The sequence below is a fragment of the Vulpes vulpes genome, chromosome 13, assembly GCF_048418805.1.
Source record: "Vulpes vulpes isolate BD-2025 chromosome 13, VulVul3, whole genome shotgun sequence".
NCBI classification, from domain to species: Eukaryota; Metazoa; Chordata; class Mammalia; order Carnivora; family Canidae; genus Vulpes; species Vulpes vulpes.
Window position 1 is genome coordinate 56,972,692 of NC_132792.1, and position 532,356 is coordinate 57,505,047.

At 37.7% G+C, this 532,356-nt stretch overlaps 3 protein-coding genes, 1 non-coding gene and 1 pseudogene across 49 annotated transcripts; all 5 read left to right on the top strand.

Annotated features, from left to right (window-relative positions):
- The first annotated feature begins 3,287 nt into the window (after positions 1-3,287).
- Positions 3,288-29,523, top strand: ELOC (elongin C). Of its 3 annotated transcripts, XM_026012680.2 has the most exons (5): positions 3,348-3,475; positions 3,895-4,005; positions 14,573-14,626; positions 18,995-19,138; positions 24,957-29,523. In XM_026012680.2, the coding sequence occupies exons 3-5, from the start codon at positions 14,623-14,625 to the stop codon at positions 25,145-25,147; spliced, it is 339 nt and encodes a 112-aa protein (XP_025868465.1). In that variant the 5' UTR covers positions 3,348-3,475; positions 3,895-4,005; positions 14,573-14,622; the 3' UTR covers positions 25,148-29,523. The 3 variants fall into 3 exon arrangements, with proteins under 3 accessions (XP_025868457.1, XP_025868465.1, XP_072590564.1); XM_026012672.2 differs by lacking the exon at positions 3,895-4,005 and having other exon boundaries at positions 3,288-3,475; XM_072734463.1 differs by lacking the exons at positions 3,348-3,475; positions 3,895-4,005 and adding an exon at positions 4,233-4,338.
- On the top strand, positions 24,715-24,817 carry LOC112932655 (U6 spliceosomal RNA). The gene has a single exon (XR_003237522.1). It is a non-coding gene; the product is annotated as a U6 spliceosomal RNA (small nuclear RNA).
- Positions 29,524-34,216: 4,693 nt separating the features above from the next.
- LOC112932495 (MAP kinase-interacting serine/threonine-protein kinase 1 pseudogene) lies at positions 34,217-59,531 on the top strand (annotated as a pseudogene).
- Positions 59,532-71,875: 12,344 nt separating this feature from the next.
- On the top strand, positions 71,876-148,888 carry UBE2W (ubiquitin conjugating enzyme E2 W). Its single transcript, XM_026012658.2, has 6 exons — positions 71,876-71,996; positions 114,066-114,157; positions 120,835-120,937; positions 130,877-131,032; positions 134,618-134,693; positions 143,504-148,888. The coding sequence occupies exons 1-6, from the start codon at positions 71,895-71,897 to the stop codon at positions 143,515-143,517; spliced, it is 543 nt and encodes a 180-aa protein (XP_025868443.1). The 5' UTR covers positions 71,876-71,894; the 3' UTR covers positions 143,518-148,888.
- Positions 148,889-187,527: 38,639 nt separating this feature from the next.
- On the top strand, positions 187,528-483,488 carry STAU2 (staufen double-stranded RNA binding protein 2). Of its 44 annotated transcripts, none has more exons than XM_072734466.1 (17): positions 188,312-188,407; positions 195,857-195,922; positions 198,614-198,670; positions 220,158-220,286; positions 225,227-225,357; positions 239,939-240,098; positions 249,681-249,816; positions 300,906-301,065; positions 302,502-302,609; positions 305,075-305,287; positions 313,846-313,983; positions 323,219-323,350; positions 336,933-336,993; positions 367,666-367,973; positions 387,549-387,662; positions 481,124-481,212; positions 482,344-483,488. In XM_072734466.1, exons 4-17 carry the CDS (start codon positions 220,247-220,249, stop codon positions 482,435-482,437), a joined length of 1,884 nt encoding a protein of 627 aa, XP_072590567.1. In that variant the 5' UTR covers positions 188,312-188,407; positions 195,857-195,922; positions 198,614-198,670; positions 220,158-220,246; the 3' UTR covers positions 482,438-483,488. The 44 variants fall into 44 exon arrangements, with proteins under 44 accessions (XP_072590598.1, XP_072590584.1, XP_072590574.1 ...); XM_072734467.1 differs by lacking the exon at positions 220,158-220,286 and adding an exon at positions 211,063-211,240 and having other exon boundaries at positions 188,323-188,407; XM_072734465.1 differs by lacking the exon at positions 220,158-220,286 and adding an exon at positions 211,063-211,240 and having other exon boundaries at positions 188,336-188,407; positions 225,212-225,357.
- The last annotated feature ends 48,868 nt before the right edge of the window (positions 483,489-532,356 follow it).

A 532,356-nucleotide genomic window follows, 5' to 3' on the forward strand; every position in this document is an offset into this window, starting at 1 on the left:
TCTCTCCCTCTCTCTCTGTGTCTCTCATGAATAAATAAAACCAAAAAAAAAAAAATTATACTGCTTCTTTATGAGTGACTTCATTTTCTTAAAGTTGTCTTCCACTTACATTTTTTTTTTTAGATTTATTTATTTATTTATGATAGAGACAGAGAGAGAGGCAGGGACACAGAGGAGGGAGAAGCAGGCTCCATGCCGGGAGCCCGATGCGGAACTAGATCCTGGCACTCCAGGATCGCGCCCTGGGCCAAAGGCAGGCGCTAAACCGCTGAGCCACCCAGGGATCCCCTTCCACTTACATTTAAAAAACTCTTCTGTTTAGTGTAATTGATACCACAAACATCAATTATCCATTTAATTGGTATGTTTAAAATTTTTTGTTAGTACAGTGTTTTCATACTGTTACAAAGATAAATTAAGACATTTTTAAATGTTTTGGTTTATTTGAGCAAAAATCTATTCAAATTGGGCTGCGCCAAACTGAAAGTGGTTAAGAGTCCTCCACTGAGAGTAGCTAATAGACATTTGTTGAAAATAAACTACTTGAATGGGTTTTTGGGATGACACTAAGACTTTTAAAAAAATAATACCCCATTCACATCACCTAAAAATTTCCCTTCAAAGATGAAGGTTGATGGGAAATTACAAACCGGTTATCACTTACAGAATGTGTGACTGCCATTACTGTATATCCTGTTTGTTTTTTAGCTATCTTTCCTCCCCATCCACCAGCTCTCTTTCTTTCGTTAAGGTGAGTTTAAGGGCAGAATGGCATGATGAAAAAAGAAAAGAAAAATTTTGGTAAAGCTAGTATATCGATAAGAACCCTAAATATTTTTTTATATATTACTAGCTTAAAGCATGTATTAGGAGAATTTTTCCCAAGAAGAATTTGTCAACAGATTATCAAAATCTTTTAAAATGTTCATATTCTGAAGAAATAATCAGAAACATGGTCAAAGAGTATTGCAGAGATACTAAAGACAGTATTACTTTAAATGATTTAAAAATGGAAATGAAGTAGGGGCACCTGGATGCTCAGTCTAAGTATCCAATTCTTGATTTCTGCTCAGGTCATGATCTCAGAGTGTTGAGAGCAAGCCCCACGTGCAGCTTTGCATGCTGGGTGTGGAGCCTGCTTAAGAGTCTTTTTCACTCTCTTCCCATCCCCCTGCCCTCTATCTCGCTTTTAAAAAATTAAAAATTCAAACCAGGTGTATGTCTAACATTAGAGAAATACTTAAGTGAATCATGATCTATTTATACAATGTAATTCTATACAGACATTAGAAATGATGCCTATTGAGATTTTGGTTACAGAGACGTTAAATTGGAAAGTTAACCAGAACCATATACACACAGTCTGATCATGTAAAAGTGCGTGGAAAAAACAAACATCTGCAATCTATTTTTTATAATGAGCATATATTATATTGACTACATAAATACAAATTTAAAATACAGTAAAATTCTGTACAAAAGAAACTAATAGGGGATCCCTGGGTGGCTCAGCGGTTTAGCGCCTGCCTTCGGCCCAGGGCGTGATCCTGGAGACCTGGGATGGAGTCCCACGTCCGGCTCCCTGCATGGAGCCTGCTTCTCCCTCTGCCTGTGTCTCTGCCTCTGTGTGTGTGTGTGTGTGTGTGTGTGTGTGTGTGTCTCATGAATAAAAAAATAAAATCTTAAAAAGAAGAAGAAGAAGAAGAAGAAGAAGAAGAAGAAGAAGAAGAAGAAGAAGAAGAAGAAGAAGAAGAAGAAGAAAAGAAAGAAACCAGTAGTCCTAGACTAGATTTTAGCCCCAAGTTTGGCATTAGCCAGCGTCGGTATCCTCACCTGGGAAATGTCATTCTCTGGGCAACTAATATAGTGATCCTTTCGAGAGTGATAATGCAATGAGGAAAAGAGGAAGAGAGAAGGGAAGAAAACACTTCTTAAGTAAAGGAGGAAAAGGATGATTGAAAATGAGCCCACAGGGACGCCTGAGTGGCTCAGCGGTTGAGCGGCTGCCTTCGGTTCAGGTCGTGATCCGGGCATTCCGGGATCTAGTCCCACAGGAGGCTCTCCGCAGGTAGCCTGCTTCTCCCTGTGCCTACGTCTTGGCCTCTGTATCTCTCGTGAATAAATAAAAAGCTTCTTAAAAGAAAGAAAAAGAATATGGGCCCCCAGCCTCCTCTCCTCACCGCATTGTCTCTCCTCCCTACCAAACTCTATTCTGAGCCACCGTTAAAACCAAAAACTTAAAAAAATATTTTTTTTTCTTGTAAGAGCTTTGAAAAGTTAACTCAGAACAATCCGTTATAAAGCAATGATTTATCTTCCAGATCAACAAAACATGTCTTTCAAGCAAAAGTCATAAATTAGGTCAACCAATTTTGCTTCGTCTTTACTTCCCTATGTGGGCATTGTTAACACAGCAGCGCCTCGTTGAGCAACATGCCATGGAGAGTGTCTTGGCCCTACGTTGCCTTCTTGCCCCGGTCTCCTGAACAGAGTGCAAACTTTATTTAGCTGTTTCAGCTTTTCTGGAAGGGTGCCTGAATCAAACCACAGCAAAGCAAGTAAAAAGGGTGGACCGATCGACAGAGCGAGAGAGGAAGGGTGCTGGGGCAGAGAGGGCGCGGAGGGTCAAAGACGGCCTCAGAATTCAGTTATCCGCGGCGAACTCCTGGGATTTTCACCGAGCGATCTCAGAATTAAGCAGAGCTGAGCAACTCCCGGCAGGGAGGGGTTTGTAGGGACGGAGAAAGGCTCCCAACCCTGGGGGGTGGAGGCGTGGTTATGATCGGTGTCGAGAAGAGAGGAAACGAGGCCAGCCGATTGTGCTAGCAGTCAAGATGCTCTTGCCCCTTTCCACCAAAAGACAGTTATTTAAAGAGCACGATCTTGTTAGCATCGAAACCGCACTCCCCCTGTTCAATCTTTTCTCTGCAGATAATCCCCGACCCCGGACAACCTCTAAAATCACCAAAGAGCGGAACATTCAGCGTGAGAAACTACAAGTCCCAGGGTGTAGTGCGGCAGTGGAGCCTGTAGCCTCCAGAGAAACTACGAATCCCAGGATGCAGTGCTGCCTTGGAACCCCACCCCCCCTTCCCCCAGCTGCTTTTGGGAATGACGTCCCTGAAGAAATCGGATCAGGATCGGCGCTGCATGCTGGGAGTCAGAAGACCCAGAATCGGATTGGTGGGGATTTGCAAAGGGCCGCGGTCCCGCGAGGTTGGCCAGCGGCACTGCGGGAGGAGGGACGGGGGGCGGGGCGCTGCGCACTTCCTGTTGGCGGAAGTAGTAGGTACTCAGCAGGTACTAATCTCCCGCGCGGCGCAGAGCGCGTCGGTGACCCGGCGGAAGTGATTCCTCTAAGTGCCCCGGAACCCAGGGCGCAGGCAGCTGGGGGTGGGGGGGCGGCCCTGGAGTAGGGGCTGTGGCGGTACGCGGGGAGCCGGCGCGGTGGCTGCGGTGGCTGCAGGGCCGACGAGTGAGTGTCGGGCTGGGGTGGGAACGGAGCTCCGGATCCGCGTGGAGGCCACGGCAGGCTCGCGCTGGGCGCGCTCGCGATCCTACTTCCCACCCCTTCCCATTTGGGCGGGGAAGGAACGGAAGCTCTTAACCTCCCCGGGCCTCTTCGGCTCCTGGTTTGGGGGAGGGGAGAGGAGGGCGGCGGGACCTTTCCAGGCGGCGCTCGGTGGGCTCCAAGGAGGGTGGAAGGAGGGGCGGCGGCCCGCGGGCCTGGGCCTTCCCGGGGCTGAGGCGGGGAGGGCGGAGTCCGGAGCACGGCAGCCCGGTCGCTTTTCCTTTTTGCTTTCCCCGTGTGCTCTCAGATAACGTCCTTTTCTTGGAGTCGGTCCCCCGGTCACAGGAGTGGCTCTCACAGCCCCAGCCCTCATCTTTTTCCAGCTGCAGGACCCCGAGAAGTTTACCTTCTGGGGGGAACTTGTCGGACCATCTCTGCCGACTTGATAGTTTGGGATTCCCGTCGTGCGTCTGCCTTCCAGTTCTGGCTGAAAGGTATCTAGTCCAGCGATGGTGGGGTTTCCCTCGAACTGAAAACTCTTCGGTGACATAGTCGTAAAGTTCACGTCGGTGGTGCGAGCGTTTTTACTTTGCGTCACCTTCGGTGTGGAGAACAACCGAAATCCTTTAGTTCGAGCTTTAAAATCCTTTTTTTTTTTTTTTTTTCAAATCGCCAGATTTGCTTTTTTGATCCCCAAATAGTCGTTTCCTTTTCTGTTTAGTAGACTAAGATGATAAATCTGTGCTCTCGCTTACATTATATTTGTAATCCATGATGTTGAAACATCACAGTTCACACGTGGATTCATTCATTCTGGAAATACAATGGTAAGGAAGCAACTGCGGTCTCTGCCATCGGGGATATTTATTTATTGCCCGTGGTGATTCGGGGTGCCTTTTCAGTTTTTAAAATGACTTATTACATTTTTTCCTTAACTGAATTTAACTAGTAACTACCGTTTATATATATGTTTATTTCAGCTCACAGATTCCAGTTTCATTACTTTTATGGTAATTCAGTGAAGTAATTAGGCGATAGTAGTCAGAAGTTATAGTCAGCTCTAAGTATCAAGTTCTAAAGTAATGTTTGAGTGTATCTTACACAGCGCTTCTTTGGTGAGTTTTTTTAAATACAGATTTTTCATTGCTATAAAATAATCTGGAAACTTTGCATTTACACTGATATATGTACATGCATTTTAGCTAACTTGTGTTTACTGTTGCGTTATTAAATAAGATCCAAAAAAGCCCATCAAGTGATGCCTGAACTTTCAAGCCTTGGTAATTAAGAAAACAATGATACCATTCACTAAGAAATATTTATTGAACATCTGTGTGCTAGGTACTATACTAGGCTTACCCTAATGGAGCTTGGGGAAAGAGAGGAAACACAATAAGTATAAGGTATAAGCAGATATAGTTTCAAGTGGTGATAAATGAAGAAATTGTATCAAGATTAGAGTTAGATTAAATTAGGTGACTAGGATAAGGGTGTCTAATTGTGATAGGGTGGTGAGCAAGGAGTTGATGTTTCTCGCACGGAGACCTAAATGATAAGGAAGATCTAAAGGAAGAGCTTTTAAGATAGCAGTAACTACAAATATAAAGACCTTAAGAGAAGAATGGACTTGAACTATTACAATACTAAGAAGGCCAGCATACAGTATAGCTGGGGCATAGTGAAGGAAGAATGATGGGAAATAAAATCAGTAGTTAGCAAAGACTAAATAAGATACAACATTATAGTTCTTTTTCTCGTTTGTAATGAGAGTCCATTAGAGGATTTTGTGCAGGAGAATGACGTGTAATTTCTACTTTTGATGGCTAGTTGCTATGTGGCAAACAGACCAGTTGGAGGAAAGCAAGGAAACTAGCTCCTCAGGAGGTTTATAGTAGTCCAATTGAGAAATAGTAGCTTTAACTAGAGATGTAGGGTGGAAGTTTGTGAGGAATGGTCTGATTTGAAATATAATTTGAAGATGGAGCCAGGTAGGTCTTGCCTTCACCCCTAAGACAGAAAAAAAATTTGAGGAATCAACTGCTTTGCCCAAGCATCTGGTGAACAGTGGTACCATTTACTGAAATAAGGAAGACAGGAGCCTACGCTGGTTTCTGAGGAATAAGGAGTTTTGCATAGGAAATCAGGAGTTTGATAATTATTATGCAGCTCAGAATGTGTGCAAGTAGGCAAGTTGAATATTCATAACTATTGCTTAGGGGCAAAGTCAGGCTAGGAGGATTATCTGGGGGTCATATTTTATAGATAATATGTAAACCTGTGGACTGACGGACATCCAGTAGAGAGTGTTAATGGAGAAGAGGGCAGAAGACTGGGAGCGTTGTGGTCAAAAGATGAGCAAACCGTGATGAAAGCAGAAAAGCCAGGAGGGTGTGGCATCTACAATACTAAGGGAGGAACCTTTTGGGAAGGAGGGAGTAGTCAACTGTAAAATCCTGCTAAGAGTTAGATAAGGCTTAAAAATTCTCCATGTAAACAAAGTAATTGAAATATGATGAGCCCTTTGAATGGACTACCAGGCCAGAAGTCTGATCAGAATGGGTTAAGAAGTGAATAGTAGTAATGATGTTATAGCATTTTGATGTGATAATGGAAATGAAAGCAGGACTGAGTCCTTGGAGAGGTGTGCTTAAGTGGAAAGATTGGCCTTGGATAGGAAGGTTGATTTTTATTCAATTTTTGAAACAGGAGGGTAGACAGATTATATGATATATAGAGGCAAGTAGGATGAAGATAGAAAGACAAGGCAATTGAAGTGATATCTTTCTGTTTTCCTGATAAAGTAAGTAAAGTCTGGGCAAGGAGAAGGTGTTGGAGGTTTAGGAGAAGCTAGGATTTTTTTTCAGAGTAGAAAATGCTGGGTGCCTATTTAAAGTGTATGGTCACAAATTTAAAAGTTGAGATCAAAGTGGTTGTGTCTTTTCTCCAGCCATATACATCTCTTTGGTTGAGGCGTTAGCTAAGCAGAGAATTAGGTTTACCCAGGATTGGGATGGGTGGGTAGATCAATTAGAGGAGAGGGCAGGGAATTCGGGACTGTGAGATGTATATGGTGCTAATCCTGATGAACTCTTAACAGTGGGATGAAGCAAGGTTGGAACTTGTTTTATATTTGTTCTTTTAAAATATATTTTTAAGATTATATTTATTTATTTAACAGAAGAGAGGGAGACGTGGAGCTTGATCCCAGGACCCTGGGATCACGACCTGAGCTGAAAGCAGGCGCTTAACCGACTAAGCCACCTAGGCACCCCCTATATTTGTTTTTTATTTTAGCCCATCATTCTAAGGATTTTTAAAAATTATTTTATAATATGTTTAATCTATAATTAGATACTATATAGTGGAAGTATTTGTTCAGACTTTTTTAAACCAAAACAAAGGAGTTTGGGGATCATTGTCTAAGAAGGAGGTTAGGTGGTTTACAGGGGTGAGGCCTACATACTCCATGGAAACACATAGCACTCTGGAGCCCTTAAGTTCTGTGCTGTATGAGAGCAACAACTCTTTAATAAAGACGGGAAAGTGGGAATTACAGGCATTTGTAGAGGGAGGAAGAATTTCAGATGGGTACAATCATGAAATGGTGCTGGAAGGAACTTTTAGACACAATTTAGTTCATTGTGTTTAACAGAGAAAGAAACAGGACTCTTATCACTTTAACCTATCAGCGTCTCAAGATAGAAATTTGGATAGTAGAAATTCAGATGTGGACTTTGCAGTGACACTGTTGCTTTGTGTATATGCCTTCCCCACCCCTCTCCTGATCTGGCTCATGCTGTTTATTTTCCCTCTTCCAGTTCTGCTTGGTAAAAACACCTCCACTGAGACCCAGATCAAAAGCTAGTTTCCTCTTGTGACTATTCACTGAACAGATTGATAGTTCCAGATTTACTTCTTTAGGACTCCCAAAGTCCTGCTCCCCTCTATTAGCATCTGCAAACCTAGAGAATTTGGATTTATTATCAACATAAGTATCTTTTGAAAGGTTAATGAGACAGAAAACCATTTTCGATTGATGATATTTCTACAATGAAAGATATCAAAATTTAAGAAATATCATCAATAAATTAAAATAAGTCAAAAAATCTTACTTTAACCTAATTTTTTGATTGAGTTGTAATTAACATTTGGGAAATGCTCAGCGTGCCATTTAATTTTCTAGAAAGTTGCCTCATGCTTCTTCCTAATCATTCCTCCAGAAGCAGCCACTAATCTATCACTCTGAGTTCATTTTGCCTGTACAAATGGATTAATGCAGTATGTACTTTTTTGTTGTTTCTCCTTTCAGTATGTTTTTGGTATTCACCTATGTCCTGTGTATCAGTAGATCATTCCTTTTTGTTGTGAGTAGTATTCCTCTGTACAAATGTATTATAGCTTCTGTATCATCAGGATAGTCTCTCATTTATTTTGAATAAAGCTTCTGTGAACATTTCTGTAAAGATTTTTTGTGAGCAAATTATTTCTTGGATAAATACTTAGGAATCCAGTGTAAGAATTTAGGAAAGTCTTGTTTATCATTTTGCCACTTGTAAATTGGTATGAAACAGCTATAATTTACGAAACATAAGTAGCCAAGAACCATTATTCACAGTGATCTGGAGATCACTTAACATCACTGTAATGATTGTTGTGGTCTGCACAACCCTGTGTAATATTTCTGATTGGTCATTTGAGCCCAATCTAAAACAGAGCTCTTAAATATCAGAGAAATCTCTTCTCATCCAGATTCCTAAAGCCCCACAATTCACGATAGGCAGAACATAGAACTGGGGATCCCTGGGTGGCTCAGCAGTTTAGCGCCTGCCTTTGGCCCAGGGCGTGATCCTGGACTCCCCAGTATCGAGTCCCACATCAGGCTTTCTGCATGGAGCTTGCTTCTCCCTCTGCTTGTATCTCTCTCTCTCTCTCTCTCTCTCTCTCACTCACTCACTCAAATAAATAAATAAATAAATAAACAAATAAATAAATAAATAAAATCTTTAAAAAAAAAACAACCTAGAACTGGCTTTTATGAGGGCTTGTTTTGTTTTATTTTACTAAAATAAAAACTTGATCATTTAGTACAGTTAGGCCATGATTAATTGTTAATCATGAGAAATAAATTGGAAATTGAGGTCAATGCTTTTACTTTATTTTTTCTTTTTTATTTTATTCATTTATTCATGAGAGACACAGACAAGGGTGGGAGCAGAGACGCAGGCAGAGAGAAGCAGGCTCCATCTCGGGTCTCCAGGTTCACTCCCTGGGCCAAAGGCAGGCCCTAAACCACTGAGCCACCCAGGGATCCCAATTTTTTTACTTTAAATGACCTAATAGACTCCTTCAGTAAAAGCAAAGAACTGTCCTCTTTGACCTACTGGAGACTGCCACTGAGAACAGAACTTGTTCTTAGAGTCAGGGATGTTTGAGAACGAGTTTTAACCCTAGGAGATTTGAGGACATTATCAAACCAAGTTTCAGATTGCATTAGTTCTAAGAAACATAAAATTCCAGAAGTCATGTATAGGAATAATATGCTTCATACACTTGCATTTATAATTAGCAGTACCATACCATAAAGTCCGTGCAAAACTGTGAGACTGATGTTTTAATTATCATAATTTCATAAAATGTGGTTATGTCGTTGAAGTCTTTAAAGTAATTGTTTTGGGGCACCTGGGCAGTTCAGTCAGTTGAGCATCTGCCTTCGGCTCAGATCAAGCCCCATGTCACACTCCCTGCTCAGCGGGGAGTCTGCTTCTCCCTCTCCCTCTGTGTGTTCTCTCTTTCTCTCAAATGAATCTTTAAAAATAAATAAATAAAAATTGTTTTAAGAATTAGAATTCATATTGACTGAATGTTATTGTGAAAGATGGAATTCCATCTCCTTCTTTAGTTACTCCCTCCCTTCAGTATAGCCCAGAGTATTTCCATAAACTTAAATAGAAGTTTCCTAGAAGGAACAGTTTTCACTGTGGTTGTCTAAAAGTTCTAAGTTTATTCAATGCCAACATCCTGGAAGAACATGAAAATTATCAATCCTGGTCAAAAACCTATCGTATCATTAAATAACTATTCTGTTAGAAAGCTCAGAATAGGAACACCTAGGTCGCTCAGTGGTTGGGTGCCTGCCTTCGGCCCAGGGCGTTGATCCTGGAGTCCCGGGATCGGAGTCCCACAGTGGGCTCTCTGCATGGAGCCTGCTTATCTCTCTACCTGTGTATCTGCCTCTCTCTGTGTCTCTCATGAATAAATAAATTAAAAATCTTAAAAAAAAAGCTCAGAATGCTACTATCGGTGTTTGTGGCAGATACATTATTGTATGAAGCTTCACATCGTTAACATTACCATATAATTACCCTTGTGTTGAATCCCTGGGTCACAAAGAAATAGAACCTGCTTGCTTTGTGGAAACTTACAGCTAGTAAGCAAGACAAAATATATCTAAAAGGACACACTTAAAAGCATTTGCATCTAATAGTGAAGAAAACTATAAATTTCACAGTGAAGGAGAAATGGAGGAGGGTTACCATTTGCTAAAAGTAATAAGACTGCCTACACAAGAATTAAATATAGGAACATTGTTATAAGTTAAATAGGCCAGAATGAGAATTTTAGCTTGTCTTGAAAGACATGAATCCAGTGACACTGTAAGCACATTCTGAGCAGAATGTTTTGATGTGTTATTTTACAAATTGGAATAACCTAATTTCTATCACCTTGTATTTGTTTTCCAAATTAATCCTATTTTTACATAATATTTTTAATCATCAAGCTGACCATTGTTCCCTTATGAGCTGCTTGATTCCACACTCTTGTTTCGTTTCTCTTCTCTTCTCTTTTTTCTCTTTTCTTAAGATTTTATTTATTTGAGAGAGAATGAGCAGGGGGAAAGGAGCAGAGGGAGAAGCAGGCTCCCAGCTGAGGAGGGAGCCTGGTACAGCTTGATCCCAGGACCATAGGATCATGACCTAGCATCATGACCTGAGCTGAAGGCAGACATTTAACTCATTGAGGTGCTCCAGTTTCTTTGTTTCTTTTTTTTTTTTTTTAAGATTTTATTTATTATTTATTTAGAGAGAGTACACAAGTACAAGTAGGGGAAGGGAGGGAGAGAATCCCAAGCAGACTCTGAACCAAGCACAGAGCCCTACACAGGATTCTACCCTGAGATATGCCTAACCCACTGAGCCACCCACCCAGGTGCCCCTCTTTTTTTTTTAAATTTATTTACATAAGTAATCTCTACACCCAATGTGGGGCTCAAACTCACAACCCAGAGATCAAGAGTTCACATGCTTTTCCAACTGAGCCAGCCAGGAGCCTCTTTTTAAAAATCAAAAAGCTTCTTTTTAAAAATCAAAGTTAGGGGTACCTGTCTGGCTCAGTCAGTTAAGCATCTGTCTTTGGCCTAACTGATGAGCCCCCCAGGGGTCCCTAAATCATAGCTTTCTTTAAGAAAACCATAATTTTCTAGTTATTTACACTTTTGTGGGGGGGGGTGAGATTTTTTTTTTTTTTAAGATTTTATTTATTCATGAGAGACACAGAGAGAGGTAGAGACACAGGCAGAGGGAGAAGCAGGCTCCATGAAGAAAGCCTGGGTGGGACCCCAGGATCAGGCCTTGAGCCAAAGGCAGCCACTCAACCGCTGAGCCACCCAGGAGTACCTATTTACACTTTTGAACATGTATTTTTGTGCATTTCATTTATTCTGCAGAAAACATGATTAAGAGGCAAAAAACCACTTATTTTACATAAATGGCACCAGGGACACCTTTTTCATTCGTACTATTAGAATCAATATCCTATTTGCCTTTGCACACAAGACTAGTATTTCTTTAAAGTAGATATCAAGAATTGCTCATCTTCTGATGATTCTGCTGCTGCTTTCCAAAAACTGTTGTGCTATTTACTTAGTTTTCCCATTTCCTCCAGCACTTGATTCTTAGCACATTCATTTTAATGTTTTAACTTGCATGTTCTATGATTACTGTTGGGATCAAGCATTCTTATACAGGTCTATGAGATTATTTGCATTTTTTTCTTCTGTTTTTTCCAGAGCTTGGTAGATGTTTTATATTTGGTTCTTTAATCTGTAGCATATTTTTGTGAGTGATGTCAGACATCTAACCTTCCTACCTTTTTGAAGTAAATAGCCAATGTAAGAAGACAGAAAATACAGAGAATAGATTTGCAGCTGTTGCTATCATCTACTTAATAATCCAAGCAAATCAATTGAAAAACTATTAGTACTGATAAGAGAAATCTGCAAAGATAATGGGATACCAAATCAACTTTTAATAGATTTAAAAGCTTTTCTTTAAAACACCAGCAATAATCTTACAGAAAGTATAATAGGAAAACAAGATGGCATTCATAATAAAAACTATAAAGTACCTAAAATTCGACCTAACAGGAAATGTGCAGTGGTAAAATGGGACTTGCCTGACCGTTTAGCAAAACCTGTTTATCACACTTTATGATGAAAATAATGGATATATTGGTCAGGTATAAACAGATTAGCGAAAAAAAAAGATTAGTGAGACAATATAGTCTAGACATCCGTATAATATAATAAATGATAATGGTAACATTTCAAATCCAAAGGATGGGCTGTTCAAAGATCTTTTCAGTGTTCAGTCATACTAGATTCGGTACTGATTTCAGTGTAGGTACTAGGCTCACCTCGAATTTCTATTGGTTACTAAAAATTTTTTTAAACTACAAAAGTAATATTTATATATATATATAACACTGTAAAAGCACAACGACATCCGAGAACTTTTTGTTCATGCTGCTGTATCTTTTGCCTAGAACTATTTTCAACCTACTTCTCTACCACTGCATTTACCTACCTAATTCATATTTCCAGAACTCAGCTCAGTTATGGAGTAGGTATTCAAGTGTTTACACTGAGATTTTTCTAACTCCAAACTTAGACTTATGTAAGTAATTTGTGGGTTACATCCAAATTTAATCATATTTCAAATATTTTTAACTTCTACATAAGAATTAGGATTTACTTTTAACTGTTAATGTTAATTTACTGTTCTCTTATTAATGATGGGGAGTCCCTTCCCCCACTCACCCACCTTCAACATTGTTGTATAAATGGTGAGATTGATTTGCTATATTAAGTCTATAGAGAAGCTGTTGCTACCCAAAGGGCTTCTAAGATGTGACTTTGCATGGTTGCTTAGCTACTGCTAGTTAAATAAACATTCTAGATGTTTTGCTCTGGAGATTTTCCAGATAGAAAGTTGGCACTCAAATTTCTTCCAGCTTTTCTAGCATTTTTTTCCTTTTTTGTTTTTTCAGAATGATTACAAAGCAGTATGAATAGAATAAAATAAAAATGACCAATGAATTTTGGTCTAGTATCATTAAGTGACACAGTACTGTTTTAAAATTTTAGATAAGTATCTAAGGATTTATATCAGCAGCTCTTACCAGTAGTAAAAAGGAAGTTTTAATGGGAGCCAAAATTGTTTACCATGGCAGTATAGAATAATGGTAAGGTGCATGGGCTCTAAAGCAAACCTACCTAACTTTAAATCCTCATGCTACCAGTTATGTTAGAGAAGCTTTAAGCAAGTAGTAGCTTCTTAGTGTTTCTTCATCTCTGACATGCAAATAATTATTCCCCTGTGAAAGTGTTGTTTTAAAATAATGTATGTAGTCATATAGTGCAATATCTACCACTTATTAGCCCGTCAAATTGTTGGTAATGATGTGACATTGCCCTTGTTGTCCTTAGCTCATATTAGATATGGTACTTTAAATATTTCCCTCCATGCTTAGTATTCTAGACTAATTGATTTGATTCCTACTACCATTCTGTCATTACCTGGAACAAATCAATTCAACCCCTCTACATCGGTCAAACTACCATTTCTTAAGATGAGGGATTATGTGGGTTATCTCCAAGTTCCTTTCCTGTTCTAAAATGTTATGGTTCATTTTTTGGCCCTTCCCTTAAGGCTAGAATAAAACACTGGTCAGGAATTTCTAAGAGGATAGGATATTTTCCTGTTAATAACATAAAAATATTGGTATAAATAGAATCCTCCTTGAAGAAATCATATGAAATTAAAATTACTCGAAACATAAGCCCTTTTTCTTTAGCATTCATCTCATTTTGTAAAATTTAAATTTCTTGAGGCACTTGGGTGCCTCAGTTGGTTAAGTGTCTGCCTTTGGCTCAGGTCATGATCCCAGGGTTCTGGGATCGAGCCCCACATTGGGCTCCCTGCTGTGCTGTCCCTCTGTCTCAAATAAATAAATAAAATATTTTTTTTAATTTAAGATTTCTCAAAATATTAAAGATTTTTCTACCACTTCACTGTTAAATTTTGCAGCAAGGATAAGCACAGTAAGATGCACTATAAATGTCACACTTATATAAGTTGAGGGCAAGCCCTTTTCATTTTTATGAAAGCTACTTCATGTCCTTGGATTTATCATGTCATTCATTCAGCAAATAAGTGCTGTAGTGTCCACTAGTATCTAGTAGATACAAGTATACAAAGAAATGATTAAGACCAGCAATCTCTGGGCAGCCCCAGTGGCTCAGCGGTTTAGCGCCGCCTTCAGCCCAGGGTATGATCCTGGAGACCCGGGATTGAGTCCACGTCGGGGTCCCGGCATGGAGCCTGCTTGTCCCTCTGCCTGTGTCTCTGCCTCTCTCTCTCTCTCTCTCTCTCTCTCTCTGTCTCTCATGAATAAATAAATAAACTTAAAAAAAAAAAAAGACCAGCAATCTCCTTCAAGTTCAATTCAACTCCTAAGGAACAACATCTGTATTTTTAAGCTCTTGTCAAAATAGTTATGTTAAAGGGGGGGATAAAACCAAATCTGTATTTAGACTACTATTCTGAAGGTGATCATCTTTTCTCAGATGTTCAGAAACTTGATCCTGTTCCATATTATGATGGCTGGGAAACTTTTGCATAGCAGAGAGAGAGTCCTTAACTTGTAATACCAAACACATTAAATAGTAATGGGTGAAAACATTATTCCAGCATTAATCTTAAAATAGCATTGTTATATTTTCAGGAAACTACTAAGGTTCCTGTCGAAGTAAAGTAGAATTTCGTAAGAACATAATGGGTAAGTTGTATAAAAGTAATTTTATATTTCAACTAGGAGAAGCTGGTTTTTTTTCTCTAGGATAGGCTTTTCCCATTGGTGAATTCAAGTAAAAAAATGATCAGAGAAGACTAAAATTAGTTGTTTAAATATACAGCATCTGTTTACTGTAGGCATATCTCAGAGATACTGTGGGTTTGGTTCCAGGCCACAGCAATAAAGCAGATCAAATGAATTTTTTGGTTTTCTCATGTTTATAAAAGTTCTATTTACATTGTACTGTAATCTATTAAGTATATGATAGCATTATGTCCATGTATATAATACCTTAATTTAAAAATACCTTATTGCTAAAAAATGCTAATCATCATCTGAGCTTTTGGTGAGTCATCATTGTAACAAAAACAATAATAATAAAAAAGTTTGAAATATTGTGAGAATTACCAAAATGTGACACAGACACAAAGACAGCAAATGCTGTTGGAAGATGGCACCAACTTGCTCGATGCAGGGTTACCACATTCCTTCAATTTGTCAAAACTGCAAAGCACAGTAAAACAAGGTATGCCTGGACATATTTTTGAAAGGCAGATAGGTAATGTTTCTGTGCCAAGTATAATTTGTGAGTGCTAGTAAATAATAACACCTCAAGAAATTAGAAACTTTCCCAACCAACATATAAAATGCTTTAACTTGCAAAAAAATTTTTGTAGATTTAATTGATAATTGTTTTTCTTTTCTAAGAAATTGGTAAAACCTGCTAAATATTTGTATGCTTGAATAGTCTATAATTTAGAAGTTACTTTAATCTTTATGAGTCCAGCAGCTTTTATTATGAAAAATTGCAAGAGTGATAGACTACATAGCCTTCAGTGATTGTTAATATTTTGCCACATTTGCTTTCCCTTTGTGTATGTTGTTTCTACCAATATACACATACACACATTTTCTACCATTTATTTACTTGTATGGTATCACTTCATACCTAAATACAAGAATAGGCATCTCCTATTTCAGTCCATATTCAGAATTTCCCAGTCATTTCAATAGTGTTCTTTACAGCAGGTATATTATAGACATACCTTATTTTAGTGTGCTTCACTTTATTGCACTTCACAGATACTGCATTTTTTTTTAACAAATTGAAGGCTTGTGGCCACCCTGCATGGAACAAGCCTATTGGTGCCATTTTTCTAATAGCAGTTCCTTATTTCACGTCTCTGTCACATTTTGGTAATTCTCACAGTATTTCACTTTTTCATTATTATTATTATATTTGTTATGGTGATCAGTTATCTTTGATGTTACTATTGTAATTGATTTAAGATGCCGTGAACCATGCCCACATAAGATAGGGAACTTAATATATGTTGTGTGTGTTCTGACTCCCACACCGACCAGCTCTTCCCTCATCTCTCTCTCTCTCTCCTCAGACTTCCCTATTCCCTAAGACACAAAAATTGAAGTTAGGCCAATTAATAACCCTACAGTGATCTCTAAATATTCAAGTGAAAGGAAGCATTACACATCTCTGACTTTCAAGAAATGGTTAAGCTTAGTGAGGAAAGCATGTCAAAAGCTGAGACAAGCTGAAGGCTATGCCTCTTGTGCCAAACAGCCAAGTTATGAATGCAAAAGAAAAGTTTTTGAAGGAAATTAAAAGTGCTACTCCAGTGAACACACAAAAAATAAAAAAGCAAAACAGTCTTATTGATAGAGAAAGTCTGAGTGGTCTGGATAGAAGATCAAACCAGCCATAACATTCTCTTAAAACAAAGCCTAATCCAGAACAAGGTCCTGACTGTCTTCAATTCTGTGAAGGCTAAGAGAGGTGAGGGAGCTATAAAAGAAAAGTGTGAAGCTAGCAGAAGCTGACTCATGAGGTTCAAGGAAAGAAGCTGTCTCTGTAACATAAAACTGTGAGGTGAAGCAGCAAGTTATCCAGATCCAGCTAAAGTAATTAGTGAGGGTGGCTACACTTTACAACAGATCTCCAATGGAGATGGAACACCTTGTATTGGAAAAAGATGCCATTTAGGACTTTAATAGCTAGAGAGGAAAAATCAATGCCTGGCTTCAAATCTTCAAAGGACAGGCTGACTCTCCTGTCAGGGGTAATGCAGCTAGTGATTTTCAGTCACAGCCAGTGCTCAGTGACCATTCCAAATATCTTTGAGCTCTTCAGAATTATGCTAAATCTACTCTGTGTGTGCTCTGTAAATGGAACAACAAAGCCTGGATGACAACACGTCTGTTTCCAGCATGGTTTGCTGAGTATTTTAAGCCTACTCTTGTTACTTAAATACGTTTCATAAGGTATAGCTGCCACAGAGAGTGATTCTTCTGATGCATCTGGGCAAAATAAACTGAAAACCTGGGAAAGATTCACCATTCTGGAATACATGTGATTAATGGGAAGACATCAAAACATTAACATTAACAGGAATGTGGAAGAAATTGATTGCAACTCTTGGATGACTCTCAGGGATTCAAGACTTCCTTGAAGGAAGTCACTGCAGATGTGGTAGAAACAGCAAAAACTAGAAGTGGAGCCTGAAGGTGTGACTGAATTGCTACAATTTCATGATAAAACTTGAACAGATGAGGGGAGCTGTATCTTATGGGTGAGCAAAGAAAGTGGTTTCTTGAGGTGGAATCTACTCCTAGTGAAGATGCTGTGATGATCATTGAAATGACAACAATGGAATTAGAATATTACATAAACTTAATTGATAAAGCAGTGGAAGGGTTTGAGAGGATTGACTCCGATTTTGAAAAAAATTCTGCTGTGGGTCAGATGCTGTCAAACAGCATCACATGCTACAGAGAAATCATTCCTGAAAGAAAGAGTTAATTGATGCAGCATACTTCACTACTGTCTTACTTTATGAAATTGCCACAGCCGCCCCAACCTGTAGCAGTCACAGCCCTCAGTCAATGACTATCAAATCAACATCAAAGAAAGAACTACTACCTGGCGAAGATTACTATTCACAGGAAACTGACAGTGGTTAGCATTTTTTAACAATGAAGTTAAAGTATGTACATTTTTCTTTTAGACAGTGCCATAGCACACTTAATAGACTACAGTATGCTGTAAACATAACTTTTATATTCACCAGGAAACCAGAAACTTGACTCACTTTCCCATTATTTGCTTTAATGTGGTGGTCTGCAACTGAACCTACAGTATCTTTGAGGTATTCCCATGTTTTATCTACAGGATTCAATCAAGAATCACTGCGTTAATTTGTCTCTTTAGTCTCCTTTAAATAGTTGCCTACTTTGGGGGCATTAAGAGTGAAGTCTTTCATGACAATTTAAAATTTAGATTTATGTTTACTCCTGATTATATTTAGATTAGACATTTTGGGCAGCTGTAGTACATAAATGATTTTTATATTAATCTTAATTTGAGAGATTTTTTTTTTTAATTTGAGAGATTTTTAAATTAACTATTAACAAATGAATAAATAAATGGATATTTGTAGCTTGAATACTTCAGCTTTATCCTCTGTACTTTTTCTAGGGCTTCCTAAGTTTATAATAAGCCTTAAAATGCTTTCTTTCAGATACTGAATTTTAATAGAAATAGAAATTAAAATTTCTATTAAAATTCAGTATCACATTGTGAAAGTTACTGATGTTAGAAAGCTCTTAAAGGGATATAAAAAATATATATACTCCCAGAAAAGTTCTATTGAGCTAGCTACTGTGGCTGAAGCCAGCAAGGTGGCAATGAGGGTAGCTGGCAGTACAGTAACATCTACATACTCTTATCTCCTCACTTCTATTTTGAATTTCAAAGACTGGTATTTGTCTATATTCATTACTTCAGTCATGTGCTAATTTAAACTCAGCAATAACAGTTTTTGATCATTATTTTCATGGATTAAGAGTAAGATGCTGAGTAAAAAAGGAAGCCCTAACTTTCAGAATTAGGAGTTTATGAGAGAAGTTGAACTCCTATGACATATAAAGATTCTTCTCATAAATACACAAAGCATCTTATTTTAGAAATGAGTATTTCAGGTGATTTGGTTTTACTATTGTTTTGTTTTGATCTTTCAAATTTGAATGTGCTGCTGTTTTCACAAAAAAATACTTAATACTGCCTTAAATAGTTAATACTTCCTTAAAAAAATACTGATAAATTTTCATCTATAGTAACATCTTTGAATGTAGTTTATTCTGACATTGGAAGATGTTTAGAGAATAATTAAGAGTTAAAAAACCTTAAAAAAATTTAAAATAAATTAAAAAAACCTTAAAATCTTGGTATGTGATCATCCAGAAATGTTTCTAAGTTCCTCAAATATTAACCTTAGTAAACCTGTTTGCTTTTAATTTTGTGATTCAAAAATCATTTTACTACTTACTTTACTTTAGATGGAGAAGAGAAAACCTATGGTGGCTGTGAAGGCCCTGATGCCATGTATGTCAAATTGATATCTTCGGATGGTCATGAGTTTATTGTAAAAAGAGAACATGCACTAACATCCGGAACAATAAAAGCCATGTTGAGTGGCCCAGGTAGGTACATTTCTTTATTTTCAGTTAATAAATCTTCACTTTTAATGTTTTTAACCTGGGATCCCTGGGTGGCTCAGGTTGTGATCCTGAAGTCACAGGATCGAGTCCCACATCACACTCTCTGCATGGAGCCTGCTTCTCCCTCTGCCTCTCTCTCTCTCTCTCTGTGTATGTCTCTCATGAATACATAAAATCTTTTATTAAAAAAAAAAATAATAAATATATAAATAAATAAATTCTGGATACTAGCCCTCTTATCAGATATATCATTTGCATTTTTTTTTTTTTTTAAGATTTTATTTATGTATTCATGAGAGGCAGAGAGAAGCAGGCTCCATGTAGGAAGCCTGGTGCAGGACTCAGTCCTGGGACCCCAGGATCACAACCTGAGCCAAAGGCAGATGCTCAACTACTGAGCCACCCAGGCCTCCCTGCAAATACTTTCTTAAACAGTTCTATGATTTTAGCTTTTACTTTAGGTCTTTGATTTTTAAGTTAATTTTTTGTATGTGGTGTGAGGTAATGATTCAACTTCATTCTTATGTAGGCATCTCAATACCATTTGTTAAAAAGACTATTCTTTCCCCCATTTAATGATCTTGGCACCCTTGTTTAAAGTAACTTGACCATAGCTGTATGGGTTTATTTATGAGCTTTCAACTCTCTTCTAAGAATTGATTTACTCTTTTTTTTTTTCTAAGTAATATCTACTTCCAATGTGGGGCTTGAACTCAGAACCCTGACATCAAGAGTTGCAGGCTCAAAATTTAAAAAAAAAAAAAAAAGGGGATCCCTGGGTGGCGCAGCGGTTTGGCGCCTGCCTTTGGCCCAGGGCGCGATCCTGGAGACCCGGGATCGAATCCCACGTCGGGCTCCCGGTGCATGGAGCCTGCTTCTTCCTCCGCCTGTGTCTCTGCCTCTCTCTCTCTCTCTGTGACTATCATAAATAAATAAAAATTTAAAAAAAAAAAAAAAAAAGAGTTGCAGGCTCTACTCACTGAGCCAGCCTAGTACCCCATTCCACTGATATATTTTTATGCTAATACCACAGTATTTTGATTACTATAGCTTTGTAGTAAGCTGTGAAATGGGGAAGTGTGAGGCCTCTAACTTTGTTTTACTTTTTCAAGATAGTTTTGGCGATTTGAGATTCCTTGTTTGTTTTGGCTTTTTTAAGTTTTGGTTTAAATTCCAGTTAGTTGGGCAGCCCCGGTGGCTCGGTGGTTTAGCGCTGCCTGCAGCCCAGGGTGTGATCCTGGAGACCCGGGATCGAGCCCCACATCAGGCTCCCTGCATGGAGCCTGCTTCTCCCTCTGCCTGTGTGTCTGCTTTTCTCTCTCCTCTTTGTGTATTCTCATGAATAAATAAATAAAATCTTTAAATTCCAGTTAGTTAATATACAGTGTAATAGTAATTTCAGGTATACAATATAGTGATTCAACACTTCCCTACAACACCCAGTACTCATCACAAGTTCATTCCTTAATCCTCATCATCTATTTAACCCATCCCTCCCACCTCCCTCCTAGTAACCATCAGCTTGTTCTCTGTAGTGAAGAGTTTGTTTCTTGCTTTGCCTCTCCACTTTTTTCCCCCTTTTGCTTGTTTTGTTTCTTAAATTCCACGAGTGAAATGGTATGGTATTTGTCTCTCTGACTTATTTTGCTTAGCATAGTACTCTAGCTATATCCATCCACATCATTGCAAATGGTAAGACTTCAGTCTTTTTTATGGCTGAGTAATAGTCTAGTGTGTGTGTGTATACCTATACATACCACATCTTCTTTATCCATTCATCAGTTGATGGACACTTGGGCCGTTTCCATAATTTGGCTATGGTAGATGATGCTGCTATATAACATTATCTGGGTGTGTATCCCATTGAATTAGTATTTTTGTATTCTTTGGGTAAAAAACAGTAGTGCAATTGCTGGATCATAGTCGTTCTGTTTTTTATTTTTATTTATTTATTTATTTATTTATTAGTTTTTTTGTTTTTGTTTTTGTTTTTTTTTTAGTTTGTTTTATAAATTTTTGAGGAACCTCCATACTGTTTAGAATGGCTGCACCAGTTTGCATTCCCACCAACAGTGTAAGAGGGTTCTCCTTTCTTCACATCCTCACCAGCACCTGTTTCTTGTGTTGTTGAGTAGCCATGTAGCCATTCTGGATAGGTGTGAGGTGATAGTTTATTGTAGTTTTGATTTGTATTTGCCTGATGATGAGTGATGTTGAGCATCTTTTCATGTGTCTATTGGCCATCTGTATGTCTTCTTTGGGAAAATGTCTATTCATGTCTTCTGCCCGTTTTTAATTAGATTATTCATTTGGGGGGGTGTTGAATTTTATAAGTTCTTTATATATTTTGGATACTCACCCTTTATCAAGTATGTCATTCACAAATGTCCTATTCCAGGACATACAGGTGGCCTTATAGTTTTGTTGATTGTTTCTATTTGAGGTCACTTGTAATACTTTTCCTATATTTTTTACTATGGAAAATTTAAAACACACAGAAATAGAGAAGAGAGTACAATACACTTCCATGTACCCACCAACCAACTTCAGTTTTATCAGTGTTTTCCCAGTCTTCTTTTAAGAGTATTTCAAGCAAATAAATCCCTGCTAGTATCATTTTATTTGCAAAATCTACAATAGCTCCTCTGTATTCTTTTTTTTTTTTCAGACCATGAATTTTATGAAGAAACAGGTTATTTGTAAAATGTCCACATCTGGATTAGACTTAATGTTTCATCTTGTAAGCTTATAATTAGAACTCTAGAGACTTGATTAGAATACAATTCATTTTTCTAGGCAAGAATACTTTATGAGTGGTACTACTGTGTCTCTATTGTCTCAATCTTTTAGCAATGTCAAGATTGATTAGGGGGTTCCAGTGTTAGCAAGCTGATTCATCTATGAACAACAATTCTGCAGTCAGATTTTTTTTATAATGCCTTTAGCATTCATTATGATATTACTGAGATTTACTTCATTTGGAATTACAAAACAGTGATTTTCTAATTCTTTTTTTTTTAATTTTTTATTTATTTATGATAGTCACACAGAGAGAGAGAGAGAGAGGCAGAGACACAGGCAGAGAGAGAAGCAGGCTCCATGCACCGGGAGCCCAACGTGGGACTCGATCCCGGGTCTCCAGGATCGAGTCCTGGGCCAAAGGCAGGCGCCAAACCGCTGCGCCACCCAGGGATCCCTGATTTTCTAATTCTTATAATTTCTTCTGCATTTATTAGTTAGAATTCTCCTATAATGGGACGCCTGGGTGGCTAAGTGGTTGAGCGTCTGCCTTCGGCTCAGGGCGTGATCCCGGAGTTCCAGGATCTAGTCCTGCTTCGGGCTCCCCGCAGGGGGCCTGCTTCTCCCTCTGCCTGTGTCTCTGCCTCTCTCTCTCTTTCTCTCTCTCTCTGTGTCTCTCAGAAATAAATAAAATCTTTAAAAAAAAAAGAATAAATAAAATCTTAAAAATTTTCCAAGTACATAAATTAGAAAAAAAAAACTTTTTGGTTATCCTGAAATATACTCTGTATAGCAAAAACTAGATAAATGCTTGACATTTTTTCCTTTTACATATAATTTTTCAGAATAATGAAATGATTTCTCAGATCTTCCAGTAGTGAAGAGTGTTTTGTTTTTTGGGGTGTGTGTGTGTGTATCATTTTTAACTTGTGACTTTATATTATTTGATGTTTTTTAATCTAGTGCAGTCCTTCTCAATGATGCTAAAATTGACCCATTTGCTCCATTTTTTATGCCAGAAGGAGCCATATCAGGTTGACTCCTCTGTCCTTTTGACGTGGCTCTGGTAGTCTTAGTTATACTGCTTTCTATAATAACGAGATTTCTCAAGTTCATTTGGTACATTATTCTCCATTTCTGAAAATATTTTTCCAAAGAGCTGTTTCCTTGTAGTGGAAAATGGTACGTAGGAACCCTAGTCCGGTTGCTAGCCTTACTCATTGCTCATGGGGTGAAGTACTTTTGGGTTTTTCTACTGGATAGAGCTAGGATGTACTTTAGAAAACCAAAGTCAAAAAAAAGAAGAAAGAAAGAAAACCAAAGTCATGAATGTCAAGAAATTGAATTAAAAATAAAATTAGAATATGCTTGTTTTTGTGAACCTGATCTCCTTTATCTGCAGCCCAGAACTAATGTTTGCATAAAAAGGAATGAAGTACTAATACATGTAACCTTCAAAATACGATGCTAAATGAAAGGAGCCAAACACCAAAAGGTTGCATGTTGTATGATTCTATTTGTATAAAATATCCAGAATAAATAAATCCATAGAGACAGAAAAGATTGGTGTTTGCAAGAGGCTGGGAGGTGGGAAAAGGGGAGTAACTGCTTAAAGGGTATGGGGTCTTATTTATGCCTTATTTTGGTGAGAATGTTTTGGAACTAGGTAGCAGTGGTGGTTGCACAACATCGTGAATGTACACTGAATTGTGTACTCTAAAATGGTTAATTTTATGTTACATGAATTTCACCTAAAAAAAAAACACCCTAATGTTTATCTAATATTAAAAGCTTACTAAATGTCTGTTGCTAATAGTTCATGCATATATTCAAGAGAGAGTTTTAGTCATTGACAAACCAAAATTTACTTCACTGCTATGAATTCTTCATTCAGTCCTGTTCTCCTTTCTTCCAAGCCCATCCCCAACTAATAGACATTAGAAAACTGTTTAAAAACTATATTTATCTACCTTTTATATTCAGTACACAGTGCTAGTACTAGACTGCTAAGAAGCTATTTTATCCCTGTACTAAATGCTGAAATCTCTCTGTAGCTAAAGAAACTTTGAGAGATAAAGTTTATAAAGTGTTACTAAAACAAAGGGAAGTAGCTTAAGGAGCCCTTATTACCTTATTAATATTATCATAATTTTTAAAACTAAAAGAGAAATGGGTCTGCTTTCTTGAGAAAATTATTTTAAAAAGCATTATATTTATTTTTTATTTTTACGTAGCAGCTCAGTATAGCCCAGGGCTCCTAATGATCCATGAATACTTGATTCCTTAAACTCAATCTTCTAAAAGATTTGTCTTTTTTTTGTATCCTGTTCACCCTTACTTAATTGTGCCACCATGATTCTTAGGAAAAGCTAAAGTGTCCAAAGTCCTAGAAGAAAATTAGAATTTTAAAATTCAATTTTGAATGATCTCAAATGGTATCTTAATAAAGATTTTTTTATATTTATACTCGGAGTTAGGTATTTCATTTGATGGTAGTTGGGTTAATTCTTTTAACATTGTATTGTTTTGCTAGGGCTGCTGTAACAAAGTACTTTAGACTGAGTGATTTAAACAATAGAAAACTTATTTTCTCATAATTCTGAAGGGTAGGAATTCGAAATCAAGGTATTGGTAGGGATTCTTCTGAAGCCTCTCTCCTTGCCTTGTAGCTGGGTGTCTCCTCTCTGTTCTTCACATTGTTTTTCGTCTGTGTGGCTGTGACCTAAACTGTTCTTATAAGGATACCAGTCATATTAGATTGGAGATCACTCTGATAACCCTGTTTTGCCTTAATTACTTCTCCAGAGACCCCATCCATGGATCATTAACAGCACCTATACTACAACTGGAATTTTACAGAGAAGATTAACATGGCCCCTATGCAAGGATGATATGCAAATTTGTGAAGCAGTCCATGTTTTTAAAATGCTTCCTGAACAGAAAAAAAAGAGGGGGGAAAAGACCCTATTTCCAAATAGTCACTTTTGAAAGTACCGAGACTTAGGACTTCACAACATGAATTCATTCAGCCTGTAACAAACATACTTCTTTTCTTTTACAGGTCAGTTTGCTGAGAACGAAACTAATGAAGTCAATTTTAGAGAGATCCCTTCACATGTGCTATCAAAAGTATGCATGTATTTTACCTACAAGGTTCGCTACACTAACAGCTCCACAGAGATTCCTGAATTCCCAATTGCACCTGAAATTGCACTGGAACTGCTGATGGCTGCGAACTTCCTAGATTGTTAAATAAAATAAATTATAATAAACTGTTAACTTTTTTCAGTATTTAATACCTGTAGTTCAGTTAGTAATTTTTTCATATATAGCATGTTGCCTGTGTGCAGTTGAACTTTAAAGTTCATTGCAAAGCAGATTATCTTCTGTTTTTTTGCATAGCAATCAGAGTTGAAATTTGTTTGCTACATCAACAAATTAAGGACATTTTCACAAATTGAGAAATAAACAAATATGCCAATTCGTAGGTGGTTTTGCCTTATCCTTTGGATGTGATTTTTTTAGATTAGTGGTGATACAGTAAATACTGAAATTTAAGCAGAAATGAACATATTCTACAGGTAAATAATGGGGCTACATATTTTTGTGGTTTTAGTTTTTTTTAAAACCTATTCTGATCTAATAGCCGTTAGCATTACTAGAGTTATGCAAATAATTGCATTATAAACATGTTTATAACTTAGCCAAAACATTGATTTTTATAACTGTCAAAGACATAAGAGTTGAAATTTCTTATGTGTTTTTTGATAAACTGCAGTATTGTTTAAATGTATCTTGTCTTTTTGTTTATTGCTACAATTTAAGAACTTTATTTAAAAGCAATTTTGGAAGATTACTAGGCACAGCTTTTGGAGCAATCACTTTTTGAACTGTGGCCACACAGTCAACAAGTAAGCTACATGACTGATTTCATGTACATTGTGCATTTTGGCCAATCCAAAGTACTGTATTTCATTGACTATAAAGCTTTCTTTGCAATATTCACCCTTCTTACATAGTCCTTTGTTGTGACTGCACTTCTGATTATTTAAATATGTTCTGAAAGACTCATTATGGACTTTATTCAGCTCTTAAAAGCTAGACTTTTCTGAACTATTCCAGTCTTCCTCCAACCAACTGAAATGTTATAAAAAATTTAAAATGTGGAGAGATGCAGTGCAAATCTTATAATGCACTTTGATAGTATATGAATTATCTTCTGTTAATTAAAATATGTCCCAATAAGTATGATACCCATAATCTGTGGGTCTTCTACTGAAATCAGATTTATAAAGAGGTCATTCAGCTTTTATACTAAACAGACAAAACTTTGAAAAACTGACAGAGCACCCCTGCTTAGGCATGGGAAAAGAAGCACTGGAGTAAGGTTTATTATTATCTCTCTCTTAGTAGTAAAACAAAGCTGTCATTATAGGAGATATATATTTAAGCCTTCAGCTTAGTTCTTTAAGACTAGTTTTAATATGGACCAGTTTTTCTGGAACCTGTAAAAAACATAAACCAAGATCTATAAAAGTAATTTTTCCTCATAGAAGACCTAACATACTTTCAGCTTACCGAAAGCAATTAAATATGTTAATTGCATTTATTTTAGTAACTTCTCAAGACATACTGGTACATATTTTAGTATAGAAGATTATCAAGTACAAGAATTATATTCTGCTACTTGCTGACAAATAATGTCAAAAACCTAAATGATGATCATAAAGGTCAAAGTGACAACTAGAATAAATAAAGTTCAACTTTGACCAATTTTAGTAGGTTACTTTATGCTAGATCTAGAAGTAACCTTAAGTTTAAAATATTGAAATAGAACTGAAAGATTAGGAAAAACTGTATATCTTGCGGCAAATGATACTTGCATGTTAATAAAGGCTCTTGACTGAAAGGTTTGATGAACACTTGGTGTTTGATCTTTTTAACTTTAATTTTTCTCTTTCTCCTGAGAATTCATGAAACTACTTACTTCAGGACATTTTGCTATATGACTGAATAGCAGGAATGTTTATTTGGTTAAATCAAAGAGATAATTTTATATAGCACTGAAAATAGCTTTCTGACACTTGGTAATTAGTTTACTTTTCAAATTATGGGCAAATCTGCCCAACCTTTCTTTTTCTGCACACAAACTATTACCACAAAATCCTGTTTTATTTAGTTAATATTTCTGTACTAAGATTATTTAATGCTTTTTAGATTGCTTATTCTTCATGCAATTATTGACAAATGACATCTCCTTACTTTTGAAGTCTTGTTGGTACTAAGAAAAACAGTTTACCATAAGCAGTAAATTAAGTTCATGTTAAAAGAAATATATTTAGAGACATCTTGCTGTGCATGGAATGGTCATCTTAGTGTGAGCCATATTGCTAATTTTATCAATTCTTTCAAAATAGTGCAAATACTCTGAGAAATAATATAAAACTGCTGTTAAAGGTTGAACAGTATTTAATCCTAGTAATTCCTATCTATATAATTTTTTATAAAGAAATTTTATTCAATTTAACAAAGCTTGATGTATCCAGACTTAGCAGTGCTAAGTAGAGCTTTTGATTGGTTACCTCTAAGTTTGATAAAACACTTATCAATCTGGAAATCAGTAAATGCCATTGATTTTTATATGTACAAACATACATATGTGTATATATATGTAAATCTCTTCTAATTCTAGGCCAGTCATATTTATGTCAAGATTATACATTTCTATTAGGTTAAACTCTAAAATATTGTACCCAATAATTTCTTTTGTGACTTGATCCCAGACCCTGGGATCATGCCCTGAGCCAAAGGCAGATGCTCAACCACTGAGTCACCCAGGTGTTCCCCCCCAATGACTTCTTTAAGCAAATATTTATTAACCTATCATTATTTTTGGTATGTTAGAGCACAAAACTGGGCGTTAAAGTCTGAAATCTTTTGTTAACTAGTCATGTGATCTTGAATAAGTTACTGGGCCTTAATTTCGTATTTAAAAAATTAGGAGATTGCACATTAATAGGGTAATAATGTTTACCACATTAATTTTTTTAATGAACAAACAAGATTGTGTTTGTGGATATTGCTTAAATCCAAAATTGCAAACATAGATGATAAGATTAGAAGGATTATAAAAGAAAAATGGCTTTCTTGCTGCATCGCTTAGATAATACTCTAAATTTCCAGTTTGCTGCTTTTGATTAAGCATTAAATACCACATATCAGTACTAAATATATTAATGGTTAGTTTAGAATAATTTAGAATCCTTGTTTTCTATTGCCTGCTATATAAAGAAAATCCAATTTTAGTTTTGATTATCCATAATTACTAATATAAAGGGAATATTGGCTATTTTCATACCAGTATCATATAATGCAAGACCAACCCAAAATTCATTTTTCATTCATACCCTAAGGTAGTAACTTAAACTGAAACAGATACATATGTAATTTACTTACTTCATGTATTTCTAACTGAAAACAAGCCTTTTTTTTTCAGTGCCCTGTTGGAATATTGTTTCCTTCCTCTACACTCCCTTAGTTGGTCCCTCCATTCCCCCAAGTCTTTTAAAACATTGGGAAATTTTAAAAGTTGCTTTGAGATAAAACTTGTCTTACTCATCAAATTGTTGTGGAAGTTTTGTGTTAGTACTCTCATATAGGACCCAAGATTATCAGAATTAGATCTTTTTTCTCTCTGTATTACTAGATGCTTAGTCATTTTTAATATAAAAATTTTTGTAATATTTACCTAGATAAAAGTTTATATGTTTAGACCTTTATCTGTGATAAGATCCATTGCTTCATTATTAGAGAAGCATGTACATAATGATAGCTTAGAATAAGAAAAATTCAAATTTCATGACTTTATATTCAACCAAAATTGTCTAAAACCTTTTAATCAGCCTTTTATATCCTGTACTTGTAAGGCTTGTGATTAATTCTGTCTGTGCATATCAACTGATGGTATATGCACTGTTAGGGGTTTTTGTTTTTGTTTTTGGTAATACATCACTAGGATTTTAGCTATAAAGCATGTTAAGTTTTGATGCAAAATTATCAAATATATTTTACTTTTGAGTCAGTGTAGTGTCATTTCTGTGAATCTAAAGTATAATTTTGAATCAGAAAGTACATTTTCTTCAGACTAATAAAGACAATTTGTCTTTCTGTAATTTTATTCAGCCACTTTTGGAAACGCACGTTTCTTTAGTTTCTTACTGCCATTGTTTAGATCAAACAGTATTTGCCGTTTGCTGTTTGGTTTTTACTTTGATGAAGATCCAAGATAAAATTTATAGTCCAAAAAGTCACAAGCTAATTTATGGTAAGATACTAGATTCAGATTGTAGTTCAAATTAGAACAAACATAGTGCTTAGATTCTAGAGATGACCTATGAATGCTACATACAGTAAAGGAAGTCATGTTAGAGTATTGAAGTAAACAATATACAGAATATTGAAATGGTGGAATTAAGATAGGTAATGCATGAAGTGTGCCTACGAAATAGTAAGTGCTTAAGAAATACCTAACATTTCTATCCAAATGAACATTATCCTTCACTTAGGGCTGTTGTTGCTCAAAATGTTTCTGGACTTTAGAGCTTATAATAAATGTTCTTTTAAATAGCCTCATTAGTGGGAGATGCTTTTCTTTATGTGCTGTGTAACAGTCCAATGTTTTTTATCTAGACCTATTGAATAGAGCTAAGTGGCCAGGCTGGTAGAGGAAGAAGGTATATAACTAGAAGCATTAGAGTAGCTTTCTCACGTAGCCAGTAATCTGGTTCAGGTAGCATGGCATTGAGGTCACAAAGCTAAATATAAGAACATAGCAGCATCAAAGTTATAATTCAAATGGGTTTTATGAAATTGCTGTTTAACAATGCAACACATCTCTGTTACTTTGCTTAAAATAGACCGTGTTTAAGCATTTTGTTTCCAGCATTTTGGTTTTGTTTTCAACATCACATTGAAAGATGACTTTCTTGTTCTGGGCAAGAATAGGCTTTATCTGATAAGGTACCACCATCTTTAAACACTAAAGGTACTCTGATGAAAACCTTTTCCTAAAGAATTGAGTCCAGGAAGTTACACTGAGTAATGAAATGGCTATACTGAAGTTATAATAGGTCAGAAGCTTGTGACACTAATGAAACTACAGTTTACATGATTTATTTATTTATTTATTTATTTATTTTTATTTTTGATAGCCATACAGAGAGAGAGAGGCAGAGACACAGGCAGAGGGAGAAGCAGGCTCCATGCTCTGGGAGCCTGACATGGGATTCGATCCCGGGTCTCCAGGATTGCGCCCTGGGCCAAAGGCAGGCGCCAAACGGCTGCGCCACCCAGGGATCCCTACATGATTTATTTTTTAATGCAACTATTACCATTCTTTTCCTAGTAGCAATTTTTGCCTTATGTGCATCTTCTAAAAACTAGGTAAGACAGCAAGAATGAAGGGGGAAGAACTATTTTTTTTTTTTTTTTTAGGTAGGATTACCTGTTACCTTTCTTAGTGCCCAGCACAGCACATTCAAAAAATGTTGAGTTGGGGATCCCTGGGTGGCTCAGAGGTTTAGCGCATGCCTTTGGCACAGGGCGTGATCCTGGAGACCTGGGATCGAGTCCCATGTCGGGCTCCCTGCATGGAGCCTGCTTCTCCCTCTGCCTGTGTCTCTGCCTCTCTGTGTCTCACAGAATAAATAATAGAATAAATAAATAAAATCTTTCAAAAAATATTTTTTAAAAAAGTTGAGGCAAGTGCACTGGTGTGTAAAGGTAATGTCTTAGTCATATTCCACTGCAACCTTAAATTTTGTTTTAACTACCAATATATAAATGTTGAAATAAAAGATTAGTCTGAGCCTAACTGGAGATATCTGCACATCATTGGTCTACCTCTTGCAGGGAAGAGGTAGGTTCAAGATCATTGTTAATGAGCTTTTTTTTTTTTTTTTAAGATTTTATTTATTTATTAGAAAGTGAGAAAGCAACAGAGGGAGAGGGAGAAGCACATCTGCACATCATTGGTCTACCTCTTGCAGGGAAGAGCTAGGTTCAAGATCATTGTTAATGAGCTTTTTTTTTTTTTTTTAAGATTTTATTTATTTATTAGAAAGTGAGAAAGCAACAGAGGGAGAGGGAGAAGCAGGCTCCCCACTGAGCAGGAACCCTGATGTCGGGGGTCGATCCCAGGACCCTGGGATCATGACCTGAGCTTGAAGGCAGATGCTTAACCAGCTGAGCCACCTGGGCACCCCCAATGATCCATGATGTTCTCCCATGAAAAATAATAGTCTATGAATAAACACTTTTCCAAAGAAGATACACAAATGACAAGTCATATAAACCTGCTCAAGTCATCATGGAAATACTAAACCACAGTAAGATACTTGCTTCACAACCACTGTGATAGGTATAATACTTTTTAAAGGAACAATAATAAATGTTGGCCTAGATGTATAAAAATTGAAAGATAAATTCCAGGTATGAGTGTAAAATGGAACTGCTGCTATAGAAAACATTTTGGCTGGGATGCCTGGGTGGCTCAGTGGTTGAGTGTCTGCCTTCAGCTCAGGGTGTGATCCTGGAGTCCCACATTGGCTCCCTGCAGGGAGCCTGCTTCTCCCTCTTCCTATATCTCTGCCTTCTCTCTGTGTGTCTCATGAATAAATAAAATCTTTTTTAAAAAAGAAAAAACAGTTTGGGACTTAAAAAATTAAACGGAGAGGTTCCAGTTCAAGGTGGCAAAGTAGAAGACTCTGAACTCCCCTCCTCCATAAACATACCAAATTACATGTATTAACAGAACAATTGTTCCTGAGGAAGAACTGAGGACTGACTGAACAGCTACTGAACAACAAAGAACATCAAGAGAAATGGAAACATGTCAGAGTTCAAAAGAATAACTAGCATAGTCAGCTAGCCAGCAGAAGTCACTAAGCACACATAATCTGCATAAGGGAACACCATACACAAGATCACTACTTCGACTTTAGATGTAGCCATTTCATCTAAGTCATAGAAACAAAGTCAAGCAAAACGGGGCGCTAGAACTATGTTCCAAAAGAAAGAACAAGAAACTAAGAAAAATAACTAAGTGAAACACAAGCAAATGCCAATAAGGAATTTAAAGTAATGATCACAAAGATACTGAGTTGGAGAAAAGAATTGAAGACCTCAGTGAGACGTTCAATAAAGAGATAAAAAATATTAAAAAGAATCAATCATAGTTGAAGAATACAATAACTAGTTGAAGTAAAAAACACTAGAGGGAATCAACACTAGATTAAAGGATCCAGAAGAATATACCAGGATCTAAAAGGATAATAGAAGACAAACTAAACAGCAAAAAGAAAAAATGAGAATAGATTAAGAGATCTCTTGGACAGCATCCAGTGAACAAACATTTGCATTATAGAGGTCCCAGAAGACGAAAGAGGTTTAGAAAATTTTGAAAAAATAACTGAAAATTTCCCTAACCTAGGATAGGAAATAGACATCTAAGTCCAAGAAGCACAGAAAGTTCCAAACAAGATAAACCTAAAGAGGTCCACACCATGGCACATAATTAAAATGTCAATGGTTAAAGAAAGATTGAGAATCTAAAAGCAGAAAGAAATAAAAGGAATCTTAAAAGCAAGAAAGATGGGACACCTGGGTGGCTCAGAGGTTGAGTGGCTGCCTTGGCTCAGGGCGTAATCCCAGTCTGGAGATTGAGTCCCACATCGGGCTCCCGCAGGGAGCCTGCTCCTCCCTCTGCCTATGTCTCTACCTCTTTCTGTGTCTCTCATGAATAAAAAAATAAATAAAATCTTTTTTTAAAAAAAGGCAGAAGCTCAAACAACTCAGCCACTCAGGCACGCCATATTTTAATCTTTAATATTTTTCTTATGTCTAATTATGGCCACTTCTTTTCCACTTAAAGAAGTCCCTTTAACATTTCTTGTAAGGTGGGACATCTGGGTGGATCAGTGGTTGAGCGCCTCCCTTTGGCCCAGGGTGTGATCCTGAGGTCCCGGGATCGAGTTCCGCATCGGGCTTCCTGCGTGGAGCCTGCTTCTCCCTCTGCCTGTGTCTCTGCCTCTCTCTGTGTGTCTCTCATGAATAAATAAATAAAATCTTAAAAAAAAAAAAAAGCAAGCAAGAAAAAAGTTACCTACAAGGGAAAATTTACAAGATTACCAGCTGATTTTTCAGCAGAAACTGAAGCCTTAAGGGAGTGGCATGATATATTCAAAGTGCTTCAAGGAAAAAAACAATAACCAAGAATACTCAATAAGGCTGTCATTCAGATTTGAAGGAGAGATAAAGTTTCCCAGAAAAATGAAAGATAAAGGAATTTATCACCATTAAACTAACCTTACAAGAAATGTTTTTTTTTAAAGATTTTATTCATTTATTCATGAGAGACACAGAGAGAGGCAGATACAAAAGGAAATATTCATAAACATAAAGAGAGAAATTGATGCTAGTACAAAAATAGTAGGGGAGTTTACTACTCCACTAACATCAATGGATGGATAGATCATCCAGACAGAAAAATAAAAAAGGAAACAACATCTTTAAATCACACATTAGATCAGATGTACATAATAGATATATAGAGAACATTAGATCCAAAAACAACAGAATACACATTCTTTTCAAGTGCACATGGAACATTCCTCAGAATAGATCACATATTAGGCCATAAAACAAGATTAAATAAATTTAAGAAGATTGAATCATACCAGGCTTCCTTTCCAACCACAGCAGCATGAAACTAGAAATAATTCACAAGAAAAACATTGGGAAAAAAACATGTGGAGACTAAAAATCATACTATACTAAACAATCAATAATGGGTCAATGAGGCAATCAAAGAAGTACAAAAATACATGGACACAAATGACAATAAAAACAAAATGGAAAAAAAAAAAAAAACAAAAAAAAACAAAGACAAAATGGTCCGGGCGGCCCATTCAGCAGTTCAGCACCGCCTTCAGCCCAGGGCCTGATCCTGGAGACCCGGGATCGAGTCCCATATCTGGCTCCCTGCATGGAGCCTGCTTCTCCCTCTGCCTGTGTCTCTGCCTCTCTCTCTGTCTCTCATGAATAAATAAATAAAATCTTTTTTTAAATGGTCCAAAATCTCTGGGATACAGTGAAAGCAGTTCTAAGAAGGAAGCTACAACATAGATCTGCCTCAAGAAACAAGAAACCTAGCTGGCTCTGTCGGTGGAGCATGCAACTATTGACCTCAGGGTTGTGGGTGCGTGGGACCAGATCGGCCGCTGAGATTTTCATGCCAGATGAAGCAAAAGCCAGTGGGGAAGTGAAGAATGCCTGCCACCTCCAGAGACTATTGAAAGACTTCCTGTTGCTGGAAGACGGCAGCCCTCTGGCAGGAGCATTATTTCATTATTTCATTTCAGTTTACAGAGGATTTAGTTCTCAGAAGCTGGACAAGAGATGGGCAGCAGTGAACCCCTTCCCATTGCAGAGGGTGACAAGAAGAAAAAGCAGTGAAAGGCCCGGGGCCACTGTCTCCTTACCAGGGAAGTTTGAAGACACACACAAGCTGACCTCTGAACTGCTTGGAGAGGGAGCCTATGCCAACGTTCAAGGGGCCGTGAGCCTGCAGAACGGCAGAGGATGCTGTCAAAATCATCGAAAACCAAGCAGGGCAGTCGCAGTAGGGTATTTCGAGAAGTGGAGACGCTCTATCAGTGTCAGAGAAACAAGAACATTTTGGAGCTGATTGAGTTCTCTGAAGATGACACAAGGTTTTACTTGGTCTTTGAGAAATTGCAAGGAGGCTCCATCCTGGCCCACCTCCAGAAGCAGAAACGCTTCAACGAGCCAGAAGCCAGCCGAGTGGTGCGCGATGTGGCCGCTGCCCTTGACTTCCTGCACACCAGAGGCATCGCTCACCGCGATCTGAAGCCAGAAAATACATTGTGTGAGTCTCCAGTGAAAATCTGTGACTTTGACTTGGGCAGTGGGGTGAAACCCCCACTGTACCCCCATAACCACACCGGAGCTGACCACTCCATGTGGCTCTGCAGAGGACATGGCCCCGGAGGTGGTGGAGGTCTTCAGGGATGAGGCCCCTTTTTACGACAAGCGCTGTGACCTGTGGAGCCTGGGTGTGGTCCTCGACATCATGCCCACCGGCTCCCCCGCCCCCCTTTGTAGGTCACTGTGGGACCGACTGTGGCTGGGACCAGGGAGGAGCCTGCAGGATGTGCCAGAAGGAGCTATTTGAGAGCATCCAGGAAGGCAAGCATGAGTTTCCTGACAAGGACTGGGCGAAGCCAAAGACCTCATCTCCAAGCTCCTGGCTCGAGATGCCAAGCAGAGACTGGGTGCTGCCCAAGTCCTGCAGCATCCGTGGGTGCAGGGCCAAGCTCCAGAAAGAGGACTGCCCCCGCCACAAGTCCTCCAGAGAAATAGCAGCACGACGCACTGACACTCTTCGCAGCTGAGGCCCTGGCGCTTAACCGCCAGCTTTCTCAGCGTGAGCAAGACGAGCTGGCACAGTCATCCGAGTCCCTGGTCGAGGGTCTCTGCTCTGGGAGGCTTTCCCCTCCCTGCAAGTCACGCCTGGCCCGCCCAGGCCGCAGCGACCACCCGGAACCGGGCCCAACTCCCGCCGCACTCCGACCCACTCCGGCCAGCTTCGGGACCTCGGCCTGCCTAGGCCCCGCCAAAGGCCGCAGGGCAAGCAGAAGCAGCTGCTCCGGGCCCCATCCCGGACAAGGCCCTGAGGTTCCCACCCAACCCCCCATTTCCCCAGAGCCATCCAGGAGAAAACTCTATCCAAACAGGTTGTCTTTGGGGATCCCTGGGTGGCTCAGCGGTTTAGCGCCCAACTTTGGCCCAAGGTGTGATCCTGGAGTCCCATGTCTGGCTCCCTGTGTGGAGCCTGCTTCTCCCACTGCCTCTCTCTCTCTCTCTCTCTCTCTCTGTCTTTCATAAGAAATAAATACAATTTTTGAAAAGAAAACGAAAGCAATCATTTGCCACTTTGCATAATCACCTGCGGCAGGGACACCTCTGCTGCTGGGCTCCTGCCCACCTGAGGGCTGGGTGTGGGTTTCCAGGTGTGCAGCCCAGTATTGGGTAAAGAGAATACTTAAAATTAATATCTATTTATGAGAGACACAGAGAGAGAGGCAGAGACACAGGCAGAGGGAGAAGCAGGCTCCATGCAGGGAACCCGACTTGGGACTCCATTCTGGGTCTCCAGGATCACGCCCTGGGCTGAAGGCGGCGCCAAACCGCTGAGCCACCGGGGCTGCCCTCAAAATTAATATCTTTAGAAGGAAAGAAGAAAAAGAAAGAAAGAAAAAGAAGAAAAAGAAAGAAAAAGAAGAAGAAAGAAGAAAAAAGAAGAAAAGAAGAAAAAGAAAAAAATTCAATCTAATCTTGTGCCTAAAGGAACCAGAAAAAGAATAAAAACTCAAGGTAAGTAGAAGAAAGGAAATAACAAAATTCAGAACATAAATAACATAGAAACTAAAAAACAATAGAAAAATAAAGATAAAATAGAAAAAGATAAACAAAATTGACTAGGCCTTAGCCAGACACATCAAGAAAAAAGGGAAAGGATTTAAGTATATAAAATCAGAAATGAGAGTGAAGTAACAACTAACACCACAAAAATATAAAGGATTGTAAGAGAATACTATGAAAAATTTGAAGAAATGGATAAATTCCCCAAGAAAAAAATATACAAGAAAAAAATATATATATACAAGAAAAAAAAGAAATGGATAAACTCCTAGAAACATACAATCTTCCAAAACTGAACAAGGAAGAAACAGAAAAACTTTACAACAAATACAAGTAATGAAATTGAATTGGTAATCAAAGAACTTTGGTTTTTGGTTTTGGTTCAAAAGGGATGCCTGTGTGGCTCAGTGGTTGAGCGTCAGCCTTTGTGTCAGAGCATGATCCCGTGGTCCCAGAATTAAGTCGCGCGTGGGGCTCCCCATGGGGAGGCTGCTTCTCCCTCTGCCTATGTCTCTGCCTCTCTCTGTGTGTGTCTTGAATGGAATGAATGGATAAATGAATGAATGAATGAATGAATGAATAAATAAATAAATAAATAAATAAATAAATAAATAAATAAAATCTTTTTAAAAAAAGAAGTCCAGGATCACACAGTTTCACAAATGAATTCTACCAGACATTTAAAGAAGAGTTAATACCTATTCTCCTCAAACTATTCCAAAACAGAAGAGGAAAGACAGCTTCCAAATACATTCTATGAGACATGATAACAAAACTAGACAAAGACACACAAAAAAGAAAACTATAGGCCAATATGTTTGATGAACATACATGCAAAATTCCTCAACAAAATATCAGCAAACTACATGTAATAATACATTAAAAGGATCACTCATCATGATCAGTGGGACTTATTCCTGGGATGCAAAGATGGTTACAAATCAATCAATGTCATATACCGCATCAACAAAATGAGGGATAAAAATTTTATGATCATCTCAATAAATGCAAAAAAAACCCCATTTAATAAGATTCAACATCCATTCATGATAAAAACTCAACAAAATGAAGTTAGAAGGAACATACCTCAACATAATAAAGGCCACATATGAAAACCCCACAGTGAACATTATACTCAATGGGGAAAAGTTGAGAGCTTTCCCTTTAAGATCATGAAAAATAAAGGATGTCTATTTTCACCACTTTTATTCAACATAGTATTAGAAGTCCTAGTCATAGTAATCAGACAGAAAAAGAAGTAAGAGACATCCATAATGGTAAAGAAGAGGTTAAACTGTCACTGTTTGCAGATATGATACTAACCATAGAAAATCCTAAAGAGTCTACCAAAAAAAGAAAAACAGTAGAAGTTATAAACATTCAATAAAGTGGCAGGATACAAAACTAATACCCAGAAATTGGTAGTGTTTCATATGCTAACAATGCGTTTGCAGAAAGAGAAATTTAAAAAACAATACAATTTACATAGTGCACAAAAAATAAATAAAATACTTAAGAATAAACATAACCAAAGAGATGAAAGACTTGTACTCTGAAAACTATAAAACACTAATGAAAGAAACTGATGATGACACAAAAAATTGGAAATATATTCCAGGTTCATGGATTAGAAGAATAAATACTGTCAAAGTGTCCATGTTACCCTCCTAATGCAATCTACAGATTCAGTGCAATCCCTATCAAGATACCAACAGCATTTTCCACAAAACTAGAACAAACAATACTAAAATGTGTACTGAACCACAGAAATCCCCAAATAGCCAAAGCAATTCTGAGAAAAAAGAACAAAGCTGGAGGTATCACAATTCCAGATTTTAGGATATACTTTAAAGCTGCAGTAGTCAAAACAATTTGGTATTGGCACAAAAATAGACACATAGATCAATAGAACAGAATAGAAGCCCCAGAAATAAACCTATATTTATATGGTCAATCTGTGACAAAGGAGGCAAGAATAGACCATAAGGAAGAGATAATCTTTTCAATAAACCGTGCTGGAAAAACTAGACAGCTACATGTAAAAGAATAAAAATGGACTACTTTCTAACATCATACACAAAAATAAGCTCAAAATGGTTTAAAGATCTAAATGTGAGGGACGCCTGGGTGATTCAATGGTTGGGCGCCTGCCTTCCACTCAGGTCGTCATCCCGGGATTCGGAATCGAATCCCACACTGGGCTCCCTGCATGGAACCTGCTTCTCCCTCTGCCTCTGTCTCTGCCTCTGTCTCTCAGTCTGTGTCTCTCATGAATAAATAAATAAATCTTTTTTAAAAATCTAAACGTGAGACCTCAAAACATAAAAATCCTAGAAGAGAACACAGGCAATAATTTCTCTGACATCACCCATAGCAACATTTTTCTAGATATGTCTCATAAGGCAAGGGAAAGGAAAGAAAAATAAACAATTGGGACAATATCAAAATACAAATCTGGTGAACAGCAAAGGAAATCAACAAAACTAAAAGCCAATGTACAGAATGGGAGAAGATATTTGCAAATGACATTTCTGATAAGGGATTAATATCCAAAATATATATAATTTTGGGGATGCCTGGGTGGTTGTCAGTTAAGCGTACAATTCTTGATTATAACTTAGGTCATGGTCTCAGGGTCATGGGGTCAAGCCCTGCATTGGGCTCTGTGCTCAGCATGGAATGTGCTGTCCCTCTCCCTCTGCGCCTCCCCCTGCTCACTCTCTGTTTCTCTCATAAATAGATAAATAAAGTTTTTATTTATTTATTTTTTTAATTTATGATAGTCACACAGAGAGAGAGAGAGAACCGCGGCGCCACCCAGGGATCCCCAATTGTATAAATTCTTAAAAAAAAAAATTTATTTATTTATCTATCTATTTATTTATCTATTTATTTATCTATCTAGGGATCCCGCAGTTTGGCGCCTGCCTTTGGCCCAGGGCACGATCCTGGAGACCCGGGATCGAATCCCACGTCGGGCTCCCGGTGCATGGAGCCTGCTTCTCCCTCTGCCTGTGTCTCTGCCTCTCTCTCTCTCTCTCTCTCTGTGTGACTATCATAAATTTAAAAAAAAAAATTTAAAATTTATACAATTATAAACAGGCCAAACAACAACAAAACAAGCAAACAATCCAACTAAAAACTAATCAGGGGACCCAAATAGACATTGTTCCAAAGAAGACATACAGATGGCCAACAGACACATGAAAAGATGCTCAACACCACTAATCATCAGGGAAATGCAAATAAAAACCACAATAAGATATCACTTCACACCTGTTGTAATAACTAAAATCAAGAAGACAAGAAACAAGTGTTGGCGAGGATATGGAGAAAAAAGAAACCCCGTGCATTGTTGGTGGGAATATAAATTGGTACGGCCACTGTGGGAAACAGTATGGAGTTTCCTCAAAAAATTAAAAACAGAAATACCAGGGGCACCTCCTTGGCACACTAGGTTGGGTGACTGACTCTTGGTTTTGGCTCAATTTGCAATCTCAGGGTTGTCAGATGGAGCCTCACATCAGTCTCTGTACTTAGTGTGGAGTCTGCTTGGGATTTTCTATTCCTCTACCTCTGCCCTTTCGCCTCCAAAATAAATAAGTAAATCTCTAAAAAATAAAATAAAATAGAAAGACCACATGATCCAATAATTCCACTATTGGTTATTTACCCAGGGAAAACAAAAACACTAACTCAAAAAGATATAGGTACCCCTACGTTTATTGCAGCATTATTTACAATAACCAAGACATGAAAGCAATCTAAGTGTCCATCAATAGACAGATAAGGAAAATGTAGTACACACACACACACACACTCTCTCTCACTCACAATGGAGTATTACTCAGTACTTAAAAAAAGATTGAGATTGTGTCATTTGAAACAATATAGATGGACCTAAAGGGTATTATGCTAAGGGAAATAAGAAAGAGAAACACCATATGACTCCAGTCATAAATGAAATCTTAAAAAAAAAAGGAATGAACAAACAAATAAGAACTGTAAATACAGAGATCTGATGGTTGCCAGAGGGGAGGCAGGTGGGAGGTTGGGCAAAATGAGTAAAGAGCAGAAGGAGATACAGGCCTCTACTTATGGAATGAATAAGTTATAGGAATAAAAAATACAGCCTAAGGAATATAGTCAATGATATTGTAATAGTGATATAATGGGACAGATTGTAGCTATACTTGTGGTGAACACAGCATAATGTATAAACTTGTCAAGTCACTAAGTTGTAGACCTGAATCTAATGTGACATTTTGTGTCAACTATACTTAAATTTTAAAAATGTTAAAAAAATGTTAATGACTCCGTATTTACACTCCTGGATATATACTCAAAAATTCCTAATGAAATTTTAAACATCAAAATAACTAGCTGGGGATCCCTGAGTGGCTCAGCGGTTTTAGTGCCTGCTTTTGGCCCAGGGCATGATCCTGGAGTCCCGGGATCAAGTCCCACATCGGGCTCCCTGCATGGAGCCTGCTTCTCCCTCTGCCTGTGTCTCTGCCTCTCTTGCTCTCTATCTGTGTCTCTCATGAATAAATAAAATCTTTTAAAAAATAAAAATAAAAAATAACTAGCTGAAGGAGAAAAAAAAGTAATGATTACAAGATATTCTTTAAAGAAAGAGTAAAAATTTTTGAGGTGCATCTATCCATCTTATGCAAATTCATAGCCTTTATTGGATATGAAAGAATGAGAAAACAAATTAAAACATTTGAAAAAAATACCAAGGAAAGTAGGATAAAAGAATTAACAAAACTAGAAACAGTTAGAAAATAGGAATTAGTAGATTTTAAGGACATTTATAAATATGAGATGATTCAGAATAGACAAATTTATGGGACATATCAAGAGAAAAGTGGGAGAGCAAAAATGCACAGATAAAATGAAAAAACAATGCCCAACATTTGTTTTGAGAAAGGTTGTACACAAAAATGGAGAAAAGTTTCAAAATTATATTAGAATATTATATACATGATTCTAATAAATTTTTGAATTGTGATTGACTTAGTAGGAAAATGTAAATTATGAAAATTAAACCAAGGTGAAACCTAAATAGACCAATGAACCATGGAACAAAATGTAGTTGTCAAGGTATTTCTCCCAAAGAGTCATAAGACTAGGTTCTTTTTATAGTTAAGTGTTTTCATTTTTTAATATTCAAGAAACATGAATCCCTTAGAAAATTATTCTAGCATATATAAAAAGATGGCAAATTTCCAAGTCACTCTTACAAAACTAGTATTATCTTGAAATCAAACTCTGACAACACCTCCTCCTCAAAAAAAAAAAAAAAAAAAAAAAGAAAGAAAGAAAGAAAAGAAAGTGATCCACAAAGGCTCCTTCCACAGGCATCTAGAGGCAATAATTCTAAATTAAATACCAGCAAATCAAATCCAGACTATAGTCAAAAAATACCATAAATGAGGTTTAGTCTAAGAAAGCAAAGGTGGTTGAAGGCAAGAAAATGTATTGGTATAAATTTACCAAAGGAAAAAAGGTAGGATCATTTCAATAGATATTTAAAAATCATTTGGTAAAAAATCGTTTCCACTCCTGATTTTAAACTAAGACACTAGGAACAGAATATTTCATACATTATTTTAAAACAATACCAACCCGGGATCCCTGGGTGGCGCAGCAGTTCGGCGCCTGCCTTTGGCCCAGGGCGCGATCCTGGAGACCCGGGATCGAATCCCACATCGGGCTCCCGGTGCATGGAGCCTGCTTCTCCCTCTGCCTGTGTCTCTGCCTCTCTCTCTCTCTGTGACTATCATAAATAAATAATAATAAAAAAAAAATAAAAATAAAAATAAAATGTTTAAAAAAAAAATACCAACCCAATAGTTACTACACTTAACACAAAATATTCATCAGAGGCATTTGGTTTAAAAATGAAGAGAAAATAACAAGTGCTAGTGAAGATTTGGAGAAAAAGGAAATCTTGTGCATTGTTGGTAGGAATGTAAATTGGTGTGGCCACTATGGAAAACAGTATGGAGTTTCCTCACCAAATTAAAAATAAAACTACCCTATGATCCAGCAACCACACTTCTGGGTAATTACTTGAAGAAAACAAAAGAACTAATGTAAAAAGATATATGCCATTCCTCACCTTGCCCATGTTCATTGCAGCATTATTTACAACAGCTAAGATATGGAAACTAAGTATTTATCAGTGAATGAAAGAATGTCATATATATGTAATATATGCACACAGAGAAAGTGGCATACTATTCAGCCATACAAAAGAATGAAATCTTGCCATTTGCAACAACACAATGGACCTTGAAAACATCATGCCAAGTGTAATAAGTCAGATGAAGATGAGTACCATATAATCTGACTTATATGTGGAACCTAAAAACCAAAACAACACAAATTAAGCTCATAGATACAGAGAACAAGTGGATTGGTGATTGCCAAAGGTGGGGGTGGCATGGGTGTGTGTGTGTGTGAAATGGGTAAAAGGGATCAAAAGGTGAAATTTCCAGATTAAATAAGTCATGGAGATGTAATGTACAGCATGGTGACTATAGTTAATAAAACTGTGTTGCATATTTTAAAGTTGCTGAAAGTTGATTTTAAAAGCTATCATCATAAGAAAGGCACTTTTTTTTTTCTATCTAGGTATGGTGACAGATGTTAACTAGACTTATTGTGGTGATCATTTTGCAATATATACAAATATCAAGTCATGTTGTATACCTGAAACTACTATAGTGCTTTATGTCAATTACATCTCTAAAAGAAAAATGAGAACCAACATAATACTAACAATATACTAGTATTTCTTGGAAATTTCTTGGTAACTTTTTAATTTAATTCAATTTGCCAACATATAGTACAACACCCAGTACTCATCCCAGTACTTTTTTTAAATTAGGTATAAATATTGGGAAAAATATATCTTTTTGCAGGCAATATGATGTTTAACAGAGAAATCTTCAAAATGTCAACTGAAAAATTATGAAATTTAGAAGAAAGAAATTGAAACTGCAGGGGACATTTTTGTGGGATATCCTGTTTGTTTATTTTTGTTTTAGCTGTATATCATAGAAGTTCCCATCCTGGATTTTGAAAAAACTCATTATCTAAATACAAATGAAGGTGGGGCCCCAACATCCTACTACAGAGCCAAAAAGAGACTTCTTTCCTGCTTCCTGACTACCCATGCACTGGGACATGACCAAGGAACCTTCCACATCCTTCCAATAATTGCCTTTTGTTTCTACCCAAGCTTCAGTTGAAAACTAGGAGTCTTACAGAAATTGATGTTACAGGTAGGTTAAGGGTAACAAACTCTCAGGAAAATAGGGGAATCTGATATATATTTTTTCTTATTACCTTGGCCAGGTAGGGCCAAAAGTAGTGGCAATTCCATAGTATTCATGAGTGGTAATCTGAAAGTCAATAGCTCAGGAGGGTTAAATAGCCACTCAAGTTATTTCTTGCCCATTGAGGACAGAGCTTTGGATGCTTGCAAAGCACCTATCAAAGAACAAGATGAAAGATATGAAGAATTAATAGTGTGAAAATATAGTCTGAGAAATAGAATGATCACTCTTAATAGTAATAAGTAGCTTGAGAAAAAGAGGACAGCCTTGGACGCCTGGGTGGCTCAGCGGTTGAGCATCTGCCTTTGGCTCAGGGCCTGCTCCTACATCGGGCTCCCTGCATGGAGCCTGCTTCTCCCTCTGCCTGTGTCTCTGCCTCTCTCTCTCTCTCTCTGTCTCTCATGAATAAATAAATAAAATCTTAAAAAAATAAAAAGAGGACAAACTCAAATCTGTTTCATTTCAGGGCACAGTTAGAATTCTAGAATTCTAGTATTCTGTTTTCCAGCCACAGGCCTTTTGATCATTGTAAACAACAAATTGGAAGATTGAGTCAATAAATCACTGAATTAAAATGTCAGTTGAGGAGCACCTGGGTGGCTCAGTTGGTTAAGACTCCAACTCTCAGTCAGTTAAGACTGCATGCAACTCTTGATTTTGGCTTAGGTGATGATTTCAGGGTGGTGAGATCAAGTCCCTAAGTCCTCCCACCTCTCTCCCTCTGCCCTCCACCCTCTCCTTCCACTCACGTGCTCTCTCCCTCTAAAAAAACTAAAAAATTAATTAATTAATTAAGAATAAAATATTATTTCAGTTGGCCACTGGTGGTTACATGTCTACTATGTAAAATTTAAGATATTAAGAAAAGAGTAGGAACCCAAAACATTAAACAGAGGTCATTTTTAATCTCTCATAACCTTTCTTGATAGCTAAATCTGCCACCATGTTCTCAAAGTAAAGAAGCAGGAACTCTTTTATAACTAAGAAATATACTCTGGGGGAGAGCTAATTCTTGCCTCATGCATCATTGTTTCAACTTAGGAATATAAATTGATCCCTGGAGATTCCCTAGATCCAGCATCAATGTTAATGAAAGATTACTGCAACTCCATGGAGACAAGATCACCAGGAGCTCAGATCCTCCAAGAATAAAAGTTTAGGTCACCCCACTGAGTAAAGAATTCTAGCCAGGAGGTTTACTGACTAGAGGCAAAGGAAACACAGTGGAAGAGAAAAATCATAAAAACCTGTTTTAGCCTTACAACCAGTTGTAAAAATGACAATTACAACCTCTATCTACATATTCTTTCCTGCTATGTCCTGTGTATATCTACATGTGTTAAGTACAATCCCTTTTTTCCACCACCTCCTTTTCTGCCCACTATTTCATTTAGCTCTTGTGGAGGTTTAACTTTATAGTTAGTCCTTAAGAGGATCACAAGAGAACTGGAGTAGAAACAGGTATCACTTAGAGACCTCAGATTTGTTTTTAAATTCAATAATTGAGAAGACATTGAGTTGCACCTCTCCAGGGAAAGGGTAGTGCATTTTTTTTTCAGTTTTATTGAGCTATAATTGACATACAGAACTATGTAAGTTCATTTATCCATTCTATTGTTGATGGACATTTGGGTTCCAGTTTTGAGCTCTTACAAATAATGCTGCTATGAACATTTCTTCTGCATGGCTTTTGGTGCTCATATATATGCATTTTATGTAAATATAAATATCCAGAAGTAAAATTGTAAGTGCACAGGAAATGCATATGTTTGACTTTATAAATTCTGATTCTAGTTCAATTTACTTACCAAGTATGGTGTAAACCTGGACTTCCTGCTTGACTGGGGCCCAAACACCATGCCTAAATATTGCCAAATGTTCTTAATGAGACTAAAATGTTTCCATAGAAACTCAAACTACCAAGTAGGATCTGTTTCAAACACTTCTTGAAATGCACCTCCTTTGCTGGCTACACTTGTTGGCTACACTTGTGAATTTTTGCCTAGAGATCCCAACCACGGTGTCCACTCTCTCAAGCAAACTCCATGAGGGACGCCTGAGTGGCTCAGTGGTTAAGCGTCTGCCTTTGGCCCAGGGCGTGATCCTGGAGACCCAGGATCTAGTTCCACATCGGGCTCCCTGCATGGAGCCTGCTTCTCCCTCTGCCTGTGTCTCTGCCTCTCTCTGTCTCATGAATAAATAAATAAAATCTAAAATAATAATAATAATAATAATAAAGCAAGCTCCACGGGTATTGATGCCAGTCTCAGGTCATGTGTCCTCCTGGAAGTTGTGTCAACTAATCACTACTAGGAGAGCCAGCCCCAGAGCCACGCCTTTCCTACAGCCCCTGCCCCACATTTCCTCTTTCTCTTCCACCAGGAATCTCAAAGTGGTTATACCAATTTACGCTTTCCTCAGCAGTGTATGAAAGTTTTAGCTACTCCACACCCTTACCAACCAACACTTAGTAATGACATTTCATTTTAGCCATTCTAGAGGAAGTGGTATTGTGGTATTGTACTTATTTAGATATTTAGTTAAATATTCTCTTTTGTGAAGTGCCTCTCTTGCACAGTTTCTTTTGAGTTGCCTGTCTCTTATTTACCTATGAGGCTTCTTTATATATTGTAGATATGCATCTTGCTATATGTATTGCTAAATGTATTGAAAATATCTTCAGGGACACCTGACCAGCTCAGTTGGTATGAACATGCTACTTTTGATTTCAGGGTCGTGACTTCAATCCCCATGTGGGACATGGAGCCTACTTTAAAAAGTAAAATAAAATAAAATAAAATCTAAAAAAAAGGTGGAAAAGAAAATATCTTTTATCAGTCTGTGGTTTGCCTATCACTATCTTAATGTTGGGTTCCTATGAACAAAAGTTCTTAATTTTTGATATAATCGAAATTATTTTTTCCTTATGGTTAGTGTTATGGTTATGGTTAGTACTGTGTTAAGAAATTTTTGCTTACTCCAAGGCCCTGAAGCTATTCTCTTCTTTTCTCTTTCACATTTAGAATTATAGTCCATCTAGAATTGATATTTATGGTATTAGGCAGAGGTCAAGATTTCTTTTTTTTCCACATTAATGTCTAATTGATCCAGTGTCATTGACTGAAAAGGCGATTCCTTCCCCTGCTGCACTGCACAGTTGCCTTTGTTGTAAATCAAGCTATAGTGTATTTGTGGGTCTGTTTCTGGACTCTTTCTTCTATTATTATGGACTAATGAAAAAAAGAAGCCACTTTCTGTCATTTCTGGATGATTCTGAAAAATATTGTGATATTACTCCACATACATATGAAGTAAATAGTTTTTAAGGCCAACAACATTCTGAATCCAACCTATATTTTTAACATTGCATCCCACCAGCAGCTGGCCCAAGAATCCTTAGCTCTCTAGCTGAGTCATGGTGAGTCCTTGTCCAATTCTGGTTAAATAATGTATTTTAGAAACTTCATCTCCATTATTGCCTGGTGAATAGAATGAATTTTGCTGCTCTCAGATTAATAGCTAGTGAATCTGGAATATATTTATGGAATTACAGCTTGTCTCTTAATCTCTGACTCCATGCTTTATTGGTCTAACTTTACATCTGTCACAAGGTCCTGATTCTAATTCAATTCCTTTACCAAGTATGGTGTAAACCTGGACTTCCTGCTTGACTGGGGCCCAAAGACCATGCCTAAATATTGCCAAATGTTCTTAATGAGACTAAAATGTTTCCATGGAAACTCAAACCACCAAGTAGGATCTGTTTCAAACACTTCTTGATGGGATGCCTGGGTGGCTCAGCGGTTGAGCATCTGCCTTTGGCTTGGGGTATGATCCTGGGTCCAGGGATTGAGTCCCACATTGAGCTCCCTGCAGGGAGCCTGCTTCTCCCTCTATCTGGGTCTCTGCCTCTCTCTCTCTCTGTCTCTCATGAATAAATAAATAAAACCTTAAAAAAAAAAAAACACTTCTTGAAACTGTAATGCATCTCCATTGCTGGCTAGAGATCCCAGCCACAGTGTCCACTGTGTAAAGCAAGCTCCGTGGGTACTGATCTCAGTCCTGGGTTCATGTGTCCATCTGTTGTGTCAACAGATCACTACTAGGAGAGCTAGCCCCAGAGCCAGGCCTTACTTATAGCCCCTGCCCCTTATTTTCCTCTTTCTTTCCCACCTGCAGTCCACTACTCACATTCTGTCCTGCTTCATAATCAAAATGGTATGTGTTACAACATCTAACCTATATCCCTACCCTCCTTCACCAACAGCTGTGCCATCCTAATCATCACTTACAAACATTCCAACTCTGGACTTCATGAAAAAGATTCTTATTCTTATATACCCCTGTGTTTATTGCAGTATTATTTACAACAGCCAAGATATGGAAGAAACTCAGGTGTCCATTAATAGAGGAATAAAGAAAATTATACATATATATATATAATGCAATACATATATATATAATGCATATATATATATATAATGCAATATTACTCATCCAAAAAAATGAAATCTTGCATTTGCCACGACATGGATGCATCTAGAGGGCACAATGCTAAATAAAATAAGTCAGTCAGAGAAAGACAAATACCATATGATTTCACTCATTTGTGGAATTTAAGAAACCAAACAAACAAGAAAAAGAGACAAACAAAAAGACCAGACTCTTAATTATCTCTATATATGGTGACTGACAGGGTGGGGATGGAGGATGGGTGAAATAGGTGAAGGAAATTAAGAGTACACTCATGATGAGCACTGAGTAATGTGTAGAATGTTGAATCACTATATTGTACACCTGAAACTAATATAACCCTGTATATGAATTATTTGGAATTAGAAAAATAAATTAATTTTTTAAAAAGTGCTTCTGCTTTCCCTTCTTTTCCCACAGCTCTACCATTCCTTTAAGACCTATTTCAAATCATCCCCTTCCCAATCTCTGTTCTCTCATTTGCTTTTATTTATATGTCTACTTCAGCACATACCACAACTAGCCTTAGATCATAGTAATTATACATGTCTATATAATTCTATAATTACATCTGTCTGTTTCCCTTACAGATTATGGAACACTGAGCAATATTTTTAATCCCCATAAATCTCGTATTGGGCCTTGTGCATAGCAGAGTTGTAAATATTTGCTGAGTTTAAGTTGAACCCTGGAATCTGGAGATACCTGTGTGGTGTAGAGGAAAAGATAGGGTTGACTCGATCATTTTCTTTATTTTTAAAGATCTTACTTATTTATTCATGAGAAACACACAGAGCGAGAGAGAGGCAGAGACCAGGCAGAGGGAGAAGCAGGCTCCCTGCAGGGAGCCCGATGTGGGACTCGATCCCAGAACCTCAGGATCATGACCTGAGCCAAAGGCAGACGCTCAATAGCAACAGTAAATGCTATTTCATATAATTTAGCATCTACCTGACAGGAAATTTGAAGAGACTATAAGTAAATTGTTTCCACCGGGATATAATTGGATAGGCAAATAGTTTCTGACGGATGAAACATCTTCCATACTGCTGTGGAAACTTGATATTCTACTAGAAACAAGATGGGGGAGCGCTTCATAGCATTTACATTATGATGCATATTCACATTGCCAGGACTCAATTCTATCTAGGCTGGCTGTACTGCCCATGTAGAGGATTCTTGCTCTTTGGCTCTTCATATGGCTTCCTCTTTTTCGGGCCTCATGTCTCAACTTGATTATCAATCACAGTTGCCTCCTCTGGCCACCCTGTCTCAAAGAGGTACCACTCTATGGCTAACTATTATTATTACTTTTAATACCTGTCTCTTTGTTTCCTTCCTAGCAATTGGTAATGTGTAATTATTTACGGATTTGTTTAATCAGGTTTTCTCCCTCTCTACCCTATAAGTACCACAAAGGAAAGGACCATCTAGATTTATCCATCGTTAACATTGGCCACATAAGCTTTATCTCTTCATATATATGTAAGAAGTTGGTTTTAAGAAATTGGCTCATGCAATATGGGGGCAAGTCTGAAATCCATAGGGCAGATTGGCAGGCTAGACACTCAAGCAGAAATTCATGCTGCAGCCTTGAGGCAAGATTTCTTCTTCAGGGAAGCCTTAGTTTTTGCTCTCAAAAGTTTTTGATTAGATGAGTCCTGCCCAGATTATCAAGGGTAATATCTTCAACATAAAGTCAACTGGATTGTAGATGTTCACCACATCTACAAAACACCGTTACAGCAACACTTAGAGCTGGATTAAATAACTGGGTACTACAGGATGAGATGATACATGAAATTAGATATGAAAATCATCTATACATTTCCCTATATAGCTATAGCTCTTTCACTATGTAGAATACATACACATACATGTGTGTATGAAATCTGTAATTTTGACTGACCATTTGAAAGTTGCAGAAATCCTGACACTTTCACCCATAAATACTATAACACGCTTGCCCTAAAGACTAGGATATTCTCCTATATAATCACAATACAGTGAGTACCGAAAAATAACTTTGATATAGTAACATTAAAATTTCCCTGATTGCCCTGTTTTTAAATCTAGCATTTACTGAAGGTTACTTATTGTCCTTAATTGTTTTGTCTTTTTACTCTTATTATTTAAGTAATTTTAAGTAAACTCTACATTTAATGCAAACCTCAAACTCACGACCCTAAGATCAAGAGTCACATGCTCTACTAACTGAGCCAGCCAGGCACCCTATCTTTTTGGTCTTCTTTAATTCTAGCACAATCCTCTTCTTTTTTTTCCTTTTTTCATGATGACATTTTTTTTAAGCTGACATTTTTTTAAGAGCCCCAGCCAATTGTGTTACAGAATGCCTCACAGTCTGGATTTGACTGACTATTCCTTCATGATTAGATTCAGGCTAAAACTTTAGTCAAAGAATACTAAATGGGTAATGCTGTATACTACCATTAAATCCCAATAGGAGGCCTTTAATATCAATTTGTCTCTTCACTCATGATACTAAGTTCAATTCACGTAGTATCAGTATCTCTGATTAACAAAGAATATACTTTACCCGTTGAAATTTATAAGTACTCTGGAGGTTGGTAGTTTGTGATTATCCTGTTCCTCAACATTTTATCTAATGGTATTAGTGTCTTAATACCAAAGGAAGACCTTTGCCTTAATCAGTTATTACATGGGCAGTTACGAAATGGTGATTTTCTAACTCTGTCTTTACTTCCTCATTTATTAGCTGGCATTCTTTTGTAAGAGGTTTACTGATACTCTTTTCTTTTGGAGTATTGCTATAATTCGTGAATTTTTTTTTCTAAATCAGTATTTTATAATTCATTACCATAACTATTCTTTTTAATAACCAAAATATCCGATATAACCAGTGGGAATTCTTTCAAGATGGGTACTGAATCCTTTTCACATGTCCTCATCATTCTATGAACACTTTCTGGCACAATGATATAGTTTTGGGCTAGCCTTGAGCTTTCCCTGCCCCAACCTGGAATCAGCCATTTGCTAATAAGTCTTTCCTTTAGTGAGGAATAGTTACTGGATTATCATTAATTCTATGACCTTTCATTGGGTAGAGCTAGAAAATGTCTGCATGTTTGTGTGTGCTTGTCTCCCCCCCCCCTTTTTTATACACAAAAGATAGAGTGCTGCTTCTTTCCTGCCTTGCTTTTTTTTCATTTAATCATTTCATATACATTCACAGAGCTGTTTCTCATTCTTTTTATAGTTGCACAGTATTCTATTTTGTAACTGAACCATAGTTCATGAACTGGTGGTCTACTATCAATAGACTCTTACATTGTTCCAATAATTTTGTAGTACAAATAATGCCACTTAAAATAACCTTGTAGAAATTTTGTATTGTATTTGCGGAGGGGTAAATCTTCAGTGTAAATTCTCTGAAGCAGAAATGCTGGGACAAAGGTAGATGCATGTTGACTTTTGTTAGACATTGCCAAATTTTTCTCCAGAGAGGTAGTACCATTTTGCATTCCCAACAATGATATATAAACGTGCGTGTTTTCTCACAGGTTTACACCATTTTAATTTCTACCAATCTGAGAGCTGAGAAATGGTCTCAGGGCAGTTTTGTGTTTCCGTTCTTATGGGTAAAGGTGAAAACTTTCTCAAGCTTTTAAGATCCTTTTTTTTTTTTCTGAAAGCTATCTGTTCCTGTTTTTTGACCATTTGCCAGTCAGGAGTTTGGTCTTTTTTTCCCTTTTATTTTTTAAGAGTTATTTAGATAGTAGGGAGATTATCCCTTCATCTGGGATACATGTATTGCCATATTTTCTCCCTATATGGTTTCATTTTTTTACATTTAGATCTTTGATTCATTTGGAAATTATTATGATATATATTGTGAGGCATAGAGCCAATGTTATGTTTTTTCAAATGGCTATCTAGTTATCTCAGTACCGTTTATTAAAATGCCTATCATGGGCAGCCTGGGTGGCTCAGTGGTTTAGTGCCGCCTTTGGCCCAGGACCTGATCCTGGAGACCCGGGATCAAGTCCCACATCAGGCTCCCTGCATGGAGCCTGCTTATCCCTCTGCTTCTCTCTCTCTCTCTGTCTCTCGTGAATAAATAAATAATCTTTTTAAAAATGCCTATCACTTTTCTGGTGGATTGAGATGCCAAATTTTCCACATATTAAATTTCCATACATACTTTGTGCTCTTTCTGGGTTTTCTATTCTGTTATACCAGTTTATCTATTCATATACCAGTACCATGGACTTTTAACTTAAGAGGGTTTATAGTGTAGGGTAAGGCTAATCCAGCATTATTATCTTCTCTTTGTGTAGCTATTCCTGAGTGTCTATTTTCTCATGTATGCACGTTAGGATCAACTTACCTAGTTCCAGGGGATACGATTGTTATTTTTATTCAAATCATATTAAATTTATATATTAACTTGAGTAAAACTGGTATTTTAAAAAATTAATACATTTTCTTTTTTAGAGAAGTTTTGAGTTCACAGCAAAACTGAGTGGAAATTACAGAGTTCCTAAACACCCCTGTCCTCACACATGTACACCTTTCCCACTGGTGACATCTGCACCATAACGGTACATTTATTACAATCAATGAACTTATATTGACACAGAAGTATCACACAAAGTCAATAATTTATATTAGGTTTCCTTCTTGGTGTTAGATATCCTTTGGATGTTAGACAAATGTATAAGGATATGTATTCCCCATTGTAGTATCATACACAATAGTTTCATTACCCTAGCACAAGCTTCTGTGCTCTATGCATTCATCCTTCCCTCCTCTTAACTCTTGGCAACCACTGATCTTATAACTGTATCTATAGTATTACCTTTTCCAGAATGTCATGTGGTTGGAACCATACAATATCTAGCCTTTTCAGATTGGCTTCTTCCACTTAGTAATATGTGCTTGTTTCCTCTAGGTTTTTTTTTTTTTCTCTAGGTTTTTTCATGACTTCACAGATCATTTCCCTTTAGAGCTGAATAATATCTCAGTGTCTGGATGTACCACAGCTTATCCATACATCCACTGTTTTAATTTGTAGTTCTCTAATGACATGTGATATTGAACATCTTTTCATACACTTACTTGCCATCTGTATATCTTCTTTGATTAGATCAGGTCTTCTGCCATTTTTTTTTAATCCAAGTTGTTTTTTCTTATTGTTGAATTCTTTGTATACTTGGGATAAGTGTTTATCAGATGTGTCTTTTGCAAAAATTTGCTCCCAGCTTGTGGTTTGTCTTACCATTCTCCTGAAAATTATCTTTTGCAGACAGGAACTTTAAATTTTAAGGAAGTCCAACTTATCAGTTATTTATATCATAGATCATGACTTTGGTCTTATCTCTAAAATGTCATTGCATAGCCAATGGTACCTGGATTTTTCTAAGTTATCTTCTAAAAGCTTTATAGCTTTGTGTTTTGCATTTAGGTTTATGATCCATTTTTAGTTAATTTTTTTAAAGAATGTAAGGTATGTGTCTAGATTCTTTATTCTTTTTTTTTAAAGGATTTTATTTACTTATGTGGCACACACACACACACAAACACACACACACACAGAGCACAAGTAGGCAGAGAGGCAGGGAGAGGGAGAAAAAGCAGATTCCCTGCTGAGCAGGAAGCCTCAGTGTAGGGCTTGATCCCAGGATCCTGAGATCATGACCTGAGCCGAAGACAGATGCCTAATCAACTGAGCTACCCAAGCACCGTAGATTCTTTTTTCTATATGGATGCCTATCTCCAGGACCATTTGATAAATACAGTATTCCACTGTATTGCCTTTCTCCTTTGTCAAAGATTTGTTGACTATATTTATGTGGGTCTATTTCTGGGCTCTTTATCCTGTTCCATTTATCTATTATTTTGCTGATACTATGTTGCTTTGATTACTGTAGTTTTATAGTAAGTCTTAAAGTTGAGTAGTATCAGTTCTCTGATTTTGTTCTCATTTAATAGTGAGATGGCTATTCTGAATATTTTGCCTCTCCATTTAGACTTTAGAATTAGCCTGGGATTCTGATTGATATTGTACTGAATCTATAAGTCAAATTGAGAAGAACTGACATCTTGACAATATTGAGTTTTCCTATCCATGAACATGAACTATCCACTTATTATTTATTTGACATCTTTCATCTGTGTTGTAGTTTCCTTCACATAGGTCTTATATTTCATTAGATTTATACCTAATTATTTCCTTGGGGGGTGCTAATATAAATCATAATGTTTTTAATTTCAAATTCCACTTGTTCTTTGCTAGTATACAGGCAATTGATTTTTGCATATTAACTTCATATCATACAACCTTGCTATAATCACTTATTAGTTCCAGGAGTTTTAACAATTATTTTGGATTTTCTGTATAGATGATCATTTCATCTGTGACCAAAGACAGTCTTGCTTCTTCCTTCCCAAACTATATACTTTTTATCTTATATATTAGTAGGACTTCCTATATGAGGTTAAAAAGCAATAATGAGGGATCCCTGGGTGGCGCAGCGGTTTAGCGCCTGCCTTTGGCCCAGGGCGCGATCCTGGAGACCCCGGATCGAATCCCACATCAGGCTCCCGGTGCATGGAGCCTGCTTCTCCCTCTGCCTGTGTCTCTGCCCCCCTCTCTCTCTCTCTCTGTGACTATCATAAATAAATAAAAATTAAAAAAAAAAAAAAGCAATGATGAGAGAGACATCCTTGCCTGGTTCCTAATCTTAGTAGGAAAGATTCTTATTTCTCACCATTAAGTATATTATTAGCTATGGGTTTTTAATGGGTAATTTTTATCAAGTTGAGGAAGTTCTCCTCTATTCCTAGTTTACTGTGAGTTTTTATAATGAATGGGTGCTGGGTTTTGTCAAATGTTTTTTCAGTATTTATTGATATGATCCTATGATTTTTCTTTTTTAGTCTTTTGATATGATGGATTACATTAATTGATTTTGAATGTTAACAGTCTTGCATACCTGGGAAAATTTCTATTTAATCAAGGTGTATAACTTTTTGTACTTAATTAAATATGCTAATATATTTTTGAGGATTTTGCATCTACATTCATGAGAGATACTGGTTTTCTTTTCTTATAACGTCTTTGGTTTTGATATTAGGGTAATGTTGGTCTTTTAGAATGAGTTAGGAAGTATTCCCTCTGCTTCTGTCTTCTAGAAAAGATTATAGAGTTTGTATAATATCTTCCTTAAAGTGCTCACTTCAATAGCACATATAATTTCTTTCTTAAATAGTATAATTCACCAGTGAATCTTATCTGGGCCTGGTGCTTTCTGTTCTGCAAGGTTTTAAGTTATTGATTCAATTTTTAAAATAAATATAGGACTATTTAGATGTCTGCTACTTCTTGTGTGTGTTTTGGCATATTGTGCCTTTCAAAAAATTGGTCCCTTTCATCTTGGTTACCAAATTTGGAGCCACAGAGTTGTTCATAATAATATTCTTTTATTTTCATTTTAATATACATGGGATTTGTAGTGATGTAGTTTCCAAAGGTGGAGGATATTATTGATTTTAGATCTTTCTTCTTTTCTAATGTATGTATTTGATGCTATAAATTTCTCTAAGTACTGTTTCACTGGATCCCATAAATTTTGGTAAGCTGTATTTTCACTTAGTTCAAAGTATTTTAAAAACTTATCTTGCATTTTCTTCTTTAACCCATGCATTATTCAGAACTGTGTTGATTAATCTTCAAGTATTTTGAGACTTTCCAGCTATCTTTCTGTTGTTTATAGTTTAATTCCATTGCAGTCTAAAATTAGACGCTGCTTGACTATTATTCTTCTAAATTTGTTAAGGTGTGTTTTAAGGTCAAGAATGTGATCTCTCAGGATGCCTGGGTGGCTCAGCAGTTGAGCATCTGCCTTTGGCTTAGGGCATGATCTTGGGGTACTGGGATCGAGTCCTGCATCAGGTTCCCTACCAGGAGCCTGCTTCTCCCTCTGCCTATGTCTCTGCCTTTCTCTGTGTGTCACTCATGAATAAATAAATAAAATCTTAAAAAAAAAAAAAAGAATATGTTCTCTCTGGTGAATGTTCCATGTGATTTTGAGAAGAATGTATATTTAGCTATTGTTGGATGAGGTAGTCTATAGATATTAATTATATCCAGTTGACTGATAGTTCTGTTGAATTCAACTACATCCTTACTGATTTTCTACCTGCTGGATTTGTCCATTTCTGAGAGAGGGGTGTTGAAGTTTCAGATAGTGGATTCACCTATTTCTCTTTGAAGTTCTATCAGTTTTTGCCTCACATATTTTGACACTGTTTTATTTTTATTTATTTATTTATTTATTTTTGACACTGTTTTAAAGAGCATACACAGGGGTGCTTGGGTGGCTCAGTGGTTGAGCATCTGCTTTTGGCTCAGGTTGTGATCCCGGGGTCCTAGGATTGAGTCCTGCTTTGGGCTCCTTACAGGGGGCCTGTTTCTCACTCTGCCTATGTCTCTGCCTCTCTCTGTGTCTCTCATTAATAAAAAAAAAAAAAATCTTAAAAAATTAAATTAAAAAATAAAGAGCATACACATTAAGGATTTTAAGTTCTCCTAAAGTATGATCCTTTTATCAAAATATAATGCCCTTCTTTGTCTCTGATAAATTTCCTTGCTCTGAAGTCTGCTGTTTGAAATTAAACAGCCACTTCAGCTTTCTTTTGATTAGTGTTAACATGCGCTATCTTTCTCCATTCTTTTCCCTTTAGTCTACTTGTGTCTTTATATTTAAAGTATGTTTCTTGTATATAACATATAACTGTATCCTGTTTTTTGATCCACCTTGATATCTTTTAATTAGTGTATTTTGACCATTGATGTTTAAAGCAATTGTCAGTAAGAGTTGGATTGATGTCCACCATATTGTTACTGTTTTCTACTTGTTGATATTCTTTGTTTCTATTTTTGTCTCACTGTTTTCTGCCTTTTATGTATATTTTTTATTTGCTGCTTTAAAAAAAAATTTAAAGATTTTATTTGTTTGTTTGTTTGTTTATGTATTTATTTGAGAGAGAGAGAATGCACAAGCAGGCAGAGGAAGAGGAAGAAGCAGGCCCCGCTCCAAGCAGAGAGCCTGACATGGGGCTAGACCCCAGGATTCTGGGGTCACGACCTGAGCCGAAGGCAGATGCTCAACTGATTGAACCACTCAGGCACCCCTACTGTGTTTTTTTTTTAAAGATTTTATTTACTCATTTGAGAGAGAGAGAGCATGAACAGGGGGTTGGGGGAAGAGGGAGAAGCAGACTCCCCACTGAGCAAGGAGCCTGACATGGGGTTCAATCTCAGAACCTGGAGATCATGACCTGAGCTTAAGACAGAGGCTTAACCATCAGAGCCAGCCAGATGCCCCCTTTTGTAGTTTTATTATTATTTTTTAAAGATTGTATTTATTCATGAGAGACACAGAGAGAGAGGCAGAGGCATAGGCAGAGGGAGAAGCAGGGTCTCCGCAGAGAGCCTGATGCAGGATTTGATCTCAGTACCCCGGGATCACGACCTGAGCCAAAGGCAGACACTTAACCACTGAGCCACTCATGCATCCCCCTTCTGTGGTTTTAATTGAGCATTTTATAGTATTCTATTTTCCTTCCTTCCTTAGTAGTGTGTGTGTGTGTGTGTGTGTGTATGTATAGTTTTTTCATGATTACCCTAGTTTGCACATTTACAACTAATCCAAATCCACTTTCAAATAATACTATATTGATTCATGAATAGTACAAGTAATTTATAATAACAAAATAATCCTAACTCATCCCTTGTATTATTGCTGTCATTCATTTCCCTTATACATAAGTATTTATAAATATATATGCACATACATAATTGAACATATTGTTGCCATTATTATTTTGGTTTTTAAAAAATATTTTATTTATTTATTCATGAGAGACACAGAAAGAGAGAGGCAGAGACACAGGCAGAGGGAGAAGCAGGCTCCACGCAGGAAGCCCGACGCGGGACTCGATTCCGGGACCCCAGGATCACGCCCTGGACCAAAGGCAGGCCCTAAACAGCTGAGCCACTCAGGGATCCCTGCCATTATTATTTTGAACAAACTGTTATCTTTTAGATCAATTAAGAAAAACAAAAGGAAAGTATTTTACTTTCATTTATTCCTTGGATGCTCTTCTTTATGTAGATACAAGTTTCTGATCTATTATCATTTTCCTTCTCTCTAAAGAACTTCTTTTAACATTTCTTGCCAGGCAGGTCTACTGGTAGCACTTCACTTTTTGTTTGATTTTTGCTTGAGAAAGTCTTTATTTCTCGCTCCCTTTTGAAAGATAACTCCACAATGCACAGAATTGTAGTTTGGTGGTTTTTTCCTCTGAACACTTTAAATATTTCACCCTATTCTCTTTTGCTTGCAAGGTTTCTGAGAAGTTGCATACAATGCTTTTCTTTGTTCCTTTATAGACTGTTCCCCCCCTGTGACTTCTTTTCAGATTTTTTTCTTTATCTTTGATTTTCTGCAGTTTGAATACCATATGCCTAGCTTAAATTCTTGTTTTGTTTTTGGCATTTACCAAGCTTGATAACTCTGAGTTTCCTCAATCTGTGGTTTGGTGTCTGACCTTAATTTGGAGAAATTCTTAGTCATTATTGCTTCAATATTGTTTCTGTTCCTTCCTTTCTTTTCTTCTGGTATTTCTGTTACTCATACTTAATTTCTTTCTTTCTTTCTTTCTTTCTTTCTTTCTTTCTTTCTTTCTTTCTTTCTTTCAGATTTTATTTATTTATTCATGATAGACACACACAGAGAAAGAGAGAGTGAGAGAGAGAGCCAGAGACACAGGCAGAGGGAGAAGCAGGCTCCACGCAAGGAGCCCGATGCGGCACTTGATCCCGGGACTCCAGGATTAGACCCTGGGCCGAAGGCAGGCACCAAACCGTGGAGCCACCCAGGGATCCCCTCTTTCTTTCTTTCTTTCTTTCTTTCTTTCTTTCTTTCTTTCTTCTTTCTTTCTTTCTTCTTGTCTTCTGGTTTGCCTATTACTCATACATTATTATCTTTGTAGTTGTCCCACAGTTCTTGGATACTCTGTTCAGGGTTTTGTTTTGTTTTGTTTGTTTTTTTAGTCTTTTTTCTTCTTTTCTTCTCAGTTTTGTTTTTTTTGGTTTGTTTGTTTGTTTTTTGAGGGATAAATGAAGTGTATTTTATTTTGTACCTATTAACCCTCTTTCCTCTCCCCCCCTTTCACAGACATTTGCTAAATCATATTACAAAAAGAAAAAACAAATTGGTGCCATAACTGGTGAGTACAAAAGCCATCCAAATGACAATCATTGAAATTCAAGGAAGTAAGAACACTCTAGTAATAAGAGTAAGCGATTCACCTTTCTGACTTAACGGAATGGCTTCTCTCAAAGAAAACAGTATTTGGGTTCTTAAGTATTTTGAAAAATAATGTAGTTTTATCACCTTGACACACTCAACAATATTTGGATTAGAAATGAAAAGTTGGTATACGGAGTAAATCCTTCAGCAGCGATTTTTTTTTTAGCAGCGATTTTTAATTTATCTCCTTAACAAGTTTTCTTATCAACGTACCCTTATTACCACCGACCCCATTATCAGATGGTACTTTCTCCATCAGAATACTTCAAGTTATGTACTGTAGAACTGACATTTTCTACATAGTTAAAATATGCATAATCTGAATACATCAGTATTTTTATTTTTTCATTTATAGATGCAAAACACAAATGCTGAGTTGGCATACATTCACATATTCACATATAACTTTTTCTCTCATGTTTACAACTTAACAGGTTGCTGAATCCAAAGTAACTAGTATAATCACAACGTGGAGCATACTATATTAGTATTTCAATGGTTTAATCCAACCCATTTCTTCTTTTATACTCCAAAACATCTTCGTTATGTTTTTTGATTAGGTGGATCCACAGGGCGACGGCGGTGCCCAAGGTCAGCCCGACCTTCGGCCAGTCGGGGCGGTCCCGCGGCGGCTCCCGAACGTAGAACTTGCACCGCGCGAGGGGCGCTCGGGAGCCGGGCCGGAGCCGGGAGCCGGGAGGCCGGGCCGGGGCCGGGAGCCGGGAGGCCGGGCGGCACAGCACGGGCGGCGCCACCTTGCCGGGCGAGGCTCCGCCCTTCTTCTCAGTTTTGGAAGTAAGTTTCTTTGTCATATCCTCAAGCTCAGAGGTTCTTTACTCAGCCATGCTCAGTCTACTCATGAGCTCATCAAAGGCATTTTTCATTTTTTACAGTGGTTCTTGATCATTAGCATTTCTTTTTAATTCTTTCTTAAAATTTTCATCTCTCTGCTTAAATAACCCATCTGTTCTTGCATGTAGTATACTTTTTTTCATTAAAGTTCTTAGCATTTAATCGTAGTCTTAAAAAATTCCTGTTCTGATAATCCCAACATTCCTGCCATATCTAATTCTGGTTTTTAAACTTACTCATTCTCTTTAAATCATTGCCTTCTTAGCATAGGAATATGTTCACAAACCAAAAAACTCTGAGTGTTTTGGGGGGATTTTATAGAGATATCATCATGCAGGCATGTTCAATTACTCACTGAATATCTAGTGCTTCTTACCTCTTTGGGAGTTTGGGAAATTGAACTGAAAACTTCAGGTTCTAATCAAGGCATGGTCTTTTTAGCAATCAGCTCCCATCCTGAAGATACCAAGAGGCCTGCCAAGAGTTAACATATGACGCTCCTCTCATTGAGAAAATTCCAAGGGATTTAGGACCTCTGTGTCAAGAACCAGGGACAAAACCTAAATGTATATTCCTTATTATACCACATATCTTTTAATACTTTTTGTTCCATTTGTTGCTTTTCTTCAGAAGCCATCAACTATGCCTATATGTTTATGAATTTAATAATATTTTTATGTCTTCCATATCTATCATTTCTTCTCTACTCTTTAAAAAAACTAAAAAACAAAAACCAAATATCCCATCTGTGTTTTTCTATTGTCTCAAAATGTCTTTTTATACTTTGTTTGAATCAGATTCTATACAAGGCTAACATATTACATTTGTTTAATAACTTCTTATCTTTTATTTTGTGAGTTTTCCTCCACCTCGCTTTTTGCCATTTATTGAAGAAATAGCATCGTTTGTCCTGTAGAACTTCTTATAATCTGACGTTAGCTCTTTGCAGCCTTGTGATGCAATTTAATAAGTTCCTCTATTTTGCACCTCTCTCATCCTTATTTCTTATAAACTGATCATAAGATCTAGAGTCTTGATAAGGTTTTTATTTTATTTTATTTTTTTTGGTAAGACCACTTCACATTACTTCCTATTGTATTGCCTTCAAGAAGCATATAATATCCAGTTGTCCCATTATTACTTATGTTAAAATTGATCAATTGGTTCAGGTATATCAGCATGATCCTTCTATAACAAAGCTCCCCTTCAACTTTTTGTTCAAACTGATTGCTTTAGCACCCATTGATGATTGATGGCAGGCTCCATTACTTCACCAGGGCTAGCACAATTGTTATTCTTTTATTCTTTCATAGTTTCCATATATAACAGCTAAAATTCTTCTCTGAAGAATTTCCTTCTATCAATCACTTGGTTATCTTGAAATACAGTTTATATAGGCAAGACAAAAAAATGTTACTCTTTCCCCTTTTTCCCCAATGAATTGGTGACCTAGCTAACTCCAAAGGTGACCAATGAGGTTTTCTCTTTAGTATTGTTATGAATTTATGATGTTATATGATTATGTGTATGTATGTGTATCTATACATATACACACATATACATATATATTTCCAAGTATCAATTATGTACTTCAGTTTATTACAGTCCTTGTTTTGGTGCTCAAATCATCTTATCTTTGGTCAGAAAATCCCCTTTAAAGTTGGCTTCCCTAATAATTTTAAATTCTTTGTTCTTTTTTTACTTCATTTGATAAAGCCAATTAGGCAAATGGTGCCAGGAACAGAATAAAGTTTAATATTTGCCTAGTGATTCTCTAAATTTTCCCATAAGTAATTCTACAGATGCCCTTGAATCCCCAGGAATCTGAAGAATATTCTGTTTTATTATTTAAAACAAATTTTTAAAAAAGATTTTATTTATTTATTCATGAGACACACATGCACACACAGAGGTAGAGACATAGGCAGAGAGAGAGAAGCAGGTTCCATGCAGGGAGCCCAGTGTGGGACTCAATCCCCAGTCTCCAGGATCATGCCCTGGGCTGGAGGCAGACACCCAACCGCTGAGCCAGCCAAGCATCCCAAATATTCTGTTTTAAATAATTTATCCAGAAGTAAAATTCATGCTCCAGGAGGATGTACCATGTTTATCCTATGATTTCATATACCCTATGTCATATCCTAAGATTATTTTTCTCTAAGTCCTTTGATCTTATGATTTAAGAAGCTATTAGGAGCCTTCCTCAGCATCAAACCAAAGAGTTTTAACCAACATAACCCTCCCTCTCTATATAGCTGACATTGTCTTTTCTTTTCTTTCTTTCCTTTTTTTTTTTTTTTTTTAAGAGGGAGAGTGTAAGTGGGGAGGGGCAGAGGGAGAAGGAGAGGGAATCTTAAACAGGCTCCACTCTCCTCTTCCTAGCCTCTTTTCTTTCCTAAACTCTTTCTCAGAGTGATCTTTTTATTTTTATGGTTTCAAATATGATCATTTTACTGAATGAGCTAGACTCCATGTGGTGCTGTTTCTCACTGTGTTTCCAAACCTGCCCCATGGGTTTTCTTTGTCCTGGATGAAATCTCAGGGAGGAGCCAAAACTTCTCTAGCCCTTCTGTCACAAGTACAATCTTGTATCAGTCATTAAAATTTTCAGGTCATCTAATGTTATATCAAAATCCAAAACTCCACTTAAATGAAAGCATTTCCCTACCCTCTTCCCAGTTTAAGTTTGTGATGTAAGATTATCTGCTGAATATATTCTCTTTAAGTGTAGTAGTGAACTCTGTCCTTTTTCTCTCTCTGGCATTTCTTATGTCATCTCCTCTCATTATAGTATGAGAAGTTTCTTCTTATAGGAGATAACACATGTGATTTGAGTGGGGCTGACACCACTGGCACCCATGAGACAAGAGTCAGCCCAGGCTTAACCAAAGAGTACCTCACCTCTCTCATCACTGATTGGTTGAGAGACAAAGCTGATTAGAGCTAAGCCAATTAGAGCCATTCCCAGATATTTGCTGCTAAAACTATCCACTAGGGATACTTAGCTGATAGGATGGATATAAGTCTGGAAACTTGTGGCCAATTTGCTCATCATAAAGACTGAGAGAAAAAGAGCCCTCTGTATCAGTTGAGCCTCTGTGAATTCATTTGAGACAGATTTTACAACTTTCACTTGAAAAAGGCATGACAGATGTCCTATAGGAAATTTATAATCCTGGAACATGTCCAAAATGAATTATTTTTTCTTCCCCTTCTAGTTTCATTCCTTCTAATCTACCAACTCTTAAATTTTCAAGTAAACACACACACACACACACACACACACACACAAAATCTGGCACTCAACTCTTTCCTTGTCTCCTGCATACAACAAATCTTGGTCCGATCTGTTCCTCTTCTGAAATATCTCTAGAGTCCTTCCTTTTCTTTCTGATAATGCCCTACTATAAGCCCTCATCTCCACTTGTCAGACCCTTACAATAGTCTCTTTTTCTGATTTTTCTTTTGTGATCCTACCTGATTAAATCTATTCAGTCAAGCAGACACACCAAAACACAAATCTGGCCTTACCCCTTCCCATCTGAAAATACCTCAAATTTGGCAAATGGATTTTTTTAAGATTTTATTTATTCACGAGACACACACACACACACACACACACACACACACACAGAGAGAGAGAGAGAGAGAGAGAGAGAGAGGCAGAGACAGAAGCAGGCTCCGTGCAGGGAGCCTGACGTGGGACTCGATACCGGGTCTCCAGAATCAGGCCCTGGGCTGAAGGTGGCGCTAAACCTCTGAGACCCCTGGGCTGCCTGGCAAATGGATTCTAAGATAAAGTCCAACCTCCTCATCAACCAACAAAGCTTTTCATGACCAAGTCTTGACGGCCTCTGGTCTCCCACCTCCTTCCATCAATTTCTATTGGGCAATATCAAACTGTCATCCCCTGTTGACTCCAATTACATAGTTCCTACTCCCTCTGCCTGGAATGCCTTTCTTCTACCCCTTTCACCTCTGCTAGGGCCTTAGTTCTTCTTTTTTCTTTTTTTTTAAATTTTATTTATTCATGACAGAGAGAGAGACAGAGAGACAGAGACAGAGACAGAGACAGAGACAGAGACAGAGACAGAGGGAGAAGCAGGCTCCATGCAGGGAGCCCAATGTGAGACTCGATCCCAGGTCTCCAGGATCACACCCTGGGCTGAAGGCCGCGCTAAACCGCTGAGCCACCCGGGCTGTCCCTAGGGGCTTAGTTCTTCCAGAAAGTTGTCTTTAGCTCCCAGGTGAAGCCAAGTTCCCCTCAACCTAGAATCCTGTAATAGCCAGTAAGTTGCTTTTCCCCTATTCTATCAAAATCCTTTCTTTCATCTGTTTTCCTGATTATAAGCAATGTGAGTATGGGAACTGTGTCTTACTCATCTTTTTATCCCCAGTGCCTGGCATGCAATATATGCTTTTTGACAAAATTGTGTTTTTTTTTTTTTATGAATTTGTCAAACTGTCTGAAAATTCACCATAGATATATTCAGGGGCATCAGATATTCTTGGTAAAAGATAAAATCCACCTTGCCTATTAAGTTTCACAGATTAAAACAAATCAATTTGATTAGAGTTACTTTTATTTTAAAACTCCATTGATATGAGTCATTAAGAGAATAGATTTGGAAGCACAATACTGTATTCTAGTTAAAGAATTCAATCTGTAGAGTCAGACAGTTGGAGTTCCCAAGGTAGAATTCTGATTTTGCTATGGCTATGGATAAGCTGTGTGACTTTGGCAATTTACCTAGTCTCTCCAAGCCTGTTTCACCTGTAGAATGAGAATTGTTTTATGTACTTCATATTCTGAAAGATTAAATAATAAAGAAATACAAGTACCTCTCACACTGCCTATATGGCGCATATAAATGTTCAATCTCAAGTAGCTGGTATCATTATTGTTATTAATAAATGCAAGTCTGGGGGATCCCTGGGTGGCGCAGAGGTTTGGCGCCTGCCTTTGGCCCAGGGCACGATCCTGGAGACCCGGGATCGAATCCCACGTCGGGCTCCCGGTGCATGGAGCCTGCTTTTCCCTCTGCCTGTGTCTCTGCCTCTCTCTCTCTCTCTCTCTCTGTGTGACTATAATAAATAAATAAAAATTAAAAAAAAATAAATGCAAGTCTGGAACGGTGCCACATATGGGGAAGGATACTGGATGGGGCAGGGAAAGGCAACATTCCAAGAGTGAAACTTTGTCTATGGTAAGCTCAGCTCAAAGCAGAGTCTGGTTCATAGATCAGGCTGTTCTACATTCATAAGAAATTGGAGGATCTTGTCATAGGTATTTCTCAGTCACTGCCACACACACACACACCCCCCACTTCTTTTCGCTAGGCAGTATGTCATCTGCTTACTGGAGACAGAACTTAGAGAAATTCAAAAGAAAAACTAGCTATTGCCTGTCACCTGTATAGTCCTGTGCAGTTCACGAAGCTCCTTCACAACCATGATTCACCTAGGCTCCACCACAAACCATGTGTTGGAATTTTTGTCTCCATTTTATAGATAATGAAACCAAGATTCAGAGAAGTTTAAATGACCAACTTCAGGTCATGAAAATAAGAAGTAGCTGAGTTAGGATTCAAATAGAGGCCTTTTGATTCTAAGTTTAGTGCCTTTTCTAACACATGGTAAGTAGATATCAGGCCAAAGGGGGCAGAAAAATGGGATGGGGAAGAAAGGCAGAAAGTAAGATCATAGGATGAGAAAGAACTACCTGGCAAGGACAAAATCAGAATCAGTAGGGCTGCCATCCCTCCTAAATAGTGGAGGAAGGATAAATATGTGTTGGAGCAATGACAGTCTTATGAGCAGGTGAAAAGAGGGTAATATGAATTATGGTGACACAATTATGGAATTTTTTGACAAGGAAAATAACTTATTTGGAAAGCTTTGAAGAAATCACTGACTCTCCATTTTACAGATGAAAAAGTCCAGACAGGTTGATTACCTGACCAGCCCTCAGTCACATACCATTAGTGGGAGATCCAGTCCAAAGACTAGCCATGACTTACTAGTATGGGTGTGTTAAAATCTTGAAATGCCTCTCTCTTTTTAAAAATAGCTTTATGGTGGTGGTAGGGGAAGGCGCCTGGCTGGCTCAGTACCGTAGAACATTGATTCTTGATCGTGGGGTCATGAATTTGAGCTTCATGTGGGAAGTAGAGATTACTTAAAAAAATATGGTATAATTCATATACCATAAACTTCACCCATAATAATTGCTCAGTAATTTTGAGTAAATTTATACCATTGGGTAACCGCCACCACAATCCGGTTTTAGAACATCTCTATTCTAAAAACACTGAAATACTTCAATAGTGGTTAGTAAATAACCACTTTCCTCAACCCTCCAAAAAAATCACCCTTCAATTCTCAGAATCACTTCAGACCTCCCTATGATCTAATTACAGATATCTGGTCCACTGGGCAAGAAACAATCCACACCCTTGCCCCAGCATTGAACAGTTTCTTCCTGGTTGGTATCTTTGTTACATCTGTGTCACACCTCTTGTTAAATAAACTCCTCTGGTTCCTAATCCAAGCTTTTCACATAACCCTGCTTTTCTGAAAGATGGGAAAATAAACAAGCGAACAAAAGAAAACAAGAGCTATGAAATTATGTCTATATAAAAGACAGGTTTTGAAGAAAGAAAGAAATTGAGCTGGTATCTACAGTGATGGTTACCTCTTCAATAAAGGTGTTCTTATCTTAAGGTTTATACACCTCTGCTGATGGATGAATTTTTGAGGGTCAGTTAACTCCTTGAAATACAAATTTGCACAGGCATGCACATTTTTCTGTGGAGCGGGTCCATGGACAAATAGAAAAAGAAAAGGAGGGATCCCTGGGTGGCGCAGCGGTTTGGCGCCTGCCTTTGGCCCAGGGTGCGATCCTGGAGATCCGGGATCGAATCCCACGTCAGGCTCCCGGTGCATGGAGCCTGCTTCTCCCTCTGCCTGTGTCTCTGCCTCTCTCTCTCTCTCTATGTCTATCATAAATAAATAAATAAATCTTTAAAAAAAAAAAAAAAAAAGAAAAAAGGATAACTTGCTAAGAACATGTTTGGTAAGAGGTTTAGGGGAGAAGCAAACAAGGAACGTGCCCAGAATACAGACAAGGAAAAGAGTTTTAGCTAGAGAGATAATGAAAGGGAAGAAAGTGAAGACAAAGTTCTCTTGGTTCACGATTTTATTTGCAAACCAAGTATGTATGTGAATCAATTATTTTTGACATGTAGAGTAAGTCACACATATAAAGCATTTGCTATTTTGCTAATTTTCTTTGTCCTTTATTAGGAGATTCGGGGATCCCTGGGTGGCACAGCGGTTTAGCGCCTGCCTTTGGTCCAGGGCGCGATCCTGGAGACCCGGGATCGAGTCCCATATCGGGCTCCCTGTGCACGGAGCCTGCTTCTCCCTCTGCCTAAGTCTCTGCCTCTCTCTCTCTCTCTCTGTGTGTGACTATAATAAATAAATAAAAATTTTAAAAAACACTATTAGGAGATTCACATGAAATGACTAGTTTGGGTCATGCTTTTCTTTCTTCTTTTTTTTTTTTAAGATTTATTTATTTATTTATTTATTTATTTATTTATTTATTTATTCATGATAGACATAGAGAGAGAGAGACAGAGACAGAGACACAGGCAGAGGGAGAAGCAGTCTCCATGCTTTTCTTAAAGTACCCCTCGAAATTGTGAATTTGGAGTTTTGCTACTTCATTAAATCCCATCTATAACTCATCTGGATTACATTAGCATTTTAAAATTGTTAACTAAGGCTCCCCAGTATGTCTACATAAAGTACAATGAAGTCAAGTTCATTCCTAGTATATCTATAAACGTGATTTTTAAATTCAAAATAGGACATCATTCCCATTGCATTTTATCTTAGACTTTTAAAATGGTATTTGGGACATATCACTTAAATTTTTAATGATCTCTACTAGGCACACCACAGAATTTGAAATCTGGAAGAAAACTTGAAGATTATGCAGTCTGACTTGCTCATTTTATTGGTAAAGAAATAAGCCCAGCTAGATTGAGAGCCCTGACCAAGCTTGCTAACGACAGAGCTAGGACAAGACTAGAAGGATTGGATTCTTAGCTTGGAGCCTTTTCCAACATTCAATTAACAAGCTAATGGTTACTGAACTACCTACATTTCTCTGATGAGATCAGCTAGTAGGTAACTATGGACAAACCATCTGGAGAGACACAGACTCTAAGGCTCCTCAACCCTGTCTCTTCACACTGTACAAAGTAGATTCTCATAGGACTGCTCCTAACTCTCCAGAGTGAGTCATCAGAATTCAAACATTCATAAATCACATTATATTATTGATATTGCAGCATTTGCCCAGTGATCACTTTGTGAGTTCTTCCAAGTTACTAGACTCTGGTTTCCCATATTTCCTCCCCTTTTCTGCCAGAAAGTCCAGCTACTATTAGTCCTCTGTGTCACAGGCTTTGCCTTTGCCTTGATGAGCAAGACATCAGGCACATATGTAGCTTGTGTATGCCCTCTTTCTTTGGTCCTACAGGGAGGTTGGAGGTGGGGGTAGTTTGTGAGACTAGGAAGCATCACCTTCTTGAACATGATGGTCATTCATAATTGAAGTGGAAATCAAAAAATTGATGATCAATTTCTAACAAAAATAATAATTATCCCCTAATATCATCTAATATGCATTTTATGTTTATATTTCTCCAGTTATCTCAAAAATATCTTCTTTACAGTTGGTTGAATCAGGATCCAAACAAGGTTAACAGGACTGCATTGGCTTAATATGTCTCTTAAGTATCTTTTATTGCAAATGATACTATTAAAAAAGATTCTTCAAAGGTATGGGGAATTTTAATTTTATTATTGTTCAACTATTTTCCAAAGTGGAAATTGTCCGATTTTGCTCCTGCAGAGTTTATGAGAGCTCCACCCACTTTTGGTATTTTCAGACATTTTGCCTTTTGTCTGATAGTAAGCCCCACATTGTAAAGAAATATGTGAGCTTCCTCTTCACTGTATAATCAAATGTTTTAGACAGAAAAATTTTATGTTCTCTGGAGATGATATATGTTCCACCCCATCAGAAAGTCATTGTTTTAGCTCCTGAGTACATCAGGATTTTTTTTATTATATGTTAATAAAAAAATGAAGAAGATAGTAAGCATATCCTACTTAATATTTCCCAGGAAAGATATGACTGGTACTGACTCTTCCCTCCTCTGAAGGTCCTTTTTAACACACATAAAACCCAAGGGACCGGAAGTTGACTTTACTGTGAAGAGTGTTAAGAATTCTTTAACTCCCTTTTCTTGTTAGCAGGTCATGGCAGGCTGTTGGTTGATGATGATGATGTCATAATGCTTCGTTTGTAGGGTCATCTGATGTCACTTATACCTTAAGAAGAATCAGCTTTTAAATAGAATGAACTTTAGATGGTAAAACCTGATCTTCTGGAGCAATTTTCTGCATTATAGGAATTAAAAATCTCTGGAAGAAAATATACATGGAATAGCTTTTTTCTTTCGTTGGGATCTATGGGTGAAGTGTTGACAACACAATTGAGTTGACACCAGATATGCTTCTGGATGATTCCTGGTTGCTAAAAGTCTCCAAACATTCCTCAAGGGCACCGTCACTTTGCACAACAAAGAGAATACCAGCTCATTTCTGGCAATAGGGTGGAATTCTAAGAGAAAAAGCAAACCAATATAACTTCTAGTGATGAGGAATAGTTGGTTTAATATTATACTGTAGAATAACGGGTGTATTTTAAATCTCTATTTCCTTTCTGAACACATTTTACATTAGGGAATTTCCCAGAGAACATAATGATCTATCTTTAGAGTGGGAAGGATGATATCCTACATTGGGCTTATATTTAAATCTTACAGAAATTTCTAAAAAACAGCTCCAAGTTAATAAAACAACTGATTTCAAACTTTCGTTCTGGTACAGCAAAAAAGCCCTCTACTAGATGTATCAGCCATCTAAATCTTTAAAAGATGGAACACGAGATGCAAGCCTCTGGCTTCCATTTTATTCTTTTTTTTTTTTTTAAGATTTATATTTATTTATTTATTTATTTATTTATTTATTTATTTATTTATTTATTTATGATAGACACACACACAGAGAGAGAGAGAGAGAGGCAGAGACATAGGCAGAGGAAGTAGCAGGCTCCACGCAGGAAGCCCCACGCGGGACTCCATCCCGGGTCTCCAGGATCGCGCCTTGGGCCAAAGGCAGGAGCCAAACCGCTGAGCCACCCAGGGATCCCCTTACATTTTACTCTTAAGCAATGACAACTTAAGTTGTCGAATAGCTTTTTTTTTTTTTTTTTAAGATTTTACTTATTTACTCATGAGACACACAAAGAGAGAGAGAGAGAGAGAGAGAGAGAGAGAGGCAGAGACAGGCAGAGGGAGAAGCAGGCTCCATGCACCGGGAGCCCGATGTGGGACTCGATCCCAGGACTCCAGGATCACGCCCTGGGCCAAAGGCAGGTGCCAAACCGCTGAGCCACCCGGGCGTCCCTGGCATAGCTTTTTAAAAGGTGGCTTCTGATAAATGTTGGCAGAGCTGGTGCATTCCAGAATAAATTCTGGATGCTCAGCTCTCCCTACTCAAATACATCCCTAGGTCAAATGACCAGAGAAATGCCCACCACGAAACAGGCTGAAGCCAAGTCCAGATGTGACAAAAGGTGTCAAGTGTATACTACAAAGTGCACAGATCCATCAAAACAAAACAAAACAAAACAATCACGTCTAGGGTCAAATCCCTACACAGATGCGAATGCCGTAACAACCGTAACCATTACGGATACCCGTGAAGTTTAAAACCGAGGGGCTGGTGTAAAGGGGGAAACAACAGCACACGAACCAAAGAAAAACTTTAAAAATGTCTCTTCCCTTTCGGGCAAGTTTCAGCTCTACAAATCCACCCTGGCCCTTAGAATGCCAACGTACTGTTTTGCTCTCCGTCCTCATCCCATTGTACAACGACATGCGTTTTTCTCCCCCGACATTGGGAACACGAGAAGCCTTCCAGACCGTAAAGAGTAAAAGGCAGCCCCGCGGGCAGGGGAACCGCGCCCCAAGGTGTGAATATGGGCCTGGCGCGGTGCAGAAGACGTCCAAGAGGAATAAAGCATCTTCCAACCACACCACCAGCGGTTGGAAAAACAAAGCAAAAAGAAAAACCAACGGGGCTGGGCATCATCAAGATGTTAGGGTAAACACAGAAAAAAAGAAAAAAAAAAACGACGGCCGTCGCCAGGTGAGGCCCGGCGCGGCGGCGAGGCAGCGCGGCCGCCGGAGAGCGGGCTGCGCCCGAGGGTACCAACAGCGCCATTGACCGCGCGCCCGCCGCCCCTCCCCCCGCCGGGGCGCCAGCCAATCCCCTCCCGCCGTCGCCTTCCCACCGGAGGCCCCGCCCCCGGCGCCCAGGATGCTGGGCCCCCGCGGCGTGACGCGAGCACGGCGGCTCCGCCCCCTGCGTCTCTGGCCTCGCCGGCCTTGGGGGGATGGTTCCATCATGGCGTCAATGCAGGTGAGAGGAGTTTGCAGCATCTGGGCGGGCGAGGGAGCCGCCGAGAGGACGCAAGCGTTTTGTCGGGGGCGGCGTCTGGGACTCTGGGGCACCCGGGCGGGTTCGGGAGCGGCCCTGGTGGCCAGTCCTTTCCCGGCCTCAGGACGTTGGGGAGGGGTGCGAGGCGGCGAGAAGAAGGGCGGGGGAGGGGGGGTCCTCGGGCGGTCGAAGCGGACACCAGCCGGCCGGGAAGTTGGGGGATAAAGAAGGCTGAGAGGAGGAAGGGGTGAAGTTTGGCGTTGGCGTGGCGGCAGTGGTCTCGGGTCGCCTCTCGCTCACACTGACGCTGGCCTGCCCGCCCGCCCCGGGGATGCCTTCCCCGCGGTCCCCGGCCGGGCGGAAACAGCTGCTCTGGCCGTCGTCGCTGGGGCAAGGGCGGCGCGGAGAGGGGCCGGGGGCCGGGGGCCGGGGGCCGGGGGCGGGGGGGAGCTGAAAAGGCGTTCCGGGGACGGCGGCCAGCTGCAGAAGCGCCTCGCGGCCTCGGCTCAGGCCTCCCACGCCCAGCTGCTCCGACCGCTCGGCCCTCCTCTCTGACTCTCACTCCTTTGCCCCGTGGGTACCTTCCTCTGTTAGCCTTCGCACCCTCTGCGAACCTTAGTGCGGCAGCTCACTCGCTCTCCAGAGGCTGCCCTTGGCCCTTCAACATCATTTGTCTCCTAAGAGGCGGTCTCCCCGAGATCTGAGTCACTAGCCCCCTTATACCTCCGGGATGGCTCGCCCTCAGAATTTTTTTTTTTCTTTCCCTGCGGTGCCCCACCCTTGTGGTCGCGGTAAAGCTCCAGCCCTTTGCCCTTCTTCCCTAGATCTTTAGTGGAATCTTAGTTTGGTAGGAGGCATTTATTAACCTGTGTCATAGCTGCCTGACTTAGCAGTTCATGGGTTTCTGGCTTTCCAACTTAATATGCTCCTTTTTTTCCAGATCCAAGGAGTTTTGTTTTTTGTTTTTTTTTGTGGGTTTTTTGTTTTGTTTTGTTTTTTCTTTTTTCCCCCCAGGCAAAGATGGCAACCACAACTGCAGTTTTGTAAAGATTGACTCTGCATTATCTATAGCCGGCATTTAATTTTACAAATGAAGACTAGCTCTGATGAGAACACATAGGGAGAGAAGATAGAACAGTTGTTTGGAGTGGCAGCTGAGTGCTTTTTAGAGTTTTAACATCTTAAAGAGACCCACGTTTTTCTTAGGATTCAGTGCTTATGTTTCTAGAAGAATAAGCAAATCTTCCAATCTTCCCCACCCTCTGTTTTTGGTTTGTTTTTCATTTCTAGGCGAGAACACTTCTTCTCTTTTCTGCATCTTCCTCTTTTGCTTACATACTTGCTTCACATTTACTTTTGTGCTTTTGTGTTATCCCCTTTCAACCAGTTTTCCATGCGATATTCTATTTACCGTTGCTGCTGCTTCTGGGCTTTCCCGAAGAATAGAAAAATGTCTAACTTTCCTACTTGAAGGGATGTCACAAAACGGTGCAGGGAAAAAACAAGAACAATTTGAGGAAACATTATACTTTACACTGGTCTCCCCAGAGACGTTAGAGAGGTTTCGTCATTTGAGGCCAAAAAAGGAACTGTGGAACACTAGTTGAACAGTAGATGGGCTATATGACTAATTTAAGATAGTTTGTATTAAGATTAAAATAATTTGTTTCAAGACTAAAAATTACGGTTAAACCCACAACACCTGTGATTATATTTAACAAGACAATTATAGGGATAACTAATTAGCTGGTTAGATGTAAACTTTGAGGGTCTGAAAGAACAAATTTCCGGGTTTAAGAGAAAATGAATACAGAATTAGGTCAGTGCAGAACTTAATGTTGATAATCTTGAATTTTACATGGTGACTTGAGCAATAGAAAAAAAAAATATTTGCCACTGCAATGAGTGGAATTTTCTGTGTTTTAGGTATTTTCCCATTGCTTGTTTGTATTTTCGAAATATCTGATACAGATATTTCAGATACAGGTTTTCTGACAGTACCTTGAAAAATAATTTTAATATAGATAAATCAAGCTTTTCGAAATTCAGTACTGGTTTCTGTGTGGCTATTCCGTCTTTGGTGAATAAAATTTTTCCTGACCATCTTTATAGCAAAATGTTGTGTTAAAGATTTTATTTTTTTAAAGTAATCTCTGCATCCAGCCTGGGGCTCAAACTCACAACCCCAAGATCAAGACTCTGCTCTACCAACTAAGCCAGCTAGATGCCCCTTAATAGCAAAATTTAACTCTTTTCAAAACAACTGAATTTGTTTATTTACTCAATTATTTTTTAAGGGCCCTACTGTGTCTGGTACTAATCAGAGTGCTAGAGTAGACAAGGATTTCTGCTCTGGATACAATAGTCTAGTTGGGGGAGACAGATAACCAAATACTTAAGTTAATTGCATATTATATTAGAAGGTGATAATGCTATGAAGGGAAAGCATGGAAGGAGGTTAGGAAATGGATGTTTTGGGGATTTCAGTCAGAGTGCTTAGGAAAAAGTATACATATGCTGCTCTAACCATGTCCTTACCTAAAAAGTTTTCAGATTTATCTTACGCCAGGTGGTCAGGATGTTATCGTGGCTGAGGAGATTACTGAAGCTGTAAGAACTATTTTAAAGACATACAAATTATAGAAATGTAACATAAGATTTGATTACTTGATAAAAACGAAATTAGTCTTGAGAATCAGTAACAAGTAAGGATAGACCTTGGTTTTTTCCTTGGAGAGGATTTTGCAGTTGAGGTTTTAACTCCTTTAACGCACTCTGTCAGTGTCTCCCAACCTTTCCTCAGATGGCGGCACGTAGAAAATAATTTTTGAATCGCACACTATGGTGGACGCACTAAACTGTTGGAGATGAGTACAGTTATTTTGGCACATCTGTAATACTGGGAATGCTCTGCTCAATAATATTGTTAAAGTCGTTCTTCATACAGTTCATGGTTGTGATTTTCAAACTTATTGGAGCCTTAGAGATATTCTTTCTTGGGAACGAAGTCACAAATTACTGAGATTATGGTTAGATGGTGTTTTAAGAAAGTATTCTTAGAGAATAGTGGGCTACTGGCAATACTTAAAATTGGCAGGAGTTAGAGTAAAGAAACATCTACATTTAATTGTGATAGTTCTAGAAATGTTAAATTACTTTTGTGGATTTTCTGCACTGTTTTCCTCTTAATGGGGTCTTACACTATTAACTGTTGATTTGCCTAGATTGAAGGAGAATGATTTAGTAACAGATGGATTATGAATATGTGCTTATTTTCAGATGACTTTGAAGTGTTATTTTGTATTATTCACAACTCTGCACTGCTCTTTATTCAAGTGTCTGGCTGTAGTGATTGAGAGAGGTAGAATCTTACTGACATTTTTAGTAGTCACATTGCCTTGACAGGCTCCATATGACTATTTGTTGATGATGTGAAGGATTACAGCATAATCAAAAGCTAGAAAAATGACTTATCTTGGATCCTGAGGCTGAGTACTGGGAACTTGGGGAGTATAGAAGCCTAGAATTATAGTAGTATCGGAGAAGGTTGAGTGGATACTCTGGCTAGGAACAGGGCTGTAAGGGATCTTGACTTGGGACAAGTCAAGGAAAGGGGGAACAGTATAGAATAGAATTGAAGATATTTTGTGTCAATGATAAACATATGTGGAGGACAGGCAAATAAAGGATAAAGCTAAGGTAATCTTAACTTTCAAAGTAGTCCTTGCGATACTTTTAACTGTTAATCAATTACTGCTTAATGAGATGGCTTCTGCTTTTATCCTAAGTGTTTGTTTGGGTGTTTCATTTAACTTTTCATGTCTCTTCCACTCCCCTGGGCCATAGATCTCAGGAGAATAGGAAAATACCTTTTCGTTGTCTCTTAAATGTGCACTTAGTGACTATGGTAAATGCTAATCACTTGACACTTCTTATTAGCAAGTTATGCATTAGTTTAATTCCATTTTAGAGAAATCTTTTAAGCACTTTCATAACAGGTTGAGTAGAAAGGAACAATTTAAAGTTCATATTTATTTATATATATATATATGTGTGTGTGTATATATATATATATATATATATATATATATATATATTCCCCTAAGAGTTGACTTATTTTCTTGATTTATGTGTTTGCCATAATACTAGTTTTCAAAGTATTTTTTCCTGTTCTTCCTCTCTGGATTCTTATTCCAACCTTGTAAAATGGGAAGTCAGATAATCCTACTGCATTTTAATAGAGACAGAGTAACTTTTGGTAAGTAATCACTTATTTGGAAAGCAACTTACCCAAAATTACATAGCACTGAGTGCTGAAGCTGTGATTAAAAACCAAGCTCTGAAATCTGTTGATGCTATGAGGTTGTATGTAATTAACATGTTAACAAGTTTGACATTCTAGAGAAATCATTGGGATAATTACTTTTTAGTCAAGAAGTAAATGTTTACTAGAATGTTTTATAGCTTCTATAGCTGAGAGAAAAAATATAATATGGTTATGCATGCATTTAAAAAAGGCTCTTTATGCATGTACTTGTGCACTGAGTAAAATTATGGCAAATCCTTACTGTTCAAAGATATTCTTTATTTTTAAGGAAGTTTTAAGAGTAGAGGTGACCTGGCATCTTTTTGAAAATATAGTTCTGCATAGTGTTTATCTGAATTGAACATTTGTTACATGTTATTTCTTTATGTCACTGCTGTCTGCATTTTATCTACAATAATACTTGTTCCTGTTTATCAGGTGTTTTTAGTAATCCTTCATTTGGTAGCCTTTATTCGTGAATTTAGGTTTTAGATCACCAGTAAATGGTACACGCCTTTGAGTTATTTTATTCTGAGAAAAACTAATCATTCAGTAGGTCTTATTAAAATTCATTAGAGAAAAAAAACACAAAATCTGGAATCAGAAGACCTGGACTTAGGTTCTCTTTCTGTACTTAACATCTATGTTGCCTAAAAATCAATGTGTCAAGTTGGTGGTTAAGACAAAAGGAAATTAGTAGATAAACATATATGAAACTGTTTTTTGACTTTCCTTCCCAAACCTGTTTTTTTCTGTAGTCCCCATATTGGTAGTTAGGAACTTTATTCATCCGTTCCTTTAACCAAAAACCTTGGTTTCATACCATCCCATAGTGAAAATATTAGCAAATTCTGTCGAGCTCACCTTTCAAAATATATCCAGAATCCAACTGTTTGTCCTCTCCTCTGAATTACTGCTGTAAATCATTGTCATCCCTCATCTGGATTATAGCAACCCTGCTTCTGCCCTTGTTCCCTCATTGTCTTCTTAGTCCATTATTTAGATTCTTTCGAAACAAAAGTCAAATGTCACTTCACTTGCATCCCTGCTGTGGCTTCCCTGTTTTACTCAGAATATACAGTTGACTCTTCAATAATGCAGGGGTTAGTGGTGCTGACCCCTGCACAGTTCAAAATCCATGCATAGGGATCCCTGGGTGGCGCAGCGGTTTAGCACCTGCCTTTGGCCCAGGGCGCGATCCTGGAGACCTGGGATCGAATCCCACGTCGGGCTCGCGGTGCATGGAGCCTGCTTCTCCCTCTGCCTATGTCTCTGCCTCTCTCTCTCACTGTGTGCCTATCATAAATAAATAAAAAATTAAAAAACAAGCAAACAAAAAAAACCAAAATCCATGCATAGGGATGCCTGAGTGGCTCAGAGGTTGAGTGTCTGCCTTTCGCTCAGGGCGTGATCCTGGGATCCAGGATCGAATCCCACATTGGGCTCCCTACATGGAGCCTGCTTCTCCTTCTGCCTATGTCTCTTCCTCTCTCTCTGTCTCTTGTGAATAAATAAATAAAATCTTAAAAAAAAATTCTAAAAAAAAAAAATCCATGCATAGCTTATGACTCCTCAAAAACTTAGCCACTAATAGCCTACTGTTATTTGGAAGCCTTGCTGATAACATAGTCAATTAACAAATATTTTGAAAATTATATGCAGTATATACTGTATTATAAAATAAGCTAAAGAAAAAATTTTTTATAAGATTTTATTTCTTTAATTCTGAGAGACACAGAGAGAAGGTAGAGACATAGGCAGAGGGAGAAGCAGGCTCCTCTCAGGGAGCCCGATGTGGGACTCGATCCTAGAACCCCAGGATCACGCCCTGAGCCAAAGGCAGTTGCTCAACCACTGAGCCACCCAGGCGTCCCTAAGCTAGAGAAAATTAAAATCATAAGGCAGATCAAATGTATTTACAATACTGTAACTGTGTTTATTTAAAAAAAAAAAAAAGCTTCTTATGTAAAAGGACCTGTGCCTTTCAAACCCATGTTTAATGCTCATCTGTAATCCAGGGTTCCTTTTAAGGCATAGAAAGCCATACTTAGTACATTATCTATCTTATTGTCTCTTTCTCCCCACCACCTGTTCACTCATCTATACACTCCTTGCTATTTCTACCTCCGTGCCTTAGCCCATATTTCCTCTAGTTGGAGTCTTCATCTATCTGGATGGCTCACTTCCTTTATTCTCTCAGATCTTTGTTCAAGTGTAGTTAATTAGAGAAGCCTTCCTTGACCACCAAATATAGTTTTATTTTTTTTTTAATTTTTTTTTAAATTTATTTATGATAGTCACACACACACACACACACAGAGAGAGAGAGAGAGAGAGAGAGAGGCAGAGGGAGAAGCAGGCTCCATGCACCAGGAGCCCGACGTGGGATTCGATCCCGGGTCTCCAGGATCGCGCCCTGGGCCAAAGGCAGGCGCCAAACCGCTGCGCCACCCAGGGATCCCTTGACCACCAAATATAAATAGCTTTTCCACCCCTGCCACTTATAATTTGCCTTACCCTGCTGAATTTTTCATAGCCCTGACATATTATTTATTTACTATTTCTCCCAAACATAACTCAGTACCTGGCATGTAGTAGGCCCGCAGTAAATGTTGAAGAAGTTAATAGAGCACAGCTTCTGTAGTCAGATAAACTTGGTTTGAATTCGGGCTTTGCCACTTAATAGCTGTGTAACCCTTTTTGCCCAATATAAAATAAGGATAATAGGGGCACCTGGGTGGCTCAGTAGGTTATACATCTGCCTTCCACTCAGGTCATGACCTCAGTGTCCTGAGATAGAGCCCCATGTTGGGCTTTCTCCTCAGCAGGGAGCCTGCTTCTCCTCCCCCGCCCCCCCTTCTTGCTTGTGCGCTCTCTGTCAAATGAATAAATAAAATCTTAAAAAAAAAAATAGGGATAATAAAACAATCGTATGGGGGTAAGATTGCGAATCACTTAATGTCATGAATCTTCATGTCCTGGATCTTTTTTGTTAGTGGGTTATAATGCTCTAGCGTCTTGTTTTAAACTACTTCTATCAGATACTTGCTTTAAAAACAAAAAAAAATTGATTCCTATCCTGTGTTGGCTATCAGTGAAAAAAAAAAAGATTTCCTGTTTAAGATTTTATTTGAGAGAGCACAAGAGCACTGGGGCATGATGAGAGGGACAAGCAGACTCCTTACTGAGCAGGGAGCCCTGACTCAATCCCAGGGCCATGGAATCATGACCTGAACCGAAGACAGACGCTTAACTGACTGAGCCACCCAGGCTCCCCTGAAGTATGGTTTTTATTTATTTTTTATTTTTTATTTTTTTTAAAGATTTTATTTATTTATTCATGAGAGACACACACACACACAGAGAGAGGCAGAGGGAGAAGCAGGCTCCATGCAGGGAGCCCGACGTGGGACTCGATCCAGGGTCTCCAGGATCATGCCTTGGGCCAAAGGCAGACGCTCAACCGCTTAGCCACCCAGGCGTCCCTGAAGTATGGTTTCTAATTAGCACATGTGCTTGACTACTTCTCAAATATTGAAGAGGATTAGCGAAGTAATACTTTGAACCTTCTTTATCAGTTTTATTTATTTATTCATTTATTTATTTTTTAAAGATTTATTTATTTATTTATTTATTTATTTATTTATTTATTTATTTATTTATGATAGAGAGAGAGGCAGAGACACAGGCAGAGGGAGAAGCAGGCTCCATGCCGGGAACCCGATGTGGGACTTGATCCTGGGACTCCAGGATCATGCCCTGGGCCAAAGGCAGGCGCTAAACCGCTGAGCCACCCAGGGATCCCCTCTTTATCAGTTTTAAATGACACATTCAGTTTTTTCTTTTTCAATTGAAATGTAATCCACATACCATAAAACATCATTTTTACTAAAAAGCCTTTACCTGTATTAGCAGTCATTCCCCATTCCTTGCCCATGCTCCACAGAAATCACTAGTCTGTTTTCTATCTCTGTTGGTTTAACTATTCTGGGTATTTCCCATAAATGGAATCATATGGTAGATGGTCTTTTGTAACCAGCTTCTTACCATAGTGTTTTTGAGATTCATCCATGTTGTAGCTTATATCAGTACTTAATTCCTTTTTATGGCTATGAGTCCATTTTATGGTTATATCAGTTGATATTTGGTTTGTTTCCTGTTTCCATTCATCAGTTAATTGGCAGCTTGGATTGTTTCTGCTTTTTGAATAATGCTGCTATGAAGATTGATGTACATGCTTTTTATTTGGCCATGTTTTAATTTGTCTTAAGTATATACTTAACAGTGAAACTGCTGGGTCATTTGGTAACTCTGTTTAACTTTCTAAGGAACTACCAGACATTTCCATGACTCAGTAGGTTATACATCTGCACCATTTTAAATTCCCACCAGCATTGTGGAAAGGTTCCAGTTTCTACACATTTTGGCCAGTATTTGTTGCCCTTTTTTTTTTTTTTTAATAGCTTCACATCCTAGTGGATGTGAAGTGATATCTCCTTGTGGTTTTGATTTGCCTTTCCCTAGTGACTAAGGATGTTGAACATTTTGTATTTATTGATAAATTTCTTGTAGAAAAGCCTGTTCAGATCCCTTGCCCATTTAAAAATTAAAGTTGTCTTTTTATTGAGTTGTCAGTGACTTTTTGTTTATTCTGAATACAAGCCCGGATCAGATAAATGGTTTGCAAACATTTTCTCCTGTGACTTGTGTTTACACATTCCTGGGGTGTCCTTGGAGGTAGAAAAATTTTTAATTTTGATGAAGTCAATTTATCCCCCCCCATCTGTCATTTATAGTTTTGGGATCATATCTAAGAAATCACTACCTAGGTAGGGTGCCTGGGTACCCTGATCATGACTCCCTGCTCAGTGAGGAGTCTGCTTCTCTCTCTACCCCTCGCCCTTCCTTGTGCAAGTGCTCTCTCTCCTCTCTCAAATAAAATCTTAAGAAAAAAATGATCTAATCCAAGGTCATAAAGACTTACACTTTATTATAGCTATGCTTTTTTCTGAGATTGTTACAGTTTTAGCTCATACATTTAGGCTTTTGATTCATTTTGGTTAACTCTTGTATATAGTGAGGCATTTTTAGTTTTATAGCATTAATATAGCACCTTTTTTTTTTTTTTGAAGTTGCATAGGCCCAAACCAAAAGCTTATCAGAACTAAAAGCTCATCAGATTTGATAGTATCCTGCTGGATTCAAGTTCTTTTTCTAGGTTGAGTGGGGCTGTTAAGCTGTTTTTCAGAGAATTTATATTGCAGCCCTACTCCTAAGAAATGTGATTGTGGTCCTAATAAATTATTACTGAGAATATTCCTCTATTAGCTTTTATAGTAATTAAAATAGGCATACCAGCATAAATTTTTAGACTTAGAAAACTTTGAGACAGAGGGCATTTTAGGAGGTCAGTTCAACTATCATACTTTTTCTTTAAGTCATTGCGACATTTCATGGTTAGAGGTAGTTGGTAAAGTATAATTTACTTTTGTACTGCATGAAGATATGTTGAGTAAATTGAGTATATAGATTTTTTAAAATATAGATTTGATATGAGAAAAATCGTCACATCCTTAGGAAATCTAATTTTAGGTATTCTAGTGGAGAAAATGAACACCAACATATTGGTGTCATCTTTATTCTTGATGTTGCTTAGTGGAAACCCTCAGAATTCATTTCTTTGTAACTATTAGTTTGAGCTACCTTGATTTGATATTTCTACAGTCTATTCTCAGTATTCCTGGATTCCATATCTGTGAATCTGCTTACTCCGTAAAATTTGTAAGCCTAAAATCAATCCTCATGGTGCTTTGGTGGTGATTTTACATGCATGCGCAGAGCTGGGAAAAATTGGAGTAGCTAGATATGCATAGTTTCAACTGAGGTCAAACAAGGCAACACTCTGTCTTGATTTAGCTGTCATTCTGTAAACAAGTGTTCTTTTCTAGGTCTATTTGGTGGTTGCACATTTTTTGCATTTTACTACTTTGGGGGATTTCACTGCTTAAAATGGCCTCCAAGCATAGTATTGAAGTGCTGTCCAGTATTCCTAATCCCAAGAAGACTGTAATGTACCTTATGTAAAAAAATGTGTGTGTTTGATAACTTTTTTTCAGGCATGTGCTATTAGCCTTGGATTCAGTGTTAATGGATCAACATATATTAAGGAGTCTTTAAACAAACACACAAAAACCTAGGTGATTATTGATTGGTTTAATGTGGACAGAGGATGCAAGAATCCAACTTTGTATTTCCTGGTTTAATGTGGACAGAGGATGCAAGAATCCAACTTTGTATTTCCTCTAGGAACAGTGGTTCAGTATTTGCTAACTTAGTATTTGCGGTGTCTTAATAGTCTATAACACAACTACTATTAATAATAAAAATTGGCTGTATTTTGACTTAAATTTCAGTTGCCTCAGGGCACCTGGGTGGCTCAGTTGGATAAGTGTCTTACTCTTGATGTCAGTTTAGGTCATGATCCCAGGGTTTTGATGTCAAACCCTGCATTGGGCTCTGCAAGGGGCATGGATCCTGTTTAAGATTGTCTCCTTCTGCCTCTCCCTCTCCCAAAGAAAATAAATAAATTTCAGTCTGCCTTTGATTTGAAATATATTGAAACCAAGTTAAAACTGGTAAAATGTAGCGATCTTGCTACATCAAGGTTTCTTGTTTGCTTTTTTCCATTTTATATTGTAGATGAATACCTTCTAGGTTTTTTGAGTTCCTCATACAATCCATGTTAGTGGTTTCCCGCTTTGGCATTATATTGAAAATATCCCCAGAGGTTGATTTAATTGGTCTGGCATGCATCCTGGGTATTGGAATTTGTCTCAGCTCCTAGGTAATTCTTTTTTGTTTTATTTTAAATATTTTATTTATTTATTCTTTATTTGAGAGAGAGCATGTGAGACATTTGGAGTTGGGGAACAGAGGGAGAGAGGGATAAGCAGACTCCATGCTGAACACAGAACCTGATGGGGACTTAATTCCAGGACCCTGAGATCATGACCTGACCTGAAATCAAGAGTTGTAGGATTTACCTACTGAGTCACCTAGGTGCCTTACTCCTGGGTAATTCTAATGTACAGCCTAAGTGGAGAACTGATCTTCAGTATAGTGGGGGAACTTAGGTGTGCAAATGATGTAAATTCAGTAAGATATAATACATCTTCTTGGACTAGATTTAGAGTTCAGGAGATAGACATTTTAAAGTTGATATCTCTGGAGAGAATATTAAGAACTAAATTTGAGCCTGAAAATGTTTATGTGTGTTCCTGGCTGTCTATATAATGATAGTTCGATTAAAGAACATCCACTTCCTGCACATATCAGAACAGATATTGACAGATACATCATTTTTGGTGGCTATTATATACACAGAAAATTTCTGCCATGAGTTCTTTTGTGGAGGAGGGTTAATCAACAAAGGCTTAGTTATGAGCCGAGTGATTGTTCAATGCCCATTGTGTACCTAGACAAACTTAAACATTTTATGTCATGAATCTTTGAGGTTGAATTTGAATAGTTACAATCTCAAGTTGTTTTGTTGTTGTTTTAAATAATCTTAGGACCCCTGTATTGAAATATGAGTAACCCTTGGAATATTAGCCTTGTTTTTAGTCTTCTGACCTTACCCTAGGATCATTGTTATTGCTGGCCCTTGCATCTCTCATCCTAAGGCCTATATGCTGAACTTTTTATCAGTCCATTATAATGCTTGAGAAGTAGGTTGTTCATGACTCTTGGTGCTAGGTCTGTCTCCTCTCCTCTTTGGTTGACGTGGACATGACTGCAAACATGTAGATTCTGTCAGTGTCCTTTACTTGATAGGACTACTTAACAATTCTTTTTAGTCCTCCTCCCCCCTTTTTTGAGAGAGGGATAAATAGGGTAGGGGTAGGGGTGAAGGGAGAGAGAATTTCAAGCAGTCTCCCCGCCCAGTACAGATCCCAGTGTGGGCTTGATTTCACAACCCTGAGATCATGGCCTGAGCCAAAATCAAGACTTGGATGCTCAACTGACTGAGCCACCCATGTATCCCACTTTTTAGTCACCTTTATATTGAACTTCCATTTTGAATTCTGGGTAGTTGTGATAGTTCCCCCATCATCTTATTGTTTCTGGGATTTTAAGAAAATGACAAAAAAAATCCACGACAATTTATCTAGCAAGTTATTTAGCCCTTTGGTTTATATCTGACATCATGAATCCACCAAACATAGCGTCAGTCCTCACAGCTGTACACATTTTTTCTTAACTCATAGCATGTTTTACCTCTTTCATGGTATTTTTCATTTCTGCCTTGTATGTATTGTAATGGTACTTTGTCTTTATTAGGATTTAACTCGGAGCAGTACACTAGTGGTGGTAAGCACTCAAATGTTTTCTGAGTATTCTATTCACTTAAATAGAAACCCAAATGCTTTTTTTTTTTTCAAAACAGATCGGAAGTGATACGAAAATACTGATTTCTTGCTGTATCTCTTATTCCTTTGATGTCTGTCTTTTGCTTCGCCTTCTGCCCTGGCCCCATTACAGAAACTGAAAAATTGAGTTGAATGGGAAAACGTATATAGAATTTTTAAATGTGTAAATTTCCTGTTAATTATATGCATCTCTTTCAACTAGATTAATATTTCATTGGTAATTCTTTCACTTTTTTTTGAAGATTGTATTTATTTGAGAGAGAAAGAGAGATCACAAGCAGGGTGGGGGGAGAGGGAAGGGTAGAGGTAGAAGCAGACTCGCCACTGAGCAGGGAGCCTGATGCGGGACTCAGTCCCAGGACCCTGGGATCGTGACCTGAGCTGAAGGCAGATACTTACTTAGCCAACTGAGCCACCCAGGTGCCCCCGGTAATTCTTTTACTTTCAGGAGACCTTTATGAACTCAAGGAAATCTTTTTTTTTTCTCATTAGACTTCCCATCCACACCCTTATCTTGACAGCAGATAATCTTAGATCTGGCTTCATTGATATGAAAATTATGTCATTGCTTTCTCTCTAAACCTAAATATGTTGTGTCTCAGGATATTTCTCATAACTGAAATTGTATTCTTTTCCAGATGTTTTATTCTTATGTTTTATTCTTTTTCCAGATGTTTTATTCTTAGAGTTTGGGTATGATTTGGGTATTGCCTGTTTGTGTGTGCTTATGGAGGTGGAGGTATGAGGTTGTTTGAGATGGGGGTGTTTTGGTACAGGGAGTTTGTGATTATTTCCTTCAGATACTGCAGAGGACAGAACATCTGTTGATGTGTAAAATGCAGACTGGTTTCTGATAAGCCTTTCTATCTGTAAACATAGTTAAAGCTTTTGCATAGTGACAGCTTTACTTCAGATTCTTCCAATTTAAAGTGTATGGAAGAAATTGGTCAGTTTAGAATACTACTACCGAAACCAAAACAAAACAAAAAAACCACCACAAAAATCAACCCTAAAAGGATAAAGAAGTCTGGTTCAATCCTGTCAAGTAGTTTTCAGAAGTTTGTGTTGACAATGATAGAAGTACTAGAGAAAGTTAAGAGAGTTAATGATGATGGCTGGGAATGGTTTATCCATGGTCCTAAACAGCAGAAGTGGTGTGAATAGGTACTACTGTCTTTTTTCGGCACCTATTCTAAAATTATTCTAAAATTTTTTCAATCTGTTACTGACTGAAAGCAGATTTTTTCATTTAAAATATGTTAATGTTTTTCTTATTTTACATTCATAAATTGGAAAAAATAAAATTCAGCTCTAGTTTTGTCATTGAAAATTTTTAAGAGTAAATTGGTGATTTCTTAAACTGGCAATATAGGTTGCCAAAATTGATTAAATCAATCATTTATACTTTTCATATTTCTTATTTTTTAATGAGGATGAAGCTTAGCGTAAGTACATTTTATGTTCTCTTTATTATTCAAATAGACCTTTTTGTGTTACTCTGTGGAAAAAGCCAAGTTGTTGTTTTATTTTTTTTTAGTAGTCCTTAACACCCATCGTGGCCTCAAACTCATGACCCTGAGATCAAGAGTTGCATGTTTTTCCAGCTTAGCCTGCTAGATGCCCCTAAGTTGTTTTTAGTTAAAATCTCATTGGCCTTGTATTTCCAGAATTTTTACATACATGTTAAAGAAGTTGTTGACTTCTGAGTTTTTGTGGAGTAAAAGAAACAGGCTAAAGATATTGGTATCTCAGATTTGTGCTGTGGCTATTTTTGTATATGTATTTATAAGCAAAAATTATTGTATACATTTATAAGCAAAAATTAGTATTAAGACAGCTCTTGGGGTGCTTAACTGGCTCAGAGGAGTGTGCAACTCTTGATCTTGGGGTTGTGAGTTAGAGCCCCATATTGGGTGTAGAGATTACTTAAAGTCCCCCCCCCCCCCCCATCCCAGAATTATTTTTTTTTTTTTTTAAAGAGAGATACAGATGGTGGGGGAGAAGGACAGAGGAAGAGGGAGAGAGGGAATCACAAACAGGCTCCACATCCAGCTCGGAGCCTGATGTCAGGCTCAGTCTCAGAACCCTGAGATCATGACCTGAACTGAAATCAAGAGTTGTCTCTGTAACTGGCTCAGCCACTCAGGTGCCCCTAAAATAAAATCTTTAAAAAAAACCAAAGGGACTTAGAAATTTGAACTTGATCTTTGTTAAAATAGTAGCCTTTTATAATACTAAGTTCTTTTGTAAAACAAATTGAAACTTCTGGAAAAAACCACTTATTTGGTCATTTCTGTATATGTACCATATATATAAGATACTCCATCTACTTTATGCACCAGGTCTTAAGCATATTGCCATATTCTTTATATTAAAAATTTTCTTATAAGCATTAAATGCCATTCTTTTCTTTCCTTTTTTTTTGATTCTTATTTGCTAAAGTTAATTTAGTCTTATAAAAGTTTCTATCTGCTATTGTCAAGGAAAATAATTGGAGTAAATCCCTAAAATCACAGGATAGCATAACTGAGCATGCTGTGGAAGAAAGCTAACAATTGTCTACCTTCAGTGTAATAAAGAAGTTGCACAAACTGTCTTTTCATTAAATGGATATTTGGGTTTGACAAAGTAACCCAGAATCTTAGTAATTCACTACTAAGGTTAGTAGTTCACTGTATGATTTTATTCCTGGTAATGGAAATCTTTGTAAATAATGCTTAGAGGGCAGCCCCAGTGGCTCAACGGTTTAGCACCACCTTCAGCCCAGGGAGTGATCCTGGAGACCCGGGATCGAGTCCCACATCAGGCTCCCTGAATGGAGCCTGCTTCTCCTTCTGCCTGTGTCTCTGTTTCTATCTCTGTCTCTCTCTCTCTCCCTCCCTCCCGGTCTGTCATGAATAAATAAATTTTTAAAAATCTTTAAAAAAATAATGCTTAGAAATGCATAATATTTTGTGGACTTTAAATGGGTAAAAGGTAACGAGGAGGGAGAAAAATGGTTTATACCGAGTGGCTTTTTTCGCCTAATACTAATTTTAATTAAAAATGGACATTTATTTGCTTTAGATAAAAGGTAATGATAACATGAATTATGAACCTGTTTGGTTTCATAGTGGTGATTTGTTCATTTGGTTAACTAAAAAAGTTTGTAGTAAAAACAGCTCTTTATATAATAGTAGCTGCCTCTTTTTTTTTATTTAAATTCCGTTTGCCCACATATAGTATAACACCCAATGCTTATCGCATCATATACCCTCTTTGATGCCTGTCACCCAGTTACCCCATCCACCTCCCCTTTAGCAGCCCTCAGTTTCCCAGAATCAAGAGTCTCTTGGTTTGTCTTATCTAATTTTTCCTCATTCAGTTTCCCCTCCTTCCCTTGTGGTCCCTTGCACTATTTCTTGTATTCCATGTATGAGTGAAACCATGTAATTGTCTTTATATGATTGACTTATTTCGCTTAGCTTAACACCCTCTAGTTCTGTCCACATTGACGTAAATGGTAGGTAGTCATCCTTTCTGATGGCTGAGTAATATTTGATTGTATACATATACCGCATCATCTATATCCATTCATCTGTTGAAGGGACATGTCTGCTGCTTCATAGTTTGGCTATTTTGGACTTTCCTGCTATGAACATTTTGGTGGAGGTCCCCTTTGTTTCAAGTAGTTGCCTTTTATTTGTACTTTCAGTTCTGTGGTCCAGAAGCAGACAGTCTTCCTTTTCACATATGCATTCTCCTCCTAACATACCTTTAACAGGAAGGTCAATAATACCTTAATGCTGGGTCACAATGCTCTAATAATAAGCATATATTTTGAGAGAGAGACAACAGTCACATAACTTTTACTGTAGTGTAATAATTGCTATGTTTTATTTGTTAATCTCTGTGCTTAATTTTCAAATTAAACTTTATTGTAGTTATGTATAGGAAAAAGCATGGTATCTATTAGGGTTCAGTACTGTCTATGGTTGCAAATGTCACAAGGGCTCTTGTGATGTATCCCCCTCAGGTAAGGGGGGGACTACTGTATTTAGGTTTTTGAAACACATTTTTTGGAACATACCATTGGTCTATACCATTGTCTATGGTTGCAAACGTCACAAGGGGTCTTGTGATGTATCCCCCTCAGATAAGGGGGGGACTACTGTATTTAGTTTTTTGGAACACATTTTTTGGAACATACCATTGTGGTTATGTAATGATATGGATATATAGAAGTCACACTGTGCACATTTTTTTTGCACTATATATATGAATATATTATGACACAGGATGTACAAGGTAGGGATCCCTGGGTGGCGCAGCGGTTTGGCACCTGCCTTTGGCCCAGGGCACGATCCTGGAGACCCGGGATCGAATCCCACATCAGGCTCCCGGTGCATGGAGCCTGCTTCTCCCTCTGCCTATGTCTCTGCCTCTCTCTCTCTCTCTCTCTCTCTGTGACTATCATAAATTAAAAAAAAAAAAAAAAAAAGGATGTACAAGGTAATATAGAGAAGCACTTAAAACTTTTATTTTTTAATATTTATTTATTCATCAGAGAGAGAGAGAGGCAGAGACACAGGCATAGGGAGAAGCACGCTCCCCACAGGGAGCCCAATGCGGGGACTCCATGCTGGATGCCAGGATCACGTCCTGAGCCGAAGGCAGACACTCAACCAATGAGCCACCCAGGCGTCCCTGGAAGTGCTTAAAACTTTAATGAGAATATACACATCACTTGTAAAACTGCAGAAAACTAGTTATAGGTAAATATTGAATCAGACTGAACAGTATCTAGAGGAAGCTGCATATAGCTTTAATTTGTGAAAACAATAATCCGAGTTCTGAGATTTTTAAGTTAAAAGGAAATCTAGAGGGATCCCTGGGTGGCGCAACGGTTTGGCGCCTGCCTTTGGCCCAGGGCGCGATCCTGGAGACCCGGGATCGAATCCCACATCAGGCTCCCGGTGCATGGAGCCTGCTTCTTCCTCAGCCTGTGTCTCTGCCTCTCTCTCTCTCTCTCTGTGACTATCATAAAAAAAAAAAAAAAAAGGAAATCTAGAGATCATTTAAATTTTCTTTTTTAATGAAAAAAAATGGGCCCAAAGGTGAAGTAACTTAAATTGGCGAGGGTAATGACACTTAGGGTATAACTGCAATTTGTGAAATGCTGTCTCTAATTTATGTATTTGAAATTCATACTCTTCACATAACTATTTGACAGAAAAGAAATGGTCTCAAAGAAATTGTCTAGATTATCAATTTTATCTGTCCAAGATGAGTTCCATTACAAAACTAGACTTTATGTTTACTGGAAAATGTTGAACTCAGAACAGTAAAAATCACAGTATGCTAAGTTACAAATCATTGGGTATGTGTTTCTTTGGGATTAAATCTATAAAAAGAAAGGGTCTATCCAACTAAGATCCATCAGTTTGTGGCTTAAAAGGAATCTTATAAAATCTTACTAGTCACAAAACTTAAAAGGTAAAGATTCTAGAAGCTGTCTTTTGGTATAAAGAGTTGAGTGTCCTGTCCATATTTGTTCTGGCAGCATGTAGTGCTCTTGTTAGTTATGTTTCTTTTTCCACTTTTTTTCCCCGTTACAAGTTTTCATGTGTATTGCCCCCCCCCCTTCAATTTTAAATTATTCTTTAGGACAGGTTTTCAAAAATAGTGTTACTAAGTTTCATAAAACTCAGTGTTTTCTAGCTTTTAAAATACTTGATGGCAGTGAATTTAGTCGTGGGGAAGAAGCTTTCCAAAAATGGTAGAAAACTACTTTGCTTTAGGAGTACCTACAAAAAGAAGGACCAGTAAGTAAGACCTAAGAAGTATAGCAGAAAAAGGAATGGAGCCAAGTTTTGTATAACAGAATCAAAGGTAAAGCTTTTCACATGGAAGATTATATATAAGTGATAAGTCACCAAAATAAGAATCCCAGTCGATATTTTTTTAAGTAGGCTCCATATCCAACGTGGGGTTTGAACTCTTGACCCCAAAGTCACATGCTCTACCGACTGAACCAGCCAGGTGCCCCGAACCCTAGTAGCTTTAATAAGCAAATGGCATTGAACCTTGAGCCTTTGAGGTGTTGAAGCATAAGTGAATATATTAGAGGGGAAAGAGAGGTAGTGGATGTTGGTGGAATTCAAGGAGTTGGGACAGTGAAAGGAGGAAATGGATAAAGCTAGAAGATAAAGGGTGACTTTTTGCTTATTTTAAAGCTAGGAGAGATTCATTTGGTGACTGAAGGAAAGAGGTATGGAATAGGAAAGAGTGAAGTTACTAGAAACCAAGTTATTAATTATGAGAACAAGATTCTGGATGACTTGATAAGGTCCAGAGAGAGAGAGAAAGGAGAGGGTTGGGAAGACTTTGAGAAGGGAAGAGAATCTCCTTTGTCTAGGAGTTAAATGAAGGACAGTGTGAGCCCCCCCTCCCCTGCCTTTTAGATGTTGGCTAAAAATGGGGGGGGGAAAGTTGGCAGTTTGCATTCTTTGCATGTTTAGTTTTTTTTTTTTTTTTTTTTTTTTTTTTGCTAAGAGAAGCTTTCCATTAATAAATTTTGGAGAATGTTTGGGGCCAATATTATAGATTGCAGTTGAGAGAAAAGCTGAAGTTTGTTATTTAAAAATACTTCCCCAAAGCAAAAGAAGCTGATGAGCATTTTTATTTGCTTTCTAATAAAGTTGGCTAGGGAAAAACTCATAATTTTAGGAAAGTCATCTTTTATTTCTTTTTATTTACCATCATATATTTTTTTCTTTATTGCCATCTTTGGATTTTCATACTACCTTAGTGTGTTTATTTGGAACTTTAAACGCTTCAAAATAATGTTTTATCTGTTGGAAGATCTCATTCTAGCCTATTAACAATCTGAGGTAGATATTTAATAATGTAGAAATTAAGATAAAGATGATTATTTATTCAAAATTGCATATATTAAAAAAAAAATTGCATATATTATATACTCCTGGAAAGCAGACATTGATTTTTTTCATTAAATATATCCTTTCCCTCATATTCTAACTTAGACTCTTAAGGTTTGTGCTTTGCTTACATTTTGAACAAATAAATGACAGATCCTATTATCATCCTAAACCTTAATTTTTTTTTGTATATTTTTATTGGAGTTCGATTTGCCGACATATAGCATATCACCCATTGCTCATCCTGTCAAGTGCCCCCCTCAGTGCCCGTCACCCAGTCATCCCAACTCCCCCCAACTCCCCTTCCATTACCCCTTGTTCATTCCCCAGAGTTAGGATATGTTCTGTCTGTTCTGTTCTCATGTTCTGTCTCCCTCTCTGATATTTCCCACCCGTCTTCTCTCCTTTCCCCTTTATTCCCTTTCACTATTTTTTATATTCTCCAAATGAATGAGACCATATAATGTTTGTCCTTCTCCGATTGACTTACTTCACTCAGCATAATACCCTCCAGTTCCATCCACGTTGAAGCAAATGCTAAATCTTAATTCTTGTTTCTTGTGATAGATCTGCAGTTTGAGTTCTAGGTCAAACCAGACTTTGCCACTCTTTGAGGACAGCGTTATCGGTCATTTTATTCAGCATATTTATTTAAGATTTGATGTCTGCCAAACCTTGGCTGTAATGTGCTTTTTCCACTACATAGTATGCTTTATGCTTCATGATATTTTATTTTCCTAAGTAACTTCTTTATCAGCACTTAACAAAGTCTCTAGATGTAGCCCAGCCTGGCAAATCTGGAAGGTAAAAAATTACAAACTGTATCTTTATTGGGGAGCGGGGGGGATTAAATATTCTAAAATTTAAAAAGGTTAAGCTTAAATGAGACCTCATCTCAGTCAGGCTTAATGCTGATGACTGCTTTTCATCTCCAGCATGAAATGTAGTGATTGAGAGAAAGTAGACTCAGAACTGTATATTACTTCATTTAGAGTCAGTGTTTCTGGGTAACAAGTATTTTATTCGGATTGGTAATCTTCAAAATTAGATACCTTGTGATAGATAGATATAGGTAACTTCTGAACTAGCTTGAAAAATTCAGGTGTGACTCTGGGGTTGTAAACTCCTTGCCTCCTAAATGAAGCCAAGCTGGATTAAGGTAAAGTATGTGTGATGCATCCATTGGGTTTGTGGTAGAGATCATACCCAACCTAAAGAGCCTTTCTTAAAAGGAGCCACTTGGGATGCCTGGGTGGCTCAGTGGTTGAGCATCTGCCTTTGGCTCAGGGCCTGATCCTGGATTCTCAGAATCGAGTCCCATATTGGGCTCCTTGCATGGAGCCTGCTTCTCCCTCTGCTTGTGTCTCTGCCCCCCTCTCTTTCTCTCATGAATAAATAAAATGTTTAAAAATAAATAAAAGGAGCAGCTATGCTTCAGCTCTGGTTGACTTACTTTCATCTGTCACTCTGAATGTTCACAAGAAGCTTGAATTCCACAGATTCAAAACTCAATTTAATTTCAGCTGCCTCTAACCTCACATAGACAGAGATTGGCTCTTGCCTGTTTTCTCTTACTGTATTTTTTTCATATTAATAACACCACCATCCATCCAAACTAACATCCTGTGGTCATTCTTATTTCTTTTCTCTCTCTTCCTCCTTCCATCTAGTTACCACTAAATTCAGTCCATTCTGCATCCTAATTTAGTCCTTTGATTGCTCTGGTTGTTCACTAGTTAATGTCCCAATTCTTAATTTTTGTAGTAGTATTCAGTCTCTCTTCCTGGCATTCATTTGTCTTAACTTCTCCAGTATATCTGCCACACCATTGTTAATCTTTTTTTATAGAAAAAGAAAATTTGTTAACATTTATTGTTGAAATGTTAGAAAATTACAGATTAGCAAAAAAGAAAAAAAATCACTAGGAAAATCACTGGATGTTGAGATTAAGGAGTTATGTAAAAAAATTTTTAAATCTATTAGAGTGAGTGCCCACTTATGGTGAGGAGGAGCAGAGGGAAGAGAGAGGAAGAGGGAAAGAATTCTAAGCAGACTAGACTCCACACTGACCACAGGGGCTGTTGTGGGACTCCATCTCACAACCCATGAATTAATTATCTGAGCCAAAACCAAGAATCGGAGGCTCAACTGACATGACAGAGCCACCCAAGTGCCCTGGGGTTATTTTAATTTTTAAATATTTAGTTTATATGTTTCTTTCCTATGTATACAACATAATTACCCTTAAGAAGACAATGCCTTGACAGTTCCCTTCCCTAGCCATTCTGAGTCAGTGTTTGATCTTAAACTTTAGACCCCATCTTCTTCTCATAAGTATTTTACATATCATTTACCACCACCTTCCTCTTTCTTCAATTGTTTCTGTATTTACAGAGTTTGTCCTTAAAAAATAAACACCTTCATCCACCACTTCTGCCAAATATCACTCTATTGCTATTCCTCCTTCCCCAACCAAACTTTTGAGAGTGGCCTAGAAAAAAGATTATGAAATATACATACAAAAATAGGTGAATATTTTAAATAATATTAATAAAATACCTAGCTTACGTAGTAAAAGTTACCATTAGTTTTGAGGCTTCCTATCTGCCTTTTCTTACTGTACCTTATTGCTACTTCTCTGAGTAAATTTCTCTTTAGGTTTTTATTCCCAATTTTTCTTTGTAGATGTACTTTTTTCTTTAAAGAATGTATGTGTGTATGTATGTATTTTAGAAAGCATGAGGGGATGTGGAGGGAATGGAAGAGAATCCCAAGCAGATTCCACAGGGAGTAGGGAGCTGTGGAGTGGGGGGAGTGGCTACGGCTCAGTCTCATGACTCATGAGATCATGACCTGGGCCCAAACCAAGAGTCAGTTGCTTAACTGACTGTGCCATCCAGGCACCCACTTTAAATGCTGTAGTGGGACGCCTGGGTGGCTCAGCGGTTGAGCGGCTGCCTTTGGCTCAGGGCATGATCCTGGGATCTGGGATTGAGTCCTGCATGGGGCTCCCTGTGGGGAGCCTGCTTCTCCTTCTGCCTGTGTCTGCCTCTGTCAGTGTATCTCATGAATAAATAAAATCTTTAAAAAAATAAACACTATATTGTTTTTGCTTTTTTGAAGATTAAATAAGTAAAATCATACTGTAAGCTTTTCTGACTTTTGTTTAACATTTTAAGGTTAATCAATTTTGATGCATGTGTAGTACCCATTTAAGGTAAAGTAGTGTTCCATGTTACAAAGTCTATCATTTATTTTACTCCTAACTTACTATGAACAGTGCTGCTTTAAATATACTGATCCTGGTGCACATGTGCATGGAATCCAATTTCCTCCTCCTCCTCCTCCTCCTCTCCAGTTTCATTCTTCTTCTCCTGGTGTACATGTGCATGGAATCCAATTTCATTCTCCTCCTCCTCCTCCTCCTCCTCCCCCCTCCTCCCTCCTCCCTCCTTCCCTCCCCCCCCCCGCAGTTGGTCTCAGTCCTACTTAACTAAGAGCCTTTCCTGTTTGGTCTTCAGTCAAATTTCCAAGTAGTATGGGTTGGTATCTTGGCTCTCTCCTGTCCCATTTGGTCTGTTTGTGTCCATATTTCACAGTTTATGATGAAATCTTGATCCCTACCAAGGCTAGTCCTGCCATCTTGCAAATCTAGATGTCTTAAGCCAAAAATTAAAGGGAATTTGTAAAAATGTAAAATAATGCCATTCTTATAGTTTTTGTATCAGAAATAGTTATTTTTATAAAATACTTGTATATACTAAGCAGTAAGTTTATTTTTAAGTGAATTAACAGACTTTAAATTTTCACAGTTCAAATTTCTAATACAGTAAGTATCAATATGTATATTTGCTCTCCATTGGCAAAAGCTTTCTGGGGTAAAAATCTATAAGTATAAAAGTTTCCTAAGACCAAAAAATAAAAGCCATTGCTGTAAACATTTAAAACTATAATATGGTTTATATTAAATACACTTAGCTATATCCCATAAGTTTCATAGGTAATATTTTGGTGGAAATTACTTTCTGAATATATTTGGTCTCCACTATGTCGTCGTCTTTGATCATTGAATTGTTTACAAGTGTGTTTTAAAAATAATGTGTTCTAAAATTTCCCAAAGTATGTATCTTCTCCTAGTTCTTTTTGCTATTTCCTAACTTAAACTGCATTGTGGTCAGCAAATGTGATTGGTATCATCGTTAAGTACTTGGAAACTTGTTGAAGTAGATTTTGTGACTTAATGGTGGTCATTTTTTTATAAATGTTTTATAAGTTCTTGAAAAACTTTTTTTCTCTACTTAGTAGTGGCATTTAAAAAAATACTCTATTGATCAGTGAGCAGATAGGTAAAATAATGACTACTCGAGATATTTTATGGCAGAGAGAGATTTAATGCAGGTAATTGGTTACAGTGGTGTGGTTAGGACTAGAACTGCTAAAGGGAGGGGAGAGGGTTTGAGAGGAACAGAGGAGGTTTGTTTTCAAAAGATCTGGGAGTTGTACTGGAACCAAAGAGCTTGCACTTGATACTGAGCTGCTGGAGCTACTCTTGAGTTACTGCTATTGGTAGAAACCTACTGACTTCACAAAGTAGGAGACACCTTCACTTCGAGGCATTACCAGAACCAGGGGATGGCTAATGGCATATTTTTAAAAAAATTTTTCACCCGCTGCCTCCTGTTGGCAGAACCTACGACAAGGGAGTCCGGCAAAAGTAGTTTGCAGGCTTTTTTGTCTGATTGATTTGTCCATTACTTTGAGATATGTTAATAAAATTTCCTATTATTAAGGTAATTTCCTTTGCTTATCTATTTTTGAGTCTAAGTTGGATATATACAAGTTCTATGCTTTTGGTAAATTGAGCCTTTATCGGTATAGATTTCTTATCTCTGTTAGTATTTTTGGTCTTAACATGGTTTTGGTTTTACTTGATACTAATAAACTATGTCAGCTTTCTTGTATCCTGGTATCTTTTTTAGTCCTTTGACTTTGAACCTTTCTGTACTTTTATGTTTTAGTTATATATTTTAAAAACCTTAAAACTATATAGATTTTCACCATCTTACTTTCTTTGCCATTTAAAGAATTTAATTTTTTTAATGAGTAATTGATATAGTGATATTTATTTCATTTTGTGTGCTTTTCATTTGGCTTGCCTCTTTTTTTTTTTTTTTGCTATACTTTTGTCTTTCCTTTAGTATAGATTGATTTCTTTTTCCTTTTAGGAGTTGCCCTGGCCATTTTTTGCATTTATTTTACTATTGCCAGTCTTGTTTTTATTTTTAACTTTTGTTAATGAAAATTTCAAACATGTAGAAAGGTAGAAAAGATAGTGCATCTGTAGCTTTTATGTAGATTCGACAATTAACATTTTCCATATTTATCTTTTATTTTTTATTGTTTAGTAAATTGTTTAACAGTTTTATTGAGAAGTAATTCACATACCATGATCGTTTGTGTAAAACATACAATCTAATGGTTTTTAGTATGTTCAGAGTTGGTCAGCCACCGCTACAATTTTTGAAAAGTTTGATGAATGTTTTTACTGAGGTTAACATACAGAAAAGAATAAAAATCTAAATGTAGAGTTTACATATTCACAAAGTGAATGTTTTCACATATAAAGAAATAAAATAATAGTTGTACCCCAGAGTCTCTCTTATGCCTGCTCCCAATCACTACTGCCTTTTTCTGCTTTCCAAGGATAAGAACCATCTTGACTTCTAATACTGTCAATTACTTTGCCTATTGGTGAGTGAAATTATATGATATGTATTCTTTCCTTTGTCTGACTTCATTTGCTTAACATTAGTTTATAAGATGATCCATGTTGTGTGCAGAACGGATTCATTTTTATTGACGTGTATGCATAGACCATAAATTATTTACCCATTTTACTGTTAGACTGTTCCTAGTTTGGGCCTATCATGAATAATGCTACTATACACATTCTTGTAATTGTGTTGTGTTGACATATAAATGTTGGGTAGGTACCTTGGAATGGAAATGGTGGGTGAGATTATAGTTTATATTCAGGTTTACAAAATGCCAGTGGTTTGTCCACCAACTGTATGAGAGTTCCACTTCCTGAATATATTGCCAACTTGGTCTTGTCAGTTTTTAATGTTAGCCATTTTGGTAGATATATGTTACTACTGTAATATGACTTTAATTTTCGTTTTCTGATGACCAATGAGATTGAGTACTTTTTTATGTAAATTGATCATTTGGTTGCTTTCTGTAAATTGTGTGTTCTAGTCTCTTGCTTTTTTTTTTTTTTTAAGATTTTATTTATTTGTTCATGAGAGACAGAGAGAGAGAGAGAGAGGCAGAGACACAGGCAGAGGGAGAAGCAGGCTCCATGCAGGAAGCCCCGTGTGGGACTTGATCCCAGGTTTCCAGGATCAGGCCCTGGGCTGAAGGTGGCGCTAAACCGCTGAGTCACCGGGGCTGCCAAACATTTTTTATGTTTGGTTGTCTTACTGACTTTTAGGCATTTGGATATCTAATTTAGTATGCATAGTTATCAAAACCTGAAAATTACCAATTTTAACTATGTTACAATTAAAATAATAAAACAACAATCATTGTCTTTATTTTTTTAATTTTAGTTTTTAATTTTATTTTTAATGTTATTTATTTAAAAAAATTTTTAAGCCATTGTCTTTAAAAAAATAAAATTTATGAATATTTGCACTCTTCGTGACCCTAAGATCAAAAGTTACATGTTCTGAGTGACCCAGCCATGCACCCCGGTTTGCACTCTTCTAAAAAAAAAAAAAAATAGTGGCCTTCAAATGCTTTAACTCTCATTATATGTCTTCCAATTTCTGTGTTGATTTCCTTGTATCATGGTTTTGTCCTATTTTAACCATACCAATTGATATTTTGGGCTCATATCTTTTATTGAAATCCAAAATCTAAAAATAGATTTAGAAACCAAAACTTACATATAAGTTGACCACAGATTTTTCTAGTGGTGAAACCTGACCTGAATGAGCATGAGACTGCATAGTCTTGGAAAAAAAAAATCCATGTACTGTAAATATTTAGCTATTTAAATGCTAGATCCTAATTTGTTTGATGGAGTGCTGCTTTATTTTAAATTTTTTAATTTTGAAACACATCTGGCCCCAAGAGTTCTTCCAAAAGGAATCGTGGGCTATATTGTTTTATATTCAGTGTTTAGATTTACTTACTTACTTATGTATTTTTGCTTACCATTCCTTCTTACATCTTAAACTTGTCATTTGGGATCATTTTCCAGAAGGAAGTCAAGATTTATTGTTTAGTTGGTTACTCTTGGTGGTAAACTGTTTTGTCTGAAAATATCTTTATTTCACCTGTGTTCCTGAAACTTAGTTTTGCTAGATACAGGAGTTAAAATTGTCCATTGTTTTCATTTACACTAAGGATAAGATTCCACTGTTTTCTAAGTTCTAATGTTCCCTCTTTTCCATTGTTACTTTTATAAAATGATAGCCGTCAGCCTAATTTCCGTATCTTTGTGGGTAATCATCTTTTCTCTCTGGTTTTAGGATTAGCTCTTTTTAGTTGATGACCTATGCTTTTTTAAGTTCTAGAATTCTTTTTATTTATGCTGTTTGTAATTCATGGAGTTTTTGGGGGCTGAAGCTTGGTCTTCAGCAAGTCTAGAAAATTCTCAATCATTAGCTCTTTATTATTTTTTAATTTTTATTTCTTTTTTCAATCATTACCTCTTGAAATGTTGCCTCTTACTCTCTTTTGTGTTCTTGTCTCATATTTTATCTCTATTTCTCTGTTACATCCTGGATAAACTCTTCAGATTATTGTCTAGGTACTAATTCTCTCTTCATCTATTTTAATCTGTTTAATCTTTCCACTGAGTTTTTTTTTTAAGTGTTATTTAGTATTTATTTTTAATTTATATGCCATAAAATTTAACCATTTAAAGTGTACAGTCAGTGGTTTTTAGTAATTTTACCTGGTGGTACACTCTTCCCCATAATCTAATATTAGAATATTTTCATTATCCCCAGAAGAAAATTTATACCCATCAGCACTCACTCTCCATCTCTTCATTTCTCATTCCTTGGTCAGATACCAGTCTACTTTCTCTATGTATAATTTGCCTCTTCTTGGACATTTCATATAAATGGTATGTTATATATATGTAGGGTTTTTTTTTAAGATTTTATTTATTCATGAGAGACACACAGAGAGAGGCAGAGACATAGGCAGAGGGAGAAGCAGGCTAACTGTGGGGAGCCCAATGTGGGACTCGATTCCAGGACCCCGGGATCACGACCTAAGCCAAAGGCAGATGTTCAACCACTGAGCCACCCTGGCATTCCTATATGTAGTCTTTTGTGACAGATTTGTTTGACTTAGCACATAACGTTTTTGAGGTTTATCTATGTTACAGCATGTGTCGATACTTCATTCTTTTTTTTTTTTAAGATTTTTTTATTTATTCATAGAGATGCAGAGAGAGAGATGCAGAGACACGGGCAGAGGGAGAAGCAGGCTCCATGCAGAGAGCCTGACGTGGGACTCGATCCAGGGTCTCCAGGATCACGCCCTGGGCTGCAGGCAGCTAAACCGCTGCGCCACCGGGGCTGCCCTACTTCATTCTTTCTAATGGCTAAATAATATTCTGTTGTCTGGACATATCCATCAGTTAATAAACAGTTGTGTCGCTTCCTCTTTCTGGCTATTATAAATAATGCTGCTGTCAATATTTGTGTATAGGGTCTTATGTGAATAATATGGTTTCATCATCCATTGAGCCCTTAAATTTATTTTTTAATTATACAAGGAATTCATTTCTTCATTCTTGCTGTAAAAGAGTCCTACTGTAAAAGAGTCCTACTATAAAAGAGTATATAGTGCAAAGAGGGATGTCTTCTTTTTCCATTTCCACTGCTAGGAGGGGACTACTGTAAAGTAGTTGGACCTCCTTTGTATGCATTTATGTAACTTTTGTATAAATAAATCTGTTGCTTTTTTTTTTTTTTACATAAAGGAGTTACATGTATTTTGAGGCTTGCTTTTTTAAAATTATTATTTTTTAATTTAAATTCAGTTTAATTTATTTCAGAGGTAATTTAGTGATTCATTAGTTGCTTATAACACCCAGTGCTCATTACATCAAGTGCCCTCCTTAATGCCCATCAGCCAGTTATCCCATCTCCCCACCTTCCCTCCAGCAACCGTTAGGCTATTTTCCTATAGTTAAGAGTTTTTTATGATTTGTCTTCCTCTCTGCTTTTGTCTTATTTTCTTTCCCTTCTCCTATGTTCATCTGTTTTATTTCTTAAATTCCACATATGAGTGAAGTCATATGACATTTGTCTTTCTCTGACAGACTTCTTTCATTTATCATAATACCCTCTCTTTCCATCCATGTCATTGCAAATGGCAAGATTTTTTTTTTAAGATTTTATTTATTTATTTGGGAGAGAGAGTGGATATGAACAGGGAGGAGAGGGAGAGGGATAAGCAGACTCCCCATTGATCAGGGAGCCCTACTCAGGCTTGATCCCAGGACCCTGAGATTGTGACTTGAGCTGAAGGCAGATGCTTAACTGACTGAGCCACCCAGGTGCCCCTAATTCATTCTTTTTGATGGTTGAGTAATATTCCATTATGTGTGTATCTGTGTATCACATCTTTTATTTTTTATTTTTATTTATTTTTTAAAAGATTATTTGTTTATTCATGAGAGGCACAGAGAGGCAGAGACATAAGCAGAGGGAGAAGCAGTCTCTATGCAAGGAGCCCAATGTGGGACTCAATCCCGAGACTCCAGGATCACACCCAGAGCCAAAGGCAGATAGATGCTCAACCACTAAGCCACCCATGCGTCCCACATCTTTTTTTTTTTTTTTTTTTTTAGTTAAGAGAGAATGGGGGTGGGGAGTGGAGTAGACATGCAGTGGGGAGGGGCAGAGCCAGGCTTGGTCCTAGGACCCTGAGATCATGAGCTGAAGGCAAGCCGCTTAATTGACTGAACTACCCAGGCATCCCTATTCCACATCTTACCCATTCATCTATCGATAGACATCTGGGCTTTTGCCAAATTTTGGCTATTGTGGACATTGCTGCTGTAAACAGTGGGGTGCATGTGTCCCTTCGAATCACTATGTTTGTATCCTTTGGATAAATACCTAATAGTACAATTACTGGGTTGTAGGGTAGTTCTATTTTTAACTTTTTGAGGAACTCCCATACTATCTTACAGAGTGGCTGTACCAGTTTGCATTCTCACCAGCAGTGTAAGAGGGTTCCGTTTTCTTCACATCTTCACCAACATCTGTTTTTCCCTGAGTTGCTAATTTTGGCCATTCTCACTGGCGTGAGGTGGTATCTCATTGTCGTTTTGATTTGTATTTCAGTGATTGAGGCTTGTTTTTTATTCATCAGTATATTTGGGGGATCTTTTGTTCTGTACACATAATTCTTAATGGTTGCACAGTCTTATTTCCATATGCCATAATTTGTATAATTTAGCTATTGATAGACACATTGATTGTTTCTGGATTTTTCCCCTAGCAAATAGTGAATTAGTCAACACCCTTATTAACTTGTTTTTAAACACTTACTAAGGCATAACACATGTCCTGGGCACAGTTTTGAATGCTAGGAATACAGAGATAAGTAGATACAATCTCTGCCTTAGAGTTGTTCACAGCGATATAAATGTACAAGGACATAAAATAATTGGGGGAGATCTGGTGCTATTCCAGCTAGGGAAGATAGATTTTTATCATACTGGGTATTGAATGCTGTTGTCTTCTGAATAAGTTCTCATTTGGTTCTTAATTTTTTATGTATTTTTCTAGATTCTGACAAGCAAAATTGTTGCCTCAAAAGGATAGAACTTCTTTTCCTTTAGGACTTATATTTGCTGCTGCCAGTTTCCTGGGCGTTACTGCCTGGAACACTTTTAATTAAATTCTTGCCTTAGATTGCAGGAATTCATACTACAAACCCATGTGGGTATCTACTTGAGGTTAAGACATTTCATGAAAGAAGTTTTATCTTCCTAGCTCATTGCTAAGTTCAAAACTGGCAAATTTCTATGTCCTTTATCTTACCCTTAAACTGAAGAGTCATAGTCTTCTGTTAGATTCCTTACTTTTTGGTCTTACCCATCCTTGGGTTTGGTAGAATTCCCCAAGGCAAGATCTAACCATGATCCTTTTATTTGAGGATTCCTACACTCTTTGTTTTTTGTAAAAAATTTTTCAGGGTATCTGTTCTGCTATTTTGCTGAAAAAGAAATTGTTTAGTCTCTGAAACACATTCTTCTTTGGTTTTTTAGTTTACCAAGATCCTGGTTTCTTTCTGTGACCACTCCTCTTTCAGGCACTGCTGTACCCTGGAAGCATGTAGAAATTATTATATATTTATCTCTCTTTAGGCTGTGGGCTGTTTTTAAGGAGAGGGATCTTTAAGTCTTGTCACATTTGCATTCCAATCTGATTTTTGAAAATGTTAGTTTAAAATAAAGAATGAATACCTCTGCTTGTTGGAGGCTTTCCATTTCCAAAAAGGGGAAAAAGTTTCAACAAATAACTGTTAGGAACTAAGCTCTGTAGAAATGTATTTGGAATTTGTAGAAAAGAAATGCTTCCTTAATTTGTATTTGGAATTTGTAGAAAAGAAATGCTTCCTTAATTTGAATCAAATTCTGCTTCATTTTAAAATAAGGTAAAATCATTTCATTGCCTAGCCTGAAAGAAGATAGATAGCTGTTGTTATAATTGTTTAATATTGGGGGAAAGTAATAGTTTGATACTGTAATGATAATGTATATAGTAGTCTTCTTGTTTTTATTCCATTATGTTCCTCTGTTGTTGACCTTCCACTTCCTGTTGATTGTTAGATGCAGTGAGACCAAAGCATTTTTGGCTATTTCATGCACAGTTGCATTAGCAACCCTTGTCATTTATCTCTATATTTTTAATGTTTTTCTCTTATTTCTCTCTATCCTAAATAAGGATTTTTTATCATTTATTTTTTTTTAAGGTTTATTTATTTGAGAGGAAAAGGGAGAGAGAGAGTAAGCAAGCATGTGCACATGCACGGGCACACACGCAGGGTGGATATGGGCAGCGGGAGAGGATGAGAATCTCTAGCAGACTCTCCACTGAGTGCAGAGCCTGACGTGGGCCTGCATCTCAAACCTGAGATCACAACCTGAAACCAAAACCAGGAGTCAGACACTTAACTGACTGAACCACCCAGGTGCCCAGGATTTTTATTCTTTGGGATATAGGCATACCTCAGAGATATTGTGGGTTTTGGTTCACCACAACACAATATAAAAGCTATATTTATACTATATCACAATATAAAATCACAATATAAAAGCTATATTTATACTATATCACAATATAAAATCACAATATAAAAGCTATGTTTATACTATACTGTAGTCTGTTAAGTGTACAGTAACACTGTGTCTGAAAAAACAAAGTTCATAGCATAATTAAAAAATTGTTTACTGCACGGGACACTTGGGTGGCTCAGCGGTTTGGCGCCTGCCTTCGGCCCGGGGCATGATCCTGGAGACATGGGATCGAGTCCTGCATCGGGCTCCCTGCGTGGAGCCTGCTTCTCTCTCTCTCTGTCTCTCATTAATAAATAAATAAAATCTTAAAAAAAAAAAAAAGTACTGCTAAAAAATGCTAACCACCATTGAGCTTTCAGTGAATTGTAGTCTTTTTACTGGTGGAGGTTCTTGTCTTGATATTGATGGTCACTGACTGATTAGGGTTGTAGTTGCTGGTTGGGATGGCTGCAGCAATTTCTTAAAATTAATTTTAAGGAATTTGCTGTATTGATCGACTTTTCCTTTCAGGAACGATTTCTCTGTTTGACTTGTTACAATTGGAATTAATCCTCTCAAATCCTGCCACTGCTTTATCAACTAAGTTTATGTAATACTCTAAATTAAATCCTTTCTTGTCATTTCAACAATTGTCATAGCATCTTTACCAGGAGTAGATTCCATCTCAAGAAGCCATTTACTTTGCTCATCCATAAAAAAAACAGTTCCTCATCTTTTCAAGTTTTATCCTGAGATTGCATCACTTCAGTCACACCTTCAGGCTCTACTTCTAGTTCTTGCTGTTTCTACCATATCTTCAGTGACTTCCTCCACAGAAATCTCGAACCCCTCAGAGTCATCCAAGAGGGTTGCAATCAACTTCTACATTCCTGTTAGTGTTGATATTTTGATCTCTTCCCATGAATTACACATGCTCTTAATGGCATCTAGAATGGTAAATCCTTTCCAAAAGGTTTTCAGTTTACTTTGCCCAGATTCATCAGAGGAATCAACTCTATTGGAACTATACTTACAAAATGTATTGAAATAATAAAACATGAAAGTCAAAATTACTCCTTGATCTATGGGCTGCAGAATGGATGTTAGGTTAGCTGGCATGAAAACAACATTAATCTCTTTGTACATCTCCTATCAGAGCTCTTGGGTGACCAGATACATTGTCATGGAGTAGCAATATTTTGAAAGGAATCTTCCCTGGGCAATAGGTCTCCAGATTAGGCTTAAAATATTTTGTAAACCATGTTGTAAACAGATGTGCTGTCATCCAGGCTATGTTGTTCTGTTTATAGAGCATTGGCAGAGTATATTTAACATAATTCTTTTTTTTCTTTTTAAGATTTTATTTATTTATTCATGAGAGACAGGCAGAGGGAGAAGCAGGCTCCATGCAGGAAGCCTGATGTGGGACTCGATCCCAGGATCACACCCTGGGCCAAAAGCAGACACTCAACTGCTGAGCCACCCAGGTGTCCCAGATTTAGCATAATTGTGAAGGGTTCTAGGATTTTCTGAACCATCAATGAGCATTGACTTCAACTTAAAAGTCGGCAGCTGCATTAGTCCCTGTCCCTTGTCCAAAAGTCAGCCTGTCCTCTGAAGCTTTGAAGCCAGGCGTTGACTACTTCTCTGTATGAAAGTCTTAGATGGTTATCTTCTTCCCATAGAAGGCTGTTTCATCTCCACTGAAAAATCTTCTAGTTTAGTAGCCACTCTCATTAATTATCTTAGATGGATCTTCTGGAGAACCTAACTGCAGTTTGTGTATCAGCACTTGCTACTTCACCTTGCACTTCCATGTTACAGACAGAGACCGCTTCTTAATCCTTATGAACCAATTTCTGCCAGGGTCAGACCTTTCTTCTGCAGCTTCCTCACTTTTCTCAGACTTCACAGATGTGAAAAGTTGGTGCCTTGCTCTGGATTAGGTTTTGGCTTAAGGGAATATTGTGGTTGGTTTGATCTTTTATCCAGGCCACTCGGACTTGTCCATATCAAAATAAGGCAGTTTCACTTTCCTACCTTTCGTGTGTTCGCTGAGATAGCACTTTTAATTTCCTTTAAGAACTTTTACATTGCATTCACAACTGGCCGTTTGGTGCATTTGGTGCATTGCATTTGATGTGTTTTTTTTTTTTTTCAGTGTAAACAGTAATGTGCACTATAGAACAACCATCGTAGTACTTTTTTTCTTTAATACTGTCATACTCATCCTCAGATGTGTGAAAAAACAAAAACTAGAATTAATATGTAACAGTGGGCATTGATGAAAATGACAGCTGAAGAGGCAAAGATCACATCATTGGGATAAAACTTCATGTTTTATCATGTGCTACACAAAGTGTGGTCTGTGGACCTATGACTAGGCTGTGCTTTTCTTTTAATGAGGATTGGAGAAGCTAGGTAAAATTTCTAGTTATTCTAGAAATTATTCCTAATTTCTCCGATTAGTTTCAGTGGGGCAGTATACTAAAGTTTGAGAGCTTATGAAGCAATAAAGTTTGCCAGTATTAGTGCTAGCACTGAAGATGAGTAGAGTTAAAAATAATGTGATATAGTCACAAAAATAAATACTCTTTTGCTGGGTAATGCAGGATGGGGTTGCAAAGGGGGAAGCAGCAGATAAAGGAGAGAAAGGAGGAGAAAGAAAAAGACGTCAGTGACTAGAGGTGAGATATTGTGACAAGTTATTGACAATAAAAATGCAGATGACAATAAAAATAAAAACAAGGATATCAAACTATCACAATTTGCTGTAAGGACAAAGGGGCTTATAGACCTCATTGTTATTTAAGGCTGTCACAGTAATGTAGTCATTAGGTTAAATTATGTTCAGTACACGTAATATCAGGGATCTGTGTTAGGATAGAGTTTACCACTTTTATTTTATTTTACTTATTTTATTTATTTTAATTTAATTTAATTTAATTTTTAAAATTTATTTATTCATAGAGACACAGAGAGAGAGAAAGGCAGAGACACAGGCAGAGGGAGAAGCACGCTCCATGCAGGGAGCCTGATATGGGACTGGATCCCTGGACTCCAGGATTATGCCCTGAGCCGAAGGCAGACCCTTAACCACGGAGCCACCCAAGCGTCCCGTGATTACAGTCTTTAAAGTGATTATCTTTTAAATTGCTTTTACTCTTGTATATAAACTGTGGCTTGAGCCTTCAAGGGCTTTACATCTCATAAGGTTAAGAGTGATAATACATGTGTTCTTTATCTTTTTTTTTTTTTAATTTATTTACTCATGAGATACAGAGAGAGAGGGAGAGAGAGGCAGAGACACAGGCAGAGAGAGAAGCAGACTCCACGCAGGGAGCCCGATGCGGAACTCGATCCCAGGACTCGAGGATCACGCACCCTGGGCCAAAGGCAGCCACTAAACTGCTGAGCCACCTAGGTATTATTTTTGACTGTTTTGTGTTCCCACAGGTCACCTCCGGTTTAGGGAAGCAGCTTACTATAGTGATTCTTAGGTGGTAGTGGAGAGAAAATATATGTTAAGCTCCAGAGTAGCCTTTTCTTACTACATAAATTTTTTCTTCAAGCTGGGCTTGTAGTAACCCCCAGTCCTATGAGAGAGTAAATCTCAAGAGTAATCTCTCACATGCATTGAGCTGGAAAAAAGTTTTAGGAATTGAACTAGTGTCACTGTAAATTGAGGGTTACAAATCCTAGGCTGTTGTAGTAATCTTGGAGCTGAGATTCCCAGCCCTGGTATTGTGACATACTGGACTGTCGTTCAGTTTTGTGGTGGGACCCTATACTTTGTTATTGATAGCAGTTGCAAAATTTGTCAGTGGTTACCTTGACCACCCCCCACCCACCCCCACCCCTGCCAAAGTTAATAAATTAGAATGGATTCATATCACTTTGAACCATTTGCATTGATGAGGGAGGAAGAAAGGGAGGTGCTGGCTGGACTATTGAAGCCAGAGCCACTGAAAAGCCAAACCAGTTCTTTTTTTTTTCTTTTTTTTTTTTTTTTTAAGTAGGCTTTGCACCCAACGTGGGGCTTAAATTCACTACCCTGAGATCAAGGGTTGCATGCTCTACTGAGTCAGCCAGGTACCCCCAAGCCTAACCAGTTCTAAAAGTGTTTAATCATTTCTTTCCCAAGGTATTTAGATATATTAGGATCTTTCTTATTGAGTTTATAGATCCACCTGGATTTCTTAGAGCTCAAATTCCTTCAAGTCTTCCAGACTTGAGGCAACAGAAGATGAGGGCTGAGATGGAGTTTTCAGGTTTACTTTATGTTTCCTTTATGTGGTTCCAAACATTTAGGTTCTGGACCTGGCCATTTTTGATATATGAGAAAAGTAAATTCTTTTGTAGTAACTTTAGGCCCTTTTGCCTGGGAAGACAAGATGTCTGTGCACTGCTCTACAAATTTTGGGAATAAAATGCATATTCTTAGATTGACTGAGACCATGTATTTTTGGTTTTGTGTTAAATATTGAGAAAAGAATTATAGGCATATTAAATTTACTCACAAACTTGTTTTATTTTGCAATTCTTATATTTAACTATTAGGAAAATTATTCATATAATATTTCCTAGATTTTTAAATGCATATTTTTTCATATTTAAACATCTGGAATCAAGATGTTTTACCAATGATATGTTACTGTTTAATTGGCAGCAGTTTTCCTTTCTTAGTGTTACATAAAATAATGGTGCATCTTATAATTGACAGTGTTTGAGTCAGAGAATTATGATACATTTACAATATATGTAATTAGTTTTCTCATACCTCATCAATATAGGTACAGACAAGGGTGATATTTGACCAAGAACCATTACAACTGCAATCAGAGAAAGACCATTATATGATCTCACTCATATATGGAATTTAAGAAACAAAACAGAATCGTTGAGGAAGAGAGGAAAATATAAAACAAGACGAAATCAGAGAGGGAGAAAAACGTAAGAGACTCTTAATCATAGGAAACAAACAGGGTTGCTGGAGGGGAGGATGTGGAGAGTTGGGGTAACTGGGTGATGGACATTAAGAAGGTCATGTGATATAATGAGCACTGTTATGTAAAACTGATGAATCACTGACCTCTACCTCAGAAACTAAATAATATATGATAATTAATTGAATTTACATTTTAAAGTAAAAAAAAAAACCTATTGTAACTTGTAATTTTTTGGCTTCTCTTCCCAGTGGTTTCTGCATAGTTCTGTTTCTCTAGTTACAGTAGTTACCTTCTGCAGTTATTTCCCGTTACCTCTAGTTATCTCAGTCTGTAGCTGCTATTTTCACCAGTGTCTGGGAAAGCCGACCATGTTGTCATGCTGGTTTTTATAGCCAGTGGTATCAGTGCTTTTTGCTAGTGTTTCTAATCTGCTTTTATTGCAGTTTGTTTTGTTTTTGTATGTTTTTTGTTGTCTTTTTTAATAAAGTATTTTTAATTTAAGGTATGTACTTTTTTTTTTTTTTTTTTTTAAGATTTTATTTATTGGGGCACCTGGATTGCTTGGTTGGTTAGGTGTCTGTCTTTGGCTTGGGTCATAATCCCAGGGTCCTGGGATTGAACTCTGTGTCAGGCTCTCTGTTCTCAAATATTTAGTTGAGAGAGAGAGAGAGAGCCAGCACGTGTGAGCACAAGCAGTGGGGGGAGTGGCAGACGGAGGGAGAGGAAGGAGCAGGCTTCTGGATTAGCAGAGAGCCGGATGTGGTACTCGATCTCAGGACCTGTGTGGACCGACTGAGCCACACAGAGGCCCGTTTTATAACACTTTGTCTTCAAAGTTAGCTGAATGCTTCCTCATGTGATAATAGTTTTCTGTTGATTGATGCTACATGGTGTGATCTCTAGTTACACTAGTTCTTCATATCCTCAAATGAGTAGGAATTTTTATTTATTTTTACATCAAATTTTTTAGGTCCTTCTCTTTTAGCTTCTGTGTCCATATTCAGGAAATTTAGAACCATTTTCTTTTTTTTCCTTTTTATTGTTTTTGCATTTTTTTTGTTTTTGAGCATAGCTGATTAGAACCAGTTGTTTAGAAGATCCAGAGGACCCTTGAGGGGACTGAATGTTTATTTAAAGACTTGTGGAATACCTGGGTGGCTCAGTTGGTTAAGTATCTGACTGGCTCAGGTCGTGATCTCAGGGTCCTGGAACCGGACTCCTTGCTCAATGGGGAGTCTGCTTCTTCCTCTCCCCCCCGCCCCCCCATCCTGCTCACACATGTGAGTGCACGTGCTCTCTCTCTCTTTCTCAAATAAAATCTTTACAAAAATAAATAAAGACCTGTCCTGCCTTCTCCAATGAATTACTGTTCTGGGAAGAATATACCCCAAAGGGTAAATTCCCCATTTTTGTGAACCTGCCAAATAGGCACATCACTTGACCTTCCATTCTTTGTCTTTTTTTAAGTTGTGATTTTAAGTGCATGAATGAGTTGAACTTAGTAAATACTTGTTAGCCCCCAAACTATTGGCCCTGCTTTATCTCTTAATTGGAAAGCTTGTGGATATGCAAAGTAGTTTACTGCCTAGTAGCTAAGATGGTAAGGAACTGGCATGAATTGTCTTTAATGTAGTGCCTCCACTCCCTCAGTAAAAAAACATGGTCAGGTGAATGTTTTGGATTCTGACCTGTGATAGTGAAATGAAAAGTGGATGATAGCCCCTTCTCACGAGGGGAGTTGGGAGTAGAGGTCCTGCATTATCTCTTGCTATATAACAAATTCCCCTCAAATTTAGTAATTTGAAAGAACAAACATTTATAATCCCATGCAGTCCCAAGGGTCTGGAATCAGGCTTAAGCTGGATGGTTCTGATTTAAAGTCTTTCTTGAGTTTGTAGGCAAGATATTGGCCTGGGATGCAGTCATCTTAAAGATTGGTTAGTGTTGGAGAGTATGCTTCCAAATCATACGAGGTTATTAGCAGGAGACCACATGCTAATCTTACTAGTATGTGAGCTTCTGAATTGGGCTGTTCACAGTACCACAGGTGATTCTAAAGAGAATAACCAAAATGTAAGCCATAGTCTTTTAGAATCTAATCTTGGGAATAACATATCATTTCTGCTGTATTCTGTTGGTCACACTGACCAATTTTGGTACAGTGTGGGGAGGAACTACACAAAGACGTGAATATAGGGAAGCAGAGTTAATTGGAGATTCTCTTGGAATTTGGTCATCACAGGTCTCTTTCTTTGTGGACATGTAAGAAGTAGTGTCAGGGTGTGGAAAACATTTTCTTTCTTTCTTTCTTTTTTGTAGCATCCTTTATCATTATGTTCAGGGGACCTAGGAATAATTATACCAATAAAACTTTTCATAGCTTACCTTTATATCCTTATGTTTCAGTTAGTAGCTGTGCAAATTGACTTTCCTCTATATCCTTGATTTGATAACAAGGACTTGTTTTCCCTGTTTAGTAAAGTTCTCAAGATCTGGAGAATATCTACAGCAGTGTAACCTAAAATGTGGTTATTGAAACAAGATTTTTCCAGGATGCTCTACACTAAGGGGGTTTAGTTACTTTTCTTCCCCTTGAAGAATCATTGTGCAAGTTAGTGTATCAGAAGTCTCTGAGAAGTCCTGCATTGAAGAAATGTTTCTCTTTGTTGTACCCAGTGTTTTTAAAAATTTACTTGAACAGGGATCCCTGGGTGGTGCAGCGGCTGGCGCCTGCCTTTGGCCCAGGGCGCAATCCTGGAGACCCGGGATCCAGTCCCACGTCGGGCTCCCAGTGCATGGAGCCTGCTTCTCCCTCTGCCTGTGTCTCTGCCTCTCTCTCTCTCTCTGTGTGTGTGACTATCATAAATAAATAATTAAAAAATAATAATAAATAAATAAATAAATTTACTTGAACATTTAATTGCTATATTGTATACCTGAAACTAATATAACAGTGTATGTTAGCTATACTGGAATTAAAATAAAAAACTTAAAAACATTTACTTGATCATAAAACCCACATTTGTTATCATAAGTGGAATAAATTAAAAACCCTATTCTAGCAAAAATTTATCATTCTTTTATTCAAAACAACTTATTCAGGCAGCTTTATTTCTATATTTTAGATAATTAGAATTTTTCTTAAGTCCTCAGTTTGTCATTATTTTGCATTTTTAAAGGCAGCTAAGGTCAGAAATTACAAATAGCTGTTATTTTCACTGTTATTAGCAATTGTGATATTGTAGGATCTGAGGGAGGGTTTGTTTCATTCTTGGCCACTAAAGAGCCATTTAGGAGTCTTTTTCTTCTTCTTCTTTTTTTTTTTTTTTTTTTTTAACATTTACTGATGTATTAGCAAATGTTTTAGAGCATATTCTAGGCCTGGGGGTTGCTGTGATCAGCATAGTTTGTCCTCCTTGTGAGTTAATAGCCAAACAAACATAGGAGGTGATTGCAGAAGGGCCACAGATACCAAAGCAAAGGCATAGTGGTCCGCAAATAGCTGCTGGTGGGCCAAGTATTAACAAGTTTTTTACATTGATTGTCAACAAAGAAGGGAGGAGTTTTCAAATCTGTAATGGTGCTAGATGATGTTAAACTTATTTGAAGGTATCATACATTGAAAAGATCTAGAAACATTTGCTATATTGTTAGTAACATTTCATTCCAGAAAAAGCACAGGGTAGCTTTTAAGCAGAGAATTGTTGAGTTCTGAACAGATATCCATGCTTGTCTACTTTAATGCAGAAAAGATGCTCATTAAGAGTTTATTAATAGTGAAAGGGAATATAAGGGCAAGGAGAAGAAATGTGTGGGAAATATCAGAAAGGGAGACAGAACATAAAGACTCCTAACTCTGGGAAATGAACTAGGTGTGGTGGAAGGGGGAGGAGGGCAGGGGGGGGATGAATGGGTGACGGGCACTGAGGGGGGCACTTGACAGGATAAGCACTGGGTGTTATTCTGTATGTTGGTAAATTGAACACCAATAAAAAATAAATTTATTATAAAAAAGGGAAAAAAAGAGTTTATTTTATAGTGTTACATGCAATTCTAATAACATTAGCTATTTGGTTTTTAAACTCATAATCTATGGGCTTTGGTGGGTTTTGTTTTGCTTTCTTGTATACTGAAAAAGAATGTCCATTAGTGATAATATGGGAAGAGTTGAGCAATAGAAACTATGTGAACAAGAATGTAAAATACAGCCAATTAGGGGCATCCAATATGTAGAAAATAACTGCGTATCTTGGACCCCGATATATTCTGGTATAGAAAGTTTGAATTATGTGCAAATAAATGACAAATACCCACCATTTGCTTCGATGTGGATGGAACTGGGGAGGGTATTATGCTGAATGAAGTAAGTCAATCGGAGAAGGACAAACACTATATGGTCTCATTCATTTGGGGAATATAAAAAATAGTGAAAGGGAATAAAGGGGAAAGAAGAAAAAAATGAGTGGGAAATGTCAGAGAGGGAGAGAGAACATGAGAGACTCCTAACTCTGGGAAACGAACTAGGGGTGGTGGAAGGGGAGGTGGGCAGGGGGTGGGGGTGACTGGGTGATGGGCACTGAGGGGGGCACTTGTTGGGATGAGCGCTGGGTGTTATTCTTTATGTTGGCAAATTGAACACCAATAAAAAATAAAATTATATAAAAAAATTAGGTGCAAATATCCTATTTAAGAAAACAAATATGGGATGTAAATTATAAATTAACATTATTCAAAACATTTTCAAGAAGGCTTTTTGCATACGGTTATTTGTATAGTTTTTTTGAAAAGCTTGTATGTCTGAAATGATACATTGTTTTTAAGGATGATGGAGAACTATGGTTTTTATTATTGGAAAGCAGTAAAGGAAACACTGCTAAAATTTGTAAGCAGTTATAACTTAGGCTGAGATCTTATAACCTCAGTGGAGTAAGAGTGAAGTTCTGTAGGTAGATGGCTGCTCTGTAGGATCACTTTACAGCATCAATGTTTACAAATATATTTAGAAATGTTTTTGTTGTAATTATAGGACAAAATTAAAAATTAGAGAGGTAGGCATATAAGATTCAATCTGTGAAAATAGAAAGATGTCATTTTTTTTGAAGTACAAATTGTTGATATTCTTTTTTAGAAACGACTGCAGAAAGAACTGTTGGCTTTGCAAAATGACCCACCTCCTGGAATGACTTTAAATGAAAAGAGTGTGCAAAATTCAATTACACAGTAAGTATTTAGTTTTTGAAATACTTCTTTTATTATTAGTGTAATGTATGAAAATATACTTTTTAAAATGTAGAATTTGGGGGCACCTGGGTGGCTCAGGTGATTAAACATCCATGGCGCTTTATTTCAGCTCTTGATTTCAGTTAAGGGTTGTAAGATTTCACCCTGTGTTGGGCTCTGCACTCAGTGGGGAGTCTTTCTCCTTCTCCCTCTGCCCCTCTTCCCACCCCCAAAATAAATAAATCTTTAAAAAAAAATGTAGAATTTTTCATATTCCATCCCACTCTTCCATCAAAAGATGATAAATCTTATTTTGTGCATTTATATATGCCATTTTGTGTCATAGGATAGTATCATACTCATTGTATATAATGTGTGATTTGTAAACCTTTTTTTAAAAAAAAAAACAAAAACATATTTTTGGGAGCCTGGATGTCTCAGTCAGTTAAGCATTTGCCTTTGGCTCAGGTCATGATCCCAGGGTCCTGGAATCAAGCCCTACATTAGGCTCCCTGCTCAGCAGGGAGCCTGCTTCTCCTCCCTCTGCCTGCTACTCCCCTTGCTTGTGCTCTCTCTGTCAAATGAATAAATAAAATCTTTTAAAAAACAATAATAAAATAAAAACCAATGTTGATCAGTAATATTTTTAAATGTTTCTTGCTAAAGAGGCATCCTATAAAGACTTCGGTCTGACTTTGTTTATGAAGTGATTTCCATCTAAAATAGAGCAGTATGGGGCACCTGAGTGGCTCAGTGGTTGAGCATCTGCCTTCGGCTCAGGTTGTGATCCCGGAGTCCTGGGATCAAGTTCCACATCAGGTTCTCTTCAGGGAGCCTGCTTCTCCCTCTGCCCATGTTTCTGCCTCTCTCAGCATCTTTCATGAATAAATAAATAAAATCTTTAAAAAAAATAAGATAGAACAATTTGGAATGAGGTTGTTTGTCAAATTTTTTGAAATCACATGTAAAGATTTGAAAGAAAGTAGGAGTCAAGATAGTCTCCATTCCCTGAACACATTAATTGCCCTGACAGAAGGGTAACTAAATGGATGTCAGACTATTTAGCAACCTCTTTTAATAGATAAGAAGCTTCTTCATGAGGATGAAGAAGTGAAGTGTATAGAAGGAAGACACAAGAAGAAGTATTCTAATTCTGCTCCTTCCTTAGAAGACGTAAAGAAGTCTTTTCCCAGATAAGAAACCAAGAAGCATAGAGAGATATGTGTCCTCTCATAAAAAAAAGGAGCATTTGAATTAGTTTGAAATGTTTTCAGGAGTGTCATCCTAAGATATCACAATCCAGTATAGTCTATTTTTACCACTCCTTTGATTTAATAGTTTTGTTAGGCAAAGGTAAATGTTCTGAAATTGGGGGTGGGGGTGGGGGAGGATTTAAAATAATGAAACCTCTCCTTAAAAAAAAAACAAAACAAAACCTCCAAAAACATTAAAGGGATGGGAGGCAACAAGATAAAGGTTTACTATAGACCAAGTTGTAGGACAAAAAGCATAATTTAAATGCTTCGTGACATTCTAGGTCAAGAGAGCAAAAGTGACCAAAATTCATGGACATATTTATCCTTTTAGAGAAACATAACTTTTATTTTATTTTAAAGATTTATTTATTTATTCATAGAGACAGAGAGAGAGAGAGAGGTAGAGCCACAGGCAGAGGGAGAAGCAGGCATCACACAGAGAACCGGCGCGGAACTCGATCCAGGGTCTCCAGGATCACGCCCTGGGCTGCAAGCGGGCACCAAACCACTGCGCCACCGGGGCTGCCCAGAAACATAACTTTTAGTTACCTTTGTGAGGTTTGAGTCCATACTTAAGACGGAAGTTATGCTTTTTAAAATCAGGGATATGAAGAATGGACCTATTGATGTTTGGTTGGATACATTGTTTGAAAATGGGTACAGATCTCTAGCTCTGTAACAGTCTTTAAAACATTGAACTTTAAAACTCAAGCATTTTTAGATTCCCTGCAAAATCGAGCAGAAGGTACAGAGATTTCCCACATACCCTCTGCTCTCACACATGCACAGCCTCCCCCATTATCAACATCCATTGGTTAAAATTGATGAAGCATGATTGACGCATCATAATCTCCCAAAGTCTATAGTTTGCATTATAATTCATTATGGGTGTTATATGTTCTAAGGATTTGGGCGAATGTGCAATGACATATATCATCATTATGGTATCATACAGAATATTTTCACTGGCCTAAAAATCCCCTGTGCTCCAGCTATTCATCATCTCCCCCAGCCACTGATCTTTTTACTATCTCTGTAGTTTTCCCTTTTCCAGACAGTCATATAGTTGGAATCATACAGTGTAGCCTTTCAGATTGGCCTCTTTTATTTAGTAATATGCATTTAAGGTTTTCCACTTCTTTTTGTAACTCTCAATTGATTTTTTGTTTCTATCAAACAAAATTTGAAAATAGAACACACATTTAGATATATAATTAAGATATATATATATATAATAATTTTTAAAAGATTTTATTTATTAATTTGTGAGAGACAAAGAGAGGCAGACATAGGCAGAGGGAAAAGTAGGCTCCCTGTGGAGAGAGAGCCTGATATGGGACTTGATCCAGGACCCCGGGATCATGCCTTGAGCCAAAGGCAAGACGCTCAACCACTGAGCCACCCAGGTGCCCCATTAAGAGGTATTTTTGTTCTGTATAACTAAACAAATAGATTATATTCCATTTTCATTGGTAATAACCAAGTGCTTCCTCTTTCAACCTTTCCTTTTTTTGTTAAGGGTGGGACCCACATAACAGTGATTTATAAAAAGTTAAAGGAATGTTTTACATTTGTACAAATGGAAACATTTGTATAGATTGTCAAGCAGTTATACCACAAATTGTAACTACCAAAACAGCTTTATCTTTGTTACAGAATAAACCTGTCATTTAGAGATGTATGTCAAACAATTTCTCTTTTAAAATAATTTATTGTAAGTGAATCACAAAACTTTTATTATCTTTGACTATCTTCCAGGGTATAAAAGTAGTCTAAAAAAATTAGATCTTAAAAGATGTGTTTAAGTGGCATAAGAACAATGATGAAAAACACCTTCTGGAAGACAGTTTGGTAGCATGTATTAAGACCTTTAAAAATAAGAGTATCATATCCTTTGAACTAATAAATAAACCCCTATGCTGTCCTAAGGAAGAAACAGAGACCTAGAACCAAGGGTGCCAGGTTGGCTCATTCAGTAGAATGTGCAACTCTTGATCTCACAGTTGTGAATTTAAGCCCCATGTTGGTGGGCATAGAGCTTACTTTAAAAAAAAAATTAACTTAGAATTAACTATGCTCATTTCAGCATTACATGTTATAGAGACAGTTTGGAAACAATGTAGATATTATTAACAGGGAAATTATTTCTCAGGTTAAGACCTTGAAATGCCATCCCCTCAGTTAAAGCCTGAAATGCACAACTTTTATATAGTCATGATTACTTTTGAAAATTCCTTAGAGAGGCCATATTGGTGTGTATCCTGTTGTAATATATCCAACAGAGCTAGTTTTTCCTTTGGAGTGGAATAGTTGGCTGTTTCTTTGATTAGGAGCTATGAATGTATGAAAAATATGTTTTTAAACATGAGAATCCTGAAACAATAGCTACTCACAGGAAGACTTCTTCTCAGGAACATATGCTCTTAATTGGACTCATAAACACTGAGGATTTGTTTTTTAAATTTTTTATATTTTTAAATTTTAATTCTTATTATTTTTTAGAGAGAATTGTGGGGGTTGAGGGTGGGCAGAGGAAGAGACTCTTAAGTAGACTCCATGCCCAGTGTGGAGCCCGACACAGGACTCAGTCTCAGGACCCTGAGATTGTGACGTGAGCCAAAATCAAGAGTCAGACCCTTAACCCAGGCATCCCATAAACACTGATAATTTGAATTTGTGTAATTTAACTATCAGGTATCAATTCCATCGATAAAGAAACTACAAAATGTCTAGAATGAAAGGTACCCGAAGTACTTCAGCGGTGATTATTTTTGGGTATTTTTGTTTATTTATATCTTTCTAAATTTTCTATAGTGGACATACATTGATTGCTTTTTCAATTAGCAAAAAGTTATTTAAAATTATCCTGCACAATGTTGAAAATTATGCCACCTTTGACCTATCTCACCCAGATATTGGAAGGATTACTGAGGTATTTGCTTAGCTATTATTTAAAATCTGTTGGGATAGATCGTATGTAAATATATGGTACATTATGTCTTAAAATTTGCCCTATAACAGAATGAAAGGGCACCAGGAGGTGTTCCCTGGGTGGCTCAGTTGGTTAAACTCTGGACTCTTGGCTTTGACTTAGGTCATGATCTCAGGGTCCTGAGATCGAGCCCACAGTTGGGCTCTGTGTTCAATCTAGAGCCTGCTTGAGAACCTCCTTCTTGCTTCCCCTCTGTTCTTCCAACTCTGCTCGAGCTAGCTCATGCTCTAAACACTCTAACTCTGTCAAATATCTTTAAGAAAGGGCACCAGGCCTCTCTGATTTTCCTTGGAATAGTCCCTGTGCATAGTGGGTGTCAGGGGAGAATAATAAAAAGGGGATTTTGATGGCCAGGAAGGACACAGTTTATAAAGAGAATAGTTTTTTGGGTTTGTTTGTTTGTTTGTTTATAGTACAGCTTATACATTGTATTTAATTTACTGTGTTTTTATGTCAGGAAAGTACTGTGTGTTTTACATGCATAATGCCAGTTATCTTTCTGACACTTTGGGATGAATACCTTTTTTTAATAAACTTTTAACTTTGTTTTTTATATCTGTTTTATAATTTAAATAGTTAAAATGAGAGAAATAGAACAGCTTATTTATGGCAACACAGCTAAGATACAGTCCTGTGTAATTTCACTGTAAAATATTACGTCTTGGCTCTATGGTCATACCTTTTATTACCATGTATGCTATTGAACATGCATTCCAAAAATGAATTAGCTATGCTCCTAAGGCCCTGTATATGTTAGCTGATTGCTTTTAGAGAGTAGGCACGTTTATTATAAGCTCCATAGTATGTGGGGTGATGACTAGAACCTCAACACTGTATTCTCAATATTAGTTGCTTTAGTTTCTCTATACTTAAAGTAATAAATTTCTATACCTAAAAAGTTTAAGAGGAAAGGAATTGGCTAGTGCTATAATGAGGAACTCATTCTTATGGTTGGTCCATTTTTGCTTCTCAGTGTGGCCCCATCATCTTTGCTACCATTAATCCTTTAAAAAAAATCATTTTCTACTCCTAATCCCTTTTTAAAAATTTTATCTATTTTTTTAAAAATTAATTTTTTAGAGAGAGAATGCGTGCATGAGTGGTAGGAAGGGGCAGAGGAAGAGAGAGAATCTTAAGCAGGCTCCACACTAGGTTTGGAGGGGCTTGATTTCAGGACCCTGAGATCATGACTTGAGCTGAAATGGAGAGTTGGATGCTTAACTGACTGAGGCATCCAGGCACCCCAGTTTCCCTTTTTTGAAATTTATTTATTTCATTTATTTTTAAGATTTGTTTATTTGAGAGAGAGAGAGAGAGAGAGAGCATAAGCAGGGGGAGGGGCAGAGGGAGAGGGAGAAAAGACTCCTTCCCCTCCTTTTTTTTTTTCTTTTTTTTTTTTTTAAGCGCAAGAGATAGGGGGTCCTGGCTGGCTCAGTTGATAAAGCATGTGACTCTTGATCTCGGGGTTGTGAGTTCAAGCGCCATGCTGGGTGTACAGCTTCCTTTAAATAAATAAACAAGAGATAAGTGTTCAGGTTATAATTTAAAAGAGATTTGTATTCATGATTATTATATGTGGAAACAAGCTTGTAAAGAGGCCATGGAAATCTCTTCGGAGTTTCATTAAATACCTGAAACAGACAAAGGAAAGGCAGTATAGAGCCTTGAGTAGCTATCAGAGTAAGTGGACTAATGTTAGTTTAGCTGCTTTTTCCTTTGGTCTCTAGAACACTGATGAGAAGATAGATTTAACAGCCACAATTCTCTACTCATTTTTGATACCTACTTCGTCCATTGCTTTTAAAGTGATATCAGAGGGATCCCTGGGTGGCGCAGCGGTTTAGCGCCTGCCTTTGGCCCAGGGCGCGATCCTGGAGACCCGGGATCGAATCCCACGTCAGGCTCCCGGTGCATGGAGCCTGCTTCTCCCTCCGCCTGTGTCTCTGACTCTCTCTCTCTCTCTGTGACTATCATAAATAAATAAAAAATTAAAAAAAAAAAATAAAGTGATATCAGATGGGCAGTTCATTAGTTTGATATTATCTATATAAAATCTTTTCAGTCATTGTGGAAATACTGTTTTGGAAAAATAAGACAGCATAAATTGAGTATCAAGAGTGCAGGCTTTGGTGTCGACACACTTGAGTTGGGTTTCCATTTTGTGTTCTCAGACCTGGATTAAAATTTGGCTCTGTCCTTTGCTAGTTGCCTGACTTTGATCTAGTTACTTAACCTTTGAGCGTCAGAGAAGGATATAGGGCAAGGGGTGTTAATACCAACTCTAATTGTTGGGAGAATGAAGTGCACTGTTACACATGAATGACTCCTATCCCAATGCCTGGCATAAAGGAAGTCTTCAGTCTTCCCTTTTCTTTCTCACCCCAATTCTTATCTGAAGTTTTTTGTTTTTGTTTTTTTTCCTATTCTAGGTGGATCGTAGACATGGAAGGTGCACCAGGTACCTTATATGAAGGGGAAAAATTTCAGCTTCTATTTAAGTTTAGTAGTCGATATCCTTTTGACTCTCCTCAGGTAACTGCCATGTTTTTAACATTTTATTGTATTTTTAGATTTTAGCAAAATACTAAATTAGTGACTTTTGACTAAATACAAATTTATAAAGAAATTCATTGTAATTATATGAATAGATTTGTTCCTTTATCTGTAATATAATCAGAATCTTTATGAACATTTTACTTTATTGAGATTAGGGTTTGCTACTTTGGGGCTTTAAGAAATTAACATTGTTTTTTATGTATAAATGTTAGCAGAAAAGGGGATGGAAAATCTAACTCAGGCCTATGGGTTGTGGGAGAATTTAGCATTTTGGAATAACTGGAGGCACTTATTCCTAGATAAGATGATAGAATGATAATGTGATAAGGCAGGTGCTTTGTTTAAAGGAACAGTTCTTTAATTTTGCATTGACATGCTGTACTTGCAGTCTTTTACTACTGTAAAGATAGAATATATTACCAAATGTTAAATATCTAAACATAAGCCCCAAATCTGATCATTATAATTTGAAGCACAGTTAGTTTAGGTAATGGGTAAAATACTCAGACAAGGGATAATGGTGGTTGAGGAACTTTTTTGGGAGCTGTTTAACTGTGGTGAATGATTAATCTTTGGGAGTTAGAGAAAAGGAGACTCTAGGATGACTTCCAGATTGCTGGCTTGGTAAGATGGGTAAATGAGTTACTGGCAGCAAAATGGTGAGACTTAATGCCAATTCTATCTGGTACTGCTAGATAATGAGGTTCTGGATAATGAAACTTCTCAAGTATCTAAAACTCAGCTTGTGAAGTGCTCAAATACATTTTTTTTTTGAGAAAAATAATCCGTTGCAACTTTAAATAGAATATAAACAATATCCTTGGCCATGTAGGCATATAGATGGAAGTCAGTTATTGATTGTGCTATAAATAAAAGAGATAATTTTTTTAATAAAGATACAGAATTAAATGGAAATGGACTTGAGTTCAGTTTTTGTGTGAGCAGAAAACTAAGATTAGGAAGCTCATTTTTATCATTTTCATAAAAATTAAAAATAAAGCTAAGAGTTATGTGTTATCATGACCTCTAGGCCTTTATAGTAAGCATGTGTAGACTGATAAGAAAGCGAAACAAACATCTTCTCTCTAGAAAATGACCTTCACGTTTTACGGCCTTTTTGCTTATCAGCATCATTTAAGATTGTTAATCCTTGAAGGCAGTGGGGTCTCAAGCATTCCCTTGTCACCTTCAGCCTGTTTTTATACTTCAACTAAGTTTGTTGAAGGTATGTGAGGAAAGAATGTGACTCACCAACTCCAAACTGTTGACTTAGGGAGATATTGGAGAAGGCTTACTCCGGTTGCCCACAGATTTTTCATCAGAGGAAAATAATATTTTATAAACATGAACCAAGTCAGAAGTGTCCTCTAATCCTCTTAGTATTTAATTTTATTTATTTTTTAAAAAGATTTTATTTATTTATTCATGAGAGACACAGACAGAGAGAGAGAGGCAGAGACACAGGCAGAGGGAGAAGCAGGCTCCATGCAGGGAGCCCAATGTGGGACTCGATTCTGGGACTCCAGGATCACACCACCTGGGCTGAAGGTGGCGCTAAGCTGCTGAGCCCCCTGGGCTGCCCAGTATTTAATTTTAAATCAGATATCAAACTCTGACACATCTGAAACATCTGAATTTCATCTCTTAATATTTCTGTAAGTTACAGTGTTCGTAATGGATTCTGTCATCCTTTCTTAAATTCTTTTTTTCTCCTTCCATGTTTTGACTTCTGTCCACTTTTTCTAATTCTTCTGATTTTGGTGTTCTCTGGGTTCTTTATTCAGTAGTCCCTTATTCTTCTCACTCTTTTCTCTAATGTCTTCATCTGTCTTAAACAGCTACCTCCCAGATCTACAGCTCTGTGTACAACCTCTTCTTTCTGAGGTTTAATTTCACACCCTTGTTGGATATAGCTACTTGAGTATCTCCAGATGTCTCAAATTTAACACATCTTAACTCAATCTTTTCCAGTAACAAAATAAGTAAAAAAAAATTTTTCTTGAGTTATTGTCCCACCTATCTGCTTGCATTGAAATTCTTCCCTTTCCTCCACTGTTAAAATGTAGCTTTTCAGGTCCTTTTACAGTACTTAGGTCAGTCTACTGTTATCCTCTATCTACTGTATTCCAAGTTTCTATCTCTCCTTTGGACTATTACATAATAGCCTCAAGTTCTTTCCACTCCTAGTCATCTGTTCACAGTGCTGTTAGATTTCTTTGAAGGTGTATTTGCCGTATTGATTTGCACAGATACATAACGCCACCACCACAAGTATCCCTGCTTTCTTCTTAAGACCTCAAATGCTTCTTTATTTTCTGTAGAGTCAAGTCTGAAAACTCTTCAGCTTAGCATTTAAGTCTGAACTTAACCATTTCAGCTGCACATTACCTCCATGCCCTCTACTACGTAGTAATATTTCTATCATACTTTCTAATGTAACTTCCATTCTGATGTTCTCTTGTAAAGCTCTAATGAAGTGGTTGGGAAGATGGATTCATCCTCACTTTATAAGTGAGGAAATTGAAGCTTAGAGAAGTAAAGTGTCTGTTGATTTAAAAGCTAGCTAGTAGGATAGTTAAGATTCAAATCCAAGTTACTTCTTTCCATACTGTCCATTAGGTGTGAGTACCGAAATGGGGAAAATGCCCATTTATCCAGCAATGTTATCTCTAAAAGTGAAAGATACTACTATATAGAATGATAGCTTTGAAAGCTCTGGGGCAGTTGTTCCTAATCTTTTGGAATATGAGGATTCCTCTTTAACATCACTCCCATGTCACAGAAGTTGTATTGAGAAAATAACAGAGCTGCTGTAAGACTACTAATACTTTACAGTTATTTTTATGTTTTATTTATCACAGCATCTGTGTGATTATAAAATAATAATAATGATCTAGCAATCAGTTACTTGATGTGTATGCATGTCAAGAGATTTTTCCAATAACCGAAACTTTCCAGAGATGCATTGCTCTGGGGAAGTGATTAGAATCACTCAAAGGCAGTAAAATTCCTCATTCACCAAAGATTTTTTTATTGGGTGAGACCCAGTAGCATTGGCATTTGTTAGAAAATTAGTCTTTGATTTTCCTATGCAATAAGCAGTACTAAATATACCACTACTTACAAAACTAGAATCTGGGGAAATAACCCTAAAATAAACTAGTCTCATTACTTTTGTATCTGTAAGTTAGATTGATAAGACCATAATAAACCTTATAGTTGGCTGGGTTTTCTTTTCCCTGTTGTAGTTAATTTCTCTTGTATCTCACTTGACAGTGAAAAATCTGCCTATCTGAAACAAGGTGTTTGGCCCAGTCATTTGCTTTAAAGGAAACCATTATGACAGCAAAATCTTTTACTATCGGGAGCAGAGATGAGGCACTTTTCACTTTTCCAGCACTGTTTTCTACTAATGTGCACTTACCATCAGCCATGCAGAATTAAATATCTTCCTATATATATTCTGTTTACCTGTGTGAGAATACCGGTAAATGATCGGCCAATTTAATGTGTAGTAAATGTGAATTATGTGCCAAATACTGTGCTCTCTTTTTTAGAGATGAAGGAGAGTACAGAAATTAAAAGGTATTGTGCCTGCCTTTATTTTTTTAGTATTTGGATAGGCAGACATGGATTCATTCATTCTGTAAGTACTTATCTAGCATGTCATATTACACACACTGTGCTAGATGTTGGCAATTTAGTAGTGAAGAGAACGAAATAAAAAACCTGCTTTCGTGGAATTTGTGTTCTTGTAGAAAGAGGCAATAAACAATAAGCAAAACATACAGTAAGGAAGATGGTGGGAAAAAAAGTAGAAAAGGGAATTCAGGATGTTGTAGCATTGGATTGAGCAATCAGAAGATTTCACTGAGAAAGTCACTTTGGAGCAGAAATCTGAAAGAGGTGAGTGAATAAACCATGTGGAAGAAGTTTGGAAAGAGCAGGTAAAGCAAAGGCCATGAATCTGGAGCACATGTGGCAGGTCCCCGGAATGCTATAAAAACAAGAGAGGGAATGGAGAGCATAGGTCTGAGAGATAATTTGTCGTGGATTGTATAGCCCATTGTAAGAGTTTTGTTTTTTACTCAGAATGAGATGAAAAACCTTTGAATATTTTGAGAAGAATGACATGATCCTACTTAAGATTAAAAAGAAAAATTTGGCTGTTGTATGGCACATTGATTGTTGAGTGTACAAGTGTACAGGGAGATCAGACAACTCTTGCAGTATCCAGGTGAAAGGTTATGGTGACTTGTACCAGAAAGGTAGCAGTGGAGGTTGTGGAAGATGGCCATATTTTGGGCCTATTTTATTATTGTTTTTTAAAGATTTGTTTATTTGAGAGAATGAGAGAGAGAGCGTGTGCGTGTGCATGCAAGTTGGGGTAGGGGCGAGAGAAATCCTCAAGCAGACTCCCTGCGGAACAGAATCCCAGGACCCTGAGATCATGACTTGAGCCAAAATCAAGAGTCACCCGCACCCCTGGACCTATTTTAAAGGTTGAGCCAATGGATTTGCTAATGAATTGATAAGGAATATAAATGTGGCAAAGGAGTCGGGGAAGACCACAACTTTTGGCCTGTACAACTGGATACAAACTGAAGTATGAATTGTATGCTTTGGGAGCAAAAGATAAAGCAGTGACCACTTTAGAATAAAATGAGGGGGCAAAGAAAAACCTGTTTGTACTGGGACTTAAACCACAAGAAGAGTTTATGTCAAAAGTGGAGCAAATCATGAAAAGACATGGCTTCTTCTGAGATTTGTGAGCAAGTGTAGTTTTATGTATAGTTACTTATAGGAGGGCTACAGCAGGATATGAAAAAGGAAGGACATTTTGGGGCTTCTCCAAGAATCTTGCAATGTGAAAGGATATTTAGAGATTTATCTCAAAGGAATTAGGAGGTATAGTCACCTCTCCTTCCAAACCGTGAAGTCCTCAACTTTAGTGTCTCTATTTTGCTTCTTTTCCTTTCTGCTTCCTTCCTTACATTAGTAGTTCTTCCCTTCCAAATATCTATGATCTTATACGCCCCTTCCTCTGTCAGAACATTCTATTTGAATACAATAAAATTGAATCACATTATCTTGTAAATGCCCTGGTTATACTTGGTTTTTTAAGCTTTTCAACTCTGATTTTTGTTGAAGAAATTTTAGGCATTTTAGAAATAGGTGGAGAAGTATGATTTTAGCAGAAAAAGGATACTGTACTTAGTCCTGAAATCATATTGATGCTAAAAGTTGTGCTAAAAATGTATTTGCCTTGATTACAAAGCTTTAGAAACGCTGGGGCAAAAGAGTATTTGCTTTCTTCTCATCCTTATTCTCCTTCCTATTCATGCCCCCTTAACCCAGACCCTTTTGGTTCTGTTGCTCAATACTACCTCATTGCAGAGATCCAGAACCTATTTTCATAGTGTTTTCATCCTTTTATTTGTGGTGTCATTCTCCTTGCTCTTTCATGTGATGGTGGTTAAGCTTTCCAAAGTCTTAAATAACCATTTTTATTGCCTTAAATTGTCTAGCAACTAGGACACCTGACAAGGAGAAAGGGAACAGTGAACCTTGTTCGTTGAAGCCTTGGGGGTAAAGCAGAGGGAAGATAAAGGAGAAGACTGGTAGGCTAGAAGAACACAGCTTACAAAGGAGAGAGAATGGTTACCATCCAGGGGAACCAAATTTAGTTTCATTGTATCCAGGAATTTTGACTTTGTAATACTTGTAAGATTGCATGGTAAGGATAATTATGAAAGACCAGAAAAACTATTAATTAATTGTGATGCAACTAATGCATATTAAATGACTAAAAGGGGAGAATTGAGCTAAAAACTGTGCTAAATAAAACTCCAGTTCCCAGTTACTTTTGTCAGATATTTACCACTTAATGCTAGATTGCCTACATCATATATTATTAATAATTAGATATCTGATTACAACAAATTCTGCTTGTATATTCACTTTCTGTAGTTGCCCATTAAGTATTGTCATCTACTTACAATTTTAATAAGGGAAAGCATTCCCTTATCTTGTCCCTGGAGAAATCTTGGTATCCATTTTGTATATTGGCTTTTATATTTTATAGCTTGTTTCATACAGCTTATTCTTGTAATATGTGTTTTGACCTAGTTTGACACCATATTAGATGTCTCACTTTCTAATTAGTTGCAGAACAGTAGTCTGAACATATTAGTATGCCTTCCTTGTGGTCAGATCTTAGTATAGTGGGATCATTCACCATTAAGTTTGAATGTTTGGAAATCCTTACATATGATTACGATGATTTCATTTCATTACATATGAGTACTGTGATTCATTTCATTACATATGAGTACCATGATTCATTTCATTATATTTGATACCAAGTTACCCAGAGGTTGGCTTGCTTAAAACTTTAGGTTGGATGTGGGCTATGCTCACTTAACTCCAAAATTATATGGATACTGAGCATAGTTTTGTTAAATCTCACCTGCTCTTGAAAATACACCATATTGATAGGGAGATGTTTGGAAATTTAGATTCATCTGAGGACTGCTTCTAATGCAGGCTCTGAACTTCAGGTGTGATTTACATGCATTAGATCTAAGATCCTTTTCTAAAATGTTGGCTTTTTTTTTTTCCCATAAAACTGCTTATTTAAAATCTGTAGTTCTGTTTTATTGTTTGGTTTATGAATTTGTGCAGTTCTCTGGTTAACTGTTTATATGACTAGGTTTGGTTTGAAAAAATATTTTAAAAAGAAATAATTTTTAAAATAAAACAATTAGCAAAGTTCTTATTTATTCCCTTTGGTTTCAAATTCATTGTATTCAGTTGTCCTGTTAGATCTGTTTTAGTTTTATCGGCTACTTGGGATTTCCTCCTTCAATTTTTAAAATTTTGAATATGGCTAATCATCCCTTAAGTTTTCAGAACCTGCTTGGCTGCATTATAATAACTGAAACGTCCATTTCCTCCTTTGGATTGTACCATGCGTTAAATAAATGAGGATGGTTAACAGCAGGCTCTTAAAGAAATTCAGCCTTGGTTACTTTCCCCATCACATGCAAAGAACCAGAATCAGAGTTTTTACATCAAAACTGTCTGTGGAAACTGCTTACCAACCAGCCTTTTTACATGAATAAATTGTTGAAAAAAAGTTTTTTCTTTAATTTCAGGAATTCATCTCTGGCATGTAAACTCAGCCTTTCTGTGTTTAGACAAACTTCTAAAATTCTGTATCTGGCAGGTTAGGCCCTAGAGGTTACCTATAATATGTGCTAATTGATCCCCCTGTTTGGTTGCTGAAAGTTTCAGGCTGGCTACATTTGCCCTGCATGCAGCATGTGAAAAAGCCCCAGCTTTTTTTTTTTTTTTTTTTTTTTTAATAAGGTTTATTGAGATCTAATTTATTTTTATTTCAGTCTCCTCAGCCTTTGAAGCTGTTTCCGTCTTGATTTCTGGCCCTCTTCAGTGCTTATCAGTGTCTGCTGCTCCTGCTGTAGTTGTCTTCTGCCTTCCATCCCTTTTCCTCTCTCCTGATTTCCTTTTGGTTTGTGGGTATTTCTTGGCTCTAAGGCCAGGTGATTTAGTTTATAATCCATTCTCTCCAAGAGCCCTACTGCTTTTTCCTTCTGCTTTGTGAATTGGCTAGTCAGAGCATGTTGTGATAACCTTCGTATTTTGCTGTCTGTGTATTTTCCTTGATGGTTGCTGATGCATTGATTAATTTTTGCCAAAGAAGATAACTTGGGAGTTCTCCCGTTTTTTGGCACTTTCAGAGCACTATTCTACGTGACCTTTTAAAAAGGAGACCTTACTGGAAAAGAATACCCTTTAAAAAATACTTGAGGCCAGGGGATAAGGTCTTGGGCATTGTTTGTGTTCTTAATGAAAATATCCTGCTGGTCAAATGGGATTTTTGTGGCAGAGTGAATACCCCAGAGCAGATGCATATTCTGTGAGATTTGTAAACTTTCATTCTAGACATCTATAACACATTGTACGAATATCACATGAATATAATATACTACATGTTTATAAAAAATAAAATTAAAAATAATTGTAGATAGACTGAAAGTATGGGAGTTGCAAGACCGTTTAAGCAGTCATTTCCTTTAGCAGAGCAGCACTTTTTTTTTTAAGCAAAAAGTGATGAAAAGGATACTAGCACTGATAGATAAAATTGATAAATGATACTCTTCAAGCACAGCTGAGCTAATGTTGTGGATTGGGTAGTCTTCTGCAATCAGGCAGGGCAAGTAAATTGATATCTCTTATTTTGAAACCTGGTTTTCAGCTTTATTTTAGCTCTTTTTAGTGGGAATGAAGGGTGCATGACCAGAATTTAAAGAAACAAAAACTATGCAAGTATGTAGTCATTCCTTTTGTTGTCTTCTACTAGCTTCAGCCAAGGAAATGTGTTCCATATGTTAGTAGTATATTTGAAATATTAGAAGACTCCTACTTATATGAAAGAGTGCTTTGTTAAAATGTAAGTATTTATGAAATTGTAATGAAGTCAGATTTGTAGCTAGATACTTGAAAATAAAAGCAAAAACTCAGTTTATGGTATCTTTCTGTAACATGTCCCATATTAAATGATGACATACCTTACTCTAGCCACACGTATTTCACTGGCTCTCTGCTCTTATATAAAGGGGAAAATAGGTTATACCCAGAGCAATAAATATTTTATTAATTTCTGATATAACTGAAGGTGGGGTTTCTTCTTACTAAGATTTTGCTGTATTCAAATGTGAGACAGTTTGTTAGGGCTAAGAGAGATACTGTAAGTGTTGTTTGGGAACTACTGGTTTATATTTGGTGAGCTTTGTAAAAATCCTATCATACCTACTAAATCAGTATCTGTGAAAGTGGAGCTGTTGCATTTATATTTTTAGCCAGATCTTCGGGTAATTTTATTTTTAACGTCAGGAATTAATAATTACTACTAAACAATAAAAATGTTAGGTCTTACTGCATTATGAAAATCATGTAAAGATTGGTGGACTAATTTTTATATCAAATTAAGTAACTTAAAAAAAACAAATTAAGTAACTTATGAAGTAACATAAACATTCTTAAATATTAGACTTCTGTTTCTTTGTCCTACTTTGGGCTGTGGTTACAGATTCTGAATCAGGATGTATAAATTCATTCTTCTACCTCATTCAAATGCTGAAGGTAGATATGTTTACGAAACACTGCTATTGGGATACTTAATCATGAGGGCAAAGGAAGGAATAATAGATTTATTATCTTTCAAAATGGTGCTGTGGCAAGATGGAGAAAGGAAAACCTGTTAAGAAGAATTAAGTAGAAGAAAAGGCAGAGAAAAACTTGACTCATTCAACCTTTGTTTTTTTGTGTGTAGGCACATAGTTATTTGCTGATCAATAAGTAGTAATTTTTACCCATCATAATGGATGAGTGAGTTCAGAGAAGGTGAGATATATATAACAGTTATTTCCTTTTGCACAAAGCACCTCAGGTAATAGCATTGTTACAGGTAGAAGTGATGTTCCTGTCATATGCAATTCATGTTGTCTCAAAATTAAGTACTTTTGTGTTTCTGTATGAAGAGAGCAATAAGTACAATTTGAAAAAGCATTCCTACAAATATAGTTGTCTTTGTTAGGCTAAATATGCATGGTAATTTATAAAATTTTAAAGGGAATTTGTGAAAAATAGCTGAAATAAAAAACAGGTAACCTGAGTTTTTTTTCTGTATGTTCCATCCCCTATCTACGTGCTCATTCATACAATGAAACCAGTACTTGTGAATTGGTGAGAATAAACAGCAGGCAGTTGTTTATCCTTGTTTCTGGCACTTATTTTGTTTTTAACTGTTTTTTAAATAAGTTCTGTTGAGAATATGTTATGTCTTGGTAATACAGAATATTTGAGTGTTAATGGAATTTTATTCTTTCTTAGGTCATGTTTACTGGTGAAAATATTCCCGTTCATCCTCATGTTTATAGCAATGGTCATATCTGTTTATCCATTCTAACAGAAGACTGGTCCCCAGCGCTCTCAGTCCAGTCAGTTTGTCTTAGCATTATTAGCATGCTTTCCAGCTGCAAAGAAAAGGTAGGACTTCTCAGAATTATTCCAGGTAATATCTATTCTTTTAGTTTAGGTAGCGAAACTATTTTAATACTATGTGAAGGAAGGACTTAATGCCTTTTATTGTGAAGTTATAATATGTTTAATAATAGATTAGAAATAGGTAATTTGATACTCTTTCATTCCACATGGAAGTAAGACATTGTTTTATATTTCTTAAACAGAAAATTTCTGCAGATGTTCTTAAATAATATGAATTTTATTTCTGTAAGCATGTGCAGGGCAGAAGTGTACAAGAAATTCTCATTTCTAGATTTCACCACGGAAAGCCCCAAGAGCATGTTTCATAGCTGCTTTCTCCCCTCTGGTGGCCCCCACACTGTCAGCCATTTTTAGGGGGTTTCCCAGCAACTAGAGCTTTCCTATCCATACTGATCATCTAGTGATTAAGTTGAAGGAGGAAGGTTAGATTACCAGTAGAATTTTCAGGACTTTTTCTCTAATTCTCCTTTATTTATTCACAGATTCTATATCTGTTGGAAAGGTGAAAATACCAGAAAGAAAAATCACATAAGTTAAATATAGGATACCCCTTTATTTTTTATTTTTTATTTATTTATTTATTTATTTTTTTGATACCCCTTTAAAGTATCTAAATCCCGTGTACATTTCTGGCCCTCTTGTTATTTCTGCCTCAGGGTCAGTGTAGCACAGTGTTCATGTGTTTATATATTTTAAAGCCTCTTTTCTTCATGAGGGTTTCCTTTTGTATTGGGTTTAAAGGAGAAACAGCTTTACCTTGCAGATTAGGGATCTCTGGGGTTATTACAGCAGTGTTTTTTCCTTGTGTTCTCCAAATTCAACTGTCATTTTTACTAAGTTCATATTTAGAGAACTTTAAATTAGTATTTAGAGAACTTTAGCTTATTTTTAAATGTTAGATTATCTAGACTCTGAAACACGCTTAGCTTGGCAAAGTTAAGTGTTTTGAAATGTTAGTTCCATAAGAAGTTTCTTGGTGTTAGGTTTTAAAAAAAAAAAAAAAAAAAAAAAAGCTTTTTTTCGTTCAAAGAAGCATGGGAAATAATGGTTTAAATTGTATTTTTTTTTTAAATTATAGCATTAAGAGCCCTTAATATGGAATTTTATATACCATATAAGAAAGAAAAAAACTTCCGGCAGTTAAACTATGACACCATTAGTACAAAACACATGTATCCCCATTCAGGAATATTAAAATGTAAAGGAAAAATGTACATCTTAGATGAATTAGGGTGCACATTATCTAATTGTAGTATGACTTTTTAAGTTTCCTCTTTGCCTGTGGGCTTTTTTTTCTAGGTTGCATTTTAAGGCTACACTTGAGCTTTTGTTAACCCCAAGGGCTTTGGAAACAAGTCTTATTCGTTTATTGCTTCCATATTTTCTCCTCCCCCATACTTCCTCTCCCAGCGCACACATAAGTTTAAAATGTTTAGGTGTAGAGTAGTTTGCAGTTACAAAGACTTCTGTGTCCTTGTTAATGTGTAATGCCTTTAGGAAGGTGAAGCAGTAAGTCTAGGATTTTAAAAAGAAAAGTTGAGATGAACACAGGTGATGTGTGTACATAGCTCTTGCATGTGCCTTGTAATGATTACCACTTTTTTTTTACATTTAATATAATGTTATATTATATATAATATATAATATAAATAATAATATAAATGTAATAATTTACTATTAAAAACTAGAAAATAAATAAATTTTTCGTCTTCTTTATCCTTTTCTAATCCTGTTTCCTTCATATTTCAGTTGTCTACTACTAGTTTTTCTTGCATAATATATGCTTAATTATTCCATTTCAAATATTGGCAAGCTATATTATATAATCTAAATTATACTTAACCAAGATAATAATACGGAAGTAATTCTGGCAGCATTAATTAGTTCTATGAAATACAATAAAAATTTAGTAAACGTTTATTAGGTACCTACTAGGTGCTGTTTTTACTGAGCCAAGTTACTAGGTTACAAAGATGAAGAGGAAACTTGCTTTGGCACTGAGGGGATCTAGCTCCTTAAATAAGCTTTTAAAAGTCTTGTAACTACTCACCAAAAGCTCTTCTTTTAAAACAGGTGAATTTTATTCTGTGGTTAGTGTGGTTCTATGACTTTCATTTTAAAATTTGACTTGAATACATAGTTTTTATTGTAAGAGTTTGGGAACTTTGATTTAGTCATAATTCTTTCATTCCAAATTTATTTTTCATAGTCAAGAAAGATTCCCTAAAGTGAAGGCAAATTCTTTGTATCAGTAGCTTTCAGTAGATTAAAGATAATTTCTGATATTGAGAGGTCTTTCAGTAATCTATTTATTCTTAGTGCCCTTATAGATATAGATATCTATATAGATATAGATAGTCCAAAGTTTCTAGCTTGCATTTAATTGCTAAAACAATTTTGATAATCCATCTTTTTGTATAGTTCCTTTATTTTTCTAAGAACCAAATCTCCACAACCACTTATCAATAGTCTGGTTATATTCCACATGAACACAGATTATGACTTTGCAGGACAAACAGCAGCAGATCATTCTTTGAAATTGTCAGGCATCTAATTTCATATACTAATTTTTCAGATATTTTCTCAAACCATATCAGCGGGGTAATCTTGAGGTAGTTGTTTAACATCTTATGCTCTGCTTTTCCGTTTTGTTAAGTTACTATTAATGTTAACTTGTAAGGGCATTATTAGGCTCAACTAAGATCAGAGTTATGTACATGAGTTGTAGAAGTGCCAAGTGGACTACCTGTTTCCCTACCTGCTATCAAGGCAGTCCTACTCACCATTGGTTTTTGGTTGGATCTACTTACTAACTTATCTACTAACCTGTATTCTGTGGCTTTTATATAAATTTGATATGTTTCCAGATTTTTTAGAGAATCACATATTTCTTCTTCTTCGGTATCCAGCAGTTTCCAGGGAAATACCCTTCCATAATCTGTCTTCAGTGTTGTTGGCATCACTATTTCTGCTGTAGCTCCCTTGCAGAGCTGCCATAGGTTTCTAATATTGTGCTATTCAGGGCCTGTATATGCCAATATAGCTTTTCCCCTTTTTCGCTCTTGTATAGTGTTTGGAAACTGAATCCTTTGGTCTGTCCTTGGTGATTCTTATCTTACAGGAAAACAGTAATTGTGGAAGTACATAAGTTGCTGTTACTTTCTCAGACAAGCCTAGTTATTAGACTTCTCTGTATTTCAGTTCACTAAAATAATTAGTTCACTAAAGTCATTACTAAATTATTCTAGAGAGATAAAATAAATGAAACCAAAATTCTTTAAAATCTAATGCTGCTGCTTTGGGTTAATAGTCACCGTCTAGTAATTCCACTGGACCCTAACCCAAATCACACATGCATAACCACCCCCCACCCCCACCCCCCACTTTTTCATTGCAGTGTCAGGGGTCTGCTTTTCCTGGAATCTATTATTTCAGTTCTGCCACACCAGCGTTTACATTGTTTTTATACTTTCTGTAATAATTCTGTCAAAGCTTTTACTAAATCTGTCTTCTTAAATCTTCTTCCATTTTACAACTCTTACCTATTTAAACTCTTTTTGGTTTCAGAGACGACCACCAGATAATTCTTTTTATGTTCGAACATGTAACAAGAATCCAAAGAAAACAAAATGGTGGTATCATGGTAAGCACTTTTATTTTAAAATGATGACTTTTTAGCATTTTGGTTTCAAAGATTATCTGTTTGCTGGGGGGAAAGGAGGGAATATATAACTGATGTATTTTTGTGGAAAAGAGTCTTTAAAACATTTAATCCATTTAATGGATACACTGGGCTAGATTTTTATTGAGGCCTGTGAAATCATAGCTACTATAGAAGTGAAATCTAAAATTGCTTTAACATTCTGAAACGCTACCATTTTATTACTGAAAAAGAGTCCTTAATAATCCTTAGATGGAACTAGTTATTGGGAAACCTGTTACTTGAAATAGAAGTTTTGATGGCTTTTGAAATTACTTAGTTCTGGTGGTGTTCTTAGTGGCGGGAGGGGGATCACATTGTGAGAGATGACCCATTAAATTAAAGAAAGCTCTTCCTGTTCTATTGTCCTCAAAAATTTGTGGTGCTCCTGATTGTAGCTGTATAAATACAGTAGTCTCACTGATTTTGTTTTATTGTTTTTGTTGGGAGAGTGTTAATAGCTTTATAATTGAAAACTGCTAGCATCTTTTCTAAACTGACCTCACTGCTTCCCTAAAGAGGTGTATTTGAAATTCAAAACAAAATTTTATATTCCTCAATCTACATTTTGAAGTATACGAACAACCACCCCTGTGAGTTTTGTATCCATAAGAGCATTTCCTTTATTATTCTTTTTTAAAATGTTAGCCTAATAAGAAATTAGAACTGACAGAGCTAACTAATAGGAATATGGCCTTTCCCCTTTACCTTTCTATCCATTGTGAAATCTTCTGTTACCGGAGTTAATTTGAGTTATTTAAAAACTTTTTAAATTATAAGGGTTCCAGGTGTTAGTAAGTGATGACTAGAATCAATATAATAGCGCTCTGCCAGCAGTTACAAGTTAGAAAACACTGTGAAAGAAGAATGCCATTCTTGAGAGCCATGGAAAGGTAAATATTCAGGCTAGTGTTAATGGCAACAATAGATGACCTAGAAGAAAAAAATGACAAAACTTAATGAGAGCTAAGAAAAAATAGAACTATTTGATGACAAACTATTATTACAGAAAAATGTGTGTTCTTTACAAATTAAAAGTTTAATTTAGTAAAAATCTGGTGGAATGATGGGTACATGCTTGAAAATTTTGGAAAAAAATAATAGGTGAGAGGAGCAGTCTGTATTTTGAACTAAAGGATAGTGAAGGAGAATTGGTCTACCAGATACCAAAACATATTAATGCAGGAATAGACATCAAAAGAGAATTACTCTTTCCTAGGCCTTTTTATATATAAGATTGTAATATATAGTAAATTGGATGTCAAAACCAATGAGAAAAAATATTTAGTAAGTAATCTTATTAGAGAGTTGGTAGTCATTTTGGGAGAGAAAAATTCACATTTTTACTTCATATATAAAGTATTTCCTATGGATTGAATTAAATATTTTTTTAAAACAAGAGAGGGATGTCTGGGTGGCTCGGTGGTTGGGTGCCTCCCTTCAGCCCTGGACGTTATCCTGGAGTCCCTGGATCAAGTCCCATATCGGGCTCCCTGCATGGAGCCTGCTTCTCCCTCTGTCTATGTCTCTGCCCCCCCCCCCCCCCCGTGTGTCTCTCATGAATAAATAAATCTTTAAAAATAGAATAAAATAAAACGAGAAATTTTATTTTTTCTAAATTTAATTATCAACTCTGTAGGAAAGAAAGATTTCTGAAGTTAAAAAGAATCACAAAGACGTTAAATAGTTTTATGAAGGGATGCCTGGGTAGCTTAGTGGCTGAGCATTTGCCTTTGGCTCAGGGCGTGATCCTGGTCTGGGGATCGAGTCTCACGTAGGGCTCCCTGCAAGGAGCCTGCTTCTCCCTCTGTCTTTGTCTCCTGCCTCTCTCTATTTTTTTAAGATTTTATTTATTCATGAAAGACACAGAGGTGCAGGAGGCACAGTCAAGATAAGGTTTAAAAATGTGAACAATTATAGCTTTATTAAAAATAAAGACCATTTATGAAAATTGTTTAACATAAGAAATACACTTAATTAAAAACATAGGCCAAAAGTTTGCAATAAAATAATTACAGATTTAATATTTTGAAACTATTATTGAATTGGCAGAGTTGACTAAAATGAATGCAGTGCTGAAAAGAGTAAAGGGTAGAATAGTACTTTATATTTACTGATGGTGTAGCAAGTTCAGCAGTATTTAACAAGCTTAAAGTTTAAGATCAAGCTTTTTGTCTGTCACCAAACTTGAGAGTAATCCATCCTAAGAGAATCATCTTTAAAACAAGAAGTGTTTTGGGCAGCCCCGGTGGCGCAGTTGTTTAGTGCCGCCTGGAGACCTGGGATCGAGTCCCACGTCGGGCTCCCTGCATGGAGCCTGCTTCTCCCTCTGCCTGTGTCTCTGCCTCTCTCTCTCTCTCTCTCTCAATGAATGAATGAATGAATGAATGAATGAATCTTAAAAAAAAAAAAAACAAGAAGTGTTTTATACATGGAATGTTCAGTGAGGCATTATAATGTACTCTATTTCTTATCCTCCATATGCTATTTTCCTGAAATCAGTCTTGCACAGGCACACACAAAAGCACCCTTCCTCAACAGACCCTTTCCTGCACACACCCTATTAGGAACTCTTTCACCAAAATCTTGCTGATTACTTTCTGTTTTAAGGAATCTAATAAACCTTATTACCGTGTCTAGAATGTTGATTTTGCTTTAGTTTTTAAGAGATCCCCAGATAATTCTGATACAGCTTGTCACTTGAGAACTACTGTTTCAGGGATTCTGAGATACAAAAGGACAAGTTTCGGGTAGCCCGGGTGGCTCAGCGGTTTAGCGCTGCCTTCAGCCCAGGGCGTGATCCTGGAGACCCAGGATCGAGTCCCACATTGGGCTCCCTGCATGGAGCCTGCTTCTCTCTCTGCCTGTATATCTGCCTCTCTCTCTCTCTCTGTGTCTCTCTCTCTCTCTCTGTGTCTCTCATGAATAAATAAATAAAATCTTAAAAGGACAAGTTTCCATATGAAATGAATAATCAGACTTAAGTAATTCTTTCTGAGCACTGAAGGTCTGCTAAAGCATTTAACAAAAAACAACAAAAACAATTAAAAAATAAAGCATTTAACAAGACCCTACTTTAAGTAAACAGCCCTTTACTTCAGTTTACATTACTGACTTCTCATTCTTTTTCATCTTCTTGCCATTGAGGACCAAAAACCAAACTGCCTCTTCTCTCTGCGCCTTTACAAGGAGGCCTTCCAAAAAAACAGAAAAAGAAACAAACAAAATTTTGAATGTCACAGACCCATTTGTCTTAGCATAGAAAGTAAGATTAGTCAATCAAGAATATTGACAAGCCTACTCATTCTATTTCAACCTGAACTTCACTAATAATAGAAAAATCCCCCATTGCCTTCTCCACAGTGTTTTTAAACCACTTGAGTTTTCTATTAAAACTGAGAAGAAATTTCCTTAGAGTAATGAATTTTAAAAAATACATATATTTTGAAAGTATAATCTTTGCTATTCTGTGCTGCCTCAATGTTAGACAGTGTGTTCCTATTTTTTTCCTTTCCTTCTTCCCTGGTAGGGAAATTTCAGAAAGATTACAATCTTTCAGGCCCTCTAATGCTGCCTTATGAGAAGTCATTTATCTAAGAATATTCCCAGAATCTCTCATTATGTGTTTTAGAATAAGAAATAGAGAAAGGTCACATAGTGAAACTAGAAATATAAAATAAATTCTTTAAAATAAAATACACTTCATTGTAGCAGTTATTTTTCATAGTTAGTAATTTTTATCTGTTAAACCAAGAAATGTATACTTTCATGACTAAAATAGAAAAGTCTGTTAATAGTTTAAACTATTAAATTCTCCACCTTAACGAAGAAATACAAAGAAAAGAGAGGTTTCTCAAATTAAATTAGCCTCTTAATGTATACTAGTCCTGGGTTTATGTAGGAATTCATTTACTAATAAACAGATTAAAAGTGTCTCCCTTCTCTTCTACCCCCAAATACAAATTAGCCATTTTAAAAGGACCAGATTCTATTTCAACTAAATAATAACTATTCTAGTTCAGGTTCTGGTCCTAGGTACAGATATTTTTTTTCATTTACAGATAATTCTGTTTAAAACATGCTCAGTGATTATTCGTATCTCAGTCTGTTTTCTACTCATGCTTGAACCCTGCATATCTGAATCATTTCCTTCCCAGAATCTCTCTTTGAATCAACAGTTTGCTCCATGAGTGACCCTTATATGAAATCAAGGACAGGTAATACTAGTTATACTTTGAGATGATAGAGCAACTGTTCTTTCATAAAGGTGGGTGGGTTTAGACAATCCTTCCTTCACCTTTAAAAAACTAAAGCATTTTAGCTATATAGCATTTTGCCTTGCCTTTATACATTTCAAAGTGAGTTATAAACAATGTGAAAATAGCTCAGATGTCAGCTTGTTTTTCTGTTTAGCTGCTTTAGTTCTAAAAGATCTTCATTGATTGATCATGTTCTCCTTTTAACACCAAATTACCAAGAAATATGGACTTTTGTTATTTCTTAGTATTATCTAATTCTGGAAGGATTATAAGGTCAAATCAGAGTCCCGAATGTGACCTGCAAACCTAAACAAAAAAATCAGAGACTGAACAAAGATTTGCTTAGAATTGGATGAACTCACTGAATCAAGATTTCAGTTTTTAGAAGCCAAGCACAATTGTAAGCCTCAGGTACAAGCTTCACAGTCCTCTGTGGTGCTGACCAACATAGTTGTGTCAGTGTGAGTCAGAGTGTCAGTATTTGTAATCAAAGAGGCAAGAGAGGTTTGAGTTTAGATCCATAATACCTGTGTACTTCAGAGGGGGCTTCCTGGATGCAGGATGGATACACTATTAATGAAAAACCGTAATCTCCTGGTTTTAGAAGAATAGGATTCTACTGATACACCAAAATTGAGCTCTCAAATACCAGTGTTAAGTTCCTGAAAAAAAACCCTCTTTCAACTTAAATTTGTGGATCTTCCACATTGTTAGTATATCTTGAAAATGTAGACCAGTTTTGCTACCCTACTGTTAACTGTGATATCATTCCTTGTGCATTTCAGTATGCATTTCTTTTGGGATTCTTCTTTAGCTCCTATTAAAGTATAAAAAATTATTGATATGTGAACACATATTCTTTATTGTTACTTACTTGAAGTTTACTCTTAACCTGTCTCCCAGAATTCTTTTATAGTTTCTGTTCACTAAAGGATTATGGTCCATATCTGCATTGGAATACAAATACTCTGTGATGCAAACTTAGGCCAGAGGTCTATGTTTTAAAAAACCAATTAAACAGAATAGGATTAAAAAAAAAAAGGGGAAAATAACCCAAATAGGTATTTGAATAGACAGCTCATTTCAGCATACAAAGGGGCTGAGGAATTCAGGGCTAGAAATGGTCCTAAGAAAAGAAGTGTATACAGTTTAGTGCACAAATGAATGAATGAGCCTCAAAGTTCAAAATCATAAAATAGCCATAATTGTTCTTGAAAAAGATAAAAAGTATCTTTTATGAGATCATAAAAATATTTCAATAAGATAGCTAATAGAATCCATTAAATATGATCCATCTATTTCCAGGCTCCAAATTGAACATATACAACTTAGTTTCATAAATGATTGCTTTCCACAGAGAGCAGTACTGACCTGGTTCCTGAAGCATTTTCCTTAAGGTGATAGAGAATTGAGCAGTAGAGCTTAAGACCGTAATTGAGTATTCGCTTCAGAAAACTAGGCTTATAGGAAATAGAATGGCATATGTTTAGATGTTATGGGGAGGAACTGAGTTTATAAATTTGGGGAGGAGTAAAGGAATATCTTTTTTTGGAAACTATAGACTGCATTCTGGTTCCATTCAGCTGGGACATTTCCTGTAGAATTCTAAGGATTACAAGGTGATAGGAACATAAAATCATCTCAGACTAGTATTAACAAACTTTTTCTTCCTGCCCTATAGCTGTCTGTAGAATTACCTCCATTAGTTGTGAACCTTTATATATTTCCACTACCTTTTAGGATTACAGAATTACTTTCTAAATTCCTAAGTCCAAATTTTTACCCATTTTAGCCGTTTTTTCCCCTTTATTTCCCCCTAGATAACAATTCTCTTGTCTTTGAAATCTTTCTTGAATTGGTTAATCAAGACAACTTTAATCCCCTAAACTGTTGGGAGACAAACCTACATGTAAAGATTTATTTTTGTCTTTCTTGGAAGTAGGATCCCACCTTCATATCTACTGACTTATTACTGGATTCCTTTTTGCCCACTTTATTATTACTGACTTATTACTGGGTTCCTTTTCTTCTAGACTTTTGTCTCTGGAAATCTCTAAGGAGATGATTTCCAATATAATGTGATGGTTGTGGTGTCCATTAAAATGTGCTGGTTCTGATACTCTGGGGAAAACTGTATGGCCTTCTTTTAATATAATTCTCTCTCTTAACTTCCTAAAAGCCCAGTGAAGTTAGTCATAGTAGATGTCATCTTTAGAACTGGTTATTGTATATTATATTTGAGGGTATACTTTCAATAAGGGCTTCTACAGTTCCAGGAAAAAAAAAATTTAAATTGTTAATCTGATTTCTTTTTTCAGACCTTCATCTTACTACAAATACTTTAGCCAAGAGGCTAAATAGATTTTGTTCTTTGATCACGTTTTGTCTACTTACATTTGTCTTTTGATCCATGATGAGTTTATTCTAAAACCTCTTTTTATGTAAATTATCTTAGTATTTAACAAATGATTTTTTTGCTTCTTGGTGATGGCTTTTTTATTTGGGGAAAAGTTAGCTGTGGCATTAGCTCATACTTGTTTCCATACTTAAGTATTTGCTCATAGATTCTTTGATTACTTACAGCCATGACGGATTTGTAATGTTGAAAGTCCATGTGTCCCTGTGAGTCCAGCTATAAGAGATAATTGAACTCCATTTTCAAAACTTACTGATTAGTAAGTTTATTTCGCTAGAGTATTCAAGGCAGAGAATTTAGTATTAATCTTAATTTTTTTTTAACCTCTAATCCAAGGTAGGGCTTGGGCTAGGGAGAATAGCTTTATTTGGATTTCTTAACCATTTTTTGGTGGGTTGAAGCATATTCTCCAACAGCCTACTGTATTGAAAACTTCCAGAATGGATAACCTGATGGAGATAGATTTATGATATTGCCTATCAAAGACGGTATGTCTATGGGGATAAGAGCTTATTATTATGAACATTAGGTACATAATGTTCAAGATGAATTTTGTCTCACTTTTCTTATTGTACAGATTGCCATGTGGTAAGATACTTACAGTTTGACCTGTTAGGTAGAATTTAGTGCCATCTCTCAGACTAGAGATGTAAGTGTGATTAGTTTTAGTTTTTTCAAGGACCCTAGTGTTATAAATTACTCTGTTGGAAGAGTGATGTTTCAAGGAACCTCTTTACATTCTTAGGTTTGTTCTGTATTCATGACATCCATATCTCTTTAAGTTTCACGGTAATTTAAGAAACAGATACTTTCATGTGACACTTAGAAGCTGCAAACTATCCACTTATTTTCTTAAAGATATTCTTTCTTTAAAGATTTCTAAGATTTAGGTAAGATTTATTTTAAAAATCTAGTATATTTCACCTTTTAAATTTCCCTTAAAGTACAGGGTGATGGGATATTCTATATGAGTTTGCCCAGCATAGAAATCAGACTTAGAGGCTTTTAGCTTTCATTGAGTCGTTGGGAATGAGGATTTTTATTAGCAACGTGTCGATCTTAACATAGATCCTAACGTAGTTTGTAGTTTGGCCAGTTTTTCAGAAATGCTCTCATGAGAGCTTTCACGAGTCTTGGGTAGTTGCCAATAGTCTTGCTTCTTTCTAAAGTTGTTTTCTAAACAGTAACTAGACTTCAAATCCTTCATTTTTTTTTTGAATTTTTTTTTTATTATTTATTTATGATAGTCATACAGAGAGAGAGAGAGAGAGGGGGGCAGAGACATAGGCAGAGGGAGAAGCAGGCTCCATGCACCAGGAGCCTGACGTGGGATTCGATCCCGGGGCTCCAGGATCGCGCCCTGGGCCAAAGGCAGGCGCCAAACCGCTGCGCCACCCAGGGATCCCGACTTCAAATCCTTCAGATATGTCTTGTGAAATAATTTTGTAAAATACATTATGAACCCCACAATTATATGTCTTACATAATGTGTTGAGGCTACCAGAAGGCATTACTAAACCTGTGGGATTTTTTTTTTAAATGACCTCATTTGTATATGTATCTATACTTGCTGAAAAGTGTATTTTTTAAATGTATTTTCTTAAGAGAAATGTATTAATTGATTTGGCAGTGATACTTCATTTGTAAAGTTATTCCTTTCTAAAGACACAACTTGCATTATCCTGTGTTAAACACCATGACATTGTTGGTCAGGAATTTACTTCCTTTCTCATTACAATTTAAAATTGTTGCCCAGAAAAGAACTCTTAAGACTGATAAATCCTGAATATGTGCTATCATATATCAATTTATTATTTTAAATAGAACTGACATACTGATTGATGCATCATCTAAGACTTGTGTGAACTACTATTTGTGTTAAAGAATAGAACTTGATTTGTCAGTATATAACTGAAACAAACTGGACTTTTTATTTGCAAGGGTTGGGGGAGGCAAGGCAGACATGTAAACCATGTTCTTCTTGCTACTTGAAATTATTTCTATGTTAGACTAACTTGTGGATTTTACTTATGCATGCTTGACTTTTTTAATTATCTTTTTTTTTCCTTTTCTTAAAGATGATACTTGTTGATGCCACTGTTATCATCCTCCTAGCAGAAGATAGTCCTACTGAGAAAATGAGCACTTTGATCATTCAGTCTTTGAACTTTAACCTTTGACTGGAAGTGACCTATAGGCAATGAAGACTACTTCCTTTTACTGCATTTTTACTCGTGTGCATTCTGGGCGCATGTTGATCGCTGGTTCAGTCCAGGCAACTGACATGCTTTTATTAGTCATACAGTATTAATGCAGGTGTCAGGAAATGTCAATATAATTCCATTTTTTATTTTTATTTTTTTAAGCTTTTGGAAAAGTTCCAGGTCCTCATGTATTGTGCAATAACAATGACTTCCTTGGCGGTTTTGAGACGTTCATTGCCGGCAATGGACGTTTAACAGGAAAATTTTTCATTAACTCCTGCCACCCAATAATTAATGCATGATAGGGCCTATGAAATGAGCTTATTGGTTATAGTGGGATTATAAATAAAGTGAGGGATCCAACATTACTTTGAAAGTCACCCCAACTGTTTATATTTGGATTCTATGCACTGTGATCCTGAGGTTAACAGCATGAATTAACATGCGTCTTTAAAGGACTATAATGAAAGATCATTGAGTATTTATTGAATTGTTTATATCTGCTGTCAAATTGTTTTGACATGTAAGGTTTTCACGTAACATTGGCAGAGAGGTACAATATTGTTATCCCTATGGTGAAAATAAATTCATTTGTTGTATATAGTTCCTCAATCTCTGAAGTAAAGGTATGAATAGTCTAGGGTATGAATGGTTGAATCAAGGCTTGATTTTGGAAGTAAGAACAATGGCAGTGATGATGCAATTGCTGCAGTCCTTCACTGGGGCTTGTTTGTACAGTAACGATTTTTCCAAGTAGATTACACTCTGTTACTTCCTGCTAGCCATCAGCATGAGCCCTACTGCCTAAACACTATTTCTTTTATTTATGTTTGGAAAATCCATAAACGATTTTCGTTTGCAATTTTGTTTCTTTTGTTATGTTTTAAGTCAAGTTTGAATGTTATAGTACTTCAACTGAAAAGCTTTTGTCAAGTTTTTTCTTGTAAATTTTCTTTACTTGTAAGTATCATTTTGTCCTTTAATCCTGTACCCTAAAATAAGAAATACATTTTTGACAGAGGCTTAATGTTTTAACAAAAGAGTGTGGACATTTTTATTTTAAAATTTAGGCAAAGTACACTATAGAATGGTATGTTTGCTTATTTGTCTCACACAACCGTGCAGTTTTTCCTGGAGGGATTTGTTTTGTTTTCTTGTTGTTTAAAAGACTTTGCTTACAGCTAGATAAAATTTTTCTATAGAAAAAAATTGTTGAAACGTCCAATTCTCAGTACCATGTAAGTTAATGATAACTGCAACTAGGTTCTCTTTTTAAAAAGCAATTATGTATTTTATAAATTACCTTTTCACATATGCAAAAATCTGTTTCTACTACAATGTTATTTTTACTATTGCCTGTTGTTGCACTCTTTTTGACATATCCTGCAGTGAATAAATATATGGATCAATTTGGGCTTAAAAATAAAAGCCAGTTGGCTGAAAGATTTGAAGTATGTACCCCAGCAAAACATCCAATCAATAATTGGCAAGGAATATTTTCAAAATTGTTTTTAATCTCTGTATAGATGACATTTTGTAGCTTTGTACATGTTGTTAATTAAGGGCATATAATTTTACACTCTAAAAGTATAATTGCTGAACTCAGGGGTGGGTAGACTTCAAAAATATGTCTGCTGTAGAATAACTTGAAAAAAAAATTAAAACTATGGCCAGCCACCAAATTGTGGACACTGTTTATACTATAGTTAGCAAATACCACTTTTTTAAAATTAAACACTTTTTGTTCTTTCTTGACTAGGTACATATAAGTTCTCACAGTAGTCTCTATCCGTCTTATCAGTTGGCCTGTTTAACCAAGACAGAAAATGTTTTTTGGAATGCTTTGAGCTACTCTTAGTTTTTAACTGCTTTTTAATATGAAAATTGCAGCGGCAAATTATATATTTTTCATATTTTACACAACTGCTCTAAACTACTGATTGACTTGATCATTTTCAGGGGTGAGGGTGGGGGGCGGGGGATCTTTCTCTGTACTGCTGGTCCTCGTACTAAAAATCTTTTATAAAGCAATGACCTGTGACATTTATTCACCAAAGGAATTAATATACCAGGTCAAAGATTAACAATGCTGTCCTATAGATTAATAGGTCACATATAGCCTCAATTGAATTTTTAAAAATAAAAATAGCAGTATTTTAACATACCTCTTTCTCTACATAGAGATACCATAAAATAAAACTAAGTAGAGGAAAGTAAAGGAAACCAAATAATATCAGTACATTTTATCGTTTAAAAGAAGATAAGATGAAATATCCTAAAATATAGAAATATCAACCACTCAAAATTTGCAATAAGGTAACAACTTATTTATTACATTACTCCCTTGAATTTAGGAATTATTGGAAACTCCTTTGCACTTAGATTTAATTAAGTTAATTTTAAATGTAAGTTACATTATTAAAAGGCATAAGACGTTTACCTAAGTCATTGCTCTAGAGAGGGCATTTAATGGCTTTGTAATAATAAAAAGAATATTTCTCTGTAGTGTGTTGTTGAAGGACAACCAGAATACCAAGAAAATGTATATAGGATTATGCTACTTCCCTCTTCCCTAGCTCTATGGGGCACTATCTGTTGCATAGGCCTACAGAATTATACTTTCATATTTAGACAATATGTACTCTATTTATTTATTTATTTATTTATTTTGAGGCCATTCTTCTGGTTTGCCAAATTCTGTTAAGACAGTGATACATTCATTTCCTTATTTTGCATGCTTAGATCATGAACTTGGTGCCCTTTCAAAAAATTATATTATGTCAAATAGGTATTAATGCCATAGATTTTAAAGAGAGAAATGGTTTTCAGTTTTTTTAAGATAAATTTTTTAAAATAAATTTTATGGCTGTTCTCTTAAGGAATTTAATATTCATCTCTAAAGGACTTACTTGTAGTAGATGAATTCCTCCTTTTAGCTAGCAGGGAAATAAAGCTTTTTTTAATCCCCAAAAGAAAATGCTAAAAAATAGCTTTTATATACAGTTCATCTGGAGAAAGATCTTAATCCTTACTGTTTTGACTACATATATGAATATTTGGTATAAAGTAACTAGGATAGTTTATTAGTTTTTCCCTTCTGAAATTTTAAATATATGCAAATATATATCATTAGATTCCTGTGGTGAATAATAATTTCTTCAGATTCTAAAACAGGTATCTAGTGACTGCTTAATTATTTCCAGATCGCCTCAAAGATGAATTGACAAATAATGGAAATGAGTAGTGATATGAAAATGGTATGTAACCACATATTACTTGTTTCTGGTAATCAAGTCTTATTTTTTAAAAAGCCTATTGTTTTTGAGAATTGAGATATTTAAAACTTGTTAAAGCTTCTTCCTAAAAATAGAAGAGAAGAGGAGGTACTGTGTGTTCAAAATTTTTTTAAATAAAGAATTCAGTGTCACTAGTTCTAAGCCTTTATGGTTACTGCTGCTTATATTTCTCGATCTCACTTTTATTTAGTTTTTTGTATATATTTTAGCTGAATGGTTAGGATTTATTAAGTGTATATAAATTGGTTTTCAAAAAGAACTGAGGCTTATCCATATCTTTTCTGAAGATTCTCTGTGACCAAAATCAGCTACTGCACGATTCTGTGTTATGCTAATTCCTTTGCATGATTAAGATCTGTGAAGGTGTCTCTTAATCTGCACCCTTTGGCCCTAATCCTCTTTGCAGTCTGTCTGTTCTATTATTTTTCTTTCTTCCTGCCTAGCAGATGTCCAATATGTCTGTCTTCAGTTTTCCTAAGCTTTCCTCTCTCCTTTTCCTGCCTTCCTCCCTTTTTGTCCCCTTTCCTTTTCTTGAGGTTAGGGAATCCAGAGAAGGAAGATTATTGAAATTACATCAGAAATTTTTCTTAAAGAAAAAGACTCCTTCCTGCAAATAAAATACATAGAATTTCTGAAACCTTATTTTGGTTCATCAGTAGGTGGCTAAATTTGTTGAATAATTGACTACTTGATAAGTGAGCTGTTAACTAAGTAGTTTAGTTCTTAAAAATGACATATATTATTGAGGGAGTTTTGTTTTACTTTTTGGATGTTGAATCTCCCAAAGCCTAATTATTGCCCAAATGAATTAAATTACTTGTTTTGGTAAAAGTGTTTTTCCATTTAAGTTTCTAAGCCATTTTTGAGATTTGATTTTTTTAAAAAAATAATTAGTGAGAGACTTGTTTTCTCAGCATAAACTGCATTAAAGACAGGCTTGCATGCATCATTATCATTAGAGGCCCGTGAAGTCCAGACATGTACTTCAAACTTAGATCTTTATCCTTCAAGTTGATGTTCTGCTTCTGACTATGGTCCTGATAATTGAGGTGTTAATTATGATTTTAATTCTCAGATGTTATTGGGATTTATATTTATGGATGAATCTCTGGAATAGTTACATGAATGTCTTTTTTATGAAAATGTTTTTATAAAACAATATAATATCTGAAGACATTATGAATATATGAAAGAAATGCCTGAATAGAAGTTGGTATATTTTAACATGCCTAAAAGAACTGCAGTTGTGTAGATTGAGTGCAGTTGACAGGGAAAAAGAGAAACAATTCCTTGATGCATACATTGTCCGGGTTTTGTGAAAAGTTTGCTTCTGCAGTAATTCTGAGCTGCTTTCTCAGTGGCTAATCATGGTTCTGGGCTTTGGCTTGTTAGGTGTGACATCGCTTATCAAATTTAGAGCTAAATGGAAAGATTGAATAATCCCACCTATCTAATTTTAAAGCCTGAAACAAGTCGAGTAAGGAATGTGGTAGATTGTCAGATACCATGAAAACAAGTGGAAGTCTCATCATAGTTAACCACAGATGATTTACATAAATGCAAATTGATTGGCAGGCTGGGGTAAAATAATTATTCAAAAGATTATTGTATCAGTTATCTAGTATTAAGAATTAAGTCCTTGTGCAAGTTAAAATGAGTTTGTTGTTTTTAGTTGGTACCATTTTTCTCTCAATATTCAGAAATACAAATTGTGCATTTTATTAATAGGAATGGAAGCTCATGCTTGAGGATTTGAATAGGGTGGATGTATATATATTTTATAAATTCAAGTTGTACCATATGTAAAGCTACTGCTTTTTGAATAGAATATAAATGTTAAGACAAATCTATATATTATATATTTTTAAATACATGTATCAAACTTTTGTTAGTTGAATATAAATTACATTGTGTGCTTTATGGAATTCAGTAACTTTTAATAATAAAGCGGTTGTCATTGATTTATTTTATGTAGACTTGAATATTAAATTGGATAGATATTAAATCTCTTTGTAGTTTATAATGTAAAATTTACTTTGTACTAGTTTCTCTTTACAGAGGACTGATCTTCAAAGGATTGTCGAAAGAATAAAATATCCAACTTCAAAAATAATTGCAATAGAATGAAGATAGTCACTAAAGTGCTTTTATTTATTTAACTGATCATGTTTACTTAGTGTAGCCCAGTGTATTTTAGTGATTCTTCATGCTTTAATTAAACAAGTCCTGATTAAAAGACTGGTGTTTTCAGAAAAGGTGTAAATTGAGACCCAGGCACTGCTTAGAGTTACCATGAGTCTGGTGTTGCTGAACTTTAAGTTGTATGATAAATACAGATCTACTGTAGAGAACTTTGGGATGCTTTCCTGAATATACACACAGATCAATCAACTTACTTAGTCGAGTGATTCCTGAGGCTATAAGAAGAGAAAAGGAGATAAACATCTCTGTTATTCATAGCAGGAAGAAACTTATATGCTCAGCTGATATTCTAAGTTTTCTATTCATTGGAGATCTGCTTGCCCCAGGAGCATCTTACTCTTCTTTGGGAGAGCTGTACTACCTTATCTCAACTTGCTGTTTCTGCAACCCTCAACAATAGCTGGTTAGATAAATGCAAGATCCATCTTCCTTTGTACTTCAGTGACACTCTCATCCTTTATTATAATACCTAAAATAATTTCTACCTCTTGTAGAAGATTTAAGCCACTGTGGATAAGTGATTCTGTTGAAATCCCTATATTCCTTAGTACCTTTCACACTAACATACAGCAAAATTAAAGATGAACTGAATGATGCAACTAAGGTTTTCTGTGCTAGGATAATATGGGCCAAGGCCACAGTGGTTCCATACCTGTGCTGTTGGGAACTCCTATCAATAAATCTTTTAAATTGCTTATGAGATTTCTTTTTAATGTTTGCTTAAGGCAAATATGTAAGTGGAAGTACCCATCTGCTCTTTCTAGTTCAGTGGATATGGAAATGTTCTAATAAGGAAAGTTGAAATAAACTAAGGTAGAAGATATCTTCTCATATAGGTACTTGGCCTTCAAGGACCTATTGTGGGTAGATAAAACTCAGGCAAGAACCTAATGAGGATGGCTCTGTCCTGCAGAAAAGGTATCTAACAACATTAAAAATTTTTATGTCCCCTCTCACATCCCCAAGAACATACTTCTCTTTTCTTTCCTCTCACAATGGTGTTTCTATATCCAACCTAGTTATCCAAATGAAAAATTACCACTATTTCCTAGTCCCCTCTGACATTTTTTGTCATTAAGCTCTATTGAACCTATCTTTAAAAAAAATACCTGAAATCTCTCCCTTTCCTCCAGTGCCCTTGCCTGATCCTGATGTTCCCAGGCTGCTCATCAGCCATCCACACTTTGTTCTGTGAATAGTAGCAAAATAAGACTGCTTGTGCTTTGCTCATGTTCTTCCATGTTCCTAGAATGTTCATCATCTGCTTTCCTACCTGAAAAGTCCAGTTCAGATGTAGTAGTTACAAGGTTATCTTTGTCCTTCCCTTCCCACCCCTTTATCAGTTTTCTATCCTGGGATTCTTTAACGGAAGGACAATGTCTCAATGGTGCTTGTGTCCCCAGCATGTAGCACACAGTACCTATCCTATAAGCTTTTAATAAATGTTTGTTAAATAAATTTGATTGTACTTGCATTTTTATACTAACTTTTCCAAAGAAACTTAATCAGGTGCTAGCAGTTTTGAAACATACATTTAAACCACCATCTGTGTGAAGTGCCACAACAGAACATCCTACCCTTCCTATCCCGGAGAGTTCGAAAAAAATTGCTTTGAAGTAAACCATTAACCATTCTTCATCGGTTATATTCTTTTGTTAAAAAAAAAGTTCTCATACTTTTGCCCTATCTCTAAAGTAAATTAGTTACCTTGAATATATTTACAAATTAAGACTATAATTGTTTTAAGCTATGTCTGAGGAGACCTGAGATCATAAAGGTAAACCTAATACTCTTTAAAAACGGACATTAAACAAGTACTTAGTACCTTCTATGCTAAGAAGGATGACAGATAAAAGAAAGCCTTTATCTTCAAAGGGCCTGTGTTACAGGCGGAGTAAGAAAGAAAAATAATACAACATCAAAAGTGACGAGCCCTAAAAGATACAGATAAATAGCAATTTTTGGTAATCACAGAAATGAGTTGACTTGCAATAACTCTGAAGGCTTGAAAATTGTAAACATTGTAGATGGATTCTAGGCAAGTTCAATGATCCCAAGTTCAGAAGCCTTGGGACAGATTTTGTATGAAGGCCAACCTGGATGATAATGTGGCTGGTTCAAAGTCAGCCAGTGGGGGACCAGCAGCCAAAGGCCCAATGACGTAGAGCCTTGTGAGTGAGAGTAAGGTTGAAATTGGTCTTTCAGTTTCTACTAAACAGCTGAGCCTAGCACTCTGTTCCTTTCATCCTTAGGGCATTCATTTACCAGTTCAGATTATAAAGCTGAGCCACTGTGTTGACAATATCACAGGGAATGTTGCCCAGAAAACAAGATGAGGAGCTACACCAGCATCCCACCCATCAAAACTAAAGCCAGAAACCAGCAGAGCTCCATCCCTAGAGTAAAGGTCACATCACATGAGGCAACAATCCTGATTGAGATTGTCATCTTGGAGTGGCTCAAGGAATGTCAGACTTTGAACTTGGATTGAAGTGAGGTGTCTGGCAGTGTCCTCAGAGGTGGCCAGGAACAGATGACAACTAGAACAGAAGGAAACTATTCTCTTCCTTGGTCTCAAATTATCCTTATAAGCAATTTATTTCAACACAGTGACCAATACACAAAGGTTATCCCTTCTAGGAAGCAAGGCACTGAAACAACATTCCTAGAAAGCACTGGAGGTGTGGAGTGAGGAGTGACAGGTTATGAAAGCACGTTTATTGCTCTGCATACCACATCGTATTGGGGTCTTCTGAAGAACAAGGACCTGTCTTATTCTTCTTTATACTCATTCAAATATTGGGTGCCTGCTGTATCTCAAGGAGCTTATGATCTGGCAGGGAAAACAAATGGGTAATTAAAATAATGTGCCAGTTGGTGCGATGGGCTAATCAGTGCTGAATGAACATCAAGGTGAGAATAGTCAAAACTGTCTAAGTCCAGGAGAGAATTCCAGGGGAAGTGGGGAGTATTTGCCAGGGAAAGGTGGAAGAGTGAAGATGAGGGCATCTGAGATAAAGCACACAGCAAAGCAAGTGCACAGGGTGAGAGAGGACAGTATTTGGAGCATTGAATTTGGATGAAGGGGTGCTAAAAATAAATTGAGAGATAAAACTAGAGCTAGAATTTGAAAGCCCAAATTAATGGAGTTTTGGTTGTATCTTATGGGTGACAGAGACTGATGGATTCAGATTTGCACTTAAGAAAAATACCGTGGCTGTAGCCCTGGAGATTGAGCTGGAAGGGTCAAAATACTGGAGGGGAAAAAATGAGACCATTATCAGTACCAAACAAATGATGAATTTATTATAAAGTATTGGCATAAAGACACACATACCAGTAGAACAGAAGGGAGAGTCCAGAAATTGTTTTGTTTTTTTTTTTTTTTAAAGATTCCAAGGTACTTACGGGGGGAAGAATAATCTATTCAACAAATGGTACTAGAACATTTGGAAAATTATTTGTAAAAAACAAAAATCTTCTATACAAAAGTTAGCCCAAAATGGATCCTACACTTAAAGAGTAAAATTAAACTTTTTCAGGAAAACAGAAGTTCTGAGATATTGGTTTGGCAAAGATTTCTTAGCTATGAACCAAATTACTAAAAACAGTTGATAAATTGGACTCAAAATTTAGGCTTTTCAGGAGATAATTTGAAACAGCAAAGTGGCACATTTGCAAAATATATATCTGATAAAGGACTTGTACTTAAATTTTTTTTTGACTCTTAAGATCTAATAACATGAAGCAAAACAACCCAATTTAAAAATGAGCAAATTTTGTGAATGTTTTACTTGAAGTAAACTGAAGAAAATACAGAGATGACAAGTAAGTAGATGAAAAGCTGCTGAGTATCAGTCATTAGGAGAATATAGATTAAAAACACAAGATAATCACTGCACACTCGCTACACTGACCATACCAAGTTTTGGCAAGGATGTTGAGTAGTGTGGGAGCTTTCCCTACACTATTGATGGCTAACCATTTGGCAGTTCTTAAAAAGTTAAACATGAGGGCCCCTGGGTGGCTCAGTTAGGTGTCTAACTCAATCTCAGCTCAGATCTTGATCTCAGGCTCATGAGTTCAAGGCTCACGTTAAACATGTCCCTACTATACAAATCAGCCATTTCACTCCTAGGTATTTACCCAAGAGAAAAGAAAGTGTATGTTCACAAAAAGACTTGTACATAAAAGTTCGTATCAAGTTTGCAAAATACCCAAACTGGAAACAGCACAAATGTCCCTCAGTAGGTGAATGGGTAGCCAAAGTGGGATATCCATACATTGGAAAACTACTCAGCAATAAAAAAAGGACTGAAACATTGATAAATTTCTATTATGCTGAGTGAAAATGCTCACACAAAAAGTATGCTGTTGTTCTATTTATCTAAAATTCTAGAAAATGCAAACTTACAGTCACAAAAATCAGAAATGTTTGCCTGAAGGTCTGAAGTGATGGGAACAAATTTTTCGAGGTGATGAATACTTGATTATCTTGGTTTCACAGATACATATGTATGTCAAAATTCATTAAATTCCACAGTTTGAATATTAATATAATAGGTTACTGAACATTATACTTCAATCAAAGAGAATTGGGAGATTTTAAGCAATAAAGACAAAGAATGGCAGTGGCCTAAAGTGGAGTATAAGAAAATGGGCAAATTTAATCATAGTCAACTTGCCCAAAATTACAGCCTAAAAGTGATGGAGCTGATGGCCTGAGTCTGACCAAAATCCATGCTCTAAGTACACTTATACTTAACATGACCCTCATATTTCTGTCGTAGACAACTGAATGGAGGCTGATGAGTTTCACCAAAACACAAGCTGGGGGTTAGGGGGGGTCAGGTTTGAGGGAGGGGGTGTGTGTACCTCCTAGCACCAAGTACCGTAGTTTGTGTAGTCAATTAGTGGAGAGGTGAGCTGAAGTTTTTGGGTTGCAAAGATAGTGAAACAGTGATAAATTTTACTTAGTTCATGAGCTTATTGCCTATTGACCATCTAAAAAGGACTTTATATTTTCTAGTCTAATAACCTAACCAATAAATTAGTTATTTCTCAGTGTCTTTGGAGTGATCACCCCTAACCACCTTCACTCACTGGATTTAACTCAGAACATTACTGCACTTCTGAGTAAATCTTACTAGAAAGTTCTTTCTTTCAGACTGAAGTCCGCTTACATACTCTCTATCCTGGATTAAAGTGTGGTCTCAACCCCCCCCCCCCCCCCCCCCCCCCCCCCCCCCCCGGCAAAGATAAAGTTTGAAGTCCTAACTCCCAGTATCTCCAAATGTGACCATATTTAGAAATGGAATTGTCGAAGTTAAGGTGAGGTCATACTGGAGGAGGTTGGACCTTCATTAAATATGAATGATGTCCTACGAGTTGGAGAAGACACAGAGACACGGGCACTTGTTAACAATGATGTAATCCATCTACAAGCCAAGAAACCAAGAATTGCCGGGAACCACCAGTTGCTGGAGGAGGCAAGGACAGATTCTTCCCTCAAGCCTTTGGAGAGGAGAGCATGATCCTGCTGATGCCTGGTCTTGGACTTCTTGTTCCAGAACTGTGAGAGAATAAATGACTGTTGTTTTAAGTTATTCATTTTGTGGTACTTTGCTAGAGCAGCTCTGGGACACTAATCACACACTTTAAATCTCTTTTTTCCCTAGTTCTACCTTCTGGAGACACATGGAGTAAGTCCTAGTCCCTTCTCCAGATACTTCAGATGTTTTGAGAACTTTTTTTTTTTTTTCAGGAAGATAATCTCCTTCACTGTTTTTTTACACGACACATTTTCTTTTCTTTCTTTCTTCTTCTTTTTTTTTTTTAACTCCTTTATTTTAGAGGCATGAGTGGGAGGTGGCCAGAGGGAAAGAAAGAAGGAAAGTAGACTCCCGACTGAGTGATTTCCCATGGAATCATGACCTGAGCCAAAACAAAGAGCCTGATGTTTAGCCAGCTGAGCCACCCAGGATCCCCACCCTCACCCTGATACATTTTCAAGTCCTTTCATTATTATTTTGTAGGGTCAAGATTTTCAAAGATGCTTTAAAGTGTGGTAACCAGAACTAATCTTACTACAAATAGTTTGATCTTCAAAAGAGAATGGAATTTACTCTCTGGTTTAAGTCAGGTTTTCAAGCTCTTTATCAGAGCTCTAGGAATTACTTGGAGGACTTCAGGGGGCAAACCCAAATATATTTCATATAAATTCTGCATAAAATTGCATTAGGAGAAGGGGTTTGCTATTTAGAATGAGTTTGGAAAACAGTGGTTTAGATGATACTTTTAATAAAGCCTAAGATTGGGGACGCCTGGGTGGCTCAGCACTTGAGCATTTGCCTTCCAGCTCAGGGCATGATCCTGGAGTCCCGAGATCGAGTACCACATCGGGCTCCCTGCATGGAGCCTGCTTCTCTCTCTGCCTTTCTCTCTGTCTCTAATGAATAAAATCTTTTAAATAAATAAATAAAGCCTAAGATTGAAACCAGTTTTTTGGCAGCCATGGCCCATGATTTTGATCAGTAAAATATTTCACTTGTATCTGTGTAAGGTTATTTTTTGTTTGTTTTTTGCAGGGAGAGGGGGGTCCCATGCAAAATATGTTACTTATTCCCATAATATTTTACTTTGTTTACTTCTGCCATTCTGTTGGGTCTTGTGGTTTTTTTTTTTTTTTTATTCATCATGCACCGTATCTTCTCTTCCTCCTCTTCAGTACCACCTCTAAGCATTTCTACACCTTTTCAGTGTTTAAAAAAGCAAGTAAGGACATGAGTCTATAGCATACTATTTAGTGTCTGCAGCGCTGTGTTACTGAAACCCTTAAACTACTATCTGCTATTTTCCTATCAAACGTCAAACTGATCTCAGGCCACATTTCTATATAGTTTATCAAAGAAAGGAGATGCTGGTTATTCTGGTGGAACTCACTCTTGGTGATCTTATGCTGGTTCCACATGGTCTTTTCTTTAGTTTCCATTTGAATAACTGAATTCTGCATAGTGCTTTGTGATTTCTGATCTGTTGAAGTGTATGCATTCCAGTATAAAAAAATACATCTCTCTCTCTCTCTCAATCACAAAGTGGGTGTGGCTGCTGTGGGACTGCACCATCTCCCTTCACAAAATAACCTGGTTATTCGTGACTGCTGGTCATCTGCAAGCAGTGCAGTTAGCTGGTTGGTATCCTCCAACTGTCGCTCTTCAGGATCTGCCTCAGATTTAGAGCCTAAATCACACTTTTCCCAAGCAGTTCCCTGCCGATAACATGGCCTGGCCATTGCTACCAAATGTGGGACTTCTGTACTAGGTAATCGTTGCTAATCTTCCAGTTAGATCAGCGACTCCTTGTCAGATCTACATCTCCGTCTGTTGCTCTGCCTATCCACACCTGCTTCCTCCCCTCTTTCCCTTCATAGGCTTCAGATCTGCATCACAGTTTGGTTTTCATAGCCCAATCATTATCATCCTCATCATCATCCTCATCCTTCTCCCCCCAGCTTGGTTTTCATAGCCCAATCATTATCATCATCATCATCATCCTCATCCTTCTCCCCCTGCCTCCTTTTTTAAGTAAACTCTACATCCACCATGGGGCTTGAATTCACAACCGCAAGACTGAGTTGCATGCTCTACCAACTGAGCCAGTCAAGTGCCCTTATTCCAATCCCTTTATAATCTTTTACAAACATTGTACATACCCTTACCCACAAGAAACTTTGTGCCCTCCCAATACCAGTGTCTGCTTTCTGCACCACCAAAATCCACACAGTTGGCACTGAGTGTGGTCAAGAAGAAGGTTGTTAAGAGGGAGTTTTGAGACCCATTCACTCACTGAGGACCCCATCCCAGATTGTGTTTGGGGCATTGATAGCCTCTGCCACAGGTGTTATGTAGCCCAGTTGCTAAAACTTCCACAAGTGGTGGAACCACCAAGTAAGTGGTGGAGGAGACCACCATTGACAGTGCAATAGTTCAAGCATTTGAAAAATATAGCGGAACAATGAACATAAGGACAATGAGGGACGCCTGGGTGGCTTAGTGGCTGAGCACCTGCCTTCAGCCCAGGGCGTGATCCTGCAGTCCCGGTATCGAGTCCCACATCGGGCTCCCTACATGGAGCCTGCTTCTCCCTCTGCCTGTGTCTCTGCCTCTCTCTCTATGTCTCTCATGAATAAATAAACTCTTTAAAAAAAAGGACAATGAAATCGTCTAGTTATTAATAAATTGTATTATCTTAGTTTTAGTCTACTTGGGCCACCATAACAAAATCTTACAGATGGTGGGTACCACAACAACATTCACAGCACTCAGAGAGAGTGTGGGTGCACTCTGCTCTTATAAGGGCATGAATCCCTTCATGAGGGCCCCACTCTCCTTATCTCATCTAGACCTAATCATCTTCTAAAGGCTCAATCTCCAACTATCACATGGGAGGTACGGCTTCAAAGTATGAGTTAGGAGGGGGTCAGATACATGATTCAGTCCATAGCATCTCCTATAGAGGAATAATGCAAAGTTGAGGGCAGAGAACAATTGAAAACTGATTCTGAACACTAGAGGGCCTCTTCAGTGATTGCCAAAGAAGGTCTTATCTCAGACTTTGGTCTGCATTTAAAAGAACCTTGAGTGGCATGTGGCGGGCTCAGTCAATGGAGCATGAGACTCTTGGTCTTGGAGTTGTAAGTTTGAGCCCCACCGTGGGTGCAGAAATTACTTAAAATTTTAAAACAAATGCATAAAAAGAGGCTTGGGTTTCAAAGATACTTGGATGCTCAGTTGGGACAGGTATCTTATGGGAAGGTCAGTGCCCTAATTGGGACAACTTGACTCTGACACACGGGATGGCAACATCTGGGTGGGTGACCCCAGAGATTTTTTTCTCCCTGACTCCTCTGTAATTTTAGAGCCTATAGAGGTGGTCCACCCTCCAAAATAAGAGCTGGAGTACCCATACACTTCTCTGTGAGAAGATCCATCAGGGACCCTTCTCAGGATCTACCCCCACCTCTTCTAGCTGTGAGGAGCATAAGTCAATTTAAGAAATAGTATAACCTACCTGGAATATGCTGGGTTTAATAATGGAGGAAAAGAACTATTGCTTTGGGATCCTTGAGTGGCTCAGTGGCTAAAGCGTCTGCCTTCAGTCCAGGGCCTGATCCTGGAGTCCCAGGATTGAGTCCCATGTCAGGCTCCGTGCATGGAGCCTGTTTCTCCCTCTGCCTGTGTCTCCGCCTCTTTCTCTCTCTGTGTATCTCATGAATAAATAAATAATCTTTAAAAAAAACCAAACTATTGCTTTTTTTTTTAATTTAATTTTTCCAGTGTTACTGAGGTACAGTTGACATATAACATAAATTTAAGGTTTGCAATGTGATTATTTGATATACATATATATTATAAAATGATTACCACAGTAGGATTTGTTAACCTCTCCATCACCTCACATAACTACCATTTCTTTTTTTGTGGTGAGGATATTGAGATCTAACTCTTAGACCTATCTTTCTTTCTTTCTCTCTTTTTTAAAGGATATTATTTATTTATTAATGAGACACAAAGAGAGGCAGAGACATACACAGGCAGAGGGAGAAGCAGGCTCCTGCAGGGAACCCAATGAAGGACTCAATCCTGGGACCCCGGGATCATGCCCTGAGCCTAAGGCAGATGCTCAACCACTGAGCCACCCAGGCATCCCAACTCTTAGATCTTTCAAGTATATAATACAGTATTATTAACTATAATCATTAGGTCCTGATGCACATTAGATTCCAGGACGTATTCATCTTATAACTGGAAGTTTGTACCCCTTGTCTAAGATCTCCCTGTTTCTCCCACCTCCCACCTCCAGCTACTGGTAGCTATGAGTTTGACATTTTTAGATTCCACTAATATGTGATACCATAGAGTATTTCTCTCTCTCTCTCTAACTTACTTCATTTAGCATCATGTCCTCAAGGGCCTTGCCTGTTGTTACAGATGACAAAATCTCCTTTGCTATGGCTAAAAAATATTCCATTTTATAAATATCACAACTTCTTTATCCATTTTTCTATAGATAATGGACACTTAGGTTGTTTCCATATCTTGGCGATTGTGAACAATGCTGCAGTGGACGTGGGAATGCATATAGCTCCTTGAGATCCTGATTTTGTTTTCTTTGGATTCATACCCAGGAGTGGGATTGCTGGATCATATGGTAATTCTATTTTTTAATTCTTTAAGGAACCTCCATTCTTTCACCATGCTTGCCATTGTGGCTGTACCAATTTACACTTCCACCAATAGTGCACAAGCATTCCCTTTTCTCCATATCCTTGCCAAAACCAGTTATCTCTTGTCTTTTCAAGTAATAACAATTTTAACAACACAAGATGACTTCTCATGTTTTTGCTTTGCATTTCCCTGACATTAGTGATGTTAAGCATCTTTTCATGTACCTGTTGACCATTTGTATGTCTTTTTTAGAGAAATCTCTCTTTAGTTCCCCATTCTTAAGTATTTTATTGTTTTTGATGTTGCGAATAGAATTGCTTTATTTCTTTTTCAGATATTTGTTATTAATGTATGGGCATGCAACTGATTTCTGTATATTGATTTTGGATCCTATACCTTTACTGAATTTGTTGATTAGTTCTAACAGTTTTTTGGTGGCATCTTTAGGATTTTCTATTTATGATGTATAAGATCATATCCTCTGCAGACAAAGGTAATTTTACCTCTTCCTTTCCAATTTGAATGCCTTTTATTTGTTTTGTTTTATTTTTAGATTTTATTTATTTATTCCTGAGAGACAGAGAGAGAGAGAGAGAGAGAGAGAGAGGGGCAGAGACATAAGAAGAGGGAGAAGCAGGCTCCCTGCAAGGAGCCTGATGTGGGACTCAAGCCTGGGCCCAGGGACCACGCCCCGACCCAAAGGCACACAGACACTCAACTGCTGAGCCACCCAAGAGTCCCTTTTTATTTCTTTTTCTTATCTGATTGCTCTAGCTAGGACTTCCCGTACTTGTGTTGAATAGGAGTGGTGAGTGGGCACACTCGTCTTGTTCCTGGTCTTAGAGGAAAAGCTTTCAACTTTTCAACCTTTCACCACTGAATATGATATTAATTTTAGGCTTGTCATATATGGTTTATACTATGCTGAGGTACATTCCTTCTACTCCAATTTATAATAGTTTTTATCATGAAAAGATGTATTTTGTCAAATGCTTTTTCTCTTTTTATTTTCATTCTATTAATGTGATATACTACATTTATCACTTTGCATTTGCTAATATTTTCTTTAGAATTTTTTTTAAAAAATTTTTTATTTATTTATGATAGTCACACACAGAGAGAGAGAGAGAAGCAGAGACACAGGCAGAGGGAGAAGCAGGCTCCATGCACCGGGAGCCCGACGTGGGATTCGATCCCGGGTCTCCAGGATCGCGCCCTGGGCCAAAGGCAGGCGCCAAACCGCTGCGCCACCCAGGGATCCCTTCTTTAGAATTTTTATATCTGTATTCATCTGTGATATTGACCTGTAGTTTTATTTCTTGTAGTGTCCTTACCTGGCTTTGGTATTAAGATAATGATGACCTTATAAATTGAGTTTAGGGGTGTCCCTTCCTCTTCAAATTTTTTGGAAGAGTTGAGAAGGATTGGCATTAATTCTTCTTTAAATGTTTAGAAGAATTCACCAAGGAAACCATATGGTCCTGGGCTTTTCACTGTTGGGAAATTTTTGGTTACTGATTCAATCTCCTTACTCATTATTGGTATGTTCAGATTTTCTGTTTTTTCATGGTTTAGTCTTTGTAAGTTGTATGTTTCTAGGAATTTATCCATATCTTCTAGTTTATCCAATTTGTTGGCATATAGTTGTTAATGGTAGTCTCTTATGATCCTTTGTGTTTCTGTATTATTAGTTATAATTAGTTATACAATTTTACATATTTAAATCTTATCTTTTTTCAGTCTAGCTAAAGGTTTGTCAGTATTTTTATCTTTTCAAAATATCAGCTCTTAGCTTCACTTTCTATTCTTCTGATCTCTATCTCGTTTATTTCTGCTCCAGTCTTTGTTATTTCCTTCCTTTTACTAACTTTTGGATTAGTTTGTTCCTCTTTTTCTAGTTCTTTGAGGTGTAAAATTAGATGTTTTATTTGAGATCTTTTTTTCTGAATGTAGATGTTTATCACTATAAACTTCCCTTTTAGAACTGTTTTTGCTGCATCCCATAAGGTCTGCTACATTATATTTCTTTCATTGGCTTCAAGATAGTTATTTTCCTTTGACTTCTTTTTTGATCCATTGGTTTATTCAGGAGTATGTTGTATAATTTCCACATTTTGTTAAGTTTTCCAATTTTCCTCCTGTTATTGATTTCTAGTTTTATGCTATTACTATTATGATCAGAAAGTATACTTTGCATTATTTCATTCTTCTCAAATTTGTTAAGACTTATTTGTCGCCTATCGTAGGATCTATTCTGGAGAATGATCTTTATGTACTTGACAAGAATGTATATTCTACTGTTGGATGGAATGTTCTGTACAATGGACTGTTAGATCCATTTGGTTTAATATTTTATTTTTTTCTTTAAGTCAGCCCTACACCCAATGTGGGGCTTGAACTCAACCCCAAGATCAAGAATTGCATGTTCTACCAACTGAGTCAGTAGGCACCCCTTCATTTGGTTTAAAGTATGACTCAAGCCTGTTTCCTTACTGATTTTCTGTCTGGATGATCTATCCACTGTTAGAAGTGGAGTATTGAGGTCCCCTACCATTATTCTATTGCTGTGTATTTCTCCCTTCAGATCTGTTACTATTTGCTTAATATATTTAGGTGCTGTGATGTTGGGTGCATATATACTTAAAATTATTATATCCTCCTGATAAATTCACCTCTTTTATCATTATATAATGGCCTTCTTTGTCTCTGTTACAGGTTTTGACTTAAAGTCCATTTTGCCTGATAAAAGTAGAGCTACTCTGATCACTTTTAGTTTCCATCAGCATGGAATATCTTTCTTTGTCTCTTCACTTTGAACTTATGTGTGTCTATAAAAATGAAGTGAGCCTTTTGTAGTGGCATATAGTTTGGTCTTTTTTAGATTCATCTAAACACACTCTAGCTTTTGATTGGAGAGTTCGATCTATTTACATTTATAGTAATTATTGATAAGTAAAGACTTACTAATGCCATCTTATTGTTTTCTGGCTGTTGGTAGTTTCCTTGTTTCTTTTTCTCTCTCGTTACCTTTGTGAATTGATGATTTTCCATGGTGGTATGCTTTGATTCTCTTCTCTTTGTCTTTCATGAATCTACTATAGGTTTTTGCTTTGTGGTCACTGTGAGGCTTATATAAAATATCATGTAGATATTATAGTCTATTTTAGGCTAGTGACAGCTTAACTTCAATCACATACAAGTACTCTGCCCTTTTACTTCCCTTCCTCTTATATTTGATGTTAGAATTTAGCTTCTAATATTGTATATTCATTAACAAATTATTGTAGCTATAGGTATCTTTAATACACATGTCCTTTAACCTTTATCCTAGAGTTAAGTGATTAACACACCACCATATTATTAGGTTTTAGGTATTCTGAATTTGACTATATATTTACCTTTTTGATATGTTGTATATTTCATATGTCTTCATGTTACTAATTAGTATCTTTTCATTTATTTATTCATTTATTTATTTATTTTTAAAGATTTTATTTATTTATTCATGAGAGACACAGAGAGAGAGAGAGAGAGAGAGAGAGAGGCAGAGACACAGGCAGAAGCAGGCTCCATGCAGGGAGCCCAACGTGGGACTCGATCCCTGGTCTCAAGGATCATACCCTGGGCTGAAGGCAGCACTAAACTGCTGAGCCACCCGGGCTGCCCGTATCTTTTCATTTTAGCTTGAAGAACTCCATTTAGCAATTTTTGTAAGGCAGGTCTAGTGGTGGTGAACTCTCAGCTTTTCTTTATCTGGGTAGGTCTTTCTCTCTCCTCCATTTCTGAAAGACCACTTTGCCAGATCAGCTATTCACTTTTGACAGTTTGGGTTTGTTTGTTTGTTTGTTTGTTTGTTTGTTTGTTTCAGTGCTTTGGGTATATTAACCCACTCTTCTCCTTCCTATACATTTTCTGCTGAGAAATCTGATTATAGCCTTATGGAGGTTCTCTTGTCAATTACAAGCTTCTTTTCTCTTGCTGCTTTTTAAGATTCTATCTTCATCTTTTATTTTTAACAGTTTTATTATAATGTGCCTTGAAGATGATCTCTTTGAGTTTTTTGGTGACCCATGAGCTTCATGAACTTGAATATACAAATCTCTCCTCAGATTTTGGAAGTTCTCAGCCATTGTATCTTTAAAATGGCTTTCTGGCCCCTTTTCCCTCTCTTTTCTTTCTGGGATTCCAATAATTCACAAATTGTTTCTTTCTACTTTATCCTATAGGTCACACTGGATTTCTTCACTCTTTTCATTCTTTTCCTTGTTCTCAAGACTACAAAATTTCAAAGTTTCTTAAAATACATTTAATTCATTGTATTTTTCAGGTCCATTTGGTTCTTTTTTATGATTCTGTTTTTGTAAGAGTTCTCATTTTATTCATGTATATTTTTCCTGATTTTGTTGAATTTCCTTTCTGTATTTTCTTGAAGCTCATTGAGATTCCATAAAACAACTATTTTAAATTCTTTGTCTAAAGTTTCACATCTCCACGTCTTGGGGAATGGTAACTAGAGGAGAATTGTGGTCCTTTAGTGCTGTCATATTTCCTTAGTTTTTCTTGTTCCTTGAAGTTTTACATTGTTGCCTTTGTATTTGACATGGTAGTCACTTCCTCTAGTCTTTTCTGTCTTTGGAAGAGAAATACCATTCATCAGCCCTGCTAGGGATTTTAAGGCTTTCTCAGATCTTCTATAGATACACCTGCTCCGTGCTTCTGGCTTCCACTTGTGGTAGAATTCTTAAGCTGTATGCCTTCTCTCAATCCTGGAAGACATCATACTGACAGTGCTGACAGCCTTTCTTTTTTTTTCCCAAAGTTAGAGCTAAAGCTTTAGTTTGTGGTCCTTCCCTGGCGCACAGATTCAGGCCAGCTTTCTGTGTATGCTCACTAACCGTCTTCCAAAGTTTTCTCCTACCACCACCAATGGAAGTATGCATGGGGACCCAGTCACAGCAGGGAAGGGGTTGTGGATAAGGTATGTGGAGTGTGGAGGCGTCCATTAGCCAGTTGAGGAGAATCCACTTGTGAGACATCTCCAGTGGTTCATGATGGAATCTGTTTTGCATTTAGTAGGATTCACTTCTTTAACGCTCTCCTTTGAATTACTATAGTATATGGTAAGGAAAGAGAATAAAAGGCTTTAAAAAGTGACATGCTGGAATGGATGTTTTGTGAGGTCAGAAGACTCCCCAAAGGATTATATTCCATGAAAGGTCCTAGAGGACAAGTGATCACAAGGCCGTCATGTTAAGGTGCTGATGAGGTGAGCACTGCAATCATTAAGAGATTCAGCCTCTCCTACCCAGAGCAGGGCAAGCTCTTGGAGAGGCTATCCCAAAACTTGGATAGTTGTTAACAATGGAAATGAAGGGGTCTCAAAGTAATAGAAAGCAGGTGGTGATGCATAACTGCCAGAAGCCAGAGGTTGTTTGTTTGTTTGTTTGTTTTGTGAGCAAAGTGATAGAAGTTTATTAAACAGAGATAGAGAAAGCTCTCAGAAGTGAGAGGGGTCCCAACAAGGTTGCCCCAGTTTTAATTGTAATAATACTAGATCAGATTTGCAGCCAAGGGGGGTTTGCTGCAGAAAGTTTTGGACAGGATTAGAACAGAGTTCCAAAGGGGCAAAACAGAAGCAATCAGCCAGGATACTGCTCAGTACATATAATAAAAGGAAAGTAAATTTCAACCTAATATATAACACATGATTATCGTTAATAATAATGTATCATATTCTTGAAATTTGCTAAGAGTAGATCTCAAGTATTGTTATCACATACACGAACATGGGTGGGCAGATGGTATGAAGGTGGTGGATGTGTTTATCATTTTGGTCATGTTAGTCACTTCGCAGTGCATAGAAACATAAAAACAGCATGTTGTACCCCGTAATATATATACATTCTTTGTCAAAAATAAATACATACATACATACATGCATACATACATGCAGAAAATGGTTGAACAAGAGGCCAGTGTGGTCAGCTCAGCAAATGACGTGATCTTGCCATGTTTCTAGGCAAGAAACAATATTTAGATCCAGGACCATCCAGGACCCATTGACTATAGAGGTGGTCTAGTCCTCAGACAGAAGAACCCTGCAATACCATGGCAAGTATATTACTGTAATGATCACCCCCGTTTTTCCCCAAAGGTGATGGACTCAGATGATGTTATTTACTCAGAGAAAGGAGAATGAATACTCAGATATTTGTAAGACTATTGAACATAAGAGACCTAAAATGTCCTCCTGGCTCCCATATCAGAGAGGGGACAAATGAGGAACTAGGCAATAAATAGGGTCCTTGGCAACTTCCATTGGGTCTGCAACCTCACTCTGTGGCTAGTCTTCCATATCTGGATATGTGACTGGGATTGACATATTTAGCAGTTGAAGTAAGCCGTACATTGAGTCTGCTCACAGGGGGGCAAAGCCATCATGTTAGGCAAAGCCAAGTGGAGTGCTCTAATACTGCCCCCTATATCACTTTGCCAAAATAGAATATATTTCTGTCATTTAAAAAAAAATATGAAGATGAAGTAACAAGGGCCAATTTATGGAACAAAAAGAACTGTAAGAACTAAAATGCTACATGAAATTTTGAAACAACAGTTTCTAAAACATTGGCTATGAGGAAAGGAAGGATAGTAGTCCCTAGAAGAAGGGAAACAAATGTGGTGAGCCCTATAATTGCAGCAGATCCCACCAGGGTGCTGTTTCCAGGCTATGGTGCCCAGAGTGGGAGCCAAGTGGAGCCCAATTGTCTTCCTGAGTTGAGACAAAGCTGGAAGTCAAGAGAGGCCCAGGGTGACTGGAGTTCTCACATGCAAATACTGAAGAGTAGAGGGCATTCAGAGAGAGAGAGCACTAGGAATCCACAGGCAGTGTCCAGCAAGTCTTCAGCAAGTTAGGAAAGGCTCAGGCTGGGGAAAGATCCACTCAAAAGGAGCAATTTGCAGAGACCACAACATCTGGACCAAGTTTGTGTTTCCATCAGCCGGAGTGGAAAACCTTGTAATTCCTTCGAGCATAGGGTGGAATATTCATAAGAGCATTGCCTAAATAGTGAGGAAAAAGAAGTCCTAAACACCACTCTGTGCTCACCTCAAAAAACCTAAAAAGTATATTTTAAGAGGATCAAACTCTTCCCAAGTATTTAATTGCATTGCAGAACAAAGCTTTTAAATATTTATAGAAATAAATATATTTATATGTGTATATGTGCATATATGTGTGTGTATGTGTGTATCTCCCGTACCCAACATTCCAATGGTGGGAAAATCACTACATGGGGAGCCTCTTGTCCTGAAAGAATGTTATGAGTTGAATTGTGTCCCCTCCAAATTCATGTGTTGAAGTTCTAACCCCCAGTACTTCAGAATGTGATCGATTTAGAGACAGTCTTTACAGAAATAATCAAGTTAAAATATGGCCCTATAAGGTCATTATAAAAAAGGGAAATTTGGGCAGAAAGACACACAAAGGAGGAAGACAGTGTGAAGACAAAGGGAAGACTTCATGTGAACATAAGGATGGCTATCTGCAAGCCATGGAGAGAGGCCTGGAACAGGCCCTTCTCACTGGCCTCAGAAGGAACCAACTCTGCTGCCACTTTGATTTCAGACTTCCAGTCTCCAGAACTGTAAGATAATTTCTGGTGTTTAAGTATCTAGTTTGTGGCACTGTTTTATGGCAGCTCTAGCAAACTGATATGGAGGGCAAGCAATTTGTTCTCGCCAGAATAACATTTATTTTGGGTATTGGTTTACCTTTTCTCCCAGTGGAGTCAAGCAGCCAGCATCACTATCTGGCGTCTCATAGAGTCCTTGATCCACAGATGAAGATTCCAGATAATGTGGTATCTGACCAGGAGACCCATTTCACACCAAAGGGAGTGTAGGAGTGGACCTGTGACCATGGGATCAACTGGCTATGTCACATATGCATCATCCAAAGATAACTGCTCCAAGAGTACAACCCAGCAGCCTATTGGAGGGACAGCTGATGTATGAACTTGGAGGCAATGGTCTGTCTGCAAAGTTGGGTGCCATCTTCAGTATGTCGTATGTGCACTTGGATCAGAGACTTATATCTGGGACTCTGTCTCTAATAAGAAGAATACATGAGTCCTGGAATCCAAGGGGTTGTATTTTTTTTTCCCAGGGGACATAGCATGAGTCCCATTGTACTTTAAGTTATAGCTATTGTCTTAGCGCTTTGGATTCCTTGTATTCAGGGACAGGCTGGCAAGAAAGGCCATCTTGGCTGGGGTAATTGACCCTGATATCCAGACCAGGAATCTTGAAGAGACTCAAGGCAATCTATTATGGATTTAGACTAAAAAAATACATTCTAATTTTTCCTGAGCATATTTTTCCCCAAGAAGTAATATTACAGTTCTTTAGTGATAACTTCTAGATATGAACATAGTGACTCAGCAGTTCCATACATCACCCAGTGCTCATGACAGACAAGTGCTCTCCTTAATCCCCATCACCTACTTCACCCATCCCCCACTTCACCCATCCTCCCTCTGGAATCCACCAGTTTGTTCTCTATAGCTAAGAAAAGAGAGACTTTCATGAACTCATTTGTGCCTGCAAGTAACAGAAAGGAAAGAGACTATGTTTTATATCTTTGTCTCTTTAAGAAAAAATTACGACTTTGTTCAACACAGCATTGCAGAGTGTTAAATCAATTCAACAATCTCCTTCCAGTAAGATTTGAAATAGAGCCAGAATTCGTACTTTAGGGGAATAAAGCTCCCCCCAAATGATTCTGACACACAGCCAGGTTTGAGGATGACTGTTTTAACTCACTTCCAAGTTTCTTAGGTTACCAGCAATGTTATTTCTCTCTCAAACATCAATCTAGAAGGATGGAAGGCAAAGTAATTTTCAGCTGTAACTCAGTATCAAGAGAATAAATATTTGTCAGGGAGAATACAGCAAGAGAACAAAAGCAAAATGTACAAATATTAACTTATTGTATTTCAGAAACAGGGGAAATAATTTAAGCTGCTAACTAAAAATTCAGACGAAATACAATTCCTATTTAGAATAAATAGGGAATTTCAGCTGAGAGAATTGTTTTGAGATCAGTCCCAGTCATCAAAAAGAAATTTCAGATTAGAATAGTTTTACATTTATAAATATCCTTGTTTCTTCACATTTCAAGCTGGACCTGGGCCTTGTATTAAGGCTATTTTTGTTTGCAAGGAAAACTGTCTAGAGGTACCTGGGTGGCTTAGTCCTTTGGGCATCTGATTCTTGGTTTTGGCTAGGGTCTCTGGGTCTCCTGGAGGGGTGCGAGTTCGAGTCCCTAGGCAGACTCTGCTTGAGATTCTCTCCCTCTGCTCCTTCCTGCCCCCACTCGTGGATGTGGGCCCCCTCATATTCCTCCCCTATCCCTGAAATCAATTAGTTATTAAGTCTTAAAAAACAAAAAAAACCTCGCTAACAGGGGTTTGTTGGTTTATGAAATGAGAAAGTCTGCGGTGGTACTGGCTTCAGAATAATGGGAGGCAGGGCTCTGTCTTTTCCCTCCCACAAGAGGGTCCCTGACATTCTACTTCCCAGCCTCGTGACTCCAAGAAAACACGTGTCTCTTTCCTGCTGTTTGCATGGCTATCTTAGAGCTGACTGTACTTTCTTTTTTATAGTTTGCAAAACCCCTCAATCCTCACTGAAGGTAGGAGAATAGGGGACTTGTAGGACTCATGGCTGCCACTGTGACCAGGAGTTCACAAACCCATCAGGACCACATGAAATTGGCAAAGTGTTTCTGAACACAATGAAAATGAAATTGGGCAGAGAGTATCTACAGGATTGTATTGACCACGTGGCAGATAATAGATCCGAATTTGCACATGGAGTTATATTCAGATCCTCTGCCCATTTTTAAGTTGGATTGTTTGTTTTTTGCTACTGAGGTGTATAAATTTCTTTATATATTTGAGATATTAACCCTATATCAGATACATGATTTATAAACATTTCCTTCCAGTCAGTCTATTGCCATTACATCTTGTTGATGGTTTTCTGTGCTGTGCTATTCCCTTCTTAATTTTTTTTTTAATTTTGTTTATTTATGATAGGCACACAGTGAGAGAGAGAGAGGCAGAGACACAGGCAGAGGGAGAAGCAGGCTCCATGCACCGGGAGCCCGACGTGGGATTCGATCCCGGGTCTCCAGGATCGCGCCCCGGGCCAAAGGCAGGCGCCAAACCGCTGCGCCACCCAGGGATCTATTCCCTTCTTATAATGTCACTTTTTGACATTACTAGTTACCTGTTTGATATTTTCATTTATTATATTCCCTGTGCCTAGAAAAAATTCCTGACATACGATAGGAGTTTAATAAGTATTTGTTAAATTAATGAATGGAATGTAATTGCTTAATTTTGTAGGTACCTATCACTAATTCTTCCTACACTAATTCTTCCAACCTACACCACATGATTGAAAAATATCAGCTAAGGTGTCAGTCAGTACATTCTAGGTCATGCTCTGGTAACAAAATACCACCAAATTCTGATGACTTTCAAGAAAAAAAATATGTTGTTTGTTTTCCTCATGATATAAATCTGTCACAAGTTGGCTGCATACTATCTCCATTCAATGAAGAGCAGCCTCTTTGCAGAACATGGCTGGTCTGTAGCAGGCAGCAAAGGAGTCCCGGGATCAAGGCCCGCATCAGGCTTCATGCATGGAGCCTGCTTCTCCCTTTGCCTATGTTTCTGCCTCTCTTTCTCTCTGTGTCTCTTATGAATAAATAAATAAAATATTTTTTAAAAAGTCCTCCATTCTCCATTGATGTGGACTGTTTGCTTTCTGGGCCTGCCCCAATAGCTGTCATGCAGGGACTTCCCTTGCCATCATTTTGGAAAATCCCTTTGTGTATCACACATATTGGATTCACACTTCCTGGATCTAGGGTCTTTTTCTTTGTTTAGTTTCTCACTTGCCCTCATTTTCTCAGTAGAAAGAAAAAGCAGAAGCAGGAGGTAAATTCTGAGATCATTCAGGCTTAAAAATGTCTTTACTCTCATATATGATTAATAGTTTCACTGAGTATAGAATTCTTTTTTTAAAAAATATTTTATTTATTTATTTGAGAGAAAACAAGAGAGAGCATGAGCAGGAGAAGGGTAGAAGGAGACTCCCCACTGAGCCAGGAGCCCATTATGGGGCTCTATCCGAGGACCGTGGGATCATGGTCAGGCTTCTGCCTGAGCTAAAGGCAGACTTTTTTTTTTTTTTTTAAGGATTTTTTTTTTCTTTATTTTCTCTACTCATTTGTTTATATTTCTACTCTGGAAGCTTTTTGATTTTTTTAAATTACTGAAGTACTAAATTTCATAACAGTGTGCCTTTAATTTTTTTTTTCATCCATTGTGTGGGGTGCATGATAGCCTCTTTCAGTTTGGAAATCCATGTCCTTCAACATGGGGAAATTTTCTTTTACTGTTTCTTTAGTAATTTCCATCCCTTCATCTTCTATTTTTGGAACTCTGAGTAGAGTCATTGTACCTCCTTGACTTATTTTCTCAAATTCTTTCCTTTTCCTTTCTTCTTCTTCTTCTTCTTCTTCTTCTTCTTCTTCTTCTTCTTCTTCTTCTTCTTCTTCTTTTAATTTTATTTATTTGAGAGAGAACATGAACAGAGAAGAGGCAGAGAGAGAGGGAGAAGCAGACTCCCCGCTGAGCAGGGATTCCCTTTGTGGGACTTGATCCTAGGACCCTGGATCACAACCTGAGCTGAAGGCAGATACTCAACCACTGAGCCATCCAAGCACCCCTTTTCTTTTCCTTTAAAAAAAAATATTGTCGGGCAGCCTGGGTGGCTCAGGGCTTAGTGCCTGCCTTCAACCCAGGGCGTGATCCTGGAGACCTGGGATTGAGTCCCACATTGGACTCCCTGTATGGAGCCTGCTTTTGCCTCTGCCTCTGTCTCTGCCTCTCTCTCGCTCTGTCTCATGAATAAATAAATAAAATCCTAAAAAAAAAAAAAATACTATTGTTCACCTCCTTTCTTGTCTCTTATTCTTCTGATTCTATTATAATAGAAAATTTTAATTTCTAAGAACCAATTTTTTTGGATTATAACTTTTAAAATAACATCCATTTCTTTTTTTTTATGTTTTTGCAGTTTTATCCCTTTATTTGACAATCAACAGTTTTCAATTGTTAACTGTCTGTAGATTTTTGAAAGTGGTGACAGGTGCATAGGTAATCAATGTATAGAGCTTGTATGGTGAATCTTCGTGCTCATGAAATTTTCTGGACAAGAGTACATGGATATGGTATGGAGCATTCCTCATCCCTTTGGCCCAGACACCTTATTGAGCCCGATGTCAGTGTGTACACCTGGAGCTCCCATCTCCTTCATGGCAAATTTCTGGATCTCTTTGAATGGCTGAAGGGAATGCTTCTTCTTTTTTTTTTTTTAATATTTATTTATTTATTCATGAGAGACACATAGACAGAGGCAGAGGGAGAAGCAGGCTCCCTGTGAGGAGCCTGATATGGGACTCGATCCCAGGACCCCGGGATCATGACCTGAGCTGAATGCAGATGCTCAACCACCGAGCCACCCAGGTGCCCTGAGGGAAATGCTTCTTGAAGCCCACTCCATGGATGTGCTTGTGAATATTGATGGTGTACTCTGTGGTCACTACCTCATTGATGACCCTTCTTCTTCCAGCCACCCTTGTTTGTGGAAGCCAATCTGCCAGGCCCTGGTTGGAAAGGAAGGAGCATTCAGTTCCTTTTAAAGGGTACAGTATATTCTCTAAACCTTGATTAATGATAATTAAAACAAACAAACAAGCAAACAAACTTTTGTTCCTTGTATTGCCTGTCTTTCATTTTAGTTCTTTTTCTTTTCATTTTTGTTTTTTTATCTTTCATGTTAGATGCTTTCTTCCTGTTGTAGGGGGCACACAAAACTGACTAGGTCTCTGCATGGGCGTGACTTATTGACATGGAGGATTTGATATAGTAAAATGAGATAGTAACCCTGGGTGTTGTTGATGTTTTTGTTGGGTAACTCCAACAGTATATAGAAATTGCTTCTTGGGGCACCTGGGTAGCATAGTTGGTTAAGCATCTGCCTTCAGCTCAGGTCATGATCTCGGGGTCCTGGGATGAGCCCCTATATCAGGCTCCTTGCTCAGCCCAGAGTCAGCTTCTCTCTCTCTGCCTCTCACCCCACTGGTGATATCTCTCTCTCTCTCTCTCTCTCAAGTAAATAAATAAAATCTTTAAAAAATAAAAATAAATAAAATAAATTACTTCTCTGCAGCCAATTTCTCAAGAGAAACCTTTAGTGTCTTGCCTGGGTGTCCGCTCTCCTGCCACACTTCCAGGAGCTAGGCAAAACTATTAATTAGAAGAGAGAGTTATCTGCTGAAGAGATCTAGGAGTGCAGTGGCTTGAAAAACAATGTTCTCTTTCACATAACTGTCAAGGTTGGGTAAGTGGACTGCTTATCTCCACCCCGTCATGTTAGGAATTCAGTTTTCTTCTGTCTGGGAACATATCATAGGGCAATGGTACTCAGACGATGGTCCCTGGACCAACAGCATCAGCATCACCTAGAGTATTGTTAGAAATGCAGATTTTCAGGCCTACCTCAGACTTACTGAGTCAGCAACTTTGGGAGTGGGGCTTCTGTTCTAGTAAACTCTGAAGTGATTTTGATGCATGTCAGGGTGTTGGAATCACTATCCGAAGGCATTGTCCTTTTCTTTGTGGTTGAAATAGAGTGTCAGACTAACCAGGGTACAGCTGAGGAAAAGGGAAGCGCCAGGAGCAGTTCAGGGGCAGGAATGTGTGTTTATGTTCCTCTGGTGAGAGCATCATCTTCTGGGTCACACTTAGCTGCAGTGGGGCTGGGCAGAGTGCTCCCTGCCTGACATCCCACTTGCCCAGTTACAACTCAGTTATCATGGAAGAAGAGAGAATGAATCTTGGTGGATAACTAGCAGTCAGCCAGAGAGAGGGAGGATTGGTGCGTGCATGCGTCAGGCATGGTTCACTTTCACCCAAGCCCATGTTGTCAGCCTTCTCCCGGTGCTTACACCACACCTAGTGTGCCTGAGCCCTGGGCCTCCCTGGTTCACTTTCCCCACAGAATAAACCTTCCATCTCCTTGAGGGGTTGAACAAAAGAGAATTGCTTAGCTGTTTGCTGCAGGGTAGAAACTAATTTAATGGTTCCTATACTGATTTTCAGTCAATTCTTCTGTTGTAAGCCCTAATGTTTTATCTCTTCTAAGTACTTCCAGAACCTCTGTTTTTGGGCAGTGCCAGGACTCTTCTTGTTAAATTGGATCATTTTCATTGGCACTTAGAGTCAGCTTCCTCAGCTTATTAAATTAGTTATCACTTCTCTGTCCACTTTACATATTCTCCATTTTCTTAAAAATTATTTGCTCATTGTTGTGTCTTCTATTTGCCTTTGGGAACTTATGTCTTTAAATTTTTTTACTTCATTATAATAAGATTTGGGTGGGACAAGAGATAAATGGATGTGTGCCATCTGCCATTTTTCTTTTAATTTTAAAATTTTATTTAATTTTTAAAAGATTTACTTTTTTTTTAAAAGATTTTATTTATTCATGAGAGACACACAGAGAGAGACAGAGACATAGCCAGAGGGATAAGCAGGCTTCCTGCAAGGAGCCTGATGCAGGACTTGATACCAGGACCCCAGGATCATGACCTGAGCCAAAGGCAGATGCTCAACCACTGAGGCACCCAGGTGCACAGAAGATTTACTTATTTATTTTACAGAGAGAGAGAGAGAGAGAGAGAGTACAGTGGGGAAGGGCAAAGGAGAAGGAGAGAGAGCCTCAAGCAGACTCTACACTGAGCATAGAGCCTGACTTGGATCTTGATCTCATGACCCTGAGATCACAACCTGAGCCAAAACCAAGAAGAGTCAGACGTGTAACCAACTGTGCCACCCAGGTGCCCCTCAATCTGCCATTTTTAATCACAAGTGTAAATTTGAAATTTTGGAACTTTCCTATTTAGGCAAGAGGTTTACTATGGAATATTAGAGGACTCTGAGAAAAAGAACCAAAGGAAATTACGTGAAGATGGTTAAAGGGAAAATATAATTAATTGCATTATTTCAAGCTTAAATTAGCAAAATTCATTGAAATATGATTTGAAAATGTGACATATAAATTGAGTAGTGAATTAATACTACCTGTTAGTTTCTCTTTTAAGTAGGGACAGGCAAACTTTTTCTATAAAGAGCCAGATATAGGGCAGCCTGGGTGGCTCAGCAGCTTAGCGCTGCCTTCAGCCCAGGGTGTGATCCTGGAGACCCAGGATCGAGTCCCACATCAGGCTCCCTGCATGGGGCCTGCTTCTCCCTCTGCCTGTGTCTCTGCCTCTCTCTCTCTCTCTCTTTCTCTCTCTCTGTCTCTCATGAATAAAATAAATAAAATCTTTTTAAAAAAAGAGCCAGATATAAAATGTTTTCAATTTGAGGGGGTGCTTACAGTCTCTATTGCAGATGCATAAAAGCAGAAACTGGCAATATGTAAATGAAAGGGCAGGACTATCTTTTTTTAACATTATTTACTAAAACAGGCAGCAGGCTGTTTTGATCCATAGGCCCTAGTTTGCTAGCCCTATTTGAAAGCATTGAAAACTATCTTTTTAGACATTGGGCCATCAGTAATTCTTTCAGGAGAGCATTTGAGATCTTAGAATTTAGAATAGGGGCACCTAGCTGGCTTAGTTTGTGGAGCATACAGCTCTTGATCTCAGGGTTGTGAGTTCGAGCCCCACTTTGGGTGTAGAGATTACTTAAAAATAAAATCTTAAAATTAAATCAATGTTTAAAAAAATGATCAGTTAAAAAAAAAGATCAGTTATTGATTAAAGATATAGAGGGGAATTAGCAATGTAAATGATCTTTCTTATTATACCAGAAATCTTCCAACCTAGGTGGGAATTGGAGCCTTTGGCTCCATCTACAGGCAGAGGCCCTCTGTGTCTAAGTCCTTGTGCCTTACTGTTTTTCAAAATATGCTCCATAGGGATTCCTGAGTAGCACAGCGGTTTGGCTCCTGCCTTTGGCTCAGGGCGTGATCCTGGAGACCTGGGATTGAGTCCCATGTCTGGCTCCTGGTGCATGGAGCCTGCTTCTCCCTCTGCCTATGTCTCTGCCTTTCTCTCTCTCTCTGTGACTATTGTAAATAAATAAAAATTAAAAAAAAATATTCATCCATGGATGTGCTCCCTGCCAAAAAATTCTTATGGTCCTATGAGTTTGGGAAACAGCACGTCCTATCCCTTCTTGGAGACACTATCTATAGGGGCAGAAGAAGGCCTCTGAGAAATACTGCAGTAAAGAAACTTTATCTTTATTGAACTCATAGCTTCTTAGACATATTTAATCAAAGAATCCTTTCCACACATAACAGCTATTAATGTCTATTGAAATGATTCCATGGAATTTTAGTTCATGATATTCTGGATCAGTCCTATTTGTGGTCTGGAATGTGGGAATTTATAGATCAAAAGTTTCCATGTTTGATATATTGTTAATCCTGTTTTAGACTGGTTCTGGCTTTGTGTTCTGAATTTAGAGGATCCAAGGGTAATTCTGACAGTATTCATGAAGCCTGCTGCTGAAAGGAATGCTGGGAAAACCGTGACCTTGTAGGATCTAGTGATGAGTGTTTTCATTCCTTTAGTCTATAAGGAGACAGACAGAAGACAGATGCTCAGTGAACAAAGTAGAAAAGTGGCACTAGCATGGGAGTGATAGCAGGAGTTAGACCGTTTCTGACTTAAGCGTATTAAGTAAACCACCATCTAGTGTAAGGAAATTGCCTAGCCCTGCAGTCCAGAGACCATGTGCTCCCTGTTTTGGGCTGCCCTGAGGAAAAGCCCCAGCTGAGGGCCTAGCGGGGCTGGAAATCCATTGCCTTTTTGGCTCATTCCCTTTTCCTTAGCAGAAAGATGATCTCTAATCAATAACACTTGTGCTTATGGAGCTGGGTCCACCCAGAGGGGTACCTTTAAAAGAGTCTCTCAAAGGTGCTTGTGACATAATAAAAAATACCTGCCTCCAGTTCCTGACACAGAGCTCCTAAAATCCTTGTAATCCTAAGTGATGGGGGTAATAGAAGCATTTTTTTGGTTATAATATCTAGTGTTTCCTGACATAAGAGCTCAAATCTCCAGAGGGTAGAGGAAAAAAATCCTATACCTATAAATGACAGTGAGGTCTGCCAGTGTATTAAGAAATCTTCTGGTGCCTCTCTGTACCCCTGACACTGTGTGGGGTCAGCCAGGTTATAGTTTGGAAAGAGAAAGGATGAAAAGTTTGGGGATGAGGAGCCTTTGATTGCTGGGTGGCCACGTGGTCCTCGATGGATGGAGCAGCATCTGTGCTACAATCATTTACTAAAGGTCAAAATCACCAATGGAATTTAGAGGTGGATACAACTCCCTTGGAGTTGGTTTACTGGAAGCATAAGAAAATGCAAACCAATAAGCAAAAGGTAAAATACACAATCTCTTGGCTACTGTATCCCTAATATCTAAAATGGAATTAAAAGAGAACTGGGTCAAACTTTGATGCTAGATGAGGCTCAGATTTCTATCTGATCTGAGCTTAGGACTCTGGCCTCAAAGCCCTCCTCAAAGGGAAAACTGTGCAGGCACAACAAATAGTACCTTTAAGACCTCTGGCCACCAGCAAGATAGTCCACATTGGAAGGGGGGTAAAACAAGGAAACTACTGAAAGCAGGGAGTACAGTGTAGCAGAGTGCCATTTTATGAGTGAGTGTCATCAGCTTCTTGAAGAACCTTTATGCAAATAGATTTTCAGAGCAATTTAGGGGGAGTGCCTTTGGTCTTGGATGTTGTAGATGGAAGAAGTTCACAGGGGACCCACGACTACCACTGAACAATCACAGATGGCTATACATGATTCAGACACCTGTTCCCAATGGAATACCCAGACTCAGGGACTGGATAAAAGCAACTGTAAAATCTGATTACCCAGAGAAAGGAGACTTCCCAGCTCTCTCTATAAATGCAAGTGCAACACCGCAGATGAAGTAGCTGATATGTTTCATATGTTTCATAAGTAAACCATGTGAGACTGGCTTCATGATAATCAGGATAGTCACCTACTGAATGTGCCCATTATCCAATGGGCACATGGTTAACGCTGTGGTTGAGGGACTCCCTTTTGCAGGGGCACCCCGTATAACATTAGTGCTGCATAACTGAGCAGCACTGGAAGCCTTATGGAATTTGCTGTCTAAGCTTCTCCTCATGGGTCTTATAGATGTTTATAAAAACATTAGGTTAACTAATGAGAGGATGGGAGAGGCAAAGGGAAGAATCAAGGACTGGTTTTAGGAAAATGAAGTTTTAAAAAATGGTTATTAAGAAATAAGGTGAAAAAGAAAAAAAAAACATTGATAGGGGTGAAGAGAAGACAAAAGAGGACAAAGTGCCTGGCTGATTCAGTTAGAAGAGCATGAGACTCTAGATCTCAGGATCATGAGTTCGAGCCCCTTGCTGGGTGTAGAAAATACTAAAAAAAAAAAATAAAAAAGAAAGAAAGAAAGAAAATGAATTATTAAAAAAAAAAAAAAAAGGACAGTCATAGGACTTATCCCAGCAAGGTAAAAATCATTAGATGTTTATGGATTAATAAACCCGATATTGATAGGTTTAAAACACAGGTCTTAATGCTGAAATATTACTAAAAGGTTGAGAAAACCCATGAGACCCCTACTGCTCTTCCACCATTAAAGGGCCCCAAACAAGTTAGCTCCATTTCCCTCAGTTTTGAGCAATTTTAAAAGTGGGAGAGCAAAGATTATAATAAGAAACTAGACATGTAGTCACTGGGAGCAAAATAGTGAGGCATATGAGTCAGGGTAAAGATTGACCAAAGGGCTGGGGTTCCTCTGCTTGACCCCCTCACTGAGAATCTGAGACTTACACATGGAAGCGAGAAAAATGGCCAGGGAATAGAGAGAAGTTTCCTAGAGTCCTTGTAACCAGAGCCTCATGGACTGTGTACCAACCACATCAGGGAAGCCCTGCCTGGAGGGCTACAATTAGATTGAGACAATGCAGAAATGCAGGTGTTGTTAGGATTATGAAGATGAGAGTGTTTTCTTTTTTTTTTTTTTAACTTTGAGAGTATGAGTGAGCAAGGTGGGGGTCAGCGGGGAGAGACAGGAGGAAAGGGAGAGAGAATCTCCACAGACTCCCCATTGAGCATGGAGCTGCATGCAGGACTCCATCCTAGGCCCCTGAGATCATGAGCTGAGTCAAAATCAAGATTAATCTGACTGAGTCAACTCAGTCAACTGACAGAGCCCCCAGGTGCCCAAGATGGGAGTGTTTAAGCAGGAACACGTAAAGAGATCTTGTGTCCTTTATCTTCCACATCGCTTAGCCTCTGGGTGGTCCTGTGGGTGTGACTCAGAAAGGTCAAGAGTATCTGTGAGAGCAGAGCTGGAAGCAAACTAGGGATTTAGGAGTGTAGGTCCTGAAAAGATCGAAACAGCTCTGGGCAGGTGGTAAGCTCAATTCAAACCCAGTAAGGGTTAAGGTCAAAGCTGGGGTAGAGGAGGAAAGGAGAAGAGAAGGCTGTTGACCAACAGCCAGGCTTTGAGGTAGCAGTAGTTTATTTTCCATGGACATCTGGGACAGCCCTTTGGAGAAGATATCTCCAGGGGTAAGGAAGACCGTGTGAGCTAGCCCTAGGCCTCCAGGCTGGCAGGTGCTGGTTAGGAGAAGTGGTCTATCAGGTTTTTTTTTTTTTTTTAGATTTTATTTATTTATTCATGAGAGACACAGAGAGAGAGAGAGAGAGAGAGAGAGAGAGAGGCAGAGACATAGGCAGAGGGAGAAGCAGGCTCCATGCAGGGAGCCTGATGTGGGACTGCACCCCGGGACTCCAGGATCACACCCTGAACCGAAGGCAGACGCTCAACCACTGAGCCATCCAGGCTTCCCTGGTCTATCAGGTTTTAAGAAATAGTGTGTGTGGGACGCCTGGGACGCTTCTCCCTCTGCCTGTGTCTCTGCCTCTCTCTCTATGTCTCTCATGAATAAATAAATAAAATCTAAAAAAAAAAAAAAAAAGGAAATTGTGTGTGTGTGTGTGTGTGTTTAATGAAGACTTGTGGGATGATGATGGAACAAAGGTTATGAGGTAAGTGTAGTGAACTGGCGAAAATTTAGTGAGGCTTATTCATGGAGATTCCTCTCTGCGTCCCTTCATCTTTGGTGATAAGATTGCTCCTTTTCTCTGGGTGTAGGGAGGGCACCTCTCACATGAGGGTTTTATTTCCTGTTTCAGGGGAAGGTCAGAAAGTCATTCCTGCACATGCTTTTTCTCAAATTTTTTCAGCTTAAAATATTCAGTATACCAATGTGTTCTATTTTGAGATACATGTCCTAGACTCTGTCATGGGCCTATACGTTAAAGAAGTAAATGAACAAATGGCTTGGGCTTGCTGGTGATGCTGGGGTGCGGCTGGGAGAAAAAGGAACCACCCTTGCTTGGGGTGATAACATTCAGCATGACCTTGTCTGGCTGCCTCCTGTGGTCCCTCCTTAGGTCACCCTCACCTCCTCATTGGCAACGTGGCCCACTTCCCACTGCGGCATGTCCCAGAAACACAGCACGACTAGATGTTACAATTGCACATGACTGCCTAGGAGTTTCCTCTTGCTTCCGACTTACCCCTTCATCCCTTCTGCTGCTGCACCTGCTAACTCCTTTAACTTGCCCAGAGCCTCCCCTTAAGCTGGGGAGGAGAATAGACTAGAAAAGTAAAGAAGCCCTGTTCCACTTGAACCTGATTTTGTGATCTCTATAATTCAGGTGTGCAGCAGCCTTCAGTGGGCAAGGAAAGTGTTAGATAAGCGACGTCAGCTGCCATGATTCATGCAGACCCAGGTATCCACAGAAGGAAACATTCAATGTCACCTTCATTTTAACACAGAAGCAATACAGTGAAAAGACAAGGTGATATGTTTCAGAGAATGTATAGAGTTTTAAATGTGACTGTAAGATTCTTCAACATGCCTTCCATGGAGAGATGGGGTCACGTTTCCACCCCTTGAATCTGAGCCCAAGTAGAATATGGCAGGATTCACAGCATATCTGTGCCAACTTGTGAGCCCAGACCTTACAAATCTGATGTCTGGAGTGCTTCGCTGGCTCAGTCAGTAGAGCATGCAACTCTTGATCTCAAGGTCATGAGTTCAAGTCCCATGTTGGGCATAGAGCTTACCTTAAAAAACAAACAAACTGATGTCTTTGACTTCCTGTTTCATAGAATGCAGCCACTATGCTGTGAGAAAGCTGAGCAGCTATAGAAAGGCCACAGGTAGGCGTTTTGGCTGATGGTCCCAGCTGACAGCCAGCACCAACCACAGATGTGAGTAAGTGCGCCCTTATGGAGGCTCAGCCTGTGAGTTGCTCTACTTCTGCATGGAGCAGGGACCAGCTATTGAGCCTTGCCCAAGCTGCTTAAACTAAATCAATTGCTGTTGTTTTATTTTTTATTTATTTATTTTTAAAGATTTTGTTTATTCATGACAGACACAGAGAGAGGGAGGCAGAGACACAGGCAGAGGGAGAAACAGGGAGCCTGATGCAGGACTTGATCCCAGGACCCTGGGATCACACCCTGAGCCAAAGGCAGACACTCAACCACTGAGCCACCCAGGAGCCCAATTGCTGTTTTTTTTTAATCCACTGAATTTTAGGATGGTTTATTGCACTGCAATATGTTAGTAATGCAAAATGTCATTGACATTACCAAAGAGAGGTAAGAATGAGAAGATATAAATCGCCAGAATATTCAGGTTTTTTCTTCCTTTACAAACAAGAAGGGAAAGAATATTTTATGAATAATGAAGTCTTTTGAAAGGGGGAGGGTACAATGAGGAAAGATGGAGAGGTGATTGCTAAGATGATGCCTTTCAAAATAGTCACAAAAAGTGTTTGAATTGAACTTGGGTGCCTGGATGTCTCAGTCACTTAAGTGTCTGCATTAAAATCAGATCACAATCCCAGGGTTCTGGGATCCAGCCCCACAGGGCTACCTGCTGAGCAAGGAGTCTACTTCTCCCTCTCTTTCTCCCCTGCTTGTGATCTCTCTTTCTCTCTCTCTCTCTCTCTCTCAAATAAATAAATAAATAAATACAATATTAAAAAAAAAGTCATTGAATTTATTTAAGAAACAACACCTACCATCCTCCTCCCACCCCTCTTGCTCAGAGCTGTTATAAATTTATTTCCATTGTAATGAAATTTAAATAATCATAAAAAAGGCACAGTTCTAATCTTTGTTAACTATATGTGGCTTAAAGAAAAATATCAGAAAGGGTAAATATGGTGGAATAAAGCAAAAATATAGATTCTTCTCTGGATGTTTTCCCATACTACCAACTAATTCTGATTCTGTGGGCACCAACTAAAAGGGAAAAAATATTGTTTTTCTTTATTCTACTATGCACATCAACAGATGACACCAGTTGTATGGATTTTCCACACTAAGCAATTCAGACCTGAATAGTATGGGCTTAGTGCAGACCCCACAGGTTAAGAACACAGTCCCACAAGACAGTGTCACTCCCCTCAACTTCACATGTCAATGAAAAGTCCAGATTTTCACCAGTGCTTCCGACCAACCGAGTAAGAATCTAGAGTTCCCACACTCTTTCCTCAGGTTCAATAATTTGGTAGAGTGACTCACAGCAAAACGTTTATTTACTAGAGTACAAGTTTATTATGAAAACATCATCTCAGATACAGCCAAAGTGAAGAGGTACATAGGACAAGGAATAGGAGACAGGGCATGGAGCTTCCCTGTCCTCCCCAGGCATTGCAACCACCCCCCCAAACCCAGCACCTTAACAAGTCAACAACCTAGAAGCTCTTTTCTTCAGCTAGAATTTTTTTTTATGGAGGTTTCATTATGTAGGTATGAATGATTACATCATTGGCTATTGGTGATTTTCCAGCCTTTCTGCCATCCCAGGAGGCCAAAAGTTTCAACTCTCTAAGGCATGGTTGGTCCCCTTGGTAACTTCTGTCCTTAGGGACTTTCTAAAAGTCACCTCATTAACATAAACCCAGGTGTGGTTGAAAGCGACTTTTTATGAAAGCAAAAGGCACTCCTTTCACCTTTTGTACTCTGCAGCTATTTCAGGAGCTGGGAACAAAACCTAAATATTATAGCAAGAGATGCCCCTATCAGTCTTAATCACTTAGGGATATTACAAGGGTCTTAGGAGCAATCATGCTACAAGTCCTGCACAAATGCAAAAATAAGTATTTTGTATTATATTACAACATCACACTCTTCATTTTTTAAAAAAAGATTTTATTAATTTATTTATGAGACACACAGAAAGAGGCAGAGACACAGGCAGAGGGAGAAGCAGGCTCCATGCAGGAAGCCGGATATGGGACTCAATCCTGGGTCTCCAGGATCACGCCCTGGCTGAAGGCAGGCACTAAACCACTGAGCCACCCAGGGATCCCACATCACACTCTTCCATCCCTAAAAGAAATGAAATGAATGAAACAATTTTATTTTCCCCAGACATTCTACTGTGCAACGGTAAATAGTAATCTGGAAAAAGCCTCCTAGGTTAGGCATGAGCAATATGCAAAAAATTAATCATATTCAAATTATGTCAATCATTGCAGCAAAAGTAATAACAATAGTAGTAATAATAATACAAAAATGGAACATGTCATTCAAAAGGCAGAGGAAGAACCCAGGCTAGAAGGAAAATACCCATGAACAGAATTCTTCTGTGAGTGCATTACACTACAGATACATGTAGTACAAGGACATATTCAATAAACGAACCCAACTTAAACACAGATTTAAATGAAAAAGCAGATTGCAGATCTATCTCACCTTGCTTTTTGGCTAAGTAAATTTGAAATCAAGACTTAATGTCGCTAAATATCTGATAAATAAATTAGAATAAAAATATCAAGACAGAAAATAGGTGACTCAAATTTCTGGCATGGTGGAAAGTATCCATAGATTCAAGAGAAAAGGGATCCCTGGGTGGCACAGCGGTTTGGCGCCTGCCTTTAGCTCAGGGCGTGATCCTGGAGACCGGGGATCGAATCCCACATCGGGCTCCCGGTGCATGGAGCCTGCTTCTCCCTCTGCCTGTGTCTCTGCCTCTCTCTCTCTCTCTCTCTCTGTGTGACTATCATAAATAAATAAAAAATTTTAAAAAGTGAACGCTTTAAAAAAAGATTCAAGAGAAAAACTGAGATTTTTAGAGAGAAGATGATAGATAGGAAGGAAAAAAAGTCAGTATAAGCATAATTGTTTCCCTATTATTTATTAAAAAATATTTGTTGAACATTATGTTTCTTGAGACTTAAAAGAATCTCTGTATACTTAAATAAAATTTTGTTTCCTTACTCTTAATGATTATATTTATAACATAATTTATTTCTGCTCTTTTTTAGTAGTGTTTTAGATAATTGATACCCCGATGTTGGAGGATTTCTTTTTCTTTTGTGCCCACGATTCTTGGTTACATAGATTTGAAGAATTAAGAGGTAGACCAGATGAAGAGTGATGTCAGCAAAGCAAAGTTTATTGAGCTATCAATAGTATAAAGCTCCTGAGGAGGGAGGGGACCAGAGGGCATTGCTACCTGAGTTTCTAAATCTAGGGGGCTTTATGGGCTTGTTGGCCTGCTCTCTTAATCTGATTAACCTTCCCTGCGCTTGTCACCCAATCAGGTTTTTGTCATCTGCCTATCCTGTGGGAAAGGGTGGAGGGCTCCTTCCAGGGTGGGGTAAAACCCTTTTAAGGGTGGTTTCCTCTAAGGGCAGGACCCCTTGTCCCTGCCTGCCTTCCTTCCAACCATCCTTTGTTACTAATAACTATTTTGTCATCATTATTATGGAAAAAAATCTTGAGTTCCAAACAATTTATTTGTGAACACACAAATACACTGGGAATTTCCAGAAGGGTATTCTAATAAAGGTAAAGGATTTGGAAATATTTATTTCATGCACTTATTCATTTATTCCTCTTTAAGTTCCTCTGTAAGGAGGAGAAAGATTTTGCAGAGTTTTTTCATTGCTGTATGTCCCTGGTCCATAAATAGTATTTGGCATACAGTAAGTACTCTGTAAATGTCAAATTCACCAATTCATTCATTCAACAAGCACTTATTGATCACCATAGGTATTCTGCTAGATGCAGGAGAAGCAAAGATGAGGAAGTCATTGTTCTTGTGTTAAGGGAGCTGTAGGTATCCTGGAAGAAACACATATACTGTAGCGATAAAAATATGTTGATATAAGCATATAAAGGAGAATAATTTATATGGTGGGCACTGGGGCCAGATGAATCTTTTTTCAAAGATTTAATTTATTTATTCATGAGAGACACAAAGAGAGAAAGGCAGAGACAGGCAGAGGAAGAAGCAGGCTCCCTCCAGGACCCTGGGATTATGACCTGAGCCAAAGACAGATGCTCAACCACTGAGCCACCCAGGGCTACATGAATTGTATAGGGAAATAGATGTAAAGAAAAGGATGTAATAATGTAATTAATAATCCTCTCCTTTGGAAAAGCAAATGACTCTTGACCTTGAGGTTATGAGTGTGAGTGCCACGTTGGGTATAAATATTGCTAAAAACAAGAAACCTTAAGAAATATATATGAAAAGAAAGGACATAGCTGGAAGAGAAATAGTGGCTTATGATTCTGGAATCTGTCCCATTCAGATTGCTCAAACCTGACAAGATGAATTTGTTTTTTTTTTTTTTTGACAAGATGAATTTGAAACTATATTTTTCTGATGGTTGAATATTTGACTACAGTGGTACCTGGTAAAGATGCACTGATAAATCAGTTTCTTTGTTTTAATCAGCTGCCTATAGGGCCACTCTTCTCTAAATATCCATTATTTTCGACTCCTATCAAAAATTTTTAAAAATATTTTATTCTAAAGTAAGATCTTTCAGAAGATCATAGATTTTTGTGTGGATTTCCTTTTTTAAAGATTTTATTTATTTATTCATGAGAGAGACAGAGAGGCAGAGACACAGGCAGAGTGAGAAGCAGGCTTCATGCAGTGACCTTGATGATCCCAGGACTCCAGGATCACACCCTGGGCTGAAGGCAGGCACAAAACCGCTGAGCCACCCAGGCTGCCCTATGTGGATTTCCATGTCACTCAGGTGATTTCATGTCCTGATGCCATATACCTCAAGCGACTGAAAGTATAGATTCAAGCTTAACAACATTTTTTTTCTCTGATTAGTATGGCTTGAAGGGGAGCAGAATATGTGACCCTCAAGTATGCCACTTTGAACAAAATATGCTATTTTGAGCTGAAGACAATTAAGACACAGCAGACTCAAGAAAAGCTTTATCTCTCTCTTAACTACCCAAAAGAATTTAGATAGGAGGTCTGGCTCAGAAAAAGAATTATACCCAGAGATATCTTTTACCTGAATGACCTGGCTGTATGGCAGGACAAACATCTAATTACCAAACATCTGCTCTTCTTATCATCCTCTGAATCACCCTCCTTCCATTTGAAGCCCCAGGCTCTTATTCCATTTCTTGGCTTAGGATGGCATATAAACCTCAATTGTCTGACTTGTCCTTGGGTCTCTTGTGCTTATGGGGCTCCCATAGGTATATGTAGTTAGGGTTTCTCTTGTTTCTCTGTTTTATATCAATTTTCCATCAAGAATCTAGAAGGGTAAAGGAAAATTTTTCCTCCTCAACAGAATTAAAAAAAATTAAATCTATTTTCGGGTTAAAATGTAACATGCACATGCTCCCCTAGTTAGCATGTGGATAACCAAAGACTTAAAGTCAGCTATACGAAAAAGTTACAGGGGAAATAAAGATTCCAATTGACTTTAATTATCTGAATCAAATGGGATGACATTTCTGACCACTCTAGAGTAATTCTCAAAAGCATAAACTCATCCATTTATTCTGAATGCACTTACTTCTACCTCCTTGCAGCTGGATAGTGGGGGTACAAAGAGAAGTGAGGCCCAGAGCCTGCCCTGAAAAGATGCACTGTTTGGTGAGGAGTGATGGGCTCAAAACAACTGAACATCTCCTACAGTGCCAGAGGAGAGAGTCAGGAGACTCTCTGAGCACTGGCCTGATCAGAGGAGTCAGAGAATGCCTGTCAAGGAGCTGATTTTGGAATTATTTGAAGGATTGATTTCTTCACCCCGTGAGGAGAGGTGGATTGCAGGGAGAGGGCTAAGAGCCTATGGAAAGATGCAAAAGTGGTAGGCTTGTCTGGAGAACTGCTGCTGGTAGGAAGGGCACGTATTCATCCAAACCAACAAGTATTCAATGGTTGAGAAACCAGAAGACTCCGATCAAGGGCTAATGCAGATTTAGGCAGGGTCAACATGTTAAGTGTGAGGGAATTGGCAGAGGTGGAGAGGGGAAGGAGTTTGGGAAAGCTGTTAGGATGAAATTGTAGCAGTAGCTTCTATCTTACCACATGCCAGGCCCAGTGTAAAGGGCTTTATATATAAGCACATTTCAATGCATATTATCATCTCTTGAACAAAAGGATAAACAGACTCAGAATAAGTAACATATCCCCGGTCCTGGAAGTTAGCAAGTGGAGAACCAGGCTTGCTTACCTAAATCACGTGCCCTTGGCTTAACCACTAGACTATTACTGTCCCCCCAGTTGTAGATAGAACTATCCATTTTAGGTGATGACTGAAATCCTAGGCTTGGTAGACATTTTCCAGGTGGGGATTGGCCCTGGGAAGGAACCCTGGGAATAATAATGCAAATGGGTAAGTTTGTGAAAACACAGTGATAATTCTATTTGCAGACTTACTTTATTGTCAGATTATTTTTGGTGCCATTTACTAAATAAAGGGTTGACTTTCCCCGGGCTTGGCCGGGTTGAGTCGTCTGGACATCTGTAACCCACATCAAAACCAGGACGAAGCAAGAAGCAATCGGAGTTTTCTGGCACTCTTGCCTCCACAATCTGGGATCTAGGGCACTGTCCTAAGATGGTCCTCATTTCTGGTTCTAAGGATTTTTTTTTTCATGTACCAAATGCGATTTTATTTTGTTTTTTTTTTTTTGGTGTCAGAATGTGTCTGGCCACGCGGCCGATCTCGGCGAGCAGGTGCTCAGGGCTGCACCAGGAGCGTTTGCAGGGCGCGACGGCGGCCCTCGCCCCCTCCCCTGCTCCCCCGCCCGCCTCCCCCCCGCGTCTGGAAAGGTGCAGGCTCCGCTGAACCGGGCCTCGCGCAGCGGCGGCCGGAGCCGGCGCGGGATGGTCGCGGGCCCCCGCGGAGCCGAGGCGGCAGCCCGAGAGCCCGGGGAAGGTAGGCGCGGGGAGCGCGCGCGGAGCGGCGTCGGGAGAGCGGAGGGTCAGCGGCGCGCGGGCGGAGCGGCCGAGCGCAGGTGGGGAGCGCGCAGCCGGCGGCGGGGAGCCGGGCCGGGCCGGGCCGGGCGGGGCGGGGGCGCGGAGGCCGCGGGCGGGGCGCGCTCCCCTGCACCCCCCCGCCCCCCGCCCCCGCTCGGCTCGTCCGCGCTCCCCCGGCCTCGGCCAAGCGCCCGGGCCCCGGGGCCCGCTGTGCCGGCGCCCGCACCGCGGCGGCTGCTGCTGCGGGGGGCGGGGGCCGGGCGGCCGCCAGGGGGCGGGAGCGGCGCCGCGAACAATGGCCGCGCTCGGCGGCGGCGGCGGCGGCGGCGGCGGCGGCGGGCGGGAGGGGGTGCGGGTCCGCGGGGCCCGGGGGCGCGCGCGCAGGGCGGGCTGGGGCGCGGGAGCGGCGGCGCAGGCGGGGGCGCGCGGCGCGGGCCCGGGAGGGCGCGGCGGGAGCGCAGGGGAGGCGGGAGGCGGGCGGCGGGCGGAGGCGGGGGGCGGGGAGCCCGCGGGGTGGAAGCCGGCGGCGGCGGCGGCCGAGCGGGGTCAGTTCTCCGCGGTGCTTGCCAATGTGGGAGCCGCCTGCAGAGCGTCCGCGGCCAGAAGGTAAATACGGTGGTCGGGGGCGCCCGGAGGCCTGGACTTCCGCCCCGCCGGCCGAGGGGGAGGAGGCAGAGGGCGCTGGGGAGCCCCGCGGGGCCGCTGCGCGCGGCGAACCCCGAGAAGAGCGGCCCCCGGCGGCCTCCCCTCCCCCGCGGCTCCCTCCGGGCGGAGGGGGAGGGGCCCGGACGGTGCGGGAGCTGCGGGCTCGGGGCCCCGCGGGTGATGGGGGCGTGCGTGGAGGGCGGGGGGGCCGGCACAGGTGTCGGGAGGGGAGGGGAGGGGCCGGGGCCGGGGGCCGGCGGCGGGGGGCGCTGCAGGTGGGACCCGGGGCCGGGGCGGGGGCCGGGGCCGGGGCCGGGGCCGGGGCCGGGGGCGGGGGGAGCCCGGGGGTGGGCCGGTGCGGAGGGGGGCGGCGGAGCGGGGCCGGGAGGGGCTGCGGGCAGGGCCCCGGGGGCGCGGGGGGCGGCGCTCGCGGCTATTTCTGTAGAATGGGCAAGTGGCGAAGACGTAAGGCGCCGAGCTGGGGAGGTAGGTGGGGCCGAGGGGACCGGGTGTATCCTGTGACAGGCCCGCCCTGCCGTGCCTCGTAGGGACTGCTCGGCGGCGGCTCGGCCCAGGGGGCAGCGGGCGCCCCGTGACCTTGCCGAGGTGACGGGCGCGGGGCGGACGGAGACAAAGCTCGGGCCCCGCGGGGAGTGTTCCGCAGCGCGGGGCCGGCTCGCGGACCGGGAGCCTTCGGGCGGGGGGCGGGGGGCGGGGCTAATGGCCTCGGGCTTCTGGAAGTCCCTGGAAAGGCGTGCGGAATGGTGCATTTGTGAAGGATTTTCTTGGGAAAGGGACCGTTCTCGGCCTCCCCCCCCCCCCCCCGTGGTGATGCAGAGGTGGGTCTTTCAATTAAGGGAACGGACCCCAGGGTTTTAAGGTGGGTGGTTCCTGCAGGGAGGACAGGGAGAGGGTCCTTTAAAGGTCTGTGACTGACTGGGCTGAAAACCCTTGTTTTAATGTCTGATTTCACAATCTTAGTGAACTTTTGCTGAGCATCGCTTCCCTTCTGATGCATCTTTACGTCTTAAGAAATCGTGGTTAAAAACACTTGGATTCAGAATTGGGATGGGAAGGCAGGATAATAGTAACCTTGTAAGGAGAGAAGATTGCAACATTTCTCCGGGAGGGTATTTCTTCCCTAGTCCTTTCTTAAGAGGATTCAAATATACGGTTAGGAATTGAGCTGCAGTGGAAAAACAACAACTCTTTGTTAATAAAACAGTCAAGACCAAGACATCCTGCATCTCAGTTGTTTTGTAATATGGCAAGTGTTTAATTTTTCAGCTTGTCTATATTTTGCTGCAAACCAGAGCTCTCACATATCACTTGAATTGTGGATTTGCTGCATTTTGCAGCAGGCCTGTATTAAATTTGTGAGGCATTTATGCCAAACTATGTGGTGTGTGTGCTGTTTTTTTTTTTTTCTACTGTGATTTCAACTCCACTCACTATTGCCTCATTTCATTACATAGCAATGTAGTTTGAAATTTATTCCTAAGCGATAATTGGTAGGATATAGTGCATATTTCCTGACAAATCACCGAATTTTTCCTCCAAAATCCGCTTTGCATTTGTAAAAATGTTGCTGTGTAATCAGAGTATGTATTGTTATCTACAGGTAGAATGGTATCTCGTTTTTAAGTTTTAACTTTTTATTTGGAAATAATCTCAAGCTTACCAAAAGGTAGCAAGAGTAAGAACACTACAAAGAATACTTCTGTAACCTTTACTCAGATTTTACCCACTTACCATTAATGTCTCTCAGCCATATATACATAATATTTTTTTCCCTGGACCATTTGAGGGTAAGTTGCATCATGACTCTTTATTCCTAATTACCATGGAAAATCATATACATTTTATATTTTAGCTTACTTGGCTTGTCTGGAATGAAGTTCTAGGAGAAGAGTGGGTTGGTTTGCTTTTCAAAAATAAAGGAATATAAAAAGTATCTAAGATAATATCTAACTTTTTAGTGTGTAAACAATACTGAAAGTGAGGCTGAGTGGTTTTCTTGTTTTGGGATCAGATTCTGAAAGGTATAATTGGCCAGTATGTTGGGGTTTTTTCTTTGCAGCTAACCTCTTTACTATCATGCTCTTCTTTTGTTCACTTTGAGTTCTGGGTGTCATCATTTATGTGTACAGATCATAATAGAAGGACCTAGATATCGCAAAATTGAATTGTGTTAATATTAGAATAGTTGGAGATATGCACAGTGAGATCAAACTATGTGTAGATATATTTGTGCCTCCTATAGGCACAAAAAAAATATTAGTTGAGTGTCTATAACCCATAATAATTATAATTTATATTTACGTATGTATAATAATTTGATTTTAAGTAAATCTCCAAAGTTCTCTATAAGGAGCCTTACCATTATGTTGTTGTAGAGGTCAAGACCTTTGTGGCAGGAAAAATTTTAAGAAGTGAAATCTTTATAAATTTAATGTATAATAAAGAGATGAGGACTTCACGCCAGAACACACTTGGTTTTAATCCCAGCAGCGTAGACTATGGGATGTAATTCAACTTCTAGAAAAGTGGAGATAACACCTACATTCCAAGGTAATGAGGATTAAATGAATTAATATAACAATGGGAAAATATACCATGTGGTATATAACATTAGTGTCTGATAAATGTTGTTTTCTTTTTTCTTGGTTTGTGGTGAGATTTCTGTATACTTAGAATCTTTCATAGGCTCTTTGGAAATAATTAAATTTATGCCAAATTATTTTGCTTTTCTTACATAAAAGTTTTTTTGGGTACCTACTTTTAAAAAGAAATGAGAATTTAAAAAACCCGTTTTTTTAATGCTTTTTAAGGGACCCCATGAATAAAAAAATTTTTTTATTAAAAAAACTTTTTTTTAAAAGAGATTTTATATATTTCTTCATGAGAGAGAGAAAGAGAGAGAGAGGCAGAGACATAGGCAGAGGGGAGAGGCAGGCTCCATGCAGGAAGCCTGATGTGGGACTCAATCCCAGGACTTTGGTGGGATCATGCCCTGAGGCAAAGGCAGATGCTCAACCACTGAGCCACCCAGGCGTCCCACCCATGAATTTTTTAGAGTAAGAAGTTTTGGCTGATGTTTAGTTTTATGGTACTTTGGAGCCTAAGAATGGTGGTAGTAAATGTTTTTTCTTTTCATATTGTCAAACAAGATAGTTAGGTGAGGATTACCTGTCAATTGTGGGATGATGGGTGCTGATATAAAAATTTATAGATTAATTTAATAATGCCATTTTAAGAGGCGGTATTAAATTGTTGAGGATTTTGTAGATTTTGTTTTTTTACAGCTTTCAACTGATTAGCTGGGCAAAATGTAATAATAAATGCAGCAAATTATACCAGCAGTAGATTTCAGATACATGTTGGACTTCCAGTTCTTCATAAGCAGCAAGTTTTCTACAGTTAGTAGTATCCTCTCTCCATAAACTGCCCTGCCTGTTTTCATTTAGTAGCTTGGAATCTGGAACTGCATGTCCTAATGTGCCTGATTGGATGTCACTGTAGGGCATTTTTGGGACATATGAATAGGTTTCTCTAAAAGTACTTAGCTGTAATCGGAATGAACTGTAGCTGGAAACTTGGGCAGAGGAGAGAGAGGTGGATTTTATGAAATCACAGGCAGCATAAAACTGCTCTGCATTTCGTTGATGTTTTATCAAGTTTTAAATACAGGACAGTAGAGTAGGCATATCTGTAAAGGAGAAATGAAGTGTTAAAGACGTGGCACTATGGGCATTCTGAATTGTCCATAGTGTGGTTGTGAATTATAATATTTATATTGATGTAAATATGATATAATTTGTTGGTTAAAAAAAGAATAACTTCAGGGTATTTTCCAGTTCCCTCACAGAGTGCTATTATAGACATAGTTTCATGTTTTCATTTGTATAGATCTTTGTAGTTGTGAAGGAGTGGCTTACAAAATAGTTAAAATTGTATGGTCAGTTTTAAGCAAATAGGTGCTTTTATTTTTGTTTCTTCCTAGAACTACCTTTTTGTATGTCAGAAGATTAGAAAAAATGTATCCTTGTACTTTATTGTGTCTACTTCTTGGAATCAGCCACTAGTGTTATAAACTCTAATATTGAAAAGCACCCCTATATTTATTGCAGTATTATTTATAATAGCCAAATTATGGAAGCAATGTAAGTGTCCCATCAATAGATGAATGGATAAAGAAGATGTGGTATATATATGTACAACGGAATATTCAGCCATGAGTGAAATCTTGCCATTTGCAACAACATGGATGGATCTAGAGACTACAATGCTAAGTGAGATAAGCCAGTCAGAGAAACAAATGCTATATGATTTCATTCGTATGTGGAATTTAAGAAACAAAACAAATGAACAAAGGAAGAAAAAAAAAGACCACCCCCCCAAAACACTCTTAACTGTAGGAAGCGAATGGGGGTATGGGTGAAATACGTGAAGAGGATTAAGAGTTCACCTACCATGGACACTGAGTAATATATAGAATTGCCGAACCACTATAGTATACATCTGAAACTAATATAATACTGTATGTTAGTTACATTGGAATTAAAAAAAAAAAACCCTCAAAACTCTAATATTGAAGAAACACATACAGGTCTATATAGATAAGTGCTTGTTACTCTTAGAAGCTTACATTAAATAAAAACAAAATTGGGTTTCTCAGATTTGGCAAGTGCTTACTAAATGATGTTGAATTCTAGAAGGTAAGGGACACTAAGTCACTGAGATGCTTTTAGTGGTTTATTCACATTTTAATTTCCAAATGAATTGTTTTCAGTTAAAAAAATGAAAATTGATCTGGTCTGTATTTTTAGTTATATCTAGTGTATTTTTTCTTTTTTTTCATCTAGTGTATTTTAATACCATTTGCCTACTCCTGTGCTTTTTAGTGATTTCATATTTTGAATAAAATGTAAATGTGTAAGTTTCATAATTTATATTTTTCATGTTGTAATGTAACTCATTTGCTCAAGTTAAACAGATAATTAATTTTTTGACCTACCTAGATATGTTAATACCTAAAACACCACAGGATTTTTTTTTAAATCTCTCTTTTTTTTTTAAAGATTTTATTTATTCGTGAGAGACAGAGAGAGAGAGAGAGAGAGGCAGAATCACAGGCAGAGGGAGAAGCAGGCTCCATGCAGGGAGCCTGATGTGGGACTCCATCCCGGGACTCAAGGATCATGCCCTGGGCAGAAGGCAGATGCTAAACTGCTGAGCCACCCAGGGATCCCAACACCACAGGATTATAGAATTTTAGAGTTGAATGGATTGTCTTATTATTGTTACATAACAAACTACCTTGGAAAGTAAAGGGCTTAAAACAACAAACATTTATTATCTTAGTTTCTAAGGGTTAGAAAACTGGGTGCAGCTTACCTTGTATTTGTGGCTCAAGGTCTTTTAGATGTTGCAGGTAAGCTATCATTGGGACTGTGTTCTCATCTGAGAGTTTGACCAGGGGAAGATCTGCTTCCAAGCTCATTCATATAGCTCATTCATATAGCTCTTGGAAGGATTCATTTGCTTGGGGGGTATTGGCCTGAAGGCCTCACTTTCTTTTGGGCTATTGGCCAAGGCCTTTCTTAGTTCTTTGCCAACTGGGCCTGTCCAAGGGGTAGCTCATAATATGGCAGCTAGTTTCCTTCAGAGCAAACAGTGAGAGAATGAGACCAGGTAACACCCAAGATGGTCATTGTGGTCTTTTTGTAACCCAGTGTTCTGAGTGGTATCTCATTATTTCTGTTGTATTCTATTTGTTATTTGCCTACCACAATTACACAGATTAAAAAAAAAAATAAAAAGAACACAAAGATACCCAAAGTAATTTTCCAAGGCTCAAGAGGTAAAATCTGAAGAGCTTGGAGTAAAATTCAAATTATGTCATCCTTAGCCATTGTGCCGTTTCTATAGCATATGATTCTCTTGGAAAAAATGAAAACTGATAAAGATGCTGAGGCCGCTATTCTAAGATATATAGATGTAGAAAACTTTCAGATTCATTTAGAATTGACCCCAATTTGTCATCTTAAGAAAATGGTAGCCATATATGTATACATGTGAATCTATGTGTGTGTGTGTGTATAAAACTTTTGCATATGAGGGAAAGTTTAATATTAAAGTTTCATAGCATAAAGTTTTCTACCTAAGTGATTGGATTTAACTCTTTTGCTGCCTGTATTGTTGCTTTTTAGATAATTTTGGGGAGGGTCTGTACAGAATTTTTTTTTTTTTTTTTAGTAGGCTCTACGCTGGGTGTGGTTCTTGAACCACAGAACCCTTAGATCAAGAGTTGCATGCTCTACTGGCTAAGCCAGCCAGGCTCCTCCATAGATTATTTATTTATTTGCTTTTAAAAATATTTTATTCCTTTATTTGAGATAGAGAAAGCAAGAGAGAGAGAGAGAGCACGAGAAGAGGGACGGGTAAGGGGAGAGGGAGAAGTAGGCTCCCTATTGAGCAGGGACCTGGACATGGGGCTCCATCCCAGGACCCTGAGATCATGACCTGAGCCGAAGGCAGACATTTAACCAACTGAGCTACCCAGGTGCTCCTGCCATAATTTATTTTTTATGTAAACTTTGACCATTATAGGAATCCATGATTTATTTGTTTATAAGATTTGGGGGTTTTGCTCTTCTTTAGTATCTATTTTTAAATTAAATGTAGAAGAGATTTGCCACATGAAAAGAAATACAACCATGGTGAGGAGGTCAGACGCAGAAGGTAACAAATCCAAATCTAACAATGAGATGTGTCAGATGGTGATTTCTTTCTCTGAAAATTTTATGTGAAATTTTATTATGCAAGCTGTTTTTATAGTGATGATAAAACCACAAACAAAAAAAATCCAGCTAAGTACTGTATACTCTTCCATACCATGTAGAAGAGTATGTGTTGCATTGTCTTTAGCCTTAATTTAGCTTATAGAGTTTAGGAATGAGGCTGTTTAAAACGTTACTAGAGAAAAGGGAGTATACATTAAATATTAATCTGAATTTTTTAGGTTATTTTTAATAGCTTCGTTTTTGCTGGAATTATCTTAGAATTGTAGAGCCAGAAGGGACATCTTTCATCCTAGATCTACATTGTCCACTATGATAGCTGTTAGTCATATATAGTTATTTAAATTTAGATTAACATTAAAGAAGATTTAAAAAAATTAAAAATTTACTTTCTTGGTGCATTAGTCACATTTCAGGTGCTCAGTAGCCCTTTGTGGCCATTGGCTATTGGATTAGGCCGCGCAGATATAAAACCTGTTTATCATCATAGAAAGTTCTGTGTTGATCTAGATCTACTCCATTTTATTTTTGATCAAGGACATATGTTTAAAGTGCTAATCATTGAGATTACCAACTAAGATGAACTTTATTCATTTTCATTTTTCAGTTTTTGGAGCCCTGAGGGATACAGCAGTTTGGTCAATATTGTTTTAACATGCTTCAAATAAATCAGGTGAGTTTGTGTTAAGGCATGTCCTACTTATTAATATGGTGCTTCGGCCGTAAATTGTGGAACGTTTTAACCCAGCTTTTCTATAACCATGACCTGACCACTGCTTTATAGAGCAATTACGTACTATATATTCGTCATAGGAGACTGTGCAGGGCAGGTTGTTTAAGGATTATAGTGATAGTTGTGAAAGTTGTTAACTTTTGAGTGTGCAGAGCAGAAGATGCGTCTGTTCTGTTTGATGTTACATCTCTCCAGGATTTGGTCTGTTCAGAATGCTTACAGTTGTGATCTAGCTTCAGTAGGTAGCAGTTTTACAGACAGAAAGCATTTCTAGTGACAAATCTTGTGACGTAGTTTTATCAGTGTTAAAAAAAAGTTCCTTTTCTAGGGCACTGGAAAAGGCTAGAAGGAGGTGCCTTGCTAAATAAACTTTAGCATATAATGTTTTAGATTTCTGAAAGAAATCTTTTTCTTAGGTCTTGGCATTTCTCCAAGAACTTTATACATTTAATCTTCTCCTTTCTGAACAAATAGGGCATTGTATTATAATATTAGAAAATTCTTTGTTTTATTTCAGACTTGTAAATTAAGAGAGAAGTAATTAATTTGATTGCAAGAAGTAATGAATTTTTCATGTGCATGATTTGAGGAAGTAATAACACACCTGCCCCTGCCTGTCCAGTCCACCTTGCCTAAGTAATAGCCTCTAGTTCCCATGCATCACATACCATCTCTAAGCCAATGACTTCTAAGTTCATACTTAGTCTAGATCTCTTTCCTGAGCTCTAGACCCGTGTAGCAGTTGCCAACTTGATCTCTTAACTTGGGTGTCTTTATACATCTCAGAATTAACGTGGACCCAGGAAACAATCTAAATGCTTTCAATCTAAATGGATTGGGCAAGGTCATTCCAGCTGCAGGGGCTTTGCATAGATTATCTCTGCCTGGGCCTTTCTTTCCCTCCCCTGTGGTTGACTCACTTGACTCCCCAGCCTAGTATTTGCTCTCAGAGTACCTTGCCCTTTTATTTAATGAAATCCTGACATTTGCAGTTATATTCAAATATGTAATTGTTTGCCTAACATCTCTGTTCCTTGTTAGGCCATATGCTCTATGAAAGTAGTGACTTGGCTTGTTTATTCTTATTTCCTCAGATCCTAGAATAGTTTTGCTTATGGTTTTCATATATTTGCTGAATAAGTGGATGGTTGGTGCTAGGGTTGTCACTAAAGCAAGGAGCTCTCCATTCTTTTCAACAGTAATCACCTAATTGTGTTGTCAGTTTAGGTATTATGTGCTTGCTTTACACAAGTGTAAAATTAACATAAAATCTCTTTCTCATGCAAAGTTATTCCTTGATTTTCTCCTTGTACTAGAAAATTTTCTTGTGCAATGAATATTGCTTTCATCAAAGATGTTACTAATGTAGGTTTAAAAGAATCATAAAGCTGTACCGTGTTTGGTGCTTTTTGTACTTTCACAGTTGCTGTCAAATCCTATTGGATGTATTGATGGAGTTTTATGAGACATGACTTGCAAACTATGTTGTAGGTTGGTGTTGATGCTAAATGTATGGATACCTGCTGTTAATTATACAGGTACAATCAGAATAATTTTTTTTTTTATAATCTGCCATAGACAAGTGGAAAGAACTCCTTTCATGCCAGTCAACATCATTGAACATTATAGATTAGTCCAATGAAGATTTATTGTTATGTTGGATCTACTGGTCCTGTTGAATCAGGCTTTACACAGCAATTTCAGGCAACATTCTGCAGGGCCACAAGCAGTTTCCCTGTCCAAGAAAATTTTCTAGTACAAGGAGAAAATCAAGGAACAACTTTGCATAAGAAAGAGATTTTATGTTAATGGCATTTGTGTAAAGCAAGCACATAATACCTAAACTGACAACACAATTAGGTGATTACTGTTGAAAAGAATAGAGATCTCCTTGCTTTAGTGACAACCCTAGCACCAACCATTGTACACAGTGCTTGGAGATATATGTGCTTTGCTTGTAACACACATATATGTCTAGACTCCCCTCAGGATTCTCTCTTGTTATCCCCTAAGTTTTATCCCCCTCCCCCCAAAATGTTCAAGCCTGAAGAGAAAAATTAATCTAATTTGGAATAGAAGTTACAGAGAAGACTTTTTTTTCAGCCCAACTTAAAGTTGCCTTGAATTCTTAAACTTATGAGTGATTGATGTTTTACCATTTTCGTGGTGACTGCTTTCCCATCAGAGTGTAGGCTCTCAAGATAATGTGAAAAGACATGAAGAGGTGATTGAAGCTGACACTTACCTTGAAGCAGTTAGGTTTTTACTGCATGATTTTCAGCACTGTCTTTTGGATTAGTAATAAGTTTTTATTTGAGAGGTCTTTTTGTTTGTTGTCTTAGATGCCTGAATAGTACTAACATTCTTTCATGTGTGTTCTTAGTACTACTTAAAAACAAGGCTATTGAAATATTTAACTTTGTGTTAATTCTGCATGACATTATTATTAGAGAACATGGGAATGTTCCATGTTCTATTATAGTGATGGCACCTCTGCCTTTAAATTGTACTCTGCATTTTTACTTTTGCCTTTTAAGAATGTGTGTTGTCCATGTGCAACTCATGTAGAAAAATTAGGTAGAGATAAGCAAAAAGAAAAAAATCACAAATGATTCCACTATTCTTTTACAGAGACAATCACTGCTAACATTTTGGGGTGTATACTTCTAGATTTTTTTTTCTATGCAGGTATGTTTTTATGTGAATCTATGTTACTTTAAAAAAAACTAGGATTATATAATATTCTGAAGTGACATTAATATTTTGTAGTGTGGAATTACTAAAATTTGTTTAATCAAATCCTTATTGTTGTACAAATTTTGTATTATAGTTAGTGCCACAGTGTTTTTTTTTTTTTTTCTTTTCTAACATATAATTATGTTCCTTTGTCCATTATTTTCTTACAATTAATTATTAGGAGGAAATACTGGTCAAATGGGTATGCAAATTTTGAAGATACTTGATGCATAAACACCAAAAATACAAAATAATATCTATTAGAATGCCTGTTTTCTTACTTTTTTGACAAATTTTCAGTGTTTGCCAATTTGACAAAAAGTGATACTTTGATTTGCATTTCTATTATTTGCTTCTATTTGTTGTTCTGTTTTGTCTTTTTGTGAATTGTTTATATGTGTCCACTGATAACTTTTCCTTTTTATTTGTAAATAAATGTTTTTAGATATACCCCCTTGAGAATTTTCTGAGCTAGCATTTATAATTATTACTTAATATATTTTCATTCGTTATTCAACAAATAATTAGTGGGAACCTATGTTTCCAGGGTACTGTACTATAAGTAAGAGTTTGGTATATTTTGGACCTTTCTCCCTGGTGATTAATTATAAACCCTTAAGGAAAGGAAACCCATTTTAGCATTAAGCTATAGCAAATATAAATTAAGAAAGCACGTGTGCTGTTGAAATCATATTTTTAAATGAGTGGCTGAAATAAGGCAAAGTTTTTTGGGATTAATTGATGAGGCAGACCTAAATAGCATATATTCTACAGAGTTTAAGGGGAAGTGTATATTAGGCAGCTGTAGCATTGGGAGAGCCCAGCAGGAGGGTATTAACAAGTCTCAGTAGCCTGGTGGTTTCTTTGAAAGAGTTATGGTGGTAGGTGTTGGGAATGTGAGAGCTAAGAGAAATCTTTAAGACCTGACTCACATGGAATGAGAGGACAGGTAGGACAAAATGGCATTTCTGTGCCAGAAGAGTAGAAGAACCCTACAGGGCAAGGGGTAGCCAGGTGATAGGTAGGAAAAATAAACGTGTATCAGGATATACTATGAAGTATAAAGCCAAGTTAGGATTATCAAGAAATTAAGGCCTAGCCTTTAGGGAATAATGATACCTATCTCACAGGTTTATGGTGAGGAATAATTGAACTAATAACAGGCAAAATGCCTCGCTTTGGCCCTGGTACTATTACTAATGCAATTAATAATTGCTGTTGCTATTGCTGTCTGGCTTTAGAGATTGATGAGAAAGGAGGGCAGACGTTTAGGTTAGTCATTAGAGTAGTTGTTTGGGGGAATGAAAAGCCACTTGAACATTTCTCAACTCCAGGTGTGCTGTAAATGTTCTCCTCCCTCTTGCCATAGGCACCAAGGACTCTATTCTTTTAAAACTTGATGCTACTTAGTTATTTTTTCTCTAAGTCTGGCTGTGGAGTAGAATCTACAATCTTGCCATCTTTCTCCAAGTCGTAGGATGCAGTTTATAATCTGAGGATTAAAAAAAAACAACATAAGGAAGTTAAAATGTGTAAGCAGGACTTTGGCATTTTGCCATGTTGGGATAACAGGATTTTTCCTCTGTGTGGCCAGCTTCCAAGATGGCCCTAATGATCTCTGCTTCCTGATACCTGATTATTCCATTGCATAATCCCCTCACACATTGTTTGTGTGGTCAATAGAATATGGTGGAAGTGATGGATAATCCAAGGATAGGTTATAAAAGACACTGTGGCTTTTGCCTCTTCTCTCCCTTTGTGCTGCCCTCCCCTCTCTATGCTCCTCCCCCTTGCTCATTCAGAGTAGTTAGCTGCCATGTTGTGAATAGCTCTATGGAGAGGCCCATGTGGTGAGAAATTGAGGCCTCCTGCCAACAGCTAACAAGGAACTGAGGCCTCTAGCCAACAGTGTGTGACTGAGTCTTCTTGGAAGCAGATCTTTCAGCCCTTGTCAAGTTTCCAGCTGTAAACTACTGGCCCACGGACATCTTGACTGCAACCTCATGAGATATCCTGAGCCAGAACCACCCAGCTAAGCTGCTTCTTGATTTCTGAACCTCAGAAACTGTGTGAAAAAAATAAATGCTTGTTTTTTTAAGATGCTAATAAGTTGGGGTAATTTGTTACGCAGTAATAATATACCTTTCCTCCTTAAACAACTTGAGAACATATAAATATGTAAACAGTGATTTTTAGACGTTGGATGGCAGGTGTCATCAGACTGATTCCTGAGAGAATGGAAACAAATGAGGTAAGCTCTTCTACACCAGTTTGCAGTAAAGCCTAGAGGTTGTTCATAGGCTGCACTGCAAGGAGGAAGAACCAAAACAGCTCACTTTTGCTAAGATTAGGAAACAAAAGTGAGTTTGAGAAGGCCAAGGTGGTTAGAATTGCAGGGCACAGTGCCAGAGAGAAGAGACTTGGGGGAAGAGGGGTGAGTAAGTAAGTAAAAAAGTACACTCAAACATGAAAACATTCTGGAGATCTGCAGAGGGTGCTTCTTGAGTTTTTAACTGAGTTCCAATCTGTAAATGCATGACTAAGACCTACTCAAAGTCAGGGAAAGAACTACTGGAAGGCAGTAAGAAAACAATTTCCAGAGATCATGCAAGGCTGTTAATAGTTTATATCTAGATCATTCGGAGTCTAAAGACCTTGTAATACATGAGGCATTGGGAAGAGTCCTCAGAAGACTTCAAATGATCCCAAGTAGTTTAATTGTACACCAGAAAAAGTCCAACACTAGAGGAATACAACACAATTCGGAATCCAACAATAAAATTTATGGTTTCAATCATTCAGTCAAAAATTACAATGCTTGCTTCACCTTGAATAAGGGATAGAATATCTAGACAGATCAGTATGGAAATAGAGGTCTTGCACAGCATTATAAGCCAGTTGGATCTAATAGATACACACAAAACACCCAGTAAGAGCAGAATACACATTTTTTCCCATGTGCACGTGAAACACTACAAGGGGTAGTCCATATGTTAGACCACAAAAAAACCCCCCCCCTTTTTTTTTAAAAATTTTTAAATTTATTTATGACAGGGGTGGGGGGCAGAAACACAGGCAGAGGGAGAGGGAGAAGCAGGCTCTATGCAGGGAGCCCAACGCGGGACTCGATCCTGGGTTTCCAGGATCACAGACCCAGCCGAAGGTGGTGCTAAACTGCTAGGCCACTGGGCTGCCTACACACACACACACACAAAATCTCAATACAGTTTAAGTAACTGAAATCATAAAAGTATCTTGGTCACACTGGTGTGAAACTAGAAGTCAATAATACTGGGAAACTCACAAATACATAGAAATTAAACAACATACTCGTAAATACCCAGCAGGTCAAAGGGGGAAATTAGAAAATAATTATACACAAGTAAAAATGAAAACACAGCATACCACAACTTAATGAGATGCAGCAAAAGCAGTGCTCAGAGGGAAATTTGTAGCAGTAAGTACCTATATTTAAAAAGAAGAGCTCAAAAGAATTCAAATAATCTAATTTTTCACCTTATGGAAACTAGAAAAAGTGGAGCAAATTAAACTCAAAGTGAGCCAAAGAAAGGAAATAATAAAGATTAAAATGGAGACAAGTGAAATGGAGTATAGGAAATAACAGAATCAGCATAACCAAAAGTTCATTCTTTGAGGAATCAACAAAATTTACAGACCTTTACCTAGACTCACAAAAAAGGGGGGGAAAGCAGTGATGCATGTAACTAAAATCAGAAACGAAAGTGGGAATATTGCGGCTGAAATATTTATTTCTTTATTGAAGAAATAAAAAAGGTTATAAGAGAATACTATTAATAACTGTATATTAACAAATTGGATAACCTACGTGAAATGGACAAATTCTTAGAAACAGATAACCAGAACTGACTCAAGAAGCAATAGAAAATGTGAACTGATCTATAAGAAGCAAACAGATTGCATTAGTAATAATAATAAAAAAATCCCTCCCAAAGAAAGAAAAGTCCAGGACCAGATGATATTACTGGTGAATTCTACCAAACATTTAAAGAATTAACACCAGTTCATCTCAGACTCTTCCCCAAAATAGGACATAGAACACTTCCTAATTCAGTGAGACCAGCATTACTCTGATACCAAAGCCAGACACCATGAGAAACAATGCAAAAATTACAGATTGATATTCCTTATGAATACAACTGCAAAAATCTTCAACAAAACACTAAGAAACTGAATCCTGTCGTATATTTAAATGGTTATATACCATGACCAAATGGAATTTATCCAGGTAGGAATGCCCAGAGCTGTTCAGCATAGGGAAATCAGTATAATACACTGCCTTACAAGGATGAAGATAAACAAACAAACATCATCAGTTAATAAGGTAGACTTTTGAAAAATATAACACCTGTTTGTAATAGAAACACTCCAAAACTAGGAAAAGAAGGGAAATTCTTCAGTATGATAAAAGGGATTTATGAAAAACTCACAGCTAACCTCCAATTCAACAGTGAAAGACTGAACACTTTTACCTGTGATCAGGAACAAGACAAGTGTGCTTACTTTTGTACTGCTCTTCAACGTTGTGGTAGGAGTCACAGCCAGAGAAGTTAGGCAAGAAAAAGAAAAAACATCCAAATTGGGAAAGAAGTAAAATTGTTTCTATTTGTAGACATCATGAACTCATAATAAAAAACCCCAAAGAATCTGCAAAAACCCACTAGAGCTAATACACAATTCAGAAAAATTGGTATAAGAGCAACACACAAAATAAAATTGTTTCTGTATATTAGCAATGAATAATCCCAAAAGGAAACTAAGAAAACTGTTCCATTTAATATTGTTCAAAAACCTAAGGAATTGAAAGATTTGTATACTAAAAGCTACAAAACATTGTTGAAATTAAATAAAATAACTTAAAGAAGACCTAAATAAATGGAAAGATATTCTGTGTTATTGTTGAGGTGGTAGTACTATGCAAAGCAATGTGCAGATTCAATGTGATCTCTATCAGAATTCTAGTGACCTTTTTGCAGAACTAGAAAAGCAGATTCTTAAATTTACATGAAATTGTAGTAGGCCAAAACTCTGTTCTTGAAAATGAATAGAGTTGGAGGACTCATACTTGTCCATTTCTAAAACATACTGTAAAGCTCCAGTAGTCAAAACAGTGTAGTACTGACATAAGGATAGACATATAAACTAATGGAAAAGAATTGAGAGGGGGAAAAATAAAGTAATATACACATTCTAAATGGATCAATGACCTAAACATAAGAACTAAAACCCTGACAACAACAAAACTACAAACAACCCAACTAAAAAATGGGCAAAGGACTTGAATTGACAATTCTCTAAAGAAAATATAAAAATAGCCAATATACAAATGCAGAAATACTCGAACTTGTTAGTGATGAGGGAAATGCAGATAAAAATCACAATGATGTATCACTTCATCCCCAGTAGGATGGTTAGTATAAAAAACAAAACCAGTAACTAGTGTGGGTGAGGATGTAGAGAAGCAGATCCTTGTACATTGCTGGTGGGAATGTAAAATGGTTTACCTTCTGTGGAAAATAGTCTGGCAGTTCTATAAAAAATTAAACATAGGATTAGCATATAACCCAGGCATTCCACTCCTAGGTGTATACCCAAAAGAACTGAAAACATACACACACACACACACGCTAGTTCATAGTAATACTATTTACAAGAGTCAAATGATGGAAGCAGCCCAAATGCCTGTAGATGGAAGAATGAACAAATTTTGATATATACATACCATTGGCTCTTATTCAACTATATATAAAAAAACAAAACAAAACTGAAATACTGATATATGCTACAGTGTGGTGAACCTTGAAAAACGTTTTGCTGAGTGAAATAAGTCAGATGCAAAGGTCACGTACTATATGATTCCATTTATATGAAATATCCATAATGAGTAATTCTGTATAAACAGAACTCAGATTGGTGTTTGCTAGGGCCTAGAGGTAAGGGAAATAGAATGCAGCTGCCTAATGGGTACAAAGTTTCTTTGTGGGGTGATAAAAATACTTTGGAACAAGATAGAGGTGGTAGTTGCACAACATTGCAAATGTACTAAAAGCCACTGGTTTGTTCATTTCAAAATGCTTAATTTGGTGTTATATCAATTTTACCTCAAAATAAAAAATAAGTTGGATTCCAGATGGTGCTGTAGGAAGACCATGAGCTTGCTCCTCCTGCAACAAATAACCACATATGAAATAATTTCCTCTTAAAAGACCGACCACAAGACCAAAGGAACAGAGCCTCTATAACAAAGGACAAAAAAGAGCATTGAGATGGGGAGAAGATGTGGAGACATCATTTTGCAAAGACACCCATCCCAGGTGTGATACACAATCAGGAGAAAACTCAAAAATACAAAACTTTTCCCAAGGAGCAAGAGCAAGTTCCTATTGTTCTTCACAATAGGAACCCAAATCCTTAGGTCCTGCACAAGAGAGATAAGCCACCTAAACACCAGGCTTTGAAAACCAACCGGGATTATATCAAGAGAAACCATAAAACTAGGGAATGGAGAACCCATTCTCATAGCGTTTGCACATATACTCACCCCAGGACCAGCACAGAAATACCACATTGAAAAGTGCCTTTGTGGGCAGCATGGGTGGCTCAGTGGTTTAGCACCACTTTCAGCCCAGGGTGTGATCCTGGAGACCTGGGATTGAGTCCCATGTCAGGCTCCCAGCATGGAGTCTGCTTCTCCCTCTTTCTGTGTCTCTGCCTCTCTCGGTCTCTGTGTCTCTCATGAATAAATAAATAAAATCTTTAAAAAAAAGTGCTTTTGTGAAGAAGACCCACTTAGTAATTTTAAGGCATCTGTCAGGCAGGAAACTGTTGGGACATTTCTCTGGAAATGAAGACATTGATGGGTGCTGTATTTGTGAACTCATCCTACCTTGTTAATATTAGTTCTGGTGGAAACCATTTTGTAATTATCTTTCAAATTGCTAGAGCCAGTGGGCACACCCAGCTGAGAACCCTGCCCACTCCCACAGTGCAATCACATGTTGGAGCCAGGTGAAAGCTCTACACAGCCACATACTGCAGCCGAGTTAGATGCCAACTTCACTCACCCTGTGCTACAGACATGGTGCCACCACAATAGCCAGTGCATACAACCCACATGAGGATCTAGCTCTGGTGATCAGAGGGGATTTTGCTTTTGAGGTGCACGTGACACCTCCTACACAAGGCTGCTCCTTCAAGGCTGCTCCACAAGGAGAGATAGGTTGATTTGCTGATAACTAAAAACAAATGAGTTAGGCAAGATGAGAGACAATGTTCGAAGTGAAAGAAAAAGATAAAACATCAGAAAATGATATTAATGAAATGGAGATATGCAATCCAAACCTGATAAAGAGTTCAAAGTTAATGGTCATACAGCTGCTCACTGAACTTGGGAGAAGAATAGATGAACAAAGATCTTTCATAAAGAGACAATAAAAGAAAGGTCAAACGGAAGTTACAGAGCTGAAGAGCAAACTAAATTGAAAAATATACAAGGCGGGTTCAACAGCAGACTGGATGAACTGAGTATTGGAAAAGTGAACTGGATGACAGAGCAATGGAGCTCACATAGGCACAGTAGTGAAAACACAAAAGAATTTTAAAAAAATGAAGATAAGGGATCCTTGGGACAACATCAGGTGGGATAACATTCGCTTGGGATAACATTCATATTCAGCAGAAACTTTGCAGGCCAGAAGAGAGTGGCATGACGTATTCAAAGTGCTGAATGGAAAAAAACAAAACAAAACAAAAACAAACAGAAAACTTCCAACCAAGAATTCTGTACTTGGCAAGGTTATCATTCAGAATTGAAGGAGAGATTAAGAGTTTTCAGATAATCGAAACATAAAGGAGTTCATCACTATTAAATCAGCCTTATAAGGAATGTTTAAGGATCTTCTATAAACTGAAAAGAAATGACATTAATAACAAAATGTATGGAAGTAAAAATCTCACTGGAAAAGGTAAATATATATTAAAAGTAGTGGATCAGGGGTGCCTGGGTGGCCCAGTCAATTAAGCATCCAACTCTTAATTTTGGTTCAGGTCATGATCACAAGGTTATGAGATAGAGCCCCATATCAAGCTCTGTGCTGGGTGTGGAGCCTTCTTTTTTTTTTTTAATTTTTATTTATTTATGATAGTCACAGAGAGAGAGAGAGAGAGGCAGAGACACAGACAGAGGGAGAAGCAGGCTCCATGCACCGGGAGCCTGATGTGGGATTCGATCCCGGGTCTCCAGGATCGCACCCTGGGCCAAAGGCAGGCGCCAAACCGCTGCGCCACCCAGGGATCCCGGTGTGGAGCCTTCTTGAGAGTCCCTCTCTCCCTCTCTCTCTGCCCCCCCCCCGCCAAAAAAAAATTAAAGTGGAGGATAAATCACTTACAAAGCAAGTATAAAGCTTAAAGACAAAAATAGTAAATTAAAACTATATGATAATTAGTTAAGGACTGCATAAAATGATACAAAACGTGGCATCAAAAATATAAAACGTGGGCAGCCTGGGTGGCTCAGTGGTTTAGTGCCGCCTTCAGTCCAGGGCCTGATCCTGGAGACCCGGGATCAAGTTCCACATCGGGCTCTCTGCATAGACCCTGCTTCTCCCTCTGCCTGTGTCTCTGGCTCTCTCTCTCTCTCTCTCTCTCTGTGTGTCTCTCATGAATAAATAAATTAAAAATCTTAAAAAAATATATAAAACATGGGCAGGGGTGAAGAAAATATGTTTTGGAATATGTTCAAATTTAACTACTGTTGTCTCAAAGCAGACCATTCTATACATAATAAGTTATATATGAACCTCATAGTAACCACAAAGCAAAAAGTTACAATAAATACACAAGAGAAAATGAGAAAGGAGTCTGAATATAACACTAAAGAAAGCAAACCAGAAAGAAAGAGAAATAAGAAAGGAGCAGAGGAACTATGAAAACAGCCAGAAAACAATGAACAAAATGGAAATAAGTACATACTTTACTGTAATTGTAAATGGACTAAACTCTCTAGTCAAAAGATGCAGTGGCTGAATGGATTTAAGAAAAAGCAAAACAAGACCATATATATATATATATATATATATATATATATATATATATATATACACACACACACACATACACACACACACACACGAGTCTTACTTCAGAAGTAAGGATATATATGGACTAAAAATGAAGGGATGGGGAAGGCTATTCCATGCAAATAGGAATGAAAAGAAAGCTGGAAGGGTGCCTAGATGGCTTTGTTGGTGGAGCATGTGCCTCTTGATTGCAAGGTAATGAGTTCAAGCCCCAGGTTGGGTGTAGAGCATATTAAAAAAAAAAAAAAGCTATTATAGCAAAGTAGATTTGAAAGCAAAAATCATAATAATAGCCAAGGAAGGGCATTACATAATGATAAAGGGGTCAGTCCAAAAGAAGAAATAACATTAATAAATATGTATGCACCCAAAATAGGAACATCAAGACATCTAAAGCAAATATTGACAGACCTAAAGGGAGAAATTGATAGCAATTCAATAATAGTAGAGGACTTTGACACCCACTTACATCAATGATTAGATCATCCAGACAGAAAATTAATAAGGAAACATCAGCCTTATATGACATCAGATGGCCTTAATATATTCAGAACATTCCATTCAAAAGCAACAATACATGTTATTCTCAAGTGCACATGGAATCTTCTCTGGGCTAGAGCACATGTTAGGCCACCAATTAAGCCTCAGTAAATTAAAAAAGATTGACTCCTATTGACCATCTTTTCTGATTACAATGAATATGAAACTAGAAATCAATTACAAGAAGAAAACTTGAAAACACTAAAATGGGGGGGTTAAATGTCATGCTGCTCAACGACCAATAGATATTGAAGATAGCAAAGACATGCTGAGAGATGGAAATAGAAGTATAAGTACTGAGAGACAAATGAAAAAAAAACTCTGACATACCAAAATCTTTGGGATACAACAAAAGCAATTTTAAGATACTATATCAACTTAATTAACATTATATTTTATGATATTAAATATAATATTAATATGTTAATATTATAGTAATACAGGACTACCTCAAGAAACAAGAAAGATCTCAACCTAATTTACACCTGAAGGAGCTAGGAAAAAAGAACCAATGAAGCTCAAATTAGTGGAAGAAAAGAATAATAGAGATCAGAGGAGAAATAAATGAAATAGAGACTGAGAAATAATAGAAAATTAATAAAGCTAAGAGACAGTTCATTGAAAAGATAAAGTTGACAAACATATAGACTAACCAAGAAAAAAAGAGAAAGCCCTAATATCAAAACCAGAAATTGAAACAGGAGAAATTACATTTGACACCACAGTAAAAAGGATCATTAGAGACCATTAGCAAATATATGCTAACAAATCGGACAAACTAGAGGAAATGGATAAATTCCTAGGAACATAGTCTTTCAGGACTGAATCATTAAGAAATAGAAAATCCGAATGAACTAATTACTACTAAGGAAATTGGTCAGTAATCAAAAACCTCCCAATAAGGAAAAGTCCAAGATCAGGTGGTTTCACTGGTGATTTCTACCAGACATTAAAAAAAAAGTTAATACCCATCCTTTTCAAACTTTTCCAAAAAATTGAGGAGGGGATACTTCCAAACTCATTTTGTGAGGCCTGGTAGCAAACCAGATTAGGATACCACATAAGGGATGCCTGGGTGGCTCAGTGGTTTGAGCATCTGCCTTTGGCTCAGGTTGTGATCCTGGGATCCTGGGATTGAGTCCCACATTGGGCTCCCCACAGGGAGCCTGCTTCTCCCTCTGCCTGTGTCTCTGCTTTTCATGAATAAATAAAATCTTTAAAAATAAAAGGACACCACATACAATTTTAAAGAAAATTACAGGCCAATATCACCAATGAATATTGATGCAAAAATTCTCAACAAAATAGTAGCAAACTGAGGATAATTAAGAGGATAATAAATCATGGTCAAGTGAGATTTATTTGAGGGATGCAAGGATTACTCAACATCCATAAATCAGCTAACATGATACACCACATTAACAAAATGAAGGAAATAATTGTATGATCATCTTTGTAGATGCAGAAAAGGCATTTGACAAATTTCAACATGCATTTTTGACAAGAACTCTCAAAAGAAGTGGATACAGAGGGAATGTACCTCAACATAAAGGCATAATAAACCCACAGTTAACATTATACTCAGTGGTAAACAGATGAAAGCTTTCCCTCTAAGATCAGGAATAAAAGGATGCTCACTCTCCCCACTTTTTTTTTTTTAAATTTTTTTTTTAATTTTTATTTATTTATGATAGGCACACAGTGTGAGAGAGAGAGAGAGGCAGAGACACAGGCAGAGGGAGAAGCAGGCTCCATGCACCGGGAGCCCGACGTGGGATTCGATCCCGGGTCTCCAGGATCGCGCCCTGGGCCAAAGGCAGGCGCCAAACTGCTGCGCCACCCAGGGATCCCTCACTCTCCCCACTTTTATTCAACACAGTGTTGGAAATCCTAGCTACAGCAATTGATAGGAAGAGGAAATAAAAGGCATCCAAATTGGAAATGAAGAAGTAAAACTCACTACCTAAATATGAGATGATACTATATATAGAAAGCCCAACGGACTTCACCAGAACCTTTTACAACTAATAAATGAATTCAGTAAATTAATGGGATACAAAAGCAACATATGGAAATCTGTGGGGTTTCTATAATGAGTTATCAGAAAGTAATTGAGAAGGCAATCTCATTTATAATTGTATCAAAAAGAATAAAGTACCCAGCAATAAATTTCATCAAGGAGGTTTAAGACCTATACCCTGAAAACTAAGACACCATGAAAGCAACTGAAAAGGATACAAAGATAAATACATTATCATGCTCATGGACTGGAAGAATTGATATTGAAATATCCATAACACCCAAAGCAAGCTGCAAATTCAGTGCAATCCTTATAAAAATTCCAGTGGTATTTTTGATAAAGCTAGACCAAATAATTCTAAAATTTATATGGAACCACATCCTCACCAATACTTTTTTCCTTTTCTCCTTCCTTTCTTCCTTTTCTTTTTTGATTAATGGTCATTCTGATGGGTGTGAAGTAGTATTTCATTGTGGTTTTGATGTGCATTTTTCTGATAATTAGTGATTTTGAGTATCTTTTCATATGCTTGATGGCTATTTGTATATCATCTTTGAAGAAATGTCTATTTGAGTTTCTTGCCTTTTTTTAAAAATTGAGATTTATTTATTGTTGTTTTTGAGAGATCAGAATTCTTTATATATTCCGGATATTGGTTCCTTATCCAGATAGATGATTTGCAATGGAAACAACTTTTGAGAAGCAGAATCAGAGAATTTATTTTCAGCAGATTTGCACTACAAGAAATCTTAAAGGAAGCTATTTAGGCAAAAGGAAAATACTTAACAGGTGGAAATTTGGATCTGTGAAAACGAATGAAGAGTGCAAGAAATGATAAAATATGGGGTAAATATAAAATATATTTTCTTCATTTTTAAACCTTTCAAAAGATAGTTATTTAAAGCAAAGATAATAGTGAATTAGTGTACTAGCATACATGAAAATAGATTGATTAACTGATGTCAGTAGCATGGAGAATGGTACAGGAGAAAGGGAAGTATAGTATTTTTAGGTGCTTATACCCTATGTAAAGTGGTATAATATTTATTTGAGGGTATACTTTGTATATTTTAGAACAAATGCTAATAAAAAATAAAGAAAAACAATGTATAAGCCCATGGTGGGAGATGAAATTGAATATTATAAACTGATCAGTCCACAAAAAGGCAGGCAAAAGTGAAAAAAGGAGTAAACAAGAGATATAAACAAGAAATGGGACAAAAATAGCAAAATACTAGATTTAAATCTTACTCTTTTGATAATTAAATATAAATGACCTAAACAATCTAGTTACAAAGTAATATTCAGATTGATTGGCTAGAAAAGCAATACTCAAATATATGGTGTCAAGAAACTTATTTTGAATATAAGGGTAAAGATAGATTAAAAGTACAAAGATTGCATCTGGCTCATATGTAGTAAGAGGGACTCTATTTATACTCATCATGAAACAATCCCGTGCTCCATAAAACAGAGTACACAAAATGTAATTTTGAAGACATTGCACATGAGGCAGTGATGGTTAGTGATTCTTGACTGGCAAGAAACAAGTGAGGTAAGCCCTACAATGGCCTGAGCCTACCACACTGAGAGACTTCCAGGCACTGAGAACTGAGGTGTGGAGCTTGGCGCATTCCCCTAGTTGAGGAAATGTTGCTCTGGATTTGAATCACAAATTATAAAAGCAAGAGAACAAAATATTTCCAAATCACTTAACTATATCCCAGAACAAAGTTCAGGAAGATTTATAGGAGTGGGAAATACGGGATCCCTGGGTGGCTCACTGGTTTAGCACCTGCCTTCGGCTCAGGGTATGATCCTGGAGTCCCGGGATTGAGTCCCACATTGGGCTCCCTGTGTGGAACCTGCCTCTCCCTCTGCCTCTCTCTCTCTCTGTCTCTCATGAATGAATAAATAAAATCTTTAAAAAAAAAAAAAAAGTGGGAAATACCAGCATGCAAGTTGAAATTCATAGTGCATGTCATTCAGATTCCCATATATGCCTAAAAACATGACCCATAATGAAAATAATCATAGTGATACAGAATTGACATAGATGATGGAATTAGCAGAGGATGTTAAAACTATTTGCTATAATTATACTCCATATGTTTAGAAAGTTGGAAACATGTAAGATGCAAAAAGATCTATATAGAACTTTTAAAGATGAAAACTCCATCTGAGATGGAAAGTATACTGGATGAGAAAAATAGCAGATTAGACCTTGCAGGGAAAAGATTAATGAACTTGAAGGCATAGCAATAGAAACCAGCTGATAGAAACATACAGAGAAAAAAAAAGGGGGGGAAACATTGATTAGCTGTAGGATACCTCAAACAAATATATAAATAGAGTTCCTAAAAATGGCAGGGTACATAAAAATGTATTTCCAGAAATAGTGGTCAAAAACTTTCCAAATACATTTCATTAAGATGAAACCATAAACCCAGACTTTCCAAATAAGTTTTATTAAGATGAAACCATAGGGAAGTTCAGTGAGCTACTAAGTATAGGAGGTAAAGAGGAAACTACACCCAGGTATTCAAATTACCAAATACAAGTGATAAAGAGAAAAATCTTAAAAGGAGTCAGAGAAAATGACATGATCAAGTTGTGCACAAGAAACCAAGATAAAGGTAGTATTAGATTTCTTGTCAGAACCAATATAAGCAAGAAATCAGAGGAATAGCGTCTTCAAAATACTGAAAGATGAAAAAGTAATATCCCTAGAATTCTATATTTGGCAAAAATTTGTTTCAGAAATAAGATGAAAAAATTCATTTTCAGACAAAGGGAAGCTGAAGAAATTAATTGCTAACACTTCCTCCACTACAAGAAAATTTTATTGCATCTTATTTTATGATTTTCCTTATTTGAGAGAGAGAGAGAATGCATGAGAGAGACTGAATGAGCACGAGCATAGGGGAGGGGCAGAGGGAGAAGTAGACTCCCTGCTGAGTGGGGAGTCTGATGCAGGAATAGATCTCAGGACCCTGGGATCATGACTTGAGCCAAAGGCAGATGCTTAACCAACTGAAATACCCAGGTCCCCCTTCAGGAAAATTTTAAAGTATGCACCTCATTCATAGGAAAATGGTATCAGTTGAATCATTATAATAAAAAAAGAACATAATAAATGGTAACTACTTGGGAAAATATATAGAATTTCTTAATCTCTTTAAAATGTAATAGTTTTAGGTAAAAATATTAATGAGATACTGTATGGTGTATAGCATACATAAAGTAAAATGTACGATAATAGTAGCTTAAAGGGTGAGGGAGAAATGGAAGTATAAGATTCTTATGCTCTACACTGGGTGGTGGTTTTAATATCTCTTAAAGATAGACTGTGATAAAGATATATATTGTAAACTCTAAGGCAGCCACTAAAGTAAATCATAACTAAGAAGTGAAGAAAAGCAGATCATGTAAAATAATCAAACAGAAGTCATGACAATATGAAAAAGGAAAGATCAGCTTGGACAAATATAAATAGCAAGATGACTTGTTCTAATGAACAAGATGAAATGTTCTAATGAATAATAGCCACATTAGATACATAAATGTGAATATATTCTGAATACCCCCATTCAGAGGCCAAGATTGAGTAAAAGGTAAGATCCAACGATATACTTACTACAAGAAGCACTTTTAACTAGAAATACAAATAGATTAAATGTAAAGAGTGGAAAATGATACAATGTGGTAACCTATTTGAAAGAAACTTGGAGTGAGTTTATTAATTTCAGACAAAGGAGATTTCAGTATTATCTGGGATTAAGGTTATTTCATAGTGATAGTGGGGTCAGTTAATTAAGAGGACATAGTGGGTTTAATGTTTATGCACCTAATAACTGAACTTCAAAACATTCAATACTAAATTAATAGAAATGCAAAGACAAATTCACAACTATAGTCAGAGATTTCAGTAACCCTTTTCAATAATTGATGTAACAAGTGGACAGAAAATTACCAAAGGTACAATTAAGTTAGATGCTACTGTCAATCAGCTTCACTTATATCTAGATTTACAGAAGAGCAGAATACATATTTGTTCAAAAGTTTACAGAACATTTACCAAAATACAACTGTGAAAGAAGTCTCAATAAATTTAGAAGGATTCAGTTCATAAAGAATCTTCTCAGACCACAGTGGAATTATTTTTTTTAAGATTTTATTTATTTATTCATAGAGACAGAGAGAAAGAGAGAGAGGCAGAGACACAGGCAGAGGGAGGAGAAGCAGGCATCATACAGAGAGCCCGACGTGGGACTCGATCCAGGGTCCAGGATCACGTCCTGGGTTGCAGGTGGCGCTAAACCGCTGCGCCACTGGGGCTGCTCGACCACAGTGGAATTAAATTAGAAATCATTAATAGAAAGATCCTTGGAAAAATTCCCAAATATTTGGAAATTAAATAGCATGCTTATAAGTAATCAGAAGAAGAAATCAAGTGGGAAATTGGGAAATATTTTAAACTGAATGAGAACAAAAACAACATTAAAAATGCTGCTAAAACACCATCTATAGAGGGGAGTCTATAGCTTTAATGTCTACATTAGAACATAAAGATCTCAAATAAATAACTTCTGTTTCTGCTTTAAAAAAGTGGGAAAAGAGATCCTCCCCTTTCTTCCTTCCCCTCCCCCCTCCCCCTCCGCCCTCCTCCCCCTTCCTCCTCCCCCTCCTCCCCCTCCCCCTCCTTTCCTAAAAAAAAAAAAAAAAAAAAAGTGGGAAAAGAAGAGTAAATTAATCCCAAAGGAAGTAGAATAAAATAATAGATAATCTGAATAGCCCTCTATGTATTAAATAAATTGAAATTGTAGTTAAAAATCTCCTTAAAAGGAAAACTTGAGGTCTGGATCATTTCACTGGTGAATTATGTAAAACGCTATAAGAAGCAATAATATCAATTCTACATCAACTTTTTAAAATTATTTGAAGTACAGGGAATATTTTCCAAAGCCTGTGATGCTAGCATTACTGGGAAACCAGAATTAAACTTCAGAATAATACGACTTGTGAATATAGATGCAAAAATCTAAGCCAAATTTCAGCAAATCAAATTCAACAGTGTATTAAAAGGTTAATATGTCATGACCACTTGACGTTTATCCCAGGAATGCAAGGTTGGTTTAACCAAAAAATCAATATAATTCACATTTACAAACTAAAAAGTAAAAATCATGATCATCTCAATAAATGCAAAAAAATCATTTGAGTAATTCATAACCATTCCTGATTTAGAAAAACCCAAAACAACCTTTAACTAGGAATAGAAGTGAGATGCCTCAATCTGATAATGGACATTCATGACACACCTCATTTATTGACATTGTACTTACTGGTGAAAGATTGAATACTTTCTTTGTAAAATCAGGAATAAGAGATGTTTATTTTCACCAGTCTTACTCAGCGTTGTCCTGGAGGTTCTAGCTAGTGCAATCAGGGAAGCAAAAAAAGATAAATGTTATTCACATGGGAAAGGAAAGAGTAAAACTATTCTTATTCACAGGTGACCTGATTGTCTATGTTGAAAATCTCATAGAATCCCATTAGCACTAATTGAATGAGTTTAGTAGGTTGAAGTATCTAAGATTGTTTACAAAAATCAGATGGGTTTCTGTGAAGTAGTAAGGAACAACCATAAATTGAAATAAAAATTACCACTTAAAAATATAAAAATATGAAATACTTACTGATACATTAAAATATGTTAAAATTGAAAACTACAAAATACCACTGATAGAAAGTGAAGGATACTGGGGCACCTGGGTGGCTCCGTCAGTTGGTTAAGTTGTCTCCCTTTGGCTTACTTAGGTCATAATCTCAGGCTCCTGAGATTAAGCCCTGTGTAGGGCTCCCTGCTCAGTCTGCTGAGGGAGTCTGCTTCTCCCTCTCCCTCAGCCCCTTCCCACCTGTGCTTGCTCTCTCTCAAATAAATAAAATCTTTGAAAAAAAGTGAAGCTACCTAAATAAATTGAGACGGTTGATACAGATTCTGTATTTTGAATTGAACTATTTGCTAAAATATTTGTAATCCCGAGGCACCTGGGTGGCTCAGCCAGTTGTGTCTACCTTTGGCTCGGGTCATGATCCTTGCAGTCCTGGGATTGAGCCCTATATCTGGCTCCCAGCTCAGTGGGGAGTCTGCTTCTTCCTTTCTGTCTGCCTCTCCCTTGCTTTCTCTCTCACATTCTCTCTCTCACTCTCTTAAGTAAATAAAATCTTAAAAAAATACATATATATTTGTAATCCCCAAATCAATACTTGCAGTGCTTTGCAGAGTGGCACAAAATTTGAGTTTCCTGATGTATAGTCTGAAATGAGAATGAACAAGGTGACATTCTGTTTTCTTGTTTTAGTTCTCGTGCATTAAGCCAGTGTCCTTTTCTTGGTCTATTCAGTGCCACAATTGTAGTATTTTTGTAGTTTTTTTGTTGTTGTTTTGATTTAGTTGTTTAAAATGGTTCCTAAACATGATGCTGAAGTGCTGTGTAGAATTCTTAAGCACAAGAAAATTGTGATGTGCCTTATAGAGAAGGCACATGTATTTAGATAAGCTTTGTTCAGGCAGGAGTTAGAATATCGTAAGCTCTGAGTTCAGTGTTAATGAATCAACAATATATACTAAGTAGCGGAAATACACAAAAGACAAGGTAACATATTGATTGAGAAAAATACTATGACACAAGTTTATAGGAACTTGTCTTTTCTCTAGCAGCAGTGATAATTCACTGTTCATGGTGACATTATAAAACATAATTATCATTGATATATTATTATTTCAATATTGAGAATCAACTGTATAACCTGTACATGACTTAGAAAACTCAATTTTGTTAAAATGTTGATTTTCATCAAATTAATCTGTATATTCAAGGTAATTTTTCCCCAATCCTTGCAGGCGTTTTGCCTAAAATAAAACTCATATGTAAATGTAGAAGCTTAGAATAGCCAAAACAAGTGTGAAAAACAACAGTGTTGGGGGGACACTCTTACCTAATTTCAAGAAATATTCTAAAGCAATAGTAAAAGCAATATTGGCATTAAAAATAGACAAATAGATCAATGAAAAAGTCCAGAAATAAACCCACTTACATACCAATAACTGATTTTGACAAAGCCGTAAAAAGCAATACAGTGAAAAATGTAATAGCATTTTTCACAAATAGTGCTTGAGCCTTGGATATTGATCTACAAAAAATGGAACTGAATCAATATTTTGCACCATGTACAAAGGTTATTTCAAAATGGCTCAGAGACCTAAATGTACAACCTTAAACTATAGAGCTTCTAGAAGAAAATGTAGGAGAAAATCTTTGAGACTTTCAACTAGGTAATGATTTCTTAGATACAACACCAAGAGCACAATGTGAAAATGGACAAATTGATAAACTAGATGTTACTAAAATTTAAGTCTGCTCTTCAAAAGACCTGGTAAGAAAATGAAAAGAGATGCCAGATTCTGGGAGAAAAATCTTTGCAAAACATGTACCTGATTAATGACATATTTAGAATATATAAAGAACTCTTCAAATAAAACAATAAGAAAAATAACCCAATTTAAAAAATAGGTAAAATATTCAGATGGATGCTTCATTACAGGATAAATACAGATAGTGTGGAAAAAATGAAAAGATGATCAACACATATAGTCATTAGGGAAATGCAAATTAAAATCACGGTGAGATACCATTACACAGCTATTAGAATGGCTAAAATTAAGATTGATCATATCAAATGTGGTAAGGTTACACCATGTTTTAGCATTGTTTAAATCCCAAGGTGACTTCATTTGTAAGTTAGGAATTGTAGACATGGCACTTACGGCCTGCTTTGAATCAGGTCCTTGAGCATCTTACTGTTTTTTCAGAACCTTGGTGGCCTGGCAAAGACTAGCAAAGCAAAGACAGTAGCAAATAGTGTCTAATAAGACTTTTACACTATAAACCACTCCCTACTTTTGGAATGGCTTTGTAAAATATTTTAAATATAAAGTTTATGTATATATATATTCATCATAAAAAGGTAAAACAATGTGGTACTTCAAATAGAAAGTGAGGACTTCCTCTGTTCTCTGCCAGTTGCCTGCATTTCTTCTTTAATACATAGGTGCCTGATTTAAAAAAAAAATCGGGCAATAAGCTCCCTGTTTTTCGTTTAACATTTATAACATTTCCCATATCAGCGCATAAGCTCTGTATCTCATCTTTTCAAGGTTGAACGTCCCATTGTAGTTTATTTAATTAATTGTTGATGGATAAATATTTAGCTTGTCTATAGTTCTTGAATTACAATCTTGCTATGCAGATTGTGACTGTATATAATTTTTTTAAAAGATTTTATTTATTTATTCATGAGAGAAAGAGAGGCAGAGACACAGGCAGAGGGAGAAGCGGGCTCCACACAGGGATCCCGACGCGGAACTTGATCCCGGGTCTCCAGGATTAGGCCCTGGGCCAAAGGCGGCGCTAAACCACTGAGCCACCTGGGCTGCCCATGTTACGGTATATTTTATGTGAGTTTTCCCGTAGTATGAATACATAGATAGAGAATTGCTGTTTTATTTTATTTTATTTTATTTTATTTTTTTGAATTGCTGTTTTAAAGATAGATGCAATTGAAACTTTTTTTTTAGATTAACTTATTTATTTTAGAGAGGGAGCATGTATGCAGGAGTTTAGGGCCAACAGAGAGGGAGAGAAACTCAAGCAGATTCTTCACTGAGTGCAGAGCCCATCCTGGGGCTGAATCTCACAACCCTGTGATCACAATCTGAGCTGATCACAATCTGAACCAAGAGTCAGAGGCTTAATTGACTTTGGGAATAAGTGCCCTGCAATTGAAACTTTAATCAGTATTGCTGAATTGCTCACCAGAAAGTTTGTCCTAAGTTATGTTTGCATCAGCATAGTTTGTACCCATTTTCCCACAGCCTTGCCAATACTTAATATGATCATTTTGTCATCTTTGCCAGTTTGATGTGGTAAATTACGTTTCACTGGAATTCAGATTTTTATCTCTTTAGACATTAGTTTTTTGAATGAATGTGTATACTCAAATTATATTGTGAGTCGATTGTGAGTGCATTTGCCCTTTTTTCTGTCAGATTAAAAATTTTTTTCTTTTTATCATCTTTGTATTTTATGGGTGTTAGCAATTTTTCTTTACATGTTGCAAATATTTCTCTACAGTTTGTATACTTTTTAAGGCTCATTTGTGATGTGTTTTGCTAGTATGGGAGTTTTACATTTTTATGTTATAAATCTGCCAGTTTATGCCATTATGACTTTTAGGTTTCCCTTCTTATCTAGAAAAGCCTTTTATCTTTCAGGATTATGACATTTAGCTAAATTTTCTTGTGCTTTTGTCATATTTTTATATTTTACACTTTAATATTTATGGAATTTATTTTTGTGTTTATATGAGGTAGGAACCTAAATTTTTCCCAAATAGGTAGACAATTATAACAGAGCAGTTTGATTCTTGGGTAGTGGTTTTGCTTGGACAACCTTATAGTCTAACTTAAAGTTATATGGTTTGTTTCAGTTACAGATATAGATAGGAAGTCATCTTTCTCCTACAAGGCAAGAGCATGTGGACTCTTTGCTCTTTTATATTACTGGATAACTATATGAATTGAATGAGATGATGCAACTCTTTTGCTCTTTTGACTCTTTTTTTTTTTTCCTCTTTTGACTCTGGTTTTGTCCCCCCCCCGCCACCCCCCCCCCCCACCCCCCCTTTTATTGGGAATTAGGATGAGTCACTTCCAATAGCAGGACATAGGGGAAGGGAAACCAGCAAAGAAACTTAGAAACTGTGTCCAGGTCATTTCTGGGATCAGGGATGGAAACGGATTCTTCTGTGGAGAGACTTGCCTTGGCAGGTGAGGTAGATTATATATTAGCAACAGCTCTGGCTGCAATTTAACTACTTTGAAAATGTTGCTACTCTAATTTCTGGCTTAGGAAACTTTTGGTGTTTTGGTGGATTCTGGTCAGTTTTTTTCTGCCGTTTCCTTCTAGGCATTCTGTTTTCTGCTAATGATCCACTTTTATTTGCTGGAATGTGATGTATGTTATTTGCTTGCTTCTGCATGTGTGCTATGAACAAGCTTGAATTGTCTTTCTTTCTTCTACCCTTGCTAGCTTGGTGAATTCCTACTTTACTTAGTTAATCTAACCACCATCTCTTGAAACCTGCCTTTCAGTACCTCCTTCACCTAAGAAGTTCCTATAACAGCCTTATTATAGCACTTATACTGTAGATGTGTTTATTGTATGTGCCTGTTTCTTTCTTTTTTTTTTAAATTTTTTATTATTATTTATGATAGTCACACATAGAGAGAGAGAGAGAAAGGCAGAGACACAGGCAGAGGGAGAAGCAGGCTCCATGCACCGGGAGCCCGACGTGGGATTCGATCCTGGGTCTCCAGGATCACGCCCTGGGCCAAAGGCAGGCGCTAAACCGCTGCACCACCCAGGGATCCCATGTGCCTGTTATACCATTCTGGGAGCACTTTTGGGACAGAGATTATTTTTTTTTAAAGATTTTTTTTAATTCATGAAGAAAACATAGAGAGAGGCAGAGACATGGGCAGAAGGAGAAGCAGGCTCCCCAGCAGGGAGCCCAATACAGGACTTGATCCCGGAACCCTGGGATCACGACCTGAGCCGAAGGCAGATGCTCAACCACTGAGCCACCCAGGTGCCCAGGACAGAGATTTTGCCTGTTGATTGAAAACTCTCAGCTCCATTATTTTGGTATAGTTTAAAGATTGAAGTTCCAGAGAGTCAGGACATTTTATAAAAATATAAAAGTTAGGGTATATCTCAAAAAGAAGAGTATATATATATATTTTTAAATATTTTATTTATGCATGAGAGACACACACAGAGAGAGAGGCAGAGACACAGGAAGAGGGAGAAGCAGGCTCCATGCAGGGAGCCCGACGTGGGACTCGATCCCGGGACTCCAGGATCATGCCCTGGGCTGAAGGCAGGCACTTAACCACTGAGCCACCCAGGGATCCCCAGAAGAGTATATTTTTTGTTGAATGTGCTGTTATGGTTGTTAAAGGATCTATTTACCAGTGTTACTTATCAAAGTTATAGTGATATTTATACAAATTACATGAAATTTAAACAAATTTCATATCAACAGAGAATATTCCCTTAATGCAAATATGAGAAATCTTAAATGTCTTTTATATCGCAATTGGGAATTTTTCAGTGGAAACAAACTTAGGATGTCATAAGTTAGTGGAAAAAATAACATACATGATTTTTACAGAATATTAAAGAAGTCTATTTGTATGAATAAAATCAACTCATCCTAACAGAACATTTTAACTCAGAATATTTTGGCTTGGAGGACTATGAAAAAAAGTTTATGAAACTGTATCACTTTTCATAATTTGATGGTGGTGTCTTTTTTTAATTTATTTTTTATTTTATTTATTTATTTATTTATTTATTTATTTATTTATTTATTTATTTATGATGGTGGTGTCTTTTAACAAATTGTTTATAATCAGAGTAATAATGGATTCTTATCATTGTTAACAGTTCTTGTATCATCTCATTCAGTCCATACAATTATCCAGTAATACAAAAACAACTATTATTTCTATATTACTGTCTAAGAAAGTGACCTTTATTTTATTATTTTATTATTCTATCACTGAGCTCTGTCAAGTAGTTAATAAGATTCCTGATTAAATAGAGGCACGGCTATTTATTATTTATATATTTAAAAGATTTATTTATTTATTTGACAGAGAGATAGAGAAAGAGAGAGACAGAGCACAAGTGGGGGTAATAGAGAGAGAGGGAGTAGAGAAGCAGGCTCTCTGCTGAGTAGGGAGCCCAATGGGGGCTCCATCCCAGGACCCTGGGGTCATGACTTGAACCAAAGGCAGCTGCTTAAGCAATTGAGCCACCTGGGTGCCTATTGCTATTTAAAATAAAGTTTTAATCATTTTGTAAAATAAATTACAACTAGGACTAATTATTTTTAAATTTACCAAATTTAAACCTTTAAATTTTATTTTTATTTATTTTTATTCTTTATTTTTATTTTTTTTAAACCTTTAAATTTTAGTTATAAAGCTTTATCTAAGTGAGATCCTGTGTATATTTGCACACCTTTCACACCAAAACTTGAGCTACACATTGAAATGTTTTATTGGATTCGTGTAATTTTTATGAAACAGAAAGTCAAAGTTAAAAGAATATAAGCTTAACACTATGGTATTAGTTGACATTTTCCTTTAAGGGATTTAGATCAGGTTTTCTTACCAAACAAGTATACAGAACTATAAACTTATCATTTTAATCACATTTTAAAATATTAAAAACCTATGCTATTAAAAATTTTCACTATAAAATTGTCACATTGTATTTGTTATGCTACTATTTTTTGCATATTAGCAGATGAATATATAGCATTGCTGAGTTATGAAAATTGTACAGTGGTATAAATGCTATGTGTTAGATGATTTTTAGCAGAATTTAATATTTTCTCATTTTTAACAAATTGTCATTTTTCTTTGCTTTTTGATATAGATACAGGTATCTGTGTTATCTGTTGTACTTGAGTTATTTAATGCCATGGTATGCAAGGACCAAAACCGATTGTAGCCCAGGTCACTTTGTATTTTATTTAATGACTGACTTTCTGGTACAGTTTAAAAAATTTACAGCGGAGTGAGTAAGATGCAGATTTCCTCAAACCTCTCTTGACTTACTCTTGCCTTTTTTGTGCTGTTTCAAAAAGTAATAATTACTAGTTTTGTTTGTTTGTTTTGCAGGCCACTTAGAATGGTTTAACTATAGAATCCACTGTCACTGTATTGCCCCTACAGTTGGTTGCTTAGGTTCTTTCTTCTTTTACTTGTGCCTTTCTAGGTATTTATGTAGTTTTTTAATCAAATAATTTCTTAATCATAATAATTGTGATTGAATTATTATATTAAATTATTGATCCTGAAAAGAGTATGAAAAAGTTAAGAGTACTGTTTTGTTCATTAAGCTTGCCATAGAAAGTTTATAAAGTTTCTAAAACCCCCTATTGCCATTCATTTAATGTATTCTCCACACATTGTGACTAGTTTAAATAAGCAGAAAGTAAACCACTTGCATGTTTTATGCTTAGGTTTTAAGATGTTTCTTAAAAATCTTAACCTCAAAACAACCTGTGAGTTAATAAGTAGGATAGATTTATTATCCTTATCTTAAGGTTAAAACATAGAAGGCTTAGTTAAGTAAAAAATCACTAAGACCTTGCAGATTAGGGAAGAATTTCTTGAACAAGACATGGCAAGCACAGACTACAAAAGAAAAAGTGGTAAATATAATACATAAAATAATCAATAGAAAGGACAAGAGCTGTTCCCAAAGAAGGAACCCAAATGATTGATAACATGAGGTGATTAGCCTCAGTAGGAGAATGGGAACGCAAATTAAAATAATAGTGGGGAAAACAAAAACTAATAGAGGGATACCATTTGTCAAACATCAGATTGTCAACAATTAAAATACCTGACCATATTTTCAGGGCTGAAGGAAAGTGGTAATTCTTGTACTGCTCGAGGAAGGTAATTTGGTACAATCATTCTAAGTGCCATTTGACAGTGTGTTTTGATTCATAAGAGTAAGGAATTGAAAGAACCTAAATGTCTGTCAGTAGGGGAGTGGATTAGAAAACTGATACGGTATTGTGATGGAAATTGTACTGCAGTTAGAAGTAATGCAATGGGTCTATGTAAGTTATAATATAAAAAACATAATGAAGAGTGAAGAGAGTAAGTTGTGAAAATTATATCTTTTTAATATTACTATTAATGTGGCTACAAAACCATGTATATCTCAAGACTGTGTATTTTTTCATGGGTATACATATATGCATATATATAAATGTTTTTAAAAATATTCCAGAGGAATATATTCTAAATTCAAATAGTAGTGGTTTCTAGAAAGTATAAAGGGAACTTAACTGGAATATAATACTTTTTCTTAATAAGACTTAAACATGGAAAATACTAATTTCAGTTCTAGGTGGTAAGAACATGAACATTTGTTTAATTATACTTTCTACTTCTTTTAAAATTTTGTTAAAAAAACAAAAAAGGAAGTTACTAAGAAATAGTTGGCAGAGCAAGTACGAGCTTAGACTTGATTCCCAAGTCTAGAGCTTTTCCAATTAATATGCTGCCTCAAAATTAGAAGAAAAAGAAAGATCAAATGATAAAATAGGTAGACAGAATTTAGTTTTTTTTTTTTTAAAGATTTTATTTATTCATGAGAGAGAGAGACACAGAGACATAGGTAGAGGGAGAAGCAGGCTCCCTGTAGGGAGCCTGATGTAGAACTCTGATCCCAGAATCCCAGGATCACGCCCTGAGCCAAAGGCAGATGCTCAACCACTGAGCCGCCCAGGTGCCCCAGTTAGAATTTAGTTTTTACAGTAATAAGAATCAGGAGAATTATGTGTTTATGCTAAAATTTTTTCAGAGGAAAGTTATAAGCTAAAAGCTATAATCATATTACTTAAAAATCTTTAAGCATGCTGTTATCAAAAAATGTATAGAGAACAACTTAAGTACTTAGGGAAAAAATTACCTTAATTTATTGTTTAAAATGTGATACATATTTCTGTTGCATGTAATGGAAGACTTTAGAGGATTTGAATTTTTTATATAAAATTCATGAAAATAATTTAATCCAAATTTTCAATCTAACTTCAATCTAAAAAAGTCAAAAGTAGCTTTTCTTCCATTTTGTAAAGTAATTCTTCACAAAAACTTTACAGCCTTTTTATTTACAGCTTCTCTCCAAGATAAAATGGCAAACCCCAAAGAGAAAACTCCAATGTGTCTGGTAAATGAGTTAGCCCGTTTCAATAGAGTCCAACCCCAGTATAAACTTCTGAAAGAAAGAGGGCCTGCTCATTCGAAGGTAAGGTTATGAAGAGAGGTGGTGAGACATACTTATCAAAGTCTATCAGATTTATCATCTCAGGTTTTAATTGTGCTTCATTGTGTGTGGGGGGAGGGGCAGCAGATTACCTGCAGGCTTTTAGTTTTATATTAATAATATTTACAAGTCTGTAACTAAACAATTTTATAGCTCATCATTGTTTACAAAGCTCCTTCAGGTATAGTACTTCAGAAAAACTTTAACAAATCATGAAATGTGGATTTTGATTTCTGTTTTGTAAATTAACTCAGGCACTGAAAAGTTCAGTGACTTGCTTAATAATAGCTCATAAGTGCCTGTGCCAGCACTTGAATATGTGTTTTTTGGCTCCCAAGAGCAGTGTTTTTTCCATTAAATTATAACTGCTAATGTAAAAATGAACACAGAGTAAATATAACAACAGTTACCTACTGAGACATCTTTTCCAGTGTGATATGGAATTATAAATTTCATTATTTATAAAAGTTGTATGTACCAGTATTGTTATTTATGCATTCATTTGTAATATTGTTCTCTTAAGTGGAAAAGCAGCTTATATTTATATATAGCCTCCTACATATGTTTATATATATACATGTTACAAGTCTATAATTAACTCATTTATGTTTGAGCTTATTCATATGTTTTAAAAAGTCTCAGTTGTACACAAATTTCCATGGTACATTTTTAATCTTGGATTGGAGGTTATGATAATGATCATAAATTTTTGTTATGTTGAAGCAATTGATTCTCTAAAAGTTCACTAATCTGTATAAAGCAATGGCTATTGGATTATTGAATTGTTTTCTAATACTTCCTTCTAAGTAAGGGAGATAAGATGAAATTGAAATCTGTTAATTTTGTTCCTTATTAGAGACTTGAAGAAGGATTTCTGGTTTAATTTGTTCATAACATTATTTGTGTAGAGAAAAAAGTTGTGGCCTTGGTCTACCTGTTAGGTCATTTATCCTGACTCTCTTTTATACCCATTAATCCATATTCATTTCATATTCATTCTCTTTCTGACCTTAATCATGTTGAACTGTTTGTATTTTTTAGAATGTTTCATGTTTTTTTTACATCTCTCTGCTTTGCCTATATTGTACTGTCTCTTCGTCTTGAAGGTCTTTTTATTCTTACTCATTTTTGAAACTCAGCTCACATGTCACATCTTCTAAACCTCTGTGAATCTTCTCTGATCCATCCACTGGGCCTTCAGCAGTACCTGCTTTCCTCCTGTATAGTCATTGCTGTGCTGTACATGATATATGTTGGTCATCATTATTGTACTAGACTGAGCTTTTTTTTAGGGTTAGTATTTTGTTCTTCTGTATTTTTATGGTTCCTATAGGATCTGTCTTCTTGGCTCCTCAGTTCTAATTCCAAGAATTCTTCCTGGAGATGACTCCCCAGTGTGGAATTTCATGTTAATAGATTGATCCCACATCACCTCACGGTAGTCATTTGTTGATCTCTGGGTGGTTCCATCACATTTTTCATGCTTCACTTTTACTCTCACTCATCATGTTTTAATTTTTGGTGATTTCACTAAGTAGATCATTGCTCCAACATGCTGACATTTCAGTTTCTTGCACTTCTGTTGGTATCTTGCTTCCACTCTTCTCTATCCACTCATTCCTGTGATCATATTCTTGACTTTATCATAACCAGTAACTGGAAGACCCTCCATGATTTTAATCTCAAGGATTCATCTCTCTCTGAGACTGTCTAACTTTCTAGTTCATTCCCTCTATTAGTTTAACTTCAGTAGTTCTTCCACACCACAGATCCATTGTTTCTACCTCCCTTTTACTATTTACTATTTCTTGCTCCCCTTAGTCCTCACATGGTTCTTATCCAGCTTAAATTCCATTTGCCTCCATTCCCTCTATTAGTTTAACTTCAGTAGTTCTTCCACACCACAGATCCATTGTTTCTACCTGCCTTTTACTATTTACTATTTCTTGCTCCCCTCAGTCCTCACATGGTTCTTATCCAGCTTAAATTCCATTTGCCTTCTGTATACCCTCAGCAGTCTTGCTCCCCTTGGTTAACACTTGCTTGGTCAAATCCCAACCTAAATCTAAACCCTGCTGTCCCTTCTGCATTATGGATGGACTGCTTGTAGGGCCAAACTCCTCTATTTCTGTACTAAATCCCAGCTCCTCTAACTTTTTCAAGGCTATTCCTCCAACTTTCCCTCTGCTTCCCTCCTTACCTCTGCCTTTCTTCTATGTCATCAGTTTTCCTTTCTAATGGATCAGGTTTGTTGTAGTCCATTTAGATTTCTAGATAGTCCCAGGAATCCCTTGAGTTTTTAAGGAGATTTAGGGATCCCTTTGCCAACCCTTATTGTGCTTATTGTTCTGGGTACTTTGGTCATAGACCACCTTAGTTAGCCTGTAGCTCATTTTTTAAATAGTGAGTAGTAGAATAATTAGCATTTTTGAATGAAATAAAACATTTATGAGTCTAATATTAATTATTAATGTTAGTATTAATTGGCTAGGTCTGGATCCCTTTTGTGGAAAGCAAAATCATTTTCATTCATGCATGTCTATTAGTGATTTGGAGACATACACTGTATTTTAATGAAATAAATTATTATCTCTGGCATGAATAATTTAAACCTAGCTCCAACTCATTTATTTTCTTGGGAGATTAATCAGTTACATGACAGTTTACATACTGGGTATGTATATATGTTTTTATGTTACATATACACAAACACTTAGAGTAGTGGTTCTCAACCTTGACTGTTCATTGAAATCCCCAAGGAAGCTTATGCCTGAGTCTTACCTGCAGAGATTCTAATTTGATTGGTCTTGGGTGAGGCCTAGACATTAGGATTTTTTTTAAGCTCTCAGATGACTCAAATCTGCATCTAGAGTTGAGAAACATAAGATAATTTCCTCAGAGTGGTATAGAATTATCTTTTCATACATACTTGTTGATGGGAAGTAGTGATCTATCTTATGTTTACATACTTCTTTCCTCAACACCAAGCCTTATAGAATCTGAACAATTTATGACAACTTTTAACATGTGACTATTAAATAAAAAATTGTAACATTTTCCTTGCCCTCTTTTGTTTTTTTGATCACTTTCAGGTTGAACTCTGAAGTAATTTGGTAACGATTATATTGATGTGACATTACTATATCTCCTAGGTACCTAAAGACAGTTCTTTTTTTTTTTTTTATGCATTGTTGTTTTGACTTTTCAAATCCCTGAAGAAGGCTGTCATAATGTAGAATGTAACAAAGAGAACCAGAAAGAACAAAAAATGGTATTTTCTTCTTTTTCCTCTATTTCCCTATTTTGCATAGTTGTCAGTATGGGTGAGTGTTAAGAAAGCTCCAGTAGCTGTACTCTGAGAATGTTTACCTTGGAATAGATATTACTGAGGGAGACAGTATCATCAAGTGGCCTTGAAGCCAAATAGTCTTTTTTTCCTTTAATCCTAGCTAGATTTGTCAAGCTTATCTTTGCCTGCTTTATCCAGCTCATGTGGCCTTGAGCAAATAATTTAGAGTTTAAAATTTTCTCATCTGTAGTTTGAGAAATATATCTGTTCTAGTGTAGTGTCATGGAATGATGATTTATAAATTCCTAGCAACTATGTTGATGATGGGGGTACCCAGGTAATTATATCATTGCTTGTTAGTAGTATATAGGATTAAAAAAATCTTTGGTAATATATCTGTTGAGTATTTTCTACATCACACGCACTTTTCCGTCATTGGAGCTTCCTACTTTGGTGTCTTCTCTGATGTCTCTCTTTGGGTATTGTGGATACAAGTCTTTATGAGATAAATGTTTGGCAGTTATTTCCTCCTACTGTATGGTTTATCTTTTCTTTTTTTAATAGTGCCTTTAGAGAGCAGTAGTTGTTAATACTGGTAAATGCCAATTTATCCATTTGTTCCCTGTGTAGCTGTACTTTTGGTATCAAGTCTAAGAAAGCTTTGCCTCATCAAAGATCGTAAGATTTTCTCCTGTTTTTTCTAGATATTTTATTGCTTTAAGTCTTACATTTATATCATACATTTATGTCTTAGATTTAGATCTAATTGCCATTTTGTGTTAATTTTTGTATGTTATATGAGATATGGAGCAAGGCTTATTTATTTTTTTGCAAATAGATGTCCAGTTGTTGAGATTATCCTTTCTTTGCCATGTGCCTTTGTCAAAGATCAGCTATCCATGTATATGTTTATTTCTGAAGTCTCTTTCGTTCTCTTGATTTTCTCATCTTTATGCAAATGCTGTGCTGTTTCCTTTGTAGTAGCTTTATAATTTTTGAAATCTGGTAATAGTAGCCCTTTGATTTTGTTCTCTTTCATTTTGCATTTTTATGTGAATTTAAAGTCAACTTGTCCTTTCTATAAAACACTGTGCTGGGATTTGAAGAGAACTGCCTGACATGAATCTATAGCTCAATTTGAGGCAAATTAACATTGTAGAAAAATTGAGCCTTCCAACACATGAACAAAATATCTCTCATTTATTTAGATACATTTAGATTTAGATTATTTAGATATTATTTAATTTCTCTCAACATTTATAGTTTTCAGTAGTCAAGTATTTTATGTCTTTAGAATTATCTGTGTTTTAGTTTTTAAAAAGATTTTATTTATTTATTTACTCATTCATTCATTCATGAGAGACAGAGAGAGAGAGAGGCAGAGACATAGGCAGAGGGAGGAGTCTCCATGCAGGAAGCCCGATGTGGGACTTGACCCCAGAACTCTGGGATCACATTCTGAGCCAGCCACCCAACCGTCTAGCCACCCAGGCATCCCAAGTTTTCATGTTTTTGATGCTGTTGTCAGTGGTCATGTTTTTTAAATTTCAGTTTCTTGTTTTTTTATTTTATTTTTTTAGTTTCTTGTTCTTACTGATTTTTGCTACTGTATAAAATACACTAATTTTTGTGTATTGATGTAGTATTCTGTAAGTATTAGTTTTACTAATAAACTCATCAGTTCTAGTAGCTTTTAAAAAAATTCCTTCTTAGGGTTTGTTGGGGGTTCTACATGTCATTTATGAATAAAGACCATTTTAAATCCTACATTTTTTTAAGGTTTTATTTATTTTTTCATGAAAGACACAGAGGTAGAGACATAGGCAGAGGGAGAATCAGGCTCCCCCTGGGGACTCGATCCTAAGACCCTGGGATCACAACCTAAGCCAAAGGCAGACGCTCAACCACTGAACCACCCAGGCACCCCTAAATCCTACTTTCCAATCTTAATGTCTTTTATTTATTTCTCTTGCCTGATTGCATTGTCTAGAATTTACAGTGCATTGTTGAATAGAAGTGATGAGAGCAGACGTCTCTCAACTTACTCCTCATCTTATGGGCAATCATTTCAAGTTCCCCCCATTAATGATGATGTTAGATGTACCTTTTTTGTAGATGCCCTTAAACAGACCGAAGAAATTCCTTTCTACATAACATTACTGAGAATTTTTAATGACTAGATGTTGATTTTTGTCATGGAGTTCTACATTGATTGAGATGGTAATATATGTTTTTTCTGTTTTTAATCTCAGTTTTGTGAATTACATTGATTCTCAAATGTAGAATGTACTCTTTCATTTCTAGGATAAAACATTTGGTTATAATGTATTAGCTCATTTCTATATGATGGATTCCATTTGTTAATATATTTTTAAAGCTTTTATTTAAATTCCAATTAGTTAACATACAGCATAATAATAGTTTCAGGTGTACAATATAGTGATTCAGCACTCTCATACAACACCTGGTGCTCATTACAAGTGTCCTCCTTAATCCTTTTACCCATCTCCCCACTTCCCCACTGGTAACCATCAGTTTGTTTTCTATAGTTGAGAGTCTGTTTCTTGGTTTGCCTCCCTCTTTCTTTTTTCCCCCTTTGTTCATTTGTTTTGTTTCTTAAATTCCACATGAGTGAAATAATTTAGTATTTATCTTTTCTCTTCACTTAGGATTATACTTTCTAGCTCTACTCTTGTTAAATGGCAAGATTTCATTCTTTTTTTTTTTAGATTTATTTATTTATTTATTCATGATAGACACAGAAAGAGAAAGAGAGAGGCAGAGACACAGGCAGAGGGAGAAGCAGGCTCTATGCAGGGAGCTTGACATGGGACTCGATCCCAGGACTTCAGGACCGCGCCCTGGGCCAAAGGCAGGTGCCAAACCACTGAGCCACCCAGGAATCCCTCATTCTTTTTCTATGGCTGCTTTATATTCCATTCTGTGTGTGTATGCGTGTGTATCTTCCACATCTTCATCCATTCATCAGTTGATGAATATTTGGGCTCTTACCATGATTTGGCTATTATAGATAGTGCTGCTGTAAACACTGGGATGTTTGTACCCTTTCGAATTAGTATTTTTGTATCATTTGTGTAAATACCTAGTAGTGCAATTGCTGGATTGTAGGGTAGTTCTATATTTAACTTTTTGAGGATCCTCCATACTGTTTTTGAGAGTGGCTGCACCAGTTTGCATTCCCATCAACAGTGTAAGAGGGTTCCCTTTCTCTGCATCACTGCCAACACCTGTTGTTAACTATGTTGTTCATTTTAGCCCTTCTCACTGGTGTGAAATGATATTTTATTGTGATTTTGATTTCTATTTCCCTGATGATGAATGATGTTGAGCATCTTTTCATGTGTCTGTTGGCCATCTGTAGGTCTTCTTTGGAAAAATGTCTCTTCATCATCTTTTGCTCATTTTTAACTGGATGATTTGTTTTTTGTGTGTTGAGTTTTTTAAGTTCTTTATATATTTTGGAAACTAACCCTTTATTAGATATGCAATTTACGAATATCTTCTCCCATTCCATATCTTACCTTTCAGTTTTGTTGACTGTCTACTTCATTGTGCAGAAGGTTTTTATTTTGATGAAGTCCCAATAGTTTATTTTTGCTTTTATTTCCCTTGCCTCAGGAGATACATCTAGTGAGATGTTGCAACGATTGATGTCAAAGAGGTTACTGCCTGTGTCCTCCTCTAGGTTTTTGATGGTTTCCTGTCTCACAGTTAGGTCTTTTATCTATTTTGAATTTACTTTTGTATTTAGTGTAAGCAAGTGGTCCACTTTCATTCTTCTGCATGTTGTTGACCAGTTTTCCCAACTCCACTTGTTGAAGAGATGGTCTTTTTCCCATTGGATATTCTTTCCTTTGTCAAAGATTAGTTGACCATACAGTTGTGGGTTCATTTCTGAGTTTTCTATTCTGTTTTGTTGATCTGTCTGTTTTTATGCCATACCATACTATCTTGATTATTGCAGCTTTGTAATATAACTTGAACTCTGGAATTGGGATGCCTCCAACTTTGCTTTTCTTTTAAAAGGTTTCTTTGGCCATTCAGGGTCTTTTGTGGTTCCATACAAATTTTAGGATTGTTTGTTCTAGCTCTGTGAAAAATGCTGGGTTTTCTTGGATAGGGATTGCATTAAATGTGTTGATTGCTTGGGATAGTATAAACATAATTTTTTTTTAAAAGATTGATTGATTGATTGATTCATGAGAGACATAGAAAGAAACAGGCAGAGACACAGGCAGAAACAGACACGTGTGACTCTATCCCGGGTCTCCAGGATCATGCCCTGGGCTGAAGACAGACGCTAAACTGCTGAGCCACCCAGGGATCTCTATAAACATAATTTTAACAGTATTTGTTCTTCCTGTCCATAAGGATGGAATGTTTTTCCATTTCTTTGTGTCCTCTTCATTTTTTTTTTATCAGTGGTTCGTAGTTTTCAGTGTACAGATCTTTTACCTCTTTGGTCCGGTTTATTTCTAGGTATCTTATGGCTTTTGGTGCAATTGTAAATGGGATTGTTTCCTTGATTTCTTCTGCTGCTGCTTCATTGATATAGAGAAATGCAACAGATTTCTGTACATTGGTTTTGTATTGTGCAACTTTACTGAATTTGTATATCAGTTCTAGCAATTCTGTGGTGAAGTCTTTTGGGTTTTCTTTCTTTTTTTTTTTTTTTTTTTATTATTATTTATGGTAGTCATACAGAGAGAGAGAGAGAGGCAGAGACACAGGCAGAGGGAGAAGCAGGCTCCATGCACCGGGAGCCTGACGTGGGATTCGATCCCGGGTCTCAAGGATCGCGCCCTGGGCCAAAGGCAGGTGCCAAACCGCTGCGCCACCCAGGGATCCCTCTTGTGGGTTTTCTATGTAGAGTGTCATGTCGTCTGCAAATAGTGAAAGTTTAACTTCTTACTTGCTGATTTGCATACCTTTTATTTCTTTGTGTTGTCTGATTACTGAGGCTAGGACTTCCAGGACTATATTAAATAACACTGGTGAGAGTGGACATTCCAGTCTTGTTGCTGACCATAGAAGAAATGAGCTCAATTTTTCCCTATTGAGGATGATATTGGCTGTGGGTTTTTTTGTAGATGACCTTTATGGTGTTTCCTCTAACCCTGCTTTGTTGAGTGCTTTTATCATGAATGGATGTTGTACTTTATCAGATGTTTTTTTCTGCATCTGTTGAAAGGATTATATGGCTTTTATCCTTTTATTGTTGTGGTGTATCATGTTGATTGATTTGTGAATATTGAACCACCCTTGCAAACAGAACTATATCCCACTTGATTGTGGTGAATGAGTCTTTTAATGTACTGCTGGATTTGATTTGCTAATATTTTATTGAGAATATTTGCATCTGTGTTCATAAGGCAAATTGGCCTGTAGTTCTCTTTTTTAGGGGAGTCTTTGTCTCAATATCAGAGTGATGCTGGCCTCATAGAATGAGTTTGGAAGTTTTCTATTTTTACTTTTTGGTACTGATGTTCTTTAAATGTTTGGTAGAATTCACCTGTGAGCCATCTGGCCCTGGACCTTTTATTTTGTTAGATTTTTTATTACTAATTCAGTTTCTTTGCTGGTTATCAGTTTGTTCAAGTTTTCTGTTTCTTCCATTTTGGTAGTTGATATGTTTCTAGGAATTTACTTATTTCTTCAGGTTGTCCACTTTGTTGGCATATAGTTTTTCATAATATTCTTTTATAATTGCCTGTATTTCTGTGATGTTGGTTGTGATTTCTTTCATTTGTGATTTTTATTTAGGTCTTTTTTTCTTTTTGATGACTCTGGCCAGCTGTTTATCAATTTTATTAATATTTTCAAAGAACCAGCTTCTGGTTTCATTGATCTATTGCTTTTAAAAAAAATTTCTGTATCATTTACTTTTGCTCTAAACTTTATTATTTTCCCTCTTGTGCTGGCTTTAAGGCTTCATTTGTTCTTTTTCTAGCTCCTGTAGGTGTAAGATTAGGCTCTGTATTTTAGATTTTTCTTGCTTCTTGAGGTAGGCCTGTATTGCTATATACTTCCCTCCTAGGACTGCTTTTGCTGCATCTGAAATGTTTTGGACCATTGTGTTTTCATTTTCATGTTTCCATGTATTTTTTTTTTAATTTCTTCTTTGACGTCCTGATTGACACATTCATTGTTTAGAAGCATGTTGTGTAACCTCCATGTGTTTGTGGTCTTTCCAAATTTTTCTTGTGGTTGATTTCAAATTTCAGTTTTGTGGTCAGGAAATATGCATGGTATGATCTCAATCTTTTTGTACTTGTTGGCCTGTTTTTTGACCTAGCATGTGATCTATACTGGAGAATGTTTCATGTGCACTTGAATATATATTCTGCAACTTTAGGATGAAATGTTCTGAATTTATCTGTGAAGTCCCATCTGGTCCAGTGTGTCATTCAAAACCATTGTTTCCTTGTTAATTTTCTTAGATGATCTGTCCATTGCTGTAAGTGGGTGTTAAAGTCCCTTACTATTCTCGTATTGAGTTCCTTTATGTTTGTTATTGTTCTATGGGTGCTTCCATGTTGGGGGCATAAATGTTTACAGTTGTTAGATTTTCTTGTTAGATAGTCCACTTTATTATGATATAGTTCCCTTCTTCATCTCATTACAATATTTGGCTTAAAGTCAAGTTTGTCGGATATAAGTATTGCTACTCCAGCTTTCTTTTGGTATCCATTTTCATGATAAATGTTTCTCCATCCCTTCACTTTCAATCTGCAGGTGTCTTTTAGGTTTAAAATGAGTCTCTTGTAGGCATTGTATAGATGGGTCTTGTTTTTTTTTTTATCCATACTGATACCCTATCTCTTTTGATTGGAGCATTTAGTCCATTTCCCTTCAGAGTAATTATTGACAGATATGTATTTAATACCATTTTATTACTTGTTTTGTCATTGTTTCTGGAGATTTTCTCTGTTCCTTTCTTTGTCACTTTTGGTCTTTCCACTCAAAGAGTTCCCATTAATATTGCTTGCAGCACTGGTTTAGTGGTCATGAACTTCTTTAATCTTTGTTTGTCTGGGTAAGTCTTTATGTTTCTTTCTATTCTGAATGATAGCCTCATTAGATAGAATATTCTTGGCTATTAATATTTCTTGAATATTCTATTCATTGGATAGAAAAATCTTGGCAGATTTTTCCCATTTAGCATGTTGAATATATTGTGCCACTCTTTTCTGGCCTGCCAAGTTTCTGTTCAGAGATCTACCTCTAGCCTATGGGTCTTCTTCTTCTTCTTCTTCTTTTTTTTAAACCACATCTTCTTTCTCTAGTTATCAGTTGATGGGAAGTTTGTTTTCAAAATTTGGTTATTGTAGATAATGCTGCTATAAACATTGGAGTACATGTATCCTTTTGAATTAGTATTTTTGTATTCTTTGGGTAAATACAAAATGGATCATTGGGCAGCTGTATTTTTAAATGTGTGAGGAACCTCCATACTGTTTTCCAGAGTGGCTGCCCCGATTTGCATTCCTTATTTAATATTTTGTGAAGGATTTTTAACTTTTATCTTTATGAGAGATACTGGTGGATAGTTTTGACTTGTATTGTTTTCCCTAGTGTCTTACCTTTTTTGAGGAAGAGGTTGTGTGAACTGGTATTATTTCTTCCTTAAATATTTAGTAGAATTTATCATTGAAACCAATGGGCTTGGAGCTTTCTTTGTGGAAAGATTTTAAACTGCAGATTCACAGAGACAGAGAGAGAGAGGCAGAGACACTGGCAGAGGGAGAAGCAGGCTCCATGCAGGGAGCCCGACATGGGACTTGACCCATGGTCTCCAGGATCACACCCTGGGCTGAAGGCGGCGCTAAACCGCTGAGCCACCAGGGCTGCCCCCTTGTTATCTTTTTAATACTTCAGGACTCTAGAGTGATGTCATTTCTCTCATTTTCTGATACTAGTAATTTACGTCTCTTCCCCCACCCCCCAAGATTAGTCTGGCTGTAGGTTTATGAATTTTATTGATCTCTGTAAAGAAGCAGCCCTTGGGTTTTATTGATTTTATTTTCTATTCCATTAATATTTGCTTTTACTTTATTACTTTTTTTCCTATTAATTTCAGATTTTTAAAAATAAAGATTTACTTATTAGAGAGAGTGTGTGCATGTACATATGTGCACGTGAGGGGTGGAGGCAGAGAGAGAATCCTAAACTGAATCCCGATTCCTCACTGAGCACAGAGCCCAATGTGGGTGGGGCTTAATCTCACAACCTTGAAATCATGACCTGAGCTGAAATCAAGAGTTGGATGCTTAACTGACTAAGCCACCCAGGTGCCCCTGTAACTTCTAAGAGTTCTTCTCTTCTAAGAGAAAAATTTGCTCTTTTTTTTCTAGTTTCTTAAGATCGAAGTTGAAGTTAACTTATTTGAGACCTTATTTCTTTCTAAAATAGGCATTCAGTGCTTGAAATTTCCTCTTAGTACTATGTACTATTTTAGTGTTTCCTTCTAGGATGTAGTATTTTGTTTTTATTCAGTTTAAAATACCTTCTAATTTCCCTTTTGATTTAGTCTTTTACTTACGAGTTGTTTAGAAATGTATTATTTAGTTTCCAAATGTGTGTAGATTTTCCAGAGATTTTTCTCTTATTAGTTTCTAACTTAATTCCATTGTGGTCAGAGCACATACTTTGCATCACTGAATCCTTTGAATTTATTGAGACTTGTTTTATGGTCCAGAATATCTTCTCTCTTGGTGAATGTTTTTTGAGAAATTGAGACCAAATGTATTTTCTGTTCTTTTTGGTTGGAGAGTTCTAAAAATGTCCATCAGGTTTTGTTGGTTTATAGTATGTTTATGTCTACTATATTCTTTGTGATTGCTTGTTAATTGTTCTATCACTTATTAAGAGGAGAAGGGCCATTGAATTTCTTATGTAAATTTTGGATTTTTTACTTCTCTTTGCATTTCCATTAGTTTTTGCTTCATATATTTTGAAGCTGTGTATTAGTTGACTGAACATTCCAGATTGTTACATCTTCTTGATTAATTGGCCCCTTTATCCATAAGAAATGACCTTTGTTATCACTGGCATTAATATTTACTCCAAAATCTACTTTATTTGATATTAACATAGCCATTCTGATTTTTCATTAATTTATGTTAACATGATACATTTTTTCTATTGTCTTTATAGTTGAAGTGCATTACTTGTAAGTAGTGTGTAGTTGGATTTTTTTTTTTTTAATTTTTATTTATTTATGATAGTCACAGAGAGAGAGAGAGAGAGGGGCAGAGACACAGGCAGAGGGAGAAGCAGGCTCCATGCACCGGGAGCCTGATGTGGGATTCGATCCGGGGTCTCCAGGATCGCGCCCTGGGCCAAAGGCCGGCGCCAAACCGCTGCGCCACCCAGGGATCCCTGGATTTTGTTTTTTTATCGAATTTGACAATCTCTGCCTTTTAAATGGGAGCATTTGCATCATTTTGTTTTAATTTTCACAAAAATCCTGTGTGTTCTTTTTAGTCCTGGTTTATTAAAGAAACAAGGAACAGGAATAGGTAGCTTTCCTAACTTTTGCACATTGTAGATGTAAAGGTACCATTTAAACTCACAATGTCTGCCAGGATTCCTTATTAAAATTATTAAATTTTTATTGTAGTGGGATTCTTTTTATTTTCTCCAGTTTAAATGAGTTATAATTGATATATAACATTGTATTAGTTTTAGGTGTACAATAAGCTAGTGGAATCCTGTAGAGAAGTTTCAGAAAAGCAGAGGATTGACTTAGATACATTCGTAATTTATAGAATGTTCATGTTGTGGTGGTAAGGTAGATTGAATGGGAATGTCTTACTTAGGTTAAGGGAATGATGCTAGGATGGTCTTATAGTAGTGTAGGGGAGATAGGTTGATATTCTTGGCTAAGATATAGGCAAAGAGTATAAAGTGAGGAGGCCAGACCTGAAAACTATTTTTGAAGTTGAGTCAGTAGTTTGATAAATGGATGGAGGTGAGAATGGAGAGAGAAATGGAGACAAGGAAGACCATTCAAAGGTGCCTATGAGCCTAGGAAAATGACATCTAGAAAAGTCGGAGGCAGGAAAGGTTAAATCATACAGATTAATCGTGGAGGGGGAAAACCAGACAAATCTAGATTATGGTATGTTCTTTTCCTCTTGTGACATTGACATTTTTGAAGAGTTTAGACCAGTTGTCTTACAGAATATACCATAATCTAGTTTGTCTGTTTTTCCTCCTATAATTAGTTCAGGTTAAACATTTTTGGCCGAGAATACTAAATGCTTCTTGTTGGATCATATCAGGAGGTAAATGATGTTAGTTTGTATGATTATTGATGATGCTAACTTTAATCACTTGGTCAAGGAATTTTCTACCTGACCTCCTTCCTGCTTAATGTACATTTATTTCCTTGTAATTAAAAGTACCTTGGGGTTAATGCTTTGTATTCCTGCAAAGTAGTAAGCTGTCTATGGAAAACATTGTGTATTCTGTCTTGATCCTCAATTTTAGAAGGTGAACAATAAGTTTTGAGTTCACATGGAAATTATAGTGTGAATGGAATGTTTGGATGACAAGGGGAAGGGTGGTTATGAAATGAAGATGGACAGGTGGAACGTTTGTGCCATGCCACAATGGGAACAGTGAAAAGTTTTTAACCTGGCGTTGGTTGGGGTGATAAATTGGATTTGAGGGTTTTTGTTTTGTTTTGTTTTATTTTGTTTCTTTTCTTTTTTTTTTAGAGAGAGATTTGAGAAATATTTTTGAGGTTAAAATTAACAGAATTTGGTGACTGATTAAATGTTGGTTGTAGAGGATTGAGAGTTTCCTGGTGACATAATATTTGGTAGATTTGCCTGACTCTTTGACTAGATTGTACTAAGTATGACATTTAAGGAATTAGATTTTATAAGTGTTAGAGACAGAGCCTCGTGGATTTTCTTAGTTTCTCTTCTTTGTACTTTGCTTTATAAGGATTATTTGAATGACATTAACAATATGATTCCATTTAGGGAGGTAATTTCTTCTTTATTCTACCCAAAATGTTCACTGAGAATTGCTGCTAAGCCTTTGACTAGGATAGAACAATATCTGGTACAATCTCTTAAAATTATTTCACTAGGTAGAATAAAATTTTTGTATAAATAACTTGTAAGGTCATCCCTAACTCTAAAATTTTGATTCTGTGGTATATCTTTTTTTCTCTCAGTCACCATATTTTATTTACTGAAAAAATTAAATGTTTTCTTTGTCTCTTTATGTTTTTTGAAGATGTTCTCAGTGCAACTGAGTCTTGGTGAGCAGACATGGGAATCCGAAGGAAGCAGTATAAAGAAGGCCCAACAAGCTGTTGCTAATAAAGCTTTGACTGAATCTACACTTCCCAAACCAGTTCAGAAACCACCCAAAAGTAATGTTAATAATAACCCAGGTATGGCACTGACTTGTTTCTTCTGTTGTGTTCTGTATATGCTGTTTTCTGTACTTTTCTTTATAGCAGGCCATTTGACTATAGTCAAAGTAAGAGAATGGGGCAGGTAATTGTAATTATTTTAAAAATTTGCTTTGTGGATGCTCTAAAGATGCATTATTTACTTTTTAGATGTTGACAAAAATATATTTAGATACAAAGAACAAAATGTTTGACTGAGGTTTTTTTTTAAGTTTTTTATTTTAATTCCAGTATAGTTAACGTACAGTGTTATATTAGTTTCAGATGTACAGTATAGTGATTCAAAAAGTCTACACATTACTCAGTGCTCTCCCTGATAAGTGTATTCTTTAATTCTTGTCACCTTTTTCCCTCACCCCCCACTCACCTCCCCTCTGGTAGCCATCAGTTTGTTTTCTATAATTAAGAGTCCATTTCTTGGTTTGTCTCTCCTTTTTTCCCCCTTTGTTCATTTGATTTGTTTCTTGTATTCTACATGAGTGAAATCATACATTATTTGTCTTTCTGTGATTGACTTATTTCACTTAGCATAATTCTCTCTAGCTCAATCCATGTCATTGCACATGACAAGATTTCATTCTTTTTATGACTAATGTTTTTTTGTGTATATATATATCACATCTTTATCCATTCATCTATGGATAGGTACTTAGGCTGCTTCCATAATTTGACTATTGTAAATAATGCTGCAATGACTGAGTTTTTTTCTAAAGTAAAGATAGAAATGATCAATTTCTCTTTTTATATAATATATAAAAATATACAGTTTAAAAATGAAAACTAGTTATTTATTTTATTTTATTTTATTTTTTAAGATTTTATTTATTTGACAGAGAGAGGGAGGGAGGGATAGAGCACAAATGGGGGAGTGGCAGGGACAGGGAGAAGTAGGCCCCCTGCTGAGTAGAAAGGCTGATGTGAGGCTCAGTTTCAGGACCCTGGGATCATAACTTGAGCCAAAGGCAGACGCTTAACCACCTGAGCCACGTAGGTGCCCCATCTTTATTTTAGTTTAATAAAAAAATTATACAACTAGGCCTAAGCATCTTATTTTGCTTATTGGTATAGAAGTGGTTGTAGAAATGGTAGAAATGGTTGATAGAACCATTCAAATTTATGTAAATGAGTTTTCCAATTTTTATCTCCTAAGAATAATTTTAAAGAGTTGTTAGTTGCATATACTACCAATAACATTGTACGTCCAGTTATCCATTTGGAAGAGGCTAACCTATATTGGGCATAATACATGAATTGATAACATCAAGTTAAGAAAATTCTATAAGTTTAGTACTAAACTACATCCACTTACTTATTAATTTATTAATTTAAGAGGTTACTTTCTGACAAATATTGCTTTAGGTAATTTTTAATGAAGTAAAAAAAAAAAGACTTTTTCCTGCCAGAAAGGCCTCTGTAATCTATTTAATTAGAGTTCACATGCTTATGCTCAATTCTGATGCTTCTTTCTCTTGTGGCATGTGTTAAGTAGATCTAGTCTGTTCTTTCAAGGACTGCTCTTTCCAAAAGTCCATGAATATCCTTTGCTTCTGTTTAACTGATTCTAGTATTTTTTTTTTAAAGATTTAGTTATTTATTTATTAGAGACAGAGAGAGAGACAGAGACAGAGAGAGAGAGAGAGAGAGAGAGAGAGGCAGAAGGAAAAGCAAGCTCTCTGTGCAGGGAGCCCCATGTGGGACTTGATCCTGGTCCCCAGGATCACACCCCGGGCTGAAGGCAGTGCTAAACTGATGGGCCACTGGGGCTGCCCGATTCTAGTATTTATAAAGTAAGCTTAAATAAACCAAATATTACATAAAGAAAAACAGTATTCAATATGAATTTGGTAAGAGGCTATCTCCTTTTATAATTTTAAAAAATCTCTTCAGATTACTGATTGTTAGTACCACACAACTGCCTCTGTGTATTAATAAGCACTTGCTTTTATATATTTAAGAGATATAAAACACTATCCTTTTCTCTGGAGATTTTACATTTATATACGTAAAGCATATGAGTCAATGGTAAAGATTAAGTACCAAGTGAATAATAACAGCCATCAGTATTATAAGTAATGATAAACATGGATGGGAGTAGTTCAGTGGAGATACGGTCCTTGAATGGAGAGGAGACAGAGATAGAGGTGAGGAAAGAATATTCTAGTCAGGGAGTTCTATGATGAAAGGCATTGGAATTAGGACTGTGGACAATGGATTTGGTAAAAAAAAAATTTGGTGGTGGTTTTTAATTAGAGCAGGTAAGTGACTAGGAAGAGATAAGACTGGAGATATAGTAGGGGTAAATTGTGATGAACTTGAATGTCAGGTTTAGATTAAATTTTATCAGTGGTTTAGGGGATTAATGTTTACAGGCTAGTGGTTGATGTGTTTAAAACAGCATTTTAGGAAGTTTGGTTTGATATGTGGATTGAAGGTGGAAAATACTAAAAGGAAGATCAGTTAGGGAACTATTGCCATAGTTTAGGGTAAAGAAAATAAACTCCTATGCATCGAGTACTATACGCCCTCTGCTCAATGGTAGTATTGGGAATGGTAGTGGGAATGGAACAGGACAAGTGTTGCTGATCCAATGGTTGAAGCCATGTTAGAGAACAAACTGTTTGGAGTATACAGTGTGAAGCAAGAGCAGGGTGTGCCCATCTCTGCATCAGTTCCACTTTAGAAGATTATAATGGGGGGGGTAAACCAGCAAAGGAGATGGGGAAGGAAACAGGAGAATCTGAAAGACCAGTAGAGACGAGTTTCTGCTGTTGAGTGTAGCAGTGAGCTGGGACAATGAGTAGTTTTTTGAAAGTAAAGTTTTATTTTTACTTTTTTTATTAAAAAATTTTTGTTTTAAAGATTCTATTTATTCATGAGAGACACAGAGGCAGAGACACAGGCAGAGGGAGAAGCAGGCTTCATGCAGGAAACCCGACATGGGACTCGATCCCATGCAGGGTCTCCAGGATCAGGCCCTGGGCTGAAGGCAGCGCTAAACCGCTGAGCCACCCAGGCTGCCCGTAAAGTTTTAAAGAGTATAATATTGCATACCAACATGTGAACAAATTATAATTTTAGAACCTTGATGGGTTTTGTGCCGTGAATACTGTACTAGTACCACGGGGTTTACTAGTGCCCCAGAAGCCTCCCTCATGCCCACTTCTAGTGGTTAAACAACTCCGAGGAAGCCACTATTCTGCTCTGTCTTAAATTCTTTGTGCCTGCTTGTTATAATCATGCACAGTGCTCTTTTGTGATAGCTTGTTTTTCTCAATGTTACATCTGTGGGATTCATTCATGTTGTATTTAACAGCATAGTATTTCATTGTTGTATAGTATTCCATTGCATGAATATACCATAATTTATTTATTCATTATACTGTTGATGGACATTTAGATTGTTTCTAGTTTCAAACTCTGAGAAATAAAACTGTTGTGAACATTCTTGTCTCTATACATTTTTGTTGGGGATGTACCTAGTACTGGAACTGTTGGGTTATGGGGCACACATGTGTTCATGCATAAATCAAATCAGAATATGAATTAAGACAGGAAGTCATCAGCATACACAAAAGACAGGTATCATAGCTGCTGTTCTTACATCACAGTCTTTTATTCCTAGACTTATTGGGAAAGATAAAAAAAAAACCATTGAGGCTTAAACACAGGAAACTCAGTTTTGGCCAGATTGCATAGTGAATTAGGGTAACAAAGTATGCCCTTGAAGAGAGAATTTCCTTGGAAGTTCAGCTGGAAAAACATTGACCATTCTCTCACTTGGTAAGCCAATTGCTGTAAACTGTGAACATACCCGTTTTTAAGTGGTTTTGGATTACCCAGTTTGGAAGCCCAAACATTCAGCTCGGAACTTAATTTAAGATTAATTTTATTATTTGCCTTTACCCTGTACATTCACTATTGTGTTAAAATATCTTTTTTTTTTAAATTTTAATTTATTTATGGTAGTCACACAGAGAGAGAGAGAGAGAGAGAGAGAGAGAGAGGCAGAGACATAGGCAGAGGGAGAAACAGGCTCCATGCACCGGGAGCCCGACGTGGGATTTGATCCCAGGTCTCCAGGATCGCGCCCTGGGCCAAAGGCAGGCGCCAAACCGCTGCGCCACCCAGGGATCCCCTCTTATTTTTTTTTAATTTCAACAACGAAAGGGTCAGGGTGACCAAAAAAAAAAAAAAAAAGCCCAAAACAAAACCATAAAACTCCGAAACATGCATGAGATATACAGTTGGCATGTGCCTGTAGTTCTAGATACTTAGGGAGGCTGAGACGGGAGGACCAGGTGAGCCCAGAAGTTCTGGGCTGTAGTTGCTCTGCTGATCACGCATCTGCACTCAGTTCCACATCAATATAGTGACCTCCTGGGAGCTGGGAACCACCAGGTTGCCTAAGATGGGGTGAACCAGCCCGGGCTGGAAACAGAGCAGATCAGAGTAGTGGGATTGCACTTGTGTTTAGCTACTGCACTCCAACCTGGGCAACATAGCAAAACCCCCTCTCTTTTTGCCCCTCCCCAATTTAGGGAATCCTGTGTCTCAAAAAAAAAAAAAAAAAAGTTTGCCCCCTTTCAAGTTTATACTTGAAAAAAAATACACATAATAAATGCATACATAATACATCATGTCAAACTATAATTTTCCCTTCCTACTAGCAGTGTATGAGAGCTCTCTCCATCCTTGTCAACATATGATCTCTTAAGTTTTAAAAATTTTAGCTATTCTTCTGGTGTATAGTAGAATTCAGTGTAGTTTTTTCATTTCCTTAACAACTGGATGGAGAGCACCTTTTTATCTGGCTGTTGGCGTTACTCCTCTCTTGTAGAGTGCCAGTTGAAATAATTTTCCTGTTTAAAAAAACCCTGCATTTTCTGTTTTTTATGTTCTTCTATTTTTTATTGACTTTGGGATTCTTACATATTCTGGATTCACATCTTTTGTTACATATTTGTGTTGTAACTATCTTTCCATAATAGTATATTTTGATGAACAGATATTCTTTAAGTCTAATTTATTTGTCTTTTCCCTTATGGTTAGTGTCTTATTTAAGACAACTTTTTCTCCTACAAAGTCATGAAAATAATCTTGTAATGTTTTTAGAAGTTTTATTTATTTTAAAAATTTAGATCTAGAGTCTGTCAAGAACTGAGATTTATGTGTGATATGAGGTAGGGTTCATGATTTTTCTTCTTTTTAATATATAGATGTTCAGTTAACACCATTTATTGAAAAGACAATCCATTTCTTTCTTTCTTTCTTTTTTTTTTTTTTTCAGACAATCCATTTCTCCTGCACTACAGGGATGGGGAGTTGAGTCCAGACCTCATATGAAGTAGAAATAGTATTTACACCTCAGAGAAGAGTTAAATTCATTTACAGCATGACTTAAGACTATATCATAGAACTATTTTGGTGTCTCCCTTCTTTTATTTATTTTTTAAAATGTTTTGGAAATAATTTCATATTTATGTAAAATTTATAGAAAGAGTTCATAGAGTGCCTGTGTATCCTTCACCCAGATTTCCCAGTTGTTAACGTTTCTGAACCATTTGAGAGTGAGTCGTGGACATGTGGTCCCATTCCCCTTAGTTGACTTCAGTGTATTTTTCTCAAGTACTTAGTCATTCTTCTGTCAGGAAGTTAACATTGATTTGATATTATCATGTAATGCACAGGCTTTGTTCCTTCTTCATTGATTGTCCCAGTCATGTCCTTCATAGGTCCAGGATCTAATCAGATCATAGATCTGTCATTTCTTTTCATTCTATTTCAAGCTGAAATAGTTCCTCAGAGTTCTTGTCTTTGATGACCACGACATTTTTGAACAGTACAGGCCACATCATTTGTAGAATGGCCCTCAATTGAGTTTATCTGGTGTTTCCTGATGATTGTAGGCATTTTTAGCATGAATGTCCAGTGGCCTGGGCTAATCTCAGTGTTACATATCAGGATACACCTGATACTTATTTGTCTCATCAGTGATGACTTTTGTCACTTGGTGAAGACTATGTTTGCCAGGATTCTCTATTGTAAAGTTAATTAGTAAGTTTTCCTATTAAGTAATAAGGAATTAATGCGTGTTTTCTTAGGAGAAACTTTGGGACTATATAAACATTCTGTTAATCAAACTTACTTTCACCGACTAGATTTGACATCTATCAATGATTCTTTTCTGAATCAGTAGAGTGAAGAGCGCCACAGGGTGATTTTATTTACTTATTTACCTATTTATTTTTGTGGCTTAAAACGAGAAATTTATTCTCTCTCAAAAGGTTCCTGTTGGTGTTTTTTTTTTTTTTTTGTAGATTACTTGGCATTCTACCCTAGAATTTTCTCTTTCCCCTCCTTTTTATGTTTGTTCATTTATTTATATCACTATAGACTCTTGGATTCCTATCTTACTTACAGATTTATAGTCTATCATTACTTGTTTCGATTCTCAATTTGTCACAGACTTGACCAGGGTTAATGTACCTTTCCAGTTCCTTCTACTGTTTTCATCATTCTTGAGCACTTCTTACTTTTCGGCACAGTCAGATGTTCCAAGGTCATCTTGTATTTTCCTTACTTTTCGGCACAGTCGGATGTTCCAAGGTCATCTTGTATTTTCCTTGTCCTGGCTGGTACCAGCCATTTCTTCAAGGAGTCTTGGTTGATTAATTAATTGGTTCATTGAACAAATATTCGAGTGACTGCTATGTTCCAGGGACTATTCTAACTGCCTACAAAGCTGTTTCCTTTAGTGTTAGCAATATGTAGCTCCTTGAAAACTAGTTGTGGGATTTTTCTTTCATTTTCCACATAATAGGAATCCACAGTAGTTGTTATGTGTTACATATATGTTACATATATAACCAAATACCCTTGTTATACTTATCACTGATAAATTTCTTTTAATATAGTGAAAAACCACTAGAAATGGATTCTGCATTGACAGTGTCAGATTTACAGGCATGTGATGCATGAGGATTGCTGTGTAAAGATCGTCTTTATGCAACCTGGGGATCCAGTCGCACCTGCTGGAGTGGTACTGAACATCACGTGTGGGTTCTTATAGTTGCAAGTTACCCTTTAAATGTTTTCTGTGATAGCATTATTGGGTAAGGAAAGTGGGTGTGCACACACAGAGATGGCAGTCTAATTCTTTACAAAACAGGTGGAGGTACTTCACTCCAAGAGTCAAAATCTCTTCAGCACAGTTTGTGCTTGTCTGCTGCTTCTCCACTCTCCTTCACAAAGATTAGCATTTCTGTGAATAGACAGCAGCCTTACTTTCAAATGAGGAATTTATATGGAATCATTAATTTATTTAAATGATATGAATACAATGCCTTTACCTAGTTTAAAACCCAAGTTTGGTATGGGTGGCAGGACGTATTATATCCTACCAGTGCATTAAAATCCCCTCACTGGTGAGTTTTAGACACCTTAGTTTCCTGTTTATTGCCTTACTAAAAGAATGAGGTCTTTGAAACTATTTTTTCCTTTTCTTTTTTTCCCCATTTGAACTTTATGCTATTTGTGTCTGTAGGATTGTTACGAAGTAGAATTCAGAATGACTTAAGTCTTATAAGTGATTAACATGTTAATTATTAAACTATAATCTTACGAAGTAAGAAAAACTCAAACTTTTAAAGATATAGACTGCCCTTTGGTGTTGAATCTTTAGAAGACTGTTAGACGATTTCTAATAAAGTTAGCCATAAGCCTACTCTATGATCTAGTAGCAATTCCACTGCTAGGGATATACTTAAGTGAACTGAGTGTATGTGTCTGCTAAAACACTGTGGCTATATACTTAATTGCTCCCAACTGGAAACAACTCAGATGTCCTATCAATAGCAGAATAGATAATCTGATACATTCATTCAGTAGAATACTCTTCAGTGATAAAAAAAATATTTGCAGTGCTGATATATTTGACAAAATTGTTATATTGAGTGAAAGAAGCGAGATAGAATAATAAATGTTCAGGTTTGAGGAACAGGCAAAACTGATGACAGAAGTCAGAACAGGTAACTTGGGAGGTGGGTATTGACTGGAAATAGCTGTGATGGAAATGTTCATGTCTTTATCAGAATGGTGGTTACTGAGTGTTTACAATGTGTAATAATTTGTGGATTTGTATGTTTAGGGTTTGTGCATTTTACTTATCCCTCAGTAAAATACTGTAGGAAAGAAAAAGAAAAGAGAATCCCTTTCTTCGCTTTCTCTTCCTCTGCTCTGAGTGTTGGTATTAAATTAGGTGTTTAGACTAATTACTTACTATTCAGTATGTTAATGTTTTTTGCTGTTTTTCTTATGCTTTTTCCTTTTCCACTTCCTTTGTCCTACCACACTCTATATTTTTCTCCTTAATTTTGGTTTATTTATTTTTAATTTTTTTAAAAAAAATTTATTTATTTATTCATGAGAGACACAGAGGGGGAGAGAGAGAGAGAGAGAGAGGCAGAGACACAGGCAGAGGGAGAAGCAGGCTCCATGCAGGGATCCCAATGTGGGACTCGATCCCAGGACTCCTGGATCACGCCCTGGGCCGAAGGCAGGTACTAAACCTCTGAGCCACCCAGGGATCCCCCCTTAATTTTGGTTTAGTTCCTGTTCTTGTTTATACTCTTTAGTGTGATTTCGCATAAATTCTTTAGACCTGAGACACAAAGTGAGCAGTCATAGACTCTTGATGTATTGCTTATGACGTGGCTGCTGGTTGTGCATTTGTGTCAGGCTCCACCACCCCTGGCAGGTGCTTTATGTCAGCCCCAACTTCTCTGCTGCAATAAGTGGACCAATTTTTGTACGTGACAAATGGAGTCTTAAATGTATGTTACAATAAAAGCAGAATTCAAACAAAAATAGCCAGGTTTTATCCTGAAAAAAAGTTTTACTTTCTATGAAAACTTTGTTTCATTTTTGTGATTTTGTGATTTGTTTTGTGGAACATGTATACTTACATTTTACTAAATAACCTCTTTTGTACTCAAAATAATATGTAATAATTTACAGTGTGGGTTATTTATTATGGAATTTTTCAAACTTTTACAAAAGTAGAATAAGATAGTGAACATTCCTATAGACAAAGCTTAAAGTATATTTTCACGAGATAAGTCCAAGAATTGCTGACGACCCTGTATTCGTTGCTAATTTCAGTTGCTTAATTACCAAAATATAAAAATATTCACAGATGACGATGTTTTTAATGATTAATCGAAAGCTTCCTGGGGTTAGTAATGCTGAAGTTTAATACATTCTTTATAATATCCAAATTAAGCATTGTATGAATCTTGTGTTCCCCTTGGTTTAAATAGTCTGACTTTCAAGTTGAATTTTTGGTTGTGAATATACAAAAAAGGTTGCAAAAACTCCAGAGAGGTTTCATTAGTAATAATTTTCCTGTTTATGTAATTTGTTTATACACTCCTGAGAAAATCATGTAGACTGGCCATCAGCTCTTACCTTCTTTCATGGTAATTACATGTAATGTAAGTACGGCTTATGTGATTTATTATGGAAATATTTCACTTGTATGCTTTTAATATTTTTTTTAAACAGGTAGTATAACTCCAACTGTGGAACTGAATGGGCTTGCTATGAAAAGGGGAGAGCCTGCCATCTACAGGCCATTAGATCCAAAGCCTTTCCCAAATTATAGAGCTAATTACAACTTTCGGGGCATGTACAATCAGAGGTTTGTATGTTTTCTTTGGTTTTGTTCTTATTTATTATTTTACACATATTGTAAAAGTTTCTGAAACTCAAAGAGTAATTTCATTGTAAGGAACATTTACTTTGGGCATTTTGTGTGGAATTTAGATTAGTCAGGCTCCCAAGGAATATTAAAAAAACAACAACTGGTTTTTAGGAACTAGTTTTTATTGACTCATGAGAACCCTGTATTTGTTGCAGGCAGGACCGTGTTTTAAAATTATGCCACAATAATAGCTCTGACTTCTTAGTTGATTTGCTCATTTATTTACCAAGCAGATACTTAGCTTAATTAGTGGTTTTCTTAATTTGTCCCAATACATTGCAAACATGAGTGTTTTTAATTTATAGGAAATTTGTTGGAAGGATTTACGAAATCTTTCTCAACATTCCATAATTTTGTATAGTTACAAGTGTAACAGTTTTCTTTTATGGGCAAGACAATTTAAAAAAAAAGTTCTTTCCTGATCATTCATAAAAGTCATGTAACTCATTGTAGAGAATGTAGAAGACGCAAAAAGTTAAAAAGAAAATATAAATAACTTGTAATTCCAGAATCACATACCTTTAAGATTTTTAATGTATTTTACATTTTAAAAAATTCCTTGCACATATATTTAACCAAAGTGAAGTTATCCTTTATATTCAATTTCTATAGTGTTTTATGGAGGTATATTATATGAGTGACAAAATGCACAGATCTCAAATGTACTTTGTGATGACTATTTATGTATATATATGTATTTATGTTTTACTTGATTGCTTTTTATATGTGTATCCTCATGATGACCACCATGATCAAGGTTCAGCTTGTTTCTATTACCCTGAAAATTTCCTCATTTTTATTTGCACTTGTTATGCCTCCTCCCAGGAGGAACCATGGTTCTGTCATTGTAGTTTTGCATATTATTGAATTTCACATAAATAGACTCATACAGTATGTGCTCTTTTGTGTCTGGCTCTTTTCACTTTCTATACTGGTTTTCTTGTTTGTTTGCTTTTGTATTTTGCTTTTTGAGATTCATCCCTGTTGCTTGTATTTGGATCTTGCCCTTTTCTATTCCTAAATAGTGTTCCTTTGTTTGAATATATCATAATTTTTTCATCTTGTGTATACAGTATTGTGCCCTCTTTTAATTTAATATAGTGATAATATAAAAATATTTTTTTAAAGTTTATTTCTTTAGTAATCTCTATACCCAATATGGGGCTCAAACTTACGACCCTGAAATCAAGAGTCACAGGCTCTTCTGACTGCATCAACCAGATGGTCCCATTTTTCATATTTTTAAGTGATCTTTGAAAGACATTTTCGATGGCCATATAATGTTTCATTTGGCTAGGATACACTTTATAAGGATATAAAGAAGTCTAAATAAAGAATACTTAATAAATATTTAAACAAAATATACTTGTTTTGATCAAAAAAGGGGATCACACCCCCTTTTTATTGACAATTGTAAATAATGTGCAGCAATCTTTACATTCAAATTTTTTTCAAAACACTGATTACTTCCTTAAAATAGAGTACTGTAAGGGGAATATTGGGTTAAAAAGAATACTGTGTTGCCCAGTTACATTAAAATTTGTACTAATTACTTAGAGTATATTCTGTTCCATTCTGACAACACTGAGTTTAAAAAACACATTGTCTTTTTTGATAGTACGGTATGTTTTTAAATTTTGGTTTATTGATTATTTGTGGCGATGAATAGTTTTCAAATACTTTGTCCTTTTTGATTTTGCTAATTTGTATTGCTTGGCCAGTCTTTAATTCAAATGTTTATGTGTTGGGAGTATTAGTATTATGTCTGTTTTGTTTAATTATTTTGCTTCGAAAAAACTGGCTTTTAGTTTTGTTTGTTTTGAGGTGCAACAGTTTTAGGTTTTAGATGGCCTTATTTGTGTGTGTGTGTGATTTCTCCAACTGCTTTTATGCCTAAGAAATTCTTGTGATCAGATATTTGCTAATGCCTAAAAAGAATTTTTTTATTGAGATATAATTGACATCACGTTATGCAAGTATATGGTATACAGCATATTAATTTGGTACATTTATGTTGCATTATGATCGCCATTGTAGTGTTAGCACTTCTTTCATGTTACATAATTATTTTTTCTAGTGTTGGGATGCTGATACTTTCTAAGTAATTTCATATATATATATTATATATATATATTTTTTTGGTGGGCTGCAAAGCGAGGTTTGCTGAGTGATAGTAAAGTGATAGTATAAAGCTCCTGAAGAGGGTGGGGACCGAGGAGGGTTGCCCCATTTTGTGTATTTACTAACATTACAATTCTAATGTGAGAACATGCATGGTCTATATATAGTCTGATACTTTCTGATGTCTTGTTTGGTAGTGGTGTATTTACTATTTAAAACTTAGTCCAGTTTAGATTTTAAATTGTTCCTTTAAATATTGCTTAAATTCTCTAAAACAAATGAGTACAATCTTCTTAGACTTCTCTTCCTCCCCACTTTTCTCCCAGGTGTATTTGGGGGAATTTACTGTCTTGGTAGGAAAGAAAGGACCCTCATCTTTGTGTGAGTGTCCTATATTGTCCTCCGAGCTCCTCTGGACTTTGTGATGACATCCTTTGTCCACCAGATAGATGACACCTTTCTTGCCTGCCTTTGCCAAAACCTGCAGTTGGTGATGTGTAGTCCATTTTTCCCCATCAGATAATGCTTCCACAGAGTAATTACCATCTCCCTTGCTCTTTTGACCTAAATCCTTAGCTGTCTTTGGCTCCCTGGGGTGTTGTTCCATTCTCATCCTCTTCAGTAGTGTCTTCTAACTGGAGCATCCAGTGGCTGACTTATCAGCTCTCAACTTCATGTTCATACCACATGGTGGCAAGAAGGATATAACATTTCTCTTGTAGTTGCTTTACTTTCTCTTTTTCTGTATAACTTAACCTATTGCCTTTCTCATAAGCCTGAGGTTATCTAATACAGATAAAACTATTTGCCCACTTAAGCACAATAGATATGTTTGGTTACCTGAGTTAGAGACACCTTGCCTATTTTATACTTGAAGATATTTTACTTTAAATGTTCTATAATGAAGACTCAGGAGGATATTATATTTAAATGCTTATATATTTTGATATCTGTAGTTCTTTATTGAAATCTTACTGGAGTTTTGATAAGTGAATTTATTACTTTTAAGTGAAAGAAATCTGGTACTGAAGCAATGAAAAATTTGGCAATAATCTCTGGATTATTATTATGGAGGTCATGTTCTAGTAGGGAAGGCAGTCAGTAAGTGGTGGTTACTAACCGAGACAGTGATTTTTGATAAAGAGCTAAAAGAAGAGGAGGAATGAGTAGTGTGTATGTTATGAGAGAAGGAGAAAACATTCTTAGCAAAACAAACAGCAAGTACAAAGCCACTGAGTTAGGGATGCGGCAGGCTTGTTGATGTCTTCTCTAGGAGACCAGTATGGCTGGGAAAGAGTGAACCAAAGGGAAGAGTAGTTGGTATATGAGGGTGTGATGGGTCATGGGGTTTGGGTTTTTGTTTTTTTTCTATTGTAGGTTTTCTTTTAAGAATGCTTACATTTTTCCTTGTTGGCAATTTCTAGTTTCAAGATCTGATTCCATGGTTGTCATGAGGTATATAAGAATTTATTTATGACTTCTCTAAGGGGTTATGCTTTAGGCCATTCCCATTTAATGAGTAAAGTGGACTTTGCTTTCAGATTGTTGTTTCAGACTGTTGGAGAGTCTTTAGAATATCCTGCAGATCACAAAAAGGGTAAAAAGAAAATAGGGAAGTACCGGTAAGCTGCCAAGCCATGTTTCAGTTGTAAAGCTCTCTGCTCACAGAAGGGCAAACCTAACCATTACTCATTAGGTTGTAAAAGTTAGGATTTTACATATAACCTTAATTCGCAGATGACAACACCTGAATGTGTCAAGAGAATTTGGAGCCAAAGATCAGAGGAGACGGTCTTCAGTCTCTTAAGTGAATCAGTAGCTTCTTAATAAGGCAGGGAATGAAAGGTTAAAAAGCCCAAGAAACAGATATCATTTAGAGGGCTTTATGTAAAGGTCCTTTCATTTTCTACTTAAAATAATATTAAGTAATAGTTAGACATTTACCCATGTTGATTTTTTAAAAACATATTTATTTTTTCATTAAATTCTGGGTCATTTATTTGTTATTATTCATTTATTTAGAAAGATTATATTTATTCATGAGAGACAGAGGCAGAGACACAGGCAGAGGGAGAAGCAGGCTTCTCACAGGGAGCCTAATGTAGGACTCAATCCCCACACTCAGGATCACGCCCTGAGCTGAATTAAGTCAGACGCTCAACCCCTGAGCCACCTAGGTGTCCCAAATTCTGGGTCATTAAAAAAAAAAAAAAAGATTATTTATTTATTTAATTGCGAGATATAGAGCACGAGCGGGGTGGGGAGGGGGTAGGGAGAGGGAGAAAGAATCTGAAATACACTCTACACTGAGTACAGAGCCTGATTCCAGGACATGAGATCATGACCTGAGCTGAAACCAGGAGTCGGATGCTTAACTGATTGAGCCACTCAAGCACTCCTAAATTCTGTTCTTTAATGATGCGTTTTCTCCACTCAAACTCAAAGGTTAAGGAGGCACTTAAAGAAAGTGCCCACCATCTTGCCCTTCTGCTGCCCTGTTTTATGATGGCCGGGGAAGAGATTTATCCATGAGCAAAATCTGGATGCAACCTGGCTTCAAAAGTACCTGTCTGTTACACCTAAGATGTTTGAAAATGAATGCGTCCAGTTACGTCTTTTGCTTTCTTTCTTTTTAAAATTTTACTTATTTATTCATGAGAGACACAGAGGCACAGACACAGGCAGAGAGAGAGGCAAGCTCCATTTCATGCAGGGAGCCTGATGTGGGACTTGAACCCGGGCCTCCAGGACCACACCCTGGGCTGAAGGCGGCGCTAAACCGCTGAGCCACCCAGGCTGCCCCATCTTTTGCTTTCTTATTTGAGGTACTGTTTGCTAACAGATATAAAGTTGCAAGTTATAAAAATTTATATAACAAAGTATAAGATGTAAAGATTGGAGAGCATTTTATGCTTTGTTCTGTCATTGTTATAAAAATGATATACGTGATCTCAAGAACAGAATGGCTGATATCAGGCCTTCTATAGACAGTTTATCAATTTTGTTGTATGTACAGATGCAAGAAGCATTATTGCTTGGCTAGTGGCCAGAAAATCAACAGTCTGCTGATGCAGATGGCCAGAGGCCCACAACTCAAACTAGACTATGTGAAAATGGGGATTTTTGCCATATGTAACTGGGAAGATTGTCAGGCATGGTTGAATATAGGGCGTTAGTGTTCTTTTCCCTCATTTTCCACTTCTCTTTTCTGCTCTTCTCTCATTTTCCTCTGCTCTACTTCTTTTTCAAAGAAGCTCACTTTAGTTTGCTGTAATTCAAATGCTACATACCCCTTAGATGTGTAGTACCGAAGAAGGAACACATTTTTGTATAGTTTTTAGGAAAGTCCCAAGAAAGACTTTGAACAGACTGTCCATCCCTTCGTCATTTAGACTAGATTTGGGATAAGGGAATACTTTAATTGGCTGTGCTTGGGTTTGTGCCTAACCTGGATAAACAGGGATTAATCCCGTCCAAGCTGCTCTGCAGAGCACAATTCTTTTATGAATGGTTCCCTGAAGGCAAAGATTCTGAAGGAAAATCATTTCCATTACAGTCAGAACATTTGGTTCAAATCCTCATTCTGATGATTTTAGCTGTGTGGTTTTGGGCAAGGCACTAGACCTCCCTTAGTTTCCTCATTTGTTAAGTAGGGATAATAATACCAAATGAAAGGTCTTTGGTGAGGTCTTCCATTAAGCAAATATTCACTGAATGCCTACTCTTTGTCATATGTTGTGTTAAGAGTAGATATGTTGATGAAAGACAGTCTGTTAGACTCTGAGTCCATTAGAAGATGAAAACAATGCAGAGAAACAGTAACAGAGTGATAAATGTGATCATATGGTGCTATGAAAACATTGAGAACAAGTGCTTCACTCAGACCGGGGATTCAAAGAAGTCTTCCAGAAGGAATTGATGCTTGAACTGAATTTTCAAGGTTAATGATGCACTAACCAGGTGAAGAGGATAAGGAAAAGCAAACTAGGTTTTGGGAACAACCATAAGGAATCCTGAGAAGTTCAGCTCGTCATGGACTTCCAAGGAATTTGGTATGTCTGTCATGAAAAGGCTGAAGTTCAGGCAGGGTGCTGAGTCCGATGTTCTCAAATGGCCTTGCAAAGAGGTTTAGATTTGTCTTGAAGGTGATTGGGAGCCATTGAAGGATTTTAAGCTAAGGGGTAAAATAATTAGGTGTCTGTTTCAGGCATATTGCTTTGGCAGTATGTGGGAAATAGTTTGGAGGACTTAAAATTCAAGGGAGAAAGATGAATTACAAGGATGTTGTAATTCAGGCTTAAATTGATGAGAGCCTGGAGCAGTGAAGATGGAGTGGGTGCAGTGTCTAGATATTTAGAAGGTGGACTTTACAGCACTTGGGGATTGATTGATTCAGGGAGGATTAAGGATAACTTTCACATATCTGGATCAGTAGTAATATTGTTCACAATGAGGAGTTGGGGTGGGTCTTTGGAAACGTGAGGCATTCCATTTTGACTATGTTGAGTTTAGATTGCCTATGGCATATATTGGGGGAGTTCATTTTATTACTTTTTAAACCCTTAGTGGAGGGTGTGGGAAGATTATCTTTGGCTTTGAAGGTTTGTTGAAAGTACACGTGGGAACCTAAGTTTGAGTGACCAGTCTGTTCATTGTTCATCTATGATTTATACTTCATTCCCAAAAGGATTTGGTTATGCCAGTGTGTCATTATTTGATTTGGAAAAATCTTGTGGCATGCCCCTGTGCCAAGCACTTTCACCCTCAGGTGCAGTTAATATATTTTGTGTCAAGATAGTGTTCGTTTATTTGTTTACTAAAGTATTCAATTCCTGGTCCAGTCACTTGTAGCTAGTTTAGTAAAGTTACTTTCTCTTAAGATGTTTGGTATGAGTCATGGTAAGTTAAAGAAGGAAAGAGGACTATTTTGCAGAAGTTACTTGTTCCACTGGGCGGAACCAGGTTCCTCAAATCTTCATGGTCTCCCCTCTTGTACCCTGGGAGATAAATCTATGAGACTTGGGACTTTCTGGGCAGCTGTAGCTATCAGTGAAAATTTGATAGGGTGAAACAAATTTTTTGAAGTATATGAACTGGTTTTATTTCATTATGTTGGTTATCAGTAAAACTAGAAATAATCAAAGTTTTAGTTTTTGTAATAACTTATTATATTTCAAAGTTTGTTATATAGGCTCTTGACTAGCTGTTAATTACTTTGTTGGCATAGTTTATTTTGCAGTTGTACAAACTTTTTTCTAATTAAGTTTTTTATTTTAATCCCATTATAGTTAACTTACATTGTTATTTATTAGTTTTAGGTGTACAATTCAAACTGTAATCTAAGTGTTCTTCACTAGTTTGTAATGCCCTATTAAAAAACATCTTGAAGGGACACCTGGGTGGCTCAGTCGTTGAGCACCTGCCTTTGGCCCAGGGAGTGACCCTGGAGACCTAGGATCGAGTCCCACATCGGGCTCCCTGCATGCAATATGCTTCTCTCTCTGCCTGTGTCTCAGCCCCTCTCTCTGTGTGTTTCTCATGAATAAGTAAAATCTTAAAAAAAAATCTTGAAAAGTAGAACAGTTGAGAAACAATATATTTGTAGCAGTAGTGGTATAAACAGGAAAAGCCTACAGTTTTGCTTTCTGCCCACCAGATGGTGCTTGTGTATTGCTAAAAACAACATACAGACTGGGTGAGTTCACATTGGTTAGTATTCTAAGGCGGATGGTTGACTGATAAATGAGAGGTTAAACCATATAAAATCACTAATATTTGACCTTTTTTGTCCTATAAAACATATTGGTTTTATATGGTACAGCTTAACAGAAAAAGGTCAGCCAAGCACACAACTTTAAAGCCTCTTGGGGAAATGAAATAAATGTGAAGTGGTGAAAAGCAGAAATTAATTCTAGTAGTTATGTATAATTTTGCCTTTTGTACATTATATACCTTGGTTTGGAGAATATATTATTTTCTCTGTTACATGCTTTATACATGAGATGTATGTTGCAATTTTTCAAAATGGAATTTCTTTGAAAAATGATAATTTCATCCTGGGGATACTGTGTTTTGTTTTTTTTTTTAGGTAGTTACAGAATTGAAAGACTATAAGACAATTTTCAATATTCTCTATTTTTAATAGGATTACATTAGATTAGATAGAAGTGTGTTTTTATTTGGGGGAAATAAATCTAAACCCATAATAAATAAATATTAAAAATATATTGTATCTTAAAACTCTCATAATGAGTCAGAGAAGAGGGTTTGAACAGATTAAGAAAGCAAAGATGAGGGAGAATGAACTAGAATTTGAAGCCAGAGAATCAGAGAGCAAGAGAAATTATTTCAGGGTAAATGAGGGATTTAGTCTGGGCCAGAAACTCTCAGCCTGTCTTAGGCAGGCTGTATTTAAAATTAAGAATAAGAACTAATGGACATTATAACTCTTTAAAACAAAACTTACTGTAACTCTTACTCATTTGGTAAGACCAGATATAATAGACTTCATTTTATAAAATAGAAATACCCTTTTTTTTTCTTTGAAGTGAAATATAAAGAGGGTCTCCACTCAACATCTGTTTCCCCAAATATTAGACTAAAATTATTAAAAATACTTTGGGGGCTTGGGTGCCCGGGTGGTTCAGTCAGTTAAACATCTGCCATTGGCTCAAGTCATGATCCTGGGTTTCCTGGGATTGAGCCTTGCATCTGTCTCCCTGTGAAGTGGGGAGCCTGCTTCTCCCTCTCCCTCTGCCATTCCCCCTGCATATACTCTTTCTCTCTGTCAAATAAATAAATAAAATCTTAAAAAAAGAAAAGGAAATACTTTTTTTTTTTTTTTTAAGCATTTTGAGGGCTTATGCTTCTGGCTATAACTAGGACCAGATTTGTCCTCCCACCATAAGCACCTAGAAAACTTAGGTAAAGTTTTTACATTATACATAAACTGATACAATATGATGTGAAGGGAAGTTGTGATAAGTTAAAGAGATATACTGATGCAGAGAAAAAAAGAATAGTTAAGAATACAAAAGTCGGCATAAAATGGGATAAAAAATGTAATCTTAAAGAAAGCAAAAAAGAAGGAGAACAAAGGAGTAATGAACACATGGGATAAAATAGAAAACAAAGATGATAGATTTCAACCCAGCCATATCAATAATTATGTTAAGTGTAAAAAGTTTAAATGCTTTAGTTAAAAGATAAAGAATGTCAGACTTGATAAAAGAGTAAGATATACAGCCATATGGTATGTAAAGAAATCCACTTTCAATATGAAGACACAGATTGGTTAAAAGGATGGAAAATGATTTCATGTAAACATATAATAAAGCTGAACTGAGTGTATTTATATCAGATAAAGTAGATTTCAGAACAAGAAGTATTATCAAGAATAAAATTACCAGTGATGAAAGGATAAAATCATCAAGAAGACCTAACAATTGTAATTATACATGCACCCATAAGCAGGTCTTAGAATACCTAGACAGATAAATAAGAAAACTAAGGCACTGGTATGGACTGAATTGTATACTCCTCAAATTCATATGTTGAAGCTGTAACTGAAATGTGATGGTATTTGGATATGGACCCTATAGGAGGTATTTAGGTTTCGATATATTATAAGGGTGTTGCCCTCATGATGAGGTTAGTGCTGTTTTAAGAACAGACACCAGGTAGCCCACTCTCTGCTCTACATATTTCCTGCCCTTGCCATGTGAGAATGTAAAAAGTCAGTTGTCTACAAGTCAGGAAGAGCGCTCTCATCAGAAACTGATCATGTTAGCACCTGATCAGACTTCTGGCCTCCAGAACTGTGAGAAAATAAATTTCTGTTCTTTACTTAAACATGGTATTTTTTTATGGCAGGCCAAGCTAAGATAGCTGTAGAGTTCAGGAATACTGAATTCCCTATATAATAGCAGCAGAATATACATTCCTTTAAAACACGTAGAGAACATTCACCAAGATGGATGATTAACTGTCTTATAAGACAATTCTCAGAAATTTAAAAGAATTGAAATAATACAAACTGTGTTCTCTGATCACAAAGGGATAAAGTTAGAAATAAAAATGATAAAAATACCTGGAAATTCCACAAATATTTGGAAATTAAACATATTTCTAAATACATGGGTCAAAGGAGAAGTCACAAAGAATATTAGAAAAATATTTTGAGCTAAATGAAGATGAAATGAAAAGTTGAGATGTGGATGGAGCTAAAGCAGTGCTTAGAAAGAAATGTATAGCTTTAAATGCTTATGTGAGAAAAGAAAATGGTCCAAAATTAATGCTTTAGGCTTCCTACTTAAGAAGCTAGAAAAAGAACAGCACATTAAATCCAAAATACAGGGCAGCCCCGGTGGCGCAGCGGTTTCGCGCCACCTGCAGCCTGGGGTGTGTGATCCTGGAGACACTGGATGAGTCCCACGTCGGGCTCTCTGCATGGAGCCTGCTTCTCCCTCTGCCTGTGTCTCTGCTTCTCTCTCTCTGTGTCTCTATGAATAAATAAAATCTTAAAAAAAAATATCCAAAATACAAAAAAGGAAATAACAAAGATAGGAGCAGGAACCAATGAAATTGAAAATGGACAAACAATAGAAAGTCCATCAAATCATGAAATAAAAAACTGCTTTTGGGAATGGATTAATAAAATTTATGTTTCTAGCTAGCCTGACAAAAGAAAGAAGGTGAAGATACATATTACCAATATCTGGAATAGAAGAGGGAACTAGCATTAAAAGAAGTATAAGAGAATTTTATGAACGACTTTATAAATTGATAAATCATTGGTCAGCAAACTATACTCCGTAGGCTCATTGCCTGCTTTTGTAAATAAAGTTTTATTGGAATGTAGCAATATCTATTTAGTTAATGTATTGTCTATGTCTGCTTTTGAACTATAACAAGACAGTCGTCGTGACAAACAATATGGCCTGCAAGCTTAAATATTTACTGTCTGGCCCTTGAAGGAAAAATTTGCTGACTCTTGACTTAGATGAATTAGGCAAATTTATAAGAAAGCACAAATTACCAAAACTGACTTACGGACAAAAAAAAACCAAGCAAATACAAAAAAACTTCAGTAACTTAATGAGGTTAAATTAGTGTGAGAAAGTTTTTCACAAAGAAAACTCAAATCTCTAATGATTTCACTAATAAATTCTATCAACATTTGAGGAAGAAATAGTACCTCAGAAAATGGGAGAAAGGAACATTTCCCAACTAATTTTATGAGGCCAGCATTATCTGATACTAAAACTAGACAGAGACCTTACAAGAACAGAAAACTTGAGATCAGTATGCTTCCTGATCACAGATGTAAAAGTCTTTAAAAAATATTAGCAAATTAAACTCAAATAATATATAATGATAAATGGAGTTTATCTTATGAATATAGAATTGTATAAAGGAAAAAATATGAACATCAAATGCTCAGAAAAAGCATTTGATGAAAGTCAGCACTCAGTCATGATACAGACTTATCAAGCTAGGAATGGAAAGTAATTTTCCTAATGTGATTTCTTAAAGGGATTTCTCTAAATAACTAGCTGATGTTATGTTTTGTGATGAAAGATTGAATACTTGTAAGATGAGGAACAAGAAAATAATATACACGTTATCACTTCCATTTTGCCTGGGTCAATGGAGAAGTCACAAAGAATATTAGAAAAATATTTTGATATAATGAAGATGAAAATGAAAAATTGAGATGTGGATGCAGCTAAAGCAGTGCTTGGATGGAAATGTATACTTGAGTTCTAGCAAGTGTAGTAATAAATAAGTGAGGGAAAATATTAGAAAAGAAGAAATAAAACTGTCTTTGTATGCAAACACCATGATTTTTTAGAAAATTCTAAGTACTCAAAAAAATGAAAAATTACTGAAATAAATGAGTTGAGCAGGGTCACAGGATACAAAGTCAAATGTACAAAAAACAACAATATTGCTTTTAATAGTAAAGTACAACTGGAACATTAAAGTAGTATAAAAGCATGTCATACTCAGGATTAAATCCCAAAAAACATGTGTACAATCTGTATACTGACAACTAAAAAATATTGTTCATATAAAGAAGACTTGATATAGTTAAAATATCAATTATTCCAAAGTTAACATAAAGTTGCAGTGCAAACCCAATTGAAATCATAGTAGGGTTTTTTTTGTATGTAAAATTTATAATATTAATATTTGTGTGGAGATGCAAAGGATCTGCAGTAAACATTTTTTTTTGGAGGGGTGCAGTAAACAGTTTTGAAAAAGATGGACAGATTTGGAGAGCTCATACTATGTAACTTTAAGACTTGTTATAAAACGGGGTGCCTGAGTGGCTCCAGTGGTTAAGCATCTGCCTTTGGCTCAGGTCATGATTTCAGGGTCCTGGGATCTAGCCCTTCATTGGGCTCCCTGCTCAGCAGGGACCCTGTCTCTCCCTATCCCTCTGCTACTCCCTCTGCTTGTGCTCTTTCACTCTCTCTTTCAAATGGATAAATAAAATCTTTAAAAAAGTAAAAGACTTGTTATAAAGCTACAGTAATCAAGGCAGTGAAATACTGGCATGGGGAGTGATAGAGAAGAAAGGTTGACAAACTGGGTCATTGACTGAATCTGGCCTGCAATATAAGAATGATATTTACATTTTTAAATGGTTAGGAAAGAAATTTTAAAAGTGATATTTCATAGTTCATGAAATTAAGATGAGGTTGAAATTTTAGTGTCAGTAAAGTTTAATTGGAACACAGATATGATCATTTGTTTATGTGTTGTCTAGAGTTGCTGTCATGCTAAAGCAGCAGGGCTGAGTAGGTAAGACAGATTGTATGGCTGCAAATCCCAAAATATTAGTGTTTGGCTCTTTACAGAAAAAGTTAGCTTGATCTCTGTAATATAGAGTCAGGAAATAGACTCACTCATATATAGTCTTTTCTTTTTTTTTTCAAAATTAACAAAGATGCAAAAGATATTTTTCCATTGAATAGTGTGAAAACAATTGGATATGCAGATAGAAAAAAATAAATCTTACCTCGCACCATAGACATAAATTAACTAGAAATGGATCATAGACCTACATGTAAAAGTTAAAGCTGTACCTTTTCAAAAGATACATACTTACTTTGGAAAAAGGCAAAGATTTTATAGAATTAAAAAAGCATAAATCATGATTTACAGAAGAAAATATTTTACTACTTTAGAGATAGCTAAACACAAAAGACAAAAAGCATAAATCATAAAAGAAAAATTGAGAAATTAAACTATCAAAATTTAAAGCTTCTGATACTTGAAAGTCATTGTTTATTTTTTTTTTAATTTAAAATTTTTTTTATTTATTTATGATAGTCACACAGAGAGAGAGAGAGAGAGGGGGGGGGGGGGCAGAGACATAGGCAGAGGGAGAAGCAGGCTCCATGCACCGGGAGCTTGATGTGGGATTCGATCCCGGGTCTCCAGGATCACGCCCTGGGTCAAAGGCAGGCACCACACTGCTGCGCCACCCAGGGATCCCTGAAAGTCATTGTTTAAAATGAGAAAGCAGAATATATGCTAGAGGAAAACATTTGTAAAACATATTGATAGAAGATTTGAATTCAGAATGTATAAATGAGCACCTAAAACTCAGTTAAGATAGGCAAAAGTGAGCAAAGTAACTGAATAGATGCTTCACTACAGGAGAGGTAAGAATGGCTAATAAGCATTTGAAAGATGCTTGAAATCATTAATTATCAGGGAAGTGCAACTCTAACACCATAGTTAAAATTTAAAAAGATCGGCAATATCAAGTATCGTGGCAGGACAGCTGGAACTTTCATGCATTGTTGCTATATGACCATTTAATCATGGTTTGTTACTTTCTTATGAAATTAAATGTATGCTTCCCATACCACCAACTAATTCCACTCCGGATATTTACCTAAGAAAAATGAATATATATATGGTCATTCAAAGACTTGTACATGAATGTAGTACCTTTCTTTAAAGTAGTAAATCCACCATCTAAAATGTTTTTCTCTTAAGATTTTATTTATTTATTAGAGCGAGAGTGAGGACACAAGCAGAGGGATCAGTGAGGGAGAGGGAGAAGCAGACTCCCTGCTAAAGCAGGGAATGCAAAGCGAAGCTCCATCTTGGGACCCTGGGATTGTGACCTGAGCTGAAGGCAGACGCTTAACTGGCTGAGCTACCCAAGTGCCCCAATATCCACCACCTAAATGGTCAAACAAATTACAATATAACCATGCCAAGGAATACTATTCAGGAATAAAATGTTTGATTCAAGCAACAATATGGACAAATCTGAAAAGCATTGTGCTGTAAAAAAGAAGCCAGACATGTATATACATATTGTAAGATCTGTTTTCTAAAACTGGCAAAACCAATCCCATAGTGACAAAGCAATTCATTGGTTTTCTACATCTGAAGGGGGGAGACTTTGGGGTGATAGAAATGTTTGTATATTGATTTTAGTGATTGTTATACAGACATATGTCAAAACTCATTAACTATGAGCTTAAAATAGGCCCAATTCATTGCATGCAAATTTTATCTCAATAAGGCTGAAGTGTTTGTTTGTTTTTAAGATTTATTTATTTGAGAGGGAGAGAGCAGTAGGGGGAGGGCAGAGGAAGAAAATCTTTAAGCAGACTCCCCACTGAGTATGGAGCACATGTGAGGCTCAATCTCGTGACCCATGAGATTATGACCTAAGCCAAAACCAAGAGTCAGCACTTGACTGAGCCATCCAGGTGCCCCAAGCTGAGGTATTTTCTTAAAGTTGATGTACTTTTAAAAAATATATATTGTAATACTGAATTTTATTTGAAGCTGAAAGGGTGTCTAAGAAAGCATGGAATTTTGCCTCTCAAGCATTTCTCTGAAACCATTGTAAAAGTTTTACTTGGAGCTTCAATAAATTTTACCTCATAGACTGAGGATAAAATGATACTTCTGTAAATTGCTTAGCTTTTGCTTCTGTTCAAAAATGTTATTTAATTATTAGCCTTTATTATACTGTAGGTAATATATAATCTGGTTGTAAGTACAGGTTCTGGAGTTGAAATGATGGCTGTGTGGATTTGAGCAGGTTACTAAACCTCATCCTCAGTGAACTCATCTGTAAATTGGAGAGAATAACTTATGCTTCCTCACAGTTTTGTTTTTAGGATTAAATATGACAATTCTGTGACTACACATGACCTGTTACTTTACCAATAGTGTTTGTAATTCCTTAAAAAGAATTTAAATATCAGAGTGTTTATCCTAGGATATTGTTATTTTGAGAGGTTTTTAAAAATTCATTTTTGCCTAATTAAAAAAAATCAGGCATGATTCTCTTACTGTTTATAAGTATTCACTTTACAGAAGGAATAATCCTATAATACAAATATGCATACTTTTGGTCTTTTGTTGGAATTTAGTTGATCCTGGAAAGATACTGCCATTGCAGCTCAGAAAGTTATTTCTCCCTTGGAAAAGTGTGCAGATCAGCAGTTATTAATTTGAGATTTAAACACAAGCCTCAGAAAATCTGTGCCTTTTACTAATTATTTGTGGCGATTATACACATACCTCATCTGCCTTGTCATAGCTTCATAGCCATCCATTTTACCTTTGATCTTTCAACTTTCTTACTTTCATTCCCAAGGAATGGCTAGTTGGTGGTTTCTTGCCACTGAGTTAGTATTCAAGGACTAACAACTTGTAACAAATTTCCCATGATACAAATTTAGAACTCCTTTGTTCTGCTCTTATAGGCAGTCAGGCAAGCCCAAGGCTCACCGTTTAATTTTGTATTAGAGACTGTTTAAAATTATCTAGTAAGTTTAATAGATTAAAAAAAACTGTACATGTCACACAAGTTTAACAATTTTTCATATCCCCCTAAAACAAAAACAAAATGAGAAGAAAGCCAATCTTAAGTTAAAAAATGACTTTTTATAATTCTGGGTTGATCATTTTATTTTACTTGGCCACTTATTTTTGTAATGTTCTTGAGAATCTTTTTTAATTTCTTTATGCTGAAGGCTTAAAAATTGTTTTCCATAGAGGTGAATATACTTTGGTGAAAGTATCACCAAAAGGATAATTACTGTGAGTTCTCTTCTCCCACAAGTTTATCATGATTCTTTAGGAAAATGCACCCAGGACTTAAATGTGTTAAAAACTCTATATTCATAATTTTTTGCAAGAAGTAATCTTTTAGCTCTACATTAGTTTTTTTTTTTTAATTTTTAAAAATTTTTATTTATTTATGGTAGTCACACACAGAGAGAGAGGCAGTGACATAGGCAGAGGGAGAAGCAGGCTCCATGCACCGGGAACCCGACGTGGGACTCGATCCCGGGTCTCCAGGATCGCACCCCGGGCCAAAGGCAGGCGCCAAACCGCTGCGCCACCCAGGGATCCCCTCTACATTAGTTTTTAAAATTTCAACAGTTTTTGTTCTAGATTAGGAAAAATAAACAGCATCCTCTATTCTTTTATTTGAGACTAATTTTATTAATCTATTGTTCGTCCTCTGAAAACCTTTGTGTTCGAAGTAGTGCTATATCATAAATGTTTCTTTTGTGTATTTCAGCAAATCTTCCTTTAGCAATGCTTATTTACTTGTATTTAAAAAATATCTCGACAAAATGACAGTTCAACTTGTGAAGGCATTGTTAATGTGGCATCTGACATAATTGTGCAAAGAGAATTTAAATAGGTTGCTAGTCTTAGTTCTGAGAAATTTGAAAAATTCTTTTCGTCTTTGTCTTGGAGAGTTCCTTTATGAATTGGAAAACATTTTCCACCAGGTGTTGTTTCTTAACATTTAATCACTTTTTGTACATATTTTTTCAACTATTGATATTTAGCAAAAAGTTTGTGAAGTTTTTAATGTTAATTGGATTTAGAAAGAAATTTAAGTATGGTTTTTAATGCAAGTGCTGTGACTGTTAATAATGAGAGTTTATGTTACATGTTTATAGAAGTTTCTGCAATAATAGGATTTCTTGGAAATGGAATATCGTGTCTAATAAATTCTGGGCAAGATTCTGGGTGAGCATCAAAATAGGCCATGTTCCAAAGTTTTGTTTTTATGTTGGTTACTGGAAACATAGAATGTATTTTTCATAGAAAGATTGTGGTAAATGGTGGCAGAGTTCCCAAGATAGCCCATAAAAGTTCTTTTTAATACAGTGAGCAATACACCTTATAGTTCTAAATTTGGTTTCCAAGGAACATTCTCTCCTAAATGCCACCTGATCAATAGCAGTGACTCTAACAACAGCAGGAGTAGAAAAGAAACCAAAGTTTCATATACATCAGAGATGATGGAGAGAGACAGTTTCCTTCTTCATGGCTTTACTTTCAAATTGTTTATTAATAGAAGCAAGTTTAGTCAATCCGAGGAAGGGCGGTACCTTAAGTGGTAGGCATGCTTTAGAAGAAGGCTTAAACACAGGATTAGGTAAAATGAGATGCAGAAGCATTCGTTGGGCAGCTGAAGATGGAAAAAGTGACAGAGGCACTGACTTAGCTTAGGGCATAATGAGTAAGATGTGCCTTATTTATAGCAGTGGTATAGAATCTAATGTTTAGTGTAATCTGAAATTGGTAAGGAGTGGAGATGGCATACTAGAACAAAAAAATTCCTATATTTTGTAGGGAAATTTCTAGTTTAAAAATAAAATCCACATTGTCCAAATTTGATTTTGTACAGGGGTTCCCATTTTTTCACATGGTTGTCAAATTTAACTGCTAATTTTTTGACAGTGGTCATCTTAATGAGTGTGAAGTGGTCCAGCCAGTTTTGGTTTTTTTAAGATTTATCTATCTATCTATCTATCTATCTATCTATCTATCTATCTATTTATTTATGATAGACATAGAGAGAGATAGAGGCAGAGACACAGGAAGAGGGAGAAGCAGGCTCCATGCTGAGAGCGCGACGCTGGACTCTATCCTGGAGTCCCCTGGGCCAAAGGCAGGCGCTAAACTGCTGAGCCACCCAGGGATCCCTGGTCCATCCAGTTTTAACACCACCTCTCAGTTCCAGATTCTTAGCTGGGGACATATTTTTTCCTGTGATTCGCTGAAACTTGGAAAATATTTATTCATAGGTTGATTCATTCAATAGGTCGGTATCAATCAGTAGTTCTTGAGAAATGAGACGCTGGTGAACATGAAGATGAGTAGGACACTGCCCTTACTCTTGAGCTCACAGCCTAGTAGGTAGGGGAGGATAGAATGATAAATGCTGCAATAGTGATTACAGCAGGTACCTTGAAAGCACATTTGAGGGTTATTTAACTTCTTTAACACCAAGATCAGTAATGAGGCACACCATCTACAAAACTGTTCAGCGTTGTCCTAGACAGATGAGCTAATGAATTTAGAGAAGAAAGAATAATTTAGAGGCATAAGTTTAGAAAATATTTCAAACACTAAAATAATTCAGTAAGGTTGCCTAATGTAAAATTAACATCTAGAGTCAATAGCTTTCAAAGAAATACATACAAAGAAATGGGGTGCCTGATTGGCTCAGCAGTTGAGTGCCTGCCTTTGGTTCAGGGCAATATCCTGGGGCCTGGGATTGAGTCCCACATTGGGCTCCTTGTGAGAAGCCTGCTTTTCGCTCTGCCTGTCTCTCTCTCTCTCATGAATAAATGAAGTCTTTTTTTTTTTTTAACATACAAAGAATTTTTAGGTAGAGTATATAATGGTACAGAAAAATCAATTTGTAGTAACAGTGAAGAAGATAAAATATCAAGGGATGAACTTGTGAAGATATGTGCAAAAATACTTGAGGAAAACTTTGGAGTACTCTTGAAAGAAAAGTTAAAAAAAAAAAAAGGAAAGAAAGAAAGACAGAAAAGTACACTCCAGCAAATGAAAAGACATTGCTCTTGCATAGGTTAGCTCAACATCATAAAAACGAATTAAAAAAAAAAAAGTAAGTGAAAGTACAGAGAAAGAAGTAATGAAGATTAAAACAGAAATGACAGGGGATCCCTGGGTGGCTCAGCGGTTTAGCACCTGTCTTTGGCGCCATCCTGGAGTCCTAGGATCGAGTCCCATGTCAGGACTTTTAGTGTGTATAAATTTAAAGCAAAAATTCAAGTGAGAAAAAAAGAAGGGGAATTTCTAAATTCTCTTTACAAAATAAGTATAGCATTGTTACCTAAACCTAGTAAAGACAGTACAGAAAAGGAAATTGAAATTTTATATCAAATATAAATAATGTAAGAAAAAACAAAACAGCAAATAGAACCTAATATCATTAGTGATGATAACTTTGAGAAAATTTTCTGAGTTGAATTTTTTAAAGATTTTATTTATTTATTCATGAGAGACACGCAGAGAGAGAGAGACAGGCAGAGACAGAGGCAGAGGGAGAAGCAGGCTCCCTGCAGGCAGCCTGATGCAGGTCTTGATCTCTGGACCTGGGATCATGTCCTGAGCTGAAGGCAGATGCTCAACCGCTTAGCCAAGCAGGCATCCCTCTTGAGTTGAATTTAATTTACTGATTCTAATGCTTTCATTTTTATTGATATAATTATTAAAGGCTGTGAACTTTCTTCTGATCATTGCTTTGCATATGTCCTATAGATAAAGTTATATAGTATTTTCATTATCATTTTTGTTGTTCTGTAATTTCAGTTTATATTTTCCTGTTACTGTAGAAGTTCAGTAAAAGTTTCATTTTTAAGTAGGTTTTTATTTTTTTTTTCAATTTTGTTATTAACTTCTGGTTTATCACTTTGTGATCAGACTGTTATTTTTTTTTCTTTTTGTAATATTTCTACTTGGTGGCACTCTTGCTTTCTTTGAGACCTAATGTGGGATCAATGAGAATATTATAGGTGCACTTGAAGTATAAACGATACGAAGTTTGATGTATATATATAATCTTCCATAAGATTTTTGTTGTTTAGGTCTTCTATATCTTTACCTTTTTTGTGGCATTCTTTGATCTCTTTGTACCATTGAGTGGTGTATTTAAATGTCTTAGTATTTCTGTGCCTCTATCTATATCTCCTTGTCTCCCCTGTAGTTTTTGCTTTATAAAGGTAGTTGCTGTATTATTTGGCACATAGATACACATAACTTATATTATTTGAGAGTCGCAGATTCTAGCATTAGAAAATGTCCTTTATATTAATGTATTTTATTTTAATTTTTAAAAAGATTTTATTTATTTGGGAGAGAAAGTGAGCAAGCAGGAGCAAGCACAAGCAAGGGGGAGGAACAGAGGGAGAGGGAAAAGCAGACTCCCCATTGAGCAGGGAACTTGACTGGGGGCTTGATCCCAGGATGCTGGGATCATGACCTGAGCCCAAGGTAGGTGCTTAACCGACTGAACCACCCCACATTAATGCCTTTTAGATAGAATTCTACTTTGGTATCAGGATTATATCGCTAGATTTTTAAAATTTCCATTATCCTAGTATACCTTTGTCTATCTTTTATTTTTAGTCTATCTCTTTTTGGGTATGTTATTGCATATAGTGTATACTTTGGTTGTACTTTGTGAGACTGAAAATCTTATTCTTTTAAGCCCAACACATATTTGACTTGAGAAACAAAGTCAGACTTTTTTTTTTGGAGGCCTAATTTGGGATTGGTTGATAGTATGTACTCTTGAGCTAAGTCTGCTATCCCAAATTTTGGTGAAAATATAAATGAAATGCATGATAAGATAAAAGCATTTTATAAAACAAATATTGTATCAGCAGAAAGGTTTTGAAATTAACAGTATTTTAAGTTTTTACTCTGTGTGTGTGTGTGTGTATATATATGTATATATATATATATATTTTAAGATTTTATTTATTTATTCTTGAGGGACAGAGGCAGAGACACAGGCAGAGAGAGAAGCAGGCTCCATGCAGGGAGCCCAATGTGGGACTTGATCCCAGGTCTCCAGGATCACGCCTGGGCCAAAGGCAGGCACTCAACCACTGAGCCACCCAGGCGTCCCATACTCTGAGTATATAAAATTAAGGAAGATTCTGCTAGGTGAAAGGATAATTGATATAATTAATAGTCATTTGATAGTCTCTGGACTTCCTTGAAATTGAGAAGCTGAATACCTATAATAAATGTGTAACACATCCTATTGCAAGTCAGGGTTTCTAGTTCTTTGCTTTGAACAAACTGCAGGAGGATATAGTCAAGTTATCAGTTGCCATGTCATTAAAGGCCATTTTTTTTTTTTTAAAGAGAGCATGAGGGGGGAGAATAAAAGAAGGAGAGGGGAGTAGGCTTTTCATTAAGCAGGGAACCCCGCCGTGGGGCTCGATCCCAGGACCCTGGGATCATGACTTGAGCCAAAGGCAGATGCTTAACCTACTGAGCCACCCAGGTTCCCTTAAAAGGAATTTCTGATGGTAGACCACAATATAAGTGACTTAAAATATTTTTTGCTATAACAAAAGTCAGGGGTGACTTCTTCATGTGAATAATATTTCCCCTTGATTATATCTAAGAAACTGAAATAAGAATAAAATTGAGAACCTATATTGTTTCAGTAGTAAGTATTCTTTCCTATCTCACTGAGAAACATACCCACATGATTTTACTTTTTGTTTAAAAATTGTTCATTGAAATGTATAATATTTATGTTGCTCCATTTATTATCTACTAATAACAATGGCAATAATGTTTCATTCCAGATTTTTAAAAAACATATGTGCTTATGGTGTATGAGCATTGAGTTTGAAGACTATTGCTATAGAGAAGCTGAATTAGAGATGGCTATTGTGGAATGCACTGAGGTGGTGTATATTTTCATCTTGATTTTCACATGGATTGGCAAGTGTTGTAGTATGATGAAAATGATTTGATAATTTAAAGTTTTGAACACAAATCTAGTAGTCATAGTTAATCTTTTGAAGTCCATCACACCTGAAAGTGAAATCTTACTTTCCATTTATGGTATTAAATATAATTCTTCTATTTATAAATAATAAAATTGTATTTGTCATCACTATTTCTGGTATAGCACAGGTAAAAATATTTATGTTGAACCATTAGAGGGCAGCATGAATTTATCTTTGGAATTAGCTTTCACAATGTATGAATACTTCTGAATCACAGGATTAATGTAAGCATCATTTAAATGAACTCTGAAGATTTTTGTTAAAATAAAATCTCTCTTTCAGAATTTTTACAATAAAAAATGTGATAGCAGTATTGAACACCTTTTTTCCCCCATCTTCTCTCATCTTTCCTGCCTGTAAGCATATTAGAGCTCTTATAAAGTTTGGAGAGTTGCCCAGTTTAATTTTAAACTTAATATTTACCTTGATTTTCATCTGAAGAATTACCTAAGTCAGTATTGTAAGATGCTCCATGAAAAAGGGATGTTAATGCAAATTTGGGAAATGCTGTACATTTTATTTCTCTTAAAGATTCCCTCAAGATTCTTAAAGATGTCATGCAGAAAAAACTATCTATCTTGGTAGTTCCCAACCCTGGCTGAACATCAGGCTCCCCCAAAAAGGTTTAACAAGTCTGATGCCAGACTCTATCTAGACTAATTAAATCAGAATTTGTGGGTGGGGAATTTGAACACCAGTGTTTTAAAAAGTTCCCCAGGTAATTCTAATGCCCAGCTGTTAGAATACCAACCCAAACCACATTACCCACTATTAATATCAATGATTATTTTATGATATGCTGGTTTAAGTAGTGATAGAACTTTTGAAAGAGTTAAAGTAAAAGTTAAAAATTACAGTTAACCACAATCCTCAGGGAATCAGTTGTTCTGGGTGGCTAAATTTTCCAAATTGCTCAGGATTTACCTGTTTGTGAAAATTAAAACTTTTCTTATTTAAGTAATTGTGGATTGACATTTTTCTAAAAGTTATGGCATGCATTCTCATATTAAAAATGCTATAATTATGAACATAAAGAATCATGTTGACTCATTGTTAGCCTTATAAATGATAAACATAAGTCTTGCAAGATAAATAACACAGTTTGTTCTTATGTCAGGTACTCCTAGACATCAGCTCCTTGAGTATCTAAGTCTGCTTTTGTTACACTCTAAATCATCCTTGGCAGTCAAATTGTCATCTTATTTCTTGTTGCATGTCAGTGTACTTTTGTGTAGCAGTGCTTGCCCCCTACCTCTTTAATGCTCTTAAACTGCTATGGTAATGTAAACTGTTATGGCAGTTAGTTTTGGGAGCAAAGAGTAACAAGGCTTTGAATTAGGCTCTAAGGTGATCTTGTGAGTGTGAAGCACATGAGCTTTATTTGTTTATGGGTTTTTTTTTTTTTTTTTACTCCATAATTTATTTTTTCCTTTATACATTTTGAGTTTCTTCTGCATTTCAGATAGAGTGAAGTTGATAGCTGAATACCATTTGGTGAATTTATATACATGTGTAATCACATCAAATACTTTGGGAGTGAACAGAAATAATAATTGCTTTAATAGATTTCATAAATACTTTCTTATACATTAAAGGAGAAAGAAAGGTTTTCTTTGTACCTGATTTTACCCCTTCTTTTGACCTTAGTTTTCTCTCTATCTTGAAAGAGAGAGAGAGAAAAAGAAAAGAGAAACTTACTTTTCAAAATGAGAATGTTTGCATGCATATTCTTGTGAAATTGCCAAGTTCGGTAATTTTTTTCATGTCCTTTCTACAAAGGTGTTACTTTATTGACTTGACTTTTTTATTTGGTATTGCTTCTCTTTCCCATCCAGGATCATTATGTACTTTTGTTTTGTTTTGTTTTTTTCCTTTCATCTCCAGAATCTCTTCTTGGGAACCAAAAAGCAAACTTTCTTTTGTAGCTTTTTGATTTTTAGATAAAATAATCTCTGTTCATGATCTAAAAGAAAGAAGGAAAGGAAGGAAGGAGAGAGGAAAGGAAGGCAGGCAGGTAGGCAGGCAAGCAAAGAGGGGTACCTGGGTGGCTCAGTTAGTTAAGCACCAGGGAGTCCTGGGATTGAGCCCCACATCAGGCTCCTTGCTCAGCAGGGAGTCTCTTTCTCCCTTTGCCCCTCACCCCGCTTGTGCTGTCTCTTGCTCTCTCTCTCAAATCAATAAATAAAATATTTTTTAAAAAGGAAAAAAGAGGTAGAACTGCAGGATATTTTTCTTTGGGGGGAAAATCCTTGTAAAATAGTTACGGATTAAAAGGCAACAGAGATAGGTGTTGGTTCCTCATAAATATTTTTTTAATGTTACCGTCTGAAGTATAACCAGTAAGTATACTAGACAGTAAAAGGACAAACAATTCAACAGAAGATGGGCAAAGAACATTAAGAGACATTTCACCAAAGAAGACATATTAGGTGGCAAAAAAATAATGAAAAGATATTCAACATCCCTAGCCATTAGGGAAATGTAAATTAAGACCATAATGATGTTTTACTACTCACTTAACAGAATGGTAACAACAAAAATAATAATATCAAATATTGGTAAGGATGAGGAAAAACTAGATCTCTCATACATTTCTGTTTTTGATGCAAAGTGGCTCAGCTACCCTGGACAATAGTTTGGCAGTTTCCTATAAAACTAAACATACATTTACCACATAACCCAGCTATCACATTCCTGAGCATCTGTCCCAAAGAAATGAAAGTTTCTGTTCATAAAAAAACTATATGCAAATGTTCATATAGTTTTTATATGAACATAAATAATCACTGGCTCTAGCTTCAGCTCACAAATTTTGATATATTTAATTTTCATTCAGTTCAGTGTATTTTTAAAAATTTTCCCTTGATACTTCTTTTTTTACCTGTAGATTATTTTAAAAGTGTATTATTTAGCTTCTAAGTGTTTGGAGATTTTTCCTGTTAATTTTCTGTTGCTCATGTTTAATCTGATTCCACTGTGGTCTGAGAATACACTGTGGGTATTTTCCCTTCTTTTAAGTTTGTTGTGATTTGTTTTATAGCTTAGGATATGGTCTGTCTTGGTATATGTTCCATGGGTACTTGAAAGGAATGTGCATTCTGCCATTGTTAATAGTGTGTTCTATAAATATTGATTACATTCTGTTACTAAACAGTGTTGAGTTTGGCTTGTTTGCTGATTTTCTGTCTGGTTCTGTGAGTTGTTATGAGAAGCTTATTGAAGTCTTCAAATACATTTGTGGATTTGCCTATTTCTCTTTCATTTCCATCAGTTTTGCTTTACATATTTTGCAGCTGTGTTTGATGGAAACACATTTAGGATTGCTATGTTTTCTTGGTGGATTGATCTTTTTATCCTTATGTTTATGTTCCTTTTTGTTTCTGATAATTTTCTTTGCTCTGAAGTCTACTCTGATGTTAAAATAGCCAATACTGCTTTATTTTGACTAATGTTTATATGATACATTTTCTTTTGATCCTATTACTCTCTACTTATAATTTGTTTTTTATGTGAGTTTCTTATAGATAGCATATATTTGGCTCATGTTTTCAAAATTACTTTGCCAATCTCTTTTAGTTGAATATTTTGACCATTTATATTTAATGTAATTATTGATATGTTAGGGCTTCAGTCTACCATTTTATTTTATTTTTTATTTAATTTCATTTCACTTATTTCTGTTTTTCCTTTCTCTGTCTTCTTTTTCCTGCCTTGCTATGGGTTAATTGCATTTCTTAAATACAATTCCATATTGATTTATCTGGTGTTTCAGGGTGTATCTCTTAAAAAAAAAAAAAAAAGTATAGTTTTGTTTTTTTTTTTTTTTTTAGTACTTGCTCTAGGTATTATGTTATACATACATAATTTATTAGTCTACTGGTTGGCATTTTATCAATATAAGTTAAAAACCTTAAGTTCCCTTTAAGTCCCTTTATCCTCTTTCATTTGTAATGAAATATTTTCTCTAAATATTTTGAAAACCATATCAGACAATGTTATGATTTTTGCTTTAGATATCAAATATAAATGTAGAAGCCACAAGAGGAGAAAGAAAATTTCCTGTGTTTTCCTATAATTTTCTTCTATTTTCCTTTTAAATGTTCCAAGAGCTTATCTTTTTAAAAATTTTTTTGAAAAAATTTCATGAACTTGCTGTTTCTGTTCTTTTAGAGTAGGTGCACTGGCAACACATTCTTTTAGTTTTCCCTTCTCTGAAAATGCTTTGATTTTTCCTTCATTCCTGAAGGATAAGTTTATTTGGTATACAATTTTGTATTGACCTTTTTTTCCCCTAGCACATGATAAATATTATGTCACTTTTCTTCTGGCCTTCATGGTTTTTGATATAATATTATATTTCCTATATATTTTTTATTTATGATAGTCACAGAGAGAGAGAGAGAGAGAGGCAGAGACACAGGCAGAGGGAGAAGCAGGCTCCATGCACCGGGAGCCTGATGTGGGACTCGATCCCGGGTCTCCAGGATCGTGCCCTGGGCCAAAGGCAGGCGCCAAACCACTGCACCACCCAGGGATCCCTTATATTTCCTGTATTGATAAGATATGATGAGGTGTCATTTCTCACTTGTGGTTTTCAAGATTTTTTGACTTTAGATTTCAAGAATTTGTCTTGGTGTATATTTCCTTGAGTTTAATCCACTGGGACTTGCTAAGATTCATGGAATCTGTAAATTTATATAATTTTTGATAAACAGGGGATATTTTCAGCCATTATTTTGGGGGGATTATTTTCTACCTTACATGCTTTTTCTCTTTTTCTGAGACAGCAGTTACACAAATGTTAGATCTTTTGTGATAGCCCTGTAGTTATCTGAGATTTTGTTCAGTTTTTTTCCCCTGCCTATTTTCTATCATTCATATTGGGGAATTCATATTGTTCTGTTTTCATATTCATTGATTCTTTTTTTGCCCAGAAAAATTTAGCAGGTTTATTTGTAATTGTTACAAAGTTGAACTGCTGAAATATGTTCACTGAAATATTTTGACTTGCATTAATGCTTTATGTCCTCATATTTATATTAAAAATTGACACATAAATGAAAATGGAAAAAGTGCCAGTGCTTCTCTTCTTCCTCTTGGAATCATATACTTAGGTACCTTTTGACCCCATAGGAAAAAATATCTAACATTCAGAACTACCAATAATGGGAAGAAGATAATTTTTTTGTTTTTTAAAAAATGAAATGTTTTCCATCATAGTGGATTCTTAAGCACATTTTCCACATATGCAGAGGTTAGCTGGATGTCTTTTGGCACAATTGTTACACATTTGGCATGGATAGCACACAGTTTGATGTCTTTAAAGACACCCACCAGATAGGTCTCACTTGCCTCCTCCAAAGCACCAATAACTGCACTGTGGAAGCTGCACTGTGGAAGTCCTGAGCGGTTTCTCACACTGGATGCTGGAAAGGAAGTTTGCAGGTCAGAAGTTCAGTGGACTTTTTTTTTTTTTTAAGAGAGAAAGATTTTATTTATTTGAGAGAGAATGTGTATATGAGTGGGGGCAGGGTGTGGGTGGAGGAGGGGAAAAGGAAGAGGGAGAGAGAGAATCTTAAGCAGACTCAACACTCAGCATGGAGCCCAACATAGGCCTCAGTTTCATGACCCTGAGATCATGACGTGAGCCGAAATCAAGAGTCAGTCACTTAACTGACTGAGCCATCCAGGCGCCCCTTCAATGGACTTCTGATAACATCTGATTTCACTGAGTGCCAAAGTACAGGCCTGTAATGATGAGGTTTCTTTACCCCTCCGATAGAGGGGCCACTCTTGTGAGTGGCTTTTGTAGCCAGTTTCTTCTTCGGTGGCTTGCCCTTTGTCGATTTGCAGGCAGTCTGCTTTGTAGGAGCCATGGTACAGAGACTTCCTTACTTAACCCTTTCTCCTTTGGCTGGAGCTCTGCAAGCTAGAGGTGGCAGGGCAGCAGCTGTAAACTCACATTCATTGGTTCTTACCTCTGTCATCTATATTCTGCTGTTGAGCCCATCTAATAACTATTTCCTTTTGGTTATTATTGTGGTTCTGAAACTTACATTTGATTCTTGATAGTATTTGGTGGTTGGTTTTTTTCTGGGACTAGACTATTTCTTTGCTGAGACTTTCTACTTTTTTCATTTGTTTCAAGTGTATTTGTAATTGTTTATTGAAATATTTTTATGATGGCTGCTCTAAAATATTTGTCAGATGATTTCATCTATATCATCTTGACTTGGTATCTGGTGAATGTCTTTTCTTATTAAAGTTGAGCTTTTCCTGATTCTTGTTATGATAAATGATTTTGATAGAATCTGGACATTGTGGGTATTATGAGACTGTGGATCTTATTTTTAGTAGGCTTCTTTTGATACTGTACCATCAGGAGGTGAGGAATCTATCATGTTTATGCCAGGTCTGGATGGAAATTCAGGTTCTGCACTTTGCCTCATTGACACCATTCCAGCAGGGAAAAGGAGCTTTTCATTACAGCTGGGGGAGGATGAGAGTCTAGGTTCCTCACTTAGCCTTTGTTGACAGAGACCAGATGAGATTGCGGCTTTTGTTGTGCTGTATTGCTAGGGTAGGATAGTTATTACCTAGAGGCTTTCTGTCCTGCATAATTGCCCTTTTCCTGGTTCTTCTGCTAGAGAGAACAAGCTTGCTGTGTGTTTTTTGGTTTTGTTTTATTTTGTTTTCTTTGTACACATTGATGCTTTCAGGTTGCTGGCTTCTTTAGCACCCAACTCAGTATGTATTAGGTCCAAGAGAAGTCCCAAGGAACTCATTGGTGTATTGTTCCTTTGGTCTCAAGTTCTCTAGCCAGTCTTCTTCCATCTTGCAAAATTTTATGTTTATTGTATATAGAATGACCTGGAATTTAGCTGTACTTAGCATTAGGAATGGGGGAGGATTCTATCTACCCTATTTTGTCCTAGGACCATCATCCTTATTTCCTTTTCTGTGTATAAATTTTGATTAGACTTTTAAGAGTAAAGCATTGGGGTTTTTTTCTTTTAAAGATTTTTATTTATCTGTTTGACAGAGAGCAGGTGAGCGCGTACACACAGAAGGCAGAGCAGCAGGGAGAGAGAGAAGCAGGCTCTCTGCCTGATGCAGGGCTTGATCACAGCTACCCTGGGATCAAGACCTGAGCTGAAGGGTCTTGAAGGGTCTTGAAGGGTAAGGCAGATACTTAAACAAATGAACCACCCAGGCGCCCCTAAAGCATCATTTATAATTACTTTATATTTCAGTAAAGAGTGAAATTAAAAAAAATTTATAGAGTAAGATTTATATTTGCATTTTATTGCTAGAAATTTTTTCGCAAAAGATCTTTGAATAATAGGACTACCAAAAATGGAAAAGAAAATAGGTGTTAGAATCTGGTTTTGGCAACAAAAAAATTACAGAAAGTTTAGTATAATGCCCATTGTAAAATCCATGTCTGATTTAGCATTTTGCCTTCTTAGCTCCTCTCACTTTCTTACTACTTTCTAGGACAAGCATATATAAACCTTTGGTTTAAAGAATTATCTATAGTCTCCTCTTCCAAAGTACCACTACTAACATTTTACATCTGTTTATAGAAGTCACATATTCCCTTTCCACTTAAAAATGTATCACAAGAATTTTCCTGTAACTAGATATACATTTCTTAATACATTTGCATGGTATTGCGCTATAGTAATGCACAGTAATCTATTGTTGTTTTTGTTGTGGAGTTTGTTGCTAGTCACCGTTGGAGCACAAATAACAAACATGGGGAAGTTAGGTTTCAGAACTTTTCAAACACAACAGCAGTTTAGTGTCTGTAGTTCCCATTTCTTTTTAGAGAGTAAAAAAATAAAGCTATTTGGGACACTGTTCCTGTTTCATAGAATTCACTGGACCTCCCCCGTTTAGACTGTCAAAGGCCGCAGGGACTTTTTCCTTTCTGCTGCCTCCTAGCCTGAAGCTATTGTTCAGGGTAAACCCTAGGCACATGTTCATTTTATCTTCGATGGACATTTGGCATTTCTGAGGACACTCAGATTTAATGTTCTGTATCCTCTGCCCCCATAGGAATGCTAATTCCCTGACGTAGGAATCAGATGCAAGTGATTTCCTTCCTTTATGTGTGTAATATATACCTGAGAGGCAGTATTCATTGGAGTACTACATATATGGGACTTAGCTCTTCACTAAGCTTACCACACTGATCGAAGGATATAGCTGCTGAGTGTGGAGAATGCTTCATTAGAATTTTATGTCTACTCTCAGTCTAATGGAGGAGTTTTCAGGTGTCTGGCTTTTACCAATAGGTAGAGGTTACTGTCATTTACTGGGGTGTGGAAGAATGGAGGAAACAGATTTGGAGTGGGAATTAGGATTTCAGCATAAACATGCCTTTAAGACATCCAGAAGAGCTGTCAAGGGTGTGCTTGATAGAGGAGACTGGACTTCAGAGTAGCGATCTAAATTAGAGAGGTAAATGTGGGAGCTAATTGCGTGTACGAGTGCCCTACAAGGCCCTGCTCTACCAGACTTCTCATTACCTCTCTGACTTCATCTACTACTCTCACCATGCCAATTCTACTCAGCCACCTTGGCCACATTTTCTAAATGAGTCATCCATACTTGTATTTTAAAGGTATATGTTTTTTATTCCTCTCATTTGTCAAAGTCTAATGTGACCTTTTCAGTTGCTCTTTTCATGTCACTCTAGTTAAAATTGCATCCCACCTCACTCTGCCCTGACATTGCTGGTTTTTTGCTTGGTATTTTCCTCTCTACCCCTTAGTATTATCTGTACTAGCTTTGTGTAGCTAAGTATGTAAAAGAGAGGAGCAATATGATATTAAACTGGAGAGGGTAGGCAAAGGTTAGATCCTTCAGGGATATCCTAAGAAATGCAGTCTTCATCTTAAGAGCAATAGGGGATGCAGGTTTTTAAGGAGGAGGAAACATGACCACATATGCATAGAGAGGCAATAGAAGGGTAAGAGTGGTTATGGGTAGATCAAGTAGGAAACTATTGTATTAGAATAAAAACAAAAACAAAAATGCAAGGAAAAAGGAAAGAAAAAAGAAGACATTTAGTGATCCAGGCACTCTGCTGGTTTGAAGAAATAAGGATGATAGAGTATGATTCTGTCTCCCACTTAAGGAGTTGAGTCTGGAAGGTTAGAAAAATAATTTCAATCCAAAGGTAAGTACTCTGAGAGAAGAAGATCAGAGTATTGTGGGAGCATAAAGAATATATTTGGCCTAGATGGTTTAGATTTGCAAACCTGAGTTTAATATTTGAACAGCTTTCACAGAATTACTACTTAGTCTCACAGTTTTAAAATTTAGAACCTAAAGGGTTATTTACCTAATCTCTACTGATGAGAAAATTTTCTCAAGTGTGTTTTAAGGAATTATAATGGTTTGGGTTGTTAAATAGTACTGCTCAAAAAAAAGTAATTGAGTAGCTTTGAGAGTACTAAATTAAATCAAAGAATTAATTTACTGTAGGACTTCTTAGAACTCATGATCTGGGCAGCCCGGGTGGCTCAGTGGTTTAGCGCTGCCTTCAGCTCAGGGCATGATCCTGGGGACCCGGGATCGAGTCCCGCTTCGGGCTCCCTGCATAGAGCCTGCTTCTCCCTCTGCCTTTGTCTCTGCCTCTCCCTCTCTCTCTCTCTGTGTGTGTGTGTCTCTCATGAATAAATAAATAAATAATGTTAAGAAAAAACTCATGGTCTGCTTATGTATATTATAAATCTAGAAACGTATATAATGTATATCATTTCCGAAACTTGTTTGGCCATGGACCATTAGTGTTACATTAGTGAATCATCTGTGGATACAGAACAGACTTTAGGAAAATGCTGGCTTCATGAATTGCTCAAGATCTTAACAACTAGCTAAAGTAAGTTACCATAATACAGCTTCCTTGACTGTGTGTCCTATGATTTTTCTAAGGCATTTTAATGTTACATATAGAACAGCACGAACTATGAAAATGCCAGAATTCTTATGGCCACATTTTAATGCTATTTTATATGTGGGGTGAATGAAATTCCCCGTTTGGCGGGAATATAATTAATGACTCTCTATATAGCTCAGTGGGCAGGTCTTACACGGAATGAGTTTAATTAATTTTGTGTGAAATTTGTGACCCATGAATGTGTAATGAAATAACAGTTTTCTGTCTCTTTATAACCCTCTTTTTTTTGTGGCTTTGAACTATTAAGAGTACTTCATTTTAGCTTTCTTAGCTTTGGTTCAGTCATTATTTTGGCAGATAATGCTATTTTAGAACTGTGTCTATATATTGTAAAAATAATGGTATAGTAAAAAAGTAATATTATTTATATTCTATTATTAAAAAGAGCATTTAGAAAGTATAAGTAATAACCACTCTTCCAGTACTTCAGCCTCCAGGCCAAATCGCATCTGCTGCCTGTTTCTGTATGGCCCACAATCTGAGGTTGTGCCTTATTTATTTATTTTTTAAAGATTTTATTTATTCATTCATGAGAGACATAGAGCGAGATGCAGAGACATACGCAGAGGGAGAAGCAGGCTTCCTGTGGGGAGCCCGATGTGAGGCTCAATCCCAGTACCCCGGGATCATGACCTGGGCCGAAGGCAGACGCTCAACCCCTGAGCCACCCAGGTACCCCTAAGGTTGTCCTTTTAAAAATCACTGAAAAAAAAAAACCAACAGAAGAATAATATTTTGTGATGTGTGATAATTATTACAAACTTTGGATTTCAGTAACTGTAAGTAAAGTTTTACTGGAGCACAGCCACACTCCTTTATTTATATATTGTCTGGGGCTCCTTTCACACTATGACAGCAGTGTTGAGTAGTTGTGACAGAAACTGTATGGCCTGCAAAGCCTAAAATATTTACTATCTGGCTCTTTTAGAAAAAAATTTGCTGATCTTGATCTAGATTAATGGGTACTAGAGTTTATGGGGTTATTTTTAAGTTTAAATATATGAAATATGGGGAACTGAGTTTTATGTATATCTATTTCTCTAAAATATTTTCTAATAATTTACATTTACTTGTTCCTCCTGATTCTCTTCCTCTTTTTTCTGGTAAAAGATATATGTTTTGTTTTAATTTCAATTAGTTTCTTTCCTTTTTCCTATTGATCAGTAAACCGTATATATTGTCATTTATTGTGATGGGAAGCACATGGATTTGAGAAGCATTTCTTTGTAGAATAATCAAAATTTGGAATAATTGTATATTTTCCCCATATACTTGATTTGTGGGGAAAACTATTATATTTGAAGTTGACTTTGGTAGACTAATTTTTGTAAATAATTATTTCAAATGATCACTTAAGCAGTGGAATAATATTCTTACTTTTAGTTGACCAAATGAATCAATACTTGTTTTTTTCCTAACTCAGCTAGAGTAAATATTCTTAGACTACTTTACCTCTTTAATTTGAATGTTGCTACTGGTTTAGTTTAAGATTCTATTATGTATTGTGTTTGGTAGCTTTCTTCTTCTTCTTCTTCTTCTTCTTCTTCTTCTTCTTCTTCTTCTTCTTCTTCTTCTTCCTTCTTCTTCCTTCTTCTTCCTTCTTCTTCCTTCTTCTTCCTTCTTCCTTCTTCCTTCTTCCTTCTTCTTCCTTCTTCCTTCTTCTTCCTTCACCCTCCTCCTCCTCCTCCTCCTCCTTTTCCTCCTCCTCCTCCTCCTCCTCCTCCTCCTCCTCCTCCTCCTCCTTCTTCTTCTTCTTCTTCTTCTTCTTCTTCTTCTTCTTCTCTCTCTCTCTCTCTCTCTCTCTCTCTTCATCTATTTATTCATGAGAGACACAGAGAGAGAGGCAGAGACACAGGCAGAGGGAGAAGCAGGCTCCATGCAGAAAGCCCAATTCGGGACTCAATCCCAGGACCCTGGGACTCCGCCCTGAGCCAAAGGCAGTGCTCAACCATTGAGCCACCCAGGCGTCCCTTTTCTTGTCTCTTAAGAGAATTGATTTCATTTTTGTTTTCAAGTATAGGAATAGTTTTGCAGATTAATTTCTTTCTTTTTGTAAATTTTATGGTTTACTAGAAATAGAAGTAATATCAAACCAGAGCAAGAATAATGAAATTATGGCTGTCTTGTTCAAAGTTACCTACAAAATGAAGTTAAGAATCAGCTTGAAATATGTAGATACCTCTGAGGTGCTTAAACATCTCTTCAATTTAATATTTAGTTCATTTGTAATACATATTATCATCCTGGGTAATCTGAGAGGGTTGTAGAGAATACGTACCATGTATGGCTCATTAACCCCTTACTATTAACACTTCACTTATGAGGAAGAAAACTAGCCAACTGTAGCTAGACTTCCATATTTTTCATTTTAGCATCTCATTCCTTTCCCAGATTTTTTAAAAAAGATTTATATATTTATTTGAGAGAGGGGCGGAGGAAAGGAGCAGAGTGATAGAGAGAGAATCTTAAACAGATCCTGTGCTGAGTGCAGAGACCAACTCGGGGCTTGATCTCACGACCAAGAGTCAGACACTTAACCTACTGCACCACCCACGCGCCTGTCTTACATCTTTTCATAATTCTCCTTGTTAATATAAATGAAACTAGGATCATGACCTCTCTTCACAGAGCATAGAAACACACACAATCTCCATGATTACAGAATTTCTGAGTATTCACAAATTGTGGTCTTACCCCTTTGTTGGTGTAAGTACAAAGATAAATGGAATAAAATATAGTATTAAAGTAGGTTGGTAAGAGGATTTAAAGCTTAAAGGAACCCAAGACTTGAAGGAACTAGTAAAATTCATATATCATCACGTAGAAAAGATTTTCTATATTAAACTATAACACCAGAATGGGTATTCTAAATAACATTAGTTGAACTTTATGTAAAAAAAATTTCCAATTCTATTATTCTGTTTTTTCATCAGAATAACAGTTATAATTCAGAGCAATTTTTAGGAATTAAAAAATATATTGTGGCTTTTTCTTTTGAAAATCATTTGTATGCTCAACAAATAGTTTTTGTGTTCTCAAAGGTGGTTAATTTCATTCAATTTACCCAGGAATGTCAGAGGTACCCAACGAAGAGTTTTTAAATAAATAAACCATGGGATAGTGACAACATTTAAGAATGTTTTGGAAAATATTAAGTCTAGAATTTTAGTGGATGTAATTGTGTTAAACGGCCAGTGAAATTGCAGTTATATTTGAAGTTACTCTGATGGACTCTTTTTTAAAAACAGTATTTCAGATGACTGAAGTCATATTCTTACTGTATTTAGTTGGTTTAATTAATCAAAAAATGATATAAAAAAATTCAGTACCTGCAAATACTAGTCTCTCTTGGGGTAGAAAGGCTATTATTTGAAAAAAGAGGGGAGTCTGTTTCTTCTATTCTTAGAGGTTTGGGAAGTGCTGAATCAGGGAAAGTTTAAACATTGTCTCTCTTTTTCTTTTCTTTTCTTTTTTTTTTTTAATAATATTTATTTATTTGAGAGAAACAGAGAGAATAAGAGAGCAGAGGGAGGGGCAGATGGAGAGAATCTCAAGCAGAATCCCTCCTGAGCTCAGAGCCTGGGTGCTCCCAGAATAGTGTGTGAATCATTTACTCTAAACTCTTTGCTTTATTAAAGAAATTATATGGTCTGATACAGGGTTAACATTTGCAGCTGAGTCCTGTCCTTCTTAAACTTGAGAAATGAAAGAATATACTTATTTTGATTTTATTAGAATTACATTTTGATAAAACAAGAGTCAAATGACAACTAAGTTTATAAGTTTAGCTCTTCACCCAGTTGACTTCATCATAAGTTCACCAGCATGAAAGTGTTCAGTTTCTGGCCAGAATTCCTTATGCATGTATGGGGTGATTTTGCTTCCTGAGAGATTACATAGTCCTGCTCCTGTCAGTCTTGATCACTCTCCTGCTTTGGCATTCTCAGGGTCTTACAATCTCAGATTACATTGCAGATTTCTCTCCTTGTCTCAAAGAAGTCTCATCCTCTTCAAATAAGGTTGTAGAGTCTTATGTGGAAACTCTTCTTCTCTTGCGTGACTTTTTCAGGAGAATAACAAAAAAGAATAATAAGTAAAATTTGCTCAAGATGCATTCTTACTTACTCCCATGTGGGTCTCAAGTTTTTGGAATTCTCCATGTTGCTTCCTCAAATACTTCTGGAACCATATACACACTAGTTTGAATGACTTTTTGATTTTGCTTGACATCCTGTCTTATTAAGAATATATGGAAGGCTTTCTCCAAATCAGTAAAGGCAGCAAGAGATTTTTTTTACTGTATTAAACTTACTAGTTGTCTACATACCCTGTTTTAAAACAAAAATAAAACTCTTATATGTGATCTTTCTTAAGTCCAAGTAAGTTCTATATGTTGAGTTTCAATAGTCTAATAGAGTAGAATGATCTTAATATCATGCCTTATATCATCAAGTATTTTTCACTCTTGTTTGCTTACATGCCTTTTCTCTCTCTCTTTCTCATCTCTCCTTTCTCTTGTTGAAATGAAAATGAGTAATTTCAAGTGTTTTACTATTCTCTTTTAGTAAGATTTAGATCTTAGGCAGTTTAGACTACATACTTGTCTCAGGTATTATTCTTATCATGGATTGCTGCTTTTCTCATTTTGGGTTTCCTGGGAGGATTTTATTCATTAATTTCCCAGGCTTTTTCTTGGCTTCAGTTAGCACAACCTTGACCCTCTTGCTTTCTTTATTTCCTTATTATTTGTTGACATTCTCACATTCTCTGGTCAAGATGCACTTCTCCAAAGATAAAAGTGTTACTAGACTCCTACACTGTGGTTGACCGGCAGGTCATAAAATAGTCTACAGAGATAGAACATAACCCCAAACATGTAAATAGATGTCTTTTAAGACACACGACAAAGAGAATTTAAAAAATTATGGATAAATTAACATTATTCATTATTTTTACATTAAATTTATCTGAAGGTTTATTTAGTTGGTTTTTGCTGGTTTTCCTAATATCTGACTTATCAATGTATCTTCTGAACATTGCCTGATATTTTAAAATGTATTGACTTCTTGAATGATTGATGAGCCAAACGCTAATTTTCCTAGAGAGCACAAAGTAGTCTCCTTCGGGTGGTATGAGCACTGACAGGGAATGCCACAAGGTGTGGGAATTGAAAAGCTAAAGATCTACTAGCATAACTGCAGCCCTTTCCTGGACCTCCCCCAAGCAGACATAATACTATGGAGACAGTGGCATGGTTGCTAGGTTTGAGGAGCTGGTGGCAAAGTCCCAATGTTATTTATAGGGAATAACAAAAAGCACAAGAGGTGCTCAAGCATCATAGAAACATTGTGGATGTTTAGGAAGAATGATGGCGTAATTGCCAAGGAAGCAGGAAGGCAAACAATTAATGATTTCCTATTATTATCCGACATAGTGTGTGATTTGCCCAGGTTTACGCAGCCAGTGAAGGATTGAGCTGGCCTTCCAGCCTAAGATTATATGTTTTCAAAGCTAATGCTTTTTCTGCTGTACTGTACTAACTCATGTAAACATCTACTCTTTGGGAATACTAGAAAATCATGACAGACTTATTTAAGAATCTTCTTAAAAATTATTTTGCTCACAGAGAAGAATTTGCAGTATGATTAAAACTCATTCTCTTGATCAAAAATTTTTAAAAATATTTTATGTATTTGAGAGAGAGTGCGCATGTGAGTATGGGGAGGGGGAGAAAGAGAGGCAGAGAGAGAATCTCAGACTCCCCCTGAGCACAGGTCCAACATGAGGCTTGCTCTTTTGTTTTTGTTTTTGTTTTTGTTTCTGAGGCTTGCTCTTTTGACTCTGAGATCATGACCTGAGCTGAAATCAAGAGTTGGATGCTTAACTGATTGAGCTACCCACGCACCCCTTATTCATTTTGTTCATAGGAATCATATCAGAGGTTAGAACTGTTAGCCTTTCATACTAAGTATCACTCAACCTATTTCCATGTATGGTAGACTGCATATCAGTGTCATATTTTTACCAGTACTGTCTTACTTGTTGCCATGATTGTGCCTCAGGTACAGGTATTTTCCCTGAGAGGCAAAGATGAAGTTCTAATGTTCTCAGCTTAGTGTACATCCTGGAATAAGACAGAATTCACACGGACTTACTGATGAAAAGCATACCCAGATTATCTGCAGCAGTACAGGAAAAGGAGAGCATAGATAATTGCATTTCATGTAGTATGCCCCAGAGGATTTATGCAGAAAAAAAAATAATTTAAATTACTTTAAATTAATTAGCATTATCTCAAAGTAATTGTAGTTAAAAGTAGAAGAGTTTTCTGAAATTCCCAGGTACTCTTTTGTTTTAGCAAAAGTAACTTTTTATATTGCAAAAAGATCCAGGTAGTTGATCAGGCCCTTTTCCCCATTTCTCTGAAAAGTAGTTTTGAGTCAGAAAATGGTATTGGCTCCGAATGATCTGTATAATTCCAATAAATCATCTGGTATGGATTATAATAAAATGTCAAAAGCATATTACCATGAGCAGAAGATATTTTTAAGATCCTTAGAAGATTATTATCAATAATCTGATACTACTTGTATTGCTTGAATCTGACAACATATTTCCATGTGGCAATCCAGCTAATAAATTATATTTCCACTTTTGGCTTCTATGGAAGTCACCCAAAATTCTGTATTTAAAAAAAAAAATGATTGTGGGAATATGAAACATGGTTATCCATTTGTTTAATCCATTTGTTTAATTTTTATTGCAGGTGAAAAGATAAAATGTATTTTATAAAATAATTGATTAAATGTATCTGTCCCTTGGCATACATGTAGATGTTTAATTATAATTTTTATGATGTGTTGGAGCCAACATTTTCTTATAGAAATACAACTCAAGATTTAGTATTGGGCAACAGTGGGAAAATGGGATTTAGTATGAAAATATTTGCTTTATGTAAACCTTTTTATGAATGTAGCTAATGCAAAAGTGAAGTCAAGCTGTAAAAACAATTAGCTGGGAAAATGCCAAGTTAAGTTTTTTATACTCCAATGAATATCTGTTAACTACACATTATTGTTATTATTAAACTATATGCAAATGTACAACTAGATTCACTTAGATTCAAGAAAAAAAAAAACTAAGTACTAGAAATATGCAATAAATATAATTACCATTTACATCTCCAAACAAAGCACATTAATCTTTCTCCAGTACCGCTGATGTAATGTCTCCTTACTTTTGGGAGTATTTGAAGTGGGCAAGCATCCAAAGTTGATAGTGAATTCTGATCAGCAAAGGCACTGGAATAGATGTCTGGGTTGGACATTGTAACAAAGCAAACAATTTCTAAAGCTCTTGGAAGATTCTACACAATCATCTATTGGAATCTTATTCTAGACATTACAAAATTAATTTATCCAAGAAGGGTGTGAAACGTCTTCTAAAAATACAGTCTAATACATATATATGTATTTAGTTTAAGCTTCTCAAAGGCATATACTTTTGGATTTAAGTTAATGAGGAAACATATCATTTAAATATTTTCTAGAACCAATTCCAGGAACCATTTTGTTGGAGGTACCCGGGTAGCTCAGTTGGTTAAGCATCTGCCTTCAGCTCAGGTCATGATCCCGAGGTCCTGGGATAGAGCCCTACTTGTGGCTCCCTGCTCAGTGGAGAATCTGCTTCTCCTTCTCCCTCTGCCATTCCCCCTGCATATACTCTTTCTTTCTCTCTCTCTTTGTCAAATAAATAAAATGTTAAAAATAATTTTTTTTTAACCTTTTGCCCACTGCACTCAATTTTCTAAATTTAGGAATCTGCCATTAGACTACTAGCATGTAGTATTTAGTGAATACATATTAAACACTTAAACACTTAAAATTGTATTTCTTTAAAACATTTTACTAATATTTTTGAAGTTCAGAGTGCACTTCAAATGCACACACACATTTGAAAATACACAGATATAGTATGATTTCATGAAAAATACAATAATTTCTTTCTGCTTTGTCACTTGAATAAGGTTGAAAATATTGATACAGACAAATTCTTTCTATCACTCATAAGTCTGAGAGAACTACGTCCTCTTAACCCAAAGTGCTTACAGATCTAGTAGTTGGAACATAAATCCAGTTGATCTTACTGTAAATAGAAAAATCTTTTCCTCTATTCATTCTGTCTCTCAGGGCTTATTTATCCCAAGTTTATAAAGAGTACTTGATAAACATTTCTAATTGTATTTTTTAAAATGTTAAGTAATCTTTATTATATTCAAGATAAAAAGCTGCTAGCAGATTAAACTAAGTAACCTGTAGAATATACAGACTCTTAATAAGGCATAATGCCTACAATAGCATATCCCAAGGTGTGTTTCATAGAATACACATTATGGGTCACTAACCAGGGTTTTTTGTTACCAAAAATATTTAGGAAACACTGTATAGTGTATTTCTCTCTTGAACATATTACAGTACAAAGCCTGTGAGAGGGCAGATTCAGTAATCTTTATCTATATTAATAGATCCATGAAAATCAATTATGTATCCAGCACAAGAAGTTAGAAAAAACAACAAAATAAGCCTGAGAGGAAAACGTATGTAGAAATAGATTAGAAAACAGACGAATAATAGAAAAAAAATATGCAGAATCCAATATGTTGTCCTTAGGAAGAACCAATAAAGTACTTATATATAATCTAATCAAGGCAAACAAATGCAAATGCAAAGCGCAAATATATAAAATATATTCTGATGACGTAGGAAGCCTGACGCATAGGAAATGAAAATTCTCATAAAGGACTACTTTCTTTTCAACTAACGGAAAACTATTTCCGAACCTGAATGAATTGGGTGATTTTGTAAGAAAATATAAACTACCAAAAAAGATCAATTGCTGTAGAACTAAAAGGACAATTAGTCAAATAGCTAGTTACCATTATCTCCCCCTAACATCTTAAAAGCACTTGGACTAGATGATATCATAGAGGAATTTTACTGAACCTTTGAAAAATAGGAAACACATTATTTGGGGCAATCAAAACTAGCCTTACTGTCTAGCTCAACAATGCCAGTTAAACAACAACAACAAGAAAGGCCAGAGCTTCAGATCAATATTATTTATAAAATATTAATGGAAAAATTCTAATTAAAATATTAGCAAACAGAATTTGGCAATTCATTGAAAGAAGAACCAGCACGACCAAGTGGAATTTATTTCAAGAATGCAAAATTGTTTCACTATTAGAGAATAGGTTAATAAAATTCACCTTATTAAAAGATGAAAAGTAAAAATTGTTAACTACACAAATGCTGAAAAGATACTTAAAAATTCATTCTTGACTTTGAAAACTCAATATATTATGAATACTTTAACATTGTAAACTATATACACATTGATGAACATACATTCTCTCTGACACACACACACACACACACACACACACACATTCCCTTCCTATACCAACCCAACCCAGGAGCCAGCATTATGCTTAATGACGTACTAGCCACATTTCCCAGAAAGTGAGAAACAAGACAAGAGCATCCGTTACCAACTATTTAGTATTTTAGAGGTTTGGCTCAATGCAATTAGGGGAAGAAAAGGATAAAGTTTGGAAAGAAATATGAAAAAATATGAAAAGTCACCTTTTTTTGGCAGAACAAATATAATTGTTTATTTAGAAAGATCAAGAGAATCAACTAAACACCTACTAGAGGCAAGAGAATTCATTAAGGGAGATGAATACAAAGTTAGTATTCAGGAATAAAAGCTTTCATATTCACAGAAAAGGGAGAAGACGACGACCCAGGGTCTTTAGCTAGTCTAAAAATCACTGAGGCTGTTTGGTAGTTATGCAGACTCCTGTACTCCACATGAAGGGTCTGGTTGTGTCAGCCTTGAATCAGGATTTTTCACAGTGTTGTAGGCCCCACCAGGGGGACCCACACTTTAGAAACATTGCCCCTAGAAACGCACCCCCATCCTGTGCTGTCACTCCTAACTTACTGTTAGTTTCCACAGTGCTGTTTGTGCTGCCAGTTATTTACCCATCTCAGAGGGTGTACTGCAGTACCTGGAGGGATATAGTGGCAGCACTCTCTGGAAGGTGAGCCCCCCCCACCAGATTGCTCTGCCAAGAACCCTCTGTACAGTTAGAGTGGAAGCACTTTCAAAACTGCTCTGCTTGTCAGCCACCACCAGGAGGCATCCTTTGCAGCTTCTGCTACATGCCATCTATCCAGTGGGATGGCAGGAAATGGCAGGGGTCAGGGGTGTCCTCTGTTACCTGTGCTTCGGGAGAACATTGAGCAGAACCTCCAGGGTGGTTGCAGCTTTACTGACCTGCAGAGTCCATGCGTCTGTGTTTCACTGGAGTTTCTCCCTCATTTCCCACGGGTCTCTTGTCACTTAATTCCTGTGTTCTCCAGTATCTCCCAGCTTGAACAATACTTGTCAGAAATAACTGATTAAGTTCAGCTCCTCTGAGTCTGCACTTGTACCCAGGAAGCTATAGAAAAACATAACTATGCCAACTGGTCCCATCTTGAAATAGTGACCACAGTCCTTATGTGGACTTTCAGCATTGCCTGCAATCCTACTGTATTCTCCTTGGCAGTTCAGCCTCCTGTTTTCAGAGATGAGTTACCTATATGCGGTGGCCTGCCAGAAGTACTCTTCTTGCCTCCTCTTTGGGCAAACAGCAATGAGAAACATATAATACATTAGACCATGGCACTTCCCTGATTAAAACCCTCTCATGGCTCTAACCACATGTTGAATTGAATTCTGATTTGCTGCCTGGCTACTTCTCAGACCTAGTTTCCTACCACTTACCTCTTGACTCACTGCTTTCCAGATACAAGAATACTTCCTGTTTTTATTTTATTTTTTATTTTATTTTTTTTAAATGACAGTATGCTACCTCCACAGGGCCTTGGTACTTGCTATCCCATTTGCTTGGAACATTTTTTACCCCTACAGCCATTCATATGTGTGGAATTCTCACTCCTTTCACCTCTTTATTCAAACATCACTTCATAAAGGATCTCTTATTACTCTGTTCTCTTACTCCACTTTACTTTTCTTCTAGCTCATCTTGCCAGTTGATACTGTTTTATTTGTTGATTGTCTCCCGAGGGCAGTCCACCATCCGGAGTGACTAAAATAGTTCATGGCATGAATTAGGCCCTTAATAAATATCTGTTGATTAATTTAATTCACATATTCCCTGGCACTCAAACAAGGGCAAGAGAAGACCAGGTCATTAATTTCCAAGAGTGCAGCAGGGAGGGCTGTCCTCCCCCCACTGGATAGGCTAATTTCTGGGAGTCTGCCAAAAATGTAAATAGGAATAGTTGAGATCACCTAGGAAGACTGTTTTGTCTATGAGAAGATTGATCCCCAGGGAGAATGAGGATTTTTTTTTTTAAACTTTGTTATTAAGGTAAAATTTGCAATAACATAAAATATACCATTTTTACTAAAGTGTATAATTTTGTATGCTGTGAATTACTACATTCACATTGTTGTGCAGTGATCAACACTATCTAATTCTAGAACATTTCATCACCTCTAAAAGAAACCTCATAGCCATTAATAGTTGCTCTCCATTTTCTCTCTTCCCAGCCCCTAGCAACCACTAATCTACCTTTGTCTCTATGGATTTGCCTATTCTGGACATTTCATCTAAATGAAATTATACATTATGTAGTCTTTTATGTCTAGCTTTCACATAGCACAATTTCCAAGTTAATCTACATTATACCAGGTATCAGTACTTCATTCCTGTGTATGGCTACACAGTATTCCATGGTATGGATATACTGCAGTTAGTTTATTCATTAGTTGATGGGCCTTTGGTTTATTTCCACTTTTTGGCTATTTATGGGTAATGCTGTGAACATTTGTATACACATTTTTGTTTTAGTGTCTTTTTTTTTTTTAAATTATTTTTTGAGAGGAAGAGAGAATCTCAGGCAGGCTTCACACTCAGCACAGAGCCCAAGGCAGGGCTCAATCTCAGGGCCCTGAGATCATGACCTAAGCTGAAATCAACAGTCAGATCCTTAACCAACTGAACCACTCAGGCGCCTCTCAGTACCTTAACAAAAATTTTTTTAAAATTTATTTTTCTTTTAAAATTTATATAGGAATGGGATTGCTGGGTCAAATGGTAATTCTATTTACCTTTTTTTAAGGAACTGCCAGACTTTTTCCCATAGTGGCTGCCCGACTATGGCCATCCAAGTGGGTGTGAAGTAGTATGTCATTGTGCTTTTGGTTTGCAATACCCTAATGGAACATCAACAGTTAAGCATGGTCTTCAAAAAGGTTAAGAGAGGAGACAAAGAATGAGAGAGAGGAGTTAAGAGGAGTAGCCAAGAAGAGAGAGGGGTGTAGTCAACTTGGTCTCCTGGACTTACCAGTGCCCCCAAGATTTCTCTTTGGTAATCAGTGTGACCATTGGTCTCTTATGTCTTGTTTGGCTTAAATTGCCTTAAATGCCAAGTCTGGTATGACCTTTCTGTAGTTCGTAGTACCTCTGCAGTTCACGGTGCTCATTTATCTAGCTTATGCAGAGACAGCATCGTGTAGAGGTTATGACCATGGGCTCTGGAGTGAGACTGCTTGGGTTTAAATGTTAGCTCAAGGGGAGTGGCTTTGGGCAAGTTAAATATCTCTTCCTCATTTCCTGACATGTAAAATGAAGTTCGGCTTGTTACGGTGACTGAGATACTTAGTATGTACAGTGCTTGGAATAGTGCTTGACACACAGTGAGTGCTTGTATGTTTTGTTGTAATCATCATAATGGTAATGGTGATAATGGTGTTGATGATTTATCTAGATATTTATTTAGGGAAGGGGCAAGAATAGGTTTATGCTGGATCAAAGTGTAGGAGTGAGAGTAGTGATTGTGTATTTACAAAATGGGGCTCTTTAATAACATGCTATGCTTTCCATAGTCTTTTTGTGGTACTAGTATCAGTGACACAGTACAGATTATTTACTCTTGTGGATTATATCCTGTGTTCCACATGTCATCTAATTTATCAAATTTATATTTGGAACACAGATTTACCTTTAATTTGATGGGGACTAGACTTATATCACTTATTTTTTTCCCTTTCTCTCTCTCTCTCTCTCTTTTTCTTTTTTTTCTTTTTTTTTTTTTTGGTTTATTCTCCAGTACAACCATATTATTTTTAAAAATTTGAATTATGAACGAGAACATCATTTATAATTCCATCACTTTAAAGCATCCTATCTCAGTTTTTAGTATATCTTTTTGTTTTTTCCCCCTGGGCATTTTAAACATAATTATAATAGTTCTACAAATAGAATAGATTATCCCTACCTTCTTTAATTTAAAGCTTATTTTTAGCTGCTCTGTGAATCTTTTTTAATAAGTCCTAATTTTTGAAATTCCTCAAGATTTACCATTTAGATCCCATAAAAGATATATTTTCAAATTTATAGATGTGAATAGAGAAAGAACCCTCTCCTATCAGACATTTTATATACATACAAGCTTGAAAGTGTGCCAAGGACTATTTTATAGCTTTATGATAAAACCTATTATTTTTCTATAGCAAGTAAAAAGAATGCTTAGCAGTGCCAAAATGTGTACAGAGAGTCAAAATAATCAACATGTCATATGAATTCTAAGTTTTGGCCTTTAGAGGTCTTTAAACATAGATTCTGCAAATATTTTACAGATAAGTAAACTAAACTGAGATAGAAAGATTAAGTGACATTTCTGTTTTCAGTCAATGTTAGAAATAAACACAGAAATCCAAAGCCTCTCCTTATTAGATGAGAAGATAACATGTTCATATATTTTAAGACATAAACCTGTAGAGTAGATATGAACGCTTAAGCTGGGTTGAGATTTATGAATAATGCTATCAAATAAAATGAGGCAATTATTTTTCAATTTTTAAAAGCTCTCATGTTATTTGGAATATGTCCTTCTCACCTTGTAAAAATGATACTTAGGAAAGTGGAGATGTTAGAGAATAAGGCATTCACTGAATAGTAGGGAGGACATATGAGTTTTAGATGTTTAGACTCCTACAAAAAGAGTCTACTACAAAGAGGGCATTAATGAAGTAACCTTAGGGAAGATGGTAAGGATATATGATACAGAAACTTGTTATAACCAACAATCACATCTAAGTATAAGACAATATATATTCTTATAAGAATACTTACACAAGAATGTAAAATCTTCCCTTAACTCAAAAGTCAAAACAAAACTATATAAGTAATGTCAAGTGTGTTGTTAATTCAAAGGAACCAAATATACATCCTTTATTTATTGTTGTATTGAGTTGTGATGCCTTGAAGATAGGCCAAATCTAAAGACTTTTTTGGGATGTAAAGAAGGTGAAGGTTTTATTTCATTTTATTTGAAATTTTGTTTCTTTTTTGTAAGACTTCCAGTGGACAGAAGGCAAAGAGGCATGGGAGGATGGGGGGAGGAAAGGCCTTACAAGCAGCCTTTATAAAATTTACAATGCCCGTTATTCTGACTTTTCACTCTTTATAGGTAACTCAGTTGTGTCTCTTTTTTGATCCTGCTTGGCTTGACATACCATGAAAACTTAGGATAGATTTCATTATGGAGTTCTGTTTGTTTCAGCAGCTATTGAGTAAAATGCCTCTGAAGTCTTATCAGTGGACCTTAGATTTAGAAAGAACTCTTGCATTAGGTTCTCTAGCCTACCAAGGGCATAGCCAATTTAATAAACAAATGACAACACAAAAATAGTAGAGGATAAAGTAGATTTTTAGGGACCCTTTTAAGAGTTTCCTGAGCTCTGAAGTTAGATAGACTTCAGTTGGACTCCTTATAACTATGTTGAGGACATTTGTTCCCGCTCATGGTGATCATGGGAACATCTTTCTCACCTGGCTGCTGTGAGGTTAAGTGGAGATAGGAAGCCTGATCATATTGCTATAGGAATGTATGTGGATTGTATGCCTTGCTTGTGTGGAGTTTGAAGTAATCATCAAATCACATAAGCTGTATTGTGGGCTATAGTGATACCTCAGAGCAGTGGTTCTAAGACTTTTAGTATGAAAGAGTCCTCAGGAAATCTTATTAAAGTGAAGGTTCTTGTTCTATCTCCAGAGACTGATTCAGCAGATCAGGGGTGGAGCACAGGAATGTACATTTTTAACAAGCACTGAGGATAATTCTGATGAGTGGGATCGCACTTTGCAAAATACATTTTGGAGGCTGTGGGTAGAAGCTCTTTGAACCTGAAACTTTAATAGCCTGAATGGGTGAGTTTTCATGGCTCATCTTTTAACAGTAATCACTATGGGAATGTAAACACTCACCACAAAATTCTCATTGAGAAAAATCATTCAAGAATAGCAATGTAAGATTGGGTAAATATCCACTAATTTTTAGAAATATGCATATGACTTATTAAAAGTAGTTTACCAAAAATGAGCTTAATGTTTGAAATAAAAATAGGAAAGAAATTCTCTTAGACACATCAACATTCAAAGTTAATAAACTTTTGAGTATTTCTTTAGCAAAGGAAACAAATAGGTAGAGACCAAGACCTAGCATACAAAGAGACTTTCTGCATCATCTCTCCTATACTTGAGTCTGGGTGCCATTAGTGAGGGTACTCTGGTTCATCTTGATTGTCCTAGTGATATGAGGATATGTGATATATAAAGTAATCAAACCACATGGGGTAGAATATTAAGAACCATTGTTAAGTAAGAGGATGGAATGAAATAGAAGGAAACAAGTCAGGCATTTGGTCTTGGTATTTCCTGTTGTTAGTGCTAGAATAGTTTACTTTTTATGTTAAAATACAACAAACCTAATTTCTCCTCTGATAGTTATACAGTATAATACACATATACATATGTACCCGCATACATACACATATACATATATAGAACCATATTTGATGGCCAGAAAGGAAGAGGCCCCAAGGGCTCTTTAGTGTGCAATTAATATTTTGGTCAGAAAATCAGCAGATTGTTTCAGTATGGTTATGTGTTATGACATCATATTCCAGTAAAGTCATAATGAACAGAAATTTTGTTTGTCTCTGTGGCAAACCGAAATGAGTTTTGTAATTGTCACCAGGCCTTAGTGATTATAGTGGCGCCCACTCCCTCTACTGTAGTTAAAGGTCTGTTAGCATTCCACTTGTGGACCTCTGTTTTCAGAAGTGTATAATTAATTGTAAACATTTGCTCTATGGCGAAAGCTTGCCATAGAAGATCTTATATAGGAGTAAATTTCTGATTTCAGGTTGTATGTTTTAAAGTTTTAAAGTGGAATTAGTTAAAAATATCCACAAAGTTCTGTGTAGGTGGAAATCTGAATTTTGCGGTATATACAAAATGAAGATAACCTGCATTTGTGATACTAGGCCGTTAAGATATCTGCACTAAGGGGATTTGAAACAATAGGAAAGCGCACCTCAGGAATGCAGGAGATTGTGCCCTTCCATGTAATCAAAGAGCAAAACAGATTGTGGTTTTTAATGCTTTTTAGTCTTTGCATATTAAAAGTCTTTCACCATAAGTGATTTTTTTTCCTTTAACTTTTTTATATTTGCCAATTAAAAATGAGAACATATGACATAATAAAAACACATTTAAAATATTTTATCTTAAAACAAAGTAATGGAAAACTGGGCCAAGAAAACTGACTTTAAGAATTTGAAACAGCGAGTGTCTCTTTTTTCTCATACCCCGGATTTCTCCATGACGTTTGACACTATTGATTACCCTGACATTGTGCTGTAATTCTTTCCTAACTGTGACCCTCTTTCATCTCCTTCACTGCCGTCTATTATTTCCCCTGCCTTTTGATCACAGGCCTCAATCAGATCCCAGCCTCAGGCTCTCTTTTTTTTTGGTTCCTTTACACTTACCCTTTCCAGGTGCTTATCCACTCACATGGTTTCAATTACTGCCTCCCAGACCTGCATCTGCAATGCTGATGTACCTTTCTAGTCCTTTACCTTCTGTAAACCTTCACTGATTAGTCCCATCTGCCTGCTGAATTCTTACACAGTGGCCTCTGTCTGCCTTATCACTGCTCTTTGGATGTCCAGTCATCATCCAGAACTTAGTAGGACTTCAATTGGATTTCTCTTTGCTTGGAAACAGATATTTTTCAGCACTGGAGTGATTTTTAACTTAATTTGTTGGCATTCCATTGTAAATCCACTATTGCATCAAAATCAATCCATTTCCTTTTGCTGGATTGCCCAGTTCACTGATCTTAGTTCTCAGTCATCATTTTACCTGAGTCCAGACTCAGAAATCTGATTATTCATTTGACATCTCCACTTGGATGTCTAAACAGGCTGAATATTTTAACATCTCCAGACCAGAGCGGCTGATATCCATGCCCAACAAACAAATCCTTCTGCAGTCTTCACTAGTTCATTATATAGGTACTCTGTCTTCCACTTGTTCAGCTGAGAAACCCTCAGATCATCCTTGACTCCTCTCTCATATTCTATATCTAATCCTTAGGTAAACCCTATCAGCTCTCTCTCTCTCTCTTTTTTTTTTTTTCATTTAAAGATTTTATTTTCTTATTTAGAGAGAATGCATGTGCATGGGGGTAGGGAGAGGGAGAGGGAGAGAAAATTTCAACCAGACTCCCTGCTGAGCATAGAGCCCAATGTGGGGCTTGATCCTCTGACCTTGAAATCATGACCTGAGCCAAAATCAAGAGTTGAATGGTCAATTGACTGAGCCACCTGGATACCCCCCCCCCCCAATTAGGTCTTCTTGCTTCCATTATCATTCACCTACAGTCTGTTCTCAGCATAATAGGTAATCCCTCCAAAATGCAAGTCAGATATGTCACTTCTCTTCCAAACCTTCTAGTGGCTGGCCACTTCACTCAGAGTAAAAGTCAAATCCTTACAATGATTTCTAGGTAAGGCCCTATGGAATCTGGCTACTTCTTTTCGTTTCTTAACTTTCCTTTTTAATTCTCTCAAATATAGACAGATAGGCATTTTCTGAATTACTTGAATGTGCTTGGCACACTGCTGCCCCAGGGCCTTTGCATTTGCTGTTTTCTCTGCCTCAGATGCACTGCTCCTGATATCTGGGTGACTTCCTTCCTCACTTATTTTAGGTCTTTACACAATTGTAATTTTCTCAATGAGACCCTCCCTGGCCACCCTGTCTAAAACCCACCGCCCTGACACTTCTGACTTTTCCTTCTTTTTCTGTGTTACTTAGATCTCTAATATACTATATGTTAGTATACTAGAATACCAGATATTCTGCATATTCCCTTATTTATTATCTGTCTTACCCAGTTTAGTGTCATTGCATATCCTTTTAATTGCATCTTCTTAATTTCTAATAGTTCTTTCTTCATTTAGCTCTTTTATCCCCTCATATTTGCATCACAGCTGCTTTCTAGTTGTGACTCCTTACCTCAGTCTTGTTAAGCACAAACCTGCTAAAAATTTTCTCTTTAAGTACATTTTATTATAATATTGCCTGTCTGCTTAAGAATTGGCTTACCTTCCCGTTCTTTCTTATGTTCAGTCTGATCTTTTTATCACTTAGCAACGTACTTATTCTTATTCCTTTGGGAGGGAGTAGTAGCTCCATCTCTCTGCCCCTCCCATGTGTAGCCATACTGTCTTCTGCTGAAGTCACAGTCATCTGCATACTGTCACCTAAATGGGCTCTATCGTCTCCTGCCTCTGCTGTGGCTCCTCTCCTTTAGCACCACACCATTTGGCTTCCATCTGTCAAAATCTGACTGAAAACTCTTACTAAAAGTTTTTTGTGATATAATTGAATAGTTTTTACTATATTATGTTTAATACTGTTTTTCCATGATATGCTTTTCATGGAGAAATATATCTATAGATATATTGACTCCTGTTTTACCTTTTATAAATACGTTCGTGAGTTTAATACTTTATTGGAATTAATAAGAGAAGATAATACATTCTATGGTTGCTGTCATTTTCAAGAACATAAATTTTACTAATTACAGAATGGTTTTATTGAACTAACATTAATATTTTTTAAAATTTTCTTATTTTAGGTATCATTGCCCAATGCCCAAGATATTTTATGTTCAGCTGACTGTAGGAAATAATGAGTTTTTTGGGGAAGGGAAGACCCGACAAGCTGCTAGACACAATGCTGCAATGAAAGCCCTCCAAGCACTGCAGAATGAACCTATTCCAGAAAAATCACCTCAGGTATGTTATTACTGCCACACATGACCATTTCTTCATTATTAGCTTCCTGGTGCGATTTTTGACAAGACAAATAAATGCGTTTTTATAAATAAAAGAAATAGTCTCTTCTGATAGGAAAGAATATTACGAGTAGTGACCTGCTATAATTTGTTTCTTAGAGCACCTGTCTGTTGTACCAGTCTCATGTGTTCCTCCTAGGATGACCTTACCTTTGAGAACTTTGGTTCACCTATGGAGGTTACTTCTCAGGCAACACTGGGTTTGGGGATGTGAACAAGGATGAGAAATAGCATTCATTTGCCTTACATTTAATGCTACATTTATTGAGAGTGGGTTCATTGTGTCAATTTTGAATGAAGGAGTTTAAAGTGGAAGATATTTTTGTGGATTTGTTCTTCAGTCCTACTTTATTTTACAGACCAGGATATCGAGGCTGATCTGAATATTTGCACCCATTCCCATGGCTTCAGCTGCTTTCTATATTGATTTCAAAATAGTATGAGCTCAGACATGTCTTTTAAGTTACCTTGTTATTGAGTTCTCCACTTAGTTATTGCAAATTGTTCTGTTTGACCCATGTATTTCCCATGCCCTCAAATCTCTTGTCCTCCCCCTTTGAGATTCATCTTAGTAAATGGCCGACTTAGGTTTTAGGTTTTTTTCTCCTTGTACACTTCATTTTTTTATATTTTTAAAGATTTTATTTATTCATGAGAGACAGAGAGGCAGAGACATAGGCAGAGGGAGAAGCAGGCTCCATGCAGGGAGCCTGACGTGGGACTCAGTCCCGGGTCTCCAGGATCAGGCCCTGGGTTGAAGGTGGCGCTAAACTGCTGAGCCACCGGGCTCTTACCTGTTTGCTTCTCTGTTTTCACACTAAGTCATAAGTTTCTTGGCAGTAAGAATACTGTCTCTTGATCTTTTTATCTCTAATACCCTGTGATCAACATCTATGAATCCCTTCTGAAGTATGTGTTGAAGAAGTAAGTAAGTAACTAAATTGGTACCAGATCCAAACAGAGAGTTCCAAAACCCTGATTTGCATCCTATAATCTTTCTATAATTTAGAAAGAAGATTAAATAGCATATTAGAATATAAGGGAAAGTGTGTGTATGTGTAGATGGGGGTTAGACATCTCTGAAGAGAATTGAATCTGGGGACATAGTATAAACTCAAATTAGTATATGGTTGAGTAAAAGATTTCCACATTCAGCATTTATCCCTCCACTTTGAGTAAAAAAAACACTAAAAATTAAATCACAAAAAGCCTCACAGCAAATCCTACAACTACAGTGGTTCTATAGGAATCCACAAGATATAGTCTCTGGTTTCTTGTTTCTTAGTATATTTTAAATAGGACCTCTTGATTGTAAAATATATTTACAGTTTGTTACAAAGTAAAGATTCCATTGTCATCCTATTTTTTGTCATTTAGAATGGCGAATCAGGAAAAGAAATGGATGATGACAAAGATGCGAATAAATCGGAGATCAGCTTAGTGTTTGAAATAGCTCTGAAGCGAAATATGCCCGTCAGTTTTGAGGTATGTGCTCAGTAGTGATCTTCCATTTCTCTCACACTGCTCCTCACTATTTAAAATAAATAAATTAATTAACTGGCATACTTAAATTTAGAAATTTAGAAAACTAGTATCCTGAAAGAGTTAATGTGCTTCCTTTTTTTTTTTTTTTTTAAGATTTTATTTATTTATTCATGAGAGAGGCAGAGACATAGGTAGAGGGAGAAACAGGCTCCCTCTACCTATAATTTTTGGGAGCCTGATGCGGAACTTGATCCCAGGACCCCGGGATCACGACCTGAGCCAAAGACAGATGCTCAACCATTGAGCGACCCAGGTGCCCCTTAGTGTGCTTCCTTATGTTCAAACTCTCTAACATGAAATCATATAGGCTTAGGGGAAAATAGGACTTACTATAATATCATGGATTTCTGCTGATCTCCTTGGCATTTCTGTATTTGTATGTAATGTATGTATGTATGTATGACAATTTTAATTTTCATCATAACATTTATTTTCTGAATATGAGATAATTTGTAGTAAAGTTTGGTGTTTTTAATAGCATCAAATTGGAAGTATTCAAGTTAATATTTAGACATATGTTACTACTAAATTCTTCTAAGTTTGTGAAATCAAAATAGGTTTAAATTTAACTTTTACAAATAAATCACTAAGAAGTAATTAAGCAGCTCTCTACTTATAACCAGATAAACATGTCGCAAAGTGTTTATAAAATGTGAAATTTAAAAGGGAAAAGTTTTAAATTATTCTAATACCTCCTTTATTAAGAGGTCACTAATTTTGTAACTCAAATATCTAGAAAGTAGGCAAAGCCCAGGAAATAAGCAAAGACAGTTATGGAGTATCTTTCAAATTATGGATGTTCACCCACTAGAAAGCTCCCATGTTTTATTCACTGGCAAGATCAGCTGACCTTGACTGAGAACCCATCTCCTTATACACAATTCTCCTCAGTTGGGTTATCTGATTTCTCACCTTATGGCAAATTAAAAGCAGCAAAGTGAGGAAGACAAGGATGTAATATACTTGAGGGCCTGTTGGTCTCAGCAAGAAATGATAGGGGAAATTTAGAAAACCTATCAAAAGTAATTACATGTACTCAAAAATTATTGGAACGTGAGCCCTTTAAAGGCTACAATGAATAGGAATAATTTTATAAGTCTTAGATATCCTTGGAATCATCAATATCATATCATATAGAATATTTGGTTTTCATAATAATGATCTAATGTGAGCAATAAAAATTCAGATGTTTAGTATTCTCTGTTAAGTCAGTATATATATATTTTTTAATTGAGGAAGATATTCATCAAAGTAATTAAAATAAACAGTTTGGTGTTTCAACTAGCAAATTACATGGAAAGTATGCTTATCATAAATTTCTTATCTCCCACCATGTTGGATTATTGAGACGCTGTGTTGTTTTCCTTTTCCTTTCCTAATTGGTATCTCATATTAGAAGACAATTTGTTTTTTAAGATTTTATTCATTTAATCATGAGAGATACAGACAGATAGAGAGGCAGAGACATAGGCAGAGGGAGAAGCAGGCTCCCTGCAAGGAGCTAGATGTGGGACTCGATCCCGGACCCCAGGATCATGACCTAAGCCGAAGGCAGGTATTTAACTGCTGAGCCACCCAGGTGTCCCTAGAAGACAGTTTTAATATAAAGTTAAATGGTAAGCTATTTAACTAAATAGGGTATCTTTTATAGGTCAAAATTTTGAAGGAGACTATAGTTTTGAGCATTCAGGTTTTGAAAGACCTCTTTCCTCCAAAGGCTGGCATAGTTTAAAGAACACATTAAAACAGGGTTTAGGAACATTCATAGATGACAGATTCATAACCCATTACTGTAGAAAAATAAGTATTTTTATGGCATTTTTAAAGATCATGTCGCAGGAAGAAATATTCTTTTCTATAAAACAGCCTTTGGGGCCTCCATCAAAAATAGGTTATTTTTACCCATAAGTCATTTTTGAGAGGCTTCCACATGCAGGATGCTTTATGGGCTAGAGAACTCCAGGAAGAAGTAGTCTTGTACTTCAGTAACTTACTCTTATAGAGAAGAAATTAGAGATGTACACAGTTACATACAAATTATTGTTCTGAATGGTCTATGTACCTAATCCAATGTGTGGTGTGTTTTATATTCTTAATTTTCTGTTCCATAAGAAACTGGGTCACTATAATTAGAATTGCCTATTGTAAGCTAGTAAAACACAAATTTTGACTGTGAATTGAATGTATTTGTTTTTTTTTTTTTTTGTTCTTTCAGCTTCAGTTCATTAACATCATTAGTATCATAAATGGTCACTATATAATATCTTCATAATTTTATTAAAGAAATCTATAATTTTGGCATAATTCTTTATAATTTCAATTATGATACAAACACTTAAAAAAGACTCATGCAATGAGAACATTTCTTAAGTGCCTATGTTAAATATTTCATTTATATTTAATAGGTTATTAAAGAAAGTGGACCTCCACATATGAAAAGCTTTGTTACTCGGGTGTCAGTGGGAGAGTTCTCTGCAGAAGGAGAGGGAAATAGCAAAAAACTCTCCAAGAAGCGCGCTGCAACCACCGTCCTACAGGAGCTTAAGAAACTTCCGCCTCTTCCTGTGGTTGAAAAGCCAAAATTATTTTTTAAAAAACGCCCTAAAACAATAGTAAAGGTAAGTGTATGCTTGTGAATATTGGTCAGTTTTGCTTTATAAATATGGTAACTATAGGTAAACATTTTTCCGTGGGACAGGCTCCTAAACCTGTGGATTATATACAGTCCTAGAGTCAGTGTTGGCCCTGGACTATAAATCAGTAACAGTTCTGTTTTGCTTTTAGACATTTATACACCTGCATTTGTTCATGAAATAATGATATCTTCCATATTTGTAGTTTTTAATGGTTTAAAAGACATTATCTTATTCATAATCACCTTTAGTGTAATTCTCATCAGGACTGTATAAGGTAGATGACATTACCCCTCCTTTTATAAGTAAAGTTTTATGAAACACGTTCAAAGAATTTGCTCACTTTTATTCACCTGGGCTGTGGAGCAACTTGAACTTCTAGGATTTCCAGTCCTGTGTTCTTTCTGCACACTAGGTTGCAATACAGTGATTTCTTGGGATATCATGAAATGATAATAGGTTACAGAGTAATAATCATATGAATAATACTAATGCTGGTGACAGCAGTAGCAGCTAGTAAATATAAAGCACTGTGTGTCTTTACACTTCATGGACTTTATCACATTTAATCCTCATAGCCGCCCTATGAGGTAAATGGTATTATTTTGTTTCTATTCTCTCAGGCATGGCATACCTTTGCCAAAGAAGAAAATAGAGCACACACTTTTTGACTCTTTCTTTGACTGGAGGAGATTTTGTTTTGGTTGTTTACACTAAACACAACAACAATCAAAAAAAAGAAATGAGATGATTTGGCACGGAGAACAGGATACTGCCTATGAGTGCTCAATATATATGACATGCATGAGCTGGAGTTCTGTTCATAGAGTAAGCCTTAAACTGCCAGCATATCAGTTGTCAAGTCAGTGTCACTTACTTAGCAGACTTCTGGTTAGGCTCTACAAATCAAGGATTACAAAAATGAAGTATGGTTAACCCTTGAACAACATGGGTTTGAACTGCATGAGTCCATTTATATGCAGATTTTTTTGGGTAAATACAGTGTTATAAGTATATTTTCTTTTCCTTATGATTTTCTTAGTAACATTTTTCCTCTTTAGTGTAAGAATATAGTATATAATAAAACATACAAATATATGTTACTAGTAAGGCTTCTGATCAACTGTAGGCTATTTGTAGTTATGTTTTGGGGGAATCAAAACATAAAACCAAAAAGAAGTTATACATGGATTTTTTGACTGAGTGGGGCATTTTGACTGAGTGGGCATTGGCACTTCTTCCAACCTTGTTCAAGAGTCAAGGTCAACTGTACATTTTATCTCCAATGAACTTCTTTTGTTTAGATTGTACAGTGGTACAACCCCAGTATTTTTATAGATTTTCTGCCTTTTGCACCTGTTTTATTTAAAAACACACACATACACATTTACATAATAAATGACTATATAAGCACATGTTCTTAATGAATACTATCATTATCTCTTAATGAATACTATCATCTCACTGAGAAGGTGTAGGTTATATGTTCCTTTAAATAGCATTCTACTATATATGTAAGGTAGACTAAAAATAAATGCCAAATAGATCTGCTTATCATGAATCCTATTGGTTCTGAGGGCTCACTTTCATTCATATGCTCTAACCATGTGGTCAGGGAGTGGGATATTGCCTTAAAATGTAACATTTGGATTCAGTTTTGACTGTGAAAACCTGTGACCTGAGCAAGTTACCTGACTTTTCTAATCTTACATTTCTTTATTTATAAAGGTAAGAATAATAATTGAACTTGCTTCATAGGAGTGTGATGTGTTAACTGAAATATACACAGAATGTGTTAGTAATTATTATTAAATGTTAACAGTGCAAATTTTAAGTGCTCAATAAAGATGAACTATTGTTATTTTGAAACTGTCTATGCACATTTTATGTGTATGTGAATATATCCATGGTCTGTTTTCTTAAATATATTTTTAAGAAATTTTATTTCTATGGTATAGTAGATATATTTGAGATATTAGTGTCAGGTGTACAATATATTGACTCAGCAGAGTACTTCTTATCACTGTTTGTTATTACAGTATTATTGACTATGTTCTCTATGCTATACTTTTCATCCCTGTAACTTCTTTTTTTGAAGTTCTTCTTCATCCCATTCACCTATTTCCCCCATTCTCCTCCCCTCTGCCAACCACCAGTTTGTGTTCTGTATTAGTGAGTCTGTTTTTTGTTTTGTTTTGTTTTAAATCTTTATATATATAAAATCTGTAGTTTTTCCCTGATGAAAAAAACAGTACTCTGCATCAGAATGGCAGCACAAAACTGGTCACAACAATTTCTATCTAATTTATTAAGCTGAAACTAATCTTTAAAAAAATTTTTTTTAAAGGTTTTATTTACTTATTTGAGAGAGAGACAAAGATAGCAAGAGGGAGCACAAGCAAGGAGGAGAGAGGTAGAAGCAGGCTCCCCGCTGAGCAAGGAGCCTGATCTGGGGCTTGATTGCAGGACCCCAGGATCATGACCTGATCGGAAGGCTTAACAGACTGAGCCACCCAGACACCCCCAAACTAAATGTAATCTTAATAAGTTACAATATAATGAGCCATTCAGCAAGAAAAGATCTATACATTTTTATGGTAGGATATAAACATAACCCTTGTTGTTTTTAACTGTAGTTATTAAAAGCAGGATTATTGTATATGTGTTATTCCCCAGAGTGGGGAGAAACATTTCAAATTCTCAAAATTATTTGCCGCTACTTTTAGTTATATAAGGAAGGTGCTCCAGAACTTTCTTCCTATCCACCATTCAGATCTCAGCTTAAACTTGACTTCTTTACGGAAGCCTTCTTTGTTCTCCCCTACTTCCAGATTAGGTTAGCCCCCTGCATTTTTCCTCACATACATCACACTTGGAATTATTTCTACCATGTCTGTCTTGTGTTAAAATAAAGCCCATAGACATCTTCTGAAATGTAAGGTTATTTTGAGAAAGCAGCATGCATATAATGAGTTGGGAATCTAGATAATTTTAAGTATGATGGGGCAATTAATGGGTAGGTTGGAATAATATCTCGGTTTTCAGCATTTTTATTCTTCCTTATACGTCTTATACAACTAGACTCTATAGTTCCTTCTTATGCAATAGAAACAGAATAAACTGTTGATTTACCTAGATTTTATTTAAAATAATAATAACATTATTTTATTTAATTTTCTTAATAATGCTGTGATGTTGCTGTTATACCATTTTACATATGAGATTCTTGATGTTTAAGAGACTTACTCAAGATCATGTAACAGTCAGGTTCTAGGTCCAGTAATGTCTGATTCCAGTGCCCATTGGAGACTGATTGTGAACTCCTTTTGGATTTTAAGATTAACTCTACGGAATTTTCTTGTTAAAATGTAAGACTGCCCTTGTGAGGTCTCTGGGCTTATATTTTGTGTTTTAATGTCTTCTCTTCTGTAAGATGAGACTTCAGAGAAGTGTTTCTGATGTTGAAGATAAAATTTTCTGGACACAACTGTTATAAGACTGTCTATACTAGTTTGTGAAAAGACAACAGAAGACTTGATATCCAAGGAATAACTTAATTATCAAGGATGCTAGTAGTAAATTTTAATCAAGGGAAGAAATCAGCCATTCTTAATGTTCTCAGTCTCTGTTATTATCTAATTGGATTTATCCATCTGTTTTTTGTTTTTTTTTTTGTCATTGGAATCCATATCAACAACAGTGTTTTGGAACTGAACATTTTTTTAAGTGAGGGGAGGGGCAGAGGGATAGGAAGAGAGACGATCTTAATTAGGCTCCATGCCCATTGTGGAGGTAGATGTGGAGCTTGATCTTATGACGCTGAGATCATGACCTGAGCCCAAATCAGGAGTCAGATGCTTAACCAAATGAGCAACCCAGGCTTCCCCAGGGAACTTAAGGACACTTTTATAAAAGAGGCAAATTAAACAAGAATAAAGACAGTATATCATTGAAATTATATTTTTACTTGAATATCTTCATGAAGTAGGCATACTCTAGTGCTGGACTCAAAAGCTTCCCTTCACCTTTTCATTGATATCTCAGACTTGTAACTAATTATCTACATTCGTCTTTTTTCATAAGTACTTTACTTTCTTTATAATTCGTTTAGTTTTCTTTTTCGGTGGGGGGTATGTAAGTAGAGATGGAAAAAATTATTTTATCAAAAGCTAAAATTTTCCTTTTCTCTTCTGGTCTTCCACTTAACTCTTATAGTACTGAAGTTCTCAGTCTTTTTCTTCTCTTACTCTTTTCATACTTTTAGGGCTTTAATTCAGTCTTTATATAGATGATTCTCAAGTACTCTTTGCTCTGCACTGCCTTTTGGACATCTTCACTTCAAAATTTCACAAGCACATCAAACTCATCATAATTTCCTTCTCCTCCAGCATTCCTTATCACAGTGCCTGGCATCACCATCCTGCTGCTGAAATAAAAACATGGGAGTTATTTAAAAATTTTTTTAATTTAAATTCAACTAATTAACATATAATGTATTATTGGTTTCAGAGGTAAAAGTCAGTGATTCATCAGTCTTATATAGCACTTATATACCTAGTGCTCATTACATCACATGTCCTCCTTAATGCCCATCACCTACTTACCCCATCCCCCAACACCCTTCTTCCCTCCAGTGACTCTCAGGTATTTCTTATGATTAAGAGTCTCTTATGGTTTGTTTCCCTCTCTGATTTTATCTTATTTTTTCCTCTCTTCCCTTATAATCCTCTGTTGTGTGTGTGTGTTTTTTTTAAGATTTTATTTATTTATTCATGAGAGCCACAGAGAGAGGCAGAAACATAGGCACATAGGCAGAGGGAGAAGTGGGCTCTTTGCAGAGAGCCTGATGTGGGACTCGATCCCAGGAAAGGCAGACTGAGCCACTCAGGTGTCCCTAAAAAAAAAGATTTAAAAAGCTTTCCTCATAAACATTACCCATATAATGTTAAAAATAGAGTGCCTTCTAAATGGTTTATATATTTGTAGGTTAAAAAGTATATTAAGTAAAAATAAGATCTACTGCCCAACTTGAATGTAGAACATTTCTGACTGAGATTGAAGTTTTGTATGAAGTTTTGTATGTGCCCCTCTTCTGTCACATTCAGATGCCACCTCACATAACCACAATCATTCGTTTTATATTTAATATTTCCTTACTTTATAATTTTACTGAATGTTTTTCTGAAAAGTTAGTATTTGGTTAGTTAGCTTTTAAAACAGCTTTATTGGGCAGCCCCGGGTGGCTCAGTGGTTTAGTGCTGCCTTCAGCCCAGGGTGTGATCCTGGAGACCTCGGATCGAGTCCCACGTTGGGCTCCTGCATGGAGCCTGCTTCTCCCTCTGCCTGTGTCTGTGCCTCTCTCTCCCTCTCTCTCTGTGTCTCTCATAAATAAATAAAATCTGAAAGAAAAAAAAAAGCTAATAAATAGCTTTATTGAAGTACAATGGACATATAATGAAGTGTACATATTTAAAGCCTACTATTCGATATGTTTTGATATGTGTGTACACCTGTGAAACTGACCATCATCAAGGTAATGAACCTACCTATGGCTCCCAAAAGTTCCCTCTTGCTCCTTTGTAATCCCCTCCATCCTCCACTCCCAAGAAACAACCCCTTTTTTTTTTGGCTGGCTTCTTTCACTTAGTATGAATCATTTTGAAACTCATTCATGTTGTTGCATGTATCAGTTATTGGTTCTATTTTAATGCCAAGTAGTATTTTGTTGTATAGTTATACCACCCTTTGTTTATCCATTTTCCCTTTGGTTATTTTAAAAAAAATAATATTTTGGATGTTTCTCATTTTGGGCTGTAAGTAAAGCTGCTATGAACATTTGTGTATGAGTTTTATGGGCATAAGCTTCCCTTTTGGGGGGGATAAATGCTTGGGAGTGAATGACTTGGTCATTTAATAGGTGTATATTCAACATTTTAAGGGACTGCCAATTGTTTTTTAAAATGAATGTACTGTTTTACATTCTTATCAGCCCTGTGAGAACTCTAATTGCTGCACCTCCTTTCTAATATGTAGCAGTCTTAAATTTCAGTTGCACAAATGTGTGTATTGATATCTTTTTGTGGTTTTGATTCACATTTCTCCCATGACTGATGATATTGAGCATTTTTTATGTGTTTTATAACACATGAAGCTTGATGAAGTGTTGTTTAGCTCTTTTGCCCATTTGAAAAATTAAGTAATATAAATAATAATAATAAAATGTAAATAATAAATATATTATTGAATTTTGAGAGGTCTTCATATACTTGGGATACAAGTTATTTTTTATCAGTGAGAATTTTTTTAAATTGAAGCATAAATGACATACAATATCCTGTTAGTTTCAGGTGTACATCATAGTGTTTCAGTATTTTTGTACATTATGAAATGATCCCCATTGAGTCTAGTTATCATCTGTCACCATACAAAGTTGTTATTATATCATTGACTTCATTCCCTATGCTGTGCATGATGTCCCTATGACATTTATTTTATATCTAGAAGTTTGTACCTCTTAATCCTCTTCACCTGTTTCACTCCCCTCCCGTACAAGTTCTTTATCAGATATGGGGTTTGCAAATATTTTCTCCAAGCCTATGACTCATCCTTTTCAAAGAATAGAAGTTATTAATTTTGAAGAAGTCCAATTTATTGTTTTTATGGAATATAATTTTAGTGTTGTACCTAAGAAATTGTCACCTAACAAAGTCACAGAAATTTCATCTATATTTTCTTCTGCAAGTTTTATAGTTACATATTATATTTAAATCTGTGAACCATTTGAGCTTATTTTTGTAATGGTATGAGGTATGGATTGAAGTTGGTGGGTTTGTTTTTGTTTTGTTTTGTTTTGTTTGCATATAAATATTCAGTTTCAGTAACTACCCTTGAAAAGACTACCCTTTCTCCAGTGAATTGCTTTCACACCTTTGTCAAAAATCAGTTGACCATATACGTATGGGTCTGTTTCCGGATGCTGCTGTGTTGACTAATCTCTTTATCTTTATTCCAGTGCTCCATATACTGTCTTGATTACACCATAGCTTTATAATAAATCTTGAAATCAGGTAGTCTGAGTCTCCAATTTTGTTTTTTTTTTTTTAAAGTTCAGTTATCAATCCTTTGAGTTTCTATATGAATCTTAGCATTAGCTTATCAATTATTATAAAATAAAGCCTGGTGGGATTTTGATTGGGATTGCAGTGGATTGATGTATCAATTTGAAGAGAATTGACGTTTTAAAAATATTGAGTCTTGATCCATGAACATATGTTTGTCCACTTATTTAGATCTTGTTTAATTTCAACAGTGTTTGGTGGATTTAGTGGGCTTTACATAAATTATATCATTTGATATTTATTCTTCTGTGCTTGCTTTTCTTGAAGTATTTTTTTTTGAAATTCATTCATTTTGAGGTATGTAGCTATCCTTAATTTATTTTCATTTTTATATGCTGCTCCACTAGATAAATATGTCATAACTTATTTGTTCTTTGATAAATGTTTAGGCTATTTCCAGTTTTTTTTCTATTTCAAATAATGCAACTATGGTTATTTTTGTACATATGAGCTAGTGCATATGGGCAACAGTTACTCTCTATCCTCACCAGTTGGGATTGTCAGACTTCTTAAGTTTTGCTAAGTGGATGGGTATAAAATAGTATCTCACTGTAGTTTTAACATGCATTTTCTGAGTCTTAATGAGATTATCTTTTCCTTTTTTTTTTTCTGTTAAAAATCTATTCATCTCTTTTGCCCATTTTTCTTTTACATTGTCTTAATACTTATTAGGAGTTTTAAGATGTATATTTTAGATACTGGATATATCTTTGTTTTAGTTATATATATATATATGTGTGTGTATATATATATATATGAACTGGTAAGGAGATATCTGCAATATATATATCTCCTTATATATATATCTGCAATATATATATATCTCCTTATATATATATCTCCTATATATATATTGCAGATATCTCCTTACCAGTTCAAGGAGATATATATATATTGCAGATATCTTCTTACCAGTTCATGGCTTGGCTTTTTTACATTTTTTTTTTTTTGTAAAGATTTTATTCATTTATTTGAGAGAGAGAAAAAAAATACAGAGCAGCAGGAGGGGCAGAAGGAGAGGGACAAGCAGTCTCGCCCGATACAGGGCTTGATCCCAGGACCTGTGACTATGACTTGAGCTGAAGTCGGAACTCTCAACCAATTGAGCCATCTAGGTGCCCCTCTTTTTGTGTGTTTTGATGAACAGAAGTTATGAAGCAACTCTAACATACTGAAGAGTTTAACAGCAGACTTGACCCAACTTATCAGTAATACCTTTGAGCCTCAATCCCATAGAAGCCTTAGTTTCAGTTCCGTTCTATGATTTACCATTATAAATGTTCATAAATGGCTATCCAGTCACATTATCTTCTCCAGTTATAGTTTTGGGGTGCAGAGGATGAGGGGAGAACCATTGTTTCTTTAAGGATCCAATAACAAGTTTTACCAGCATGTTTTGAAATTTTTTCTTAAATTATTTTTTAGGCTGGACCAGAGTATGGTCAAGGAATGAATCCCATTAGCCGCCTGGCTCAAATTCAGCAGGCCAAAAAGGAAAAGGAGCCAGATTATGTTTTGCTTTCAGAAAGAGGAATGCCTCGACGTCGGGAATTTGTGATGCAGGTATTTATAACATTTATATTAGAAAAAAAGTTTGTAAACACTGAAAAAAAAATAGAAACCTCCAGGTTGTAATAGAGATATGGGGGAAAGGCAAGAACTAGGAAGTAAAACCAGGCCCACCTGCCAACTTGGTTGAAACGTTCAAATGGCAAGGACATGTTAGAATAGACAGTCTGGGTTTTTTAAGGGACTGTGGGTTCACGGAGGTTGTTTACCACAGTTTATAGTTTAGAATGCCTATCTCTAACTGATGTTACAGTTTGCAGCCAGATGCCGTTAACGACTGAGGAGTAGGATATGGATGGAATTAGAAACATAATTTAGAAGAGAGATGTAGTAGATGGAATAGGGCCAAGAGCATGAGCTTTTGGATTATCAGGAAAATTCGGAAAAGAAAGCTAACTGTGGTGAGGATTGAGGAACTCACTTGCTGAGAGATTTAGGCATTTAGATTTAGAGGTTAGATTGAGGCACAATGCCTAAAATGCCCTCCTTTTAAAATTCTTCCTATTCATCTTCATTTGCGAACTCAAGCCCCAGTATTGAAGAAACCTTTAATTCTTACTGTGTAAGTTTCAAACATATCCAAAGGTGGATATACTAAGTAGTAGACTATTAAGTATACTATTATACTGGTATAATAACTAATACTAGCTGATATTTAGCCACAGATCATTTCAGCCTACCTACTTAGTGTATATCACTAAAAATATGGAAGTTTTTCTTTTATGTTCTTATATTAGGCATGATTCATATTCATTAGAATTGTCCAATACCCAGTCCATATTTGAATTCTCCTTATTGTCCCAAAACTTTTTATTATAAATGGCTTGTCAGGAAAACTTTTTTTCCAGTCAGATCCATGGATGGTCACCTTTGATGTAATCCAGTTAAAATCCACAGATATTAAATCCTGACCATGTGGCAGGCATTTTGCTGGTAACAAATAGTATCTCATATTGATTAGCTTTTCATACTTATCTTCTTTTTTTTTTTAAGTTATTATTTATTTATTTGAGAGAGAGAGTGCACTCATGTGTGTACATGAGCCAGGAGAGGGGGAGAGAAAGTGGGAGAGGAAGAGGGAAAAAATCCCAAGCAGTCTCCATGCTGAGTGTGGAACCTGACTAGGGGCTCAGTCTCACAACCCTGAAATCATGACCTACGCTGAAACCAAGAGTCAGTCACTTAACTGATTGGGCCACCCAAGCACCCCCTTTTCATACATTTCTAAACTTTACCTTCTTTCTCAATTTATAATCTCCATGTTTCTTTATCTCATAGTACCCAATATAATATATGTATATAGTAGTACCTTAAGAAACTCGTGGTGTATATATGCTGCCTGTCTGCCTGATTGAGAGCTATTAAGTTTGGCTTTGTTGGAGATGTAAACTTATGATACAGTCACAGATATACCATGGTTGGGAATCTTGATATCCAAAAAGTGAGGAATACTACTAGTTAAGGACATTACTATCTAGATGTCATTAAGACCCAAGACAAATTTTATTCTAGTATTTTCACTTCATAAAATGCTTTATCGTTTTTCTTTTTACATGATTAGCTTTGAAGAGTTCTAGGAAGTATTTTTTGAACTCCAAAACTTGAGGGAAGAAAAATCACCTAAAACCTATATTAAGAATAAAAACTGGCATTGCCTTTATTTAACATTTTTTTTTTCCTGTGGAGTATATTGAGTACCCCTTTTGAAAAAGGAATTTAGAATATCTTAGGCCAGCTTCCATTTTATGGGTATTCATAAACATTGTAGTCAAATGGGAACATTTGGCTGTGCTTTTAAATGTTTTCACACTGAATTCATATTGCTTTTCCCCCTTCAGAAAGCCCCAGTGGATTCATTATAGTATTGCAGCAAGTTTATCAAAGTAAAGGCTTTTGTATAAACTATTTAAGTAATGTTATCATTTGTTATAATTGAATGTGGAAATAAAAATATCTAAAGACAATATGCTCATATTTATCACCCAAAAAATAAATTTGTATGTTACAAAATGGATGTAATTACTTGTATTGATTACTAGACAAAGAAAAATCTCTGATGAGATGATTTGAATATTGATTTCCAAAGCATATTTCTTAAAGCTTTTAATTTTTTTAGAAAGGGATATTTTAATTTTTTGAAGAGAAAATAATGGCTACTAAATTGTATATCACATACACACATTGTGTATAGTACATTCTATTGAGTTAATTTTTCTACTTGTGACTAAAATCTTCAGGTTTCTAAAAAATATATAAATCATTGTCATCAATTTTATTTGTGACTCATTGAAGGATAATTAAGTTTTCAGTATATGCTATTTTAGAACTTTGTTTTAGTTTTTTTTAGAGATTTATTTATTTATTTAAAATATTTTATTTATTTATACATGAGACACACACACACAGAGAGGCAGAGATATAGGGAGAGGAAGAAGCAGACTCCATGCAGGGGGCTCGATGTGGGACTTGATCCCGGGACTCCAGGATCATGCCCTGAGCTGAAGGCAGATGCTTAAGCGCTGAGCCACCCAAGTGTCCCGAGGGCTTGACTCATTTAAATGAGTTGTTTAAAGATAAAAATCTGACAGTCTTAAAGTTATTATGTAGCAAAATAATAAAACTTTGCAGATGAATTAACATTTTAATTTAAATTATTATTTGTAATATTTAAAAAATTTTTGAGTTGTAGGAAGATGACTTATGAAGTTCATTTATGTAATTGCTTTTATAATGATACGATTTTTTTTTCCTTATGAGTGACCACCGTGTTTGTTAGCAGGGAATCAAAGGCATTTATCTATCTATCTATCTATCTATCTATCTATCTATCTATCTATTTATAAGATTTTATTTATTTATTCATTCGTGAGAGACACAGAGAGAAAGAGAGAGGCAGAGACACAGGCAGAGGTTGAAGCAGGCTCCATGCAGGGAGCCCAGTGCAGGACTCAATCCTGGGACTCCAGGATCATGCCCTGGGCTGAAGGCAGGTGCCAAACCGCTGATCCACCTAGGGATCCCCTCAAAGTCCTTTAGCACAGTCATCTTTTAAAAATATTAACAGATAAGTCTAGGATAAGTACCCACAAACTATCGAACATGCCACCATAAAAGTTGTGTGAGACAAGGGTGGGTGAATGGCAAAAATAAATCTGGAAGCATCTGTTCTAACAGTCTCGAAGGTGTCAGAAAAGGTCAAATGGAAAGCTGCAGATACAGATTCAACATGTATGCTGAGATGAGAACAGTATTACCTAAGAGCAGAAGATTGGAGTCAAAGAGTATCAGGCCTGGGTAGATAAATGAGATTTAGAAATGAAGCAGCAAAAGAATTGAATGGGAGTGAGGTGTACATAGCATGTGAAAACAGATGAAATATATTTTGCTGTTCAGTGATCTTGCTTCCATTTATTTTGGCAAGTGTTTTGACCTTCAGAGCAGTAGAGGAAGCTTCTGACGTAGCTGGCCTAATCTGTTAGCTAGCAAGCATTCCAGCAACAACACAGGGGCTAGTAAAGCTGGGGAACAAATCAGACACTGGAAAAAATAACAGGTAGCAGAGGCCTGGCTCTAGCCAGGGACTTAAGCACACATTATACCTAGGGTCTGCTGTCTTCAGGTCAGGGCAGGCCAGCCCAGATATGGGAGGTAGTATGTATTCACTCAGCTCCAGGAATTGACTGTGGACAGTACTTGATCAGTGCTTCTTAGTGAGGTCCCATAGACTACTGCTGATTTGTCGTAATCTGATGGTTTATAGTTTCACAAGAAAAAGCAATGACGTGATTCAAAGACATCACACAGATTTGAACTACAACATTTGTGATAGTTTCAGAAATTCTATAATGAATATATTATCAATGTTTCATATATTACAAAAACTATGTCATTTAGTTCATCTTCACTAAAATTTTGTTAAAAGAGTGTATTTCTTTGTCATATAATTTGCATTGTTTATATTTAAGTTTTTTTCTAACCACTGTGCTAGAAGTACTTCATTCAGTGAAGCTTAAAAGTAGTAATAGAATATGAACACAAATAAAACCTAAATATTAGTGTAAGAATAAATGTCAAATAGTACACACGTGTGGATACCAGATGGAAGTTGTTATGTTCTGAGATAAATGAAATAGCTGATTATAGCTGATTATGCTTTCACCCAGAAACCAAAAAAGAAAACTGTGGGTTAGAAGTATCAAGCTTTGTATCTGAAAGCTGGATTTAGTTGTACCATGTACTAATTCATTGTTAGTACACAGAATACTGTAATTGTGAAATTTTATTAAAGTGGCATGAAGCTATTGAAGCTAAATTTTTTTTTAAAGATTTTATTTATTCACTCATGATAGACATAGAGAGAGAAAGGCAGAGACATAGGCAGAGGGAGAAGCAGGCTCCATGCTGGGAGCCCAACGCAGGACTCGATCCCGGGACTCCAGGATCGCGCCCTGGGCCAAAGGCAGGTGCCAAACCGCTGAGCCACCCAGGGATCCCCTAAATTTTTTTTTAAACAAAGCTCAGTGACATCTGGTAAAATAATCCAAATTTTCATGCATAGATTGCCTGTTCAGCTCTCTTGCTCATTTTTGTACTGGTTTAAAAAAGTAACATTTAGGAATCCACTGTATATTCTGGACTATGAGTCTTTTTTAGTTACAAGGCATTTCAAATATATTTTCTTGTGACTTTTTTTTCTTCCAATTTTAGTGATGTTCCTTTGAGGAACAAAACTAATTTTTTTTTAAAGATTTTATTTATTTGAGATAGTGAGAGAAAGAGAGCATGAATGGGGGGGCAGAGGGAGAGGGAGAAGCAGACGCCTCTCAAGCAGGGAGCCTGATGCATGGCCCTTCCCTGCTCAGCAGGGTGCCCTACTCCAGGCTTAATCCCAGGACCCTGGGATCATGATGAGAGTCAAAGGCAGACGCTTAACCGACTGTGCCACCCAGGTGCCCAGGAAGTAATTAATTTTGTTGCAGTCAAATTTTTCTTTTTTCCCTCATGTTAACTTTAAAGTCTAGACATCCAGAAGAATAATGCCTCCACCTTATTCTTCCTCAAAAGGATCTTAGAAGCTCTTAGCACTTTGTATTTCCATATAAACTTTGGAATCAGCTTGTCAAGTATTGTTTTTTTTTTTTAAGATTTTATTTATTTATTCATGAGAGACAGAGAGAAAGGCAGAGACATAGGCAGAGAGAGAAGCAGGCTCCATGCAGGGAGCTCTATGTGGGACTCAATCCTGGGACTCCAGGATCATGCCCTGGGTCGAAGGCAGGTGCTCAACCACTGAGCCACCAGGTGTCCCAAGCTTGTCAAGTATTGTAAAAACATGTGGGATTTTGATGAGAATTCATTGAATTTATAGGGACGATTTGAAGAGAATTGATACATATTGATTTTCAGGCATATCTCTGTTTATTAGGTTTTTCTTAACTTTTCTCAGTGCTTATTATTTTCTGCAAAGTTCTTAAATATCATAGGTATTTTATTTTCATTTGATCTAAATGATATCTTGTAATTTTCTACTTGATTGTCGATGGGATATAAAAATGCAGTTGGCATTGTATACTACTATTTACACAGAAAACACTCTCATGGATTCTTACAATTTATCTGTAGATATCCTTGGATTTCCTATGTGTCATATCTTCAGATAATGACAGTTAAAACAAACTTTTTTATTTTTATTTTTTTTGACTGTTTTTATACTTCTAATTCTTTTTTTAAATTAATTTAAATTTTTTTTATTTATTTGAGAGAGAGAGTATGTGTGCACAAGCAAGGGGGAGGGGCAGAAGAAGAGGGAGAAGCAGACTCTCCTCTGAGCAGGGCGCCTGACACAGGGCTCAATCCCAGCACCCTGGATCATGACCTGAGTAGAAGGCAGATGTTTGAGTGAGCCACCTAGGCACCATATACTTCTAATTCTGTACCATTTTTTTTCTTGCCTTATTGCTCTGTCTAGGATTTGTAGTAAAATGTTAAATAATAGTAAAAGTAGAGGGCATCTTCGTCTTTTTCTAATTTCAAAATTTCAACATTAAATTTAACATTTGCTGAGGTTTGCTATACGTTTTTTGGAAAATGCACTTTATCTTATTAAGGAAGTTCCTTTTTTTCCTAGTTTACTATGAGTTTTTATTGTGAAACGATGTTGAGTTTTATCAAATGCATTTGCTCTGTTTATTAGGATGGCTATATGTTTTGTCTTCTCAGAGACAAAAACAGCAGATTCTGTTGATTGATTTTGTCTGAAATTCAAATGTTAGACCAGTCTTCCTTTTCTGGGATAAACCTAACTTCATCATGATTTTTCTTTTTATGTATTGCTTTGTTCAGTGAACTGTTATACAGTTTAAATTTGAGCAGTTATATTCATGAATGAAATAGGTTTGTAAATTTTCTTATACTGTTTTTGTTGGATTTTGGAATCAATAGCTCACTGAATAGTTGGGGATTGATTTTTCTTTTTCTATTCTTGGACAAATTTTTGTGACATTAGCATTATTCTTCCTTAAATATTAGGCGAACTTGCTGGAGAAGCTCTCTGGAGTTTTCTTTGTGGAAATATTTTTAATTATTGTTTTAAATTTTTTTTAGTAGTTATAGAGCTGTACAGTTTGGTGTTAATCTGTGCCAGTTTTGGAAATTTGTATTGTTGAGAAATTTTCCACTATATCTAAACATTGAAAAAGTTTTAGCTAAAATACTCAATATCCCTTATTCTTTTTTTAAAAAAGATTTTGTTTATTTGAGAGAAAGAGAGCACAAGCAGGGGGAGCAGGAGAGGGAGAAGCAGGCTCCCTGCTGAACAGGAAGCCCAATGTGGGGCTCAATCCCAGGACTCTGAGATCATGACCTGAGCTGAAGGCAGACACTTAACCACTAAGCCAGCCAGGCACCCCATCCCTTATTTTTTTAATGCTACAGAAGCTTTAGTAATCTCCCATTTTCATTTTTATTTGTCTTCTCTTACTCTCCTTGCCAGTCTTAACCTTTGACTTATCTCTTTATTAGTCTTTTCAGGGAACCAACATTTCGTTTTTTGAAGATTCTCTATTATATTTTGTTTTCTGTTTCCTTAATTTCTGCCCTTGTCTTTATTCTATTTTCTTTGGATTCATTTTGCTCTAATAACTTATGAGCTGAATATTTAGCTAGCTCATTACATTCCTGCCATTCTCTAAGCTTTTATGGCTATATGTTTTCTTCTCAACCCTTCTTTAGCTGCATCCTTCAAATTTCGATATGTTGTATTTCTGTCATTTTTTACTTAAAATATTTTCTGACTTCATTGGGATTTCGTCTTTGCCTATAGATTATTCAGACTACATTACTTAATTTATAAAGTTGTGATTATCTTCTTGGTTTGCTGCTTTGGTCAATTTTTGAGACCAGTTTATAAAAAATCCCACTGTAGTCATTTATTTTTAATTTCTCCTTGTAATGCTAGACTTTTTACCTTTAAGCAAATTTTTCTTAAATTAAAAAAAACACTTACGTAGGGGTGCCTGGGTGGCTCCTGTTAAGGTCACTTAAGTATCTGCTTTCAGCCACTCCTGGGTGGCTCAGCAGTTGGGTCGCTGCCTTTGGCTCAGGTTGTGATCCCGGGATCCGGGATCGAGTCCTGCATCAGGCTCCTGCGAAGAGCCTACTTATCCCTCTGCCTGTGTATCTGCCCCCTGCCCTCTCTCTGTGTGTCTCTCATGAATAAATAAATAAATCTTTTTATTTTTATTTTTATTTATTTTATTACAGTCACAGAGAGAGAGAGAGAGGCAGAGACATAGGCAGAGGGAGAGAAGCAGGCTCCATGCACCGGGAGCCTGACGTGGGATTTGATCCCGGGTCTCCAGGATCGCGCCCTGGGCCAAAGGCAGGCGCCAAACCGCTGCGCCACCCAGGGATCCCCTAAATAAATAAATCTTAAAAAAAAAAACAACTATAAAAAATTATCTGCTTTTCAGCTCAGGTTATGATCCTGGTACTGGGATTGAGCTCCCATTGGGCTCCCTGCTCAGCAGGAAGTCTGCTTCTCTCCCTCCCCCTCCCCCTGCTTGTGCTCTCTCTATTAAATAAATAAAATCTTTAAGAAATGTTATTTATCTTTAAATTTTTTCCCTTTTGCTTTCTGATTTACTTTTTATATTTGCATTAGTTCTTGGTAGATCCATCTTTAAAAGCACTACCCAATTCAGAAAATGTACGTGTGGGTATGAGATGGCTGATGTACATTTAAATGCATGTATAGACATATATGAATGCAGCAGTTGTTTGCCAAAGATAATTGTGGAATAGTTTTCATGATAAAAAGCTACTGTTTATTGAGCAATTATGATTTATTATACACTGTAGTTTATGTACATTTTCTTGTTTAATTTCCAGAGCAGTACTATGAGGTAGTTGTATTACCCTCTTTTACTGATGGAATATCTGAAGCTTAGAGATACTAATTTGAATCAGTTTATACAGTTAGGAAGTGGTAGAATTTTATTTTCTTTTTTTAAGAGACTGGGATGGATTGGGGGGGAGGGACACAGAGAATCTGAAGCAGGTGCAGTGCCCAGTGCAGAGCCCCTTGCAGGGCTCGATTGCATGACCCTGAGATCATGACCTGAGCTGAAATCGAGAGTCCAGTCTTAATCAACTAGGCCACCCAGTCGCCCCTACAATAATTTCATACCCAGATCTGACCTGGAAATCTTTGTTCTTAACCACAATATTGTGTTAACCCTTGTATATTAATTTTCCTCAGGAACTATTTAACATAAACCTTTGTAAATTTGAGATGCAATGTAAACATTGTTTTAAATGGCACCCATGCATTTCAGTCTTTTAGTTTATTAAATAAATAATACTAAATGTCATAACCAACACAAACTATTATAATGTGAATTTTATTTTTCTGCTTATATAAATAATATTGTTTTTAAAAAATAAAATAATACAGAAATATGTAGGGAAGTAAAAGTCATTGAAGATTCTATCACCCTGAGATAGTCTCCCATTGTCATTTTGAGGACCATATTGTCCTACTGTTCTCCATGTATAGTTTCACTTGTATATATAATGTCATGTAAATGGGATAGTATCTTAGTTGCTGTTTCATTATGGACTGAACTTTATATTTTTGAATTCTCAGAAGCATAACATACTGCTTTATTGTGTTAAGGAGTTCCTGTTTACCAAAGCAATTATCATCGGTTTCTTACTTTAATCTTACCAGGTCAAAGTAGGCAATGAAGTTGCTACTGGAACAGGACCTAACAAAAAGATAGCCAAAAAAAATGCTGCGGAAGCAATGCTGTTACAGCTTGGTTATAAAGCATCCACTAGTCTTCAAGATCAACTTGACAAGGTGAGAGCTGAATTTACATGTACATATGCAGATCCTGTCAGAATGTTGGAGTGATGTACAAATCCTGTTCCAGTGTTTTTGATTCCAAGTAATGTCTTAACTGCTGTTAAAGTAGAAGTCAAGGTTTTTCCCCCACCAAGGCAGTACTCTGTATCTTTAAAATAGATTCTCCAGGTACAAAATAGCACATTTATAGGGCCAAGATGAAATATTAATTATAATCTTACAATTGACAAATACTAAAAATATTTTATCACTGTATGTATTTTATATAATACCAGTTGAATAATTTTTAGCTTATTGACTCACTCATGGTTCTTGCCATATAACCAGTTTTAATTTGTGCTTTTTTAAAGAACAGGGTTTGTTAGCCTTTATTTCTGGAATACAGCTGAAAACACTAGAAATAAAGATCCTGAATTATCCCTTTAGGGCAGGAACTATATTGGACAGGCGCTCTATAAACTAATTTTTCTGTTTACTTTAAATTTAAAGGTAAACTCAGAGGGTGTTTATTTTCTGCCAAGACTTATGTTCATGGTCCTCTATTTCTTCTGCAGCAGTTAATGACATCATTAACACCTACCTCTGTTGCAAAAGAAGCAGAGAACCCCAAATTGAGCACTTGGCAGATAACTTGGCAGGAACTAGCTTAACTTTATTTTGTATAATCATATTATCTATGCACATGTAGAAATTATTTTTATTAAACATTATATTAAATGAGAATTCATAAAACAGGCTTAATAATTATTTCTATCAAAAACAATATGCTTTTTTTTCCATGCCATTTTCTCACATAAGGATTCTGTTTTAGAGATGTTTTCAGTTCCTGCAGGAACACATTTCTGAAATTTAGAGTAAAAACCAAATCATCTATTAAAAAACATTTAGATCTGTTTTTTGTTTTTTTTTTAAAGACAGCTGTGAATATCCAGGCAGTTATTTTGAGCGATTAAGAATTATTTGTCTGTGTGGTATCGCTAGAGATTTCAATTCTGTTTTTATAACCTGGCTAGTCAATGCTTTTTCTTCTTTTAAAAGTATTTGTAACATGAAACCTAACATGTGTTCAAGATTCTGCAGTTCTTATATTGTGTATATGTTGTTTTAACTTAACACGTTTATATTGACTTAAAACTGGTGAGTGATTTATAAAAATATGTCAAAATAAATTTCCTCATAGACACATATGTATCTTTTTTAGATTTTTTATTTTTACTTATTCATGAGAGACACAGAGAGGCAGAGACATAGGCAGAAGTAGAAGCAGGCTCCCCAGAGGGAGCCTGATGTGAGACTTGATCGCAGAACCCTGGGATCACGACCTGAGTCAAAGGCAGACGCTCAACCACTGAGGTACCCAGGTGCCCTGACACGTATTTGTATCTTAAGTGAAAATAAAACAGAACAAAAAGCATTAGTTTTATTAATATGAAAAACATTTTGTATACCCACTGTATTATTGTTTAGAGTTCTCCAGAGAAAAAGCCCAATGGGATGTGTATGTGTGTGTATGTAGTATATGTATGTGTGTATGTATATATACACATTCATACATCACTCACAGAAACTTATTTTAAGCAATTGACTTATGCAGTCATTGAGGCTTGGCTAGTCCAAATCTGAGGGAGAGACCAGCAGGCTGGAGAATCAGGAGTTAAATTTGAGTTCAAAAGCTTTCTGCTATAGATTTCCCTTTCTTCAGTGAAGGTCAAACTTTTCTTCTAGGTAGGTCTTCAACTCATTAGTCCCACCAGCATTACAGAGAAGGATCTGCTTTACTCAGTGTTCAGTGATTTAAATGTAAATCTTCCAAAAACACCTTCACAGAACATCCAGAATAATGCTTGATTAGATATCTAGTCACCATGGTCCAGACAAGTCGACATAAAATTTACCGTTGTACCCACTAAACACTAATGCCAAACACCAATCACTGAAGATAATAACAAGATGACTGAAATTTAGTCCCTACATTAGGAAAAACTAACCCTTCAGTGTTAACAGCAAGGAGCTTTAATTGCGTAACAAAAATTATAGTACTATAACCTAGAGAATATGAAGATGAATCTGGAAAGTAAAGAATAGCTGAGACCATTGTTTTATGTGAATTAAAGAGATTGAGAAATTTCACATTTAAGATTTGAACATAAAAATGACATGGTCTGGTTTACATTCTTCAGAAGACAATCCTTTAAGTAATATAGGGTATATATTTGAGCAGGATGAGACTGAAGGCTGCTGAGAGGCCACTTGGGGGGCTAGCAGAACTGTTCAGGTAAAAGATGCTGAGGGTCTGAATGCAGGCAGTGGTGGTAGAGAAGAGAGTGGGGAAGATACCTGAGAGATTTCTGAAGTGTAAGTGGTAAGTTTTCAGTAGCAGATAAAATGCATGGGGGAGACAGGAAAGAGGAAGATAGAAAACCTGTAAATAGGAAGAGAGAGTGAGTTTAAGGAGTAGATAGCAGTCATATGCTGTAGAGACAGCAAAAGAGAAAGACTGAATATACTGATTTGTCAATAAAAAGATTTGTGATTAATGTGGCGAAACCATTTAAAAATTTTTTAAATATACAAGATATGTACATGGCTAAAAGAATTCAAATAGCATAGAGTGAACAGTGAAAAAAAGGTAGTCTTTTTTCACTCTGAGACCCTTGGTTTTTTAATCTTTCTTTTGAATAGCATCTCCCACAATGAGTTGATATTTGTACAGGATTTGGAATACTGTCTAAAATATAGTGAATATTACATAAAGATTTGATAAATGTCTTCACAGAAATATTCTACACGTATATACTAATATATCCCCACTTTATAAAGAAACTCAGATTTATTGAGGCATAGTTCAATGAATTTTGACATATGTGTGTTTGTATGTGTGTACACATTCATTAACCACCACCACAATTAAGATTTATAATATTTCTGTTACGGAAATATTTGTAGTTAATCTCTTCCCTTATGCTTAGCCTGCTGGCAAGCACTGATTTGATTTTTGTTTCTATAATTTTGCCTTTCCAGAATGTCATATAAATTGGATCATACATTAGGAAGCCTTTTATGTCTGGCTTCATAATGCTGAGATTCATCTCATGTTGTTGTATTTCATTAGTTTATTCTTTTATTGTCTGTTATTGTTTTCATCTTCACTAACATTTGGGCTGTTTCTAGTTTGAGGCTATTATAAATTAAGTGGCTGTAAACATTCATGTAAAGTCTTTATATGTATTTATTTCTCTAGTGTATTCTTTATGTACATATTTGTATAAGTGCATGTATAACTTTTAAGAAACTGTGAGGATGTTTTCCAGAGAGGCTGAACCAATTTGTATTCCTACCAGGAGTGTTTGAGAGCTCTAGTTATGCACAGTTTTTCCAACTCTTGGTATTTTTGGTTTTGAGTTTTGACTGTACTAGTAGGTGCATTAATGTTATCTCATTGGAACTTAATTTGCATTTTCCTAATAACTGATAATGTTGGATATCTTAGCATGTGTTTATTTACCATTCATATCTCTTCCTTGAAATGTCCATTCAAAGCTATGTCTCTTTAAAAATGGGATAGTTTGCTTTCTTTTTGAGTAGTTGTTAAAGAGTTCTTTACATATTTTGGACACAAATCCTTTATCAGGTAAAGAACTTCCCTGCCTTCTCCTTCCTTTCCTTCCTGTCCTCTCCTTTCCTCCTTTTCCATGTAGGTTATCCAGTTGTTCTAGCCCATTTGTTTAAAAGATGAATGCTTTTTCCATTGAATTATCTTAGCACCTTTGTTGAAAATCAGTTAACCGCATATTGATGCGTCTGTTTCTGGATTCTCTGTTCTGTTCCATTAATCCATATGTCTACCCTTAAACTATTACAACTGTGTATAGACTATAGCTTTTAAAGTAAGGTTTGAAATCAGATAAAGAAATTTAAATTGTTTTGGCTAGGGCCTTTGCGTTTCCATAGAATTTTTGAAATCATTTTCTACCAAGAAAAGAAAGCCAGTTGGGAAGTTTTCTTTGGGATTGAATATATAGATCAGTTTCACACAAATCGGTGTCTTAATATTGAGTCTTTCAGTCCATGAACAAGATCTAGCTCTCCATTTATTTATATTTTTAAAAATATTTTACAGCAACGTTTTCTACTTTTTCTAGAAATATTTTACACAATTTTTATGTTTATGCCTAAGTATTTCATGTTTTGGGATATATTATTAATGATATTAGTCTTTAACCCAATGGCAATAGCATTCAATTTCCAATTCTTCTTTTCTACTGTATAGAAATACAATTGGTTTTATGTATTGACCTTGTACTCTGCGACCCAGCTAAACGGAGTTATAAATTATAATAGCTTAGTTTGTAGATTGTTTGGGATTTTCTGCATTGATGACCATGTCATCTATGAATAAAAACAGTTTTATTTCTTCCTTTCTGATCTGTATGCTTTTATCTACTTATCTTCTTTATTGCTCTAAAAACAGAGCATCTGGTACAATGTTGAAAAGATATGGTTGTTTGTTGAATAGAAAGCAGATATCCTTACCTTGGTCCTCATCTTAAAAGGATAGTCATTTCAGTCTTTCACTGCTATAAATACCATGATGATTGTAGGTTTTTTTCATAGATACTCTATATCAGGTTATTTCCTTGTATTCATGCTTTAAGAGATTGTTTTTGTTTTGTTTTGTTTTGTTTTGTTTTTTACTTACCAGTCCATTTTGAATTTTGCCAAATGCTTTCTCTGTGTCTGTTATGTTATATAATTTTCTGGTTTAGTTTGTTGTAATGAATTTCACTGATGGATTTTAAAAGTTTATGTAATATTTAATAAAATTACCATTTTAACCACTTTAGGTGAACATCTCAGTGGCAAAACTACATTCACAGTGTTGTGCAGCCATCACTTTTATGTACTTCCAGAATGTTTTCATCATTCCAAATAGAAACTGTACTGCATTAAACACTAATTCCTCATTCTTCCCTTTGTCTTTTCAAGGAACCATCTTTTAAGTGGAATCATACAAAGTTTGTCCATTTTGTTGAGCTTATTTCATTTAGCATGTTTTCAAAGGTTCATCCATATTGCATGTCGCATATATCAGAATTTCATTCCTCTTAAAACCTGAATAGTATTCCATTGTGTGGATATATCACACTTTATTTATCCATTCATCTATTGATGGACATTTGGGTTATTTTCAACTACTGATTATTATGAGTAATGCTGTTATGAACATTGGGGTACCAGTATCTATTTTAAATCCCTACTTTTAATGTTTGGAATATATACTTAGAAGTGGAATTGTTTGATCATATGGTAATTCTACGTTTATATTTTGAGGAATTAGCAAATTCTTTTCTGCAGTAGCTGTACCATTTTATATTCCCACCAGCAATGCACAAGGGTTCCAATTTCTCCATAACTCTGCTAACACTTGGTATGTGTGTGTGTAGGTGTTTGTTTTGTCTTGTTTTTTTTTTTTTATGATTTTATTGATTTATTCACAAGAAACACACACACACAGAGAGAGAGAGAGAAAGAGAGGGGCAGAGTCATAGGCAGAGGGAGAAGCAGGCTCCAAGCAGGGAGCCTGATGTGGGACTCGATCCCGGGACTCCAGGATCATGCCTTGAGCCAAAGGCAGACACTCAACCACTGAGCCACCCAGGCATCTTATTTTGTCTTGTTTTCTTAAACAGTATCCATCCTAATGGCTGCCAAGTGACCTTGACTGTTTTGTGAATATTGAACTAAGCTTGCCTGACTGGCATAAACCCCACTTGACCATGATGTACATGATGTATTACCTTTTTTTTTTTTTTTTTTACATATTTCTAGAATAGAGTTGCTAATATTTTTTAAAGATTTTTATGGCTACATGTATAAGAGATATTGATCCATATTTTTTTGTTGTTGTAATATCGTTGTCTGGTTTTAACATCAGGATCAGGGTAATGCTCTTGGTATAGTAAGTTTGGAAGTTTAGAAGACTTTGGTAATCTTTCTTCTTTAGTATTTGGGTGGAATTTGCCAGTGGAGCCATCTGGGGAAGACTGGGAAGGTTTTAACTATAAATTGAGTTTTAAAAAATAGATATAGGGCTACTCAGGCTATCTACTTCTGAGTGAACTTTGGCAGTTTGAATCCTTGAAGGAATTTATCCATTTCTTCTAAGTTGTTAAATTCTTGGTATAGAATTGTTCACAGCATTTCCTTGTTACCCTTCTTTTTACTTTTTTAAAAAATATTTTATTTATTTACTTGAGAGAAAGAGTGAGTGAGAGAAAATAAGCACAAGGTGGGGGCGGGGCCAAGAGAGAGGGAGGAACAGACTCCCCTCTGACCAAGGAGCCTAATGTGGAGTCTGGGATCATGACCTGAGCTGAAAGCAGATGCTTAACCAACTGAGCTACTCAGGTGTGCCCCCGCCCGCCCCCCTTGTTATCCTTCTAATGGCTACAGCATCTGTAGTGATATTCCCTCTCTCATTCCTGCTGTTAGTAATTTGTTTTCTTTTTCTCCTGATCAACTTGGCTAGGAGTTTATTAATTTTTTTTATCTCTTTTAAACAACCAGGTTTTTGTTTAATTACTTTTCTCTATTTTTCTGTTTTCCATTTTATTGATTTCTGCTCTTTATTTTATCCTTCTTTCACTGACTTTGGGTTTAATTTTCTTTTTTCTGGTTTTGTAAACTTGAAGCTAAGACTATGGATCTGAGAACTTTCTTCTTTTCTAATATAAGATTTAATGCTCTATACTTCTCATTAAGCACTGGTTTAGCTCTGTTCTACAGATTTTGACAATTTGAATTCTATTTTCATTCATTTTAAGATATGTTCTAATTTTCTTTTTGATTTCTTCTTTCCAGTCCTGTATCCCTTCTGATTGTCTATCTGCTTCTTTTTTTGTTAGTGTCCCCACTGTGGATAAGGGGCACTACTATATTTTAAAATATCTTGTTCCATTGTCTTTTGATCTATGTAGTTTTTGATGAGACATCTGCTGTAATTCTTACCTACTCTTTCCTCTTCATAAAAATTTTTTCCCCTTTGAAGGCAGTCAGAATTTTCCTTCATTAATTCTCAGCAGTTTGACTATGATATGTCTAAATATGATTTTTTTCCCCTTTATCCTTCTGCCTCTTCCTTGTCCTTCCTCTTTCCTTCTTCCCTTTCTCCTCTTTTGGAGGGACTTAAAGTCCCTCCTTTACTGTGCCAAGGGGTAAGGGACATCTGTATGCTCTGTAGTCAGCCTTTTTCCCCCTTTTGTATTTTTCCTGCTTAGTGGTTACTGAGCATGGCATCTGTGTTTTGTTATAATTTGGTTACTTTGTCAAATTCTCTGCTATTATTTCTTCAGATATTTCTTATTCTTTGTTTCCTCTCTTTTACATAGTTTCTAGTTACTTATTTGTTAGACCATTGGTATTGTTTTTTTTTAGCTCCGGTAGTTTTTGTTTTTAATTTTTTAATTTTTTTTCTGTGCCTCAGTTTGAGTAATTTCTATTGATTTATCTGCAGTTTTAGTGATTATTTCTTCATCTCTACCTATCCATTAATAATGACATCAGCATTAATTTTCATCTGTGACTCTCCTCCAGGATTTCCATTTGCTTTTGTTCTATAGATTCTGTTATTTTCTGCTGAGATTTTCCATATATTTATACATGTTATCTGTCTTTTACATTAAATCTTCTAACCTGCTAATCATAGGTATTGTAAAATTTGTTTCTTATAATCCTAACATCTGGGTCATCTCTGGGTCCTGTTTTGTTGACTTCTTTATCCTCTGACAATTCTTGCAATTTGGAGTGTCTCATAATCTTTGAATAAGTGTTGGACATTGTTTATTGAGAATTCGTGGAGGCTGTTAAATAGTATTTATGTTGAGTAATAGGCATGTCTCTTCTTTCAGACTTAGTGTGGAGGGTGGCATCAATCTTGTCAGTAGTTGAGCTCATTTTGAGTTTTGTTGTTACTATCGTCACTGCTGACTTCTGATTCATTCAGTAGTGGTATGCTATTATCTGTGTTCTATGTGGGGTGAGGTTTGGGAAGGATTTTTCCCTGTGTTTCTTCTCTGTCCTCAGGTTTCAGAAGTTCCCCCTTTACTGTGGCAAGGGGTAAGGGATATCTGTATGCTCTGTAGTCAGCTCTTGTGCTTATTACTTGATCATAAGAGTGTGGTGCGTGTGGGGATGTAGTTCTTGATTTTCTTGCCCAGCCTCATTCTCAAGTAGTCTCTCTGTGCCTGAGTTTCAGATGTAGGTTTTTATCTGCCTCCTTCCTCATGGTAGTTAAACTTGACATTGGATCTGTGGGTGCTCTTGGGTACAAGAGAGTTTCCTGCCCCCTTGTCAGCATGTTTAGACTTCTACTTTATATTGGTGTAGGGCCTTGCTTTCAAGAGTGTTTTGTACCCCTGTTTTCCCCCAGGGGTAGGTAGCTTTTGCTTTTACTCCTTTTCTAGAAACAATGAGTCGTTTTTGCCTCAGCCTCTGGAAGAAAAGAATCTCTGTCTGTACTTCAGAGGGGGTTAGGATTTGTTTCTCTCTTTTCTCTAGTGTCTTGAGCTTTTTGCTTTGTATGAGAGAAAAGTCTAGAGAAGTGTACAAAAGTTCTATCCTTTCCTCTCAGTGGCAAATATTCACCAGCTGCATATCTCCTCTACCAGTTGAGGCTCTCTGTGGTTTCCAGTTGTACCTCTGGTTGATTGTTCTCCTGAGTACTCAGGAGAGGCCCATGGAAAAGAGATTCTGCCTGGAGATCCTAGTTTTTCTGAACTGTTGTGCTAGCCCACACTCAATCTTTTAGAATTTATTGGCATTTTTGAAAAAGATTTTATTTATTGGAGAGAGAGAGAGAGAACATGAGAGGGGGGAGAAAGAGAGGGAGAAGCAGACTCACCACTAATCAAGGAGCCTAACACACGGCTCGATCCCAGGACCCTGAGATCATGACCCAAGCCAAGTCTACTGCAGAGCTATCAAAGGCAGATGCTTAACTGATTGAGCCACCCAGACACCCCATAGAATTTATTGGCATTTCATCTACTTTCTTCTCACCTGCATTACCTGCATTTATAACATTCATCTCTTCCTTACTTGCTCTGCCAGTGTTGAAACACTTTGCAAGCCCTACCTCTCCTTGGAGGGGTTTGTTACTCTCTAGAATTCATTTTTCATGTTTGTTTTACAATCTCAGATCTCAGATGGATTCAAGAGACGTTTTCTCTGGTGCTTTCTCATTGACACATTTCTACATTCTAAGAAAAAGTGAAACATTCTTTCCACCCTTTTAAAATATACTGTTCTTACATCTTGATTTTCTTTTCCATTTATATGTTGGGGTTTCACTTATATTGTGGAGTTTGTTCTCTAACAAGACATAACTGGCATGTGTTTCATTCTTTTATAGATTTGATTATTATATTGATCAAAATAATACTGATGATATATGTATAAAAAGTCAGGATTTATCAAGATTAATTGTATAAGGGCTCAAGATTTATAAAAAAAAAAATGCCCTGCTACTGGCCATTTCTGCTTCCTTTTTCCAGAGACAATCATTTGTCACTTGCTTCAGCTGTTCATTGTATTATTTTTCTGTTGCTCATATTGCTATTTCTAGATTTTGCATTTATTTTTTTTTAAAGAGATTTTATTTATTTATTTGAGAGAGACAATGCACAAGCAGGGGGAGTGGCAGAGAGAAAGAGGGATATGCAGGCTTCCTGCTGAGGAGGGAGTCAGATGTGGAGCTCAATCCCAGGACCCCTGGATCATGACCGAGCTAAAGGCAGATGCTTAACTGACTGAGCCACTCAGGCGCCCCTATATTTTTCATTTTTAGATATTGTCTGAGTTCTTGCTATGAAAAATGAAGACTTAACTCTCATATACATACTCCACATGTACACTTCCCTACATCTTTCTAACTTATCCTCAAGCTCTTTTTTTTCCCTCAAGCTCTCTTATAAGCAAACCCATCATACATTTTTTTTAGTTCCTTTTTAAAATCTTTCTTGAAGCTTTTTATCTTCCTTTCCTAATTTGGGTTAATCGTTTGATGGGTCTGCTGCAGAGCTATTATTTTGGTTCTTTTCTTAGCCATTATTTTGAAAATTTCTTTTGCCTCTCTCCTTGTTGAGTTGCCTATTTTCTGGAAGGTTTCCCTTATTGTTAATTTACTTCCTTGTTTAGATGGAACACATATTTTAGTAGCTTGCCTGTAGAACATACTTGGTGAGTAAATTTTTTTTTGAGATATTATAGGTCTGAAATATCTTTATATTTCCCACACACTTAATTGATGGCCTTTCTAAGATCCAATTCTAAATTGGAAATAACTTTTTTACAGAATTTTGAAGGTACTCCTCCAATGTTTTCTACATCCCTTTTGAAACTCCAAAGCTTACTGATTCTTCAGCCTATATATATATATATATATATATATATATATATATATATATACTTTTATGTTTTTGCCCCTTTTGATGCTTTTCTGATTTTTTTTTTCCTTAGGGGTTCTGAAATCTGTGAATGATTGACTTGATGTGTGTATTCTTTGGTAAATTATGTTGGGCATTTGGATTTTAATCCAGAAATTCATGTACTTTAAAAGTGAGAAGTTTCTTATATTATTCCTTTGAAAATTTCTTTCCATTTTTGCTATTGTTTCTTTCTAGGATACCTCCTAGTATTATAGATCATCTTATGAGCCAGCCTGCTTGCCTGCCTTCCTTTCTCTTTCCTTCTCTACTTACTATTTTCTAGGAGATTTCTTTAACTGTGTCTTCCAGTCCTTTTTTGAAATTATTTACTTTGGTTATTATATTATTGACTTCCCATAGCTCTTCCTCATTCTTAGAATATTCCTTTTTATAGCCCCTTTTTCTTGTTTAATGGGTATAATATTTCTTTTATGTCTCTGAGAACTTTAAAAAATCTTAACCTTTTTTGGAAGGTTTATTCTTTTCCGTTTGTTGTCTTTGCCATTCCTTGTGGGTCAGAAGCCTGGCTATTGTCTTCTGAGTCCAAAATGAGGAAGAGCATTAGATGTCTTATCTTCCAGGATAAGTTTGGACTCCCATCTCATTTACACTGTGGTCGAGCATCCCACCCACAGCTGCCTAGTGTTGTTCAAAGTCTCTCTGTTTTAGCCTTTCTGAAGAAGGTTGGAGAGTTTGGGGAAAAGGCATGCAGGCAATATGGTCAATATGGTATATAGAGTTGTCTTCAAAAGGATATTTGTATTATTATTTATTTGTCCTACCTTCAGCCTCAAAATGTACTTTTCCCTTTATCTTCATGTCTTCCTGTCCCTTAGTTCCTTTAGTGTGTGAGTCCTTCCGACCGTGCACTGTGTAATATATTCTCCTTCACACACTAACGTGCTCCTTTCTATAATTGTTGGAACACCTGCCATGCTGGACATAAAGGAAAGAAGACACTGTCCTTCTTGCAAAATATTGAAACTGGATTAGTGGAAAGCAATGCTTAGATTAATAATTACAACGTAGGCAAAAAGTTATAGTTGGTGCAAGAAACATTGGAAACATCTGAGAGTGGAATTCAGGAGACAGAGAGTATCATTGGATTGAAAGGGGAGGTTGAACACTTTATGGAAGCAGTAAATTTTGAACTGGTACTTGAAGAATGGGCATTATGTTTCAGGCTGGGAAAGGAGGTCCAGGTGTGGAGTGTGGTGAGCAGAGGAGACACATGCATGCTGTAATCTTGGGGAGAATGGACTGATTGCTGCATACTGATTGTTTTGACACAAGTCAGTATTACCCAGCTCGTTTGTGCCTTTTATTCATTCTATTGGCACCAAAGGACTAGTGGTTATCATCAGAAATAAAGCTGACCTAGTAACATAACGAAAAAAAAAAAAACCCACTTCTTATGAAAGCTGTTTTTTTGGGGGTCACAGAGGTGACCTGAAAATTTCATAGCACTTTGAAAGACTTTCAGATAATATTTCTGTTTTCAGGTCCTTCCAGGATTCATCTTTAGAAGTACCAAGTGTGCTTCTAATTCCTGAGGCTTTTTGGGGTTCTGGGGACACAAATCAGTTTACTTTTCTGCAAGGTCTTTGTTGGCTTCTCACCCTTGAGACTAGTTTCAGCCTACTCACATCTGCTAGGTCAGTTCCAACTGTTTATCTGCTTTTCTGGTTCTAGCCTTTGATAGGCTTATTTCTTCTGCTGTTGAGTACCTTCATATTCTGTTTGAGGGTCTGTGGGCAGAAGAGAGGGAGAGAGAGTTTATGGATTACTGGATTATCAATTTAGAGATGTTTGGTGGGGTGGGGGAGAGATTACTCTTTCTGTTTACTCTGTCATGTTTAAGCAGAAACCCTACAAAAAGTTTTATTAGAGTATTGAGGTGGAAATCAGAGAGGCTTGGGATTCAGTTGAAGGTGAAAAACTAGACATAGAGCATATAGTCTAATATTTAACCCTGGTTATAAGTAGAATGAAAGGAAGAATGAAATGCTAAATTTATTATCAACTTCAGCTAAACCCTCACTTGCCTGAGACTCTGCATTCTTCTAATCTGCCCACTTTTCATCTCCCTAATGTGATTTATTCCTTACTATACTTCCCTCAACCTTCTAACCTCCCTCAGTCAGCTTTCCTCTCATTCTGTGATCTCATCTTCACAGAGAATGTGTAAGTGGGATCTTCCCAGGTCTTCCATTGATATCTGTCTGCATTGACGAGCATTTCCTCCTCCTCTATCCTTTCACGGTGGTACACTATTTGCTAGGACTGTATTTTGTATTTATATCTATAGAGTTAATTTATCCATTTGAACATTGACATCTGATAATGTAAATATAAAGTGCTGATTATGATAGGAAATATGTCTTTTTTCCCCCTGATGTACCTTATATCAATAATACCAGCTCCATACAAAGAGAATATAACCAGTTAAGGTCATTTATTAATTTAACTAAAATTAGTTAAAGTACTAATACTTAGTACTTCAAAATATATTGGTTTCTCTGAATATTTTTATAACCAATAGAGGTCAAATCATCTGACAAAAGTCAGGATATTACAAGTTTTACTTAAATCTTGAGCTAAGTTTTCAATTTGTTGTGAGCAATATTTCATGACCCTTGACACAGAACTTTTACAGAACAGACCCAGTAATATTTCTATTATTAATTTGACCTCAGAAGTCATAAAGCCCTTTGAGTCACGTTAGTGTTTGTGGTGATTATTATTGTTTAGCGTTTGAGTAAGAATTGTTTACTTTTTAACCATCTAGATAGAGCCTATGTTGTATATAATGTACTGAATATGGGGCTTTATTGATTACTTAAATTGTAAATTTAGAAAAACCGATGAAAGCAGAAGGAGACACAAGAATAGATTTGCATGTAGAAAAGGAAGAAATGATACTGTTCCTATTAGTTACTTTTGTATTTATGGCTCTGAGGTTAGAGAGGGAAAGAATAATCAGAATAATCATGTGAGTGACTTTTGCCTTTGCTTATTAATTGATTAGTTAACTTTCTTCTTTTTCAATTAATCTGTTTCTCTGGATTTAAACAATTGACTTAATCTTTCAGACAGGGGAAAACAAAGGATGGAGTGGTCCAAAGGCTGGGTTTCCTGAACCAACAAATAACAGTAAGTTTTTACTTTCCTGATAACTACACTTGGTGTTCGTCACTAGTTGAGTGATTAGACTGGCATTGGATATTTATTAGATCTATTTGGGCCTGAGATGTTGTGGGGCAGACAAGGAAGTCATGGTTTCCTGGAGCTGACAGAAAACACAAACACTCATATTCTTAGCATGGTTTAGTCATTGCAAACAGAGTACCATTTACTCTACATGGTGAGGATATAATTTTATAAAGCTGTTCTTATTGCAACATTGTTATATTACAAAAGAATCAAAATTAAAGCAATTATCTGTAAAACCATTGTACTCTAAAATCAACTGTTTCAAGATGAAATCAGAGAGGGAGACAAACCATAAAAGACTCTTAATCATAGGAAACAAACTAAGGGTTGCTGGAGTAGAGGGAGGTGGGGGCTGGTAACTAGGTGATGGACATTAAGGAGGGCACGTGATGTAATGAGCATTGGGTGTTATATAAGACTGATGAATGACTAAACTCTACCTCTGAAACTAATAATACACTATATGTTAATTAATTGGATTTAAATTAAAAAAATTAACTTTCAGTTCTTTTTAGATACACATTTTTATATAACTATAATATAGATGAAAGTTTATACTGTGTTGTTTTCATTTAACATAGTAATAAGCATTTTTCACATTGTGCTGAGTTCTTAGAATCAATTAATTGAAATTTGAGAAATGTAAGAATGACACTTTAAAATCCCTTCAGTTTATCTCTTTTCTCAAAGGTTAGTGATAAAGCTGTTATGCGTTGGAAGCACAGGCATCTTTTTTTAACTTCCTTCTACCTCTCTCAAAAAGCATCTGTTTTCCCTGACATGACCAATGTACTGTATATCAGTAAAACAAAATAGCCAGCTAGTGCAGACCCTATGAAACAAAGTCCTCAGTGAAGTCAAATTTATCTCATTTCTAACTCTATTTCTCTTCCTTATAACCTTTGGAAGCTGACTAAGCTTAAGTATGTAAATGGTCATAATGAAGAGTATTTTTCAATATTAACAGCTCATCTCTTGATGTTTAATGAAAGTAGCAACAAACTTCTATCAGAGCATACTTAGGAGAATTGAATTCTTGGATCATCAAAAGTAGCTTCTTGAATATTTCACTGAGGTAATAGTATTCATGAGTTACATTCTGGGATAATTTAATAGGACTCTGAGCCTTTGGTCTATATATATAAGAATGATGAATGTGATAGGTTTAGTACATGGCCCAAAGAAAAAAATGGAATCAAGTCAGGATTCTCAGAGAGTTTATGTTTAATTCCTTTGATGTTTGAATATATAGGTTTATAATTACTTGGTAAGGAAATATAAGAAGCATTGAATTGATTTTAGTTTTTTGTAAAATACTAAGCATGGTACCTGTTTCCTAGTAAGTACATGATGAATGTTGATTTTCTTCTGTGCCTTCTCCCTCCCTTTTCAAATAAAAATTGTATAATTCTATGTAGGCTTATCAAAAATTCCATTTTTACATTAAAAAAATTTTTTTTTATGATTTATTGTTTTTAGAGAAAGTATTGGGGGAGGGGCAGAGAGGGAGAGAGAATCTCAAGCAGACTCCCCGCTGAGCATGGAGCCTAACGCGGGGCTTGATCTCATGACCCTGAGATCAGACCTGAGCTAAAACCAAGAGTTGGATGCTCAACATAAGTATGCCACCCAGGTGCCTCCCATTCTTATATACTTTTAATCTGTCAGATGTTTTTAAATGTACCAGGTGGCCAATGTACATATAGTTTATATTTGAATAGTTACTTTTGGCACTAGGTATTTTTTCAAAGAATATAAACATTGTGCTTTTGAACATGGAAGTCAGGTAGTTATTAACTTGATAGTCTTACCATGAAATCACATTATAGATTACCTACAAACTCTGTCTTTTAACAGTGGTAGTTTGCCTCTAAACTTTGATTTTTTTTTTTTTAAGCTTGCTAAGTGATTTAGGAACTTACTTGCGAATAGGGGAAGAGATAGTATAGAGAGGCCAGTGAGTTTCAGTTATGAGAAATGTGTAAGAATGCATGAAAGAATTGCTTTAAACAATGTTAAAAGTGATCAAGCTATTTGAGACCAGCTTAAAACAACCAAACTGTTAACACTTTAGAACTTCCTTCAGTCTCCAGTAGTTCAAATTGAGAATTTGAAAGAAGGATATGATCCCTTACCCCTTCCAAACTGAGAGGTGAGAAAGCCAATACCTGTGTTCTTCCCTGTGAACACTGAGTGGTCTCTGCCTCAGGTTACCACAGAGGACGATGGCAGCCCTACTCTGAACTGTAACTGTTTGACTCCCTGATGGCTAGTCCTCTCTAGTGGTGCCCCAGTGGCCTCCGGAGCCATCGCCCAGCCACTTAAATACAACATTGGCAAAAAGTTAGTTTCTTAGAAGTTGACCATTCAGGTGATGAATCCATTACCTGAAAATTAAATTTGTTTATTAGGGTAACATTTATGTTAAATTCTTTTCTACTTAATTCCTTAAATTTGAAATCCTGTCCTAAGAGTTTTCTGGCCCGTGAAGAATGCCTAGGTTAAGAGTTTTGCAGACAGAATTTAGAGTAGATCTCTCTTGGGATGGCACATGTGAGGGACAAGAATTTAAGGTTGTCACTGCAGGCCACCTGGCTGGCATATGTTCTGACCTTGAGCAACTAATTTCATATCTTATGATTCAGTGTGCTCTGTTAAGAGTTATGCATACCAGTTTATAATGCTGAGTATCTTTAATTATCTAGCATTTGTAAAATGATTAACCATCCTTGAATATCGGAAAAGATAACATACTACTTTGTAAAAAACAATTTTTTTTTCTTTTTAAAGATTTTATTTATTAGAGAGAGAGAACTCTTAACACACAGGTCGGGGGAGGGACAGAGGGAGAGGGAAAAGCAGACTCCACAGAGCAGAAAACCTAACGTGGGCCTGGATCCCAGGATCCTGGGATCATGACCTGAGCCAAAGGCAGCCACTTAACCAACTGAGCCACCTAGGCTCCCCAAAAACAATGTTATCATAAAGTGACTCTCTACATTGTTTATTAAACTGTGTATCTTTACAAATTGTAGTTAGCTAACCATTATTTGGATAAATATTATGAAATTAACTTGGAACCATAGTATACAAAAATTAAAAGGGAATGCAGTATTGGAAAGAAGAAAGAAAATTTTAACTTGGAATAGCTAGCACCTAACTCCAAGTAGACAAAAAAAGTTAATGTACATGTGCATTTAATTTTTGAAGTGGAAGATATTTTTTTAAAGATTACAGTCATAAGAAACTGCTAACAATTACAACTAAAAAATGGTTTAAATGGTTTTGCAAGTGATTGTGATTGCATAGCCTGGCTCCTGGCTTGATTGCCTGCAGATTTAAAATATGGACCTAATTTTTGCATGCTTCTCAGGCTTTCTTCATTGTACTGAATTGCAGCAAAAGGTAGACTGACTGTTCTAAGTGTGTTTTTATCCTTTGAATCACTGTCATAGTCATGTTCAAGTGCAAGAACACCTCATTCTGTGATGTGAGGTTTGTGTTAAATTTAGCATGGGGCAATTTTATGCTTGGCATACACATAAAAAGCTAGATTTTTACAGATGAATGACTAACAAGTTTTTTGAAAGATCATGCATTTTAAAGATCTACTGACGGCTCATGGAAAACTTTGTAAAATATTTAGATACAGTGCAGTTGATAATATCTTTTATTTTGTATTCACATTCCATGTTTCTTATTAATACAGGGTTTTACTTAAAAACAGGTTCATTGTTTCTTAAAGGTGAACTGTAGCTTAATTCAAAATTGGACTAAGCTCAAAGGTATTCACTGGTATGTGCTGAATCCACCCACTAAAAGAATATTTGGAGGCATTTTTCACATAAATATTTTTCCGTTAACCTTTTAAAAAGTTTTATTTAGCCCCTGTGAAATATGCTGGCTTCTTCTAGGTTCATTAGAGATGACCCAGGACAAATACTTTTGGGATAGAATAGAATTCATATTGACCTTTTCAGTATCATAGTTGACTTGGCAAATTTTTTGTCACTTTTGTGTCATATCCATATATTGTTAAACTCTATACATCTTGAAACCAGGAGGCCAAACCATCCCAGTGACATGACTTAAGGTAGATTGTAGTCTTGTTTTCCACATGCTGTATATTGTATTTAGAACCCCTGCTTTTTTGGTATGAATGCAGGTGAGGGTTGTACTTTTAATTTTAAGATAGCAGATTAATAGATTTTTCAAGTGTTTTGGGAGAGTTCCCTGAACAATTTACTTTTGTGCCTCCCATAACAAAACCACTTTGTAATGAGACAATTAAATTAGTTGGAGCCAGCTGTATTTAAATATTAAACTAAGTGATCAAGTTAATTATTTAGACATAAATACTATATTGGAAATCTAAGAGTGTAGCTGACTTGTAGCTGTCTACTTCTAAAAGATTATTAGGTTTTTGTGCCCTGGCTGATTGTCTTTGAACAAAGTCAAATCCCATAAATAGAGGGCTATTTAATGGAGCAGTTGGGGGCACCAAGACCTACACATCCTCATTGCCAGTACTCCTGTACTTGCTGAGACTGCAGGTGAAAATGCTATTCCTCCCCTGAGCAAGTAAAGGAAGATCCAAATGTTCCAGAAAGATATTCTGTCCCCTTTCGTTGGTGGCTGCACTGAACTTGCCTGAGTGGTGAGAAGCCTTTTTATTACTTGAACTGGGATTCTCTTGTCATGTCAATTGAATCTAGGGAGATGGGATGAAAGGAGCATTAAGCTTGCTTCTGTTGTAGTCATATAAGTTGAGTTTGTAGTTTAAGGCCCATTCATTTATGGAAAACTGAAACTAGAATATAAGTCTTTAATCAGATTAACATAGATAATATGTTTTTCTGAAATATTCTCAGTAAAGGTTAAATTTAAATTTTCATGAATTTAAAAACTTGTTTGACTCAGATTTTTAGAGCAAAAAAAATTCAGATACATGGTTTTTTAAAAGGAAAGCCATCTGAGCAATTTAAAGATACATTTATTGATTGGGGTATGAGACTCTTTTTTAAATATAAGAGCAAAGGATAAAAGCTTGAAGATAAAAAACAGATGGATGTAAGCACATAAAAACCAAAAACGAATTCATGAAACAACATAAGAAAATGAAAAGTCAAATCATAAACAGCATAAACTTCAGCTTATATAGCAATAGTATTTATAAACACAAAGGACGCCTATAGGTTAATAATTATAAATTAAAAGGTAAACATCCCAATAGAAAAATGGCTAGAGGACTTGAGACATTTAAAAAGAACAGACATTAAATCATGAAAAATTGCTCAGTAATCAAGAAAGTGCAGATTAAAATAACTGTTCCATAATTTCTGATCCATAAAAATTGGCAAGGGTTTAAGAATGATAAATCCAAATGTTAGGGCAGCAGGCATTCAGATCCTGCTGGTAGGATTGTGAATTATCATGGATTTTCTGAAGTGATAAAAATACAAAGCTCTTATTTAGAAAGGCACATTTCTTTCTAAAGCTTAACTAAAAGATATGAAAAAATAGAGAAACTTTTTCCATAATAAACATACAATGGTTTTACAATCAGAAAAAAAAAAAAAAGGATGTTTAAAACACTCACAGGGCACCTGGGTACCTCAGTTGGTTAAGCATTTCACCTTAGCTGAGGTCATGATCTCAGGTCCTAGGATCTAGCCCTATGCCAGGCTCTGTGCTCAGCAGGGAGTCTGCTTAAGGCTTCTTTCTCTCCCTCCCTCCTCCCCCCCCCCCCCCCCCCGCCCCTCTTCTCTCTTTCTCTCAAATAAACGAATGAATCTTAAACAAAACAAAACAGTCACAAACTTTGGCCTGAGTTATATCGTCTGGCTGAATTTAAACACATGGCATATACTAAAAAGCTGGGCAGCAGTTATCTATATATTGAAGTCTACTTGGGGAAACTTTTATTATGACTTTATTTTTAATTTTAATATTTATTTATTTATTTATTTATTTATTTATTTATTTATTTAGTGAGAGAGAGCAAGCAGTGGGAAGGGGAAGAGGGAGAGAGGGAATCTTAAGCCAACTCTGTGTAAGGTTTGTGGAGTGTGGAGCTCAATGTGAGGCTCAATCCCAGGACTCTGAGGTCATGACCTGAGCCAAAATTGAGTCAGATGCTTGACCAACTCAGGCAGGTGCCCCTCTGACTTTTTTTTTTTTTTTTTAAAGAAGAGAAAATAGTCTGAGCGAAATTTTAATTTTAGAAATGTGTTCTGGAAATCTGAAATACATGCTCTTTTCAGAGCTCTATAGGGATCAGAAGGTGTCTAAAACTATCATTTTCAGAACTGGAAGAAAGCATATAATGCCACACAGGTGAAAGTCTCCCAGAGATTGAAATTTGAAGTATTAATAACTGCTTAATTGATTTTCTCTGTTATAAAAAAAAACTCTACAATAAGCAGGAGAAAATCAGGTTAATGCTCATAATTATTCATCAGCTGTCTAGAAAGATGGAGTTTTATAGATCCAGTGCAGTATATTACAGTTTGCCAAGAAATGTTAAACTTGTGTTAACACCTTTAATGAAAAAAAAACAACAACCAACTTGATACAAAGTATTTCACACATTTAAGTGATAAAGATAATAATACAATAAACGTTCATGAAACTACCAGTCAATTTAATAATCAGAACATTGCTGATATCCTTACCTATGCATTTTCCTCTTTCATATCCCTTAGCCTCCCATGCCTCTCCACTGCAAAGGCAACCACTCTATCTGGATTTTTTTTTTTAAGATTTTATTTATTTATTCATGAGAAACAGAGAGACAGAGAGGTAGAGACACAGGCAGAGGGAGAAGCAGGCTCCATGCAGGGAGCCCAACGTGGGATTCGACCCCAGGTCTCCAGGATCATGCCCTGGACCGTAGCGGTCCTAAACCACTGAGGCGCCCAGGCTGCCCCTCTCTCTGGATTTTATGTGTAGTTCCCTCATCCTTTATTCCATAGTTTCAGCAAATAAGTATGAGTCCTTAACAATATTTGTTTAGTTTTGTTTTTTTTTAAACTTTGGAAAGATGACGTCCTAAGATTTAGAAAGAAAATTAATGTGTATCTTCTAAAACTTTTTCCTCCCACTTACTGTAATTTAAGATTAATTTGTTACATATAGTGTTTTATCCATTATGTGTGTATTGATCCATATTTGAGTTATTTTCAGGATTTTGTTATTATACACAGTATCACTATGAACATTTTTGAACCTGACTCCTGGTGCACATGTCTAAGATTTTTCGGGACCACACTTGGGAGTGGAATTTGTGTATTATAGGGTGCTCAGGGAGGACTGAGGGCCCCTCTAGTTCTCCACACTGCTAGAAGTTGACATTTAAAAAATCTTTTTTACCTTTGATTTCATTTTTGATGATGAATTTAGTTTTAGTTCCAATTCGACTATATCATTAATCTTATTTTTCTTTTTTCTTTTTAGTTTTTTCAATGGGTAAAAATAAATAATGCAAAAAAAGTGAAAAATCTCCCCCTACTTTTGTTCTCATTAGCACAATTTTTACTGTTTCCCAAGCAAGTTAACTTATGTTTGGTTAGTTACTTTTGTACTGTTCCAGTATATTTTTATGCATATAAAAGCAAATTCAAGTATATATTTTTTTTATCCTCTGGCATCCCAGACATACTGTTGTACAATTTTCTCTTTTCACTTAACAATATGTCCTGAAGAGCCTCTCATATTGATTTGCATAGGTCTTTATTGTTACTTAATTAGTGTCTAACTGATAGACGTTTAGGTTGTTTACATTCTTTTTCTATTGTAAATTATCCCGTTGTGAGAACCCTCATTCATATATCATTTTACATGTGTGTTAGTATATTTGTTGGTAAATTCCTACAAGTAGAATTACTGAGTCAAGGAATATGAACACATATAATTTTGATAGATGTAGCCAGATTATACTCAGTAGAGATTTAACAATTTACATTCCAACCGCTGGTATATGAGATTTCCTGTTTCCCCTCAGCTTTAGAAACACAATGTGCTGTCAAACTTCTGGATCTGTGCCAATCTGATGGTTGAAATATGGTATTGAGTGTAGTTTTATTTTGCATTTCTCCTATTGTGAATGAGATTAATGAGATTATATTTTTGTGTACTTATAAGCCATTTCTATATTTATGTCAGTGATGTAGTCATAACTAGTACTCATTTTAAAGTTAGACTGTTAGTCTTTTATTCTTTCTTATTTGATGAGTGTATGTGTATGTGCCTTTATTAATATGACTTGCCAATATTTTTCAAGTTCTCTTTGTTTATGGTGAAATCTTTTAAAGTTTGGTTTTCTTTTTTAGTATATTTGAATGGTCTTTCTTTTATAGCCTTGTATAGCATTTGTAATCTTAGCTTAGTTAATAATGCCTTCCCCACTGTAAGATTATAAAGAATACTATTACATTATCTTCTGGAACTTTTATGGTTTCTTTTTGTTGTTGTTGTTTTTAAATATGCGATTCATCTGGAATTTTGTTTTTATCATCCAGAATTCATCTGGATTTTTTGTTTTTAAATATGCAAGTCATACTGCAAGTATGAATTCAACTTAATCCCCACTACATTGAAACTTTACAATTATCATATACTAAGATTCTGTATTTGGTTTTCTTCTGGACTTTCTACTCTCTTCTGTTCATCTGACTCTTCACTAGTTTTAATCATTGAGTCTCTATTGTGTTATAACATGAATCAATTGAAAACTCAGTTTACTTAAAACAAGTATGAATTGAGAAGTGCTCAGTCCATGACCTTTCTGTACATACTACACGGAGTACATGTAATTAAAAAGATAAAAATCCCTTGACATGAGAAATGAGAGGACTGAGAGTACCTAAAACATTGACTAAAAACAGTAAAAAGGAAGCAATAGGCAACTGTATGCTTGAGGGCTGTTAAGTTTAAGATTTAGTAAGACAGTGGTGACAATCTCCCTAAAACTTCTGCATATGATGGTTGTAGCATTTATTCTTTCATTTATTCAGAAAGTGTTTATGGACGGCACTGTACTATTTTTGGTATTATTGGTGATTGCAAAAAAAATTTTTTAAGTTGAAACTGCTTCTTGGAAAGCTAATCAATCTAAAAGATAAACATGGTTAACCACCCCTCCCCAAGGGAAAAGGAGGGAAAATTTAAAAAATAAGTGTAATCTTCTCGGGGGGTGGGGGGGGACACCAGTTGTTTTGATTTAAGAAGTAAATCATGAGAGCGCAGTATTTGACATTGTAGTTTCATTTGAACAAATGAAAAAAGTAGTGTTTTTACTTTTTTCCCTCTGTATTGATTATCTTAGATATCATTTAGACCTGTGCTATTCAGCTTGGTGTTACTGTACTCAATATAATAATAGGTGTCATTAATGGTATTTTAGCAATATTGCATTCATTCTTAGTAGATTTATTGCTTTGAATCAGAAATATATCTCTGAATTCCTGTGTCAAGTTGTTCTGAATCTCAGATTGGCAGTCTTTGTTAGGAGAAACAAGAAGATGATTTATTATTCCTAAATAAATGCAGTCTGTCTGAAAGGCAGATCCTTGAGATATGGTATGCATAGAAGAAAAACAATACGAGCAGTCTGAAGTGTGAAATGTTTGGAGAATGTCCAACCTCTCATTTTACAAACAGGATAATTGAGGCTTGGGTGATTTTTTTTTTTTAATTTGCTTGAGGGACAGTAAGTTAGAGGTAGTAAAGACTTGAACCTATATCTTCTAAGGTCCACCTTTGCCACTACATAACATATTCGTTTTCATATATGTCATTTGCTGATAATTAAGAAAAACTGAATAATGCTTTTTCTAAGAAATTCCACTAAAATTAAGTATGCATTTTCTTTAAAGAATGTTTTGTATATCATGTACCAGAATCTTTTTTAGAAAACATTTAGGATGTTTCATAACATGGAAAATGTCCAAACTATTGTTTCAGATACCAGTTTGATATTTGGGTGGATCATGTAAAAACACTAAAATGGCTGAGAAAGCATGTGAAATGTTTATTTTAACAATGGAACAGCCATCTGCATTACATGATTTTTCTTAAGACTTAAAAACCTTTAGTAATAGTCCATTTTTAAAAACACTCAACAGGCTTTTTGGGTGATGTTATTCAAGTGTATTGTTTTATTCCAAGCTTTCTGGTTTGTGTTAAGATGATTCATAGGCTTTTAGAGCTGAAAGAGATTTTCAAGTTCCTCTAGTCTAATTCATTTTACAGGTCAAGAAAGCAAGGTAAAGAGCCTATCTGCTGCTGCAGTTCAAACTCAGATAGCGAGGCTTCAGTCTAGTACCTTTACCACTGTATTACCACTTTGTGCTAATACAAAATGTCAGACTTTTTTTTTAATTTGCTATTTTCTAAGAAAGATTTTTTAAAAGCTTGAGATTTACAACAAAATTGAGAGGAAGGTACAGAGATTTCCTATATATCCTCCATTCCCACACATGCACAACCTTCCCTGTTGTCACTGTCACTCACCAGAATGGTTCATTTGTCACAAAGGATGAACCTGTATTGACACATCACAATCACTCAAAGTCCATAGTTCATTCTTGGTGTTGTATGTTTTATATGTTTGGACAGATGTCTAATAGTATATATCCATCATTATGATATCATACAGAATTTTCTACTGCTCTAAAAATCCTCTGTGCTCTGCCTTTTCATCTCTTTCTCTCTCCCCCAACCCAGACAACCAGTGAACTTTTTATTGTCTGTACTTTTTCCTTTTCCAGAGTATCCTGCATTTAGAGTCATAGATCCATATTCTTTTAAGATAGGTTTCTAAAAAGAAAATAAGTAAGATAGGCTTCTTTCACATAGTAATGAGCACTTTAAAAAACTTCCATGTCTTTCATGGTTTGATAGCTCATTTCTTTTTAATACTGAATACTATTCCTTTGCAGGTTGTATCACAGTTTATCCATTCACCTACAGAGGGACATCTTGGTTGCTTCCACATTTCTGTGAACATCTGTGTGCAAGTTTTTGTGTGGTCAGATTTTTTTTAACTCCTTTGAATAAATACCATGAAGCACAGTTGCTGGGTTGTGTAGTAAGAGTACTTTCTTCCAGAATGGCTATACCATTTTGCATCCCACCAGCAATGAATGGGAGTTCCTGTAACTCTGTCCACATTAGCATTTGGCTGTGCTGTCAGTATTCCGGATTTTGGCCATTCTAATAGGTAGTAGTCTCAGTTTTTATATTTATTTGCATTTCCTAGGATGTGGAACATTTTTTTATATGGTATTTACCATATGTATATCTTCTTTTTTTTTTTTTCTCCCATCTGTGTATCTTTTTTGGTGAGGTGTCTATTAAGATCTTTGGCTCATTTTTAATTGAGTTGTTTGTTATTTTTCGTTGTTGAGTTTTTAGAGTTCTTTGTGTATTGTGTATTTTGGATTACAGTCCTTCATCAATATATATTTTGCAAATACTTTGTCCATCTGTGACCTGCCTTGTAATTCTCTTACTATTGTTTTTTTTTTTCAGAGCAGAGGTTTTTAATTTTAATGAAGTCTACCTTATCCATAGTTTTTTTTACGGATCTTGTCTTAATATTATAACTACAAAGGCATTACTATGCCTAAGATCATCTCAATTCTCTCCTATATTCTAGAAGTTTTATAATTTTGAATTTTACATTTGGGGCTACTGGTTTTGTGAAAGGTGTAAGGTCTGTATATAGATTAATTTTTGTGTGCATGGATGTCCAGTTGTTGTGACACCATTTTTGAAGACACTATCTTTGCTCCATTGTATTGCCTTTCTTCCTTTGTCAAAAATGAATTCACTAGACTTATGAGCTCTCTTTTGTTTCTTTGATTTGTTTTTCTGTTCTTTCACCAGTATTGTATTATTTTGATCACTGTCACTCCATTGTCTTGAAATTGAGCAGTGTCAGTCCTCCAACTTTGTTCTTCACCTTCAATATTGTGTTGGCTATTCTGGGAGCTTTTGCCTCTCCATACAAACTATAGAATCAGTTTGTCAGTATTCATAAATATGTTGTTGGGATTTTGATTGTGATAGCATTGATTCTATAGGGCAAGTCAGGAAGAATTGATACACTGACAGTGTTGAGTCTTCTTATCCATGAACATGGAATATCTCTCCATTTATTTAGTTCTTTGATTTTGTTCATCAGAGTTTTATAGTTTTCTTCATATAGATGTTTTACATATCTTGTTAGGCTTATACCTAAGAATTTTATTTTTTGGGTGCTAATGCAAATGGTATTGTGTTTTTAATTTCAAATTCCACTTGGTCATTACTGGTATATGGGACATTTACTATTTTTTAAATCTTATTTTATTTAAATAGTTAACATATAGTGTATCATTAATTTCAGATGTAGAATTCAGTTATTCATCAGTTGTATATAACACCCAGTGCTCATTACATCATGTGCCCTCCTTAATGCCCATCACCCAGTTACCCACACACATCCCATTTACTATTTTTAAATTAAATGTTATTTGCTTTTTTTATAGTGACTAAAAGCATGTTATCCATGCGATCTGTCCTTTCAAAAATTTTTTAAATGCATATATACTATATGTATATACTACTCTTCTTTATCCATTCATCCACTGATGAACATTAGATTATTTCTGCTTCTTTGCTCTTGTGGATAAAGGTGCAGTGAACATGAGAGTGCAAATATCGCTTTGAGATTTTGTTTTCAGTTCTTTTGGATAAATACCCACAAGTGGGTTGCTGTTTCATGTAGTAGTTCTTTTTATAATTTTTTGAGGTATCTCCATAATGGCTGCACTATTTTACAACCCACTAACAGTGTACAAGGGTTCACATTTCTCCACATCCTCATCAATACTTAATTATTATTTTTTTTAAAGTAATGGCCTTCCTACCAGTGGTGAGGTGACACTTCATTAAAGTTATAATTTGCATTTCTTTGTCAGGCATCTTTTCATATCTCTGTTGACCATTTATATGTCTTCTTTAGAGAAATGTCTATTCAAATCCTTTCTTTGCACATTTTTAAACCAAATTTTTAGTCTTTTTGCTGTTGAGTTGTAGGAGTTATTTATATATTTTGAGTATTATCCTGTTTAAGATATATGGTTTGCAGATATTTTCTCCCATTGCATATAAGTAGCCTTTTCACTCCATTGATGGTTTCCTTTTCTATACAGAAGATTTTTAGATTGTTATAATCTCACTCGGTCTATTTTTGCATTTTTTGCCTGTGCTTTTGGTATCATATCTCAGAAATCATTGCCTAGACCAAGTTGATGAAACTTTACCCTACATTTTCTTTCAGGAGTTTTATCTTTAATCCATTTTGAGTTGATTTTTTTGTGTATGGTATAATGGTCAAATTTCATTTCTTTGCTTGTATCACAGTTTGTGGATATCCACAAACTGTGGATACAAGTTTGCTTGTGGATATCCAATTTGCCCAACATCATTTGTTGAGAGGTTGTTGTTTCCCCATTGTGTAGTCTTGACACCATTGTCAAAGATCACTTTACCATATGTGCGTGGATTTATTTCTGGGCTTTCTATTCTGTTTTGTTGGTCTATATGTCTTATGCCAGTACCCCAGTGTTTTGCCAGTACCCCAGTGTTTTGATTACATTAGTTTTGTAATGTTTCAAAATCAGTAAACGTGGTGCCTTCAACTTAATTCTTCTTTCTTAAGATTGATTTGCCTATTCTTAGGTCTTTTGAGGTTCCATAGGAATTTCAGGATTTTTTTTTTTTTCTGTAAAAAATGCCAGTGGTATTTACATAAGGATTGTATCAAACCTGTAGGTTGTTTTAGCAGTATGGACATTTTAATAATAATGTTTCATAATCCACAAGCATGGGTTCTCTTTTCATTTAATTGTGTCTTCTTTAATTCTTTTTAGCAGTGTTTTATAATTAACAGTGTACAAATTTTCACCTACTTGGTTAAGAGAATTTCCAAATACTTTATTCTTTTTGATGCTTTACTTAAAAGCAAATCAAAACAATCAAAAAGGATTGTTTTCTTAATATCCTTTTCAAATAGCTTATTGTTAGTGTATAGAAATCCAGCTGATTTTTGTGTGTTGACCATGTCCTGCTACTTTGCTGTGCTTATGTATAAGTTCTAATAGTCTGTGGAATCTTCCACATTTTCTGTATGTAAGATCATATAATCTGTGGACAGACATAATTTTCATTTACAATATGAGTGCTTTCTATTTCTTTTTCTTGCCCAATTGCTCTGGTTAGAATTTCTAACACTTGTTGAATGGAGGTGTCAAAAATGGGAATCCTTGTTTTGTTCCTATTCTTAGATGAAAAGCTGGACTGTTTTTGTGAATTCTTTTTCTCTTGCAGTATGAAGCCTCTGATGTGACCTCTCAGAGGGAGCAGTCTTCAGCATGTACATAGTCAAATGGGATGACAGTGGATTTAGTAGGATTCTATTTTGCTCTCTGTCTGATCTCTGTTGAGTTTTCTTTCTGCATCTGTTGATTTAACACTCAGCTGCTGGATTCCACTAGTTGCTGGCATATAGTCCTATTGTTTTCTTGGGATATAAATTGCTGCCAGTCTGATCCAAGTAAATTTGGATCCCTTTTCAGAAGTTTCAGAAGCCAGTATTTCAGGTTTTGACCCCAAGAGCACTTTTCTTGATTATCTCTTTCTCTGGGTCTTTCTGGAAAACTGGCAGGTTTACAATGTAGCTTCCTGCTGTTTTCATGAGGTTAGCAGACTACTATGAATTGCTAACCACCAAAATATCCAGTGTCTTCAGGAGAGCCCTTAGGCTTCAATTTCCCCACAATTTGTTTCAAATAAACTCATTTCCTTTGGGAGAGCTTTATAGTTCTGTTCTTATGGACTACATCACGCCCTGGGCATAATTTGAGTCAATGCTCTAGAGTGGGAATGGGGACAGTGGTCCCTTCTCTGAGAGTGACAGTCCTTCTTTAAGACCACAGAGTTGGGCAGGGGAGGTAGGCTCTATTCCTCTTGGCTTGCCTTTTCTGACTTGAACTTCCCTCCTCTGAGCAAGCTGAGGAGAGGGATATCAGTGCCCAAGTATTTTCAGCCTACTGTGCTTGTGGAGAGCCTTCAGTGTATGAGTGATGGCTGGAAGGAAGAAGGGATTGGTTGACTTCTTGGCCATATATATATGAGGAATTTAGCTTTTGCAGCTTGGAGCTGGGGGAAATGAGATACTCTGGTAGTCTGCCCTTCTTGGTGAAATGCCGTATTCCTTAACAGGAGATTGAGGAGAAAGCAAGCCCCTACACCATCTTTCTGGTTGCCTATGGGTGAGGAAATGGGTCATGGCTCAAGTGCCACAGATTCTTGTTCTTACTGAGATTTGTTAGATTTTCTTGATTAATGACTAGATTAATGACTCAGTATAATGACTTCTGATGCAAAACCAGGAGTTAGGTTAAATATCACAGGTTAAGGTCATGGTTCTCTATAAGACTGCCTTCACATCAGATACCAGCTGCTATTGGAGGGTTTCTAGGGCCACTCTCACTTTTGACCAACTGTTTATAAATTCAAGGCTTTTTGTGATTATTTAGATTTGATAATTGACTAGTATGATTACAGAATCCAGGAAAGTCCTATACTTAAGATTACAATATTGTTATAGCAAAAAGGATACAAATCGGAACCAGCCAAAAGAAGAGACATATATATAGGGTGAGATCTGGGAGCTCCTAAACACAAAGCTTCCAATGTCTTTGTCCCATGAAGTCAGCATGCATCATCCTCCCTATACATGATGTGTAATATGCACAGAGTATTGCCAACTAGGGGGGCTCACTCAAGTTTCCAGAGTTGCCCAGAATTTTTATGAGTTTTCATTTTATAGGCGTAACTGATTGAATCATTCACTGGCCATGAAGTTGATTGATACCAGTATCCAACTCTCTCCCCTTCTCAGAAATTGGGCTGATACCATTTGATTCAGAGCTCTAATCATCTAATAACATAGTTGGTCCTACTGACATGGCCATTACCCATCTTGAATCATTTTGTTAGCACAAACTCTGATGTGGTCCAAGAGGCCCCCCCATGAATAATAAAGACACTCCTATCACTCAGGAAATTCCAAGGATTTAGAGGCTACCCCCTAAGAACTGGGGACAGAGTCTAGCCAAATTCTTTATTACATGAGAAAATGTCTTATTTATTGTATGCATTTAGAACAATTTCTAGAAACTTAAAAAAGTGTTTTTTTTGTTAATATTCTTCAGTTATGGTTGTTTGATGGGGGTGGGTTAGTAGATTTCCTCATGTCATCTTTTGGAAATAGAATGTCCTACTCTTTTTTTATTAATATTTATAAAATATATCTTTTATCACTATCCTTTTACTTTTAACTTGCCTGTATCATACTTGAAGTGAGTTTCTTTTAGACAGCATGTGTTTGGGTCATATTTTTAAATCTACTCTGCCAATCTCCTTTTAATTCATATATTTAGATCATTTATATTTAATGTAATTATTGGTTTGTTAGGTTTTAAGTCTGACATTTTATTTTTTCTGTTTATTCTTTTGTTTTCTTTTTCCTTAGTACCTGTTACTTGATCACTCTTTATAATTCCACTTTATTTTGACTGTTCTTTTTTTTTATAACAATTTATTTTAAAGATTTTATCTATTCATGAGAGACACAGAAAGGCAGAGACACAGGCAGAGGGAGAAGCAGGCTCCATGCAGGGAGCCCGACGTGGGACCCAATCCCGGGTCTCCAGGATCACTCCCTGGGCCGAAGATGGCACTAAATTGCTGAGCCACCCAGGCTGCCCTATTTTGACTGTTTTTAAATGTATCTCATTATATGGCCTTTTTAATTTTTTGCCTTAGGTATTACTTTATATACATAACTTATTATAATGTCAGTTTACAGATATTGTTATTTTACATAAAAAAATTTTTTAAAAGAATATTTATTTATTTATTCATGAGAGACAACAGAGAGAGAGAGAGGCAGAGTCACAGGCAGAGGGAGAAGCAGGCTCCATGCAGGGAGCTCAATGTGGGACCCGATCCTGGGAGATCCTGGGACTCCAGGATCATGCCCTGGGCTGAAGGCAGGCACTAAACTGCTGAGCCACCCAGGAATGCCCTGTTATTTTACCCTTTCAAGTATAGAAATCTTATCTCCTTTTTTATCCCTTTACCTTTCTATTTTTTTAAAGATTTTATTTATTCATCCACGAGAGACACACAGAGAGAGGCAGAGACATAGGCAGAGGGAGAAACTGTCCCAGGAAGTCAGGATGCATCATCCTCCCTACCCATGATCTGTAATATGCACAGAATATTGCCAACCATGGGAGCTCACTCAAGTTTCCCAAGTTGCCCAGAATTTTTATGAGCTTTCATTTCATTTCAGATTATTGATGGTTTTTACTATCATTTTTATACTCTTGTATATTTAAAATTTTTTCTTTAATGAGAATTTGTTTCTCTTTAATTAGTGAAAATGTTATTAATGATATAAAATTAATGTATTACTTGGATGAGGCACTGAGCTCTCTGGAGCCCCCATTCTGTATAAGCAAAACTCTCTTTCCATCTTAAACCTCTTCTTGTAGGCTCACCCCATTTTCTGCCTGTCACTGAAACCTTGAGCTGACCTTGAGTTCCTACCTTCAAGGGGACTAGGGCCACTTCAGACCATCACTGCCCCCTCCTTGAGACTCATGGCAGCTGTTGGCATTACACTCTCCTCCACTGATTGCTGTCATTAGCAAAGCTGGTCTCTTTCCCTTGTGTGTCACCCCCACTCCCAACCTATTTTCATCATCTTTCTTGACAGCTTCAATATCTACATGGATGACCCACCTAATGCCCTGGCCCATCACTTCCTTAGCTTCTTAGAGCCAAAGAATGACCTTTACTTCCACTCCCATACTGTCATCCTCTTGCATGATTGTATACACATCACCAAACTTGTATCACCTTCAAAACATTAAACACACTAGCCCCAGCCTCTTATCACTAGCCTTCTATGACACTTGACCAAGAACTTCCACCATATTCCACATTTATTCATTTCATTTCACTGACGGTAGGACTCAATCCCAGGACCTTGGGATCACAATCTGAGCCAAAGGCAGACACTCAACCACGGAGCCACCCAGCACCCGTATCCCTTTACCTTTCTTGTTTATAATTAAGTATTTATATACATACATACATACATTTATTTATGTAATATTAAGTTTTATTTATACATACATACATTTATTTATGTATGTATGTATGTATGTATGTATGTTGATGCCCAACATGGGGCTTGACCCTGAGATCAAGAGTCACATGCTCTACTGTCTGAGCCTGCCAGGTACCCAGCCAGGCACCTCTCCTGTATATATATATTTAAACTGGTATCAAATAGTAGTATACTTTTTGCTTTGTCTGGAAAACATAATTAAAAAAAAAAAAACTCAAGAGGAGAAAAATTCTAGTATATTTACCCATACTATTTGCTTACCATATTTCTTCTTCATTCTTTATGTTCTCTGATTCCTTCTTTTTTTGTTTCATTTCTACTAGAGGATTTGATGTAGCCATTCTTTTAGCAGGAATTTAATGGTGAAAATTGTCTTAGTTTTCCTGTATCTGAGAATGTTTCACTATCCCCTTCATTCCTAAAGTATATTTTTGCTGGATGTAGGATTTTGTGTCGACAATATTTCTATTCCCCAATAGAATAGCACAGTAAATACTGTGCTATTTCCTTTTGAGGCCCATGGTTTGGGATAAGAATCCACTGTCATTTGAATTGTTTTTCCTCTAAGATTAAATTTTGCTTTTGCTTTTTTTTTTTTTACTGCTTTCAAGATTCTTTTTCTCTGTCTTTAGTTTTGGGGAGTTTAATTATGATGTGTTATGTTGTGGGTTTATTTATGTTTATCTCACTTGGGGTTCACACAGCATTTTGAATTTGTGAGGTTTATGTCTCTTAACAATTTGGGGCATTTTCAGCTATTATTTCTTCAGTGCTTTTGCAGCCCAGCCTCTTTCTCCTTTCCTTCTGGAATTACCAGTAGCATAGATTTTAGATCCTTTGTTGTGGTCTCACTGATTCTTTAGATATTCATTTTTTTTCCATTCGTTTTTTTCCTCTATTGTTCATATTGGGTAATGTCTATCTTTTTAACTTCCACTTCACTAATTCTATCTTCTGTTCCCTCCATTTTGCTGTTAAAACTATCCACTAAGATTTTTTTTTCAATTACTCTGTATTTTAGTTTCAAAATTGCCATTTGTTTTTTTTTTTTTTTAATTTTTTTTTTTTAATTATTTATTTATGATAGTCATACAGAGAGAGAGAGGCAGAGACAAGGCAGAGACATAGGCAGAGGGAGAAGCAGGCTCCATGCACCAGGAGCCTGACGTGGGATTCGATCCCGGGTCTCCAGGATCACGCCCTGGGCCAAAGGCAGGCGCCAAACCGCTGCGCCACCCAGGGATCCCTGTTTTTTTTTTTAATCTTCCATTTCTTTGCTGAAACTTCCTATTTGCTTTCTGTTTTTGCAGTTGTTTCAGGCATGTTTGTAATTGCTTAATTGAACCATTTTACCATGGCTGCTCTAAAATTTTGGTTAGATTATTCTAAAATCTCTCCTCTCAATGTTGGCATCTTTTGATACTATAAGGTGGGGTCCTAGCTCCCTACTGGGCCTTTTCTAATACTGCCACCATGGGGCTGTTGAGTAGTCTTGTTCTAGTTTGTTGGGTAAAAGCTTAGCCTCCCAGCATGCCCTTTTGTGTCATGGGTAAGAGTAGGATAACAGTTTTTTGTGTGTGCTTGGCTTAACTAAAGTCGTTTTTGTCTAAGTTTTTTGTCTTGCTAGGCTATTCCTTTCCTGGTCCTAAAAAATGAATTTGTTATTTTTGCAAGGCAAGTTTTTTTTTTTTTTTTAAGATTTTATTTATTCATGAGAGACACAGAGCAGCAGAGTCATAGGCAGAGGGAGAAGCAAGCTCCTCATGGGGAGCTTGATGTGGGACTCAATTCCAGGACCCTGGGATCATGACCTGAGCCAGAGGCAGATGCTTAACCACTGAGCCACCTAGGTGTCCCTGCAAGGCAATTTTTAACATTAGATGTGTACTTAATATTTATACAATTCCAATCAGTTCATTTTTTCTTAAAATATTTTAGAATCAGTCATAACTTTCTGAATAATACATAGACTAATTTGTAATAGATTATTAAAACATAATTTATATCATATAAAGAGAATCAAAAGAAAGTGTTGGTCGATTAAATTCTTTCATCCTAAAGCTATTCTTTTTCTGTTATGTTAACTTAATACTTAAAGTTACTGTCTGACAACAAATAAAATTATGATGCTGGCTGAGCATGTTATTTTTACATGTCTTCCCAAAGGATAGTTTCACAATGTGAATCTTTTTTTTTTAAAGTAACCCCTGCCTGGCTCCTATCTCTGTCTTTTCTATTATTATGCTACTTGAGAAAGACTCTGGTTCATTGAGCCTAGAAAATAGATTTGAAATGAAAAACAGGAGACACCTCATATTAAGTTCAATATCTTAGCAGTTTCTTTCCTCTGTTCTGAATATTTCAGGACTCATTTGCACAGAGCTTGAACGTGCAGATGCAAAGAATAATAGTTTTGGTTTTATATTCATTTGTTTATTTTACTGATTGAATAGTAGTTACACGCGCTGACCCCCAAGCCAGATGCTTAGTCCCAGTCCCAACGCTTGCCACTTACCAGCTGTAACTTTGAGAGGTCACCATGACCTTGCTGTGCCTTGGGGCCTTCAACTGTAAAATGGAGATAATCATAATTCCTGTGACAGAGGCTCATTGTGAGGATTGTTGAGCCTAATACATGCAAGGCCTGCTTTCCAGTAAGGACTATACGAGTTTCACCTATAATTATTACTGTTTTATGAGCTATCTGGAACAGATGCTTGGGGTGCTAGCAGGGGAATAGTGTGGTGCAATGTTGGGGACTATTCACATTTCAGCAAGAGTTTCTTCCTACTGAGAGATTGGTCATTTGTGTCATATGTCATTTGTGTCATATAATCCATTTTTCAGGGTTTTTGGTTTAGTTTTTTGTTTGTTTTGTTATTTGTGTTTTGCAGTTTTAGGGAAATAGTCACTAATGCATTTTTTTTCTGTGAAGAAAGAGAACTAATGATCCCTATTTTATCAGCAACATTTTAGCCTTATTTAAATAAATGAATAGTTGAACACAGCTCATTTTCTTTCACAAGCTGCTCTCAAACTTCATTTTTACTATAACAGTTTTAGTAGAACTAGTCACAGTTCTATCTTTATTGAAAATGTTGAGCCTTGAGCTGATTTCTTCTACATAAACCAATGGAGACATTCTTTATTATTAAGATGAAGTATGAATTTATTCACCATATTCAGGCTCTTATCCTTTGTCATTAGATACTTCTAAATTTTCTTTTTTAAAGAAAAGATAACAGGGATCCCTGGGTGGCTCAGCAGTTTAGCGCCTGCCTTTGGTCTAGGGTGTGATCCTGGAGTCCCGGGATCGAGCACATCATCGGGCTCCCGGCATGGAGCCTGCTTCTCCCTCTGCCTGTGTCTCTGCCTCTCTCTCTCTCTGTGTGTGTGTGTGTGTGTGTCTCTCATTAATAAATTAATAAAATCTTTTTAAGAAGTCAGTTATTTGTGTATGTTTTGAAAGCTGATGCTTCAGATTTTTATTCCTTCTTTGATCAGAAAGAGTATTTTGTTGGGGTGCTTGGATAACATAGTCAGTTTAGAGTCTGACTCTTGGCTTCAGCTCAGGTTGTGATCTCAGGGTTGTGAGACCTGTGTCTGGCTCCACACTCAGCACAGTCTGCTTAAGACTCTCTCTCCCTCCGCTCCTCCCCCACCCCTGCTTGTTCGCTCTTAAATAAATAAATAAACCTTAAAAAAATATATTTTGTTTAGTGCCATCTCAGAAGACAGAGTCCTGCTTCCTGATTGGCATCAATTATTTTAAAACATCCCTCAATTTTGTTAACTGGTTATCTGAGAAGTTACTTGGTTGCTACTGGCAAAGTTGATTCCCAATGAGTTTTGCCTTTTAAAATCTCTTGTTCAAAGTTTCCAGTGGCAGCCAGGTATAAATATGTTATGTGGCTCATCTACCTGTTGATAAATCTAAGTTCACCTTGCTAGCATTTTGCTATTACTCACTAAATTTCCCTTGTGTGTCCTGATGGTGATAACGTCTCTTGCCATCATTCTAATCTGCTCAATAAACCTTACCTTCAAAGTTTCAAAAACAAATTGTAATTTTAAAAAAATCATAAAAACTAGGACATGGATTGCTGTTTCAAAGGAGGAAATTAGAGAAAAGCAGGAGGAACAACAACATGATTTATCAGTCTTACAGTGATTTTTAAAAATCATCTCTATGAAAATTCATGAAATCCTAGTAAGGTCTGCAGTCTAGTTCATTGTATTGTACCAGTATCAACTTTCTAGTTTTCTTAATATGCTGTGATTATGTAAGATCTCACCATTGGGAAAAGCTGAGTGATGAGCACATGTACACTGTGTGTATCACTTTTGCAACTTTAAAAAGTTGTAAAAATCCAATTATAAGAAAGCACTGTTATATTGCCCTGGGCCTCTCCCTCAGAACAAGTTGCTGCCAAGACATTCAGGTAGGACAGACTGTGGTACTAGCACTAGGTATGGCCCTGAGAGTAAGCAGGGCTGAATTGACAGCACCTGCTCTTGAGGTCTGCAGCTTTGACCACTGCCTCTGCCTGATGTGCAGTCCCTGGTTTCCAGACTCTGACCTCGTGGCTGCTATTCTTTCTTTCCCAGGGAATCTCAGGGCCATTTATTAGATGAGCACAAATGCAGCCCAAGAAGGAACCACTGGACCACCACGGTCATCCTCCTGGAGTGCAGAAATAGTCAATCCATCCTCTGCATGTTCTTTAGCTACTAGGCTGATTGGATCTTAGAAATCTCTACTTCTAGCAAACCGTAAGAGACTCTTAACTCTAGGAAACAAACAGGGCTGCTGGAGGATAGGCGAGTGGGGGATGGGGTAAATGGGTGGTGGGCATTAAGGAGGGCACTTGATGTAATAAGCAACTGATGAATCACTAAATTCTATCCCTGAAGCTAATAATAGAGTATATGTTAACTAAATTGAATTTAAATTTAAAAATTTTAAAAAGAAATCTCCATTTCCTGCTGCCCTGTTGCTGAGATGTAATGGAACAGGGTGGTATTTTTAGGGGACCCCACTTCTCCCTTTCCACACAGCTCAGTACCAACATATCTTCCAGCTGAGGTTCAAGGGTCCCTGGTTCTGCCTAATTTTCAAGTCAAATATAAACTATTTAGTAGAAGACAAAAAGCAATTAATGTAAAATTTGAAAGAAATTCTTCTGAAAATCAAACTTAAAAAGGAAAATATTGGTTAACAGCAATATAATAAAAAAAACAGGTAGACAATTTGTCAAAAGTTTCTTTTTTAAGGTCAGTTTCAGAATTAGCTTGGAAGGTAAAGTTCTTTTAATTAGCAAAAATCTGATCACATCTCGCATTACAAATGAGACTAAAGCTGTTCTGGATTAAAGAAATAGCTACATCAAAAAATACGTCATTACTGAACTAATGAATAAAATGATGTCTTTTAATGTGTTCAAAAAGCATAACTTAAATCAGTGGTGAAAACTAACCTTGTTCTTGCCCTTAGAGTTAGACAGTACTAATTTGTGCATTATATTGGTCTTTCTCTTTGTTTTTTTTTTGTTTTTTTTTTTTTTTTTTGCAAGGACAATTAATACATTTAACATGATGCATGCAAAGTTATTAATTTGGTGAATGCCTATGAATTAAATTACTGAGAGAACTTTTTGGCAAGATATGAAAGTCTTCCAGTGAGCACAGTACTGAGAGGGAAAAGTGCTTGGTGCAACCCTGACCCACAAAAGGTGGAATTCCTGGGGAGAGGCCTGAGCGGAGACCACTGCACAGCACCTCACACACCTAGGCTGTGCCTTCAGTATTTCAGCTGTGCAGTGGGTATGCGGGGAACAACAAAATGGTAAATGGTAAATTTTCTTCAAAAAGTTCAAAACAATAACAGCAATAAAAACTATTTTAATTTTTTTAAAAACAAATTTCAGCTGAACTGGGAAATGCCTTTGGAAATCTTGTTCCACTGCACAAATGTACACTGTCTTAGCCAAGGAAAGGGGCCAGTCAAGACTGTTCACACCCAAGGGCTAAACTGTTATCTTTTCTTTTTTTTTTTTAAAGATTTTATTTATTTATTCATTATAGACACACACAGAGAGAGAGAGAGAGAGAGAGAGAGAGAGAGAGGCAGAGACACAGACAGAGGGAGACGCAGGCTCTATGCTGGGAGCCCGACGTGGGACTCGATCCCGGGACTCCAGGATCAGGCCCTGGGCTGAAGGCGGCACTAAACTGCTGAGCCACCTGGGCTGCCCAATTGACTTTCTTATTAAAATTTGGTGAATTTTCTATGATGGTACCTAAGTAGAAGCAGAGTCAACCCACATGTGCTAAATTTTAGTTGGAGGAACCTGCTACCCTACCATTCTGGTCCTTGTGCCACTTAAAAAAAAGTATTTTACCCTTATGTGAATTCTATATTTTTTTGTTATACAAAATTCACTGTGGCAAAAGGAGGCCTGTGTATTATTAGGTATTTGAGTACTTTAAAAAAAAATTTAGTCCAACAGTTTTGTGACAAAAATTTTAAAAATTCAAAGCTTTGGTATAGAAAGTGATGAATTGATTTTACTAAGAAATAGCTATGTACTCATTCCATGGACTTGCAGAGAAATCCTTTTTTGTAGACTAGCATTAGCCATTTGCACCAGTGTATAACATCATTTTTCTTACTGCATTGGCTTGCCCTTTTGTTCTGATACCCTGATACCACTTACTGCTCACTAACATTTATGTTCTTCAGCCTCTCTCAAAGAGTCAGGACATTGAAAGGCAACTGAACATTGAAAGGCAAGGTTCTCCTGAGTTTGCTTATCTGCACATATGATAAAACATTTAAAGAGATCATGATTCAGAATGTCCTCTGCAACTCTCCCAGCAAAGACTGGAGCTCCATGAAGATGTTCAAGGAGGTTCTGCATGAAACAGAGTGTTCATATACACGTTAGAAAAAGTACAGACCTAATGGGAAAAACATGTAAAATGGGCACGGTGGCCTAGCATTCGTCATTTTCTAAGATGTCACAGTTACTGGCAAGTTTGGGCTTTTAAATTCCTGTTTGAACATCACATATTTTAGGTAGATTTTGGTGAGGCAATCTCTGGAATGTTTAGGGGCAACCATGGTGACCTGGATCAACCCTAGAGGCGACCTGGGCGTGGAGTTTAATTCCTGGATTAAACATAGGTGTTTGGAGCTGGCTAGGCATTGTATTTAGTTTCCTACTTGTTCTTCCAGGAGTCTATTTAACGTAATGTTTAGGCATGCAGACTCTAGAGACAGACTACCTAGGGTCATATTCTAGCATTGCTTATATTATCTGTATGACTTTAGGTGAGCTCCATTCTTCAGCTTTTTCACCTCTAATATAGAGAAATAAAATTGCCCATTTCATATGGTTGTGGTGGAGAATTAATTGGAATAATTTAATTTAAAGTACTAGCATATAATGCCAGTGTTATAGCTACAGTGTGGCTGTGTACTGTGGTTACAAACCGATCGTACCAACATGGGAGTTAAAGGCAAAGTCAAGGATAGAAGATAGATGATGCGGGGGGCACCTGGGTGGCTCAGTGGTTGAGCGTCTGCCTTTGGCTCAGATCATGATCCTGGAGTCCTGGGATTGAATCCCATACGGGCTCTCCCCAGGGAGCCTGCTTATATGTCTCTGCCTCACTCTGTGTGTCTCTTATGAATAAATAAATAAAATATTTAAAATAGAATATAATAGAATAAATAAAATAATAAAATAAAAAAATAGAATAAAATAAAATATAGATGATGGAAGAATGAGTTAAGAACATCCAGAGAGAGAGCATGAGTATAGAAGGATGTAACAGGCTTGAGCAAGGGGAATACATTTGAGGTCCATGAGCAAGACTGAGGTCCAAACTAATAGAAAAGAAGGCACAGGTCTAAGGTAGTTATGTGAGAAGAAGCTTATCCTGCACAGTAATTAAATAAATGTAAATCATTGTAACAATGAAATATTGTAGTGTCAATAATTATTTAGACTTACTAAAACTGTTTCAACAGAAGGATGAGAAAACTGATTTAGTCACATACTGCTAATAGAAGCATAAATTGGTATAGTTTTTCAAGAGGTCTAATTGGCAAAATAAGGTAAAGTCCTTAAATATGTATAGCCTAAATTACTCTTTGAGTCTACCTTCACGTCTTTACAGTACTGAAAAGGTACTTAATTTTACAACAGGAAGAACCTAAATGAATTGTGACCAATCCATATATTCTGTTACCAATATTCAAGTTGAAAATCATTCGGTAGTTGACCACAGAAATCCACGTGTCTTTACAGTCTTTCAACAAGTATTATATTAGTTGAGCTCTGTAGAAAGGAATCTTCTTTATTTTTGAAGAAAAGTCAACTGAGGCTTTACTGTAGAATAAGGGAGCCTGAACTCTGCATGAGTTCTTATATCGTGATGTAATGCCTCTCTTGAGTGTTGAGAGAGCATTTTTGTTTCTTTATAGTATTGTTATTGGCAAGCCCATTACTGCTGTATAATAACAATACTGAAGTAATGCTGTTAGTTTCTTGATTTCTTAAATTGAGTGTAAAATTTAGAGTCATAACATTTAAATTATAAATAAGAATTACATGTGGTATTTATGCAGCTAGTGAAAAAACAAAAACCAATAAGACATTTCACTTATCAATTTGGCAACTATTTTTATGACTTTATTGAGGTCTAATAAGCTGCACATAATATATACAGTTTGATCAGTTTTGACATATGAACTGTTTTTACTTAACAGCACTTCTGACACCAAATATATGGGGATTTTTTTTTTCCACATACCAACCAATTCTCCAATTTTCCAGACACCAGTTGGGTGTCCTACAGTTCGGCTCAATTCTGATACTACCCAGAATTAACATAGGACCCCCACAGATAAGGACTCAATCCCAGAAGACTGCCCCACTTCAGATGCCTGTCACAAGTCACATGCTGCTCACCTGTACTTCTCACCAACTGGCTATAAATTTAGGGGGTTTCCACAACCCTCTCCTCAAGGTTGATCATTTGCTGGAATGGCTCACAGAACTCAGGAAGATACTTTATTTACTACCACTGGTTTTTAAAAATAAAGGATATAAAACGAACAGCCAGATGGTGAGGTGCATAGGGTGAGGTCCAAAAGGGACTGGAGCACAGCAGTTGGCATTGGGGGTACACCACCCTCCCAGCACATGAATATCTTCAAACCTCGGGAGCTCTCCACGCCTCATCATTTAGGGGTTTTGTATGGAGGTTCCATTACATAGGCACAGTTAATTAAATCATTGTCCATCTCTAGCCTCTCTCACTTCCCCAGAGGTCAGGGGGTAGGGCTGAAAGTACCTTTTTTCTTATTTTGGTATTATTATTTAAGAATCTTCTTACTTATCTGTACTAACAGAAAACAGAGGCAAAGATTTTTTTAATAATAATTTCCAATTCCAAAATAGGAAGAAAAGGCACTTTCATATATTAATATGGGAGTGTGAAATTCTTACAGTTTTTTTTTTGGAATTGTACCAATTTGGAGCAAATTGTCAAGTCAATAAAACCTAAAATGCATATTGTTTGAACTAGCAATTCTGCTTCTAACTTAAATAAATTTTCTTGTAAACAAGGATTTAAAAATAAAAATGTTCATTACTATGTTTATAATTACAAAAATTTGGAAACAGTTAGATGTCCAACAATATAGACGTGTTTAAAGAAACAATTCATATGGTGAAGCATGCCTTCATATTAGTAGTAGGAGGATATTGTTTTATAAACAACAGGATCATATGGTATTCCTTTTTTTAAATTTTTTATTAAAAAAATTTTTTTTTCATATGGTATTCCTGTGTCTTAACATATTTTTTCAACTCAGCAACAAAAAAGTTCATGCAAAAAAGACTAAAAGCATATATTTAAAGCAAAATGTTAATCTAGTTTCCTCTGATTAGTAAAATTTATTTGTATTTTTTCCAGTGCATGGTTTCCTTCTTATTGAAATTTCTTCCTGATTATAAAACTAACACAAAGGCATAAAGTCAGTCTATAAAATCAGATATATTAATCTGAGCTATATAAATTATTTTTTAAAAATAACAACTGTTTTATGTTTTGATGTTATCAGGATAAAGTCCTTGGAGCTTGGCCCCTACCTACCTCCGCCTTTACCTTTTGCAGTTCCCACCTCTCTCTTCATGTGGTAGTGGTAAGGAACTGCCTGAGGCTTACTGGCACCCGTGCCCTGCTGATCCCTGCTGTTGTCTCTCTGCCTTCAGTTCTTTTCCTCCTGGACTTTATTCTCCTTCTCCCCTGAAATCTGCTGTCAGTGTCATGTCCAAGAAGCCTTTCCTGAGCTCCTTGTGCTTCTTCCCCATTCCCACTGCTCTCTAGATCCATCTTTATTGAGGCACTTTCCACATTATATCATCCCTTTTCATTTTCCTGTCCCAACAGATTGAACCTGATTGGAGATCAGGACAGTATTGGTTACGACAGTACCTGAAAGCTAACTATGTGTGCGTGCGTGTACGTGTAACTGAATGGTAGGGATAAAGATGTGATGGGATCAGACAGTGTGGAGTATTGGAAGAAGTGTGAATATATCTGCATGACTAGGGCAAGGGATCTTCATGAGGAATTTAGATGAGAATAGAAATCTAAGGAGGAGCTAGATGATATAAGGAAGAGCCATTTGTCATCCAAAGGAGTTTGGATTTAATAGTCTAGTGATGGGAAGCCAGAAAAGATGTTAAAGTAAGAAAATGGCTAGCCTTAGCAATTTTTGAAGTGTTAGTTGTTATTAATGTTATGTAAAAAAAAAATGAGGATATAGAATTATTGAATCAGTATGTTATCCACCTGAAACTAATATAACACTGTATATTAAATATATAGGATTAAAATAAAATGAAAATTAAAAAATTGAGTGTAAAATTTGTGAAGTCATGGGTTAAACCAAGTTGAATAGATTTTTGTTCTTCTAAGCTTCTCAGTCTTTACTATGCTAATGTAAATACTAATGTGCATTTTTAATCTTCCAGAAGGTAGGGGTATGTGTGCACAATATCATTTGCATTATTTCCCAGATTTATTATCATGGAACACTTCTATTTAGGGCTATGTTCTAGACATTTGGGGAAACGGACACCAGGGAGACTAGCAGCAGTGAAACCTTTTTATAAAGATGTTATTTGTTTATTTGAGAGAGAGAAAGAGAGAGCATGAGTGGGGTGAGGGGGAGAGGGACAAGCAGACTCCCCACTGAGTGGGGAGCCCTGTGCAGGGCTCAATCCCAGGACCCTGGGATCTGACCTGAAGTCAGATGCTTAACCGATGGAGCCACCAGGCACCCCAGCCAGTGAAACCTTTTGGTGATTGTTACGGTAGTCCAGGTGAGAAACATTAAAAGCTTGAATCAGAATGTTAATGATGGGAGAGAGAGAGAGAGAAAGAGAGGGGCAAGAGCATGGGAAATAAGTTGTGTCTATCAGAGCACATCTCCAAAAGTGGTGAATTCTCAATAATTTTAAAAGATAGCATGATTTGAGAGTTGCTAATATTGATCCAAAGACATTAGAATACGCAGTGTGAAATGTGGTTTGAAACATCTCCGAGACAAATGGTAGTCAAAGGAAAGGGCTTCTTTTATGTTTACAATCCTACCAACTGATAACATAGCCCTAGGCTCACTACTCTTTATCAGACCCTGTCCATGGTCTGGCTTGAACTAAAGCACTTAATGATGAAGGAACAAATTCTAGACTGGATATGATAACTGCTTATTTATGGGTGAGTCAGAGATGGTTGTCAGGAGTGTAGGTTGGACAACTGAGCAGATAGATGGTGGTATCATAATGAGATTAACAAGACCGGAGTCAGTGCTAATTTTGGGAAGAAGATAACTCTGTCACTTTTTGAAATGTTAGAGTTGTCTGTGGGACACCCTTATGAGGAAAAGAGCACCTGTAGGCCGTCAGGTTTATGAGTTTGTACCTCAGATGATGTGAACTGATCCAGCCTTCATTTTACTTACTGTTTCTCAATTGCTGCATGTGTTAGGGGTTTTATATCTCTTTAGGAGATGATAAAATTGTAAATTGCAGGTTAAAGACCCAGCACATTCCTAATCTTTTTAAACTTCTGATTTGGGAATATTGAAACATATTCTTCACCTCTAAATTCAAGCTACGATGGCCTTGGCAGGTCTGAGGAAGATGTTTAATTGATAGTGTTTCTTACTGCTTTGTTACTAAACCAAGTAAAATCATTAAGTTAATAATGCTATAATATGTTTCTATTTTAATAATTTTAAATGTAATAATAACAATGTTCCTTCATTTTATTTATAGCTCCAAAAGGAATTCTTCATTTGTCTCCTGATGTTTATCAAGAGATGGAAGCCAGCCGCCACAAAGTAATCTCTGGCACTACTCTAGGCTATTTGTCACCCAAAGATATGAACCAACCCTCAAGCTCTTTCTTCAGTATATCTCCCACATCGAATAGTTCAGCTACAATTGCCAGGGAACTCCTAATGAATGGAACATCTCCTACAGCTGAAGCCATAGGTTTAAAAGGAAGTTCTCCTACTCCCCCTTGTTCTCCAGTACAACCTTCAAAACAACTGGAATATTTAGCAAGGATTCAAGGCTTTCAGGTATGAATTAAAAGCAAAAACAAAACCAAGAAAACAAATTCATTAGCCCCAAATCCTTCATCTCTATCCATCAGAAAGCTCATCCTTGCCTGCTAGTGTGACCTATATGCCACTTACATTGTAAAGTATTAGGAACACAGAGGTCAGAAGAAAGAGAGCCATATGCACGTGCCTCATTTTCTTTTATTTTCATTCTACGCATTCATCTTTTGCTGCCTGGCTCTCCTCCATTTTCCTTCTTCTTCCTCTTATTTTCTTTTTAAACATTTTTAATTCTCTGTTCTGTCTTCCAGTTGGTCTTGATTGGGTGCATTTATCTCCTCACTCTGTCTTCCACAAACAAAAATTCTGCCTTCATACATTTGGTATTAGTCTTTAGCACTAAGTTCTCTCTCATTTACAATAAGGCTAAGTTTTTCTAATAATGATTTTACTTTCATAGCAGTTCCGAAGTTGGCATTCTATTGCTAGTAATGATTCAGGTATACCGTGAAGGTACAACATCTTAGAACTCTATTATCTTAGAAGTTAATTAAACATGGTATTAGAACAATAATGACATACTTTCTAGTTGTTTGAGGCATAAAAACATGTATTTGTTTTAGTGGATCATGTTTTGAACCGTCTAGGGTAGCACCTGTCTCATGGTACTTACTAACAGTTTTGTTTCATTAGGCAGTCTAACTCCAGCTCACAGCTCACTGAACTTGTGTATATGAGTTTGGGGATGGAAATTTTTTTCCCTATTTATTCTTTGTTCCTTTAAAAAAAAAAAACCCAGCAAACCCAACAGTCCTTTCTGGATAGAGCTTTTAAAAGAATTGTTAACTCTAGGGAGAGGAAATACCTATGTTCTGATTTCTTAGTTGCTTTGAATATCATGTACTGAACTGTAAATGCTGACCTGACCGGATGAACAGCCATGTGCTCATGCGTAGAAAGAGTGTACTGCACCCTCAGATTTCACTGTTTTCATCCCCTTTTCCATCTTAGTCTTATTCCTTAAGACCAAAAACTGTAATTTCCTTTAGAAATACTCTAGAAGCTCTGTATTGTGTAGAATAATCATGTATTTATAAACGTTTTACAAGTTTAGATATAAATCAGAAAGAAGATCATGTGTTTTTGGCAGGTATTTTGCATGTTTTTTTTTTTGTTTGCCTTCACAGAAACCCGATTCTTTCAAATCTATGCCAGGTAATCGTTAGTGTTTTTAATTAGACTATTAATATGAAATTGAAGAAGCTGTTACCAATTATTGGCTCTGTCGTCTGAAATTTTAAACACTTAATTTAAAGTTAAAATTTTAGAATTTGTTTTTGTTGTTTACCTTAAGAATGACAATAAATCACTGTTTAAAATAAAAAGACCTCGATTCATACAGTTAAAGTACTGGAAAAAAGCTAATAACTTTTAGTTCTATCTATAATCTGCACACAATGAACTAGAAATAAACTGTGATGAAAATAAATTCACTGCTTATTTGCAAATCTAGTTATCTAGAAATGTCTGAGAGTAACACTGCATTTTTATAGAAACAAAGCACAAAATACATTCAAGCTCTGAATTGATTTTTTTGCTTGGAGATGTTATGGTAGATGTAATTTTGCTGCCACAGGAACTACTTAAATTTTTTTTATTTGTATTTATTTGTTAATTCTTGGTAATGATAACAATTATAATTTTATAATTACTTTAGTCAAAATGTAGTCTGTTTCCCCCATTATTGGGCTGACTGCTCAGACCTCTTTTTAAACCTTATGCTAAGATAATATGCTCTTATTTATGGACAAGTTAAACATTTCCAAATTTGTGTACTGTGATTTTTACATACTAATGAATATAAAGAGATGGTTTTAAAACATTACTGTGCTTTTCTGGTCGAATGAGCTCGGTATTGATGTGAAATACTGTGTCACTGATAGATCGCAACCTGCATCTGAGCAGTGAATAGAAGCTTGTGGGAAATGACTTAGTGTCCTATCAGGCACATAGCATATCTTCATGATGTCATGGTAAAAGGTTCTTTGTAGTTAAGAGTTTTGAAGCCTATTTCTTTATAGGTAACTTTCTCAGGTATCTTTACCTGGTAGAAAAACATGTAGACTGTTTCTCTTTCTTAAATGTTTCAATTGGACTGTAGTTAGAAATTATAGGGCCAGCTTATTATGGATTACATGCTATTCTGTTATTTTTATTTCTGGAATTTAAAAACAATAAATTCTTTTTCTGTGTTTCTAGGTTAGTACTTTTTTATTTTGTTATTGTACATTGAATAGATACTATTGCTTATTGAATATTGTATAACCCCTTCTTTGGCCATCCTTCCCCATTAAAATTTGACTTAAGCCTATCAGAGCCATTGTATGTGACAGCTATATTGTATTACAAAGTGAAAATATATTAGTGTACTGAAAATTAAGTTGTTTTAACCTTTAAATTTTTTTCATTACCCAATCTTTAATTTAAATTTATAAATTACAGAAAGCTTATTTGCTTACTAGAATGTAGGTATTAAGCTCACATCCTTTGCTTAAATCTACAGAATAATTAAAATTATTATACAATTAAAGTTATTAATAAAGCTGACATTCACAGAGCAGAATGTGACTGAACACTTGCACATTCTTGGTTAATTCTTTTCATCATTGCTTGGGCTTACCTAAAGTTTTTATCATGTTTTAGATGCAAGTTTTCGGATTCCAGTCATAAATGAATACGTGTCTCTTTGAAATTTTATTGGGTGTATTTTAACTATCCTCTTTTAAAACCTGAATATTCTTATTGATTGTTTTATTGTTTTTTAGAAAGTTTAGAAATTTTATGTCAGTAGTTCTGTGAGCCTTAGATTTTGTCCAGCCCAGTCAGTATGCTTCTATAACTTCAATGCTTTTCACAAAAACTCATTTGAAATTTAAAGTGTTTCAGGGTTCTTTGTTATGTACCTTGATACTCTTTAATTATAATGCCAAACCTGTTTGGCTTTTTAGAGACAATTATTATGACAGAGACATTCTTGAAATGTGGTACACATGAACCAAAGTGGAAGACTTTGTTCTGTTGTGTTATAATTTACATTATTCTAAGTTTTTATAGCCTTAATATGCTTTGCCATACTAACGATATTAGAAATTTAGATTTGCATAATTAAATATAGGCAATTCCTTTGTCTTTTGGTTCTTGTACCAGCATATGTATAGGGATGAGGTGGTTCCCACAGGACACCAAATAATTCTCTGGATACCAGCAGCGTATCTGAGAATTCAGCTCAGTTCTGATACTGTCTCCATGGAGATAGCATCAGATCACACAGGACAAGGGTTCAGTCCTACAAGATCCCATCCCCCGCCAACTATGGATACCTGTCAAGCCCAGGTTCCTACCTGTACTTTTGACTGACCAGCTACAAATCAGAGATCCCCACCACTTCTTCCTCCTCAGGTTCAATTAATTTGCTAGAGCAACTCACAGAACTCAGAGGATTTTACTTACTAAGTCACCAGTTTATGGTGAAAGAATATAAATTCAGTGCAGCTGGATGGAAGAAATGTCTGGGGCAGGGTATGTGGAAGGGACACAGAGCTTCCATGCCCTCTCCAAGCATGCCACTTTCTCAGCACCTCCATGTGTTCACCAACCCAGAGGCTCTCAGAACCCTGTCCTTTTGGGCTTTTATGGAGGCTTCATTATATAGTCCCGATTGATTAAATCATTGACCATTGGCATTGATTCCACCTCCAGCCCCTCTTTCCTCCCCTGAAGTCAGGGGGATGGCCTGAAAGTTCCAACCCTTGAATCAATTTTTGGCTCCATTGGCAATCAACTCCCATCCATAGATGCTTTCAGAACTCACCTCCTTAACATACAACTCTGTCACTTTCAATACTTAGAAGTTTGGGGAGCTAGTGTGAGAAAAAAAGGTTGAAGACCAAATAAATATTTCTTATAAATCACAATATCACACTTTATTTAAATGAGTACTAGAAAAGTAATTTGATTAGAAATGAAAATGTATTCTTTTAGCAAATTATCCTTTCTCGATGAATTTAATTTCAGTTTGCTACTCTGTGCCCTTTTTTGTGATGATCATCCATTGAACAGTGTGGATTTTGAAACTTTCAGAGTGAAATATGATAAACTAGGTTTGTTTTTTTTTACATAGAGAATATAAAGAAACAGTTGTCTTAGTTAAGCCATAATTAGTTTATTTTACAAAATCAAGGAATGTTTTATAGAAGGACTTTTTATTATTGTGAGTTTTAGATGGTCCATTTCCAGCAAGATGAAAATGTCAGTAGAAAGCTTTGAAATATCTACTTAAATTAAAAACTTTGTTTTCAAATACAAGTCAAACTTAATACATTTCAACTGATATGTCTCCTTTTGTGAAGCTTAATATGATTTTGGCAGCCTTCTTTTATAGTTATAGGCTTCTTTTAAATATTTATTTTAACATATATGGCATATAACATTTTAACAATATGACCTCAATATAGATTACATTGAGAATATAGTAACTGGATAATCTGAGAATCAACCTTTTTTCTTTCCCTTATTAAAATCTTCCCTATGCCTCATTTTTTAATCAAATATTTATCATCAAAGTGGCTACTTGCAGCTTTTTTTTTTTTTAAGAATGAGGGATCATTTTTTTTCAAAGAGCAATATAAATTAAACTTTGTAGGTTTCTAGTAGCAGAATATGGAGAAAGAAATTATGCGTATACACATACTCTCCCACTTAGAATTGTTTTTCTCCAATTTTAAATTTATCCTTGAAACATAACTTATTGTGTCACTTCTGAGCCTAAATTTTCATCTACACTGTTACACAAATGGCTATATGAAGTGAAGTGAAGTTATTCAGAGTACAATGAGTAAAACACATTTGTGGGTTTGGCATGAGGTCAACAGATTCTGCTCTGATTTGCAGTCACTCTTTAAAAATCTCTCTTGGATTTGGCCTTTACCACTCTGCAAAGACCTTGGAGAGCTTGGTTTAGTATTTGAACTCTCCCCAAGGCTTGGTCTTTCTATAGTGACTGTAAAACTCAGGTTTGTTCTTCAAATGGGCAACTCAAGTTCATCCAAACTAACTTATTATATCGTTTTCATTATATTTGACATACTTTGCCAAACCCCAAAGGTATGCAGACTACATATTACATAACTGGACTTCCATAAAAACCAGTGGAGTTACCAATTCATTTTGCTGAAATTCCCAATTCTATAGAGAAAAATTCTAATTGGAAGAAAGAAATCCTGATGCATATAAACATATACTGTGATCAGTAAGTAATACAGGTAAGAATCAAGCAAGTCTTGAATAAAACAGTCCATTATTACTGCATGAACTATTCAGTAACTTCACCCTATATCACTGCAGAGTATAACCTGAAACTCAGGAGAACAAAGGCATTCATCTTGAGTTTGATATACCAGCACACACATAGTAAGACACATAAGATATTTCAGACAAAGGGTAATATATAAACACAGAGCCTTTCCTACCACAGTGACTTTGATGTGGCTCTAAAATGAGCCACTGTGGTACAGGATAAAAAAAGCTATTTATGTATCCTCCCCAAGTAGAAATATCTGTAGCCTTCTCTGTTTGCAAGAGAAGTGATTCTCAGGTCAGCATAAGAATTCTCCTTGGAATCATATGAAAATCAAGTCTTTGAAGAAAAAGAAATGATTTTTCATCTACAGGTGAAATACATTTCCTTTCGCTACAAAAGGTTGGCAATGATACGATTTTTACTTAGTGATGTAAGAGTAATTGTAGTACCCATCAAGTCCCTTCATGTCCGGCTAGTAGCAATATACCAATGCTCATTCTAAGTCATGTTGAAATGATCTATTTTCCTCTCTCCAGCATTTAGCTATATCTTAAGATTTTTTTTTTCATTAGTGACAGTGGTTAAGATTTCATATACATTGTTCTCTTCTCACTCAGGGCAGTTCCCGAGAGAGAGAAGAGTATGTGGAATAGCTGCATATAAAGGATTTCTACACACTGAAAAAAAATTAACATAGAGGCATGGTTTATATTGAAACATATGGGTAAACCAATGAAACTGATATTTATTGATTGACTCATTTTATATTTGATGGTGATGTAGGCATTATATATGTTATCTTATGACACAAGTAGAAATGCCTAGTACATTTTTGCCTTTTGCTACAGATCTTTATTTTAAATCAGACTATTATATAGTGTTTGAAGATTGATCCCTGTAAGTAGGCATAGTTCGTGGTGATGGTCCATGGTCTTCTAGATATTGTTTGGTTTAGTCCTAGATTTCATTAATTAATTTATTTAAGCCCTCATACCTGGGTCTAAGTTACTCAAGAATTCTGACTCTCTTGAGCTGGAAGGAACTTTAGATTTTATTCTAATATAAATTTCCCATATGGAATTATTAGTTAATTTTAACCCTGAGAGATTTTAGGTTGTGAAGTGTTCTGCTCTCTTAACATGGTCACATCAAAAGACAGATTTAACTGTCAGACACAAGGGATATTTGAAAAGCTTTCAACATGTTTTTATCTGTAGTGCTGTTACTTTAAGTATAAGAAAAGTCCAGAATTGAGTCCTAAAAATGGAACATTTGAGGAAACAAGAACTACTGCTTGAAGATGACACAGTGACAGCTTGAATAAGTCTCATTACGAGAAAAATAGATAATACATTATGAACAGTTTTCAGTAATTTCAGTATATAAAAGAATTAAATGGATATGAAGTTAAGCTGGCTAGAAATGTCTAGCCATTGAACACTGGAACAGATTTAACTGAAGCACGAGAAATGGAACATCTGCTTATCCACTCTGGGCAAATACTTACTAAGTACCTATGCATGCTAGGTAGCATGCCAAACACCGGGCACAATAGGAGTTATGATCAAGTTGGAGACAGGTAAATAAAACCAATATGCAGAAGGTTGGATACCACCATAAATTAGTCCCATCTCCAGGGATCAGTATTGGACATTACACAACAGTTTGATATAAAAATAAAGATTTATAGCATGCTGCATAAAATAATGTAATTCTGCCCCCATAATAAGAGGCAATATGAGGATAAGCTGATAAGTGTTCACTTGAGGTGTGGTTGGCCATGTCAAGAATCACAAATAAGAATGAACAGCTTTGACTGAGGGAATTAGGGAAGAATTTATAGCAGATGGGACATTTGAAATAAGTTTTAAAGAGCATACAGAATTTTCAGGTGAATAAGAATTGCAGGCAGAAGCTAAGCATTGAAGACATAAAAGGACCCGGTATTTCAGAACATACCTAGAGTCAAAGTGGCAGTGGCTGGCAGGGAAACTGAAAAAGCTTTGTGTTGCTAGGAGTTTAGATTTTAGCTGTTAGACAGAGACCATGGGCTTATTTTTAAAGGAGTAGTGACGTTGGTTTTGTATTTTAAAAAGATAATTCAGTCAGCGATAATTCTGTCAAGGATGAACTCGACCAAAAAGAAACAAGAATGGTAGCAAAAAGACTTATTAGAGTCTTTTGAATGAATCCAAAAGATAAATAACAAAGATTGAATTAGGGCAGAGCTAGTGGGCATAGAGGAGTGGAGCTGAGGTACACTTGTCTAAGGTACAGCTGAGATCATTAAATGATCCCTTGTGCTGATTTTTATCGGGATGCTTTCACTAGCCTGTTCCAGGTGGAAGCAAGATTCAAATATGATGAAGAGTAAGTAGAGACTATTTCAGGATACATAGCCTGGTTTTTCAAAAAGTTAAGAGTGAAATAAAGTAGGATAGTATGAATGTGACATGTTTTACGCAAGATTTTATGTTTAGTATTGATGAGATAGGTAAACTTAGAGGAAGTTAATGAGTTCCATTTTAAGCATGTGAAATTTGAGTTGCCTGAAATAAAGTTGTACCATAGGCCGTTCTAAATGCGTCTGATGAGATCAGCAAGAAAGGATAGGGGACACGGTTTGGAGAGTCATCTTTTTAGAGATGTAATTGAAGTTATAGAAATTGGTAAATTTGACCAGGGAGATATTCCCAATGAATATTAACAATGCAAAGTGTTCATTTATCCATTGATTCAACTGAAATATATTGAGCACCTGCCATGGGCCAGGTATACTTCTTGGCCCTGAGGATATAGCATAAGTGACACTCAAGGTTTCTGCCCTCATGGAACTAACATAAACATGGGTGTGTGGGGATGAGATGTGGAATTGGGGCAGGAGACATGGAACACATATGATAAATTCAAATGGTGTTAATATGGTTGCTAGGAAATTAATTGTGAGATTAATTAAGAATATTTAAGAGAAGTATATACAGAAGACTCGTGTCTCCAACTGCTGTGTCAAAGATAGCTATACCTTCTTAATGTTTTAATCAACCTTATTGAGCTATAATTACATACAATAAGACACAACCATTTTATTACACAGTTTTGAAAAATATATGCAACCATGTGACTGCCACCACAATCAAGATGAGGGTGTTTCTATTAATGTTAAAAACTTCCCGGTCCCTCTCTGCAGCTTGTTTTCCCCACCCTCCCTTGGCTCCAAATAACCAGGATATCCTGTCATCAGTAAAGATCAGTTTTGCCTTTTCAGGAATTTCATAAGAATGGAACCATACAGTATGCAGTTTTGCATCTGACCTCTTTTACTTGCTATGTTTTTGAGATTTTTCCATCTTGTATGTATCTGTAGGGTTTTTAAAAATTTATTTGGTTTGTTTTGTTGTTTTTTATGAAGTACTAGTCCGCTATATGGATGTATACCACAAATTCTCACTTCACCTATTGATGAACATTTGAGTTGTTTTCAGTTTGGTGCTATTTTGAATAAAGCTGTTCATGAATATTCATTTATAAGATTTTATGCAGACATCTTTCTAATGCTCTTGGAAAAAATCCTGGGAGTAAATTTGCCGAGTCACTGGGTAAGTGCACATACAAATTTATAAGAAACTATCAGATTTTTTTCAATATGCTGTAACATACCACATTCCTGCTAGCAATGTATGAGGGTTCCACACATTGATATGATCAGTCTTACTCAAGTAAGAGTACAGTGGTATCTCATTTATATTTTAATATGTATTTCACTAATGACCCATATGATGAACTTCTTTTCATGTGCTTATCGGCCAATTACAGATCTTTGTGAAATATCCACATCTTTGTACGGTTTCTAATTGATATATTTTTTTTTCTTATTATGGAATTATAGGAGTCCTTTTTATATTCTGGGTATAAGTCCTTTGTGTTGCAAATATTATCTCCCTGCCAGGATGAACTTGACATACTCAACTTAATTTCATCTGCAATGAGGCTATTTCCCAATAAGGTCACAATTAAAACTGTAGAGGTTAGGACTTGCATATATCTTTTGGGGCCATTGTTGAACTTACTATATATTTATTGCTTTCCTCAAATTTGGGAAATTTGGGGTCATATTTTCTGTGAGTAAATATTTTGCCCCCTTCTTTTCTTCTGGGACTCCATTTACATGCATTTAAAAAAAAAATTGTCCACAGATTCCTGAGTCTTTATTCATAAAAAAACACATTTTTTTCTCTGCACTTTAAATTGTATTATTTCTATTGATCTGTAAGTTTACTGACTCGTATATACATAGTTTTGAATTTATATTTTCTGAAGCAGTTAATTAATCTGGCTGGATTCAAACTCCGAACTTCGTCTCTCATCTTAACTTTCTATTTTCTTGGCTTCTGGGAGAGTAGTCTCTCTTCTGGTTCTCCATGAACCTTTTTGTCAACTGCTAAAAAGAAGAATCCAATAAAATTTAGTGATTCCTGCTCCCTATCAGAAGTAATTTCAGTGGAAATTTTTGTAATGACATTAATGATAGAGGAGAAAGTTCAGGTAGTGATAGTAATATTATCCTAGAGTATAAATAAAAATAGCTTAAAAATAATATCATAGTGTTTGCTCCCAATTTGGATTTGCAGCCAAAGCTGCAACTTACTTCTTAGCTTTTGGAAATCAGGTAACATTTATTGATATTTTTGGTTCAAGTTTCTTGGTCCCTGTTGCTAGGATTTCCATGAATAGGCCTCTATTATATTTTTTTTTCTCTCTAAACCTCTAACTTAAGGAGGAGACCTTAACTTCTCTTTGTCATGGTGCTTTGGATATTATAATTTTCCAGGCTTTTATGCCAAAAACTTTTTTTCCTGCATCTTTTTTCCTTCCCATATCAGAAGTAGAAAGTACCACATTGCACAGTGACTTTATTTTTCTAATGAAAAGATCATTTAATCTCCACTGGTTCTCTTTTCTTGTGTTTGAAGATTCTTTTAATATAAAATTCTGATATGCGTAGAAAAACATGTTTATCTGATCTACTCTAATGGGCACTTGGCTGCTTTCAAATCTCCTTTATTCTGAAACACTAAAGGTTTTCTTTTATAAGTGACCTTTAAAAATAATTTTAAATTTAGAGAAAGGTTGAAAAATAGTACAGAGCTTAATGTTAACAATTATATAACCATAGTATAATTGTCAGTACCAGGAAATTAATGGTGATGTAATCTTATTCAAATTTTTCCAGTTTTCCTACTAATGTCCTCTTTCTGGTCCAGGGTACAGTCTAGGATCCTACAGTGTATTTAGTTGTGATGTCTCTTTAATCTCTTCTAATCAAGTCACAGTTCTTTCGTCTTTCATGATCTTAATGCTTTTAAATAATATGATTATTTATTTTGTAGAATATTCTTGAACTTGGGTCTTTCTAGTATTTTCTCGTGTTTGATTGTGGTTGTACATTTTTGGTAAGAATATCACAGAACTGGAGCACCTGGGTGACTCAGTCAGTTAAGCGACTGCCTTCAGCTCAGGTTATGATCCTAGGGTCCTGGAATTGAGCCCTGGGTGTCCTCCCTGCTCAGCAGAGAGTCTGCTTCTCCCACTTTCTCTGCTCCTCTCCATTGCTTGTGCACTTATGCACTCTCTCTCTCTCTCTCTCTTAAATAAAAAAAATCTTAAAAAGAATATCACAGAGTTGATGCTGTACCATCTCAGCCCCCTATATACTGCTCTGTTTATAATACAATTATCTTAAATATCTCCTTTACATACATTAAGAACCACATCAGACAGTGTTATAATTTTTGTTTCTAATGTCAAGCAGGATTCAGAAAATTCAGGAAAATAAGGAAAGTCAACAGTGTATTTACCAATTATTATATTCCATTCTTTGTTTTTTCTTTGTTTTTAATTTTCAGAAGTTTGATTATGTTGTGTCTTTTTGTTTATTCTGTTTGGAGTTTGCCCAGCTTCTTGAAGCTGTAGACTTATATCTTTTACCAGAATTTAATACATTTTAGCCATTATTTCTTCAAATTCTTTTTAGCCTCAATCACTGTTTCTCTTCCCTCTGGGATTCTGATGACAGAAATATTAGATCTTTTGTTATCCCAGAAATGTTTGTGACTCTGTTCATTTTTCTCAGCCTGTTTTCACTCTTTTGTCCAGATTGGGGAATTTTTATTTTTCTGTCTGTGAGTTTACTAAGTATTTTCTCTGTTCTCTCTACTTAGTTTTTAATTTTGGTTATTCTGTTTTTCAATTATAAAATTTCTGTTTGATTATTCCTATGCCGCCTTTTTCTTGATGAGACTTTTTTTTTCATTTATTTCAAGTGTGTATGTAATTGTTTTTTAAAGCATTTTTATAATGGCTACTTTAAAACACTTTCCAGATGAATCTAATAATATTTATGTCATCTTGGTGTGGCATCTCATGATTGTCTTTTCTCATTCAAGTAGAGATTATCCTGGTCCTTGGTTTAATGAATGATTTTCTATTGAATCCTGAACATTTCGGGTATAATAAATCTCCATGTCTTATTTAAGTCTTCTGTTTTAGTAAGTCTTCTCTGACATTGTGCCAGCTAGGGATCTAGGAGTGCCGCCTTATTACTTGTTATGGGTAGAAGTTCACTTTTTCCACTGAGTTCTGTTGACACCCTGGCAGGAGGAAGGGCACGTGTTATACCTCCAAAGTAGTGAAAGTCCTGACCCTCCACTGTGCCACTTCTGAGACCACTCCAGGGAGAAGGTATCATATGCCTCATTATCACCAGATAGATACAAAAGCCTAGGAATCTAGCAGGTTTAAAGTTATAACTCCCCATTCAGCCTCCTCTGTCACCACCCCAGTTGGGGATTGGGTCATCTCATTCATCTGTCAAGGATAGAAGTCTAGGCTCCCCAATTGGCCTTTCCTGATGGGAGTAAGGATGGGTCTGCTATTTTTTCCATGGTGTTTGGTTGGAATAGGGCAGTTATTGTCTAAGTCTTCTCACTATTTTTTTCCTTTTCTGGCCCTTTGGATAGAGATAGCAGCTTTTCCTGGGGCTTTACTATTATTATTATTTTCTATATCCATTGTCATTTCCAGGTTGCCAGCTTGTCTGGCACCCAGTCCAGGATATATAAGGCAAAGAGAAAACTGAGGAATTCACCATTCTGGGTCTTGAAATCCCTAGCTTGGATTCTTCCTCCTTCTCTCCTGCTTCCTGAATCCTCTTAATGTTTGTTTATACATAATATCCAAAGCTTTTACTTTTACTTAGTAGGAAGAATAGGGAAGAGTAAATCTATTTCATCTGGTCTAGGAGTAGAAGTCAATGGTCTTTGCATCATGAATGTAATTATATTTGAAAAATAAATATGTATCTAAAATCTGTAATTCTTGAGTAGAAAGAAACACTGTCCAATATGTTTATTAAAAAATACCGTTATAAATTAAACTGCTATATAATGAAAAGACTTGTAAGGTCTTGTCTTTAAGTTTGAAGTGGTATTTAATACAATACAATACAATTCTAATACATGAAAATTAGAGAGTTGGCGCTATTGGGAGAAGATTGTGTTAGTTTAACTTTGGTGGTGTACTGTCTAAATTAACTGTAATTTTCCTTTGACTTGGAAAGAGTTTTTCTTTTTAAAAAGGTATTTCACTTAAAGTTCTATAGATTTTAATGTGTCTTGTTATAAATATGTAATAAATATATAGTATGCACTCAAAACATGAGTGCACACTATAAAAAGAAGCTTCTTTTCTGGTAGCTATGAAATTGACTGTTAAAAATCACCTAGTGCTTTTTTTTTTTTCTGATGGAAATGTCAAACAAAAATAACTGTATATGTGTGTGTATGATTTACTTTCTAATTGATTGACTTCCTTCTCAGACTTCCACTGGCATGGGGCACCTGGGTGGCTCAGTGGTTGAGCATCTAACCTTTGGCTCAGGTCATGGGCTCAGGGTCCTGGAATTGAGTCCCGCATCAGGCTTCTGGTAAGGAGCCTGCTTCTCTCTCTATCTGTGTCTCTGCCTCTCTTTCCCTGTGTCTCTAATGAATATATAAATAAAATCTTAAAGAAAAAAAAAAAGACTTCCACTGGCATAGTGAGTAGAAACTGAAAAGCAAAGAAAAAAGATTTAGGATTTTTGTCATATATATGCTAATCCCTTAAAGTAAGAGTACAGTTATCTTCCTTGACTATTAATAACACATCTGTTGTTGATTTAGTAGGCAGTTTTAATCTGTGACTTACACTAGAAATAAATCTCTATATTTCTGCTAGATTTTGTATGCCAAATATAGGCATGTAATTCTCTCTCTCTCTTTTTTTAAGATTTTATTTACTTATTCATGAGAGACACACAGAGAGAGGCAGAGACATAGGCAGAGGGAGAAGCAGGCTCCTTGTGGGGAGCCTGATGTGGGACTTGATCCCAGACTCCGGGATCACACCCTGAGCCGAAGATGGACGCTCAACCATTGAGCCACACAGGCGTCCCAAGGCATGTAATTTTCATAGCTTATCCCAAGCACAGAATTTCTAAAAGAAAAGATAATTATAAGTTGAGTCTTAGTCTTTATAATTTAATTTCATTCATTCACTTATCCCTTTAGAGCCATTAATATGACAAGCATATTGTATACAAAATGAAACAGATTACTCCAACAGCTAAAACACAGGTACATCACTGAACATGTTAAATATATGTTTACATTTTAATTACAAAGGAATTGATTTTAGTTATGAAAAGGATTGAGAAGAACTATAGAGAAAGTCAGTGACAGACATCATCTAGTGTAATATTCTTAATAATTATATATCTTGTCATGTCTTTTATTATGAGATGTGTTACAATAGTAAGAAGAATATCTAATATTTTAATGTTAATCATAAGCCAGGCATTGTTCAGGCATTGTTCTAAGTGCTCTTCATGGTGAAACTCATTTTATTTATTATATACAAATTAATTCATTAGTTAAATGTAGAACTAACATAATGTAGCTTTTTACTGTTGACCACAGTTGACATAAGATGATTTACATGTCATCAAGTGATCTAAAAAAGCAGTTAATGTTTAATACAAACTTAAGCTATCAGAACAGTATCTATCAAATAATACTGTTTTCACATTTTGCCAAGAAAATGCTATTTTGTGCATTAATAAAGATATAGGTCTTCTGTAGAGCTAGTATGCAGACTGCAAAAGTCAAGCATGTTTTGACATGCTTATTCTAAGTTCCAGTGTTACAGCTGTCACTCTTGAGCTTCTTGCTCCCTGCTCCTGTCAATGCAGGGCTTCAGTGCAGTAGCTAGAATGGGATCTTTGCTTGTTCTGTGCAGTGGACGCCACAGTTGAACCTGAGATGCGCTAATGAAACGTGTTTTTTTGATACAGCGAATGTGTTAGGTATCACATGTGAATGTACAGGCCTCTATTTTTCCTTAGTGATCTACAGAGCAACTTTCTTTAAACATGGGTCTTTTTCAAACCCTCCTCATTTTTGTCCCACAGGGGGTGACTATTAAAAACATCTGACAGACAAGCAGTTAACCAGTTTCCTGCTGAGATTAGTAAAATATTTAGTAGTCCTGCAACATCAAGGAACTTCAGCCCTACAGGAAATGGTTTGATTCAACTTTTGGAGGTAGGAGGTAGGGAATTTACATTTCATTTGGATGCCCCCTCATGTTTTCAAATGGGCATGAAAAAATTTAGATACCTAGCTTTTAACATAAATTATTCTAAGGCTTAACGGTATTTTTCTTTATTTCTTAAATTATATGAATAGTTGAAGTGATTTGTGCCTTCCCTTCAGGAAAAAGAAATCTCTAGACTAGCAAAATCAGCGTCAGAATGCACAGTTACAGCATTTCATGTGGGTTTATGTGATTACAAGTCAAAACTAGGAAACTTATTTTAAAATAAAAATAATTATAAATTTGCAAATTTCAAAGAAAGCCACATGTTTAATTTATGTATATTGAAATTTTTGGCCCATCTTTTCTTACGGAATGATTTTTGCAAATCCATAAGAAAGAAACAAAATGTCAATTTACAGTAGTTGATAGTGTTAAAATCCAAAACAAGTGCTATAACATTATAACAATCAAGATCAATTGCTAACATTTCAGAGTACCAAAGATAGCAAAATGATATCAATAAATCTTAAACAACAATAAATCTTAAAGTACACATAGGAGATGACTTCTGTAATCTTCTAAAATTGTCTTTATTCATTTTTCATTAATGAAAATCAAGGTCCTGTGACATTGCATAAATCACGTTTTTAGGGCCACATAGTAGAAACACACTGCTCTAAGAGAAAAATGTTGCCCTGTCAGTTCTGAAGATTTGTGCATTACAAGATGTAGTGGGATTTTATTACCCTAGTAATATCAGGCTAGTGGTCCTTAGAATTCTGGCTTCCGCTAATGCTTTGAATCATATGAAGCATTTTTCTGAGTAGAAGGATCTACCCAGAATGTTTCTTGCATGTTATTTTTTTTACATTCACAATTTTATGAATTCTAATGTTATGTCCAAGAAAATATATAACTGAAGAGAGCCATAACAAACTTGTTTTTACAAGTGCTGATGGAGTAGTGTATAAAGTGTGACTCTTTCTGAAGGCCTCTTATCTGTAGATTATTAGTTTTTGTTTAATTTGGAATTGTATCCTCAATCAATAGTTTCTTGTATTTTTCACATATTTTTATGTTTTATTGGGCAGTCTCAGTGCAGTGAAAGTATAAACATGGAATCATTTTATATTTCCCCCTTCACCACTTTCCTCCATATGTTGTTAGAACTCTCTTTCATTTTTTTTTTTCATTTTTAAAAATTGAGTCTAGTTCACAGTAAAATGCCAAACTCTGATCCCTACCATTGCAAGCCAGTTTGGCTCAAGACGCTTGGAGGAGGGTGGGTATACATTGATTTATTTTTCTCTTCCTCTCACTCCAGTGCCTTTGAATATCTGTAGTTGGTGGAGTGGGAGCTTTTGAGACGTCTTCTTCCATACTCCATCTGTATCATTTCATGGCCTTAGACTTCTAGTGTTGGGAAGCCTTGAGGGAGGATGATGCCACCCTGACCCGGTTTTGTCCACTGCTGGTTTCCATATAAATGATATTCATGATTTTCATGAATGATTTTCATAAATCATATCATGAATGATATTCATAAAATGATTTTCTTCAGGCAGCATTTAGTTTCTCCCAGTTCCGTTTGTCCCTGAGGGGCAACTTTGGATTTTACTAGTGGTCCATGCCCTTCACCCTCTCTGTTGGTAAGTCTCTCTTTGTTTGGCTAGAGTATCTCTTTGGCTTCTGCTGAGATTCTCTTCATTCCCTCCAAGGGCTTTGCATATGTAGGGTGAGCATATCTCCCTTCATCCTTCTTTTTGTTTTGTTTTCAGGCACACTGTGTGCCTGTACGCTCCTTCAGCAAGCTCTCAGATATCTCCAAACTCAATGTATTTTCCTATGTTTCCAAATTGCTAGGGACATACATTGATTTTGATCAAGATTTCTTTTCAAAGGAAGCGTATAGGTTCTGCTGGGGGCCAATATAAGTGCTCCCACTCTGTATTAGCTGTTTCCTTAGGGCTACTCCACTCTTGAAGATGCTATATTTCTCAGAAGGGTGACAGTCAAGGTGATTCCCTTCCCTTCACCTCCCCCTTCCTAGTTCCTATGTGTATTATTTGTAGTTGGACCAGTTCTGCTGACTCTTACTAAGGGGTTGGGAATAAGGCCTAGCCCTGAATGTTGGCAGCTCTTTAGAGCTTATTTTGTTGTTGGCCATGGTCTCAATATTGACTCTGGGGCAGCAGAAAAAGTCCCATGGGGATTAGGTTCTTTGTAAGTGATAAAAAACCCAGTGACTTAAAAAATATACGTTTATTCTTTTCTCATGTAAAGGTCTGTAAGTTTGCAGTCCAGAGCTAGTGTGATAGTTCTGTTCTAAAGTCTTCAGGGACCCAGGTTCCTGCCTACTCACCACCCTATCATGTCTAGGTTTCAGCCTTTGTCCTATGGCCAAAGATGGTAATGTTCATCCACATTCCAAGCAGGGGGCTGACAAAATGAGTCAAGAGGAAGAGCAAAAGGCAGACACTTGAAATCTCTCTTTCAAGTTTCTAGGAAGCTGTTACAGAGTTCTTTCATTGCATTCTACTCAGCCACATGGTATAGATCTAAGGGAGCCTGGGAAATACGAACTTTATTCTGAGCTTTCAAGTAGTCAGCTAGGACTTACTGTGAAGAATACTGGAGGACAGTTGGCCATCTCTGTCACATTTGCTGGATGCTCTTGACATTTTATTTGCAGCTATGTGCAAACATTTATCTGTTCTAGATGAGTTATACATAGTCACCAATGTTGAATGTGTGCAGGACGCATAGTATTTCATAGGGTATTGCAGGCTTACAGTTAGGAGAAAGTTAAATCTTTTACTAAGAGTGTCTAAGCCATGGATACAAATGCAGTTTGAAGTTTATATTTTCTACTGAGATTGTCTGGTGGTATTTCTGTCCTTTGTAATTTTCATTTCCATTAGAAGAGAATAGAACTGCAATAAACTGGCCGACAAGTATATTCTCTGTCAATTTGGATATTTAGGGAAGTGTCATGTCTTTCATGCAGACTTTCAGTCAGTGTCAAAGGGCAATTACATTTTATTTTAAAAAGCATGTTTTATAATAGCACTATATAAGACATAATATTTTAACGATACCATAAATGGCTGTGAACTGTAGCTATTTTAGTGTCACCATTTATTGACTTTTGCATAAACTTATGTGATAAGTTTCATTTTCCCCATCATATTTAGCTGATGCATAGTAAACTACACTTCCACATTCTTGAACTCGTATATACTGACTGACCTTTCAGTTTGCTTAGGAGGTATAATACAGTGATTTAGAACTGTTGTCAAGTCTTTTCCCCCCAAAGTTAACTTGGAACAAATATTTTTATAATAAAATCTTTAAAGTACTTTGGAAACAAGCTTTGTATATTGCCTTGATTTAAACTCTAAACTACTTAAAGATTCCAGGAAGTTTCCCTACCTTCAGGGAAACTGACAGCAAATCCTAACCCTACCAGTTTAAAAAAGGTCAGTTATTAAACAATCAGACTAAGATCCATATTGTTGTCATTTTCAGTCAGATGTATATTATCCATGACAAAATATGCCATGATCTATAATAAAGGCATATTATGGGTATTTTTATGGAGCAGTCAGAATTAAGCCTCAGGGAACTAATACGTGTTTTAATTTTCTTCCTCACAAATTCAAGATTTTTGCCTAAGCTTTTATCCTAGACCTACAGACATTTAACAAATTGAGGAAGTTATAACTAATAAAACCAATTTTTTCCTATAATATAATTAGTAGGAATCCCATTCTATAGACATGTTTCATTAATTTATCACAAAAACAATGCTATTTTTGCTTTGTTAGCTTAGAATTTAAATAAACACTGCTTGAAAGAACTTTTGTGAAAGTAGATAAATGAGAGGATGGAAATTTTCCCACTGGGAAGATGGACTCACACTTTCCTCTACCCCCATTTACCCTACCTCTGATATGGAATGTCTTACATGTGGTTTTAATAATGGTCGGTTGTATTTAGCTAGAAGAAAATAATAATAGAGTAACTTTATTTTGGTCTGCATGTTAGAAATCATTTTAGTTTAATTCAATTTGATTGTAATGTCAAAATGTCAAGCAGAACATGATGTAGTGATATCTACATATATTCAACAGTGGTTTTATAGGGACTGTAATGTAGAAATAGAAGAATGTCACTACCAATTAAGTGGCAGTCACACACACATAGAGTCAAAGATGAGCGAAAATTTAGGTTGACAAAATTCCATTCGAATCAAGTGAACTTAGACTTATGCTTACCCTTGAATCTTTTATGCATTATTATGAAAAGCTGGACTGTAAAGACAGGTATAGCATTTAATTGTGAACTTTCCTACTGGCTATAATGGTGTAAAAAATTTTATAAAGCATTTCCTCAACTCTGTTAAAACTTCAAAAGTACTTAAAATGGAATTAATAGATTTTCCATAGATATTGGAAGGTCCTGATAAGGTTTTAAATATTTGAAATGTGTTCTGCATAAATTATTTGAATTCTTCTGGAAATCTAGAGCCTTTGGAAAGGACCTATTGCATCTGGCTCCCTCTTACAAGTGGTGTTCAGCAGATTGCATGTGTTCTGTTATAGGTTCACTACTGTGATAGACAAAGTGGCAAAGAGTGTGTGACCTGTCTGACATTAGCCCCTGTGCAGATGACTTTCCATGCAATTGGAAGCTCCATTGAAGCCAGCCATGACCAGGTATAATATGCCACTGCCATTTTGCTGCGTTATGGCCCAGCAGAGAAATCGGACCATCAAAATGGAAGCTATGTGCACACATACAGCTTTGCTTTCCCTAATACATTATCCACTAGCACCATTTGCTAGAATTTTGGAAAACCCAACATTTTTGTGTTAGTAAACTGGTATTTTAGGAGATTTAAATTACTTTAGATTTCTAGTTTGTAGTTCATTATAAGAATTCTCTTAAATGGAAGAAATAATTGCCCTCCAAGTTATTTTTATTTTTAATAATTACATATAAGAAGCAGGATTAGCCAAACAATGTAGATAACACTGGAGTCTCACTGTAATATACTCATTTAGTTCTGTTGAAGAGAGTTTAGTATTATAGGATATGTGTGAAATAACGTTCAGAACCATCAACTTACTCCTATAATTTGGGATATTTTTAAAATGGCTCTCCAGTGTTGTTTCGACTTTTAAAGCTTTATTTCTGAAATAAAGCTAAAAATGCTTGAAACATATTGTTTCTTAATAGCAAATTCCTTTGTTTAGATAGCAGCTTTGAAAATACATCCTGTTTATAATATAATACATATTTTCAATCAAAATAATCATCAGATTAGACTAAACCAATGATCTAGGTCAAGGGTTTCTAGTTTGGAGTCAAAATAAATACACATACACAGTTTACAGTTTAACTAACCAGCTATGCTTTCTAAATTAACTATTCACATGCAGAACAATGGTAATCCATTTGTATATCCATTTCTCAGGATATTTGAGGACTTCTGATAGTTTTGCCTCACTAATCTTTTTTTCGTTTTGAGGATTGCCCTTGCATGAAAAGAATAAAAGAACATAGTAGTGTAAATTCTCAAACACATGATTGTCTAGCTCAAAAAAGACATTCTTAAGGGCGTACCCCTTAGTTCATAATGTCTCTGACATTATAGTCTCCAGTCATCATTTGTTGATTGGTGGCAAGGAATCATGTGTTTAAGAAAAAACAACTAATTAGGCAGAAAATCTGAGTTTTAGGAACTAACCATAGCATGAGTTAGCTGCGGCCAACTGAATGGATCTACCCCTTTGAGACCCTGTTTTTGGGAATGTTAAATAAAGGAGTTGCTTAGGTGACTTACAAGATCCATTCCAGGGCTACCATTGTATGATTCTCTGACTGGTCTTTCTGCTCCTGGATGGATGAGCCCAACCAATAATAAACAGTTAACAGCATATTGACCTCAAAAGCAGTTTAGAGATGACCCCAGTGCTTCTCAGAGTTTGGTACTGGCATATGCTGTAGCTGCAAGAAAGCATGCAGCAGTAAGTACAGGGATGTAACCTAAATGAACTTACAGGATACATTTCCCTGTATACAAGTGTAACTTAGCTGTATGCTAGGCTCAAGAGAAATGATAAGAATGTTGGACATGGTTCCTGCTGTCATGGAGCTTGCAATCTAGCAACTTTACTACTTTGAATATTTGTGAAGAAGTCCAGCTACTGCCTTATCTCTCTATATCCATTCAGGGCAGGAACAAATGCAAGAGGAGCATGAGGTAACCATCCTACAAAAGCTTGTCCTCCTTAGGCTGAGCTAAGAAATGAAAGAGTGCTTCAGAAACCCACATCTAAGAAGAGCAACCCATTGTTAGCAGAGGTAGCATGTTGCTATGAAAGAGCACTGGGATGGGAATAGAGACTAAGATCAAACCTAGGTTTGCCGAGAAGTAGATTTGCCATGTGGGAGCTTGTCTCTTTACCTCTTGGAATGTGGCTTCTTTATGAGTAAAATGCTTAGGCAGTTCAAGCTTATGCCCAGTCCATGTGGCAAGATATACAAAGTTTTGGGCTAGTTAGTCCGTATGGTACTTTTACAAATTAGGGAGGAAAAAGGAGCTTCTTCCTCAAGGCATGTTTCTACTATCCAAATCCATAAGACCTACAGTATGACTAGAATACCCCCGCATCCATGAGGTGTTCAAAAACTTTTGGATTTATACAGTTGTATAAACACAACTGTATATGGAGGTGTTATACTACATCTATCTGGAATGTCAGTTTTACTCAATGGTAAGTAAATAAAGACATTTTTATATTAAAGCAAATATAGTTGTACTAGATATGATGAATTTACATGCATTTTAAGGTAAAAAAAGATGTTCAGGAAATGCATTGATCATGATCAGGTAGATGGATGGAAGATGGATAGATGAGTAAATGAAGGGAGCTGTGACTGGAATGGTCATCTTGTATACCAAACTCTACTTTGGTGGCTTCCAAGGCGCAAATGGAAGTAATGGCGTGATCAGTACTCATCCCTTGAATTATTTGGCTTCCTGAGGAAAGGAGACACAGTGAACTTCTACTCTACATCTTCTAGCTTTTCTTTTCTTTTCTTTTCTTTTTTTTTTAATTTTATTTATTTATTCATGATAGACACAGGGGGAGAGAGAGGCAGAGACACAGGCAGAGGGAGAAGCAGGCTCCATGCAGGGAGCCCGATGTGGGACTTGACCCCGGGACTCCAGGATCGCGCCCTGAGCCAAAGGCAGGCACTAAACCGCCGAGCCACCCAGGGATCCCTCTTCTAGCTTTTCTGCATTATGTTGCCATTACCCTTTCCTCATACTGAGGGTCTAAGCAAAAAATACTTCTTCAGCATACTGAAAATATAAACTTGATCTCGTAAGTTGGAAAGGATGGACCACTAAATGTTTTCTCACCTATTTGTCAGTAAATACTGGAAAACATTTTAAAGCAAGAAAAATTGGGACACATGGGTGGCTCAGTGGTTGAGCGTCTGCCTTTGGCTCAGGGCATGATCGCCGAGTTCTGGGATCGAGCCCCACACTGAGCTCCCTGCAGCGAGCCTACTTCTCCCTCTGCCTGTGTCTCTGCCTCTCTCCCTGTGTCTCTCATGAATAAAATAAACAAATAAAATATTTTAAAGAAATAAAGATTATAATCATTTACAAAATGTTTCTATTCTTAATTCATTTGAGCCAATGCAATTGAACAAAGTATTCTGAGAAAAAAAAATATATGTAAAATTTAGAGGCAGTCCTTCGTTATGAAACTCACATGGTTCTTATCTGTTAGAAAATAAAGGTGAGAAATGGAAGAGCTCTCTAGCCCTGAACATTTACAGCTTACTGTACATTTTTAGATTTAATTCTAGGAACTTAGTAAAATAAAGAGTAAATGTTTTATACAGTGTATTCACTCATATCTTAAGGAGTAAGAGGACAAGGACTATTTTAAATACCTATCAAAGGTCCATACAGATCTACAGAATGGTGGAGAGAGAGGCAGTGTCACCTGTATACTGATGATGTCTGAATGTATGGAACTTTTAATTCTCCCGCCCTTCCCGCCTGCCAAAAAAAAACTCTTCTTCCTCCCTCCTCCCCGTCTTTTCCTTTTAACCATCCAGGGAAATGACACTACCAAGCTCCTTGGAGCATCTTTGCCTCATCTCTCCTCCTCAAATGCCACATCCTGTTCTAGTATCCCTTCCTCTGAATTACGTCTGTTACCTGACCACTTTTCACCATCTCTGATGTAGCCATTGTAGTCGCTATCATGGTTGTTGTTTTTTTTTTTTTTTTTTTTTTTAAGATTTATTTTTAAGTAATCTCTATACCCAACATGGGGCTCAAACTTACAACCCTAGGATCAAGAGTCTTATGCTCTACTGACTGAGCCAGTCCTGTTTATCGCAGACAATTGCAGTTGTCTTTAGACTGGCTTCGTTTATTCTACTTCTGTTCCATTGTGGTATATCTTCCACATAGTAGCCAAAAATATTTTAAGTTAATCAGATCACATTATTCAGCTGCTCAGAAACTGCCAGTGGCTTCTCATCACACCTACTATAAATCCAAAAGTTTTTGTTATGACATGTAAGTCCCTATGTGATTTGGCTCTCTCCACCTCTCCAATTTCAATTCCTGCCGTCTCCTTTTCACTCAGTATCCCAGTCTTACTGGCTTTGTTACCAGTTATATCATGACAGATGAAAGAAACCAGACTCAAAAGGCTACATACTATAGATTCAATGCATAGGACATTGTGGGGAAGACAGAACCATAGACATAGAAAACAGATCATTGGTTGCCAGGGCCTGAAGAGGGATTGACCATAAATTGTCACAACAATTTTTGGGAGTGATGGAAATGTACATATCTTGATTGTGGTGATAGGACATAACTGTATGCATTTATTAAACTTACTGAACTGTATGCTAAAAAGGGTAAATTTTACTGTATTTAGATTATACCTCAATAAACCTAACTTCAAAAAAAAAAAAAGCCAGATTCATTCCTTTATCAGTGACCCATATATGGAATTGACCCCAGGGAAATGTGGAAGCATGACGTCCCCTTTCCTGCATTCTCTGAATATGTTGGATCCACCTTAGAGTGCACTAAATTGAACTTAGAGCCTGGTTTAGAGTTTCTCCGAATGCTAGTGGTTAGTTAAGGCCTGCTTCAGGCTCTCTAGGATAATTATTAATGTCCAAAAAGTGGTCTAAGCCTGCCTGACTTCAGGGAAAGGATCTGTGTTTCCCATCTGGGAACTCTGAATTTCATCCAGGCAGTGGACCAGTCATTCAGGCTGATTGCTGCCTGGGACTCCCTGCAGTGTCTGAGTGAAAATGTTCTACGTATGTTTGCTTTATTCATCACAGCAAATGTGATACTATAGATTTATGTTAGTTTGGAATATTTAACTGTCCAGAATAAAAACAGTTTAAATTTCTGGATACTGATTTTCTTTTCAAATACTTTCTAGCAAACATTTGATAGCTGAACAACTCTCTGGGAGTATTGCACTAGATACTAGAACATACAAAAATAACTTCTTCTTGTCCTCCTAATAAGCTAGATACTAGCTTAATGTAGTCTTCAGTGAGCTAATCATCCTGTGAAATTTAAAATCTGCATATCACATGGTGGTTTCAATGAAGAGCAATCATCCTTACATGTAAGTTGAGTAAAGAATGCATTTATTTGGTAAAACGGAACTAGTGAGGATTTGCTCACTGTTTTTGCTCTATGTTTTTCAATAGATCCTAGTTGGAAGTTAAATATATATTGGTCACTGGATATTATTGAAAGCAAAATCTTTTGTGATAGTGCAGGAAGTTTTTTGGAATCTTCTAGCTTGGTATAATTCACCAAATATTCCTCACTCTCTCCTTCTGGCCTGACACTTTCTACATTTTTCTTCATCACTCTTGGATGTCACTGAGTAGTGCTTACTCTGTGTCTGTTACTTATATCACTCACTATCTAGGCAGCCTCAAAGTCATAAACTTCCTTCCCTGTCTTTTTATTTTTACTCAGCTTTATTTAGACTGCATTATTAATCTCATAATCTCACCAATACTGGGTAAACAGAGTAGATTAGTTAAAATACTATAGCTTAATTTCTAGTTAATAGTTTTATCATTGCCTACCTCAGTTCGTTCACGTTACTTTGGAACTCACTTGCTTCATATAAAATAAAAATAAATCAACCATCTAACTAAGCACTAGCTCTCCAATGAAGTGTAATATATGTAAATTACTATTTGCTTGAATGTGACTTCTAGTCAACACAAAATGAGATTATGGTAAGAGTAAAGGATGATGCATACGTAGCACAGTACTTAGAATTTATGAAATGAACAGTTCTACAACAGAAAAGAAACAGGAACCAAACTTATATTAAATGTGTCTGCTGTGTACTAGGTATTGTGCTAAGCCCTATATGCATTATTTTGCTTAATTCTCATAATACTGTGAGGTATAAACTATAGTGTTTATATATTTGCTTCATTTGCTGTATTACCTGTAAGGGTTTATGTCCTTAGCCAATCAAGCTGAGTTGATCCAGTGTGTGTGCTTTGACTGGAATTCTAGGCAGACCTCTCAGTGAAAGGACGACCATGAAGTGTAACATGCCACAAATCTAATGGGTATTTTGCTCTACTTTTGATTACTTAAATTCTGCTCATAGTTTTTTTTTCCTGATTAATTAAAAGTCTCTTTTCCTTAGTAATTATTCCATAATATCTTATAGTTGTATACTAATTTAAAACTAAGAAAGAAAAAGCCTTCAAACATGTTAAATATATATTATCACAACAATAATACATGGATTTATTATAGACTATATTCAGAACTTTTGTAGTACTAGATGGTCTTAAATGATAGTACATGTAGTCCCTTTCCCTTGAGGTAATTGTAGTCTAATGGAGTGTGTCAGCTAGGATGCTTTTGGCTACAAGTAACAGAAAACCTGACTCATGGCTTAAACAATGAAGAACCTTGTTATCTCCCATAATAGGAAGTTCAGAGGAAGGGTGAACTCCAGGGTTGGTTGATAAAGTAGCTCAGCAATGTCAACAAGGACTCAGGTTATTTCATTTCTTAGCTCTGCTTCACCCTCTGGCTCATGGAAAGATGAGCCACATTCTCTGTGTCATTGCCATTGTAGTCACATTTAAAAGAAAATGAGACATCTGATCTTACTGGTCTCCTTTTAGGGGGCAAAGACATCTATCTTGGGAACTTCTTCAGCCATCTTTCCTTCATGGTGTAGGCTTCGATTGGGTCATTCACAAGCCCATCTCTAAACTACTCACTATCAAGGGAAATGAGATCGCCGTGAGTTTATTTTTATTTTTTAAAGATTTTTAAGTAATCACCCAACATGGAACTCGAATTCATGACCTGAAGATCAAGAATCACATGCCCTACTGACTGAGCCAGCCAGGCGCTCCAAGATCATCATGAGGTTTTTTACTGACTGAGCCAGCCAGACACTCCAAGATCATCATGAGGTTTTTTTTGTTTGTTTGTTGTTTGGGTTTTTTGATTTATTTATTTGAGAGAGCAAGAGAGCAGGAGGAAGGGCACAGGGGGAGAGAGAATCCTGAAGCAGACTCCCCACGATGACACAGGGCTTGACCCCAGGACCTTGAGATCATGACTTGAGCCAAGATCATGACCTGAGCTGAAATTAAGAGTCTGTTGCCTAACCAACTGAGCCGCCCAGATGCTCCAACATCACCATGAGTTTAAATGCCTGGGGTAAAATGGTTATTGAAGAATCAACTACAGGAACTACTGCATGAGGAATTAAATGCCAAATATATCATTTTAAATTTTCTAGTGGACTCATTAAAAAAATTTAAAAAGGTAAACTTGATCTTAGTAATATATTTTATTTAACCCAATATATCTAAAGTATCACTTCAACATATAATCAACTTTTAAAATTATTGAGGTATCTGGCAGCCCGGGTGTCTCAGTGGTTTAGTGCCTGCCTTCAGCCCAGGGCGTGATCCTGGAGACCCGAGATTGGGTCCCATGTCAGGCTCCCTGCATGGAGCCTGCTTCTCCCTCTGCCCGTGTCTATGCCTCTGTGTGTGTGTGTATGTGTCATGAATAAATAAATAAAATCTTACAAAAATAAAATTATTGAGGTATTTGACTTTTCTTCATATGTCTCATTTTGGACTAGCCACACTTCAGTGTTCAATAGCCACATGTGTTTTGCATTATGATTTGCTCCCTGCCTTTGTCTCCAGTCTCATCCTTCACCATTTGCTCTGAAGCTAACTTCTACCCATACTTCATGTTCTGGCAGTTTTGATGTTCCATGTCTCACGCTGTCTTGCATCTGTAGCTTTGTACCTCTTCCTTCTGCTTGGGCATTCTCTCCTTGCTCATAAGAGGAACTTTAATTGTTGTATCATCATATCTAACCACACTGTCACTGCAGTCAAAAGCCTCTCCCCAAACCAACTTTCCACATTATTGTTGTTACACTTATCAAACTGTCTTCCCATTGTTTTTCATATTAGTCTACCGCGCTGGGCAGTGACTTCTGTGAGGAACGGGACAGTGTCTTATTCACCTTAATATTCTCCAGGTGTATGCTCTGACGCAGAGGCGACGCTCAATTCATGTTTATAGGATGGGATTGAATTGAATTTCGAAGACAATGAGGTTAACTTGGATTTGGTAGAACTCATTTGGTAGAATTAGTGAGAGAAATACAACCTTTGTCCCAGTATGCTTTCTCTCGTGGTGGCCTTCTAAGGACATTATTTGTGAAATCATTCTGGTACCCACATGTGTAGAACTCAGAGTATTTACATAGTCTGAGCATATGTATCTGTCACTAGGAATCCATCATATATTTCCATTAATTCTCTCACTGATCTGTTTGTAACCTTTAATTTGTCTAACCTAACACACATATGCCTACGACCTTCTCAGTGTCCTGCCTCCTGATTCTGCATTCCATAGTGTAGTACACAAGTCAGTATCCACTGAATCCTGTCATTTCGTGTTCTGAGACTGCAGTCCTCAGAATCTAAAGAGGCATGAACTTCATAGGTTTGAGCAATGATTACCTAAGACAAGTAAAGCTTTTTATTAATATGATAAGGACACCCTTAAGTGGCATTATGTAATAGCAGACCCCATAGCATCATCCCAGAGGTATCTGTAATAGAGTTCTGGCATTCTTTGTATTACATAAATTCAACGTGAGTTTTGGAACTTTAGCTGTTTTACTTGCTCCCCATATCAAGCCACAGTGCTGAGTGCCATGGGGTGTTGACAGAAAGAGTACAATCACTGCCATTGGCAGCTTCTCTGGGATCCTGTAGCTGCCAGAATTCAAAAGGTAACTTGATTTTCATTTACTTTTTATGAAACAGGATGCTAAGAGTGATATTAGAAAGGCACATCAACTTTAATGTTTGAGAAATTGCTTTCACATTTCCTGATTTTTTTTTCATATTGAAATATTTCAAAATATTTCCCCTACTTGAAACATACCCCGTGAGTATAGGACTAAAATTTCTTCTTCTGACTTTTAACTTTATCATATGACATTCTCGTTTTACACAAATATATATTATAGTTAAGGAATTTAACCATATCTTTTTTCTTTACATTTTATGTTTCAGTAATTAGCCCAATAGTTTACATAGTGTTTTGTTTTTGTTTTTTGTTTTTCTTTGAGATATAATTGACATATAACACTGTATTAGTTCTAAGTGTACAACATTTTATATAAAATGATTACCATAGTAAGTTTAGTTAACATCTATCACCACACATAGTTACAAATTCAGTCATATCTTCAAACAAAACATTTCAGTAGAAAGTCACTAGGAACAGCTTCTCACACTGGATAGTTAATTCTTATTGATGGACTAGAATAGCAGTCAGCAAACTATGGCCTGCAAGCCAAATCCAGCCTACCACCTGAATTAAGAATGGTTTTTAGATTTTGAAATGATGGAGAAAAGATCAAGAGTACTATTTCATGACATTTGAGAATTACATGGAACTCAGATTTTAGTACCTATAAATAACGTTTGATTGGAACTTAGTCATGCTCATTCATTAAGGTATTATGGAATGGCCACTTTCACTCCACAGCAGCAGAGATGGGTGGTTATAAAAGAGACGGTATTGCCTGCAAAGCCTAAATTACTTACCATCTGCCCCTTTATAGAAAAAATATGCTAGTCTATTCCAGGACTAGAAGGAAGAAACATTAGACATCCACCTTTTGAATTTTGTATCAAATGGTTATTTTCTACATGGTCATTCAGAGTTCATTCTTTTTTAGAACGGAGCCAGTTTTCTAGAAATACTTCCCATATTATAGCATAGTTAGACTTGACTGTAAATTTTGGATATATTTACTGTACAATGGAAATCAATTTTATCCTCTAAAGGAATAAGTCTTTCTTCATCAGTAATCATCAGAGCATTGAAAGAAAGTTACTTTTGTCTTCTTTCGAAATCCTGTTTAGAAACACTTCATAGCTGGACTTTTTTTTTTTTTTAAGTAGTAGGGACTATTCTCTTGTTTCCATAGTGATCTTTCACTTCTTTCAATTCAGATGTATAGGCAGTTTCTAGAACCAACAGTGAGTTATAGGGGAAGGTAGTGGGAAGACTAAATATATATTTTATAACTGACTCATGATTTCATTTATGCTTAGTATAGCATGACCACATTTCTAAGAGGTTGCATATATCCAGTGATATTGTGCACACAAGTGACTTATTAACTTGACCTATAAAATAATTTTGGACTATAGTCAAAACCCATTCTTTTTCCCACGTTTTCCTGAAGTGATGAATAACAGCTATTTTAATCAACAGAATGTGTGAAATTTTAAGTTTCAAGAAACCTCACTGTTCTCAACTACACTAAAAAAGATTTTTAAGGTGGTTACTTGACCTGTACCCCAGCTTACCTGTAGTTCAGTATTTCACAACATATTAACCCTTTGAAGATAATTTCAGAACCAAAAATACTTTCTATTATTCTCCCTAATAAGCTTTGTTCAATTTGACACCTAGATACATACTCCATGTCAGTAGTTTCTTAATTTTAATTCAGTATTCTAATTTTATATTATTGGAGTAGGAACTTAATATTTCTACTGTTCTGTAGATCTATATATTTGAAGTTGATTTGAAGATCATTGGGGAAATATTCTACAAACCTTTCTGTTAACAGTTCATACTAATGAATCATAACCAGATACATTATTAAAACAATAAATACCATATGTATATAATTGGCTAAATGGATGTGAAAGTTATAGTGGAAAACTGTTGCCTATATAGACTTTTTTAAAGTGACGATCAATGGAATATAGCTCCCTAGGCCACAGATTTGAGAGCATTATTGCCCACTGGAGGTCACTTTTATAACCTAAAGAGTATTACCTTCCTCGTAAACTCAAATTATGGTGTTGTGTATGATTTATTATACTATTTAAAACTGAAAAACAGAAACCTTCTCTCTCTTAGTAACACACCTTCAATTAAGTCATGCCTCTCCCCATTTCCAATTTTTTTTTAGACAAACCAGTTATTTTTCAGAATATTCAGTTTTATTCTTTAATTGCTGCAAGTTATTTGGCCTGCTTTCTTTGTTTCTAAGTTGGCAGCCAGTGCCTTTCCAGATCACATATTTTTAAAATACCCTTTAGTTAAATTGCTTCTCTTTGCATCCTCTGATGAAAGAATTTGAAGACAGATTTAAGCCCCGAAATATTTAGCATATCTGAAATTAATCAGAGTCAACATAATGATAAAAAATGTCTGTTACCCTTCATAGGCAATACCTGGTACCTTTGATAAGAAGTGTCACCATTCTACCAAGACCCACACTTAAATTTCTCACTCTGAAGGACTAATATGCCAGTAGGCTTCCCACCTGGTTTACCTAACCTCATATGCAGAGAGAGGTCATGCCTTCACATAGGTTCTTGCTGTAAAAGGAAACATAATAAGAAATTTTTCAGCTCAGGGACAGATTTGCTTGGCTGTCAGAGTTTCTGTTTTGCTGATACATTTCTACTTCCTAGGCCACTATGTGCTGGTCTCCTTACCTAGCATATCCTTACTATCTTTTTGACTGAACCTTGAACTCCGACTCTTGGTTACTTAGCTCCTCTCTGCTCTGTTGGTTTGTCTTGACCTACTAGTACTTTTGTTCTGTTTGATTTTGTGCTGCCTAACTGACCCTTAACATTGGCTTCTGACTGTTGTCTGTCCTTCTCTGTTGTTCTCATATTGCTCTTCAAATCCAAAAGTGCCTATGATTTACAGAAGTCCATTTTATAGGTATTATATTCTACAGTCATTATAAAATTGAGAGAATTATCAATTGACTTGTTGATGGGACTGATAGTCTGTGTCCTCTGATATAAGTATATATGTTAAAATGTTCAAAAACTTTCATACTACTTGGTAAATAGTTACTGCCCCATATTTCACCCATCATGGCCTCATGTCTAGGACCTATAGGACCTCCCCATGATCTAGGAACTAATGGATCGTTTCTTGGGCCAACAGGAGTTTCCAGGACTGTTTTGTTGTTTGGTTTTATTGATTGGTGTTTATGCCACACAAATTATTAAAAATGCTAAAAATATCACTTCTTTCAGAAATATATGTAAGAGTAAAGTTCTTCAAGGGGAAGGCATAGAGACATCTTGAAGTGATTATTTTTCTTAAAAGATTTTTGAAAATTTCCATAGGAAATTAAGAAGCATTTTATTAATTCAGCAATCATGTACTAAGCATGTCCATCACTGTACTAAGTAGTAAGAACTATTTCCAATTTTGTAAACTGGGAAAGCCCTCATATTGGGTATAATCAAAAGTTGGAAATGGTATATGTGGGAAGTCTCTGTACTTTCTGTTCAATTTTACTGTGAACCTAAAATGCTCTTTAAAAAATCCATTTAAAAGGGAAAAAATATTGAAGAAACAACAGAACACATACAGAAACAATCGAGGACTGATTACAAGGTGACATGATTAATGTCAGAAATGTTGACAAAATCTATATATGTATGAATATTGAAAATCTGTGGAATACCAAAGTGATCAAGAGCAGAAGAGTTCACCTGATTAAGCTGCTTTTAGGAATTGATGAACCAAAAATTGGAAGACAAATCATAAGGGAAAACAACGTAAGAAAAATTAGAAATGTGGAACTTGCAAAAGAATATGTGGGGAAAGAAAAACTCAACTTGGTGGGAGTTCCAGGAATAAATGATGTTGCATAAGATAAATTCAGTCATTTTGACAGCCAGGTTAAGCAGTATGAATTTTATGCTTTTTGCAGCAAAGAACCATTCTTTAGTCAGTAATAAGGGATATGATTTGCTGATATCTGTAAGATCAGTTAGTAGCCAGATGCAGAATTGATTGTGGTGAGGATGAAAGCTTCTATCATAGTAATTCAGGAATGAATGGGTGCTGGTTATCTTGAGTGTGTCTCTAAAAATGCCAAGAAAATATCTCTCTCAGAGACACATTGCATAAAAAGAATCAGCAGACCTTGGTGACCAGCTGAGTATGACAAAGAAACAGAGCAATTAAAAATAGCTGTAGACACACTACCAATGCAGCAGAATGAGAGCTGGACAGTTGTTTTCAAAAAGCAACAGTGAAACTAGACAAAATTATCAAAAAGAGCAATTTTAGGACTCTGGAAATTGACCAAAAGCACTCAACAAATTTATTCATGGAAAAGCATTTATTCATGGAAAAACTAGTGTACTTCAGGTAAGAAAAGTACGATTCTGTGGTGTTCCTGTCTTGAGCTGCTCCCATGCCCCACCTACAGGCTCAGTCAGCATAGTAGTTCTAGAAGGATGAGGAAAGCCATGAAAACCAGCAGTTTCACTGGACGAATGACATCATTTGATTGAAAGTGGAATGTGAGAGACACCTGGGTGGCTCAGTTGGTTGAGTATATGCCTTTGGATCAGGTCGTGATCCCAGAATCCTGGGATTGAGCTCCATGTCGGGCTCCCTGCTGAGTGGAGAACATGCTTCTCCCTCTCCTTCTGCCTGCTGCTCCCCCTGCTTGTGTGCTCTCTCTATCAAATAAATAAAATATTAAAAAACAAACAAACAGTGGAATATGACATCTGTGCCCATAGGCATTGTGAATAACAGTAGACATCTTGGTGGCAAATAAATAGGAGAGGCTAGCTAGCACCTCAGTAAACCTGAGGTTATAGTCTGGGTTGGGGTCAACAACAAACCAACAGACTAGACAGAAATTTACCAAGATTTGGGAAATGGTGTAGTGAAAGGGACTTTGATAAACCAACACATATTCCTGGCTGATCAACAGGGTTCATACACTTGCATGAGAGACCAGAGAAGGAAGCTCTCTATATATCCCTTGCTGCACATGGAATTCTGCACATAGGCAGAGGAGATGCAAGAGGGTCTGGCAGAAAGTCAATGTGAGAGAGACTTGAGAACTCCTTGAGGTTTGAATGAGTTCCCCAACCCAAACACAGCTCCATTGGCAATGTAGAAGCTTTATTAATTTATTGTGTTTGATCACAATTACTAATAAATAATTGACTTTATTGACTAATAATTGACTAATATAAGTAAAGACTGTAGCAAAGGCAAAAGAAAAAAAAAAAAGACATGCAGCTTAGAATAGAAGAAACAAAATTGTCTTTATTTGTAGGTGACATGATCCTTCCTGTATTAGGAAAATCCTAAGAAATCAATACATATACACACATACAAAAAACACCTATTAGAACTTAAAAACAGGTTCCTAAAGTTTTAGGATACAAATAAATATTTAAAAATCAATTGTATAGGGGATCCCTGGGTGGCTCAGTGGTTTAGCACCTGCCTTTGGCCCAGGGCATGATCCTGGAGTCCCGGGATCGAGTCCCACATCGGGCTCCCTGCATGGAGCCTGCTTCTCCCTCTGCCTGTGTCTCTGCCTCTCTCTCTCTCTCTCTCTCTGTCTCTCATTAATAAATAAAATCTTTTAAAAATAAAAAAAGCTTTTACATTGAAAGCTACAGAACATTACTGAAAAGCTAAACATCTAAATATACGAGACACTCAACATTCATGGATTAGATGACCCATTATTGTTAAGTTGCCACTGTCCCTTGAATTGACCTATAAGGTCGATACATTGTCTATCAAAATCCCAGGAGGGATTTCATTTTGTTTTGTTTTGTTTTGCTTTTAGAAATTGACAAGCTGATCTTAAATTCAATGGAAATGCAAAGGGTCCAGAACAGTTCAAACAATTTTGAAGGGGAAGAACAAAATTGGAAGACATACACTACTCAATTTCAAATTTTTACTATAAAACTACATATTCAAGTTAGTGGCATGAGGATAGACATGTAGGTGGATGGAACAGAATCAAATGGAACAGTCCAGAAATAAACCTTTATATTTAAATTCAATATATTTTCCACAAATGTGCCAAGGAAATTAAGTGGGAAAGCATTGTTTCTTTCCAAGACATGGTACTGGGAGAATTCTATATCCATATGAAAAATATGAATTTAGAGTCTTAACCATATACAAAACTAATTTAAAATTACAATAGACTTAACTGCAAATCCTAAAAATGTAAAACTTCTGTAAGAATCATAGGAGAAATTTCATGACCTTGGTTGGGCAAAAATTTAGGTTCAGCACCAAAAGCATAATCCATAAAAGAAGAAATTAGTAAATTGAACTTTGTCAAAATGTAAAACTTTTGTCTTGCAAAAGACACCATTCAGAAGAAGAAAAGGGGGCACCTGGGTGGCTCAGTTAGTTGAGCGTCTGCCTTTGGCTCCAGTCATGATCTCAAGGTCCTGAGATTGGACCCCTCATTGGGCTCCTTGCTCAGTGGGGAGCAAGTTTGTTTCTCTGCGCCCCCTCCCCACTTGTTCTCTCTCTCTCTCTTTCTCTCTATCGCAAATAAAGGAAAAGAAAAAGGCACTGACTAGAAGAAACTTTATAAATCATGTATCTGCTAAATTTCTTGTGGCTACAAATATACAAAGAGCTCTTATGAACACTATAATAAGGCACTCAATTAAAATGGATAATGATATGAGTAGACAGTTCATCAAAGAAAATGTTATGATTGGCTAATAAACACCTAAGAAGATGCTCAACGTCATCAGCCATCGGGAAATGCAAAGTAAAATCACAATGAGATACAACTTCACACCCACTAAGATGGTTATACTAAAAAAGGTGGAAAATAACAAATGTTGACAAGATGTGGAGAAACCAAAACCTTCATGGATTGCAGGTGGGGATGTAAAATTGTATGGCCACTTTGGAAAATAATTTGGCAACTTCTTAAGCTAAATTTACCGCGTGATCCAGCAATTCTACTTTTATATCTACTACCAAGAAAAATTAACGTATTTTACACAAAGACTCCTATGTGAATATTCATAATAGCCCAAAACTGGAAACAATCTGAATGCCCCCTAACCGGTGAATGGATAAAAAGTATGATATATCCACACAATAAAATACTATTTAGCAATAAAAAGGAATGAACTGATATATTCTACAACAAAGAACCTCAAAAACATGCTATATGAAAGACACCAGTCACAAGAGACTACATATTGTACCATCCAGTTTATATAAAGTTTCCAGAAAAGGCAAATAATCTATAAAGACAGAAAGCAGATTGGTGGTTGCCTTGGGCTGGGAATGGGAGGAGGAAATGACTGCACATGGACACAGAATTTTGCAGTGACAAATGTTCTAAGACTAGATTGTGTACAACTTTCTAAGTTTACCAAAACTATTTGTAAACTATTTGCAATAGATTAACCTTAGGGTATATAAATTATACCTCAGTAAGGGTGTTTAAAGCCACCTTGACAAGCTTCAAAGCCTGAGACCAAGAGGATTAGAAAACCATTTATGATCATGGAAATTTTGGTAAGAAATCATTTGTTTGGATCCAGAAACTCAAGAAACCAGCAAACTCTGTGAAGACTGGGTTTTGTTTTGTTTTGTTTTGTTTTCCTATTTTGACACAGCTTACAACAGAGAACCAGACATCATCATGCATTTCCAGGCCCAAGAATTGCAGTCTCTACTTGGTCCTCAGCCCTCTTCATCCCCGTATGTACCTCAAGGCTGAGGACTTGAGCTTGATACTTTTTCCAACCTCTTTTGCCTCTTATTTCCAATTTTCTTAGCTTCAGCTTTGTGACCTGCCTCAAATTTCCTATGTTCCTGACCTCAATTCCTGTTAATTATTATTGCTCCACCCTAACTCTTGATCATCATGTTTCCTCCTGCCCAGCCCGGTAAACTGATCCTGACTTCTGATTGTTTCCTTTGCTTAACTTGTTTCATTAATTTTTACATACTTAAAAAAAAAAATATCTCTGCCACGTTTAACCCTAGACTACACTCTAGTTCTGGTTAGGCCTGCCACGCTGGTTCAAAAGAAAACTCATCTTTCTCTTGGAGGATCATGATTTAGGTTTTTGACATTTTACATGTCAGTTCCAGAGGTGATACTCAGATAACTAAAGAGTTGAGGTCAGAGTCACAATGAGAAATTAGGGCTAAAGGTATAAATTTGATCCCCCTATAAGCACAAAATACAGGAATTAACCAAAATATACACTTTGTGAAATGCTACAAGGTAAGGCCATGCAGAACCATTGGAAACCAGGAAAGGTTTTGGGTTTTTTCCAGAGTTACAAGTTAAAAATATATACAGAAAGGATTTATCTTCCCTTCAATTATCTAGGTTAATCATTGTAGTGAAAACTAACTGCTTAAAGGGAAACCAACAGATATGGAACCAGGCTAGTTTGAAAAAATCACTTAAGGTTATAAAAAAAAAATTCATCCGATAACCTTGATGTGAAAGAAATGTTTAATCATTTTCTAGTAAGAAGCTGACTTCTGTTCTTAGGTCTTATACAAAACACGAACCCAACTATGAAACTGCCTCCCCCACTAGGTGGCAAAAGTAAGCTGCTGGAGAGAAAGAAAACAACAGGACTTTTGTGCCCTCCTATGTCACTTCTTCCTAAATGATGTGACCTTAAAACTATCATTTTGAAAAATTCAAACACTGTATCCAGTTGAAATATACAGTCTGTGTAGTACCTACGCTTTCCTGTAAAATAGAGGAAGGAAGGATGAAGATATACCTTGTGTTGATTTTTGGTAACAAAGACTTAAGTTTGGGGACACACTATAAAATACTTAAATATTTACATAAAATACTAAAGAGAAAATTACCCTGGCCACTCACAATTTCGTCCCAAAATTTTTTGAGAAATACTATTGAAGCCTGAACTAAATTTTACCAACTTTGTAAGCCACTATATCTGGTAGTACCTGATAGGAAGTTATCAGAAGTCCTAATTTAAACTAATACCAATCACTGCAGATTGCTCTCCCCTCTGGGCTTGCATGAATATAAAAGGTTTCTGGAGGTCTCATTAATTTTGGGGGCCTTGGAATACACTTCAAGATAGCCTGAGACAAAATAGCCTGTTCAAAGTGTGCTATTTAAAGGTTTTCTTTATGAGGGTCACCAAGTATTAGTTCACTTTTATTTTTTAATATTAACATTAGTAGTATTTTCCCTTCTATTAGGAGTATTTTTTCTTTCTTTTTATGTGGGTTTTACTTTATCCTTTTGCCTCCAGATATCTTTGGAAAAGTAGCAGACGACTGCTTTAATTCTGAAAGAAACAGACCCCCTCCCTCAGGTTTGTAAGCCCAGGCCAGAACCACCAGACAGTCACAGAGTTTCCCTGCAGCTCTCGTCCTTCAAAACCAGAAACAGTATAAAGTTAGGGGGGACAGTGCTCAAATCTCAGCCAAAAGGCACATTTTAAAATCTCTTTCTCTCAAGTACATGCTCAGATATCCACGGTGCATCACTTGTCCAAGTGTTCTTTTTTTAATAGTCTAATTGAAGAGCAGCCAGTCATTTATTCATCCATTCAACAAATATTTATTCAGTATCTCTATGTGCCAGGAAGAAAGAAAAAAAAGAAAGAAAAGAAAGGAAGAGAAAGAAAGAAGAAACACTGTTGCTTTTGAAACTAGAGGCAAGGTGCTTGGGTGTTTTGTTGTTGTTCTAGATGAGTAACTTTCAGATTGTGACTCACGGTTTAGGTCAGTTCCATGAAAGGAAACCCTATTTTATTCATTCTTCCATTACAGTCTTCTCAATTTATGTAGAAGATAGAACCCTGAGCAGAGAATCATGTATCATCTCAGGAAATGAGCCTCGCTATGACTTTAAGCCTCATTGATTTGGAGGTTTTAAAATTTGACCACTTATATAGGGTAGTAAGGGATATATTAAGCAAAACTTCATTATAAAGCACTTCAGTGTACCACGTATTCATTTTTGTTTTATGCCAAATGATGTTCCCCACGTACGCTTTCATATGCAGTATATCTTTTTCACCATTACAAAGAAACCTATCATTCAGGGCCTATTGCCTAGTCCCTGGCATCAGTATTGTTATGGGCTTCTACTGTCTCATTTTATGAATGAGGCTGATCTCTAGTCTCACCTCCAATTGAATTTATAATTGAGAGATTAATCATTTCTATTGTTGGCTTTGGAGAGGAGATTACAGGCAGTAACAGTTCTTGCCACTGCTTTCTACAGTGACTGCTCAAGGAAGAATAAACCCAGAATAAAAGATTATGATTACATAAAACTTAATCCATTCAATAAACCTTTATTGAATGTCTGCCGCATACAAGGCAGTGTGACAATATATGGGTCAATGGATCTGAAGATGTGTGTGTAGAAAATGGATGCTCCCCCTGAGGAGTGATCTACCATGGTTAGAAGAAAATCCATAATGCAAATGAAAGATCACTGGCCTATGAGAAATATAAGCAAAATGTTTAAGGAATTTTGAGGACAGGGCAGGGAAGTTTTGGGCTAAGAAAATTTTATGCAGGAGATGGCCTTCTCTGTTGACGGTGAAGCATGAACCGGATTTCCCTCTAGTCAATAGAGAAAAGGGCGTTTAGTAAAAGGCCTTTGGTCTGGCTGCAGGGCTAACAAGAGCTCAGGCTCTGGGGAGGGAGGAGTGAGCCTTGTTCAGTGGACAGAACTCTGGTTGAAATACAGCCGTAGTCTTTAGATATTGTGAGAACAAGGAGTAGAACGAGAGAGAGAGATCAGACTGTGAAGGTCTTGGAAGGCAAGACAAAGAATTTGGAGTCCACCCAGTGGGTCATGAGAAGCCATGAAAATCTGTACATATGCAAAGCAGTTATGACTAAAGTACTGACTGGCATAGGACACATATGATTACATTAAGCAAGAAATAATTTAGCACATTAATTTGAGACATATCTTTTTTTAATTCTAAAATTCTATGGCATAAACAATATAATACTGCCCTCTTGATAATATAACATTATATCACTCAGATCAATTAGTTTATTTCTTTAATTGGGAACATATATCCTAAAATACTATGCAGTGCAGGAAAATCCTACTGCAACATCATGGCTATTCTGCTGCACCTGAATGCTTTGCCAGAAAATAATTTCTAATTTTAAGAAAATATTTTTCACAAATCAGGTAATCAGGTCTTTTGAATACCATTGGAAGGAACCCGAAGAATCGTATCCTGTGTGCCACTTCTGGACACTGCACCCACCCCACCCCACAGTGGCTATAGAAATGGAAACCCCTTCTTTCTTTTTCCTTTGTGGAATAATTGGTACTTTCCCAGGATTAGCTGCTCCTGGAGAAGAAACAACAGATAATTGAAAACGTCTTATTTACATTTATATTTTGTTTGACATTTGTGGGCCAAAAGACAAACTGCAAATGGCCTTGGTCAGAAACAATAATCTTATTAAACATACTTTTGGAAATACTCATTGGGTTTTATATATATATACATACATATATATATATTTTTTCCATTTAGGCTGGAATTGTGGATTCCATGATAGGTAACGGAGAACAAAGAACGAAGTCAAAGGTTCTCTCCCTGGAAAAATATGTTAAACATTATAATAGAATTTGTTCAGGAAACTGACCTAAGCCTTTACCTTTAGAAGTTTAGAGCCTGGGAAATGTTTTACTTATCCTTGCTGAGGAAGATTTATAGAGAAGTAAAATGTACTAGTATCCTCCTTTTGTAGATAAGGCATCTGGAGTGTGTGTATATGGAATGTATAACATAATAGCAACAAGTGTAATCGATATTTAAAAGTTTTAAGACATTGAATATAAATGCACAATTCTAAAATAGGTCATACTTTGCCATTAATATCTATTTTCTGGATTTAGGTTATATTTCCACTTAAAAGGTAATGTTATTCAAGATAAAGTTTTAAGACCTAAGGTACTTAGTTCTCCTCTTATTAAATAACATTTTAATGAGAGTTCAACACTTTTATTTAGTAAATATCCTACTGGGAAGGTTTCCGCATTTTCTTTTTTTTAGTAGGAGAGTTTGCACAAAAGGAGTGTTTTCTTATTATCAAATTAGTTACTTTGAAGTATCCGGCAGATTACATCAGTCTCTTATTTGAATTGGTACTACAAGAAGACATCTATTGTACATCATTAGTGATGCATTAAATTGGTTATTTATGTTTTAAAATCTAAGCATAGTAGAATCTTTTGTGTTTGCCTTCGAAGATTGCTGTTATAATAAAACATTTTGAAATGAGTAAAGTTGTCCTTTTGGTTCAGTTAACGCATCACTGGAGAACCTAAAGATTTTAGTCCCCAACCACCCATCTCCTAGTTTAGTAGGAAGTGAGAAAACCACAAATATCTTTATATTTTAAGGAAAAATGTTACAGATCATTTGTATAATCACTTTATATTCACAGTTCAGAAAATAATAAAAGAGGGACGCCTGGGTAGCTCAGCGGTTGAGCATCTGCCTTCGGCCCAGGGTGTGATCCTGGAGTCCTGGGATCGAGTCCCGCATCAGGTTCCCTGCATGGAGCCTACTTCTCCCTCTGCCTGTGTCTCCGCCTCTCTCTCTGGGTCTCTCACGAATAAATAAATAAAATCTTTAAAAGAAAACAAAGAAAAGAATAAAAGAATTGTTGGTCACATCACTGGTCTCAAGCTTAAGTTTTCTAAACATTTGAACATAATAAGATAAAATATACTGTGCTATTTTATCATGATCTTATATTATTGTAGTGGTCTGTTCTTGTGACCAGTAAGATTATGTAGTTATAATATTATTATAATTATATATTAGTATATTATATATTATAATTGTATATTATTGCCTTTATTATAACTACATAATATAATTATTATAACTACATAATACTATATTATAAAATAGTTATTATAAAGTTTATAATTGGAATTGTAACTAAAGTATATATTGGAAATCTTGTTTTCAAGCTTCTACTTAAAAAAATTTGTACAAATGATGAAAAGCAGAGGACCAATAATATTTTTTTACTGATCACTGGCAGAAATTAGTATATTTGGCTAAAAGTTTCCCACAATATGTTCTGTAATCCAGTACTAGGAATGGTTAAAACTGTTTGTTTAGTGACTAAATATATAGTAAGCCAGGGATCCCTGGGTGGCGCAGTGGTTTAGCGCCTGCCTTTGGCCCAGGGCATGATCCTGGAGACCCGGGATCAAATCCCACGTTGGGCTCCCGGTGCATGGAGCCTGCTTCTCCCTCTGCCTATGTCTCTGCTTCTCTCTCTCTCTCTCTCTCTCTCTCTCTCTGTGACTATCATAAATTAAAAAAAATATATATATAGTAAGCCATATTAGCTGGACCGGTAGACTGGCAGAGAATGGATCTCATGCTTTTTTTGAATCCCTTATAGTACTAGATATATATATATATATTGAAATATATGTATATTTCAATAATGACTGTTAACCATAACCTCACCTCTAAATTCCCTGAGAAAATAAAGGATAAATAAAATAAGACATGGAGTCCCAGCTTCAGAGCAATTCATAAGACCACCTCCTTTACCTAAACACTACTTGCCTTGGACTAAGAGGTATTACACTTCTGATTAAAGTTACCCCTACCTCTGTGGTCTAGAGTCCATCTTCTGGGATATTCTGCTCTTCTAGGACTTTGTTTCCCAACAGTTGCCATCTGCCTGTATCTTCTTCTCTAATGTCTTCTCTCCCTCAACTTAAAAATAACCCCTTCATTCTAAAGTCTTCCCCCTCCGTTATACCTTCCTTTCTGAGCTATTATATTATTTTCTTCTTTTTTTCTATTGCCAAACTATTTCCACTTACTCGTCTCTTACTTACTGGTATATAGTGCAAAGGAATACAGTATGATTTTTATCCTAATCACACTATAGTTGCCCTGGCCATGGTCACCATTGTGCTAATAATTGCCAAATACCAGGGCCTAAACTCATCCCTCATCCTAGTTGACCTTTATTGCCTTATTGCTTCCCTCCTTTGTGAAACCCTCTTCTGCCTTGATTTAATCTTTTTCTTTTGACTTCTTGTCTTCTGGGGGCCCCTTACATGCTGCTGTACCTAAGTTTTATCCTGAGGGCTGAGATGTCTAAAATCTGTAGTGCAGATTAGCAAGCTGGAAACATGGGCAGAGTTGTTACGATCTTTAGTATGAAATTTATAGGGCAACTGGCAGTATGGAAATTCAAGCAGGATTTCTGTGTTATGGTCTTGAGGCAGAATTCCTTCTCTGAGAAACTTTAGTTTGCTTGTAAGATGTTCAGCTGGTTGGATAAGGCCCACCCACATTATCAAGGATATTCCCCTTTGCTTAAAGTCAGTTGATTTATAAACGTCAATTAAATTTACAAAATACCCTTATAGCAACATCTGAGCTAGTATTTGGCCAAGCAACTGGGCACCACAGTCCAACCAAGTTGACACATAAAGTTGACCATCACATTCTCTAACCAGCTCTAGGCTTATGTTTCCTGGGATAGTTGGAGGACATATAGGTTGAGATTTGACACGTGGTTCTTGTGCTCAACAGTCTGGGTTACCTTGGGCAAGTTTCTTAATCTCCCCAAATAGCAGTTCCTTTGTTTTCATAATTATTGGTCTGTTTGTTTTCATGACATATTTATTCTCTTTGTATCAGTCCCATGCCTTTCATAATGCTGGTGACATAAATACTTGATGCATGGATGCAGTGCATAATGAATGAAAGCAGGAAAAAGATTTGAAAATTTTTAAAAAGATTTTATTTTTAACTAATCCCTACACTCATTTGGGGGCCTTGAAGCCACAATCCCAAGATCCAGAACCACACACTCCACTGACAGAGCCAGCCAGACACCTCAAGATTTGGGTTTTGAAGTCACCCAAATGGAGAACTAAGATTCAGACTTCAAAATCAAATTATAACTTTTTACTAACAGATTTCTTTAGTTAAAAGAAAAATACACGTACCTACATAACATGTATTGTGTGTGTATTTATTTATAGAATGAATGCAGCCACAGTATTTACACACATATATATTGTACAGTGTATGTCTTCTATGGCCGTTCATGCAACAAACATTGAACAACTCCAAAGTGCCAGGCAGTCCACTAGGTATAGGCCACATAACATTAAGAGTCTCCCTGAATTTACCTTTATTACTCTCTTCACTGGCTTCAGTAATAAATGTTTACATTTTTCTTCAGAAACCAGACAGTAGTATGTATCACCCTGGCTCTGCTGAATTCTCCTTAAGTAATACAAATCAGGTAGAAAGTTGACTTCAAATAACATGATTTTATCTGAGAGGCAAATTTACAAACACAACATATGTTGTGTTAGCATATGTTATGCTAATTATTAAGGGATCAAATATGTTGTTATGTTGCTCCCTCTAAATAAGAATTAATATCGGCTTTCACTATATATAATGTTGAAATACATTTTAGAGATTTTCAGAAACACTACTTGTATTTTGACAAAGCATGTGAAATGTTAATTATTAACTTTTTAAAATAAGATTTCTGTTATACAATGGTTTATAATTATACAAAAACACTTGAGTGTGCTATTATTTTTATAAATCTGAGGGGGAAAAGAAGGTTCCAAAGATTACAGTAATATCAGACAATACCTTTATATAATTTTTGTAAAGTTTGGTATAGCAAACTCATAAGCTAATTGAGATGATGTACAATTGTACCTGGAGATAGATAACTTGCAGGAGTCTGTCACAAGTATAATTGATAATTGAAAAGTTGTCCTGTGATGCAAGCAGGTTCTACCCGAGTCTTTAAATTACTAAGGTGTGCAACATAGCTAATGGTTTATCCATTTTTCTCCATTAGAATCTATCATCACCTGTTTTTTTTTAATTTTTATTTATTATTTATGATAGTCACACAGAGAGAGAGAGAGAGGCAGAGACACAGGCAGAGGGAGAAGCAGGCTCCATGCACCGGGAGCCCGACGTGGGATTCGATCCCGGGTCTCCAGGACCGCGCCCTGGGCCAAAGGCAGGCGCCAAACCGCTGCGCCACCCAGGGATCCCTATCATCACCTGTTTTAATGAGCATGGCCTTCCCCAGTAATAGGCTGCCATGAATTGATAATGATATCTGTTATTAAACATTAATTGATTGCTTTGCTTAGCATTGATTTGCTTATGGTGTGGTTCACTAATATAAAAACTATTTCATATCATTTAGACTTTTCATTTCATTTAGACTAAAGGAAACAAAGCAGAAAATTAAATAGACTTAGTCACTGTAGGAGTAACTTTGAATGTTTATTCATTTGAAAACAGTCCTATGATTCTTAGGATTACGTAAAGACCTAAGCTTCAGATGTAGGTCAAATCTGCATCATATAATATGAAATGGGGACTTGGCGATTATTTAATAGACATAAACCACTTTAATAGAGTAATCCACCCTTTGGGATTGAATTCAGGAAATAGTTGCCAGTTCTTTACTTCTTAATGATTGTTAAGTGTTCGGAGAAATCATCCCCAGTTTAAAAATGCCCGATAAGATCGGAAAGTAACAAATCTTTCCTGATGAAAGTAGACCTCTCATGGAAGCATTGAATCTATAATTTTCATATCCTTGGCTGAATTTTATGTGATTTCTATTAATATATTAATTTTGACAATAGAGTAATAGTAGAGCTTTTAAATAGTAGTAGAGTTTTTAAAACTGAAAGAACTCTTAGCAACTGTCTGGATCTCTGCTGTCCAATATGTTAACCATTAGCCACATGTAGCTACTGAGCACTTGAAAGGTGTCTAGTCCAAACTGGATACATGCTGTAGGTACAAAATACACACAGATTTCAAAGACTTAATACCCCTCCACCAAAGTATAGAATCTCATTAATTATTTTATTGATTAAATATTGAAATGATAATATTTGGCATATATTGCATTAAATAAAAAATTATTAAAATTAATTTCATCTGTTTCTCTTTACTTTTAAATGTAGCTGTAAAAATTACATATGTAGCCCACATTATATTCCTGTTGGACTGTGCTGGTTTAGATCAACACTTATTTTAAAGATGAGGAAATTGAAACTCAAAAAGGTGAAAGGATTACCCAAACTTGCACAGCTTATGAACGCCAGAGCTGAAACTCAAACCCAGGCTTTCTGATACCGACACAGTTCTTTCCATTCTAGCTTACTTCTTTCAAATATAGCAGTTAAACACAGAGACACACACATTCCAGAGTGTATACGTCTAAGTACTGGTTCCTCCAAAGTGGCCATGTTAGCATCTTGGGAGGCAATGTATGTTTATTTTAGTGATATATTTAAGTTTCCACTTTCAGAAATGTCTTCAGAATTTTCCAAACATTCTTTTGGTAGCAACTTTATCACTTTTTGTGGTGGCTTTGATTCCTAGAAATAACTATAAGTCATTTGGAGATGTCAGCTAAGTAGCATTGTGTCTGAAATTGTGGTCATAAAAGAAAGCAACTTTGTGTGTGTGTGTGTGTGTGTGTGTGTGTGAGAGAGAGAGAGAGAGAGAGAGAGAGAGAGGAGAGAGAGAGAGAGAAGACACACACATTCACACAGTCTTGTGAAAGACAGTTCCAAAATGGAATTCCACACTTTATTAATTGTTGATTTCCCAGATGAATATTAATAAGACAGTACTCATTTGTATACATAATTTCTGAAATATTTTAATCATTGTTATTTTATAGTCACATTTTTTCATTAGATAAACCCAAGAATTAATCTTAACTATACACATTTATATTGAGCTTTGGAAATTATTCCCCCTGGTTGCTTATGATTTACTTTAAGAGACACTGTCTTTAAATGTTAGTAAATTAAATAATGAAGAAAGTATCAATTTTTATTGACATTTTACTTGACAACTGAAAGACTATAATATGACATTAAATAGAGAAGACATTAGATAAGAAAAGAAATCAGTTGATAAAGTTACTCATGATATGCTTTTTAAAATAACTCATCAGAAGAAAAATGTAAATGCTTAAGATAAACTTAACATTTTGACCATTATTCTCATTAACCATTAAAAAATTCTCAATTCCAGTTAAATGACACAATACTTTTACTTTATTGATCTATGATGCTAAGTATTTATATAACTGAGAGGAGAAAGCACATTGTTTACATGTAGCAAAATGAAGAAATCCTTCTCTATTATGTGGTTTTTATATTAAGCAGCACACTTAATATAGTATCTGTAAGTTATTAAATGCCATAAATATATTCTTCTATATATCATCAAATTTTATACATATTTGGCACTTAAAATCTCTAAAGAGACCAGTACACTTCTATTAGATCAGTTTCCTTGCATGGTATTTTGGGTCATACCCAACCATCCCATAATGTGATACAAAGTAGCTTTATATTTCAATTGCCAATAAAAAAATCATACCCAACAAATAAGAGTATAAACTCTTCTTTTTACCAATAAAATACATTAATTTAGAAATAGGAACACAGTTTAGGTGTTTTTTGGTTTTGGGTTTTTTTAAAGATTTTATTTATTTATTCATGAGACACAGAAAGAGAGAGGCAGAGACACAGGCAGAGGGAGAAGCAGGCTCCACGCAGGGAGCCTGACATGGGACTCGATCCCCGGTTTCCAGGACTTGATCCCAGGTCTCCAGGATCACACCCTGGGCTGAAGGTGGTGCTAAACCACTGAGCCACCCAGGCTGCCCACAGTTTAGGTTTTTAAATGTTCTTATTATACATGACCCCAGAGGGTTCTACAATATCTTGTGGTTTATCTCCATTTTTGGTGCAACATGATTGGAAAAGCATTGCTTTTCTTACTCCATGCATATGAATCAGCAGTCTACAAAATTCAAAATGTTATCTGTTGACAAATCTTTCCATTGAAATTTAAGATAACACTATTTCTCAGTAATCTTTATATTTCTAGTTAAAGTATAAGTGGTTTACAATTTATTGTTATTCTAGATCATTTTAGAAAGCTTCTTTGCTCTGAGACATGTCAGGGATTTTTTTTTTTAAGATTTTATTTATTTATTAATGAGACATCCACAGAGAGAGAAAGAGAGAGAGAGGCAGAGACACAGGCAGAGGGAGAAGCAGGCTCCATGCAGGGAGCCTGACATGGGACTCAATCCTGGGACTCCAGGATCACGCCCTGGGCCAAAGGCAGGCGCTAAACCGCTGAACCACCCAGGGATCCCCCTGTCAGAGATTTTTAATACAGGGTGGCATGACTATAGCTGTATTGTTCATATTGTTCCAAAAGGTGACAGATTTTGATATTCAAATTGACTGACCAAACTGAACTAGTTGTATTTTCTATCTTCTTTTGATATTTGCCATAGATGGCCGTGAAAATCATTCAATCCTTTCATCTTTTAGGTAAGGTTAAACTTTATTGTATACAAAGATGAATGAAGGATCTGTTAATAGAGGTAAAATGTCAGTTCAGGAAAATGTTACATTGAAAAATTATACATGCTCCTTGTAAATCAGCTGCGTTCTGGCTACTGTATTTGCTTCATCACATATCTCCCTATTTCGGCATCTCTATTAATCTGTCTTGGTGGGGGATGATTTCAAAGAATGAAGTAGATGTCCATCCCCATCCCAGTAATTTTTTAAAAGATTTTATTTATTTATTTATTTATTTATTTATTTATTTATTTATTGAGCAGTGGGGGAGGGACAGAAGGACAAGGAGAGAATCTTGAGCAGACTGTGCTGAGCTCATGGAGCCAGACCTGGGGCTCGATTGTGGACATGTTTTCATTTCTCTTGGATCAATCCCTTAGAGTGGAATTGCTGGGTCATAGAGTAGGTATAGGTTTTATGTAAGACACTACTCAATAGTCCCACCAATGATGTATGAAAGGTCCATTTGTTGCACATCCTTGCCCACATTTGGTGCTGTCCTTTTAATTTTAGCCATTCTGGTGGGTGTGTAATGGTATCTCATTATGGTTTTGTTATTCCTTGATTGTAAATGATGTTGAGTGCTTTTTTTATGTGTTTCATGGCCATTCATATATCTTACTTTGTGAAGAATCTGTTCAAATTTTTGCCCATTTTTAAGTAGGTTGTCTTTTCATTATCAAGTTATAGGAGTTCTTTATATATCCTAGATACCAATTCATATATATATATATATATATATATATATATATATATATATTTGAAAATAGTCTTTCCTAGTCTATGGCTACCTTATTCATCTGATCAGTGTATTTTTATGAGAAGTTTTAAATTTTGAGCAAGTCAAATTTACGGTTTTTTATTTTATGATAACATCTTTTTAAGAAACTTTTGTCTATTCCTGACACATGAAGATATTCTCCTTTGTTTTCACCAGAAGTTTTATAGTCTTTACATTTAGGTCTACAATGGACCTAAAGTTAATTTTTGTGTGTGGTGAGAACAAGGAGTTGTGGTGTTTAGTTTGTTTATTTTCACATGTGGTGTTCAGTTAGGAATCCTAACACAGTTGGATGATTTTGGTGTTTTGTTGAAAATTAAATGACCAAGTGAGTGTGGGTCTATTTCTTGGCTATTTTGTTCTAATAATCCATTTGTCAGTCCTTATACTAATATTACTGTAGCTTTATATTGAGTAAATGACCATTTTTAACAGCTGCATATATGCATATATATATATGCACACATATATATCTTTATTTTCTTGCCAACCTAATTCAATTTTAATTAAATTTAATTTCCAACTTTGTAGAACCATAAAAAATACTGCCATGAAAATCCTTGCACATATATCTTTCTCCACTTGTTGAATTATCTCCTTGGGGTTAATTTCTGTATGTGGGAATTCTGGGTCAAAGAATGAGGACATTTTTCATTTTGATGTAAAAACCCTGTCTGCCTTTTACACTCCCATCAGCCTTTGCACTAGAGTACTATGTTCTTTTACCATACAAAGAGTTAAACTTCTAAAAGGTAAATTTCAATAACAGGAACTGATGAGCTTGGGCCCTGAGAGGTTTATGTATATGGTTGTGTGTATATGTTTATGGGACTGGCATTCATTTAAGTTTCTTACTAATTTTTATCTCTGAATTAAATGTAGGAAGTATTTTCAACAGGGTACTTTTCTGGGAAACATCTTGCTAGTATGAGGTGATTGACTAAGCCTCAGATTCCATTTTAGCATCAGCTGGTAATGGCTGTGTGTTGAAGGGAGCAGTAGGTGAGGTTGACTAAACTAATGAGCACGGCTATGATTCTGGAGTCACCTCTGAGAACTCTCACTGAACTCTGTACTTAGGCTTTCAAAAACAACTAAAAATCCTTGAACAATAGAAAGTAGTCTGGGCTCATTTAATGGATACCTGGTAATTTTCTGACATAATAGTAGCTTGTATCGCACAGTTTACAATGCCAATCTGAATCAGTAACAATGAAATGCTGTATTATTTTTGTACTCTGTATTTGTACTAAACTCTTAAATGTTGAGAGTTGAAAACAAAGCTTGGTACTGGACCTCTTTTCACCCACCCCCAACTCCCTGCTCCACCCCCACTTCTTGGGGTGTGGGGAAAGAATTTTCCACTAACTCTATCTCTGTCTGGCAATTTTAAAGAAAAAAAATTAAAACATGCCAAGTCAGAAAAACACTGAACCATGAGATCTTGCTGGGCTTAATGGTGTTTTTCCTTTAGTATTTTTAAAATGCAAAATGAAGCCTAGTTCTGATTTATTTCTTAAGGACAAGTGTAACGCATATTGAACTGGGGAGTCAGAAGATGGACATTTTGTGTAACACATTGATCAATAAATATGTGATCTTTGGCAAATTACTTAAATCTCTACTAGGTCTTTGTGGGCCTCAGTTTCCTCAACTGTAAAATGAGAGTTTGATTTGGAGTATCTCTAAGATTTCTTGCTGTTCTGTAACTCTGATTGAATCTGTTCCAGATTTCTAATTTAGGATGAAAGTTTGCTTGAAAACCAGTAGATTTTAAATATGGCTTAGCTAATTTTTTATTGGTGAGAAAAGAACGAAAGTATAACTTTTTTAAAAAACATACATATCTGAACCCCTTCAATCGCAATTTCCCCACCCATGCGTGCTGTGCCTCCTAAATACTGCCAGAGAAGTCTAGGATAGTTTTTTTTTTTTCCTGTGCGAGTACACACAGAAATGTGAGGGGAAGTAGACTGTGTGCCTTTTTGAGTCACCTGTTGAGAAAATAGGCAACTATTGACAAGTCTGATTCATGGCTGAGTGACTGCTCTGCTAGCCTTCACATGATCCCCACTGAGCAAAATCTTTGACCGCCTGCTAAACGAGGTCTGTTTGAAGTTTCTTTTTAACATTTCCAAAACGTTAATTCAGCAGGATGTCTCCACTGGGGTTCTCCATGTCACCAAATCAGCAGCTGTTGAAATCCATTCACTTCAGCATGAAATGTTTTCATAAGTGCTTTTTTTATTTGTGACAACAGCAAAGTAAACATAAGACTAAAATTCTACCTCATTCAACATTTACATGTGTTAAAACTGCTTCTGATTGCAGTTTACATTCATGGTATTTATTTGCAAGCATTAATACCAATAGACAGTTTTACTACAGAGGATTCGAAATCAGCCTTGCCTACAAAAATATACCATACCATGTATTTCTTTCTTAAATCATTTATCTAAACATTTATACTTTGAAAAAGTAGGGATTCATACTATGACTTTTAAGCAGAAGTTTATATTCCTTATGAAGCCCTGATTTTTCTGATTTTTGTGTCCATAGCCAGTTTAGGATATGTTTGAATCTCCAGATGAACTATTTATCAATTTTGCATGACAGTATTTATAAATTCTTTAAGATATTTGCCACTTTAAAAGGAAAAATATTAAGCTTCTAGGGAAATAATTCAACAGAATAAAGTAATGTAAAATTCTTGAGGTAAAGACCAGAGGCCAACAGAGTCTGATGGTAAAGATAAGGCACAGCGAAGTCTACAGATTATATTGAATTGTTTAAATAGTGCTGTACTCCTTAAAGCTAGGATCTTTTGTTCATTGTAAGTAAAAGCCATATATCTTTAAGTGATTGCAGAGTGAAGCATGAGAACTGCTACATTTTCTCAATGTAGTTTGAGCTGAGTCCCTTTTTCTGTTTGTTCAGATTTTAAAAGACTTAAGTGTAGTTTTATAAGTTCATTAACTTGCTTCATTCTTTGAGATGCATTTCACCTCCATATTATCAAATTTCATTACATGCAAGGAATTATCAGATCAACCCATTATACAGCCTAGCAGCATGAAGTCTTTTTCCGTCTACAGGGAGAATATTGTGTAAATCAGCCTCTCGGGTTTCAGTGGGAGGCAGAGGGTTGCACGGTGTCCATTTGTCAAGTTGATTGCACCGCAGTGAGGTTACATTAGCTTGTCTTTGAACAGAAGTGAAATCTTATGCGAAGCTCCCCTTTCTGTCATTTACACTAACATCCATCCTCTTAAACCGAGGCCTCTGAGAAAAACAAAGTGATGGCACAATATAATCAGTCACTCAACTTGTCTGTCATCTGTTTTCTTAAGGAAATGACTTTTAAGTCAGAGCAGAGAACTGTAGAAAATTAACAAAGGTTGTAGTAGTAAAAGTAGGTGGAATTTTTTTTAAACTGCAGATGTCTTTTTGAGAAGACTTTATATGCAGAATGGCAAAAAGGATCCCCCTCCCTTCATAATGAATCTCGTGAAATGTATTTCTTCTTGAATAATAGACCTACTGCTGTTAACAACTGGAGTCTTTTTTTTTTTTTTTTTTTTTTTTTTTGCTTAATGGGACTGCATGTTAATGCTCTCAAGAAACTTTCTGTAAAACTGAGTCTATAAAACTCTTAGCCTCCGTGGGTCCTCTGACAATTAGCTTGCCACCTTTCAGTTCAGAGCTAGCCAAATTTCAGTTATGTAACGGCACATCTTGCATATAGTAGGCTGCTTTAGGGTAAATGGTACTTTAAATGTAAATTATTGGCATTTCATTACCTAATATTACACTTAGATAATTCCTTTAAAACTCTTAGTCTCTGTTAAAACCATAGCTATATTGCCAATGATGGCCAATCTAAGGCTGGCGATCAAATTTGCAACTTTTATTTCCCTAAGCCTGTTTTATGGGCTGAAACACTCAAGTCATTTGCACCCTTCATTCATCATGAAGTAGTTAAACTCAGATTGTTAAACCAGGAGAGATTAACTGGCAGACAATGGTACATTAGATTAGGCCTCCTTTGTACTTAATTATTTATTCATCCCATTTCTGGACATTTGTAGCAAACTGTCTTTTGGTGGATTTTAAAAGAAGCTGGAAGAGAATTTTAAGACAAAGGGAAATAGCCAATCTTTTTTCAGTAATGTGATTAGTATTTTTTACCATTTTTCACTTACCTTCTCATTGACTAATATTAAAGACCTCTTGAAAAAGAAATAACTTGTCAGTATGCTTAAATGTAAAGGAAGTCTCCCTTGCATTTGCTTTGTAGACATATTTAGTAGTTACTCTGCTGTTAGGTTTAAAACAAAACAAAACAAAAATTGAAAAAACACTCCCATCTGCCAAAGTATTGCCAAAGCACACTCAGCCTTTTCTTGAAAACTATTCTAGAAAATCCCTTAAGAATTGGTAGACAAAAATGATCCATACTTCTTAGTAATAGAGAACAGAAGCTTAGATCTTCCAGAAAAGAAAATAGATCAATACCTATTTTAATTGTAGTTAAATGCATTTTACAAAACAAGACTATTATCAATTCCAGTGTTCTTCAAACAAGTTTTTAAGCATTTTATTATAGGGAAGTTTTAAATTTTTCTTCCCTTTTGAAACTTATGTGAACATTTGGAATTAGTGAACTTCTGAGAAACCCAGGAGATCAATCTTGATTAGTTTATTTTTCTTAGCAAAGATTTTGATAGCCTGGTATAGCCTTTTTTTTTAAAAGAACATTCCTTATTTCCTCTGTTGAGAGATGAAATACTGTTAAAGGCATTTAATATATGAAATAGCGAAAAACATTTTAAGTAACTAAATCTTTCATTGTCAGTGAGGAGAACTCAAATTTAAGACTGATCTTTAATTGCCTTTTTCCTCATATTACTTTTTAATTTAACCTCAAGGTGATTTTTAAAGTTATAGCTTAATTGGGTGGTCATTTTACTTTTGCTTTGGAACAATTTACTATAGCTTTATTTCCTTGGGCTATCAGAGACATAAATGCTGGGTTCTTTGTAATCAAAAGCTATTTCCTAATAAATTTGGTTTTCTCAATAGGAAATGTGAACATTTTTTACCTTCGAATATTCACAACTGATGATATCAAAAGCACTGTAAAAATACTATATATATATAAACATATATACACATATGTATATATATAAAATTCAAAAGCGTATATATAGTTTTCTGATTTTAGTTCCATAATTTTATTTGGAATTTGAAATTATATTTATAAGTAAAAGTAATTTAAAAATTTATATTCCATGGAAGAGTACACTTATATTACCCTGTTATGCTTTCAAAGGACAAAAAAGTAATTATGGTAAAATTTCATTCATTCAAACCAAGATTTCCTAACATTTACTGCATACAGGCTGTATGACACAAAACTGAAACTATTTTGCATGGATTAAATATTTGAACCATTCAAAATGGTTTTTGTTTATATTAAGCTGAGTTTTTAACCAAATTATGTAAGAAAATTTTGTATTTCAGAATCACCAGCTTTTCCAAATATTTCAATACAATCGGTTAATGTAGGTTATGATTCATTACAAAGCATGCCATTAATTTGTAAGTTATATATAGGTTGTATCTAATGTAAACTTATATTCTGTTTTTGAAATGAAGCTTAACCTCTTCTCTCTTGGATCCCAAGTCTTTATTTTCTTCTGCAGTATCAATTCTTGATCTGAATCAAGCTAATTTGATCTGGGATTATTTAAACCACTGTACAACATTGATAATACTACCACAATATTGTCTTGTATAGATATACTTAAAGCTCTCAAGATGTGCCTTATGTGAGCAGTTTGCAGGAAAAGTGTTCTTTTTTGAGTTGCAGAGTATAGCAGGATAAGGCAAGAGTTGGACACTAAGCAAACAAACAAATCAGAAGATCTCCTATCACCCTCTTTATCAAATAGAAAGGCACTCCTGAGTGTTTATGTGAAAGGGGAGAAAGGTACATTCTTCATCCATAATCACTGCTGTGTTTGGGAGCTTCGTCTATTATTACAGAAAATTCACAAGTCATCTCTTCACCTCTTTATTAATGTCCAGTGATGATTAGAGGTTTTTAGTTTGGAGAGGAAACACCAGCTTTCCTCTCTTCCATTTACCAGCCTCTCCACTCCTACCACTCACCAGAGTTAATAATGGGCACTGAACCCCAAGCTCCTTCCCAGAAGTAATTTCTGGAGAATCCTTTCAGAAGGAAATTCTTTGCATCATTTCCCTAACTGACCTACAGATAGCCTTGGCAGCCTGATGAACAAGAGTGTGCTCAAACCATAGCTTCCTTAAAATACTTACTTGCTTGAATAATGCCATAGGTAGGAGGAGAAGAGCTTATTGCATTTATCACCTCCACCAGTTCCAAGAATTCAATGGCCAATGAGAAGGGAAAATTCTAGAATAGTTAATATCGTTTTCTGTGAACATTATAAGAGATTTTGTTGCATTCCTAATATAAAGCAACCCTTTTAAAAGCAGATATGAAGAACAGATATTTTTAGGGGAAAATTGATAGGAAAAGGATTTTCTATTATCCATAGTGAAAATAAAATTTTCACATTTACCTTTAATTAATTTGGTTATTTGTTCGTTTACTTACATATTCAGTAAGAATATGGTTATTTGCTAATGGCAGGCTCTGGAGATTCAGAAGCTACAACACATAATTCCTGTGCCCACTGAGCTCCCAAACCAGTAAAAGAAGACAGTGCATCTGTACTTAATTGACATAGTTTCAGGCTAGTTGTCTATAGGAAGAGTCCTGGCCTCCATTTTGTCCCTCTGTCCAGACTCCGTAAGAGAAGAATCTGGGGAAAGGGACACCTGGGTGGCTCAGCGGTTGAGCATCTGCCTTTGGCTCAGATCATGATCCCAGAGTTCCAGGCCCGAGCCCCACATGGGGCTCCCTGCCGGGAGCCTGCTTCTCCCTCTGCCTATGTCTCCCTCTGCCTTCTCTCTGTGTCTCTCATGAATAAATAAATAAAATCGTAAAAAAAAAAAAAATCTCTTTTAAAAAAGGAATCCAAGTTCCTAAATGTTGTTTATTCCCCAATCTCCTTGATAGCCTCTCCTCTCACTATCCCACATGCAACTTTGGTTTTGGCCAAACCACCTAATTTTCCTTGTGCTTTTCCGACTGTTTTGTTCTTGCCTTTTCTACATTTTAGCCAGCCTTCTCCCTATCTTTTACTTACGTGGTTCTGTTACTTCTTGAATCTCATTGCAGAGGTCACCTTTATCCAGAAACGTGTCTTTTAATTCTCTAGGCTTTTTCAGATCTTTCTCTTCATTGAACCTTCCTGTCCTTTGCACTTCTTTCCCAGAGCTGTTGGTAATTGGATTGTAAACTCCTTGAGGGTGGAGCATCATCTTTTAAGTATAGGGAATTGTGCCTAGAAGATAGTCAATGGCTATAAGTCACATTAAATTGATTGATAACTTTAGAACGAATTATAATTTTAAGTGCATGGGGATATAGTTCTCCAAAAGGATAAGCAAAACAAAGCAACATTTAAAAATTTGCCTATAATCCCAGTTGCTGGTGTGGAGGATTGCATCGTGAATTCAGGTAATAGGGACTATTCTGAGTGCTTGCCCGCCGTGCTTCTTCCTTTTGCCCATGAGATTAGAATGTGTCTATCTGATTTTCGTCTCTGAAGAAGGATGATGTGTAATTATGATGTAAAATTACTAAATAATGAATAAGGTATGCAAAAAGTAAATACCTTTAGGTTATTTTTTTTTTTACTTCTGTCAGGGCCAGTTGCCAATCCTTATTTTATGACAGAAAACTTTGCAGGTAATTAAAACTAACCTCCAGTGTGCCTAGTTTTTAAATGTTTAATTGCCACAGAGAATTGAGTGATTTACCAGGGTGACACAGGGGGCCGGTAGCAGAACTAGGAATTCCAGATTGGTCATTTCTTCTAATGTTCTATAACTTGGGTGTTGATAAACAGGAGTATCATCCACTTTGCAAACTAAGATATTACATACATTTTTATTGCAAGTGCTAGGTGGGTTTGGCAAAACATCATTTAACACTCACTGTATTGGGATTTTATACAATAACAAGCCATCCATTAACAAGGTTCTGCTGGGCTAGGTTTCTAGTGCCTTACTTGTCTATTCCAGAAAGAAGATTTTAAAGACAGAGTATTCAAATCAATCCAGCTAACCTCTATTCCATCGTATGGTCACTTGAACTAGAAATATACACTCAGAACTAACTCTTGTCTTTGAGTATTTCAAGGATGTTCTGTTAACTTGAGCTAGATTCCAATGCTCTGTAGCAATTCTAGAAGCAGCTTCAAAACAATGACTTCTTCCATATTCCCATGCTCATAAATATCAAATTTTTAAAATTGTTTTTATATCATGTCATCCTGCTGGCTTCTAAAATCTTACCATTTATTAGCAATACCCCAAGGGACCTTCTGATAGGAACATAGGGACTTGATGAGCTCATGGCCATTGTCATCCCTGTCTCTGTATGAAATGTAGCATTTTAAATTGTTGTTGACACTAAAAGTGAACACTAATCACATCTTAATATGAAACTAACTCTGGCCATGACTGTATTTTTCTTTTCCTCATGAAAATGCTCCCTTGCTGACGCCACGGCTGAAACAAAATCCTCAGCATTTAAGAGAAAAGAGCCAGTAAGAGCAATGACTCTGTAAACACCACTTCAGTCAAACTCTGATACCAAATATAGCATTATGTTCAATGCATGTAGGCATGGCCTCAGCATGTCCCACACAGTTAATCTCAAAGTCCTGCATATCAATCACACCTCCTTCACATACCTGGCCTGGAGCCTTAATGGAATTCCTCCTCGTTATTTCAGTGATAGCTTACTTCCTCTGTTTTTCCAATTGGCTGATCATTGTGCCAACTTCTTCAAGGAGCATTTTCTTACCTAAGCAACATTGTAATGTTGTAATATATGCTGACAGTTCATTTATACAGCCCTTTTCCAAATGTTTTTATGTTCAATTACTGAAATTTAATCATCAGAAGAGATTGAATTTTCTCTAGATCATACCGCTTTGCTTAAATGTTAAGTTAATAGTACATTACTGAAATATAAGATTTCAAAGGCTTAAAAATTCAATATCAAGAAAATTCATTAAGCTTTGAACTGATCACCTTTGAAATCATAGATAAGAGCTGCTGTGTAAATGGTCACATATAAATCACATATTTTAAGAGGAGTTCATTTGAAATTATAACAGACTAAGTCAATGATTGCTCATGACCATCCAGACAATTTGTGAGCATTTTTCGGTTTTGTTTTTGTTTTTTCCCTGATTTCTTCAAGTTCTTCTGGACAGACTTTTTGGTTTTATTTTATGGCCTCTGCTCTCCTTAATGTCATGTTGTTAAAATTCCTTCAAACCAGTAATTCTTTTTAACCTTTTATCAGCATGTTGAAAACACTTTTCCTATACCTCCATTTTTGTGCTATGAGAAATAGAGAACAAAGGGGAAAGACCAACTGCTCTACCCTCCAAAGTGTCTTTTGTTTTAGGCTTTCAGTTTCTTTTGTTGACCACTGACTACTCTGTGCATGGGTTGTTTTGTTTTGTTTTTTCAATTTCTTGTGTAAGGTACAAAGCAAATATTAAATATTATTTTTGGTTCTGATACAAGGAAATTAGAAGAGGTATGGGAGCTCTGTTTACCATTCTTTGTAGAGAAAGCCACCAGTTAAGCCATCCCAATTCCATCCCAATTGGGTAAATAGCATCCATACTTTAATCTGAACCTAATTTCTTCCTGTGATTCTGAAAATGAAATTCTTAAGTTTTATTTCAGTGAGTGGTTCAAATCAATTTATAGGTTATACATAAAATATTGTAACTATTGCTTATACCCAAGTATTACTGTATGATGAAATTTCTATACCACAACTAGTGATTCTTGTTCTTTCTGACTGTGAAACAAAATTTTTAAGTAGTATGTGTAGCTTGTAGCTCAAATAAAAGACTTCTGTTAAAAACAAAACTTAAGAATATTTAATACAAATATGTAGTCCAGTCTGTATGAAATGAAAGGCAATATGCTGAAATGACTTCTGAGCTTCTTTGGCTTAGGGTGTTTGTGTGAGGATGTATGTTTGCATATAGTCAATTTACAAAATGCCAAGATAAGGACTTTCTTCTCCTTTCTTTGGATTCACTTCATACCAAGAAATATGTCATGTATGCTGAAATAAACCATTTTGTTTACTGTTTAAATGTCTATTAAGTTTTAAAAAGAAAGACCTTTTTTTAAGGTCACAAGCCTTTTTCTTTTCTGTATTCTTTATGTTCCGTAGTCATAACTTGTAGCTATGGTGGCCCCAGTGGGAATTCTCCAGGATTTGAAGTCTGGGAGTAAAATGCCAGGTCATACACAGACTCCCAGCAGTTTGACCACAGGCCAGTTGCTCTGCCTATCTCTGATGAATAATGTAATACCTACTGGCAGGGTTGTAGTGGGGATTAGATGAGATAATACACATGAAGAACTGAGTGTAGCCCCACACCTGAGAAGACCACCTACAGCAGAGGAGAGGAGGGGAAAGCCTCTCCAGGTATATAAGTATATTTAAGTAAAAGGAAGAAGAATCCACCAGTGTGGGATCACACTCAAGAGATTATTATATATACAGACTAACTGCACAGTAGGGAAACTTCACTGAGAAAATAAGTGACCTATGTATTGTACTAGACTTAAAGGAATACACAATTGTTTTAAGAGGAGAGAGTTTTTTAGCCATACCCAGCTTTGAGTTATCCCTAAGACTCATTAGCCACGTGCAATGAAAATTCATTATAATCTTTCCACAAAGATTATTTCCTACTTTTAAGAATTCATAGCTAAAAACTCAAAATGGTGAATACTTCCCCCATTCCTGAAATATAATTCTATTTAAAATGAATTTTAGGTTTTTGGTATCCTAAATCTGTTATTACACTTTAATCAGTATTATTGTATAACTAACTTAAACAAAAATGGGCCTTTGGCTAGGACAACATCATATAAATGTAGAGTTGCAGAAATACCCTTCTAGCTAGAGTTTTTTTTTTTTAAGTTTTATTTATTTATTCATTCATGAGAAACACAGAGAGAGAGAGAGAGAGGCAGAGACACAGGCAGAGGGAGAAGCAGTCTCCATGCAGGGAGCCCGACGTGGGACTCGATCCTGGGTCTCCAGGATCACGCCCTGGGCTGAAGGCGGCGCTAAACCGCTGAGCCACCCAGGCTGCCCTAGCTAGAGTTTTTATTTTGTTCGCCCCCCAAAAGGTATTTTTTGGCTTACTTTGATCCAAATACTTATTCCTAGAATCAGAAGCTAGAAGTTGACTCTCAAATTTTGATATGCCTCAAAATTCCCAGGTGTAGTTGTTAGAACACAGATTCCTGGGACCCATTCCAGAGAGTCTGATTCAGGGGGTCTGGACTAGAGCTTGAGAATTAGAATTTCTATCAAGTTCCCAACTGATGCTGAAGCTGTCAGTCTGAGAAATCACACTGCCGTGCTCTAGGGGTCATCATTTTAGACACTCAGAACTTGTTAATGTATTGCTATTATGATTTGTGTCAGACATTTTATAGAGACAATTGTTCTGTATGCAAGGCTGTCTATGCATTCAAAGATATCCAAAGAAAATCGAAAGCTGAAGTGGCTTTATTAATATGAGAGAGAGTAGATTTTAGAGTAAAGAATGTTAACAAGGATAAAGAAGATCATTTTGCAATAATAAAGAGAATGATTCATCAAGAGGACACAATCCCAAATGTTTTTGCATGTGTTAACAAACTTCAAAATATATGAAACAAAAACTGATACAACTGCACAGAGAAATAGACAAATCTACAATTATAGTCAAATATTTCAACACTCCTCGCTCAAAAATTGAGAGAACAAGTAGAGAGAAAGTCAGTAAGGATATAGAAAACCTGAGCACTGTCAACCAACTTGACCCAATTGACATGTATAGAACACTCCAATGAACAATGTACATATTCTTTTCAAGTATACATGGAACATTCACCTCTACAGACCATATTCTGGGCCATAACACAAACTTCAATAAATTTAAAGGGATTCAAGTCATACAGACTATGTTTTCTATCACATTGGGGTTAAATTAAAAATCAGTAACAATAATATATAGAATATTGCCAAGATTTGGAAGCTAAACACAGTTCTAAGTAATGGTAGGTCAAAGGCGACCACAAGAGCGCTTTATGCTTGGCCTGAAACTTTTGCTCAGAAGGTGTGCCCTTTTCTTTATTGTACTGGAGCATTCAAATATGATGATGCTATTTCCCAGAAATGTGCTTTTATTTGCTAACAGAAGGAATAGAAAATAAAGCTGAGGAACAAATGTCAAACAGCAGAACAAAAGGACAAAGAGATGGAAAATAGAAATTGGAAAACAGAAAAGAGGCCCAACATATTTGCATGAGAAAAAAAGGACTGCATTTTTCATATTAAACATATGAGAACATATTTACAGAGAACAACTTCATTTTTAATGTTGAAAAAAAACCCGGAGTGCACCATGAAATGGATGAAAATAACTCTCCACCAAAGTATGTGGTGCAAGTTCACAACACTGAGGGCAAAGAGAAGGTAGCTCAAGCAGCTAGAGATCACATGTAAAGGATTAGGAACTATAATGGCTTTGGGTTTCTTGGAACAATGCCTTCAGAATTCTGAAGAAAAATAGCCACTAACTAAATTCTATACCAACCCAAACTAATCATCAGGGATGAATGAATAAAAGAATATTTTCAGACATGCAAAGTTTCAAAATACTTGCCTTCTATGCCCCCTTTGTCAAAAAACTAGTTGAAAACATGCCCCCTCAAAATGAGAGGAAGAATATGATAGGAAACAGGAGATCTGGTGCCCAAACAAGGCAGAAGCATTCTCCATGAGGAAGATGAAAGGTGAGCCCGGGATACATTGTGTATAATACGAAACAGAGCAGCCTGACTGACTCAAAAGCTAGACACATTGACTGCTGTGATCACCAGGATCTCTACTGGGAATGTACTGTCTTTTTAACCTGAAGATGTTATGCCAGGTGAGCCTAGCCCAGATTCTCTTCTGTATTTTTTTCCCCTTTGATCATGTACTAATGAAGTCCTTACTTTCCTCTTCATGTCCTGCCTGCTTGTCATCTGAGGATGTTCATTTCACTTCCACCAATATGTATTTTTGTGAGCTGGAGGTATGACACAGAGAGCTTAAAAACAGCCTAATTCAGTAATGGGCAAAGGACTTGAGTAGACATGTCTACAAAGGAGGTATACAAATGGCCAAAAAAGCACGTGAAAAGATATTCAACATCACTTATCATTAGGAAAATGCAAATAGAAACTACAGTGAGATACCACTTCACACTCCTTAAAGATGGCTATTATCAAACACAGAAAATAATAAGAGTTGGCAAGGATGTGCAGAAATCAGAACCCTGTGCAGTGCTGGGTTGTGTGTGTGTGTGGGGGGGGGGGGTTATAAAATGGATGGTGTAGCCACTCTGGAACACAGTAGAGCAGTTCCTTGAAAAATCAAACAGAACTACCTTATGACCCACTGATTCCACTTCGGGGTAGATACCCAAAAGAACTGAAAGCAGGATCTCAAAGAGATATCTTTATACCTGTATTCATTGCAGCATAATTCACAATAACCAGAATGTAGAAGTGTCCATCAACAAGTGAATGGATAAACAAAATGTGGTATATACATATAATGGAATATGATTTGGCTTTAAGAAAGAAGGAAATCTTGTCCCATGCTACAACATGGATGAACCCTGAGGACCAGGCTAAGTGAAATAAGCCAGTGCAAAGAGACAAATACCATGTGATTCCACTTAGAGGAGGTAGCCGCCTTCCTAAAGACAGAAGGTGATATGCTAACCACCAGGGACAGGGGTACAGAGTTTCACCAGGGAAGATGAATGTTCTGGAGATGGACGGTAGCGATGGTTGCACAACAGTGTAAACATATTTAATGCTGCGGGGCTGTCTGTGTTAAAATGGTAAGTTTTATGTATAGGTTGCCACAATACAAACAAAAGACAAGATAGAGAGGAACCCACACCTGACCACAGTCCTGCCAGACGTCTGGTTCTTGGTTGGCTAATTACAGCTGTGACAACAGCCTGGAGGCAGCAAGTCCTCTGGTCAGGGCTCTCTCAGCTGTTCTCTGACTTCTCCAGCGGAGGTTCTCCTAAACCCTCAAAAAACCTGAAGCCAGACTAGACTCCATGTTGCATGTCTCTTCTCCTGGCCTTCTGCATGGTATCAACAATATTGCTCTTTTCGTAGTTAGCTACGTTTGTGCTTGCTGCCCAGTTTTCCCAAACAAAACCCGAGTGTTGTTAGGATGTAGATGGTAAAGCCACCAAGAAAAGTGAAGGTGTGATTTTCACAAAAACAAGAGAGTGGTCACCACTCATAGGAAGGGAGGGAGAGGCAGTTGGGAAGGAGAATTCTATGAGTTTTCAAGATGCTAGTCATGAGCTATGTTCTTAACAACATAGATGTTTGTTGGTTTTGTTGTTGTTTTAAATAAAATTGTGTATATGCACTCTTAATTTTATACTTTTATAAAAAGAATTTTTAAGAAATATGTTAGTTAAATGACACCAGAAGGGATGTAGCAGCAAGTATGTCATACTCTTATTAAATACATTTGATAACTTCATTTTTCAGTGCCTCATCGAACTTCTTCCTTTCACTTGTATTTTAGTTTGCTTCATAATTTGTTAGAAGTAATTGTTCCAGTCTCTGGTGTGTAAGTCAGAATTCTTGGCCTCCCTTTGCTATCCTGCACTTCCTCTTTGGTTCCCATAGATTTTGTGTTTATTTGATACCAAAGACTTCATAAAGTAAACCAGTTATATTTGAGTTTCTGATTACAATCTGTCATAAACAGGGAGTGCCTGGTTGGCTCAGTCAGAAAAGCATGTAACTCTTGATCTCGGGGTTGTGAGTTCGAGCCCCACATTGGGTGTAGAGAATACTAAAAAAATAAATAAACTTAAAAAAATCTGTCATAAATATTACTTGTAATAAGCTGAATGCTTTTAGATTGAGCTCTTAAATATAGCCATTCTATGTCTACATATTAATCCTACATATTTGTTTTGGGCATTCTTTTTTTTTTTTTTTTTTATTGTTTCTTTTCGCCTTCTAGTTTTATTTTATAATGTAAGTCTTTAATTATTTTTTTTAATTAATTTTTATTGGTGTTCAATTTACCAACATACAGAAAAACACCCAGTGCTCATCCCGTCAAGTGTCCACCTCAGTGCCCGTCACCCATTCCCCTCCAACACCCGCCCTCCTCCCCCCTTCCACCACCCCTAGTTCGTTTCCCCGAGTTAGGAGTCTTTATGTTCTGTCTCCCTTCCTGATATTTTGTTTTGGGCATTCTTAAATCATAGATTAGACCCTCCTTTCTCCATGTGTTTTGTGCATGCTGTATTTCTGAAAGTCCCCTACCGTAACAAAAATAAAATGTTCCCTCTTTTGTGTCACCACCAAATCCACTATATATTAATATGTCTGTACCTATCATACTTCTGTTGAAATTTGTTTACTTATCTGTGTTTCCCATTAGGTGGTGAGCTCCTTGAGAGCAAAGGTTATGCTTATTCTTTATCTTTATCTCTTCATTGCAAGATCACATTTATTATATGTGAGCCAAATAAATATTGTATTTCGGGCAGAGGGAACAACATGAACAAAAACGAAGGAGACATGCTCAGAGAATAGGACCATTCCAACGTCGCCAGAGCACTGGGGGCACAGCCCAGGGGCAGGGTCGGGGCAGGGGGCGGGAAAGGGCGGTGGGGCATGAGGCTGGAAGAGCGGGCCGCGGGTAGATTGTAATGATCCCTGACTGCCACTTTTAAAAATCTGAACTTGATTCTGTCGACACTGGTTAAGAATGGTCGACTTGTAAGGAAAACATGACAGGCTGGAGCTGTGCTTTAGCAAACTGACTCTGTCAGCGTCTGTGTGTTAGATGAAATAGGGAAGAGATGGGATGAGAGAAACCAAGAAGGGGCTGACTAAGGCAGTAGAAGGAAAGACACATCAGTACTGTCTGGCTGCTGCTTTTTTTTTCTCCCCGAAGCCATTTACTATCATATATCTGCATTCTTAAGCATATTTTGAGAGAGATGTAGTAGATATAAAATTTTTCAGAAATTTTGGATAGAACATTTTACTTCAAATATGCACACCAAAGTATACTTTTTAGGCCTACACACATGTGCCTATCTATGTGTGTGTGTGTGTGTGTGTGTGTGTGTGTGTGTATTTTGTGTGTCTGTGTGTGTATGTGCATATGGCATTTAAGGACATTCTGCTCAAAGTTTTGATAGCTGCCATTAACTACAAATTTGATAAATTCTTAAGTTTTCTTAAGAGCTTGTTTAGCCTGTTTCTCTGCTGTATTACAATTTTCTTTTTATATCAAGCATTCATTTTCACACAACCAGGAAGTTTTAAAGCTTTTCATCTACCTTTGTGTGTGCACGTGCATGAGCGTGCATGCGTTGGTGCATGAATTGGAGTTGTGGTTGAAAGAGATGAGGCAGATGAGAGGGTTGCAAGAAGAGAGAAAGAGGTTGAAGGAATTGCTGGAGGAATCCCATCCTCAGACAGCAAAGCCAAGGGTCCTTGGTAAGGTCCTTACTCTGATCCAAATTTAACTGAGGAGCTGTTTCAGAAATTGATCCAGAAATAATCAGTGTCTAAAATTCAATCTATTTTAAAAATGAAGACACAATTAGGGGAAATTTGAACACTGGGTAAATGTTTCATTAATGGCATTAAGGAATTGCCGTTAACTTCTTTTGGCATGATAGGGGTGTTATGGTTACGTTTCTAGAAAGTGTCCTTGCCTTTCAGATTTATCCTGAAACATTTACCATTGAAATGATTCTATGATTGAGATTGCTTTTTCTTTTTTTAAAGATTTTATTTATTTATTCATGAGGGATACAGAGAGAGAGGCAGAGACATAGGCAGAGGGAGAAGCAGGCCCCATGCAGGGAGGGGAGCCTGATGTGAGACTTGATCCCAGGACTCCAGGATCACACCCTGAGCCAAAGGCAGACTTTCAACCCCTGAGCCACCCAGATGCCCTGAGATTTGCTTTAAATTAATCAAGGAGTTGGAGAAGTAGGTGAAGGTAGAAATGAAACAAGATCGGGCATGAACTGGCTGACCGTTGTTGAGGCTGGCGGCACAGGTTTACTTTTGTGTGTGTTTGAATTTCTTTCATAATAAACACTTTTTTAAAAAGAAGGAAACACGGTTCATGAAGTGATTCAACTACCCAAATTCGTAGGTCTTTGATTAGTAATCACATATGCAGCCATCTATCAGTTTCAACCATCTATCTACCTGTCTATGGGCTTTGAATTATTCCAAAAATGAGTTAAAGTGACTTTTAAAAATTCTCAATAATATTTTTAAGTGAAGGAACTAAAGAAGACTTAAAAATAAGACAGAGGTGAGAGGTACAGAAAGCATGTGATGAGTTTCAGCCTACTTACTAGAGATACATTGTGAATTTGCCCCTGGATCTCTTGGCAGCCCTTGTAAAATAAAAGAACATGATCAGTTTTGCTCATCAGTCATAGCATCTTCTGATAAATCTAGCTATCAACTGACCTGAGATATACTCATGTAAATAGTTTATATTGCTATATCTTCAGAGGCATTGACAAAGTATAAGAAAGTGAAAAGAAAGAAAAACTAACATTTATAGAGCATCTACTGTGTCAGCTATTATGCTAGATGTTCCTATATGTGTCTTTAAGCTTTTACTGTTAATAATGATTCTTATTTACGTTTGCCTAAGGTGTCTTTTTTTCCCCATCTTGCCCCCAAAATCTGGGCACTTGCAAATCCCTATGTACTTACTCTATTTCCATACCACAAAAACAAGCAGATGAAAACCCACCTTTTATATATATTTCTAACATTAGTGCCAAATTTTAGTGCTAATTTTTAGCATCAGGCAATAGACACTTGATAATGATTGGTTTGTAGTTAAAAATTTTCTATAGAGAAATTTATCCAAATTATGCTAATTCTTCATATTTGCAACTTTATATCTCAACGTGTCCAGACCTAATAATTTGCTTCTGGAGCACTGGGTGTTTTTCTGTATGTTGGTAAATTGAACACCAATAAAAATTAATTAAAAAAAAATAATAATTTGCTTCTGCTTCCCAAACTGCTTTTGCACTGGTGTTCCTTACCTCAGAGAAGGACAACAAAACCCAACCAGTTGCCCAATCTAGAAGCTTCAGCAACTCAGGTTGCATTTCTGGCACCCTCCTCACCTAAATCTTGGCCTCCTCAGTGTCCTGGTATCCATCCACAGAACTTCTGTCCATCCTTACCAGCCCTGCCCTTTGTTGAACACTGTCATCTGCAGCCTGACTATCGCAGCCGTTCTTCCTGTATTCAGGCCTGTCCCCTCCAAGCCTTTATACACCACAGCCAAATTGATTTTCCTTTTTTTTTTTTTTTTTTTTTAAGATTTTATTTATTCATGAGCGACAGAGAGGGAGAGAGGAGAGACACAGCGGAGGGAGCAGCAGGCTCCATGCAGGGAGCCTGATGCGGGATTCAGTCCCGGGACTCCAGGATCACGCCCTGGGCTGAAGGCAGGCGCTAAACCGCTGAGCCACCCGGGCTGCCCCCAAATTGATTTTCCGAAGTGCGAGGCTCTTTGTATCATCCCCCCACCTAAATACTTCAGAGAAGTGAACCTCAAACCTTCTGGCTTATGGCTCACAATTCAAAATAAATTTAATATCACGACCAAATGCACGCACACACAAGTTTTATGTTTTCTGTCCTGTCCTGTCCTATTTTGATCTCTTTTGTTGAAATAGTAATTAATGCTGGTGGAAACCCATGAAAATGGTTTCAGAGCTGATAGATGAGATCCTGAGGTGTGACGAGCACTGCTGTTTCAGATTCTTACTGCACAAAGGATAAAAACTGACCTATGTAAATAAGAATGATGGGGCTCTTTGCATTCTGCTGTCGGCTCATCTCTGTAGCCCCACCGCTAGCCCCTGTCCTGTGCTGTCCCAGCTCCCCTGAACCCTGACAGTCCCACAGTGGTGCTGCCCTCTTTTGCCTTTGACAACTCTCCCCCTACTCCACCCGTACCTGTCTGCTTAATTCTTTCAGTCTTGCCTGAGTCAGCTTCAGTGTCACTTCTTTAGGAAGTCTCACCCTGATAGCATGTAGAAAGGTCTATAAAGTCACATACCAGTCACTGTGCTAACCCCTTCACAGGGACTCTTTTAAACTCCAATGGCCAGAATAGGTGCTCACTCGGTATTTGTTGGAGAAGTTTATTTCACACCACATCCCCATGGTTGCTGTTGGGTACTGGAATGATAGGTATTTAATATTACCTTTATGCTAGAATTTCTACAGTACTTAGAATCTACTTGTGAGCATTTGTCTCCACATGTCCTCTGCTGATGGCAATGGGTCATCTGTGGGTAAAAGTGCCGTGAGGGATGTAACCATTTCTTCAGGCCTGAGAGGCAAGTATAGTCCATGTCCAGTCACCTGAGAGTCTTAGGATGAGAATACAATAAGATGCTAACAGCTGCCTCAATATTTTATGCTGTGAATTCATTTTCTTTGATGGTTGCCTTTGAAGCCTCGGTTAATCTAGCAATTTCTATTATTAAAAGTATACTGAATCAGACTATAAATGTTATGCAGCCATGATCAAGGTAACTTTTAATTTTAATCTGAATAAGGGTCACAAGCACCAAGTCACAGTACATTACCCATAATATAAAGCCGGAAGGTAAATTGGTTGAAGAATAATGAATCTACCTTGTTTTACAGTCAGTGAGTCTGAGCCATATATGGCCTAGGAAAACAGGATGAGCACAGTAAATAGTTTTGACTTTAGGTAATTATTACTATTTACAAACAGTAATGACCCACAGCAGATAAATAGTCCATGAAAAGCCATTTAAGATAAAAATAGTCCAAATGTGCTCAAGCTGAGAAGTTTTATAATAACATCAAATCTATCTCACATGTATCCTATCTGGTCTTAGGGCATTTAGTGCTGTTCTGACAGTTTATATTCTTGAATAAGAAGATAAAATAGCCCACACGGCTCCCATTGGTAAGAATAAACACAATTTCTAACACTTGTATTAGTATTTTTTTTTAAGATACTACTAACGTATGAGTCCCTAAACTGATATTAGCCAGTTTCTAAAAGTCAGTAGCCACTTAGGAACACATGACATCTTGGCCTTGTTCTTTAGAATGAGTGAATATCACAGTAAATTAAAATGTTAATGTCACATTGCAACTTCATTTCATATCATCTCTTTTTAGTTGTTCACAATTCTGTGAATCAACAATAAGCGAAAGCCAGAACACCAGAACAAAAGTGAATTGGTTTAATAGTTAGGAAACCTGAATTCTAGTCCATATTCCATTTGTGAATATTGGTATGTACCATAGGCATATTATTTAACCTCTTTGTATCTCAGACTCTTCATCTATAAAATGAGGGGGTTAAAAATCATAGCGTGATTGTTTTCAAAATGATCTTCTAGGATTCTAAATTAGCATTAAATGAGACCCTATCATATATCAATGGGAAAACCCTTTGTCAATTTAAATAAATGGCATAGGTGTTTTTGACTCATTTTTCTGGATTTCTTTCATATGGGGGATGTAGAATCTCTAAAATTTTTAATACATTTCAAAACTGGCACAAAACCAAAATAGCCAAACTACTATTCATTGACTTCAGAGTATCCATGGATCCGTAAACCCATAATCCATTGAATTAACAAACCCACTTACTGAATCCATGATTTACATACAGGAAGAGTAGAAATGTTTATTTATATGTTCTGTGTCTCAGTTTTAAGCCTCAGAAGCCAGTCAAATTTCTGTTGATCAGTTGCTTCCTGACCCGTGGGTACTAAGGAAGTTTGAAAACAGGTGGTATCTGAGTACCAGTCAGAGCAAAGCTAATTGGATCCTGTCAACTTAGAGAGTGCTCCACTTTCTAAAAATACATCTTACTGAAGTAAAATTTACAACAGAAAAGAGTACATAAGCGCACATATTGATGTATTTTCAAAAACTGAGCACATCCGTGTAACCAGGAGCCTGATCAAGCAACACACCTGCATCTCTGAAGCCTCACTGTGCCCTGTCTTGATCGCCCCTTCCCCAAAGGCCACCACTCTCCTAGCTCCCAACAATGTGATTTAGTTGTGCTTCGTTTTGCACATTGGATAAGTGAAACTTTACTCTTCTCTTTTGTGACTTCTTCCACTCAGTGTTATATTTGTATGTCGTGTCGAATATAGTTGCAGGTCACCCACTGTCATTGCTGTATAATATTCCATCACAGGACCATCCCCCAATTCATCCTTTCCAGTTTGGGCTATTACAAATATTGTTGTTATATATATATATATCCTTTTAGGTCTTTTGGTGAACATATGTACCCATTTCTGTAAGGGAGACTAATCCTTTTTTTTTTCTTTTTAAAGATTTTATTTGTTTATTTGAGAGAGAGAGAGAGCACATAAGCAGAGGGAGGGAGAAGAAGAGGGAAAGAATCTCAAGCAGACGCCCTGTTGAGTAAGGAGCCCATTGTGGGGCTTGATCTTAGGACCTTAAGATCATGACCTGAACCTAAATCAAGAGTCAGCCACTTAACCAACTGAGCCACCCAGGCATCCTGAGACTGATCAATTTTTAAATGTAGCCTTTCATGATACTTTGGCATATAAACTACCCTTTATTGGAAGGTTGGATAGAAATTAGCTTTATAAGTATCAAAAGGCATGATTAATTTTAGTTCAAACCAGCCTATTTTTTCTCTTCTCTCCCCAAGACATACCCATTAAAATGGGAGATAAACAGAACACACCTCCTCTGTCTGAGGAGTGACAAATTGAGCAGAGTTAGGAAACACTGATCCTGAGCCATACTCAGGGATAGAAAGTGGTGGTTTTGATTCTGCTTTCACTTGTTAATAGAGCAGCAGTTTGTGAGTAGAAAGGGCTTTAAATAAGGTAAACTTAAAAGTTTCAAGTTCACCAAAACTTTTCTAATGTTTTCTGCTTGCATATCATGAAAAGCTGACAGGAAATAGATCATAAAATCACCCCTGAACTTGGTCACCCAACTTTTATTTATCTCCTATTAGACAGCCTCCCTTTTACTGCCCTCAATGATGCAGGTCTGGTGCAGGGGCAGACATTTCAAGAAGAAAAGGCCTGCAGACCCCAGGGACATGATAAAGGCCTAACCACTTCAGATATTCCTCTTCAAGCTTCTTGAGGTGTTTAGTTTTGTTTCTTAACCATTCAGACCACATACCACAATAAATTATTAAAGGGTTTATAGTTCCTATAAATCACTCTTACAGGCAACATTTCATTTGATTGTCCTAGCAACCCTCTGGAGTAGACAAGAAAGGTGGTGTGGATCACAGACCGTATGAAAATGTTCCAGCCTAATTTGGAAAGTGCCATCCATTTGTAACTGATCTTATTATGAGCTGTTTATTATTTTTGAAACTGGAAATTTCCAAACTTCTTCCATCCCCTTCTTCTCACAATACTCCTCTTTTATACTCCCCCTTGGTGTGAGGGTGAGGCAACTAGGAGAACCCTGCATTAAGCTTTCCACTGCTTGGAGCATCTTCTGATCCACCTTTTAATTTTATTTTTTAGCCAGTAAGCACTTAATCCTTTTGATGGTGTTATAGTAGAAGGTGTTAGACTAGGCAGTGGCTTGTCATATGGCATCACTGGCAAATCCAGGCCTCCGGCGGTTTCTCTGCCTTTCAGGGCAGTGTTCAGATCACAACACTAAGCTAGGGGCTCCCTCGGGGGAGAAGGTGCTGGTTACTCACACAATGCCTCTGGCTCCTATGTGTTTCCATACATTCTGAGCTCTGCAAAAATGCCCAGCATATATATTACTTGGTCTTGCAGCATGTGGATTTTTGCTCCATATTCAAACCATGTGACTAAGACCACAAAAACTTGGATAGGATGATTCTTTTTAAAAACCATATTGCACAGCCACTCTGCTGCCCTTTGATGTGTTGGATGTTCCATCATTTGACTAGCTTCCCTCCTCCCTTTTTTTTTTCTTAGAAATATCATTTGATCTGGCATTCTTAGTGAGTCTTAAATCTGTTTTCCCCAGTATGCAGCTTTAAATATTCCAGAGACGAAATAGTCTCATTTCGATTTTAACATACAGAACAGTATTAATGAAAATCACTTCTACCCTTAAGCTGTGTCAGTCTGAGTCATGCGGGGACTTGCTTACTCTTCTCACAACCAGATTTCTTGGTCTGTGAACATCGTCAACACTATAATTCACTATTGTTGGAAGAACAACAGTTTTATGTGAGGACTTCTTCCTCCATCACACTGGCATTCACCTTGGCTGTTACAAGTTATGTAGAGTATCACATTTTTTTTTCTGCAATAAGTTAAATTGGGAGAAGATTCTATAGTATATTGTTTCATTTCTTAGACATGCTGCTGAGTCATTTCCCCTTCATAACTGGGCTAGTTTTCACTAATACCTTTAATTACATCAGTTCTTTTTAATAAAACTCATTTTTATTGACTGTCGCTCCACTTAATGAAGCCTTCTTCGTGAAACAGGAGCTTACAGACGACACAGCATATAAAATGACCCCTTACGACAGCTGAAAGTGGGTAGCGTTTTCCTATCTCCTTTATCTATTAGCAGTGTATGTTTCTTGTTGTTGTTGTTTTGTTTTGTTTTGTTTTGTTTTGTTTTTATGCCAAACTAAATCAACTGCTTTAACTCCCTATTACATGGGCTGGCCTTACCTTATGAAATGGAATTCTTAAAAGCTTGTACTATACATTTTAAGAAACGATCTTTGATAACTCAAATCATATTTTACCTGGCACTTAAGAAAAGCTCAAGGAGGATTCTTTTTATAAAATCAGTAATTATTTTATATTTTGAGTAATTATTCCCTAATTTATCTACCTGTATTTTTTTTTAATTTATCTTTCTAATAGCACCTTGTAGCTAAGTACATAGGGGGAAAAAGACATCTTACTGAAGAATAAGCAAAGACATTTTCTTTAATTGTGCCTGATGTATGCTTTAATGTAAAGTTAACTTTTATTTACCTTCAGTATACCCTCCTCACTCCTATCTTCCCTATACCAGTTGTATCTCCATGCTAATAATTAGTCCATTAGCAGCACTGTTTTGATTGGGTGTTACCTAACTGTGTAGCTTTTTATGGAGCTTTATTTTAAACCCAGTGTCATCTCTTCTTAGCACATCAGTTTTTCTTCTCATGTTTTGACAGATCTGTCCTTCCCCACCCAGTTCTGGTACACCACCACCCTGTCCTATCATACCACATGCTGATTAAAGACAAATCCATTCTGCATTCCCTTCTTGCATCTCAACTCTGGGATTTTGTTAGCAGAGTTAGCCTTTAGCTTAACCAATATAGGGATGTAATAATGTGTAAGTTTGAAGCAGGCTCCCCTAATCTGAAAATCTCTCTGCCACTGGTCCTGTCCTGAAATGTTCCAAATCATACATGTATTACCTGTTGCTCTACTTTGCATTTAGACATTAAGGATACTATTAAAATATAAATATTATAAGAGTGCTAGCCCATCTTAGCTTGAATTTCTTTCTTCCTGTCTGCTTGCCTGCCTTCTTTCTTTCTTTCCTTTCTTTCACCACAATGACAAGAATCAGTCATTAAAATCTGAGAAAATTAAACATTGGATAATTGATATTGACAAAAATCAAGAGATATAGAAAACCCTGGAAAATGGAGCTCACCCTAAAATGATATTAGAGAGATTTAAAATGATATTAGAGAGATTTAGGAATATTAAAGACAATTAGGGTTGAGGGTAAAGGGGAGAAAAAGTGAAAAGTGAAAGTCCGAGATCAGGGTACCAGCATGGTCTACATCAGTGAGGGCTTCCTTTCTGGTTTGCAAATGGCCATCTTCTTTCTGTGTCCTCACTTGGCAGAGAAAGAGAGTCTTTCTTTTGTGTTTCTTCCTGTAAGGGCACTAATCCCATTCATGAGGGCTCTACCCTCATGACCTAATCACCTTTCAAAGGCCCCACTTCCAAGTAGTATCACACTAGGGGTTAGGCTTCAACAAAGCAGTTTTGAGATGGTGGGAGCACAATGCTCAGTCAATTGCACCATCCCTTCCTATTAAAGGGATAAAGGATATCTTTCCCAACTCACCTAAGAGGAATATTAGGGGAAGCTAGTCAGTTACTTATTCCGCTAATATTTAATGGGTATCTACTATGAAACAGGCTTGAGCCTGGAGAATCAAAGATTAGAAGGCAGGGTTCCTGCCCTGATTGCACTGGTGGAGATAGATTTGCAAAGAGAAAGCTTCAATTTATGAGAAATGCTAAAAAAAAAAAAGTGTACATATAGTATGGGAACTCAGCCTGGAAGTTCAGGAAAAACTCCTTGAGGAGTTTGTGCCTGAACCTCAAAAGAGAAACAAAGGGAAGGAGAGAAAGAAGATTGACAGAGGGGATCCCTGGGTGGCGCAGCGGTTCGGCGCCTGCGTTTGGCCCAGGGCGCGATCCTGGAGACCCGGGATCGAATCCCACATCCGGCTCCCGGTGCATGGAGCCTGCTTCTCCCTCTGCCTATGTCTCTGCCTCTCTCTCTCTCTCTGTGACTATCATAAATAAAAAAATAAAAAAAAATTAAAAAAAAAAAGAAAAAAAAAGAAGATTGACAGAGAAATGACCCAGGAACAAGATGGCAGGAATGGCAGAGGTTGGACCTGGTGCTATAGGTAAGGGCTAGACTAGGATTGTGAGCCTTCTGAGGCCAGGGATCATATCCCCATCATCTTCGTATCCCTGCCATCTAGCAAAGTACCTGCCATCAAGGAAGGTGCTTAGTGATTGTTTTATGTTGAATGAATGAAGGGCTTACAGAAGATCACACAAATACCTGTAACACAAAATAGACATTGGTTAGGACTATAAAGGAGATACAGAAAAAACGTTCTGGGTTGTAGTGGTGGGAGAATGGGGTGTGTGTGGGAAAGCAGGGGTGGCTCCATGGAGAAGAAGCCTGCGAAATAGGCTTTCAAGGATGAATGGTGAGGTTTATCAGAGTGACTTCTCTATTCTCTTCCATGTTGCATTCTTCCATTTGCCAACCTCTTGACATGGTCTTAACTTTCCCTCCACCCCCTTTTCTTCCTGGCTTCCTTCCTGGATTATTTCTTTCATCCTGTGTAGAAGCCCTTCCTCCTCGCTAATAAGCCAGACGGTAGAAAGTCGCTGCTGGAGCCCTTTCACCTCTACTCTGGAGGCATTTTATTGCAAAGACTTGGGATAGATAGCTGGCAAATTTATGCCTTTAAAGATCTAGAACTCCAGTGTCAAGAAGGAAGGGCTCACACTTTTTAGCCACATTAAAATGAACAGAACATAAAAATAGTAAAGATGATTGGATAACTTCATGAACCTGAAACCCAGAAAAACAGCTATGGGAACACACCATGGTGTTTTGGTTTAAAGTAATGTAATTTATGGATCACCATTCAGGTTTGGGAGATCTACAGGTACGCCGCTCTACAATGCAAGAATGTTTACCTAGAGTTTGCTGAATTACTCAGGAGATTAATGGGAGAGCCCTTGGGCCCAACCCTACCCTAGCACACACTGCCTTGAAAGGCAGGAGTAAGAAAATAGCAATAAAGATACAAAAGGGCATGTTAAGTTCCACTGTGGTATAATTAAGTGATGCATGTACCTGTGTGTACACATGTAACAGATTACGATGAGGCAAGGGTTATGATGGACATATAGGACTATTGGTGTCCAATATCTGTCACAACAAATCCAAAGCAGTCATACCTGTGAAAGGTTAGGAGAAGGGGGATTTTAAAACATTGTCCTCTGAAAGCAAGAAAGGAAGTTAATCACTTGTCTCAAAAAATGCATGCAGCTACCCATGCTTGGTTTAAAAGAGATAATTATTTTGGAGAAATAATTAAGAAATTAAAAAAAATGGGTCACCCTAATACCATTTTCTGGCCAAACACATTCCTACTAAACACAGAAACTAAATAAGGAGGATAGCATAAAGGAACTGTGGGTTTTTTTTTTTAAAAGATCCATTTAAATATTTAATAAAACATTACTATACATGCTGGAAAACATCAGTATGCTTCCAAAAAGATGTGAAATATTTATCGCATTATAAACTGTTGACCATCGGACAGGATAACCCAGGCCTGTTTGGCCACACTGCTCGAGTCAGATGTGGAAACTAGAAGGGTCAGACCCAGGCTGTCAGTGAGTGTGGGCTGGGGATAGGGGTGGTCTCTGCCACCTGAATTTCCTCCTTTGCAGATCTCTGCTCTTTAGAGAGCATAAAATAAAATAAAAATTCAAAAGGACAACGAACAGTTTCTTGGCAAGAGTAGAAAACATCATGTTGATGTTTATTCTTCTTCCACTGGCTTTGGTTCCATACATAAATTATGCTGAGAAAGCAGTGGCGTCTTCCAGTGGGCAATGACCTCATTTTAGCTGTATCTTCCTAAAATGATATCACAAAAACAAATCCACCCCCTCTAAAATGGCTTACAAAGAGTAGATCTTTTATCATTCTGAAAGAGTTCATTCTTACTTGCAGGTTGATGATATAACTTCATCGAACTTCCCAACTTCTGGTCTGTTAAGCATGTTATTACAAGCCATATTCGACTCGGATTCTTTTTTCTGGTGTTTCCTTTGATTCTTCTGTTTCTATTTTTTAAAATGCTTTGTTTTTGAAAGTTTCCTTGCATTTCCTGAACCACCAGAGTGTTTCAAGAGAAACACTGAGTTCTTTAGGCTGCAGTTGTGTGTGTGTGTGTGTGTGTGTGTGTGTGTGTGTAAATCCAATGCTGCCTGCGAACAAATGTTGTATTGTATGTTATATGGAGCTGCCTCCTCTCCTTCTCAAACAGAGCACCTGGTGTTACTGGTTTCAAAGAATATTTCAAGATTGGCAGTTGGAGTCTCTTCATAGAAGTGTAACAGCGCTTCCCAGAAAGCTTGAAAAATGATATTCAAAGTGAAGGAGAATAGAGAATGGGTGTCGCCCTCTAAAAGAATAGTAAGCAGCCGCAAGAACCTTCATTCAGAAAGGATTCAGAGAGAAAATGGAGACGTCTGAGAACCAGCTTTACAGCTCGGTGTGAGCTTAGAAGATTGAGTAGCCTCTTGAATCAGGGTTCTGCCTGGTCTGTCTGCCAGCATGTTTCTTGTGTGAAAAAACAAAACAAAACAAAACAAAACCAGGGCTCTCTGCTTCAGGCAATACCCCAGAAAAGTTTCATTCAAAAGCTAGAAATCACCACAGATTTTCAGGCGACTTGGAAAGTGTTGCTCAAAACCCCAGACTACTTAAAAAAAAAAAAAAAAAAGATGGAATAGAGATGTTTCCCAACAAATCTGGCCTTTGGTGGGAAGGCTCTTGATACACCATTGTAAAGTCTTGATTTCACGGGCGCCAACCCGCCACTTCCTCTTGAGTGCACATACAAGGTTAGGGAACATGCTAGGAAGGTTAAACCGAAACTATTCCAAATCAATTCCACGAGATGTAAGGTACTTTCCTCATCTTGCTCTTGCTCACAAATGTCCCCTGCAGCCGCTCACGGATCAGAAGTCATTTTGCAAAAATCAAACTTTTATCCGCCCCAGATATGGGATAAATCAGAACCAAAGGAAATGACCTTCTTGAAAGTCCTTCACAAATGGAGTAGGTACTTCAACTCCTTGTCCTGAACATGCTTCCCATAAAAGTCGGGGTTCTGAATCTTGGATTGCACATCAATAAATAAACTTGTACCAAAGTCATGGGAAGACTATCACACTAAGGCCTTGACCACTTAGAAAGACTCAGAAACCTGAACTGTGAACATTTGTTTTGTGTCATCAGCTTACAGAATTACGGTGATTTATTTTTCTACAGTCTTTCTTATGAAGCAAAATCCTTTACGATCAAGTACTCAGAAATTCATGCATAAAGTGTATTTACTCTTTAGAACTGGCAGATGTGAAATGAAATAGATATGAGGAATACAATTTTTCTGGATAGCATTGTTATAAAAGCCATTTTTTATTTGCATCTCGCTCATTCAAAGCAGGTCAGGAAAGAGTACAAATGAACCAGTAAAAACCTAGCTCATGTGCATTGTCACACGTAAAGATCTATGTGTCATTTTCATTTTCAAAGGCCAGCATATTGCTTCGATAAGGTACAAAGTAAGATAAAACTAGACCGTATTAGTCTTATCACTGTCTAGCAAGTGTTGTAACATCTGTTTAACTTGCCCATGATCACATAGTGAGGAGTCCAAACTGCTCCTGTTAGACCCACTTTTCCATTTTGGCTCAGCAAATGCTGGTAGGTAGGCAGAAAAGCAAGCAGAGAGGCAAACCAGAAGGAAGAAAAAGGAGCCTTCTAATTGCCTCCTCCTATGACTACCTTCAAGTTAATTATCTATCGTGCAAACAGTCTTCAGAGAAGTTTCTTCACCATCATTGGCTATGTGCTCTGGAATGCCATAGTCTTTTTTTTTTTTAACTTTATTTTAAAATTTCTATTTATTTTTCACTGAGCTTTATGCCCATCGTGGGGCTTGACCCCAAGATCAAGAATCACATGCTTTAATAACTGAGCCAGCCAGGCACCCCTGACATAGTCTTTATTAACCATCAGATCGATTGTGTACATTCCAAAAGCATTCAGATAAGTTGCATTCCTTTAAATATGAGGTATCATAAAGACTTTAAGTTGACTAAGAACACTTAACATTTTGGCATATCACAAGTGATACTTGAAGTCATAGATGCCAGAAGAATAAAAAAAATATCTTACATATTTTTAAGTTGAAAGTTGTTGTGATTTATTAACAGATGTGGACCAAAAAAACATTGTAAGTGGGAGGGGGCGGTAGTGGTTGAAAAGATTGACAGGAGGTGATGTGACAGGCTCAGGTTAGGTAATCAGACCAAAGAAGCAGTGAAGTTGGATTGACCAAGGGGAAGGGTGGGAGCAGAGCTGCCGGGACTAATGGCGCTGAACTCTCGGTGTGGCACTGTGGCTCGGCAGAGACCCAAGTGTGCAGTTCCAGGGGACTGGTCCAGTTCCATCCCTGCAGGCTCCAAGTTTAAGCGTTCCCCTGCATTCCACAGATGGGTGAAAGCCTGCGGCTGGGTCCCTCCCTCACTTCTGCTTCTCCCACCTCATTCTCCCCTCCTACACAGTCTCCATCCTCCTCCCACTCGCTGCCATGCTTACGCTATCTGTTCACCTCTCTGGCTGCCACCAGTATGACATGATGTAAGTGGCATCCTCTCCCTAGCATACGGATGCATTTGCAAATCCACAGAAGAAATCATGTGTAGGCACCCCATGTTTGCCAAATTAATTATGATTTTACAGGGTTTCTGATTTTCTCCAAAACTGATGAGAGGATATCTTCCCCTATTTATCCAGTAAGATCTGGCTCAGGTATCAGTTCCCGTGTTCCTCCTCTGAGCCTCACCTTCCACCTAATTGCTTACTTAGGCTAAGTATTACTCCTTTAAAACTAGCATTTATCAGAAGTATTAAAATGGTCTTTTAATAGTTGTCCTTCCCCACCAGCCCGCGAGCTGCTTGTGGTCTGTCGTATACAGCTGTGCAAGCCTGAGAGCTGCTGTGTGTGATACATCTCCTCTGTGCCAGGCACTGCGGTCAATACTTTGTGTGCATGATCTCATTTGAGGAAACTCCTCGAAGACACTGAGACTCAAAGAAGTGAAACCATTTCTCCAAAGAGTCTTAGCCAGATCCCAGGCCAGGTCAGTCTGACTCCATAGCCCACATAAATCTCTTACTATGTACCAAAGAACCTGGCACACAGTTACTCAGTGATTCCTTCAACTGAAAGAATGAAAAGAGTTGGGGAAGAGGGGATAAGGTGCACCCCAAAAACTAAAGCTCAGAACTGTGGTCCAGACTCCCAGTCCAAAGCTGATTCTACCATCAGCAGCTAAACCATTAGGAATGAGTCCCTCTCAGAAACATATTGGAAATCAGTGGGATGCAACAAACATACCCTAGGTATGGGACGATCTTACAGGATCTTATAGGATCATTTATAGGACAATCTTAGAGCTCCTGATGACATCAGTGTGAAGAAGGTGAAAACAAAGCTATGGACAGAGTAGGACATGAAATAATCATGGCTCTCATCCTAGAAGCAACTGATGCTTTTGTCATCACTGAAGCTAGGACCACCCCCCCCCACACACACACATATACACACACACTCACAAAGCAGCAAGAGTATATATATATCTCACAGGATGCCTCAAGTCTAGAAGACTATGAATCTAAGAGTACTGAAACCTTAGCAGAGGACAGAAATCATTCCTCTCCCTTAACCATGTTCCTCAAAAGCCCTTTGTAATGACTATTTAGCTGTCCTTTACCACTGTTGATGTACTCTTGTCAATTTTTAGGGAAGATGAAGCAGTTCTTGAGCTAAATATCATCAAATGTGTTTAAACTTGTTCAAAACTTCTCTCATCCCCTGTAGTAATTTAGCATACATGCTCAACAAGAATTAAAGCCCTTAAATATTGATTTAGTCATTTGTGCTATCAAATCATGTCTCTTTTCTAACTTGGAACAGACGAACCTTTCCAAACCACCTCAATCAAAACAATAACAACAATGCCCTTTTTCTTCAAGTTCTTGCTTGGTTCAACATGGAGACAAGCATCCACGGCATCAAGGTGGAGTAGGGGGTATGTCTGCCAGCCATTCAGCTCGTCTGGTACCACTGGCTAGGAGATGGACAATCTTAGAAAGATAAGGATATAAAACTGGAATTGAGTTTGAGCTTGGGTTGGCAGCCACTGCTGAGCAGAGGATGAGGGTGAGGTGAGATGTGCTGACCTGTACAAATGGTCTAATAGAAGGAGAACAGTCCAATTCAGCACTGGCCTAGATTCCTCCGGCAGCATTCCTCTAACTTCTATTGTGTGTTCACGGCTGGGGCTGGGGCCCAAGAGGCTTCCAGAGTCCCAGCAGGCCACGCTCCTCCAGAGACAGTGGCCACATTGAGCAAGTGAAGATATGGAGCCAAGGACCAAGTATTCCTGAAATATGTTTTGAAATTCCTGTTTAATGCATATATTCGGCAGCATACCAGAGCCCTTAGTAACAGCCCGTTGGGTGTTGTGACAACGGTGTGGGTGTAATGACAGCAGCCTGTGTGGGACGTGGCAATATCTGAGGGCAAAGCTGCTTGAGTCTGAAGATTGGCTTTTATTTCAGTGGGAGCTATGCACATACTAGGGCCACAGTTTGAGGTGTCTGGGGGTGGGCGTGGGGATCATCTTAATGAGAACAGACTTCATGTAGGAGGCCCCACTTCCTGACAAGGAGAGGATAAAAATGCAGCTCCAGAAACCAGAATGCCTCTCAACTATTTAAAGTCACTCCTTGAAAAAACCCTGGACATTCAGATGGCTCTTAGGATGGATTTAAAGATTACCGATGCTATATGGAAAATATATTCTCTAAAGCTCTCTCTATAGAGTGAAAAATATGGCTCTTTCATATATATAATAATAAGTCTGATCTGAAATGGCCCATATGCTTGGTATTTGTTGGGAATTAAGTTTTTTCATGCTAGATGAGGAGAAGCTCTGCTTCTCTTCTGTGACTATACATTCTCGAAATAAGAGCTTCCTTTGTATGGTTTTAGTGTGTGTGTACAAATTATGTCTTTGCATCTATCTTTCTTTTTTCTTTTTCTTTTTTAAAGATTTTATTTGTTTACTTGAGGGAGAGTGAGAGCAAGAGAGAGCATAGAGAGAGAGGGACAAGCAGCCTCCCTGCTGAGCAGGAAGCCTGATACGGGGCCCAGGACCCTGGAATCATGACCTGAGCGAAAGCAGACGTTTAACCAACTGATTCACCCAGGCACACCTGTGTCTTTGCATCTATCTTTGTAGTATAAAAACCTTAGCAAGTTAATATTAAATCAGCAGTTATTAGTCATGAGAGAAAAATGAACATAGGAAACTTCTTTAAAAAAAAAAAAAGAACTTTAAACTCAAAATTTGATTCCTTTGACAAAAGTGTAGGCTTCCATTCAATGAAAATTTTTTGTTAGATTATTTAGTCATTGCAGGGAGCTGGAGTGATTAAAATGTTTTATAATGCACTGTTGTTTTCCATGAAACTCTAGTGTGGCCCTGTTCCCCGGCCACAGGAATGTAAGAGCTTCTTGGCAAATACCCTGACTAGAACCGGGTGGGACGATGTATAATTAATGTCAAGTGTTATTGCCCTTCTTCAATGCCATCCACCCACTGACCAGCATCAACTTCCTCCTGTTCTTTCTGTATTCAGAGCTTGGTTTACAGCACTTCGTTTCTGAATATAGCAGGATAAAATTCTGGTTTCCCTTTTTGAGAATACACACGATGAGAATAAGGTTCATGTAACAAGAACTAACTTTCTTATATCTTTGTAAAAGGCGTTCAGAATGAGCCAACATTTTTACAGTTACAGATAATATTCAAGTTAGTAAAGTTTTTTTTTTTTAAAAGAACATTCTATAGCTACTTTTCAGGGGGTATAATTTTCTTCTCAATTGTTTAACATTTTCCCTTGAGTTTTGCTTGACAAGTATTGGGAAAGAATGTCTGGCAACTGTTAATGAAACTGCAGGCTCTTTTTTTCTCTCTTTCTTGTTTCTATAAACTTACTAGACAGGCTTAAGTCCAAAGAATGATAAAGTAAGAAGATATTTGTACATTAAAATGAAAGCAGAAATAAAAGTAAATATTCCTGAGTATCTTAGAATATTGAATTGGGATCAGAGTAGAAACCATGAGATTCAGATATATTACTCTGAAGCTGAATTGTCTAATGAGGAAAACTGTTATTGTGAAAAGCAAAATTCCAAGTCAGTGCTAGGGCCAATTTTATTTTATGGAAGTAAAGCTGAGAATTTTAATTAAATCGTAGTTCTGACTGTGAGGTTTCTGGGAAGGAAATTTAAGGATAGATCTTAATGGGGATGATGTTCATCAGATCCGTGTTAGTATGCTCTACTATGCCCATACTGGTTGTTAAAATATTGAAATACTTCCATACCTGTTGGTAAAGAGCCATGGCCTAGAGCTGTAAACCCTCTGCCAACCCCGTGGCTGCCTAGGCCCCTCTTTGAGACCCCCTTTGTCTCATCTCCCCAAGACCCAGCCACTAAAGGAGTCAGTATAGCAGGGGTGCCTCAGACCCTGCCCCCACCCAGAGTGGCAGTCTGCTTGGTCAACGCCCATATTAACCTGTTCCCCATGTTACCTTGTTCAGTATTTTGCACATCATGCCTATCCTAGTGGAAATCCTATAAATTAAAACAACAAAATAAGGATATCTCCATTGAAAAGAAAGTCAAACAAATGTTACACCAAAGAGAAAAAGCAAGAGAGGTATTTAAAGCTCAGATTGAATAAATTGCAAACAAAACCTCAGAGTCCTAGGGAAGCGGGGAATCAAAGTCCCGGCATAGTTTCCTCGGCCTATTGCGTTGCTAATTCACAATGTCTCCAGAATTCTTTCCCTCCCCCATCCTCTTATTTTAGCGGCATATCTTTTTTGTACCAAATCATTAGTCTGGAAAGTAGAAAATGAAATTCCTTTATGACAACATTACAAATGGAAATATGAGAGGGTGCCTAAGCATGAATGGTTCATTTGAGCTGAAGACCCAACCACACGTGTCATTGCTTGGGGCTGTGGGAGCTGCCTGGGGTCCCCGCTGCCCTCCTCCTTCCTCAGAATCAGCTCCCTGGGAGGGCCCTGCAGCCTCCAAGGGCCCTGCCCAGACACCAACCTACAGTCTATTGAATGATTCACTGGCATTTAGATGATAATATAAAAAGGGAAGTTTTGTTTTTTGTTGTTGTCGTTCTTGAGATTTCTTTCTGTATATTTTTAAACTTGATTTGGGCCTCAATATTCTTGCCCTTTCCCCTGGAAAAACAGATATCTGACTGCACAGTATTTCAGTGCCCTTGATTAGCAAGAAAAAGCCGGATGGAATCATGAAGAAAATCTTAATTCATAGACAAAATGTACCCATGAGGAAAAATCATAGCATTTCAAAGAGTGCCCTGTGCAAATTAAAGAAAGATGTCAGGACTAGAAAAAGAGAAAGGAAAGAAAGAAAGAAAAGAAAGAAAGAAAGAAAGAAAGAAAGAAAGAAAGAAAGAAAGAAAGAGTAAGAAAGAAAGAAAGAAATTAAAAAGTTCAAATCTCAATACATTTATTAAATCAGAGAATCAAAGATTTGCAAACAAACATAAAAGGACCTTGGTTTCCTTTGGTAAATGTGGTTTTCAATAACACTGTATATGATTCACTACAAAATTAAATTATTCTGTAATAACTCTTCGGATCTGAATTTGGCAGCCTCTGTACTGTTTTCCATTTTTGAATAGATGTCCAAATGTGTTTGTGCATAAATTATCCATATTTGAAAAGTGTAGCTGTTGTCAGAAAGAAAATATCAGTGGCTCTAAGAATATGGGATTATATCAGCCCAGGTGACCCATGGGTGAGTAGCAGGAAGAGAAAGAAGATCTGGTGAGGTGCATTGAAATGGAAAGCGCCAAGGCCTCCAGCTGTGGGCCCCATGCTCTTTCCTACCTGGCCTCTAGGCTGTTGTGGTCCCATCCCCTCCTACTCCCTCTCACTCCCACCTGACAAATTCTTCCTCTTTCATGTGCACAGTTCCTATTTCTTTATGCCCTTCGTGAAGCAGAGACCATGCATGTTGTGCATGTAGGATGTATTCAAAAGATGCCTGACGGAATGAATGATTGATAACTCTGGGCAGATTTCCGTTATTCTTTCTCTGTGTAATGCAAGATGAGAGGTTCCATTTCTTACCCTGGATTAATTCGGGCTCACCTATTTTAAATAGGTCCTATTTAAAGCCCTCTATATCACTGGGATCTGTTTTAAATAGACCACACTGTATATTATAGATTGCCCTTTTGTGCCTAATCTCATGCAGTAATTATGCCCTACTTAACATTTAATTCAACAATGCTCCATGGCAACCAGGCTGAAATGCATGCTACTTGCAGATCTGAATATTGTAAGAGTATTTGTTTTACTGCCTGAGCCTGATCTGCCCACTGGAGAGAGGCATCTTTGCAACCGATATGTGCCAATACGTGGATTCCTTTCCGACTTACTCCTAGACATTGAACCCATCTTCTTAGCCTAAAAATAGCCAATGAACTTTGATTTAGCTGAAACTTCAGACACTGAGCCTCAGCTTCTCATCCATCCATCCATCCATCCATCCATCCAATATTTATTGAATATCTTATATACTTTGTGTTTGTGTTAGGGCTAGAGAGAGAAATACAGCATACCCCCTGACCTTGAGTAGTTCATGGCCTTGTGGGGGTACCGAGGCATGTAGTCTCATATATCATTGATGTGATAAAAATCTATAGTAGAGATATGGGCAAAGCTTTCTGGAAGTATAAAAGGCAGAACAAGGCACTCTCAGGGAATTTGGGGAGCATTTAGGGAGGAAATGACAACTTAGCTGAATCTTAAATAATAAGTAGTAGGTTTTCCTGGTAAAGACAGGTGGGAAGGGCCCTCTGAGCAGAGAGAGTAGTGTAAGCAAAGGTACAGAGCAGCACCCCCTGGCCTGTCTCTGGGAGCTGTGAGGACTGTTTCCCATTCCCGGTTTGGGCTATCCTGGCCTGCGCTGAACTGTGGCTGTCCCACAACTGCTGGGCAGATTTCCAGATCAAGGAAGATCTGGTAAGAGACTGCAGTGTCTACTGTGGCTGGAGTGAGCCGCATGGGCATGATGACCTCTGCCCTCTGGCCTGTGGTCCCAGCTCCTGGGCCCTCTAACCCTAGTCACACAGCCCCCGAGAAAATAGTGGTTTGACTTAACACCAAAGCTGTGAAGTTCTCCAAATCAGTGCTACCTCTCTTTTCTGAACCTTTATGTGATGAAACTTCCCCACCATCAGATAGCAGCGAGTCCCAGACCCAGCCCGAACAGAACAGGCAGTGGGCTTCATGACCTGTGCCTTTGTACAAGGAGATGGGATCCAGGTGGCCCTTTGCCTTCAGCAAGGCGTGTTTTGGTGGGTTTGCACATGAGAGAATTCCAGTGTCATGCTGCAAACAGGGAGTAGGACGACCTGGCTAAATATTTCCATCTCCAGTTGAGGCTGAATCCTATGTCTAAGCATGAGCTGGCTCGGAAGAACCGCCAACACCCCTCCTCTTCTAGCCTGGGAAGGACTCAGTCCTCCCTGACAACAGTACCTATCAGTGCTGATGATCACAGACCTGCACGATTTGCAGCTCTCACGCAATGTCACTGTCCCCTGGGGAGCAGAGTATCACTGCTGGCTTTGCTGCAGTCACTGAAGTGGTGTTTGTGGATTAATAGACATCTATAGACTGTACATCAAGAACTTCTATAGCTCAGTAAGCTGACTTGATATTGAGTTGCCTTTGAAAAGACTTCCCCATTAGTCCTTTCCCCGTCTCATACTCCTTGTCTTCTCTCTTGAAAAATAATCAAAGGTTAAATGCCATTCAAATGGAAGATGTCATCATGGACTGTTATTGTGTTAGTCATGAAGAAGGGAGCAGCTGGGGAAATGATTGGCAGGTACTATTGGCACAAAGTGACCCAGGTCCCCATTCCTGTGGCTCTTAGTCTTCACTTTCTTTCTCTGTTGCTCCCATTGAGTTGGGGTTTAGAAAAATATCCCTCAATACAGGTACAAATAGAAATCACAGGAAGAAGTCTTTTATTTATTTTTTATTTTTTTAGATTATTTATTTATTCATGAGAGATTCAGAAAGGCAGAGACACAGGCACATCAACAAGGTGGGCCTGCTGTATTCCCTAGGTCCAGGGGCAGCTGTGACCACTTACCCTGTTGGACTTCCACTGCCAACTATTTTTTTAAAGATTTTTTTTTTTAATTCATGAGACACACAGAGGGGCATAGGTAGAGGGAGAGGGAGGCTCCGCACAAGGAGCCCAATGTGGGACTCGATCCCTGGACCCCAGGATCATGCCCTGAGCTGAAGGCAGATGCTTAATCACTGAGCCACCCAGCATCCTAGTAAGAAGTCTTTTAAATCCATTTTATGGTGATACACTATCAAAAAGGATGAATGGAAAGCATAAGGGGAAGAGGGAACCCTTGTGCACTATTGGTGGGAATGTAAATGGGGGCAGCCACTGTGGAAAACAGTGTGGAGAATTCCTCAAAAAATGAAAAATAGAACTATGATCCAGCAATTGGGCTTCTTGGTATTTATCCAAAGGAAACAACATCACTATTTTGAAAAGATATCCGCACCCGCATGTTCATTGCAGCATTATTTACAATTGCCAAGACCTGGAAACAACTTAAGTATCCATCGATGGATGAATAGATAAAGGAAATGTGGCATATATACACAATAGAATATTATCAGCCATTAAAAAAAAAGGAAATCCTACCATTTGCAACAACGTGTATGAAAGTTGAGGGCATTGTGGTAAGTGAAATAAATTAGAAAGAGAAAGACAAATACTGTATGATATCATGTATATGAGGAATCTTAAAACAAACAAAAACAACAACAAACCAAAAACAGGACACCAAAAACAGAACTAACTCATTGATACAGAGAATGGGTTAGTGGTTGCCAGAGGAAGATGGGAGAGGAATGAAAGAGTGGGGACAGTGAAAGGGTTTAAAAAAAAAAAAGCATAAATTAACATGTGAGTTGAAGGTACATCCACTGAACATTTTTTTTTTTAACGAGGTCGTGTCTACAAATGAAATAGGCAACCAGATAATCCAGGATGAAATATTATTCTTTAGGGTCCTGCAAATTTTAAATTTGTCCAGTGGGTGTTATATCACAGTTACTGTTTAATGTTTCGGCATGGGCAGTAAAATGCAAGTTTATGAATGTGTGGCATTTTTAAAACTAACATGCAGGCCTATAGTGCTGAATCTGTAGCTGCTAATTTGGACTGGTGAACAGAATTCCTATTTTATAGCTTGCTCTATTGAGAAACAAATTCAATAACCTCTGCTTTATAGATAACTTATTTATTAAGGGTAACTAATTCTTAAATAATCTAATATTCTGGGTTTCTTTCCCTATTTAGAATCAGATGGTCTCATCTAAAAAGAAAACAGCTTTTTAATGGAAGTGCCCATTTATTTTCTGGCTCTGCAGACATGTATCCTGATTGAAGGCACAGAGCCCTGCCTCTAGAACAGAGTGCCTGCTAGGGAAGTCATCCATTCAGAGGACTTACACCCCAATGGGAAGAGAGAGACCTGGCTGTTCTATCACACTTAGGATTATTGCCTGCTAAAAAAAGAAAAAAGAACAACAACAAAAAAAGGCTACATGCCTAACCAGTAGCTCTGTCTTTTAGAAAGATGTGTTATTTGTGTTACCATACTAGAGTTTATATTTCTTATTGGTATAAGATGAAAAAATCTGTCTACTCCAAGAATTCATTGCTTCTTAAAAGAAAAAAATTCTTCTGATTTCTAAAAAGAGCTATCCATTTTCAAACTGGTTTATCTACTCAGGCCTCAAAGCACCAAAGCTATGACAAGCCCCTGTGCCAGTTTTCATCAGCTTGGTTGGGGTAGCCAAGTGCCTCTCAATTTTTTCCAGACAGAATTCAGAATCTAAAGAGTAGGTTTTCTGAATATATTTGCACCTTAGGCATAGAATACTGAGCAAAGGAATGGAAATACATGCTTATGTAATCATGAAAAAATATACAATGATAGCTTTTATGTTCTTGCTCAGATTCAAATGTTTGGGGTAAATAATTGCCAGCAATGGTTTATGAATATACAGTATTTTATGTGCTATCACAGGTGAATTTTGTCTCCATGGAAATATGTTTTCCCTTTTACAATAACCACTAACCTCAAAAAAAAAAAAATCACAAGTGTATTTTTTTTTTTTACATTTCTGCTTTTTTCTCTTTTTTTTTTTAAATTTTTTTTCTTTTTTCTCATTTTAAAGGTGAGATACGGAGATTGTATTTTTGCTAAGAAACCTGCAGCTGTGAGTCTTATCTTTGAAAATTATCCAGGCTTTTTTGCCATTTCTCCTTAAAGACACTGGAGTTAGAGTCATTTACTAACCACAAATACAAAATGCATTAGGTTTTAACAGCAGATCTAAATTAAAAACTTAGTAACTTGGAACAAATGGACCTTTTAATTCATTTCCAAACCAAAATCCTGGTTACATTTTATTGTTTCTAAACCTTTCTTACTGCAAACCATCAATCCGCCAACTTGTTTCTGGCTCATTCAAGCTTTGAACTGTACCTTTACGGTGCTATAAATTAGCATGTCACTGTGATACACTGTAATTTGCATTAATTTCTCTCCAGTTGAAATTGTCTATCTTTGAAGACATCTTTACAATACTTAGAATTCACTCAGAAAAGTAATACCCAACTAAAGATGTAAAACATAAATTTAAAAAACATGTTTTGGCTTTTATCTCAAGATGGAAAATAAAAGTGGTTAAAGTTATGCGTGCAGTTCTGTGATCCAGGACTCACTTTCTGATACTTTAGTGCCATTGTTTGAGGCAGAGACATTTTAGCAGCAGGAAGTAGAGGGAAGAACACAGCCCTGCTCTCACCCACCTGAAGACAAGGAGTCATTTTAAAGATATGGTTACAGGGGGAAATGGTCAGGGTCATAAAATTGTCAATGAAATGCACTCCCATCGGGGCTTTACGTGGGATGCGTGGCAGAGAAAAAAAGCCAAAAGTCTCAGTTGAGAGGGGATGAGGCTCCTCCCGGCGCTGGTTTGGCTGGACCCAGGCCTCGCTCCCAGGAGTGGCCCTGACCAGGCCTTGTGAGCTGCCCCCGGCAGGTGTGGAGTTCCTGTGTCCTCTGTCACCCAGCTGCCATCCTGATGGGTCAGGACAGGGGTGAGCGAGGAAGCAGCTGATAATTGGAGAGGCTCTTGAGGGGAGAAAGCCACCCTGCTCTCCTGTGCACCTGAAACTAGAAAGCGAGCCTTCTGGATGCATCGGGAGGCTATCTGCGCGCCGCGCACCTGTCGCAGGGACCCCGCTGGCCCCGGTCTGGGCTCGCTCCCCGCGCCCCGCTCCTTGCCCCCACTGCCCGCCTGCCCTTCTCCACGCTGCATCCTGCAGAAGCTGATCCCTCCGTGGAATCTGTTTTCCAAGCTTTAAAAACAAAATTACTGGGAGGGTAAGAGAAAACCCAAGCCTTCAGTCCTTGGGCAGCACGCCACCAACCTCCTTGAACTCCAGCCCTGGGTTTTTGTGTCCCTTTGAAATAGACACGGTTCGGGTTGAACCTGCACTTCCTAGCATCTGGAGAAGAGAAGGAAGAGTATACTATTTTTAAAAGGAACTTTCTGGAAAGTGTACAAAACCTGATAATTAAAAAAATAAAAGCCAAGCCCTCAGCTGCACAAACAGCCCTTGTTCTCTTCCAGCAAAGGTCTGTCAGGAGTGCCCACCTTCCTCTCCCTGAGAAGAGCAATTAAGGAGACCAGGAAGCATCGCTGAGCTGGTCTGTTTTCTAGCAAAGCCTTTTCAATCACCTCCTTTGATCTAGCTGTGGGGGTGGGAGGGGGAGCGAAACCAACCTGCCTCATGCCTCCAGCCCTATTCGTAGGCACGGGGTTGGGAGAGCGTTTTCTCTCTCAGCATATTTCTTGGACTCCGAGCGCACACATCTGTCTTTATACCCAGCCGCCTTTCGGGGCCAAACAAGTTCTCTGTGAGTTTCCCCAACCGAGCTCAGTGGGATCTCTGTCAGCTGCAAGATTTATGTCATCTTGTTCAGTCCTGAGAACTGTTCCTTCAGCTTCTCACATCTGGATTTAATTGGAAAGACATTAAGTGCACTGGAAAAGCATATTTCAGGGCAGTGCTTTACAGACGCCCCGATTAAAGGGGCTGACGGCCGCAGGCTCGAGGGGGACGAGCAAAGACCACAGCGCCAGAGCGGAGAGCACGGGACAACCAAGGAGCCGCTGGGAGTGGGTCGTCCTGCTCGAGGATCACAGTTGTGTCCCGGACGCATGGGCCTGGGCCTGCCCGGGAGCTGCCCGCCGCGCTCCGCACCCTGCCCCCTGCCCCCTGCATGTGTGACACACAGACGTGTTGGCCCAGCCACAGGGAGGTGGGGAGGGGCACACGCCCTCACCTTCCTGCCTCATCATCCCCTCAGGGGCTGGTGACAGCATCCTGGGCCACCACACCCTGTGGTATCCCTTGATACGTGACAATAGCAGCAGCTGGTGAGCTGGGAGCAAAGGCGGCACACGGTGCAGCCAAGCCCCTCGCTCCGGCCTTCTCCTGCTTGGGCATGTGGGGGTAGGTCTTAAATAAACACATCCCAGGTTGAGGGCAGAGGCCTTGGGATGGTCGGCGTTACACCAGTGGCCTAGGCGTTCAGACCTGGGCTCCTGTTCAAGGGGACACTAAAAGTCCAAGAACAGTTGTCATCAGAGACATACAGTGATCTTTATGTGTGTTATGATCTGAAGCCCTTACCTGTCTAGCTCAGGAGCAGCTTAAATTCTCTGACGTCCTTCCTCGCCCCCCGAATGTCTCACTAGCAGAGAGTTAAATGGGTATTTAGTTTCCTCTCTTTGGAGTCTCCTTCATCTCATCTGTGAACCTGGTTAAGCAGAAGCTCTTGACCTTTTTTGAACCATGGCCCCTTTGGGCACTCTGGTGAAACGTCCAGACCTCTTCACTACATAAAATTAAAATACATAAGACTTCAAAGAATTAAAAAAAAAAAAAAGACTTCAAAGAATTACATTGACATTGATGATCAGAATATTTTAAGAGTATTTGTGCCATTTGAGAGTTAATATTGAAGAATAAATTTGTGCTGTAGTGATAAATGGATTCATTAGCACATAGACTAGCAAGAGCTAGCAATTGGTCCAATAACTATTAATGTGCTTTCAATGTTTTTAGTATTTTGCCTAAAGAAGTGCTAAGTTTCGGTTAGATGTGAATACACACCAAGGAAATGTAATGTCCTCCCTGTCTAAAGTCACAGAGTCCCTAAATCCACGGACTCCCGCTTCAACCCTTGGCTTAGTTGAGGAAGCCAATCTAACCAGCAGCCGGGGACTGTGGATCTGTTTCTCAATCAGCCCCTTGCCTCCAGGAGCCTCGGCCTATCCTTCGGTCCTTGTGTTGAGCTGAGTGACTTGGAAGGTGTTTTGACCTCCCCGCAGCCCCAAAGGGAGGGTTTGCTTCTTTCGGTGTTTGTGGAAGGTGCTAGCAGATCAGGTCAGAACAGGGACCTGGCGGGACACTTCCTTACACAGTGGGCAGTGAGGAGGCATCAGGGAAAGGCCTCTCCACACCCCAACCAGTTCCTGGGCACAACAAAAGTGAAGGCCTGTGCCCAGAGAAGACAGTGTAACAGCAAAGGTTGTCAGTGGTGTAAGATCTGAAGAAACATCAATTTGGTCAGGAAGAGAAAAGGCTTAGCCCGTGCCGATTGCCTCCTGGCTGGTCTTCCTGCCACAGCCACCACCTGGCTGTAGGCAGGTGGTTCCTTTGAAAACATAAAAGTGAGCATGCCACTGCCCTGGTTATGTTATTTTATTTATTTGTTTGTTTATTTATTTTCATTGTCCTGGTTAAAGTTTGAAATGGCACAGAGGCCCTTATAAACTGAGTAGTGTCCTTAAAATCCAAGTGTTGAAGCCCTATCCACAAGCACCTCAGGATGTGACTGTGTTTAAGGAGAAGGCCTTTAAGGAGGCAATTAAATTAAAACGGGTCATTAGTGGGGGCAAACTGACCAGTGTCCCTGTAAGAAGAAGAAATTAGGACACAGAGAGACACACCAGGGATGCATGTGCTCAGAAAAAAACCATGTGAGGACATAGAGAGAAAGCAGCTGTCTGCAAGCCAGGGAGCGAGGCCTCAGGAGAAACCAGCCCTGCCACCACCTTAATCTCTGACTTCCAGCCTCCAGAACCGTGAGAAGATAACTCTCTGTTGCATAAGCCACCTGGTCTGTGGTATTTTGTTGTCGCAGCAGACCCTGCGGGGCCTGCCCAGCCTAACTCTCCAGCTCCCTGGGAAGACAGGCTGCACTTCCCCTCACCACTCCAGGAACACGGGCGCCTCCTTGTCTGACGCACACATAAGGCACGCTGCCTCTCACCCTGGTGCCTGTGCCATGCTGGGCCCTGTCCTGGATGCTTTTCTCCCACACCTGCTCAGCCTCTGCAAAAGCTGAGACTGCATGGCACCCAAGAAGACCCCCCTGCCCTTGCCAGGCTGCGGGTCCCTCCCTGAGCACCCTGATGGCCCACGATGCATGTGTCATCGATGCATGTTTCTGTGCTCCCCACTCACCCAGGCCATGTTAGGGTTGTCTTTCCTTTATCTTTGTGTTTCCAGGGCCTGGCACAGCATTTGGCACAGGCCCTGGCACTCGGCATGCCATAGCATCAGCTAAACAAGTACATGTGGCATCTTCTGGCCAGATTGTCCTCATGCTGCAGATATTCTGGGTTCAAGGCTGGGGCGGGCCATTTACCAGCTCTGTGACCGTAGAAGAGTCACATGATCTCTCTTAGAGGCAAGTTCCTAAGCAAACTGTGGGCTCAGGTCCTGGGCAATGTTTGTCAACCATTTTAAGACTTGTGTCTTCTTTTAGCAGATGTTAAAATATATATATATACACATAAATATACACATACACACATATATACATATATTTTTTCCCCAAATGATTCTTGATCCATGAGTTCCTGTAAACTAAGATGATTTTGCCAGACTTTACTCTCTCTAGTTTAAAACTCATTGATGCTGGAGCTAGGAGGGAGAGGACAAAGTTTGCAACAGACCTGTTTTAGAGTTTTGCTCAGGGTCCTCCTCACAGAAGTCCCATCACTTTGCACTGGAGCTAGTCCAATCAAGTTACAGTCAAACCAGAAATTTTTTGGGAATGGGTCCATGGTGGGAACAAGGAGGGAGGCAATGGTGGAAAGTGCCAGTCATTCCCCTGACCCGGCGTCACACCAGGTTCTTGGAAGGCCTGCTGTTAGCCAGCAGATCCTTTGGTCAGTATTGCTTCCTTCTGGCAATGAGGGATGGGAGAAACTATACTTGCCCTCTCTTGTTTCACTGTGCCATCCTGTGGTAGTTTATTAGGCCAAATTCTGCTACACACTTAACTTTTTAAAATAAACAGGTGCAAAAATGTTTGTTTAGCTTGTTCTTTTAAGCATGGAGAAATCCACTCTAGTCTCAGGTGCTCCAGCAGGTTCAGATCAAGACAGCTGCACCAGGGTCCCATCAGCAGGACCTGCCAACCCTACAGGTGGGCCAAGTGACTGTCCCCGAGGAAGTAGGTGACTCAGGATGGTGGAACTCTAGAACTTAAGGGCTCCTGAAAAGGAATCAGGGCTGCTGGACTTGTCCATCCTTGTTCTTCAGTAATGCAGAGAAGGTGCTCCCATATTGTTATAAGCAAACCACTTAACCTTGAACACTACTTACTTTACAAAAAGAAATAGAATTGGGACAGAGCTAGAACCAGGCCAAGAAATACAGATTTCTCACATCTACTACCCATAGCCAAAAATTAGCCCATGCTCAGTGTTCACCCAAAAACAGACTGAGGGGAGAGAGAAGGAACATGTCCAGAGGAATCATTAGTTACTCAAACTCATGTGTGTTGTGGCAAAAATTAAGTGGAGCCCCACAGACATGTTAAGTTCCTACTCTGCTAGGTATTGGGTGTGAAAACTTGAGTAAGAAGACGTGGTCTATAGTTTTGAAGAGCTCCTAGCCTACCAGAGTAGATAGACAAATAGATGATTTTAGTATGATGTAGAAAGTGCTAGGTATCTGCAGAGAACAGGCATTTGGTCCAACTAAAAAGCTATAAGCCAGTTTCCTGGAGGAAAGATGTCTACGCTGGATCTGAAAGAAAAGTCAACCAGGTCACGACAGGTGGGGAGGCCATTTGGTTCTAAGCAGAGACATCAGAAGGAGAAAGGCATGGGGTAAGGAAGAACATGATGCATGTAGGGAAAATACAAGCAAGCCGAAGCTACAAAAAAAAAAATGAAATAAAAGGGAGAAAGGAATGACAGAGGCTAAAACTTGGAGAGGCACATCATCATGAAGTCATTGGGAGCCATATTGCCACGATCGACTCTTCCACTGACAGTGAAGAGCCACGGGAGGCTCATATCAGAGAGAGGATAAGACTGGGTATTTACTTAGAGTAAAAATGGGAAAAATGAAGTTTTTGCTGATTTTTATGATGATCATAACATGACCATGAGTATTGCTTTTGTTAAAGGGAAGATTTTAACACTGTAAATGAATCCCTTAAATATATCGCTCTAAATCCTGAAACCAGCATTAACTGAAAAGTCCTCTGAGATTCCCAAGGATTTTAAAGAGGGAATTGGACTTTAAATATTTATTTTGATGAAGACAAGTTGGAGGTGTTGGCTGAAAATCCTACCACTAGATACCTTAAGTGCAATGTTGAAGCTTATGGGAATATAATAGCATGTCTTGAGAGAGAAGACCAATTATGCTCATGTTTCCCAGAGGTGGTGAGATATACCCTCTCACTTCATTTCCACATAGGGATGAAGTGTCATCTAGCCACCCAGAAGTAGGAGGAAACAGGAAAACAATGCTAACGTCCAGTAAGTATGGCTTCCCCACAAGTGGGGGGTGGGGGGTGGTAGAGCTGTTCTTTGAGGAGGCCCACCTCCCCTGCCAGGGACAGCTCCAGTGCTTGTCCCCCCTTCTAGGCCCTGTGACTCAGCCTGCCTTCCTCTTCTCTTTCAAGCAGCTGTTACCCGAAACTTGTTACAACTGTTTCAGAAAGCAATTTGACAATATATAAAATTTAAATTTATCTTATGGATGTATTTGCACAAATTGTATGTACAAGAATCTCCATTGCAACCTTATTTTTAAGAGCCAGAAGCAATCTAAATGCCTATTAGTCTGGAACTGATTCAATAGATTATGACACAGCCATGCAATAAAATATGATGCAGCTATTGAAAAGAATAAAATCGGGCTGTTTTTGGTGGCATGAAAAGATGTCCAAGGTGTCTTATTATTAATGAAAAAAGGTTAATGAAAATTTAATGAAAAATTATTAGTGAAAAAAGGCAAGTTGCAGAGGAAGAAGCATAGAGACTTCCATTTGAGGAAAAACCAAAAAGTCCACAGATGTGTATATAAGAATATAACAAATAATATAGCTGGGGAAACACAGACCAAACTATTAATAGCAGTTACTTCTGGAGTGTGGGATTGGTTGGTTGAAGGTTATGACAATACAAGGGACTTGCCCTTAACATTTAAGTATTTTTCAAAGTTTTACAATAAGAATCATTCATTTTAAAATTAAAAATACTAATTTTTTTCAAAAAACACAGTTCTAATTCTGTTTTTAATTTTTTATTTTCAAATAATTATAGATTCACAGGAAGTTGCAAGAGTAGTACAGAATGGTCATATGTGCTTTGTACTCCCATGGTTCTGTTTTATTTACCTATAGCACAACATCCAAGCCAAGATGATGCCATTGGTACCATCTATATATGGTAGGTCTATGCCAGTTTACCGCATGTGTAGATTCGTGTAACCACCACTGCAATCAAGATAGATCTCCCTGGTTTTTATCCCTCTATAGTCTCACCTTCTTCCCACGCTTCCTCCCACCCCATCACTAACCCTTGGCAACCACCAATGTCTTCTCCATCTCTATACTTTTGTCATTTTGAGAATACTATATAAATAGAATCATATAATAAGTGACCTTGACTCAGCCTAATCCCTTAAGATCCATCCAAGTTGTGTGTACCAATAGTTTGTTCCCATTTATTGTATGGTCATATTGAGTAATCCCATGATGTGGAGTACCAATTTATTTACTAGTTCATTTGCAGTGGGATATTTGGGTTGTTTCCAATCGTTGACTATTACAGATAAAAGTGCTATGAACATTTGTGTACAAGTTCTGGTGTAGACATCAATTTTCATTTCTCTGGGATAAATGCCCAAGAGTGTGATAGGTGGGTTGTATGGTAAGTTTGTGTTTCGTTCTTATGAAATTGCCAAATTGTTTTCCGGAGTGGCTGACCCATTTTTACATTCCCATAGAAAATGTATAAGAGATCCAGTTTCTCTGAATCCTCTCCAGCATTTGGTATAGTCACTACTGTTTGCTTGTTTGTTTGTTTAGCTGATTTAATAATTTTGTAATGACCTTGTGGTCTTAATGGCTAGTGATGTGGAGCATCTTTTTACATGTTTAATTGCCATCTGTAAAATCTCCTTGGTGAACAATCTTCACATCCTTTGCCCATCCTCTAATTGGATTTGTTTGGTTGTTACTGTTGAGTTTGAAAGTCCTTTATATATTCTAGATACTAGTCCTTTAGCAGTCACACAGGGGCTACTCTTTCTTTGCATGAAACCAAATGGAGACAGAAAGAATAAGGTTCTAGATTTTTATAATGTTCCATAGTCTTGCTTATTCACCTATAACTTCTGGCTTTCTTCTCAGTTGTTAAGGAAGTTTGGTTTATCCTTGAGGAAGATTTTGGTTTCCTTTTTATTCTTGAGAATGGAGTTCACTAGAAACCCTCCCCCCTATCATATATCTTTCAGGAGCCCAACCTCTCTCCCACTGAAATGCCTTCTGAGAGGTGAAGGGTGTGAGAACTTTTTCCTATGAAGGCATCTTGCATGAAGATACGATGAGAATTAACGAAGTTGATGCCCCATGCCCACTATTGGCATGTGGTCCCTGTGTCCTCTGGAAATATCTACACAGAGAGGCCATCTCCAGGAAGGAAGAAAAATTCAGGCATTTCTTGGCAATATTAGAGCATAGATGACCAGTCTTAACATCTGCAGGTTCACTCTGTGAGTCTGGCACCCCACATCCCCTGACTACAAATTGAACACTAACTCCATGCCAGCATTAGTGCTATAGCTACCAAAACAAATAAGACCCAATTGTACCCTACTCTGGAGACTTACAGTTTTAGCGTGAGAAGATAGACATGTAGATGCCTCAGCAAGTGAGTGCAGTAACATGATACCACTTGTGGTAGAGCCTAATTACTCACCACACCTGCTTCCTCTTCTCCTCAGCTCACAGCAAGACTGGAGATGGGTGTAGTCATAGAGTTAGGTATAATCTGTCCTCAGATTCTGTTCAATGGAGTATGAAGGCTTTCATCCGCTTTTATGAAATCTTCCTACATACTGTCTTCTGTTTTATTTTCCCTTCTACTGGATAAATGGAGAGGACCATAATGCTAGACTAGAAGAGGGCAGAGTCACAAGAGGGAAGGGGCCTGGGACCCTGCTTGACTTGGATCCACAGCCCAGGAGCACCTAATTGGTCTTTTTTTTTTTTTTTAAGATTTTATTTATTTATTCATGAGACACAGAGAGAGAGAGAGAGAGAGAGAGAGAGAGAGAGAGTGACACAGGCAGAGGGAGAAGCTGGCTCCATGCAGGGAGCCCAATGTGGAACTCAATCCTGGGGCTCCAGGATCACTCCGTGGGCTGAAGGCGGTGCTAAACCGCTGAGCCACCCAGGCTGCCCCCACCCAATTGGTCTTAATGAACATTGAGATTCTGGGGGTGTTTGTTCAGCAGTTAGTTTATCTTGACTAATACACAAAGTACAGAAATCACAAGTCACTACTCTCTTCCAAATATAGAAAGGCTTCATAGAGGAGGTGCCTGATTTCCCTTGGGGCTCATCCCACATTGCATCTCAGATAGCATAAGTACTACTTACGTTTACTGATCAGGTATTGCGTTCTTGCTTTTTATGCTTGTTCATTCATTAATTAATTTTTCTCTTTTGAAATACCAATTTATCCTTACTTGGCTAATAATACTAGCTATACAAAGCTTGAAAATTGCATGGTATCAAATTCCAAATGGCTTATTGCTTTTAGCACCCTCCCCCCTCCCCTTTCAGCAAATTCTTCTAGCCTTTTGATAACTTAATTTATATCCTTTCCACATATTTATCCAAAAGGCAGCTTTTAAATTCTGGCATGGTCACCCACTCTTCCTCCTGGGCTTTGATGCTACCAGATGCTAGAGGAAAAACATTCACAATATGCCTACAATCTATTTCAATATACAATTCTATCCAACTGAATGTCAGGCATTTCTAAAGAATGCTGTTGGCTGATATAATGTCCCTTGCCCAAGTTAAGGTTTTGATTTGAAATTGCATATTGGAATGCCTCGTGTTACATTTTACCCCCAATTTATAAATCTATCACAGATTCTCTCTCCAGTCTACCTTGCCTCCTTAAAAGATTAACCATTAAGAGTAAAGTTTAATGTGATATCTTTAGAAAGCAAATGAAGAAAAATATTTTTCTTTTGAAAGGGAATGTACCCTCAGGCAAAAGAAAAAAATTCTCTGCCTCTTAATACACGTCGGGAACTGCCAGTTGTCATGCTTACAGCTTAAGATGGATTAGGATTCCATCACTGATCATCACATAAATTCTTATAACTTCACATCTTCGTCTGCAGCCAAGCAATTAGAAAAAAAAAAAAGTGTGTTTGGATATATTAGAATGTGTGGAGCCTGTTAGAGTACCAGCAGTTTCTTGACACAACTTAGGAGAATATTTTTACTTAAGTATTTGGCAGACCTCAAGCATATCCCCAAAAGTGTACTAAATTTCTTCTTATTTGCGGGTAGAGGTAGAAGAAGAGGACCATTTGTGATCATGAATATTTAAACACAAAGTAAATCTCTTTCTTTGATTATATTGTCTTAATGAAGATGATTTAGGGAATCAAGATACTAGTTTTTCCTTTGAGATAGTTATTTAAGCATAGACTTTAAAAGTTACTTTTAACAGAATTTCTAAAAATCACCAAACCAAGTGTGATATTACCAGTGATATGCTTTTCTGTCAGTGGTAACCAGAAAAAGAAGATACAGTTTACTTGAACTTTAGAGTGACTTCGCATTTCTCTTAGTTTGAAAAATGAAAGCTTTCTAGGAAAAAAAATTACAGTTAATTTCAATAAAGTTTCTTCCGAGGTTGCACTAATTCACGTACAATAAGTTTACAACACTTGAGAACACTTATGTTGGAGACCTATCATTATGCTTTACTTTCTTTATTTAAAAGACTAACATTTAGCACCTACTCATTCCAGCTGAATAACCAGTCTTTAAACATCAAATGATGGCTACTTCTGAGTTTCAATAAGTGGGGGAAATGATTTACTCCCTAATTTCCATAGAGAACTTCTGAGAATTAATAAGGTGTATATATAAGGTGGGTAGGACTTCTTGAACATGAAGCTTGTTTTTAATTATTCAGTCTTTTAAGTCATTAAACTAATGACTATTTATTGAGTGTATACTATTCTAGGTCCTGATTCAGAAGCAACAAGCACTACAAATGAGGCAGTGTGAGGAGCTGTGAGAACACCCAGCTTGTCTAGGTCCAGTGGTCACCAGGGTGCCAACTGAGTAGAGAAGCGGATGGAGTGAGGGAGAGAGCCTATGTGAAGAACTGGGAAAAGAGTCCCAGGTCTAAGGGAAAGCATATGGAAATCCTTGAGACGGGAATGAATTCAGGGTGTTCTACAAAGAGAAGAGAGGCTGGCATGGCTGGAGCTCTGTGGGTATGGGGGAGCACGGTAGGGAAAATGTAGCTGGGTTAGGGTCACCCAGGGCTTTGTATCAAGTCAGAAATTGGGGTTTTGTTCTGAGAGCAACCAGAAGCTCCTGGAGAGTTTTGAGCAGGGTCCTGAACTGTTCTCATCTATATTTCACACCTGTTGCTCTGGATGTATTTGGAGGAATGGCCTTAGATGAGCATAAGCTACAGAGAGATCTGGTTAGGAAGCTATGGCATGAGTCTTGCTGAGAGATGACAATGACCTGGACTGGGATGGCAGGAGAGCAAGTGTCGAGACATATTTGGATGTTGGATGCATTTCAAAGAGGAACCAATAGAACTTCATAATGGGTCAGATGTGGGAAGTGAATGGGGTTGATTCCTAGGGGATTTTGTCAGAGCTGCTGGTTGAATGAGGGTTACACATCTTGGGAGAGGAGTGTTTTGGAGAATGGTAATCACGGATTCAGGTCTTGGCAGATTCTAAATGCCTTTTACACCCCTAAGGGGAGAAATCCACCAGGTGGTTGTATGTATGAACTCCAGGGCAGAAGGCCAGACTGAAGATAGGAATTGGGGGCAATCCATGTTTACAAGAGATCTAAGTCATAGTCCCCAGTGAAATCATCTAGGGAGAAAATAATGATAGAGAAGATAAGAGGCCCAAGGATGGACTTAAAAGTCAGGGCAAGGCAAAAGCCAGCAGTTGAGGAAACTACGAAGAGATGCCCAGTGATGTAAGAAGAAAAGCAAGAGGGCTGGAGGTCTCCCAAATCAATGGAAACCTAGCCTTTTAGTATTACAAAAAAAAATATGATGTTGCTGATTAATAAACATCCAGTTATAGGTTCTGGTGAGCCCAGTGAATATGGGGTCCTGGCCTATCTGGGCTCCAACCTTGACAATGACCCTGAATTCGCCTAGCTTTGGATCTTGGCCTCACCTAAGTGGTCCCCCTGTTAGGTCAGTCCTTCCTGCTGAGTCCAGCCGGGAGTCGTCACTCACCCTCCTACCCAGACAGGTCCACAGCCTCTGCCGCAGACTCTGTACCTCCTCACTCTCCATTGCCCCCACTCTGTGGCTGGGGGTGGGGGCATGCTAGATGGGGTTCACTTCTGTTCCAGAGCCAAGATCGGAAGGCTGAGAAGCAGTTAGTCATGAGAAGGGGTGGCCAGGCCTGAATCCCCGAGGTGAGACAGAGCTGGTCCAGGATGAGGAACAGAAAGGAAGCCAGTAGAGAGAGTTAGGGGTGAAGAGGAGAGTGGTCCTAGGTGCCTAAGGTGGAGGAAGGTCTTCACAAGATTTAGGTGATGAGTGACTTGACGTCAGTGTGCAACTTGCTTGGAGCAGGGTGAGGAGCTCTTCACTCCTGCCTTCTGTGGTCCTCAGAGATCCAGCAACAGCAAGAAGGCACCCAGCACGGCTGGCCCCGCTGCTTCCCAGTCTCCCTCTTGGGCCCAACACCAGCTGGTCTCAGGAGAGAGTAGGGCCTCAGCCCTTCACAGCTCCACATGACTTTCAGTCCCCCCCCCCACACCCCCCGATGGAATGGTGGCGTAAAACAGGACCAGTGTCTCATCTCAGTGGTCGGAGACAACATCTTCCAGGCTAAAATCAAAGTGTCGGCAGTGCCGTGTTCCTTTCTGGAAGCTCCAGGGGAGAATCCATTTCTTGGACTTCTAGCTTCACATGTCCCTCTCTGACCGGTACTGGGAGAGGACCCCTGAGGTTAGGGACTCTGGTTAGACTGGTCACTCTGGGCAATCCAGGCTAATCGCCTCCTCCCCTGGATCCTGGCAGGGATTAGGTCCTGGACATCTATGCCATTATTCTGCCTTCCACAGGATTCTTAGATCTTAAAAGAGCAAATACAATGCATGAACTTTGGGATGTAGATTCAAAAATCAACTTTAAAAGACATCTTTGAGGCTATCAGGAAAAGTTTAGCATGACCTGGGAATTTAGATGACAGAAAGGATTTGTTCTTACTTTTGTTAGGTGTGATCACGGCAAGTATCTTTCTCTGATACCTGATTTAGAATCCTCCAGGAAAACATGACGATATATGAAGTAATATTGGCAAAATATTGATAATTCTTAATCTGGGTGATAAATGTGTGAGAGTTCAGTATACTATTCTTTGTACTTTTATGAATGTTTGGAACTTTCGTTTTAAAAAGCAAATATACATACGTGTGTGTGTGTGTGTGTGTGTGTGTGTGTGTAAAATCAGATGTCAGTAAGAAGCTAAGGAGCCATTTGGGCTATAGGTAAATATCTATCCTGGCCCCCTCTCTGCTGTAATCTGACCACTAGAATGGCCACCAAATGCCCCAAGAAAAAAAATCAGGCTTCTTCTTCTTCTTCTTCTTCTTCTTCTAGATTTTATTTTATTCATGAGAGACACAGAGAGAAAGGCAGAGATATAGGCAGAGGGAGAAGTAGGCTCCCTGTAAGGAGACTGATGTGGGATTCAATCCTAGGACCCCAGGATCACGCCCTGAGCTGAAGGCAGAAGCTCAACCACTGAGCTGCCCTGGTGCCCTAAGAAATCAGGTTTCTGAATGCCTCACCCATTGAGGGAATCAGCAAAGTCTGCAACCCCCCTGCCTTTACCACCTTGGATCTATTTCAGTACAACCAAAAGTTCTGAACAGAACTTCATAGGGTTTACTGATTGACCATCACTCCCTGTTGTTCTCACCTTCCCCCTACAGCCATGCCATCCAAGAGCACATTAAATGTAATAAAAATTATGAAATAACTATACATCTTTTTCAATCCCATACTCAAACCTAACTGGAATTTCTGGGTAGACAGAACAGTGTGTGCCCATGTTCAAGGGCAATACTTCTCCTTCTCTTTGGAGTAGAGTATCAAAGAACCATGAAGTCCCTAAGAGACCTTTGGGGCAGAGCAGAATTCAGGCACTATTGCCCTCCAGAACCAGGCTCTCCTTGGGTGGAAGAGACTCCCCTCTGGTCCTCTGTTTCAGGATGTACCACCTTGAAGATCCCAGGCAAAGCCCCCATTGTGTCCTTCCAGGAAAGATTTCCCAGGCACTTTCTTTGTAGACCTCACACTGGCCCAGAGAGGGGGAAACACTAGCTACTGACCCAAAGATGACAGAAGCCAAAACCCAAGTGATTGACATTTCAAAAAGTCAGTAGCTATCATCTATAGTCATTGGAGGTAGATTGTGAGACAGAATTTTATCTCACATGGAGGATAGAGATGACCCGGCTCTGCTTTCCTGGGACTGTTTGTCCTATAACATATTGTCCGAAGAGCTTGTGTGGAGATGGGAGGGGTGTGTAAAAGGAGGAGAGAGAGCCTCATAGGACAGAAGTTTTGGAGGATGCCCCGAAGTGATGAAAAACAAGTGAGAACAAGATGCTGACCAAGAATAGAGAGAAACAGAAAGCAGAAACATATCTGTGAGCACTTGTCTGTTTTGGGGAGCTTCCGATGGAAGTCAATGGATAATCAACCAAGGAATGTTCCTTGAAGATGTTCTATAAACACAGGTGTTGATTTCCAACAGGACAATGGCTCTGCCAGCCAAGGGCTGGCCAACTATTTGAGAAACAGTACGCAAACACATTAAAGATAACCCACAGTTCAGGGAGGCAGATGGCAAGGGCCATCAGAAGTTCATAGGTGGGAAACAAGCTGGGCATTGGAGATGTCCACCCTGGGAAGATGAAAGACTGTAGGAGCAAAGGTGTGGAGGTAAGAAAACTCAGATGTCTCCAGTAGACAAGAAGTAGATCCATCAGACCAGGGCAGGAGCTCCATGTGGGCGAGGCTTCCAGGCCAAGTGGCTGGGTAGCTCTTGATAACACTGACACCTGCCAGGTATTCCTGGGGCTGATGACTGGTCTGTTGGTCTGGGCATTACACTCTGGGAGACACTCTGTAATGAGATTGTAGTAAATGAGGCAGTAGAGTAGAATGGGACCAGCTGATGGATGGCTTTGAATGCCAGGCCAAGGATACAGAATGTTATTTGGTGGCTGGAAGTTATTAATGGCTTTTGCTTAAGTGGTAGGCATAATGATAGAGTTCTCTTGGGAAGCGAGATCGGTAAGCAATGAGCTAGAAAAAATAATAGAAATATATATAAGAAACTGGACATAAATGAACATGAAGCTAGAGAGTATAAAGAATTTCATGACTGGATATTGCTCTCAAAAGAGAGAGATGTGTAATAAAAGCTCTCATTTATGGTCCAGGCATTAACCCTTCAAACAATCCAGTGCAGACAGTGTTGTAGTCCATTTACAGATTATGAAAAAGAAGCTCAGAGAGGTAAAGTAACTTTCATTAACACACAGCTGGTCCTCAGTAGGGCTGCGTTTTAGTCTAGGCCTGATAGACTCCAAATGGCATGCTCTCCACCCTTCTTTGTCCAGTTGACGAGTAAATTAGTTTTTCTTACTGCTATGACAAATTACTGAACCTAATGGCTTAACAACGCAAATGAATTATCTTAGAATTCTATAGATAAGAAGTCAGATGAGGGTCTTTCTGGCCTAAAATCAAGGTATCAGCAGGGTTTTGTTTTGTGTTTTGTTTTGTTTTTACTTGAAGGTCAAATTGGTCCTTTTACCTTTTCCAGCTTCTAGACGCCACCTACATTCATTCCTTGGCTTAGGTCCCCCTTCCTCTGTCTTCAAAACATCGCTCTGACCATTTTTTCCTGGCCATATCTTCCTTTCCCACCAAAGCCAGGAAAGATTCTCTGATTTTAAGGACTCATGTGATCAGATTGGACCCACCTCAATGTTTATCTCCCCATCTCAATGTTTATACCTCAGTCTCATCTGCAAAATCACTTTTGCCATGTGAGGTAACATACGCACCTTCTGGAGGTTAGGACATGGACACGTCTCTGGGCATCGTCCCGCCGAGGACAAAGCAACCCTGCTGCCATTCATGGACACCTGCATTGGTACTCAACAGCACGTTGTCGTAACCCTCCATTACAGAGGGGATTTTTTGTTGAATCAAAACTAATTAAATACAGGACAATGCAAGAATTCTAAAAAGAACGGTGTTGGTAAAACAGAAACAGTGTGATTGGAGTAAGACATGGCAGCATGACTACCACTGCTGATGTTTGTTCTGAACACACCACAAACACTCCTCAGCACTGTTAATCCTGCTTTAAATTACACTCTGTATCATTGTCAAGGCTGGCAGCTCCATGGATTACCCAACGTAAGAGCCTAACCACCAAATATAGATGATGCCGAAGTCTGTAGTCTAAGTGCCCAATTTTGTACTAAGTCCCCTAATTCTAGAGTCAAAATTCCTGTTCTCTGCTTTAATAGATTGTCTAAAACCTGCATGTCTTCAGACCACAGCCTGCCTTTTTTTTTTTTTTTTTAATTTAATGATGTATAGCCATCACCTCCGCAGGCTGACATCCCTTTGTTCCAACAGTAAGCCATTCACAAAGTACCAATTTTATGGAAATTACACGAACCAATAGGATTATGTGCGCATAAGTAGAAAGTGCAGACTATATGAAATTGTTAGAATCAGGGCAGCAGATGGTTTAATGAGAGCTTAGTATAATCCTTTTTCATTTTACTTTTCAAGTCCTATCATTGATTCATCTGAAATGTTATAGACTGAGGATCCGATCTCCATGTGAGACAATTTAGAAATACAATGTTCTCTTTTTGGTTTCTTTTATTTTAGAGAAAGAGAGACTTGGCATTTTGTTATAGACTTTCAAAGCAAGAAAATGATAACTTAGGAATGTTAAATAAAATTCACATTCTTTGAGCACTAAGCCTTAAGCTTACTGAAGAACCTGCTGGTTTTCAGTCATTGGAATGATTTAATAGAGAGCCAGTCCCAAAGATTGTTGGGATGAGAAGTTAGAGGAGTCCTCACTGCAAATAAAGACGTTTGCCGTTTGAAGCCTATCATTTTCTCATTTAAGAAGACTGATTTAGGGAGCTGTACATATGACCAGTGTGTGCATTCTGAAGTGAATCTAGCAGTTAGAGCTGCTCCCAGGAAGAATTCCACATGAGCAAGCACTTCAGGGGAAAAGGCAAAACAAAACAAACCTTGGATACTGACTTAAAAATGAAGGCCACATTCAGGCGTGTGTGGTTGCCATTGACTTTAATGGGAACAACGTGTTTGTGGGATTCAGGACATAAAATCGGTGGGAAAAGTGTGAAATGGGGAAAAAAGGAAATAAAAACATCCATTGGACATTGTGTTTAAACACTACAAGAAGAACCGTGTATCATAAAGAAATGAGTTAAAATTCACATTTTTGCTAGTAAAGACCATCGTCGTCTCACAAAAAAATGCTTTAATGCTGTTACATTTAGCCTCTGAGGAAGGAAGCAGGGAGACTCGGCATTGTTTCCAACACAATTTGCTAATTGCTGATTAATGAGAGGAAAGTTAGAAATTGTAGAAATGGCTGGGAAGACTCACCTCCATTCTGCACACACACACACACACACACACACACACACACACAGGCATGCGTGCATGCGTGCGAACCAAGACCAACAAACAGGCATGGAAAGTATCTTCCTGGCATCTTGTTTCTGGTATTGCTATAACTACGCACAAAACAAGTGATCCATGAAATGGTAGCGACATCTGTTCAAGAACCTGTGGGGCTTTCCTCACAAAACAGTTGTAAAATCTGTTGGGGACCAAAATATTTCTACGTATCTATGTAGATGCTTTCTTTTAAGGGAAACACACACACAAATGGATACAAGTGTTAAGATGAAAAGACAGGAATAAGAACAGGAAATGTCATCCACTTCTTTAAAATGCTTCTTAAAAGTTTTTCTCCTTTCAAACCAAGCTACATGAATTGCCTTGAATACCCTCTTTTTTTCTTCTTTCTTTCTTTCTTTCTTTCTTTCTTTCTTTCTTTCTTTCTTTCTTTCTTTTCTTTCTTTTCTTTCTTCTTTCTTTCTTTCTTTCTTTTTCTTTCTTTCTTTCTCTCTTTCTTCTTTCTTTCTTCTTTTTTATCTCAGAACACATAAATGGTCATAAAGCTACAGTTTGAGATTCCACTTGGCAGACTGTGGTAACATACACTTGGATGCTGAGTGAGTTTGTTTTGATTTGGTAGGAAACATTTTCTGACCTTGGAAATGAAATCATTGAGTTGTCTATTTGTTTATGGCCAGAGCCTTACGGAGGGTTCTGGGTACTTCTGTTAGTGCATCTTTGAAATTCTCAAATCCACAGTGTGTGGGAAGTTATACAACTTGGGTTTAAGCATCGTTCAGGATGTTCCTCATTAAGGCACCCAGATTTACCTCCTTCCCACGACTCCTCAACATTAGTTGACATTTATCACACAGCAAACTGTCCAGGCTGAGGGGTGAACAGAGACACTAAGAGCTGAGCGTCTTGTTATCTATTTATCCTCTCAGTAGCAGACAGTGAGAACTTGCTCCTTAATCAGGCTTCAGATGTCTCTCCAAATGAGAGTTATTTGATTTTTCCCTCACTACAATGTCCTTTACTGTTATCTAGCATTTTTATAATATGCTCTCTCTCTCTCTCTCTTTTTAAACAACTGGCCTCTAAGCAAGTAACAATTTATTCCGTTGGGGTAGCTTAACCATGGAGATTTCGTTGATTTTACCACCTTCTGGACAGGTTTGGATGTGTATAATAAAATGTTTTTTTGTGGACTGTTAAATTGTAGCATCTGTTTGCAAAGCCATTCCATTATACATTGTTCTTTGAAATGATTGATAATTGAGTCTTGCTAAATGAATGGAGCTATTTCAGGCATTGCTGCATTATCCTATTCTTGTAGCCATTTCTTCTGTAGAAAGTGAAGCACATTCATCTCACAGATGGAATTTTTTCATCTGCAAAGTATCCTATCTGGTAGTGGCCGATGAGTTGGGGGTAGGGAGGGATCTCCCCATTTGAGCTCTCTACCTGTGGGAGAAGAAGCAGGGCCAGTGATCTATTAGTACCTGTAGGAGGAGGCACCTGGTCGGCACCCCCTGCCCATCTTGGCTTCCCTAAACATATTTGACTTATCTCTCTCTATAAATCACTGCCCAGCTCTCTGTCCTGTCCCTGTCTATTCGCCTTTGCAATCCCAGCACCTCCTTTCGCTGTAGTATCCTACATACCATGGTCTCAGGCCAACCCTGCAGCTTTTCTTTCCCTCCAGCCAGCAATCCCATGCAGGTAAGGAATGAACGCTTCTCAGAATGATACAGGAAGGAAAAAAAGAGAGCAAGACTTAGCACCCTCAGAATGTTAAGAAACGGACAGTTGAATTACCTTGTTGGGAGTCACTGGATAATTCTAAGTGACAAAATAATTACTATAGCAATTTAATTTTAGCCCAAACTACAAGTGTTAGAGAAGTGCTGAAGGAAGCCTCAGAAGTCAAGCCAGGGACCACAAGAAGGCTATGGAAGCTGACTGTGATCCCCACGAGATAATAAACCCCTTTTCTAGAAAATAGGGATAATTATATGAGCTTACCTCCAGTAACTATTGGGGGGGAATAATAATTAATAGAATGAATACAGAGGAGGGAATAAGAGTGATCTGGAAATAATGATATTGAAAGAAGTCATGCTGAAGTTGGCTAGGTTTGAAGGAAATAAAGTGATCTGGTCAAGAATGTGTGCTGGGTTCAAATCTCTACTCTGACCTTTGCTAGCTGTGTAACCTCGAGTAGGTTCCTGAATTCCTCATGGGTAGGACCCACCTGCAGGGCTGTAGTAATACCTGAGGTCACCCTGGTAAAGGGCTTGGTCTCATGACTATGGCAGAGTGATGTTCATCAAATGGTAGCTATTACTGTTTACAGAGAAGATAAATCATCTTCATTGTCTTTTATAAATTACTAAGAATTCCTCTCATATTTATAAGCAATTGTATTCAGGTTTATCAATAAGATGTGGGTTGAATTATCTCATCAGATAAATAAGGGAATATTATTTGGAAGCCTTTAAGCATACCTTTGGAGGGAAGCAGCTGTGCAAGAATTCTGAAAATCTATTCATGGCATTGAGTGAAAGAGCATGCCGCCATTCCAACCTGCAGTACATTCTTTGAGTGATGACAGGCATTTTGAAAGTGCACGGGGACCTGCTTGACATGTTGATAAAATCATCCAGGAGATTTTGCAAGAGCTAAAACACTGAACCTGCTCTCTGAGACCTGGCCTGCATCTTGATGTATGCTTCTCTTTTTGGATGGAACAGAGCAGGTGTCACCGGGTCCTAGACTTGGTGTAGCACGACATTTGGTTCCAGGTCTTCAGGCAACAAGTATTCCAAAAACAACCAGTGAAAATGGGCTGCAACTAGCCTATAAATGGCTTTTTAAAAACTGTTTTTAAAAGTTGTTTTGGTTGCCCTTTTGGTCTTGTTGGAAATAAAACAGGACCAAGAAGCCCTGGAGTTCTTGTCTGTCTCATTCAGCTATACCACACTGCAGATTTAAATTTGGGGGTACTGAGCAGCCCTCCACAATAGTTCATTTGGGAAGAAAATGATCAAAATTAGCATTCCTGACAGTAATTCACATACAAATGGATCAGAAAAAAGAACAGTTGTTCGTTTGTTGAATACACAAAGACCTATAAGTTCATTAGCACCATCCCCACCCCCTATGAAGTTGGGCTATTTAGAAAGGTCAGGCATGGACTGGTCTTTGGAGCCTAACAGTGAGAGGGCCTGGTGCTTCCGCCCATACATGCATACGTGAGGCGGGACTCCAGGCTCAGGTTCATGTAAGAAGCCTGTGAGAACGTGCACACATACAAGACTGTTCACAGAGACTCACCCAGGACGTCCATCTCCAGCACCCCAGCATTCCAGGACCTGAAAGGACCTCAGAGGTCACCCAATTGAATGAATCGCCAAATCCCTCTGCAGATTTCTCTTGGGTGGCGGGGGGGGGTGTCCAAATCTGGATCTTTTGAGAGTGAATTTAATTTTTGAAAGCAGCCAAACCTTACTCAAAGCCAAATCTAGCGAATAAAGTTAAGTGGTCAGGATGGACAAATGAAAAATAAGGTGGGGTCATAAAATGACAAAACGGTTTGCTCAAATGCCCCACAAAGTGGCTCTGAGAGGTTAATTCCAAAAGCACCTAAGAGAAACATCAGCTCCTCACATTGCTTCTGTGGTCACAACCTCTCTGAGGGCAGAGAGAAAGCTCATATCAGATCTTTAAAAATGTGCGTACTTTTTGGTCCAGAAATTCAATTTCTAGGAATTTACCACAAGGAAATTATTGAGATGGTATGCAAAAATGTTAACCGTTAGAAAGCTTGATGTGGTGTTAATAAGAGCTTCAATATTGGGAGTGTCCGAAATGTCCAAGTAGGGATCGGCTAAATATAAGAGGGCACATAAGGTCAATATACTGTGCAGTCAGGCAAAATGATGCTACCGACATGTCTCTATTGGCATGCAACGCTGCTCGTGTTCAACGAAAAGAACAGGTTATAAAACAGTGTTAAGAGATGATCCAGGTTAACGTATATGCATATGGGGCGGGGATAGAAAGCATCTGGAGAGACGTTATACCAGGCAGTAAATGGTTGGCTGGGACTGTGAATATTTCTGCATTTCTTTTGGGCTTGGACCTATTATGATCTTCCTGTAATGAAGACTATTTTTACAATAAAAAGGATAAAAGGCAACATCACAGGGAGGAGGGAGAGGTTCCACTATGCTTAAGGAGGAATTATGATGTACCTACATTCGTTTGTTAGAGTTCTCATAACAAAACACCACAAACAGCGCAGTTTAATCAACAGCGATGCATCTTCCCACAGTTCTAGAGGCTGGGAGTCCAAACCCCGGGGTGTTGGTCCTGTCGGTTCCCTCCTGTGAGAGAGAATCTGTTCCAGGCCTTCCCGAGTGTCTGGTGCTTGTTGTTGATCGCTGACATCCCTCAGCCTCTGTTGTATCACTTCAAGCTCTGCCTTTCTCTCCACATGGTGTTTGTGTGTGTGTGTGTGTGTGTGTGTGTGTGTCCACGTCCAGAGTTCCCCCTCTTATTAGGACATTGATCATATTGGATTTGGGGCCATCCTATTCCATCTCGTAGGACCTCATCTTACATCTGCAATGACCCTATTTTCAAATAAGGCCACAATTTGGAAGTATCGGGGGTCAGAATTTCAACATATAGATTTTTTTTTTTGTTGGGGGGGGGGAGTGGGGACACAATACACCCAGTGATACTACCCCAGTGAGGCAGCCACACTGCTTCTACCCAGCTGGAAGTCTGGCTTACCTGCTGCCTCAGCTGATGTCAGCAGCTGGACCACAGCCAGGACTAGTGGGGGTGGGGCACTGACATCCCTGCTCGATTTTTCTGTACAACTAAAACTACTCAAAAAAAAAAAAATAAATTAAGTTTATTAACTTCAGAACTAAAACCAAAAAAAAAAAAAAAAGATATGACGAATGATGACATTGACAAGGGATCACACATTTAGTCAGCTACCCAAAAGGGGCCTTTGGCGGACAAAAGTTTGGGAAACTGCAAGAGTCAGCCCCTTGCCAAGGCAGTTGAGAAGATACAGACGACCATAGTGTGACCCAGGGGGATCTCCAGGCCGGGGCAGCTCACACCTATCTCGGACTCAACAAAGCCCTTCTAAATGGAGGCTTTAAAGGGGGAGGGTGGGGGGGGGGGCAGAAGAACCAAATTCTTATTCGAAGAAATAACAATTTGGACCGCGCACAAGAGTGTCAACAAGTTATGTAGATCTTATCAGCATCGCATTTTTGGTGCCTCCCAGCCATCCAGCGAGGCTCCAGCGGCCTGTCAACACCCGTCAGCGGCCCACGCATGACGGGCATATCAACACCTCGGGAGGCTCTGCTGTGGCCAGGCCTGCCTCCCCGGGGCCCAGGAGGGCCGGGCTCTCTCTCCCCGCAGAGTGGCATCCTCCCAGCCCCTGGCAGGCACTGGGGTCTCGGGGCCAGTCCTCGGCTCCCCTCCTGTGACTCGGTTGGGGCTCAATGCAACATCGAGCAGTAGCTTTATGCTAACTTTGGAAAGAGCACCTCAGTTGGGAAAATCCGAGGTTCCTCCCATCTGGAGGAAGAGAATGCGTGGTTCAGTCACATGAGGGGAAGTCATGCAAAGTCCTTGTCAAACTGTAATAGCTCAAAGTAGGTGTTTTCACATTTGCAGATAAAGACTTTGTGACTTTACAGAATCGTGGATGAGGGACAGGGCCTGAGACTGGAGATTCCTCTCTCCCCCTCCTCCCTCCGCAGAAGTACAGCCCTCGTGGTACATACATTGCTCCATGATAATACGGCCTTTCGAGTGCAATTTTGTTAAATGATGCACACAAGCGTTTATTTAGACCAATGAAAATGATAGTCTTTACTATACATCTCAGCTCTCTTTTACAATTACCTGTTTATTAACATTAAAGTCAGTGAATGGATCTCCTTGTTTGTGTGTTTGTTTTCATTTTCAGGCAGCTTTAAGTGCCTTGAAACAATTTTCCGAACAAGGACTGGATCCAATGGAAGGGGCAATGAATATTGAAAAAAGTTCTCTTGAAAAGTGAGTAAACCTTCTGCCCTATTCTTACATTTCGAATTTTGTAACTGTACAAAAGAAAATATGAGATAGAAGACAATAAGGTAAAAAGCCCTCAAGACAATAATATCTTACAGAGTCATTCATTGTACAATTCAATGTAAATAACGGAGAAACAGTAGCATATATGGTCATTTGCATTTCCCATAATACGTCTGTGAAAGTTTTAATCTACTAAAGGATCACTATTTCTGCATCTTAATGCCCTTGCTGGAAATATTTAGGTGAGTTTTGTTGACCTTAGAGACTTACACAACTCTTAAAAAACACTGATTTTTGCTTCATGCCATTGAGCTTTCTTCTGGCTGGGCCATTTTCTGAGTTAAACATTTTCACTCACACTCCTGCTAAGTTGTGGGCTTGAAAGAGAGAAAAGAAAAAGGAGCTGAGAAGAGGTGTTCCCCACCACCCCCTCAACCACATGCTGTTTTTCACAGTGTTGTAGAGGCATGAGCACACATTGCCACCCGAGCCTGGCTCCCAAGGGCTGCAGAGGCGAGAAGGCAGCTCTAGAGAGTAATTTTGAATCCAGCCCGTAGCTTTTTGTATGATATTGAACATCACATCTTACCTGGGAGGCTGAAGTTTGGGTCTCTCTCAGAGGCCCAATTTATGCCAAAGAAATGGAAAGCAATTGCATTTACGTAATGGAATCCAAACTCTTCCCAAGCCGTTAATAATCACAGATATCAGAACACACATAGCAGATAACACTTTTTTAGAATGAAAAAAAAAAAATAGATAACCCAGGAAGTAAAACCCAGATATATTAATCCTGTACGTTAAATAAGCGTACCCCCAAAACACCACTCAGTCATTAATATGTAAACGGGGAGAGCGTGAGAAGGAAACATTTGGTAAACAGACCTGGCATTTTAAGTTGTCTATAGATTGGCAACCATTTATAAGCTAATTTAATCAAAAACATTTCCACATGATCTCATCAGTAGACTATCTGAACATAAATATTGTTGTTTCACTTTAAAATGTCACTTTTGTGGTGACCTTTGAATCCTGTGTGCCATCTGCTAATAAACATGTCTGAAGACGTGCAACCCTGGACCTTCAGCTCTTGTTAATGTATTAATCTTCCAGACAAGCCCAGCATCTGGGAGAGAAAGCGGACAATAACCAGACACACCCGGGCTCCATCGCTCAGGACTGCAAGAAATCAAAGTCGATCATCTAGCAGCTCCCAGAACCGCGGCTGCCACCGCATCCTTATAAACCTGTCAGCACGCGTGAGGGTGTCTGTGTTCAAGGAAATGAATGACTAATACCATTATTTGAGTCTTATGTGAAGACAACACTATTCTAACACAAGAGATAATATACATAGTACTGTTTATTCAACTGGGGAAAAATAAAACTTTGAGCATTTCCCTTGGAACTTGAGATCAGATCATAACTCATTTGCCCAGAGGCAGCAGAAATCTGATCCTGCTACTGGAGCTGGAAATAACAATTAATGAGAAGTGTTAGAAACAGAGGTAAAAATTTTAAATGATTAATAGAGAAAATTGGGTTCGGTTCTGTTGTTATGATTGTTTTGTCGTGGCGCTTGTGTTCAGTTATATTTTCTCTCTCTCTCTCTCTCTCTCTCTCTCTCTTGTTTTAAATAATGCTTGATGATTCAAAGATTAACCAATGCCGTGCTGTGGAATGTGATGGTTGTTGTCTTCATATAGAGTCACACAGTTGCTCTTTTTATGCAGATATTTGTAATCTTCATCCTGTATCAATACGAATAACTTGAAGGCGCACGCCTCAAAGATGTATGCAAACAAACAAGGTTTAAATCAGGTCAGATATTTTATTTAAAATATGAAATAACGTTAGGAACAACTAGTTTCAATATACTCCAGGCATCAAACCAACCAACAAACAAACAAACAAAAACAGTTGTGGGTTTTGAGCTCCATCATACTCTTAGCACTAAGGAGGCGTCTGGCCTCCGCAAACCATTTCTCCGGATTCCACGTTCCCAGGTGGACATCGCCCCCACCCTCATCCGTGTGTCGTAGCCACTCACTGTTGGCGTCAAGAGTGTTTTCAATAACTGCCTCTGGACTCGGGACAGTGAGTAGGATCAAAATAAATAATGTCCATGGCGGGGAAGGGAAAGGCTGTTGGAGGAGCCGTAGAGGCCTTGCCAGCTTGTAGCCAGCCACGCTCTGGACCAGCATGTTGGAACCAGCGTGTAGCGAATGCAGTAAAAATTTGGTCGGTTTCTGTGTGAAGCGTTGTCGTTGTTGTTCTTTCGCTCCCTGGCTCTCGTCCCTCAGCCGTCGCCTCGGTGTCCCCCTCCCGGTCGCCACCCGGCCGGGCCTACCTGCGAAACTGCGGCCTGCTCGGGCCTGGTCGGGCCTGGTCATCCCATTGTCCCGCTGTTCTCCCCATTGATTCGCAAACGTTGTGCAATGAGAAAACACTATAGGGCCTCACTGCTCGACCCAACATGACAAGAGAAATAGAATTATGTAAGATTTCATAAGCAAAACCACCACAAATCATGATGGGGCTGACTCACACGCGACTGGAGAATAAACAAACAGCAACATAAGGAAATAACTCGAGGGTTGTTTTTAATGATTCCCATGTGGGGAAGTCCGCCGGTACTGGGAGGGCTGGGTGCCCTTGGAGGAAACGGGTTTTGTTACATAAAGCTGGGTCCTTGTGGAAATAACAGCACGTTTGTAAAGTTGGGGTGGGGGGGTGACGGGGTAAGTCAGGCAAGCTGAGCAACCCATCCTGCGGCCCGCACTGGGGGCAGAGGGCCCTGGATCCTTCCCTCGGGAGGGACAGGATGTGTCTCCTGCTCTGCCTTTACCACCTGAGGTGTCTTCCCCGGGGCTGGGTGGGGAGCAGGCCTGGACACAGCACTAGTTGGGGCAGGGTCTCTAAAGTGGATCTTCGGGGGGGCCTGGGTGGCTCAGTCGGTTAAGCCTCTGCCTCCAGCTGGGGTCATGAGCCCCGAGTCCTGGGATCGAGCCCCACATCGGGCTCCCTGCTGGAGGGGGAAGGTCTGCTCCTCCCTCACACTCTCCCTCTGTGGTCTCTTTCTCTCTCTCTCTTTCCCAAATAAATGAATAAAGTCTTTAAAAATTTTTAAATAAAAAATAAAGTGGATCTTTAGTTTACCAAGCACAATAAACACAGACTGCCTCCTTCAGCCCACGGCCAGAGCACCAAGGCCAATAGGGCTGTAGGAGAGTGGCGAGCCCAGGGAACAAACAAGCTAATCAGTTCTCACCACCCAAAAGTCTGAAACGTTTAACTCCGGAGCCATCTGATGTGAGCCACCCTCAGAGAGCCGAGGTATCTCCAACACACCAGGGTGGTGGTCGGTGCGAGGGGAATGGTGGGGGGATATAAGTTTGCATAGGAGCTCAAGTTTAGTGGGGGATAATTATCTAAAAATTCCATCCCATCTAGCTGCTTGAAGAGCCAGGGAAAGCCTTTAGCTATTGTCCTGGGAACCCAGCACTGTCTGGGAACCTTCTGGGTTTTCCTTGGATTAAATTAGCAATGCAAATGTTGGGTGGCCTGCAGACCCTTGCAGGAACCGCCTAGGATGCTCCAAGCTCGTTCCAAAGCACAACGTTATATATCATTAGAGGGGAAACCATTAAGTAGATTTATTGAAAGAATGTTTCTTCGCCACAAGGAGATCTTTTTGATGAAAAATGGAACTCATTATTCTTTAAAGGACACAGATTGACTTATCTCCTTTATCAATTACAGTGTCTGCTTTCAGCTTTTCTCAATCAGCAATGGGCTTTGTAGTCACTTCCCAGTGCTGAGGCCAATGTGCTTTATGAAAAAGGTTTGTTTTTACATTTTAATTGGAAATATAATATTGCACTTTGGAACTCTGACCATCCCTTTCCAGTACAACTTGCCAAAGATCGATGGGGAGACACCACCAATCAGGCTGTGACAGGATATTCCTTCCTTTCCAGGGGTGATGGATCCGAGTTGTCCTAGCATTCTTTTCCCCAGCAAACATTCTCAACACTGAGTTTTATTGTTGTTGTCAGTAGCTTCGACCAAATTCCTGCACCATTAAATAAAAAAAAGATAAATGAAACACATAATGTATTATACAGACATTTTCAGGACTCTTGGTGACCTTGGAAATGTGGTGCAGACCAGTTGATTGGTGCTTCATCCTGCTGCAGGTGAGTGATCACTGCCCAGTTTGTTCTGTACCTTTTAGTGTACCAAGGCTGCTTGTTGTCCTTTTGGCCAAGGATGATAGAAAACCTAACAGTTTTACACACAGAGCTAAGAAGTCATTAATGGCAAAACCGTGCATAAAGTTGTCTTTGAGTTTCCCCTAACTTACCCCACTATGTTATGGGTTCCTGATAAATGTATCAATGATACACTGAAAACATGCAAAAATGGGTAAATGAACGATCTCCTGAAGGGATAGATAAACTTGTTAAATAAATTTTGAATCTCACTGCTTAACATAACAGAGATAGTCAGTCATGATAATATATGGTATTCCCATTGATAACATTATTGTACCTTCAACCCCAGGGGGACTGTGGCATTTCTTAATCCAAAACATGGTGGGTGAGTCCGGAAACACCCCCACTTCAGAGGACTTCAGACCCCTGGAAACTCACTACACTATCCTGCCCACCCTCTCTTCCCATTTCTGCATTTATATCCCTTCCCTAGGCTAGCAGATAATTCCAGTCCCCACTCCCAGATACATTCCTATATGTCCATAATCACAGATACGTGTCTCATGAGGAAGAGCCTTGTAATATATGGTTCAAAGCAAAGACTTCCCGAGACTCTGTCAAACCCACTTTCTTTTTTCTGGCAGACACCACCCAAGTTCAATCTCACCTTGCCAAGACTCATTTAAAAATTATCTCATTAGGGAAGCTCTCCTCTATGTTCTAACCTCTTAACATAACTAAAAGCTCCTTTAGATCCCCAGCACACTCTGATGTATGCTGGGAATGCAGAAAATAAATAAACAAATGAAACTACTTCCCCCTAAAGGACCCGTGTTCTAGCTGGAGGGAAAGGCCCACAAGGAAGTGAGTGAGCACAGAGAGTGGAGCATTTTGTTCTCCCAACCATTGCACTGGAGCTGGATGTTCACCTGCTTGTCCCCATCAGTCACTTCTTCCTCGCTCATCTTACATGCTTTGGGCAGCATGCTCTATTCAGGTGACACTGTCAAAAAGCCACCATCTGCTTTCCCTCTAGCAGTATATCTTATCTCACCTCTATCCCACACACTCCAGACATCCACTGACAGCCCCTACCCCCCAGTTCAAATATACAGACACCAGATGAAGAAGCTCTTTAAGCCCCCCTACACTCAGGACGCCCGACCGACCAAAGTGATTCCTCATATCATATCTTCTGGCCCGGGAATAGTGCCCACTTACGTATGTAAATGTTAATTAAATAGATGAGTGACCCCCCAAACCCTGCCGTGATGGATTTGCCCGTCTAACTGGATCAGCAGTGACCTGGATGCATGGATGAAGAAGCCTGGCCTGTTGGATGGAGTCTCTTGCCTGGGGATAAATTCTAGTTCCACTTGGGCTAACGTGTGGCCTTGTTGAAGTCATTTAACATCTTCAAGTTTCAACTTTTTATTCAAAAACAATAGGGGCAAGAATATGCAAGAGTTGGTGGCTTATTTTTTAAAGGGCACAGGTTGTGAAAGTCAATACAATCTTTCAGTCAGAGTCAGTGGGTATTAGGGAAAAAGCCATGGTTAAGAGTCAAGCCCCTGTAGACTTGGTTCAGACACAGATGGGACCCTGGCAAGAGATTTAGCCTTCCTAAGCCCCAGTTTCCACGTCTATAAAATGATGGCCCTTAAGAGCATTTCAACTCTGAATTTATATTACCATTCATGCCTCTATTACTAGTGGGATGCTTATATTCAAACTTGTCTAATGTGTGGAATTTTTTTCATCAAATACCTGCAAGGAAAATACCACTCTTCTGTCAATTTGGAGCCTGTTGGTTGTAAGTTATAGAACCCTATTCAAACCAGCAATGGGAAACTTGTTTTAAAGTTATAGGGGAGGGATCCCTGGGTGGCGCGGCGGTTTGGCGCCTGCCTTTGGCCCAGGGCGTGATCCTGGAGGCCCGGGATCGAATCCCGCGTCGGGCTCCCGGTGCATGGAGCCTGCTTCTCCCTCTGCCTGTGTCTCTGCCTCTCTCTCCCTCTGTGTGTGACTACCATAAATAAATTAAAAAATAAATAAATAAATAAATAAAGTTATAGGGGAGGGGCACCTGGGTGGCTCAGTGGTTGAGTGTCTGACTTTGGCTCAGGGCATGATTCCGGGGTCCTGGCATCGAGTCCCACATCAGGCTCCCCACAGGCAGCCTGCTTCTCCCTCTGCCCATGTCTCTGCCTCTCTCTGTGTCTCTCATGAATAAATAAATAAAATCTTAAAAAAATATAAAGGTATAGGGGTGTTTCACAGAACCTAAGGGCAAAAATGCAGACACAAACTGAAGCCAGGAAGTAGAAGGCTGTGGGGAAACCAGGAAGCTCTCTTCCTCCCTGTCTGTCAATTCCCCTCCTCCCTCTGAATGTCTGAATCATCTCTTTCCACATCAGCTACTGCTTCTTAAGTGCACAGATCAGAGAACATGGCTACCAATAGAACCCAAGAAGAAGAAACAATGACTCTCTCTTTTGATTTCATTCCTCAGATCAAAGGAGGGAACCCCTAATTGGCCCACCTTGGACAAGATGTTCATCTCTGGCCTATGTTGTACTGATATAGCTGCCCCACGATATCCCTATGGAGCAGGGCAGGTAGTCATCAGAGAAGAATCACTGTCTTATGAGACAACCCAAATATATTTGCCTTGACTACATCCTAGGGGGCAAGGCTCATTGTAATCATGTGCCAGTTCTTACTTTCAGTGTAAACAGTGAAGCTTAAATAACGGAGAGTCCCCCAAATGTCATAGATTGGCCTCCAGTTTGTGAAGATGGTACTGTTTTGTTCAGTTTTGTTTAATTCTTTCGAGTCTTCAGTTTCAAGTTCTGATGAACCACGAAGTTGTCCTGAATGAATCATAAAGCTATCTAGGAGAAAAAATTAAAGCTTTCCCGTGATCTCAATTAGTATATTTTTAAAAGCCTCCTTTCCTGTAGCACACGCAATGGGAAATCTAGGCAGTACAGTGGTCATCCGTCCACAGTGATTTCTATAAAACCAGAAAACCAAAGGCCACTTCCCTGCTTTTGTTATCCTGAGGGGATTTTAACTGTAAAGGAATTTTTGAGTTTTACAATGGAGGTAGGTAGAGATGGAAGCAATCTTCATCTGATTTTCTTTCAAATTTTACTTGTAAGTTTTCAAGGGATCCCAAAGAAGGGAGGCGATTTGGTGATTTAAATGAGTGGGAGGAGGCAGAAAATAGGATCAGAAATTTGAATTCAGAAGTGAATTCTTGATGAGAAAGCCAAGCTGCACGGGAAAAGAATGAGGAAATGGGGAGTTCTGGAGAAGGCATTCGTGACCAGAACAGACTAAGAGTTTCCTGCAGGTAAGTCTTTAAATGCCCGCCCCTTAGCTTGAGGAATGAGTAGTCAAAATCTTCTGTTTCTCATTGAGCCTGCCCCCAAATCTTCTACATGAGTAGTAATTTTCCAGAAGGGTCACTGTTTTTCCTCATCCTCTGAGTGCAGAGGAAGGAAGTAGAGCTCTCACCAACTCAAGATGATTATTAAGCTCCAGGCAAAGCCCAAGCCTAGATGTGAACTCCAAGGAGACATTGGCCCTTTGATCATCAGAGAAGGTTAGAACCTTTGTTTTTGCCTGGAACCAGAGTCGCTTCCACAGTCACCACCACAAAATGTGGAACAGCTATTTGAGTGCTCAGCTCCACCACAGCCACTGCCTCCTTCTCAGGAGAACAGATCACTAGCCTGCAAACATCAGGCTAAGTGTATCTTGCCTTCTAGTTTCTAACATTAACCATCCAAATTCCAACCAATTAATCAATTAGTAGATATGGGGTTAGTCTTGTGGGGAATCAACCAAAGCTTAAAGGGTCTCTACTCTCAAAGAGCTTCCGTCCAGTTGGGCAGATGAGATGGCAGCAAGATGCTGAGAGAAAACGCAAGAAGACAGATACAGATATGCTTCATTAGGAATTGATTTCAGCTCCTGCTGCTCTCACAATGCTTATAGGAAGCATCGTGAGAAAACTCAGACCAATGACCTGGTTTTAATGTTAAAAAGAATGTCTACCTTGAATTCCTGTTCCCCTTTGATCTGGTGACCTGGCGTGGCCAACTCATAACCAAGGTGCTGTAGAAATCCATTTTGCATGTTTCCTTTGCTGGGGTAAATCCCCTGGATGGCTGAGGCTTTATGAGCGATCATCCCCTTACAAACCACCACCTTCACCAGCAACAACCTTCCTAAATGCTGATTTATAATCTTGATCCAGCTTTTATCAAGAAAGCTGTGCTGGGTATGGTTAAGAGTCAGGATTCAGGAGTCAGACTGTTACACTCAACTCGTGGCTTTTCCACTAAATTCTTATAATATATGTCCAGGTAAGTTACCTTAACTTTCTCAAGCCTTACCTTCTTCAGCTATAAAGTAAGGGTGGCTGTGTTGTTATGTGGACTAAATAAATTAATTTTATGAGTTAATACATGTAAAGTGTTTTGAGCTATATGTGGCAGAGAGCAAGTACTCAATAAACATGAGTTATTATTGACCAAGATCCAATCGATGAATTAATCAATAATTATTGATCAACTACTGTGTGCCAGATATTGTAAGTGCTGAAACGAGAAAGAGGCTGAAATGAACAAGGCATAGCCCTGTTTTGTATCATGAGACGTTGATTTCTTAAAGATAGCTATACAACATGCACACAAGTAAATGTTATTTCAAACTGAATAATCTCAGAGACCTGAGGCCAAGAGCTTCTACGGAAAGCTTCTGTGGACTACTCAGACAATAGGATCATCTTTGAGATGTCTTCATGAAGCCAGATATCTGTGCCTTTTAATCCCTCTTGGGACTGGTTTCGTGAGAATGATCCATAGGTCAGATAAATATTTCTGACAAAGGGATTACATGTTCCGCACACACCTCATGATGCACCTCTTGCTCTAGACTCCTCAGGACACCAGAAGATAGCAGAAGAAGCCCACCAATGATCCAGAAAGGCACACACAGACCCAGAAGGCAGGGAAACCAAGGCTGGTAAGATGACTCTGAAATATTAGACCAAAGCTGAGCTTGGCTTCTGTTGGTATAAGTTTCTTGGGAATAAAGAGAAAGGGCTATAAATAGCTCTGTCTCTCTTGGTCAGGATGGTAAAAGCAGCTTATTCCTTCAATTCTATCTGGTTACAAGTATAATAGCACTACCTTGGCTCTTTTATATCATTTCTTAGTATACCACCCTGAGAAAGAGAAGTAGAGGCACAGGATGTCCCATACAATGGGTAATAAAAGTTATTTACAGTGGAGTTGAGGTAATGAGGGTCTGAATGAGGGCAGTAGCAGTAGGGAGGGAGAACAGGAAGCATAAGAAAGGTAGATTCAACAGGCCCTCATCCCCAAATGGATGTATGGGTGAAGTGAGGGAGTTTTGTCCAGGCTGGTTCCAGTGCCCTGGCCTAGGAAGCTGGCAAATGCCAATACTAGTCACTAAGATAGGGAACGCAGGGGAGGAGCAGGTTGTTAATGAAGTCAGTGCTGAACCTGTTGAGTCTGACATGTCTGCAGGACACCTGGAGAAAGATCTTCAACTGGTGATTGAAAATGTAGTGTCAAACCTCAAGAGTGACATTTAAGTGGAAGAGAAGGTGTTTGTGAGTAATAAGCACATGGGTGGTAATCGGTGACGTGTAAATTAATACAATCCTCCTAATAGAGCTTGTAGAATAAGAGAAGAGCAAAAGGCCAAGGCCAAGCCTTGGGAAGTAGAAGTAGGCTGAGAAAGAAAAGCTCATGCAGGAGTCTGAGATAGAATGGAAGTCATAAGTCAAGGACGGCCCGGGGATGATGGGATGGGCAAAAGTGTCAGTCGCCATGGTAAGGAAGTGAGTGAGCAAGAACAGACAGGAAAGAGCCCAGAAGATCTGGCATCGGAGGTCATGGATGACCTTTGATGGTCTTGTTCAGGAAGGAGGAGGAGGACGCAAAGAAGGGCAGCCTCACTCCCCCTTTGAGGGGCTAGACAGCTCCTCCAGCAAAATCCTGAGTCCATTGTCTTCTGGATGCTTGACATGCTATTACACCAAGTACAAGCACTGTACATTGGTACATCTTTTCTAGAGAACAATTTGGCAATGTGTATCCAGATATTTAGTGAAGAAAGAATTCTGTTGTCAGCAATCTCTGCCCACTTACCACCCAGTGATGGTGTCTGCTTGGGCTGTGTCAGTGCAGGAGAAGGAGGCAATACCCTTGGGAATTTGCAAAGTATCCAGTCTCATTCAGGTCAGCATGATCTGCAGTGACCTGTGTCTAGGGAGTATGTTGGTTACCGCTGAGGATGGGGCAACTGCAGATGGGCATTGGGTGCCCCGCCTGTAGATGCTGCCCCACAGAGACACTCCCTGTTGGAAGCCCCTTCCCACCTTGAGAGTAAGTTGTCCATTGTTCTGGTAGGCTTGTCGTCTTAGCTCTGCCTGCTTTTATTTGCCTTCTAAGATTAGGGCTTCTACTTCCAGAGAAGAGCCAGGAATCAGAGGGTATTGGTTTAAACTTCCTTTGTAGTTAGCCTTGTGTGGGGCTCCTTCGTAAGGGCTGTGTTGGGGACCAAGATTGTGAAGTGCGGTGGGCATAGTCTGGGATACAACATCTTATATGGAAAAGCTATAACAAGGTGTTAGTGGTAACTTAAAGATGGCTATAAAATGTCTTTCTCACTAGTGAGAAGCAGAGTTTATTTTCCCTCCCCTTGAATCTGGGTTGGCCCTGTAATTGCCAAATCAGTAGAATCTGGTGGAAGTGACATTGTGACAGTTCCAGGCCTAGCCTCTTGCTTCTGGGTCTAGCTTCCTGCTTCCTCCCTCTTGAGCTACTCTCTCTTCTGATGGTCACTCTTGGAACCCAGCTGCCATGCTGTGAGAAGCCCAAGCCACATGGAAAGACCACACTGTAGGCATTTTGGTCAAGCCGTAACTGAGCTCCCAGTTGACAGCCAACATCAACTGCCAGCTGTGTGAACAGGCCCTCTTGGATGTTCCAGCCCAGTAAAGCCTCAGATGAACAATACCCCAGCCACCATCATGTGGAGCAGAAGTTCCACCCAGCCAGTCAACTCATCAACAGCATCATGAGAAATAATGCAAGAATTGCTTTAAGTCACCAAGTTTGGGATGGTTTGTTATGCAGCAGGAGATAACTGGGACAGTTTTCCTTTATAATTTCCCTGGACTTGAATACAATTGCTGGGTAAAATGACAGAAGCCAGCCCTCAGTTAGCCATCACACAGAATCCTTCTCACAATCCCTTACAAGTTGCCACACAGGGTGGGAGCTCCCTTTTGTCTCTTTCTGTCTCCTTGTGGTCGGAGCACACAGAGGAGTGAGTGCCATTTTTCCACAGACAGCTGAACACAGCATTCTTTTTTTTTTTTCTGATTAGTCTGCACAAGAGAGGGCCAGATGCCAACACTAGGTGGGCCCAGATTGCTAAGCTCCCATTCTTTCTTGCACTGAGGGCTAATTTTAGTTCCATGATAGGACACTTGATCTCAATAACTGTGTGTTTGTGGCTTTATTCAACACCACCAATTCAAGTCTCCCAGGCTTCTGCTCTGCTGCGAGCCCTGCTTCTCCCTGCAGGCTATTCCAAACCCTCTGGCTGATATTAAGCCTGAGCTCCAGGGCACCATGACACACTAGCTTATGGCCTTGACTATTATTTCATCCGTATTCATTTTTTCCCCAAAATCTTGATCATAAGCTTCTCAGGGACAGGGGCCATGACTTGGTTTGGATTCTGAACCCTCCGAGGCAGATCAGGAAAGTATGACAAAAGCCTGACATTTACTCCTTTTTGTATCCTGGGAGCCCAGAGTCAATGCCAATTTGCTGGGAGAGTGTGGTCCTATGGACCAGAGCTTTGAGCTTGAAAAAAGAATGGCCCAGAAAGTTCTGGGTCAACTACTATGGCCAAAATTTCACTTTCCTTACTGGGTTGTGATAACTGTGAATAGGTATGCTTAGAATCTTAAGTGCAAACAAATTCATTTATGACAGACAAAATTGTCTTAAAGCTCATACTACCATTATAACTCCCTATATTTCAGATTTAAAGTAATTTCTAGCATGATGGTTATATTGTTTTCATATTGTCAAGAACATAAATGATAGCAGGAAGATCTTATTACTAGGAAAAAAAATAAAATTAAACAAGGTGGTCTGTGGTGAGTTATCGTGTATGGAATTAATTTCACATCCAGGTTTGGATGATCTCATAAATTGTTCTTTTGGTTGGCAGTTTCACCCTAGCCTGAGAGATTGAATTATTTCCTTGTAATTCAGACCCCCTGTGTAGTCCATAACGAAGAACACATTGTGTGTCTTGGCTAGCCTGGGTGGTAGAGGACAGATGCCCGCAGTTGTCTAAGAGCCGTCAGTGTTGAGCTCAACCACACATCCTTGAGGGACAGTGATGTTATCAATGGCGCATTGTTGCAATATCAGGGTGAGGGGGTGGGACAGAGATGGGAGGAAATCCCTAGAACACTGAGTCTGACATGGGTGTGTTTACACTCTGAGATCTGTTTCAGACAGTTTGGCCCAACTCCCATAGAACAATGGGACTTCCCAAACTTCTGTGGCATCTCAGAGAGACAATGGCTCAAGAGACTAGTAGCGCAGAGTCCCAACCACAGAAGAATGGCTTCTGGATCTCTTCTGGAGGAACAACCCTCACATGTTTGAAGGACAAAAGATAGCAAGGATCTCAGATGCTTCAAATCCAATAGAGACAAACAGGCAGACAAGAGAAAGAACGTCTAGAAATTAAAAAAAAAAAAACTGCATAGCCAAGGTGTCTCCTTTTGACCCTGCAGGATGCAACAAAGCACCCTCCAAAGCTACAGCCTTTTTCTTCTAGGTGGGAGAAGGGGACAAATTCTACTAACCTCGCCCAGAACCAAATCCTCTGAAGGATGACATCGGTGTGACTTCCAACCCCCAGGTCAGAGAGTCAGACTCACTGCATGTATATCATTTGCTTCCTTTAAATTTGCAAATAAAACAGCCATAGAAGATCTGTTGCCTCATCAAATACTATGGCAGCTGATCCAGAAACCATCTTTGCAGCTGAAACCCATGGCCCTGAATCTTCCTCCATGACTGGCAGCCATATTTCTGGGGCCTGCAGGGCTGGCCTCCAGCCTCACTAACAGCCTGGCTGAAAGAGCAGTGAGTGCTGTACTCCACTCATCTACCCTTGTTGGGTGCCGAGGTGGCTCTGGAGAATTCTTTTAACCAGCACTATAGAAACCCAGACTTGGGCAGCCCCGGTGGCGCAGCAGTTTGGCACCGTCTGCAGCCTGGGGTGTGATCCTGGAGACCCAGGATCGAGTCCCACGTCGGGCTCCCTGCATGGAACCTGCTTCCCCCTCTGCCTGTGTCTCTGCCTCTCTCTTCGCTCTCTATGAATGAATGAATAAATACATCTTAAAAAAAAAAAAAAAAGAAACCCAGACTTTATTCAGAAGAAAGTGCTCCATTGGACCGCTGCTATGTATAGGGTGACCAACCTCGATTTGCCCAGGACAGGGGTTTCCTGAGACGTGGGACTTTCAGTGCCAAACCTGGAAATGCCAAGCACACGGGGACATTGGTCCTCTGCACTGCCAGCACTCATGCTACAGGAGCAGGGGAGAGGAAATCCCAAAGGTACCTGCAATTCCATATAAGCTGCCCTCCAGCCATTGGCTGCCTTGCCACCTGGGCTTTTAGGCAACTCTTCTCTCCACCATCCCACATGTCTAAATCTGAGATTTGTGCCCGTGGGTGCTATTTGGGCTCTTTCAACAAGCTATGTCTCCCCAGCCTGAAGAAGAGGAAATGTGGTACAATGGTTCACAGCACTGAGCTATCCCACCATGATTCTCCAAAGCTTCTCAGATGAGCAACCAGAACAGTAAAAAAAAAAAAAAAAAAATTCATTAAGTTTTCTTTTTTAATTCCATTATAGTTAACATACAGTGTTACATTAGTTTCAGGTAAACAATATAGTGACTCAACAATTCTATGCATTACTCATTGCTCATCATGGTAGGTGTACTCTCCATCCCCATCACCTATTTTATCCATCTCCCCACCCACTGCCCCTCTGGAATTCATAGTTTGTTCTCTATAATTAAGAGTCTATTTCTTGGTTTGTCTCTTTCTTTCTCTCTCTCTTTGCCTTCGCTTGTTTGTTTCTTTTTTTCTTAAATTCCACATATGAGTGAAGTCATATGATATTTGTCTTTCTCCAATTGACTTATGTCACTTAATATAATACTCTTTAGTTTCATCCATGTTATTGCAAATGGCAAGATTTCATTCTCTTTCATGACTGAATAATCTTCCATCACACACACACACACACCATCTTTATCTTTATCTTTATCCATTCATCTGTCTGTGGACACTTGGGCTGCTCCCGTAATTTGACTATTGTAAATGATGCTGCAATAATAAACATAAGGGCACAGGTATCCCTTTAAATTAATTTTTTTGCACTTTATGGGTATATAGTAGTATATCATAGGATACTTCTATGTTTAACTTTTTGAGGAATCTCCACAGTGTCTGCACCAGCTTGCACTCCCACCAATGGTGTAGGAGGGTTCCTTTTTTTTTCTACATCCTCACCAACACTTGTTGTTTCTTGTGTTTTTGATTTTAGCCATTCTGGCAGGTGTGAGGTAATATCTCATTGTGGTTTTGATTTACATTTCCCTGATGACAAGTGATGATGAACATCTTTTCATGTGTCTGTTGGCCATCTGGTTGTGTTCTTTGGAGACATGGCTATTCATGTCTTCTGCCCATTTTTAATGGGACTTTTAGTCCCACACAGAGGCCAGTTTGGAACCTTGACAACCCCAGTATGTTGTAAGATCCACAAGAGCTGGTCAACAGATTTTTCTCCTGCCTGAGGCCATCTGAGCGTCTTTATAGAGTTCTGAGTCAGAGACTGAAGCTTCATCCAGGGTAGTGCCCTTGTGAAGTCTGGAAAAAATATACAAATTATAAGGAGGGGAGACATTTGCTCTTGTCAGGGGATGATTTGTCCTACGAGGAAAAGAATGCAAAATGCAGGAAGCACATGCTCCTTCTTGTCACTTGGGAGCCCCAAGCTCCCATTTAAAGCATGTCTCATGGGCTAGGCTACTGAGGGTAGAACATGGGCATTGAAGGTGTTTTCTCTTAATATCTTGGCCAAAATCCTGCTTTCCCTGCCTTCAGAACTGTAGGCAGTGCAGGGTGGAGGGCAGGGCATCCAAAGACGCAATTGGGGCACTTAAAATAGCAATAACAGTGACCACTTGATCCGAGGACCAGAGATTTCCCGCTCTGTGCAGCTCTTACAGTGTACCCACTAACTGAAAAGCTGAAAAGTGAAACTGGAACATCGCTAGAGCAGAGTTGGGATGACATACTCAATTTTTTGCAACTGGAAATCCTAAGGAAATTTAAAATTCCACAGTTGTGTCTGGATTTTTGGGATATTGTTTGGGACTAAAATTATCAGTAACCCAGCTCACTAAGTCCCAGAAGAGAAAAAGGGAGAACCTTTGAAAACCTGAAACTCTGTAGCCTAGGCAATGAGTTGAGCCCCAAACATCCTGCTGCCAGATTTGATGCTTCTCTCTGTAGGTCCTTCTAGGCCAGGCTGGCTTGTCTTTCCTTCATCTTCTGAACATGCCCAGGCCTGTCCTGCCCCCGCGTTTTCCTCATCAACTGTTGTCTAACGTGTGTTCACCTTCCCCTTCCTCCTTGCCCCGCTTTCCAGGTGAAGCCCACATCCCGCCTCCTTCACAACGCCCTCCTGGATGCCTCAGCCCCTACCTGCCCAAACATATGACACCACTGGGCTGCCTCATTCATTCTCTCTTGAGCAGATGGCGCTATCCACGGCCCACATGTGTCATTGAAGTGGCCACACGTGCATGTCTATCGTCCTCACTGAACTGTAAACTCTTTGAAGGCAAGGTCTATCTTTCATTTTCTGGACATATCCAGCCAGGCGTGGCCTGGAGAAATTCAGTTGTGTTTGCTGGTATTGTTTGATCGAAATGAAACCCGGATTAAAGCCAGGGAACACATGCATCTGCTCTGTGACCCAGCTGTTCTATCCCCCAGTATTTACCCAAGAGAGATAATGAACCCAAAATGCCTACACAAGAATGGTCACAGCAGCTTTATTTGTAATCACCAAAAACTGTCAACAGCCCACATGCCCATCAATAGGAATTTAGATAAACATATAGTGGATCGTACAAATTCATCATTTGGATAAATCTCAAATGCATTTCAGTGAAGCCTTGCACAAAATAGTCAACGCCGCCTGATTTCATTTCTATGAAGTTTGGGAACAGGTAAACTCATCCATGGTGAAAGTTATCAGAGCAGTGCTGGCTTCTGGGGGTCAAGTGGGGGAACTGGCTGAGACAGGGGCGTGAGGGAGCTCTCTGGGTTGATGGTAATATTCTGTATCTTGATAAGGGTTTGGGTTGCCCAGGCAAACCTCAAAACTCTATACTTAAGGGTTGTGCATTTTACTGAAGGTAAATTTTTATCTCAAAAAAAAAAAAAAAAAACGACAACCATTAACAAAGATTGAACATTCACAATGTGCACGTTGTCCGATTCACTTTGAAACGCATCAGAAATGAAAGTGTATTGATGGACAGAGAGGGATGGACACATGCATATGCGGTGAAACGTAGTAAAATAAAACAGAACAAAAGAAGCCAGGTCGGTGCTGGCCACCACCCAAAGCACCAAGCTCACCCTTGGTGTGGCCACTGCCCGTGAGGACCAGCGGGGAGGATAAATTGCTCCTCCGATGGGACTGCCAGGGAGGAGGTGGTGTCCCCTGGGGGGTGAACGGGTTTCTGGGGAGCAGGAAAGGGGTGGTGAGGGGGGCCAGCAGTGAGGAGCGCAGCTGGGGCTCCTGGGGGGCTGGCCAGGGAGCACTGAGGGGGAAGGGCTGCGATGGGGCTGGCTGTGAGCAGGTGGCCCAGGGCTGTGACCTGGAGCCACTGGCCAGCAGGCCGCACTGTCCTTGGCACTACTGGGCATGAAGGAATGTTGAGTGAATGGCAGACTGGCTGAGCTCACTCCAGTGCTGGGCCGACAGCCCTTGAAGTCCAGAGTCGAATTCATGCTTCAAAGGACTATCTTTTTTTCGGAAACATTGATAATCCAAACCACATCTAACCTCATTCCTCCCTTTGATAGGGAACTAGGCTGGTAGATCAGAGGAGAACCAGAGAGTTAGCCCATCTGGAATTCAGCAGAGGTTGCAAACTGGCAGCCCTCGGGCTGGATGCAGCCCACAGATGTGTTATGTGTTTTGCTTGGCCTCCCAGAGGGTTGGTTGTTGTTGTTGTGTGTGTGTGTTTTTTTAAGCTTAGTTGCCAAGGTTTTAAAATCACCTAAGATCTAGACTGTCTACATCTCTTGAAATATTGAAAGATCCAGCAACCATGGACCTACACCGTGATAGCGGGCAGGAATGAGTGGCAGCCACCCCCTCGAGGCTGGCTCCCATTCACCCCTACCCTATGGGCATGGGCATCCCAACCCTTGTATGTCATGCCATTTGTGTGGACAAGGGAGAGAACCAAGGTTGGCTGGTAGGAACACTAAACTAACCTCAATGCAATGGTTCCCGAGGACCTACCATGTGTGTTTGGGCCTAGGGACATAATGGAGCACCAAATGACTCAGCTCTTTTCTAAAGGAACTTAGATTCTAGAAGAGTAGGTGAATCAAAAAGAAGAAGAAGAGGAAGAGGAGGAGGAGGAGGAGAAGAACAAGAACAAGAACAAGAAAGAGGAAAAGAAAGAGAAGGGAAGGAAAGAAGGAAGGAATGAAGGGAAGGAAGGAAAACAAATAATTACAAGCTGTTATAATTATCACAAAGGGACAAAATGAAAGAGGAGACGGGTGGAGGGTAACTTGGGGTAAGGAGTCCTTGCCTCAGATGGGGCGGTGGGGTAGGCCCGTGTGGGGAGACATTTGTCTGCTAGGTCCTGATGGATGAAGTAGTGTGGAGAAGATCACTAATATGGGTCAAAGACCTTCGATGGGGCAGTGCTTGGGTTCTTTCCAGAGCCGAGAGAAGCCAGGGGTGAAGGGTATGTAGAAGAGGAAGGAGCAGATAGGCTGGCCAGGGGGCAGTGGGCAGGACTTGTAAACCAAGCAAAGAGGTCAAGTTTCCCTCTGGGTGCAGTGGGAGGCCACTAAAGATTTAAAGCAAGAAAGAGACACAGTCAGAATTCATTTCACGAAGCCAATCTTGTTACTGGGTAAGGAAGGCAGCCAGAGGTCTCATCAGGAGGCCACTGTGGGGCCAGGGGATGGCAGTAGCACAGCCAGCAGAGGGAAGAAGTAGATCCAGGTACACTTTTGAGGAAGTTAATTCTGGTTTCAGGAGGAGATGCTAACAATGGCTGCATCAGATGTGAATTTATGGAGAGCTTTAGACAAAGACTGCCTGCGAGACTGCAGCCCCATCTTGGCTTCTTCTGAAGTGTAAGATGCTTTCACGTGAATTGCGGCTTCCCTTGATAGCAGGATGCTACCTAAAGCAGCAAGCAGTTCATTGCAAACAGAAAATATCTGAAAATTCACGTAGATTTTGCATTCACGTCTACAATGTATGTGTTTTTGATCTTTTAAAAGTTGCAAGTGACGTGGCAACAATAAGCAAACAAGAAAAAGACCCAAATGTTCCTCCCAGCATCCCTGGATAAAGCTCTCTTCAAGGATTCCCAACCTTGGCTACACATTGGAATCACTTGGGAAGTTTTTATAAATGCTGATGTCCGGGTAGGTCCCCTTCCCAGAGATTCTGACTTCCCTGTTCTGGGATGTGACCTAGGCATCTAGATTTTTTTAAAAAAATAAATAAATAAACAAATAAATAAATAGATAGATAAATAAATAAATAAATAAATAAATAAATAAATGGTGGGAGAGAGGAGAGAGAGAGAGAGAATGCACACATGAGCAGGGGAGGGGAAGAGAGTCTCAAGCAGACTTCCCACCCAGCCCAGAGCCTGACATGGGGCTCGATCTCATGACCCTGAGATCATGACCTGAGTTGAGATCAAGAGTCAGATGCTGGTGCCCCTGGAAGTGGGTATTTACAACCGCATCTCCCCACCATGCTGCCTCTCACCCAGTGACAGGTCTGATATAGGGCTTCCTCTCAGAAGGTAGACATAGAGTCCTGGGCCCTGGGGAATGGAATCGAGGGTGAGCAAATTTGTTCTGTAAAAGGCAAAATAGTAAATAGCTCTGTGGGCCACACTGCCTCTGTCAAAACTACTCAACTGTGCCACTTTGGTGTGAATGCAGCCATAAACAATATGTAAATGAATGAACATGGCCGTGTGCCAATAAAACTTTTTTTAAAATGTAGCTGTGGGACTGGATTTTGGCATCGGACAAAGGCCCTCCTGGGAGTAAGGTTCAGCCTAGGATGCTGGCCCGAGCCAGGCCTCTATTGAGTAGCTACACCTTGCCCACTCACAAGCATTATTCACAGAGCCCACAACACCCTGCTGTATGGTTTCTCTAGGCTGGGAAGTTGAGACCTGAGGCCTGAGACCCAGCTGGAGGAGATGGAGATGGTTTTCCTGGCTTCTCCTCCTTACAGAGACCCTGAGAGGTGTGGCTGGTGGTGGCCCAGGCCTGGGCATGTCTCCTAAGTGGCAAGGTCAGCCAGCCTAGTCCTTCAGTGGTAGTGAGTGAGCCAGTGAGTGTGCTATCCAAACCTAGTAGCTCATTTTTCTGGAAATTATCTTCATGGAAAATTTTGGAACATTATAAAGCCACTGAATACAGAAAGGAAAAAATAACAACTGAGTGAAATGAATAGTGAGAAAGAGCCATCAGAGGTGCCAAAGGCGGGCTCTTGGCCTGGTAAAACACACTCAGTTTCAAACCCACAGAATAATTGCAGGAGCCAGAAGCCATGCACAATTAACCCTATGATTTCTAAGAAACAAAGTGCTTGACAGAGAGAGAGGGGGCAATCCCTCAACGAGTGGGAATCTTCACTCAGGATTGATGGCTAGATCTTCCAGTCTGATATTGCATGTAGCAATGGTCCATTTATTTTTATTGCTGACTATTATTCTAGTATATGGGTGCACCACATATTATTGTTTATCCATTCAGTTGATGAGCATTTGGGTTGTTTCTATTTTCGGGCCTATTATGAATGATGCTGTTTATACAAGTTTGTGTGAACATATTTTCTTGGGTAGATACCTAGTATCGAAATATCTGGGTTATATAGTAAGTATATGTTTAAGTTTTTAAAAAATTGTCCAACTATTTCCCAAAGTTCGGCTGTACAATTCAATATTTTCATCAGCAAAGTATGAAAATTCATCTCTACACATACTTACCAACACCTGGTATTGGTAATCTTTAGGATTATAGCCGTTATAGTAGGTGTGTCCTGGCATCATGTTGTGGTTTTAATTTGCATATCCATAATGGCTAATCAAAATCATAAGCTTTTCCTGAGCTTATTAGTCATTTGTATATCTCTTTGATGATTATCTATGTTACTATTTTGCCCATTTTCAAATTGAGTTGCTTGTCTTCTTAGTATTGAGGTTTTTTCACTTTTTAAAAAGTAGTAAAATATATATAATAAAAAATTTACCATCTTAACCATACGGTTCTATCGTTAAGTATGTTTACGTTGTTGTGTAACCATCATCGACATTTATCTCCAGAGCTTTTTCCATATTCCCAATTAAACACTAACTCTTCATTCATCCCTCCCCACAACCCCAGCAACTGCCACTCTACTTGCCTTTGCTATGAATTGGACGACTCTAGGAATCTCATATGAATGGAGTCATATGATATTTGTCCTTTTGTGGTTTATCTCTCTTAACATAGTGTCTTCAAGGATATCCATGTTGTGACATGTGCCAGACTCTCTTTCTCTTTTAAGGCTAACAATATTCCACTTTATATATGTACTGCATTTTCTTTATCCTTTCATTCATTGAAGGACACTTCAGTCGCTTCTTATTGTTGAGTTTTAAGAGTTCTTTATATATTCTGGATGTAGCCCAATTTACCAATATTTTTATTTTATGGCTCACATTATTTCCTTTTTTTAAAAAAAATTATTTATTTATTCATGAGAGACATAGAGAGAAAGGGGGGCAGAGACACAAGCAGAGGGAGAAGCAAGATCCCTGCAGGGAGCCCAATGGGGGACTCGATCCTGGGACTCCAGAATCAAGACCTGAGCCAAAAGCAGACACTCAACCACTAAACCACCCAGGTGCCCTGGCTCACATTCTTTCTTTCTTTATTTTTATTTTCTATAGCAGTTGGATCATGTTTTGGGTGTCACATTTATGAAATCCTCTCCAAATCCAGAGTCAAAAAGATTTTCTCATATGATTCCTTCTGGAAGTTTTATAGGTTTAGCTCTTCCATGTTGGTCTGTCATCCACTTTGAGTTAATTTTTGGGAATTATAATAAATTATAATAAGTTCATATTTTTATATTTGGATATTCACTTTCCCCCACTGAATTGTTTTTACTTCTTTTGAAAATAAATTGACCATAAATGTAAGCGTTTATTTGTGGACTTCCTTTCCATTAATCTACATGTTCATCATTATGCCAATACCACGTATTTTTGACTGCTGTAGCTTTCATAAAATGATTTTTAAAATTAAGCTTTACATAGCAAGCTTTGACATTTTCAAATTTACTTATTTATTTTAGGACCTTTGCATTTCTATGTGAGTGTTTGTGAACAGAGTGTTTCTCTTCCTTCCCAGTCTGTATTCTTTTATTTGTCATGTCTTACTGCACTGGCTAAAACCTCCATTTGAAAAGGAGTGGCGAGAGCAGACATTCTTGCCTTATTCCCAGCCTTTTTTAAAAATGTAGATTAATTTTTTTTCTTTCCTTACAAATACCTTTTTAAAATTAATTGTTTTAAATTCCAGTCTAGTTAATATACAGTGTTATATTAGTTTTGGGGGTACAAGACAGTGATTCAACAATTCTCTACATCACTCAGTGCTCATTGTAATAAATGTACTCTTTAATCCCCATCACCTGTGTCACCCATCCTCTTCCCACCTCCCCTCTGGTACCCAGTACCCATCAGTTTGTTCTCTACAGGTAAGAGTACTTTTTTGGTTTGTCTTGTTTTTCTTTGTTTTGTTTCTTAAATTCCACATATGAGTGAACTCACATGGTATTTGTCTTTGACTGGCTTATTTTACTTAGCATTATTCCTAATATTAGGGGGGAAAGATCCGGTTTTTTGGCACTAACTATAAAGTTAGCTGTTGGTTTTTATTGGTGCCCCTTATCAGATTGAAGAAATTCTTTCTATACCTAGTTTCTCAAGAGTTTTCCTCATAAATGGGCATTGGGTCTAGTCAGATACTCGGTCTGTTGTGTTGTTCATGTGGTCTTTTATCTTATTCTACTTATAGATTACATGAATTGATTGTTTGATTTTATTATGTTAAACTGATCTTACATTCCTGAAATAAATCCCATTTGCCCATGATGCATAATTCTTTTAATATGTTTCTGGAATCAGTTAGCTAATATTATGTTAAATACTTTTATATCTATTCATAAAGATTATTAGTTTGCTTCGTTCTTTTTTTTTTTTTGGTGATGCATTTATCTGGCTTTGGTATTAGATTAACACTGTCCTCAATGAATTAGTTAGTAGCTGTTTTCTTCTATATTTTTCTGAAGGATTTTGTCTAGGATTGGTATTTGTTTTTAAATGTTTGATACAGTTTACTAATAAAGAAAGCCATTTGGCCATGAGTTTTACTTTGTGGAATGATTTTTTGTTGCTAATTTAATTTCTTTACATTTTACAATTCCATTAAGATTTTTTTAAATTTCTTCTTGAATCTGCTTTAATAATTTCTAGGAATTTAATAATCATTCTAGGAATTTGACTACTTCAGCTAAATCATCTAATTTGTCTACATAAAGCTATTCATAATGTTCTCTTAAGACACTTAATTTCTATGGGGTCTGTAGGTATGCTAGTCTTTCATTTTTAATTTTGGTATTTTGTGTCATCTCTCCCTTGGACATTTTAGGTAAAGGTTTCTCAAAGTTCTGGGTCTTTTGAAAAACCAACTTTGGTTTCCTTGATTTCTATTATTTTTCTCTTTTCTCTTTGTTAATTTCCATTCTGAGCTTTATTTTTTTCTTACTTCAGACTTACTTATGGTTTGAATTGGTCTTTTTCTGCTTCCTAGCATTTTAAGACAGAAGATTAAATTACTGTGTTTAGATTTTCTTCCTTTTCAATGTAAGTGTTAAAATCCATAAATTATCCTCTCAGCATGCTTTGGCTGCGAACAAAATTTTGGTATGGCATGTTTTTCCAGGTTGGTTCAGCTCAAGATATTTTCTAATTTATATTTCCCTGTGATCTCTTTTTTTTGACTCATGATGTTTTATGAACAACCTGGATTTTGCCTTCATAGGTACTTGACACAAGATGTTATAGAAATGAGTTAAATGAGTAACAGAGTATGGGACCAAAACCCATTGTCTTGAGATCCAGCTGCTATGGCTATGTACCGCTAACGCCTAGCGGTTCTGAGCATGCGCTCTGAAGCCAGGCCAGATTTTTTGAATCTCATCTTTATCACTTATTGCTCTGTGACCTTGAGCAAGTTATTTAATCCTTCATAGCCCAGTTTCCTCACTCTGTGTCGTAAAGTTGCTGCAAGGAATAAATGAGTGATATATGTAAAGCACTTAGTGTCTGGCATACAGTTAGTCTTATATGTTAGCTCATCAATAACTGAGCCTAAAGAGTCTCTCCTCTTTAACTATTAACAGTAGTGGGTAGAATTGGATGGAAAAAATCTACAGGCATAGGTTAAAATGAATCTCTGTGTTGTAAGACTTCTTGGAGAGCAGAGTGTCAGGGCTGAAAGCAACACTTAACTTTTTATTCGAAAGAAATAGTCTCCTGTGAAATGTATATGAATACATATAGGAATTTTCTTTTAATCTCATAAAAGAAACAAAAGGATGTTACTACCAAACACACACACACACACAATCATCTTGCTTATAATTTATAGCATGATTAATATCTTAAGAATCCCAAGTATCTGAGATAGTTACAATTTTCCTTTATGATGTCACCCATCTTTACTAGTCTTTTCTCTGACTATTACCATTATTGACATTTATTATACTTGTTAAGATGTCTGTTTTACCACCATAGTATAAGTTCCTTAAGAGCAGAGACTACAGCTTTTCATTATCATTCCTGTGCCTGGAATATAGTAGGTGCTTAATAAATATTTGTTGAATTAATATATATATATGAATGAATGAATGTATACTTAAAGTAAACTAACTCTAGAGACATCCACTCCCCTTTTTATGGCTGTGTGTGTATTTCCTTTTGGACTATTTCTTAGAACAATCAATAAAGGAGATATTTCATTGGTGGAAGTGGAAGTGGCCAATGTTGATTTAGAGGGATGAGCAAATATATGTGAGTCTTTGATATTTATGAGTATCACCTTTGGTATTTTTGAATACCACCCTTCTATGGTATCTGGGAAAAAATTATTTTCCCAAATAGTTCCCCAAGTAAAAAATAATGTGATGGTTAATATTATGTGTCAACTTGACTGGGCTAAGGGATACCAAGATAGCTGGCACATTTATGGATGTGTCTGTGAGGGTGTTTCCAGAAGATTCCACATTTGATTCAGTAGGCTGAGTAAAAAGATTGCCTTCACCAATATGTGCAGGAATCATCCAACCCACAAAAAGGCTAATGAAGGGTAAATTTCCTGTCCTTGGACAGGGGAGCTCCTGGTTCTCAGGCCTTTGGACTTAGACTGAATTATACCATTGACTTTACTGGGTCTCCAGCCTATAGACAGCTGACTGAGACTTCTCAGTTTCCATCACCATATGAGCCAATTCCTCTTATGTCTCCCTCTATATATCCTATTGGCTCTGTTTCTCCAAAGAACCCTGATGACAAATGTATTATGATAGACTTCGTGAAATCTGTTTGACCTCAGACAAATAGGCTAGGCTAGTTAGTTTAAACCAACTAGTTAATTCCGTCCTCCTTTCAGTGATGATGTGAGACCCACACACAAGTCAATTCTGTCTAGTGGAACATGAGAGGACATCTGTAGGGAGCTGCTGGGAAGTTACATCTCTCCCATGAGAAAGGAGACTCACCATGGGACTAGATGCTATTTCTACCTTGTAGGCATGTTGTCTTATCTGGGTACACCACGTGGAATAGCTGCATCAAAAGCATGAAGAGGAAGCCAGTCCAGTGGGGGCAGCACAGAGAAATGGAAGGAACCGGAGATGTTGATGGTGATGCCATTAGGTACTTAAATCAAACTCTGTGAATCCAGGGATACCCAGCCACCTTCTCTTGTAAGATAATAAGTTTCTTAATCTTTTCAGCCAGTTGAGGTCAGAGTTGTATGTCCTTCAGACAAAAGCACCCTTAAACAATAGGAAGTACAAACACAGATTGTTATAGATCGGTTTGAGCTTGAGATAATTTAATTTAAATATCTCTTTTTTTAAAATGAGGAAATCGAAGCCCAAAAAATTCAAGTAATTTGTGTCAAGCCACATATAGAGTAAAAAATAGAACCAGGACTGAACCCAGTCCTGGACTCTACTCCTTCTCTAACATTTGATAATATGTAATTTCATGGTCAGGAGAAGGCTAACTGGAGAATAAAACATGTTTTGAGCGTATTTATCTTTAATTGCACTCTGCAAGTTTTTAGAAAATCTTTTGCTTTTCTGAACAGAGGCTGCCTCTCCTTTCTTCTTCTACCTTCTTTCTTCCTGGAAAGAAAACAGTGTGCCTGGAAGTGCTGTAGCCATCTTGTACCCACGAGGCAAAAAGCCAATCCACTAAAAATGCATAATAAAAAGATAGGAGCCTGGGAATCTTCTCACCAGCTCTAGAATAGCTGATATGACAAATGTAGGTTCATATTTGTACAAGTTGAGTTTCTGAAGCTTCAAGTCAAAAGCATTCCTGATACTATGAACCATTTCTTTCATATTGCACTTTTCTCTGACAGACTAAGCCTGACTCCAGCAACCAGAGACCAGCTAGAAAATTTTCTTTTTTAAGTATTATATGTCCTTCTCCATGCATTTACTATTCTTAAAATATATCTGACTCTTTTTATGTTTTACTTTTGAACAGATTTCAAATCTATACAAAAATTGTGAGAATAGTACAATAAATTCCTATGTGCTTTTCATTTAGATTTATCAAATGTTAGATAACGTTTTGCTACATTTCTGTCTCTGTTTCCCTGTCTCTCTCTCTCCCTGTTTATATATCTACACATATATATCATATATAATTTTTTCTCAACCACTGAGAGTAAGTTGCAAATATCATGAACTTTAGCCTTAAAATAGTTCTTCTCTCTCTTAGAAACGAGGATAGTCTCTTACATAGCTACTATATAATTATGAATTCATAAAATTTAACATTGATACAGTAATGTTACTGAAACATAGGTCACATACATATTTCACCAATTGTCCCAATACAGTTAGGTCTTGACAAGAATTCAGTCCAGAATGACACATTGCATTTTGTTGTCATATCTCTTTAGTCTCCTTTAATCTGGAATGGCTCTTCAGAATTTCTTTGTCTTTAACAACAACAAAAAATTAATAAATTAAGAGAACAAGTCAGTTGTTTAGTAGAATTTCTCTCAACTTGGGCTTATCTGGTAGTTTCCCCATGATTAGACTCAGGTTACACAATTTTGGCAGCAACACAACATTGTTGTTGTTGAGTCCTTCATGATGCATAGCGTCAGGAAGGATGTGATGTCAGTTTTCGCTATTACTTGTGGAGCAAACTTTAATCACTTGATTATATTGGAGTCCACCTCTGGTTCATTCTTATGAGTTTAATGCCTAAACTCTCAGTGGGACAGAGAATCATCTTTCTTAGGTTATTGGTGGGCTACATGGAGTCATTTCCATGGTTTCCAAATAGGCTTTGAATTATAGGACCGTTTGGTAAGGGTTGGGTTCAGGAAGTACCTTGAAATCTGAATTTGGAATAAGTAGAGATAACTCCCTCAAAAATTCAATGAGCCCATTGCCAGATATTCTTAAGACAGTGGGAAAGGGTTAATAAGAACAAGGGCCATCTGGTTTTCCTTAAGGAGGGCTGAACTGCCCCCAAATATCATTCCTTTACACCTGAAGAAGTTAAACGCTCCTGTTCCCATGGAATCCTCAACCAATGTAGCCCTGACCTGTGATTTATATAAAAAGTAGCTGGTCCTTAATTTTCCCCACAATGGCTTCATTCTTACCTTATGAACCTGCTTTGTCAGTGTTCGCTTTGATTTATGGAAGATTTCAAACTCCCCAAATAACTATCCCTTTTCTTTTCATTAAAGTTAATCCCCACAAAGACACTTTCATCCTCTGATTAGTCATGCCCCAGTGAACCTTGCTAACCAGAGGCTAAGTTATTGATGTGTTAAAGATGTAATCTCTAAGTCTTGGGACCACTGAAGAAACCCCAACATGTTATTTGACAGTCAGAATCTCACAATGTATTGCCTCCTTTGAGCAGCCTTGGTCGCACGCGTTCCTTGGGGTCCATAAATCTCTCTGGCTCGACTGCCTGTGAGGACTGAGTTATTGTGGGGCCGAGTTTAGGCTGCCAACACACACTGCCCTGCACCCCAGGATATCATGGTGCCTTCTCCAGACTCTGGTTTCCATCCCCAATAACGTGTATTCAGTAGCAAATCTATTACACCAGAAGCAGCAGCTCATTGTTTTATGCCCTGTCCATGGCCTTCCTCATAAATTTACACCAACACAGAAGTCAACAAGATTGTAATCTGGGTGTGATATTGGCCACCAATGACACTAACCCTTTCTCTTACCCATTGATTTTGAGCAATGTGCAAGCTTGGCTCCGCCATTATTAGTGAGTCTTATTAGATGATGTTGACGTCCTATCTGCACAGAAGAGCAGCCCACATGAAAACGTGGAATAATCCTTCAACAACTAATTTTAAATTTGTAAATTAGAAAAAAAAAACAATAAACCTTAGACCTTTTTACATATGTGAGGTTCAGTTTGGTCCACATAAAGACAATGTTTCTCAACTGACCGAACGGTTCATGTGGCAGTATGGTGTCTGCTGCTTAGTGTTTGGCTTCTTCAATGGTCACAATAAATGGCAAGAGAGACTCCTAGTCTTTGTGGCAATCTCAAATACCCACAGACATTTTTTCCTTGAAAACTGTTTAAATTATCTCCAGGGAAGGTAGCACCTCTCCCCTCTCCAAGTCAGCTAAGAACCACAGTCTTAAACAAAAGAAAAACAGCAGAAGGAGATCTTAAGGTACTACCTTCCCAATTTATAGGCAGAAGACCCATCCCAAGAAAACATATCCTTGACCCTGGCTTTTTTATTGTTGTTATTGTTCAATAATGTCCATGAGTTAGCATATGCTTCTGTAGGTCAGAAGGCCAGGTAGGCCCCCTTGGGGTCAATGCCCAGAGTATCTCTAGGGTGGAACCCAGTTGTCAGCTGGACTTATCTCAAAGCTGTGGAAAAGAATTGCTTCCAGGCTCATTCAGGTTGTTTGCAGAGTTCAGCTCCTTGTGGTTGTAGGACTGCATGTCCCATTTTCTTGCAGAAGGTCAGCCAGGACTCAGCTTCTAGGGCCCATTTACATTCCTTCTCAGGTGACCCCCTCAATCTTCACACCAGCAACATCTTCGATCCTTCCCTCATTTGAAATCCCTCTGCCTTCCTCTTCTGCCATCAGCTGGAGGAAACTCTCACTGAGCCTATTGGCCTATACACTCTTTATTGAGATTAAGCTATTGGTCATGACCTTGGATGCTGGGGCATTGTTAAATTGCTATACAATTTTATAATGGCTTACTCTCAATTTCTGTACCTAACTCACTGAGGACTGGTTTATTTTCTTAAACGAAAATTATTTTTTTAAACTGTTTCAATGACATGAGAGATAGATGATAGTTACCAAAAACTCAGAGAATTGCTGTGATATTACGATTTGTCCTTGTCTTTTGTTCTGGCACAAGCTCCTAAAACCCTTGTAATTTCCTAAGTGATGAGAGGGGGGAAAGTGTCTATTGCACTAATAAGGTGACTTTTGGAAGGCCACTAGGTAACCTAAGGATGGCTGCTAGTTGCCAGGGGATCTAAACATGTGATTAGAAGGTTGGAACTTTCAGCTCCACTTCCTGACTTCTGGGGAGAAGTGGGGGTTGGAGACTAAAGTCAATCACCAATGGCCAATGATTTCATCAATTGTGCCTCTGTAATGAAGCCTCCATAAATCTCTGGAGGGATAGGGTTCAGAGAGCTTTTTAGGTTTGTGAACCTGTGGGGATTTGGGGAGAGTGGCACACTCAGAGAGCAAGAAAGCTCCATGCCTTCTCCCCATGCCTTGCCTGTGCATCTCTTCTGTCTGCTTCTTCCTTTGTTATATATTTTTATAATTAAATAATGAACTGGTAATCTGGTCACCAAATATTTTTCTGAATTCTATCAGCTGTTCTAGCAAATTAATCAGACCCAAGGAAGGGAGTTGTTGGAATCTCAGATCTATAGCCTGATGATCAGAAGCCCAGAGGACAACACCTGCACTCGCTACTGGTGTCTGAAGTTGCAGGTGGGCAGTCTTGTAGTGGTAAGCCCTTAGCTTGTGGGATTTGGCTTGATATAGACCGTGTCAGAATTGAATTCAATATTGGGTGATGTAAATAAATAAATCTTTAAAAAAAGGGAGGGGGGGATCCCTGGGTGGCTCAGCGGTTTAGCGTCTGCCTTTGGCCCAGGGCACGATCCTGGAGTCCCAGGACTGAGTCTCACGTCAGGCTCCCGGGCATGGAGCCTGCTTCTCCCTCCTCTTGTCTCTCTGCCTCTCTCTCTCTCTCTTTCTCTCTCTCTCTGTGTCTATCATAAATAAATAAATAAATCTTAAAAAAATTATTGGGTGATGGGGAAAACCCCACAGATCAGAATTGGGTGCAGAATTGGAATTAGCGCATACCCTCCTCAACCACCTTGCCACAATCTCACCATCCTTCTCTCTCTAAAAGAAACCCCAGTTATGAGTGGGTAGGTATATATCCAGGCAACTTTTGACACTTTACATACATTTATGTGCACCCCTGGAAAAGACATAGGATTGTTTTATGTAGGTGTTTTTATATAAACGATCACCACACTGTACATGTAATCTGAAAGTTGCTTTTATCACCAAGCGGTACATTTTGAGGATTATCTCTTGTGGTCCATCCCTATAGGTGTGATTCATTTCTCTGAATGCACAGTGCATTGTTTTATTTAGGCATTTCCCCTGTGTTATACATTTATAGTTTTCACATTTGCAAGCAATGCTGCATTGGCTGTCTTGCACATGCTTCCTTGTGCTGAGGTGCAAGTGTTTCTTCTAGAGAAGATATCAACAAGTGTAATTTCTGGACCTGGAGTAGGAACTCTGAATTGTAAGAGATACAGTTAAATTGCTGCTTCTGGGGGCCAGGTGAGACTAATCTAATCTACAATTACAGAATTCCTTTGCCCCACATCTTCCTCGTGCTAGATCCCATCCCACTTAAATATTGCCAATCCCTTAGGGATGACCTACGTCCTCCTGGTTTTTGTTTGTTTGTTTGTTTTTTTATTGAAGTATAGTTGACATGCAACATTAACTCAGTTTCACATCTATAACATAGTGATTCCACAAGTCTAAACGTTATGCTATGCTCACCACAAGTGTGGGTACCATCCGTCATCATACAACGCTATCACAATATAGGTCCTCATTGTTTTAATTTACATTTCCCTGTGTAATGAGACTGAATAACTTCTTATATGTTTATTGGCCACTTATATTTCCTCTTCTAAAAAACTGTTGCTTATACTCTGTAACCATTTTAAAATTGTAGTATTTGTCTCTTATTGATTTACAGGCATTCTTTATATTTCTTTTTGCTAACCCCGTTTGCTACATATGTTGCAAAGTATCTTCTCACGGAGTTGTTAATATTTTAACATTGTTTATGGTATCTTTGGTTGTAGAGAATTCTTCATTTTGCAGTGAAGAACTTTATCACATTTTCCTCCATAGTTTGTATTTTGGGGGTCTGAAAATTGCTTTTAGCACCTAGCAATAAGTAACTCATCCTTCACCTAGAGCTATAATGATTGTTTCTACATTTTCTTCTCATAATTGTAAAATCCTATGCTTTACATTTAGATCTTAAATCCGTCTGGAATTACGGGAAGGTTGGGGGGCTTAGGTGGGTGAATTTGATGGGAGATGGTGATTTTAGTTTCTTTCATATGTCCATTTATTGAGTGATCCGCCCTCTCCCCACTGATTTGAAACACCCCCCCCTTAAGCCATATACCATATACCATATACCCTACTGTAACCCAGCTAACGTGAGTTCGCTCCTTAGTGAGTCAAAGGTAGAAACTACATCAAGTAGAACTTTACCCGCAGCAAGTAAAGAGATCACGGGGAATAACTTCCAAAGCTGTGACTCCTCAAGCAAGAGCGAGGAGAGCTAGGATGGGTATTTAGGAAGGGGAGCCTTACCGTCACATGTAGAGGTAGCATGAGCCTTACGGACACGTGCCTCTGCATAGGCTGCATGTTATGTAAATGAGGCTGGTGTTCCTGATTGGGCAGAGCTTTCAGTATTATAATAAGGTGGTGATCGGCAGTCACTCCATGGGTTGGTCCATAGCCCATCTCCGCAGGCCTGAGTCCGGGGGTGAGGCTCCAGCTGGTCGGAGTGGTCCAGGTCCCTGGAACTCTTCATCTGGACAGTCCTATTGCTTGAGGGGAGTTTTGGTTTCCATCACGGATTGCTCTCCCAATTGGCTCTTTTGCATGAGCCAAAGAGACAAAGTGGAAAGAAAAGCTTAGGGAAAAATGAGGGACAAAGGTTGGTAGGTACAGCAGGTAAGCAGCAAAGGTCAGGTCTTGGGGTCTAGCTGGTGACACTGCCACCCCCCCTGCTTCCATTTACAGTAGATTCAACACTAGTGATCTATCTCTTTTATTTGTTCCTGTATCAATACCACACTTTTAATTACCTTAGTTCTGTCATATGGCTTGATCTCTCACGAAGCAAATTTTACCTATTCCTCTTCGCTTTGGGACTTTTTCAAATTGCCTTGGTAATGCTGAAGTATTTACTCTTCTGTGTGAACTTTACAGCCTTGTGTCAAGCATTATGGAAAATCGTGTTGGGATTTTGATTAAAATTACTTTACATTTACAGATTAATCTGGGGAACATCACATAGCCATTTCCAAAGTTTTATGAAAATGAGGCAAAGTAAAAGAGGAGTGCAAAGATGTAAAATTTGAAGGTAGAAAGGGCTGATTTTAAAACCTTTAAAAGATACAAGGCAACATAACATTTTTTAAAGTGGATCATGAAAGCCCAGTCATTCATACTACTAACAGGTTTTGAGTGCTTACTCTATGCCCTGAATTATTCCGTGTGCTTAAGATGTATCATTGAAAAAGCAAACACCGCTTGTAACTTTATGGAATTTGCATTCTAGTAGGGCAGACAAAAGACAACTAAGATGAATGTTTTCCCTCAGAAACCTACACTCTTTGCCTAGTGCTTCCATAATTCATTCTACTCAGGCATTAAACTGCTTTGTGAGACAGATGACAGATAAAGATACATGGTACTAGTAACAGTACAATAATATCACAGGACAGATAACTACCAGAAACAATGGCACTCTCCCTGGATATCGTCAACAAAAAACAAAAAACAAAAAACAAACAAATAAATTGTTTCCACTGAAAAATCTAATTTCATGGAAAAGTCTTAAAATATTTTAGATGAAATCTTATAAGGAATGCCTGTTTAATAATCTTTTCCCACATATATGTAAGTTTTATATGCTCCTTTTGTAGGATCTCCAGTGTGATCCACGATCTGGAAAAAAAAAAAGTTTAACAAAAACCTGAAAAAACAGTAATAACACAAGGAGGCTGTGATGGTGAGCACTTTCAGAGCTCTTATGTGTCGGGAACAATTCGAAGTACTTTACACATATTAGCTCATTTGTCTTCACAATCCTATGACGCAGACGCTATTATTATCACCTCCATTTTTTAGAAGAGGAAACTGAGGCAAGCAAGTTGTCCAAGGCCCCACAAGGGATTTGAGTGGGAACAATGTCGCAATAAAACAAAAAAGTATACTTTTTTTGGAAAAAAAAAAAAAAAGACAGACAACTAAATACAACTGACCCCTGAACCACACAGGAGTTAGGGGGACTGACCCCCCCCCCCCCCGTGCAGTTGAAAATCTGAGTACAACTTTTGACTCCTCCAACACTTAAGAACTACTTGTAGCCTCTTGTTGACCAGAAGGCTGACCAAGAACATAAACAGTAGGTTAACACATAGCTTGTATGTTATATGTATCACATACTGTGTTCACAATAAAGCAAGCTAAGAAAAATTTTATCAAGAAAACCGTAAGAGAAAATACATTTACAGTACTGTACTGTATTTATTGAAAAAAATCCGCAGATAAGTGGACCCACGTAGATCAAATATGTGCTGCTCAAGGGTCACCTGTACATAAAGAAAGGTACAGCCCAGCACCAAAACGCCACCAGGGAAATAAACCGGGGATGCTGAGAGCGTGACTGGGTGCCCTGGGGCAGCCTCTTTGAGTCAGATTGGAGCCAAGAGCAGGAGGATAAGGAGCAAGGGAGAAGCCCGAGGGTCCTAGGCCTTGAGGATCCCACGGAATCCAGCATGGACACGAGGGCCAGATCACTGGGGGACTAGGGGCCACAGTGTGGCATTCGGGTTCTCCTGTACTTGCCATGAGAAGCCAGTGCAGGGTGAGGCCAGGGAAGAGTTATGTGCTTCCTGGAACAGGTTCTTAATGGTAACAAATTTGGAAATGGGTCCCTTCTAGAACTTCTAGTCATTTACTGTGTGTGTGTGTGTGTGTGTGTGTGTGTGTGTGTGTGTGTTTTAATCATAAACATCATTTTACTGTTTTCCCTATTGCTACCCTCGCCTTTGGTTTCAATCTCAGTCTTTTGTAGGACAGTAATCCCAGGTTTGCAGGAGATTATTGTACTTTCTTGAAGTCAACTAGTAAATAAACCCCCTTCTCCTCGTTTTTGGCTGCAGGGCTGCAGCTTTGCCGTGTTCTGTAGCTGAGGGGGGAAAGAAATAGAGTGAACAAAGATTTCCTTTTTCTTTCTCTTGGCCAGGAAATAAACTCGGGCTTTAATGTGACCAAGGTGAAGTCTCTGCTAAAAGTCAGGGAGACCGTGGTGAGCTTGGGGGCCCTGGGGCTCCTGCCTCAGGCTGTAGGCAAGCACGGAGCCCTTCACTTCGGTTGGATCACCTACTTCGTTACTGAAACTATCAATCAGTGCGAACCAATTCCCAACGGCTGTGGCTTATTTTATTTAGCTTGTAGAAAGCTTTGGCCAGGCTCTGCAACAACTGGTAATAAAAATATTCAGTTACTGTAGACGGGATTAAGTGTAATGTTTTGTTATGGATCAGAAACTGATTTTGAAACAGGAAGCAAAGGGTAAGACAAGCTCTGGGTGGAAACACACAAACAACGGGATCCTCCATTACCTGTCACTGGGAGCGGTCTTGTCACAACCGCTCTTGCAAACCATAAAAAAGTACCTCGTCAATCTTCGAGTTTGCAAAGGGCAATGTTAAGAACTCTGGACTCAGACTGCTCTTGGGCACATTATTTGACCTGTAAACCTCCTTTTTCTGATCTGTAAAGTGAAAATAATTGTACCTTTTCACTGGGTGATGGAGATAAAGTAATACTATATATATATATACACACACACACTGTATATATGTAAAAAAAATATATATACACACACACACATCTATGTATATGTATTTTGGGGTAATGCATTTTAGATTAGTGTCTGGGATTCCTCTGATTAAAAATGTTGGTCTTATTTCTAAGAGGAAAAGACCAACCTGGTGGGAACAAACTACCTAAAATCTCAATGAAACTGTGTGGTAGGCCTGGAGAATATATGGAATGCATGTTCCAAAATATACTGGCCATCCTCACACCAACTCCAGGCTTCTTCCAGCAATATGTATCCCATTCGCTGGTACCAGTTTCACCCAGTGTTCTGAAATTGTGACCAGGGCTCATCCTCAGGGGCTCAGGTCCTTCTCACCCTCACCTTACCCAAACCACTCACCTGATGTTGTCTCTAAATATTGGTCGCTTTTTCTTTCTGCTTTCCAGCCCCTGGTTTAGACTAGGCCTTGGCAAACTTTTTCTGAAAAGTATGAGATAGTCAATACTTTTTGCTGTGCCAACCATACAGTCTCTGTTACAACCACTCAACTCCGTGATCCTAGCACGAAAGCAGCCCTAGAGAATTATGGAAAAGAATGGGTGTGACTGTGTTCTAATAAAACTTTATTTACAAAAACAGGTGGCAGGCCGGATTTCACTCCGAGGAGGTAGTTAGCTGGCCCCTCATTTAGACCACCGTGATCTCTTGGAGGTCAGGAGTGTGGCCCCCAGGCCTCTCTGCAGGTCTGTTCTAATCCTGTCACTCTCAATTTGAAACATTTCAATGGTTTCCTTTTTTTTTTTTTTTTGCAAAGGGTGGTCTCGGACCCTATCATTAAAATCACTTGAGCTGCTTTTAGCATCCAGAGTTCTAGGCTCTTCGCCAGAGCCACTAAAACAGCATCTTAGGACAGGCTGGAGGAGTTGGATATTAATGAGTACCCCATGGAATTCTAACACAGGAGTTGTCCAAGTGGGCCCATGGACCCCTGAGGGTATGTTGTGCGCTTTTTAGGAGGGGAAAGAATCAGGAAGTGTGTGGAGGGTGGGAAGAAAGCCTAATGGGAAGGTGACAGCTGAGCTAAGGCCCAAAGGAGGAAGCATATCCCTGTGAGGAATGTTCCCGGCAGAGAGAAAACCCCCAGGCTGGCATGACTGCTGAGATGGCCAGCGTGGTCGGGGTGTGTGTTGGGGTGGGGAGCAATGAGAGAGGAAGAGACAGGGCCAAAGTGGAGGGGGGCCAGAACAGATGCGGGAGGGCCTTGGAGGCCATTGAGAGACTTGGCTTTCCGCTCGGAACAAAATGGGAGCCGTTGGAGAGTTTCGGGTCGAATTATGCAAGCTATTCCAGGAATTTTAGCCATCTCTCCCTCGTCCTCACACTCATCTGAGCACTTCTCTCTCTCCCCGTGGGGGCTGCACGTCCCTTGAGGATGCGGGCTCCCGTCCTACCTGCCTTTCTTCCCAGTGCCGGCCGCGCCAAGGCGGCGTGGGGACTGACAAGTAGCCATGAGTGTCAAAACGCCTTTGTTTTCCGCCGCGGCTGGATTCTGAGGCTGGTTTGGTGAGAACCTCTTGAGAAAAACAGCCTTTGTCAAATAAACATGGAAAAAAAAATGTTCATTTTTTTTCTATGAGAAGCTCAATAAATGACATACCATCTTTTTTTTTTTTTTTACATCCCACCATTAAGAACACTTCACCAGAGGATGAGAAAGCAACATGCCTTTCCTTTGTGATCGTAAATAAATCTGAATTAAAAAATTAGTGTTCTCCGGATGCGATTCTGGGGCATTAGAAAAGCAAATCCCTCTCTTCTGCAGCGGGCCACTAGGGAGTTTCACAATCCCTCTTCCGCTCTTCTCAGAATGTGGCCGGCCTGCTGCGGCCCCGCCGCCTCCCTGTGGGGAGCGCTCTGGGGCGGTCTCCTCAGCGCCCTCTGAGGGGGAGCCCGGCTTGCCCCGGCCTGACCCCCGGGCTTGGCCTCCAGGCGCTGCGGGCCTGGCCCGGTATGTTCTTCCCCTCCGAGTGGACCACCCAGTTCTGCGCCGCCCTCACCTCAGAAGAGGCCATGAGGCAAGTTGGGTGCCCACGTTCTTCAAGCCAAAGCTCCAAGTGTGATGAGCTCTAACGGGGGGCCTCTGGGAGGAAGACCATGGCAGAGCAGTCGCAGAGTCCTAGCGAACGTGTGTTCGTGTGTGGAGTGTGTGGGCCACAGTGTTTCGCTCCCACCAGGAGCTGTGTCCTTTATCTGTAAGAAGAAGTTTCCCGGTTCCTCTTGCTCTGTGTCTCAGAGGTCATTTCCCCCGGGACGGCGGGTTTCAGAAGCGCTGACCAAGAGCTTCCTTAGCGCAGGGAAGCTTCCAGGCCCTTCCCTCCATCCTGAAGCTCTGCCATAGGCTGTGGGCCGCACCCCCACGGCGGGGCCGGCGCTGGCTTGAGTTTGTGGGGTCGGTCCAGCGTCTCCCACGGTGCCTGTCGCGTGCAAGCAGGGCCCTGCTAGTATCTGTTCCACGGAGGAGTGTGAGGTGTCACTTAACTTGAAACCCTGACCTGTGTAACGTGCCAATGTTCCCTCCACCCCGTCACCCCCGCTCCACCCCGAGGAAGCAGCCACAGGGGGATTTTAAGGGGAGGCCTTCACTGCTCCAGGGGGTGAATGATCGGAAACGCGGGGTTTTTGAGGGGACTCAGAGCAGAAACCACTGATTTGGGCAAACTCCTGATGAATTAGATTTCCTGAGCTAGTGGAGGATGAGTGGGGAAAGCACCCCCCCCCCCCCCATCGCTCCTAGAAGCTGCCTCCCCGGCGGAGGGCTGGCCCCAGAGCCTGCAGGTGTGAGGAGTCTGAGAGATGAGACCGGGAGGTGGGTACCAGGACCCCAGAGGACATGGCTGTGAAGGCCTCACCTGGGAGCTGAAGAATGTTCCCCACGAGCCTGAGGGCAGCGTGGAAGGGTGAACAGCCTGCCTCTGTGGGCCCAGCAGCAGAACCTCCCTGGGGCTGCAGGTGACACCCTCATAGCTAGCAACCGCTCTGCCAGCTGCCTCTCTATTGCTGGGGCCAAGTCGGGGGGACAGCCAGGCCCTCTGCAATGACGTCACCCCTTGCACTGGGTCCTGGAGAAAGCTGGAATCCTGGAGAGAAAGCGGAAGCATAAAAAAGGAGCTGGCTCAGGGAGTAAGAGGAGACAAACAAGTACGAAAATTCAGCATATAAGAGCCAGATGAGGCCGACTACCATTGCCAGAAGAGCAGAGTGAAGGGAGAGATTAGGCAGGAGGAGGATATTGAAATATGAGCAGGATTGACGTGAGAGGGGTGGGGGGGGGGGCGGGGAAGGTATGGTTGGAGAGAGGAATTAAATGAGCAAAGGAGTTGAAGCAGGAATGAGCATGGTGTGTTCCATTACAGCAGACTATCAATCAGGAGGGCTGGAGCGCAGAGTGGATGTCAAGATCGACTCATGTGACTGGAGGCAGGGGCCAGCCAACTGTGACAGTTCTCGATGCCAAGCTAAGGAGTCTGGTCCTGGCATGGAAGCAGGCCCCAGGACCTATGTTGCAGGGCCCAATGCAAAATGAAAATTCCCAGCTTCTTACTCCAACAGTAAGAGTCTCAACACAGGAAGGCAGAGCGTTCAACCATTTGGAGGGTCTCCCGAGGGCAAGGCCCAGAGAGACTGCCCCACTGCTGCGCCCACGGAGGCCATGCTGTGTGTGAGCATTGAGAAGGCACTGCAAGACTTTGAGTGGAAAATGCTGGATTTCAGTGGTGTGTAAGAAAGGCTAGTGTTGGTACCTCCTAGGTGCGTGGGGATAGGAAGTGCAGGGGGATACCTATTAGGAAATCATTGACTTGGGGCGGCTGGGTGCCTCAGTGGTTGAGTGTCTGCCTTCAGCTCAGGTCATGATCCCGAGGTCCTGGGATCGAGTCCCACATCAGGGTCCCTGCAGGGAGCCTGCTTCTCTCTCTACCTGGGTCTCTGCCTCTCTGTGTGTCTCTCATGAATAAATAAATAAAATCTTAAAAAAAAAAAAAAAAAGAAGTCTTTGGACTTGTCCCATATGCGGTAAGAAAGCGCTCAGAGAAGCTCGATGGTTGGAATGGGACGAAGGGACACAGGTGATATATTAGCAGGGGTCACTGTCTCGAGGCGCCAAGTGGGGGGACAGCCCAGGCTCTAGCAATGATGCCGTACCTTGCACTGGGTCCTGGAGAAAGCTGGAATCCCAGAGAAAAAGAGGAAGCATGGGAAAGGAGCTGGTTTGGGGAGGTTGGTGAGGTTTAAACAGGCTCACTCACGCTGAGTAGGAGGTAAGGTCAGGGCCTCTGAGAAGTGCCCTGCTGGCTGGCGAAGATGAGGAAGAAAGTTCTACATTGGAAAAGTAGATCCGATGGAAATGAGAAGTGTTGGGTAGCTGTTGAGGTCATGAGGCCACACATGCGATTTCTTAGGAATCAAGTGGATAGATAAGTGGGGTGCTAAAAAACAGCTGAGTACCTTAAAATAATATTTTCTACCTCCACTTAAAGAAATTGGGCAATCAGCCGTGATGTTGGAGCCAGCAGCCCGGTGGAAGGCTTTCTCGGCTGCTATTTCCATAAGGTGGTTGTGCAAAATAACAAATCTGTTTTGAGCTTTCAGTGCTAAAACATGGTTAACAACAACAACAAAAAAAGTGCTAAAGTAGCGGTAAAAACTGGTCACCATTAACCGTCAAAGGGTTCTTGTGGCAGGTTCCCCAACACCGCCGCCCCCTACCCCACTTTTTTAATGATCCATTTATTTTTCAGGCAATTCTTTCAGGAATTTGAAAGTTTAAGCAGGGGTTACATAGAGAACTAACAGGAAATGTCTCATCTTTCCAAGTTTATTGTTGAGAGTGGCCAGATGTCATTTGTTTGTGAGTGGGAAATGGGAAGTTAGATCACAGAACGTGAAATTTAAAACTCCATGCGAAAAAAAAAAGGGGGGGCTTGCAGAGTGGAGAGGAGAAACACACACCCAGGGAAGCCACTGCGCCTCCCGTGACTTATGTTAGCAGTGCGGTGCACCAATGCTCATGAGCAAGACGCTAATATGAGAACATGTTTTACTGTCTGCAGGCATCACTCCCTTCGAGGTCTGTATGCAAACAGCTGGTCTCCGCCTGGCCGGGCCAGGGTGTTAGGGAGCTCTCTGCGGATCTGCTGTAATTATAAACCCCATGAAGGGCCAGGAACGGAGGCCAACGTTCCTATTGGTCATCGTGCCCCACAATAAAGAGCGAGAAAGGAACTTACAGAGAGTCTTTTGCGTTAGCGCTTACAAAAGCCATTATACTGAATTTTTTTTTTTTAATTATATTTTCAGCCTCTCCGGTTTAAACTCTGGGTCAAACACTTCCAGACTGTTGAGGCTGGCGGGCCCAGATCTGGCTCCTTCACCTCTAATTGCTCGCTGACTGTCCCGGAAATACCCTCTTCGTCCCTTGCTGTTGCTGCAGTGGGCTTTGGCAGGCTCCCTCTCGGCCAGGTGTTTTCCCCCATGGTTGCCATGGCAGCAGCGTTCAACAGAGGTTCTGAGGGGCTTGGAATTGACAAGCCAGAGGTGGGGCCTGAGTTCTTGTCTCCAGTCCATGATTTGCTGATCCATCTGTCTTCCTCAGAGAGAGAGAGAGAGGGAGAGAGAGAGAGAGCACATAGTACGGCAGTGTGCTTCCTTGGAAGATGACAGGCACCAGGCCAGACTAACAGACATAAATTTGGAATTGGTTATTGGATCACTGGGCCAAACATGGGAAACAGAGCTGAAGGGGAAGATACAGAGCAAAGGGATCCAAGAGCAGCAGCTCCAAGGCTCAGAACTTCTTGGCCAGTTTTGCAAAGGCCCAGAAAGCCCAAATCTACTGCTGGGCTTTCCAGGGCAACAGGAAAGATCCTGTTCAAGCCCACCCTTCTCTTCCCCTCAAGTTATTTAGCAGTTTTTCTTCCCTGGGCCCTGCCTAAGACCCTGACATTCCCACTTTCGTCTTTTCCTGGGGTTATGTCATTAAGGCCTCATTTATGCATAAAGCAAAGACCGGATTGAGAAGTGAGCCCGTTGGCCAGGCTCCTTGGCCATAATGGCTTCGTAGGCATTTACTGCCCTAGTGTCCAAGGGGTGGGAAACACAAGAGATTTGTTTTGTTTTTTATGGTAAAATATAGATATACCAAAAATTTACCAATTTAGCCATTTGTGAGTGTATGATTCAATGGTGTTAAGTACATTCACAGTGTTATGCACCATTTCCAGAACTTTTCATCATCCCAAACAGAAACTCTGTACCCATTAAATGATAACTCCCCATTCCCCCACCCCACCCGCAGCCCCTGGTAAACTCTAGTCTACTTTGTGACTCTGTAAATTTGCCTCTTCTAGGTATCAACGGGGTGCCTGGCCGGCCCAGTCAGTGCGGCGTGCAACTCTTGATCTCAGGGTTGAGTTTGAGCCCCATGTTGGATATGGGGATATGCTTAATTAAAAAAACAACAAAAACCTTTGTTGGTTTTGGGAAAATAATACGTGTTCTTTAATAATACGTGTTCTCCATGCTCATGGAGAAACACAGAAAAGTACAAAGGCAAAAAAGCAAAGGAAAGTTGTGTTATAATATATCATTGTCAACATTTGCTGAATGTCATCTCGGCCACCTTCATATACATATAGACTTACAGAACCATAGGAAGAAAAGTGCACAGTCAGATAAACTTTATAAAAATGAGATTATTCGGGACACCTGGGTGGCTCAGTTGGTTGCATTGGATTCTTGATTTCGGCTAAGGTCATGATCTCAAGGTTGTGAGACTGAGCTCTGCATTGGGCTCTGCCCTTAGCAGAGAGTCCCGTTGAGATTCTCACTTTCCCTCTCCCCCTGCCCCTCCTCCCCTACCGTCTCTCTGTAAAATAAATAAATAAATCTTTTAAAAATGAGATTATTCAATGGTGTTTTAAGTTAAAATTTCAATTTTTCTGGAATTTATCAGGAGAAAAACTAATTGAGGTTATTACCAAATTTTAGGTAAGGGGGTTTTTACAGCAAAAAATATTAGCTCTGAAAAAATTCCTCTATTTTAGTGAAAGCGATGAAGATGTTGTGCTCCTTATGATTGGCTGATCATGGTCTTCAACTGTGGCTGTAGCAGGTGAAACCCTCTGATGAGTGGCCCTGAAGTGTGTACTTCCTCTGCCTCTTGCTTCCCCTCCTCCCCAGCTCTAAATCCTAATTGTTGTTGATCGATTATTATTCTCACCTCATTAAGGTGATGACATTTGCATTCAGAACAGGCAAAGTGGGGCAGGTGAGGTGAAGGGAAAGCCAGGGGACCCAGGAGGCCTGAGGATGATGTGAGCAGCATCGTAGCACTGGGACCAGGTGCTTGGAGCCCTCTTTATCAGAGCTGAATAATGGTATTGATGAGGACCGGTGACTTTTTTGAGATCTTACTATGGGTCAAGCATTAGGCTGATCAAATACCCTCCATGTATTAAGTTCCTCAATCCTAACATGAAACCTATGATCAATGTCAGAGGCTCAATATTTTTATTATTTTTGTCGTATGGATAAGGAGCTGAGGTTTATGGAAGTCACTTGTCCAAGGTCACAAAACTGTACCACCTGGAACCCAGGCAGTCTGACTGCAGAGCTCACACTCTGTGTTCTTTTCACGTTGGATCTATACCTTCAGCAAGGGGGCTCTCAGTAATAGGGGCCCCCAAGGATGAGATAGATGGTAGAGGGAGCATTCAACCCTTCATGTCAATGTGGTACATTCTCATGATTTATCTTGTTTGCTCTTTTTCATGTTTTCATTTGACAGATGAGGGAGAGAGGTGACTTAACTCCCCCAGGGATACAGGCCAGGAGTCAGTTCTTTGTTTGTTTGTTTTTTTTAAGATTAGTTATTTATTCATGAGAGACACAGAGACAGGGAGGCAGAGACACAGACAGAGGGAGAAGCAGGCTCCCTGCAGAAAGCCTGATGCGGGACTTCATCCCAGGACCCTGGGATCACAACTTGAGCCAAAGGCAGACGCTCAACCACTGAGCCACCCAGCCCCTCCTCTCCCCCGCACAGGAGTCCACTCTGGGGCTTGGATTCCAGTGCCAGCTGTTTTCTGTTCTGCCCTCCTCACCCAGTGATTTCTGATCTGGACGATAGTACTTGCCAATTTTAATGTATGGGGTGCTTCCTTCAAAAACAAAAGAACTTGTGAATTAACATCTTCTGTTAGATGCCAAATGGAGAAAATTCAAGGGCTTTGTATTGGTTTCCCGAAGCAGCTGGTAACAAATTCCCACTAACTGGGTGGTTTAAAACAGTAGAAATGTATTCTTTCTTGGTTCTGGAGGCCAGAAGTCCCAGATCAAGGTGTGGGGAGGCTGCACTCCATGAAGGCTAAAAGGAATAATACTTGTTTGCATTTGCCCCTTCTGGTGGCCGCTCATAATCCTTGTTCCTGGTGTATAAAAGCATCACTGCAACCTCTGCCCCTCTGTCCTCATGTGGCCCTCTCCTGTCTTATAAAGACACTTGTCTTTGGATTTAGGGCCCAACCTAATCCAAGATGAACTCATTCCAAGATCCTTACTTTAATTACATCCTCAAAGACTCTTTTTCCAAATAAGCTTATGTTCACAGGTTCTAGGCAGGTGTATCTTTCGGGGATGGCTATTCAACCCACAGGCTTCATGGTGAATGACTGGCTCTAGAAGCAGTGCTCCCCCAGTTGGTGCTTTTGAGTCCATCAGTGACGGCAAACAGAATAGTCACCTGCTGGTTAAACTTCAGACCTGTCTTAAAGAGGGAGCTCCTGGGTTCCCCGGGTGGCGCAGCGGTTTAGCGCCTGCCTTTGGCCCAGGGCGCGATCCTGGAGACCCGGGATCGAGTCCCACGTCGGGCTCCCTGCATGGAGCCTGCTTCTCCCTCTGCCTACTCTCTGCCTCTTTCTCTCTCTCTCTCTCTGTGTGTGACTATCATGAATAAATAAATAAAATGAAATAAAATAAAAAAGAGGGAGCTCCTGTTGGTACCTTGTGTTGGAGCTGGCTAGAGTATGGCCACACCCACACCTGTAAATGTCTCTACATTTACTTTTAGATAAAAATTTCTCTTTGGTGAGCTAGAAAGGCACAACCTCACTTGATTTCTGGGCAGAAGAAAAAAAAAAGCAGCAAAGCTCAAACCTCACGAAGCTGTGTCACAAGTCTCTCTATATAATGCTCTCCTGTCTATCATACAAATACCCACAAGGAAGGTTAGTTCAATATTTTGAATGGTCCCCAAGTTTGTAGGACATATTATGAGATTGGAACATCTGATAAATTATATTTGGAAAATAAGCTGAGGTCTGGTCCAGAGAGTTCATTGAAACCTTTATCCCTGAGTTCAGTAAGGACCTGGTGGTCTAGGACTTGAGGATTCCAGCTTCCCAGGAAGCTGATCCATTGGATGGACTCTGGTCTCACTCTGCCTAAGAGACTCTTGCTCTGCCCTACTAAAATTCTCCTTTCCTTTTCTTTCCAGTCCTCAAGTCAAATCTAAAGAGGTGTAAAATGGACTCTTTTTTGATACCAAAGATCTTCCCTGAAAGGACTCTTCCTGTCTGACCCAGAGCTCGTCCCCTCCTTAGATCCTTGTCTACTCTCTCTAGACCTCAAAATTCAAGCCTTCTTTTGAAATCCCAAGGGCTTTCTTACTGTATGACTTACCAGCACTTGCACGCGCCTCGTTGCTGATGCTGGAAGAAGACAGATGATACAATGTCTTGCCTTCTGGTGTTTCTTATCTGGGTCCCGGACCAGCATGACTGGATGTCAGGTCAATGCTGCTTGAATGACACTGGAAGCCCCTGGTATTCCTGGAATCCCACAAATCAGCAGAAAGATACTCTGTTTCTCAGAATTCAGCAGTTTCATAAATTTAATTCATTCTGTTTTACTTTATTTTTTAATTAATTCATTTTAAGATTCCAGTATAATTAACATATAGTGTCATGTTACTTTCAGGTGTATAATATAGTGCTTCAGCAATTCTATGCAATACTCAGTGCTCATCACAGTAAATGTACTCTTCATTCCCTTCACCTATTTCATCCCCACACCCGCCTCCCTTCTGCCAATCACCAGTTTGTTCTCTCTCTCTCTTTTTTTTTTAAAAATATTTTATTTTTTATTCATGAAAGATACACAGAGAGAGGCAGAAACACTGGCAGAGGGAGAAGCAGGCTCCATGCAGGGAGCCTAATGTGGGATTTGATCCTGGGACTCCGGGAACACATCCTGAGCTGAAGGCAGGTGCCCAATCTCCAAGCCACCCAGGCTTCCTACCAGTTTGTTCTCTACAGTTAAGAGTTTGGTTCTTTACTTTGTCCCTTTTTTTTCTTTGTCCATTTGGTTTGTTTCTTAAATCCCACATATGCACAAGATCATATGGTATTTGCCTTTCTCTGACTGACTTATTATTATACCCTCCAGATCTATCCATGCTGTTGCAAATGGCAAGATTTCATTCTTTTTTATGGCTGAGTAATATTCCTGTGTGTGTGTGTGTGTGTGTGTGTGTGTGTGTGAGTGTATCTCACATCTTCTTTACCCATTCATCTATAGACACTTGGGTTACTTCTAAGTAATGCTGTAATAAACATAGGGGTGCACATATCTTTTCAAATTCGTGTTTTTATATTCTTTGGGTAAATACCCAGTAGTGCAATTACTGGATCATATGGTAATACTATTTTTAATTTTTTGAGGAATTGCTAATATTTTCTACAGTGGCTGCACCAGTTTGCATTCCCACCAGTAGTGCATGAGGGTTCGTTTTCCTCCCATCCTGACCAACACTTGTTGTTTCTTGTGTTTTTGACTTTAGCCATTCTGACAGGTATGAGGTGATACCTCATGTGATTTTCATTTGCATTCCCCTGATGATGAGTGATGTTGAACATCTTTTCATGTGTCTGTTGGCCATCTTTATGTCCTTGGAGAAATTTCTGTTCATGTCTCCTGCCCATTTTTAGTTGGATTATTTGTTTTGAGGGTGTTGAGTTGTATAAGTTCTTTATATATTTTGGACGCTAACCCTTATCAGAGATATCATTTGCAAATATCTTCACCCATTCAGTAGGTGTCTTTTTGTTCTGTTAATTGGTTCCTTTGGTGTGAAGAAGTTTTTTTTATTTTGATGTAGTCTAATTTATTTTTGCTTTCGTTTTGGATTTTTATGGTTTCTGACATTTAGATGATCTCACATTTAGGTCTAAATTTAATTCGTTTTGTAACAGTTGTCCTCCGTTGATTTTTATTTATCCTCAAAACTAGTTGTAGAAATCCCTAGCTTTGCTCTTTTTAGTAGCCTACTGTCAGTTTTATCATGTAGACCTCGTTCTTTTTTTTTTTTTTTTCAGAGAAAAGTGTGAATCTGCACATCCTGGGGTTTGACATGTTTTTATCTGTGACTAATGCTATAGTCAGAGAATCAGTATGTTAGAGACTACCAGTCATGCATTGCTCGTATGTGGCTCCCTTCTGCTAGGAAATGAAGTAGAATTCTCAAATAACCAGGGTGCTGAGCACGCTGCCCATCCAGCCTTACTCACCATTGAGTGCATGACCCTTCTTCAATGGTCCTGTCAATAGCTCATACTGGACCAACTAAAGTCAGGCACTGTTGACTGGGTTTTACACAGATTTTTAAAATAATTAATGTATAATGGACATATAACATTATATTAGTTTTAGGTGCACAACATAATGATTCAGTATGTGTATATGTTGCAAAACGATCACTATAGTAAGTCCAGTTAACATCTATCAACACGCATAGATACAAAAAAATTTTTCCTGATAAAAACTTTTTTAAAAAACGTGTTTATTTGGGAGAGAGAGAGAGACCAAGCAGGCAGATGGACAGAGGGAGAGAAAGAAGGGAAGCAGGCTCCTCACTGAGCTGCTAGCAGGCTCTATCCCAAGACCCTGAGATCAGGACCTGAGTGAAATCAAGAGTCTGAGGCTTAACTGACCGAGCCACCCAAGCACCTCTCTTATGATGAAAACTTTTAAGATTTGCTTTCTTAGCAACTTTCAAATACAGTATTATTAACTGTAGTCACCATGCTGTATATTACATCCCCAGGATTTATTTGTTTTTTTTTTTTAAGTAGAAGTTTGTGCCTTTTGACAACCTTCACCCATTTTGCCCACCCTCTGCTTCCCATGGAGTGACAACCATCAATGTGTTCTCCATAGCTATGAGTTCAGGGAGTTTTGTTTGTTTGCTTTTAGACACCACATGTTAGTGAAATCATATGGTATTTGTCATTCTCTTTCTGACTTATTTCACCTGCCATAACTCCCCCAAGGTCCACCCATGTTGTCACACGTGATAAGCTTTTCTTCTTTTTATATATATGCATACACACACACACACACACACACACACACACCATTTTCTTTATCTGTTCATCCATCAGTGGATACTTGGGTTATTTCCATGTTTGGCTATTGTAAGTAATGCTGCAATGAACATGGGGGTAGAGATACCTTTTTGTGTTAGTGTTTTTATTTCCTTTAGATAAATACCCAGAAGTAGAATAGGAACCTCCATAGTGTTTTCCATAGTGGCTACACCAATTTGCATTTCCATCAATACCACACAAGAGTTCCTTTTTTCCACATCCTCGCCAACACTTCTAATTTCTTATCTTTTTGGTAACAGCCATTCTAGCAGATGTGAGATGATACCTCATTGTGGTTTTGATTTGCATTTCCCTGATGATGAGTGATGGTGAACACCTTTCTATGTACCTATTGGACATCTATATTTCTTCTTTGGAAACATGGCTTTTCGGATCCTCTGCCATTTTAATCGGAGTATTTATTTATTTGCTATTGAGTTGTATGAGATTTTCATATGTTTGGGGTATTAACCACTTATCAGATTTCTGATTTTCAAATGTGTTCTCTGATTCAGTAGGCTACCTTTTCATCTGGTGGCTTCTGTTTCCTTCGCTGTGCAGAAGCTTTTTAGTTTGATGTAGTCCCAGTAGGTTACTTTTGCTTTTATTGCTTTTGTTTTTGGTGTCAAATCCAAAATCTCATCACCAGGACTGATGTCAAGGTGCTCACCATCTGTGTTGCTTTTACATGGATTTAATCCTCTCAACAAGCCTATCTAGTGAGTTATATCATTATCTCCATTTTAAAATGAGAAGACTGGGGTCCTGAGAGGGCCCAGTTGGCTGTCCGAGTTGGATCTGGATGCCTGGCCCAGAGTCAGTGCATCTTACCACTCCTGGCACTGGTGGTTGACACCTGGCTACTGTGCCAGCCTACTGTGTCACAGGTCCAGCCCCCTAAGGAAGGGAGGGCAGTAGCCACAGGGCCACACTGCACTTCCTTCTAGAAGAGTTAGAAGGCATCTTTTTTTTTCTTTTAAGATTTTATTCATTTATTCATGAGAGACACACACAGAGAGAGGCAGAGATATAGGCAGAGGGAGAAGCAAGCTCCCTGCAGGGAGCCCTATGCGGGACTCCATCTCGGGGTTGCAGGATCACAACACCAGCCGAAGGCAGATGCTCAACCACTGAACCCCCAGGCATCCCGAGCTAGTAGACATCTTAACAACATTCATCTGGGGGATCCCTGGGTGGCGCAGTGGTTTAGCGCCTGCCTTTGGCCCAGGGCGCGATCCTGGAGACCCGGGATCGAATCCCACGTCGGGCTCCCAGTGCATGGAGCCTGCTTCTCCCTCTGCCTATGTCTCTGCCTCTCCCTCTCTCTCTCTGTGTGACTATCATAAATAAATAAAAATTAAAAAAAAAAAAACATTCATCTGGGACACCGATGCTGGGAGTAAATTACAAAACATCTCACTTGGTATGACTAGAATCTCATGGGTTAGGTCCTACGTACGGTTTTTAATCCCTGTTTTACTCATGAGGAAATTGCAGGTTCAATTGACCAGATTTGCCCAAAGTCACCCAGTGGGTAGGTGGTTGAGTGAGATTTGAATTTAACTCTTCTATTCCTCAGTTGATTATTCCTAGGAACGCACTCTCCTACAAATGCTGGGGCAGTGCCTACCCAGTGTGCTCTGATCGAACCCACAAAGCCCACCTCTCCCAGAGCATCTTGTGCTCCGCGGCCCCCTTGTCTGAAATCCCCCTACCAGCCCTGCCTCTGCGAGACCCTGACCCTGCAGGGCCTCCTCCACCGAGCAGAGCTCACTATTGATTCCCAGCACCTGGCCCGGAGTAGGTGCTCACGAACTGCATGTTGAAAGAATGGATGGATTTGTTCCAGGTAAGGAGTTTTTCCCAGAAAATCCCAGTTAAAATGCAAATGTGTTGCCTGGCAGAGATGTCTGGAATTTGTTTATTGCTTCCCTCCCAGAGAGTAAGGTTTTGAGGAATGACTTGATAGGACTAAAGAATAAAGAGAAGGGAAGTCCTTGAATGTAGGCCAATGCCCAGGGAAGAGGGGTGCACCCCAGGGAATTCAGGTGCAAGATGGGGGACCTTGGACAGGAAGCAGTCCAGTCCCAGGGAGTAGAATTGGCCCCACCCTCTTCAATTTTGCCCCAGGCTGGCTGATTCTCAGGACACAGTGAGTCTGACCACCTCCAGAGACAATGGGAAAGGCCGCATCTAGGGTCTGATTCTTCCCAGTCCTGGAAAAGGGACAGAAGTTCAGGTTTTCCCGAGAGAGAGTCTTGGAAACAAACAACCCCAGGGTAGAGGAGCTAGGTTTAAATCTGGTCTCCACAACCTATCCCCTGGGCAGCCTTGGGCCAATACAGTCACTCAAATTGACTACCTGCTAACACTGTCCTATGAGGTCCAATGCCCCTTGTCCTCCCACAGAACAACAAATCCCAAGAGGAGAGGCAGCAACATTGAACCTACGTCTCACCCCCCACCCCAAGTTCTCAGGCAGCCCTACCCCACCCTCTCCCGTGGACAAATTTTCTCCCAGACCTTTCTCTGCACATCGACATATGAAGTTACATATAATGCATGAAAATTGGATCACACTCTACATACAGTTCTGTGGCTTATCTTCTCCATGTAAACATATTGGGCGTCTTTCACCGTCAATTCACATAGATCTGCTATAATCTTTTGAAGATAGTTTCATTGTATTTCATCATAGGACATTCCAGACATACCACAATGTACTAAGCCAGTCTCCCACTCATGAACAATGTAGTTGTCTCCAACTTCTTCCTGCTGCCAATGCTACAGTGAACACTTCCAACACCAGAGCAGCCCGGTTTTTAAAAGACAGTCCACCAGCCACCGTGCTTTCTCCCCATGGCTTTTACCTAGGAAGGTGCACAACAGGAGTGCATCTCCCCTGGGCCGGGACACTCCGCTTTCCACACCCAGTTTCAAGCTGCCCTGCAAGCTGCGCCAGGCAAGGGGATGGATGGTTCCACCAGGGGTTCTGAGCCAAGGTCAGTAAGAATGGCCCTGAGAATCCGGACCCCATGGAGTCGCCACCCTGGCGGGCCTCTCCCCTCTTATTCCGGGGAATGGAGGCACCTCTGCATCATTTTCTGTAATGCCAAAGGAAATCCCCAGATAAGACGGACACCCTCATGCCTCACAGGAGGCACTCCCCCACTCCCACGGAGATAAACTCATGAATGCTTTCTTAATCACAACTCCTGATCCTCCGGGGCCCTGCAGGGCTGCCAAAATCTCTCTCAGCTCATTGCTGCTGCTACCGCAGCCAGACACAGCACTTCCTAGAAAATCATCATCCCATTTACTGTTTATTCTTGGGGCGGATTATTGTTTCCCATAAACTCTCCTAAGCACTAAAGGTGGCTTTTCAGTAAATCTCATGAAATGTCTACATGAAGAGGAAAAACTATTTTATGTTTTCCATTTTATTTTTAAC

Bases quoted from the DNA above. Each gene is read 5' to 3' on its own strand.
- ELOC (XM_026012672.2), top strand. The intron at 19,139-24,956 runs GTAGGTACATTT...TTTCTTTTACAG, and splicing joins AGCCATGTTGAGTGGCCCAG to GTCAGTTTGCTGAGAACGAA.
- UBE2W (XM_026012658.2), top strand. From the start codon at position 71,895: ATGCTGGGCCCCCGCGGCGTGACGCGAGCACGGCGGCTCCGCCCCCTG. The intron at 71,997-114,065 runs GTGAGAGGAGTT...ATTCTTTTTTAG, and splicing joins CCATCATGGCGTCAATGCAG to AAACGACTGCAGAAAGAACT. The intron at 120,938-130,876 runs GTAACTGCCATG...ATTCTTTCTTAG, and splicing joins ATCCTTTTGACTCTCCTCAG to GTCATGTTTACTGGTGAAAA.
- STAU2 (XM_072734464.1), top strand. From the start codon at position 211,210: ATGAAGAGTGCAAGAAATGATAAAATATGGG. The intron at 301,066-302,501 runs GTATGTTATTAC...TTTGTCATTTAG, and splicing joins TTCCAGAAAAATCACCTCAG to AATGGCGAATCAGGAAAAGA. The intron at 367,974-387,548 runs GTATGAATTAAA...GTTCTGTTATAG, and splicing joins CAAGGATTCAAGGCTTTCAG to GTTCACTACTGTGATAGACA.